Source organism: Pelophylax lessonae (assembly GCF_965119305.1).
Source record: "Pelophylax lessonae genome assembly, chromosome: 5".
Lineage (NCBI taxonomy): Eukaryota > Metazoa > Chordata > Amphibia > Anura > Ranidae > Pelophylax > Pelophylax lessonae.
In genome coordinates, this window is record NC_138772.1 from 97,650,202 (window position 1) to 98,226,917 (window position 576,716).

General features: G+C 45.4%; 1 protein-coding gene across 1 annotated transcript; it reads left to right on the forward strand.

Moving 5' to 3' along the window:
• Window positions 1-27,867: 27,867 nt before the first annotated feature.
• Window positions 27,868-348,947, forward strand: LARP4B (La ribonucleoprotein 4B). Its single transcript, XM_082259577.1, has 18 exons — window positions 27,868-28,206; window positions 70,899-71,001; window positions 133,349-133,478; window positions 139,507-139,654; window positions 172,885-173,028; window positions 186,599-186,680; window positions 209,457-209,593; window positions 230,192-230,295; window positions 272,270-272,380; window positions 278,839-278,892; window positions 278,979-279,188; window positions 280,492-280,598; window positions 282,340-282,588; window positions 293,857-293,902; window positions 296,936-297,100; window positions 325,775-325,899; window positions 348,081-348,189; window positions 348,280-348,947. Exons 3-18 carry the CDS (start codon window positions 133,398-133,400, stop codon window positions 348,565-348,567), a joined length of 2,160 nt encoding a protein of 719 aa, XP_082115703.1. The 5' UTR covers window positions 27,868-28,206; window positions 70,899-71,001; window positions 133,349-133,397; the 3' UTR covers window positions 348,568-348,947.
• Window positions 348,948-576,716: the final 227,769 nt, after the last annotated feature.

The window sequence follows — 576,716 nt, forward strand, 5'->3', positions numbered from 1 at the left end:
AGATTCTGAAAAATGCATACACCATAAGATACCAAGCAGGCTTTCATTTTGTCAATAACTACACAGGTGGCACAGACACAACTAAACACCTGCCAGGTCTTCTCATCCCTCTCCACTATTTAAAATACCAACATTTTTTTGGTTTGAGGTGCGTGTTCTTGCTCAAGTAACACAGTTTAGGAATGTTGACTACACGTTATCTAGAATGGCAAGTGTCATTGGCAGATGTTAATTGCCATCTGTCTCCCTGTGAGTGTCAACTCTGCAAAGTAGCAAGTTAATACACATCCCGTATCTCGAGCGGTACAGTACTTACATGTAAAGTGGCTAGCGACCAGGGAATTCTGGGTGGCCATCCCTGTAGCAGTGCTCCGCCACCTGGGGGCCGCCAGCTGACGGACCTCTGGCCTCCTCTCCTCCTTCAGCTCCCAGGATTCATCCTGAGCAACGCACATGTTGTGCAACACACAGCACGCCAGGATGATCCTGGAAGCCTTTGGAGGAGAGTACAGGAGTTCCCCCCCCCCCCCGGGCCGGGCCAAGCAGAGAAACTGGAATTTGAGAAGACCTATGGTCAACTCAATGATGCCCCGGCTTCTCCGCAAGGCCCTGTTGTGGTTATGTTGTGGTCGGCCCAGGGGGTACCTGATTGGAGCCATCAGCCACGTCAGCTGCGTGTAACCAGCATCCCCTGAAAAGAAAAAAAGATATACATTAGTTCTAAAGTCATATCATGTGACTTTAGATGACTGTCATCAAAATGGAAGACAATGATGAATTTTTCGACACAACCTGCTCATCTGTGTGTCTAGGTGTGTGCTTATATTAGCATCATAGCAAAAAGTCATCTGACACATCTGAAATATGTCTAATTGCCTTCATCCCTAATCTAAGTGGAAAAAAGGAGACAAAAAGTTGGGTCTTTCAATTGCTTTCGGCCTGATTTTTTTCTACTTAGATTAGCATAGGCATTACTTCTGGAAGATATCTTCCACTATATTGAGGAAATAAATATTGACTCACTTATGCAAAGGACTTTGGGGATATGTCAATACCATTGGAATCACTTTTGTGTTTTGCTTGTGTGGCGTTAGGACAGCATTTACACATTGGGTAACCACCTTCATTTGACTTGAAGACAACTTCTGAAATGTTTCAGTTGTGAGCTGGTAGGCTGGTAGCATACAAGCAGATGAGGATCTGGTTGTGTGTAACCAGCCTGCCAACTCATAACATATACATTTTATGTAGGCTTCGGTTTAAGCAGAGTGTACACCTATGTAGCTTATTCATATGTCTATGCCTCTCTAAACACTACTGTAAAAAAACATGTCTGTATGTAACCTTACAGTTTATGTTATTGCCCAAAAATAATACTTTACCAATAAGCCACCCTTCGGGCATCCGGTAGAGATCACTGTCTTCTAAAATCATGGAATTATGGCACGACCCTGGGTGACCTGTGTTGACACTCATTATGTGCTGTCTTGCGTCACACCAATTGGATGTTCACGGAGTGGTACTGCTTGCTGTTCCTATAGTCCATTTCGTGGCTCCTTGATGGCCTGATGGCTATGTGGGTGCCATCTATTGCCCCTAGGATTTGTGGCATCTGTGCCCGCTGGTAGAAACCCAACTTCACTTCATTCCACTCGTTTGCATTCTGTGGCCAGTGGATAAATTGGGGCACAATCTCCAGAATAGCATAAATCACCAACATGAACACCCTGGAAACTGTGGCCTGGCTAATGCCCATTATAGTTCCAGAAGTGGCTTGGAAGCTGCCATGCCCTAATATATACAAAGTCACCAGCAACCTGACCATGCCGGGCACCGCATGGCAGCGCTCTGTGGCAGGTCCAATTTTGTCCTCTATCAGCTGGTAGAGGTGTAGAATTGCTTCTCGCTCGAGCCGGAACTTCCTCCTGATATCTGAATCCCGCAGCTTGTCCAAATATAGCCGTGGAGCAAAAATTTGTGGCTGGCAAGGTAAGGGCACAGGGACTGGAGGTGCTGCTGCAGCTGCTTCCCCAGCTGCTCCCTCAGCTGCTGCCCCACCTTCTGCTGCCTCCTGTGCTCTGACCTCCTCAAACAGGGCACCAATAAATGCCAGGAGCGTATTTTCCAAAAGCCTTCTGTTTGCCATTTTGAGCACGGGATTTAGCCGGCGCACATGCACAGGTATATATACACAAAGCCGGTAATTGCCACAGCCTGAGCCTGCTATAAAATGAGCACATGGCCAACATAGTTGCTGGATGTTAGAGAATGAAGACATATAAAGACTGTGTGAGCCATAACTTATATTATCTTTAGGTAAGACAATTGTATCTCTCTCTCTCTCTCTCTCTCTCTCTCTCTATATATATATATACAGGCCCGGACTGGGACAAAAAATAGGCCCGGGCATTTTGGACTGAGCAGCCCGCGAGGGGGGTGCATGACTGGGGCGTGGTGGGGCGCAGCGTTCATCGGGATGGTTGATGACAGGATTTAATGTTCCAGGATGTGTGGATTCGATTACGGTACCTTTTTTAGTTTAATCTGACAGACTGGGTCAAATTTAGATCAGAGCTGCCATATGATGCTGTTTTTTTTTTTTTTTCTTACTTTAAATCCTGTTTTGATGGTTGAGTCCTAAAAATAGTGCCGAAAAATGTTTTCAAAGAAATTTGGAGTGCCAGATACATAAAAAACAACTGTCAACTTCATATAAAGTAACTGCTGTAAACCGCTTGAATAATAGTAAGAAATCAAGTGAGCTTTGCACCTTCACAAATCAGATCACCCCAATTCCTGCACCTTCACACCTCAGATCACCCCAATTCCTGCACCTTCACACCTCAGATCACCCCACTTCCTGCACCTTCACACCTCAGATCACCCCACTTCCTGCACCTTCACACCTCAGATCAGCCCCTGGTAGGCTGGCACTGGCAGCAACAATTTTATTCAAATCAGGATTTCTTCTGCAAATAGGATGACCTGGCACTGGCAGGCATAGTACTAGTCTAGTACTATGCCTGGCTGACAGTGCCAGGCCAGCCTATTTGCAAAAGGAATCCTGATTTGAATTAAATTGTTACTGCCAGAGCCAGCCCAGCCTATCTGCAAAAGAAATTCCTAAGTAGAAGTCACTCTTCTCTCCAGTTCTCCACTTACCTACTTAGGTGTGCTGTGCGGTTTGGCTGCAGAGTGTTCCCGCTGGACATAGTACAGGAGATGGTCAGAGACTGCAAACATGATACAGGAGATGGTAAGAGACTACGGACCTGATACAGGAGATGGTAAGAGACTGAGGACATGATACAGGAGATGGTAAGAGACTGAGGACATGATACAGGAGATGGTCAGAGACTGAGGACATGATACAGGAGATGGTCAGAGACTGAGGACATGATGCAGGAGATGGTCAGAGACTGAGGACATGATACAGGAGATGGTCAGAGACTGAGGACATGATACAGGAGATGGTCAGAGACTGAGGACATGATACAGGAGATGGTCAGAGACTGAGGACTTGATACAGGAGATGGTCAGAGACTGAGGACGTGATACAGGAGATGGTCAGAGACTGAGGACGTGATACAGGAGATGGTCAGAGACTGAGGACGTGATAGAGGAGATGGTCAGAGACTGAGGACGTGATACAGGAGATGGTCAGAGACTGAGGACGTGATACAGGAGATGGTCAGAGACTGAGGACGTAATACAGGAGATGGTCAGAGACTGAGGACGTGATACAGGAGATGGTCAGAGACTGAGGACGTGATACAGGAGATGGTCAGAGACTGAGGACGTGATACAGGAGATGGTCAGAGACTGAGGACGTGATACAGGAGATGGTCAGAGACTGAGGATGTGATACAGGAGCTGGTCAGAGACTGAGGACGTGATACAGGAGCTGGTCAGAGACTGAGGACGTAATAGAGGAGCTGGTCAGAGACTGAGGACGTGATACAGGAGCTGGTCAGAGACTGCGGACATGATACAGGAGATGGTCAGAGACTGCGGACGTGATACAGGAGATGGTCAGAGACTGCAGACGTGATACAAGAGATGGTCAGAGACTGCAGACATGATATAAGAGATGGACAGAGACTGCAGACATGATACAAGAGATGGTCAGAGACTGCATACATAGTACAGGAGATTGGCAGAGACTGCAGACATGATACAGGAGATGGTCAGAGACTGCAGACATAGTACAGGAGATGGTCAGAGACTGCAGACATAGTACAGGAGATGGTCAAGAGACTGCAGATGTGATACAAGAGAAGGTCAGAGACTGCAGACATGATAGAAGATAGGACACTTGGGGGGCCGGAGAGCACAGGGAAAGCAGATAGCACTGGAGGAGCTGAAGGGCAAGGGGGGGGGGACGGGACTGGAGAGAATTAAGGGGGGGGGTTGGAAAGCATTGCAGGGGGGTTGGAAGGCGCAGGGTGTGGATAGCACTGGGGGGGGGGGGCAGGGAAAACCAGGGGGATGGAGAGCATGAAGGGGGGGGGACTGGAGAGCACTGGGGGGGGACTGGAAATTACTTAGGGGGGAGCCAGGGAGCACAGGGGGGTGGAGAGCACTGGGGGAGCCAGAGAGCATAGGGAGAGATGAAAAGCACTGTGGGGACTTGAAGAGCACGCAGCCGCAGAATGTCTGCAGAAGGGAGGAGGAGAATCAGGTATCCATCCAGCGGCAGCAGGAGCCGGGATAGGGAAACATCAGGAGAGAGATAGAGAGACAGAGATAGAGAGACAGACAGAGACAGACAGAGAACAAGTGGATGGATGATCTTGTAAGAAAGCACAATATGCAGCGCACTAAGCATGCACAGATTTCAAAGCACCTATACTGAGAACAAGATGTAAGTTGTCTTGCTGAGCTTCTGAAAAATGCTTGTTGACTGGCAGTCTCTGACGTCAATATTTTCTGAGTGCCTGACCCCAAACAAGCATGCAGCAGGTGAAAAACAGAAATCCTGGTCTGCCTACTTTCAGGGCAGTGACCTGGAAAGCATAGAAGCCAGTAGATCAGCATTAGATCAAGCAACTAGCATTTTTTTTTTTTTAGCTATAGCAGGCACCTTATTTCTGACTCTTCAAGTCGCCTTTAAGCTGCTTGTGCTTTCTCTGTAGCTGGCACTTTTTCAGGGTTAAACTAACCCTCTGTCTTTACTATGTCCCATTCAGATACTGGAATGAATTTCACATTTGTGCTGTCACAGTGCTCGCAGATTGTCAATGAAGGGGCGGCAGACATGTGGGAGAAACTGAAAAAGTTTTCCAAAAAACTCAACATTGAAGGGCAGCTTGTTCCAAATGTGTGGGCCGGCCGGCCGCCCCATCCCCCTCCTATTCAGTACACACGACCGGGGCTGCACAGCACTGCAGGCACTGGAGTCGCACTTACCTTCTCTCCCCGCCGCCGCCGCGAGCAGCCAGGAGTCTGACTGAAGGAGCTGCCATCTGCAGCTGCTTGGATGCCGATGCTGCGGGCTGGGCTGCTGGCCGCGCCGGGCAGGACACCGGCGCAGCGGGAAGAAACACACTGACTGACTGTTCACTACCTCTCTTGACTTCCGGCTCCACGGCCAATCAGCCTTCTGCTCAGGATTGGCCGTGGAGCCGGTGTAGCTGGCAAGTACACCGGCCGCAGTGAGGGAAATGAACGTCTTCTACTGAGTCTGTGAGGAGTCGGACTGAGTGAGAGCTGGCGCCGCGGCCCACCGGGAATATGCCCGGTCCGCCCGATGGTCAGTCCGGCCCTGTATATATATATATGTCTGTCTGTGTAGTCTGGCTCACCGTTATTGCTTCCTGAAATATGCACTTTGGCACTTTTTACTTATCTCGGGGGTGCTTCAATTGTCTATGGTGAATCCCCTCCCACCCCAATACCTTGGGAACCCCTCAAGTGTATTTTAATCATTGTCAGTTGCCCCCATGTGCATGTTGTTTTTCCATGTGTTTTATCATGTTTGTTTTATCTTTGCAGTCTATATTTGTGCTGAAAGCCTCCCCCCTCACCTTCCCAGCTTACAAAGACCCCTTTTGCTTTTCTGGTAAGTGTTATTTGCCCTCATGTGCAGGGATTTAGCGCATGCGTTTTCTCATGTTTGTTTTTTCTTTGCAGCCTCCATTAGGGCTGTGTGCCTCCCCCCTCACCTTCCCAGCTTACAGAGACCCCTTTTGCTTTCCTGGTAATTTTTATTTGCCCTCATGTGCAGGGATTTAGCTCATGCGTTTTCTCATGTTCGTTTTTTCTTTGCAGCCTCCTTTAGCCACCACCACCACCAGCAAGCCACTGCTGTGTGACCTTTGGTAAGTGTTTGTTGGGCCCATGTGCAGTGGCCTTGCTTATGCGTTTTCTCATGTTTGGATTTTCTTTGCAGCCCTTATTTTTGAAAGATGCACATCACAGATCACCCTGATCCTAGCTTTCCTCCCTAGGGAGCCACTGACCTGGAACAAGTATGCAAGGCAAGGGGTCAGACTTCAGTGGCTAGAGGGAGGGAGAGTGTCCTCCACCTCCACCTCCTACTATCAGTGAGTAGGAGCGCCTCTCTTCCTCTTCCTCCTGTCAGTGTTCTTGTGGCAGGAGGCAGTGTGTAAACCAGCAGCTCTCACCAGGACCTTAGGGTAAAACACCTCGGCTCCCAGTGTCTGCAGTCATGCAGGACAGCACTGTAGGCTGGCGGCCATTTTTCTGGAGTCTCACCACAGCCCTACCCACGGCTTCCGGGTCTCACCTGCCTCCCCCACTGGCCAGGACAAGTCCCGACAGACTAAATCAGCCGGGACTAGGTCCTATTTGACAGGACTGTCCCGTGAAAAACAGGACAGTTGGCAGGTATGTATTTGGTCAGGTAGATTTAGTTTTCTATAGCTTAGCTATGAATACCAGCTTTTGAGGAGTGAAGCAGAATGGAAAATCCTGTGAGAATGGAATAATCTCTTGAGTAGGGTTCTTAACAAGGCAGATATGCCTGAGCACCAGTTTCTCCTATACTCGGTTGGCTTAGGGAGGATCACCAGCTGATTTTTCTTGCTCTATTTATGGATCAGTAGAGGCAAAGCCAGACAGGAAGGGATTAAGTGCTACAATTGCTAAGGCCTTCATGCAATGCAGGAGCAATTCAATATTAGCCAACGTATTGGGGTTGATTTACTAAAGCTTGCGAGTGCAAAATCTGGTGCAGCTCTGAATAGAAACCAATCAGTTTACAGGGTTTTTTTTTTTCGAAGCTTAATTAAAGAATCTGAAGTTAGAAGCTGATTGGCTACCATGCGTAGCTGCACCAGATTTTGCACTCTAGAGTTTTAATAAATCAACCCCATTTTGTGAAGCCATAAACTTTGTAGCGTAAGAGTCTGAGGGGTATATATCTTCCAGGGCCTCCCCTAGCACTGCCTGCAGGTCCTCTTTTTAAGTCGAGATTAAAAAGGAACCTGGCGTTGCTAACCTACGGATAGTGTGTCTGTATTAAATCAATTAACTGTCTGAGAAATTGTGGCATAGCTTAAGCAAATTCTGCCTTAGTCAGATTATCTCAATGCTGCATGCTATAGGAGTAGCTAGAATCAGATGCAGAGATCTGTGCATAAATAGGGCCCTGTATCAGTACAAGGGGCCCATCATCACTCTAAGGCAGGTTTGGAGCAGTCCTTTGGCAGAATAAATGTTTGCGTTATCTTTTGCCCATGCTCCCTTTTGCTTGGCTGCCATAGACATGGCTGAGTGTATTTTCCATGTGGGGTGCTCATTAAGCAGGGTATGGAAGTGTGTCCAGAAGGATAATGCAGCCCTCAGGGTGTATATGTATACCAGGAATCTTCAAATTACGGCCCTCCAGCTGTTGCAGAACTACAAGTCCCATGAGGCATTGTAATACTCTGACATTCACAGACATGGCGAGGGCATGCATAGGCGTCCACAGAATTTTTTCGGGGGGGCATAATTTTAAGGTCACCTATGCTCCGCCCCTTTTTAACAATGTCATGAAGGGGAGTGGCTTAGTCATTATACTTATTTTGAATATTTATTTTTAACCACTTCTGGGCCGGAAGATTTTCCCCCTTAATGACCAGGCCATATTTTGCGATTCGGCACTGCTTTACTTTAACGGACAATTGCGTGGCCGTGCAACGCTGTACCTAAATAAAATTGATGTCCCTTTTTTCCCACAAATAGAGCTATTTGATCACCTGTGTGATTTAATTTTTTTGCGCTGTAAACAAAAAAATAGCAACAATTCTTAAAAAAAAAAAAAAAAAACAATATTTTTTACATTCTGCTATATAACATTCCCCAAAAAAATGTAAAAATCTAAATTTTTTAAAATTTGTTTTCTGCTATATATTTTTTGGTAAAAAAAAATCGCAATAAGCATATTTTGATTGGTTTCCGCAAAAGTTATCACGTCCACTAACTACAGGAAAGATTTATGTAATTTTTATTGTTTTTTTTTTACTAGTAATGGCGGCAATCTGCGATTTTTTGCGGGACTGCGACAGACAGATCGGACCCCTGACTGACATTTTTGACACTTTTCAGGGGACCAGTGACATAACTACAGAAATCAGTGCTAAAAATATGCACTGTTACTGTAAAAATGACACTGGCAGGGAAGGGGCTAACATTGTGGGTGATCAAGGGGTTAAATGTGAGCCTTGGGGAGTGATTCTAACTATGGGGGGGTGTGGCTTGTAAAATGACTATAGAGACCTGTGTTCCAATATAGAAGGATCGCAGGGGCTCTATGATCATTCCAGGGAGATGAACAGCCAGCTGTGTTTACAACAGCTTCCTGTCCTTCTCTCTCTCAGCGGGGAGCAATTGCGGATGTCAGGCGGCAATTACAGCGGTTTGCGCAGGAGAGGCTACCTGCCACAGTAAAACTGTGGCGGGCGGTCGTAAAGCGGTTCAAGAGCAAACAGCAGCATTTATTTTTAAAGCATTTGTTAACCTAAAAAAAAATTGATCCTGTTCCCTTAAAGCATGTTATACAGCATAGTGCTTGTGCTGTGTAATTTGTCCCCTTCTATCACCTAAGATACCTGGTTGATCCTGCTTGGCTATGTCCTCTCCTCTGTAAACTGACCAAGGTATACCATGCCTCTGAGCCCTGACACTGTGGTTAGTTTACCTACCTCCGTCATCTGCAGCCCTCCTGTCCTCCTCTGTGCTCTCTCCCCCCTCCCTCCCTCCCTGACTGTCTGCTCCTGTGTCAATGCCCGCCCGTCCCCTCCTGCTGCTGTAGTTTCATTTAAAGTTTCATATCCTGTCTGCAGTCAATTTAATAATCCTGTGTGTCCCTATGTCTGTGTTTTATAAAAATAAGCCATTCTTTACAAGTTTTCAGAGCGTTGATCGCCACTCACGTGACCTGCTGCCTCTCTCCTCCTCTCCTGACTGACATCAGTCAGGAACCCTGCTGCAGGCAGCTCTCAGACAGGGAGAGGAGAGAGCCAACGGGTCACATAAGCGGCGCTCGGCCCTCTGGAACCTGGTAAAGAACGGCTTATTTTTTTAAAAGACAGACACATAGGAAAAGAAGTGTTCAGCAGTGCAGCAGCAGAGTGTACATGTAGTTACCTCAGCAAGGAGTGCTTAAGGGAGCTTAAAGAGGACTTCTCCATTCAGGAAAGCAGTCAGAAGTCAGTTCACCATTAACCGGCATCCAGGAAGGGGTTAAAATTCAGGGGCGATCAAGAGGTTAAATGTGTGCCTAACAATATTTACTGTGTGTTATGTGCTGCTTTTACTAAGCGATCTTGCTGTTTTTTTTCTTGCTTTGCAAGGTATAAAAAAACAAAATAGATCGCCTGTCAGTCCTTGGAACTCTGTGTTGTTTACAACATAGACCTCCCTTTCCTGAATGACTAAGCCAATCAGCGGGTCTGGCCGATCAATCATTGGCCAGGACCCGCTGATCGGGTCCTGCTGTAACACATCACAGCACAGCCAGGGTCGTGGTAGTGCGTGTCCCCTACCCGGATGCTGTAATCATCGTATCAGCTCACGTAGTCATCGATCACGTATCAGATATGTGATCCAGCGCAGAGCAGCCACCCTGCAGCAGTATATCTGCATATAAGGCTTACCCGTAGGTACTGTAAATATCTTCTAAACATGCACAATTTAGGGGATATTTACTTATGCAGAAGCCGGTGACTTTACCGACACTTGCTCTCTGAAGGAACGGCATGGGTGACAAGGGTGATCAGGAGAGCAACCGCTGACTAACTTGTGCTGTATCTAGCCACAGCATGAGAAGCAGAGGGGGCGCATACACGACTGTATACCAGGATATTCCCACACGACTTATAGGCATGTTGCGAGGGAACAATAAAGTCAATGGCCAGCAGTATAAGTTAAACTGCTGGTCGGCAGGTGATTAACCACTTTACCACCGGAGGATTTTGCTGTCTTACGTCCAGGCCACTTTTTGCGATTCGGCACTGTGCAAATTTAACTGACAATTGAGCGGTCATGCGACGCCGTACCCAAACAAAATTTACGTCCTTTTTTTCCCACAAACAGAGCTTTCTTTTGGTGGTATTTGATCACCTGTGCGATTTTTACTTTTTGCGCTATAAACAAAAAAATTGCATAAATTTTGAAAAAATAACAATATTTTTCACATTTTTTTATATGAAATTCCCCCCCCCCCCCAAAAAAAATGTAAAAATCTAATTTTTTTTACATTTTTGGCCAATTTGTTTTCTGCTACCTATGTTTGGTAAAAAAAATCACAATAAGTGTATTTTGATTGGTTTGCGCAAAAGTTACTGTGTTTACTAACTAAGGGGGAAAGATTTCTGTCATTCTTGATGTTTTTTTTTTTAACGAGTAATGGCGGCGATCTGCGTTTTTTTTTTGCGGGACTGCGATTTTGCAGCGGACAGATCGGACACTTGACTGACATTTTTGACACTTTTGGGGGTACCAGTGACATTACTACAGTAATCAGTGCTATAAATATGCACTGTTACTGTAAAAATGACACTGGCAGGGAAGGGGTTAATTTTATTGGAGAGGGAGGGGTTAATGTATGCCTGGTGCTTACTAACGTGTGTGGGGGGAGGTGACTGAGTGACACAGGGACAGATTACATGTTCAGCTATGCTGAACCCTGCAATCTGTGACTGTCTGTCACTTAGAAGATCCGCCCGCTTTGTTTACACAAGCGGGTGGATCTCCAAACTCGATTCCCCGACGATCAGGGAAGAGCAGCGGCGATAGCCGCTGCTCTTCCCCTGGCCCGACTCCTGCTGTGACTGAATACAGCAGGACCGAGCCTCCGGACCGAGCCTCCGCCGCCCACAAGGGGAGGAGTCCAGTGACATAGGTCTACGTCGCTGGACGGGAACGAGCCACTTTGCCGCAGTACGGTCAACGTGACCGGTCGGCAAGTGGTTAAGCAGTGTTTTGTTTGCATGCACTTTGAATTTATTTAGCTGATTTAAACTAACAGGTGGTTTGGCTTGTTAGTATCAAATCCTGGTGTTCCCATACACATGAGGGACAGGTGCAGCTTTCATCCCACTGCCAGCAGCCTATCAAAATCTGTGACATGCTAAATGACATAGTGACTGGATGCTGTCCCAAGCGTTATTTTCATTTAAGGCTGTACGCATTCAGGGACATATGCTCAGAATTCTTCCCTAAAAGCAAGTACTACTTAGAACGGTGTCCAGCCGCTGTGTATTTCAGCATTATGGGAGACCCAGCCAGGACAGGTGCTTTTGGAGTGGACTGCAGGGTGGCCTTTTGCCTACTGACTATGGGCCCTGGCTTTTGAGGGAGCACTACTCTTTGGGCAGTGTATGCCTGGGGGACCCTTGGAGTGGTATTGATTCAGTCTTTCTTATCCAATATATTGTATGCTGTGAGAGGCTTCAGCTCACTGGCTTCCCGACATGGATCGTAGTGTAACAGACGAGTCTGACGTCACTGGCTTAGGAGGAGCAGATTAAGCACTGCATATTTTAGTGATTTACAAGTTATTATTTTTTGTATTGGAAGAACTTTTTAAAATTTATAATATGAATCCACTGCTTTTCACATTGATTTGGATATTTTTGGCGAATGGTGCATATTAGGCACTTTTTGTGTGGTTAATAAATGCATCACATTGCAATTTTTGTCCTTTAAGGATATGAACAGGTTTATTGAATATTATACTATTATGGATATTATAACAGTACACAAGGCTTGCATTGAATAGCGCACCACTTTCACATTAATAATTTTAGTCACTTGTTCAAGTTTATGAGTTCTTGTTCTTGGTGGGAACAGCAATTCGCACATTCACTTATTTTATTCCTATCTATTTGGATTTTACATTATTATTTTAGGCTTACCTGTAGGTAAAAATGACCAAACAGGGTTTACTACCACTTTAAAGTGGTTGTAAAGCCTTAAGGTTTTTCATCTTAAGGGTACTTTCACACGGGCGGCCTGATCGGACCCTCCAGTCTCCTCTATGCAGCGGCAGAAGTCAGTGGACACCCGCCACCATCCAATCTGATCCTGCCTGCAAAAAACAGGAGGATGGTGGTCCTATTTTCCATCGTCTGGCAGATCGGTTCAGATCAGATGGAAACAGACAGGCGGTCCGTTTCCATCCAATTTCCCCATAGTGGAGAGCGGGACTGTGTCCATGTCTGCTCAGCAGATCGATCCCCTGCTGAGCAAACAGAATCCGTAACACGAGGCGCCCATTTGAAAGGACCCTAATGCATTCTTTGCATTAACCACTTCTGGACCAGGCCTTTTTCTGACAATTGTTGTTTACAAGTTAAAATCATTTTTGATGCTAGAAAACTACTTAGAACCCCCAAACATTATATATATATATTTTAGCAGAGACCCTAGAGAATAAAATGGAGAATGGAATATTTTTTCAAAATTCACTTTTTGAATTAAAAAATAAGAAAACAGTAAAGTTAGCCCAATTTTGTTCTATAATGTGAAAGATAATGTTATGCCGAGTAATTAGATAACCAACATGTCATGCTTCAAAATTGCGCACGCTCGTGGAATGGCGACAAACATTGGTACTTAAAAATCCCCATAGGCGACATTTTAAAAATTTTTTACAGGTTACCAGTTTAGGGTTACAGAGGAGGTCTAGGGCTCAAATTATTACTCTCGCTCTAACGATCACGGTGATACCTCACAGGTGTGGTTTAAACACTGCTTACATATGTGGGCGTGACTTGCGTATTCGCTTCTGCGCGCGAGCTAGCGGGGACGGGGCGCTTACATTTTTTGTTTCCTATTTTTTTTAATCTCTTATTTTTACACTGTTTTTATCACTTTTATTCCTATTACAAGGAATGTAAACATCCCTGCAATAGAAATAAGCATGACAGGACCTCTTTAATGTGAGATCTGGGGTCAAAAAGACCTCAGATCTCATATCCACACTAAAAAAAAAAAAAAATTCACTCTTTAAATACGTTGCTAGGAAGCAACGTATGACGTCACTCCAGTCCTTCAAGGCCATAGAGTCAAGTAAGGGTTATCTTGCCCTCACTCAACTTCTTTCCTGAGAGGAGAGCAGACCGGATTGTTTTCCCTGCTACCGACGGGTCCAGTAAGAGGGGAAAATGACCGGAAAGCGGTGAGAGGGGGCGCCTCTCCTGCTGCCCATAAGGGTGATCCCGTGGCAAATTTGCTGCTGGGACTACCCTTATGTTAAAGCGAACTGTCCCCTGTTTAAAAAATACCGGGGTTATGGCAGCTACCTGCTGCCATAACCCTGGTATTTAACATCAAAGTACCGATGTAAATACAAGGTGGGCGGTCCGTAATTGGTTAAGGTGAAGAACCCTCTGTGCTGCAGCTCCCCCCCCCCCAGACCCCAGCCGCTGTCGCTCTCCTCATTGGACAGATTGATAGCATCAGGAGCAATTGGCTCCCAATGCTGTCATTCAAAAGCTGTGACACAGGAGCGGGGCCGAGTCAATGAATACAACAGTGGAGCAAACCCGCACAAGTGCTCCATTAAAAGTGGCTTTCTGATGGGGCACCCGATAAAGAGGAGGGGCCTGGAGCATGGGATGGGGACCCCAGAAAAAGAGGATTGGGGCTGCTCTGTGCAAAACAATTGCAGAGAGGTTAGTATAGGCATGTTTATTATTAACCCACTTGCGACCCGCCCACCGTCAAATGGCGGTGGATTGGTGCGTCTCTCATTCTGGGACGATGTCATATGACGGTGCCCTAGGATGGCTGCTCTTGCTTGTCTGCAGTGCGACAATCGTGGCTGCGCCATGTTCCTAGGATACAGCGTGACCCCGATATTGGTAAAGAGCCAATGACATGGCTCTTTACTCATGTGATCGGCTGTGTCCAATCACAGCCGGTCACATGTAAATGCAGAAGTGCCCTTTATCAGCGCTCTTCGTCTCACACTGTCAGAGTGTAAAGTATCTAAAAGAAGGCGTGAGACAAGGCCCTCTGCTTGTTCTTCTCCTTCTTGTCGCCCGGGTTTGGGGGAAAGACGCAAGGGTTCAATGTACCCTCTCCTAAACTGAAGAAAAAAAAAGATTCTGTCACATTGTCCAAGTCAGTTTGAGTGCAGACTGTTGAATCACCAGTGAGGAATGTACCAAGACAAATGGTGGAGCGATCTCCGTCATCATGGCCGAATATGGCGTCACCAGTGAGAAGTACGCTGAGACCCACAGCGGGACAAGTTCTATTTTGGTGAGATTGGTGGGACCTTCTCCAGTAGTCTCGTTACAAGTGGAAGGAATTTACACCAAAGCTTTACTTGATACAGGAGCTCAAGTGACATTGCTATATTGAGACATCTATGACAAACACTTGAAACATATTCCTTTGTGCAAGTTGGAAGAGTGGGAGATTTGGGGCATTGGCACTCAAAAGTTCCTGTATTACGGATACATACCTATCAAGATAGCCTATGACCCTTCATTGGTGCCCATATGGAAGAAAAATGTATTTCCAATATATTTAGGGAAAAAATATTTTGAAATATATTGAATATGGCCAAAATTGTAGCATTTCAAATATATTTCCAATATATTTGGGATAAAAAATTTAGAAATATATTGAATATGGCCAAAATTGTAGCATTTCAAATATATTTCCAATATATTTGGGAAAAATAAAAAATGTTTTTTTTAAAATATATTTTAAATATATTTTTCTTCCATGTGGGTGGGAAAGACGGAGACTTTTGATATGTTAACTGTAGTTTGTCCCCGGCCTCCAGGGGCGAGACAGAATTCCTTGTTGATAAGTTGATAAGGACCAACACTGATTTGGTGCGAAGACTACTTATCCCATTATCCTCATTATCACAAAGGGTTCAGCTGCTGAAGAGGTGCATCCACAGTTAAGGCAAGCTTTTCAACGCGTGGTTCAGGAACAAAAGGCACTAGCTGAAGGTGTCGGGAGATTATGGCGATTGGATACTCGGGAGAGAGTGTTGCAGCCTGGAGAAAAAATGTGTATGAAGGCTACTGTCAAGTTGTCCTGGGATCAGCCAGATCCCTTTGTGGTGTTGGAGGCAGACCCACTGGAAGAGGAGACAGGGGTAGAATTGATTCCTGAAATTATACCCACAAAGACGCTGTTGAGAACTGGGGGGAAAGTTTCAGTCAGCATCCGCAATATCACCAGGCATCCTATTAGTCTGAAACCTCAGATGGTGCTAGGACGGGTGAGTGTGGCTACTCCTGTGATGCTGAATGATCTGGTGCAGAAGGCTAAAGGAGAAGACCAAGAAGGGGATTCTCAGGTCCACCCCCCTGCAATGTCTTTCAAGTGGGGGGAGAGGATCAAGGCCCAGCTAGCAAGATGGGATGAGATATTTTCCAAGAATGATTTAGATGTGGGCTGTGCTAAGAGTGCTCAACACCGAATTCGGTTGAGTGAAGATAAACCTTTCCGGGAGAGAGCTCTGCGGACCAGTGACCTTGAAGACCTTCGGGAGCAATTAGCTGAGCTGAAGAAGTCTGGGGTCATTGGAGAGTCCAGGAGCCCTTATGCATCCCGCATTGTGGTGTTGCAAAAGAAAAATGGAACCATTTGAATGTGTATTGACTACCGGAGGACCATCCTTGATCAATACATTACTCCTCGGATCGAAGATGTGTTGCAGTGCCTGTCTGGAGCAAAATGGTTCAGTGTGTTAGATCTGAAGAGTGGGTATTATCAAATACTGATGCATCCAAATGATTGAGAGAAAACAGCCTTCATCAGCCCATTAGGGTTCTTTGAATTTGATCGCATGCCACAGGGATTGGCCGGAGCCCCTGCCACTTTTTAGAGATTGATGAAGAATACAGTGGGTGATATGAACCTGATTTTGAGGTACTTGTGTATTTGGACAATATCATTGTGTTTGGTAAGACATTGGAAGAACATGAAGCCTGACTCGAGAAAATTTTGCAGAGACTTTATGCAGAGGGGTTGAAGCTGTCAATGTTGTCACAGGAGAAATGTCAATTTTATCAGATGTCGGTCACCTACTTGGGGCATGTGGTTTCAGCAGATGGAGTGGCTACTGACCCACAGAAGCTGGAGGCTGTTACCACTTGGCCTAGGCCAAGGACAGTGACAGAACTGAGGTCCTTTTAAGATTTTTAAGGTTTGTGAAGAACTTTGTGCAAATTGCAAGACCCTTAAATGAACCACCACGTATCATCCTTAGGAAGGCCTTAGGAAGGCCCACAACCGGAACGATTCAACCGCACCTTGTTGAACATGCTGGGAACTTTACCTTTGGAGAAGAAACAACACTGGGGCGATCATATTGCTGCTGTAGTTCACGCTTACAACATTACAATGAATGATTCTACTGGATATTCCCCTTATTGGCTAATGTTTGGGAGAAAGGCTCGTCTGCCAGTGGACTTAGCTTTTGGAACATCTCCGGATTATACTTCTCAGGCTTCCTATAGGGGCTATGTCGATAGACTTAGAAAGAACTTGAAGCTTGCTATGAAAAAGCTCTAGAGGCATATGCTGCAAGGGAACAACAAAACAAGAAGAGTTTTGATCTTAAAGTGAGAGTGCAGGATTTGCAACCTGGGGATCGAGTGTTGTTAAGAAATCTGGGGGTGCCTGGCAATCACAAGCTGGCTGATCAATGGCGTTCTCAACCTTACATCATCTTCAAGAGGTTGCCCAGGCTACCTGTGTATCAGATTCGTCCAGAGGGGAAAACTGGTCTGTGAGGGTTCTAAGCGTCACTATGAGTGAAAGACAGATACCTAATGGTTTGGATTGCTTCAAGTGGGACAGTAATATTTGTCAGCAATATCTCTCCTGAAGTTTGAGGATTTGGTCCCACTTTACACTTTGAGACCTATAGCCTGTTGCCATGAAGTCTGTGACTCCTAAATGGTCAGAGCATTGCTTGACGTGTATTGCATGTATTTCAATGAAGGAGACACACAGACTGTCATTGCAGGCTTGTCCTATTGTCTGTTTTGAGATGGAATGTGTATTGTGTTAAAGTCTACCTGTCCCATTGTTAAATGTTAATGACCTCACATTGTTCTGTCCAGATGGCTAGATAATTAGTTCAGGTTAATTCTGTTTCGTTATACAATTCCATCTACATATGATAATGTAATCGGGGCCCTGACCTGGTCAGGAGTGGGGGGATGTGTCCCTGTGCTGTATATAAATTCCGTGTGACTGTTCAATAAAGAGTTCTACCTCACCCTCAATCTAGAGTGCAGTCTCTCATTGGGGGAATCTGCTACAAGGGATTGCTATGCCCTTCATACTCCCTTGAATAATCATTAAGCTCTTGTAAGAGCTTGTTCCTGTTCCTGCTTCACTCTCTGGGGAAAGAGAGGTTCACCCATTGGAACCTGGAGCCTTGTCGTAGGTCGAGGGTGGGTAGGAGACGGCGAGACCCCAACCAAGCTGCGGCGGTTCGTGGGGTCTGCGGTGAAATCGTCTTCTACCAATCTCTGAAGTTATTTGAGTGCCCACAACCTCTTGTTCTTTTTTTTTAAACAAACTTTATTGAAAATTTTCAAACCATACAACATTATGCATCAGCCTTCAAGTAGCTGAGATGGAAATCAATAAACAATACTGATAGGATAAACATGGTCAAAGATACAATCAAGATCAACGAATCCTGAGGGGATAAGGGGAGGATGGGGGAGTTGGGAGATGAAAAGGGAAACAGGAAGGGAGGAGGAAAGAAACAGGCAAAGAGGAGGGGGGGAGTAAGAAGGGGAATCAGGTATGGCTCTGGAAAACAGATGGAATATGGCCAGTGGGGCGCACTAGACCCCAAGATCATCAGGCCCTGGGCCTTCGGGGGAAACATAAATCTGAAGTTCACTGGTAGTTTAATTAAAAGGAGGGGCATGCTATTTAGGAAGTTTGAGGGATAATCAAATAGTAGTGAAAAAAAAACCTACTGGATGGATATAGAACAATACATTCACAGTGTAGATGTGGGAATTCCCTCTAGGGGAAGACCCTTTTAGGTAGTACTATTAAACACAACTAATCTCAGGGTGCTTGTTGCACTTTCCTTTCTGAAAAAGAGGGGGGGGGGGAGTCCTAAGTGAAAGGAAGGAAGTCTCAGGTTTGTGAGGCAAAGCAGTCCAAAAAGGAAGTGTTGGAGTGACGAGAGGGAATACAGTTTGGTCTGATCGCAGAGGAATGCCCAGCTATTGTTCCGGAAGGTTGAACCAACACTTGCTGTGAGATTGAGGGCAAGGGGTGTTTAGCCAGGTAGGTGTCCCATTTAGAGAGGATCCGTGGGTTCGGTGATGTGGAATAGTGAGCATCGAGTATATCTCTCCAGAGTAGCTGGTTGAGTTCCAATTGTACTTCGCATAGTGTGGGGGGTGAGGTGGAGATCCATTTGTTGAGAATGGCCCTTCTGGCCAGCATAAAGTACGTAGAAAGCCAAGGTCTGTGGGTTACCAGAAGTGAGGTCTGTGTTTTATCCAGTCCTAAATCTCGTCCATCAAGAAGTCCAAATAGTAGCATTAAAGGGTTTCCTGAAGGTGCGATGCCAGTAATGCTGGAGGCGAAGGAGTCTACCGTGCTCCAGTATCTGGCAATAGCTGAGCAGTGCCACAGCCGGTGGGCCAGCGTGGGCCAGCTGTGAGGGACATGCACCAGGAGCATTTCTGTGGAGCATTAGACGTGGAGGACATAGAGAAGGGGGCATATGCCCGATGGATAATTTTCAAATGCTGTTCCCTCCAAAACTCATTGACAATATACAACCACGTTGTGTTATATCCTTTAAGGATAAGATGTTGAAGCCCGTCAAACTGGAAGTCCTTGTACCAGGGGGAAGGGGCAGAGGGCTTTCGTAGTGTAGACTTGAAGGACTTGAGCGGTTTATAGATATCCGATATACTAGATTTGGAAAGCCCCACAAATTTGTCCAGAAGAGAGGGACGAAAACGCTTGATCTTGTCCTGGCACAGGCGGGTAGCAAAAGTCATGGATTGATGTATGTGAAGAAAGTGGCTGGGAGGAATGAGGTATGTCCTGGAGATATTATCAATTGACAGGGGGTTGCCATTGATCGGGTCAAATAGCTGATGAAAGAACTTTAGCCCTTTACTCGGCCACAGAGAGTAGGCAGAGTATTGTCGTGGATGCGGAAATAGGGGTTGACCATCAAACGGTAGATATCTGGTGATCGAGTGGGAGAGTTTCAAAAGTTTACAGGTTTCCCTCCATGCGATGATCGTGTCTCTGAGTAGGCAATTGGATCTAAGGGGGGCGGGGATAGAGGGCATAGAGCAGTGCAGGAGGGCTCCCAGAGATAGGGGGGAAACCATTTGGGATTCTATAGTAAAATTCGAGTATCTTGAGAGACCAGTTACCCAATCCAACCCAATTCGCAAGAGGCAAGCAATATTATAAAGTCTGATATTTGGAAGGTTGGCTCCACCCTCTTTCTTCTGAAGAGACAATTTGTCTAGAGCTATGCGGGAGTGTTTTTTTCTCCAGAGAAAGGCTTGGAGAGCTTTATGAAGTAGTCTGGTATCTTTGTGTTTTAAAAGTAAAGGGATGGTTTGTAAAGGGTATAAGAGCTTGGGGAAGGACATCATTTTGTATAAATGGCATCTACCTAGGAGGGATAATGGGAGTTCCGACCATGCTTCCAACTGAGAGGTTATCTTCTTAATGACAGGGGGAAAGTTCAGTGTGTATATGGGTGAGGGAGAGTTCCCAATGTTAATGCCGAGATATTTAATATGAGATTTCACTATTTGAAAGACAGAGGTACGGGACCAGGTCGGGGGCCTAGAGCGGAAAAGGGGGAGGATTTCACTCTTACTGAAATTTATTTTTAGCCCTGAACAGTGACGAAAGGTAGAAAAGATGTCATGTATACGGGAGATGTCTGTGGAGGGATCCAACGTAAAGATGAGTATATCGTCGGCAAATAGGGCAGTGTGGATTTCTTGATCCCCAACCTGCACCCCATGAAGCTCCGGGTGAGCGATCAGATAGCGAGAGAGGGGCTCAATGGCTAAATTAAATAAAAGGGGGGACAAGGGACACCCCTGCCTAGTGCCTTTGTGAAGATGGAAGGAGTCAGAAGGATGACCATTAGTAATGACCGTGGCACAGGGGGACGCGTACATTGCTTTAATGAGATGCAGAAAAGGACCTTCAAAGCCAAATTCCTGTAGTACCTTAAACAACCATGAGAAATTGACATTGTCGAAGGCCCCTTCTGCATCAAGGGTGATAATGGCCATGTCATGAGAGGGGTGTAGTTTGGCTTGTTCCAGGACAGCTAAAACTTTCCTAATGTTAGTGGTTGCCGAACGGCCCTTGGTAAATCCAGCCTGCGCTGGGTGGATGATGTCCGGCAAGATGTGAGCCAGTCTGGACGCCATGATTTTGGACAAGATCTTAGAATCCAGATTCAAAAGTGATATAGGTCTGTAGGAACCTGGTTCCAGGGGGTCTTTACCCGGCTTGGGGATCAATTTTATATGGGCTTGGAATCCCGTCGGTAGATAACACCCGCCATCCAAGATATGTTGATATACCGCTAACAGTGTCGGGGCAACCGAAGCTCCCATTAGTTTGAAGAAATCTGAAGTGTATCCGTCGGGGCCCGGAGCTTTGCCTGGGGATAGAGAGGTTATCACCTCCATGATTTCTTCGGTTGTTACTGGCGCATTTAACTGTGTCAAGACCGAGGGGTCCAAAGTGGGGAGTATGACATCACTAAGGAACTGGTCTGCCTGGGTTTCGTCAATAGTGTCCGGTCCATACAATGTGGAGTAAAAGGCTTGCATGGTCCCGGCTATATCCGCAGGGGAGGTGAAAACATCCCCTACCTGATTTTTAATCTTAGGGATATGAACAGGGGCATGAGGACCTTTGCAGAGATGGGCTAGTAATTTACCGGCTTTGTTACCGAATTTGTGAAAAGTGAGATCCTGGAGTGATTGCTGAAATCTCTCCTTAGTCTCTGCCCAGTGGTCAAAGGCAGCTTTAGCTTCTTTCCACTTAGCTCTGTTGCTGGGGGAGTTGTTTAGGGAAAGATGAGTCTGAGCCAATCGCAGGGCTTCACTAGCCGTTTTAAAGTGAGCAAGCGTTTTCTTTTTGTGAGCCGCAGCAAACGATATGATCCTACCTCTGAGCACTGCTTTGCCAGCCTCCCACAGAAGGAGAGGATCAGTAGTGTGATGGGCATTATCTCGTAGGTAGTCCATCCACGTAGTTTGTAACAGATCATGTAATTCCTTGTTATCTGTCAGATAAGAAGGAAAGCGCCAAATTCTCGTGGACGAGGGGGTCTTTTGGTTCCCCACAATCAGGGACATGGGAGCATGGTCGGAAATAGCTATTGTGCCTATGGAAGTATTATAGGAGGATTTGAGCATGGCCTGGTTGCCGAAACAATAGTCGATTCTGGATAGGCTATTGTGTGAATGGCAGAAAAAAGTAAATTCCCTGCCTAAAGGATTGGATAGACGCCAGATGTCCGTGAGTGCCAGGGAGGATACAAAATCTGGGAGTGTGGGGGTCAAGGCTGTCGAGGAGGAGGGTAGGGAGTTATCCCTGGATCTGTCCTCCAAGGGGTTCATGATAGAATTAAAATCACCTCCCACCAAAAGGGGGAGGTGGGCAAAAGGGCAAGGTGGGATGTCAATGACTGGAAGTTGGATTTGGTGGGGGAGTTAGGGGCGTATACATTTGCAATAGTGTAGACCGTGTCATAAATTTTGAGCGTAAGAACCAAGAGCCGACCCTCCAGATCAGGCGTGACAGAGAGGATTTCGCAGGGCAGATTCTTGTTAACTAAGATAAGAACTCCAGCCTTACGTTTGGTAGAGTCAGAGCCAAAGACCTGGCCCACCCAAAGTTTCTTCATGCGGTGATGATCACCAGCGGTTAGATGGGATTCCTGCACAAGAGCTATATCTGTTTTAAGCCTCTTCAGATGGCGCAGAACAGCCATTCTCTTATGGGGAGATCGCAAACCCTTGACATTCCACGATACTACTTTAATATCAAGGAGGGTGGAGGTAAGGGGGTTTTACACAGGAAGTTGTAAGGTATGGGAGAGAGTACAAATATATGAAAAGGAGCAGGTGCAACAAGCCATAAATCGGGGAGGGGGGGGGGGAAGCATGCCTCAGATCGAATGGGGAAAGAGAAAGTAATCCTGGCCATAAAACATGAAAACATAATAAAACACAACATCATTAAAAAAGCACATACCCAATAAGTCTGCGACTTCACTTTTTTCCCGGTGAGGCCCATAACCCAAACGTGGCGTTACCGGAATTGTCCCGTGTTCGGCTATCGGAGCGGGATGGAGTTCCTAGTGACAAAGAGCACCTCGTAAGAGCCGCATCACCCCGACATATTACCCATTCAGGAACACCGCAAGCGGTGAACCCCTGAAGCCAAAAAAAGGGCCGCTCTGGTAAGGCTGTGAGGGGAAAGAGCTTACAGTGGGAGATACCATAAGGAGGAGGATGAGGTATAATAAAGAGAAACCATAAACAAAGAAAGGAAAGGGACAAAAAGAAATATGTAAACCATTAGCGTTCAAAAATCTCAACGTATGCAATCAACCTGAAACATTCCTAGGTATAATCACAGAAGCCTAGAGGGGGATACAACAATGTAACTAAATACGCAAAGGGAACTGCGAAGAAGCCCGTCACACTGCCCTGAGGGTTATAGAAATGTAAGGGGGGGGGAAACCTGTATTCAGCGCGGTCTGTCTCTATGTGAGCCTGATGAATAGCGGGGCCATTTGGGGGAGTCATTCCTGGGGCTGCGGAGATCCCTGTTGCCAGGGGAGGAAGCTGGGTCAGGAGAGTTTTGAGTCTCCATGGAGATTTGCATATGCGCCTGGATGTAGGTGTTAGCCTCGTCCGGGTGGTGAAAGGCTTTTGTTTCGCCAGAAGCTGTTGTGAAGCATAAAACTGCTGGATAGGCCAGAGTGAATTTTATACCATTTTGGTATAGAGCAGAACAGGTGGATTGAAAGGCTTTGCGTCGTCTTGCGACTTCCTGCAAATAATCTGCAAATAAAAGAAGTTTGTGACCATCCACTTGAAGAGACTTGGCGTTCCTAAATGACTTTAAAATAGCGAACCTGTCCGCATAGTTAAGGTATCGCACGATGACAGGGCGCGGTGTGCGCCGATCGTTGGAAGGTGGACCCAATCTATGAGCTCTTTCCACTATACATGGCATGGTTAATCCCAAGGCCTGGGGGATGCGTGCCGAGCACAGGTCAGGGAGTGAGGGAGCTAGTACAGACTCAGGGACCCCAGTTATGCGCAGGTTGTACCTGCGAGAACGATTTTCCAAATCCTCTAGCTTGTCTAATATGTATTGCTGGGTTTGGGCTGATCTTTGGTCGTTAGCCATATTGGATTGGATCTCCTCCTCAACATCTGAAAGTCTGTGTTCAAGATGAGAGAGTCTTTTGGCCTGATCTCCCATTTCCTTGCGTAGCTGGGCTATGCCAGCTGAGACCGCAGAGTCTACAGCTGCAGTGATGGTGGGGGAGAGGAGAGCGGAAACCGCTTGAGCTATCCGGGAGTATTGTTCCTCCTCGGGTAGGGAGGCTGAATCGGAGCCGCAGGTCCCGCTGAAGGCTGCATCGTGGCGGCGGCCATATTGGGCGGACAGGCAGCGGGAGAATCAGTGGCCGGACGGGCTTCCCCGGAACCCGGCACTCCGTGAATCATGTACCGGTCCGTTGCTGCGGCTGGTCTGGGTGACCAGGGAATGGTAGCGGGTGATGCCGTGAGGTAAGGAAGCCTGTAGCCTGATTTTGTAGGGCGATTTCTCTGGAGCCGCCGAGCTCACCTCCTACTTCATCGGGCGCCGGAACCGGAAGTCACAACCTCTTGTTCTGATGTATCATGCCCCCCTAATTTGAGGTCTAGAACCCGGCGGATGCTGGAGTATACCCCTCTGGAGAATGAAGGAGAGGAGAGTGAGGAGGAAGAGCTGACTCTTGATTGGTTGTGGACCCCCCCCCAGCAGGAGACACCATAAAATTTTTCCGGCCTGTCATGGAAAATATCCGAATGACGTCCCCGCCTGAACGGGTGGAACGTCAGTCTGTTTAGACAGAAGGACTTGTATCATCTCCTGAGAGAAGAATTGGGGAAGTTAAGTTAGAACCTACCGATAACACTGAACTACAGAATGTTGAGGAAAATCCAGTTCCACCAACTGGGGAAGAAGAAATTGCACCAAATAGTTCAGTGGAACCACAACTTGGGTGTACTTTTGGGGCATGGAATGTGAACCTTAATCTACGGAAAACATGTATTCCAGACTCAGACAGGAAATTCATCCACCTAAGAGACTTACATATGATACCCTTGGGAAGAGTTCTAATGAACTTATCTCGGCTACTCAATGTTCCAGCCAAGCACTAACCTCTTCTACCGAACCTTTGGTGGAAGATGACCCTGTTCCACCTTCTGACACTACTCGGTGGGCCACTAACTTGTTACTGGCCTGTTGTAAGAATGATTCAACTTTTCCTGATACTTTGGAAAGTTTGTTATCAGAAAACCCTTATATTAGTCAGTTATTAGCTACTGTAGGTTCTAATTAGTAGAATTATTGTTTGCAATTCTCTTTGAGATATTATTCAATTGGTCTGCTTAAATGAAGCTATCCTCTGTCTTCGGGGACCAAAGACTTTCAAGTGGGGGGAGGATGTAGCCGGGACCAGACTACCATTATATGAAAGTACAGACTTGCCTTATGTTCCTTCAGATTGTCTTTGTATCCCTCTAGTGTTGGCTTCAAGATTAAATCATCAGAGATTGGGAGAATGACATTGTGGGAACTGTAGTCTTCTGCAAAGCTATAACAATGCGGCTGGATTGTTTAAGAACTACCTTTCCCAGCAAGCTTTGGATTACAGAGGAGTATCTTGGGAGAGGCTATAAAGGGATCGGCTGAACAGATTTGGGGCCTCTTGATTCCTGAAACCCATCGTGTGCACATCAGCCTGCTGTACAGATAGCGGGCCTGCGGACTGCGGCCTACTGCACACCGCCTCTTCTGCCTGCAGACTCAGCCCTGGTGGAACGGATGTTTATCGCAGCACTGCAGACATCCTTGCAGCATCGCTGATTTGGTGGAGTCGGTGGGACACCCTGAGACAGCAGAGCGCAGCCATCTCGATGCCACAGAGCGTGGAGGATTGCCATCGCCTGTTTCCCCAGGACCCTCATTGATGGACATCAGGAATTGGTGAAAGGGCACCGAAATTATTACAGTTCTAGGTACACTGAGCACAGACACTCTGCAATTGAATCAGCCATCAGATCACTTAGTATTATAAACAACTATTCTGCATTACTTGAGTTGCATTGGAAACTGTTCATATAATGAGCTCCAACTGCTGGTGCAGACTTTAGCAAGGCCTGGCAAGTAGGACATTATGATACTAGTGCTTCTTAAAGGAGACACATTACTGGTAGCAAGATTACTATATCTCTCATTAGGATACAAGTGGTATAGGCCAGCCCGGGGCTCCCCTTTAGTCTGAGTGATAATACTTTATATAACTATTTGAGGGATTTACGTGCATATTCCCAAAGATTGTGTTTATTAATATCTTTTGGTGTTATTACAACCTGTTTTCTCACTGTGTTTTTGATGCCAGTTCAGCTGAACCCTGAAGGTTTATCCAGGGTCAAGCTGATTAATACCAATCTACAAGTTCATCTTTTAAGTAAAGTTAAAGTTCATTTATACTGTGTCAGTGTGTTTTACAACATGTCTGAACCTAGAGGGTCAGGAGGGCTGGACGGTTTACAGAGTCAAAGCAGTGCAGAAGAACATACACCCAAGGGGGCAGTGCTACATGTGCATTTGTCAGGCGGCAGCAATGGGCAGCTCATTCACTTGAACAACAGATGTGCCAAAGTAGCTCCTACAACTTTTTTTGGGGGTGTCTTTTTGTACTGAGCATTATGTTGAGCAACAAAATGTGCGTCTGCTAGCTATGTTTGCAGTGTTAAGAAATAATGGCACTGCGAGCATAATGCGCATTTTGGGGAATGCCTATATTTCTGGAGAGCACAGATGTGAATGGTGCCTCCATGCAGTGCTGTATTTTGGCCTAGGCCAACAAGGCCCAGGCCTAGGGCGGCACTTTGCAGGGGGGCAGCAAAGAAGCCGTCCCCCTCCACCTGAGACTCTATTGGCCACTGGTTACTAGAGCCGCCCCTCTCATTCCCCCTCTCTCTCACCCCCCCTCCTCTCTCTCTCATCCCCCTCTCTCTCTCATTCCCCCTCTCTCTCTCACCCCCCCTCTTCTCTCTTCACCCCCCCTCTCTCTCTCTCTCATCCCCCTCTCTTTGTCTCTCTCTCATCCCCCTTTCTCTCTCTCTTAACCCCCCCTCACTCTCTCATCCCGACTCACCCACCCCCCTATCTCTCTCCCTCACCCACCCCCCCTCTCATGAAATCTTAGGGGTTCATGCTGGGACTTGTAGCCCTTCAATTTTGGAGGGAGCCACATCCATTAAAAAAGGAGTGGGGAAAAGTTACATAGGTGGGGGTGGGGGAGGCGCCCAATTTTAGTCTTGCCTAGGGCAGCACAAAACCAAAATACACCACTGCCTCCATGACAACCCAACCGCCCTTTGTGTATGCGCCAAATACATGTGAGACTCACTGCCCACAAAAGGTGCAGGAGCTCCTTTGGCGTGTTTGTTGAGAGCGTCGGACAAACATGAATGGTTCTGCCGCCCTATGATATTGTGCGAACAAGAGCACATAAGTACGTTGCACGGTGTGAATTGGGCGTCGTGCGGGGATTCTCAACAAAGTACAATTCAGACATGTCATTATCTGGGGGGAGGACATCTCCATTATAATGCATGGGTGAGAATCACTCATACCACCCCACCCCAGTAACCTGGTGGAGACACCTAGAGACACGAGGCTTCACCAGCCCCGACCTCTCCGGTGACGTCACCGGTCTGACACCAGGACACAACAAAACTGCTATGTAAGGAAAAGATGGGCGGGGCAAGGGGCTCATGGACGGGAGACGATGGGCGGGCGCGAAAATTGAAACGGTGTCAGTTTACAAAAGCAAGACATAGCAGATAAGAGGAGCGGAGCCCTCATACACAAGCTCCTCCCCCCGGATCATCTGTTGCTAGGAGGGCAGACACAGCACAGAGAGGTTCCCTGCCGCAGCCAGACACCGCCCACTCCGCGCCGCCGGACTTCCCCGTGACGTCATCGGCGGTTCCCTGCGTCAGGCGCACTGCGCTCCATCCCTCTGCGTTCCTGGCCCTCCTGAATACGGCCAATAGGTGGAGACAGCGGAGGCGGGACTTCCGGCGGGCACAGGAAGTGAGACTGTCTCGGATTTTTTTTCATCCTCCACCTCTTCACTGGATAGAGAAATTGTGTTACCCGCGGGTGTTCGGCCGCCTGACCCGCTCTGTCCCCGGACACCCGAGCACTGAGGTACCGTACGCTGTGCACTCCCCGCCCCGGACTCGCCAAACATCGCGCTGTGTACTGTCTAATAGCCGAGCGGCCCGTCACACGGAGTGTTCCTCCCCCTCCTCTCCCGCCCTCCCCGCCTGACAGCCGCCACCACTCCGCTCAGCCCGGGAGAGAGACCGAGAGGAGAGGAGGCCGGAGAGTAAGAGCAGGCCCGGAACTGGAGCCCAGCAAGGGCAGGTAAGAGGCCCAACACCAGACTGATTGTCCCTTTCACCAGCTACCTCATACTACTCTACCCACTCCACTCCCCCCCCTACTCTACACACTCCCCCCCCCCCCCTACTCACTGCACTCCCCCCCCCCCCCGCACTCTACTCACTGCACTCCCCCCTACTCTACTCACTGCAACCCCTCCTACTCACTTCATCCCCCCCCGTACTCTACCCACTACTCCTCCCCCCGTACTCTACCCACTCCACCCCCCCCTACTCACTGCAACCCCCCCTGTACTCTACTCACTGCAACCCCCCCCCTACTCTACCCACTCCACCCCCCCTACTCACTGCAACCCCCCCCTGTACTCTACTCACTCCACTCCCCCCCCCTACTCTACACACTCCCCCCCTCCCTACTCACTGCAACCCCCCCCGTACTCTACTCACTGCAACCCCCCCTACTCACTGCAACCCCCCCGTACTCTACTCACTGCAACCCCCCCTACTCACTTCATCCCCCCTACTCTACCCACTCCACCCCCCCCACTCTACCCACTCCCCCCCTCCCTACTCACTGCAACCCCCCCCCGTACTCTACCCACTACACCCCCCCTACTCACTGCAACCCCCCCCGTACTCTACTCACTGCAACCCCCCCCGTACTCTACTCACTGCAACCCCCCCTACTCACTTCATCCCCCCGTACTCTACTCACTGCACTCTCCCCCCCCTACTCTACTCACTGCACTACCCCCCCTACTCTGCCCACTGCACTACCCCCCCTGTACTCTGCCCACTGCACTACCCCCCCTGTACTCTGCCCACTGCACTACCCCCCCTGTACTCTGCCCACTGCACTACCCCCCCTGTACTCTGCCCACTGCACCCCATCTCCCCATGTACTCTGCCCACTGCACACGTCCCCCCCTCTTTACTCTACCCACTGCAGCCCTCCATCACCCTTGTTCTCTACCTACCGCACCAAAGCCCCCCCCCCCTGTACTCTACCCACCATGCCCCCAACCCCCCACGGACTATACCCACTGCACCCCTCAATTCTCTGTAGTGAACCTACAGCACTCCTGTATTCTTCTGTATACCTTCTGACCTCCCCCTATATTCTCTGTCGTACATCTACTGCCCCCCCTCCCCGTATCCTCTCTGTATTATATCCACAGTGCTCCATACTCCCTGTATTATACCTTTCATCACATGGACTAGCTTTAGTACAACCAGCTTGCCCATAGATGGATCGAGTCTTGTCTGGTCCCTGCTGAACTGGCTGAGATTAGATCCATCTATGGGCAAACTTTATCCTCCACATGTTTATAGAGCCCACATCAGGTGCATCTTATTTCCATATTTCATCACTCGCAACAACCCCAGCTTTTGTTGCTTATCCTCCTGTCTGATATTTCTCATTCAATCAGCTACAAACTATTATCCCTTATCATTGCTTTTATTATCCTTCTCTTTCTTAGCTTATCCTACTTGTTTTTCCCTGTATTCTCCTTACCCCCCCCTTACCCATCCACCTTTATCCTCCACTCTATCCCCATCTTAATTCCTATATCACTCACATCAGCCCCATATTTCCTTTATTATCTTCCTTGTTATCACCATCTTCCCCCATTTTATCTTTCAGATCATCCACATCTCATATATTCAGAACACTTTTTTTATTTATAAATTTGTTTTATTCACTGATATTTCCCCGTACTAAACCATTTCAGCACCTGGTTTCTAGGCTTCTGGTTCTCATAGACATGCACACCACCCTGTTAATTGGGACAGATTTGATCTTGTTCATTGTATTAATTATGTATAATGCCTACATTGACTTCTCATGGCGTCTCTTGTAAATATAGTTTTTTTTTTTTTGCACTGTCCACATGACCTGCACTCTGCTTAGGGTTTGATGGTGAAAAAAAAGCTATCGGTATTGGTCTCCTCCCCCGTTCACACCACTTGCCATTTATCTTTATTTGCATGTTTTATCATTTCACACATCTGCACCACCTATGTATGTCAGGAACAGATCATTAATGGATTGGGTATTGTAGACAGCCTTTAGAATTCTGTCTCTGCTTGTCCTGCACCTAGCAGTTTTGTACTAGGTGGGCAGAGCCTGATGCGGAACTAGGATACTAGTTTGCCATCAGGTCTGCTTTTCCTTTGATTGGCAGTGGGTGGTTCCATAGGTGCTGTTCAGTCCAATAGCTGCTTTTCAATCCGCCCACCGCCAAGTGGTGTCAGTCAAAAGTAAATTGGACCTGATGTGAAACTAGTCTCTCAGTTCTTTATTAGGCTCTTCCCTTTCAGTGACGTCACCTGCATCAACCTTTTACATTTAGCTTTTGGCTGTCAATCTCCCGACAGGCAGCTAAATTGGGCCAGGAAGACAGTACTGTTGGGGAAGCTGTCATATACATGATAGCTTCCCAGCACAGGTGATGCCTGCTCGACACTGGTGCAAATGCTTGCATGAATTAAACGCAGGTTGTTATTTTGCCATTAGGGCTGTTTTGCATCCCCTCGACTACACTCCTTAAATTTTCTGGATTTTGACCTCACCTGAACCTGCCTATTTTTAGGGCCTGAACACCAAGACCCATGTTAAATGCTTAAGGGTTCCCGCTATGGCTGTCTAGGCCCCATGAGTTGGATGCGGCTGGCTAGTGAGGGTGCAAGTTGAGGAAAGGTCTTCCAGGCCCAAAGCATACTGGAAAAGAGAGCCTGGCCACTGCACACCTCCACCTGGCCAGAGTGGTCTGAAGGTAAAAGCAGCCTCAGCTCGATTCGTCCAGATCAAGACTCTTAAGCCCCGAGGGTGGGACGAAACACGTTAGGGGTCTTGGTGTGGATGAATCGAGCTGAGGCTGCTTTTACCTTCTAACCATTCGGGCCAGGTGAGGTGTGCGGCAGTCAGGCTATTTCTTCCTATTTCTTCCTATTTTTGTACCCCAAAACACTAAACCACAGCATTTTAGTGTGTAGGCAGCAGAACTGTGTGGCAGGGTTTGTGATGCATATTTTATCGCAGCATACATGTCCATCCTTTTTTATTTATTTATTTTTTTAGTTTTATTTTATGCTAACCGGTAAAATCGTACAAACAGAATCGCGGAGCGCCTGTCACCCAAAAAACGTTTTGGGCGACAGACGTTGCGCTATTTTACTGCAAGCCACAGTGAAATTGTAGGTACAAAATGCATTGATCCGCAGCTTTCAAATTGTGCTTAAAGAGGAAGTAAACCCTCCTCGGACACTTGTACCTATAGGTAAGCCTCATCATAGGCTTACCTATAGGTACTGTAAATATCTCCTAAACATGTACGGTTTAGGAGATATTTACCTTGGATGCATCCAGTGACGTCACTGGCGCATGCGCTCTGAAGGAACGGCCGCTGGTGCCGTTCCTTCAGAGTCCCATGCCGTGACTGTCGGCTCCCGCGCGCCTGCACGGGAGTGACGTCACCGCGGCTCCGGCCAATCAGATGGCCGTATGCCGCGAACCCGAAAGACGGGCGACTGGGCATGTCGCCCATCATACAGGTAAGCGGAAGGCACGGCGGGGGCTCGTTCTAAGGTAAGTATTGCATAATGAGCTAGTATGTGATGCATACTAGCTCATTATGTGTTTCTCTTACAGGTTACCAAAAAAAAAAAAAAAACTTTGTATGGGTTTACAACCTCTTTAAGTAGTGCAACTGCACTTGTGTAAACCAGGAGTTACAGGGGGGAAAAAAAAATAAGTAAACACCGTTAATGTGTTCCATTTATACTATCTGTTATGCTAAAGTTCTTTACAAAGGCACTTAAAATGGCCCAGCAGGTATATTTCTCATGTTAAGTGTATTAATTAATGCTACTTAACATATTACAGGTCTTGCCTCTTGCAGAGATCAGTGTTCCCCCTTTTAAAATGCTTTCATCGACTTTCCTTTTAAAAAGGCCATTGCCATCTTTGTTTAGACTTTACTCAAGGTCAGCATCTTCTTCCTAGACTGAGATTCTGGCTCAGATATGATGGGATAATGGTACTGGTACTGGTACTGGTAGCTGTGCAGTTCTGACTGTTTTTTAACAAATGTCTGACACAGCTCAGCCCCCTTCTGCAGACTCACCTTTTGACCTGCTACAAAGTTGCAGTGTTTGCTGTGTGATAACTGGGGAGAGGAGGCAGAAGGTTTTCTGCAGACTCATGACACCATATCAGCCTAGGTAAGCAGCACTTGATGGGAGTCTGAACACTGAAATGATGAAAGGTAGAACTTTTCTGAGAAATGATACAGTTCCTCTTTTGTGACGTGTTAGGAATTGATTCATGCTAACTTGTAAAGTTATTGATTAGTTGATTTTGAAGGGGACTTGTACTGACAAGTAAATGGGCTGCCACTGCTGAACTTGTCTGAATATGGCTCAGTTAACTGCCATTTAAATAAAGTCCTTTTCTGCAAAGAAATTAATAATTACCTGCCCTGCTGCCAAAGTTTACTGTCCATGTGCTTTCTAACGAACCTTCAGCATCCAGCATACTTGGGGTGGTCCCTCTACATCCATGCTGTGTCCTGTAATAATGAAGGAAAGCATCTAAGGAAACTACAGAGCACGGGGGGGGGGGGGGGGCGGCAGTCTTTCGCCTCCTGGAAGTGACAGATGAAGATTTTTCAGCAAGTGTATCTATTCAAAACAAAGAATTTCAGCAGATTGAGCAGCAGACAGGAAAGTATTTTCTTTGCAGAAACTTTATTCCTCTGAACCCAATCAAATTACTCTTTAATGATTTTCTTTCATGTTTTACCTATTACAAACTTCTCTTAGAGTCAGAGAGGCCGGCTGATGTTACTCTGCCAATCCGAGCAGGCTTTGCATTAAATAGAATACATCGCTCTCCCTGATTGGCTCAGCACGGTACACTGTAGCCGAAGCTACGGTAAATACGGTATACTGGTACAGGATTTCCACACAGCCAGCGTCTTGAGAGATTACATCTACCGGTAATACTTATACTTGGGTTACCTTGGAGATATCATACTCGGCGTATAAGACGACCCCCCCCCCCCACCCATTTTTGGGGGGATTTTTTTGAGGTTCAAAAGTAGTCTTATACGCCAGAAAATACAGTAGGTGTGTTCGTGTCATCAATTCAGCTAGGAATTATGCATCTGTGGTGGCAACTCTGCACATCCTCAGTTTTCAGTTTCTACCAATCACAGGTGAGCAGCCCATCTGACTATAGTCACACGTGTGTGTGTGTGTGTGTGTGTGTGTGTATATACACAGTGGTAAATGACAGCTCACGCCCTCCCTCCTCCATGCCCACTAACCAGCTAAACACAATGGGGGTGGGATTTTACATATATAGTAGATTGAGGCTTCACTTCCCACTTATTTTAAGACACAGGCTGGAGAAGCGTGACACAGCCTGACTTGCAGAAATCAGCCTCCACCATATTATTGCCAAAAATAAAGATTTGATTTCAAATATATATTTGTATGACCATTTAAAACCATTTATATTATCTATTTTTACTCTATATCCCAAAGGCTGTAGGTAAAGAAAGAAGTAAACTTTTTTTTTTTTACTGACTTTTACCTATAGGTAAGCCTGTAATAAGACTTGCCTACAGGTAGTGTAAAAATCTCTTAAACATGCATTGTTTAGGGCAGCTGTCACTAAATGGCTGTCAATTGGCAGACCGCACAATGCTTTCGCCCGGACCGCGAGGCCGCTACCTGTATTCAGTCTTTGGTTTGCTGGGACTGCGGATGCAACCAGTGACGAGCTGTGTGTGCGCCACGCCCCCTCCTTACTGCGGCTCCCGGCCAGTGTCCTGTCGGGCCGCGAGAAGGGGCGTGACGTCACACACGCGCCCCGCCCCCTCCTACTGACTGCGGCTCCCATTCAGCCAGGCAGCAAGTTGGGGCGTGACATTATGTGTGCGCCCCGCCCCCCTGCTCACGGCTTCTGGCTCTGCTCCTGGCTCCAGGTATGTGGAGCACATTTTTAAGAGGAGAAAGCAATGTGGCCCCCAATGTAATAGCTGCACTTTAAAAAAATCTCTCCTAAGCTTTAACAAGTGTGCAGACTGATGGGCATATTTTGTTGTGCTCATTAGAGTGTCCCATAACATAAAATGTGCCCATCAGAGTGCCCCTTATTTTATGTTAAGGGTCACGCTGATGGGCAAACTTGATGCTAAGGGTCACGCTGATGGGCATATTTTTTAAGGGTCACGCTGGTGGACACATTTTGTTCTGCACATGAGAGTGCTCCTAACATAAAATGTGCCCGTCAGCTTGCCCCTTATTTTATGTTAAGGGTCACGCTGATGGGCATATTTTATGTTAAGGGGCACTCTAATGGGCATATTTTATGTTAAGAGCAACGCTGATGGACACGTTTTGTTTTGTCCATCATCAGCGTGCCCCCTAACCTAAAATTTGCCCATCAGCGTGCCCCTTATTTTATGTTAAGGGTCACGCTGATGGGCAAATTTTATGCTAAGGGTCACGCTGATGGACACGTTTTGTTTTGCCCATCTTTCTGAGTCATAGCACAGACTTCAGATTTGGACCTCGGCCCAAAGAAAATTTTAGCGACCTCCTTGAATTTTAATTCATAACCCCTGGTTTAGAGGATATTTACTGTACATCCCGCCAGTGACATCTCTGGCGCATGTGCTCTGAAGGAACGGCCAACCATGCCATTCTTGGCATCCCTGTGCCATGCTATCCCTGTGCCGTCAATAGTGGCTCTCTGGCACATGCGCTGGAGTGACATCATCGTGGCTCTGGTGAGTCACAGTCTGCTAACCCAGAAGCAATACGGATGAAGATGAAGACCGCCTTTATCGCTGACTTCTCGGTGCGGGAGGGCTTTGTTTTAAGTTTAACACCAGACTTGCCAAATTTGCTTGAAATCTAGGAGCCAGCTAAAAAGATTAAGAGTAGGGATCGACCAATTATCGGCAAAGCCGATATATTGAGGGCCGATAGGCACTTTTCCTGATATATCGGAATCTTGCTAATATTTTGGGAAAGTGCATGTACCAGAGTGATGCCTGCAGCTAGAGGCATCCCCCCAGTACCGGCGTCCATAGCTGTCTTCTAATGACAACCGATGCGGCTGAGAAGCCGATCGGCTGTCATTACAAGGAGCGGAAGGGGACCCCCCTCCTTCACGACGCCTTCCAAAGCTCGCCCGGGTCTCCTGTCCCACCGGGAGACTCGGGCAACCAGCCTGCACGGCCGCCGGAGACCCGATCCAAGCCGCATTCGGCTCTGATCGGGTCTCTATGCAAAAACCCGAAAGGGATATCACTTCCGGGTACTGTCTGGCGCCAGATTAAAAAAAATGACAGAATTTAAGACTGCCAAACTTGGCGTTTTGAATGCTTTTAAGTGCAGAGGAGGGGTTTGGGGTCTTTTAGACCCCCCCAGATCCCTCCACAAAAGTACCTTGTGATCCTTTTGCAATAAAAAGTTTCTTCGGACTGCTGTGCAAGATCCTTGGTGTGCTGGTGAAATATGTATGTATCCAGCGGTATGTAACTGCTTTAACATGTGACCAGCAGCAGAGGGCTAGACGTTCCTCCTGCTTATGTTTCCCTGCAGGCAGGCTGGGAGAGCTGGGTTATGTGACAGTTGTATATCAATTAGGAAAACGGTACTTAGTTGTTTTTGTTTATTACAATTAATTGCCGTGCCATCATCCATTTGCAGAAATAGAAGGGACAATGTAAATTAAACAGTGTGTGTTAAGTATCACTTTAGGAATGGTTGCATACGACTTGGTTCACCTGGTTCATGTAACGTAAAATCTTTTTGGCATATGCTGTGTGTCTGAAAAAAAGTTATCACCTTCCAGTTGTCATTGATCACCTGTACTGTACACCTGACGGTGGTGTTGTTGGCTACGTTTCTGCTCAGATGACAGTGATATAGCAGCTAGTGTTCACATTATCTCAGGTGTAATAATTGTAGTGCTAATTATTTTGCTGCTTGGATGCTGTGGGTTTGTCACCTAAAATTTCAAAAGGCATTAAAAGAAGCTAGTCCTTAAGTCTAATGTAGCATCTGTGACATGCCCAGGCAACTTTTTTAGATGCTTCTTTAAATATGTATAGGTGCAGGCCTGTTTACTTGCATGGTATATTACTGCCGATGAAAGAGATTACTCAGATTTAGTATGCAAATTAGCTGACCTCCTGTATGCACACAGATGTGGGTTTCAGTACTGTTGTCTGCGATCATATCATCTGAGGGCCAGAAGCTTTAAAGCAAACTGGCAACCACAGAAAATGAAATGCACTTAAAAGCATTCTGCCAAAGCTACGGTTGTCTACGGAATTTATTATTGCAGCTTATTTTGTCAATAGACTATTTATTAGAATAAGTCAGGGAACTGTCACACTAAGGACATCCCTCTGCTCATAATTTGTATGTTAAGCCCCTCCCCCAACGCTAATTCTGTGTAAGCCCTGCCCCCTCACGCTCTAATATTATGTAATTATGTATGTCTAGGTCCCCCCCCCCCCATGCACTCTGAAAGGTTTGATTTGATCTCCTCACCCTTCAGTGCTCTCATAGTCTGAATGCTGTCTAAGCCCCTCCCTCTTCAATGAAAACGTCTGCGTTTAGGAAATATGTTTCACATGCATGCATGAGCAAACCCAATGTCAGGAAGCATTGACATTTAGAATGCAGCGTTTTACAGCTGTTCATTTGTATGACAGGCTGTACTTGGCACCTGTGGCTCTCCAGGCATGGGAATAAGTCAGTAAAGTTTTGTTAGGCATTTGAAATGCCTAAAAATTACCAGTGCAATAACCCTTATTTCTGGCAGTAGATAATGTATAGTAAAAAACAAAATTGGTTAGAGTTTTAATTGTCTCTAAATGGCAATTGCAGCATCTGGGCAAATAAACATATTTTTAGTAGCACTGTATTTAGCACAGCTGGAGTGCTGGGAGGGACTTTGATTTGTGGGAGCCTTATATCAAACCTAATTCACTGAAGGTGCAGTTGTTAAAATATTCTCTGCCAGGTTTTGGACGTTGGATGGCAAGCGAATGGAAGGGTAGGACTCTACATGTAGATAGTACTATATTGGACAAATCAAGCAGTCCCTGTGCTGTAATTATGGTTAATACAGTTTTCATATGACATGCAGTTGCAAAGGCCTACCTCTATCCTATGAAGGCTATTCCCTCTTCATTCTATCATGAATGCTGCTACCAGACTCATCTACCTTAACAACTGCTCAGTGTCTGCCACCCATCTCTGCTAATCCCTACACTGGCTTCAACTCGCCCAGCGAATTAAAATCAAAATACAAACAACAATACAAAGCAATTCTGCCCAGAGCTTATATTTCCAATATCTGCCTTCAGGACTTCTCCAGAGCCTCTCCCATGCTCTGGAACACTCTACCCCCCAATCTGTCTGGCGATCCATGAAAATTCATCTCTTCAGGAAAGCCTATCACACCTCCAATTAACAACTGAACTTAACTCTTCCATCAGCTCATCCCCAACAGTTATCTTCACCACCGTTTACCCCTCCCTATTAGATTGTAGGCTCTTATAAAAGAGGGTTATGAGGGCCCTGCTTATTTCATTGTATTGTAGCTGTTAGAGTCGCACCAAATGGAAAATTTGGTACTGGAAATGTAGGATGCACTTGGCCAAAAAAACGAAAAGACAGTTTTTTTTAAAAATATTTAACATTTTTGGTCAGTTAAAACGAAACCGCACCAAAAACTTACCTCCCTGATGAAATGCATTAAAAACGCATCATTAACGAACCCGTGTGATGTTTTTGATGCGCTTGAGTCACATGACCTATAAAAAAAACAGACCGTTAGCAGTGCAAAATCACTGCAAATCTTTGGCAAAATTGTGCGTGTTTCTGGAGCCATTGTCGGCAACTTTTTTTCTTATTTCCAAAATGCCGATAACACCCTTTTTGTCCAGCGTGTTTTGGCACATCTCTGTACGGTCTCTTTTTTTTTTGATTTTAAAGCACTGCGCAAACTGTTGGCTCTATAGAAGTTCTCTATAATATGTCACAGTCCTGATGAACCAAGCCTGGTCTTCTCACCCATTTCATACAGTAGCCATAAGAGTTGATGAATCACAATATACCCTTATGCTGTGACATTAATATATCGATAATCCCTATTCATGTTGTGACAGTGCTAGGCCCTTACACTTTTTGAGCAGAGGATACACAGGGGTTAATTAACTAAAAACGGTGCAAAATTTGGTGCAGCTCCACATAGAAACCATAGAAACCAATCTAATTGAGCAAGCTGCAGTTAGAAGCTGATTGGCTACCATGAACAGCTGCACTAGATTTTGCTCTCTTTAGTTTTAGTAAATCAGCCCCATAGGTTTCTCAAAGATACCGTGTGAGGGGCTGCAGAGAAGACTGGATTTTAATTTTCTTTCTTGGTTTTGTAATCCTGGATCAGGGTCCCAAGTCCAAAGGCTTCAAAGTCTTGGGTGGGATGAAGCATTCAATCCTGTGTCCAGGTCTTACTGGAGACCTGCAGACTAAGGCTGGCCATACACTATACAATTTTCTTGTTCAACTTTCCTTTAGATTTACCAAAAACATGTAATATAGGGTCAAACCTAAACACTTTCAATTTGTATGCAATCAGGCAGGCCCTTGCACTACATAGTTAAAGGTAAATCTAAAGGAAATTGAATAAGAAAATTGTATAGTGTATGGCCAGCCTTAGTGTGTAGGTATGTGAGGCCTGGCCGTAGCTTAGTGCACCCATCAGGAGACAGGTGTTGGCTCCAATCCGGAGATAGGTGTGGGCCCTGCTAGAGGAGGTTATCCACTTGAGACAGCACACTCCATGCTGGAAGAGATTCTTTATCAACAGGACTGAGAGGATTGCTAAAGAGATTGGCAAAGCCAAGATGACTATACAAGTCCAGGGGACTACATGAATCTGGAGGTCACAGAGAAGTGAGAGCCCAGGGCTAGGGAGTGGGCCTGTGTTACAGGCTGACTGAGCCAGGAGAGCTGGATGAGACAGTCTGAGGAACCAGTGGAAAGGGCAGTGGCGCTGCTGAAGGGGTGGAGTTGGGTGGCTTGGCACTATTTTTATACTACTTTTTTTTCATGGTCGAAAACCCTGCGTGGGCAAGTCTTCTGGTGAATTTTTAGTTCTGCGTTTAAAAAAAATGGTCCGGCAACCCCTAAAAAAAAATGTTTGTATTCGCAGAATCTCACTAAAATTGCTACTACCGTAGAGCTAATAGTCCCTTAGGATCACGGTGTACAGTACACATTGCTCATGTAGTATACCATGTATAGTAATGGATAAAATGAGAATCACAATTTTTTTGCTTAGAATAAAGATCACGAGTCTTGGCGCAACATCTTTTACATTATAAAAAATTTGGCTTACTTTACTGTTTTTTGTATTTTTAAATTCATTAAAGTGTATTTTTTTTCTCCCAAAAAAACTGCATTTGAAAGACAAAAAAGTGCGATAAAAAATAATGCTGTAATCGTCATTTTATTCTCTAGGGTCTCTGCTTAAAAAAAAAAAAGTGTGTGTTCGGGGTTCTAAGGAATTTTCTAGCAAAAAATACAGATTTTTAACTTGTAAGAAACAAAGGTCAGAAAAAGGTTTGGATTTGGCGACTTTAACTGGCAATTTTGCGGTCGTGCGACGCTGTATCCAAACTAAATTGATCTCCTTTTTTTCCCCACAAATAGAGCTTTATTCTGGTGGCATTTGATCACCTGTGCGATTTTTATTATTTTTTGCACTATAAACAAAAAAAAGCGACAATTCTGGAAAAAAAAAAACAAACATTTTTCACATTCTTCTATAGGACATTCCCAAAAAAAAATTTAAAAATCTAAATTTTTAAACATTTTATGCCAATTTGTTTTCTGCTACCTATTTTTGGTAAAAAAAATCACAATAAGCGTATTTTGATTGGTTTACGCAAAAGTTATTGCATCCATCTACGGGAAAGATTTGTAATTTTTTTATTTTTTAATTTTTTTTATTTTTTTTTTACTAGTAATGGCAGCGATCTGCTTTTTTTTTTTTGCGGGACTTGCGGGACTGCGGCGGACAGATCGGACCCCTAACTGACATTTTTGACACTTTTGGGGGTACCAGTGACATTACTACAGTAATCAGTGCTAAAAATATGCACGGTTACTGTAAAAATGCTATTGGCAGTGAAGGGGTTAACCCTGTGGATGATCAAAGGGGTTAATGTATGCCTGTACAGTATGTTTACTAACTGTGTGTTTTGGGGAGGGGGGGGGGGGGTTCTGTGACAGGCACAGACAGTTTGCAGTTTCATCTTGGCTAAAACTTCAGGTGTGTCCCTGACTGTCTCACAGAAGATCGCCTGCTTTGTTTACATAAGCAGGCGGGGTCTTCTCTCTGTTTACCGGACGATCGATCGCAGGAGGAAGGCAGCAATCGCGCACGTCGCCGAAACCCCTTCAGTCACGTAGTAATACGTGACGGAACCCAGGGGAGCTGCAGTAATATTACTGTGGGCAGTTGGCAAGTGGTTAAGGCCCTGTTCACACCTGAGCGTATTTCAACTCGTAAAACGCTCGTCTCTGAAGTCTCAAAACGCCCAACAAGCAAAATCCCTTGGCCCTGTTCACATCTGAGCGTTTTGTCACCTGAAGCAAAACGCCTGAAGCTCAAAGTACATGAGCTTCTTTTTTGGCAGATTACAAGCTATTTTGTTAATGTCAATGCCTTCAAACACCTGCATAAAATGCCTGAAAAAACGCCAGAAAAAAGCCTGAACTCGATACTACACTCAGGTGTAAATGGAGCCTTAGAGTCGGTTCACACTGAGGCGACACGACTCTGCACGACTTCGGGGGCGACTTGTGCATTACCATGCACCACGACTTCGGAGCGACTTGCAGGGACTTCACATAATAGAAGTCTATGCAAGTCGCTCCGAGGTCGCCCCGAAGTAGTGCAGGACTTGTGTCGCTCCTATTAGAACGGGTCCTGTGTCGGTCAATGGACCGCAAGGGAGCGTGACTTGTCAGGCTGATAAGTCGCCTGACAAGTCGCTGCAGTGTGGACCGGCTCTTACAGACGGAAATTTTATTCTTTTTGAACTAAAAACAAAATGATACATTGTGTTTAAGGCCCCGTTCACACAGGTGGACGGTTCAGATCTGCCTGTCCATTTTTTTGGCGGATCTGAACAGATGCCCCATGCATCTCTATGGGGCATCGGATGTCAGCGGAGACATGTCCGCTGACATCCGATCTGATCCGTCAAGTCTGGACAGATGGAAAGCCTCTTTTCTATCCGTCCAGCAGGTAGGATCGGATGAGAACAGACAGACGGTCCGTTCCCATCCGATTCCCCCATAGAGAACAGCGGGGACCTGACAGCTCTGTCTCCGCAAACAGCACGGAGACAGAGCTGTCATCCGCGTGGGATCAGCCTTAACAATGTTGATAAACATTTGCCAGAGCCTTTTTTTTTTTCAGCTGTGAGTGAGCAAAGAACAGCTCTGTTATGGCTCGTTTCCACTGAGCTTTCTGGTTCGGTACGGTACGCTATTTATGCCGTTTCCATTATGAATGGTACCCTAATTCTGAACCGTACCGTACCACTTTTTTGGTACCCTTTCGTTGGGGTACCAAGCACATTAGTACCGTCCCAACAGGGTGGAGCTACACTGCAGAACTTTGATTGGTTGACAGAGAATCGTCTATCACAGCTTTCCTGCTACACCACGCCTATCATGAAAGGGTACTATTGGAAGTGGAAACGCAATGTGTACCGTTCCGAATCGTACCGTACCACTCAGTGGAAACGAGGCATAAGAATCGAGGAAGAAGTAGAATGTGTGTCGGGTTTCTATTGCTGTGTGCCCCTGTTTGGGAGATTCATTCTCTGTCTTGCTTATTATCTCTGAGTGAAAGAAAATTCCAATTTTTGGCTTGTCACCAGAACGGGAATAGAGGAGAGATCATCCCATTGGCACAGTCCTGCTACTTAACCCCAGTTCCCACACTTTGGAGTGAATTTTCTGTCACTTAAGCCTCTTTCACACGGCCGCTCTGTTTTTTTCTTTTTTCTCCGCTCCGGCACTTTTTTTTCACGGACCCGGATGACACTTGTGTCATCTGCGCCGTATGTCCGCATGTCATCCCATCCGTTTGTGGATGATATACGGGCATAATGCATGTCTATGGGGATTGCGGATGTCAGCGGATGACACCGCTGACATCCGGTTTTGCATCCGTTCCTTTTTTTAAACGGAAGAAAAATAGGGTTCTGTTCCGTTCCAAAAAACGGAACAGAACTGAAAGGACGCAAATCGGATGTGTCCGCTGACATCCGCAATCCCATTGACATGCATTATGTCCGTATATCACCCTCAAACGGATTGGGGTGATATACCGACATACGGAGCGGCCGTGTGAAGGAGGCCTTACTGTTTTGGCTATGGGACATCATAAAAAAAAAAAATAAATAAAACTGACAGGAGTTCTAACCATTTATCTCTGGGTCCATTCACACCCGGGCTTTCTGGAATTGTGGTAAATACGCAGTGCGTGGTGCTATCACCCAAAAAACACTCCTGCTCCTTTTTGAGCAACAAGTTTCACACGTTGCAAATTTTCTGTGATTGCAGCAAAATCTCTACACGATTGAGGTGCCAATTAAGAAGTAATGACATTGCAAATGCATCCAACATTCTTCCACATTTCTGGAATCGTGGGCTGAATCGATCAATTCTGCCTGCGATTCTGAAATACCCAGGTGTAAATGAAGTTTAGAAGTTAGGTTAATGAGTTACCAGCTCCTGTTTTGTTGTAGGTTTAACCACTTTACCACCGGAGGATTTTGCTGTCTTACGTTCCAGGCCACTTTTTGCATTTTGGCACTGTGCGAATTTAACTGACAATTGCGCGATCATGCAATGCTGTACCCAAACGAAATTTACATCCCTTTTTCTCAAAGTCGTCTTCCAGGACAGCCCATGAGACCTTAGGCTCCTCCCCCAGGGACAGGAAACACATTCCAAAATTCAAATAAAAGGCGGTGCCTTAGTCCTCACCTTCAGTATTTAGTGTTTCCTCCGGACAGGGGGTAACATGTTCCTGGAACTGAAGCTCCCGGTCTCCTGGACTGTCCTTGGAAAGACTTGGAAAGATGCATCTCCTCAGCCCATAGCGGTACCCCCTTAGTGCCGCAATAGGGGCTGACCGCTGTCTCCTGTTCTTCTAGCCTCTCGGCAGGACTACGGATGCTGTCTGGTGGAACGTTGGGGAGTCCACTCCGTTGGTCGGCCGGTTCCTTGGAGCAGAGTCCTGTGTACCCGGAACCGCTAACTTCGGAAGAAATTTTGAAGTTGGCGCCAAAAACGGAGGGGGCGGAACTCAGCGTATCCACTCTGGCCTCACGGGAAGCGACAGTGTCACTTCCGGCGCAGTGACGGCATCCGCGGGCGCCGGAAACCCTCGTTCCAGTTTCCGAAGGCGCGAACAGTGAGTACATATGGGCGACCGATGTTAGGTGGAAACAGCAGTGCTGGGATCACCATACAGAGCGATGGACACGACAGTAACCGCACAGGCGGTGGAAGTCGGCTCTGGCATCGGCACCTCTCAGGTAAGCAAGGGGAAATGTACACCCTATTTGCAGATACCTGTTAGGAACTCCGTTCCCCTTCCCCCCTCTCTTTTCTATCGTTAGGGGCAGGGGTTAAGCAGCACCGCTCCCTCTTTTCTAAATCACAAATGGGGGATAAGCGGGAGGTGGGAGGAGGACAAGTTTCCCTGATTATAATTCTCTTGTCTTTTATCTTCCAGGCCAAGGCTCAGGACAATAACCCACCTCAGCCCCCCAAAAAGAAGTGTGCTGTATGCGGAGAGAAATTGAGTTCCTCTTGGAACAAAGCAGTGTGCCGGGCATGTATAGCTAAACTGGTCAGAGACGACCCTGCAGTCTCTACCCAGAAAATGCTGACCTCAGTGAGAGATGAACTAAAAAGTACCATTAGTTCATTCAAAACTCTCGTTGAAAAGATGCAGGCACCAGTCCAGCCTTCCACCCCAGCTCAGGCTCCATTGGCCCAGGCCCCATCTTTGAATATCCCAGTGGGTTTGGAGGAAGTTTCTTCTTCCCACTCCTCCGGTGGGGAGCAAGAAGGATCAGGATCAGGGGAGGAACCCATAGACAAGGATTCCCATAATAGCTCCAACTTTAAATTGAGCTTGGAGGATGTAGATAACCTACTAAAGGCAGTTTATACAACTCTAGAAATTGAGGAGGAAGAAGTGCATCTCTCTAAGCATGACTTGATGTACGCTTGTCATAAAAAGCATGCTAGAGTGTTCCCTGTGCATAGCTCCCTATTGGATATGATTAAACAGGAGTGGAATTCTCCTGATAAAAAGCCTTTTTTTCCAAAGACTTTGAAAAGAAGGTATCCATTTGACAACAGTGGGGATCAGCCTTGGAACAAAATCCCTAAGCTGGATGCCTCCCTTTCCAGAATCTCCAAAGGCACTGACTTGGCATTTGAGGATTCAGGAGCTCTAAAAGACCCTATGGATAAGAGAACTGATATCTCTTTGCGTAGGGTCTGGGAAGCCTCCATTATGAGCTTAAAGCCAGCCCTGGCATCCACCTGCATAGCCAGACACCTGGAGCTCTGGCTATCTCAAATCCAAACACACTTGTCTGCTGGAACATCGAGGGAACAGATTAATAAATCATTTCCGCTCTTGTTTCAGGGAATTGGATTCCTGGCGGATTCTTCAGCTGAAGCTGTAAGAATGGCAGCAAGGACCTCAGCTTTGGCTAATACGGCCAGAAGAAGCCTATGGCTCAAGACATGGTCAGGTGATGTTACTTCTAAATCTCGCCTTTGTGGTCTTCCCTTCACAGGAGACCACCTTTTTGGCCCAGGCCTAACAGAAGCCCTGGAGCGTACAGCGGATAAAAAGAAGGGATTCCCAGAAAAGAAGAAATTCCCCTATGCTCAGAGGAATGCTCGTGGCAGGGGTAAACAGCAGAAGTCTTTTGAAACCCAGCAAAATTTCAAAAAACATTGGACCGGGCATAAAGGAAAAGGGAAGGGCAACATTCTGTTTAACCCTCCAACGCCCCGACAAGCCCCAATGACTCCCTTCCCAGGGTGGGAGGAAGTTTAGGGGCCTTCCTCCCACTATGGAAGAGGATTTCTTCCAGCCCTTTTATTCTAGACCTAGTAGGCCAAGGACACAGGCTGGAGTTCTGTCTTCTACATCCAGAAAGAATCTGGGTCTCTCTGAGGGACGTCACAAGAAGGATGTGCTTGATGACCTCCTGTTTCCCAGCGGTCCCCTGGGCAGGGTTCCAACTACGTCCACTCCAAATGTTCTTCCTACAGAATTGGGATGGATAGTCAAGTTCCTTAGAACAGAAAGTAAAGGTTCCCACCAAGTTGAAAAGGACCCTTTGGGGGTGGATATCCTCTCTTCACCTATCAATAAGGCGAAGCTGGACCATCCAGGTATCACAGACATATCTGCACCACCACCAGATGAACCAGGACAATTGGTTCCTCAACCAAGAGGTGTTTTTCAAAGTCACAACCCCTTGGGGCCTACCGGTAGTGGATCTGTTTGCCTCCTAGGCAAACAGGAAAATAGAAAAATTATTTTCCATAATCCTAGTAGATATAGAGATGATCCTGATAACCCCATACTGGCCCAAGAGGCCATGGTTGGCACGCCTTCAGGCATTGGCTGCACTACCTCCAATGACCTTCCCTTGGAGACTAGATCTCTTAACTCAAGGTCCGGTGGTCCATCCATTTCTCAGGACCCTAAACCTGTCGGCCTGGTATCTGAGGAACAAATTCTAGGTTCTCAGGGGTTCTCAGACAGAGTCATCCAAACATTGACCAGCTGTCGAAAACCGGTCACTAGGAAAATATATGCAAAAAGTTGGAAGAAATTTCATTTTTGGATGGTGGAGAATCAGAGATTTTCCCCAGATATTCCAACTATCTTAGATTTTTTTCAAGAAGGCATAGACAAAGGTCTCTCCCTAGGGACCTTAAAGGTACAGGCTGCCGCCCTTAGTGTCTTCCTTCGGTTCTCCCTTAGAGAAGACCCTAATGTGAATGCCTTTTTCAGAGCAATTGCCAGGACAAAGCCAACCAGGATTAAAACGTGTCCAGCTTGGGATCTATCCCTGGTACTCCAGGCTTTGGTTACCAGTCCGTTTGAACCCTTGGTAGACCTGTCAGTAAAAATGCTCACCCTAAAAACTTTATTTTTAGTAGCTATTACTTCGGCTAGAAGAGTTAGCGAATTACAGGCTCTCTCAATCAGAGAACCTTTTCTTATGATTTTTGACGACCGGATTGTGCTAAAAACAGATCCAGGATTTTTGCCCAAGAGGGTCTCTTCTTTTCATAGGACTCAGGACATAGTCCTTCCTTCCTTTTGCAATTTCCCAAACAACAATAAAGAAAAAGAATTTAGTTGTTTGGATGTCAGAAGAGCCCTTCTGAGATACCTGGAGGTGACTAAAACCTTCAGGAAGAATGATACTTTGTTTTTACAATTTTCCGGCCCCCATAAAGGGGAAAAAGCTTCTAAGGCAACCTTAGCTAGATGGATCAAACAGGCTATCACAGAAGCCTATATGGTGAAAAAGGTGACTCCACCTTTTATTACTGCACACTCTACTAGAGCACTGTCCACGTCTTGGGCTGAAAGGGCCGGTGCCTCTCCAGAACAAATCTGTAAGGCAGCTACCTGGTCTAACTTTTCGACCTTTGTTAGACATTATCGCCTGGACCTCCTATCTTCTCAGGAACAGGCGTTCGGTCGAAAGGTGCTCCAGGCAGTGGTCCCTCCCTAGACTGGTAAGTTTCTTGCTTATCGTCTCATGGGCTGTCCTGGAAGACGACTTTGAGAAAAGATGGGTTATACTTACTGATAACTCCTTTTCTAATAGTCTTCCAGGACAGCCGGATTCCCACCCGATTTATCTGGTATTATGTATAAATGATATGTGTATATATATATCTATGTATATGTTTTTTACAGGGTGTCCTACGGTTCTCATGAAATACTGAAGGTGAGGACTAAGGCACCGCCTTTTATTTGAATTTTGGAATGTGTTTCCTGTCCCTGGGGGAGGAGCCTAAGGTCTCATGGGCTGTCCTGGAAGACTATTAGAAAAGGAGTTATCAGTAAGTATAACCCATCTTTTTCCCCCACAAACAGAACTTTCTTTTGGTGGTATTTGATCACCTGTGCGATTTTCATTTTTTGCGATATTAATAAAAAAAGCGACAATTTTGAAAAAATAACAATATTTTTCTACTTTGACAGTTAAAAAATATCCAATATATTCAATTTTTGTCATATATTTAGGCCAAAATGTATTTAGCTACATGTCTTTGACAAAAAAATTCTCAATGAGCGTATTTTTAACCGCTTTATGACCGGAAGGTTTTACCCCATTCCTGACCAGGCCATATTTTGCGATTCGGCACTGTGTTATTTTAACGGACAATTGCGCGGTCATGCAACGCTGTACCAAAATTAAATTTTGTCCTTTTCCCCACAAATAGAGCTTTCTTTTGGTGGTATTTGATCACCTGTGTGATTGTGTTTTTTTTTTTTTTTTTTTTTTTTTTTTTTTTTTACTTTTTGCGCTATAAACAGAGCGACAATTTTCTGAAAAAATAACATGTTTCACATTTTTTATATGAAATTCACCGCCATTAAATGTAAAAATCAAATTTTTTTTATCATTTTAGGCCAATTTGTTTTCTGCTACATATGTTTGGTAAAAAAATCGCAATAAGCGTATTTTGATTGGCTTTCGCAAAAGTTATCGCAGCTACTAACTACGGGAAATTTGTCATTTTTTTTTTTTTAACCAGTAATGGCGGCGATCTGCTATTTATTTATTTTTTGGCGGGACTGCAACATTGCGGCGGACAGATCGGACATTTGACTGACATTTTTGACACTTTTGGGGGTACCAGTGACATTACTACAGTAATCAGTGCTAAAAATATGCACTGTTACTGTAAAAATGACACTGGCAGGGAAGGGGTTAACTTTTATTGGTGATCAAGGGGTTAATGTATGCCTGGTGCTTACTAACCTGTGTGGGGGGAGGGGACTGAGTGACACAGGGACAGATCGCAGGTTCAGCTATGCTGAACCCTGCAATCTGACCCTGAATGTCACTTAGGAGATCCTCCCGCTTTGTTTACACAAGCGGGCGGATTTCCACACTCGATCCCCGATGATCGGGGAAGAGCGGCGGTGATCACCGCCGCCCCTCCCCTGGCCCGACTCCCGCTGTAACTGAATACAGCGGGAGCGAGCCTCCGGCAGCGAGCGCGCCACCCACAAAGGGAGGAGTCCAGTGACGTAGGTCTACGTTGCTGAATGGGAACGAGCCACTCTGCCGCAGTACAGTCAACGTGACTGGTCGGCAAGTGGTTAAAAATAGAAAATTGTAGGTGCTCTGTGTTTACCGGAGTTCTACTTGTGTTGTAGTTGTTGCATTAGGCCCCTTTAACGGTTAGATATCCGCTTTTAGCTGTGGAAAAGAACTTTTTTTACCACAGCTAAATGCAGACCATGCATTCCTATGCCTCCATTCACACACTGCGTTCAGAAACGTTTTCATTACATACAGTTTTGTGCATTTAGGAAAAATAAAGTTGACAGCGTCCAGGAGCGATGTATCGCAGCTATCTGTATATAAACGCAGGTAATTGCAGTACAAAGAAAAATAAGTAAACAGTTGCTATAAAAAAGGAAGAATTTACTACTGCAGCTAAACGCAGCCTCACGTAATCGCAAATAATTACAATGTACAAACGTGAATAATCTTTGTGTCAGGAGTGTTGGAATTTCAAAATAACAAAACATGCTTTTACCAGCGGCAGAACTGCCCGTGTGAAAGGAGCCTTAGTTTTGTCCGACTACAGTGACCTTTTCTTTTACACTGCATTATTATTTTTGTTTAGTTACAAATTATTTGCAGGATATTCTTCATCCTACATTATCGTTCAAAAGCTGCTTGAAATGTAGCGATTTGTGGTCAGTTTACATATCTATTGGCTGTTTATAGTTTGTCATTTTAGGGGCACATGGGGTATTTTCCCTTAGATAATAGTGCTGATGCCTCGAAACAGTCATAGTTTGCTTTTGGAAAGCAGGATTATCATTGTATTTGTTCTTTTCTCTGACCCTACTTTATACAATCAGTTTGGTTCACACCCAGTGATTTCTTTTATTAGATTGCTTTGTGTGTGATGTTTGTATGTGTTTAGGAGGGAGGTGGATAACTCTGTAGATTGTTATGAAGTAATGTTGCTCTGCACCTTCCTCATGCTTGGAGATGTCTTTAGTCTTTGTCTCATTGTTTTAAGTGAATTACCTTTTACCATATTTTCTTTTTGGCCGTTGCCCTTTTTTAAATGAAAAGACAAACCAATCAAGAATGGGCAATTCTACAAAATTCTTCCTAAAGGATTAAGCTCAAAAATAAAAATGTGGAATATTATACTTTACCAGTCCTTAGATGTCATTTTTCTTTGCATTTTCTCCCTTTTATACCTGGAAATTCTGCCAGTAACACACTTCTATCTTAGGGTGAAAATGCTCACTCCTGGCTTATACTGTATCTCTGGGCTGCTCTTCTTCTGATTAAGTGCTGCAGACACCTCCCTCCCCCCATTCCTCATCTCCATAACCTAAGGTGGAGGTGTTTTGTTGTCCAGAGAAGTCAACTGGGAACTCTGATTATGTTTGAACTTTCAGTTCAGTGCACAAATTACAGGCACACCAGATTTCTGGCCGAATCGGCAGGTATTTTCTGCACCTGCAGTATATGTTCATGACTCGAAAAATAAATGAATGGCAGACTTCACACCTAAGCACTAGAAAGTTGCAATAGATTACCATTTCTTTCAGGACAGCACAATTTAGTGGCTCCGCCCACCTACACAGGAAACCCAAGGTTTACAGTGAAAGAAAAAGGCATCCGTAGCCAACATGCCTCAATTATTTGTTTTTCCTTGGCCTAGTAGGGGGCATCATACAAATGGTATCTTATTATTTTTTTTTTTTTTAGCCCTTGTGGTAGCAGGCAGGGACTTCACCTGTACACAAAGTTGATTTTACTCAGGACAGTAGACTGAAAGCTTTGGAGAGGAGGGAAGGGAACCATTGCAACATGGATTTCTTTTTTTCCCTTTTTTTTTTTTTTTAGTCTCCTGAGGTTTTCACTGGCCTAGTAGGAAGGGCTATAATCCCCTTTGCTTACCTAATTGACACCCCCAGCTGCTGATACATCCTTTGAGAGGAGGAAAAAAATGGAACATATGAAAGCATCCAAAATGATATGCCGGTGTTCTGTGAGAATTACCTACCCGTGAGAAAAACCTACCCTCGTCCCTTCCGGTTGCACGGCAGTGTGTCTAATGCGGCGTTTACATTAAAACAGCTGGGCTGCAATACGAGTCATCTCCACTCCTATCCCTGTCACTTCCCTCATCTCGGCTACTAAATATAAAAGCGGCGGCGGGTGTATGAGAACATAAATCATGGAGCCGAGACCCGCTTTTATATTTACTAGCCAAGATCAGGGAAGTGACAGGGACAGGAGCGGAGATGACTTATATTGCAGCACAGCTGTTTTAATGTAAGCGTGGCGTGGGTAGATTTTTTTCCTACTAGTGCGCATGCGCACTAGTCAGGTCCTCAGCTCTTTCATTAGGTATCCGGGGCTGTGAGCATGCGCAATGCTGCGCTGCTCAGCTGTTCCTGGCCGGAAGTGACAAGGGTAGGTTTTTCCTCACGGGGTAGGTAATTCTCACGTTACACCGGTAAGCTAAGGCCATAGTATAAAAACGAAGTACTGAAATTTCTGGTTATTAATGATTATTTGTGTGCAACTTTTCGTTTGTTTTTAAGAACTCTACGCCTGCTGTCTATGCTGCAGTTGCTGCCCTTAAGCCACTGAGCAAATTTTGACCAGCTAAAATTCACTTTGTGTGACCCTGTTACTAGGTGGTAATTTGTCAGGTGGTCAGTGGCTGCATCAATTCAGATCCATGCACTTTTATGATATTCTGGGAGCTGGTGCCTGTCAGAATACAATAGCCGGCATTGCGGATTCTTCATTTGTGTTCTATTTTTTTTTTTTTTATATCTTGAATAAAGAATTCTGTTTTTGTGAAACCTACAAGCTTTAGTGTCCTTCAGTACTGGCTGATGACCTGGTTGCAATGGATCTCAGCCTGGGATCAAAGTGCATTGCTATGTAGACCGGCGCTCACACGTTTGGGACCATTGCCATTTAGCACCAATTTAAAAAAGAATGCCCCATGTTAATTATGTACAGAACAAAGCCAGGTAAGCATCTGCAATAAAGTGGTGTGGTGTCTAGTTAACCTGGAAGGAGTTTTTTTTTTTTTTTTCTTTTCCATTTTAAAGACACTTTAGGTGGAGCTCCAGGCTACCCCAATATAATTAAGTCAGCAACTACAAATACTGTAGCTGCTGACTTTTAGTATGAGAACAGTTACCTGCCCCTGGATCCAGTGATGTCCTCACCTAAGCCGTTTCTTCAGTCTGCTTCGGGTGCAGGCATTTGAACTAAGGGAATCAGGAGGTGAAGCCTTGTGGCTTCATAGCTGGTTTCCTTCTGTGCATGTGTGAGTCGTGCAGCGCCTTGTTACTGGTCTTTTAGACCTGTTATGTGTCCCAGAAGACTGCAGGGGAAAGAGGGGGAAACTCAGTTCGCCACTTGCTATGTCACATATCATTCAATTTATAATTTACAGATACTAAAAGCATGCCATTCCTAATTTGCTTAGTGAGGCTTCAGTACATTAGCAGTTGATGAAAATATGCTGCTAAGGATGACTTTAATATCACCTTTGCCTTTTTAAGACTTCAAAACAAGACAGTGAGCAAATCACCAGAACAGGGACATTAAGTTTTGAGGAAACCATGTGCAAAATGGGTATCCATGCCATGAGCACAATACAAAGCATCTCAAAATGTTCTTTTTGGGGGTTTAAAGCATAACTAAAGTTTGACTTCTTTCTGCTTCAGCGGTTCATCTCCCATGAGGTTACACGCTGGCTTCTTTTCTTTGAGTGTTGTTTTTTGGCCATCTTGATTGGCTGGGGCTGGATGACGTTACTCCTGTACATGTGTGGGAGTGCATTCCTCCCAGCGCACACACGCATGCACAGCTCAGTGTACATTCCGCTAAAGAAAGGGGCGGCAGGGCGGCAGGGAGGTTTATGTCATTGCAGAAGAGACATTGCATGTCTCTTCTGCAAAAAAGAGCCTGCCTGCTCGCAGTTGTTGTGTTTCCCCCCCCCCCCCCCCCAGTTTAAAGTGGTTGTACACCTCAGACTTTCTCCAAAGCATGGAGTGTCATTTCTCTCTGCTGCCTGGTTCCTCTGTTATGACTCTGGCAGCTTTTCTTGACACCAACTGGAGGGAGCTGTGACTCATCCACAGCTGTGCTTGGTCTTTGTTTTGTGCGAAGAGGGGGGGTTTCCATTTCCAATTCCTTTTCTCTGTATTTTCAGGACAATCTACAGGAAAAAATGGCTACAGCTAGCGTAGGAGGATTTGTTTTCGTGTAGTCACTTCACTGGGTGCATGTGTGGATTTACAACCACTTTAACTGTAGTGGAAATTCTTTGGCTGGTATGTTAGTTTACACAATTATTTCAGTTTATTTTTTTTGCCTAGAGTTTAGATGTAACTTAACTTTTTTATTTTTGCCAATTGTACAACAACACAGGAAAAAAGTGATTCATGTTCATTGTAGTAAGCTTAGATTAGTGATTTATTTTGATTGGTTGCTGTGGTTTACCAAAATTTCAGGTTGGTAATTTGCCTAAATATGCAACTCTTGGCTGTTTAATTTTCACCTTTTTACAACTGACACTGGAAAATTCTTTTCCTGACTAGTACACATTTGTGCCTGTGTAGATAGCCATATTTGTTACATATGCAGGCTTTGTAGTAGAACACAATGGTTGTGCTTACTGCTCCTCCGTTCAATGGATGACTTTTCTGCTGAACCACTGAATCTATTCACTCTGTGTGGCTTCTATCACATATAATATAATATAATATAATTTTTTTTCTTTAGTAGTTCAAGGCCAACGCTGGGCTCAACCTTCTCCCCAGTTGTCCCACCCGGAGACCCCAACACTGTATATTCCTATTTTTATAAAGTATTAATCCAGTTATCAGTCACATGACACACTTGAGTTTTCTTCCTCATGTGGTTCTAGGGCTGTGTTCTGCTGATGCTGTGCTAATGCAGTGTCATTAGTGCTGTGCTGCCAAAATACACAATATATAAATGAAGGCCCTGTGGTGATATCCAGCCTGGTAGACTGGGAACATGTTAAAGTTCTATGCATTAAGGAAAAAAGCAGCCCCCCCTATTACTTTCCTGAGCCCAATCTAGATCCAGCAATATCCATGAATTCCTCAGCTGTCCAGAACACACTCTACTGATTAGCTGAGATACAGCAGGGGTGCCATTGGCTCCTGCAGCTGTCAAACTCAGCCAATGAGGGGAAAGAGGGGCCGAGCAGCAGCTCCATATCTGAATGGATACATGGAGCTGTAGCTCAGCTCAGGTGCCCCCATAACAAGCTGCTTGCTACGGGGGTGCTCAACATAGGGGGGGGGGGGGCAGGCGCACCAAAGAGGGACCTGAGAAGACACAAATTGGGGCTGCTCTGTGAAAAACCATTGCACAGAGGAGGCAAGTATAAAATATTATTTTAAAAGAAAAAGAGTTTTTACAATCGCTTTAGGGCATTCTATGCATTAAGATTAAAAAGCCTTTTGTGTGCAGCAGCCCCTGTAATAATTACCTGGGGTACATCTAGATCCAGGAATGTTGCAGGAGTGTCTCGGCTGCCTCATTGGCAGAGACAGCAGCACGGCGCCATTGGCTGAGACTCCACAGTGGTGTCACTGGCTACCGCTGCTGTCAATCAGTCGGTCAGCCAACTAGGAGAGAAAGGGGGCTTCGTAGCTGCTCTGTGTCAATGGAAACGAGGAGCTGTGGCTCGGCTTGGGTGCCCCCATAGCAAGCTGCTTGCTGTAGTGGCGCTCAACTGGAGGGAGGACGCAGGAGCGCTGAAGAGGGACCCGAGAAGAGGAGGAGGATCTGTTCTGCTATGTGCAAAACTACTTCACAGGGGAAGGTTAAGTATACAGTTGACCCCTGCAAAGTCACGGTTCAGAATTCGCAGCCTTAGTTACTCACGGATTTTTCCTCTCTGCCAGATGCAGCCCAGCATACCCGCATCATAACAGTTTTTACTGCATGTAGCTATCTTGAGTGTTTTGCTTAGTGTTCTGGCGTTTTTCGTTTTGTTCTTCTTAAAGCCCTAAGATGCCTCCCAAATGCCCTGCACCTTCTAAGACTCCATGTACACGGGACGTTGTTAAGTCCCTTTGAATGCTGGAATTTTTAGGACGTTTGAAACGTCCGTTCGGTCGCGTTTGTACCCGCGTTTAGCGGGCGTTTAGCAGGGTTTGCCGGCGCTTGCGTTTAGAAGCGTTCCTAGAGGTCAAAAAAATTATTCCCCTTTAAAATGGAAAAACGCGAACGCTAAACGCGGGTCATCGCGTTCGGATGCGTTCGGACGCGTTTGTGCATTTGAAACGCCGGGAAACACACGTTCGAACGCAAATAATTGCGTTCTAAAAACAGTCCCTGAACGCAACTGCCTGCAAATGACTGTAAACGACCTGGTGTACATGGACAGATAAGATAAAATGTAGATGGGTTCAGGGGCTTCTGAAAAAAACGCCCAACTGCTCCTAAACGGCCATTTCCAGCGTCCCGAGTACATGGAGCCTAAGGCTTCTGGCAATCAACCTAAGCGCCAGAAGAAGGCATGTATAGGCTTTTTTTTCTTTTCTTTTCTTTTCTTTTCTTTGCTTTGCTTTTCTTTTAACATGTCCCAGAATTCACAGCTTTCACAATTCGCGGGTGCTCTGCGATCTTGCTGCGGCAAGATCACCTGGAAGTTTTGCCCCCTCCTCCCTCCAGTATTTGTAGCTGATGACTTTTTAATTGTTCTGATCCTGTACTTCATTTGTAAATACATATTTTGTGTCAGCAGGGTGAATTTGATTTAAATCACAATGTAAATTCTGATTTAAATTGCTAGTAAAAAGGCCCAACTTAAATCAACTCGATTTGAATCATAATTTTTAAAGTGCAACTGTCATCTCTGTCCCACAGTGCTCCTCCTCTGTCCTGCTGTTGACTCACCAACAGTCCCATTTACTTTAATGGGATGGCTGATGATGCGGCAGTGACAAAACAAGGTGAGGAACGTGGCGGCAGTAGTGCCTAACAGGTGCTGCCATGATGGATCTTAAATCTCTCTCTCCCTCTCCCTCCCCCTCCCCCTCTCCCCCTCTTTTTTGTCATTTAGGTGCAGGTTTGTTTAAAACCAAAAAAAAAAAAAAAAACCTTTCTGTGAAGTTAATATACAAAGGAGCTTTCTTCTCTATCCATGCACAGAATATTATGTAATAGGGCAGCAAATCATGATTTTTTTCAAAAATTAATGAAAATCTCTGTTGGTAAAGGGATGAAAACAATCGTTTCTTGCTAAATAATTTGATCTCTGCAGTCATTTGACCGTAACAGTGACTGTTTGGCTTAATTGTTCAAGTTGATGGTTTAGCAGGGGTGTCAAACTCCACTTTATCAAGGGCTGCATCAGCATTATGATTGCCCTCAAAGGGCCGGTTGTATCTGTAATACTAGAAGTCCAGAGTATCCCAACCCACTTACATCAGATGTCAAGAGTCTTCCCCCCCCCCCCCCCACATCAAAGTGCACCCCCTTACCTTGTGTTGCTGCTGGGAAGAAGCTGGGAGCTGAGCTAGGAAGCAGAGAGCAAGGGTCTGGGGGAGGCCCAAAGGGGGGCTGGAGCTCTACTGAACATCTAAAAGAGGTGTGAGGGCCACATGAAATGGCCTGGAGGGCCGGATTCGGCCCGCGGGCTTTGTGTTTAACACATATAGTTTAGAGAATTTCATAATTTCATATGCAAATGTATAGAATGGAAAAGCAAGCTTGTTAACATATAGAAATCTAGTCAAAAGGGTTCCAGCAAATTTAAAAAAAAAACCCTAAATTTGTATATGCAGAAAATTTACTATTCATATATCGTTTTAATTTAGAGTACGTCTGCTCACATGAAGCCAGTATAGTCTTTGGTGCCCATAGTCAGGACAAAGGTGTGTTAAGCCCCGTACACACGTACCGATCGTCGGCCGTCTTTTGTCCAGGGCTGTCCTGTCTGCTGAAAAGTGCAAAAGACTGCACAAGAATTTTGTCCGCCGACTGCAGAAGTGAGGTCATGTGATGGTTAACTTTCCCTGTGTTTTTTCTTCTCTGAGCATGCCCAGTCTTGCAAATCTGCTGATTGTCGGCCGAATTCTGTACTGAGTGGCGAACAATCGTTCTGGTGTTGGCCAACAAAAATTTTAATGCTTGCACGACAGATTCTGTTCGGCCGAAAATGCGCTGTCGGAAGCATCATACTAACAAGCCTACAATCGGTCGTCGGCCGACAATCGGTACGTGTGTACGGGGCATAAGTATAGTCAGGACAATGGTGTGTTAGCCATGACAAATTAGAGAAAGGAACTTCTGTTCAAAGCAGAACTTGCTGTATAACCATTCAGTTGCTTCAAGTTGAACCTCTCGGGCTAATAAATTGGAAATTGGAAGCTGCCATTGCTGACTTGGTTTGAATGTTATGCAGGGTTGCCATCATCGGTGTCCTGGTTTCACTATGAGTCTATTGAAACAAGTATCAGGATGACGACAGCCCTGGAACTCGTACCTTTAGAAACAAAAAGTCAGCAATGACAGCGTTAACATTTCTATTTAAATAGTTTTAGCTTTGCTGCTTTTAAAGAAATACTTCAGCCTAAAAAAAATAAAATAAAGCCACCAGGAAAAATGCCATAGCTGCTGGCTTTTAAAAAAGATAATTACCAGTGGCTGGAGTCCAGCACTGTCTTCCCGCAGCTGTTTTTTCTACCTCTGCAGATCCCCAGTGCTGCCATTTTGGACATGGGAGTAATTTTTTACTTTTTATGAAATCACACCTGGCTCCCCGCTGCGCACGAGGTTCTGCAGCCTCCTAGGATGTGTGATGTGTCCCATGAGGCTGCATGCAGGGGCATTTGCCTAAACACGTGAAATTCTTACCTAGGCAAAAATTGTGGGAGTGGGTACTTGTCAGAAAAGGATCCCTGTATTTGAAAAAAAAAAAATAAGGTTTAGTATTAGGTGGTGGGAAAAGGAATAATGCCTTAACTGATGAGTGAAGGCCCACTTTACCTATAAACTTCTAATATAGTTTTGTTTTTGTGTATGTACCCTTCAAGTCATCAGGCTTTACAAAATCCACTCGGAGCCGGTTCACACTGCCGCGACCATAAGTCTCCCCATGTCGGAGCGACTTTTTACCGCGATTTTACCACGACTTTACTGCGACTTCAGCGCGACTTGTGAATTATTTTACGCGACTTATATGACAGACAACTTTGTATTTGGCCAATCGGAATATGATGTGTTGTGACCTAATTCCCTTTTTCTGTTTTTTTTTTTTTTTTTTTTTTTTTTTTTTTTACTCATTTCTTCATTGCCCACCAGTGCCACGTATGTGTCCACCAGTGCCACTGCCCACCAGTGCCACGTATGTGTCCACCAGTGCCACTGCCCACCAGTGCCACGTATGTGTCCATCAGTGCCACTGCCCACCAGTGCCACGTATCAGTGTCCACCAGTGCCACGAATCAGTGCCACTTATCTGTGTCCACCAGTGCCACTCACACAGACCAAGCAGAGATAATGGAATATATATACCATTACATACATACATACATACATACATACATACATATTTGCATGTGTGCGCTATTCTTTTTTTAATATACATGTCTTTTGGTTCACAGCTGCACCAGCTTTAGAAATACATGGGTATGCTCCCCCAAATTTTTTGCTTGTTAGAGATGTGTGTGTGTATATATGTATATATATATATATATATATCTCATATGTGTGTGTATATATATATATATATATATATATATATATATATATATATATATATATATATATATATATATATATATATAAAATCATAGACATGGCTGCAATGTGGAGAATGCCTGGCTAACCTCATTCTTCTTCCTGGAAAGTCTGATAACAAGTCGCTTCAATTAAGATAAGGAGGCGACTCCCATTGAAGTATATGGGACAAGTCGGATCACAGGTCGCCTCAAAGTAGTACAGGGCTTTTTTCTGAAGTTGGAGCGACTTCAGTAGTGCCAATTAAGGGCTCTTTCACACGGGCGGTCCGATCAGATCCGCCTGTCAGTTTTTTAGGCGGATCTGATCGGATCCTCCATGCAGCTCTATGGGGCAGCGGGTGTCAGCGGAGGTGACCTCCGCTGACACCCGCTGCCCTCCGCATCCGATCCTGTGCTGAAATCTGGACGGATGGAAACCCTATTTTTCCATCCGTTCAGTAATCGGAGCGGAGTGGATCTGATGAGAGCGGACAAGCGGTCCGCTCTCCTCCGATCCCCCATAGAGGGCAGCGGGTGCTGAGACACCTCCCTCTCCGCTCTGCAAGCGGAGACGGAGCTGTCATCCGCCCGGCTCAGCGGGGATCGCGGATCGATCCCCGCTGAGCAACACGGATCCGCCTGCGGAGGCGGACCGTGTGAAAGAGCCCTAAGACGGCCCTGATTAACATTGCTTTTGTTATGTCAAGCGACTTGAGGGCACACAAGTCGCCTCACAAGTCACGCTAGTGTGAATGGGCTCTCAGAGGATACTAGTGACTAAAACATTTTGTAACAATTTTTCATTTTTAATTTTCAATGATTTTTCTAAACAAACTTGTACAACCAATCAGCAGATGTAACATAAGACTGTGCAGTCAACTTTACATGAATCCTCACATCTTTAACCACTTGCCGACCGCCGCACGACTATCTACGTCGGCGGTCAGCCCCTCACAGGCAAACTAACGTAGGGCTACGTTGCTTGCTTGTGAGGGTCTAGGGAGCGAGCGCGCGCCGCCGGAGGCACGCTCCTGCGTGGTCACGGACCCCCCCTGCGCGTGTGACCAGCGGACCCGATGTCCGCCGGCCACTCGGCGATCGGCGGGGGAGAGGGAGAATGTCAGGCAGCTTGTGTAAACAAGCCACCTGTCATTCTCCTCGCTGTAAAGACACTGATCACATGGATCTACTATGTAGATCCGTTGATCAGTGTCCTTACAGCTCAAGCCACAGCCAATCGCAGTAGAAAGCACGCCCCTAGGGACACACACAGCCCCTCCCTCCCAAATAAAGTTAACCCCTTCACTACCAGTGTATTTTTACAGTAACAGTGCATATATAAAGCACTGATTACTGTAGAAATGTCACTGGTAACCCCAAAAGTGTCAAAAATGTCAGTCAAGGGGCCGATCTGTCCGCCGCAATGTCGCAGTACCGAAAAAAAAATCGCAGATCGCCGCCATTACGCGTTAAAAGAAAAAACAACAAAAATGACAAAAATGTTTCCCTTTGTTAGTAAACGCGATAACTTTTGCGCAAACCAATCAAAATACGCTTTTTGCGTTTTTTTTTTTTTTTTTTTTTTTTTTACCAAACATAGGTAGCATAAAACAAATTGGCCGAAAAATGTTAAAAAATTTTGATTTTTACATTTTTTTTGGGGGAATTTCATATAAAAAAAAATGTGAAAAATATTGCTATTTTTGCAAAATTGACGCTCTTTTTTTGTTTATAGCGCGTGATCAAAAAATCGCACAGGTGATCAAATACCACCAAAAGAAAGCTCTGTATGTGGGAAAAAAAGGACGCCAAATTCATTTAGGTACAGCGTCGCACGACCGCGCAATTGTCCGTTAAAGTCACGCAGTGCCGAATCGCAAAATACCCCCTGGTCGGAATGGGGGTAAAATCTTCCGGGGCTTAAGTGGTTAACACAAAATGGTATTTATTTCAATGGATATTCAATGTCTATTTCCAAATTCCTATATGAATTGCTCAAGCTAACGTAAGTTGTTTTTGGCATATTGGTTTAGGTTATGCCCAGGGATTTCTGATTCATTCTGCATATACGGTATTTTCAGGAGATGTTTGAATTGCTGTATAAATATCACCAATACCTGGATTCTGTCAAGGCCTCCGTTAGTATTGTATTTACCAGGTGGATGACACCACTTACTACACCTATAAAAGAGTAGTGATTTCTGTACAGCATCTTCAGTTGTTTGTACTGTGAGAGTACAGAGAAAAGCAATACAAATCCATGGCATGAAAGATACACAATAAAAGAAGTGTCTTAAAGCTGAATTTCAGGTACCTTGTAAAAATTGCAGGCATACCATGAGGTGAAAATGTTTTATTTTTCTAATGCAGTGGGCTGTTCCCGCACTGCATGGGTTAGCTGCTCATTTTCATCTAGGGGATTGCGGAGCAGAGATCTACTTACCTTATCCAACGACCACAAGACCGGTCCCCACCGCTCCAGACCCCCACCCCAACACCCCTGCATGCTAGCGGTCTTGTAAATGGACCATCCCTTTGCCCATAGACTGGCTCTGGGCTTGAGGACAGCAGGAACAGTCCATCGCTGGACGGTGGAAGAATGGTTTTCCAGAGGATCCAAGGACCAGGTAAGTACAGTTTTCACTTGGGCCCTTAGACTAAACTAGTTAACCCATGCTGTGTGGGCGGAGCCCCACTGCATGGGAGAATACATTTTTTTTTTTTCCAGTCCTGCCGCCTCATAGGCTTATCTCTAGCTTTCACATTTGACAGGTTTTTTTGTTCTCCAAGAAGGATATAACTGCCAGAGCTCTGATGCTGCTCACTGTGTATTCAGTTCCTTTAACCATTGCAATACCGTGCACTTTCACCCCTTTCCTGCCCAGGCCAATTTTCAGCTTTCAGCGCTCTAACATTTTGAATGACAATTGCGTGATCATGCTACACTGTACCCATATGACACACAAATAGTTTTCTTTTGGTGGTATTTAATCAACGCTTGGTTTTTTTATTTCTTACAAAAAAAAAAGACAGAAAATTTTGAAAAAAAAGTTTTCCTTATTTTCTGTGAGTAAATTTTGAAAATTAAAATATTTTTCTCCTTCACTGATGTGTGCTGATGAGGCAGCACAGATAGGCTGCACTGATGAGGTGATACTAATGAGGAGGCACTGAGAGGTGGCACTGATGGGCAGCACCATTAGTGCCCATAGTGCTGCCAGTCAGTGTCCTTCAGTGCCTAGATTAGCAGGCACCGGTGGGCACTGACTGGCAGCACTATGGGCACTGATGGTGGGCACTGTAGGCATTGATGGTGGACACTGATTGGCACTCTATTTCAATTTTCTGTAATCAGGGCACATATGATCAGTGCCCCAATTACATGTCCTTGTCTCCCCTGTGTGGAGGAGCTGCTGATCGGCTCTCCTCGCCCCACACTTGGACAGTGTGAGGTGAGGAGAGCCGAATAACGGCACTTCCTCATTTACATGTGACCGGCTGTGATTGGACACAGCCGATCACATAAGTAAAGAGTGCTCTCATTGACTCTTTACCAAGATCGGAGTTGCGCCATGTCCTAGCAACAGGGCGCGGTCACGATCGCCGCTCTGCACGCCCCTGCAGGCGCGCACGAGAGAGGCTGTTCTGGTGCGCCATCATATGACGGCATCCCAGAACAATAGATAAACCGCTCCGCCATCATTTGATGGTGGGCGGGTAGGAAGCCGTTAAGAACAGAAACGCTGGAACTTCTATGCTACCCCTCTCCTCCTTCTGCCCATTCACAGAAGCTTTCTCTATCGTCCACCAACGGATGTGGCTCGCTGCTTAATCATAGACTGTTGGGTAATGGCTCCTCCCACCAGGAGTCACCAGGCACTTCAAAGGTTTGACACACCCAGGGGTCATACCCTGGGCTATCACCCTCAGCCTCACCAAAGCACAGATAGTTTCTCTTACGTCCTCCGACAGTCGCCGCCCCTTCATATTCGTCACAATAGGGTTATTGACCTTTGCTCCGTAGGAGTGGCTAGACAACAGAATATGTTAATATCAAAGCTTTTAGCATACCCCACCCCCAGGGGGTGGTCCCCTCAGTCAATACCCTCCTGCTTCCTGCATTCCTACCTCAGTTTCATTTGTCTAGCTCAGGAGTAGGTTAGACGTTTCCTGTGCTGGGGCTTTTCAGCCTCAGCTTCTTCTCTCTTTTTGATTTTATTTGGAGTTTTTTTCTCTTTCTTTACTTAGCTGTTTATTTTCAGCTCTAGTCAGATCTCCTGATGAAGATGATCGTGCGGTGCTGGGTCTCGGGCTGGCCTCCCTGGTTATCCGGGGTTCAGGGCCAGTGGCTTCCCAGCCTGCCATCGAGCGTTCAGCTAGGTTTCCTTGGCAAATATGAACGACCCATCCCTGTCCGCTACAGGGATGCTGCGGTGAGGTGGCTATCTCACTGGACGCCATGCGGTTTCGCACCGCAATTCCACTGCGTCCTGGCTGCGACTCTCCCTGTCCTTAGTGCAGCGGTTTGATCGCTTGTACAGGCTCCCCACGCCATCCGGATGGTAAGTATATTTCTGTGTGGGGACCTGTCTGTCTTGGGTGTCACTCTGGGACTGTGGGACCCTGCATGTCTGTGCATAATGCTGAGCTCCCTGTCAGTATAGCTGCTCTCTGTGGGCTGCAAGGGGGGGGGGGGGGGGCTCTCCTGCTCTGCTCTGTGTAACAGGCTGTGTGACATGGTGTGTGCTGTGAAGGACGTGTTTGTGAGACATGTTGTGGGCATACTGTGCGGCGGCCGCTGCTGCGGTCCGCCATTTTTTTGTGACAGTTTTGTGGTGACCGATCCTGTGTGGTGAGAGCGCCGTTTTTGGCGACGATCGCGCGGGCCACATGTCAGTGTTTCTGCCTCTATAGCCTCGGCCGGCAGCCATGTTTGTGTAGCCTTACATGGGCTGTATGGGGGCGGTCAGTCTCGCATCACTTCCTTTTGCTCTGAGGACAGCGATCGATGAATCAGCAGCCTGTGTGATCTCTCCAGGTTTTTACCTTCCATTCCTGTATTCCTTGCCTTTGTATTCCTAGCCCGGTGGGTCAGTGTGTGTTGTGAGTGCGGTGAACGATCGCCGCGGCCTTAAAGGGGCAGTACTTCTTCTTTTTTTTTTTTTTTTTTTTTTTTTTGAGTTACTGGGGCATGGATTCTCAGGAAAGCAAGTTCCCTCCCTCCTTGGTAGGGGGCCAGGGGGCTGCTGTTGCTTCCCCCGAGGGGGCTGATCTGGCTGCTATTGTGGCTAACCTTGCTGCTCAGGTGCAGATGCTGGTGGCTGATCGATCCACAAAAAGGCCCAGGGTGTCCATTTCCTCTGATTCAGAGGGCGATGGGGATGCTATGGCTGGTGTGCCCTTCTCAGGGTCTCGTTCTTCTCTAGACCTTGCGGGGTCTGAAGGGGAGGCTGAGGTGGAAGGGGTTGATGATTCTCCCCCTGGCTCGTCTGAAGAGCTTGCAATCATGGATGAGTTGGTTGCTTCTATCAAACAAACGCTGCATTTGGAGGATGAACCATGTCCTCCTGCTTTGATGTCCTCTTATGGGACGCAGAGAAAACGTAAAATGTCACAGGTTTTTCCTTGCTCTACGGAATTTCAGCGCGGCTGTTGAGGAGCAATGGCGCAACATAAAGAAACCTTTTGCTGTGCCGAGTAGATTCAGGCTGCGTTATCCTTTTACACCAGCTACTGATGAGCGGTGGTGTGTGCCGCCTCAGGTGGATCACGCGGTGGCGATTTTGAATAAATCCACTGCGATTCCTGCTGATACCCCGGTGTTCCGGGACCCTACGGACAGGAGATTGGAGTCTCTGGCCCGTCACTCTTATACGGTTGCGGGCTCTATGCTGAAGCCTATTTTTGCTTCCATTATGGCAGCCCAGGCTATTGCCGATTGGACGCAGGTGCTCAGGCGCACTCTGGTGGCTGACTCTGCTTCGCCGACGACATTGGCTATGGTGGATCAGATTCATCAGGGTGTCATGTATTTGTGTGATGCGGACCTAGATATGGTCCCTTTGGCTGCGCGTCTGCAGAGTGGCGGTGTTGAACCGCCGCCTGATCTGGCTGAAATGTTGGTCTGTTGACCAATCTTCTCGCAAGACTTTGGCTAATTTGCCTTACGCGGGTTCTCGCCTTTTTGACGAATCCTTGGATACTCTGATCAAGGGTGTTTCTGGGGGGAAGAGTACTCTTTTGCCCCAGACTCACAAGTCTAAGGTTGTTCGCGGTAAGAAGAATGCTTCGTTTAGACCCTCTCAGGGGTCCTTCGTGCCTTTCGGTCGCATTATAAGGGCAAGCCCTTCAAGGGACAAGGCTCCCAGAAAAAGCAGTGGGCAGGTAAGCAGAAGTCCGGCCAGTCCGGGTCCGCTGCCCATAACAATGCGGCCTGAAGGGGCACCCTCACCCAGTTCTGGGGTGGGGGGACGTTTGCTTGGTTTTCTTCAACCCTGGCTGGACCGAGTTCGGGACAGGTGGGTTCAGGAAATCGTTCGATCTGGTTACAAGATCGAGTTTCTCTCTCGGCCGGCGGGCAGATTTTTTCCCTCAAATCTTCAGCTGTCTCCGGAGCGCTTACGGGATCTGCACCTGGCGGTGCGGGACCTGCGGGCTCAGGGAGTGGTGATTCCGGTGCCTCATCGGGACAGATTTCGGGGATTCTATTCAAATCTGTTCACTGTGCCCAGAAAGGAGGGCAAGGTACGTCCGATTCTGGACTTGAAAGCTCTGAACCGCTTTGTGCGGGTTCGCAAGTTCCGCATGGAATCCCTGCGCTCGGTGGTGGCTGCCCTGGTTCCGGGGGAATTCATGGCCTCCATCGACTTGAAGGATGCGTACCTTCACATCCCCATTTTCGAGGGTCACCAGCAGTACCTTCGATTCGCCATTGCGGAGGATCACTACCAATTCGTGGCGTTGCCCTTTGGTCTTGCCTCGGCTCCGCGGGTTTTCACCAAGGTGCTTGCGCCGGTTCTGGCCTTGTTGAGAGCCCAGGGCATCTCGATCCTGGGGTATCTGGACGACATTCTGATTCGGTCTGCGTCCAGTCAGGGCCTGGTGAACGACCTGTCCGTCACAATGCAGACTCTGCAAGAGTTCGGTTGGACGAAAAATTTTCCAAAGTCGACGTTGTGTCCGTCGGTTCGTCTTCCTTACCTGGGAATGATTCTGGACTCTGTTCAGGCGAAGGTCTTCCTGCCGGAAGACAAGCTCCGGAAGCTTCAAGAAGAAGTCGGGTCCCTCAGGGACGTTCAGTGCTCGTCCCTCCGGACGTGCATGAGGTGTCTGGAACTGATGGTCTCGGCTTTCGAGGCGATGCCCTTTGCCCAGTTTCACTCGCGGGGTCTCCAAAGGGAGATTCTGGCCAGGTGGGACGGACGACCGCAATCTCTGGATCTCCAGATTTCGTTGAGTCATTGCACCAGAAGGGACCTTCTGTGGTGGCTCCAGTCCCCGGCGGTGTCGGGGGGCAAGTCCTTTCGCCCTTGCTCGTGGACAGTGATCACCACGGATGCCAGCCTGTCGGGCTGGGGTGGTGTTCTGGGCGTTCTGTCTGCCCAGGGAACTTGGTCAGAAGAGGAGTCCTCCCTTCCGATCAACATTCTGGAATTCCGCGCTATAAATCTCTGCCTTCGGCGTTGGTCGGACAGGCTGCAGGGCCGTCCGGTTCGGGTGCAGACGGACAATGCCACAGCGGTGGCCTACATCAACCACCAAGGGGGCACAAGGAGTGCCCGAGCGGCTCGAGAAGTGGCCGACATTCTGTCTTGGGCCGAGACGCATGTCCCGGCAATATCTGCTGTTCACATTCCGGGGGTGGAAAACTGGCAGGCGGATTATCTGAGCCGCCAGACCCTGGACCAGGGAGAATGGTCCCTTCACCCGGATGTCTTTCTGATGATGTGCGAGAAGTGGGGTCCCCAGATGTGGACCTGTTCGCGTCTCGTCTGAACAACAAGGTGGGAAGGTTCGTGGCAAGAACGCGCGATCCTCGGGCAGACGCGTTGGTGGCGCCCTGGCATCAGTATCGTCTGATGTATGCCTTTCCACCGATTCAGCTGCTGTCCAGGTTCCTTCGGAGGTTGGCCTCGGAACCGAAAACGGTGATTCTGGTGGCACCAAACTGGCCTCGCCGGTCTTGGTACGCAGACCTCGTGAATCTGGCGGTCGACGCTCCGTGGCGTCTGCCTCTTCGAGACGATCTCCTGTCTCAGGGGTCGATATTTCATCCTGCTTTACAGTCGCTGGCTTTGACGGCCTGGCTGTTAAAACCCAGATCCTGAAGGATAGGGGTCTCTCCCCTGAGGTCATTCACACTTTGATTAAGGCTAGAAAGTCCTCTTCGGGGAAGGTTTACTACCGTACTTGGAAGGCCTATTTTGCCTGGTGTGAGTCCAGGGGGTATTCCCCTCGTTCATACTCGGTTTCGAGGGTGTTGGCTTTTCTTCAAACGGGCGTGGACCAGCGTTTGGCGTTGGCCACGATTAAGGGTCAGATTTCTGCTCTGGCCGTTCTCTTTCAACACCCTGTGGCGTCTAATTCTTTGGTTGGCACCTTTGTTCAAGGGGTACGGCATCTGGTCCCTCCTAGGAGGGAGCCTTTGCCTCCATGGGACTTGAATCTTGTTCTGTCCGTGTTGCAACATGCTCCCTTTGAAAAAATCAGGGAGATCTCGTTGTCTGTTGTCCAAGAAAGTCGCCTTTTTGGTGGCAATCACCTCGGCTCGTAGGGTGTCGGAGCTGGCTGCCTTGTCCTGCAGATCTCCGTATTTAGTGGTTCACTTGGATAAGGTGGTCTTGCGTCCTAACCCGTCTTTCCTTCCAAAAAGGATCTCGGAATTTCACCTCAATGAGGACATTGTCTTGCCTTCGCTTTGCGCAAAGCCTAAACATCCAAAGGAAGTGGCTCTGCATTCCTTGGTTGTTGTTCGGGCGATCAGGGTTTACCTGTCATCGACTGAATCCTTTCGCAAGACGGGTTCTTTGTCCTTCCAGAGGGGCCTCGGAAGGGCATGGCGGCGTCGGCCTCTACCATCGCCAAATGGATCAATCAGGTCATTGAACAGGCCTATGCTTTGAGGGGGAAAGTTCCCCCCATGCCTGTGAAGGCGCGCCCTACAAGATCTCTGAGTACGTCTTGGGCCTGTCATCATCGGGCTTCTGTGGCCCAGGTGTGTAAGGCGGCGACTTGGTCGTCCTTTCACACCTTCTCAAAATTCTACAAGGTGGATGTTCAGGCATCGGTAGATGCTTTCTTTGGCCGCAAAGTTCTTAGTGCGGCAGTGCCTTAGGGTCCCTGGTTTGGGTCTTTGGCTGTTGGGGTATTTTTACCCCTAGGTTACTTATTTCCTGGGATTGTTGCTCCTGTTGAGCAAGTTTTTTTCATGTTGCCCAGTTGGTTTCCTTCCTTTTGGTAAGGTTCCTTTCTCTGATGTGGGTATTGCGTTGCCTTAGGCGCGGCTGCTTTTTTCCCACCCCTCATGTCTACACTGCTTTGGGACATCCCTATTGTGACGAATATGAAGGGGCGGCGACTGTCGGAGGACGTAAGAGAACTGAATTTTTGTAAAATCTTACCTGTAAAATTCCTTTCTCTGAGTCCTCCGACAGTCGCCGCCCCCGCCCCTCTTTTGGGGTTTTGTTTATGTACTCTACTGCTATGCTACTGAAACTGAGGTAGGAATGCAGGAAGCAGGAGGGTGACGGGACCACCCCCTGGGGTTGGGGTATGCTAAAAGCTTTGATATTAACATATTCTGTTGTCTAGCCACTCCTACGGAGCAAAGGTCAATAACCCTATTGTAACGAATATGAAGGGGCGGCGACTGTCGGAGGACTCAGAGAAAGGAATTTTACAGGTAAGATTTTACAAAAATTCAGTTTTTTTGCTGCCTGGTCTCGGGAGTGGACAAACTGCTCCCTGCTGGGACGTTTGTCCTAGTTTCATTTTTAAATGTCTTAAAGGGAACCTTTTTTTTTTTTTTTTTTTTTTTTTTTTTTTTTCTCTTGGTTTTATTTTATTTTTGTTTCTGCTGACTCCAGTTCCTGATGGATATGCCGGCTGGTTTTCGGACTGGCTATATGAGAGCCTTAAAGCGGAGTTCCGGGCACAAAATTCAATTTCTAATAATTACTGCATTGTATTCCTTACTCTCCGCTGAGTCAGAATTGGATATTCCCATAGTTTTTTTTTTTTCACTTACCTGTTTAGAGGTTTGTATACTCACCTTTCAAAGGACTTCCTCCCTCCTGTGCCTCGGCTCTCCTCGTCACTTCCTGCCGCAATGCGTCCTGGGAGCTCTTCCTCGGCCCTCCCATGATGCACTTTGCAGTCACATGGGCAGCCGACCACTGTTCTCATTTCTTGACTCACAGGCCTACGCCCACTGGAATCAGGAAGAAGGGAAGACATTTCCCCACAACGGACTCGGCAATCCACAACAAAGATGGCGCCGCACATCAGAAATTATATAAAGTAAGATTTTATTCTTGCAAACTCATTATTTCACCATGCTAACCAGGATTAGCGGATGTATCGATGTGTAAGGGTGATTGTTAGGGGGAGATTGAAAAAAAAAAAAAAAAAACGATTCTGTGCCCGGAACTCCGCTTTAAGGTCTCCCAGTTTGTGCCAGCGAGCACTTGCCGACTGTAGCTCCGTGCTGGGTCTGCACAGCAATTATACTCCCATGGGCGGGGACTGGCCTGTGCTGATATCACACTAGGACGCACACACCTGGCATGCCGGAATCGCAGCGTACCCCTCGGCTGACAGCGCCCTCACTGCAGTTCAGAGGCTGCTTGTCTAGACAGACGCCCACCCTCAGCAGCGTGGTTTTGTAAGTACAGTCCCCCCGTCTGGTTAGCGGACTGGGGTGGACGTGGGCGACCTCTGAGATGAGTAGGTCTTTAGGTACCCATTCCCGATTTTCAACCCCCCTTTTTTTATGCGGGTCTCCTGGGGTCCTTTCCTCCTGTCATGACCTCTCCCTACCCTAATGGACCCCGGGTCACTAATTTAGTGGGGGCTCCCTTTAGTGTAGCAGCACCTGTGGGTGCTAAGCAGGGTAGTGGATGGGGGCTCAGGGGGTGTGTTGGCTGCACTGACCGCTACCAGGGGGGGAGGGGTTACCCGTGGAAGACCCCCAGGCCTATTACTAGGCGGGCCTCACTAGGCTGACGCCACATGTTAGTCGCTCACCGCCATTATTTTGTGGTCTGGCTCCTTTTTATAGTACGGGCCTCAGCAGCCAGGGTTGTCTTTCACTGGAGCCGGCGGCGACCGGGGACGCTTAGAGAACGGGAAGCTGCTGCCTCTAGTGGGCGGGGACTCGATGGGCTTTTCCTTTTACATTGATCCGCGCTGTCCGGACATGCTGCTTTCATGGTGTGGTAACTAGCCTGGGGAAAGTGCTATTTCTTGGCCTCATTACTGCATTTACAGGGGGTGGGGTTTCAGGCTCTGATATATTTTGTGCACAGCGATCGCCTCTTAAAGGCGTGGTACACGTGGAGGGGGGCGGAGGTCTTGCTGAAACCTGTGGTGCTTCAAAGTTTTGCTTGCTACAGGAGGCCATTGTACCTGCCTGTAGGTGTCCCCTAATTAATCCTTGTGGTGCAGGTTCCAGTGCTTCCACGTTCCCTGTCTGGTCTGTGTAAGTGCTAGGCCATATTTCGAAAATGAACTAATTCACAAAATACAAAGAGGGAGAGAGGGAGCATAGCTGCTGTTTGTGCTTCTCTCCTCCCACAGCTGGAGTGTATCCTATCTGGGAGTGCAATAAACCTGACACATCTAAGTATTAGAAGTACCAGAGGTGACCGGTGACATGCACCTAATGGGACTTAACTCCTAGTGTTCCTGTACTTTTTGCAAAGTTGCTGAATTCTTGCATTTCAGCTTAAAATATTCCTTATACTATAATTTTTACAATTGGTCTAGAATATGAAACACATTTAGGTGAGGATTGCTGAATAAATTAAATAAAATGAAACACTCAGAGTTGATATTTTAACAATAGTAGGAGTAATTATATTGGTAATAAGATTATAACCTTTAATATCTGTGATTAGTTATGAAAAATAGCAACACGGTAACAATTTTAATATGATGGCTAAAGAATTAAAAAATGAAAACGTAATTTAAAAACTTTTTAAATCCTCATACAATTTCTGGTGTGTAGCTTCTCAATCATATGCTTGACCCAGTATGTGGCTGCTTCGGTTTAGTTATCTAAATGATTACAAGTGGTGTCACTAAATATTTTTCTGTGGTGCTACATGATTGCTTAGGCACTATTCTGGTTGCTTTTCTTTTTCAAGAATCTGCATTATCATGTTATGTCTCAGTAAAGCTTTCTACTGTGATCGCATGCATGTTAGTGATTGTGATAGACCTTGTAAGATCAACTTCTCATGGCCCCCGACCCCTACTTTTGTCACCATTTATGTGATGTGTGGTATCTTAATGATAGTTTTCTCTTGCAGGTTGCTGGATGTGTGACGTATGTACTCTTCTTGGCTTCATATACCTTTAGGACGTCTATTGGAACTCTTCTAGCAGCAGTAAAACCAAATAAAGCTGAGCAAGGTATGAGGAGCTGCATATGACCAATATATTTCTCGCTGTGTCATTTCAGTTACGGTATATGCCAGGAAATGCAGTTTTGTAGTCAGTAGTTTACAGCTTTACTCTTAAGCCTGGTGCACACTGTTTTTTTTTTTTTTTTTTTTTTTCCCGGTATGTTGACCGAAAAATAAACCTGTCAGCTCAAATCGAAGCCTCTATACTAATGATCCGAAATTGGTATAGTGATGTAACCACTTAGTTCTTGGTGTGCTGCTCAGGCTCAATAGATGGGGGGGGGGGGGGGATAACCTGGTGCATCTGTGACTGCTGAGCCTAAATATTGGGTTGTCCCCAGAACAGTAATAGAGGGTAAATCTTCCTATGGGGGACACTAGTTTTGTCAACCCCCCCCCCCCCCCAGGTGATTCCCTTAATTTGCAGGGATTTTCTCTCACTTCCGGTTTGGCTAAGGATCAGGAAATTGAGGTAAAACCCCCAATGAGACAAACTGGGGTTAAAACGGGGAGAAAAAAGTTTCCCTGTACTATTTTAAGAAAAGATAGTAAAGTATCTCCTATATAATTTTCTGATTTCCTTTTTTATCTTGTAAAATGTTTTTTCATGCAATCCATACTCTCCAATATAACTAAAGAAAATGTTTTTTTTTTTTTTTTTAAGGGTTACTGTAGGCAAAAGTATACATTTTATTCTATAATTTGTCCTGTTTTAAAAATGTAACTAAAACTCTGAATCTGGTACAAAGATTTGCTGAGTCATTTATAGGTGAAATATGGCTTTTTTTTTTTTTTTTTATGTAAAAAAGCAAGTGTCAATGGTTAAAGACAGGTACCTGCTCCCACTTCCAGTCAGATAGCCACGGTGATCCATTGGCTATAGTCACCAGCAGCAATCGAATGCCAAAAATCTGACAGGCTGGTTGTATGTTGACGAGTTGACTGAGTTTTAGGTTTTTCTACACCTACCACCAGTACTTTACTAGAAGTACTAATTTTTACATGTGCTAACTAGTTGTGTTTTTTTTACTTTACAACATGTGAAGGTATATCCGTATAATGTGTCTTCTCAAATCCCAAATATGTAAAGAATTGGACAAATCCCAGCAGCCGGTGTAATGAAAAATATTTTTTTTTTTGTTCATTGACTGACACAGCTCCTGATCTTCCTAACTATTGGGTTGTACTGCCCCCTACAGGAGTAGGACATTTTTTCTCCTTTTTTATTTCCTGTCAGATCTGCAATCAACTGCTGGACTGGGTGATGGGCTGGATAATCTAGATCCAGTGGTAACTCCAGTCTGGCCAGCAAGCGTGCGCAGACCTCAGCTCCGCACTAGTTTGGCCACGACATAGCCCCACTGGACGAGTGAGTTAAACGCCTCACAAGCTTGCATACGACTGGGTCTCTGACCGAGTCGCAGCATTCCTCCTGGCTGGCAGCCCCCCCATTTCGAGGGAGAGGAGGTTCTGTCTGGAGTGGTGCCTGCCTGGTTCCTGGTATGTTAAGTGACTGTCCCTCGTCTCCCCCCTGTAAGGTTGTGGGGTGGATGTGGGCCCCTCCATGAGACGGCAGGATCCCTGGGTTCCCCTCCTTCCCGTTAGGCATCCCCCTCATCAGTCTGATGGTCCCTGTGAGCAATATCGCCCTCCCCATCCATCCCCCCCTTCTTTGCTGGGGCTGTGGGGTGATCTGGTCCACCGCCTGGGGTGGGGGCAGGGTGATTGGCTGTGGAGGGGGGGGGCTTGTACCTCGTGGGGGGTCCTGCCAGGGGCCCCCTTTTTCTGCCTGTCCAGTTTTTTGAGGCCTAGGGATCCCTCCTGGTTCATTGGAAGCCTCGTGGTGCCGCCATTTTCCTGTAGCCTGTATGCTCAATGCACGGTGGCCATGTTTGTGTAGTTTGGCGGCCATTTTTCAGTGGTTTTCCATTGAAAATAGCAGCGGCCATGACAGTGGAGCCCTGTGGGTGGTGATATTGGCGGTGGGAGCCCCTCCTCATCACCCGGTGCTGACTCCTGGATCTTTTCACTTTCTGATCGCCGCACGTGGAGTGCAGATTATCTGAAGGGACCCCCCCCTTCTGTTGGAGATACAACAGCTTTTAGCTTATTACAGATAAACTGCAGTTCACAAATAGGACAGTAGATGTCGCTAATGCTAAGTGATATGCTGTGCATTTTCTATGATGTGCATTTCCTGTACACTGTATTGAACTTGTTGGTTATCTCTTCCTGTCTGTGTTTTTCTCACCATGAGAAGGTAATCGGTGTTCTTATTACAAATGATGAGGTGACATGTTTGATTCCTGTGTTATGTTCCAATAAAGAAGCCAGTTCCTGTTTACTCCACAATGTCTGATCTGAATGGACTCCGCTGCACCCAGTGATCGCACTCTGCAACACCTTCCACATAAGTTGGGGATGTGTGTTTTTTTTTTTTTTTTCTGGGTGGTCTGGCCAATATCCTGGGGTTCGGGGCAGGGCGCTGACAGGCGATGGGGACCTAGGAGGAGTATGCGGTCGGTGACTGGAAAACCGATTGGGCGGGGGGGGCGATTTGAAACTGGTGGGGGGCCCCTGCCAGGGCCCCCCGTCCTGCCTGGATCTAGCCTGAGGCCTGGTTCCACTGATTGCTGGGTCCCTGTAGGCCTCATGGCGCTGCCTTTTTGTTGTAGCCTTGTGTAGTCCTATACCTGGCGGCCATGTTTGTGTAGTCCGGCGACCATTTTTCTTGTGGTTTGCAAGTAGTGGGGCCCTGTGGGCGGGGATTTCGGTGGTGGGAGCCCCTCCTTATCCCCTGGTACTGACTCCTGGATCATTTAGCTTCCTGATCGCCGCACGTGTAGTGGAGATTCTCCTGGTGATTGCAGGTGCTTGTGTCAGCGTGTGGTGAGTCTGGTAGGTTCCTCTCCCTTTCTGCTGAGGATCGCTCTGTGCCTTGTGCTTGGCGACCAGATAGTGCTGCCAGCGCAGTGGGGGGTTGTCCCTTAGCAGTATGTTACACTTTGTGGGATCCCCTGGTGAGTTTTTGGAGCACGTCTGTGTCCCGGGTGGAGGGGGTTTGCGGGCGATGGGCTAGCAAAATGCACCCCCTGCCTTCCCCTGCCTCATCTGTCTCATCAGATCCTAATCTGATGAGGCAGGGGGAAGGCAGGGGGGAAAATTTTTTTTTTTTTTTGTCCCTGAGGGTCGACTGACAAGGGCTCGAAGCCTTTCAGGGCCTTCTCTGGTGCATTCAAATGAACCTGGTCTGGCAATCCAAGAACGGGCTTCTCCAGACCCATGGACAAGGCTCATTCTGCACGAAGGTGCACCCTCACCTGTATCGGGGGTGGGGGGGACATTTTCGCTGGTATATGGATCTGTGAACTTCTTTGGTGCAAGACAAGTGGGTCCACAATGTCATGTGGTCTGGCTACAAGATCTCCCCCAGCAAGGTTTTCTCCTTCCATCCTGCGCCTGTCCCCAGTCTGCTTACAGGGTCTGTATGATGTGGTGGAGGACCTGTTCAAGGGGAGATTGTCCTGCTTCCGACTTCGGAAAGGTTTTCAGGATTTTTACTCAAACCTGTTCAGTCCCCAGGAAAGAAGGCAAAGTGCGTCCAATCCTGGACCTCAAGGCGCTAACATGCTTTGTGCAGGTACAGAAGTTCAGAATAGAGTCCATTCATACGTTGGTGCATCGGGGGGATTTCCTCTCCTCTATAGATATTAAGGTTTTCATGAAGTCAGACTCTCTTATTTGTGCTCACAGATGGACCTCGTAAAGGGTTGTCCGCTTCCTCTGCAACCATTTCCAGATGGATCAGACAGACGGTGGTTCAGCCCTCTTCCATCAGGGGTCAGGTTCCTCCTTTCCCTGTCAAGGCGCACTCTACTAGGGCGCTTGGTGCCTCCTGGGCCTTCCATCATCAAGGGTCAGGGACACAGGTTTGCAAGGTGGCCACCTGGTCGTCGGTGCACACTTTTACGTAGTTTTATAAAGTGGATGTGTTGGCATCTGCAGATGTTTCCTTTGGCCACAAGGTTTTGCAGGCTGCTGTTTAGAGCAGTGGTCCTCAACTCCGGTCCTCAGGGCCCACTAACAGGCCAGATTTTAAGTATTACCTTGGGGAGATGCAGGCTAGAGTACTGCAATCACTGAGCAGCAAATTATATCACCTGGGATGTATTTCAGTTATCTTGCAAATCTGGCCTGTTAGTGGGCCCTGTAGGCCAGGGTTGAGGACCACTGGTTTAGAGGACCTGATCCTCTTTGAGGCTGTATTGTTTTATAGGTGAGCTCCAGTTGAGTGCCTGTCGCCTATTTGGCTACTGTTTTAGCCTTGGGAATTTTTTGCTGTTTCCCACCCCTCATGTTTGACACTGCTTTGGGACCCAAGGCAGAAGGCTAGAGGCTGCAGTCACTAGAATAGGTTTTGAAGGGATTGGTGCTGTGTCTTGCTAGTATAATTAAGAATGTTTCTGCCGTGTGTCCTACTCCTATAAGGGGCAGTATAACGCAATGGTCAAGAATGACAGGAGCTGTCAGTCAATGACCGAAAAAGCGAAATGGTTTTTACTGCAAGTCAATCCAATTTTTTCTCTTTCGAATTAAATAGCTGAGGGTTATTCCGTGTTTTACTGCTGTCTCACTGAGTGCTGGTTTACACTGATGGGAATTTGATGTTACAAAGAGCCTAGATTCGCATGCCATCCAAAAACACTTTGTATTTAACCTCTTACCCACCAGGCCTATTTTTGACACTTGGTGTTTGGGACTTCTAAGTAGTTTTCTAGCAAAAAACTGATTTTAGCTTGCAAACTTTTTTTTTTTTTTTTTTCAGAGACCCTATAGCAGTGATGGCGAACCCTGGCACCCCAAATGTTTTGGAACTATATTTCCCATGATGCTCAACTTCACTCCAGAGTGCATGAGCATCATGGGAAACGTAGTTCCAAAACATCTGGGGTGCCAAGGTTCGCCATCACTGCCCAATAGAATAAAATGGAGATCGTTGCAATATTTGTTATTACACCGTATTTGCGCAGCAGTCTTCCAAACGCAATTTTTTTGGAAAAAAATTACTTTTTTTTAATTCAAATATAAGAAAACAGTAAAGTTAGCTCAATTTTTCCATAATGTGAAAGATAATGTTACGCTGAGTAAATAGATACCCAACATGTCATGCTTCATAATTGCGCACGCTCGCGGCATGGCGACAAACTTTGGTACTTAAAAATCCCATAGGTGACATTTAAAAAATTTCTATAGGTTACCAGCTTAGAGTTAGAGGAGGTGTAGGGCTCAAATTATTGCTCTTAACGATCGCGGCGATACCTCACATGTGTGGTTTGAACACCGTTTACATATATGGGCTTGGTGGGGAAAGGACACTTTAATTTTTTTTTTCCCTATTTTATTTATTATTTTTGATTTTTACAGTTTAAAAAAAAAATATAATTCCTATTACAAGGAATGTAAACATTCCTTGTAAGGCTCCATGTAAGCGGGACGTTGTAAATGACTGTTTAGGAGCAGTTATGCGTTTTTTCAGAAGCCCCTGAACCCATCCACAGTACATGTTATCTTATCTGTCCGTGTACACAGGGTCGTTTACAGTCATTTGCAGGCAGTTGAGTTCAGGGACGTTTTTTGGAAAGCAATTTATTTGCTTTCGAACTTGTTTCCTGGCGTTTCAAACGCAAAAACGCGGGCGAACACGATGACCCGCGTTTAGCGTTCGCGTTTTTCCATTTTAAAGGGGAATAATTTTTTTGACCTAGGAACGGTTCTAAACGTAAACGTGGGTGCAAACGCGACTCAATGGACGTTTCAAACATCCTAAAAATTCCAGCATTCAAAGGGACTTTTAACAACGTCCCATGTACATCGAGCCTAATAGAAATAGCCATGACAGGACCTCTTTATCTATTTATTTTGAAATCTGGGGTCAAAAAGTCCTCAGATCTCACAAGGATACTTAAAAAAAAAAAAAAAAAAAAAAAGGTTTAAAAAAAAAATTGGCTCTTTAACCGCTTGCCGACTGCTCACAGTATATTTACTGCGGCAGTCAGCCCCTCACAGGCAGAGTGACGTAGGTCTACGTCGCTCGCCTGTGAGGCTCTGGGGAGCGACCCCCCCCCCCCCGCGCGGTCACGGACCCCCCCCGCGCGTGTGACTGGCGGACCCGATGTCCGCCGGTCACTCGGCGATCGGCGGGGGAGAGGGAGAATTTCAGGCAGCTTGTGTAAACAAGCCACCTGTCATTCTCCTCGCTGTAAAGACACTGATCACATGGATCTACTACAGGCCTCGACAAATCCCGGGCGCCAGGTCGCATTTGCGACTAGAATTAGCGACCTGGCGCCTGGGGTGCCCTGCTTGAGCTGTCCTGTCCCTTTTGCGCCCCCCACCTCCTCTTCGAGTTCACGGACTTCCACGCCGTCCAGAAATTTAGTCCCCGGCTTTTCGGCCTTCTTCTGTGAGATGAGAAGCTAGGGGAACTGGCGCCCTCTTGTGGTGGCCGGGAGTAATGCATGTTCTCAATGCCTTTTCTTCTCCTTCCAAAGAGGAGAAGAGAGGGAAGTTTTTTAAGGCTTCATCTCTCTGTCCAGTTACCTTTGCTTAAAGGTAAGTGGACAGGGAGTGTGGTTATTATTATTATTAATTTATTTTTAAATGTAAAAAAAAATAATTTTTTCTTTTTTTTTTTAATTATTAAAAAAAAAAATAAAAAAATGTTTTCTTTTTTTTTCTTCAATTCTTATTAAAAAAAAAAAAAATATATATATAAATATATATATATCTTTTTTTTTTTTTTCCTCATCGCCGTGCCACAGCCAAAGGCCCCTTTCACACGGGCTGTCTGATCAGGTCCGCCTGTCAGTTTTTCAGGCAGCCATGATCGGACCGTTCAGTCTCCTCTATGGAGCAGTAATCTGCCGCCATCTGACCCTGCCCGCCAAAAACAGACGGATGGTGGTTCTATTTTCTATCCATCCCGTGGATCCGATCAGATGGCATCGGATGGAAAGAGACAGACAGTCTGTTTCCATCCAATTGCGCTATATAGGAGAGTGGGGTTCTAGTCGTATTTATGTGTAAATTTAGTATCCGTTTTATTAAATAAAGCTTGGTTGTTAGTTTAAAAAAAAAAAAAACTGGCTCCTAACTTTTTTAGCTGGCTCCTAGATTTCAGGCAAATTTGTCAAGCCCTGATCTACTATGTAGATCCGTTGATCAGTGTCCTTACAGCTCAAGCCACAGCCAATCACAGTAGAAAGCAAGCCCCTAGGGACACACACAGCCCCTCCCTCCCAAATAAAGTTAACCCCTTCACTACCAGTGTATTTTTACAGTAACAGTGCATATATATATAGCACTGATTACTGTAGAAATGTCACTGGTAACCCCAAAAGTGTCAAAAATGTCAGTCAAGGGTCCGATCTCGAAAATTTTGATTTTTACATTTTTTTTTTTGGGGGGAATTTCATATAAAAAAAATGTGAAAAATATTGTTATTTTTGCAAAATGTACGCTCTTTTTTTGTTTATAGCGCAAAAAGTAAAAGTCGCACGGTCGATCAAATACCACCAAAAGAAAGCTCTGTTTGTGGGAAAAAGACGCCAAATTCGTTTAGATACAGCGTCGCACGACCGCGCAATTGTCTGTTAAAGTCACGCAGTGCCGAATCGCAAAATACCCCCTGGTCGTTTAGCAGGAAAATCCTCCGGGGCTTAAGTGGTTAAGCCGGTTGCTAGGCAATGACGTTTTGACGACGCTTCGGTCCTCCAAGACCATAGTCGGGTGAGGGCTATCTTGCCGTGGCGAATCCGCCGCTGGGACCACCCTTAACCTGAAAGCCGATCGCCCGCCATTTTCAAAAATACCGAGGTTATGGCGGCTATCTGCTCCCATAACCTCGGTGTTTAGCGTCAAAGTACTGACGTACAACTGAGGCGGGCGGTCGGTAAGTGGTTAAGGGTCGTTCACATATTTGCTTTGCAATGCGATGCGGCCACAAATAGGGTCCTGTGTGAGTTTACGGTGTTGCGGTGCGATTTTCCTTTCCATAGACATCAATGAAAACTGACATAAAATCGCATCTTGTGTTCAGATGTGTGCGAATCCTGATTTTTCTGTGTAGATTTTTATGTATTTCCCTCTCAGAAATTGCAGCTGTGCTCAATCCCATCTGAAAACGCATTAAATTTGCATTACAATTGCACTGTTGCTGAAATCGCAATGCAAAATCACACTGAACTCCAGCAAAAGTCCACATGAGAATCTCACCCATTGGCATTGCATAAGTGTGGACCCAGACTTTGTGTCCTGCTGGCTCTTTTGGAGTGTGTTTTTCTTCCTGTAGAGGCTTCTGCAGACCGGGCATCACTAATGCCCCATACACACGTGCAGATTATCTGCAGACTTTTGTCTGCAGACTTACCAAAACCATATAATATGAGGTCAAACCTAAACACTTTCAATTTGTATGCAATCCGGCAGGCCCTTGCACTACATAGAAAAGGTAAGTCTGCAGACAAAAGTCTGCAGATAATCTGCACGTGTGTATGGGGCATTAAGGGCGCTCTGGGGTCCGCGTCCGGCTGGAGCTTCAACTGAATGTGCTGTGGTGCCTGCACCTAGGCGGTGATGTAAAGAATCGGAGTCCTATCACAAAAATGCGATTTTAACCTCCTTTTTTTTTTTTTTTTTTTTTACTATTCGCACCTCCATGAATTTTATTTTCAATACCCCTGCTGTAGACATTGTCACCAGACCCTATTGGTGTCTGCATAGATGCTTAAGGCTTTTGGAATCCCTTCAGTTTATAAGACTCTCTAAAAATTTGTTTGACTGTAATGTGACCGATGTGATCAGATTTTTTAATACAGTGTTGAATTACCAGATTTTTTAATACAGTGTTGAATTACAAGAGTTCTAGATCTTTTGTCTGCATAATGCAGAGCTTGACAAAACCCAGGCGCCAGGTCACAATGGCGACTGAAAATTGCGTCATTGCTCCTGGGATACACTGCAGCAGTTGTTGGGATACTCCCATGTGGCCCACCTGCGGGAGCGCGGACTAGCGTCAGGCTGGCCAATAATTGAGGCGACTGCTTTGCCGACTGCAAGAGCTGGGTACCTGCTCCTATGTGAAAACTGGCGCCCTCTGTTCTGGTGGATGGTGCTGAAATGAGCGCTGCTTACACTCACTGTCTGTCCACCTCCAACATCTTCCCAGTTTGACAGCTGGGTTTGATCGGTCGCCCTTTCCTTACTGCCACTGAGTGAATGGGAGTGCCATCTCGTCAGGGCTACCTCGTTAGTGCAGCTTGTCAGGGCCACCTCGTCAGTGACCCCCCCCCCTTTTTTTTTTTATCACTTGGCATCAGGCAATTTCTTATTTCCTGATGCTCCTAGATTCTAAGCTTAATGACGACATGATCTGCCCAGAGTTAAGAGCAGTGCTAGAAAATTTGCAAGCTGAAACTAACCTCTCCCTGCCAGTGCATATCCGTGTAGCTGTCACGAATGCTTTCAGAAGCCAAGCCATATGTCATAAGTTTATTTTATCTTGTGCGACCTGTTCTTCATTATCCCAGCAGGTGTATATAGATCAGGACTATCCTAAGTTCTGCGGTTGTGCTTGTTGTTGGAACCTGATCTGCAGCTACATGGAAATCTCTGAAACAGTAGTGAGAATTATACTTACATGTTCTTTGTTCAGTGTTGAAAGATCTGAGCTGATTTACATTTCCGGAATTATTTAATGACAAATTCCACTTAAAACAATAAAATAGCTGTGGGTGGAATTACATTAGAGCAGTTTAAATAGAAAATCTCGCTTGCCTGCAATCCCCTGATTCAGCATATCAGCTGATGTCTAGAGGAAATCCTCTCTGCATGTCAGGTGGCCTTAAAGGGGATTTCTGCTTGGAACCCTTATGACAAAATCCCCTCTTTATGAGAATCATTGTATCAAAATGGCAGGTCTACAGTCTTACCAGCGTAAATCACTTAAAGTGTTTGTTACCCAAAACAAAAATGAGATCCTGCTTCCTTATAGCAGGTTAAATAGCATAGTACTTGGGCTGTCTAACCTGCCCCTCTGGAAACTGTAAAAAACCTGACTGATCCTGACAGTTCCTGTCCTCCCCTCTGTGTGCTGACCATGATAATCATGGCTGCTGAGCCCTGACTACCGTGGTCTCCATCATCCCCAGGTCTCCTCCCGTCTCTCTCCCCCCCCCCCCCCCCCGCCTGTCAGCTCGGGAGCCTGTGTCTGCTGCTGTTAATAAAAAAAAAAGTACAATGTCACTGCCAGCTTCTCTTTCAAGCGCCTACCCTGCACTGTATGTGTTTAAGACACTAAGGCTCTAAATACCTTTTTGTGATGTAGCTTTAGGCGGGTCACGTGACTCCCGGCCGCTCGAATAACACAATCCAGGGGTACAGCAGGAGCAGCTGAGCAGCAGCGGCACGTGACTCCCAGCTGACGTCAGAGGGAGAGCTCGGCTCCTCCTGCTGTAGCCCTGGATAGGAATAGCGAAGAGGCCGGGAGTCACGTGGCAGGCCTGAAGACACAACTTTCAAAAAGGTATTTAGAGCCTTTGTTTCTTGCAAACACTTACACAGTGCAAGATGCGAGCTTTAAAGTACTGGTCTGGTAGCAAAGCAAAATTTAGGGTTACAAACCTTTTAAGTTCCAGCCTGTAATATCCCTTCATTGCCTGGTCCTTTTTTAGCACTGTAGTAGTTGGACCGACAGTTACTCCATCATGCAACACTGTACCCCCAATGAGTTTCGGAACAATTTTTTGAGAAAGACGGAGCTTTCTTTTGGTGTTGGCTAAAAGTATAACAAAGTCCAAACTTTTTTGTTTTAGTTTTGGATAGAGTGGACATGGACTAGAACACCTGTCAGTTTTTTTTTTTTTTACTGTCCGTTGCCCCATTAGGGAGATTTACCCTCTCTATTCTATGTAGTGCCCTGAAAAAGTATTAATACCCCCTTAACATTTTCCACATTTTGTCATGATACAACAAAAAACATAAACATACATAATGGATTTTATTAGGATTTTATTTGATAGACCAACACAAAGCGGCATGGAATTGTGAAGTGAAAGGAAAATTATAAGTTGTTTTCAATTTTTTTACAAATATCTGAAAAGTGGTGTGTATTTGTATTCAGCTCCCCTTAGTCAATACTTTGTAAAACCACCTTTCGCTGCAATTACAGTTGCAGGTCTTTATTGGGGATGTCTCTAAAGGCATGGCACTTTTCCACTGCAGGTACCGGCTCGGTTCCACTCGGCACTGCTTGGCTCCGTTTGGTTTTCCACTGCATGGTACGGTTTTGGAACGGTTTGGTACGGTTTGCTTTTGCACTAAAGTAAAGTGGGTGGGATAACAATGATTCTCTGACCAATCAGTGGCTAGTAGTGACAAACAGTCAAGGCTGCATGCAAAGGATTGTGGGATATGATACCGGTATGACCCTCTTGGAACCACAACTGAGGTGGTACTGTTTAAGTGAGCCGTACCGTTCGGTTCCATGTAGTGGAAAAGCGCAGCTGTACCGTACAGAACCGTTCCAACACCGTACCATGTGGTACCATGCAGTGGAAAAGCGCCATAAAGGCCCGTACACACGATAAGAAAATTTCGTATGTATAACGATCTGCTGATTTTCAGATCGTTAGTGTAGTGCTTTTCGACAACCGATTCCGAGTTTTTATACAACGAAACCGGATGTGCAGGCTATAAACGTTTTATTGTACGTGAACACGTTGTCTGATTTTCGTTTTTTTACTTAGTAACTTACTTACTAACTTACTTACTTACTTAGTACTTTCGTCTAAAAAAAAAAAAACATAAGCGTAAGACTACACATGCTTGGAAACAATAGAATTCAATACATACAAAACAATTCAACACGTCACTTCTGAAGTTGAGTTCTGTTGTACGAGACTTTGTTTAAAAGTAACCTCTACATTTTCGATATGAGATTAGCATGCAACAAAAACCCGAACAGTCTTCCGATAATATGATCGTGTATACGAGGCTTTACCCATTAATATGCTTTGATCTAAATCGTTCCATTGTAGCTCTGGCTGTATGTTTACATTTATCGAGAAGCCATGTGGGGGATACAGCAAACGTGACATCTTATGGCTTTCTTCTTGCCTCTTTTCCAAAGGCCAGATTTGTGGAGTGCACTACTAATCGCTGTCTTGTGGACAGATTCTCCCACCTGAGCTGTGGATCTCTGCAGCTCCTCTAACATGGGCCTCTAGGCTGCCTCTGATTAATGGTCTCCTTGCCCAGCCTGTCAGTTTAGGTGGACAGCCATGTCTTGGTAGGTTTTCAGTTGTGCCATACTCTTTCCATTTTCGGGTGGTGGATTGAACAGTGTTTTTCTGAGATGTTTAAAGCTTGGAATATTTTTTTTTAACCTAACCCTGCTTTAAACTTTTTCTAACTTTATCCCTCACCTTTCTGCTGTGTTCCTTGGCCTTCATGATGCTGTTTGTTCACTAAGGTTCTCTAACAAACCTCTGAGGACTTCACAGAACAGCTGTATTCATACTGCAATTAACCACTTAAGCCCCGGAGGATTTGGCTGCTCAAAGTCCAGGGCCTATTTTGCGATTCAGCACTGCGTGATTTTAACGGACAATTGCACGGTCATGCGACGCTGTACCCAAATGAAATTGATGATTTTTTTTCCCAAAAACAGAGCTTTCTTTTGGGGGTATTTGATCACCTGTGCAATTTTTACTTGTTGCGCTATAAACAAAAAAAGAGCAACAATTTTGAAAAAATAACAAGTTTTCACTTTTTTTTTTTTTTTTTATATGAAATTCCCCAAAAAAAATTTAAAAATCAAAATTTCTTAACATATTTTAGGCCAATTTGTTTTCTGCTACATATTTTTGATTGGTTTGCGCAAAAGTTATTGCGTTTACTAACTACGGGAAAGATTTGTCATTTTTATTTTTATTTTTTTTAACTAGTAATTGCGGCGATCTGTGTTATTATTATTATTTTTTTTTTTTTAGGGACTGCGACATTGCGGCGGACAGATCGGACCCTTGACTGACATTTTTGACACTTTTGGGGGTACCAGTGACATTACTACAGTAATCAGTGCTATACATATGCACTGTTACTGTAAAAATGACACTGGCAGGGAAGGGGTTATTGGTGATCAAGGGGTTAATGTATGCCTGGTGCTTTCTGACGTGTGTGGGGGGGAGGGGACTGTGTTACACAGGCACAGATCGCAGGTTCAACTATGCTGAATCCTGTAATCTGTCCCTGCCTGTCACTTAGGAGATCGCCCGCTTTGTTTACACAAGCGGGCGGATCTCCACACTCGATCCCCGACTGGGGAAGAGCGGCGGTGATCACCGCCTCTCATCCCCTGGCCCGACTCCCGCTGTGTCTGAATACAGCGGGAGCGAGCCTCCGGCAGCGCGCGAGTGCCGCCCACAAGGGGAGGAGTCCAGCGACGTAGGTCTACGTCGCTGGCCGATAACGAGCCACTTTTCCGCAGTACGCTCAATGTGAGCGGTCTGCAAGTGGTTAAAAAAGGGCTGAGATATATCCCGGGTAACTATAGACCTGTCAGCCTAACACCGGTAGTCTGCAAGATTTTGCAGGGGATGTTCATGGACTATATACAAGACTTTAGTAATAAAAACGGTATTAGTAGTAATCTGCATGGATTCATGAAAAATCTTTCTTGCCAGACCAATCTTTTACCTCTTCTATGATGAAGTGAGCTGCCATCTAGACAAAGGAAAGCCTGTGGATGTGTTGTATCTGGACTTTGCAAAGGCATTTGACACCGTTCCCCACAAATGCTTACTGTACAAACTAAGGTGCATAGGTATGGACCATAGGGTGAGTACCTGGATAGAGAACTGGCTTCAGGGGAGAGTCCAGAGGGTGGTGATAAATGGGGAGTACTTGAATTGGGCGGGTGTGGAAAGTGGGGTCCCCCAAGGATCTGTCCTGGGACCAATCTGGTTTAATTAATTTATAAATAATCTAGAGGAGAGGATATCTAGCACAATCTCAGTATTTGCGGATAATACTAAACTGAGTAGGGCAATAACTTCTATGCAGGATGTGGAAATCTTACAAGCGGACCTGAACAAAATAATGGGGTGGGCAAATACATGGCAGATGAGGTTTAATCTTGAAAAATGTAAAGTAATACACTTGGGCGTTAGAAAGACTAACGCAAGCTACTCACTAGCGGGGGACCTCTAGGGGAATCTAAGATGGAAAAGGACCTGGGGTTCTTAGTGGAGGAAACAACAAGAGAAGGGCGCACCGACCTTGTGCATTACCACTTAAAAGTTTATTAAAATCAAAGAAGGGTAGCGTACAATATACACACAAACGTAGCATATGAACAAGCATATAGGAAATGGGCACCGCTCGCTTCCAGGACACTTCTCTACTGCTGGATAGCGTGATGGCGTCCTCAACACCTAATGTGGCTTACGCGTTTCGAGGGAGGACCCTCTTCCTCAGAGCCAAAATCGCCACTCTTTTGTGGCGATTTTGGCTCTGAGGAAGAGGGTCCTCCCTCGAAACGCGTAAGCCACATCAGGTGTTGAGGACGCCATCACGCTATCCAGCAGTAGAGAAGTGTCCTGGAAGCGAGCGGTGCCCATTTCCTATATGCTTGTTCATATGCTACGTTTGTGAGTATATTGTACGCTACCCTTCTTTGATTTTAATAAACTTTTAAGTGGTAATGCACAAGGTCGGTGCGCCCTTCTCTTGTTGTTTTCTTGTAGTGCCTTTTGGATACCCTTGGTCCTGAGGGGGGGGGGGGGGCAGCAAGACCACGTCTTTTGTGTCATAAAACCGCCTAGAAGATTCACCTTCCCGCATACCACTTGAGCGCAGGAGAGATATTGTTGTTTTTTGGTCTTAGTGGAGAACAGGCTTGGCAGTGGCATGCAATGCCAAGCGGCTGCAAGCAAAGCCAACAGAATACTGGCATGTATAAAAAAGGGGATTCACTCCAGAAATAAAGAGATTATTCTCCCTCTCTACAAGACTCCGGTCCTCAGAAAGGATGTGCTGGAAATGAGAGTCCAGAGAAGGGCAACAAAAGTAATTAGGGGAATGGATGATCTAAGCTATGAGGAAAGACTACAAGCACTGAACTTATTCTCTCTGGAGAAGAGACGCTTGAGAAAGGGATATATCAATGTACAAATACTGTACTGGTTACCCTAGCATAAGGAACAAACTTTTTAGAGTAAGGGATTACAATAAGACATGTGGCCACTCCCTAGAGGAAAATTGGTTTAACCTTGAAATACGTAAGGGGTTCTTTACTGTCAGAGCAGTGGGGATGTGGAATTCTCTTCCACAAGCAGTGGTATCAGCGGGGCGCATCGATAGTTTCAAAAAATTATTAGACGGCAGGCACGTTACAGACTACAACATACAAGGTTATACAATGTACGGTTAACATCAAACGCACGCACACACATCACACATCACACATCATAGGTTGAACTGGCTGAACTGATGTATTTTTTCAACCTCACTAACTATGTAAGGGAAGGGAAATCTCCTCTATGGGGACAGACATGGCAAAGAAAAACCTGATAAAATTGCCTTTAGTTACTTTTTGCCTGAAAAGGGGAAAAAATCCAGAAAAGTTTGCTATACTTTAATAATGGCAGAATGGTATGAAAGTAGACACCCAAAGGTGATTTTTTTTTTTTGGGAAATTAACAACAAGCTGGTACTGAGAGGGTTAAATATGTCTCTTAAGAATGGTGCACTAAATACATTAATGTACTGGTCACATTCGGTGACAGGATGGAGATAAAAGGGATAATGTTCAGATGGACAGGATAAAGGAGGTGAGGAGTTATTTACTGGTCACTAGAAACCATGTTTAGATATAAATATGTGTAATGCTGGAAAGTGTTAAAAAATCACTGCAACAGAATGGATTGTGGCTGCCTATTCATAAACACTCGATCTTTCTGCATCCCCTTGTTGTAAGGGGAAGTGGAGGGGGTCAACATTGTAAATATTACCATGTGATCACTGTGATGACCAAGCACAGCGATCGCATGGTACCCAGCCCCTTGGATTGCCTGGGTACAGTGTCTCTGTGTATATCCAGCCAACTAATGACAACTAGGTACACAGCAATCACCTGGTAGACCAGCAAACTCTCACTGCTGCTGTTTATAAATGGCACCGGATAAAGGAGAATAAATCCACAGTGGAAAAACGTACTGCAGTATGTAAGGGGCTAATGGTTGGCTGAGGATCCTGCTGTGGTTTGCAGGGTGGATGTGAAAGGTCAAGTCTCCTTTCTTATTACACAAACAGTTTTGGCGCAAATAGGACGATTTCTATCCCGATTGGGAATTCCTTTTAAAGAGGTTGTAAACTCGTATAAATTTTTTTTTTTTTTTTTTTTTTTTTTACACCCTGCAAAAGAAAGACATAATGAGCTAGTATGCATCGCATATTAGCTCATTATGCAATACTTACCTCAGAACGAGCCCCCGCCGTGCCGCTCACTCACCTCTATGACGGGCGACATGTCTAGTCGCCCGTCTTCCGGGATCGCGGCATCCGGCCATCTGATTGGCCGGAGCCGCGGTGACGTCACTCCCGCGCACGCACGCGGGAGCCGACAGTCACGGCATGGGGCTCTGAAGGAACGGCACGATCAGCCGTTCCTTCAGAGCGCATGCGCCAGTGACGTCACTGGCGACATGTAAGGTAAATATCTCCTAAACGGTACATGTTTAGGAGATATTTACAGTACCTATAGGTAAGCCTTATCATAGGCTTGCCTATAGGTACAAGTTGTAGAGGAGGGTTTACTTCCTCTTTAAAGTATTGTAAAGTAAAGTATTCTTGTGCGAAATATGTAGGCTGTCATAGTGATGAATGCTAGTTGCCTGGCTGTCATGCCGATGTTTTGGTTCAGTGCTTTTCATAGCAATTAATACTGGAACAGGTATTGATAAAGAATTCTGAAATGAATTGACTCCTGGCAGTGGTGTGTGTTTTTTTTTTTTTTTTTTTCTTTTTTTTTTCTTTTTTTTCTTTTTTTTTCTTTTTTTCCCCCTTCACACCCTTTACTTCCTTGATTTAGATTCTTTAATTTTGAGAAAAGGGACTGGACTGTTGCTCAGTCGTCCAAAGTCCTCTTTTCAGGTGAAAGTAAATGTTTCATTTGGAAATCAAGGTCCCAGAGTCTGGAGGAAGAATGGAGAGGCACAGAATAAGTTATATATAAATCGTATTGGTGCGCTCAGCTTAATAAATAACAACGTCCCTTTAAAATTGAAAAGCGGCTAACGCATGTTCCTGAATGCAAAAGTAGGTCAATTAACAGTTAATGGTGTAGCGCTGATCCAAAATAAATGTAAACAGACTTCCAAGTCCATATATAGAAGGAAGGAAATCCCAAATTTTAAGCATGCATGGGATAGGCATAAGGCTATCCTTCATATAAGATAGGGCCAGGGACTATTCATAGGATTCAGATATATTGGGCAGACTAGATGGGCCAAATGGTTCTTATCTGCCTACTAGACATATGCCGGTTTTCGGTAATTCGATATATCGCGGTATTGCATAGCCACGGTATTGTTGTTGTGGCATTTTTAAAATACCGAGTTTCTCTGCTCCTGGGTCTGACTTGTGAATTGATACATTTCAGTGAGCTGGATGACTCATTCACTCACACAGCTAATGCCTTTCAGCATTAAACCTCCCAGTAATTATAAACAAAAATGATTACATTGTATCTTTTCCTTCCCTCTGCCAGGGAGAAAGGAAGTTTAACCTCTTAAAGACTGGACCTTTTTCTGACACTTGTTGCTTGCAAGTTAAAATCAGTTTTTTTTTTTTTTTGCTAGAAAAGTACTTAGAACCCCCAAACATTTTATATATTTTTTTAGCAGAGACCCTACAGAAAAAAATGGCGATTGTTGTAATATTTTGTCACACTGTATTTGCGCAGCAGTCTTTCAAACGCAATTAATAGACTTTAATGAATAAAAAAAAAAAAAACGTAACAGTAAAGTTATCCCAATTTTTTTTTTTGTTACACAGAGAATCGTGAGAGAATCGTGATCTTTATTCCAAGCTAAAAAAATCGTGATTCTCATTTTGGCCAGAATCGTGCAGCTTTAATATATATATATATATATATATATATATATATATATATATATATATATATATATATATATATATATATATATATATATATATATAAATATATATACACACACACACACACACACACCAGCCCACATTACATTATTATATAGCCATCAAGCAGTGTCTGGCCTACCTGGTGATGACTGGTCCTGGCGCTCTGATCCGATGGCCTGGTCTTTAAAGGGGCAAATCCTTGCGATCCAGAAGTGGTTAAACCTGCAGGAGGACCGGTGTTTTTATCTATTAATGACTTTACTATTGCTTTAGGCCTGGTTCACATGTATGCGGGTTGGTGGTTCACATGTATGCGGGTTGGCGGTTCACATGTATGCGGGTTGGCGGCCCACATTTGCACAGGCATAGCAGCCCATTGATTTGAACGGGCTGCTATGCCCTCATTTTCTGCAGAAAAAAGGTGCATGCAGCATTTTTTTTAAATTCAGTGGCCTTGAAATCCATCCTGCTTTTGCACCATGCGACTAACCTGCAGTTCCTGCTCTGGCAAGCTTTCTGCATTTTTTTGTATATGTGGGCACGGCATTTAAAAACAGTTTGCGTGTGCAGCAACGGCAGGTAAGTCGCATGGTGCAAAAGAAGGATGGATTTCATGGCCACTGCATTTTTTTAATGTTCAATAATTTTTATTGATTTTTAGAAAAAGTACAACAGAGTGTAACGAGCCAAAATGGCCCAACCATAGACATTGAAAACAACATGGAGCACATGGTGCAGAAAGCATTAAATGTGTACAAGTAAATATTGTGGATAGCAGGAGTCGAGAAAAAAAACAAATAATAATAACAATGGCAGTCAAACCAGTGTGAAGCAGGTACTGATCGCTCTCTTCAGTGCTTAAAGGAGCGGGCCGTCCAGGCCCCCCCCCCCCCCCGGGCGCCCCTTACGGGAACACTGCATTTTTTTAAATTCTGCATGCACCTTTTTTCAGCTGAAAACGCAGGCATAGCAGCTCAAGCCCATTCAAATCAATGGGCTGCTATGCCTGTGCAAATGTGGGCCCCCAACCCGCATACATGTGAACCAGGCCTAAAGCAATAGTAAAGTCATTAATAGATAAAAACACCGGTCCTCCTGCAGGTTTAACCAATTAATGACTTTACTATTGCTTTAGGCCTGGTTCACATGTATGCGGGTTGGGGGCCCACATTTGCACAGGCATAGCAGCCCATTGATGTGAATGGGCTTGAGCTACTATGCCTGCGTTTTCAGCTGAAAAAAAGGTGCATGCAGAATTTAAAAAAATGCAGTGGCCATGAAATCCATCCTTCTTTTGCACCATGCGACTTACCTGCCGTTGCTGCACACGCAAACTGTTTTTAAATGCCGTGCCCACGTATACAAAAAATGCAGAAAGCTTGCCAGAGCAGGAACTGCAGGTTAGTCGCATGGTGCAAAAGCAGGATGCATTTCAAGGCCACTGAATTTAAAAAAAATGCTGCATGCACCTTTTTTCTGCGGAAAATGAGGGCATAGCAGCCCGTTCAAATCAATGGGCTGCTATGCCTGTGCAAATGTGGGCCGCCAACCCGCATACATGTGAACCGCCAACCCGCATACATGTGAACCGCCAACCCGCATACATGTGAACCGCCAACCCGCATACATGTGAACCGCCAACCCGCATACATGTGAACCAGGCCTAAAGCAATAGTAAAGTAATTTATAAACAACACCTCCTTCAGGTTTAACCACTTCTTGACCACAAGGATTTGCCCTCTTAATGACCAGGCCATCGGATCGGAGCCAAGCGCCAGGACCAGTTATCACCAGTTAGGCCAGACACTGCTTGATGACCTATTTTAGGCCTGGTTCACAGAGTCTGTACTGACTGACTATATAATAATGTGCATAAGTGAACCAAAGCCCCTAAATTCAGCAATGAAATTGAAGTGAGGTGGAAATTTAATAATTTAATAATAGAATACCGTGATAATACCTTATACCGTGGCAAAACCTTAATCAATTAATCGCAGCATGAAAATCTGATACCGTCACAAGCCTACTGCCGACACATTCTATGTTTCTATGTTTCTAAATACAAGTGTCTACTCCACACCAATAAATTGCTAGTGTGCAGTCAGAAGAGCCACCACCGAGTTCAATACTGACTCTTACCGGATAACCAGGACCCTCATCACAAAGGTCATGGACGGCAGAGATCTTTAAAGAGTATTCTGATAGCCAGGAGGCCTCTCCCAATGCTTACGTTAGTGCAGAGTGGAAGCAGCATATCACAATTCCTCTGTGGCTCACTGGCGTCTGTTGGTTTCCCACCAAGAAAATGGCCACCGCGTCCCCTGCTCGTGATAGCGTCACGAGCAGGGGAAGCGGCGGCCATTTTATTGGTAGGAAACCAACAGACGCCAGTGAGCCACGGAGGAATTGTGATATGCTGCTTCCACTCTGCACTAACGTAAGCTGCTATGCATATGTTTTAAGTTTTAATAAATTGTTCCATACATAATACGCTATGAGGGGTTTTTGTCTTATTCCCGCTTGAGCTATTTAGTGCATGAGGAGTGAGACTGACTGCCGTGGTAAAGAGCATTGGGAGAGGCCTCCTGGTTATTATTATACTCTTTAAAGATCTCTGCTGTCCATGACCTTTGTGATGAGGTTCCTGGTTATCCGGTAAGAGTCGGTATTATTGAACTCGGTGGTGGCTCTTCTGACTGCACCCTAGCAATTTATCGTGTACCGTTTAGGAGATATTTACATGACCTGCAGCCTGTGAAATTACTGGCGTATGCGCTTTAAAGGAACGGCCATGGGTGCTTGTGATGGTATTCACCGTCACTGGAAGTGGAAAAACAGATACCTAATGGTTTGAATTGCTTCAGATGGGACAGTAATATTTGTCAGCAATATCATATAGAAATATGAAGATTTATTCCTACTTTACACTGGGAGACTTGGACTGTTATAGAACATTGCCATGAAGTCTGACTCCGAGATAATGTGTATTCTGTGTGCTTGTCTGTGAGAGACGCACACAGGCGGTCATTGGCAGACTTCCCTATTGTTTGTTTATTGAAATGGAATGTGGATTGTGTCTGTCCCATTGTTGTTCCCAAATGTTAATGACCTCACATTGTTCTGGCCAGATGGCTAGGTAATTAGTTTAGGTTAATTCTGTTCCTGTATACACTTTCTTCTGCATATGATACTGTAATCAGCCAGAGGGGAGGGATTGTGTACACTGTATGGGAATGACTGAGTGTAAAACCCTGTTTCTATTTGATTGTGAATGTCATGTCCTGTCCCCAACAAGGTCCACCTGGGTGGTAACCTTGTGGGGGGGGGGGATTATAAAAGAGCAGCTGTACCATTTACATTTTGAGTTCCATTTCACCTTCAATCTAGAGTCCTGTCTGTGATTGGGGGAACCTGCTACAAGGGATTGCTATGCTCCTTCATACTCCCTTGGATAATCGCTAAGCTCCTGTAAGAGCTTGTTCCTGCTTCACTCTCTGGGGAAAGAGGGTCACCAACTGGAACCTGGAGCCTTGTCGTAGGTCCAGGGTGGGTAGGAGATGGTGATACCCCAACCAAGCTGCGGTGGTTCGTGGGGGTCTGAGGTGGTTATGGTGTCTGGTGGTCGGGAAGCACTAGGAGCATCCGTCAACGGATGTACCAGGTCGGGGTGCCGTTCCTTCAGAGCCATGTGCCGTGAACAGCAGCTTACACACACATGCGCAGGAGTGACATCGGGGCCCCAGCCAATCACTGCACCGTAGCCTGCGAACATGGAAGAAACTCTGGGGAAACTGTCAGCTTTGTTTTAAGGTAAGTATTACATAATGAGCTAGTATGCGATGCATGCTAGCTCATTATGCCTTTTGTCTTACAGGTTTCTTTTTTTTCAGAGTTTACAATCCTAAAGGTAAACACTGTCATAGGGTTAAATGACTTCTCACTAAAATTACACATTTAGGCAGCATTCACACTTGATTTCAAACCCCTCTGGTAAAAAGACAAATTGAACAACGTGAATTTCAGATGCCTTTCATTTTAATGGCATCTAAAAATGTGGTGCGGTTTTGCTGTAATTGTCGCAATCGCACCAAACCGCGTTGCGTGAAGCTCGTTGCCCAAAAGTAGCTATGTGCCGCCAGGGAGGACCAGAAGACCACCGCACGGAGGTGGGAGGCATAGTAATACTTGAGGAGTAGCGTTAGTTTTGATGTCAATTTAATTTTAGTCTTTTGACTAAAATGTTATTTTTAGTTTTAGTCGTATTTTTGTAAACTAAAATAGTATTGATTTAGTCGACGGAAATATTTTTGTCGATGAGATTAACACTGCTTACCTGTAGGTAGAAGTGTCCAGGGGGACTTTGCTTCCACTTTAAAGAATTCAACAATTCATGTTGTAACTGTCAGTTTGGGGTTGTTTGTAAGGTAGGAATGTGATCATTGAATAGCACACATTTATTCTCTTGCTGTTTTCCTAGTTGGGTAATGTTGCATTTTTTTTTTTCAGCAACCCAAGGTGATATTTAATGCTTTTCAATAAGCCGTTATGAATCAACAGCTTTTTTTTTTTTTTTTATAAATTCTTTATTTATTCAAGAAAGGCATGCAGTACAGTCAGGCGAAACAGTAAATAACAGAACAAAGCCTTAAGATGCATATCACAATTTGCTATTATAGAAATTAGTCGCGTAACCAGCCTTGAATGCGTAGTAGCTCAGTAAAGCAGGAAGTTTAAAAGGTAAAATAACAGCATAAATACAAATAGATCCAATGATAACCATCTCTTGAACAGATGTATCAATAATGGCATAAAGATCGTAAGCATGTTGGCAGGCCCCGGGGGCGACCCCCCCCCGCCCCCACCAGCGTCTGTCTCATGGTCTGTACACAGAGGCGGAGGGGCACGCCCCGGGAGGCGACCAATCGCATCAGCCCTGTAGCGTCATCCCATATGCAAGCATGCCTGGGAGCAAAAGAGGGGGGAATTTTCTCTCGGGGGAAGAGAATCAAGTATTTAAGGAAAGCATGAAAGAGGTAGCAGAAACAGAGGGGGGCAGATGGGAGGTGGGGGCACGGGGTAAATATGGCCTACCGTGAAACAGCAATGAGTTTAGACAATGAGATTTCTGTACTCCGCTGAGAACATGAACTCATGCCAGTAGAACCAACGCTCAAGAAATTTGTCCCTCGTGCCCCTCTCTGCGGCCACAAGATCCTCCATCTCATTGACTTGTGCAACTTTACGCAACCACATGGCCACCGTGGGGGGTTTGGTTTGTTCCCAGAGTAGGGGGATACAGCTCCTAGCCATCCTAAGCAAGAGCGGTAAGATAGATTTCTTGTAGGATGATCTCAGAAACCGATGGTGGTGTAATAGAAAGAGAGCCGGATCTAGAGTGAGCTTGTGATCCGTGAATTTTTGGTCGAGATCCCGCACCGTGGACCAAGAAGGCTGTAGGTGGTGACAGGGCCAGAAGATGTGGAGGAGGGAACTGATCTCCTCCCCCTCATCGCCAGCACATCGGAGCAGAGAGGGAACATTTTGTGGAGCCTGGTTGGGGTATGATACCATCTAGTCAGGAACTTCTAACCAGTTTCTTGGTATTTGGAACAAACTGAAGTCTTATAAGCAAAAAACAAGAGTCTCCCGACCTGTCGATCCGCAAAGGTCAAGCTTAAGTCGCGTTCCAAGTGCTCGATATAGGGGGGGTCAGTACGTAGGCTCAGGGGTCGTCCATAAACGATAGAGCTGTGAAACTGCATGACGCATCGGGGAGCGCTCTATGCAGAGAGTCTCAAAAAGGCGTGAGGCGCCTGTTGTATGATGCTGCTGGCAGCAGACAGCTCAAAAAAGGGCCAGTTTGACCTTTTGCCAGAAGGATAAGGAGTCAAAAGCTTGGTCAGCGCAGAGCTGTTTCCTAGAGATCCATTGACTCCGGCGGATGAAATGCCTAACCCCCTGGCCGTCAGAATGCGGAAGCCGGGGTCCCCCACTCCCGGTTGAAAGTCCAGGTTGTCCACCACCTGCGGAAGGGGGGAGGGCGGGGGGGTTAAGATGCCAAATCCGGCATGCCTTCCGGCCTACAGTCAGGGTAGCCCCGACTGTTGGGTGCATAGCGATCATCTTTGGTACAGGGGATGGGTTCCACAGAAATGACTCCAGAGAGGAATCTCCCATAGATTGTTCGATCTGCACCCATTGCTTAACCACTTAAGCCCCGGAGGATTTTCCTGCTAAACGACCAGGGGGTATTTTGCGATTCGGCACTGCGTGACTTTAACGGACAATTGCGCGGTCGTGCGACGCTGTACCTAAACGAATTTGACGTCCTTTTTTTCCCACAAACAGAGCTTTCTTTTGGTGGTATTTGATCACCCGTGCGATTTTTACTTTTTGCGCTATAAACAAAAAAAAGCGTACATTTTGCAAAAATAACAATATTTTTCACATTTTTTTTTTTATATGAAATTCCCCCCCCAAAAAAAATGTAAAAATCAAAATTTTTTTTAAATGTTCAGCCAATTTGTTTTATGCTACCTATGTTTGGTAAAAAAAATCGCAAAAAGCGTATTTTGATTGGTTTGCGCAAAAGTTATCGCGTTTACTAACAAAGGGAAAGATTTTTGGTGTTTAACGTGTAATGGCGGCGATCTGCGATTTTTTTTTTTTTTTTTTTTTTTTTTTTTAATGCGATACTGCGACACTGGGGCGGACAGATCGGACCCTTGACTGACATTTTTGACACTTTTGGGGTTACCAGTGACATTTCTACAGTAATCAGTGCTATATATATATATATATATATATATATATGCACTGTTACTGTAAAAATACACTGGTAGTGAAGGGGTTAACTTTATTTGGGAGGGAGGGGCTGTGTGTGTCCCTAGGGGTGTGCTTTCTACTGTGATTGGCTGTGGCTTGAGCTGTAAGGACACTGATCAACGGATCTACATAGTAGATCCGTGTGATCAGTGTCTTTACACCGAGGAGAATGACAGGTGGCTTGTTTACACAAGCTGCCTGACATTCTCCCTCTCCCCCGCCGATCGCCGAGTGACCGGCGGACATCGGGTCCGCTGGTCACGCGCGGGGGGGGGGGGGGGGGGTCCGTGACCGAGCGGGAGCGCGCCTCCGCGGGCGTGCGCTCGCTCCCCAGAGCCTCACAGGCGAGCGACATAGACCTACGTCACTCTGCCTGTGAGGGGCTGACTGCCGCAGTAAATATACTGTGAGCAGTCTGCAAGCGGTTAAGGTATGTGTCTGTACCAGTCCAAGATCCTGGCCAGGCGACACGCTGTGTGATAAAGTGTCACGTCCGGCAGGGCCATACCGCCCTGCAGCTTGGGCAATCTCAGTATCTTCAGCGCCAGGCAAGGAGGGCCTCTGACCCATAGGAATTCACAGAAGGTCCTATTAACCCTTTTGAGGAAGGCGGGAGGGACAGATATAGGGAGAGCCTGGAGCACATAAAGCAAGCGGGGCATTATGTTCATCATGATGTTGCAGCGGCCAAACCAAGAAAACAAGCCCTGCTGCCAATCCTCCAAATCCTTCCTGATCTGGGCAAGAATGGGAGGAAAGTTAGTCAAAGATGCGATCCGGGCAATTTGGAAGGAAAATACCCAAATATTTGATATGAGATGAGCTCCATTTAAAGGGGAAGTCTTTCCAGAGCAGGGAAGCCATAGATGCCGGCATTGCGATAGTGAGCACTTTGGACTTCTGTTGAGTGATCTTGTATGACAGGGCTTCATAAGTACTGAATTCTTTCAGTGGATTAGGAAGAGAGATCAACGGTGTAGTTAGGAGAAACAAGAGATCATCAGTGTACGCCGCTACTTTCGGAGATGGCGATGGAGAAAATGGCAACCCCGCAATGTCAGCGTTGGCCTGCACCGTTCTCAAGAGCTGTTCCAAGGTTAGGATAAAGATCAGAGGGGAAAAGGGGCATCCCTGACGGATGCTGTTGAAAATCCCTAGAGGCTTGGATAGGGTACCATTGACCTTAATATTCGCTGAGGGCCGGGAGTAGATAGCATCGATCTAGGACATAATCCGTTTACCCAAACCCACGTGTCTAAGGGTCTCCGTCAGGAATGTCCAGTTTACCCGGTCAAATGCTTTCTCGGCATCCGTCGAGAGGACCATTGTTGAAATTCGGGAGTGAGCCACCATGGATAAGATCAATCGCCTTTGGTAGTGTTGCGTGCTTCGCGAGAGAGCACAAACCCCACTTGGTCTAAATGGACCAGCTGGGGGATCAAGGAGGCCAAACAAGTCACCAGGATCTTGGTGAAAAGCTTCAAGTCTATGTTGAGGATTGAGATAGGCCGATAGCTCTGACATAAGAGGGGGGTCTTTTCCCTCTTTAGCAATCAGGGTGATGTAGGCCCGGAGCGAGTCCTCTGGTAACTCATCGCCCACTGCATTGTACGCATAGAAGTGTGGAGACAGAACGTCTTAACCACTTACCGCCCGCCCGCCGTCATATGACGGCGGGACGGTGCGGCTATTATCCTGGGCGGACGTCATATGACGTGACCCAGTAAATGCACGGCAGGCGCGCGATCGCGGGCGCGCCGCCGTGCACTGCCGGTGTCGGCGTGTCCCCGGGACACAGCCGGTCACCGGCAGGGGGGAAACAGCCAATAGGCATGGCTGTTTCCCACGTGATCGGCTGTGTTCCAATGACACAGCCGATCACAATGGAGGCGGCCGGGAGATGACCGCGCATGCGCGATCGGGAGCGCGCAGCGCGGTCATGTCGGTGGCACTGTGTTCCGTAGGAACACAGCTGTCACCGGCGGTAGTAAACAGTCACTGACAGTGACTGTTTACTAAGTGATCGGCTGTGAATCCATTCACAGCCGATCACAAAATGTAAACACAGAGCAGTAACTGACTGTTACTAGCTCTTCTCCCCTCATACAGTTTCCAGTATGAGGGGAGAAGAGCTAGAAATAGTGAGTTACTGCTCTGTACACATGTAAAAAGTAAAATCACACTAAAATCACAGTAATAAAGGTCCCCACACAGTCCCCAGCCCCCCCCAATGTCACCTGTCACCCAACAGTCACCTCATCAGTGCCCAGAAATTGACACCCATAACGTTCACATGTGAGCGCAGCGATCGCGGGCAAAATCACCGCGATTCTGCCCGCGATCCGGAAATCATTGCAAATTGCGGGACGCCTGTGCGTTGCCCGTGATTTGCAATAGCACCCCAAACGCTGTGCGATGTTGCCGCCATTTCCGCCTGCCAAATCGCAGTAACATCGCGCAAACATCGCATGACGCCCAAAAAAGTACAAGAGTTTCTTTGGGGCGTCATGCGTTGTTTGCGTGATGTTACCGCGATTCGGCAGGCGGAAATCGCAGCAACATCGCACAGCGGGCAACGCACAGGCGTCCCGCCATTTGCAATGATTTCTGGATCGCGGGCAGAATCGCAGTGATTCTGCCCGTGATCGCTACGCTCACATGTGAATGTAGCCTAAAGTTCACCGGTCACCAGAGACTGCCATCAGTACCGCCGTGCACCATCGCCCGTCACCTGTCACCCATCAGTGACCATCGCCCCGTCACCTGTCACCCCATCAATCACCGTCACCTGTCACCCCATCAGTCATCGTCATCTGTCACCCCATCAGTCATCGTCATCTGTCACCCCATCAGTCACCGTCACCTGTCACCCCATCAGTCATCGTCACCTGTCACCCCATCAGTCACCGTCATCTGTCACCCTATCAATCATCGTCACTTGACACCCCATCAGTGATCGTCACTTGTCACCCCATCAATCATCGTCACATGTCACCCGGTCAGTGATTGTCATCTGTCACCTCATCAATCATCGTCACCTGTCACCTCATCAATCATCATCACCTGTCACCCCATCAGTCATCATCACCTGTCACCCCATCCGTCATCGTCACCTGTCACCCCATCAGTCATCGTCACCTGTCACCCCATCAGTCATCGTCACCTGTTTGCCATATACATGCAATCACTTACTGACCGCCTAACGACTATATGCGTCGGCCATTAAAAGCTAAATACTGGGGTTATGGCAGAAGATAGCCCCCATAACCCCGGTATTTTTTGAAACGGCGGGCGGTCGGCTTTCAGATAAGGGTGGTCCCAGTGGCGGATTCGCCGCGGAATTACCCTTACGGTGCAGGGGAAGAGGTGCCCCCCCCCCCTCCTGCCGCGTCCCAGACGTTTTCCCAGCTTACCGGACCCGCCGGCAGCGGGGAAAACTATCCGGTCCCGGATCCTCAGAGACAGGAAGTCGAGTGAGGGCAAGATGGCCCTCACTCAACTCTATGGTCTTGGAGGACCGGAGCTACGTCAAAAGATGTTGCCTAGCAACCGGTTTAAAGGGCCGCTTTTTTTTTTTTGCTTTTTTTTTTTTCCTCTTTCAACAATTTTTTTTTTTTTTTTTTCTTTTTTAGTGTAGTTGTGAGGTGTGAGGTCTTTTTGACCCCAGATCTCACAATAAAGAGGACCTGTCATGCCTATTTCTATTACAAGGGATGTTTACATTCCTTGTAATAGGAATAAAAATTATCAAAACATTTTTTTTTTTTAAACTGTGTAAAAATAAAAAAATAATAAATAAAATAAATAGGAAAAAAAAAAAAAAAAAAAAAATTAAAGCGCCCTGTCCCCGTTAGCTCGCGCGCAGAAGCAAACGCATACGCAAGTCCCGCCCACATATGTAAACGGTGTTCAAACCATACATGTGAGGTATCGCTGCGATCGTTAGAGCGAGAGCAATAATTTAAGCCCTAGACCTCTTCTGTAACTCTAAGCTAGTAACCTGCAGAAATTTTTAAAATGTTGCCTATGGGGATTTTTAAGTACCAATGTTTGGCGCCATTCTGTGAGCATGCGCAATTTTGAAGCATGACATGTTGGGTATCTAATTACTCGGCGTAACATTATCGTTCACATTATGGAAAAAAAATTTGCTAAATTTACTGTTTTCTTATTTTTTAGATCAAAAAAGTGATTTTTTTTCAAAAAAAATCGCATTTGGAAGACTGCTGCGCAAATATGGTGTGATAAAAAATATTGCAACGATCTCCATTTTATTCTCTAGGGTCTCTGCTAAAAAAAAATATATAATGTTTGGGGGTTCCAAGTAGTTTTCTAGCAAAAAAATGATTTTAGCTTGTAAACACCAAGTGTCAAAAATAGGCCCAGTCTTAAAGTGGATAAATGGACAACTTTGTGTAAAGCGCTACTTGGATGTTAAGCCTATGTATGTGGCCAGGCTGTGAAAAAGTGTTACACATGTGGTATCGCCATACTCAGGAGGAATAGCAGAATGTATTTTGGGGTGCAATTTTTGCTATGTACATGCTATGTGTTAGAAATATTGCATAAATGGACAGCTTTGTGTAAAAAAAAATGTGTTTTCATTTTCTTTCCACATTTTCCAAAAACTTGTGGAAAAAAATGACATATTCAAAAGACTCATTATGCCTCAAAAATTATACGTTGGGGTGTTTGCTTTCCAAAATGGGGTCATTTTATAGGGGTTTCCATTGTCCTGGTGCTCCAGGGCCTTCAAAAGTACGATAGGTTGTCAGGAAATTATATGTGAAATTTGTGCTCCTAGAATGCCGGACGGTGCTGGTTGGATGTTAGGCCTCTGTATGTGGCCAGGCTGTGAAAAAGTCTCACACATGTGGTATCGCCATACTCAGAAGGAGTAGTAGAATGTGTTTTGGGGTGTAGTTGCAAGTATACATGTGCTGTGTGAGAGAAATAACCTGTTAATACGGCAATTTGTAAAAAAAAAATAAAATAAAAAAAAAATCTTCATTTTGCAAAGCATTGTGGGAAAAAATTACAACTTCAAAAAACTCACCATGCCCCTTATTAAATACCTTGGAATGTCTACTTTCCAAAAAGGGGTCATTTGGGGGGTATTTGTACTTTCCTGACTTTTTAGTGTCTCAAGAAATGAGATAGGCCTTCAGTACATCAGGTGTGATCAAGTGTGATCAATTTTCAATGATTCACACCATAGCTTGTGGACTCTATAACTTTCACAAAGACCAAATAATATACACTTACTTGGGTTATTTTTACCAAAGATAAGTAGCAGTATAAATTTTGGCCAAAATTTGTGAAGAAAAATTACTAATTTGCAAAATTTTATGACAGAAACAAAGAAAAATGCGTTTTTTCACAATATTTTCAGTCTTTTTTTATTTATAGCACAAAAAATAAAAAACCCAGTAGTGATTAAATACCATCAAAAGAAAGCTCTATTTGTGTGAAAAAAAGGACACAATTTTTGAATGGGTACAGTGTTGCATGACTGAGTAATTCTCAGTCAAAGTGTGAGAGCGCTGAAAGCTGAAAATCGGTCTGGGCAGGAAGGGGGTGAAAGTGCACTGTAGGTAAGTGGTTAAAGAAGCTTGATTGGGCCCTTTGCCTAGGCATCCCGGAGGATTCCATCTTTTGATGGCGTATCTGTGTAGCCAACATATAACATCCCTGGGCCGGTCCGGAACCGTCTGTTTAGCTCCCAGCGCCCTGTGAACCCTATCAAATTCAAAGGTGATTGGTGGATCAGGGGTCACCACGCGGGACAAAATGGCATGGACAGTATCTGCAAGATCCTCCGACCCCGTTGCCTCTGGGATGCCCAGGAGCCGCAGATTGTTACCGCGGCTCCAGTTCTCTAAATCCTCAAGTTGTGGCTGAGTTTCGGCAATGTCTCTGTGGGATGCCTGGGTCTGGTCCAGCTGTGTCACCCACAGTTGAAGTGCAGTTGAAGTGCAATCACCGCAGATTCCCTCCCCCCCGATAGGCGCACCTTGATTTGAGCAACATTGGTACTGAGGTGTCGGTGGTGTTCCGCAAATTGCGCCACCATCCCCTATAGAGGTCTGCCTTGGTGGGGAGTGCCCGCAGAAGGGCTTTAATGTCCTGGTCGTCCCCGATCGCAGCAGCAAAGGGGGACTGAGAGACGGATGGGAGGCTCGATGCGGCCATGCCGAGCAACGCGGGCTGAGAGGGGGAACTCCGGTCCGGGGACGGCAGTACTGTAGGCCCCAGTCCACCTTACGGGCTCAGCAGCTCTTGGCGCCGTACTCCGGGAATCAAAAAATAAGCTGTGGATGGGGGTTGGAGTGGGTTCTCTGGATGCACTCTAAAGCTGGATACATACTATACCATTTTCTTTATAAATCAGGCAGGCCCTTGCACTACATGATTGAAAGTCAATTTAAAGGAAATCTACCAACAAAAGTTGTATAGTGTATATCCAGCTTTAGTCTTCCTCCTCTTTTGAATGCTCATGGCAGCTGTTCAATCATCAAAGGCCGATCGGGGTGGCTAGGGAGCGGCAGCACCAGCGAGACGCGTCCTTACACCGCCATGTCCAAGCCACGCCCTGATTTATTGAATCAACAGCTTTTTAATTGCCTCATTCCCTAGAAATGTAAGAAATTTATGACATTCTTGGTAGATAATCTGTCATTTCACATTCCTGCCTGTTATGAAGGACTGACGTGAAGGAAATTATGCCACAGTTTTAGTGCCAGGGAGAATAACCATAGTCCCCAGCGTGTGTTGTACTCTAGTTAAATGAAGATGTGTTGGCAACTTTTATGCATACTGATAGATTTCCTACTTTGTTTAGAGGACAACTCACTAGTCACGCTTATAGCTGCCCTCGATATTGTGGAATCGGTAGATGCAGTTTTAAAGAGCTTGTTTTAATTTTGAGAATAAATTTGAAAAAAACTATTTTCTCTTTTGTTCATTGACAAACGCAGCTCCTGATTCTTACTAACCATTGGGTTATACTGCCCCCTACAGGAATAGGAAACTAAGCAGGAAAAAGCTTGACTATGCCTATGGACAGTCCCAGGGGTATACACCCACTCTCAGCTATAGGCACTCAGTTTTTTTTTTTTTTTTTCCTGCCTAGTCAGGAGTAAGGACCTAGTTCCTTGCTGGGATCTCTGGTCCTGGTAATTTAATTTTTTTTAATGGAATATTTTTCTCTTTTTTTTTGTTCCTGTGAGAATATACAATCAATTGCCGGACTGGGCGACGAACTGGATAATCTAGATCCAGAGAGTCCCGCCCACCCCCCCCCCCCAGTCTGGACAGCGAGTGCGTGCAGGCCCCAGCGCCACGCTTGGTCAGCCGTGATATAGCCCCCACTGGACGGGGGATGGCCTGCGAGTTGTCTCTCAAAGTCCTACGACCTGGCTTCGGCCTGAATCGCAGCGTTCTTAATGGTCGACAGCCACCCACATTCTGAAGAGACCACCCACATGCCTATGGAGCAGTGGTCTGTCCGGAGCGGTGCCAACTCTGTTGCTGGTATGGTTTGTAGCTATCCCCTCCCCCCTCTACTCCTGGAGGGTTTGAGTATAACACACAATATTTATATATTTCAGCACTTATTTGCACTTTATAGATTAAGCAGCGCCCTCTCCTTCATTCCTACATACTTATTTATATAGCCTTTCGGCTATAGTTCAAGGGAGGCTGCAGCTTATCAGTGCACATAATTTATCCTTGGATAGCCTTAGCGCGGATTTAATCAGATACTACTTTGTTCCTTGTATGGTTTGTAGCTATTCCCCCCCCCCTCTACTCTTGGAGGGTTTTGGGATAGACATGGGCCCCTCCCTGGGATGGTGGGACCCCCGGGTTTCCCTCCTCATTCCCCCTCCACCCCCAACCCTTCTAAACTTTTGTTGGTCACTGTGGGTCTTTACATTTTTTGATGACAGCCTTGCTGCCATTATTGTGGGGGGGCACCTGCCCCTTTTTAGCAAAGGTACCCTGTCTCCGCGTCACGGCGGGCTTCCCTCTTTTAAAGGGCCATTTCCTATTATGTGAGCCTCTATAGAGAGGCCCAGAGGGTAACCCCTTTGTCTCCTTTTTGGGGAGTCCAGTAGGTGATCCATTGTTGGGCCCTCAGTCGGCGTCTTCTTTGCGGATCGCAGTCGGTGGCTCTCCCCTGATTGTTACATACAATCCTGAAATTGTTTCGGCCGCTGCGGACATTAGACACCTGCTGGGTCTATGTCCATGCACCCGGAGTGCTCAGATAGTGAGGATGATTACTCTGCTCCTCTAGCCGCGAATTGAAAAGCCGCTGGTGGATGCACTCATTGTAGGATGCAGCTGATAGTGCGTCAGAGGCGCCGGTCGCTTTTGGCACCTACAAGCCCTCAAAAGCAGGGAGGGTGTTCCCCTTTTCGCTTACTTTGACAACATTGTCACAAAACAGTGGGGTTGTCAAACGCAGTGGTTCTTAAGCGTTTTTGCCTTGTGGTATGCTTAGGATTAACTGCTTAAAGGGTGGATGGTCCCACTTGTAGCAGACTGGTCGGTTTCCAGGTTAAATAAAGCTACCTTCATTCCGGTTGAGGAGTCCCCAGACTTTACAGATCCTGCTGATAGGAGGGCGGAGGCTCTGGCCCGCCATATGTTCGCTGGGGCTGGTTTGGCACTTAGGCTGGTATTTACTATTGCCCTGGTGTCAAACTCTGGCCGAGTGGGCTAAACTTTTACGCCGGGACCTGGAGAGGAAACGGCTTCACCTTGTCTTGCGGAGCCTGCTGATCAGTTCATCAAGGGGCTACAGTTTATCTGTGATGCTTCTTTGGATGTGGCTCCTTTGATTTCTAGGTTGTCTGTATCAGCAGTTGTCCTTCGGCGTATTTGGCTGAAATGATGGTCTGGGGAAGGCTTATCTTCCTTCTGTAGAGGATCACCTGTTTGGAGCTTACTTGGATGAAATCATTAAGGGTCTCACAGTGGGGAAGAGTACTCTTCTTTCTCCGGCTACCAAGGGCAAGGAGCCCCATCGTAGACATGGGCCATTCTGGCAATCCACGAGTGGGCTCTTCCAGACCTGCGGACAAGGCTGCCTCTGCATGAAGAGGTGGCCTCACCCATATATGGGGTGGGGTGTGTGGGGGGGGGGGGGGGCGTCTTTCCTTGCTTTCGGATCCATGGACCTCCCTGGTACAGGACGAGTGGGTCCACAAAGTTATTCGTCATGCTATAAGATCGAGTTCAGGCTTATCCTTCGAAAAGGTTCTTCTCTTCCAACCTGCACTTGTCCCCAGATCGCTTACAGGGTCTCTTTGGGGCAGTGCAAGACTTGTTACTTTAAGGCGGGGATCCTCAAACTACGGCACTCCAGCTGTTGTAGAACTATACATCCCATGAGGCATTGTAAAACTCTTACATTCAGACATGACTAGGCATGATGGGTATTGTAGTTCCTTAACAACTGGAGAGCCATAGTTTGAAGGCCCCTGCTTTCAGGGGTGATTGTTCCGGTCCCGACTTCGGAACTTTTTCAGTGGTTTTTACTCAAACCTCTTTACAGTTCCTAGGAAAGAAGGCAAGGTGCGTCCAATTTTGCACCTCATGCCGCTAAACTGTTTTGTGCGTGTACAGAAGTTGCACATGAAGTCCATTCGCACTGTGGTGGTGTCCCTACATTAGTGGGTTTTCTTCTCCCTTCTAATGATATCAAGGACACCTACCAGCTCATTCTAATATGCGCCGGTCACAAGTGCTTCCTCAGTTTTGCCGTGGGTGAGGAGCAGTATCAGTTTGTGGTGTTTGACCTTTTGGTCTCGCCACTGCTCCTCGAGTCTTCACTAAAGTGTTGGCTCCGGTGCTGGCATTGTTTTTTAGTCAGCAGGGGATTGCAGTAATGGGGTACCTGGGCGATAATCTTCTATAAAGATAGAAGTAGTATAAACCAACAGTTAAGAAAAATCAGGAGTTGTGTCTGTCGGTGAACATCAGAGAAATAGATTTTATGGTAAGTCAAAAATCCCATTTTTAGGTTTCCTTTTTTTTTTTTTTTTTTTTTTTTTTTTTTTTGCTTTCTTAAATGTTTAATTTTCCAAGTCAGCATAGAATCATACTGTTTATGAATCATGAGGACTCGATCTTTCTCTACTGCTAGGTTTTCTGTATATAGAGAATCAAAAAGTGGCAGTTTTTCTGGTGCCATCATTTTTGCATTTCATTATCAGTTTAATATCTTCATAATGGACCATACAGATTGAAGTCCCCATAGAATCTCCAACAATAGAAGCCTCAAGTGAACTAGCCATATTCACTTGACAAATTTGCTTAGAATCTGGGAGCCAGGGAAAAAAGTTAGAGGCAAGTTTTTTTTAAATCCGCTGCCCAGCTCCCATAACTGCATGTCTAGGGCGTCGGGCAATAAGAATTGCTCACGCCTGGTGCCAAGTGTTTAAAAAAAATAAATATGAAAATTATAGAAAAAGTGACACTGGTGAGGCTGCACTGATGGGCAATGATGCGGTGACACTGTTGAGGCTGTGCTGATAAGCAGTGAGGGGCTACACCGATGGGCACTGACAGGCAACGCTGATCGGCACTGGCAAGCGGCACTGATAGACGGCACTCCCTGTCCACTCAGTGGCAGTAAGGAAAGGGCGACTGATCAAGCCCAGCTGTCACACTGGGAAGATGTCGATGGTGGAGAGGCAGTGAGAGCAAGCTGCGCTCATCACAGCACCGTCCACCAGAGGGCGCTGGTTTTCACATAGGAGCATGTTTACTGCTTCAGCAGGCTGCGGCCTCATTTTCTGGCTGGGCCACGTGGGAGGATCCCGACCACTGCTGCAGTGTAACCCAGGCGCCAGGACGCAATTTACAGTCGCCATTGCGACCTGGCACCTGGGTTTTGTCGAGCCCTGACTTATAACATGGATCCCCACATTAATTCACACGTTGTTACACTGACATCTATAGGGTGGGAGGTCAGTTCTTACTACAGAGCAGAGTGTGGTTTCAATGATTGACATGTTTGGAAAGGTGTACAGTAAATATTGTGAAGCACTTCAGTACATATGTATATAAGGTGCGTATCAACGAATCAATAAGCACAAGCAGCGCTATTAAATGAACATTAAATTAACATTAAATGACATATAGCTACAACCATATAGCTCTCAAGGTGCATCAATCTATACATCTAAAAGAGGATAAATGAGTGTCCGAGTCCAATATGGATGAGTCCGTCACCAACAGGGCTTTATGTGGGGTCGTGGGAAATATCAACAGTCCCAATGTGGAACACAGCTGCTAGAAGTGTACCTCCACCTCACCGCATGCACACACCCCAAGCTTATGCCCTTACCAGATATCTCTGTTAAGATCGCCTGTAGCCAGTATCTCCTCAGCTGGACTCTCCCAGAACTCAGCACTCAGTAAAATCAGCTATCGGCTGCAATGTCCTCGAACCGGTGGTGCATAGGGGGGAGTAAAAATGCACATAGGGCAATATTGTTTGATATAAACAGTGCACCTTTATTTAAAATTCACCCTCTCCCATTACACTCACATTAAAGACAATTGACAGCATGTAAACGTAGGCATTACGGTCTCTGCCAGCCGCTTACCGGTCTCCCGCCCGCTTCTCATCGTTCCAGAAGTTCCCGATCCTCGTGGCTGGACAGCGTCCCGTTGCCTGGGTGACCGCGCAAGTCACCGCCTAACGCGTTTCATCAGAGGACTCCAACGGAGAGCGTTGATACGCACCTTTATATACATATTTACTGTTTTAGGCGGCTGCTTGTTTTTAGATTTTTAAAGTTCAGATATATTTATGCACATGTGCAAATTGCTGCATGAATTGCTAGCGCTGGGTGATTGAGTTTTAAGTTATTCTTAGCACTTGGTCCTTTTTTCACTTCAGTACATATGCTCTTACGTTTATGATGCGCTCTTACAAGTTTAATACATGGTGTTAAAGTATATTTTCTGCCAAAACATTTTAACATAGTTTTACTCAAAGCATTAAAATGTATCTAAGAATAGTTTATTTAGGAAACCTTAATTTAGTTTATTTAGCATGAAATGGAGCTTGGTTATGTAGCATGGGGCTGCATATATTCTGCAATATTTACAACTCATTCAATGAATGCAAGCTGAGATAACAGCATGCACTGCATTGATGCATTCACACAATTTCACAGTAACCATGAGATAAAACAAAACAAATTTGGTTCTGATATTGCTGTTTTACTAACCTTGCAACTTATTATTCTAAATGGAAAACCTTCATTTTGTTTGAAAATATTAGATTCTAACTATAAGCAAGAATGAGTCCTTAAATTTAAAGAGCACTTGTTATTTCAGAATCATTATGGCAGCGCGTGTTAGCGGGCATCTATTCACTTGCTACTGCCACTTCCCTCACCTTGTTGTCACTGCTGCATCGCCAGCTGTCAAATTAGTGAATGAGACTGTCGTGTGAACAGCGGGTCAGAGGAGGAGCCGCAGCACAACAAAGATGACAGTTGCTCTTCAAAAATGTATGATTTTAAATCAAGCCTTTTCACTAGTGATTAAAATCAAATCCACCCTGATCAAAATGTTCAAAAAGTGAAACTCCTATATAGATTCATTACACACAGATATTTAATGTATTTCTTTCTTTGAATTTTGATGAATATGCCTTTCAGCTAGTGAAAACCCAAAATTCACTATCTCAGAAAATTTGCATTTTTCACAAGACCAATAAAAAAAAAAAAAAAAAAAAAAAATTAATACAGAAATGTTGGCTTATTGAAGTGTGTCCCTGTACAGTATAGTATGCACTCAATACTTGGCACTGTTGAGGTGTTATGGAAGCCCAGATTGCTTTAATAGCAGCCTTCAGCTCATCTGCATTGTTGGGTCTGGTGTCCCACCATCCTCTTGACATTACCCCACAGATTCTGTTTTGGGTTTAGGTTGGGTGACTTTGCTGGCCAATCAAGCACAGTGATAGCACGATCATTAAACCAGGTATTGGTACTTTTAGCATTGTGGGCAGGTACCAAGTCCTGCTGGAAAATGAAAGCAGCATCTCCATAAAGCTGGTCAGCAGAGGGAAGCATGATGTGCTCTAGAATGTCCTGGTAGAGGGCTGCGCTGACAGTGGACTAAAACCAGCAGATGACATGGCTCCCCAAATTATCACTGACTGTGGAAACTTCACACTGGACCTCATGCAGCTTGGATTCTGTGTGCCTCCACTGTTCCTCCAGACTCTGGGACCTTGATTTCCAAACAAATTCTGAAATTTTATTTCATCCGAAAAGAGGACTTTGGACAACTGAGCAACAGTCAAGTCCTTTTTCTCCTTTGTCCAGGTAATACGCTTCTGATTTTGCCTCTGGATCAGGAGTGGCTTGACACAAGGAATGCGACAGTTGTAGCCCATGTCCTGAATACGTCTGTGTGGTGCCTCATGAAGCACTGACACTAGCCGTAGTCCACTCCTTGTGAATCTCCACCTAATTCTTGAATGGGCTTTGCTTCACAATCCTCCCTAGGCTGTGTTTATCCCTGTTGTTTGCACACCCTTTTACTACCACACTTTTTCTTTACACCCAACTTCTGTTAATATGCTTGAATAAAGCACTCTGTGAACAGCCAGCTTCTTGAGCAATGACCATTTGGGACTTACCCTCCTTGTGGAGGGTGTCAATGATTGTCTCCTTGACCACTGTTAAGTCAGCAGTCTTCCCTATGATTGTGTAACTGTAACCTACTGAACCAGACTGAGAGACCATTTAAAGGCTCAGGAAACCTTTTACAGGTTTTTTTTAGTTAATTAACTTAAGAGTGTGACTCTATGGGGTTTATTTTACTAAAGCTAGAGTGGGCAAAATTAGTCACATTTCTGCAGAGAAACCAATCTATTTGGGGAGAGGAGAGAGTCGGTCACATCATCGCCGGGAGCCGCTCTGAAATACGGTAAAGGCGACATTTTTTTTTTTTTTTTATAAAAGACAGGAGGACTTGTAATCAGGTTACACAGAGGATTCTATCAAGTTATACCAACTTTAAGCTTTGGCAATAAAACCTGGAAGCTGATTGGTTTCTGTGCAGAATTGACAAATTTTGCCCTCTAGCTTTAGTAAATAAACCCCCGTGAGTCTACAATTTAAACTTTTTCATAATCTAATTTTCTGAGATACTGAATTTTAGATTTTCACTAGCTGTAAGCCATAATCCTCAAAATTAAAAGAAAGAAATGCTACATTGTTTAAATTGTATTACTGAAATAAATGAACTTTTTGATATTCAAATTTTTTGAGATGCACCTGCATATCTTAATTGTACACTACAGTACACAGGACTTGAATTCTTAGGCTGTAGTTTTTTTGCAGGCTATATTCATGTGATTGGACACTGGAAAAATCTTGTTAGTTTGCTCTCATAATCCCACCCACCGTGAGGGACTCCAGTTTGTGTCCTAAAATGCTCGACCTGTTCTGGAAAAGTCAGTGTTTAAATTTATTAAATTCTCTTTTCAGACTTATGTCAAAGCTGCTTATTGCCTTGGCTATCTAGCAGTTTTAGTTTGCCACCTTCCTCTGTTACCTTGGGGGCAGTACCTAGACCCACTGTGTGGAGCTAGCCTGTAATATTTGCATAAGATAAAACTTTAGGGACTCCTCTTTGGACAACATGCAATTGCAGGGTGCTATTCATGTTCAGGTCCATGGTGCATCCTATAGTTCCCAGACCCTGAAGACCTCTTTGGAAGTATGCCCACCACAACAACTGAAGCCTGGACCCTCTTACAGGGAGCCTTCCCGGCCGAATACAATGATTACTAGTAGACGTATTAGTTGCTGGCTGTAATAGCATTCAGAAAAATTTGACAGGCTGGTTGTACAATCAACCTGCCAACACATGGATCGTAATTTGGCAGGTCCCTGCTGAACCCGCCAAATTTCGATCCATGTTTAGCCGGCTTAAATTGAAAATATTTCAGTGTGTGAGAAATGACTAGAATATATATAAAAAAAAAAATACAAATAATAAAACCGTACTATACTAGTGACCCTGTGGTTACCAATAAAATAAAAAAATGATATTCATTCACAATAATAAAAATGTGAAATATAAATGTAAAATCAATATTGTGATAAAATGTATATAATAAAAATGGTTGGTAAAAGCCATGTGCATAAATCTAGTTTTAACTGCATAGATATTATAAAAAGGTTGATCCTATTATTGATCTATTATGCCATTTACCAAACATTTAGGGGAAAAGAAAACCATGGGATTTAATAGCATGTCAATCTAAAGACTACATCTACAATCTATATGCATCTAAAACTACAAGTTATTGTAATCAGACCACAACATTTATTACTTTTAATAAATTAAATTACTAAATGCATGGGTTCTAAGATTTGAAAAATCTCTTTGAATAGATTAACAGACCTTAGAACTAATTGTCCAATGGAGGGATAAGGGATTGTGTGACTACTAGGAAAACAATTCACAATGACATGGCCTAAATGGAAAAGTGGAATGTAATGAAGCAAACTGGGGGCTTAAACCACCGTACAAACCTTCAGATTCTCCTTGAGATTTCCTGGTACAAGATAACATAAACCATCTATCCCAAAAGTGCACCCAACTGGGAGCTATGTGGCTACTCCAATATCTTGGCTTCCTAAAGATAATACTGGAACAATCCTAGAAGAGTGTCAAATAGCAAGTGGCCTTGTTTTTAATATGTTCCAATATTTTATAAGTACACATTTTTTACCTTTTTTAAAGGTTTACTACTTTTTTTTTGGTACAGAAATGTATTGGATTTTTATTTGACCCTTTGGTATCCTCCCTACTATCTGTAGGGTTTTCTCTCCTGTATTTGTCACAAGCCTCATTAAATCTTTATTATAACCTCTTGAGAAATATGTTTTCTCTATCGTCCATTGACAGACGCAGCTCTTATGCTTCTTATACCATTGGGTTATGCTGCCCCCTACAGGAGTAGTACTAGGCAGGAAAAACAGTTTACCACGCCTACGGGGGCTGTCCCTATAGGCATAACCCCACGCACCCTGCTCCAGTATACCAGTTTGTTTCTGCCTAGTGAAGGAGTAGGTCCTAGGTTTCCTGCTGGGACTTCGGTCTGTTTTTTTTATTCTTTTTTAAAGAATATTTTGTTTAATTTTCTTTACTCACTTCTGCTAGTTGGTGTTTAGGGGGATCCTCCTGGGGAATTACAAGCGATAGCCGGCTGAAATTTCGCACTGGATAATCTAGATCCTTCAGGTCTCCCAGCCTGGCCTACGAGCATGAGCAGGTTGTAGTCCTGCACTAGGCCTCGCCACGACAGAGCCCTGGCTTTGGATGGGGACGAGCCTGCGAGTGGATATCTCGCTGGGACCCAACAACCTGGAACGCCCTCAGTCGCAGCGTACCTTTCGGCTGGCAGCACCCCCACTCCAGGTGGGAGATGGTCTGTCCGGAGCGGGGCCTGGTCCATGGTATAGTGAGTAAATGCAACCCCCCCCCATATCCCTTAGTGGTCTGGGGGGGGGTGGGCGTTGGCCCACTCCTCGGGATGATGGGACTGATGCTTCCTAAAAGATCCCCCTGGCCTGTCAGGATGCCTGGCCCTGTGCCTTGCCCCCCTCCCTCAGAGCGATCAGACTATGCCCTTATTGTGGTTTTCACCTGGGGGCGCTATTTCTGCAGCGCCAGGCGCCCTGGGGGGGGGGGGGTGGGGGTGAAAATGGTACCTTTTTTACTGCAGGGTCTTCTTAATCCTCTGCCTCCGATTTGGGGTCCCCTGACCACATGGCACGCCGTGGGGGCTGCCATCTTTAGTGTTGGCATAGGCAAATTTTTCCCCATTGACTTGCATGGTGCAGCTGTTTTCCCTGTGCTTCCCATATACTTTCCTTGGTAGCCATTTTTGTGTAGCTCTATGGAGGTACACAGGCAGCGTGACCTTTCACATTCTATCCAGGCTGATGTCATATTCTGTGACTTTTACTCTCCTGCTGCACAGGTTGGCTCTGAAGGTTTCTTAGTGAGGTGGTCAATTGCTGGGGTCTCTGTGGGCATATCCCTGCGCACTCTGCAACTCTGCGCCAACTCCTGCAAGATTTCATTACACATGAAAGGCTTACGTTACCTGGTGCAAGTACAGATGGATGAACCCCAGAGAAGGCTCTCAATTGTGACCTGTCTTCAGTCTGGTCTTGATCAGCATCTGCCCCCACATACCCTTAGCGGACATGTTTCTGCCTTATCCATTCTCTTCAAGAAAACCCCTTGCATCGCAATAACCAATCAAGACTTTTTGGAGTTGCTCATATAAATCTCCCGGTTTGACCTCCTGTGTCACCTTGGGATCTCAGCCTGGTGCTCTTTGTACTTCAGAAATTACACTTTGTACTTCAGAGACATTCCCTTAAAAGACCTTGCATGTAAGATTGCATTTATGGTGACCATTATGTTTGTTAGGCGCATTTTCAGTTGGCAGCTCTAATTTCTAAAGAACATTTCCTTGTTTAGCCCAAGGGCTGTGTGGTCTTGACACCAAAACATTTCTTTCTCTTTCATTCATTGACGGACACAGCTCCTGATCTTCTTAACCATTGGGTTATCCTGCCCCCATACAGGAGTTGGACACCAGCCAGAAAAAAAAACTTAATACGCCTATGGGCAGCCCCAGGAGGTATACTCCCTCTTTGCTATAGGTTTTTTTTCTGCTTAGGAGTAAGAACCTAGTTCCTTGCTGAGATCTTTGGTCCTTTCAATTTTTTCCTTTTTAGATTGTTTCTATTTTTTCCCTGCAAGATCTACAATCAACTGCCAGACTGGGCGACGGGCTTGATAATCTAGATCCATCGGTCACCCCAGTCTGGCCAGTGAGTGCGTGCAGACCTCAGCCTTGCGCTAGGTCGGCCGCGACATAGCGGACGTGGGCTGGCCTGCAAGGTCTCGTACCACCGGGTTTTGGCATGCATCAGTGTTCCTCCTGGCCGTCAGCCACCCGTTTCGATGAAGAGGAGGTTCTGTCTGGAGCAGGGCCCGCCTGGTTCCTGGTATGGTAAGTAGTTGTCGTCCCCCCCCCCCCACGGGATGGTCGGACCCCTGGGATCTCCTCCTTCACGTTGGGCACCCCACTCATCTGTGCCTGGTAGTCTCTCTGGCCATCTAGCGCCCCCCTCTCCACTTATGCTGGGGTTGTGGGGGTAGTCTGGCCTACCTCCTGGGGCAGGATACTGTACTGGTGCCTGGGCGATCAGCTGTGGGGAGGGGGCTGTACCTGGTGGGGGCTCAGGCCAGGACCCTCTTCTTGCCTATGCCTGTTTTGGAGGCCCAGGGATCCCTCCTGGGCCCCTGGGGGAGCCTCATGGTGCCGCTATTGTCTTGTAGCCTGTGTGCTGTAATGCAAAATGGCCATGTTTGTGGTGTTCAGTGGCCTTTTTGCGGTAGTCCGGCATTGGAAATAGCAGCAGCCTTGACAGTGGAGCTTTTCTGGGCTGCAATTTTGGCTGTGGGAGCCCCTTCTCATCCCCTGGTGCTGACTCCTAGGTCTTTTAATTCCCTGGACGCTGCATGTGGAATACAGATTATCCTGGTACTGCCACTGCTTGTTCTGTGAGGTGGGGAGTCTGGTAGGGTCCTTTCCTATTCTGCTGCATAGATTAGTGCAGGGGATGTACCTTAGAAGTGTTTTGCACTTTTTTTGTTGGGGTCCCCCAATTGTCTCATAGAGTCTTTGGAGCATGTTTCTTCACCTGAACCCCTCTCAAAGGCTGTGGGGCTCTCCGTGTCACAACCATTCATTGCTACAATGACGGCGGGCCTGGAGTCCTTTGTGGGTGGAGGTGGTTTTTGGGGGGGCGGGCTAGCAAAAAGCACCCCCGCCTTCCCTTGCCTCATCTGTCTCCTCAGACCCTGAATCTGATTTTGGCCGCCGCGGACATGGCTCACTCGGTTTGTCTGCAACCATATGCCCTAAATGCTCAGATAGTGAAGATGATTCCGATACACCCGTAGCTGCACACAAAAAAGTGCTAGTGGGTGCACTGACTGTGTCTGTGATTGAGACTTTAAAGATGGCGGACTCACCGGTTCCCTTTGGCACTCACAAGCTGTCCAGAGCGACAAAGGTGTTTCCTTTCCCCTCCTATTGTAAAAGGATTGTCGCTAAAGAGTGGGGATGGCCAAAATGTCCCCTTGTGGTCTTAAACGATTTTCTATGCGGTACCCCTATGAGGAGTCCTTTTTTAAAAAGTCGACTGTTCCACTGATGCTAGACCCTCTTGTTAACAGATTGCACAAGGCAGCCATGATTCTGGCTAGTGTCTCCGGCCTTTTAAGGATCCGGCTGACAGGAAGGCGGAAGCTGTGGCCAGCAGCCAGCACTTAGGCCGGTGTTCACCATTTCCCTGGTGTCGCAAATTCTGACTGAGTGGGCTAAACCTTTTACGCTGTGACCTGGAGGGGGAGAAGATTTCTCCTGTCTTTGCTGAGCTAGCGGACCAGTTGGTCCAGGGGCTTCAGTTTATCTGTGATGCTTCTTTGGATGCGGCTCCCCTACTTGCTAGGCTCTCTTTCGACAGTGATCCTTATGCGTATTTTTTGGCTCAAATGCTCGAAAAAGGCCTTAACTGATCTTCCTTTTTGAGGAGATCGCCTATTTGGAGCTACCTTAGATGACCTCATTAAGGGTCTCACAGGGGGGGGGAAGAGTATTTTCTTCCGTAGGCTACTAAGGGCAAGGATCCTCTTCGTAGACGTGGCCCGTTCTTCTCAACTCACAAGAAGTTTTTTTTGTCCCTTAGGGTCGAATGACAAGGGACCACAGCCTTTCAAGGCCTCCTCAGAAGGATCCAAGCGACCCTAGTCTGGCAAGTCGAGAGCAAGTTTCTACAGACCCGCGGACAAGTCTCCTTTAGCATGAAGGTGCACCCTCACCCGTATCTGGGTTGGGGGGACATCTTCACTGGTTCCGGGACCCAGGGACTGACTTGATACAAGACAAGTGGGTCCACAAAGTCATATGGTCCGGCTACAAGATCGAGTTTCGTTCTTACCCTCCAAAACAGGTTCTTTCCCTTCCGCTTACAGGCTCTCTTTGGGTCGGTGCAAGACCTGGTACTTAAAGGTGTGATGGTTCCGGTTCAGACTTCAGAATGTTTTCAGGGGTTTTATTCAAACCTGTTTACAGTTCCCAGTAAGGAGGGCAAGGTGCGTCCAATCCTGGATCTTAAGGCACTTATCTGCTTTGTGCGAGTACAGAAATCCAAATTGAGTCCATTCGCACGGTGGTGGCATCCCTGCATCAGTGGGATTTCCTTGCCTCTAGCGACCTCAAGGAAGCTTACCTACACATTCCATTATGTGTCACTCACCAGCGCTTTCTCTGCTTTGCCGTGGGAGAGGAACATTATCAGTTTTTGACATTACTCTTTGGTCTCACTTCCGCTCCTCGGGTCTTAACAAAAGTGTTAGCCCTGGTGCTAGCATTACGTCAGCAGGGGATCGCAGTACAGGGCTACTTGAAGGACCACCTCCTGGGAGCAGAGTCTCCGACTGCTCTGATGAACAACTTGGAGATCACTACAGACTCTGAGGAAGTTCAAGTGGATTTTTAATTTTCAGAAGTCTGCTCTGGTTCTTTCCACACAAGTGGACTCTCTGGGTCTGACTCTGGACTCTGCTCTAGCCAGAGTATTCCTTTTTCTTGACAAACTGCAGGCTGCAATTCATCTTCTCCTGTCCAGCAGATGGTCATCCCTCTGGATTTGCATGCGGCCGCTGTGCCTGATAGTCTCCATCTTCGAGGTGGTTCTGTTTGCACAGTTCCATACAAGGTCCCTGCAAAGGGAGATTCTGGCCAAATGGGACTAGTGTCCGCAGTCTCTGGACATTCCGATCCAGCTGAGCCAGGGAACATGAGGGTCCCTGAGCTGGTGGCTTCATTCTCCAGCGATTCTTCTTCAACTGGGTAAAAACCTTTTTTTTTCCCTTGTATTGGTCACCACAGATGCTAGCCTGTCTGGGTGGGGAGGTGTCCTAGGCCGAAACTCTGCTCAGGGGGTCTTGACACTAGAAGAGTCCAGACTACCGATTTAATGTCTTGGAACTCAGAGCAATCGCACTGTGCCTGGATCATTGGACGGATGGTCTTCAGGGGTGTCCAGTGCAATTTCAATCTGACAATGCCGCGACGGTGGCTTCTGTCAATCACCAGGGGGGGCACAAAAAGTGTCTTGGTGGCTCCAGAGGTAGCCGGCATTCTACGGTGGCGATCACCTCTGCGTTTAGGCTGTCAGAGTTGGCTGCGTTATCTTGTCCACCTTACTTGGTTGTTCAGAGATAAGATGGTGCTTCGCCCCTGTCCATTGTTCCTTCCAAAGGTTGTCTCTAAATTCCATTTGTAGAGACATTGTGTTGCCTTCCCTGTGTTTGATGCCAAAACATCCTAAGGAAAATGCTTTGCATGCCCTGTATGTGGTTGGGGCAATTCGGGTGTACCTGGCAGCTACAGTCTTTTAGGTAGTGAGACACCCTATTTGTGCTTACGGATGGGCCTCGGAAAGGACTGTCCGCTTCCTCTGCGACCATTTTCCAGATGGATCAGTCAGTAACTCAGGCCTATTCAATCAAGGGTCAGGTTCCTCTTTTCCCTATCAAGGTGCTCTCTCTTCGGGCTCTCAGTGCCTCCTGGGCCTTCCGTCATCAGGCGGCCGTGACGCAGGTTTGCAAGGCGGCCACCTGTTTATCGGTGCACACTTTCACAGAAAAGTGGTTGGCATCTGCGGATTCTTCTTTTACCCGCAAGGTTTTGCAGGTTGCTTTTTAGAGGACCTTGTCCTCTTTGCGAGTGTGATGTTTTTTCAGGTTGACTCGAATTGTTGGTTGAGCTCCTGCTACCTGGTTGGCTATGGTTTAGCCTTCAAAATTTTTTTTTTTTTCTTGCTGTTCCCACCCCTCATTTTTCACAGTGCTTTGGGACATCCCAGTGGTTAACATCATCAGGAGCTGTGTCTGTCAATGAACGAAAGAGAAAATGGTATTTCTTTTACTTACTGTAAAATCCATTTCTTTGATGTTCATTGACGGATGCAGCACCCACCCATCTGTGGAGTTGCAATTCTTCTGACACTGCTTATAACAAAACTGAGTAGCTATAGCACAGAGAGGGAGTATACCCCCTGGGACTGGCCATAGGCAGTTTTTTCAGGCTAGTGTCCTACTCCTGTAGTAGGCAGTATAACCCAATGGTTAAGAAGATCAAGAGCTGTGTCCATCATTGAACATCAGAGAAATGAATTTTACGGTAAGTCAAAAAATCCCATTTTTAACCCAAGGTGGGGTCTCTACTTCCCTCCTCAATAAGCTAATGTCCCCCCCCCCCCTGTCCAGCCCCAAAACATGCCACAGAAATTGCCCTGCACTGCTTGGATGTGGTCAGGACTGTCGGGGTCTACCTAGCTGAAATGGATTTGCAAAACAGTCTCTTTTTATACTTCCTGTAGGGGCATCCTAGTTCCCACTTCAACATTGCCATGTGAATCAGACAACCAGGGCCCACACCCTCAAAGAAAGGGTCCATCCCTTCCCCATCAGAGCTCATTATACTAGGGCTGTAGATATTTATTGGGCTTTTCAGCATCAAGCATTTCTGTATTTGAGATTTGCAAGACTGCTGTATTTCATATTTGCATGGCTGCCACCTGGTCCTCTATTCTTACGTTCTCCATGTTTTGTACCAGGTTGATGTATAAGCCTCAGCGGATTTGAGCTTCAGCTGCAAGGTGCTTCAAACTGTCATCTGAGTTTTTTCTTTTCCCCCTTTTTTGGTTTACAGGTGCCTAACCCTTGATTTTGGGGGGGCTGTAGGCATTTCTGTTTGCTTTGCTGTTGCACACCGCTCAGTTTTTTGCTTGTGGACATCCCATGGTCTATGAATACAAGTCCTGTGCCTGTACTGTATGATTAGGAGAATAGGAATTCTGACTTGCCTGTAAATCCCTTATTTTTGAGTACAGTATAGTACAGATGCCCCCCTCCTGTGTGGCTTGGTAAATTTTCATTGCTTGGAAAAAAAAAAAAAAAAAGAGTATCACGAGTGGATGGGGTTATATCAGTGCGCACTTGGGCCAACTCTATAGCAATTGTTTGCTAGCAGTCACCTTCAGATAATCCATGGTCTGTGAATAAAAGTCCTGTACCCTCTATTGTACTCCAAGATGACAAATTTTGTAGGTAAATTACAATTCCTATTTTATTTAGATGAAATGCAGAGGGAATTAAACTTTAACTCCAGGTCCTTAATTTGGTCCAAACAAACAATTTTCCTTAAAGCGGAGTTCCACCCTGGATTTTTTTTTTTTAATACCCCCGGGACAGTCAGGGCTAGTGCATTCCACAATGGCTAGCCTCTGATCTGTCCCGGGTTGCACTTACCTGTTAGGACAAATACTTACCTTGCAAACGTCTTGTCCAGCGCTGCCATCTCAGATGTGGGCAGCTTGAAGCCAGCGCGTCCTCTTCGGCGTCTTCTTCCGCCTTCTTTGGTCCCACGATGCTCTGCGCCGGCCCCGACGTCACTTCCGGGTCGCGCGCGTCATCCCTCCACAGCTTCTGGGCATGCCCAGAAGCTGTTTAGAAGGGGATGACGCGCGCGACCCGGAACTGACGTCGGGGCCGGTGCAGGCGCAATGATTCCTGGGAGCTATGACGTCCAGCTCCCAGGAATCATTGCAGAGCCAGGAAGTGACGACGGGCCGAGGAAGGAGGAAGAAGGAAGTAAGGTAAGTATATTTTCTTCGCTACGAGGTAAGTAAAAAAAAAAAAAATATGCGATTATCCATTTCTTTTTCAGGTGACCCGGAGCGAGAAGATGGAGGTAAGTATAAAAATAGGGTGGAACTCCACTTTAAGTGATGCGGCTGCTGTGAGTGCTGTATCATTCTGTATGTAGCATGGGCTGTATTGAGCCTTGCGTTTGGCATCTGCTTGGGAGACTTGCTATCTGCTGCTGGAACAAAATAGTTTTGAGGCTGAGTGATTTTCAGTGATTCAGAGGAAGCAAATATAAGGCTCTCTCTGATTGCCCAAGGTGGACAGGCAGGAGGATGGCATGCTCAGCTCAGTGGATGTTAAACGGAAGACGGTGAACAGGTAGGTATGTTTATTTTATTGCAGAAAACAGCCTGCCTGCTCCCACTTTTTTTTATTTTTTGGAATCGGGTGGGGGTGTGTCTTAAGTTTCACTTTAAAAGACAATTCAAATCCCTGCTACTGGAGAAGCTATTTTTTTTTTTTTTCTTTCTGGGTGAAAATAAATAAGTTCATGGTTTACTGGCCTATCGCAATGTGTTTCCTGCTTGGCATTTGTTCATGTAATATATAACACTTTTTTTTTTTTTTTTTCTTCTGGGATTAGTGGGTTTTGGCTCCCAGTTATTTCTGCACTTTCAGGCATAACATGGCTGTCCATACCAAGGTTCTTGCTCAGCCTACCATAACTAACTATAATTTTATTTTGGAGGGCCCATCCACCCCCCTTTTTTAACACTTGTTGTTTTTTTGTTTTGTTTTACCCTTGTAATTCTCATGTTAAACTCTGCATTTATGTAAGGCTGCATTCACACTTGAGCTTAGCGTTTTTTTACCGCGATTTTTACAGCGATTTTTACCGCGATTTTCAGGCGTTTTTCATTGACATCTATCAAAAACGCTGGTAATCAGCCCAAAAAGAAGCTCATGTACTTTTTTCAGCTACAGGCGTTTTGCAAAACGCTCAGATGTGAACAGGGGCCATTTAAATGAATGGGGTTTTACTTGTTGGGCGTTTTGGAAACGTTTCTATTGAGCGTTTTTGGAGCTGAAAACGCCCAGGTGTGAATGGAGCCTTAAAGCCGTGAGAAGAAAGGTACTTGCAGCTTTTAAAAAAATACTTTCCCTTTTTATTCAACTCACAAGCAAACATTTTTTGCAGCTTACCGATTCTTAGATGTGATTGCTATATAAGTTTCCTTTTTTTTTTTTTTTTTTTTTTTTTTTTTTTGTTTTTTTTTGTTTTTGCTTCTATTTTCATTTGGTGATTCTGCCAGTAAGTCTATTGCTTTTCAACAGAAACTCTCTTGCAGTTACAGGGATAAGACAGACCATGTTATGCTGGCAGGAGTGCTCAAAATGATCAGCTTTTTTTTTTTATGAAAAACCTTTTTCTCTTACGTCCTCTGACAGTCGCCGCCCACTCATACAGTCTTCACCAATGGGGTATTGACCTCTTATCCATAGGAGCAAGCTAGGCATAAGACTTGTTAAAAACAAAGTAATTTACATAGACACACCTATGGGGGCTGTCCCACTGGTCCAATACCCCCCTGCTATCAGCCATCCCAACTCAGTTTGTCTTCTGCCTAGTTAGGAGTGAGATATGCTCTCCCTGTGCTGGGGCTACAGTCCCAGCCTTTCTTCTGTTCTTATGATTTTATTTCTGAAAAATGTGTTTTTCTCTTACGTCCTCCGACAGTCGCCGCCTCTTCATATTCGTCACATATGGGGTATTAGACTTTGCTCCGAAGGAGTAGCTAGGCAACAGAATATGTTAATAAAGCTTTTAACATATCCAACATATCCCACCCTCAAGGGGTGGTCCCCTCAGTCAATACCCTCCTACTTCCTGCAACCATATCTCAGTTTTAATGTCTAGCTTGTCAGAAGTGGCTGGCTCTCTCTGTGCTGGGACTTTATGCCCCAGACTCTTTCTTCTTTTTAATATTTTGTTTGAGTTTTTCTCTCTACCTTTACTTAGCTGTTGTTTTTTCAGCGTTAGTTCTTCGGACGAAGAGGATCATGCGGACTGGGTCTCGGGCTGATCCCCCTGGTCGCAGGTCGTGGGTCAGTGGCTTCCCAGTCTGCCATCGAGCGTTCAGCCAGGTAACGCTCCTGGCATAGTGAACGACCCATCCCTGTTCGGTGCAGGGATGCTTGGTGAGGTGGCTACCTCACTGGACGCTGTGCGGTTTCTTAACCCACGTTCGGAGCGTCTTGTATGCGACTCTCCCTGACTCATGTGTAGCGGCTTGTTCGCCTGTGCGGGTCCCCCACACCGTGGTGAGGTAAGTGTATTTATGTGGGGACCTGTCTGTCTGGAGGGGTGTCAGTCTGGGACTGTGTAACCTGCCTCTATTCACACTGTTTGTCTCCCTATCTCTCGGCTGCATGCTGTGGGCTGCAAGGGGGGGGGGGGGGGGAGTTGTGTGGCACTATGGGTGTCAGCATGATCAGTGTGGAAAGCTATGTGCTGTGGGGCATGTTTTATGGCATGTTTGGGCACTTACAGCGATCGCTGCAGCGATCGGTTCTGTTTTTTTACATACAGACATGTGTGCATTACTGCACTGTGGGGCGACGGTTTCGGCGCCAAAAGACGCCATTTTGCCTGCCCTCGCTCCGGCCGCATGTTTTACATGCATGGCGGCCATTTTCTTGTAGCCTCCATAGGTTTACATAGAGCGCCCTAGCAGCATCACTTCCTCTTCCCAGGAACACCGATCGAGGCAGCAGCAGCGGCGAGGGTCTCCTCAGGTTTTATCCTTCTGTTTCTTGCTATCCATTGCCTGTGTTCAGTTTACATATCCCTGTGGGGGTCTCATTGTGCTTAGTGTGACGCGGTGGGCTGCGCTTGCTGAAAGGGGCAGTTAACCCTTGGTTGTCTGGCATTACAGGGGCAATGGATTCTCAGGAGGGCAAATTTCCTACAGTATTGGTGGAAAGCCAGGGGACCGCTGCTTCCCCCCCAGGGGGGGATTTAGCCACTATTGTGGCTGGCCTTGCTGCTCAGGTGCAAATGCTGGTGGCTGCTCAATCTACCAAAAGGCCCAGAGTTGTGCTCTCCTCTGATTCTGAGGGTGAAGGTGATGGGGCTGTTCTAGCAGGGGCTTCCCTATCGGGGTCCCGCTCCTCTCTTGATCTAGTGGGGTCTGAGGTGGAGGCTGAAGTTGAGGGGGTTGATAATTCTCCCCCTGGCTCGCCTGAAGAGCTTGCAATCATGGATGAGTTGATTGCTTCTATTAAGCAAACGCTGCGTTTGCAGGACGAAGTGTGTCCCCCCGCTGCCTTGGCGGCTTATGGGACGCAGAGGAAACGCAGGACGCCACAGGTTTTCCCCTGCAATGCTGATTTTCAGCGCGCGGTTAAGGATCAATGGCGCGATCTGCGCAAACCTTTTGCGGTACCAAGTAGATTCAAGCTGCGTTATCCTTTTTCACCTGCCACTGATGAAAGGTGGTGCGTGCCTCCACCAGTGGATCATGCGATTGCGGTTTTGAACAAGGCCACTGCGATTCCTGCAGAGGGTTCACCCATTTTCCGTGATGCCACAGATAGGAGACTGGAGTCTCTGGCCCATCATACGTATTCTGTTACGGGTTCTATGCTTAAAGCTCTGTTTGCTTCTCTCATGGCGGCCCAGGCGATCGCAAGTTGGACGCAGATGCTTAGGCGCGTCTTGGTGGCCGACTCGGCCTCGCGGGCGACCCTGGATATGGTGGATCAGATCCACCAGGGTGTCATGTATCTGTGTGATGCGGACCTGGACCTGATTCCGTTGGCTGCACGGGTGCACAGTGTGGCGGTGTTGTCTCGCCGCCTGGTTTGGTTAAAATGTTGGTCGGTGGACCAATCTTCGCGTAAGACCTTAGCCAATCTGCCTTATGATGGGTCTCGCCTTTTTGGGGAGTCCCTGGATGTGTTGATTAAGGGAATCACCGGGGGTAAGAGCACTCTCTTGCCCCATTTCCCCAAGGCTAAGGGGGCTTCTGGGAAGAAGCATGCTAATTTTCGGCCCCCTCAGGGGTCCTTTCGTGCCTTTCGGCCGCACTACAAGGGCAAGCCGTTCAAAGGTCAAGGCTCTCAGAAGAAGCCCTGGTCTGGTAAGCAGAAGTCCGGCCAATCCGGACCTGCAGCCCATAACAGTTCGGCCTGAAGGGGCGCCCTCACCCAGTTTTGGGGTGGGGGGACGCTTGCTCGGTTTTCTTCAGCCCTGGTTGGCCCGTGTGCGGGACAGATGGGTTCAGGAAATCGTTCGGTCTGGTTACAAGATCGAGTTTCTCTCTCGGCCGGAGAGCAGATTTTTTCCTTCAAATCTTCAACTGTCTCCGGAGCGCCTGCGGGACCTACACCTGGCGGTGCAGGACCTGAGGGCTCAGGGAGTGGTGGTTCCGGTGCCTCATCGGGACAGATTTCGGGGGTTTTATTCAAACCTGTTCACCGTGCCCAGGAAGGAGGGCAAGGTTCGTCCGATTCTGGACTTGAAGGCTCTGAACTGCTCTGTGCGGGTTCGCAAGTTCCGCATGGAATCCCTGCGGTCGGTGGTGGCTGCCCTGGTTCCGGGGGAATTCATGGCCTCCATCGATTTGAAGGATGCGTATCTTCACATCCCCATCTTCGAGGGTCACCAGAGGTACCTTCGATTTGCCATTGCGGAGGATCACTACCAGTTCGTGGCGTTGCCTTTTGGCCTTGCCTCGGCTCCGCGGGTCTTCACCAAGGTGCTTGCACCGGTTCTGGCATTATTGAGGGCCCAGGGCATTTCTGTCCTGGGGTATCTGGACGACATTCTGGTTCGGTCTGCGACCAGCCAGGGTCTGGAGCAGGACCTGTCTGTCACGATGCAAACTCTGCAGGAGTTTGGTTGGACGATAAATTTTCCAAAGTCGGCACTGAGTCCGTCTGTTCGTCTTCCCTACCTGGGAATGATTTTGGACTCGGTGCAGGCGAAGGTCTTCCTGCCGGAAGACAAACTCAGAACTCTTCAGGAGGAAGTCAGGTCCCTCCGGGGTGTTTCGCTATCGTCTCTACGGACGTGCATGAGATGTCTGGGATTGATGGTCTCGGCCTTCGAGGCGATTCCCTTCGCCCAGTTTCACACGCGGGGTCTCCAAGCGGAGATCCTGTCCAAGTGGGACGGGCGACCTCAATCTCTGGATCTTCAGATCTCGTTGAGTCATCGCACCAGGAAAGACCTTCTGTGGTGGCTCCAGTCCCCGATGGTGTCAGGACGAAACGACTTGCCCCCGATCTCGTGGACGGTAATCACCACGGATGCCAGCCTGTCGGGCTGGGGTGGTGTTCTGGGCGTTCTGTCCGCCCAGGGAACTTGGTCGGAGGGGGAGTCCTCCCTTCCGATCAACATTCTGGAATTGCGTGCGATAAGTCTCTGTCTTCGTCGCTGGACGGACCGGCTGCAGGGCTGCCCGGTTCGGGTGCAGACGGACAATGCCACGGCGGTGGCCTACATCAACCACCAAGGGGGCACCAGGAGTGCCCGAGCGGCTCGGGAAGTGGCCGACATTCTATCTTGGGCCGAGACTCATGTCCCGGCGATAACGGCGGTTCACATTCCGGGGGTGGAGAACTGGCAGGCGGACTATCTGAGTCGCCAGACCCTGGATCAGGGGGAATGGTCTCTCCACCCGGCTGTCTTCCAGATGTTGTGCGCGAAGTGGGGTCTTCCAGACGTGGACCTGTTCGCGTCTCGTCTCAACAACAAGGTGAAGAGGTTCGTGGCACGGACGCGCGACCCTCGGGCAGACGCGTCGGACGCGTTAGTGGCCCCGTGGCATCAGTACAGACTGATGTATGCGTTTCCACCGATCCAGTTGCTGTCCAGGTTCCTTCGCAGGTTTCAATCGGAACGCAACACGGTGATTCTTGTGGCACCGGACTGGCCTCGCCGGTCCTGGTACGCAGACCTCGTGAATCTGGCGGTCGACGCCCCGTGGCGTCTGCCTCTTCGAGACGATCTACTGTCTCAAGGACCGATATACCATCCTGCTTTACAGTCGCTGGCTTTGACGGCCTGGCTGTTGAAACCGAGGTCCTGAAGGAGAGGGGTCTCTCTCCGGAGGTCGTTCATACTTTAATCAACGCGAGGAAGTCTTCCTCTGGGAAGGTTTACTACCGTACTTGGCAGGCCTATTTTGCCTGGTGTGAGTCCAGGGGGTTTTCACCCCGCACGTACTCGGTGTCCCGTGTGCTGTCTTTCCTTCAAGCGGGTGTTGATCAGCGCTTGGCGCTGGCTACGATAAAAGGTCAGGTGTCTGCTCTGGCCGTTCTGTTTCAACGTCCCGTGGCATCCAACCTTTTGGTTGGCACCTTTATTCAGGGTGTGCGGCATCTGGTTCCTCCTAGGAGGGATCCTCTGCCCCCTTGGGACTTGAATCTCGTGCTATCTGTGTTACAACGTGCTCCTTTTGAACAGATCAGGGAGATCTCGTTGTCTATGTTATCCAAAAAGGTCGCCTTTTTGGTGGCGATCACTTCGGCTCGCAGAGTGTCGGAACTGGCGGCTTTGTCCTGCAAGTCTCCGTACTTGGTTATTCATTTGGATAAGGTGGTCTTGCGACCTAATCCTTCCTTTCTTCCGAAACGTGTTTCGGAATTCCATCTTAATGAGGACATTGTTTTGCCTTCGTTGTGCACGAAGCCTAAACATCCACAGGAGGTGAGATTGCACTCTTTGGATGTTGTTCGGGCGATCAGGGTTTACCTTCGACTGAGTCTTTTCGTAAAACGGACTCCTTGTTTGTTCTTCCAGAGGGTCCTCGGAAGGGCATGGCGGCTTCGGCCTCTACCATCGCTAAATGGATCAGACAGACCATTGAACAGGCCTATGCCTTGCAGGGGAAGGTTCCCCCTGTGCCTGTGAAGGCGCACTCTACTAGATCTCTGAGTACGTCTTGGGCCTGTCGTCATGGGGCTTCTGTAGCCCAGGTGTGTAAGGCGGCGACTTGGTCGACCGTGCACACTTTCACAAAATTCTACAAAGTAGATGTTCGGGCATCGGCGGATGCTTCCTTTGGCCGCAAGGTTCTTAGTGCGGCTGTTACCTAGGGTCCCTTGTTGGGGACTCCTGGCTGTTGGGATAAGTTTTGTATCCCCTGGTTTTTGCCTTTTCCTGGGTTGTTGCTCCTGTTGAGCACTTGTTTTTTGCTGTTGCCCAGCTGGTTTCCTTCCTTTGGTAAGGTTCCTTTCTTGATGTGGAAACTGCGTTGCCTTTCGGCGCGGATGTGTTTCCCACCCCTCATGTTTGCACTGCTTTGGGACGTCCACATATGTGACGAATATGAAGAGGCGGCGACTGTCGGAGGACGTAAGAGAAAACGGAATTTTTGTAAAATCTTACCTGTAAAATTCCTTTCTCTGAGTCCTCCGACAGTCGCCGCCCCCGCCCCTCTTTTGGGGTTTGGTTGTATACTCTACTGCTATTCCACTAAAACTGAGATATGGTTGCAGGAAGTAGGAGGGTATTGACTGAGGGGACCACCCCTTGAGGGTGGGATATGTTGGATATGTTAAAAGCTTTATTAACATATTCTGTTGCCTAGCTACTCCTTCGGAGCAAAGTCTAATACCCCATATGTGACGAATATGAAGAGGCGGCGACTGTCGGAGGACTCAGAGAAAGGAATTTTACAGGTAAGATTTTACAAAATTCCGTTTTTCTTTGCATTGCTAGCTGTTTATTTTATCAGCATTAGTTCTTCAATGTGATGATGGCGTAGCTGGGAGTCGCACTGGTCGTCCTGGTGTTCCAGGACAGTGGGCCTTATGGAATCCCAGCCCGCCATCGAGAGTTTAGCAGGCTATGTTTTCGCCCTGGCTTCGCAAACGACCCATCCCTGTCCTCAGGGATGCAGCCTGCGAGGTGGCTACCTCGCCTGGACGCCTCCTCCACAGTTCTCCGTGCACTGCTAGTGTCCTGCGTTTTTGGCTGACGGCACCGCCATCTGAGGGTGGGAGGTTTCCCGTCGATGAGAGGCACCCCACGCCATCGGGTACGGTAAGTACACTCTGTGTGGGACCTCTGTCTGGGGCTGGCAGTCCTGTGTGTCTGTGTTATCCCCTCATGTCTGTGCGTTTTTTGGGCTCCCTGATCCCGGTCCCTGCGGGGGCTTTCTCACAGCTGGTACGCTATGTGGGTTTGTGGGGGTCCCTCTCCTATGTCACTTTATGGTGGTGTTGGAGGTGCAGACACGTGCGTACGACTGCTGTGGGGTTAAAAACCGCCGGTCCGCCATTTTAGGTGTGGGCAGCCTGCTGGCTTCACTGTGGGCGCTTATACAGCAGTGTATGTAGTGTGTTTTGGCGCCTTGTGGCGCCATCTTGTGTGTGGCAATGTGTTTTTTTCTGAGCACGTCGGCGGCCATTTTCCCGAAGCCTCCCATTACTTTCTATGGGCAACCATTTTTCCTTGGTCTAAAATCCTAGTTCAGCCTATTGCTGTGACATCACTTCCTCTTTCTGCACAGAGGAGATCGGCAGGCGTGTTGGTAACACTTGTGGGGTCTGTCTTGCTGTCTTTTTTGTGGGAATACCTCTGGCTGTCAGCTTATTCCTGCTTGGGGGTCGTTTTGCATTGTCCCTCATAGCGGTGGATTGCGGTGCGCTTAAAGGGCCAGTACCTTAAAAAAAAAGTTTTTTATTATGGAGTCCCAGGACAGCAAATTTCCCGCCCCTCTATTTGGGGTTCTGTGGACTTTAACTGCTTGCTACCTAACTGAGTTGGGATGGCTGATAGCAGGGGGGTATTGGACCAGTGGGACAGCCCCCATAGGTGTGTCTATGTAAATTACTTTGTTTTTAACAAGTCTTATACCTAGCTTGCTCCAATGGATAAGAGGTCAATACCCGTTGGTGAAGACTGTATGAGTGGGCGGTGACTGTCAGGACTCAGAGAAAGGAATCTTACGGTAAGATTTTACAAAAATTCCGTTATCCCGAAAGGAAAAAATTGTTTTCTGTAAGTGTTAAGTATTAACTGGAGTTCTACTTCAATTTGGTAGTGTGTTTAAATCTGCTAGTGCATCTAACAATTCCTACCCCCTAGACTGACAAAGCTGCTGTCCAAATCTGCCACCTCTGCTCCCTCTTCCAGAGTGGTTTCTTTAGAATACCGGAAGTGTTACTGGCCAAATCACCAGGGGGAAAAAAGTCTAAAAAGAAAACCAATGCAGCCACCACATGTAATGATTGGAAGGCTGCAATTACATTTTTGGTTTTGAGTTTCACATTGCTTTAAGGATAGAGTGGGGAACATGTTGCATTGTGTGTGTATTTATAACGCACTATTTCCAAAGCACACGTTCTTGTAGAAGTCACTGTATGTATGAGTGACTGCTGAAGTGTCCACCGGCTGGAACCATAAGCAATAAGAACTAGAAATGTCACCAGCACACCATGAGTCTCTTTAGAGGTCCATGGTGTGCTGGTGACATTTTTCACTTTTTTTTTTTTTAATTTCCCCTCTGGCACAGAAGTAGCCAATAAGGGGAAATGTCTACCAAATGCCCATTCAATGATTAACCACTTTCCGCCCAGCCAATGTATATAACTATCCTAGTTTTGGAAGGATGTAGTTGTATGTCCTCCCAGGACTGCGCCTTGTACAGTTCCAGGGAGTGCAGTGATGCGAGCCATAATCACTGTGTCCACCAGACACCAATCACAGCGATCTGTTACAGTAGTAAGCAAGGTTGTCATTCATGACACTTTCCTTTCTGTGCGATCTCTGTGATTGGTCGCATCGATCACATGGTACCAGGGCCAATCACAGCGGCCCTGTATCATGTGATAACTGTGACCAATCACAGTAGTAAACAAGGTTTAGTGATCATCACTGTAATGAGTAATCAGAGTGTACGCCCCCCACAGTGTCTCTATGGTAGCACTGCACTGGTCTAGTGATGCTGTGTGGAAAGAAAATGAGTGTGTGTGTATATACACGGGGGGAGTAGCAATGTGTTTTGGGGTGTAATTTCAAATGTGCCCATGCTGCGTGTGAGAAATATATTAAATTGATAACTATGTGAAAAAAAAAGGGGGTGAAAGTGTCTATTGAGTTGGCTAAGAAAAAAAAATAGGTTTAGGTCTCATTTTCAGTATTATATTGCAGTGTGCCTCTCGAGTAGTAGGAGATAGATAGATTATCTATCTATCTATCTATCTATCTATCTATCTATCTATCTATCTATCTATCTATCTATCTATCTATCTATCTATCTATCTATCTATCTATCTATCTATCTATCTATCTATCTATCTATCTATCTATCTATCTATCTATCTATCTATCTTATGGAAAGGGAGGAACATGGCTATGAATATACAAAACTCTAAGCAAATTTTGTATTGGCAATTCAGAGAGGTACCTGATGTTGCCCTAATGGCACATCCTTTAAGAGCTGAGCTTTATGACCTCTGCTAGCTACAGCTAAAGACCTCTTGCCCATTAAACTCCTGTCTGAGCATCTACTTTTTCACTTTATTTTTTGTACATATGTGTTTGCGCAGTTTCGTGCAAATGCCCTAAAACGTATTCTCGCATTCTTGTTCTGCACAATATGTAAATGGATATTTGCGTGCATGAGGCATAAATTACTGACCAAAAAAGCAGTTTTCTCTGTCGTTCGTTGACGGACACAGCTTCAGATCTTCATTAGACGGATGGGCTATGCTGCTCTTCCTAGGAATAGGAAACTAGGCTGAAAAGGGTTAATAAAAGTTAACTAAGCTTAACTATGCCTATGGGCTAGTCCCAGGTGGTATACTTCCACTTCCTGCTCTAGGATCTGTTTTTTTTCTGCCTAGTCAGGCGTAAGGACCTAGCTCCTTGCTGGCATCTCTGGTCCTGGCACTTTTTTTCCTTTTTTTTTTTTTTTTTTTTTCCTTCTACAATCAAGTTGTTCCTGTGAGAGCTAAAATCCACTGCTGATCTGGGCTGGGCGATGGACTGGTCTCGCCAGGCTTGGGACGCCGAACTGGTGCGGCTGGTCATTGACATTCCTTGGCAGCTTCCTCTCAGGAAGGATCTGCTGTCCCAAGGATCGATCTTCCATCCTGCTTTGCAGTCGCTGGCTTTGATGTCTTGTCTGTTGAACGCCAGGTGCTGAAGGATAGGTGTTTGTCTGAGTTAGTGATTCTACACTGTTGAAAGCTAGGAAATCTACCTCTAGGAAGAACTACCATCGTATGTGGAAGGCCTACATTGCATGATGTGAGTCTTTCTTGCTCCTTCTTGGTGGCTCAGATCTTGACCTTCCTTTAACAGAGCTGTTGAAAAGAAATCGGCCTTGAGTACCATCAAGGGCCAGGTGTCGGCTTTGACGGTCTTCTTCCAAAAAACTTTGGCCACACACTCCCTGGTGCGTAGCTTTTTTCAGGGTGTCGGACATTTTGGTTCCTCCAGTGCGGCCTCTGGATCTCAATTTGGTGTTTTCCTCTCTACTGAACCCTCCCTTTAAAAATATGCAGGAGATCCCCTGCTTATGCTGTCCCACGTGGTGTCCTTTATAGTGGCAATCACCTCTGCACGCAGGGTGTCGAAATGGCAGCGTTATCCTGTCGTTAACCTTACCTGGTGATTCAAAGGGATAAGGTGGTTCGTCGCCCCTGTCCATTTTTTCCATAGGTTGTCTCTGATTTTCATTTAAATGAAGACATTATGTTGCCTTCTGTGTATCCCAGGCCAGACCATCCAAAGGAAATTGCTTTGTATGCCTTGGATGTGGTCTGGGCAATTAGGGTGTACCTGGCAGCTACGGAGTCTTTCAGGAAGTCAGACTCTTTGTGTTTACGGATGGACCTCAGAGTTGTCTGCTTCCTCTGTGACCATTTCCAGATGGATCAGACACAGTGGTTCAGGCCTATTCCATCAGGGGTCAGGTTTCTCCATTCCCTCTACTAGGGCGCTTGGTCCTCCTGGGCTTTCTGTCATCAGGCGTCAGTGATGCAGGTTTGCAAGGCGGCCGATTGGTCGTCGGTGCACACTTTTGCAACGTATTATAAAGTGGATGTGTTGACATCTGCAGATGCTTCTTTTGGCCGCCAAGTTTTGCACGCTGCTGTTAAAGAGGACCTGATCCTCTGAGGGTGGTTTTTTTTTTTTTTACAGTTGGGCTCCAGTTGTTTGAGCTCCTGTTGCCTGGTTGGCTAATGTTTAGCCTCTGGAATTTTATTGTTATTCCCGCCCCTCATGTTAACACTGCTTTGGGATGTCCCAATGGTTATAAATATCAGGAACTGTGTCTGTCAATGAACATTGGAGAAAAGGATTTTACGGTAAGTCTAAAATCTCATTTGTTTTTGGCTAATTCTTAAACAAAACATTTAGACTCGGTCCACACTACCGCGACCATAAGTCGCCCCATGACGGAGCGACTTTTTACCGCGACTTTACTGCGACTTGTGAATTACTGTATTTTCTGGCGTATAAGACTACTTTTGAACCTTAAAAAAATCCCCCAAAAATGGGAGGTCGTCTTATACGCCGAGTATAATATCTCCAATAACCTAAGTATTACCGGTAGATCATGTAATAGGGGGGTAGTCTTTTATACGCCCAGTCGTCTTATACGCCGGAAAATACGGTATTTAAAGCGACTTATATGATGGACGACTTTGTATTTGGCCAATCAGAATATGATGTGTTGTGACCCAATTCCCCTTTTCTGTTTTTTTTTTACTAATTTCCTCATTGCCCACCAGTGCCATGTATCAGTATCCACCAGTGCCACTGCCCACCATTGCCACGTATCAGTGTTCACCAGTGCCACGTATCAGTGTCACTGCCCACCAGTGCCACTGCCCACCAGTGCTACGTATCAGTGCCACGAATCGGTGTCCACCAGTGCCGCGTATCAGTGGCGCGTATCAGTGTCCACCAGTGCCACTCACACAGACCAGGCAGAGATAATGGTATATAGCAGGGGTCTTCAAACTACGGCCCTCCAGCTGTTCAGGAACTACAATTCCCATCATGCCTAGTCATGTCTGTGAATGTCGGAGTTTTACAATGCCTCATGGGATGTGTAGTTCTGCAACAGCTGGAGGGCCGTAGTTTGAGTATCCCTGGTATATAGGAACTGTAGGCATGGCTGCAATGTGGGGAATGCCTGGCTAATATCTTTCTTCTTCCTGGAAAGTCTGATAAGTCGCTTGACAAAAGATAAGGATCCGACTTGGAGGCGACTCCCATTGAAGTCTATTGGCACAAGTCTGATACAAGTCGCCTTGAAGTAGTACAGGACCCTTTTCTGAAGTCGAAGCGACTTCAGTAGTGCATATTAAGACGGCTCTCATTCATTTACATTGCATTGGTTATGACAAGCGACTTGGGGCAACTTGAGGGCACACAAGTCGCCTGACAAGTCGTACTAGTGTGAATGGAGCCTTAGACAGTAGTTTATCCTTTTAAGCTGTACAGCATGTTCATCGATTTGAGTGTTTTTTTTCTTTTCCTTCAGCTTCCTAGGGTGACTCGTTTTCTCTGAGGAGCCTAGAAGCAGACGGCTCATGACTTCAGATCAGGATACTAAAGTTGTGGCTGAACCGCAGGTGCAGCAAGTCCAAGAAGCCAAAGACAGTTCTCATCTTGTAAGTACTGTGCTGCTGTGGCTGAGATAAAACCAAACAAGTTTTGGAATTTGTCATTGTCTGTGTCTTGCGTTTTTGTGCCTGAATTCATTGTCTCAGACCTTTAACTGTTGGCTGATGGGAGTTAAAGTTCACACAAACACTAATTACTAGTTTTACATTTCACATTTGCATTTCAGTTTTACATTAACACGCAAAAGTATACGGAGGAAAAATGAGTTTGTTTTTCTCCTAGGCTTCCTGTCTGTAACAAAAGTATAAAGCACAAATGCTGTTTGCTTACTTATGAACAGTTCTCTTCTCATAATAAGACACCTAATGTGAACTGGCTGCCATCACTTACTTTATTTGAAAATGCTTGTTGTTGGGCCGTCATGCAGAACTTCCAGCTTCAATGCTCAGAGTCACTGACATAACACAAATATTCAGATCAGGGGTTGTCGTCAAGATCACATAATTTGCTCCATACCTTAAGTACCCTGCTCTACATGTACTCAGTTGCTGTATATTTTTCAGCACTGGGCCAAAAAGTAGTAGTTGATCTGCCTAGATTTATTGCTGTTTAGGGGTTCTGGACCTCAGCAAAATGGGAGCTTCTGGCAAGAATAATCAGGAGCAGTGTTGGAGGCAATTGACAGTGCACACTAATTTTGCTCGCATACCGTTTTTATCAGCATATAACACGCACCTTCACTTTAACAGGGAAGTTTCAGGAAAATAACATTTTAAATATTTAAAAATAACAGTACACAGCCCCTTTCATTAAGCAGCCCCCTATACATTTCACAGCCCCCCCCCCTTATGCACAGTACATACCCCCCTTTTATGATAAAACCCCCTTTACATTGCAGAGACCCCCAGTCTTCTGGGACAGCCCTGTCAGCGTACTCTAAAGTAAAAAAAAAAACACTGCCAGTCCCTTTTCATAGATGCATTGTCACTGTTATTGTAAACCAATACCTCTAAATACCTTATTAGCTCCGTTCTTTCATGGCCGATCATGTGACTGCTCTCCTCTGACGTTTAATGGCCGGTCATGTGATGGCTCTCCTCCACCAATCTGAAGCTACACTTGGAGGAGGGGGAGAGCAGCCAGAAAAAGCGAAGCCAACAAGGTTTTTAGAGGCACCGTTTTTCAATGACAGTGATGTAATGTAGGAAGGATCTATAAAAAGGGGCTGGCATGATTTTTTTTTTTTTTTAGGTTTTAAGTTCTATCTTTAGATCTAGAGGGATGAAGTGTAGTGGTGCTGATTAAATGTGGCTTTAATTGGAGTGGTAGGTCATATAAGCATTTATACGTTGCAATTGTACATATAAAGTTGGGAATTGCTTTTTTTTTTTTTCTTTCCTAAAGTAAAGTGCCTTTAAACTGGTAGATTTCTTAATTATTTATTTCAGGTACTTGTATATGGCCGTCAATTTCTGCAGCACTTTACAGATACATTGTACATTTACATCAGTCCCTACCCTCAAGGAGCTTACAAATCTAATGTCCCTAAAACTCATATTCATACATACACATACTAGGGCCATTTTATACAGGAGCCAAATAACCTACCAGCATGTTGTGTGGAGTGTGGGAGGATACTGGAGTACCTGGAGGAAACCCACGCAGACACTGGGAGAGCATGCAAACTCCAGGCAGTTAGTGTCATGGTTGGGATTCGAACCAGTAACCCTTCTGCTGCTAGGCAAAAGTGCTAACCACTACACCACTGTGCTGCCCACAATTGTGTCCTATGTTTAAGATTTTATCCCTTCGCAGTATATTGCAGGTGGTTAAATGTTTTACCTGCACCTCCATAGCATAGCATTTCACTCTTAGTGTTACTAAACCCAGGCGATCTGGTCTTCCCAAGCCTTTGTACATTTTATCCTGAATGGAAGACTCTTTGGCTGGTGTTGGGATCCCTTCCGTGGCATGCATAACTTTGAGACACTCCATACAATCTAAGGGAAAGAGACTCTTGTTCCTTTTGGAACTATCCCTTTCCTTCTCACTATCGCTATCTGACCCTTCGTCTGAACTGAAAGGGGATCTGATCTGACTGGTACCTTCCCCTGGATTCTCCTCATTCCTTGTGCCGAGGGAATGGTTTGGGACCCCGACATGAGAGATGAGGGTCCTGTTCTAGACCACACTCTATCCTGGGAGGATAGGCTATCCCTGGAGATTTCCTCTGCCTGTGTTGGGGTCTGAGAGGTAGCTACTGTAGTCCTAAAAGACCAAATTGTAGCTAACATCTCATCCTGCACTGACTTAAGATCTTTCATTAAAACCGATGCTTCCTGCCCTGCCGGTTTATTGATGCATGTATGGCAAAAAGGCTTTGTGTAAGATCTTGACAGCTTATCCCCATAGTTACCGCACTTTTAGACATGCTAGTGCTAGCTGAGTTAGATGGGGGTCTGACAGGGGCCTCCTGAGTTGAGGGAAGACCTGTGCACAAAGATGAAAAGAGAAACATATGTGTACAACAGACATCATTTGTTTAACACTGCGGCTGCTAATCAGGAAAAAAAAGGTATGCCTGTCCTACAGTTATAGACAGCAGTCGGCCCCCTCACCAGTATAGTCACTTACCCGGTCTCTCTGTATTCCCTGCAGCCACCTACACCGCCGCTTTCTCCTCTATTGGAAGTGCGGTCGTTCTAGTCTCTTTAGGGTGTTTCAGCCCCTTAGTAGCCGGAAAGTCTGCCATGACTACTCGTGGGTCCGGCGTCTCCTCCATCTTGAGCTTCCTTCTCGGCTCCACTTGCTCCTCCCCTCTTGACCGGAACTTCCGGTCCTCAAAGCGAGGCTTGAGGTGCACTCACTTGGTGGGAAATACGAATTCTTACCGCTTCCAGCTACAGAGGAGCAATGGAGGAGACTCTTCCTGCAGAGACAGCAGGACTTCAGGTATGGAGGGACCTTCTCATTAAGGTAACCGACTACCTGGCTTGTTTGGCGACCTGTAAGCTCCTTGTCAAAGGACACAGATAGGGAGGAACCACCCAGAGGCCGTCCGTACCTGCCTTACAGGGGTACCTATCAGACACTCATTTGCCTTCAGGTCAAGAAAAAAACAAACGTTCTGAAGTAGGTTGGAAACACAACTGAACTGAAGCTCAAGGTATGGGTGGAACCTTTTTAACAGCTGCAAATTAGTTGTGTTTCCTGTAGGGTGGAGCCACAATCTCTCATATGTAGGCCGTCCTGGAAGGGTGAAATGAGAAAATAAATTAATTTATAGGTATAGCCTGCCACAACTGTGCATATCCTCCCTCACAGGGTATCTGCAATGCCCTTGCAATGTATCCTAGAAATCTGGATGCCAAATTACTGTGACTAATCCTTTAATAGCCATAAAAAGGGAGTATCCACAGCAGTTCAGCATGTAGATTAATGTTATTTCTCAGTCTTTTGCAAGTAATTCCAAAGTCCCATGCATCCAAACCGTTATCCTGCAATTTTTCAGGACTTGGTGACTCAAATGCTGTATAGCCCTCTCCATATTGAAGACAATTGGCAAGGTATTTCCCATAAGTTAATCAAGATACTTATCCTGTAGTTCCAAGTCAGTCCATTTCGGTGTACTAGCCTGTGGGTAAAAGCCAGTGGGTAGGCGTTGGTGGCTGTGTAAAATGAGCCTGACAGGTTTCGCTGGTAAACCGGCTCCTTCAGAGGCTTAAGCGAGCAACCTCCTTTAATCCTTTTGCAAAAGGAAAGCAGTTTGGTGCAGGACTCTAAGATTGTGGTGGCCACTGTAGCAATGGCTCTAGTGGCTGTCGAATTCCACAGTGGTCACCTAGCTTTGAGCTGTGCGTTTTTATACACTGGTCCAAGCTAGTCCAATGTAGTCATGCAATAAAGGCATACCTTGACTTTGGTTTTAAGGTGGTTATAAATCCTTATATGACACTTAATTGTGCCCTATGTGAGGGCTATGTTTACCCGCACAGGGTATGTACAGGTGTTTTGTGTATCCCCGTGCATACAGTCCCATTCCTGTCACTTGGGGCAGCCTTTTTACTCTGTCACAGATTTTCATTGTGCACCATGACAACCTTCTAGCTGCCGGCATCCTAACGGCCAATGGCATCATCAGCTGATGAGGAGGACGTCAGTCACCTGCATAGCATCCTTGTTTGACCCTCCCCTGTCCCTCCACATCAGCTGTGGAGTCACATTAGCTGAGTGAAGGAAAAGATAAACCTTGGAATATTAGTCAGTACTAGTGTGCAAAAGTGTATATGCTTTGGAAGAATAAATCACATCCAATGTTGGGTGTCCTACTTGGACTTGTGGATGTTGCTCCATTATGTAAAACGTTTAGAATAGTTTTTACATTTTAGAATGGGGTGCCTCGAGACTGTCCATATTTTTTAAAGGGAGCCTTGTGATTGTCAATTTTTAAAGGTGCCTTGACTGAAAAATGGTTGAGAAACACTGACTTGGGGGACAGTATAGGTGCTCACCAAGCTGCTGCTCCCAATGTGACATCCATGCAGATGTGTGAGCCTGGCCCTAAACCAACCCAGGATGCATATGGGGCTATGCACCCATACAGATGTTGCATTAAGAGCAGCATCTGTCAGTGCAGCCCCTGTATCCCAGTTGACAGCTATGGGGCTGCCTGCTCAGGGATGCATGAACATCTGTGCCAACAAACACAGCCCCACACTGGGCAAGAATGCAGATGCCCCATGTAATAAGGCCTAAGATGGGACATGTAGGACAGGAATATCCTCAAAACTGTTTTTTATGGAAGGCTGACCAGAAAAGAGCCATTGTATAGGAAAAATATCAAAGACCCAGTATGAAACACAGAAAAAATGCGCAGAAAAGTGATAAAGCCAGAAATGACCTTGGGGAAATCACTGTACAGTAAAGGACTTTAAATCCTAACCATGGGTTGTATGCTGCCTCCTTCATGTGATTGGATGCGGACTCAAAGTTGTTAGCACAGCCCAATTAAAAATTAGTACAACAAATGTTTTTGAAAAAATGTTTCCCAGTTTTCATTGCTGACACTTTTTAGAAAATTAAAAATTTGGGCAATTTGCTGCCGTTATCCATGCCTCTTTTTATCGGTGTTTAAAGCTGGCCATAGATTTTTTTTTTTCTTTCATCCTATTGGCTGAATGAAAAGTACCATTCCTCCTTCCACACAAGCGAGAGTAGGATGGAGGAAACCACCCTGTGGGGACATTCTGACAGCAGGACCCGGTGCTGTCGCATTTCGCTAATCAGGGGCTGCAGCGAGTGATTGACAAATGTTTTCTAACTAGTCTGTTCATCAAAAGTCTGAGTGCTCTCAAATAATGACAGCCACGCATGGATGGAAATACGGATTATCCCTCTGAATTCTGCTCCATCTATGGTCAGCTTAGAATATATAGTTAAAAATTCAGAGATTGCATATATACGTAGCAGCAGTGAACTCTTTCTGATTACATCGTAGTGTGTCATTAGGGTCCCCAGATCTAGTGTTCCCATGGGAAGATTTCCCCGCTTTTATTCTGATGTCGACCCCTATTTTTTATTTTTTTTATTTCACTTTTAATAATCGTAAACGAGATATATAAAGAGTGATTCTTCCTAACGCGGGCACAGACAGCAATAAAAATAATTACAGGGGTTCGAATACCTCTCCACTCTATCCAGAACTAAAAAAAAAATGTTACTTTAATGCTAGCTGAGAAATTGTCCTGCTGCTTGCACCCGCAGCAGGGCTAAATGTAGAAAATAACTACCCGCCCAACACCCAGAACTGTATACCCTGGGCGTTGAGTGATGCAAATTGTGCTTACCTGCAACAGTGAATGGGCTGACAAAAGCCCAGGCGCCAGGATGCAATTTCTAGTTACCATGCCAACCTGGCGCTTGGGATTTGTCGAGCCCTGCTTTATTTGTTTAAGGTAACTTAACGAAGGTTTGTAAACATACTAGGAATAGGAGTACAAATTCTTTGTGGCATTTGTGCTTTCTTTTAACAAACCTAGCAGTTTATGAATTACATGCTTGTGTGTCTTTCTTCAGGAATCAGCCAAGGTTTCAGAGTTGAACCCTAATGCTAAAGTATGGGGGGACCACGCGTTACATGTGGAATCGGGCAGAGTTGCTGATGAGACTGTGCAAGAATCTGAAGGTTCAGGGGGTAGCTCCTCCCAGGATTGGCCCAAAGAAGGTAAAACAAAAACCTTGTATAAAAAAACGTTGCACTTAAGGTAGAAATGTCTTGAATTTGGTTTAGGGTATCCAATGATCACTTGTTAACAGTGCTATCTACCTGGCTTTAATGCTGACTGAGTCAAGGCTCCAGTTGGAAGAATAATCAGGGAAATTACAGCGCTGTAATTTCCCTGATTAGGATTGCAGGTTCTTTAAGCATTCACACAGCAGCATGCATTTTGAGGTTTCCCTCTTCCTCAGAGCCACTTGAAATGTGTTAGCCTATGCTTTTACAAGATAGTCCTATGATGTTGACAAGTTCTACATGGACACAAGCGGATGAATTTTATGTAATGCAATGACCCAAACATTTGTTTGAGTATGATTATCTCTGTTTTATCTATTAAAGGCATACATTGAGGATAATGCACTAGGCCCACGTGCCTTCTATTCTATTTCATTTATTGATAGACACAGCACTTCATCTTCTTGATTGTAGGGTTATACTGCCCCCTACAGGAGTAGGACACTAGGCATAGGAAAAAAAAAAGGTTGAGCTCACCTATGGGCAGTCCCTGGGGGTATACTCCCACTTCCTGCTATAGGTATTCAGTTTTTTTTCTGCCTAGTCTGGAGTAAGGACCTAGTTCCTTGCTGGGAAAAAAAATTTTTCTTTTTTAATTTAATTTTTTCCTCTTTATTATTTTGTTCCTATGAGAATCTACAAACCAGTGCCGGGCTGGGCGACACACTGGATAATCTAGATCCTTATGGTCCCCCCCTGTCCGGCCAGTGAGTGCGTGCAGACCACAGCTTCCGCACTAGGTCAGCCATGACATAGCCCCACTGGATGGGGGCTGGCCTGCGAGTTAAAAGCTAATTGCAATACTGTTTGTTTATATTTTGTCTTTTGTTTTTTTTTCCTTTGTGTATGTATATTATTTGTTTTGTGGAAAAATATAATAAAAGAGATATGGAAAAGTAAATGTCTCGCGAGGACGCATGCGAACTGGTTTTGGCCTGAATTGCAGCATTTCCTCCTGGCTGACGGCAGTCACATTACAATGGAGTTGTGTCCTGTCCGCAATGTTGCCCACCCTGTTTCTGGTGTGGTAAGCGGCGGTCCCCCTTCTACCCCTGGCGGGTTTTGGGGTGGACGTGGGCCACTCCCGGGGATGGTCGGACCCCTAGGCTCCCCTCCCTCCCAGTTTGCCCACCCTGTCTTGGTGGTTTATTGTTGTGTATACCTCCCATCTGCCCACCCCCCTGGGGCGGACATACCTTTTTAGGTTACATGGGGTGCTGCGGTGGGGGTTTGGGGGAGCGCACCACCAGCGACCGAGCGATCGTTCCTTGGGAGGGGGATAGGCCTAATGGGGACGCCTGCCAGGGCCCCCCTTCCTGTTGGGGTCGTTCTTTTGTGCTCCGGGAGCCACAGGGCCGCCATTTTCTTGTAGCCTTATGTGCTACAGATCGGCGGATAGGTTTGTGTATCCTCGGCAGCCATTTTCCTATAGTTTCCCTTTTGTAAATGGCGGCCACCATGTTTTTAGAGTCCGATGGGCGGTGATTCAGCGGTTGACCTCTAGTGCTAGTATGGCGATATTAAGCTTCCTGATTGCCACATGGTGTGCAGGTAGTTGGGCAGTGAGTACCTGACCGGTGGTGGTGAGTGCCTTTTGTGTGGGGCTTTCTCTCCCTCTTCCTGCTATTGCAGTGGTAGTGCTTTGTGCTGGGCCTTCTGTGCCGCAGCGCGGTGGGGTGTCCCTTTTGCAGTGTTTTACACTTATTTTAGGGAGTTCTCCTCTTCATTCCTGGAGTACATGGAGCAGGATTCACCATCCGACCCCCTCTGAGGCTGCGGGACCCTCTGGGGCCCAACAACTGTCTGCATTGGCGGTCCTGGAGTCCTTGATGTCCAAAGTAGATTTGGTCCTGGGCAAACTGGGTAGCATAAAGCGCCCCCCCCCCCCGCCTTCACCTGCTTCTTCGGTCTCCTCTGATCTAGAGTCTGATTTGACCGCTGCGGACGCAAGTTACCCTTCAGGGCCTGCGTACTCTGATCGTGAGGTTGATTCCCCTGGCCCTCAACCGCACATGAAAAGGCGCTAGTGGATACACTGATTGTATCGGGGGGTTGGGGGAAACATTGCATATGGAAGATGTGACTAACGCGCCATCACATGCACGGGTCACCTTTTGCACCCACAGGTCCTCCAAAGCTGCAAGGATGTTCCCTTTTCCCGCTTTTTTGACAATATTGTCTCAAAACAGTGGGGGTGCCCAAAACACACCCTTGCAATGCCTAAGTGTTGGTCCCTCCTTAAAAACTGGACGGTACCTCCTGTAGTGGAGTCCCTGGTTTACAGGTAAATAAAAACCCAGTCTTCTCAGACCAGGCTGATAGGCGGTCGGAGGCCTTGACCCCCATATGTTAAATGTGGCTGGGTCGGCACTTAGGCTGGTATTTACTATTGCCTTAGTTTCACAGCAGTTTCTCCTCCAGGTCCCGGCGTACCCTTTTAGTCCATTCAGTCATAGCTTGTGAAACTAAGGCAATAGTAAATACCAGCCTAAGTGCCGACCCAGCCACATTGCACATATGGGGGTCAAGGCCTCCGACTGCCTATCAGCCTGGTCTGAGAAGACTGGGGACTCTTCAACCGGAATTAGTGGCTTTTTATTTACCTGTAAACCAGTGCTCACTTTGTGTAGCTGACGGATCAGTCCAAGGGCTGCGGTTTGTCTGTGACGCCTCTTTGGATGCCGCTCCCCTGATTTCTAGACTGTCTGTCTCGGCAGTGGTCCTGCGGCGCATCATCTGGTGGAAATGCTGGTCTGCAGACCAGGCTTCTAAAAAGGTCCTGTCCGATCTTCCATTCGTGGGGGATCACCTGTTTGGGGCTTCCTTGGAAGACATCATCAATGGCCTCACAGGGGGAAAGAGTACTATTCTTCCATAGGCTTCCAAGGGTAAGGAGTCCCATCAGACGGGGACCTTTTCAGCCTGTTCGTTCCTCAGGGTCTCAAGACGACGGATCCATGCCCTTTTAGCCCTCCGCTGGGGGTTCCAAGAAGTCTTCGTTGGTCAAACCATGAGCGAGTTATGCCAGTCCTGCCGACAATAGTTTCCCTGCATGAAGTTGCACATTCACCCGTATCTGGGGCAGGGGCGGATCCAGAGTCTAGTCTCGGGAGGGGTTCTGCCAGAAAATAAGTTGTTGCTTACAGAACTGTATTGCAAAATTAACTGCACTCCTGTGATCCATAGAAGTACAGCCAACAAGCTTTCCCTGTACTTCTCCTTTTAATTGTGTACCCAGCTAAAAGTGGAAACACTGCACACATATACCACAATCCTTCTACCACAAAATACTCCTAATCACTGTGCCACAGGTAACCGTTTTATAGACCCATATAAACCTCAGAATGATTGATCATTTTTAAAAAAAATGAAATGTTTCCATCACATATGCTTTACTTCACACAGAAACTGATCACTGAGCCGACCTAAAGATCTTCATTAAAACCTGCAACTGTTGGGATAATAAACACTTTGGTCAGGGCTATGTAATGTACAACATACTGTGTAGAGTTCACTGGTCAGGAGGTAACATACAAAAACATCATCATGTATAGAGTACAGGGGCCATGAGTAAAGCTTGCCATACATGGTTCAGGATTTTTCATTGTCAGCCAGCTGAACAAAATAAACTGAATACATTTGCCTATTCACACATTCAAGGCGAATGGGGAACGAATGGGGAAATCCTCCCTGTTGTGTCTGTATATTCTGACAGCAGGATTCCCCCACTGTCAGATTACTCTGATCAGCATTGCAGTCACTGGCTGCATGTGCTGACCGAATACTGCAGGACTGTTTATCAGAAGCCAGTCTATCAGACAAAACAACAAACTGCTGCAGTCAGGACAAGCCCCCTTGTTTACATGAATGTCCCCCCTTACATCATAAATCCCCATCCCCCTTTTTATCAGATTATCAGAGTCCTCCCCCTTACGTCAAAGAACCTTCCCCCTTATGTCCCCAGAGTCACCCTCCCCCTTTCTCCAGGGTCTCCAGCGCCACCCCCTTTACATTAAGGTGCCCTGAGCCACCCCCTTACATTAGGGTCCCCTGAGCCACCCTCCCATGCATCAGGGCCCCCAGAGCCCTCTTTCTTACATCAGGGTCCTTAGAGAGCCCCACTCCTTACATCAGGGTCCCCAGAGCTCCCCACCTAACATCAGGGTCCAATGAGCCCTCCTTGTTACATCAGGGTCCCCAGATAGCCTCCTCTCCTTACATCAGGGTCCCCAGAAAACCCCCCACTTACATATGGGTCCCTAGAGCCCCCCTCACATTGGGGTCCCCAGAGAGCCCCCTCCTCACATTGGGGTCCCCAGAGAGCCCCCTCCTCACATTGGGGTCCCCAGAGAGCCCCCTCCTCACATTGGGGTCCCCAGAGAGCCCCCTCCTCACATTGGGGTCCCCAGAGAGCCCCCTCCTCACATTGGGGTCCCCAGAGAGCCCCCTCCTCACATTGGGGTCCCCAGAGAGCCCCCTCCTCACATTGGGGTCCCCAGAGAGCCCCCTCCTCACATTGGGGTCCCCAGAGAGCCCCCTCCTCACATTGGGGTCCCCAGAGAGCCCCCTCCTCACATTGGGGTCCCCAGAGAGCCCCCTCCTCACATTGGGGTCCCCAGAGAGCCCCCTCCTCACATTGGGGTCCCCAGAGAGCCCCCTCCTCACATCGGGGTCCCCAGAGAGCCCCCTCCTCACATCGGGGTCCCCAGAGAGCCCCCCCTCTCATCGTCCCCACAGAGCCCCCGTCACATCGGGGTCCCCACAGAGCCCCCCCCTGTCACATTGGGGTCCCCACAGAGTCCCCTCCACATCACGGTCCCCACAGAGCCCCCCCCCCCCCCTCCCATCCCACATCCCACTGCTCCTACTCACGTTTTTATGCTGACACTCAGACTCACTGTTCTGTGCTGTGCTGAGGTAGTTCGGGTTGGATTCTGAATCTTCAGAAGTCTGCTTCTGGTTCGGTTCACAAGCCTGGACTATCTTGGCCTGACTCTGGATTCATCCTCAGCCAGAGTTTCTTCCTCTGGAGAAACTTCAAAAGTTGCAGGAGGCAATTTGGCTTCTGCTATCCAGCAGATGGTCGTCTCTTCGGACTTGCATGTCGGTGCTGGGCCTGATGGTGTCTACCCCCGAGGCGGTTCTGTTTGCACAGTTCCACACAAGATCTCTGCAAAAGGAGATTCTGGTAAAATGGAACAAGGATCCTCCAGTCTCTGGACAATCTGATCCTGTTCAGCCAGAGTACGATGGGGTCCCTGGTTTGGTGGCTTCATTCTCCAACACTTCGTTAGGGAAAATCCATTACTTCAGCTGTACTGGACGGTTTTCACCACGGATGCCAGCCTGTCTGGGTGGGGAGGCGTCCTTCGGCATGGAGTGTGCCTAGGGGTTCTATTCTCTGGAAGAATCCAGGCTACCGATCAATGTACCGAGTTCCAAGCGATCAGACTTTGTCTGGATCATTGGACTCGTCTCCATGGGTGTCCTATGTCAATCACCAAGGGTGCACAAATAGTGTCCTGGCGGCTCGGGAAGTAGCCGGCATTCTAAGGTAGGCAGAATGATTTGTTCCAGCCTTCTGCTGTACAGATTTGTCATCCTAGTGGCCAGGTCTCAGCCTTGGCGGTTTTTTCAATGTACGTTGGCCACATACACATTGGTGCATATCTGGCCACGCACACATTGGTGCATATCTTTCTACAGGGCCTGAGGCGCTTGATTCCCCCAGTGCGGTCTCCATTGCCACCGTGGGACCTCAATTTGGTGTTGTCAGTTCTCCAGGAGCCTCCCTTTGAAAATATTAGGGAGATTCCCCAGCTTACGTTGTCTCAGAAGGTGGACTTTTTGGTGGCCATTACTTCTGTGTGCAGGGTTTCCAAACTGGCGGTGCGCTCTTGTCCACCTTACCTGGTGGTTAACAGGGTTAAGGTGGTTCTTCATCCATGTCCGTCATTCCTTCCAAAGGTAGACTTATTTTCATCTGAATGAATCAAGCTCGCTAGTTGTCCTCACATATGGACCTTGCAAGGGCTGCTGCCTCTGCTGCGAACATTGCCAGATGTATCAGGCAGACTGAGGTTCAGGCTTATTATATAAGCCTAAGGGTCAGGTTCCTCCTCTACCTGTCAAGGTGCACTCTACTCGGGCGCCTAGTGCCTCCTGGGCCTTCCGTCACCAGCCATCAGTGATGCAGGTTTGGAAGGTGGCCACCTGGTCATCTACACACATTCACTAAGTTTCATAAAGTAGATGTGTTGTCATCTGCGGATGCTTCCTTTGGCCGCAAAGTCTTGCGGTTTGCTGTTGAGAGGACTTGTCCTCTTTGAGGGTGTTTTTTTTCAAGTGAGCTCCAGTTGACATTTGAGCTCCAAGTTACCTGGTTGGCTAGGTTTAGCCTTGGGGATGTTTTGTTCTGCTGTTCCTACCCCTCATGTTTGACACTGCTTTGGGACGTCCCTACAGTCAATAAGATGAAGTGCTGTGTCCGTCAATGAACGTAAAAGAAAATGGGATTTTTGACTTGCCGTAAAATCCATTTCTCTGTTGTTCATTGATGGACACAGCACCCGCCCCTCTGGAGTTGGGTTTGTTTCTTCTGACACTGCTTGTTAAAAAAACTGAATACCTATAGCAGGAAGTGGGAGTATATCCCCAGGGACTGCCTCATAGGCGTGCTCAAGCTTTTTTCATTGCCTAGTGTCTTACTCCTGTAGGGGGCACTAAAACCCTACGGTCAAGAAGGACTGTGTCCGTCAATTTAACATCAGAGAAATGGATTTTACAGTAAGTAAAAAATCCCATTTCTCTTACGTCCTCTGACAGTCGCCGCCCACTCATACAGTCTTCACCAATGGGTATTGGCCTATTATCCACAGGAGCAAGCTAGGCATAAGACTTGTTAAAAACAAAGTAATTTACATACACACCTGTAGGGGGCTGTCCCACTGGTCCAATACCCCCCTGCTATCAGCATTCCCAACTCAGTTTGTCTTCTGCCTAGTTAAGGAGTAAGATACGCTATCCCTGTGCTGGGGCTACGGTCTCAGCCTTTCTTCTGTTTTAATACTTTTATTTTCTGCAATGTGTTTTTTCTTTGCACTACCAGCTTTTTATTTGTTATGCACTTAGTTAGTCGGTTCTCCGGAAGATTACAGCGTTTGCGGAGCTGGGAATGGGACTGGTCGTCCTGATATTTCAGGACAGAGGATTTTGGGGAATCCCAGCCCGCCATAGAGCATTTAGCAGGCTATGTGTGCGCCCTGGCCTCGCAAACGACCTGCCCCTGTCCTCAGGGGCACAAGCCCCAACATGCGGTTCTGACCGTGAGACGCATCCTCTTCTTGGCATACGGCCCCCTCCCCCCCCCGCCATCTGGGGTGGGGGGTTCCTGCGCTCTGGAGGCACTCACGCCATGTGAAGCGGTAAGTAAACCCTCTGTGTGGGGCCTCTGTCTGGGGATTACATTCTGCTGTGTCTGTCTCCCCTCATGTCTGTGTCCGGGGCTCGCATCCCTCCCGGTCCCTGCGGGGGCTTCTGAGCATGTTGTGCTGTGTGGGGGTCCCTAACCCTGTCCGCACTGTTAGTGTATTTGGGGGTACAGTCATGGTGGGGCGGACCGCTGCAGTGTAAAAACCGCGGGACAGCCATTTTAGGTGTGGTCAGCTGCTTTGGCCTCACTGTGGGCACTTCTGCAGCTCCTCTGTAGTGTTTTGGCGCCTTCGGGCGCCATCTTGTGTGTGGTTTCCTACGGATTCACGCTGGACTGTGTCCCCTAACGTGGATCATACTGTGTCCATGTTGAACAAAGCCACTCCTTTGCCCTCGGAGGATTCTCCGGTGTTTAGGGACCCTACAGACAGGTAGGTGGAATCTCTGGCTCGCCACGCTTATACGGTGGCGGGTTTTTTGCTGAAGCCCATCTTCGCCTCTGTTATGGTTTCTCAGGCTGTGGCTGATTGGGCCCGGGTGCTCAAACACACTCTAGAGGCGGATTCCGCCCCTCCGACTACTGTGGAGATGGTGGATCAGATGCATCAGGTGGTTCTGTACCTGTGTGGTGCAGCCTTGGCTGAGGCTCCTCTAGTAGCGCGGCTATCTGGTGTCGCAGTGCTGACCCATCGTCTGATATGGCTGACGAGCTGGTCGGCTGACCAGTCCTCCAGGAAGACGGTGTCGGACATTCCTTATGCGGGGAATCGTCTCTTTGGGGAATCCCTGGACGAATTGGTTAAGGGGGTCACTGGGGGCAAGAGCACTTTGCTGCCCCCGAACCCCAGGGGAAAAGTTTTCCGCGGTAAGCGGGGCCCTTCTTTTAAACCAAATCAGTCAAATCCATCATTCGTGCCTTCAAGGCGCAGGTGGTCAGAAAAAGCCCTCGGCGGGGAAGCCGAAACCAAGCCACATTGGCTCGGCAGGTGCCGCCGCCTCACCCCGAAGGGACGCCCTCACCTGTTCCAGGGGTGGGGGGACCTCTGCGTGGTTTTTTAGAACCATGGCTGTTCCGGATTCCGGACAGGTGGGTTCAGGAAATCATTTGATCGGGATACAAGATCGAATTCCTTTCGCGTCAAGCGGACAGATTCTTTCCCTTTAAATCTTCATTTGACCCCAGATCGGTTGCGCGATCTTCATCGGGCGGTTCAGGATCTCCTCGCCCAGGGGGTGGTTGTCCCGGTACCTCATCGGGACAGGTTTCGGGGGTTTTACTCAAATTTGTTCACTGTGCCCAGAAAGGAGGGCAAGGTACGTCCGATTCTGGACTTGAAAGCTCTGAACCGCTTTGTGCGGGTTCAGAAGTTCCGCATGGAATCTCTCCGTTCGGTGGTGGCCTCGTTAAGCCCGGGAGATTTCCTGGCTTCCATCGATCTAAAGGGTGCGTATATTTACACATCCCCCATATTCGAGGGTCACCAGAGGTTCCTCCGGTTCGCAATCGCGGAGGAACACTATCAGTTGTGGCGTTACCTTTCGGTCTCGCTTCGGCTCCAAGGGTGTTTACCAAAGTGCTGGCCCCTGTGCTGGCCCTGTTGCGGGCACAGGGGATTGCCATCTTGGGGTATCTGGACGATCTCCTGTTAAGATCGAGTGCCAGCCTGAGCCTATTACGCGATCTGTCAACTACCGTTCAGACGCTCCCAGGAGTTCGGGTGGACCATCAACGTGCAGAAGTCGACCTTGTCCCCTTCTGTTCGTCTCCCTTACCTGGGTATGGTTCTGGACTCTGCCCAAGCAAAAGTCTTTATGCCGGAGGACAAGCTCCGGACTCTGCAGAACGAGGTCAGGTCCCTCAGGGACAACCAATCCTCATCACTCCGAACCTGCATGCGGTCCCTGGGGTTGATGGTATCGGCCTCCGAGGCGATACCGTTTGCTCAGTTCCACACGCGATCTCTTCAAGCGGAGATCCTGGCCAGATGAGACAGGCTTCCTCAATCCTGGGAAAGGAGGCTGTTTCTGAGCCACCACGTCAGAGTAGATCTCCTCTGGTGGCTTCAGTCCTCGGCTCTGACGGAGGGGCAATCTTTCCACCCGTTGTTGTGGACGGTGATCACCACGGATGCCAGCCTGTCGGGCTGGGGTGGCGTGCTGGGTCTTCTGTCTGCCCAGGGCACTTGGTCGGCGGAAGGAGTCCTCCCTGCCGATGAACATCTTGGAACTGTGAGCGATCAGGCTGTGCTTGTTCCGTTGGTCTGATAAGCTTCGTGGTCACCCTGTGCGGGTGCAGACGGCCTACATCAATCACCAAGGGGGCACCAGGAGTGCCCGGGCGGCCCTGAAAGTGACTGAGATTCTGGCTTGGGCCAAAACTCATGTCCCGGCGATTTCGGCGGTTCACATTCCGGGTGTGGAGAATTGGCAGGCTGACTGAGCCGCCAGACCCTGGACTAGGGGGAATGGTACCTACAACCGGAGGTGTTCAGGATGCTGTGTGCGAGATGGGGGACCCCAGATGTGGATCTGTTCGCATCTCGGCTAAACAACAACTCTGGCAGACGCCTCGGATGCGTTGGTGGTTCCTTGGCATCACTATCGCCTGATTTATGCCTTCCCCCCGATTCAGTTGTTCAGGTTCCTTCGCAGGTTGGTTTTGGAACCAAAGTTGGTGATTCTGGTGGCCCCAGACTGGGCGCGCCGGTCTTGGTACGTGGACATCATACAACTGGTCGTCGAGCCTCTGTGGCGACTCCCCTTACGGGATGATCTGCTGTCTCAAGGGCCGATCTTCATTCCTGCTTTACGGTCGCTGGCTTTAACGGTGTGGCTGTTGAGAACCAGGTCTTGAGAGATCGGGGTTTCTCGTCGGCGGTCATTCCTACCCTGCTCAAGGCTAGGAAGGCCTCGTCCGTTAAGATCTATTACCGTACTTGGAAGGCTTATTTTGCCTGGTGGGAATCCAGGAGCATCCATCCTCGCTCCTTTTCGGTGGTGAGGGTGTTAGCCTTCCTCCAATCTGGTGTGGACCAGCGTCTTGCGCTGACCAATATTAAGGGCCAGTTATCTGCACTGGCCGTCCTTTTTCAGCGCCCCTTGGCGTCTAATTCGTTGATACGCACCTTTATTCAAAGTGTGCGTCATTTGGCTCCTCCTCGGAGGGCACCTTTACCTCCTTGGGACTTAAACTTGGTCCTGTCCGTTTTGCAATGTCCCCCCTTTGAAAACATCAGGGAAATTTCTCTGCCTCTGCTGACGAAAAAGTTGCCTTTCTTGTGGCTATCACATCTGCTCGCAGAGTGTCGGAGTTGGTGGCCTTGTCTTGCCGCTCCCCTTACCTGGTGGTTCATAGGGATAAGGTGGTCTTGCGACCTAACCAATGTTTCCTTCCTAAGGTGGTTTCTGATTTTCACCTTAACGAGGATATTGTCTTAGCTTTGCTGTGTGCGAACCCTAAGCATCCTAAGGAGTGTGCCTTGCATTCCTTGGATGTAGTCTGGGCGATCAGGGTCTACCTGTCGTCCACTGAATCCTTCAGACAGTCGGATTCTCTTTTTGTCTTTCCTGAGGGACCTCGGAAGGGTATGGCTGCGTCTGCGGCAACCATTTCAAAACGGATCAGACAGATGATTGTACAGGCCTATTCGATTAGGGAATGGGTTCCGCCCTTCCCTGTCAAGGCGCACTCTACCAGAGTGGTGAGTGCGTCCTGGGCTTTCCGGCATCAGGATTCGGTGGCGCAGGTGTGCAAGGCTGCGACTTGGTCGTCTGTGCACACCTTTTCCAAATTTTACAAACTTGAATGTTCTGGCATCTGCTGATGCTTCCTTTGGCCGCAAGTTCTGTGTGCGGCAGTGCCTTATGGGGGCCCTAGTTTTGCAGGCCCCTGGCTGTTGGGGTTGTTTCCCCCTTGTTTATTTGCTTTCCTGGGTTGTTTGCTCCAGTGGAGCTTTTCTGTTACCCAGAGGGTTTACCTTTCTGTTCAGATAAGGTTACTTTCTCTGACCTGGGTGCGGCGTTGCCTTTGTGACGGTTGCGCTTCCACCCCTCATGTCTACACTGCTTTGGGACATCCCATTGGTGAAGACTGAATGAGTGGGCGGCGACTGTCGGAGGACGTAAGAGAAAACTGAATTTTTGTAAAATCTTACTGTAAAATTCCTTTCTCTGAGTCCTCTGACAGTTGCCGCCCCCGCCCCTCTTTTGGGGCTTTTTGGACTTTAACTGCTTGCTACCAAACTGAGTTGGGAATGCTGATAGCAGGGGGGTATTGGACCAGTGGGACAGCCCCCTACAGGTGTGTCTATGTAAATTACTTTGTTTTTAACAAGTCTTATGCCTAGCTTGCTCCTGTGGATAAGAGGTCAATACCCATTGGTGAAGACTGTATGAGTGGGCGGCGACTGTCAGGACTCAGAGAAAGGAATTTTACGGTAAGATTTTACAAAAATTCAGTTTTCTTCTATATTCCCAGTGTTATCGGACTTCACAAGTCTTTGGAAAGCAGCGGGCGTGTGTTATCCACTCATAGATGTGTCAGAAAAGGAGCTTATAATTGCAGTAGGGCCCACTGCTCAGCGCAGGAGATGGAACCGTGTGTTGAATCTCTCCATACACTGCCTGTACCTACAATATGGGCAGGCAGTAACTGGCAGGAAGAATCGATGGACTACGAGAGCACTCACCAGCGCCCTCGCAGCTCATTAAGAACTAGGGCGTGGCGGACGAAAGTACTTGTAGTTAATTTTTATTTATTTTTTTTACAGAACAGTGAATTAATGACACGACCCTGTGGGTGGAGCCATGCACGTCCTGGCTAATTTGAAATTCTGACAGTGGATCCCCTGCCCACAGTCACAGGGAGGGGGGAACCAGGAGGAGAGGAGGCTGGATCTGAAACATGTTGGTTGTTCCACCCTTAATACGGGTGGAACATGTAACATGTTTTAAAAGGTGAACTTAACCTTAAAGGATAAGCCTTAAAGGTAAACTCCAGTCAAAAATGAAGTTCTTCCTAATAGTATGTTAAATTTCTTTGATATTCATTTTCTGTCTAGCTGCTTGTATAACTTAGAAAGTCTTATCTAAGCTGGACAAACAGCCTCTTCCTGTTCTTCACCAACAACGCTATTTCCTGTTATCTGAATTTGCTAAGCTGTATTTCACTTCCTGAAAAGGTTGTTGGTCTTTCTTAGGCATGCCTAGACCTGTCCAGCCCCACCCCAATCCCCCTATCCTTTACAGGAGTGGTCCTCAACCCTGGCCTACAGGGCCCACTAACAGGCCAGATTTTAGGTATTACCTTGGGGAGATGCAGACTAGAGTACTGCAATCACTGAGCAGCAAATGATATCACCTGGGATGTATTTCAGTTATCTTGAAAATCTGGCCTGATAGTTGGCCCTGTAGGCCAGGGTTGTGGACCACTACTTTACAGTACATTCTGTCTACATAGCCTCGTTTTAGACTAGCAGCTTCTCCAGAGAGGGAGAGGAGGGGTCACATGACCGTCACAATTTTATAAGAAAGTACAAAGGAACATTTGTTGAAAGTTTAGGATACAGATCGATTTCTATTCCTCATTACATGTGAGTAATGGATTTTAGTAGTTTTAGGCTCCGTTTCCACTAGCGCGACTTGTCATGTGACTTTGGACACGAAGTCGCATGACAAGCCACAGCCCATTGATTTCAATGGCACCTGTTCCCATCTATGCGACTTTGAAAATCAGCTACTTTGAAAAGGTGCCTGCTCTACTTTGATGCAACTTTTGATGAGCATTTGATCCAGAGAGTGTAACGTTGGATCAAAGCCGCATCAAAGTCGCACTCTAAATCGCAATAGTGAAAACATAGACTAAAGCTCTTTTTCCACTAGTGGAAACATAGACTTGGTGTGGTTGCCTGTACTATGATCATTGTAGACCGTGAGCTGAGACTCCAGAGCGCTTCAAGCTACACTAATACCCCCCCTATGGGAGTCTTCATTCAAAGCCTGTAAGAACCAGGTACCTGCTCCCCCCGCCCCTCCCTTCCAAAGGTGCCAAATGTCGCACCGAAGGGGTAGAGGAAGCAGATAAGTGGAGCTTTCCCTATTTGGTGGAGCCCCGGTTTAAAGAGACGGGGTCTGTTGACTGTTAAACCATGTTTGGTGGAACTTTGGTCAGAAAATGAAGTCCTGCTAGATCACTTCAGGTTGGCCCCTTTTGCAGGTATAGCTACAGTGCCTTGCGAAAGTGTTTGGCCCCCTTGAACTTTGCGACCTTTTGCCACAATTCAGGCTTCAAACATAAAGATCTAAAACTGTAATTTTTTGTGAAGAATCAACAAGTGGGACACAATTATGAAGTGGAACGAAATTTATTGGATATTTCAAACTAACAAATAAAAAACGGAAAAATTGGGCGTGCAAAATTATTCAACCCCTTTACTTTCAGTGCAGCAAACTCTCTCCAGAAGTTCAGTGAGGATCTCCTGAATGATCCAATGTTGACCTAAATGACTAATGATGATAAATAGAATCCACCTGTGTGTAATCAAGTCTCCGTATAAATGCACCTGCACTGTGATAGTCTCAGAGGTCCGTTTAAAGCGCAGAGAGCATCATGAAGAACAAGGAACACACCAGGCAGATCTGAGATACTGTTGTGGAGAAGTTTAAAGCCGGATTTGGATACAAAAACGATTTCCCAAGCTTTAAACATTCCAAGGAGCACTGTGCAAGCGATAATATTGAAATTAGGGATGCACCGAAATTTCGGCCACCGAAATTATCCGCCGAAAATGAGCCTATCCCATTTCGGCCGATAATGGGTTAACATTGCCGTAATTAATATGGCCGCCGTGAGGAAGGAGGAGGGCGCAGCGCAGGTTTTAAAAGTCCCGCCTCTGGCCGGCCGCCCGTCTCTCAATGATGTCTCTACTACTACGATCTGTGTATGAATGAAGGGACATACCAGGCGGGAGGGCGGGGCGAGCGGCCGCTAATGGATATAACTATGTGATCCTTGTCAGCAGGACTGTGTGTGAATGAGAACTGACCTGACACCGGGCGGGAGGGCGGGGGGAGCGGCCGCTAATAGCTGTAACTATGTGAGCCTTCACTTCCCTGTCAGGCATGTATCTCCTCTGACAGGGAGGTGAAGGCTCACATAGTTGGTTATTAGCGGCCGCTCCCCCGCCCTCCCGCCCGGTGTGTCACTTCATTCATACACAGATCGGGATAGTGACATCACCAGGAGGCGGGCCGCCGGCCAGAGGTGCTTCTTTTGAATGAGGGACGCTGAGCCAGAGGGGGGGAGGGTGTACTGCCGAGGGGGACGCTGAGGCAGTGGGGGGGATAGGGGAGAGCTGAGTCAGCTTACCAATGGTATTTGTATTATGAAGCATGAGGGGTTAATGTATTGTCACTGCTGGTCACTCATCTAATAGTGACCGACCAGTGGCAGTTAATTAACCCCTTTGTGCTGCATTAGTTTAACCAGTATCAGTGAAAATTAACACTGGTTGCACTGATACTGGTTGCACTAATGCAGCACAAAGGGGTTAATTAACTGCCACTGGTCGGTCACTAATAGATGAGTGACCAGCAGTGGCAATACATTAACCCCCTCATGCTGCATAATACTAATACCATTGGTAATTAAATTAAACTCTTGCCAACCCATCACAGTACATATACTGTGACAGAGTGGCAGCGACAGGTGTACGTTGCTGCCTGTTTTTGGTGTATGCCCCTCTTCTATCTATTTTACATTTTTTTGGGGGAAAAAGTCATTTTCGGTTTTCAGCCAAGGGCATCCTGCATTTTCGGTTTCGGTTTTGGCCCAGAATTTTCATTTCGGTGCATCCCTAATTGAAATGGAAGGAGTATCAGACCACTGCAAATCTACGAAGACCTGGCCGTCTCTCTAAACTTTCAGCTCATACAAGGAGAAGACTGATCAGAGATGCAGCCAAGAGGCCCATGATCACTCTGGATGAACTGCAGAGATCTACAGCTGAGGTGGGAGACTCTGTCCATAGGACAACAATCAGTCGTATACTGCACAAATCTGGCCTTTATGGAAGAGTGGCAGGAAGAAAGATATCCATAAAAAGTGTCGTTTAACTACTTGCCGCCCGCCCGCCGTCAATTGACGGTGGAGCGGTGCGACCATTATCCTGGGAAGACGTCCTATGACGTGATCCCAGGAAACAGGGCAGGCGCGCGATCGCGTGCGCGCCGCCCTGCACTGCTGGTGTTGGGGTGTCCCCGGGACACCCCCGTCACCGGCAGGGGGGAAACAGCCAATGGGCGTGGCTGTTTCCCACGTGATCGGCTGTGTTCCAATGACACAGCCGATCACAATGGAGGCGCCTGGGAGATGACCGCGCATGCGCGATCGGGAGCGCGCAGCGCGGTCATGTCGGTGGCACTGTGTTCCGTAGGAACACAGCTGTCACCGGCAGTAGTAAACAGTCACTAACAGTGACTGTTTACTATGTGATCGGCTGTGAATCCATTCACAGCCGATCACAAAATGTAAACAAAGAGCAGTAACTCACTGTTATTAGCTCTTCTCCCCTCATACAGTTTCCAGTGTGAGGGGAGAAGAGCTAGAAACAGTGAGTTACTTCTCTGTGTACCTGTAAAAGTAAAATCACAGTAAAATCACACTAATAAAGGTCCCCACACAGTCCTCAGCCCCCCCCAATGTCACCCAACAGTCACCTCATCAGTGCCCAGAAATTAACACCCATAACGTTCACATGTGAGCGCAGCGATCGCGGGCAGAATCACCGCGATTCTGCCAGCGATCCGGAAATCATTGCAGATTGCGGGACGCCTGTGCGTTGCCCGTTTTTTTGCAATAGCACCCCAAGCGCTGTGCGATGTTGCCGCCATTTCCGCCTGCCGAATCGCGGTAACATCGCGCAAACAATGCATGACGCCCAAAAAAGGTACAAGAGCTTCTTTGGGGCATCATGCGTTGTTTGCGTGATGTTACCTCGATTCGGCAGGCGGCAATCGCAGCAACATCGCACAGCGTTTGGGGTGCTATTGCAAATCACGGGCAACGCACAGGCAATTTGCAATGGTTTCTGGATCACGGGCAGAATCGTAGTGATTCTGCCCATGATCGCTACACTCACATGTGAACGTAGCCTAAAGTTCACCGGTCACCAGAGACTGCCATCAGTACCGCCGTGCACCATCACCCATCAGTGACCATCGCCCGCCACCTGTCACCCCATCAGTCATCGTCATCTGTCACCCTATCAATCATCGTCACTTGACACCCCATCAGTGATCGTCACTTGTCACCCCATCAATCATCGTCACGTCACCCCGTCAGTGATTGTCACCTGTTTGCCACATACATGCAATCACTTACTGACCGCCTAACGACTAAATGCGTCGGCCATTAAAAGCTAAATACTGGGGTTATGGCAGCAGATAGCCCCCTAACCCCGGTATTTTTTGAAACGGCGGGCGGTCGGCTTTCAGATAAGGGTGGTCCCAGTGGCGGATTCGCCGCGCAATTACCCTTAGGGTGCAGGGGAAGAGGTGCCCCCCCCCCCCTCCTGTCGCGTCCCAGATGTTTTCCCAGCTTACCGGACCCGCCGGCAGCGGGGAAAACTATCCGGTCCGGGATCCTCAGAGACAGAAAGTCGAGTGAGGGCAAGATGGCCCTCACTCGACTCTATGGTCTTAGAGGACCGGAGCTACGTCAAAAGACGTTGCCTAGCAACCGGTTTAAAGGGCCGCTTTTTTTTTTTTTTCCTCTTTCAACAATATTTTTTTTTTTTTCTTTTTTAGTGTAGTTGTGAGGTGTGAGGTCTTTTTGACCCCAGATCTCACAATAAAGAGGACCTGTCATGCCTATTTCTATTATAAGGGATGTTTACATTCCTTGTAATAGGAACAAAAATGATCAAAACATTTATTTAAACTGTGTAAAAATAAAAAAATAATAAATAAAATAAATAGGAAAATTAAAAAATTAAAGTGCCCTGTCCCCGTTAACTCGCGCGCAGAAGCAAACGCATACGCAAGTCCCGCCCACATATTTAAACGATGTTCAAACCATACATGTGAGGTATCGCCGCGATCGTTAGAGCGAGAGCAATAATTTGAGCCCTAGACCTCCTCTTTAACTCTAAGCTAGTAACCTGCAGAAAATTTTAAAATGTTGCCTATGGGGATTTTTAAGTACCAATGTTTGGCGCCATTCTGTGAGCATGCGCAATTTTGAGGCATTACATGTTGGGTATCTAATTACTCGGCGTAACATTATCTTTCACATTTTGGAAAAAAATTGGGCTAAATTTACTGTTTTCTTATTTTTTAGTTCAAAAAAGTGAATTTTTTTCAAAAAAAATCGCATTTGGAAGACTGCTGCGCAAATATGGTGTGATAAAAAATATTGCAACGATCTCCATTTTTTTGTCTAGGGTCTCTGCTAAAAAAAAATATGTAATGTTTGGGGGTTCCAAGTAGTTTTCTAGCAAAAAAAATGATTTTTAGCTTGTAAACACCAAGTGTCAAAAATAGGCCCAGTCTTAAAGTGGATAAATTGACAACTTTGTGTAAAGCGCTACTTGGATGTTAGGCCTATGTATGTGGCCAGGCTGTGAAAAAGTGTTACACATGTGGTATTGCCATACTCAGGAGGAATAGCAGAATGTATTTTGGGGTGCAATTTTTGCTATGTACATGCTATGTGTTAGAAATATTGCATAAATGGACAGCTTTGTGTAAAAAAAATGTTTTCATTTTCTTTCCAAATTTTCCAAAAACTTGTGGAAAAAAATGACATATTCAAAAGACTCACATTATGCCTCAAAAAAAAAAATTATACGTTGGGCTGTTTGCTTTCTAAAATGGGGTCATTTTATGGGGGTTTCCATTGTCCTGGTGCTCCAGGGCCTTCAAAAGTGCGATAGGTTGTCAGGAAATTATATGTGTAATTTGTGCTCCTAGAATGCCGGTCGGTACTACTTGGATGTTAGGCCTCTGTATTGGCACTTTTCCACTGCAAGTACCGGCTTGGTTCTACTCGGCCCTGCTTGGCCTGGTTTGCTTTTCCACTGCTGGTACCGCATGGTATAGGGTTGGAACGGTTCGGTACAGTACGGTATAGTACGGTATAGGTTTGCTTTTCCACTAAAGCAGTACTAAAGTTAAGTGGGTGGGATTCTCTGACCAATCAGTGGCTAGTAGTGACTGCATGCAAAGGATTGTGGGATATGGTACCAGTTTGGTACCTGTTGGAACCACAATCGAGTAGGTACTGTTTTTTCAGGGCCGTACCGTACCGTTCGGTTCCATGCAGTGGAAAAGCAAACCTATACCGTACCGAACCGCTCCGACCCTATACCATGCGGTACCAGCAGTGGAAAAGCACAAAAGGGTGCCGAACTGGTACGGTTCCATGCAGTGGAAAAGCGCCATATGTGGCCAGGCTGTGAAAGTCTCACACATGTGGTATCGCCATACTCAGGAGTAGTAGAATGTGTTTTTGGGTGTAGTTGCAAGTATACATATGCTGAGTGAGAGAAATAACCTGTTAATACGTCAATTTGTAAAAAAAAAAAAAAAAAAAAAAATCTTCATTTTGCAAAGAGTTGTGGGAAAAAATGACAACTTCAAAAAACTCACCATGCCCCTTATTAAATACCTTGGAATGTCTACTTTCCAAAAAGGGGTCATTTGGGGGGTATTTGTACTTTCCTGACTTTTTAGTGTCTCAAGAAATGAGATAGGCCTTCAGTACATCAGGTGTGGTCAAGTGTGATCAATTTTCAATGATTAGCACCATAACTTGTGGACTCTATAACTTTCACAAAGACCAAATAATATACACTTATTTGGGTTATTTTTACCAAAGATAAGTAGCAGTATAAATTTTGGCCAAAATTTGTGAAGAAAAATTACTCATTTGCTAAATTTTATGACAGAAACAAAGAAAAATGCGTTTTTTCACAATATTTTCAGTCTTTTTTTATTTATAGCACAAAAAATAAAAAAAACAGTAGTGATTAAATACCATCAAAAGAAAGCTCTATTTGTGTGAAAAAAAGGACACAAATTTTTTATGGGTACAGTGTTGCATGATTAATTGTCATTCAAAATGTGAGAGCGCTGAAAGCTGAAAATCAGTCTGGGCAGGAAGGGGGTGAAAGTGCACTGTGTAGGCAAGTGGTTAAAGTTTGCCACAAGCCACCCGGGAGACACACTAAACATGTGGAAGAAGGTGCTCTGGTCAGATGAAACCAAAATCGAACTTTTGTTTGGCGTAAAAGCAACACAGCTCATCACCCTGAACACACCATCCCCACTGTCAAACATGGTGGTGTCAGCATCATGGTTTGGGCCTGCTTTTCTTCAGCAGGGACAGAGAAGATGGTTAAAATTGATGGGAAGATGGATGGAGCCAAATATAGGACCATTCTGGAAGAAAACCTGATGGAGTCTGCAAAAGACGTGAGACTGGGATGGAGATTTGTCTTCCAACAAGACAATGATCCAAAACATAAGGCAAAATCTACAATGGAATGGTTCACAAATAAACATATCCAGGTGTTAGAATGGCCAAGTCAAAGTCCAGACCTGAATCAAATCGAGAATCTGTGGAAAGAACTGAAAACTGCTGTTCACAAACGCTCTCCATCCAACCTCACTGAGCTCGAGCTGTTTTGCAAGGAGGAATGGGCAAAAATTTCAGTCTCTCGATGTGCAAAACTGATAGAGACAATACCCCAAGCGACTTACAGCTGTAATCGCAGCAAAAGGTGGTGCTACAAAGTATTAACTTAAGGGGGCTGAATCATTTTGCACACCCAATTTTTCAGTTTTTTATTTGTTAAAGTTTGAAATATCCAATAAATTTCGTTCCACTTCATGATTTTGTCCCACTTGTTGATTCTTCAATAAAAGTTAGTTTTAGATCTTTATGTTTGAAGCCTGAAATGTGGCAAATGGTCGCAAAGTTCAAGGGGGCCGAATACTTTCGCAAGGAACTGTATGTAAAACGTTAAGAATAAGTGTCTATACTGTGTAAAGTCCAGTAATACTGTCTCATCCTGCTTTGCACATGCTCAGTTGCCCTCCATTTTAGTCATTTATAGGCACTGCTAAGTTTGTAGACCGATCTGCTGCCAGCCCTAAATCACTATTGAACCTTATTATCCCTTACAGCCAAGGAAGTGGCTTCTGTCTGATCTGCAACCGCCATGGTGCTGCACATGAGATCAGTGATGACACTACCATGGTGCTGCTCATGATCAGTCATGACACCAGCCATTTGATGGTTTAACAGTTTGGTTGATGTAGCAAGAAAATGTGACAATTTGCAATCCAAGCATTCCAGGAATGTAACTTTTTATAGAAACTTAAATTAAATGGGATTAGTTCCCCCTTTGTGATTCACTTCTGCTCAGGGGCCATATAAAAAAATGCATATTGACTAGATTTGAATATAGTGCAATAACAACCCAAGCCAGGTATAAGGTCCGAGTGATAGGCTGAAACACTGCCCATAAACCCTGCACATATAATGTGCTGCCGAGTATCATGTGAATGACCTGGCTGCCTCTGCAGCCCTAGCCTGGGATATACGGTACTATTTGTATAGAACATAGACACCACAATATAATATAGTGGCCCTACCTCCTTCCTGTTGGTATGCTCTCTTGTATAGTGCCTACCACGAAAGGCCATCTCTACTGTAGGGATGTCTGCATAAACCCAATACCTATGTTTTTGAGTAGATAGGTTATATACAGTGCCTTGAAAAAGTATTCATACCCGATGAAATTTTCCACATTTGGCATGTTAAAACCAAAAACGTAAATTTATTTAATTGGGATTTTATGCCAGGCATGTCCAACCTACGGCCCGAGGGCCGTATGCGGTCCACCGGCCGCGGGACTCCAGACCAGGGGCTGTGAATAACTTGGCAAATTACTACTCCTGGATATCGGGGGCAGGCAGAGGAAGGGCGTGCCAGGGAGTTGGTGACTGGCTCGGGCTGCTTGGCTGGCTGTTGGCTGCAACTGTACTTGACCCCAGGACTGGAGGAGGCCATGCAAGTACCAAGAACTGAGCTGGCAGCTGCCAGCACTGATGTGAGAGACCCTGACATCCCCAGCTGACCCCTACATGATCATCCTAGCTATCTCCCCACCCCCCCCCTATTTACCCTGCCCCTGTGCACACCCAGTAACCTCAAAGTAGCCCTCAATACTGTGGGTCCTGCTGGGAGCTGGCCATGGCCTGTGGGTCCAGCTGCCCACTAGCCAGGGCCTGTGGGTCTTGCTGGTCGCTGGCCTGTGGGTCTTGCTGGTCGCTGGCCTGTGGGTCTTGCTGGTCGCTGGCCTGTGGGTCTTGCTGGTCGCTGGCCTGTGGGTCTTGCTGGTCGCTGGCCTGTGGGTCTTGCTGGCCATGGCCATGTCCAGCGGCCAGCAGGACCCACAGTAGGCCATGCCCCACAGGTCCTGCTGCCCGCTAGCCCATGGCCTGTGACCCACAGGCCATGGCCAGCTCCCAGCAGGACCTACAGGCCAGCGGCTAGCAAGACCATCCGATCAGTGGACAGCAAGACCCACGCTTCAGTGGCCAGCAAGACCCACGCTTCAGTGGCCAGCACTTCCCGCAGGCCATGGCCAGCAGGACCCATAGGTCGGTGACCAGCAAGACCCACGCTTCAGTGGCTAGCGGCCAGCACTACCCACAGGCCATGGCCAGCAGGACCCACAGGCTAGCGGCCAGCAGGACCCACAGGCCGTGGGTCCAGCTGAGAGCTGACTTGTGGGTCTTGCGGGTCTTGCTTGCCATGCCCGGTTTCTTCTGGAAGCTGACCATGGCCTGTGGGACCTGTTGGCCACTAGTCTAGGATGACCAGATGTCCCTAGTTTTGTACCGCTTTGCAGGGCTGATCCTGCGCAGGTGCACCGCAAAGCTGGGGCAGAGGGGGCCCCCAGGGCCAACCCTACCATTGGTCACGCTGGGTCTGTTGAGCTGTTTTGGAGGGGAGGAGGGCGAGTTTTTTACCCTTAATGTGACCTATAAATGTACTACTAAATTGAAAAACAAACTGAAATATTTTAAGGTGGGGTAAAAATAAACCAAAAATAATGTGTTTGCATAAGTATGCACACCCTATTATAACTGGGGATGTAGCTGTGTTCAGAATTAAGCAATCCCATTCAAACTCATGTTAAATATCAGTCAGTACACACCGGCCATCATCTAAAGTGCCTCTGATTATCTCCAAAGTTCAGTTGTTCTAGTAGGTCTTTCCTGACATTTTCTTAGTCGTATCCTACAGAAAAAAACACGGTCCACAGAGAGCATCCAAAACATCAGAGGGATCTCATTGTTAAAAGGGTTTTGATCAGGAGAAGGGTACAAATACATTTCCAAGGCATTAGATATACAATGGAACACAGTGAAGGCAGTCCTCAAGGGGAGAAAATATAGCACAACCGTGACATTACCAAGAACTGGACGTCCCTCCAAAATTGATGGAAAGATGAGAAGAAAATTGGTCTGGGAGGCTACCAAGAGGCCTGCAGGAATATCTGTCAAGTACTGGCTGTGTGGTACATGTGACAAAAATCTCCACTATTCTTCCAATGTCTGTGCTATGGGGTATAGTGGCAAGATGGAAACTTTTTTTTTTTTTTTACGAAGAACATCCAAGCCCGGCTAAATTTTGCAAAAACGCATCTGAAGTCTCCCAAACGCATGTGGGAAAAAGTGTTCTGTTCTGATGAAACCAAGGTTGAACTTTTTGGCCATAAATCCAAGAGATATGTTTGGCGCGTAAACACTGCACATCACCAAAAGAACACCATACCCACAGTGAAGCATGATGGTGGCAGCATCATGATTTGTAGCTTTTTTTTCTTCAGCTGGAGCAGGGGCCTTAGTCGAGGTAGAGGGAATTATGAACAGTTCCAAATACCAGTTAATGGCACAAAACTTTCAGTCTTCTGCTAGAAAGCTAAACCTCAAGAGGAAATTCATCTTTCAGCATGACAACGACCCAAAGCATACATCCAAATCAACAAAGGATTGGCTATACCAGAAGTAGACTAGACCTGACTCCGGTTGGAAATCTGTAGAAAGAACTGAACCCCCCTGTCATTATATAAAACAACCATAAGGATAAAATGTTCTGTATAGTGCACCATTACATAGAAACTTCTGGAACAAAGACTGCTGCTAAAAGAAGGCCATTAGAACCATCACATAGAGCAATAATTTATAAAATGCCGAGTCCCTGCAAATTTTGCATGTAAATGTTTGCAAACGAAGGAAATCTAGTTGAACTACAGCCACCAGAGATCCTTCCCCAATTTATTAATTTCATTTGTATGTTCATGATAGACATAAAATACTAGCGTACTGCAGATTCCTGAGGTCAGTCGTGGTGCATTCAAAAAAATTTTCACTATTTTTCAAAAAGGTTTAAAATTTACAAATGTGTTATTTATTAACTCCATACTGGTTTAGCTTTTATCTTTAGAAGGATCTTATCAGGAATTTTGTAAAATTTGTTCTTTTTATCTGCTAATAACGATTTTAGTGCATTTTTTGTGAAAATATTGTTTTGGTGAACATTTGCGCACATATCGAGGGGCCTTTAAAAAAAAAATCAGTAGCACCTTCCATTTATTCTACTGGCCCTTTTGCTTTCAGAAAATGTATACTTTGGGGGGGACTTTTAAAAACTTAGAGCCTGTTCACACTACCACGACCAGAAAGTCGCCCCATGACTTGAAGAGACTTGGGAAGAGACTTGGGAAGAGACTTGGGAAGAGACTTGGGTAGAGACTTGGGTAGAGACTTGGGTAGAGACTTGGGTAGAGACTTGGGTAGAGACTTGGGTAGAGACTTGGGTAGAGACTTGGGTAGAGACTTGGGTAGAGACTTGGGTAGAGACTTGGGTAGAGACTTGGGTAGAGACTTGGGTAGAGACTTGGGTAGAGACTTGGGTAGAGACTTGGGTAGAGACTTGGGTAGAGACTTGGGTAGAGACTTGGGTAGAGACTTGGGTAGAGACTTGGGTAGAGACTTGGGTAGAGACTTGGGTAGAGACTTGGGCACTACTTTGAAGAGACAGGCGACTTTGTGGGGAATGCCTGGCTAATCTCTTTCTTCTTCCTGGAAAGTCTGATAACAAGTCGTGTCAATTAAGATAAGGAGGCGACTCCCATTGAAGTATATGGGACAGTCGCATCACAGGTCGCCTCAAAGTAGTACAGGACCCTTTTCTGAAGTCGGAGCGACTTCAGTAGTGCCAATTAAGAACTGCACTGATTGATTAACATTGCTTTTGTGATGTCAAGCGACCTGGGGCTACACAAGTCGCCTCACAAGTCGTGCTAGTGTGAATGGGCTCTGAAAGTGAAAAATCAAAACCTCCCTGATTGTGAGAAATTTGGTTATTTATAGTTTTGTGTACGTTGAGTCCCCGTTCACACTGGGGCCACCTGTGAGGCGACCTGGTCGCCTCACAGGTCGCCGTAGGTCGCCTTCCATAGGGAAGCTGCGGACCCGTTCTAATAGGAGCGACACAAGTCGCTCCGACTTAGAAAAAGGGTCCGGAGCTTCTTTGGGGCGACCGGAGCGACCGTCATAGACTTCAATGTTATGAAGTCCGTGCCGGCCGCTCCGAGGTCGCCCCGGGAAGTAGCGTCGCTGCTATGTGAACGGGGCCTGAGTCTTCACCATTTCGCAAAAAAGTGCAATCTTTAAAATTTTATAAATATTTATTTATTAACTCAATACAGATTAAGCTTTTATATTTAGTAGGAATTTAGCAGGAATTTTGTAAAGTTTGCTGTGTTTGTGTTTACATCTGCTAATAATGATTTTAGTGTATTTTTAGCGGAAATATTGCTTTGGTAAATATTTGCGCAAATATCGTGTGGCCTTAAAAATTAGTAGCATCAAGGTTGCCGCACGCCTTAGGAGGGACAATGCAAAACAGGTTACAGAACTTTTGGGGAAGACTAGCTCATTAGAGCCAACCAACTTTAACCAGCTCTGAAAGCAGTAAGGGAAAATTTAAAAAAAACAATGGAAAAATTGCAAAATGGACTGGCCAGCTAAGTTTAACCACTTTTGGACCACATGCCGCATACAAACTGAGGCAGGGCATCCCGGCAGCAAGAAATCATGTACATGTGTGGGATTTTAGGGGTGTGTGCACTGCTGGAGCGCTGCTCCTGCTGTGATTAGACAGAACGGGGGCCTATTATCCGGTCCGCCGGGACCTGCCAATTATTTCGGGGAATGACAGAACGGCAGCCTGCCTATATAAACAAGGCAGACCACTGTTCTGTCAGGGAGGAAAAGAGATCTTGTGTTTCAGCTGAAACACAGATCTCTCCCTCTAGTACACCCACTGCTCCCACAGTTGGCACTCTCTAGAAGCACACTTAACCCCTTCGCTGCCAGCGTTTTTTTTTTTTTTTAAAGCACTGATCACTGTATTGGTGCCTCTGGTCCCCACAAGAGTGTCAGATTTGTCCGCCACAATATCAGTCCCGCTAAAAATCGCTGATCGCCGCCATTACCAGTAAAAACAATAAAAAAAATAAGTCCATAAATGTATCGCATAGTTGGTAGACTCTATAACTTTTCCGCAAACCAATCAATGTACACTTATTGAGATTTTTTTTTAATTTTTTTTTTCTTAGGGAAAATATGTAGCAGAATACATATTGGCCTAAATTGATGAAAAAAATTGATTTTTAAAAATGTTTTATTATGTTTTTTTTATTATGTTTTATAGCAGAAAGTAAAAAAATATATTTTTTTTTTCAAAAATTGTGGATTTTTTTTTTTGTTTCTAGCGTAAAAAATAAAAACCGCAGAGGTGATCAAATACCACCAAAAGAGCTCTATTTCTGGGAAAAAAAGGACATCAATTTTATTTGGGTACAGCGTCGCATGACTGCACAATTGTCAAAGTAACCCTGTCCCGTATTGCACAAAAAATGGCCTGGTCATTAAGGGGCTAAAACCTTCCGTAGCTGAAGTGGTTAAAAGTGGAGCACACGGCCTGCTAGCGAAAGGGTTAAAAACGGAGCATTGTGAATCTGCTTCACTGTGATGACATTGAGTGGTATTACAGCTTCTTGAATACATGAAAAGCTATCTTTCTCTTTCATTCATTGACGGACACAGCTTCTGATATTCATAACCATTGGGTTATACTGTCCCCTACAAAAGTAGGACACTAGAGAAAATAATTCTGGCTACACCCATGGGCAGTCCCAGGGGGTACACTCCCTCTCTCCGCTATAACCGCTTAGTTTGTTTTTCTGCCTAGTCAGGTGTAAGGACCAATTTCGTTGCTAGGGTCTTTGGTCCTGGCAAAACATTTTTAGATTGTTTTCCTCCTGGATTTTTCATGTGAGATCTACAATCAACTGCCGGACTGGGCGACAGGCTGGATAATCTAGATCAGTTGTCACCCCAGTCTGGCCAGCGAGCGCACGCAGACTTCAGCTCCACGCTAGGTCAGCTGTGGCATAGCTCCACTAGAGGGGGGCTGGCCTATGAGTTAAACACCTCGCGAGGTCGCATGCGACCAGGTCTCGGCCTAAGTCGCAGCCTTCCTCCTGGCCTAAAGTCCCCCCATTTTGATGAAAATGGGTTCTGTCTGGAGCGGTGCCCACCTGGTTCCTGGTATGGTGAGTTGTCCCCCCCCCCTTTATCCACCTGGAGGGTTTTGGGGTGGACGAGGGCCCATCCTTGGGATGGTTGTACCCCCGGGTTCCCCTCCTTCCTGTAGTCACCCCCTCCTTGCTAAGTTCCTCATCTTGCCCCCTCCATGCTGGGGCTATTTGGGTGGTCTGGCCACTTTCCTGGGAAGAGAGCAGGGCGCTAACTGGCAATGGGGGGGGGGGGGGGTTTACCTGGTTTGGGCCAGCCAGACCCCCCGTTCTGCCTGCTACTGTCCTTGAGGCCTGGTCTTCCTCCTGGGTCCCTGTAAGCCTCGCTCGTGCTGTCGTGCGGGGCCGTCATTTTGATGTAGCCTGTGTGTTTATATACATGGCGGCCATGTGTGTAGTCTGGTGGCCATTTTCTTGTTGTTTGCCATTGGGAATAGCGGCGGCCATGAAAGTGGAACCCTGTGGGCAGGGATTTTGGCAGTTGGAGCCCCTCCTCATTCTCTGGTGCTGACTCCTGGATCACTTTACTTCCTGATTGCCACACGTGTAGTGCAGATTCTCTTGGTGACTGTAGTTGCCTGTTTCTGTGGGTGGTGAGTCTGGTGGGGTCCTCTACCTCTCTGAGGATCGCTTGGTGCTTTGTGCCTGGTGACCGGGTGGTGCTGCCAGCGCGGTGGGGGATGTCCCTTAGCACCGTTTTTCACTTTTTGTCGGGTCCCCCTGGTGACTCATGGAGTCTTTTCCCCACCTGATACCTTCTCTGAGGCTGCAGGGCCCTCTGGTTTCCAACCATCCATCCATGCTTTGACGGCGGGTCTTGGGTACCTTGCGCTTCGGGTGAAGGTGGCTCGCGGGTGACGGGCTAGCAAAAAGCGCCCCGCCTTCCCCTGCCTCATCTGTTTTATCAGATCCTGAATCTAATTCGGCCGCCGCGGACGTGGGTCACCCTGCTGGGTCTGCAACCACGTGCCTGGAATCCTCTGATAGTGAGGATGATTCCTCCACGTCTGCGACCACACATGAAAAGGTGCTGGTGGATGCACTGATTGTATCTGTGCGCGAGACCCTGAAGATGGAGCACGCACCTTAAGCTGCGATGGAGGCGCAGGTGCTCTTTGGCACTCATAAGCCATCCAAAGCTGCAAAGAGGTTTTCTCTCCCCGCCTATTTTGACAGAATTATCGCTAAAAAGTGCGGACGACCAAAGCGTCCCTGTGGGGTCCCGAAGCGCTTTACTAGGCGTTACCCCTATGAGGAGTCCCTTCAGAAATAAGACTGTGCCACCGGTGATGGACCCTCCGGTTTCCAGATTGAACAAGGCAACCATGATTTCGTGGAGGGGTCTCCAGCCTTTAAGGATCCAGGTGACTGGAAGACGGAGGCTGTGGCCCGCCCTGCACTATGTACACTCTGGCTGGTTTGGCAATGAGGCCGGTATTCACTATTGCCCTAGTGTCTCAAACGCTGACCGGGTAGGTTAAGCCCCCAATATGAGAAAATAAAAACCTATGCGCTACCAGTAGGTAAATGAGAGAAGAATGGAGCACCAGAAATCTGCAGCCAATTCAGTAGTGTCCCCACATACTATAGATAATATAAGGTAAAGGGAATCAGTGCAAAATATTCTAAAATCGGTGAACCAGACAAACTCAAATAAATAGCAATAGTGACAGATGAAATAAATAAGGTGGAACCACTATAAAATCACAGTGAACGATGTAAATCAATAAAATCAATAAAATAGATCTTCTAATAGCTGATATATATAAAGTGCAGACAAAATATGTGAAGTGATCGAGTGCTTGGAAAATAATTACCATATAGTAATCGCAATAAAATTGAAGTGATCACTGTGGTGAAGAGATTCAATTAAAAAATGATCCACGGAGGCTAATAACTTAGCTAGTAAAGTGACAAAGTGATGAGTAATAACTCAGAAATATACTAAATATTTTTTTTTTTTTTTTTAAATCAAGAAGAGCTTTATTGAGAAAAATTCACACCATTACATTCAATAAAAGAGACACTGTCGGATGGCAGCATCAAACCATAAATACTAAATATTTGACCAGTGAAAAAATAAATATAGAAGTGCTGAACAGCACCAAAAAACGCTAAGTAAATAAATGAAGTAATAATGCAGCAAAGTGACAGTGCATAAAAGTGCTCAAAATCTAGTGAGTATGATGCCAAGTATAAATGTTAAAATTCATATAGAATATAATAACGCAGAGAAGATCATAAAGTCCCAAAAAAGGAGACAAGTGCACAAGAACGCCAAAAATGGCAAAAAAAAAAAACAGTTCAATGGTGGTGGGATAACACAGGACCCTTCAGGTGACTGCCCAGTGCGATTTATTTTGTGAGCTAAAATCCACAACTAAGTGTAATGGCCGCTCACCTCCATTAACACTCAAATGAGCGTTTTGGATATATTCAATAACCCCTCTGAACTCCTCTCACATCAGTCAGCGGAAACTCGATAGTCACCAGTTACTCCTTGCAGTATATCCCACAAATGGATCAGATGCCTTTTTCTAATCCTATCCCATGGAAAGTGGATGGTGATGAAAACGATGCTCCAAAGATACTCAATTCACTAGGGAAAAACAGGGGAAGACTCTCGTGGTGCAGTATGTACAATCAGGTTTTAATAATATCATACAGGAATGCACTTACAGTTTCAGCAAACAAGGAAAGCGTTGTATATAGATACAGGATTCTGGTCTCGGCCGTAGACCGGAAGTGACGTCACCACAGCTTTTCCCGACGCGTTGCGTCAGACACGTGACTTTATCAACGAATGCCAGCCAGTCCGGATGGGAAAGGTGTCTTGGGTGGGTACTGATCCGGCTCAGGCGGTTTGGACTCTGGCGGAGTCCAGTCTGCCGATCAATATCCTGGAAATTCGGGCGATCAGGCTTTTGCCTAATCCACTGGATGGATCATCTGCAGGGGCGCCTGTTGAGGATTCAATGGGACAATGCCACGGCCGTGGCATATGTCAATCATTGAGTGGGCACCAAAAGTGCCTTAGCGGCCCGGGAAGTAGCCGGTATTTTAAAATGGGCAGAATGCTTTGTGCATATTCCAGGGGTGGAAAATTGGCAGACGGATTACCTCAGAAGGTGGATCGGGGAGAATGGCTTCTCCACCCGGAGGTGTTTTATCAACTGTGCCTCAGGTGGGGGACTCCTGATGTGGACCTGTTGGCCTCTCGTCTCAACAGGAAGGTGCAGTGTTTCATAGCAAGGTCTCGGGGCCCTCTAGCCGATGCCACGGACTCTCTTGTAGCTCCTTGGAGCCAATATTGTCTTTTTTTTTTTTTTTTCCCCCTTTACCTCTGCTGACTCTTCTGCCGAGACTTCTGTGAAGAATCGAAGCAGAAGGGATTCCGGTCATCCTAGTGCCACGGGACTGGCCTCACAGGTCCTGGTATGCAGACCTAGTACAGCTGGTTGCCGATGTTCCTTGGAGACTTCACTCAAAGACCGATCTTCCATCCTGCTTTACAGCCGCTGGCTTTGACGGCCTGGCTATTGAAAGCCAGGTGTTGGAAGGATAGAGGGGTGTCTGAATTGGTGATTCCTACGCTTTTAAAGCGAGTTCCACCCAAACGTGGAACTTCCGCTCTTTTGTTTCTCTGTTTTTGACAGGTACCCTTCCCCACTTCCGGTATGCGGCGCCATCCCTCGGAAGCTTGGCCCCTCCTCCGCCGAGCCAATAGGATTGCGCACCGCACTTGGCACATGCACAGTAGGGACCCGCCCGTGAAGCTGCGGCAGCAGACCCGACAGCCGATGGATACATCGGCTGCGGTGCCAACATCGCTGGACTCCAGGACGGTAAGTGTCCTAATATTAAAGGTCAGCAGCTACGGTATGTGTAGCTGCTAACTTTTAATTTTTGGAGGGGGAGGCAGAACTCCACTTTAAAAGATCTACTTTTGGAAAGATTTATCGAGTCTGGAGGGCGTACATTGCTTGGTGTGAGTCTTGGGGGGGCTTCCCCTCATTCCTTAGTGTCTCGTGTCTTGGAGTTTCTCCAAAGAGGTGTAGATCAGCGTTTGGCCTTGGGTACAATTGAAGGCCAGATATTGACCCTGGCGATTTTTTCTTTCAATGTCCGTTGACCCCAAATTCCTTGGTCCAAACTTTTTGTTCAGGGGTCTGCCACCTGACTCCCTTTGTGTGGTCGGTTCTGCAGAAACCGTCCTTTGAAAATATTTGTGAGATTCCTCTGCTCACTTTGACACAGAAGGTAGCTTTGTTGGTGGCTATTACTTCTGCGCGCATGGTGTCAGAGCTTGCTGTGTTGTCCTGTCCGCATTAGCTGGTGGTTTACAGAGACAAGGTGGTGCTTCGTACCGGTCAGTCGTTCCTTCCTAAAGTCGTCTCTGGTTTACATTTAAATGAAGACATTGTGTGGCCTTCTCTGTGTCCTAAGCCTAAGCATCCTGAAGAGATTGCCTTACATTCTTTGGATGTGGTTTGGGCAATTGGTATACCTGTCGTCGACCTGAGTCATTGCGGAAATCATATTCATTATTTGTGCTTACGGATGGACCCCGTAAGGGGATGGCCGTGTCTGCGGCGACCATTTCCACATGGATCAGACAGTGGTGCAGGCCTATTCTATAAAGGGTCTGGATCCTCCTTTCCCTGTTAAGGCACATTCTACAAGGGTGATTGCCTCCAGGGCTTTCAGTCATAAGGCATCAGTGAAGCAGGTGTGCAAGGCGGCCACATGGTGGTCTGTGCGCAGTTTCACAAACTTTTATAAGGTGGATTTGTTGGCATCTGCGGATGCTTCTTTTGGCTGCAAGGTTTTGCACATCTCTGTTGGAGAGGTTTAGACCTCTGAGGGTGTATTTATTATTTTTGTCAGGTGAGCTCCCAGTTGTTCCTGGTTGAGCTCTTGTTTTGCCTGGTTGGCTAGGTTTAGCCTTTGGGAAGTGTGTGTGTTTTTTTTTTTTTCTTGCTGTGTTATTCCCACCCCTCATATTGACACTGCTTTGGGATGTCCCATCGGTCAAGAAGCTATGGAGCTACATCCATTTTTCCACCTAGTGTCCTACTCCGATGGAGAGCAGCATAAACCCATCGGTCAAGAAGATATGGAGCTGTATCCGTTAATGAACGTCAGAGAATTTCCTTTCATTCGTTAACTTTACACGAAGAGGGTGGCTGCTGATGACATTACGTTGTGCTGCGTCGTGACATCATGACCCACCGCGCATGCGCGGTGGTGCCATTAGCGGTCATTTTGGGGAAGTACTTTTTAAATACTGGAAGTGCATACGTTTGTAGCAGCCGGGAATCCCAGCGAAACCAGTCATGCTCCCTGTTTACAAATAAACCACCTGCTCCTATGGCTCCAGCAGTTTGTGGTCCACCTAAGTGAGGATGATCCAGCACACAATTAAGAAGTATCATGTGCCAGTCTAAAGACTTGTTAATATACTGTAATTGTCTACAAGCATGAAAAAATGCCTGTATGAAATTTGTAATGCTATGTTCCTTGTCTAACCAGATGGACGTTGAGGCATGTGACTTTGCTCAGCAAGGATATTTTCATGCATCTTAAGCACTATATGTGCCCTTTTAAGGACTCATCCATATAAATGCGTCCTAATAAGTCTTCCTTTTTGCCAATCTCCAGTCACCTGAAGGCAGCTGCATTTAACACTGTCCTAATCATTTAACAAGCCTGTATCCTGTACTGTAGGGAGCCAATATTACAATGGGTACCTCGTCGGATTTTTCTTTTGCCAGTAGAAGCGTTTAGTCTCATGGTAGAAGATAGCATTGGGGCTGCTAAATGACATTAACTGAATTCTAAATTTGTCCACCTCTTCCTTCATTGTATTCATATGGTTTTCAGGACCTGCATCATGATTTTACTTTTGTTTTCTTAATATGTTGGGGATTTAGGAGGATTCAGACATATGAACTAGCTACTTTTTGCAAACCCTGGGGTAACAGAACAAGATGAAGTTTCTACCTTGTGGACTTTGTATGTTTCATTGACTCAAACATTCATTTATTTCAGGACTGGATGCCAATGGGGATGGTGTCAGTGCAAGGTTAACACAAGACCCATCGCCATCAGTTTCCACATCAGACCAAACCGATATGAATACCATAACTCTGGGAAACTCTGAATATGAATCTATGCATGAAATCTCGCATTCAGGTAATGTTTCTAACGTTTCCATCATGTGGTGTCATGGAAAACAATTTTTTTTTTCTTTTTGAGACCTTTGAACTGTCAACTTTTACTGTGCCTTTTTTAAATGATTTTTAGTATTCACGTTTGTATGTGTATATGCATTTTTGTTAAAGATGAGCTATATTTAACTATAAAACATATGAAATGTTAAGACTAGTCCTAATCCGATATGAAAACTTGTAAATATTTGTGCAGGGGTTTAAAACTTTTAATCCTTTAAACCAGGGTCCCCAAACTTTGAACAAAGGACAAGCAAGTTTACTGTCAGTTTGGATGTGGGATTGTGGTCAGAGAAAAAAGAAAATGCAGCACAAGATGCCCTGTCCACCCCCTTCCCACTGGCCATCGCTGTAGAGGGGGGAGTGCCAAATGCCCCCCATGGAAGTGGTCAGTGTGGAGTGCAAAATGCCTCCAATAGCTCCCTCCCCAACGCCACACCCCCAAATGAGGGGGTTAGTGGGAGCATAAAATGTCCCCCACTTTTCCTCTACAGCCGCTTTTAAAATAGCGATTTCAGTTTTTGGTGCACGGTGCAGCTTAGCTTTGCTTTAACGTGATACTGCACTTCCACCCGGAAGTGGAACCTCTGCTTATCTGACCCCCCCCTTCCTCCGGTGCGCAGTAGGGAACTGGCTGTGAAGCCGCAAGGCTTCAATGCCGGTTTCCCTTACAGGCATAGGTGACGGGAGCACCCGAGAGCCGATGGAAGCATTGGCTGGGTTGCTGACATCGCTGGATTCCAGGACAGTTAAGTCTCCTAATAACAAAAGTCAGCAGGCACAGTATATGTAGCTGCTCACTTTTAATTGTTTTCTGGGGGGAGGGTGAAACTCGTAAATCTTTACTCCTAATTAGGCTTTAATTCAGGTCTTTTTATTGACGCCAAGGATGACAACAGTAGTTTTTTATTTTTTTTGGCCAGTTGCTGTAATGCACCCTACTGTTGGGAACATCACAGTATTTCTGCCCAGGTCAACTACCTGCTGATTGGACAGAGGGAGTGTAACACACTCATTGCCCAGTGAGCAGGTTGAGAACTTTGAATGTGTACCTAGAAATAATTGTTTGCCTGGATGTACAATATAGCAGGACCTTCCCTCCTCTCAAGCTTCTGCCAAGACTTCTACACAGGATTGAGGCAGAAGGGATTCCGGTCATGTTAGTGATTCCAACGCTGTTAAAAGCTAGGAAATCTACTTCTAGGAGTCTCTTGGGGTTTATCCTCGCTCTTTTATCGATGTCTCGGATTTTGACCTTCCTTCAGCGGGGGGTTGAGCAGAAACTGGCCTTGTGTACTATCAAGGGTCAGGTGTTGGTCTTAGCATGTCTTCTTTCAATGGCCATTGGACACATACTCCTTGGTGCGTACTTTTCTTCAGTGAGTTAGGCACTTGACCCCTCCAGTGCGGTCTCTGTTGCCGCCTTGAGACCTCAATTTAGTGCTTTCAGTACTCCAGAAACCTCCTTTTGAGAATCTTTGGGAAATTCCCCTGCTTACGCTGTCCCAAAAGGTAGCCTTTTTGGTAGCTTTCACCTCTGCGCGCAGGGTGTCTGAATTGGCGACGTTATCCTATCGTTCATGTTACTAGGTGGTTCTTCGCTCCTGTCCGTCGTCTGTTCCTCAGGTTATGTCTAATTTTCATTTGAATGAAGACATTGTGTTACCTTCCCTGGCCAAAACATCTGAAGGAACTTGCTTTGCATGCCTTGGATGTGGTTTGGTGGTTTGTTCATTTAGGGGAGCCTGGCAACTACAGAGTCTTTTAGGAGGTCAAACTCACTCTTTGTTCTCAAGCATGGGCCTTGGAAGGGTTGTCCTCTTACTCTGCGACCATTTTCAGATGGATCAGACAGACGGTGGTTCAGGTCTAATCCATCAACGGTCAGGTTCTTCCTTTCCCTGTCAGGCGCATTCTGCTCAGGCGCTCAGTGCCTCCTGGGCCTTCAGGCATCGGTGACGCAGGTTTCCAAGGCAGTCACCTGGTCGTCAGTGCACACTTCTATAAAGTGGATGTATTGGCATCTGCGGATGCTTCCTTTGGCCACAAGGTTTTGCAGGCTGTTTAGAGGACCTGGTCCTCTTTGCGGGTGTCTTGTTTTTTTTCAGGTGGGCTCCAGTTGTTTTGATTGAGCACCTGTTTACCTGGTTGGCTATAGTTTAGCCTTGGGAATTTCTTTTTCGCTGTTACCACCACTCATGTTTATCACTGCTTTGGGACTTCCCAATGGTTGAGAAGATCTGGAGCTGTGTCCGTCAACGAACGAAAGAGAAAATGTGATTTTTGACTTACCGTTAAATCCATTTCTCTGTTCATTTATGGACACAGCACCCACCCCTCTGTGGAGTTGTAATTATTCTGACACTGCTTGTAACTAAACTGAGTACCTATAGTAGAGAGAGGGAGTATACCCCCTATGACTGCCCATAATAGGCATAGCCAGTCTTTTTTTTTTTTTGTTCTGCCTAGTGTCCTATTCCTGTAAGGGGCAGTATAACCTAGTAGTTAGAAAGATCAAGAGCTGTGTCCGTCAATGAACATCAGAGATATGGATTTTACAGCAAGTCAAAAATCCCATTTCTCTTTCGTCCACCGACGGACGTAGCTCCTGCTTAAAATCAGACGGATGGGTAATAAACCCCTCCTACTAGGAGTGACCAGGTAGAGCCAAAGGGTTTCACACGCCCAGGTGGGTGGGGTCCCTGGGTTATTACCCCTGGCCTCACCGTTGCATCTTCAGTTTTAGCTGCCTGGTCTTAGGAGTGGCCAAACAGCTCCCTGCTGGGACCTTTTGTCCTAGCTCTGTTTTAAACGTCTTAAAGGGAACCTTTTTTTTATTTTATTTTTTGGTTGGTGCTGACTCCAGTTCCTGTGGAATGCCGGCTGGGTTTCGGACTGGCTATATGAGAGCCTTACGGTCTCCCAGTTTGTGCCAGCGTGCGCTTGCAGACCGTAGCTCCGCACCGAGTCTCCATAGCGACTATAGTCCCACGGACGGGGACTGGCCTGCGGGTGAAACACCCTGCTGGGACGTACACACCTGGCATACCAGCGTTGCAGCGTGCACCTTGGCCGACAGCGCCCTCACTACGGTGCAGAGGCAGTGTATCAGGATGGATGCCCACCCTCAGCAACGTTGGCCTGTCGGTACAGTCCCCCGTCTGGTTAGCTTGCCTGGGACAAACATGGGCTCCTCCATAGGTGAGTAGTACCCTCAGCTACCCATACCTCCTACCACCACCCTCCTACACTATGAGGGGTCACCTGGAAACTTCCCCCTCCTACCCTGGCCTCTCCCTACCTTGGGCTCCAGACCTCCTGGACACTTTTAGGGGGGGGGGTCCCCCTATGTAAGTCGCCTCAGGTGCTATACCCGGTAGTGGAGGGGGGGAGGCCTCAGAAGGGCGTACATGGTTGCGTCTCATACCGCTACCTTGGTGGGAGCAGGGTTTCATCCGCTGGGATGACCCCCGCCAGAGCCCCAGGCCTGTTACTAGGGTAGGCCTCCCTAGGCCCGAGGTCACATGCTCATCGGCGCAAAGTCCCTAGTTTGCCGTGGCCTGCAGCCTTAACAGGCCTCAGCAGCCTGCCGGTTTGTCCCTATCACTGTGATGCCGGTTGCCATTTTGCTGGAGCCGGAGACAAAACAGCACAGGAGCTTCTGGCTCTTGTGGGCGGGGGCGTTTCCTTCTACGTTTTGGCTTCGGAGATCCTGGTACACCGACGTGATTTGGCTGAAGGTCGCAGGTCTGTCGTCACTTCCTCTGTGGGAAGATCTTCTATCTGAGGGTTCGATCTTCCATCCTGCTTTACAGTCGCTGGCTTTAACGGCTTGGCTGTTGAGAGCAAGGTTTTAAAGGACAGGGGTCTGTCCGATTATGTGATCCCTACCTTACTCAAGGCTAGAAAGTCCACTCCTTGGAAGATTTATCATCGTATGTTGAAAGCATACATTGCTTGGTGGTAATCGCTGAAGCTGCATCCTAGATGCTTTGCTATCAGCAGGATCCTGACCTTTCTACAGAAAGGGGTTGACCAACGTTTGGCGTTGGGCACTCTTAAGTGTAAGATCTCGGCCTTGGCTGTGTACTTCCAATGGCCTTTGGCTACGCTCTCTTTGATTGGTACGTTTCTTTAGGGGGTTCGCCGTTTGGCTCCCCCCCCCCCCCCCCCCATGAGGTCTCAGTTATCTCCTTGGGACCTTAATTTGGTTCTATTGGTTCTTCAGAAATCTCCTTTCAAGAACATAAGACACATTTCCTTGCTCGCCTTGTTGCAGAAAGTTGTCTTTTTGGTGGCTATCACCTCTGCGCGCAGGGCTTCTGAACTAGGAGGGTTATCTTGCCGCTCTCCTTATCTGGTAATACACAGGGATAAGGTAGTGTTAAGGCCTAATCCGTCGTTTCTTTCTAAGGTGGTTTCAGACTTTCATCTGAACGAAGACAGTGCTTCTGTCACTCGTCTGAAACTTTCACATCCTTCCAGCCAGGTTTGCAAGGCGGCCACTTAGTCGTCTGTACATACGTTCACCAAGTTTTACAGAGTGGATGTGTTAGCATCCTCGGATCAGGCTGACATTTAAGGAGCAGTCTACTTTTCCTTCTCCTTTATGGTTTTGCTACAATTGAGCCCCAGTTGTTGCTTGTTGGGCTCCTTGTTATATGCAGTCAGCTCCATAAATATTGGGACAGCGACACAATTCTAATCTTTTTGGCTCTATACACCACCACAATGGATTTGAAATGAAACAAACAAGATGTGCTTTAACCGCAGACTTTAAACTTTAATTTGAGGGTATTTACATCCAAATCAGGTGAAAGGTGTAGGAATTACAACAGTTTGTATATGTGCCACCCACTTTTTAAGGGACCAAAAGTAATGGGACAATTGGCTGCTCAGCTGTTCCATGGCCAGGTGTGTGTTATTCCCTCATTATCCCATTTACAAGGAGCAGCTAAAAGGTCCAGAGGTAATTTCAGGTGTGCTATTTGCATTTAGAATCTGCTGTCAACTCTCAATATGAGATCCAAAGAGCTGTCACTATCAGTGAAGCAAGCCATCTTTATGCTAAAAAAACAAAACAAACTCATCAGAGATGGCAAAAACATTAGGTGTGGCCAAATCAACTGTTTGGAACATCCTTAAAAAGAAAACGCATTGGTGAGCTCAGCAACACCAAAAGACCCGGAAGATCATGGAAAACTGTGGTGGATGACCGAAGAATTCATTCCCTGGTGAAGAAAACACCCTTCACAACAGTTGGCCAGATCAAGAACACTCTCCAGGAGGTAGGTGTATGTGTGTCAAAGTCGGCAATCAATAGAAGACTTCACCAGAGTGAATACAGAGGGTTCACCACAAGATGTAAACTATTGGTGAGCCTCAAAAACAGGAAGGCCAGATTATAGTTTGCCAAACAACATCTAAAAAAAGCCTTCACAGTTCTGGAACAACATCCTTTGGACAGATGAGACCAAGATCAACTTGTACCAGAGTGATGGGAAGAGAAGAGTATGGAGAAGGAAAGGAACTGCTCATGACCCCAAGCATACCACCTCATCAGTGAAGCATGGTGGTGGTAGTGTCATGGCGTGGGCATGTATGGCTGCTAATGGAACTGGTTCTCTTGTACTGATGATTTGACTACTGACAAAAGCAGCAGGATGAATTCTGAAGTGTTTTGGGCAATATTATCTGCTCATATTCAGCCAAATGCTTCAGAACTCATTGGACGGCACTTCACAGTGCAGATGGGACAATGACCCGAAGCATACTGTGAAAGCAACCAAAGAGTTTAAGGGAAGAAGTGGAATGTTATGCAATGGCCAAGTCAATCACCTGACCTAAATCCGATTGAGCATGCATTTCACTTGCTGAAGACAAAACTGAAGGGAAAATGCCGCAAGAACAAGCAGGAACTGAAGACAGTTGCAGTAGAGGCCTGGCGGAGAATCACCAGGGATGAAACCCAGCGTCTGATGTCTATGCGTTCCAGACTTCAAGCTGTAATTGACTGCAAAGGATTTGCAACCAAGTATTAAAAAGTGAAAGTTTGATTTATGATTGTTAATCTGTCCCATTACTTTTGGTCCCTTAAAATGTGGGAGGCATATATACAAACTGTTGTAATTCCTACACCGTTCACCTGATTTGGATGTAAATACCCTCAATATAAAGCTGAAAGTCTGCAGTTAAAGCACATCTTGTTTGTTTAATTTCAGATCCATTGTGGTGGCGTATAGAGCCAAAACGATTAGAATTGTGTTGATGTCCCAATATTTGTGGACCGGACTGTAGTTGGCTATGTTAGCCAAGGGAATTGCATTCTTTTAGTTTGTCCTTTCCCCACCCCTCAGTGGTTACTGCTTTTGGACGTCCCATCCGTCTATCATTTAAAGCAGCAGTTACGTCCGTCGGTGGACGAAAGAGAAAATGGAATTTATTATTACTTACCGTAAAATCCATTTCTCTGAGTCCACCGACGGACGTAGCTCCCACCCCTCTTTTCTCTGAAGAGTTAGGTTTTGGTTCCTATTCACTGCTTGCAACTAAACTGAAGATGCAACGGTGAGGCGAGGGGTAATAACCCAGGGACCCCTCCTTATTACCCATCCGTCTATGATTTTAAAGTAGCAGCTATGTCCGTTGGTGGACTCAAATTGATTTTACGGTAAGTAAATCAAATTTTTTTTATCTTTTGTTGACTGACGGACACAGCTCCATATCTTCTAGACCATTGGGACTTACGCTGCCCTCCCTAGGAGCAGGACTAGGCGGAAACCTCTTTGGCCACATCCCTGAGCCAACCCCAGAGGGCACACTATCACCTCACCGCTATAGAACTTCATATTTTTTTTTTCTGCCTAGTCAGGAGTAAGCACCTGACTCTCTGCCCCTGGAAAAAAACACTTTTTTTCTGGTTTGTGCACGGCGCAGCTCTGTTTAACCACTTGTTGGCAATGGAGCCTCTGGAGCGTGAATCACCACTGACCAACACCTGGAAGCTGCTGAACCTTCTGGGTCTCTGTCTGCCCTGGCGTCCATGACAGCAGCCCTACAGTCACTTGTATCTAAAGTAGATATGGCTTTGCAAGGGAGGCCTAGCAAGAAGCGTCCCCCACCTTCACCTGTATCCTCTGCTTCCTCAGAGTCTGAGGTGGATTTGGCCTCCGCAGACGAGAGTCAGCCCACTGGGTCTGAGTCCATGCACGCAGAAGGCTCTAATAGTGAGGATGTGTCCATGTCCTCTGCAGCCGCGCATGGAAAAGTGCTGGTGGAGGCCCTAATTGTGTCAGCTTGGGAAACTTTAAAGTTGGAAGTGGATGCTGGTGCAGTTTTGCACCCGAAAATCTTACAAGGTGACTAAGGTGTTCTCCCTTTCCGGCCTATATTGACAAGATTGTCACTAGTCAGTGGGGTTCCACGAAATGCATGGTTCGAATACCTAAGCATTTCGTTAGGAGATATCCCTTTTGTGAAGTCTCTCCTGAAGAAACTTACGGTTCCGCCGTCTGTGGACTCTCAGGTTTCCAGGCTAAATAAGGACACACTTTTGCCGGTGGAGGATTCTCCATCCTTTAAGGATCCCGTGGACAAGAGATCTGAGGCTGGGGTCCGTTACCTTTTCATCGTGGCTGGTTCAATTTTGAGACCGGTATTTGCTATCACCTTGGTATCTCAGACCTTAAGCGAATAGACAGATTTTACGCCAGGATCTGGAAGGGGGTCAACACCCTTCTGAGTTGGCGGATCAGTTGATCCAGGGGTTACAGTACATTTGTGATGCATATTTGGATGCGGCCCCCTTGGCCGGCAGGGTATCTGTGATGGTGGTGATTCTTTGCCGCATGATATGGTTGAAGTACTGGTCGGCTGACCAGGCTTCTAAAAAGGTGCTGACTGATCTACCCATTTTTTAGGTGACCGTTTGTTCGAGGCCTCTATGGAAGAGATCCTTAAGGGTCTTGCAGGAGGTAAAAGTATTTTACTTCTGCAGGTTGCTAGTGGCAAGGAACCTTGTCGATACATGTGGTCCTTTCTTCTCAGCTCACAAGCGGCCCTTTCGTTCGTCTGGATCACAGGAAAAGGGTTTGAGATCCACCCGTAACTTTGCAGGAGGCTCCAAGAGACCCTGGACTGGCAAGTCCAAAGCGGGCACTTCTGGTTTGGCAGACAAGCCTTCATCAGCCTGAAGGGGCACCCTCATCTGCATCTGGGGTGGGGGGGACGTCTTCGTGCTTTTCCGGATTCGTTGCTCATTCAGGACAGATGGATTGGTTCGGTTACAAGATCGAGCTTCAGTCTTTGCTTCCGGCAAGGTTCTTTCCTTCCAACTTACGCCTGTCTCACGAGCGGCTATAGGACCTCTATTGGGCAGTGCAGGACCTGTTAGCACAAAGAGTCATTGGGATGGTTCTAGAGTCGGAATGTTTTCAAGGATTTTATTCAAATCTGTTTAGTTCCCAGGAAGGAAGGCAAGGTTTGTCTAATCTTTGATCTCAAGGCTCTGAACCACTTTCTGCGTGTTCATAAATTTTGGACGGAGTTTATCCGCATGGTAGTACCTTTCCTTCATCAAGGGGATTTTTGGGCTTCTATCGATCTCAAGGACGCTTACCTTCATATTCCAAAATATGTTGGGCATCAGCGGTTTTTTGTTTTTTTTTTCCATTTTGCCGTGGGCGAGGAGCATTATCAATTTGTGGCCTTACCTTTTGGTCTCGCCTCAGCTCCTCAGGTGTTCACAGTTCTGGCCTTGCTACGACAGAAGGAGATTGCGGTACTGGGTTACTTGGGCGATCTGCTTCTGCATGCAGAGTCTTCCTCGGCTCTAGGAGCAGACTTGGACATTACTGTGCAAACTCTACAGGAATTTGGATGGACACTAAATTTTCAGAAATTGGCACAGACTTTGTCCACCAAGCTGGACTACTTGGGTCTGACGCTGAACTCGTCATCCTGGGTGTTTCTTCCTCAGGCGAAGCTTCTGAAGCTACAGGATGCCATTCGGCTCCTGTTGTTCAACCATCGGTCGTCGCTCAGGACTTGTATGCAAGTGCTGGGTCTGATGGTTTCCACCCTCGAGACAGTTCCATATCCTGTATTGGACTGTAATCGCCACGTATGCCAGTCTGTCTGGATAGGGAGGAGTCTTGGGAGTGTGTCCGGCTCAAGGTGTCTTTTGTCTATCTCAATGGACAGATCATCTGCAGGGACGCCCTGTGCGGAAACAATCGGACAATGCTATGGCTGTGGCATATGTCAATCCTCAAGGGGGCACAAAGAGTGCCTTGGGGACCCGTGAAGTGGCCGGTATCTTGAGGTGGGCAGAACTACATGTTCCGGCCCTTTCTGCTGTGCACATTCCAGGGGTAGAGAATTGACAAGCAGACTATCTCAGTCGGCAGATGTTGGATCAGGGAGAATGGTCTCTTCACCCAGAGGTATTTCATCAACTGTGCCTTGGGATGTGGACCTGCTGGCCTCCCGTCTCAACAGGAAGGTGCAGAGGTTCATGTTAAGGTATCGGGATCCTCTGGCCGACGCCGCAGATGCCCTGGTGGCCCCTTGAAGTCACTATCGTCTGATATAGGCCTTTCCTCCAATACAACTTCTGTCTAGACTGCTACGCAGAATCGAGGAAGAAGGGATTCCAGTCGTTCTGGTGGAACCAGACTTCTGTCTCAGAGACCAACCTTCCATCCAGCTTTACAGTCGCCGGCTTGAACGGCCCTGCTATTGAAAGCCAGGTGCTGAAGGCCAGAGGGCTGTCGGATCGGTGATTCCTATTGAACGCTAGGAAATCATGCTTCCAGGTAGGGGTTATTGTGTTTGGAAGGCGTACAATACTTGATGTGAGTTTCGGGGGGTTTCTCCCTGTTCCTTTTCTGTGTCTTGCCTGTTGGAGTTCCTACAACTAGGTGTAGATCAACGTTAGGCTCTGGGTACCATCAAGGTCCAGATTTCCACTTTGGCCATATTTTTCCAAAGTCTGTTGGTGGCAAAGTCTTTGGTTCACTCTTTCGTGTGGGGAGTTCGCCATCTGGCTCCGCCGGTGAGATTCCTAGTGCCTCCGTGGGATCTCATTTTGGTACTGGTGGTGCTTTTGAAGCCTCCCTTTGAAAATATTCGAGAACTTCCTCTGCTCATTTTGTCGCAGAAAGTGGCCGCCTTAGTCGCTATTCCGCACGTAGGGTGTCTGAGTTGCTGCGTTGTCCTGTCCGTAACCGTACCTGGTAATTCATAGGGACAAAATTGTGTTACAACCCTGTCAGGCATTCCTTCCTAAAGTTGTCTCTGGGTTTTATTTGAATTAAGATATTGTGTTACCGTCCTTATGTCCTAAGCTTAAACATCCTAAGGAAATTGCTTTGCATTCCTTGGATGTGGTCAGGGCGGTTTGGGTGTACCTGGCGGTGACTGAACTGATTCGAAAATCCGATTCTTTGTTTTTACGGAACGACCTCGTAAGGGGCAGGCTGCATTTCCAGGTGGCTCAGACAGACTGTTTTGCAGGCCTATTCCATTAAGGGTCAGGTTCCTCCTTTCGCTGTTAAAGCGCATTCTACAAGGGTGCTTAGTGCCTCCTGGACCTTCTGTCATCAGGCATCAGTGCTTCAGGTGTGCAATGCGGCTACATGGTCGTTTGTACACACATTTACACAGTTTTATAAGGTGGATGTACTTGCATCTTCTGATGCGGCGTTTGGCCGCAAAGTTTTTCAGGCTGTTGTTGCACTGATGGTGTGACCTGTGGGACTGCCTCAGGGGGCCGGCCAAAGCGTTTTCCACCTAGTCCTGCTCCTAGGGAGGGCAGCGTAAGGCCCAATGGTCTAGAAGACATGGAGCTGGGTCAGTCAGTGATCCTCAAAGGATTTTATGGTAAGACAAAAATTGGCCAACAAACTTGCCTGACCTTGCTCGATCTAGATGAACCTCAGGTAAGTTTAAGGGGGGCTGCTGCACACAGAAGGCTTTTAATGGATAGAATGCATTAAGATAGAAAAAACATTCTGCCTTTACAACCACTTAAGTGATTAGAGTGTGACACCATGCATCTACAATATTGAACTTTTTCACAATACTGTATTCTAATTTTCTAAGATACTGAATTTTGGGTTTTCACTAGTTGTAAGCCATAATCGTCAAAATAAAAAGAAAAATGCTTAAAATCTCACTCTGTACTGAATCTATAGAAGTTTAATTTTTGAATTAAATTACTAAAATACATGAATTGTTTGAGATGCACCTGTAAAAACAATACACTGATTTGCAAATCTCATAAACACCTTTTTATTTAAAATTGAAAATCGAAAACTTGTCAACTGTTTAAACTGAGAAAATATACAATTTTAAGAAAATAAGGTCATTTTGAAATTGATAGCAGCAACACATTTCAAAAAAAAGTTGGGCAACAAAAGCTGGCAAAGTAAGCAATAAAAACAAGGAAGAGCATTTTTGTAGCTAATTAGGCTACAGATAAGTAACATAATTTGGGTATAAAAAGAGCATCTTGGAGAAAGTGTCTCTTGAGTAAAGATGGGGCATCATAAGTGTCTCTGGAGTAAAGATGGTAAGAGGTTCACCTATCTATGAAAAGCTGTATCTACAAATTGTCAAACAATTTCCGAATAATGTTCCTCAATGTAAAATTGTAAAGACTTTCCGTGTATACTGTATAATCATCTATAGAACAGAATATCAAATGATTCTTAAATCTCTGTGTGCAAGGGACAAGTCCAAAATGCAATATTGGATGCCTGTGTTTTTGGGCCCTCAGGAATACTTCCAAAAATCACTGTCTGCAAACATTCCACTGTACCATCCAAAAATGCAAGTTAAAAGATGCAGAGAAGCAGCTGCAAAGAAGCCGCCGTTACTGAACATGATCCAGAATCACCGGCGTCTTCTCTGGGCCAAAGCGCACTGAAAATGGTCGGTTGCATAGTGGAGAGGGTTCTTTCTGACTTGTATCAGCGCGTCTGGAATGGGCAACTTGCACCTCTGAAAAAGGCACCATCAATCCTGAAAGATATATCTGGATTTAGAGCAACATATGCGTCCATGTAGACAATGTCTTTTTCGTGGAATGCCTGTTATATTTCTACACCGCCTACTGCATCTAAAAACAGCATAGCTTTATAGTAGATTTCTGGTGCTTAACTGGCCTGCCTGCAATCCAGACTTTTCACCAATTGAAAGGACTTGGCACATCCTGAAAGAAAAATGCAACCAAGAACCAGGACTGTCGAGCAGGAAAAATCTGATAGGCAAGAATGGGATAGCATTCCTCTCCCAAAAGTCCAGCAACTGGTCGTCTCAGTTCCCAGACATTTAACGAGTTGAGAAAGAGGGTATGCTACATCGTGGTAAATATGGCCCTGTCTCAACTTCTTTGAGATGTTTTGCTGCCATCAATTTCAAAATAACCTTGCTTTTCTTAAATGGTATTTTTTTTTTTAATTTAAACATTTGAGATGTTTTCTATTTTATATTGTGAATAAAATATGAGTTTAAGAAATTTGCACATTGCGTTCTGTGTTTATGTGGATTTCACACAGCGTCCCAACGTTTTTGGAGATGGGGTTGTAGAATTAAAAATCACTTTACAACTTTAACTGTGTGTTTAGCAGTGTGTCCTGAGTTTCTTTAAGCACAGTAACCCATTGAAATAAAACAAAATAATCTTATACGTTTAGCAGAGCTATGTTAATTCTGTGCCTGCTGTAGGTTACTGCCCTTAAGGTTTTGGAACTTTTTGTTAAATAAGGATGTTCAGCCTCGTTAACCGGGACCTGTCAAGGAAAAAAAACAACTTAATATAAAGATGCCTACTCTAGGGCTGTTTTACTCATCTTGAAGTGGTAGTAAAGCCCGCTTTGTAATTTTTACTTACAGGAAAGCCTTACCTGTAGGTAAAATTAATATCTCCTACGCGTGCACCGTTTAGGAGATATTTTCCCTGGATGCAACCATTAATGTCACCAGCTCATGCGCTCTGAAGGTCCGGCATACCGCACTGGAACCTAGACATCATTGCGGTATTGGCAACTCACAGCGTCTGAGCACGCAAACCCGGAAGAAAGACCAATGGAAGATGTCAGCTGTGACTGCGCACTGCTGGAGGGCTGCACTGTAGGATAACTATTTTCATAATGTGCTGGTATGGGATACATACTAGCACATTACGCAATTGCCTTACAGGGTTTTTTTTTCTTTATTTTTTCAACCCTGCTGCGGTTTACCACTGCTTTATTTTTATTACTTGGTGACCCAGAAAAATTGGATGCTTTTAATGTTCCCGGGGTTGCATCCTCAAAAGTGTATTAAGGGCAGCCCCAAATGGGTCCTGATTGATTCCCTTTTAAATACTTGCTATTGTGTAGGCTAATAATGTTAATTAGACATTTGTTTTTAGTAATGTTATGTTAAGTTCATTTAGTTTATGGCAATAAGTTTATGAAATTGCTGCCATTTTGTCAGCTATTTTATTTAGAAAACGGTTTTAAATATTGTTTTTTTTTTTCCCTGTTCAGGAGCAAATGATCTACCACAGACAGAAGGACAGGAAGATCTGCGTGATGTGCTTAAGAAAACACTGGAATTTTGTTTGTCTCGGTATAAAATGCTTCTATTCTTATAAATTTGTACTTTGTATCACAAGTCTGTTCTTTTTGCAGTTCAGATAATGGTACATGGGAGGTTTTGGCTGATATTTTTAAGATGCCAACCTAGAAAACATTACTGTTTACCTATTGATTGCATTGACTTATTTGCGCAGCCTGCGAACATTGTGGTCTGTGTTCTGTGAGTATAGAAATCCTACAGAAACATTTGTAGGAAAATAAAAACTCCCAAACTGACCTACCTGATTCTTCTTAATATCCATTTTCTGCTTTGTTGGATCTTAGCTCATTAAGTATACAGAATTTGAATTCTCATTTCCTGGTCCCTGTTAACTCTCTCTGCTGATAGGTACCATGAGCCTTGAGGGGATCCTTTAGTGGTGCCAAAAGATAGTTTCTCTTACGTCCTCCGACAGTCGCCGCCTCTTCATATTCGTCACATATGGGGTATTAGACTTTGCTCCGAAGGAGTAGCTAGGCAACAGAATATGTTAACAATAAAGCTTTAACATATCCCACCCTCAAGGGGTGGTCCCCTCAGTCAATACCCTCCTACTTCCTGCAACCATATCTCAGTTTTAATGTCTAGCTTGTCAGGAGTGGCTGGCTCTCTCTGTGCTGGGACTTTTTGTCCCAGACTCTTTCTTCTTTTTGATATTTTGTTTGAGTTTTCTCTCTACCTTTACTTAGCTGTTATTTTTGTCAGCATTAGTTAGTTCTTCGGACGAAGAGGATCATGCGGACTGGGTCTCGGGCTGATCCCCCTGGTCGCAGGTCGTGGGTCAGTGGCTTCCCAGTCTGCCATCGAGCGTTCAGCCAGGTAACGCTCCTGGCACGGTGAACGACCCATCCCTGTTCGGTGCAGGGATGATTGGTGAGGTGGCTACCTCACCGGACGCTGTGCGGTTTCTGAACCGCCATTGTGTGCGTCTTGAATTGCGACTCTCCCTGCCTCATGTGCAGCGGCTTGTTCGCCTGTGCGGGTTCCCCACGCCATGTGAGGTAAGTGTATCTATGTGGGGACCTGTCTGTCTGGGGGGGGTCTCAGTCTGGGACTGTGTAACCTGCCTTTAATCACACTGCTTGTCTCCCTATATCTCGGCTGCATGCTGTGGGCTGCAAGGGGGGGGGGGAGCTGTATGACACTGAGTATGTCAGGCTGGGCAGTGTGAGGAGCTGTGTGCTGTGGGGCATGTTTTTAATGGCATGTTGGGGCATATACAGCGATCGCTGCGGCGATCTAACATGTATCCATATAATGGGATAATATTGTGTGTGATTTTATGCACTGTGGAGCGGCGATTTCGGCGCCAAACGGCGCCATTTTACCGGCGCCCGCTCCGGCCGCATGGTTTACATGCACGGCGGCCATTTTCTTGTAGCCTCCATAGGCTTACATAGAGCGCCCTGGCAGCATCACTTCCTCTCTCCTGGAAGCACCGATCGAGGCAGCAGCAGCAGCGGAGTCTCCTCAGGTTTTATCCTTCTATTCCTGTGTTCCATTGCCTGTATTCAGTCTGTATATTCCCTGTGGGGGTCTCATTGTGCCTGAGTGTGGTGCGGTGGGCTGCGCTTGCCGCGCTTGCTGTAAGGGGGCAGTTAACCCTTGGTTGTCTGGCATACAGGGGCAATGGATTCTCAGGAGGGCAAGTTTCCCACAGTATTGGTGGAAAGCCAGGGGACCGCTGTTTCCCCCCCAGGGGGGGATTTGGCCACGATTGTGGCTGGCCTTGCTGCACAGGTGCAAATGCTGGTGGCTGCTCAATCTACTAAACGGCCCAGAGTTGCTCTGTCCTCTGATTCTGAGGGTGAAGGTGATGGGGCTGTTCTGGCGGGGACCCCCCTATCGGGGTCCCGCTCCTCTCTTGATCTAGTGGGGTCTGAGGTAGAGGCTGAAGTTGAGGGGGTTGATAATTCTCCCCCTGGCTCGCCTGAAGAGCTTGCAATCATGGATGAGTTGATTGCTTCCATTAAGCAGACGCTACGTTTGCAGGACGAGGTGTGTCCCCCAGCTGCCTTGGCGGCTTATGGGACGCAGAGAAAACGCAGGACGCCGCAGGTTTTTCCCTGCAATGCTGATTTTCAGCGCGCTGTTAAGGACCAATGGCGCGATTTGCGCAAGCCTTTTGCGGTACCAAGTAAATTTAAGCTGCGTTATCCTTTCTCGCCTGCCACCGATGAACGGTGGTGTGTGCCTCCGCCAGTGGATCATGCTATTGCGGTTTTGAACAAAGCCACTGCGATCCCTGCAGAGGGATCCCCTGTTTTCCGTGATGCCACGGATAGGAGACTGGAGTCTCTTGCCCGTCATACTTATTCTGTTACGGGTTCTATGCTTAAGGCTCTGTTTGCTTCTCTCATGGCGGCCCAGGCGATCGCAAGTTGGACGCAGATGCTTAGGCGCGTCCTAGTGGCCGATTCGGCCTCGGCGGCGACCCTGGATATGGTGGATCAGATCCACCAGGGTGTCATGTATCTGTGTGATGCGGACCTGGACCTGATTCCGTTGGCCGCGCGTGTGCACAGCGTGGCGGTGTTGTCTCGCCGCCTGGTTTGGTTGAAATGTTGGTCGGTGGACCAATCTTCACGTAAAACCTTAGCCAATCTGCCTTATGATGGGTCTCGCCTTTTTGGGGAGTCCCTGGATGTGTTGATTAAGGGGATTACCGGGGGTAAGAGCACTCTCTTGCCCCATTTCCCCAAGGCTAAGGGGGCTTCTGGGAAGAAGCATGCTCATTTTCGGCCCCCTCAGGGGTCCTTTCGTGCCTTTCGGCCGCACTACAAGGGCAAACCGTTCAAGGGCCAGGGCTCTCAGAAGAAACCCTGGTCTGGGAAACAGAAGTCCGGCCAATCCGGACCTGCGGCCCATAACAGTTCGGCCTGAAGGGGCGCCCTCACCCAGTTTTGGGGTGGGGGGACGCTTGCTCGGTTTTCTTCAGCCCTGGTTGGCCCGTGTGCGGGACAGATGGGTTCTGGAAATCGTTCGATCTGGTTACAAGATCGAGTTTCTCTCTCGGCCAGAGAGCAGATTTTTTCCCTCAAATCTACAACTGTCTCCAGAGCGCCTGCGGGATCTGCACCTGGCGGTGCGGGACCTGAGGGCTCAGGGAGTGGTGGTTCCGGTGCCTCATCGGGACAGATTTCGGGGGTTTTATTCCAATCTGTTCACCGTGCCCAGAAAGGAGGGCAAGGTTCGTCCTATTCTGGACTTGAAAGCTCTGAACCGCTCTGTGCGGGTTCGCAAGTTCCGCATGGAATCCCTGCGCTCGGTGGTGGCTGCCCTGGTTCCGGGGGAATTCATGGCCTCCATCGATTTGAAGGATGCGTATCTTCACATCCCCATATTCGAGGGTCATCAGAGATACCTTCGATTTGCCATTGCGGAGGATCACTACCAGTTCGTGGCGTTGCCCTTTGGGCTCGCCTCGGCTCCGCGGGTCTTCACCAAGGTGCTTGCACCGGTTCTGGCATTATTGAGAGCCCAGGGCATTTCTGTCCTGGGGTATCTGGACGACATTCTGATTCGGTCGGCGACCAGTCAGGGTCTGGAGAAGGACCTGTCTGTCACGATGCAAACTCTGCAGGAGTTCGGTTGGACGATAAATGTTCCAAAGTCGACACTGAGTCCGTCGGTTCGTCTTCCCTATCTGGGAATGATACTGGACTCGGTGCAGGCGAAGGTCTTCCTGCCGGAAGACAAACTCAGGACTCTTCAGGAGGAAGTCAGGTCCCTCAGGGACGTTCCGAACTCGTCTCTGCGGACGTGTATGAGATGTCTGGGATTGATGGTCTCGGCTTTCGAGGCGATTCCTTTCGCGCAGTTTCACACGCGGGGTCTCCAGGCGGAGATCTTGTCCAAGTGGGACGGGCGACCTCAATCTCTGGATCTTCAGATCTCGTTGAGTCTTCGCACCAGGGAAAACCTTCTGTGGTGGCTCCAGTCCCCGTTGGTGTCCGGGGGCAAGTCGTTTCGTCCGATCTCGTGGACGATAATCACCACGGATGCCAGCCTGTCGGGCTGGGGTGGTGTTCTGGGCGTTCTGTCCGCCCAGGGGACCTGGTCGGAGGGGGAGTCTTCCCTCCCGATCAACATTCTGGAATTGCGTGCGATAAGGCTCTGTCTTCATCGCTGGACGGACCGGCTGCAGGGCTGCCCGGTTCGGGTGCAGACGGACAATGCCACGGCGGTGGCCTACATCAACCACCAAGGGGGCACCAGGAGTGCCCGAGCGGCTCGAGAAGTGGCCGACATTCTGTCTTGGGCCGAGACTCATGTCCCGGCGATAACGGCGGTTCACATTCCGGGAGTGGAGAACTGGCAGGCGGACTATCTGAGTCGCCAGACCCTGGATCAGGGGGAATGGTCTCTCCACCCGGCTGTCTTCCAGATGTTGTGCGCGAAGTGGGGTCTTCCAGATGTGGACCTGTTCGCGTCTCGCCTCAACTACAAGGTGAAGAGGTTCGTGGCAAGGACGCGCGACCCTCGGGCAGACGCGTCGGACGCGTTAGTGGCCCCGTGGCATCAGTACAGGCTGATGTACGCGTTTCCACCGATTCAGTTGCTGTCCCGGTTCCTTCGCAGGTTACACTCGGAACGCAGCACGGTGATTCTTGTGGCACCGGACTGGCCTCGCCGGTCCTGGTACGCAGACCTCGTGAATCTGGCGGTCGACGCCCCCTGGCGTCTGCCTCTTCGGGACGATCTACTGTCTCAAGGACCGATTTACCATCCTGCTTTACAGTCGCTGGCTTTGACGGCCTGGCTGTTGAGACCGAGGTCCTGAAGGAGAAGGGTCTCTCTCCAGAGGTTGTTCATACCTTGATCAACGCGAGGAAGTCTTCCTCGGGAAAGGTTTATTACCGTACTTGGAAGGCCTATTTTGCCTGGTGTGAGTCCAGGGGGTTTTCACCCCGCACGTACTCGGTTTCCCGTGTGCTGTCTTTCCTTCAGACGGGTGTCGATCAGCGTTTGGCGCTGGCTACGATAAAGGGTCAGGTGTCTGCGCTGGCCGTTCTGTTTCAACGTCCCGTGGCTTCCAACTCCTTGGTTGGCACTTTTATTCAGGGTGTGCGGCATCTGGTTCCTCCTAGGAGGGATCCTTTGCCCCCTTGGGACTTGAATCTAGTCCTGTCTGTGTTACAACGTGCTCCTTTTGAACAGATCAGGGAGATATCGTTGTCTATGTTGTCCAAAAAGGTCGCCTTTTTGGTGGCGATCACTTCGGCTCGCAGAGTGTCGGAACTGGCGGCTTTGTCCTGCAAGTCTCCGTACCTGGTTGTTCATTTGGATAAGGTGGTCTTGCGACCTAATCCTTCTTTTCTGCCGAAACGAGTTTCGGAATTCCATCTTAACGAGGATATTGTTTTGCCTTCGTTGTGCACGAAGCCTAAACATCCAAAGGAGGTGAGACTACATTCTCTGGATGTTGTTCGGGCGATTAGGGTTTACCTTAAATCGACTGAGTCTTTTCGAAAGACGGACTCCTTGTTTGTTCTTCCAGAGGGTCCTCGGAAGGGCATGGCGGCTTCCGCCTCTACCATTGCCAAATGGATCAGGCAGACCATTGAACAGGCCTATGCCTTGCAGGGGAAGGTTCCCCCTGTGCCTGTGAAGGCGCACTCTACTAGATCTCTGAGTACGTCTTGGGCCTGTCGTCATGGGGCTTCTGTAGCCCAGGTGTGTAAGGCGGCGACTTGGTCGACCGTACACACTTTCACAAAATTCTACAAAGTAGATGTTCAGGCATCGGCGGATGCTTCCTTTGGCCGCAAGGTTCTTAGTGCGGCTGTTCCCTAGGGTCCCTTGTTGGGGACTCCTGGCTGTTGGGATAAGTTTTGTATCCCCTGGTTTTTTGTCTTTTCCTGGGTTGTTGCTCCTGTTGAGCACTTATTTTTGCTGTTGCCCAGCTGGTTTCCTTCCTTTGGTAAGGTTCCTTTCTTTGATGTGGAGACTGCGTTGCCTTTCGGCGCGGATGCGTTTCCCACCCCTCATGTTTGCACTGCTTTGGGACGTCCCCATATGTGACGAATATGAAGAGGCGGCGACTGTCGGAGGACGTAAGAGAAAACGGAATTTTTGTAAAATCTTACCTGTAAAATTCCTTTCTCTGAGTCCTCCGACAGTCGCCGCCCCCGCCCCTCTTTTGGGGTTTGAATGTATACTCTACTGCTATTCCACTAAAACTGAGATATGGTTGCAGGAAGTAGGAGGGTATTGACTGAGGGGACCACCCCTTGAGGGTGGGATATGTTAAAGCTTTATTGTTAACATATTCTGTTGCCTAGCTACTCCTTCGGAGCAAAGTCTAATACCCCATATGTGACGAATATGAAGAGGCGGCGACTGTCGGAGGACTCAGAGAAAGGAATTTTACAGGTAAGATTTTACAAAAATTCCGTTTTTTGTACTGCAAAGTCTTCCTTTTCATATGGAGCCTCAGGGTCACATCTCCCCCACTGACCCCATCATGGAGATGTCAGGTCCCTCGGAACACCAGCTTCCCATGGTTGCACTGATGGCGGTCCTTCAGTCCTTAGTGTCCCGGGTGGAAGTGGCGTGTGGGCAAAGGCCCAGGAGGAAGCGTCCCCCGCCTTCCCCTGCCCAGCCTGTCTCATCTGATTCTGAGCCTGATGCTGCTGTGGACGCGGCCCGTCCTGGGAGATTTATTATCACACCCTCTGATCCATCCGATAGTGATGACGATTCCTCCATGGTCGCAGCAGCAAATGAAAAAGAGCTGGTAGACGCACTTATCACTGCAGTGCGTGATACTTAAAAAATGGAGAATGCGGCTGATGTAACCACGGACGTGGCTGTGTCGAATGGTACGCACAAGTCTTATCGTACTTCAAAGGTGTTTCCTTATGTGCCTTATTTTGACATGTTTTCCTGTAATGAATGGGAACAACCAAATGTACCCTTTGTGGTCCCCAAACGTTTGGCTGTACATTTCCCTTTTTAGCTGTCCCGTTTTAAAAAAAGTGGGCTCGTCCACCAGTGGTGGACCCTCTTGTTTCCAGGTTGAATAAAGCAACCATGATCCCAGTAGTGTAAACCCCCTTCCTTTAAGGACCCGGCTGACAAGAAAGCAGAGGCTGTGGCACGCAGCATGTTTACTATGGCTGGTTCGGCATTGCGGCCAGTGTTTGCCTCAGTCCTGGTGTCTCAGACCCTAACTGAACGGGCCAAGCTTTTGCACCAGGGACTGGAGGGTGAGCAGGTCTCTGCTGCTTAAGTTGATTTAGCAGACCAGTTGGTCCATGTGCTGCAGTTTGTGATGCAGCTTTGGATACAGCTCCGGTGCTGTCCAAACTTTATTTAAGCGTTGGTGATTAGGCGCGTGCTGTGGCTTAAGAATTGGTCAGCAGACCAGGCCTCCAAGAAAGCTCTCATTGATCTGCCCTTTCAAGGCAGTCGTCTGTTTGGGGCTACTCTGGATGACATTAAGTGTCTCACGGGAGGGGGTTTGGGAGTACCTTTCTGCCACAGTCTAGGAAAGGGAAGGAGCCTCATTGCAAACATGGGCCCTCCTTCTCAGCCCATAGAAAAGTGTTTTGTGCTTCTGGGACAGAGAATAAGGGAAATAGATCTTTTAAATCATCCCGGGAGGTTCCAAGCAACCTTGGTCGGGTAATCCTAGAGCTAGCTTCACCGGACCAAAAGACAAGACTCCTTTGGCATGAAGGTCTGCCCCCCCCCCCTTTATTTGGGTGGGGGGACATCTTCGCTGGTTTCCAGCCCCGTGGACGACTTTGGTGAGCGTCAAGGAGATCCACTAACTTTTTTTTTTTTTTTTTTTTTGGAGTTACCCAGAAAGCGGGACAAAGCTTGTCCTTATTTCAGGTTTTTTAGGTTCTTAGTCTCCTTGTGCGGATTTAATCACTGCAAAGGTTCAGGTGATGTCTGAACTAACTAAGATTCCCCCCTATCCCTGTCCAGAGAATTGATTTACCTAGGTCTTTTAATTCTAACTAGGGTGGTCCTTACTCTGGACAAATTTCAGGAACCACAGGCTGTGATCCACCGGCTGCTGTCACACAGACAGTTCTCTCTCCCGATTTTTGGCACACAGGTTCGGAGTCTGGTGGTATCCACCTTCAAGACAGATCTGTTTGCACAGTCCTACATGCAGCTCCTTTAGCAGGTTCCGCTCCACAGGAGGATACCGAAGTTCGTCATGAGGTCACAGGGTCCTCTGACAGACACTCCAAGGGCCTCGGTAAGGCCAGTATCATCCTCGGCTACAGCTGCTAACGCAATTATCCTGGTAGCTGTAAACGTCCCTTGGGGGCTTCCTCTCAGAGAAGACCAGTTGTCCCAAGGGCTGATATACCATCCTGCTTTAGTCACTGGTTTAAATGGTTTAGCTATTGAAAGCCAGGTACTGAGGGATAGAGGTCTGACTGGATCAGTGATCCCTACTATGGTGAAGGCGAGGAAGTCGTCTTCCAGCAAGATATACCATCGTACATGGAAAGCGTACATTTCTTGGTGTGAGTCGATTGGCGCTAATCCTCGATCCTTTTCTGTGGCTAAGATCTTAACCTTTCTTCAACAGGGCGTTGGTCAGAAGTTGGCCTTGAGTACCATCAAGGGCAAGGTGTCTGCCTTGGCAATCTTTTTTCAGCGACCCCCCCTAGCCACGCACTCTTTAGTTTGTACCTGCATTCAGGGGGTGGCTCCACCTGTACGGTCTCTTTTGCCGTCATGGGATTTAAATGTAGTACTTTCGGTTCTCCAGAAACCTCCATTTGAGAATATATGGGAGATTCCCTTGCCTACGTTATCCCAGAAGGTGACATTCTTGGTGGCTATTACCTCGGCCTGCAGGGTATCGGAATTGGCAGCATTATCCTGTCGCAATCTCTATTTAGTGGTCCATATGGATAAAGTGGTTCTTCGTCCCTGTCCATCATTCCTGCCCAAAGTTTTCTCTGACTTCCATTTAAATGAGGACGTTGTGTTGCCTTCCTTGGGTCTCAAGCCGGCTCCTCCCAAGAAATTTGTTTTGCCTACCTTTTTGAATGTGGTTTGTGCGATTCGGGTTTATCTGGCAGCTACTGAGTCTTTTCGGAGGTCAGACTCGCTTTTTGTGTTTGAATGAACCAAAAAAAGGGCTGGCTGTTTCTTTGGCTGCCATATGCAGATGGATCAGGCAGACGGTGACTCAGGCCTATTCCAATAAAGGTCAGGTTCCATCTTTCCCTGTCACGGCACATTCTACTCGGGTGCGAAGTGCTTCTTGGGCCTTCTGTCATCAGGCTTCAATATCGCAAGTTTGCAATATTGAGGGGTGTTTTTTCTTTGAACCTTTATTTTTCAGACAGGGCTCCTCTGTCCTAGTTAAGGGCTTCTATGTTTAGCCTTGGGTTATTTTCCCCACCCCTTATTTTCCTTTTGGCACTGCTTTTGGACTTCCCACTAGTTATGATTCATGGAGCGATGTGTTGGTCAAACGAAAGAAAAATGGGATTTTTGTATTTACCATAAAAACCCATTTCTCTGAGTTCGACGGACACAACACCCACCCCTCTACGATACTTCTAATACTGCTTGCTACTAAACGGATTACCTAGAGCAGACAGGGGGGTTATATACCATCTGAGGATGGCCCATGGGCGTAGCCAGGTGTTTTTTGTTCTGCCTAGTCCTACTCCCGGGAGGAGGCAATACAACCCACTAGTTATGATTTATGGAGCGCTGAGTCCGTCGATCTCGGAGAAATGGATTTTATGTTAAGTACAACAATCCAATATTTTTGGTATTAGGACAGGATATTTTTCAATATCCAAGGCAAAGTACACTCATACGCTTTATATTGAAGATATTTCCGTTTTTATTGAAAAATTTGGTTTCTTTTTTTCATTAATTGACAGTCTCTTTATAACTAAACCTAATTTTTTTAGCCCCATCTACACGGGTAGGACATTAGGCAGAAAAAAAAACTATGCACCTCCTATGGGTGGTCACCTCAACCAGTTTCCAGGCACATGGACTTTTCTTTTTCCTGACCAGTTGTTCCACTAAACCATTCTCTCTGGCTATAAATTCGAATTTCATTCCTTTCCACCACATAGGTTCTTTCCCTCCAGTCTGCGGGCCCTGTACAGAGCTGCGCAAGATCTGTTCCCTTTGAGGCATGATTTTCCCTTTGCCCAAGTCAGAGGGGTTAAGAGGCTTTTATCCAATCTATTCAGTCCCCAAGACAAATGGTGCTCCTGGATCTCAAGACTGAATGCCTTAGTGTGGGTCCACAAGCTTCCCACCAGAATGCCGCCACTAAATACTTTTCAGCGCAATTTTCTTTTTAGGCATCCTTGGACATCAAAGATGATTACCTGCCCATTCCCATCCACGAGGAACTTCAGTGTATCCTACGCTTTTCTATCTGGGACCCACATTATCGGTTTGTAGCACTGCCCTTCAGTCTGGCCTTCGCTTTTTGGGTGTTGCCAATGTCTTGGGCCAGTCCTGGTTTTGCCGAGACAATGGGGGATCGATGTGATGTGGGCAGTGTCTCGCTCATCCCTGTTGAAAATGGGGGGGGGGGGTTCACCGTGCGTTCCCCCTCGGGCTTCAGTGGATCCTGCCCCTCAGGAAGTCTACGTTGACCCCGTCTAAGCGCTTTGAGTCTTTGGGGCTGACACTCGATTCGCTAGGTGTTCTGATCACTGGGTAATCTCCAGAGTTTCTGGTCTGCGGTCTGACAGTTGTTAACTTGCAGGCAGCCTTCCGGAGTTTTTGCATGCCTAATGGTAGGTACATTTTAAGGGGGTCCTGTATGCTTGTGCCGTACAAGAACACTGCAGAAGGAAGTCCTATCTAAACGGAACAGGTCTCCCATTGCCTTGGACTTTCGGATGAACCTGCAGCAATCAACAAGGGCCTCTCTCCTCTGGTGGTTGTGGCCTCCGACCTTCTGTAAAGGGATTTTCTTCCTTCCCTTCGCTGGAGAGTGGTCATGCCTGTCGGGCTTGGGAGGAGTCTTGGGATCGGACTCTGCTTAAGATCACTGGATTCCAGAGGAAGCCACTTGTCCATCTATTTTCTGGCGTTTCAAACGATCAGTGTGTCGCTGACATATTAGAAGGATTGCTTAAATTGTCTACAGTCAGGATCCCATCAGACAATGCCGCCATGGTGGAAATGTCATTCTTCAGGGAGGTGCTGGAAGCATCTAATATCCTGCAAGGGGTGGAGCGGTTAGTTCCAGCTCTGTCTGTCGTGCACGTGTCAGGTGTCGGAAACTGGCAAGTGGACTATCTCAGCCGCCAGAGGCTGGATTAGGTCAAGTGGACTATCTCAGCCGCCAGAGGCTGGATTAGGTCAAGTGGTCCTACACCCTGAGGTATTCCATCAGGTCTTTTCATTAAGGGATGCAGGATGTGGATCTCGTATCATCTTGCCTTAACCAAAAGGTTTCAGTGTGTGGCAAGATCATTGGATCCCAGGAACAACATGGACCAACATGGACCCTGCAGGGACAAGTGTCCCCGCCTGACCCCTTAAGGAGGCCGCAGGGCCCTCTGGATCCCAGCTATCTATAAATGCACTTTTGGCGGTCCTGGAATCCTTTGTGTCCCGGGTGGAGGTGGCCTTTAAAGGACGAGGTTGTAAAAAACTACCTCCGCCTACCCCTGCCTCATCTGATGTCAGATTCTGAATCTGATTCAGCCACCGCAGACGGGGGTTTCCCTGCCGGGTCTACTACCTCGCACCCTGTCTCCTCTAAAAGCGAGGATGACCTCTCTACCTCCGCCACCGCGCAAGAAGGAGCTCTGGAGGACGCACTGGTTGCATCTGTGCATGAGACCCTAAAAATGGAGGACGCAGCTGCGACTGTGAATGAGGTGCTGGTTACGTTTGGCACTCACAAGCCATCCAGAGCGGCAAAGGTTTTTCCCTTTCCCGTGTATTTTGACAACATGCTCAAAAAAGAATGGGACCGTCCAAAGCGTTCCCCTGAGGTGCCTAAGCCGATTGCTAGACGCTACCCCTTTGAGGAGTCCCTTATAAAAAGGTGGACTGTGCCACCTACGGTGGACCCTCCGGTATCAAGACTTAATAAAGCTATTATAATCACAGTGGAGGATTCCCCGTCCTTTAAAGTGGAGTTCCACCCTATTTTTATACTTACCTCCATCTTCTCGCTCCGGGTCACCTGAAAAAGAAATGGATAATCGCATATTTTTTTTTTTTTTACTTACCTCGTAGCGAAGAAAATATACTTACCTTACTTCCTTCTTCCTCCTTCCTCGGCCGCGGCCCGTCGTCACTTCCTGGCTCTGCAATGATTCCTGGGAGCTGGACGTCATAGCTCCCAGGAATCATTGCGCCTGCACCGGCCCCGACGTCAGTTCCGGGTCGCGCGCGTCATCCCCTTCTAAACAGCTTCTGGGCATGCCCAGAAGCTGTGGAGGGGTGACGCGCGCGACCCGGAAGTGACGTCGGGGCCGGCGCGGAGCATCGTGGGACCACAGAAGGCGGAAGAAGACGCCGAAGAGGACGCGCTGGCTTCAAGCTGCCCACATCTGAGATGGCAGCGCTGGACAAGACGTTTGCAAGGTAAGTATTTCGTCTTGCAGGTAAGTGCAACCCGGGACAGATCAGAGGCTAGCCATTGTGGAATGCACTAGCCCTGACTGTCCCGGGGGTATTAAAAAAAAACAAAAACAAATCCAGGGTGGAACTCCGCTTTAAGGATCCGGCGAATAGAAAGGCAGAGTCTGTGGCCTGCAATATGTACTCCCTGGCGGGGTCTGCACTAAGACCGGTGTTTACAGTTGCCCTTGTCTCGCAAACCTTGACTGAATGGGCTTAGCTGCTACGCCGTCACCTGGAGGGGATAACAACTTCCCCCTGCCTTTGCGGAACTGTTAGACCAGTTGGTGCAGGGGCTGCAATTTGTTTGCGATGCCGCGCTGGATGCTGCTTCCATTTTGGGCCGACTGTCCGTTTCGGCAGTGGTCCTCCGGCTAAAGTGCTGTTTCTGCAGATCAGACCTCAAAGAAGGCCTTGACTGATCTGCCTTTTCAAGAAGATTCCCTGTTTGGGGCTACCCTGGATGGACATCAAAGGTCTCACAGGGGGTAAGAGTACCTTTCTCCCATAGGCTAACAAGGGTAAGGACCCACGTTGAAGTTGGAGCCTCTCCTTTTTCAGCACATATGTTTTTTCGTCCCTCAGGGTCAGTCGATACGGCAAAGTCCTTCCAGGCCCACTTGAGTGGTTCCAATCGACCCTGGTCTGGCAAACAAAAATTAAGTTTCTCCAGACCTGAGGACAAGGCCCATTCGGCCTGAAGGTGCGCCCTCACCCGTATCTGCGGTGCCAGGATGTCTTTGCCGATTCCCGGACCTGTGGCTATCCCAGATACAAGACAAATGGGTTCACGAGGTCATAAGGTCTGGGCACAAGATCGAGTTTCGATCCCTCCAACCGGTAAGGTTCTTCCCTTCCAATGTGAGACTGTGCCCAGATCGCCTACAGGCTCTCTTTGGGGCGGTACAGGACCTGGTACAACAGGACGTAATAGTTCCGGTTCCGTGTGGAACGTTTTCAGGGCTTTTATTAAAACCTGTTTACAGTCTCCAGACAGGAAAGCAAGGTGCGTTCAGTCCTGGACCTGAAGGCACTGAATTGGTTTGTGCGAGTTCAAAGATTCAAGATGAAATCCATTTGCACGGTGGTGACTTCCTACATCAGGGTGATTTCCTGGCCTCCATAGACATCAAAGATGCCTACCTTCACATCCCAGTATGTGCAAGACAACCGTTTCTGTGCTTTGCCATGGGAGAGGATCATTATCAGTCTGTGGTGTTACCCTTTGGTCTCGCCTCTGCTCCTCGGGCCTTCACAAAGGTGTTGGCTCCGGTCCTGGGGCTGTTACGACAGCGGGGGATTTCGGTCCTGGGTTACCTGGACGATCTTCTCCGTGCGGAGTCTCCCCACAGCGCTCGTGACATATTTGGAGATCACCATGAGAACTCTGGAGGAGTTTGGGTGGATTCTTAACCTTCAGAAGTTGTCCTTGTTCCCTTCCATGAGACTGGACTATCTGGGCCTGACTTTGGACTCGTCCTCAGCCAGGGTGTTTCTTCCTCTGGAAAAACTCCAGACTGTGATTCAGCTGTTGCTGTCCAGCAAATGGTTGTCCCTTCGGACATGTATGAGCATTCTGGGACTGATGGTGTTGTCCTTCAAGGTGGTTTCCTTCGCTCAATTCCACACAAGAATCCTCCAGAATGAAATCCTTCTCAAATGGAACAAGAATTCAAATTCTCTGGACAATCCGATCCAGCATGACACAGGTGACCAGGGAGTCCCTGATCTGGTGGCTATGGTCTCCGATGCTCAAGCAAGGGAAATCCTTCCTATATATTGGACAATTGTCACCATGCGTACCAGTCTGCCCGGGTGGGCAGGGGTTCTTGGCAGGTTTTCTGCTCAAGGAGTCTGGTCACTGGAAGAATCCAGGTTACCGATAAATGTGCTGGAGCTGAGAGCAATCAGGCTTTGCCTAGTCCACTGGACCGAGATCCTTCAGGGTTATCCAGTGCATATTTTATCTGACAGTGCCACGGCGTGGCTTATGTCAATCACCAAGGGGGCACCAAAAGTGTCCTTGCGGACTTGCAAGTGGCTGGCATCCTCCGATGGGCGGAATGCTTTGTTCCAGCTCTCTCTGCTGTTCACATTCCAGGAGTGGAAAATTGGCAGGTGTATTTCCTCAGTCAAGTTGCGCTAATGTGATCTATGGAGGTATAAAGTCCACAAAGTCCCAATATTGATGACAGATGGAAAATATCTTGGGTAAGATCCTGAACCCGACTCCCTTAAGAGTGTACGCTTACCAGATTGAGGTAAGAATGAAGCGGATAGACCTTGGATCAAGGAGAATGGTCTCTCCATCCAGAGGTGTTCCAGCAGTTGTGCCTTCGTTGGGGCACTCCAGATGTAGATCTGTTGGCGTCTCGGATCAACAGAAAAGGGCAAAGGTTTGTGGCCCGCTCCCGCGACCCTCTGACAGACGCGCTGGTGGCCCAGTGGGGTCAGTATTGGCTGATATATGCCTTTCCTCCTCTCAAGTTGCTGACAAGACTTCTTCACAGGATCGAGGTGGAAGGGATTCCGGTCATTCTTGAGCTTGGTACGCTGACCTGGTCAGGCTAGTCACAGATGCTCCTTGGAGACTTCCTCTCAGGGAGGATCTACTGTCTCAAGGGCCAATCTTCCATTCTGCTTTAGTCGCTGGCTTTGACAGTTTGGCTGTTGAAAGCCAGGTGCTGAAGGACGGGGACTGTCTGCTTCAGTGATTCCCACTCTGCTAAAAGCGAGAAAAGTGACTTCTAGAAGGATCTATCATCGTACGTGGAAGTCGTATATTGCGTAGTGTGAGGCTCTTGGCCTCCGTTGCCACCTTGGGCCTTAATTTGGTGCTGTTGGTTCTCCAGAAACCTCCTTTTGAAAGTATTCGGGAGATTCCTCTGCTTATCTTATCCCAAAAGGTGGCCTTCTTGGTGACCATTACTTCTGCGCACAGGGTGTCGGAACTGGTGGCGTTGGCCTGTCGCCCTCCCTATCTGGTGATTCACAGGGATAAAGTTGTACTTCATCCGGATTCGTCCTTCCTTCCGAAGGTTGGTTCCAGTTTTCACTTAACTGAGGACATCATGTTACCCTCTATGTCCTAAGCCTAAACATCCTAAGGAAATTGCACTAATACTTTGGATGTGGTTCAGGCACTCAGGGTGTACTTGGCTACTACTGAGTCTTTTCGAAAGTCAGATTCGCTCTTTGTACTCACGAATGGCCCACGGAAAGGGCTGCCTGCGTCTGCTGTGACTATTTCCAAATGGATCAGACAGAAAGTTGTGCAGGCTTATTCATTTAAGGGTCAGGTTCCACCTTTCCCTGTTAAGGCGCGCTCTACTTGGGCGCTTAATGCTTCCTGGGCTTTTCGCCATCTGGCATCGGTGCTCCAGGTTTGACAGGTGGCTACCTGGTCATCTGTTCACACTTTCACAAAGTTTTACAAGGTGAATGTGCTGGCATCTGCAGATGCCTTTTTTGGCCGCAAAGTTTTGAAGGCTGCCGTTTTTAGGGTGTTTTAGTCTCACTTGAGGGTGTTTAATGTTATTTTCAGGTGGGTCTCATCTTGTTCTGATGAGTTCTGTGTTGCCTGGTTGGCTATGGTTTAGCTTTGGGGAATTTTTTTTTCGATTTCCACCCCTCATTTTTATGGCACTGCTTTGGGACGTCCCTACTGATATGAAGATCAGAGACTGCATCCGTCAATGAAAGATAGAGAAAATTGGATTTTTGTCTTACCGTAAAATCCTTTTCTCTGATGTTCATTGACGTATGCAGTACCAGCCCTTCTATTTGAGTTGGGTTGGTATTATTTTCGCTGACACTGCTTTGATACAAAACTGACGACATATAGTAGGGAGAGAGGGTATACCCCCTGGGACTGCCCATAGGCGTAGCCATAATTTTTTTTCTGTCTAGTGTCCTACTCCTGTACAACCCTACTGATATAAAGATCAGAGACTGTATCCGTCAATTAACATCAGTGAAAAGGATTTTACAGTAAGACCAAATACAATTTTTCAATATTTATTGGCCACTTTTGTTTTGGAACTATATGAAGGAGAAAAGACCAAACATTTAAAAAAAAAAGAAAAAAAGTTCCCTTTTTACTTTCTGCTATAGAATGTATCAAATACTAAGAATACAAAGCCCAAAAAATTATCTCTTTCAGCAAAGTAGACATTTCAAGGTGGTATTTTTTGTCACACTTTTTTGGAAATGAAGAAACCTGCTGGTAGTGTGTGTGTGTGTGTGTGTGTGTGTGGGGGGGGGGGGGTGTGTTAAAACATGGGACCTGCACAAGATTAATTGTACAGGTCAGACGCAGAGGAAGGCTGGAGATGAAGGGGTTTTATGTATACTACAGATGTGCAGGATAAAAATTGAGGGGTTAATATACAGATCACAAAGAAACTGGCTGCAGATCAGATGCATGTTCCTACCCTGAATCTGCAGCAGCCACTGATGATTCATTAGTTAATTTCTCATTTCTCCCTTCTCTTCTTGTAAGAAAGGGACAGGCTCTCAGATGTAAACACTACACTGTTTACAGGTGATTGTAATAATTGATCGTTGAAGCGATCACATGGTACAGGGATGCTTGTATCAGCACCGTACAGTGTCTGTAATCCAAGCTGTCCAATGACAGCTTAGTTAACAATTCTTCTTGGGTGCACTCTCTGCCATAGAGTGATTTCTGCAGTGCCCCTTCTTAAATTGAAATAGATGCTGCTACTTTGCCGTTCAAAAACATATGGCTGATAAGTGGTTAAAGAAGTTTTCTCTATCGCTCATTGACAGACGTAGTCCTCGGTGATACAGCACCTTCGGGTTATGTTGCCTCCACAGGAGCAGGACTAGACAGGAAATTAAAAAGCTCTGGCCACACCCTAGGGGCAGTCCCAGAGGGTATATCCTCTCTCTCTCTCTGCCTCAGCAAATCAGTTATTTTCTGTCTAGTTAGGAGTAAGGACCTAGATACCTTGCTGGGATCTTAGGTCCTGGCAAGATTTTTTTCTTAAAAGATTTTTTAGACAGCTTTTTTTCTCCAGTGTTCCTGTGAGATCTTCAAGCAAGAAAGCTGAACTGGGCGACGGGCTGGATGTTGAGATCCGGTGGTCACCCCAGTTCAGCCTACGAGCGCGTGCAGGCCATAGCTCCGCGCTGGGTCGGACGCGACAAAGTCCCATTAAGGGACTGACCCCGCGAGTTAAATGTCTCGCTGAAACGCCAAAGACCATGAGTCACGGCGTCCATATCGGTCGACAGCCCTCCCGCCCCGGTGGAGAGGGGTACTGTCAGGAGTTGGTGCCCGCCTGGTTCCGGTATGGTGAGTAGTATGTTCCCCCTTTTCCCCTGACGGGTCTTGTGGTGAACGCGGGCCCCTCTCTGTATGGTAAGATAGAGTCCCCCTCTAGCCTATAACATGACACAGATCCCCCTACTTTGAGTGTGATTTTATGTGCAAAGAGCCAGGAGGCTTGGTTTGGGAGCTAACAATCTAATTGTATACATGTTTAAAAAATTGTAATCAGTGGCAGTCTGGGAATCTTACTGTGATAAGAATAAGGTACCTACCAGTCAGAAGCCACGGACATGTAGACTGCCTTCCTAAATCAGATCTCCAGCTATAAGCAGGCCTCCCGAACGGCCATGCGGTCCGCCAGGGCCGGTACCGCCAACCACGCCAAATCCCCATGCAGAGAGAGTGTTGTGTGCCCTGCAGCACACCGCTATTCAGTACAGGCCGCCGCCATTTTTTTTGCTGGATCGCACGAGCCGCCATTTTGGCGTAGCCTCGTGTCTCCAGCATGGGGGCGGCCATGTTTGAGGTGATCCAAACACCTCGTGGAGCTAGGGGAGGCGCCGGAAGGCGTGCAGAGGGGCGGAGCCGCCTCCTTTCTTCCTGGGCAGCCAGCCAAAAGACTTCCTGTTTGTCAAGACAGCGCTGTAACCTGTTGCAGTTAAACTCTGAGCATCAAGTGGTGAGCCTGGGGGTCTATCTCTCTCTCTCTCGATCGATAGGGATCCCTAGCAGGATCCCTAGCAGGTAACACTAAGGGGCTTTTGTGGCGCTGGGGGTCTGGGAAAAAAAAAAAAAGTTTTTTATTTTTGAATTATATTATCCAGGAAGTGACTGGAATTATCATGGACCCTGCCACACATATTCCCCCACCTGTTTCCCTCGAGGGGGCCACGGGACCCGCCGGTGCACAGAGTGTAGAGGCATTTACAGCAATTTTGGAGTCTATGGTGGCTCGGGTGGAGGCGGCCTGTCAGGGACGGGGGTCAAGGAAGCGACCCCCGCCTACCCCTATACTATCTGACACCTCTGACTCCGATTCAGAGATGGTCACTGCAGTTGCAGGTCCCTCTGCAAGGGCTGTTACCTCAGGTAAAGCTCCCTCAGCCAGTGAGGAGGACGTTTCTTCTCCCGCTATAATTCAGGAAGAAGCATTGGTGGACGCACTAGTTGTGGCAGTGCAGGAAACCTTAAAACTTGAGGTTTTACCGGCAGAGGCAACTGAAACAGAGATTCCTTTTGGTACTAACAAGCCCATCAAAACGGTGAAGGTTTTTCCTGTACCCAAGTGTTTTGGTAATAAGATTAAAGGAGAATGGGAGCATTCTAAACGTACCTTTACTATTTCCAAGCGTATTGCTAGACGCTATCCGTTTGAGGAATCCATCATTAAGAAATGGACGGTACCACCAGTGGTGGATCCACCTATTTCCAGGCTGAATAAAGCCACGGTTATCCCAGTGGAGGACACTTCGTCCTTTAAGGATCCGTTGGATCGAAAGATGGAAGCAGAGTCCCGCACCATCTTCTCTCTGATAGGTTCAGCATTTAGACCAGTAATTGTTATTGGTCTAGTTTCCCAGACACTTACGGAATGGGCGAGAATGGTACGCCAAGACCTTAGGGGAAAAGATATTCCCCAGGAGACATCTGATTTGATGGAACAGATTATACAAGGGCTACAGTTTATCTGTGACGCAGCCTTGGACACTACTCCCCTATTAGGGCATGCATCTATGTCAGCGGTCATCCTCAGACGTGTGCTGTGGTTAAAATGCTGGTCAGCTGACCTAGGTTCCAAAAAGACCTTGACAAATCTCCCCTTTCAGGGGAATCGTCTATTTGGGGCCAACCTAGATGAAATCATTAAGGATGCCACTGGGGGCAAGAGCACTTTTTTGCCACAGGCTGCTAAAGCTAAGGGACCTCGCAACAAGCGAGGACCTTTCTTTACCGCCCATAAAGGGCGCTCGGCTGGAACAAGCGGGAAAGGCAAGACTCCTCCAGGAAGGTTCAAGAAGGGCTGGTCGGACAAACAAAGGACCAACCCAGCCAAACCCGAAGCAAAGGAGTACACAGCCTGAAGGTGCGCCCCACCCGGTTTCAGGGTGGGGGGACGTTTTCACCGGTATTCAGGACATTAGATCGAGCATCAACCACTACTACCGGTGCGATTCTTCCCTTCCAACATTTAAGTATTACAGGAAGCGGTAGTTACCGTTCCCTGAATAGATCTTTTCCTTTACCTTTTCCTAAGATTAGTCCCTATGCCTCACAGGAATCGGATCTGGTTGACCAGACAGGCCAAGAAGCCTCTAGTCGGGTGACTTCGGTCCCTGAGGTTCAACCAGAAAAGATCACCCTTCCTGATAACAATCAGGTATCTGATAAATGTGTGGGAACAGAAAACGACCAGACTTTCTCGGATGGTCGGGGCCAGATACCTCTAGGGACGCCTGGTTCAGATCCAATCAGCGCCAGTGGTCCTAGAAATTCTAGGCTGGCCTCGTCAAGCCGGCCTGGCCGACTTGGACATGCTAGTCGCAGACGTTCCGTGGGAACTTCGTCTCAGGGAGTGTCTGTGGTCTCAAGGACCAATTTACCATCGTGCTTTACAGTCGCTGGTTTTAATGGCCTGGCCATTGAGACCCAAGTACTGAAGGACAGAGGTTTGTCTACTTTAGTCATTCCTACCCTTATTAAAGCAAGGAAAGCGACTTCCAGCAAGGTCTATTATCACACATGGAAGACTTATAGTGCATGGTGCGAATCTTTAGGATTTCCTCCACGTACCTATTCGGTGACTCGAATATTGGCTTTTTTGCAACAAGGGGTTGAGCAGAAGCTAGCCTTGAGCACCATCAAGGGTCAAGTTTCAGCATTAGCAATCTTCTTTCAGAAACCTTTAGCTACCAAGTCCTTGGTGCGGAATTTCATCCAGGGGGTGCGGCACCTGGCTCCACCAGTCCGCGCGCCCTTACCGCCCTGGGATCTTAATTTGGTTTTGTCGGTTCTACAGAAACCTCCCTTTGAAAACATCAGGAAGATTCCCTTGCTTACTTTATCCCAGAAGGTGGCCTTCTTGGTGGCTATCACTTCTGCTCGCAGGGTGTCGGAACTGGCTGCATTATCATGCCAGTCCCCATACCTAGTGATTCATAGGGATAAGGTAGTACTTCATCCTAAGCCATCTTTTCTTCCTAAGGTGGTTTCAGATTTTCATCTGAATGAAGATATTGTACTACCTTCCTTGTGTCCTCAGCCCAAGCATCATCGGGAACATGCGTTGCATTCCTTAGATGTGGTTCGGGCAATCAGAGTATACCTGAAAGCTACGGAATCATTCCGTAAGACGGATTCACTTTTTGTGATCACGGATGGCCCCAGAAAGGGTTTGCCTGCATCTGCCGCGACCATTGCCAAATGGATTAGACAGACGGTGGTACAGGCTTATTCTATTAAGGGTCAGAGTCCTCCGTTCCCTGTTAGGGCGCACTCCACTCGAGCGCTCAGTACTTCCTGGGCCTTTCGCCATCAGGCGTCAGTGGTCCAGGTATGTAAAGCGGCCACCTGGTCGTCGGTACATACCTTTACAAAATTCTATAAAATTGATGTGACGGCATCGGCGGATGCCTCATTTGGCCGCAAGGTTTTGCAGGCCGCAATTTGAGGAGACCGGTGGTCTACCTCGAGGGTTTTTTTTTGTTTGGAAAAAAAAAAAAAAAAAAATTTCTCTTTTTTGTTGAGTCTCATCATTAAGGATGAGCATTGTAAACTTCTAGTTGGCACCGGTTGGGCCTTCTAGATTGGGATTTGATTTTCATTTTCCCACCCCTCATTTGTGATACTGCTCTGGGACGTCCCGAAGGTGGTGTATCACCGAGGACTACGTCTGTCAATGAGCGCTAGAGAAAAATGGATTTTTGTAAAATCTTACCGTAAAATCCTTTTCTCTTAGCTCATTGACAGACGTAGTCCCCGCCCCTCTGTTTTTTGAGTTGGGTTGGGTTAAAATCTCTAAAGACTGCTTTTTGACATAACTGATTTGCTGAGGCAGAGAGAGAGAGGATATACCCTTTGGGACTGCCCCTAGGGTGTGGCCAGAGCTTTTTAATTTCCTGTCTAGTCCTGCTCCTGTGGAGGCAACATAACCCGAAGGTGCTGTATCACCGAGGACTACGTCTGTCAATGAGCTAAGAGAAAAGGATTTTACGGTAAGATTTTACAAAAATCCATTTATTAGTATCTGTGTTGCACTCTGAAGCTGAAAAAAAATTAAACAAACAGTCCAAGTCACCTCTGTTCTTTCGGTTGCCATAATTTCCCATTTACCCCTGTATGTTCACACCTAAGGCTCCATTTACACGGGACGTTGTTAAAAGTCCCTTTGAATGCTGGAATTTTTAGGACGTTTGAAACGTCAGTTCGGTCGCGTTTGTACCCACGTTTAGCGGCGTTTGCAGGCGTTTGCGTTTAGAAGCGTTCCTAGAGGTCAAAAAAATTATTCCCCTTTTAAAATGGAAAAACGCGAACGCTAAACGCGGGTCATCACGTTTGGACGCGTTCAGACGCGTTCGTGCGTTTGAAACGCCGGGAAACACACGTTCGAACGCAAATTTAGTTCTAAAAACAGTCCCTGAACGCAACTGCCTGCAAATGACTGTAAACAACCTGGTGTACATGGACAGATAAGATAAAATGTAGATGGGTTCAGGGGCTTCTGAAAAAAACGCCCAACTGCTCCTAAACGGCCATTTCCAGCGTCCCGTGTACATGGAGCCTAACTCAATTTTAGTTGCTGTTCATGGCATGCTCAACAAATTGCGATGATCCTAGTGTATAAATGAGATGTTTTATGTATGTTTTCTTTACAGAGAGAACCTTGCCAGTGACATGTACCTTATATCACAAATGGATAGTGATCAATATGTGCCAATTATGACCGTAGCAAATCTGGACCATGTCAAGAAGCTGAGCACTGACATGGACTTAATAGTTGATGTATTGAGATGTGAGTATTCTTTCCTGCTGTGCTGCATTTTGCACTGCCTCTTGCAGTTCCACCAACTATGCTGTCTATCACGTTAGGACATACATTTACTACTTCTTTCTTTATTACTAATCTATTTTAAGTAGGTGACTGTCCTCCAGTATTTGTTTCTAAGTTGTTGATCATTGTCATCAAACAGTTGACCTGTGATAAGGTGATGCTCATTTAAATGCCATTGTGTTTTCGGTTCAGTGCCTGATCCTACTATGCGCAGTGTTTTTTTTACAAATAGTGGGCATAGGCAAAAGAAATCACCTTGTTTATAGTACATCTTTTTTTTTTTTTTAAACCCTGCATTGTGACTGTATTATGCAAAGCACAGTAATGCCTGCACTTCAGTGAACACACCTTCGCTGCTAATCATTAGATAAAAGAGAAAATTGTGTTGGGACAGTTGTAGTAGTGTTGCGTGCCCCCCCCCCCCCCCCCCCATCAATTGCAAATAAATGAGTTACTACTTCAATTAGGTTTTTGTCTTTATTGCAGCCAGCTAGCTTATCCAGTCTGGCAGTTTTTTACAGCCAGTATTTCTCTCGGCCAGACAGGACTGTTGTAATAAGGAATTACAATATCTGCAAAGGCAGATTTTAATTGTATCATTTTTGCTGTAAGCATCTGGTGTACCAATCAAAACGATTCACTCTTCATCCAAATTTCGTGCAAATGTCAACCTAACTGAATCACATAATTCTAAATAAAAACTTGTTACATGTCATAAAAAAAAAAATTCTGGTCTAAAGCGAAGTTCCAACCTAAACTTTGCAGCATCAGTTAGAGTACAAAAACCTGAAAAAGAATTGGATAATATTTTTTTTTTTGTTTCACTTACCTTGTTTTTAATGAAAATAAACTTGCCTTCCTCTTCCTCCTTGTGCGGCATGGCCCCTGACGTCACTTCCTCCTTTGCATTGCGTCCTGGGAGATGAGCGTCATCAATCCCAGGATGCAATGGAAACGGCCGGCTGCTACTTTGAGTGCGCTAGATTGCGATCGGCATTCTGGGTAGCCCAGCACCAGGAAGAGGAACAAAGCCGGGGACACCACGGCTTCAGATGCCCACACCGGAGATGGCCACGCTCTGCAATCAATTTTAAAGGTAAGTATTTATCTTAAGTAAATGTAATGTACTGTAATGGGGGGTTAGTGTTGAGGTAATTGGGGGTAGCTTAGGATTAGGGGGGTATTTTTAGCTCAAATTGTATGTGGCCGGAACTCCGCTTTAAGTTCCCTCATGTGACCTTTAGGTGGTCATATGCAGAGTAGATTTTGTCCAGTTCTCTATTCGGGTGGCCGTGTCAATATCACCCTGAAAACACCCTCCCCACTGTGAAATGTGGTGGTGGCAGCATCATGTTGTGGGGATGCTTTTCTTCAGCAGGGACAGGAGGGAAGCTGGTCAGAGTTGATGGGAAAATGGATGGAGCCAAATACAGAGCAATCTTAGAGAAAGACCTGTGAAGCCTGCAAAAGACTGGAGACAGGGGCAGAGGTTCACCTTCCAACAGGACAACGACCCTAAAAATACAGCCAAAGCTACAATGGAATGGTTTAGAATAGATCAAAGCATATGTATGTGCTAGAATGGCCCCAGTCAGTCCAGACCTAAATCCAATTGAGAATCTGTGGCAAGACTTGAAAATTGCTGTTCAGACTCTTTCCATCCAATCTGACAGAGCTTGACCTATTTTGCAAAGAAGAATATGCAAAAATGTCACTCTCTAGATGTGCAAAGCTGGTAGAGACATACCCAAAAAGACTTGCACCTGTAATTGCAGCAAAAGGTGGTTCTACAAAGTATTGACTCAGGGGCTGAATACAAATGCACGCCACACTTTTTAGATATTTATTTGTAAAAAATTTTGAAAACCGTATTTTCCTTTTAAATTCACAATTATGTGCCACTTCTGTGTTGGTCTATCACACAAAATCCCAATAAAATACATTTCCATTTTTGGTTGTAAGATGACAAAATGTGAAAAATTTCAAGGGATATGAATACTTTTTCAAGGCACTGTGTATGTACATACATACAGTGCCTTGAAAAAGTATTCATACCCCTTGAAATTTTACACATTTCGTCCTCTTACAACCATTTAATGTAAATGCATATATTGTGTGTGTTTATATGTATGTATGTGTGTGTATTTATTTATATATATATATATATAATATATAATAATGTGTATGTGTGTATGTATTTATGTGTGTGTGTGTGTGTAAACATTTAATATCAAAGGGATTGACAAATTTGCTTAGAATCTAGGAGCCAGCTAAAAAGGTTAGAAGCCAGTTTTTTAAATCCGCTGCCCAGCGCCCAGACCTGCATTTCCGGGGTGTCAGGCAATAAGAATTGCTCACGCTTGGTGCCAAGTGATATCAAAAAATGAAAATGTAAAAAAAATGGCACTGATGAGGCTGCTCTAATGGGCAACGATGAGGTGGCAATGGCAGGTGTCAATGATGAGGCTGTGCTGATAAGCACTGATAGGCTGCACTGATGGGTGACGCTAATGAAGCTGCAATGATGGGCACTGATGAGGTGGTACTGATGGACACACTCCCAATCAAGTCCAGCTGTCAGCCTGGGAAGATGTTGGAGGTGGACAGGCAGTGAGAGCAAGCCGCGCTCATCACAGCACTGTCCACCAGAGGGCGCTGGTTTGCACATAGGAGTGTGTATCCCACTCCAGCAAACCGCGGCCTGAATTATCGGCCAGCCCGATGCTAGTGTGTACACCCGCGGGTGGGCCACATGGGAGGATCCCGACCACTGCTGCGTGGTAACCCAGGTGCCAGGATGCCATTTCCAGTCATTGCGACTTTGCGTCTGAGTTTTGTTGAGCCCTGATATTTTATTTATATATATATATATATATATATATATATATATCAAAAATAACTGCGCTAAACACAAAAATAAATAATAGAAAAGCTGCAGCTAGAAGTGGGAAACACCAAAAAATGCAAATAACAATAATATAGCTGCGCTACTGGTGATGTATGTTAGTGAAACATATATATAGTGTGATATAAAATTATCAGTACAGCATAGGATCACAACCTTAAACAAAGAGTTGCAGACCCATATGCATATTATGTGATACAATAGATATATAACAACGTGCAAGATAATGCTCACATATTGAACAATGTCTAAATACAAATGAATGAAGGATAAAGGAAAAGTCCAAAAAACTGTGAAAATTGGATGTGAAAGAAAAGTTGAAGTCCTCCACCACAATTCAATAAATCTTCCTCCACAGTGTGTTTGTGCCAAAGACAAGCTATTACGCTTACCAGATGGAGTAAAAGATAAAGCCTTTCAAAGTATTCCCTGGAGGGTCCAGATACCAAACCAGCTCTAATGGGTAACGCACTAATCTCCACACTGTGCCAAACAGGACGCTAGGTACCGGGCTTTCAAGGGCAGCTCAGACAGCAATTTGCCCCGCAGTATCACAATATATAAATAAGGGCCAACATAGTGAAGTACGTAGCAAACAATATATTAAGCACACAAAGTAAAAAACACATTTATATGAAGAAAAAACAGCGCTGTAAACTGGCAGAATACACAGGACACAGCCGCCCGACTTCCGGGTATTGCGTGGTGACGTCAGCACGCCTTCCCGATGCGTTTCGTCATAGATGACGTCTTCCTGTTTCACAGTGCCTTGCGAAAGTATTCTGCCCCCTTGAACTTTGCGACCTTTTGCCACATTTCAGGCTTCAAACATAAAGATATAAAACTGTAATTTTTTGTGAAGAATCAACAAGTGGAACACAATTGAAGTGGAACTAAATTTACTGGATATTTCAAACTTTTTTAACAAATAAAAAACTGAAAAATTGGGCGTGCAAAATTATTCAGCCCCCTTAAGTTAATACTTTGTAGCGCCACCTTTTTGTTGCGATTACAGCTGTAAGTCGCTTGGGGTATGTCTCTATCAGTTTTTCACATCGAGAGACTGAAATTTTTGCCCAGAAATTTTTACAGAAGTTCCAGAGGGAGTCCATTCGTACGGTAGTGGTATCCCTTCATCAAGGGGATTTTCTGACCTCTATCGATATCAAGGACGCCTATCTCCATATCCCGATTCATGTCTGGCATCAGCACTTTCTCCGCTTTGCCGTGGGCGAGGAGCATTATTAATTTGTGGCGTTACCTTTTGGTCTCGCCTCAGCTTCTCGGGTATTCACGTAAGCGTTGGCCCCGATGTTAGCATTGTTGCAAAAGCGGGAGATTGCTGTACTGGGGTACCTGGACGATCTTTTGCGAGCAGAGTCTCCGACTGCTCTAAAGGACAACCTGAACATCACTGTGCAGACTCTGCAGGAGTTTGGTTGGAGATTGAATTTCCAGAAGTCTGCTCTGGTTCCATCCACCAAGTTGGACTATCTGTGTATAACCCTGGACTCTGCCTCAGCCAGGGTGTTTCTTCCGCTGGACAAGCTCCAGAAGCTGCAGGATGCAATTCGACTTCTGTTGTCCAGCAGTCGTCGTCTCCGTCGTGTCTACCTTCAAGGCGGTTCCGTTGGCACAATTCCACATGAGACATCTGCAGAGAGATTCTTGCAAAGTAGGACAAGAATCCACAGTCTCTAGACAATCTGATTCTGTCTAGCCGGGGTACGAGAGGGTCCCAGATTTGGTGGCTTTGCTCTCCGGTGCTTTGACGGGGAAATTCCTTCCTTCCCTGCACTGGATGGGGGTCACCACCGATGCCAGCCCGTCGGATTGGGGAGGTGTCTTGGGCACAGGTTGTGCTCAGGGGGTTTGGAATCCGGAGTCCAGACTACTGATCAATATACTGAAACTTTAATTCAAGGTGTACCTCTCATCATGGCCCTCTTACAGTACCTTGTGCTTCCTTGGGACCTCAATCTGTTCTCTCTATCCCACAGAATCCACCCTTTGAACCCATCATGGAAATCCCCTTAGATCTCACTCAAAGTAGCTGCCTTGATTGTTGTTGTCTGTCAAACATCTTTTTGTCTGTCAAACATCTTTTACTAGTGGCCTTCTATAAGGAGCCATTCCTCATACTTCACAAGAACAAGGTAGTCTTACGCCCAGCCTTACGGAAGTACAGCCTAATACTTTAAATTCTCTCCTGCAATCATTGTGAGCGGAGTTCAAATCGCAATAGTGGAAACCTAATCTAAAGCTCTGTTTCCGCTAGTGCGACTTGTGATGTGACTTTGGATACACAGTCACATGACAAGTCACAGCCCAATGATTTCAATGCCACCCGTTCCCATCTATGCGACTGAAAATCTGCGATTTTGAAAAGGTACCTGCAATACTTTGATGCAACTTTTGATGTGATTTTGATCCAGAAAGTTTCAAAGCTGCACTGTCGCATCAACGTCGCACTTCAGAGTCGCACTGTAGCCTAGTAGCTACTTTTCCACTAGTGCAACTCAAGTGTGACTTTGAGTGCAGCTTTGATACAATTTTACACTCTCTGGATCAAAAGTTGACCCCCCCCCCGAAGCTGCTAACCTAAATGAGGCTATGAAGACAGAAGATCATGGTGAAGGGTAGGCGGGGTGGGGCTGGGCAGGTTTAGGCATGCCTGTGTCAAGGTCTTACTTGCCTTCCTGTTGGCAGCCATCTTGGACATGTGCAGACTGCTGTCTATTATAAACTCTGTTTGCATCATCACTTGTCTGCTGCCTGGGCGTGATGATGTTGCACACCTGACTATATATATCACCTGATGGCTTTCAGACCTTGCCCTTGTGTTTGTGCTCCAAGGTGCATCACTGCTAGCAGTCCTCTGGTCTCTGTGGTTTCTCGGCATTTCTTGGCTGATGACCTTCCTGGCTCTGGATTCCGCATCGGCAGATGACCCAGCTTCGGCAGACTACAAGCTTCTGGTCTCTCTCGGCTTGGATGACTACCCGCTCCTGGACTAGATCCTGTCTTGGATGACTACACGCTTCTGAACATGACCCTGGCTGTTCTTGATTTTACTCCCCTCTTGCTGTGTGAATATTATTGTTGCATAAATCGATTTCTTACTTTATTTTCGTGTGGTCTGGTTTCCTGGCACCCTGACAGTACGCAAGGTCCATCAATTCTGACGATGCAGGTGGTCCTACGCTTCCCATGCTAGTTACCAGGCTTGATTAACAAGATCATCTTTTGGGTCAGTTCGCTCAGGCGTTGCAGACGTTGCTTGCGCACACACAGCACACCTTGCTCCTGGTGCCGCTAGGCCGGTGGTTCCTCCTGTTGCATCCGCTGCTGCTCCTGATGCCGCTCCTGCAGCTGAAGTCGCTGTTACCAGAGGGATGACTGCTTCAGCCCCCCCTCCCGTGGCGCTATGGGGGTGAACAGAGTCAGTGTCGTGGTTTCCTAAAACAAGTGGGCATTTATATTGAGATGGTTCCCCAGGCGTTTCCCTTTGACAGGTCCAAGGTGGGCTTCCTAATCTTAATGCTCTCGGACAAGGCCTTGGCCTGGGCGATTCCCTTATGGGAGAACGATAATTCCGTGATTCTCGATTACCCGAGTTTTGTTGCCTTCTTTCGTAGGATATTCGATGTGCCTGCTCACTCTGCTTCTGCTGCTAAGCTGCTCCTGTCTTTTCAACAGGGTATTCGAACCGCTGCCGAGTATGCCATCGAATTACGTACCCTGGCACAAGAAGTATTGTGGAATGAGGCTGTGGTGCTAGTCTTCTCTCATGGTCTCTCTGATGCATTGAAGGAAGAGATCGCTGCCAAGGATCTCCCTGATGAGCTTGAGGCTCTTATTTCGTTCCTGATTTTGATCGATAACAGGCTCAGGGAGAGGCCATCGTTCTCAATTTCTTCATCAATTTCTCTGCTGCTATATCTCTTACCATCAGGACAGTTGGGTTGATCTGCTACCCTGGGCAGAGTTTGCCAGGAATTCTGCCGTCGACGACTCCTCCGGAATGTCTCCATTCCTGGCCAAATATGGGTTCCAACCGGCTGTGTTGCCTGAGTCGTTCTTGCCACAGGACATTCCAGCTTTGGAGGATCACCTCCGTGCCCTCTGTTCTTCTTGGGTGCAGATTCAAGAGTCTTTATGGGTCTCTGCATAGCGTCCAAAGCTCCAGGCAGACCGGAGATGTTTATCTCTGCTCCTTCGTACCAGGTCGGGAAGAGGGCGTGGTTGTCCTGTAATCTCAACCTCAAGGTGCCCACTCCAAAACTGGCACCTCGTTTTGTTGGCCCTTTTCGCATTCTCCATAAGGTGAACCCGGTGGCCTATGCCCTTGATCTTTCTCCTGGCATGCGTATCTCCAATGTCTTTCACGTTGCGCTTTTGAAGCCACTGGTTTGCAATCGCTATACTTTTTAACTTCATCGCCCTTGTCCCATTCCTGTGGGCAATCATGAGGAGTATGAGGTTAGCAACAGTTTGGATTCTTGTCTGTTCCGAGGTCAGGTCCAATACCTGGTTCACTGGTAAGGTTATGCTCCTGAGGCGCGCTCCTGGGTTCCCTCCAATGATGTTTATGCTCCCGCCCTTCTCCGCGCTTTCCATGCTCGCTTTCCTCAAACTGTTTTTTGCTCCACAGAGGGACCGTTGAGGGGAGGGTACTGTCAAGGTCTTACCTTGCCTTCCTGTTGGCAGCCATCTTGGACATGTGCAGACTGCTGTCTCTTATAAACTGTTTGCATCATCACTTGTCTGCTGCCTGGGCGTCGCTCAGTGATGATGTTGCACACCTGACTATATGGATCACCTGATGGTTTTTAGACCTTGCCCTTGCGTTTTTGCTCCAAGGTGAATCACCGCTATCAGTCCTCTGGTCCCTGTGGTTTCTCCGTACTTGGCTTGGCTGATGACCTTCCTGGCTCTGGATTCCGCTTCAGCAGATGACCCTGCATCAGCAGACGACCCTGCTTCGTCAGACTTCTCGCTTTTGAACTCTATCTCGGCTTCGGATAGTTACCTGTTCCTGGACTCTCTCGGCTTGGATGGCTACCCGCTTCCGAACTTGCCCCCGGCTGTTCTTTATTTTGCTCCTCTCTTGCTGTGCAATTATTATTATTGCATTAATCGCTTTATTTTACTTTGTTCATGTGGTCTGGTTTCCTGGCACCCTGACAGCCTGTCTAAGAGAACGACAACCTTTTCAGGAAGTGAAAGAGCAATCCAATGCAACACAGTATGCATTTCACACCGCACTGTTGCAGCGTGTCAACAAGCCCCTACATCAGTGTCCACAGACCCCCCCCCCCTTTACATCGGTTATCTTTTTTTCAGATCCCCCCCCCCCAAAATCAGTCCTTTCTCGCTATTACAGACTCCTGTCTCTTTCATAACCGCACAGCGCAGCACTCCACCCTTACTCCCCTTTCCCCCATTGTCCTACCTTTTTCACACAAGACGGGAAGCATGGTAGGTCTAGAGAAAGGGCAGGACTTTTCATGGTAGAGGCACTTGATTGATTGATTTGACCGCCCCGCTGCCTTGTGTCAATAAGATAGGAAAGTGTTTAGTGCTGCAATGTTATAAAATGGGCAGACCTGCCACGCCTCCCATGTTGTGCACTTAATTGAGGATGGCAGCGGCCGGGAGAGGACACTTAGGCAACTATTCGCCAGGGCTGCAGTCTGATTAGGACTGTTACTGGGTCTGGATCCGGAACAGGTTCCACCATATAGTGATGCCTGTTCTGAAGGTTAAAGCTGCTCAAGCACTTCAACTTCCATACTGATTCTGTGCAATGTCCTCCCATACCGATCCTGCATGCACTGACTGGGAGATATCGGTGAAGATCCCCCATCTCTGGGGACAGGTGCTTTGCTGGAGGTCATACATGTTCCAATATGGCACACACTATGGGAGGGCCGGGGACACCCTTAACTCCAGTGTGATGCCCACCATGCCCTGAACCCTGGACTATGGACAGAAATCAGCTGCTGACTTGTAGAAGGAATGTATGACTTGGGGAATGCTGGCTCACCTATAGGGCTCCCTGGCTGCACAGGAGGTGCTGAGACTTGTAGTTCTCCAGTCAGCAGAGCCCATAGTAGGATGTAATACTCCTATCATGCTGGACGTCTCCCCTGGATGCTGGAGGTGAGTTCAGCAAGTGCAAATTAAAGGGCCCCCCACCTACCCCAGTTGCACCCACCTTTGTATTGAAGGACAGCGCTTGTCCTGATGGTGACTGCCCCACACAGCGCCTCCCCCAGTGCTCTGCGCCCCGATCCCACCCTTTTCTGAAATTGATTAGAGCCTCTGGCTCTAATCGGGTGCTTCAGGAAAAAAAAAAGCCCCATTGAACTCCATGCGTCCAGCGCCCTGCTTGTAGATTAGTGGGCCAGACACATGGATATGGGGGGGCGCCCCTAATGGATGGGCTGCCCCTGTCTCTTACTACATAATTAATTGAACCCTTTATATGGTGTCAAGCAATTTCCATTTACCTTGCAGCAAACCGATCTAAAAGGAAGAAAATGAACACACGTATACCTAGCTAAAGTAGCCCTGGAGGGTTAATTCTGGAGAACCCAGTACTAAGGAATTTATATGTTTTTCTTGCAGATGGGCAGTTAGTAAAGATTTATAGCTTTAGCGCAATTGCAAAAGAAATACAATCATGCCACAGAAAATGTATTCTTTTACTTTTCTTTTACCTGAAACCTATAACCCAGATAAATATGAAAATTCCTATTGGGTGTGTGAATCACTTTTGTAGTATTGTATGTTTAATTAAAGTCAAACACTTGGTTGACTTGTCATGAATCTATTTTCATTGCATCTCAAGAAAGTGAAGAAGCAATCATAGTGATAAGTAATTACATTAAACATGCTAAAACGTATGTCTATGCCCCTCTGGAAAAAAGTCAGTGTATCACCTACTGTACAATCAGACAGTAAGCGTTAGAATGTTACCTATGAGGATCCAGAGCAGATGCCTGGATGTCAGAAGAAATCCTAGGTTCATTGCTGTATCCTGGGCTCAGAGCACTGGATACACATTTACTGCTGGAGCCATGAGAACACTAAAGTCATAACTGAGTGGTGATCACAGCAAGAATTGGATATATCTCCAGAGGACCAGGCCCAATGAGGTGCAGGAAACTTCTATGAAGATGATGGAGGTGCTATAGATCGGGCTGTCAGTGGTGAATGCAGGTTGGGTGTCAGAGAGGCTGTGAGTCTCCTCGGCTGTATGTCTTCTCCCTCTTCCTGGCCAATGGCCAGTAAAATCACGTCTCTTTAGCCAATCAGGAAGGCGGTCTCACGACCCGCTTCCTGATTGGCTGGGAGGCGAGTCAGTGTGATAATAGCGAATTTTTATTCGCTATTGTCACACAACTGGGTGTGTTCGGGGCGCAGTGCTCTGTGCCCCGGGCCCACCCTTTTCTGAAGCCTATTCGAGCCTCTGGCTCTAATCAGGTGCTTCAGAAAAAAAAAATCCCACATTGAACTCTATGCGTCCGGCCCCCGGCATGTAGACTAGGGGGCGGACACATGGATGGGGGGGCAGTGCCCCTGCGCACCTAATGGACAGGCCGCCCCTGCCCATTTGTCCTCTGTATCAATGCTTCCTGCAAAAAGGGCCGAGATATATCCCGGGTAACTATTGGCCGGTCAGCCTAACATCAGTAGTCTGCAAGATTTTGGAGGGGATGTTAAGGGACCACATACAAGACTTTAGTAATAAAAACGGTATTCGTAGTAATCAGCATGGATTCATGAAAAATCGTTCTTGCCAAACCAATCTATTAACCTTCTACGATGAAGTGAGCTGCCACCTAGATAAAGGTAAGCCTGTGGATGTGGTGTATCTGGACTTTGCAAAGGCCTTTGACACCGTTACCCACAAAAGCTTAGTGTAAAAACTAAGGAATGTAGGTATGGACCATAGGGTGAGTACCTGGATAGAGAACTGGCTCCAGGGGAGAGTCCAGAGGGTGGTGATAAATGGGGAGTTCTAGGATTGGGCAGGTGTGGAAAGTGGGGTCCCCCAAGGTTCTGTCCTGGGACCAATCCTGTTTAATCTATTCATAAATGATCTAGAGGAGGGGATATCTAGTGCAATCTCAGTATTTGCGGATGATACTAAACTAAGCATGCCAATATTTTCTATGCAGCATGTGGAAACCTTACAAGCGGACCTGAACAAAATAATGGGGTTGGCAACTACATGGCAGATGGGGTTTTATGTTGAAAAATGTAAAGTAATGCAATTGGGCGTCAGAAACATGAAAGCAAGCTATTCACTGGGGGGGAAACCTCTGGGTGAGTCTAGGATGGAGAAGGACCTGGTAGTACTGGTGGACAACAGGTTTGGCAGTGGCATGCAATGCCAAGCCGCTGCAAGCAAAGCCAACAGAATACTGGCATGTATAAAAAAGGGGTTTCACTCCAGAAATAGAGATTCTCCCACTCTACAAGACTCTGGTCCGGCCACATCTGGAGTGTGCTGTCCAGTTCTGGGCACCGGTCCTCAGGAAGGATGTGCTGGAACTGGAGAGAGTCCAGAGAAGGGCAACAAAAATAATTTGTGGGATGGAGGGCATCGGCTATGAGGAAAGACTACAAGCACTGAACTTATTCTCTCTGGAGAAGAGATGATTGAGGGGGATATGATATCAATGTACAAATACTGTACTGGTGATGACCCTGGCATAAGGAACAACCTTTTTAGAGAAAGGGAATATAATAAGACTTGTGGCCACTCACTAAAACTAGAGGAAAAACGGTTTAACCTTAAAATGCGTAAGGGGTTCTTCACTGTCAGAGCAGTAAGGATATGGAATTCTCTTCCACAAGCAGTCGTATCAGCAGGGAGCATCGATAGTTTCAAAAAACGATTAGATGGACACCTTAAAGACCACAACATGCAGGGGTATTCAATGTACGGTTAACGGCAAATACACACATCATAGGTTGAACTGGATGGACTGATGTCTTTTTTCAACCTCACAAACTATGCAACTATGCCCTAGGTCAGTGATGGCAAACCTTGGCACCCCAGATGTTTTGGAACTACATTTACCATGATGCTCATGAACTCTGCGGTGTAGCTGAGCATCATGGGAAATGTAGTTCCAAAACATCTAGGGTGCCAAGGTTCGCCATCACTGCCCTAGGTGAACATTTTTTCTAATGTTTCTCATTAGCCTGTTGCTGGCCCTTGAGGTCTTCACTAAGGTCTTGGCTCTTATCCTTGCCTGTCTCCATTCCCAGGTTATCTATGTTGTGCGGTACCTAGACAACCAGCTGGTCTGTCCTGCAACATTTAGCAGATGGCTCTGATGTTAAAAGCCTTTGGTTGCATCTTCAACCAATAAATATCTCCATTGACCCTGACTCGCTGCTATACCTAGGTCTTGTCCTAGACACGACTCTGGGGTGAATGTTTCTCTTTAGTTCATCGAAGGACACAGCAATTTTTTTCTCCTTCCGTGGTCCAGTCAGCAAGCGTGTGCAGACCGAAGCTTTGCGCTAGGTCGGCCGTGGCATAGCCTCACAGAGGCTGGCCCACGAGTTAAATGTCTCGCAGGGTCTCATACAACAGGGTGCTGTCCGAGTCGCAGCGCCTTCTTGGTCGACAGCTCCCCACTTTGGTGGCGAGGAGTTCTTCCTGGAGCGTCACCCGCACCATGGATCAGTAAGTACAGTCCCCCTGGTGCGGTTTGGGGTGGATGAGGTTACCCTCCAGGGATGGCTAGAAATGCCTAAAGGTTCAATCCTAAAATCCCTCAGTTGAACTGGGCCCCCTGTAAATGTCCCTGGACCTAAAGTCTGGTGGTATCAGTGCAAAAGGCTCAGCAGAGACCCCTGGGTGTCTCCCCCATCCCCCCTATGTAAAGTCCATGGGGTGGTCTATGTCCTACCCTGGCAATATGGGGTGCAGTACTTTAAGTCTGGTGGGGGGCCAAGTGCAGCGGAGACTCCTGTGACAGTCTGCCAACGTTCTACACCGCCACGTTTTGTGTAGTCCGTGTCGTCACGGCAACCATTTTGTTTTGGTTTTGTTTGGTCTTCGACCAGCTTCCTGGTCATTTTCCCCACTTATCGGAGCCATCGGTAGTGGGGAAAACATTCCGATCCTCTCTGGTGCTGGGCAGGAAGTCGAGTGAGGGCAAGATGGCCGGACAGCCTTAAAGGGCCAATTTTTTTTTTTTTTTATAAAACTGCTTTTCAGTGTAGATGTGGGATTTGAGGACTTTTTGACCTCAGATCTCACATTAAAGAGGACTTAATTTCTATTACAAGGGGTGTTTACATTCCTTGTAATTGGAATAAAAGTGATCAAAACATTTTTTTTTAAAGGGACAGTGTAAAAATATAATAGGGAAAAAAAAATTAAAGGACCCTGTCCCCCTGAGCTCGCACGCAGAAGCGAACGCATACCCAATTTGTCACACATATGTAAACTATATTCAAACCACATGTGAGGTATCGCCACGTTCGTTAGAGCGGGAGCAATATTTCTAGCACTAGACCTCCTCTGTAACTCTAAACTGTAAAAATGTTTAAAGGGTCGCCTATGGAGATTGGAGATTTTTAAGCACCAAAATTTGTCGCCGTTCCATGAGCGTGCGCAGTTTTGAAGCATGACATGTTGGGTATCCATTTACTTGGCGTAACATTATCTTTCACATTATAGAAAGAAATTGGGCTAATCTTTTTGTCCTTTTTTTTTTTTTTTTTTTAATTCAAAAAAGTGTATTTTTTCCAAAAAAAAATGAGTTTCTAAGACTGCTGCCTAAATACGGTGTTACATAATGTATTACAACAATCTTCATTTCATTCTCTAGGGTCTCTGCTAACAAAAAATATGTTTGGTGGGTTCAAAGTCCTTTTCTAGCAAAAAATACTGATTTTAACTTGTAAACAAGAAGTGTCCGATAAAAGCCTGGTTCTTTAGTGGTTAATGACTTGGCTATTGAAAGCCAGGTACTGAGACATAGAGTATATAGTGACTACAATTAGCGCAAATCAAACCGTGAAATCAATCAAATAATGAATCAATCAATCCGGCTGCAATCACTAGTTTGTGTGTTTCCACTCCACACATGCAATCTGTATACCAAAAAAGTGTATTGCCAGATAAAATAAATCAAGATAACAGATGTAAATCAATATATAATATATATAAAACATCCCACTGTGTAAACCACTCAGTGAATGTGAAAAATTCAAGTGCTAAGTGCATCTGCTAAAAATATCACTAATAATTACATAAAAACAAGGCAAATCGGGATATAAATATGTGAAAAAAGTCCACAATGTGAGCCAAATGTGAAAAATGAAACTTAAAGTGCTCTGTGCTTCTCCTTCACCCGTGATGCCAAGTTCTCATTTCACATTAAAACCCCCTGTTCCCAGTGGGTCATAATCAGCTGTCCCTCCTGCGGATAAAAGTATTCACGCCTTTTGATATTCGACCCTTGGTGCAGTTTTGCAAAAGGGTCCTGGATCTGACGGTGACCTCCTTTTGAGGCAGTCCTGTATGCCATTTTGGCTGCAGATCATTACAACACAGCATTCCGGAGGTGTGGTACAAGCAGACTTCCCTTGTAAATCGGCTGATGTGCTTGTCAGGAGAAGCCAATCTCCACTATTTAACATGGAGGATATGTCAGACTGGGGAAGTGTACTCTGGTTAGTGATTAGACAGGAAATTTGGTCGCCTCAGGAATCCTGACATACATTTTTGGAACTTTCATTAAGAGAAATTGGGCATTTTTTTTTTTTTTCTTTCAAAAATCATACTTGCCTAGATAAATGCAGCATCATAGTTTTAAGAACTGACGGACCAAACACCGCTGATTTGCTCGGTTCTCATAGCTCTGTGACGGGCTCTATGTTCTTCCCCCTGAGCTTTGGCTGTACTACAGTGACTTGCTTCAATCACCAGGGTGTGACCAGAAGTCTCCTAGCTCGGGGGTTGGCCGTTCAGGCCTTATTAGCAATGTATATTTCAGGTTGGAAAATTAGCAAGTGGTCACATTTTAGTTGCAAGGTGGAAAGGTTTTTCATTTGTGGGTTCTGAGAGCCTTGAGGTGGGTTCTTTAGTGACCACGTGGGATTAGTTCTCCCTGATGTATGTATTTCCACACCTTAAGAATCTCCTTTGCCTGCTCTGCTGGATCGAGTCAAAAGGGGTCCCATTGATTCTTGTGACTTCAAAATGGCCAGCGTGAATGTGGTATGTGGACATACTTTGGCTTCTGGTAGATGTTCTGTGGCTGTTAACAGACCTCCCTGATGTACTTTCTCTGTGCCTGTCCTACCTACCTCTCAACTGCTGGCTTTGACAGCTTGGCTGTTGAAGCCTAAGCCCTGCAGGATAGAAGTCTAGCTGCATCAGCCCTCCCAATGCTTTTGAGTGCCAGGAAACTGACCTTTCTGACCACTCCACCTGGAATCCTAACTTTACCTGGTGCGAACAGCGGAAGGCTAGCCCTCAACAGTACTTTGTAAGACCTATCCTGGTTTCTCTATCATTTGACTGACGCAGTTCCCGATGCATATCAGTAGGGTTATACTGCCCCCTACAGGAGTAGGACACTAGACAGGAAAAAAGTTCTGCCCAGGCCTATGGGCAGTCCCAGAGAGGGTGCACACTCTCTCTTCCTGCATAGGATGCCAGTTTTAATCTGTCCAGTCAGGAGTAAGGACCCTGCTGGGATCTCTGGTCCTGGCAGTTTTTTTTCTAGTTAATTTTTTTTGGTTAGTTTTATTCTGAATTTTCTCCTGTGAGATCTACAAGCAACTATGCCGGATCTGGGCGATGGGCTGGATGTATAGATCCAGTGGTCACCCCAGCTGGCCAATGAGCGCACACAGACCTTAGCCCTGCGCTAGGTCGGCTGCAACATAGTTACACTGGACAGGGACTGGCCACGCGTGTTAAACATCTCGCCTGGTCGCACATGACCTGGTCTAGGCCTGAGTCGCAGCGTTCATATTTGGCTAACTCCCCCACTTCGGCAGAGAGGGGTTCTGCCAGGAGATTGCACCCGCCTGTTGAAAACTTTTTTCAACTTTGGCTGAAGGGTTCCCCTGGTGCAACATGGACCCTACAGATCATGTGTCCCTGTCTGACCCCCTCAAGGAGGCCACAGGGCCTTCTGAACCCCAGGTGTCTACAGATGCTTTTTCGGCAGTCCTGGAATAGTTTGTGTTCCTGGTGGAGGTAGCCTTTAAAGGGCGATGTGCTAAGAAACGACCTCCGCCTACTCCTGCCTCAGCTGATGTCTCAGTCTCTGAATCTGGCTCAGCCACCCCAGCCGTGAGTCTCCCTGCCTCGCGCCCTGTCTCCTCTGACAGTGAGGATGACATTTCTACCTCCACTGCCGCGCAAGATAAGGCGCTGGTGGACGCTCTGGTTGTATCTGTGCCTGAGACCCTAAAATTTGAGGACGTGGCTGCGACTGGGGCGCAGGTTACGTTTGTCACTCAAAAGCCATCCAGAGCGACAAAGGTTTCTCCCTTTCCAGCGTATTTTGACAACCTGCTCAAAAAGGAATGGGACCGTCCAAAGCGTTCCTCTGGGGTGCCTAAGCGTATTGCGAGACGCTTCCATTTTGAGTCGCCCCCTGATAAAGAAGTGGACTGTGCCACCTATGGTGGACCCTCCAGTCTAAAAACTGATTAAGGCTACCGATATCCCAGTGGAGAATTCCCCGTCGTTTAGGGATCTGGAGGATAGGAAGGCGGAGGCTGCAGCCCGCAATATGTACTCCCTGGCGGGATCTGCACTGATACCGGTGTTTACGGTTCCCCTTGTCACACAAACCACTGAATGGACTAAGTTACTACGCCGTGACCTGGAGGGAAAACAAGTTCCCTCTGCCTTTTGAGGAGCTGTTGGACCAGCTGGTGCAGGGGCTACAATTGGTTTGCGATGCCACGCTGGGTAAGGAATACACTATCACAAAGGGGTTGATGCCGCTCCAGGTGAGAGAGAAGTATCCATTCTGTGCTGGGTGCACGTCTAGTCCGTGGACCATGGAAGTAGCAATTGTATAGGAAATGGTTTGACAGCACTCCAGTTTCAGCGGATAAAAAGTCTTTATTTCTCCAAAAACATGACAGCACAATGAACAGATGCCTCAAACAGCAGACCCGTTTCACGAATCAGGTACTATCAAGGGTCAAGTTTCGGCCTTGGCAATTTTTTTCGAAATGTTGTTGGCCACCCATTCCCTGGTGCGTAACTTCATCCTGAGGGTGCGACACTTGGTACCTCCGGTACGACCTCCGTTGCCAACTTGGGACCTTAATTAGGTGCTGTCGGTTCTTCAGAAACCTCCTTTTGAAAGTATTTGGGAGATTCCCCTGCTTACCTTATCCCAGAGGGTGGCCGCCTTGGTGGCTATTACTTCTGCATGCAGGGTGTCGGAACTGGCGGCGTTGTCCTACCTATCTGGTGATTCACAGGGATAAAGTGGTACTTCGTCCGGATTTGTCCTTCTTTCCGAAGGTGGGTTCCAGTTTTCACTTAAATGAGGACATTGCGTTACCTTCTTTGTGTTCTAAGCCAAAACATCCTATGGAATTCGCATTGCTTACTTTGGATGTGGTTCAGGCAATCAGGGTGTACTTGGTGACTACTGAGTCTTTTCGAAAGTCAGATTCGCTCGTTGTACTCATGGATGGTCCAAAGGAAGGGCTGTCTGCTGCAACTATTTCCAGATGGATCAGAGAGAGAGTTGTGCAGGCTTATTCATTAAAGGGTCAGGTTCAACCTTTCCCTGTTAAGGTGCATTCTACTTGGGCGCTTAGTGCTTACTGGGCTTTTCACCATCAGCCATCTGTGGTTCAGGTTTGCAAGGCGGCGGCTACCTGGTTATCTGTTCGCACCGTTACCAAATTTTATAAGGTGGACGTGCTGGCATATGCTGATGCCTCTTTTTATGCAGGCTGCTGTTTTCGGCCTGCCTTGAGGATGTTTACCGTTTGTTTCAGGTGTGCCTCATCTTGTTATTCTGATGAGTCCTATGTTGCCTGGTTGGCTATGTTTAGCCTAGGAGACTTATTTTTGTCTGCTTTTCCCACTCCGTTTTTTGGCACTGCTTTGGGACGTCCCCACTGATATGCATCAGGAACTGCGTCCGTCAATGAACGATAGAGAAAACTGGATTTTTGACTTACCGTAAAATCCTTTTCTCTTAAGTTCATTAACTAATGCAGTACCCGCCCCTCTATTTTGAGTTGGGTTGGTATTACTTCTCTGACACTGCTTTGATACAAAACTGACATCCTATGCAGGAAGAGAGAGGCTGTACCCTCTGGGACTGCTAATAGGCGTAGCCAGAACTTTTTTCCTGTCTAGTGTCCTACTCCTGTAGGGGGCAGTATAACCCTACTGATATGCATCGGGAACTGTGTCCTTCATTGAACTTAAGGAAAAAGGATTTTGCGTTAAGTCAAAAATCCTTTTTTTTTTCTTCAAATGGGGCTCGATCAGCGGCTGCCCCGGAGTACAATCAAGGGCCAGATAACTTTACCTAACCTTTTTCATTGTCCTTCGTTACCTCAGCCAGTGTTGAAGGTCTCAGTACTGGTGGATGCTCGCAGCATTCCTCGTAGACATTCACTGATGGCTTATTGGGACCTGAACCTGGTGCTGTCAGTGCTGCAGGCTCCTCCTTTTTGAGTCTATTAGGTATATATCATTGGTATGGAGTTAGCTGTCTTATCTTGTTTGGAGCTTTTTCCGTCTTTTCAGTGATGGTGTCCTCCTGCCTACAGAGGTGTAATCTTTTCGCCTCAATTGGGACACATTTTTTTCTGTATTTTTATCCTCTACTGAAACACCTTCAGGAAGTGATGCTGCACACTGTGGATGTTTCAGCTGTTTAATTGAAAGTCAAGGCTGCAAAGCATACTTTGACAATTTGATTGCCTCTTTGTGTTCCGAAGAGATCTTGCAGGGGGATTCCTTTATCCCCTTCCACCACTGCTCGGTGGATCTCTCTGGTTGGGAATTGCGCCTTATTGACCAAGGTTGGGGCACCTCCCATTCCATTGAGTGCTAATTCTACTAGATCTGTCAGAAGCCTGATGCCATAAAGCCCAGGATGCACTGCTACAGATTTTTAAAGCTGCCACCCAGTGTTCAGTTCACAGGTTAACTAAATTTGATCAGGTAGATTTTCAGGTTGTTTGGCTACTATTTGGTTCAGGTTTCTGGACCCTTTTTGGTCTACTTTTTTTTTTTTTTTACCCCCTTTTTGGTATTGCATTGTTACATGCCAATCATCTGTAAATCTTTGTGTCCTATATTGTATGAACAGAAAATTTTGAATTACCCCTAAATCCATTTCTTCGAGTACAATACAGGACACCAATCTCTCTTGTCCTCCTAATTGTTCGTAAGAAAGAAAAAAAAATCGATGCTTCCTGGGACGGGGAGGGGTATATAGGTAAACACGAATAAAAGTATGTAGCACCCTACAGGTAGGTGCTAGGTAAAATATATAGTGGGCCTTGTCTGCCTAACAGCAGGACTGTGATTTGTTAGGTAGGGTGTCAGGGCTTCCAGATGTGCCTCCTGAGGCGAGAAGTATCCCCACTGGCTCCTGTGAGAGGCTTCTCATAGGGCAGTGTGGGAAGCCCAATCAGGAACACATCCCAGCTTGTAACTACCCCAGAAGGCAGATTAGGCTGCAAAGGATTCTGGGAGTGGGTATAAGTTTGGGGGGGGGGGGAAGTGCGTGGCACGGCGTCTTTGGCTGGAGCAGAGTCCCAGGAAGGAGAGTGCGGCTGTCTCTCTTCCTGTCTGAGGAAGGTGGATGTCTCGGATGTCGCCTGAGAATCCAGAGTGCGCTGAGTTGAACTGAGGGGATCCGGTGTGCCGAGAGCCTGTGGAGAGAGAAGGGTCCAGTCCCAGGAAAGCCTACACAGGTCGTGAGTACTCATGAATTGCCCCCGGGGGTCTGCCTGAAGGTAGAGAGGACCACTCCGGAAGAGGTTCTGGGATCCAGTGTCAGCTAGCTGTAAAGGGGGGGTACCTAGGTTTAGGACCCTGAAGTGTAAAGGGAGTACATAGTAAGTGGACCCTGAAGAGTTCAAGGAGCAAAGGGGGCACCTGCAGTCTGGGCCCTGAATTGCATTGTGTGTGCCAATTACCGTGTTAGCTATTTGGAGTTCTACAAAATACTACCTCAAGCTATGCCAGGCGGGGGAAAATCTCAGTCTTGGATCCACTGGACTATAGGGTTTTACAGAGTGTTCTCAAAGTCAGTGAGTGTTGGCTGGCGCTGGCTAGTGTCAAGGAAACGCCAACGGGCATTTTCCAGGATCAAAGTCCCAATTGTAATTAGTTCAAGCCGAGAGGAGTATCCCACTCATTCCCTTCTCCCATCCCCTTAATTTATAATAAAAACTACAAACAAAGATGACGGAGTTGTCACTGTTTCAATTGTCACACCTGGGGACTCAGCTCACATGGGCTGCAGAGGATTCCAGTACTAATGGCAGACCCACATCAGGCCACAGGCCTGGAAACCTTGCTGCACTTATATAGCATATGTTTAAAAGTTATTCTCATTTCAGTGATGTTCATGTACATTTTCTGTTTGCCTTTATTTCAGCTTTGCCTTTAGTCCAAGTGGATGAGAAGGGTGAGAAAGTAAGACCGAATCAGAATCGGTGTATTGTGATTTTGCGGGAAGTTCCTGAGTCTACTCCTATAGAAGTAAGAATAGGGTCTTTCAGTAATTCATTGTTGTAAGTTTGTTTAGATTATTTTTTAATGGGAATTTCTTGCTCCTAAATTTGTAATGTTTTTTTTTGCCTACCTGTTTTAGGAAAAGAAATAGTCTGTTTTTATGTTATAAATTGGAAGCATTATAATCTGTTGTAAAGTTGTTTTATGTACTTTAAAGCGGAGTTCCACCCTGGATTTTTTTTTTTTTTTTAATACCCCCGGGACAGTCAGGGCTAGTGCATTCCACAATGGCTAGCCTCTGATCTGTCCCGGGTTGCACTTACCTGTTAGGACAAATACTTACCTTGCAAACGTCTTGTCCAGCGCTGCCATCTCAGATGTGGGCAGCTTGAAGCCAGCGCGTCCTCTTCGGCGTCTTCTTCCGCCTTCTTTGGTCCCACGATGCTCTGCGCCGGCCCCGACGTCACTTCCGGGTCGCGCGCGTCATCCCTCCACAGCTTCTGGGCATGCCCAGAAGCTGTTTTGAAGGGGATGACGCGCGCGACCCGGAACTGACGTCGGGGCCGGTGCAGGCGCAATGATTCCTGGGAGCTATGACGTCCAGCTCCCAGGAATCATTGCAGAGCCAGGAAGTGACGACGGGCCGCGGCCGAGGAAGGAGGAAGAAGGAAGTAAGGTAAGTATATTTTCTTCGCTACGAGGTAAGTAAAAAAAAAAAAAAATATGCGATTATCCATTTCTTTTTCAGGTGACCCGGAGCGAGAAGATGGAGGTAAGTATAAAAATAGGGTGGAACTCCACTTTAATAACTGTCTGACGTTTGATATCAGGTTCTTCTGTTAACGCTACATTGTCACTGGAGAGATCTGATTGTTTAGCTTGATAAAAATGCTGTTTCTCTTACGTCCTCTGACAGTCGCTGCCTCTTCATATTCGTCACAATGGGGTTATTGACCTTTGCTCCGTAGGAGTAGCTAGGCAACAGAATATGTTAATATCAAAGCTTTTAGCATACCCCACCCCTAGGGGGTGGTCCCCTCAGTCAATACCCTCCTGCTTCCTGCATTCCTACTTCAGTTTCAATTGTCTAGCTCAGGAGTTAGCAGGCTTATCCTGTGCTGGGATTTCAGTCTCAGCCTCTATTCTCTTTTTGATTTTATTTCAAGTGTTTTCTCTTCTTTACTTAGCTGTTATTTTTCAGCATTAGTTTAGTTCTTCGGATGAAGATGATCATGCGGAGCTGGGTCTCGGGCTGGCCTCCCTGGGTATCCGGGGTTCAGGGCCAGTGGCTTCCCAGCCTGCCATCGAGCGTTCAGCTCAGGTTTCCCTGGCATATATGAATGACCCATCCCTGTTCGCTGCAGGGATGCTGCGGTGAGGTGGCTACCTCACCGGATGCCCTTTGCGGTTTCGCACTGCAGTTCCACTGCGTCCTGGCTGCGACTCTCCTTGTCCCTAGTGCAGCGGTTTGATCGCTTGTGCGGGTTCCCCACGCCATCCGGATGGTAAGTGTATTCTGTGTGGGGGCCTGTCTGTTTTGGGTGTCAGTCTGGGACTGTGGGACCCTGCATGTCTGTGAAAAAACGTTGAGCTCCCTGTCAGTATTAGCTGCCTTTCTGTGGGCTGAAGAGGGGGGGCTCTCCTGCTCTGCTCTGTGTTACAGGCTGAGAGTTCTGTGAGACATGCTGTATGCTGTGTGTGACATGCTTGTGCAACGTTTTTGGAGCATACTGTGCGGCGACCGCTGCTGCGGTCCGCCATTTTTTTGCAGCAAGCTATGGTGGCCGGTCCTGTGTGGAAAGAGCGGCGTTTTTGGCGCCAAGCACCGCCATTTTGGCGGCGATCGATCTGGCCTCATGTCAGCGCTGTTTCTGTATCTGCCTATGGAGCCCCAGCCAGCGGCCATGTTTGTGTAGCCTTTACATAGGCTTCATAGGGGCGGTCAGTCTTGCATCGCTTCCTTTTCCTCTGGGACAGCGATCGGTGCAGCAGCCTGTGTGATCCCTCCAGGTTTTACCTTTCCATATTCCTGTATTCCTTGCCTTGTATTCCTATCCCTGTGGGGGTCAGTGTATTCTGTGTGTGCGGTGGGCTACGCTCGCCGCGATCTTAAAGGGGCAGTACTCCTTTTTTTTCCTAAGTCTACTGGGGCATGGATTCTCAGGAAAGCAAGTTTCCCCCCTCCTTGGTAGAGGGCCAAGGGGCTGCTGCTTCCCCCGAGGGGGCTGATCTGGCTACTATTGTGGCTAACTTAGCTGCTCAGGTGCAGATGCTGGTGGCTGATCGATCCACAAAAAGGCCCAGAGTGTCTATTTCCTCTGATTCAGAGGACGATGGAGATGCTATGGCTGGAGTGCCCTTCTCAGGGTCTCGCTCATCTCTAGACCTTGCGGGGTCTGAAGGGGAGGCTGAGGTGGAAGGGGTTGATAATTCTCCCCCTGGCTCGTCTGAAGAGCTTGCACTCATGGATGAGTTGGTTGCTTCTATCAAGCAAACGCTGCATTTGGAGGATGAGCCATGTCCTCCTGTTTTGATGTCCTCGTACGGGACGCAAAGGAAACGCACAATGTCGCAGGTTTTTCCTTGCTCTACGGAATTTCAGCGTGCTGTTGATGAGCAGTGGCGCAATATAAAGAAGCCTTTTGCTGTGCCGAATAGGTTCAAGCTGCGTTATCCTTTTACACCGGCTACTGATGAGCGTTGGTGTGTGCCGCCTCAGGTGGATCACGCGGTGGCGATTTTGAATAAATCTACTGCGATCCCTGCTGAGGATACCCTGGTGTTCCGGGACCCTACGGACAGGAGATTGGAGTCTCTGGCCCGTCACTCTTATACGGTTGCGGGCTCTATGCTGAAGCCTATTTTTGCTTCCATTATGGCAGCCCAGGCTATTGCCGATTGGACGCAGGTGCTCAGGCGCACCCTGGTGACTGACTCTGCTTCGCCGTGAACATTGGCTATGGTGGATCAGATTCATCAGGGTGTCATGTACTTGTGTGATGCGGACTTAGATATGGTCCCTTTGGCTGCGCGTCTCCAGAGTGTGGCGGTGTTGAATCGTCGCCTGATCTGGCTGAAATGTTGGTCTGTTGACCAATCTTCTCGCAAGACTTTGGCTAATTTGCCCCAAGCGGGCTCTCGCCTTTTTGGCGAATCTTTGGATACTCTGATAAAGGGTATTTCTGGGGGTAAGAGCACTCTTTTGCCCCAGACTCACAAGACTAAGTTTGTTCGCGATAAGAAGAATACTTCGTTTAGGCCCTCTCAGGGGTCCTTTCGTGCCTTTCGGTCGCACTATAAGGGCAAGCCCTTCAAGGGACAAGGCTCCCAGAAAAAGCCGTGGGCAGGTAAGCAGAAGTCCGGCCAGTCCGGGTCCGCTGCCCATAACAATGCGGCCTGAAGGGGCGCCCTCACCCAGTTCTGGAGTGGGGGGACGTTTGCTAGGTCTTCAACACTGGCTGGCCCGCTTTCGGGACAGGTGGGTTCAGGAAATCGTTCGATCTGGATACAAGATCGAGTTTCTCTCTCGGCCGGCGGGCAGATTTTTTCCCTCAAATCTTCAGCTGTCTCCGGAGCGATTGCGGGATCTGCACCTGGCGGTGCTGGACCTGCGGGCTCAGGGAGTGGTGGTTCCGGTGCCTCATCGGGTTAGATTTCGGGGGTTCTATTCCAATCTGTTCACTGTGCCCAGAAAGGAGGGCAAGGTACGTCCGATTCTGGACTTGAAAGCTCTGAACCGCTTTGTGCGGGTTCGCAAGTTCCGCATGGAATCCCTGCGATCGGTGGTGGCTGACCTGGTTCCGGGGGAATTCATGGCCTCTATCGATCTGAAGGATGCGTATCTTCACATCCCCATTTTCGAGGGTCACCAGAAGTACCTTCGATTCGCCATTGCGGAGGATCACTACCAATTTGCGGCGTTACCCTTTGGTCTCGCTTCGGCTCCGTGGGTTTTCACCAAGGTGCTTGCGCCGGTTCTGGCTTTGAGAGCCCAGGGCATCTCGGTCCTGGGGTATCTGGACGACATTCTGGTTCGGTCTGTGACCAGTCAGGGTCTGGTGAGCGACCTGTCCGTCACGATGCAGACGCTACAGGAGTTTGGCTGGACGATAAATTTTCCAGTCGAAGTCGAAGCTGTGTCGGTCGGTTCGTCTTCCTTACCTGGGAATGATCCTGGACTCTGTTCAGGCGAAGGTCTTCCTGCCGGAAGACAAGCTCCGGAAGCTTCAAGAAGAAGTCGGGTCCCTCAGGGACGTTCAGTGCTCGTCCCTCCGGACGTGCATGAGGTGTCTGGGATTGATGGTCTCTGCTTTCGAGGCGATACCCTTTGCCCAGTTTCACACGCGGGGTCTCCAAAGGGAGATTCTGGCCAGGTGGGACGGACGACCGCAGTCTCTGGATCTCCAGATTTCGTTGAGTCATCGCACCAGAAGGGACCTTCTGTGGTGGCTCCAGTCCCCGGCGGTGTCGGGGGGTAAGTCCTTTCGCCCTTTCTCGTGGACAGTGATCACCACAGATGCCAGCCTGTCGAGCTGGGGTGGTGTTCTGGGCTTTCTGTCCGCCCAGGGAACTTGGTCGGAGGGGGAGTCCTCCCTTCCGATCAGCATTCTGGAATTGCGAGCGATAAATCTCTGCCTTCTGCGTTGGACGGACGGGCTGCAGGGCTGTCCGGTTCGGGTGCAGACGGACAATGCCACATCGGTGGCCTACATCAACCACCAAGGGGGCACCAGGAGTGCCCGAGCGGCTCGGGAAGTAGCCGACATTCTATCTTGGGCCGAGACGCACGTCCCGGCGATATCTGCTGTTCACATTCCGGGGGTGGAGAACTGGCAGGCGGATTATCTGAGCCGCCAGACCCTGGACCAGGGAGAATGGTCCCTTCACCCGGATGTCTTCCTGATGTTGTGCGAGAAGTGGGGGTCCCCAGATGTGGACCTGTTCGCGTCTCGTCTGAACAACAAGGTGGAAAGGTTCGTGGCAAGGACGCGCAATCCTCGGGCAGACGCCTCGGAGACGCCCTGACATCAGTATCGCCTGTTGTATGCCTTTCCACCAATTCAGCTGCTGTCCAGGTTCCTTCGCAGGTTGGCCTCGGAACCGAAAACGGTGATTCTGGTGGCACCAGACTGGCCTCGCCGGTCTTGGTACGCAGACCTTGTGAATCTGGCGGTCGACGCTCCGTGGCGTCTGCCTCTTCGAGAAGATCTCCTGTCTCAAGGGCCGATATTCCATCCTGCTTTACAGTCTCTGGCTTTGACGGCCTGGCTGTTGAAACCAAGATCCTGAAGGATAGGGGTCTCTCCCCTGAGGTCATTCACACTTTGATCAAGGCTAGAAAGTCCTCTTCGGGGAAGGTTTACTACCGTACTTGGAAGGCCTATTTTGCTTGGTGTGAGTCCAGGGGGTATTCCCCTCGCTCATACTCTGTATCAAGAGTGTTGGCTTTTCTTCAAACGGGCGTGGACCAGCGTTTGGCGTTGGCCACGATTAAGGGTCAGATTTCTGCTCTGGCCGTTCTCTTTCAACACCCTGTGGCGTCTAATTCTTTGGTTGGCACCTTTGTTCAAGGGGTACGGCATCTGGTCCCTCCTAGGAGGGAGCCTTTGCCTCCATGGGACTTGAATCTTGTTCTGTCCGTGTTGCAACATGCTCCCTTTGAAAAAATCAGGGAGATCTCGTTGTCTATGTTGTCCAAGAAGGTCGCCTTTTTGGTGACAATCACCTCGGCTCGTAGGGTGTCGGAGCTGGCTGCTTTGTCCTGCAGATCTCCGTATTTGGTGGTTCACTTGGATAAGGTGGTCTTGCGACCTAACCCGTCTTTCCTTCCGAAAAGGATTTCGGAATTTCACCTCACTGAGGACATTGTCTTGCCTTCGCTTTGCGCAAAGCCTAAACATCCGAAGGAAGTGGCTTTGCATTCCTTGGATATTGTTCGGGCGATCAGGGTTTACCGTCATCGACTGAATCCTTTCGCAAGACGGATTCTCTATTTGTCCTTCCAGACGGGCCTCAGAAGGGCATGGCGGCGTCGGCTTCTACCATCGCCAGATGGATCAGACAGGTCATTGAACAGGCCTATGCTTTGAAGGGGAAAGTTCCCCCCATGCCTGTGAAGGCGCACTCTACAAGATCTCTGAGTACGTCTTGGGCCTGTCATCATCGGGCTTCTGTGTCCCAGGTGTGTAAGGCGGCGACTTGGTCATCCATTCACACCTTCTCAAAATTCTACAAAGTGGATGTTCAGGCATCGGCAGATGCTTCCTTTGGCCGCAAGGTTCTTTGTGCAGCAGTGCCTTAGGGTTCCTTGTTTTTTCTTGGACCCTTGGCTGTTGGGATGTTTTTATCCCTAGGTTATTTGTTTTCCTGGGTTGTTGCTCCTGTTGAGCAAATATTTTCATGTTGCCCAGTTGGTTTCCTTCCTTTGGTAAGGTTCCTTTCTCTGATGTGGGTATTGCGTTGCTTTAGGCGCGGCTGCTGTTTTCCCATTCCTCATGTCTACACTGCTTTGGGACGTCCCCATTGTGACGAATATGAAGATGGCGGCGACTGTCGGAGGACGTAAGAGAAAACTGAATTTTTGTAAAATCTTACCTGTAAAATTTCTTTCTCTGAGTCCTCCGACAGTCGCCGCCCCCGCCCCTCTTTTGGGGTTTGTTTATGTACTCTACTGCTATACTACTGAAACTGAGGTAGGAATGCAGGAAGCAGGAGGGTATTGACTGAGGGGACCACCCCCTAGGGGTGGGGTATGCTAAAAGCTTTGATATTAACATATTCTGTTGCCTAGCTACTCCTACGGAGCAAAGGTCAATAACCCCATTGTGACGAATATGAAGAGGCGGCGACTGTCGGAGGAATCGGAGAAAGGAATTTTACAGGTAAGATTTTACAAAAATTCCGTTTTCTCGTATGTCCTCTGACAGACGCAACTCTTAATGCTTCTTCACTAATGGGTTATGCGCCATCTACAGGAGTAGACTAGGCAGGGAAAAATGTTCACTTGACACGCCTATAGGGGCTGTCCTTCATACACAACCCCAGACACACTGTGCTCTAAAATCAGTTTCTTGCTGCCTAGTTTAGGAGTAGGACCTAGGTTCCCTGCTGGGAATTTGGTCTCAGTTTTTATTTTCTTTTGAGAAATGTTTTTTTTTTTTTTTATCTTTACTCACATTCTACTAGAGCGCTGAGTCCCTTTTGGACTTTTCGCCATCAGGCTTCTGTGGCTCAGGTGTGTTAAGCGGTGACCTTGGTCGTCTGTACACACTTTTACAAGTTTCTACAAGATTTATTTGATGGCATCCTCGGATGCTTTCTTTGGCTGCAAAGTTTTGGAGACTGCTGTTTGAGGAAGAGACATGGTTTTCTCTTTTGGGGGTGAATTTTTGCTCTGGGGTAAGCTCCTGTTGGTGAGTTTTTTGTTGCCCTGTTGGCTACGTTTTTAGCCTTGGAAATGCGTTAAGTTTTTTGTTGCGTTCTTCCCACCCCTCATGCCTACACTGCTTTGGGACGTCCCATTAGTGAAGAAGCATTGAGAGCTGCGTCTGTCAGAGGACGTAAGAGAAAATTGGATTTTTGTACGAACTTACCGTAAAATAATTTTCTCTGACAGACGCAGCTCCCGCCCCTCTATTTTTGGGGTTGGTTGTGTCGTCTTTTACTGCTTGCTACGAATCTGATTTTAGAGCACAGTGTGTCTGGGGTTATGTGTAAAGGACAGCCCCTATAGGCGTGTCGAGTGAAAACTTTTCACTGCCTAGTCTACTCCTGTAGATGGCACATAACCCATTAGTGAAGAAGCATTGAGAGCTGCATCTGTCAGAGGGCTCAGAGAAAAGGATTTTACGGTAAGTTCCTACAAAAATTAAATTTTTTTGAGAATAGCGAACCAATTGCTACAATGTTGTGATTACAAAGGATGGGCGAGTAGCTGTTTAACCACTTGCGGACCGCCCACTATACTATAGGCGAAAAGTGTTGTTTGGTTTTGTTTGTTTTTTTTGTTAGAGTAAGAGGGTTATTACCTGTTATATTTTTTTGCCATCTGTGCCCCATTGAGGGCATTTACCTTTACTTTCTGTTCCATAGCCAAAACAGGAAGTGAGAGGAAACCCCTGCAAATTAAGGGAATCCTTTGGGGATCCCCGGGTCATCATAACCTAATGTCCCCATCAGAAGATTTCCCCTCTTAATTTTCTGGGGATAACCAAAAATTTGGGATTTTTATTTAATTTCAATTGGTGAACAGGACAGTTGAATCTCCATAATGAGGGCACAGACAGCAATAAAAACTGACAGGTGTTCTAATCCCTTGACACTCTTATCTAAAACTAAAGAACATTTGGCCTTTATCCTTTTTATGTGGGAATTTCTGCAAATTATTACGATGTCATTGCCCAAGTTGCATTCACCTTGTCTAAAATGTAGCTGCAGAGCAGGGCTGAAAATAGGAAAGACCTCTATTCTACTGAACTGCTTGAGTCAGTGTCTTCAGTGCCAGGAGCTATACACATACATTTCTCTATCGCTCATTGACAGACGTAGTCTTCTTGATTCTCAAGAGCTGGGTTATGTTGTCTCCGCAGGAGTAGGACTAGGCAGAATGACAAAACGTTCTGGCTCCACCCTAGGGGGCAGTCCCTGAGGGTATATCCTCCCTCTCTCTGCTACAGGGAATCAGTTTTTTTCTGTCTAGTCAGGAGAAGGACCTAAGTTCCTTGCTGGAATCTTTTGGTCCTGGCAAGACTTTTTTTCTTTAAGAAAAAGACATTTTTTAGGTAGTTTTCTCCAGTGTTTTTTTCCTGCGAGATCTTCAAGCAAAAATGCCGGACTGGGCGACACTTGTGGTCACCCCAGCCGGCCTACGAGCGCGTGCAGACCATGGCATTGCGCTTGGTCGGCCGCGACATATTCAAGTAAGTATGCGGGGCCGGGCGACGGGCTGGATGTTGAGATCCAGTGGTCACCCCGGTTTCTGCCTAAAAGCGCGTGCAGACCAGTGCGCTGAGTCGGCCGCGACGGAGTCCCAGTAAAGGGACTGACTTTGCGAGTTAAAAGCTCGCTTGGACGCCAGGACCAGAGAGTCGAGGCGTCCACAAACCCCCACCCCGGTGGAGAGGGTATTGTGAAGAGAGGGTGCCTGTCGGTTCGGTATGGTGAGTAAACGTTCCCTTTTTTCCTCATTTATGAGGCAGTATATATTATGGGCCCCTCCATATATGGTCAGTATATATCTGATACTTACAAGTCCCCCTTGTAATACAGCATGTGTTTGTGGGAAGTGGACTTGGTTCAAGAGCTAACACTCTACCCAGCAGACTGTAATATTACAGCAGACATAGGAGGTATAATCCTACCTTATGTGCAGTGTATCTCTGTAGATCCATATGTCACCTCTCAGCAGAGTGCAGGTGGATGTGCTGGGAAGACGATATCGGCGGTCCGCCGCCATTTTGCCGTAGACCGAATGCATATATGTCCTCAGGTCACGCCGGCCGCCATGTTTTTGGAGTCTTATGTCTCTTCTATAGGGGCGGCCATGTTTTGTGAGCCCAGCTTCCTCGTGGAGGGCTGGGAACGCCGGAAGGCGTACACAGGGGGCGGAGCCACGCCTTCTGCCCGGGAAAAAGCAAACAGCTCCTTCCAGTCTGTGTAAGACAGACGCTGGCTGCAGTTTGTTGGAAACTGCACTGCATCGGTTGGTGAGCCTTGGGGGTCCCTCTCTCTCTCTCTGGGATCGAGAAGCAGGTACTCTGAGGGGCGCTATTGCGCTAGGGGGAGACACACAAAAAAAAAAGAAAAAGAAAAAGTTTTTTTGTTTTTGCTGGCAAAAGTGTCCTGTATTAACATGGACCCTGCCACTCATGTATCTCCTCCGGATCCCCTCGAGGGGTCTGCGGGATCCTCCAGCACCCCATTGACAATCGAATCTTTGTCAGCTATTATGGAAACTTTTGTGTCCCGGGTGGAAGTGGCTTGTCAGGGACAGGGCGCAAGAAAGCGACCCCCGCCTAAGCCCTTATTATCTGAAACCTCGGATTCAGACTCTGAGCCTATTTCTGCAGTTGCAGGTACTTCATCTGGTATTGGTGTCTCGGGTCCTGTCTCTTCAGACAGTGAGGAGGATGTTTCGGCATCCGCCATAGCCCGAGAGGAAGCGTTGGTAAACGCACTCATTGTATCTGTTCAAGAGACTTTAAGGTTACAGGGTATTCCATCAGAAATGGCTGAAACTGAGATCCCCTTTGGGACTAAAAAGCGCATCAAAGTAGCAAAGGTTTTTCCATTGCCCAAATGTTTTGGCAATCCAATCGATGAAGAATGGCGTCTGCCAAAACGCACTTTTAATATTTCTAAACGCATTGACAGGCGTTATCCGTTTGAGGAAACCCTTATTAAGAAATGGACAGAACCACCTGTGGTGGATTCACCTATTGCTAGATTGAATAAAGCCACGGTTATTCCTTTAGAAGACGCTCCGTCTTTTAAAGATCCAGTGGATCGCAAGATAGAAGCTATGTCTCGCACCATGTTTTCCTTGATTGGATCAGCTTTCAGGCCAATAATTGCTATTGGTCTGGTTTCGCAGGCTGTAACTGAATGGACCAAGTGGTTACGCCGGGACTTAGAAGAAGTCCCTCAGGCGGTATCAGATTTGTTGGAACAAATGATACAGGGGTTACAGTTTGTATGTGATGCGGCGTTAGACGCCACTCCATTAATGGCGCGAGCATCAGTCTCAGCAGTGGTTCTCAGGCGTACACTGTGGCTAAAAGGTTGGTTAGCCGACCAAGGTTCCAAAAAAGCATTGGCTAATATCCCCTTTTCAGGAGAGCGTCTATTTGGAGCCAACTTAGATGAGATCATTAAGGATCTCACCGGTGGAAAAAGCACCTTTTTACCGCAAAATTTTAAAGGTAGAGGAACTCGTCAAAGACGAGGGCCTTCTTTTTCTGCTCACAAGAGGTTTTTTCGTCCAGCGGGTGAAAAAACTAAGTCCTCCAAAGCTCCTGCAGGAGGCGTCAGGGGTCGTTGGTCGGGCAAGCAAAAGCCCGCCCCCTCCAGACCTGAAGATAAACCATCCAAAGCCTGAAGGTGCGCCACCACCCATAACTGGGGTGGGGGGACGTCTTCGCCGGTTCCCGGATCCATGGCTTTCCAGAATCCCGGACAAATGGGTTTGCGAAGTCATAAGGTCAGGGTACAAGATCGAGTTTCGATCTCTCCCACCGGCGCGATTCTTCCCTTCCAATATCCGTCTATCCGCAGATCGTTTAGAAGATCTGCGGAGAGCAGTCACAGATTTACTACAACAAGGAGTGGTAGTCCACGTTCCTTGGACAGAACGGTTTCAAGGGTTTTATTCAAACCTGTTTACAATACCCAGGAAAGAGGGCAAAGTGCGTCCAATTCTGGACTTAAGAGCACTCAATTCTTTCGTCAACATAAGAAGATTCAGAATGGAATCCATTCGCACGGTAGCAGCCTTCCTGCATCCAGGGGATGTCCTAGCGTCCATAGACATCAAGGACGCCTATCTTCACATTCCCATTTTCGCAGGACATCAGCGTTTTCTACGCTTTTCCGTAGAGGAGAACCACTATCAGTTTGTGGCGTTACCTTTCGGTCTCGCCACGGCTCCGCGGGTCTTCACAAAGGTGTTGGCCCCAATGTTGGCACTTCTGCGCCAAAGAGGTATATCGATTCTAGGTTACCTAGACGATCTTCTGCTTCATGCAGAATCTCCTCAGACCTTGCTACAAAACATAGAAATTACTATGATTTCTTTACAGGAATTCGGGTGGCTGGTGAACCAGCAAAAGTAATTTCTGGTTCCCACCCAGAGGCTCGAATATCTGGGTCTAATTCTAGACACAGTCAGGACAAGAGTTTTTCTTCCGGTAGGGAAACTCCGAAAGATTCAATCAGCAGTCCAGTTGTTACTGTCCAACAGCTGGTCTTCCCTTCGGACTTGCATGAGGGTTCTGGGGTTGATGGTGGCTTCATTCGAAGCAGTCCCATTTGCCCAGTCCCATACCCGAATTCTTCAGCAAGAGATTCTTCTCAGATGGAATCGGAATCCGGAATCCCTGGACAATCAGATACGATTGAGCAAACAGACCAGAGAGTCTCTGGTTTGGTGGCTTCGGTCTCCAATGCTCAGCCAGGGAAAGTCATTTCTGCCAATATATTGGACGATAGTGACCACGGATGCCAGTCTATCCGGATGGGGAGGAATTCTTGGTCCGTTATCTGTCCAGGGACTTTGGTCCCCGGAAGAATCCAGGTTACCGATAAATGTATTGGAACTGAGAGCGATCAGACTTTGTCTGATTCACTGGACCGAGCAGCTCCAGGGCAGCCCGGTTCGGATCCAGTCGGACAATGCCACGGCCGTGGCTTATGTCAATCATCAGGGGGGCACCAAGAGTGTCCGAGCGGCCAAAGAAGTGGCTTGCATTCTTCGCTGGGCGGAACGATTTGTTCCAGCAATCTCTGCGGTATTCATTCCGGGGGTGGAGAATTGGCAGGCAGATTATCTCAGCCGTCAGACCCTGGATCAGGGGGAATGGTCCCTCCATCCAGACGTTTTCCACCAGTTGTGCCTACGGTGGGGCACCCCGGATGTGGATCTGTTGGCATCACGATTCAACAGGAAAGTTCAGAGATTCGTGGCTCGCTCCCGCGATCCTCTAGCAGAAACCGCAGACGCACTGATCGCCCCGTGGGGGCAATACCAGCTAATATATGCCTTCCCTCCTCTCGCGTTACTGCCAAGACTTCTTCGCAGGGTAGAGGAGGAAGGAATCCCAGTAATCCTGGTAGCTCCGGACTGGCCTCGTCGAGCTTGGTACGCCGACATGGTCAGACTGGTGGCGGACGTCCCATGGAGACTTCCTCTCAGGGAGGATCTACTGTCTCAGGGACCGATCTTCCATCCTGCTTTACGATCGCTGGCTTTAACGGCCTGGCTATTGAGACCCAGGTGCTGAAGGACAAAGGTTTGTCAGCTTCAGTTATTCCTACTCTAGTTGAAGCAAGGAAAGCGACTTCCAGAAAGATTTATCATCGCACATGGAAGTCCTACATTGCATGGTGTGAACCTTTGGGGTTCCGTCCTCGGTCTTATTCGATTAGTCGAATATTGGCTTTTCTGCAACAAGGGGTTGAGCAGAAACTGGCCTTGAGTACTATCAAGGGTCAGGTCTCAGCATTAGCCATCTTCTTTCAGAAGCCTTTGGCTACTCATTCCTTGGTGCGGAATTTCATCCAGGGGGTGCGACATCTGGCTCCGCCAGTGCACGCACCGTTACCCCCCTGGGATCTTAATTTAGTGTTGTCGGTTCTTCAGAAACCTCCCTTTGAAGATATTAGGGAGATTCCTCTACCCACGTTGTCCCAGAAGGTGGCCTTCTTGGTGGCTATTACTTCTGCACGCAGGGTGTCAGAACTGGCCGCATTATCTTGTCGTTCACCATATCTGGTGGTTCATAGAGATAAGGTGGTTCTTCGTCCGAATCCATCCTTCCTACCAAAAGTGGTTTCAGAATTTCATCTGAATGAAGAAATTGTATTACCTTCCCTGTGTCCTAAGCCCAGTCATCCTCGGGAGTTTGCGTTACACTCCTTGGATGTGGTCCGGGCGATCAGGGTATACTTGAAAACGACAGACTCGTTTCGCAAGACGGATTCACTTTTTGTGATCCCAGATGGACCCAAAAAGGGGGTTGCCTGCATCTGCCGCGACCATTTCCAGATGGATCAGACAGACGGTAGTACAGGCTTATTCTATTAAGGGTCGGGAGCCCCCGTTCCTTGTTAAGGCGCACTCCACTCGGGCACTTAGTGCGTCATGGGCCTTTCGCCATCAGGCGTCAGTGGTCCAGGTGTGCAAGGCGGCTACCTGGTCGTCGGTGCATACCTTCTCTAAACATTATAAAGTTGATGTAATGGCATCGTCTGATGCCTCATTTGGCCGCAAGGTTTTGCAGGCCGCAATTTGAGGAGACCAGTGGTCTACCTCGAGGGTTTTTTTCCGTTGGAAAATTTTTTCTTTTAGTCTCATTCTTTGTTTATAATGAGCCTTTAAAACTTCTAGTTTGGCACCGGTTGGGCCTACTAGATTGGATTTGATTTTGTCAATCCCACCCCTCATTTGTGGCACTGCTTCTGGATGTCCCAGCTCTTGAGAATCAAGAAGACTACGTCTGTCAATGAGCGATAGAGAAAAATGGATTTTTGTAAGAACTTACCGTAAAATCCTTTTCTCTTAAGCTCATTGACAGACGTAGTACCCGCCCCTCTATCATTGAGTTGGGTTGGGTTAAATTCTCTGTACTGCTTTAAACAGAACTGATTCCCTGTAGCAGAGAGAGGGAGGATATACCCTCAGGGACTGCCCCCTAGGGTGGAGCCAGAACGTTTTGTCATTCTGCCTAGTCCTACTCCTGCGGAGACAACATAACCCAGCTCTTGAGAATCAAGAAGACTACGTCTGTCAATGAGCTTAAGAGAAAAGGATTTTACGGTAAGTTCTTACAAAAATCCATTTTTTTAGCAACATACATCTGCATAATGTTATCAAAGTCAGACATGCCAAACTGGTGGATTTTGGGCTTAATGCCATCCCTTCCTGCATTTTTGTGGACCTCTGGTTTAAAAAATTCAATTTAATAAGGCCCAGCGCTTACTCTCTTGATTAGGTTTATTCTTATGTATATTTGTATCTAAACACTTTAGGAACTATTTTCTGTCCCCTTTCTTTGGGCTGATATGGTAATTAAAGCGGAATTAAAGCAAAAAAACAATTTTGTTCTATGTTGCAGCTTACTGGTCCTTAGATGGGGCAGTTACATTGGCTTCCTTGTTAAGGTTCTTTTCCCATTTATTTTCACCTGCTGATATGGCTAGTAAGTGTTATTTCTCTTTCGTTTATTGACGGACACAGCTCCTGTCATTCTTGACCATTGAGTTATGCTGCCCACCTACAGGAGTAGGACACTAGGTAGAAAAAACTTCTGGCTACACCCATGGGCAGTCCCAGGGAGTCTACTCCCTCTTTCTGCTATAGTTATTTTCTCAGTCAGGGGTAAGGACCCAGTTCCTTGCTGGGATCTCTGGTCCTGGCAATTTTTTTCCTATTAGAATCTACTATCAACTGCCGGACTTGGTGACTGACTGGATGCTATAGATCCAGAGGGTCCCCCAGTCTGGCCAGCGAGCGCAGGCTTCAGCTCCGCGCTAGGTCGGCCTGAGTCGCATCGTTCCTCCTTGGGGACTGCCTCCCCAATTTCGATGAAGTAGTCTGTCAGCAGCGGTGGCCACCCTGTTTCTGGTATAGTAAGTAGCTGCCCCCCCCCCCACTCTAACTTTGGAGATTTTTGGGGTGGACGCAGGCCCCTCCCTGGGACGGTCGGACCCCCGGGTTCCCCCCCTTTCCATGCAGCATCTCCCCCCTTAGTGGTCCTCTGTGGACTTGTTACCCACCATCTGCCCCCCTCCCAATGGGGTGACTATACTTATAGGTTGGTCTGGGGTGTCCAGGTGGGGGTGGGAGCACGCCGCAGGCGACCGAATGATCGACCTTTGGGAAGGGGCTGTACCTGGTGGGGGCTCCTGCTAGGACCCCCTTCTTGCTTGGATCATGTTTTGCTGCTTTTGGGGTCCCCTTGGGAGCCGCGTGGCGCCACCATTGTCTTGTAGCCTTGTGTGCTGTAGATCAGCGGCAATGTTTGTGTAGCCTCGGCAGCCATTTTCTTGTAGGTTTCCTCTTTGAAAATCGCAATGGCCATGTTTTCGAAGCTGTATAGCGGTGATTCGGCGGTGGGGGCCCCTCATCCCTTATTGCTGACTTCTGGATCTTTATCTTCCTGATCGCCGCATGATGTGCAGTTTGCCTGGTGCTATAAGTGCCAGATTGGTGGTGGTGAATCTGTGGGGTTTTCTCTCCCTCTCTCTGCTATAGCAGTGGTAGTCCTCTGTGCTGGACCCTGTGGTGCTGTCAGCGCGGTGAGGGTGTCCCTAGCGGTGTTATACACCTTTTTTGGGTAGGTCCCCTCCTCTTCTATAATGGAGTCCCTGAAGCACATTTCCCCACCTGATCCCCTCTGAGGCTGCAGGTCCCTCTGGTTTCCAACCATCCATCCATGCACTGACGGCGGTCCTGGAGTCCCTTGTGTCCTGGGTGGAGGCGGCTTTGGGCGACAGGCTAGCAAAAATCTCAGATTCCCCCCCCCCCCCCCCCCCCCCCCATTTACAATTGCCCAGATGTCGCAAACTGACCGAGTGGGCTAAGCTCCTATGCTGTGACCTGGAGGGAGAGCTGGCGGATCAGCTGGTCCAGGGGCTGCTGCAGTTATCTGTGATAGCTCTTTGGACACCTCTCCCCTTATGGCTCTCTGTTTTGGCGGTGATCCTTCAGCATGTCTTTTGGCTCAAATGCTGGTCTCCGGACCAGACTTCTAAAAAAGCCTTGACTGATCTTTCCTTTCAAGGGGATTGTCTGTTTGGAGCTACCCTGGAAGATATTATAAAAGGTCTCCCAGGGGGAAGAGTACCTTTTCTTCCGCAGGCTAAGGGCAAGGAACCCCGTCGTAGACTTAGTCCTTCCTTCTCGGCTCATATGAAGTTTTTTTTCGTCCCTCAGGTTCGAAGCCTTTCAGGGCCTCCTCTGGCGGATCCAAACGAACCTGGTCTGGCAAGCTGAGAGCGGGCTTCTCCAGACCCACGGACAAGGCTCCTTCTGCATTAAGATGCACCCTCACCCGTCTCTGGGGTGGGGGCGTCTTCACTGGTTTCCAGATCTGTGGCCTGCCCTGGTGCAAGAAAAGTGGGTCCGCAAAGTCATTCGGTCCGGCTACAGTATCGAGTTTAAAGTGTAATAGTCTGGTGCGCTAAACAAATAAAAAATATGAACAAATAATGTGTGTGTGATCACAAATTATTCCACGTGACACTAGCATCAATAAAAAATTATGAAAATTATTGGCTATGTGAATATACAAGAAATATTCCCATGCGGGATACCCCTAAAATGGGGTGCGAGTACAAAAAACAAAGTCCACAATGTGAAGTCCATGCTAAAAGTAGATTATTATTGTGTGACCACTTCAGTGATGAGTAAATCCAAATAGGTCGTCCACCCAGTGTTGTGTGAAACATATAAGATTCCCACCACCTTCAGGATTCACTTCTCACCAGCTAATAGGGATTTTCAGGCAGAAATAATTATACTTCAGAGTGGTAAAACCTCAAACCGTGAAGAGCAGATAAAATTCATATACACCCTTGTGTTAGAGACAAATATGGCCTCTTACCAAATAAAGGGTCTATTCCAGCTTAAGTAAACTCTTGTTACCGAATCTTCCTCTTTATGGTTGTATGGGATACCAGACTTCCTTGATGGTTTCTAATGGCTAATAGCTTCTCCACAGTCTCCCCCGCAGATGTAATCATACATAGGTGAGAATAAAAGTAAGCAGCATTATCTCACAACATTTTATTAAAAAACATAGAATAGCACTTACAGTTTAGAAGTAAGAAACAGGCGTGTAATGCTTGGAATGCTCGCGGCCACCTGCAGTGCGGACCCGACTGGGCATCAACCTCCTATCTCGGTTGATGCCCAGTCGGGGGAAATGCGCCAGACAGGAGGCGCCGCACCGTCACTACTTAAAAGTATCGAGTATCACTCTTGTTCCCTGTGGGAGAGGAGCATTATCAGTTTGTGGAGTTTACCTTTTTGGTCTAGCCTTCGCTCCTCGGGTCTTCACAAAAGTGATGGCTTCTGTGCTAGCCTTGCTACGCCAACGGGGGATGGCGATACTGGGCTACTTGGATAATCTCCTCCTGCGAGCGGAGTCTCTCTCCGCTCTGGTGGAGAACCTGGAGATCACAATACAAACTCTGCGGGAGTTGGACTATTTGGGTCTGATTCTGTACTCTGCCGTAGCCAGAGTGCTCCTTCCTCTGGACAATCCCTGAAAATTGCAGTCTGCAATTCGCCTCCTGCTGTCTAACACATGGACTTGCATGTGGGTGATGGGCCTGATGGTGTCTACCTTCGAGAAGCTTCCATTTGTACAGTTCCAAAAGAGGTCCCTGCAAAGGGAGATTCTGACTAAATGGGACAAGGCTCCACAGTCTCTGGACAATCAGATCCGGCTCAGTCGGGGAACAAAGGAGTCTCTGATATGGTGGCTTTGGCTTGGAAAATCCTTCCTCCCCTTGTATTGGACGGTGGTCACCACGGATGCCAGCCTATCCAGCTGGGGAGGCGTCCTCGGCAAGCATTCTGCTCAGGGGATCTGGACACTGGAAGAGTCCAAACTACTGATACATTTCTTAGAACCCAGAGTGATCAGATCATTGGACGGTTCGTCTTCAGGGTTGTCCAGTGTGCATTCAATCAGACAATGCCACGACCGTGGCTTATGTCAATCACCAAGGGGGCACAAGAAGTGCCATGGCGGCTCTGGAAGTACCCGGCATTCTAAGGTGGGAAGAATGGTTCTTACCAGCCCTCTCCGCCATACACATTCCTAGGGTGGAAAATTGGCAGACGGATTACCTCAGTCGGCAGGCGTTGGACCAAGGGGAGTGGTCCCTTCATCCAGAGGTGTTAAAGCCGCTGTGTCTCTGGTGGTGCACTCCCGAGATGGATCTGTTGGCGTCTTGGCTCAACAGAAAGGTGCAGAGATTTTTGGCTCGGTCAAGGGATTCTCTGGCAGACGCGCTGGTGGTCCCGTGGGGTCAGTATCGTCTAATCTACGCCTTCCCTCCTCTCAAACTTCTGCCCAGACTCCTACGCAGGTTCGAGGCAGAAGGGATTCTGGTTCTTTTAGTGGCACCTGACAGGCCTCACTGGGCCTGGTACGCCGATCTAGTGCAGATGGTTGCTGATGTTCCTTGGAGGATTTCTCTCAGGGAGTATTTGCTGTCCAAGGACCAATCTTCCATCCTGCTTTACAGTCGCTGGCTTTGACGGCTTGGCTGTTGAACGCCAGGTGCTGAAGGATAGAGGTTTGTCTGAGTCGGTGATTCCTACTTTGTTAAAGGCTAGGAAATCTACTTCTAGTAACATCTACTAGAGCTGCACGATTCGGGCCAAAATGAGAATCACGATTTTTTTAGCTTGGAATAAAGATCACGATTCTCTCACGATTCTCTGTGTAACAAAAAAAAAATTGGGATAACTTTACTGTTACGTTTTTTTTTTATTCATTAAAGTCTATTAATTGCGTTTGAAAGACTGCTGCGCAAATACAGTGTGACATAAAATATTACAACAATCGCCATTTTATTCTGTAGGGGCTAAAAAAAATATATAAAATGTTTGGGGGTTCTAAGTACTTTTCTAGCAAAAAAAAAAAGATTTTAACTTGCAAGCAACAAGTGTCAGAAAAAGGTCTAGTCTTTAAGAGGTTAAACTTCCTTTCTCCCTGGCAGAGGGAAGGAAAAGATACAATGAAATCATTTTGTTTATAGTTACTGGGAGACTTTTAATGCTGATAGGCATTTGCTGGGAGGCTTTTTTTTTTTCCACAGCTGTTCTCTCTGCTTCCTCACAGCAATGCAGCTATGCAAAGAATCGAGCATATGTCAGGTTTAGATCGTCAGGGGGGGTGAATCGAGATCGCGATTTTCATCCGATTAATCGTGCAGCTCTAACATCTACTATCATATGTGGAAGACATACATTGCGTGATGTGAGTCTCTTGGGGTGCGTCCTCGGTGGCACAGATCTTAACCTTCCTTTGACGGGGGGGTTGAGGCCCTAACATCTGAAGGAAATTGCCTTGCATGCCTTGAATGTGGTTCAAGCGATTAGTGTGTACCTGGCAGCTATGGAGTCTTTTAGGAAGTCAGACTCACTATTTATGCTAACGGATGGACCTCACAAAGGGTTGTCCGCTTCCTCTGCGACCATTTCCAGATGGATCAGACAGACGGTGTTTCAGGCCTAATCCATCAGGGGTCAGGTTCCTCCTTTCCCTGTTAAGGCGCACTCTACTAGGGCACTTAGTGCCTCCTGGGCCTTCCGTCATCAAGCTTCAGTTACACAGGTTTGCAAGGCGGCCACCTGGTCGTCTGTGCACACTTTTACAAAGTTTTTTAAAGTGAATGTGTTGGCAACTGTGGATGCTTTCTTTGGCCGCAAGGTTTTGCAGGCTGTTAAGAGGACCTGATCCTCTGAGGGAATTTTGTTTTTTTTTCAGGTGGGCTCCAGTTGTTTTGGTTGAGCCCTGTCACATGGTTGGCTACTGTTTTAGCCTTGGGAATTTTTTTTTTTTTTTTTTGCAGTTTCCCACCCCTAATGTTTGACACTGCTTTGGAACATTCCAATGGTCAAGAATGACAGGAGCTGTATCAGTCAATAAACGAACGTTAAAATGGGACTTTTGACTTACCGTAAAATCCATTTCTCTGATGTTCATTGACAAACACAGCTCCCACCCCTCTGTAAGGTTATGATTCTCCTGACACTGCTTGCAACAAAACTTAGTGACTATAGCAGGAAGAGGGAGTATTCTCTCTGGGACTGCTCATGGGTGTGGCCAGAAGTTTTTCTACCTAATGTCCTACTCCTGTAGGGGGCAGCATAACCCAATGGTCAAGAATGACAGGAGCTATGTCTGTCACTGAACATCAGAGAGATGGATTTTACGGTAAGTAAAACCCATTTTCTCTTGCGTCCTCCGACAGTCGCCGCCCACTCATACAGTCTTCACCAATGGGTATTGACTTCCTCACAGGAGTAGCTAGGCATAAGACTTGTTAAAAACAAAAGCATTTTAACATAGACACACCCATGGGGGCTGTCCCACTGGTCAATACCCCCCTGCAGTAAGCCATCCCAACTCAGTTTGTCTTCTGCCTAGCATTAGGAGTAGATAGGCTTCCCTGTGCTGGGGCTCCAGTCTCAGCCTTCTAATCTTTTTCTTATGATTTTATTTGCGAGAATGTATTTTCTTTGCTTTACTAGCTTGTTTATTTGTCAGCTTTAGTTTAGTCGGATCTTCGGATGAAGATGGATTTTGCGGAGCTGGGAATCGGACTGACCGCCCTGGTTCTCCAGGGCAGAGTGTCAGATGGATCCCCAGCCTGCCATCGAGCGTTCAGCCATGTGTTCGCCCTGGCATTAGGAACGACCCATCCCTGTTCGCAGCAGGGATGCAGCCTGTGAGGTGGCTACCTCACTGGACACATCTGCGTTTTCACTCGCATGCTGCAGTGTCCTGCATTTTTGGCTGACGGCATTCCCTGCCATCTGAGGGCAGTGGCTTTCCGTTACTAAGAGGCACACCACGCCATCCGGTACGGGTAAGTACTATCTGTGTGGGGCCTCTGTCTGGAGTAGCAGTCCTGTTGTGCTGTGGTGTCCACTCATGTCTGTGCGTTTGTGGGGCTCCCTGATGCGATCCCTGCGGGATCCTTTTTTTTTTATTTGCAATACTGGCGCTGTGTATGTGTGGGGGCCCCTCTCCTATGTCACTTCGGGGTTTGGAGGTGCAGACTGTGTGTGCGGCGGCCGCTGCGGGGTGAAAACCGCGCTGTCCGCCATTTTAGGTGTGGGAAGCATGGCTGGCTTCACTGTGGGCTTTTTTACACCGCTTCTATGTAGTGTTTTTGGCGCCATCTTGTGTTTGGCGAAGGATCGTTCGGTGCGCATGTTGGCGGCCATCTTGCCGAAGCCTCCCATTACTTCCTATGGGCAGCCATTTTCCCTTAGCCTGCAGCATATTGTTCAGCCTCTGACGACCTCACTTCCCTTTCCTCTGGAGCAGCGGTCGGTGTGGTAACACTCTGTGGGGCTCTGCAGACTGTCCTTTCCATATTTCCTCTGCTTTGTCCTTTCTGGCTCAGTTTTGTCCCTGTAGGGGGTCTGTGTACGCAGTCTATTTAGTGGTGGGCTGCGGGGTCCGCATCGCTCTTAAAGAGCCAGTACCTTAAGAATTGTGTTTTCTGCAATGGAATCTAAGGACAGCAAATTCCCCCCAGCCTTGGTGGGGGACCCCAGTTCTGCTGAACCCCCGTTCTACCCAATTTGGCCGCTGTAGTGGTGACTTTAGTGTCCAAAATGGAGGTGCTGATGGCTGAACGGGCTGCTAGAAAAAGGCCTAGGATATCTTTCTCTTCTGTTTCAGATGGTGATGTGGCTGCTGTGGGTGGCGTGCCTTTTCAGGGTTGAAGAGATAAGTTTTTTGGATCTTACATTGGAAGATTATTGGAGATACAAATTCCCATCTCTTAACATCAATCCGGCTATCGCACTATTTGTGCGACAAACTTCGCAAGATATTGAAGCAATCAAAGAGAAAAGACACATATCTAATTTAACGAAAAAACAAAAACAAGCCCTTCAGGAACTCAGAGATAACGATGACATCGTGATCAAGCCTTCAGATAAAGGAGGGAATGTGGTTGTCATGTGCAAAGAAAAATACAAAAAAATGTGTTATACCATACTTTCCAACACAAAATGCTATAAAAAGATCTCTCCTATAATGACAAAAACATATGATCAAACTTTTTACTCTAAAGTAGACAACGCATTCAAGGAAGGCACCATATCTCAAACCCTGTGGGAATACATAAGGACACCACATCCCAAAACACCAACATTATACGCGTTACCTAAATTACATAAAAACATGGAAGAACCACCGGGTAGACCAATCATCTCCGGCAACGGAAGCATTTCAGAGTCTATGAGCAAAGTAATTGATAGGTACTTACGTCCTCATGTCAAAGAACTACCCTCATACACACAAGATACACTCCACCTCCTCAAAATACTTAATGATATCACCATACCAGAAGACACATACCTGATTACCATCGACGTCGAATCTTTATACAACAATATACCCCACACCAAAGGGCTACAAATAATTGAGAAGACACTCCGATGCCACAGTGAACGGGACCAAAAGTTTAACAACTTTATCACTGATATGTTACAATTTATACTCAATCACAACGTCTTCACCTTTGGCGGCAATTATTACATTCAAACCTGCGGGGTAGCAATGGGGACCAGCTGCGCCCCCTCTTATGCGAACATCTACTTGGGCTCATGGGAGCAAGACTTTCTATCTAAAGAGGAGAATTCCATCTACGCTGAAAAAATCCTTATATGGCAACGATATATCGATGACATATTGATAGTATGGGACGGACCGGAAAACATGATACAGGAACTACTAACGAAGATGAACCAGAATGAACATAATATGTTCTTTACAATGACCTACAGTAGACAACAAGTATCCTTCCTTGACACTTCCATTTATAAAGACCCGACGGGCAAAATTTCCACCACCCTATACAGAAAGGAGACAGCAGGCAACTCCATTCTTTACGCCTCTAGCTTTCACCCACAACCCCTTATCAAGTCTATACCTTACAGTCAATATCTCAGATTGAAGAGAATCTGTACAGATCCAGCTAAATTCCAATTGGAAGCCAACGCACTGACTGCCCGATTGCTACAAAGAGGCTACACCAAAACCTCATTACGCAAGGCATTTAATCGTGCCAACTACAAAGATAGACAAACCCTTCTCTTTAAAAACAAGGAACCAACAAAAACCGAACCCGACACCCGAATAATTATAAGATATACCAACGAACATCAGCAGATTCGAAAGATCCTTACAAAAAATTGGTCCATTCTCATGGAAGAACCAAGCACCGCAAAACTCCTACCAAAACATCCACCCATCACCTTCAGGAAGGCAGGCTCCCTACAACAACAATTAGTACATAGCGAGTATAAAGAGGGATCTAGAAAAGACCCTTGTAAAACCAAGGGCACCTTCCCATGCGGGAGCTGTGCCCAATGTCATGTCATCCGTCCAACTACTAATATTACTTTACCTAATGGAGAATTATTCCGCCCCAAACATTTTTGCAACTGCAAAACGAAGGGAATTGTTTATATGATGACATGCGAATGCGGATCTTTCTACATCGGGAAGACCCGACAGGAGTTCGGCAAACGGGTGAACCAGCATCTACAGACTATGCACGTTGGCAACTTTTATGTCCCATTAGGGAGACACGTAAGGGATCATCATAACTATAAAATGCCTAATATCAATTTCATGGCTCTGGACAGAATCCATGTCCCGTTACGAGGCGGCGACTGGAATAAGATTCTTTTACAACTAGAAATGCGCTGGATTGTACAACTTAAAGCCACAACTTCACCCGGACTAAATGAAGCACAAAGCTATCGCCCATTTCTTCAGGGCTTTTCATCTGGCAAAACAGATTAGTCTTGTCATCCCAAATAACTGAAACACTTGGAATTATCCCCCCTTTTTTCCCCCAACTAACTATTCGGATTGCACCACAATGCAATCGACTGGGGTTCCACCAACCTTCAAATCATTTACCTTTACACAATGAGTCAACAGAATTAGATTGCACAAATCCTGCAACCGATTCTTTGATTTTGTTTGATTTTCTATTGCTTTTTCTTCGCCACCTATCCTCTTCTCCATCCAACGAATTGCATCAATTAATCCAATTCGGACTACACAAACATCCTCCAATGTTCCTCTCCAACAAACTAATCCAATCGGATTACCAAATTGGTACAATCAATTCGGAATTCGACTTTTCTCAGATCACCTTGGTATCATATACATGCTCCAACCCTACCGGATTGCATGGATCCTGCAATGGAATTTTCCATTATTCACCTTTTGATGACCTTTGACCACAAGTCTGGACCAATGGTATCCGACTTTGTGTCTCCAACCCTGACCCATCCCACATCTCCCCACAGGAATTTTTTCTTCCTTATACTATATTGCTGCAACCTTAATTCTAGAATGCTCTAAATTATTATCTTGTTACTATAATTCATTGATTTCCTTAGGGTTTACATTGTATTTCCCTTTCGATACATGTTTTCTTTTTATATGATGGAATAATCTGTATCCACTTCCTTTTGCCTCCCCATAAGAAATTCCAGTGGCTCCCGGCACAGAAAGCCCCGATCGGGGCTCTTGAAACTGAATGGTCGGTGTCCTCACCCTCCTGTATCCCGCACAGGGATTTCAGCTTCCAAATCTGTGTCGGCGGCCTCGCAGGCACGTCCGCACGGCTACAAGGGATGCGCCCTGACAGTACGCAGGCGCACATCTTGCCGTGCTACGGACTCCACCTGTTTGGCATCACGCAGCGCATCATTGCGCATGCGCGGCTGCCTTTAAAAGGCCGGGGAACAATCCGGGTGCCTCAGTCTCTCCCACACCGAGGGAGGAGATGGACCCGGAGCGCACACGCTGCCTTTACCCGTGACAACACCTTCTCAAACGTAAGTCCAACATGTGAGGGGAATTTCTTACATCCCCTCAAGAACTTTGGGAAAACTTTTTCACCTCTGTTTATATTGAAGGTAACAAATATTTACTTTAATAATCTTACATATTCCCTAATTGTTAGACGATCTCAATCAATGTGGATTCTACCTGTCAAAACCACATTGGATCCTGGATCGGGTCATTCGGTTCAGAAAGTAAATACCACTAGATATGAAGCCTTTAAATACCTCTTATACTCTTTCAATGTACTCATGCAGCATATTTGTTCCTGCAGCACCTGGACAAAACCTGGGAAGGCATGGTCTTAGGAAGTGGACAAAACAATTGTATGTCAACCCACACATGTGTAAACTATATTATGTATGTTTTCAGTACAATATTGCCCAACTTGATACCCCTTTCTTTTGATTATCTGTAGAATCGGTGAAATATCCTTGATAAAGGCCAAATTAGGCCGAAACATGTCGGATCACCGATCTGGCACCTTCTCTGCACTCATCCCAGTCTTTGACATGAGGAACAGCAGAGCAAGACCACATACAACCCACTTTTAAGTCACTTATTGCCACATGCTAAACACACTTTATTTCTTCCTCTTCACTGCACAATGGGACTTTACCCATTAAAGTCACCATTTAATTGTTGTATATATATTGCCTAATCGCAATAAACTTTGCATATTTGTATATTATACTACCTCTGCTTATTCTCCTATACTCCTGCCCATAAAATCCCATATTTGACTTGAGGCACCAAAAACCACAAACAGTGCCTTTTCAGGGTCTCGCTCTTCTCAGGACCCGCTGGGGTCTGAGGGGGAGGCGGAGGTGGAGGGGGTAGATGATTCTCCCCCGGGGTCGCCTGAAGAACACGCAGCTATGGATGCGTTGATTTCTTCTGTAAAAGAAACACTACATTTGGAGGATGAGCCCAATCCTCCGGGCATTGTGTCCTCTTTTGGTACACATAGGACCCGCAAGTCGGCGCAGGTTTTCCCCTGCCCCGCTGAGTTTCATCACACGGTGAATGAACAATGGCGCAGTTTGAAACGCCCCTTCACTGTGCCAAAACGGTTTCAACTGCTTTACCCCTTTGCGCCTTCTACGGATTCGCGCTGGTGTGTGGCCCCCCCAGGTGGATCACACTGTGGCCGTGTTGAACAAGGCTACCCTGGTCCCCCTGAGGATACCCTGGTGTTCCGGGATCCTACGGACTGGAGGTTGGAGTCTCTGGCCCGCCATGCTAACATGGTGGTGGGTTCCATGCTCAAACCTATTTTCGTCTGTCATGGTGGCTCAGGCGGTGGGGGATTGGACTAAGGTGCTTAGACGTACTCTCGTGACTGATGCGATGTGGCCTTGAATGAGGCCCCTTTGGCTGCACGCCTGTCTAGTGTCGCGGTACTTAACCGTCGACTGATCTGGTTGAAGAGCTGGTCGGCTGACCAGACGTCACAGAAAATGGTGGCTGTTTTTCCTTAAGCAGGGTCTCGCCTTTTTGGCAAGGCCTTAGATACTTAGGTGAAAGGAGTCACTGGGGGCAAGAGCACTCTGCTGCCCCAGAATCCGAGGAACAAGTCTTTCCGCGGTAAGCGGGGTCCCGCCTTTAAACCCAATCAGGGGTCCTTTCATGCCTTCAAGGCACAAAACGAGGGCAAACCTTTCAAGGGCCAAGGTGGCCAGAGAAAGCCATGGGCGGGCAAGCAGAAGACCGGCCACGTCGGTGCGGCGGCCCAATCCGCCTCTGCCTGAAGGGACGCCCTCACCCGTTTCAGAGGTGGGGGGACGTTTGCGTGGTTTCCTCCAACCTTGGCTGCTCCGAATTCCGGACAGGTGGGTTCAAGAAATCATTCGATCAGGATACAAGATCGAATTCCTTTCGCGGCCGGCGGGCAGATTCTTTCCCTCAAATCTTCTTTTGACCCCAGGGCGGTTACAGGACCTGCATCAAGCAGTGCAGGACCTTCTTGTCCAGGGGGTGATTGTCCCGGTGCCTCATCAGAACAGGTTTCGGGGGTTTTACTTGAATCTGTTCACTGTACCCAGAAAGGAGGGCAAGGTACGTCCGATCCTGAACTTGAAAGCTCTGAACTGCTTTGTGCGTGTTCGAAAGTTCCGCATGGAATCTCTCCGCTTGGTGGTGGCCTCCCTGAGTCCAGGGGGATTCCTGGCCTCTATCGACCTGAAGGATACCTGCACATCCCCATTTTCGAGGGTCATCGGAGGTACCTACGATTCGCCATACCGGAGGACCACTATCGGTTCGTAGCGTTACCTTTCGGTCTCGCTTCGGCTCCAAGGGTCTTACCAAAGTGCTGGCGCCTGTTCTGGGCCTATTGAGGGCACAGGGGATTGCGGTCTTGGGATATCTGGATGATCTTCTGTTAAGATCGAGTGCCAGTCAGAGCCTGTCGACTACGGTACAGACGCTCCACGAGTTCGGTTGGACCATCAACGTTCTGAAGTCGACTTTGTCTCCTTCGGTTCGTCTTCCTTTTTTGGGAATGATTCTGGCTTCTGCTCAAGCGAAGGTGTTCTTACCGAAAGGACAAGCTCCGGACCCTTCAGAACGAGATCAGGTCCCTCAGGGACAACGAAGTATCATCACTCAGGACCTGTATGCGGTCCCTGGGGTTGATGGTCAGCCTTCGAGGCGATACCATTTGCTCAGTTTCACACGCGGTCTCTCCAAGCGGAGATCCTGGCCAAGTGGGACAGATGGCCTCAGTCCTTGGATCTGAGGGTTTCGTTGTGTCGTCAGACCAGAATGGATCTTCTGTGGTGGCTTCAGTCCCTGGCTGTATCGGAAGGAAAATCCTTCCGTCCGTTACTGTGGACAGTGATTACCACGGATGCCAGCCTGTCGGGCTGGGGTGGAGTCCTGGGCAACCTGTCTGCCCATGGCATTTGGTCGGAGGAGGAATCCTCCCTTCAGATCAACATATTGGAATTGAGAGCGATCAAACTGTGTCTCTTCCAGTGGTCGGATCGACTTCTGGGCTGTCCTGTATGGGTACAGACGCTCAATGCTACCGCGGTGGCTTACATCAACCACCAAGGGGGCACCAGGAGGGCCCAGGCGGCCCGGGAGGTAACCGACATTCTGTCTTGGGCCGAGACTCATGTCCCGGCGATTTCGGCAGTTCATATTCCGGGTGTGGAGAATTGGCAGGCCGATTATCTGAGCCGCCAGACCCTGGATCAGGGGGAATGGTCCCTACACCCAGAGGTCTTCCAAATGCTGTGTGCGAAGTGGGGATCCCCAGATGTGGATCTGTTCGCGTCTTAGCTAAACAACAAAGTGGAAAGGTTCGTGGCAAGAACACGCGATCCTCTGGTGGACGCCTCGGATGCACTGGTGGCCCCTTGGCATCGGTATCGTCTGATGTATGCCTTTCCTCCGATTCAGTTGTTGGCCAGGTTCCTTCGCAGATTGGCTTCGGAACCAATGTTGGTGATTCTGGTGCCGCTCAACTCGCCGCACCGGTCCTGGTACGCGGACATTGTTCACCTGGCCGTCGAGCCATCTCAGGGACCGATCTTCCATCCTGCTTTACCGTCGCTGGCTTTAACGGCATGGCTGTTGAAAGCCAGGTCCTGAGAGACGGGTGTCTCTCCTGAGAGGTCATTCCTACTTTGATCAAGGCTAGGAAGGCCTTGTCTGGTAAGATTTATTACCGTACTTGGAAAGCTTATTTTGTTCATACTCGGTGGTGAGAGTGTTGACTTTCCTCCAGTCTGGTGTGGACCAGCGTCTTGTGCTGGCCACGATCAAGGGCCAGGTATCTGCCCTTGCTGTTCTTTTTCAACGCCCTGTGGCATCTCATTCTTTAATTCACACCTTCATTCAAGGTGTGCGTCATTTGGCCCCTCCCTGGAGGGCGCCTTTACCTCCATGGGACTTGAACTTGGTTCTGTCCCTGTTACAGCGTTCTCCCTTTGAAAACATCCAGGAGATATCGTTGCCTCTGCTGTCTAAGAAGGTGTCCTTTTTAGTGGCAATCACTTTGGCTCGCAGGGTGTTGGAGTTGGTGGCGTTGTCTTGCCACTCTCCTTATCTGGTGGTTCATAGGGATAAGGTGGTCTTGCGACCTAACCCGTCCTTTCTCCCTAAGGTGGTGTCTGATTTTCACCTGAATGAGGACATTGTTTTACCTTCGCTCTGTGCGAAGCCTAAGCATCCTAAGGAGGTTGCTTTGCATTCCTTGGATGTTGTCAGGGCGATCAGGGTTTACCTGACGTCCACTGAATCCTTTCGAAAATCGGATTCTCTTTGTCCTTCCTGAGGGACCTCGGAAGGGCATGGCTGCGTCTGCGGCGACCATTGCCAAATGGATCAGACAGACGATTGTTCAGGCCTATGCTTTGAAGGAACGGGTTCCACCCTCCCCTGTTAGGGCGCACTCTACCAGATCGATGGGTTCGTCCTGGGCCTTCCGGCATCAAGCTTCGGTGGCCCAGGTGTGCAAGGCTGCGACTTGGTCGTCAGTGCACACTTTTTCCAAATTCTATAAGATTGATGTTCTGGCATCAGCTGATGCCTCCTTTTTCAGCATGCTTTTAATGGACCAAATTGGCAAGCAAAAGTGGCAACTTTAGAGGATTGAGACTAACCATTTAAAGCCAAAAGGGAAGTATAAACTGAAGATGACTCCAGCAAACTAAACAAGGCAGATTATAACGGCCAGTGCAAGGGAGACCAATATTGATAAAATAGTAGTAGTCTTTTATTGTATAAATATTAAAACCAGTGAAAATCACAAAAAAAACTCCAAGGGTCCCATCCCAAAAATTATGGGCGTGATAATTCATAAAAATGCACACAATTTTTTATATATATATATATATATATATATATATAATCTTGTACATCTGAGTATAGCTGCGTAACATGCGTCTTTAGCCTGCTGTCTGTATATCAAGGAAGGAATAGGGGTAGTTGGACTTTGTTGGCAAAACGACAGGACAAAATGTCATGAAAAGTTAGGTTTTTATTAGAAAATTAATTAAAAAATATAAAGCAAAAGGTATTGTGAATCAACATCTATAAAGACATGAATTTAAAATCAATGCTGACAATATATGGACCAATACAACCACGTAGTTGGAATGCAACAGAAGAGAAATGTTATATATACAAATGTAGACGATGACTAAACCATTGATACTCAGAGAGAGGCCTTCGGATGGTAGAACAAATAGAGTAATGGGTTCCAACAATGGCGATGGGTTCACTCAGTTACAATTATGGAATATTCATCTCAGTTCATGATAACGTTCTCTACATGTTTCGTGCAAATGCGCTTCTTCTGGTGAGTGTCGTTATACAGATTAAACAATCACATAGTTAGATATTGATTGGAGAATGCAAAGAAAATTTCCATAATATTCTTCCCTATAATCCTCCCCATTGCTACATGATGCAACAATATATTAGGCTGGGGGAATATCTGACCACAACCTGTTAGCACTGATTATCGAACTTCTGGCCAGCCCGGGAAGGGGTGTTTGGAGGTTATCCCCGGATTGGTTGCAGGTTGAGCAGGTATCCCCCCATCTCCAAACATCTGTCGCCTAATACTCGACCACTAATGCAGACTCGACTGAGCCTCCTTTGGTATGGAATGCATTCAAGGCAGTCTTAAGTGGGGGTATGTATATCCACAATTAAAACAGGACACAAGGACCATAATTTTGAAATTGTTGCGTTGCAGGAAAAGGAGCGCGGATTCGCGGAGGAATACACTACATCTCCTTCAGATGTTACTTCTACTTCTCTGTTGGAGGCACGGTGTTGTCTCTCGGTGCACTTCTACGATTTAGCACAAACAGAATCAGGGTGCAAGGCTGAGTCTCTCTTTGCTCAAGGGGACAGGAATGGTAAGCTCCTAACAATGTTAGTGGCTGATCATAAATCTCTTACCAAAATTCCCAATATACGACAGGAGGGAGGTAACCTAGTTACTGACCCTTCGAGTATGACGGAATTTATACAATATTTTTCCTCACTTTATGCACCTATTTCACCATATGACCTGGCAACTCTTGATTCCTTACTGAGGAACTTCGCTATTCCAGTTTTAACTGACAGGGATGCTCTAGAAGCCAAAATACGCTGTTAGAGATAGAAGCGGCTAAATTTGCCTTTCCCCCCACAAAGCACCAGGTCCTGACGGGTTTCCAATGGATTTGTATAAGACCTATACGGAACTCCTCCACCCCTAGGTTGAATGCACTATTTGCCCACAGTTTAGATCAGCAGACTCTCCCACCCTCCATACTTGAGGCTTACATGGTCCTTCTTTCTAAGCCTGACAAGGATCTTAAATCTGAATGTTCCTCTTACCGTCCAATTGCCCTATTGAATACAGATCTCAAAATTCTCACTAAGTTTAGCAACCGATTACCAAAAATCATTTCATCATTGGTTAACGTAGATCAGATCGGCTTTATGCCAGGAAGACCTACGAAGACTAACCTGAGAAGGGTTTTCACCCCTCTCCAGCTTCCCAATGTGAGCCCACCCGCCAGAATCAGTTTCCATTGCTATAGAAAAGGCATTCAACTCAGTCGATTGGCAGTATATGCATGAAGTCCTAGAACTCATGGGTTTTGGCCCGCTTTTTCATAGGTTGATCACATTGCTATATAGTAAACCCCAGGTGGCGATCAGGCTTGGGCTTTCTGTTTCCCCCTTTTTTGATATAGGTAGGGGCACTAGGCAAGAATGCCCCCTTTCTCCCTTCCTATTTGCTCTAACGATGGAGCCCTTGGCAATAGCATTTCGATCATCCCCAGTGGTTGGGGCCGTTCAGGTAGGATCCACTAAAGAATGTTTAGCACTATGCTGATGACCTGGTCTTGTTTCTCAAGGATCCAGAACCCTCCCTGCATGAAGTATTGCACATCCCTTATGATTTTGCCTCCTCCTAGGGCCTTAAAGCCAATTGGGCCAAGTCGTCTATTTTACCACTGGATAATGGAGCCAGGGGGGCAGTGGATATTAGTCTGCCGTGTGCTGGGTCTCATCCCTTATTTAGGAGTCCAAATCGCTGTTCGATTTGCCGACTATATGCCTCTAAATTTGGCCCCACTAGAAACACAACTGAAGCAGAGTCCAGACCTGGAAAAGGCTCCCGCTGTCTTTGATAGGCAGAAAAAAACCTCATTAAAATGAAAGCCCTCCCGGTCATTTTATACTTCCTACGACATACCCCGATATGGGTACCCAAATCTTACTTTAAAAAGCTGGATGGTGTTATTCATTCCTGTGGTCCCCATCACCCCTTCGCATAGGACTTAAGGTACTGCAGGAACCCTGGGGTCAGGGAGGACTGGCCTTGCCAGATTGGCAGAAATATCTGGCTGATCAAATGGTGTTTGCTCACCATTGGCTAGTTGGAGATGAGGGGGATTCAGCTACTGTTCTGGAGGCATGGCTTCTATGAAAGTTTTCGTTTGGCTTTGTTCAGCTGACCCAGATCCACCCTCCCTCTTACTACAACCATGAAGGCCATTATAAGGGCTTGGGAAGTGGCGGAAAGACTTTCGAGTCCTAGTTATGCCAGAATCTTACCACTACCTCCTTTATGAATGAATCTGCGGCTTCCACACTTTTATGGTTTGCCTGACCCCATGATGTGGAGGTTTAAAGGTATTACAACATGTGGGGACATCACCAGAGAAGGGGAGCTTCTCACATTCCACCAACTGAAAGCCAGACACCACCTTCCAAATTCCTTTATTTTCATTATCTTCAAATACGCCATGCGTTTCAGGTTCAGTTTTGTGACAGGGTGGAGACTCAGCCTTCTGTCCTTGAAAGTCTATTGTCGGTAGAGGATCTATCTAAAAACTTATCTGTAGCTTACAAATAATTGTTCAAGAAAACCCCCTATGCAGTGACAAAATGTAGGGAGAGATATTGGAAGTGCCTGCAGTTCAAGGGGAGGACTGGGAAGACATGTGGGAACAGCCTTTCAAGCTTTAAGTGTCAGCCAGGGACAGATAGATCATATGAAGGAACTTAAAATGTATCCATTACACACCGGCTTGAATAGCAAATATTTATCCCGCCTCCTCTGTTAAGTGCTGGCCATGTAGGCACTCTCCGGCAAACTTTGAACACATTTTTTAGAAATGCCAATTCAAGATTTCTGGTTGCAGGTTGCTTCTTGCATTGCTGAAATACTGGTTGTTGCCATCTCGATGTCGGCTCAGATCTGTCTCCTCGGTCTGGGGGGAGGGCGTGGTACCCTCCAAAGAACATAGAACCCTACTCAACATTTTATTATTCTCTGCCCGCAAAGCCATTCTTTTAAAGTGGAAAAAGTCAGATGCTCCCACCCTGTCCTATTGGAAGGGCCTGGTAAACTCTGTGGTCCCGTTCTACAGGGCTGCCTACATTTCTCATGACTGTGAGAAGAAGTTTAAAAAAGTATGCCAGGCCTGTTTGGATACATCCTCCACTACCGGTTAAGGCTCAGAAATATATTCTGGACGAAGCAGGGGTGGATCCAGAGTCTAGTCTTGGGAGGGGCACTGCCAGAAAAATAGGTTGTTGCTTACAGAACTGTTTTTAACGTATCATAGAGTACTTGTTTAAAACAGTGACACATTTAAAAATTATGCCACTTCCTCTCAAATGAGGTAGGGAAGACTAGGGAGGCCTGCCAACAATAGTAATGAAAATGTTCAGGCTAAAGGGCTCTGCTGGCGGGGCTCTGCTGGCGGGGCTCTGCTGGCGGGGCTCTGCTGGCGGGGCTCTGCTGGCGGGGCTCTGCTGGCTGGGCTCTGCTGGCTGGGCTCTGCTGGCTGGGCTCTGCTGGCTGGGCTCTGCTGGCGGGTTCCGCTGGCAGGTGCACAGTTACATAGTAGTTGAGGTTGAATAAAGACATCAGTCCATCCAGTTTAATCTGTACAGGTGTGTATGTGTGTGTGTGTGTGTGTGTGTGTGTGTTTGTCAGTGGCCTGCTCATTTCCCATAACCCTGAATGTTGTGATCTGTGAGATGCATGTCCAAGAGTCTTTTAAAAGTAGCAATACTCCACGCAGCTACCACCAATTCTTGAAGAGAGTTCCACATTCTCATACAGTGATGAACCCCTTACTCAGCTTAAGGTTAAACCGCCTCTCCTCTAATCTCATTGTGTGGCCATGTGTCTTCTTGCACTCCTTGGGACTAAAACGTTTTCTACCTATGCTAGGATCGCCATTGAGGTATTTGTAAATCGCTATTATGTCCCCTCTCAGGCGTCTCCTCTCCAAGGAGAATAAATTAAGCGCTTGTAATCGCTCCTCATAATTAAGGTCCTCCAATCCCCTTATTAGTCTAGTTGCCCTTCTTTGGACTCTTTCCAGTTCCAGCACATCCTTTCTGAGGATTGGTGACCAGTACTGGACAGAATACTCCAGGTGTGGCCGGACCAGGGTTTTATAAAGTGGAATGATTATAGCTTTATCTCTGGAGTATATCCCCTCCCTTATGCGTGCTATTATTCTGCCGGCTTTGACAGCTGCAGCTTGACATTGCATGCTATTACTTAGTCTATCTTCCACTAGAACCCCCAAATCTTTCTCCATTCTGGATTCCCCCAGAGGTTCCCCCCTAGAGCATTTTGTTTTTTGTTTGTTTTTTGCCCCCAAGTGTAATACCTTTCACTTCTCTACACTAAATCTCATTTGCCATGTAGTTGCCCACTCTGTTATTTTGTTCAGGTCATTCTGTAAGATTTCTATATCTTGATGAGAAGTTATTGCCCTACAGATCTTTGTGTCATCCGCGAAAACTGAGATTGAGATACTGATTCCATCCTCTATGTTGATGAATAAATTCATAATTCATCATAGGTCCCTGGGGGACCCCACTTACCACTGCAGACCAGTCTGAGTATGTGTTATTTATCACCACAATTTGGACACGCCTATGTAACCAGTTTTCTATCCAATAACAAACCTTGAGGTCGATGCCTGCAGACCATAGCTTGTAGATTAAGCATTTGTGGGGAACAGTGTTGAATGCCTTAGCGAAATCCAGATACACCACATCCACAGGTCTCCCCCTGTCTAGCTCACAGCTCACAACCTCGTAAAATGTTGGCAGATTTGTTTAACAAGAACATCCTTTTGTGAACCGTGCTGATTACTGTTGATAATACCGTTGTCTTTAGCCAGTTCTTGGATGTACTCCCTTATCAAAACTTCCAATAATTTATATACAAATGTCAGGCTGACCGGTCTATAGTTTTCCCCGATCTAGATAAAACCCTACTGAGTTCCTTGAATACCCTCGAGTGCAAGCCATCCGGTCCAGGCGATCTATTAGTATTAATGCGATCAAGTCTTTCCTTGATTTTGCCCTTTTGATAGCCACTGCGGCAAGTCTTGCGGTGTTGTGCTAACCAGACCATCCTGTTCTGTATACCCCTCCTTTTCGTGTGTAAAAACCGAGGAGAAGAAAGCATTTAGCACAGTTGTCTTCTCTGTCTTCTGTAACCATCCTCACATCATCGTTAATTACGTGTGCAACGTGCTCTGACCTCGCTTTTTTGCGATTAACCACTTGCCTACAGTGCGCTTTCACCCCCTTCCTGCCCAGACTGATTTTCAGCTTTCAGCGCTCTCCCACTTTGAATGACAATTACTCAGTCATGCAACACTGTACCCGTAAAAAATTTGTGTCCTTTTTTTCACACAAATAGAGCTTTCTTTTGATGGCATTTAATCACTACTGGGTTTTTTATTTTTTGTGCTATAAATAAAACAAGACTGAAAATATTGTGAAAAAATGCATTTTTCTTTGTTTCTGTCATAAAATTTAGCAAATGAGTAATTTTTCTTCACAAATTTTGGCCAAAATTTATACTGCTACTTATCTTTGGTAAAAATAACCCAAATAAGTGTATATTATTTGGTCTTTGTGAAAGTTATAGAGTCCACAAGTTATGGTGCTATTCTTTGAAAATTGACCTTACTTGATCACACCTGATGTACTGAAGGCCTATCTCATTTCTTGAGACACTAAAAAGTCAGGAAAGTACAAATACCCCCCAAATGACCCCTTTTTGGAAAGTAGACATTCCAAGGTATTTAATAAGGGGCATGGTGAGTTTTTTGAAGTTGTCATTTTTTCCCACAACTCTTTGCAAAATGAAGATTTTTTTTTTTGTTTACAAATTGACGTATTAACAGGTTATTTCTCTCACACAGCATATGTATACTTGCAACTACACCCCAAAATACATTCTGCTATTCCTCCTGAGTATGGCGATACCACATATGTAACACTTTTTCACAGCCTGGCCACATACATATGCCTAACATTCAAGTAGCACTTTTCACAAAGTTGTCCATTTATCCACTTTAAGACTGGGCCTATTTTTGACACTTGGTGTTTTACAAGCTAAAATCATTTTTTTTGCTAGAAAACGACTTAGAACCCCCAAACATTATATATTTTTTTTTTAGCAGAGACCCTAGAGAATAAAAGATCGTTGCAATATTTTTTATCACACCATATTTGCGCAGCAGTCTTCCAAATGCAATTTTTTTGAAAAAAATTCACTTTTTTGAACTAAAAAATAAGAAAACAGTAAATTTAGCCCAATTTTTTTCCATAATGTGAAAGATAATGTTACGCAGAGTAATTAGATACCCAACATGTCATGCTTCAAAATTGCGCATGCTCACAGAATGGCGCCAAACATTGGTACTTAAAAATCCCCATAGGCAACATTTTAAAAATTTCTGCAGGTTACTAGCTTATAGTTACAGAGGAGGTCTAGGGCTCAAATTATTGCTCTCGCTCGAACGATCGTGGCGATACCTCACATGTATGGTTTACATATGTGGGCGGGACTTGCGTATGCGTTTGCTTCTGTGCGCGAGCTAACGGGGACAGGGCGCTTTAATTTTTTTTTCCCCCCGATTTATTTTATTTATTATTTTTTTATTTTTACACAGTTAAAAAAAAAAAAAAAAAATGTTTTGATCATTTTTATTCCTATTACAAGGAATGTAAACATCCCTTGTAATAGAAATGGGCATGACAGGTCCTCTTTATTGTGAGATCTGGGGTCAAAAAGACCTCACACCTCACAACTACACTAAAAAAGAAAAAAAAAATTGTTGAAAGAGGAAAAAAAAAGCGGCCCTTTAAACCGGTTGCTAGGCAACGTCTTTTGACGTAGCTCCGGTCCTCCAAGACCATAGAGTCGAGTGAGGACCATCTTGCCCTCACTCGACTTCCTGTCTCTGAGGATCCGGGACCGGATAGTTTTCCCCGCTGCCGGCGGGTCCGGTAAGCTGGGAAAACGTCTGGGACGAGGGGGGGGGGGCACCTCTTCCCCTGCACCGTAAGGGTAATTCCGTGGCGAATCCGCCACTGGGACCACCCTTATCTGAAAGCCGACCGCCCGCCGTTTCAAAAAATTCCGGGGTTATGGGGGCTATCTGCTGCCATAACCCCAGTATTTAGCTTTTAATGGCCGACGCATATAGTCGTTAGGCGGTCAGTAAGTGATTGCATGTATATGGCAAACAGGTGACGATGACTGATGGGGTGACAGGTGACGATGACTGATGGGGTGACAGGTGACAATGACTGATGGGGTGACAGGTGACGATTACTGATGGGGAGACAGGTGACGATGATTGATGAGGTGACAGGTGACGATTGATGAGGTGACAAGTGTCGATGATTGATGGGGTGACAGATGACAATCACTGACGGGGGGACGTAACGATGATTGATGGGGTGACAAGTGACGATGGCTGATGGGGTGACAGGTGACGGGTGATGGTCACTGATGGGTGACAGGCGATGGTGCACGGCGGTACTGATGGCAGTCTCTGGTGACCGGTGAACTTTAGGCTATGTCCACATGTGAGCGTAGCGATCGCGGGCAGAATCACTGCGATTCTGCCCGCGATCCAGAAATCATTGCAAATGGCGGGACGCCTGTGCGTTGCCCGTGATTTGCAATAGCACCCCAAACGCTGTGCGATGTTGCAGCAATTTCTGCCTGCCGAATCGAGGTAACATCACGCAAACGCATGACGCCCCAAAGAAACTCTTGTACCTTTTTTGGGCGTCATGCGTTGTTTGCGCTATGTTACCGCGATTTGGCAGGCGGAAATGGCGGCAACATCGCACAGCGTTTGGGGTGCTTTTGCAAAAAACGGGCAACGCACAGGCGTCCCGCAATTTGCAATGATTTCCGGATCGCGGGCAGAATCGCAGTGATTCTGCCCGCGATCGCTACGCTCACATGTGAACGTAGCCTTATGGGTGTCAATTTCTGGGCACTGAAGAGGTGACTGTTGGGTGACAGGTGACATTGGGGGGGGGGGGGGGGCTGAGGACTGTGTGGGGACATTTATTTGTGTGCTTTTACATTTGACAGGTGTACAGAGCAGTAACTCACTGTTTCTAGCTCTGCTCCCCTCATACTGGAAACTGTATAAGGGGAGAAGAGCTAGTAACAGTGAGTTACTGCTCTTTGTTTACATTTTCTGATCGGCTGCGAATGGATTCACAGCCGATCACATAGTAAACAGTCACTGTCAGTGACTGTTTACTACCGCCGGTGACAGCTGTGTTCCTACGGAACACAGTGCCACCGACATGACCGCGCTGCGCGCTCCCGATCGCGTATACGCGGTCATCTTGTGGGCGCCTCCATTGTGATCGGCTGTGTCATTGGAACACAGCCGATCACGTGGGAAACAGCCACGCCCATTGGCTGTTTCCCCCCTGCCGGTGACGGGGGGTGTCCTGGGGACACCCCGACACCGGCAGTGCAGGGCGGCGCGCACGCGATCGCGTGCCTGCCCTGTATCCTGGGATGATGTCAGGATAATGGCCGCACCGCTCCGCCGTCAATTGACGGCGGGCGGGCGGCAAGTGGTTAATGTATTTAAAGAATTTCTTAGGGTTTTTTTTATTTTTTTATTTTTTTTTTTTTACTCTCCTCTCCTCTATGTGTCTTTCTAAATCATTTTTAGCCGTCTTGATCCCGTTTTTACATTTCTTGTTAGATTCCTTATATTGGTGAAAAACTGATAATGTCCCCTCCGATTTGTATTTCTTGAAGGCCATTTTTTTCGCTCTAATAAGCATTTTTACATTACGGTTTAGCCACCCTGGTTTGACCTTGACTCTTCTAAAATGTATTTCCCGTTGGAATGCACTGTGCGATACTTTTGTTTAATATGTTCCTAAAGCATTCCCATTTTTCCTCCGTGTTCACTGTTCCTAGGGTTTGTTCCCAGTCTATGTTCTCTATTGAGCACAATTTAGGAAAGTTTGCCTTTTTGAAGTTTAGAGTCCTTATATTACCCCTCGTGTCTTATTATTCTATGATTTACTTTAAATTTAATCATCCTGTGATCACTAGAGCCCAAGTTGTCCCGTACTTCTACATCTGAAATTAGGCCTGAATCTGGCCTACTGCTGGCGTGTACTGTTGGTGGGTATTGCTGGCTGGTTCCCACCCACCATTCCTAAGCATCAGTGTGACAGGAGTCAGTGCTAGAGGAAGCTTGTGGCTGCAGTAGAGAGTAGAGCCGATGCTTCCTGTATCGCTCCCATCACAGGCGGCATACATATGGTATCACTCTGCCTGTGACAGGAGTCGGCGCTATACAGGAAGCATCGGCTCTGCTTCCTCTAGTGCCGGGTCCATGCTTCACACTGATTCTCGGGGATGGCGGGTCGGGAACCCCCAATCTGGGCTTGCAGACCCGCAATCCCAGAGCATGAGGTGGTGCTGGGATCCTCGGACTCATAGGCTCTGAGTCAGTAATATTTTCTGGGGGGGGCAATTGCCTGCATTGTAGGAACTATTATGTGTGTATGTTTTTTTTTTTTTTTTTTTTTTGCATTTTCGAAAATGTAATAAAGAAATAAAATCCAACCTACCTCCATTCATACTGTAGATCGTGTTTCATTTATAGACTCAGTAGTATGACCTCTGTGAATAAAGTGTGGTGCAGAAAGGTCAGACCATAGTTGGGCACTCTAGATTAGTGCGTGTTACAGCAACCTCAACTGTTAACCCCCGCTGAACCGAAAAATTATGGCTACAGTGTTTAGGAGGATCAGAGGAGGAAGATTTCTACAAAACTAGGATCAAGGAGTGCAAGGGACAAACCAACCAGCACATTTCCTTTGTGCTGTTTGTTGCTCTTCCTTTTTTTTTTTTTTTAAATTAAAAAAAAATAAGCTTATACTATTATATGGTGCTTACAGTGGTCAGCTTTTATTCATGTAAAACCTTTATCTCTAAAGGAAAAACAAATCTGTTGCTGTAATTGCCTAAAAGTGCTAGCAATTAGGGCTGTTCTGATACCTTATTTTTAATCAGTGAGTATGAGGACTGATGCTTTCGGTCAAATATTTGCAGATGTCACATGCCGATATCTTTGCAGTGCGATTTGACCCCATATAAAATGGGCTTAAATCAAACTGCAAAGAATCGCATGTTTGAACAGGAATGCGGTGTGATTTGTGGCCGAATCGCATGCGGTTTACCGATCCTCTCCTGTGTGAACCTAGGGCTGAAGTCATTATGACAAGCCTGGGTTCATGCAGAAGCGGTGAGGCAACCTGCATGCGATTCAGACAGGAATCGCACTGCATTCCTGTTCAAATAGCATGCAATTTTTTTTACAGAGCGATTTGAGTCCTTTCATTTTGAATGAGCCCAAATCACAGTGCAAAAGCATCAGTTTCGGGTATCGGAGGATTTTCATGAGTGCTCGTAAAAATACTCAGTATCGGTATCAGTGCTACCCTACTAGCAATAGTTTTAGTTTAAATTTGTTAGTCAAGTCCATCCGTATCTGCTACTGCATCGAACATCACCCTCACCCCAGAGTGACAATGCTGCTGTCCAAAGGGGTGTCTGTTGCGTCTCCAGAGTGGAGACCCGTAGACCGGCAGTGTATTACTGACAAGGTCACCAGGTGAAAAAGTATTAAAAAAAAAAAAGTAATATTTGCAAAATTGATAAGCTGCAATGTTTTTGATTTGTTTTTGATCTTAATACTGCTTTACCAAGTAATTCTTGGAATTTACGACCGTGTTTCTGCCCACTGTTTTTTTTTTTTTTTTTTTTGTTTTTTTTTAACCATTACCTACCTGACCTTCTGCATCCTGCCCACCCCTCCATCCTATGTACTTTGAGAAAGCTGGGGTGGAAAGTATAATACAGTTCTGTAGGCACCCGAGATGTTTTCCTTTGTAGTTCTGATGTTGCAAATGTATTTTACATTCAGTCAACAGCTGTTTATAAATCCAGTGATTACATAAGTTCATTGTAACAGAGCAGACATTTTTTCACTTCTGGCTATGAAAACTTTGAATGACACAGGTATGTGGAGCATATGCCTTTCTAGTTCTCACTGTATGATGGCACAGAAAACTGAATGCAATCAGGGCTGTGATTCATTGGTCTGGGCTGATATGGGACGGTTATTGCAATACAAGGAAAAAAAGACAGGTAAAATATGTATTTGCAAAGTATTTTTGGTATTTCTGTATATAAAGTCGTGCAAGAGCTAATCCTGTTATAGGTACAGATTTCAAGTAAAATATCGACTTCTTTATTGTGTAACATATTTACCATACATAGTTCCATTTTTGGTTTGCTTTGTTTCTAGGATGTAGAAACCCTCTTCAAAGGCGAGAACTTACCGAAATTTGTTAATTGTGAGTTTGCCTATAATGACAATTGGTTCATCACTTTTGAATCAGAAGCTGACGCACAACAGGTAATACATATTTACTCCGCTGGTTCAGAATTCATTGTCTTTGCTAATTTTCTGGGTTTTAAGTTTGGTTCTTTGCACATCAGTGAGTTTCTGCACTGTTAATACATTTCAAATATGTCTGTTAAATTGTGGTACTAGTGTAGCTCAGTTGAAGTCATTAACAGATCATCCCTTACCAAAAATGTATGCATGGGAAGAGAAAATGTCACTTAACCCATTGTCCCTTGTTCCAATATTGCAACAGTAGTTGTCCCTTGTTCCAATATTGCAACAGTAGTGATGTGAGTTATTTATATTCTGCTGCTTATAGGTAACCTATACATTTTTTGCGCAAATTAAACATTTTCAACCTTAGGCATACATGGCTTAAGGCCTGGTTCACAACTATGCACTTTGCTTTTGATCTGTTCCTGCAGTGTGTTTTTGCAGATTTTTTATTTTTTTTTAACCTTTCTTTTGTGATGTTTTTAGGTTTTTTTTTTGTTTTGTTTTTTTGTCAATTTGTTCAAAATAAAAAATGCACTGCATGCTTTTCTTCTGCATCTCTGTTGAAGTCTGTGGAAATATAAAGCACCGTTTTACGTTTTAAAAAAAAGTCTGACCTTTTCCAAAAATGCAGTGGCTGATAAAAGCATAAATGTGAACGAGTCCCATATAAAATCCATTGTAAATTGACTGTAGTGCGTTTCTGCAAAAAGCACCAAAAAAAAAAAAATGCATAGGTGTGAACCAGGTCTAAATGTCATAAAATATGGGCCCTATAATCTCTTTGGATCTTTTAGTTTAAATCGGCTTAAATACATTCCAGGTGCATGAAACCAAAAGATGTGCAAAGCCTTTACTGTTCATGGTCCTAAAAGGCAGCATAATACGGAGTAGAAAAGCCTTTCACCTGCCAGCATGCTGTAAAGCAGGGCTCAAGGTCTGTGTGTGAAAACAGTAAGTGGTTTAGTTTTACTGATTTAAACTCAAGTTAAACTGTAGGCCTTGTTCACACCATGTGCAGAGACGGCAGTTTTTCTGTATGCGTTCTGCAATTGCACAAAAAAAATCGTTCTCTCTGTCGCACTGTTCACACCACAACAGTGGTATCACATGCAGGTTTTCAATGTGCGGGAATCTGCAAAATGTATGTAGTTTTATGCACGGGAAAAAACTGACATGATCTAAACACTGTGTTGTGAACAGGGCGCACACACTATATTGTCAAAAGTATTGGGACACCTGCCTTTACCTGCACATGAATTTTAATGGCATCCTAGTCTTAGTCCATAGGGTTCAGTATTGAGTTGGCCCTCCCTTTGCTACTATAACCGCTTCAACTCGTCTTGAAAAGCTGTCCACAAGGTTTAGGAGTGTGTCTATGGGAATGTTTAACCATTTCTTCCAGAAGTGCATTTGTGAGGTCAGGCACTGATGTTGAACAAGAAGGCCTGGCTTGCACTGTCGGCTCTAATTCATTCTAAGGCTCCTTTCACACACTCCGTCCGTCGTACGGAGTCCGTTTTTCTCAGCGAGAAAATCCGCCAATCCCCCGCTGAGCAGGAGGATGACAGCTGTGTCTCCGTGGTGTGTGCGGAGACAGCTGTCAGCTCCCAATGCATCTCTATAGGGGAAATCAGATGGGAACGGACCTTTTTTTCCTCTCACCTTCCAGGATGGCAAACTTATGAGAGATATCATGCTCCTCCCTACCGGAAACACAATCCAATTCACAGCTGTTAAAAGGCCCCACCCTTCCCCTTGTCCCTCAGTTTGATTGTGTTTCCCCACAGCAAAACATTTATTTTTTTCACTTTTGATGGTACCCCTGTGAGCCAGGTTCAGGAATGCCGGTGAGGGCTGCACTCTACCTGCTCGCCTCCTAAGGCAACTCACAGGTCGCCCCCCGAAGACACTAGCCATCAGTCACCTGGGTGGTCCCTCTAGGCTGGTGTCCTGCTGAACTGCAGAAGTCTCCTCCATCTATCGAGCGGCGTCCGGAAGATTCTAATTTCCGGCCGGAAGAGTGCGCTCCAAGCCTCGCTTGAGAACCCGATCTTCCGGTGAAGCGTCACGGGCGGAGCATGCGCAACGCGACCCGGAAGAGGAAAATCTAACTCGGAGGAGGCGCCAGACCCGCATGGAAGCGGAGAAGCAGACTCCCAGGCCACAAAAGCCAGGAAATCTGCCCGAACAATGAAGCCTGCTGCAACTCACCTCACAGACAAGGAGGAGGGAAGATCGGGACAGGTAATGTCGGCTAAACCCAGGTCAGAACCAGGTAACGGAGGTTCCTTAATACCCTGTTCCAGAAGGGGTATTCTGAGGGTCTTGGGACTCATGACAGCCTGCATACCAGCGGTAGTCTGGACGCAGCTTCATTCCAGAGATCTCCAGTTCTTCCACCTTTTCTCCTGGGACAGGAAGGTAGAATCCTTGGACTAGATAGTGGTCCTCACCCCCCAGGTAAAAAGGTCTCTAGAGTGGTGGTCAAGTCCAAGCAATCTGGTGAAAGGTAGACCTTGGGGTCAGTGGAACCCAGTATGGGTTACCACAGACGCAAGCACCTGGGGGTGGGGGGCGCATCTAGAGGGTGCTCAAGCTCAGGGCACCTGGGGAAAGGAGGTTGCAGAGGCCTCAAACTTCAGAGAATTAAAAGCAGTAAGCGAAGCCTTAATGTCTTTCGAGAGTCTCCTGCGGGGCAAGGAAGTACAAGTCTTCTCTGACAATGCTACAACAGTAGCTTACCTAAATCACCAAGGAGGCACCAGGTCAAGGCCTCTCTTGAAACTGACCCAGGAAATCCTGACTTGGGCCGAGGGGAGATTAACCTCCCTGATGGCTAGCCGTTTAAAGGAAGAAGACAACAAGGAAGCAGACTTCCTCAGTCGTCATCCCATAAGGAAGGAAGAGTGGGAGCTAAATCCAGAGGTCTTTCAGACTCTGGTCAAAAGATTTGGTTGTCCAGAAGTGGACCTGTTTGCCACCCGGCAAAACAGAAAGGTGGAAAAGTTATTTTCCCTGACAAGGGAGAAGGGCATGGTGGGCCTGGATGCTGTGGCCCAAAGGTGGCAGTACAGGTTGGCTTATGCCTTCCCACCACTAGTCCTGATTCCTCGAGTCCTACAAAAACTCACTCTCTGGGACTCAGCCTTCTCCTGATTGCCCATGGTGGCCAAGGAGGGCATGGTTTGCCACTCTAAAGACCTTCTCGATAGCCACCCCTCGGAAACACCTGAGTGTTCCGGACCTGCTATTGCAGGGACCAATTTTGCACCCAAAACCAGAATTCTTCCAACTGGTGGCCTGGTTAGTGAACGCCAGGTCCTCAGATTGAGGGGGTGCTCAGACAGAGTCATAGATACACCCTTGATGAGCAGAAAAGCAGTAACTAGGAAAATATATTTAAAGGTTTGGAAAACCTTTTGTACTTGGTGTAGGCAGAAACAAACTATCTCCACCTCTGTCCCTGTAATCTTGGAATTTTTACAGGATGGGGTAGAGAAGGGTGTGGCGGTTAACACCCTTCGGGTACAAGTAACGGCTCTTTCGGTCTTTCTAGATGTAAGGATCGCAAAAGAGCCTCAAGTTAAAAGATTTCTGTTAGCAAGGGATAGCGCTACCCCTATAGCAAAAAATAGGTTCCCACCGTGGGATTTAACTAGGGTTCTAGAGAGTCTATCTAGTACCCCTTTTGAACCCATAGAGGAGGTTTCAGTTAAAATTGTAACTCTAAAACTAACCTTCCTGCTAGCCATCACATCGGCTAGGAGAGTAGGGGACCTACAGGGGATCTCTATAAAAGAACCTTTTATGTTAATCCTGCCAGATAGGGTTATTCTCAGGCCAGATCCATTATATCTGCCCAAAGTAGCATCCTTCTGTAATAGTCCTAAGAATGAAAAAGAGAAAAAATGTCACGCCTTAGATGTGTGGAGGTGCCTCCTCAGGTATTTATAGAAGACAGGAGTTTAGAAGATCTAGTCCTCTTCTAATTCTCCACTCTGGACCAAGAAATGGATTGCAGGCCTCAAAGCCCTCAGTCTCTAGGTGGATTAGACAATCCATTACCATGTCTTATGAGGTTTCAGGTGTTCCTGCGCCAGAAAAGCTGAAAGCACACTCAACAAGGGCCCTAGCAACATCCTGGGCCGAAAAAGCTGGAGCATCTTGGGAACAAAACCGCAACGCAGCCACCTGGTCCAGCCATGACACGTTTCTGAAGCACTACCGAGTGGAGGTGCTCTCAACAAGATCTAGCCTTTGGCCGAAAGGTCTTTCAGGCAGTGGTCCTACCCTAAGGTAGGCCTGTGGGTCTGATTTATTATCCTCTCATAAGTTTGCCGTCCTGGAAGGTGAGAGGAGAAAACCTTCCGTTGACCGGTAACGTTTTTTCTACGAACCTTCCAGGTAGGCATGTGACGATATCAGATTTCCATGCTGCGATTAATTGATTAGGGTTTTGTCACGGTATACGGTATTATCACGGTATTCAATTATTAAACTTAAATTATTAAATTTCTACCTCACTTCAATTTCATTGCTGAATTTAGGGACTTTGGTTCACTTTTGCACATAATTATATAGTCAGTCAGTACAGACTCTGTGAACCAGGCCTAAAATAAGCCATCAAGCAGTGTCTGGCCTACCTGGTGATGACTGGGCCTGGCGCTCGGCTCCGATGGCCTGGTCATTAGGGGCTAAATCCTTGCGGCCCAGAAGTGGTTAAACCTGCAGGAGGAACGGTGTTTTTATATGTAAATTACTTTTTACATGCTTTAGGCCTAGTTCACATGTATGCGGGTTGGCGGTTCACATGTATGCGGGTTGGCGGCCCACATTTGCACAGGCATAGCAGCCCATTGATTTGAATGGGCTGCTATGCCCTCATTTTACGCAGAAAAAAGGTGCATGCAGCATTTTAAAAAAATGCAGTGGCCTTTAAATCCATCCTACTTCTGCACCATGCGACTTACCTGCAGTTCCTGCTCTGGCAAGCTTTCTGCGTTTTTAAATACATGGGCCCAGCATTTAAAAACACAGTTTGCATGTGCAGGAACTGCAAGTAAGTTGCATGGTGCAAAAGCAGGATGGGGTTCACGGCCACTGCATTTTTTAAAATTCTGCATGTGGCTTTTTTCAGCTGAAAACGCAGGCATAGCAGCCCAACCCCATTCAAATCAATGGGCTGCTATCCCTATCCCTGTGCAAATATGGGCCGCCAACCCACATACATGTGAACCAGGCCTAAAGCAATAGTAAAGTAATTTACAAATAAAAACACCGCTCCTCCTGCAGGTTTAACCACTTCTGGGCTGCAAGGATTTGCCCCCTTATTGACCAGGCCATCGGATCGGAGCGCCAGGACCAGTCATCACCAGGTAGGCCAGACACTGCTTGATGGCTATATAATAATGTAATGTGGGCTGCTATGCCTGTGCATCTATCTATCTATTTATATATATATATATATATATATATATATGCTGCTATGCCCGTGTATGTATTTCTATCTATCTATATCTCTATCTATATCTATATCTCTATCTATCTATATCTCTATCTATATCTCTATCTATATCTCTATCTATATCTCCATCTATCTCTCCATCTATCTGTATATCTATCTCTCCATCTATCTGTATATCTATCTCTCCATCTATCTATATAGTGACAGTGTATGGTAAAAGTACTTGCTTGTAGAAGGCACTGTGTCTCTCACTGTCTCTCTCTGAGCCCGGGAAGGAAGCATGTGGGTGTGTGCTGAGTGGGAGCCGTCTGATTGGTTACAGGGAGGAGCCAAGTCTCTCACTCTAGGATCATATTACCAGAGCTGTTTTCTATTGAGTGAGTGAGGAATGAGTCATCCAAATGTATCAATTCACAAGTCAGACTGAGGAGCAGATAAACTCAGTATTTTAAAAATGCCACAATAACAATACCGTGGGTATGCAATACCGCGATATATCGAATTACCGAAAACCGGCATATGTCTACTTCCAGGACGGCAGGCCTACTTCCCGCCCTGTTAAAAGGGTGTGTGAAAAGAATGTATAAGGTAGGTGGTAAGTACCTAAGCGATTATACATCCCTTGTTTATTGGTTGTGAAAACGACTCTGATACAACTGAGGGACAAGGGGAAGGCTGGGGCATTTTAACAGCTGTGACTTGGATTGTGTTTCCGGTAGGGAGGAGCATGATATCTCTCATAAGTTTGCCGTCCTGGAAGGTTCGTAGAAAAACCTTTACTGGTCAACTAATGGTAGGTTTTTGTCAACATATGAATGTGTTGGTCCAATCGCTAAGCACTCGCACTTTTGCATGCTCCTTCATACACCAGAAGTAATTTCTTGCCTCACAAAAAAATCTCGCCTTTTCAGTATGTTAAATAAAGGAATTGACTATGTGGTTCCAATTTTGTTTTTTCTTGTGAGTTTGTACACACATGACCACGTTTTTCTGTGGCTCTCTTTAGGCCTACAGATACCTGAGAGAAGATGTGAAGACATTTCAAGGGAAACCTATAAAGGTGACAAAATAGGCCCTGATTTAAAAATACCTGTACAATTTGTTACTACAAAGCTCTGATCTGTATAACTTCCCTTTTATTTTTAGGCAAGGATAAAAGCAAAGCCAATAGCGATAAACACTTTTTTGCCAAAGAATGGTTTTAGACCTTTGGATATGAATCTGTACACACAACAACGCTATACGACATCATTTTACATACCTCCGCTGTACAGTCCACAGCAACAGTTCCCACTTTACAGTCTCATTACCCCACAGACCTGGTCTACAGCACACAGCTACCTGGACCCATCACTGGTATGTGCCCTGCAGCTTAACCGCAGTTCTTCTTGTCTATACTTTTTTAAATAAAGCATTTAAGTGTTACTGGATTATTTATTTGACGCCTGCAAACAATCTTCGGTGAAAACAGAGTTCCACCCCTTTGTGTTTATTAAAAGTCTGCAGCTACAGAAAGTGTAGCTGCTGACTTTTTATACACACTCACCTGTCCTACGATGCGGCCAGCGGGAGCCTCCTTTCGCTCCCTTTTCTCCCGACGGCACTGGCATCACTAGTGTGGGCACCCGGCTGTGACAGCTTGCGGCTTCACAGCAGGGTGCGCACTGTACATGCACAGGTCACGCTGCGCCTCCTGAGTGGACGGGCAATGTTCTTGGACCTGTGACTTGTTTCAGAAGATTGCAGGGAGGGAGAGGACAACTTTCGCTCGAGCCACCTAGGTGGCCTGAGCAGGAGGGAGAACGAAGCGGGTACTTGTCAAATCTAGGTACCCTCCCCCCCAAATGTGGCAGGTCAGGGGGGCAGGAGACCTTAAAGCGGAAGTTCCAATTTTGGGTGGAATTGCTCTTTAATCTTTCTTTCACCAGAATCCTATTGGTTGTAGTTCAGGAGTATAACAGAATTGTTGGTGAGCTGTAATAGAAACATTTTTGAAATCTCAACTTGTAGAACCTGCTTAGTGCCATCACCTTAGGTTGCAAGTCTTCATTTTATTAAAGGAGATGTACAGCCAAAGTTCATTTGGCTGTACATCTCCTATGGATCACAGGAGTGCAGTTAGTTCTGCACTCCTGTGACCCTTTTTCAGCAAAGAGCGGGCTGAAGTCCACTCTCTGCTGACGTTACAGAAGTCGGCCAGGCGCCGCGTCATCGCGACCGAGTCTGGATCCACAAGGTGCCTGGACCAACACCCGGCTTGGTTTATCAAGGAGGCACTAAGAGCCTGAGCCGGCCGCTGCCTGCCCCTACACAGCCCAGCGCTCCAATGAGCGAGGAGGGGGCAGAGCAGAGAGCTGCTGACTGAAAGTCAGCAGCTCTCTGCTGGAGGAGTTGTCAGAACTGAGCGATCATCTGTGTTCGATTGCTCGGCTCTCAGTTCAGAGGTGTCGGGGGACAGATGCAGCATCGGACCAGTGGTGCATCCACCTTGGTAAGTATTAATGGGGGGGGGGGGAGATCACATATGTCTTCTTTAAGGATGGAGGTGAAGTTGAGGGTTGGGAAGAGTGCAGAGTAGCAGATATGTGATCAGTGCTGTACACTATGCAGGTAAATATGTAGCTTTGTTACGTAATGCTTTGATGTATGTTTTTGTTAGGTAACACCATTCCACAATACTGGATTCATTAATGGGTTTACATCTCCTACTTTCAAGCCAACAGCATCACCTTTAACATCCCTGCGACCTTACACACCCAGGAACAGGCAAGTGGAGCTGCCCTCTGCGAACTTTCCCACCAATTTTCAAGTAGTGTTTTAAGTCTGCCATATTAGTTGTGTGTGTGTTTGTATGTATATTAGAGCAGCACGATTAATCGTATAGGAATCGCAGTCTCGATTCACCAGCACCCACACCCCCCTACGATCTGACTCCCAAATGTTGACAATTCTCACTCTGTGTCACAGACAGCTGCAGCCAGCATGCCAGAGACTTGGGATGTCCGGCTGACACACTGGCGATATTGCGGCTGTCTGTGTCAGAGCTGAGCTGACGTAACAAAGCCGATGCTTCCTGTGTAGTTCTGGCTCCGTTCTGTCACAGGCAGAGCGATATCAAATGCACTCCGCCTGTGAGAGCGGAGCTACAGGAAGCATTGGCTCTGCGCTGCTCCTCACTTCGCCAACAGTACCCACAGCAGTACCCGCAGCGGTACCTGCTGCTTTACCCACCAGCCAGCAGTACTCACAGCAGTACCCACCAGCCAACAGTACCCACAGCATTACCCACCAGGCAGCAGTACCCAGGGGTAATCCATGACCGGGGGGGTAATCTTAGTCACAGCTTTATTTCAAATGGTTAATAAAAAAATGTATAGAGAGAGATAGATAGATATATATCTATCTTTAACCACTTAAGCCCCAGAGGATTTGGCTGCTCAAAGACCAGGGCCTATTTTGCGACTAGGCACTGTGTGACTTTAATGGACTTTGTTTACATTAGCCGCCCTGCCTTTCTCCCTCTCCAGTGGGAGATCGCGAGTGACAGACGGACATCGGAGCTGCCGATCACTCGTGCGGGGACGAGAGCGTGCCCCCGGCGGCACGCGCTCGCTCCCTAGAGGCTCGTGGGCGAGCGACGGATCCCTACGAGAATTGTGAGAGAATCGTGATTCTAAGCAAAAAAAAACGTGATTCTCATTTTTGCCAGAATCGTGCAGCTCTAAGTGCCGGTTCACACTAACGCGGCACAACTTTGGGGGCGACCTGTGAAGTCGCGTGCACTGCGACTTCGGCGCGACTTGCACGGACTTCATATAATGTCTATGCAAGTCGCTCCGATGTCGCCCCGAAGTAGTACAGGAACCTTTTTCTAAGTCGGAGCGACTTGAGTCGCTCCTATTAGAACGGTTCCCGTAGCACTGCATGGACCACGACTTCTCAGGCTGACCAGTCGCCTGACAAGTCGCGGTAGTGTGAATAGAGACTAAAGGAAATATAGATGGTTAGGTGACATTTAGTTGCAACCAAAACTTTTTTTGGATTGGTTAGAAATGAGTTTTGAAATGCTGTCCAATATAATTATACTGGTTGTTGTTAAGACGGATATAAACAAGCCATAGGTTTTACCCCTTCTATCATCCAGTGTGTTTATATTGTCATCTGTGTCCCCTTTTGGAGTGATTTCCAGCTTCATGGATCAAGTGTTCTGATTCTGTTCTGGTTTTCCACTTTGTCTTATTCTCTCCGTACTTTAACACGTAGCTTCAAGGGTGGCATTAGAAAGTAATATTTTACTAAAAAGGTAGGTAGTGAATGCTTGGAACAGACTTCCAGCAAAGGTAGAGAGTCTATGAACAATAAGTGAATTTAAACATGCTTGAGAGATACCCAGATTTACACACGAAAAAAAAAAGGCAGCCTTTACAGACCACTTGATTTTCTTTCTGCTGTCACTCCACTCTTTATTTTAGTGTTTGAGAAACATTTTACTTTAAATCCTTTCTAGGAACCCTGGCAAATCCAATCTTCGGCATACAATACCAAGTACCGAGCGGGCCCCTGCACTTCTTGACGGTCCAGCTGTTTTCAACTTTACTACTGATAGACTAATCAATGGTGTGCGTGGGCCTCCAGCACGGCAACCCGGACAAACCAGAACAAGAATGCCGAATACAACAACATTTAAAAGGGACATTGGTACAGGCCGTGTGGAACCTCCAACTATTGAAAACTCCACTGGTCTTGGGAGAGGGAGGTGAGTTTAGTTGTGTTTAGGTAATATAAACTCCAAGAAGCCAATGGCACCTCTGCTGTGTTCCAGCCAATCGGCCCTGGAACGAGATGGGCTCAGATAAGTATTACGAAGGTTTTTTATCGTAATGCATTGACCTAGAGTGACATTGCTTACTGACTGAACATTGCCTATGGTGGAGTGGTGTTGTCAACCTAGGACAGTGTTTGAAGACTATATATAGAAAATGACCCTCCTTTCAATAATAAAAGGAGGTGGTGTTCTGTAATTCACGGACATTAACTGAACAGGGCTTAAAATTGTTGTAAAGGCAGGTAGAAACAAAGGAAATTTACTTGGTTTATATATACTTAACCCCATGCACCGACCGCAATACATAAATACGTTGCGGTTTGCAAGTGGTTTACAGGGTTTATGGCTATCCACCATAACCCCGATACTGTGGTTTTTTTTTTTTTTTCCCTCTGCAGGCGTCCAGCACTCATATGAAATGCAGTTTCCGTCAGTTCGCCCGAGAAACTGTCCAACGGTGCTGCCAGCTGCTTCCATAGGCGATCAAAGAGTTGGTACTCTTTGATCGACTCTAGCTTTGGAGGACTGGAGCAACGTCATAATCTCCCTTCTGGTCCATGCTGAAAGAATTTTACATTTTTTTTAAAGTTAAAGATCAAAGTGTTTTCTTTTTTTTTGATCTTATGCTTTTTAACCACCTCCCACCCGGGCCATTGTAAATATACGGCAGGGTGGGAGCGTCCTCCTTCTGATCGGATGTTCCGGAACGTCCTTCAGAAGGAGAGAGATCGTGCTGCCGCGGGCACGCACAGCGGCGCAATCTCGATGTGCCTGTGTCCCTAGGACACAGAGCAACAAGCCTCGGCATGAGGGCCCTGTGATTGGCCCTCCTGATCACATGACGGCTGTGTCCAATCACAGCCGTCATGTAATGTCAATACAGCCGTTGTAACGGCTTCGATCTCTTCTCCTCACTGACAGATCCTGTCAGTGAGGAGAAGAGCAGAGGATCGGTGCTGCAGCCGGGGTGATCAGTGAGTATTTCTAAGTACTCACTGATCACAGGGGGGGTCTGTGCTGGTAATCAGATGATTGATTACCAGTGCAGCCCTGGGGGGAGGGGGTGCCACTAGAGCCACCAGGGATGCCCACCCATCACCACCAGGGATGCCCACCATGGCCACCAGGGATTTCAAACAGGGCTCAGAGAGCCTGCCAGTGGTGCCCCCCTATTAGTGCTGCCCACCAATGCCATCTATCAGTGCTGCCCACCAGTGCCCGTTATTGCCATCTATCAGTGCTGCCCACCAGTGCCCATTATTGCCCACCAGTGCTGCCTATCAGTGCCCATCAGTGCCGATTAGTGCCACCTATCAGTGCCCATCAGTGCCGCCCATCATTGCTGCCTATCACTGCCCACCAATGCTGCATATCAGTGCTATCTATCAGTGCCACATATCAGTGCCCATCAGTGCTGCATATCAGTGCTACCTATCAGTGCCCATCAGTGCTGCATATCAGTGCCACCCCATCAGTGCCTGTCAGTGCGGCGTCATCCGTTCTCATCAGTGCAGGAAAAAACATATCTATTTACAAAATTTTATAACCTAAACAAAAAAACTTTTTTTTTTTTTTTCAAACTTTTCGGTCTTTTTTTATTTGTGCACCAAAAAAGAAAAAACCTGGCGGTGATCAAATACCACCAAAAGAAAGCTCTATTTGTGGGGAAAAAATTACACAAATTTGGTTTAGGTACAGTGTTGCATGACCGCGCAATTGTCATTCAAAATGCAACAGCGCTAAAAGCTGAAAATTGGTCTGGGAAGGAAGGGGGTTTAAGTGCCCAGTATTGAGGTGGTTAAAGGTATGGAAGAGGTTTGGGATCCAGAAAGAGGACCGGTCATCCTTATTTATATTACACGGTATGTTTGGTGATTAAAAAAAGTTCGAGACAGTGTAAAAATAAAAATTCTAATAAAAAATTGCTCACATCCCTCCGTGCTCATGCACAGATGCGAACGCATGCATAAGTAGCGCATGCATATGTAAGTGTATGAATCACACGTAAGTTATTGCCATGAACATTAGAACGAGAGCAATAATTCCAGTGCTAGACCTCCTCTGTAACTCTAAACAGGTAACCTGTAAAGGCATTAGGTGTTGCCTATGGAAATTTTTAAGTACTGTAGTTTGCCGCTATTCCACGAGCAATTTTAAAGCGTGACATGTTTGGTATCTTAACATTATTTCTTTCACGTTATACAAAAAAATTGAGGTAACTATATTGTGTTTTTTAAATTCATTAAGGTGTATTTTTTCCAAAAACAAAACTGTGTTTGCAAAACTGCTGCACAAATACCATGTGCCATAAAAAATTGCAACTAGCATCTCTGCTGAAAAAATAAAATGTATAATGTTTGAGGATATAAGTAATTTTCTACTGATTTAAACTTGTAAACAAAGTGCCAGAAAAAGCCTGGTCGGCAAGTAGTTAAAGGTACACTAACCATAAAGGAGATTGTGTTGTGGTTAATTTGCATATACACACCCGGCACACTTTAAATAACATAGTCTTCCCTCCATATTTGCAACTATATCATAGCTAGGATCACAGTGACATACATAGAAAGATAGCAGAGCTCTGTAATGCTCCATGTACACGGGACATTGTAAATGGCCGTTTAGGAGCAGTTGGGTGTTTTTCTCTTACGTCCTCCGACAGTCGCCGCCATCTTCATATTCGTCACAATGGGGTATTAGACTTTGCTCCGTAGGAGTAGCTAGGCAACAGAATATGTCAATATTAAAGCTTTTAACATATCCCCACCCCAGGGGGTGGTCCCCTCAGTCTATACCCTCCTGTTTCCTACTTCAGTTTCAATGTCTAGCTTGTCAGGAGTAGCTGGATCTCTCTATGCTGGGGCATTTTGTCTCAGCCTTTATCTTCTTTTTTGATTTTTTGTTTGTTTTTTCTCTCTCTTTACTTAGCTGTTCTTTTTGTCAGCATTAGTTCTTCTGATGAAGAGGATTTGTGCGGGCTGGGTCTCGGGCTGATCCCCCTGTTAGCAGGTTGTGGGTCAGTGGCTTCCCAGCCTGCCTTCGAGCGTTCAGCCAGGTAACGCTCCTGGCGCAGTGAACGACCCATCCCTGTTTGGTGCAGGGATGATTGGTGAGGTGGCTACCTCACTGGACGCTGTGCGGTTTCTTAACCCCAATTTTTTTGCGTCCTGGATGCGACTCTCCCTGCCACATGCGCAGCGGCTTGTTGGCCTGTGCGGGTTCCCCACGCCATTAGGAGGTAAGTGTATCTATGTGGGGACCTGTCTGTTGGGGGGGTGTCAGTCTGGGACTGTGTAACCCTGCCTGTGTTCACACTATTGAAATCCCTATCTCTCTGGCTGCATGCTGTGGGCTGCAAGGAGGGGGGCTGTGCTGCACTGTCTGTGTCAGTTTGTGTATGTGTGAACGGCTGTGTGCTGTGGGGCATGATTTTTATCATGTTTGGGGCACTTTCAGCGACCGCTGCGGCGGTCCGCCATGTTTTTACATGCTATGCTATGTTTGGTCCACCTCGCTGAGGTGGAGGAGCGGCGGTTTCGGCGCCAAACGGCGCCATTTTGGCAGCGCTCGCTCCGGCCGCATGGTTTCACTGCGGGCGGCCATTTTCTTGTAGCCTTCCATAGGCTTTCATGGAGCGCCCTGTGTTGCATTGCTTCCTCTCCCTTGGTGCACCGATCGAGGCAGCAGCGATGGTCTCTACAGGTTTTTACCTCCCTATCCCTTTATCCTTGCCTGTGTTGAGCTTTTTTCTCCCGGTGGGGGTAAAAATTGTGCCAGTGTGTGTGTGCGGTGGGCAGCGCTCGCCGCGCTTGTTTAAGGGGCAATTAACCCTTTATTTTCCGGCTTATCATTGGGGCAATGGATTCTCAGGGACACAAATTTCCTACCACTTGGTGGGTGACCAAGGGCTGTTTTCCCCCCCAGGGGGGTTTTGGCTGCGGTTGTGGCTAATCTTGCTGCTCAGGTGCTAATGCTTGTGGCTGTTCAATCCACACAACGACCCAGAGTTTTCAATCTCCTCTGACAGAGGGTGCTGGTGATGGGGCTGCTATAGCTGGGGTCTCCTTATCAGGGTCCCGTTCCTCCCTGGGTCTTGTGGGGTCCGAGGTGGAGGCTGAGGTAGAAGGGGTGGATAATTCTCCCCCTCGCTCGCCTGAAGAGCTTGCACTCATGGATGAATTGGTTGCTTCTATCAAGCAAACACTGCGTTTACGGGTTGGACCACGTCCCCCTGCTGCCCTGGCAGCTTATGGGACGCAGAAAAGACGCAAGACATCGCAGGTCTTCCCTGCACTGATGATTTTCAGCGCGCTGTTAAGGAACAATGGCGCAATATACGCAAGCCTTTTGCTGTACCAAGTAGGTTCAGGCTGCGTTATCCTTTCACGCCCGCTACTGATGAATAGGTCCACTGCGATTCCTGCAGAGGATACCTCGGTGTTCCGGGATGCTACGGGCAGGAGGCTGGAGTCTCTTGCCCGTCATGCTTACTCTATTACGGGTTCTATGCTAAAGGCTCTATTTGCTTCGCTTAGGGCAGCCCAGGCTGTCGCGAATTGGACGCAGGCACTCAGGCGCGTCCTGGTGGCTGATCCAGCCTCACCGGCGACATTGGATATGGTGGATAAAATCCATCAGGGTGTCGTGTATTTGTGTGATGCGGCCCTGGATATAGTACCGTTGGCTGCACGTGTACAGTGTGGCGGTATTGTCTCGCCGCCTGGTTTGGTTGAAGTGTTGGTCTGTGGACCAATCTTCGCGCAAGACCTTAGCCAATCTGCCCTATGGTGGATCTCGCCTTTTTGGCGAATCCTTGGATGCACTGATAAAGGGGGTCACGGGTTGTGAGAGCACGCTCCTGCCCCGATCCCACCAGGCTACGGCTGCTCATGGTAAGTAGCATGCTTCTTTTCGGCCCTCTCAGGGGTCCTTTCGTGCCTTTCGGTCGCCCTATAGGGGAGAACCATTCAAAGGCCAAGGCTCCCTAAAGAAGCAGTGGTCGGGTACGCATAAGTCCGGCCAGTCCGGATCCACTGCCCATAACAATGCGGCCTGAAGGGGCACCCTCATCCAGTTCTGGGGTGGGGGGACGCTTGCTCGGTTTTTCTTCAACCCTGGTTGGCCCGTGTTCGGGACAGGTGGGTTCAGGAAATCGTTCGTTCTGGCTACAAGATCGAGTTTTCTATCTCGGCCGGAGAGCAGATTTTTTTCCCTCAGGCGGTTCCGGTGCCTCATCGGGACAGATTTCGGGGGTTCTCTTCCAATCTGTTCACTGGGCCCTGGAAGGAGGGCAGGGTGCGTCCTATTCTGGACTTACAGGCTCTGGACCGTTTTGTGCGGGTTCGCAAGTTCCGCATGGAATCCCTGCGGTCGGTGGTGGCTGCCCTGGTTCCGGGGGAATTCATGGCTTCCATCGACTTGAAGGATGCGTGCCTTCACATCCCGTTTTTCGAGGGTCACCAGAGGTACCTTCGATTCGCCATTGCGGAGGATCTCTACCTATTCGTGGCGTTACCTTTTGGTCTCGCTTCGGCTCCACGGTTTTTTGCCAAGGTGCTTGCACCGGTTTCTGGTTTTGTTGAGAGCCCAGGGCATCTCTGTCCTGGGGTATCTGGAAGATGTTCTGGTCCGGTCTGCGACCAGCCAGGGTCTGGAGGAGGACCTGTCCATCACGATGCTGACTCTACAGGAGTTTGGTTGGACGATAAATTTTCCAAAGTCGACGCTGTGTCCGTCGATTCGTCTTCCCTACCTGGGAATGATTCTGGACTCGGTCCAGGCGAAGCTCTTCCTACCGGACGACGAACTCAGGACTCTTCAGGAAGGAGTCAAGTCCCTCAGGGACGTTCCGTGCTCGTCACTCCGGACGCGCATGAGATGTCTGGGATTGATGGTCTCGGCTTTCGAGGCGATTCCCTTCGCCCAGTTTCACACGTGGGGTCTCCAAGCGAAGATCCTGTCCAGGTGGGACGGGCGACCGCAATCTCTGGATCTCCAGATTTCGTTGGGCCATCGCACCAGAAGGGATCTTCTGTGGTGGCTCCAGTCCCCGGCGGTGTCGGGGGGCAAGTCTTTTCGTCCTCTCTCATGGACGGTGGTCACCACGGATGCCAGCCTGTCGGGCTGGGGTGGTGTTCTGGGCGTTCTGTCCGCCCTGGGAACTTGGTCGGGGGAGGTCTCCTCCCTTCTGATCAACGTTCTGGAATTGCGTGCGATGAATCTCTGCCTTCAACGTTGGCCGGACGGGCTGCAGGGCTGTCCGGTTCGGGTGCAGACGGACAATGCCACGGCGGTGGCTTACGTCAATCGCCAAGGGGGCACCAAGAGAGCCCGAGCGGCTCGGGAAGTGGCCGACATTCTGTCTTGGGCCGAGACACACGTCCCGGCGATATCGGCGGTTCACGTTGCGGGGGTGGAGAACTGGCAGGCGGATTATCTACAGCCGCCAGTCCCTGGACCAGGGGGAATGGTCCTTCCACCCGGATGTCTTCCAGATGTGGTGCGCGAAGTGGGGTCTTCCGGAGGTAGACCTGTTCGCGTCTCGTCTGAACAGCAAGGTGAAAAGATTCGTGGCAAGGCCGCGCGATCCTCGGGCAGACGCGTCAGACGCGTTGGTAGCTCCGTGGCATCAGTACCGACTGATGTATGCGTTTTCACCGTTTCAATGGCTGTCCAGGTTCCTTCGCAGGTTGAGCTCGGAACCAGTACACAGTGATTCTTGTGGCACCGGACTGGCCTCGCCAGTCCTGGTGCGCAGACCTTGTGCATTTGGCGGTCGACGCCCCGTGGCGTCTGCCTCTTCGAGAAGATCTCCGGTCTCAAGGGCTGATTTTCCATCCTGCTTTACAGTCGCTGGCTTTGACGGCCTGGCTGTTGAAACCAAGGTCCTGAGGGATAGGGGTCTCTCCCCTGAGGTCATTCACACTTTGATCGACGCGAGGAAATTTTCCTCGGGGAAGGTCTATTACCGTACTTGGAAGGCCTATTTTGCCTGGTGTGAGTCCAGGGGGTTTTCACCTCGCCCGTACTCGGTGTCTAGGGTGTTGTCCTTCCTTCGAAAGGGTGTTGCCAACGTTTGGCGCTGGCTACGATCAAGGGTCAGGTGTCTGCGATGGCCGTTCTCTTTCTACGTCCTATGGCATCTAACTCCTTGGTTGGCACTTTTGTTCAGGGGCATCTGGTCCCTCCTAGGAGGGTGCCTCTGCCTCCTTGGGACTGGAATCTTGTTCTGTCCGTGTTGCAACATGGTCCTTTTGAACGGATCGGGTAGATCTCGTTGTCTATGTTGTCCAAGAAGGTCACCTTTTTTGGTGGCGATCACTTCGGCTCGCACAGTGTCGGAGCTGGCAGCTTGTCCTGCAAATGTCCGTATCTGGTCACTCACTTGGTTAAGGTGGTCTTGCGACCTAACCCTTCTTTTTTTTCCGAAGAGGGTTTCGGAATTTCACCTCACTGAGGACATTGGCTTGCCTTCGCCTTGCGCGAAGTCTAAACATCCGATGGGGGTGGAGTTGCACTCCTTGGATGTTGTTCGGGCGATTAGGATTTACCAGAAATTGTCTGAATCTTTTCGCAAGTCGGATTCTTGTTTGTCCTTCCGGGGGCCCTCGGAAGGGCGTAGCGGCATCGGCTTCTGCCGTCGCCAATTGGTTCAGACAGGCCATTGAACAGGCCTATGCTTTGCAGGGAAAAGTTTCCCCTATGCCTGTGGAGGCGCACTCTACCAGGTCTCTGAGTATGTCTTGGGCCTGTCGTCATGGGGCTTCTGTGGCCCGGGTGTGTAAGGCGGCGACTTGGTCGACCGTGCACACCTTCAATCTATTCTACGGAGTGGTTATTCAAGCATCGGCAGATGCTTCCTTTTGCCGCAAGGTTCTTAGTGCGGCGGTTCCTTAGGGTCCCTTGTTTTGGGCCTTTGGGCTGTTTGGGATTTCTTTTTATCCCTGGGTTATTTGTTTTTTTCCTGGGTTATTGCTCCCGTTGAGCAAGTTTTTTCTCATGTTGCCCAGCTGGTTTCCTTACTTTGGTAAGGTTCCTTTCTTTGATGTGGAGACTGCGTTGCCTTTAGGCGCGGCTGCGTTTCCCACCCCTCATGTTTGCACTGCTTTGGGACGTCCCCATTGTGACGAATATGAAGATGGCGGCGACTGTCGGAGGACGTAAGAGAAAACGGAGTTTTTGTAAAATCTTACCTGTAAAATTCCTTTCTCTGAGTCCTCCGACAGTCACCGCCCCCGCCCCTCTTTTGGGGTTTAGGTACTCTACTGCTATTCCACTGAAACTGAAGTAGGAAACAGGAAGCAGGAGGGTATAGACTGAGGGGACCACCCCATGGGGTGGGGATATGTTAAAAGCTTTAATATTGACATATTCTGTTGCCTAGCTACTCCTACGGAGCAAAGTCTAATACCCCATTGTGACGAATATGAAGATGGCGGCGACTGTCGGAGGACTCAGAGAAAGGAATTTTACAGGTAAGATTTTACAAAAATTCCGTTTTTTCAGAAGCCCCTGAACCCACCTACATGTTATCTTATCTGCCCATGTACACAGGGTCGTTTACAGTCATTTGCAGGCAGTTGAGTTCAGGGACGTTTTTTTGGAACGCAATTATTTGCGTTCCAACATGTTTCCCGGCATTTCAAACGCAAAAACGGGACCGAACGAGACCGAACGTGATGAAGTACGTTAAGCCACGTTATACGTTTTTTTTTTTTTTTTTTTTTCTTCCATTCAAAATCAATGGTTCCCTATGGGAACCTATTGATTTGAATGGAAGGCGCACCGCAAGTCGGATCAGGATGATCCGACTTGCGGTGCGACTTGCGCTGTGAGAATCTTGAGGGGGAACTTCACGCCAAAATAGGGAAAAAAATACAGTGTGGGTTTCCCACCCAGGTTCCAAACCAGGCCCTTCGGGTTTGGTATGGAATTTGAGGGTAGCCCCACGCCGAAAAAACGGTGTGGGGTCCCCCCCAAAATCCATACCAGACCCTTTTCCGAGCATGCAGCCCAGTAGGGCAGGAAGGGGGAGGGGACGAGCGAGCGGCCCCACCCCCCCTGGACCATACCAGGCCACATGCCCTCAATATGGGGGGGTGTTGGTGCTTTGGGGCAGGGGGAGCTCTGCACCCCCCACCCCAAAGCACCTTGCCCCCATGTTGATGAGGACAAGGGCCTCATCCCCACAACCCTGGCCGGTGGTTGTGGGGGTCTGTGGGCAGGGGGCTTCTCGGTATTTGGAAGCCCCCTTTAACAAGGGTGGCCCCCCAGATCCCAGACCCCCTCCCTATGTGAATGGGTATGGGGTACACTGTACCCCTACCCATTCACCCCATAAAAGGCAGTGTATGTAAATAACGACAGGAGACGTTTTGGAAAGTTTATTAAAAATCTTCATCCAGTCTTCTCCGCGCTGGTCTTCTCCCCCTCGGCTCTTCTGCTCTTCTCCCCCTCGGCTCTTCTGCTCTTCTCCCCCTCGGCTCTTCTGCTCTTCTCCCCCTCGGCTCTTCTGCTCTTCTCCCCCTCGGCTCTTCTGCTCTTCTCCCCCTCGGCTCTTCTGCTCTTCTCCCCCCTCGGCTCTTCTGCTCTTCTCCCCCTCCGCTCTTCTGCTCTTCTCCCCCCTCCGCTCTTCTGCTCTTCTCCCCCCTCCGCTCTTCTGCTCTTCTCCCCCCTCCGCTCTTCTGCTCTTCTCCCCCCTCCGCTCTTCTGCTCTTCTCCCCCCTCCGCTCTTCTGCTCTTCTCCCCCCTCCGCTCTTCTGCTCTTCTCCCCCCTCCGCTCTTCTGCTCTTCTCCCCCCTCCGCTCTTCTGCTCTTCTCCCCCCTCCGCTCTTCTGCTCTTCTCCCCCCTCCGCTCTTCTGCTCTTCTCCCCCCTCCGCTCTTCTGCTCTTCTCCCCCCTCCGCTCTTCTGCTCTTTTGCTGTCCGCTCCTCTGCTCATTTGCCCTTGGCTCTTCTTCTTCCTCCGGTCCTCCTCAGACGATGTCTCCGGTCTCTGCAGCTTGTTATATAGCCATTGTGGGTGTGGCTGCCAGGTGATGTCATCAGGAGACCCCGCCACCTCATGTCACTGACGTCACAGATGACTTGAGGGGGCGGGGTCTCCTGATGTCACCGGGCGGCCACACCCACAATGGCTATATAACAAGCTGCAGAGACCGGAGACTGGCATAATCACCGCAGACATCGTCTGAGGAGGACCAGAGGAAGAAGAGCCGAGGGCAAAAGAGCAGAAGAGCGGACAGCAAAAGAGCAGAAGAGCGGAGAGGGAGAAGACCGGATGAAGATTTTTAATAAACTTTCCAAAACGTCTACTGTCATTTACATACACTGCCTTTTATGGGGTGAATGGGTAGGGGTACAGTATACCCCATACCCATTCACATAGGGAGGGGTCCGGGATCTGGGGGCCACCCTTGTTAAAGGGGGCTTCCAGATACCGAGAAGCCCCCAGACCCCCACAACCCCCGGCCAGGGTTTTGGGGATGAGGCCCTTGTCCTCATCAACATGGGGGCAAGGTGCTTTGGGGTGGGGGGTGCAGAGCTCGCCCTGCCCCAAGGCACCAACACCCCCCCCCCCCCACGTTGAGGGCATGTGGCCTGGTCCCCTCCTACTTCCTGCCTGCCCTACCGGGCTGTATGCTCGGATAAGGGTCTGGTATGAATTTTGGGGGGGACCCCACGCAGTTTTTAATCCCATTTTGGCGTGGAGTTTCCCCCTCAAGATTCTCACAGCGCAAGTCGGATCATCCTGATCCGACTTGTGGGTGCGCCTTCCATTCAAATCAATAGGCTCCCATAGTGAACCATTGATTTTGAATGGAGGCAGAAAAAACGCTGCTAAAAGCAACATGGCCAAACGTGCAATAACGCCAATGGAAAAAGCTACTGAAAGCACGTTTAACAGTTGCTTTTTCCCGGCGTCAGAACTAGCTTTGCAGCACGTTTTTCTAACGTCCCGTGTACATGGAGCCTAAGGAGATGGCCTATTTCCTATAGTTTCAGAAAAGGCAGTGACCCCCCTAAAGCAATGGGCTGGAGTAGCCAGGAACAAGAGAAGAGATGTATGTTGCCTTATAAAATCATCTAGTGCAAGAATCCATTCAGGTGCTTAGGGTTATGATGCACATTGCCACATTTCTTTACAGTAGATGTATCTGTTTTAATGTGTTGAATATCTGTCTATTATATATTTCTTTAGGAAAACATCCTATGGCTTTAGGAAGAAGAGGGATGACAAATTTGTGGTGAGTTCTAGTAAGCGTTTTCAGTATGCATGCTTCTTATATTCATGCAAGAATAGTTTATATTAGAATTAGTTAACTAAAAACTGTGATAGCGCTGCTAGAAAATTAATAAAATACATTTTAAAACCGTGCTAAACATTCAATGACATAACATATAATAAATTATAAATATTGTGCAATTCAAAAAAAAAAGTTCTTCCTCCAGTAGAAGCCATGATGGATATGGTGTAATGCGTAGAGGTACCAAGCGGTGGGCAGGTTTGACATTACATATGTGATCATCTTGGTATTGTGAATTTTAAGCTGTTATTTTAATATAATTAATGTGAGTTTAATATTTGAAGCTTGGATTTGTCTTATTGCGTTTGGGTTACTGCAACATTGGAGATTTTTTTTTTTTTATCTCTACATGTGTTTATTTGGAGCAACACTTAGTATTGTGGAGTGATCTAGAGAGCGGACGGCAGTGTGCATCTGTCTTATAATTGCCTTAGACCCATTGGGGTTAATCGTGGAGATGAACGGACACTTAAGGAGTGGACACACCTGGAATGATTCACAGATTGCACTTCTTATATAAACTTCTTTGGACTATATTATTGCACATTTGCACTTTGGAGTGCCTTTTCTTTTCTGCTAGCACTTCAGGACTTATTGCATCACTTGCACTTTATTTATTCAGAGACTAAGTCTCTGCACTATTGTTGCACTTCATTAGGTGCTCATTTTTTGAATTGCACAATATTTATATTTTATTTATTATATGTTATGTCATCGTATGTTTAGCACTGTTTTAAAATATATATTGAATTATTTTATTTTCTAGCAGTGCTATCACATAGTTTTATCTATTTTATCCTGTAGATGTGGGAACACATTTAGGTGGTAGCATCAGCTTTTATAGATTTATCTCTGTTGGTTTTTTAAGGGTAGCGCACAATTATTTTTGTCTTTCTTTATATTAGAATTGGGTTGGTTTGACTACTAGAAGTATTGAAACTCCTTAGTGATTCCAACTGCAGTAGTGCACCCTACCCTATAGCTTTACTCAGAATAGCTGTTTCAGAGCACTTATGAACAGAGATCAATGATCAGCCATAGTTCAGAATGATATTAAACTGTCTCTTAAGGGTAACTAATTATCCAAAATATTTGAGGAAATTTGTCTGTGAAAAGCTGTTAAACTTTTTGGCATGCTGTCACAAACCATTGTGACACAAAACATTTCTCAGCAAACGTCAGCTAGCCGCCATAAAACACATTTAGCATGCGTTGATCAAAAGACAGTTTCTCACCATGACTGGCATAGGATCAAGCAAAGTATCTTTCATTCACAAGCCGTTTCCAAGTTCTGAGGCTATCTGTAAAAAAAAATATGTTCAGTTGTAACACAAAGCCATGTTAACTCAATGAGATTTATAAAGGGTGGTTTTGGGAAAACTCCCTTGGCATTTGTCCATGTTTCTTCATTGCAATGTTGGAACTACTATCCACCCTTCCATTGGTCACAGCAGTAATTAGTATGGCCTTGGTTAAATTTAAATTTTTGGCTCTTTGCTTTTCCAGCTTCTCCCTCAGGGTCGAGGAAGAGAGCTTTTCAGTGATCCTTATTGCACCAAAATGCCCAAGGAGGTGTGGTACTCAGACATACTCAAGCTCCTGGCAGGTGGTCCGTGTGCTTTTACACATCTTGTGAACTTCCTGTCCTGAAGGTTCCATCCCGTTTTTGGTCTCTGGCTTTAAGGGCATGGCTGTTGAAGCCACAATTCTGCTGGACAGTGGCATTTCTGTCATCCTTTCGGTCTTGAATGCTAGGAAATCAACTCCTAAAGTCTACCATGGTATTTGGAGGGCCTACTTTGCCTTAATTGAGTCCAGGAGCTGTTGCTACTGATTTTGTAGGTCATGTGATAGTTGCGCAAAACAGAACCCTCCATAATTTCAGCTTTGAGATAGATTGAGGGAAGAAATTCCTCAGTCTCCTCCTCTGCAGTGGCAGGTGCACAATTGAATGGACAGGAAGTGCTCTGTGCAAGGGCTTCTTGTTCGTTCATAAGCTGAAAGACATAGTAAACAGTTTACTTCTGTATGAAAGAACACAGGAGTTATCAGGTGAATGGTAAATGTAATCAAAGTTGGTTGTTCCAATTGGCAGCATCTGCAGAACTATTCTGTATGAGATCATGGGCACTGAAGCGAATATGAGCGCATAGCGGGGAGGAATGTAACCTATATGACGTACTGACCTGGCCAGCTAGAATGCCTACTGTATGCCTTAACATCTGTGGCAGCAAAAGGGTTAAAGAAACCTGTGTACTTGGCAACAATGGCTATCACATCCTAGAGCTTCTAAACATTAAAAGAATATAACCTTTAACTGATATAATCTTTTATACCTATGTATCTCAATTAAGATTTTGATTTCGCTCATTTTCCTAACCTTTCTAACAATGTTTCTTGTTTTACAGTTTATTATTTTGGTTATGGCCTGCTTAGTCTGATCCCTTCTGGGGTGAACAGGTTATGACCAAGAAGTACTATTCCAATAACTGTTCCCTTTTATTTTTGTTACTAAATTACTTTCTTGACTACCACTATACATTCTATCTTAAATAATGACTTGATATTCCTCTGTTATGTTACGCATTATAATTTAATAAAAATGTATTTAAAAAGAAAGAAACCTGAGAACCACTAAACTGGAGGATCAGAAAAAGATTTTGTCGTTCCAAGACATTTTTTTTTCCTGGAAAACAGTACAGTACTCAAGACCCTCCCTTCTGTTATGTTCTTGCTTGCTACAAATTGAGACTAGTGTCTGATCACTTAAAGATAGCCCAGTTGTATGGATTTTATGCCTGTATTATGTGCAGTGTCCCAGGAAACAGATTTTACTGGTCAAGCACTAAGTATAGTAACAGGAGCCAAAAAATCTTTTGAGATTAGTGTAAAGGCCTCAAATATTCATGCACTTGCTACCTTGTTTATGGGATTTGTATAGTTGAATTATTTACTTTTTTTTTCCCCTTTTAGAGAGGTCAAACGCAGTCCCCTCCACCCATAAAGCCCCCATCTCCAAGCTTTGAATTGGGACTGTCTAGTTTTCCTCCTCTGCCTGGTGCAGCTGGCAATCTAAAGCCAGATGACTTTTTTGAAAGTAGACTTTCAAGCTTAGTGATAAGCACATCTAAAGAAAAGGTAAGTGCACCATAAAGAATGCCTTGTAGTCTATATAGAACCTTTTTGGTTTTGTCTTGTTAATGAGAATGTTAGTCGATCATGTTAGCATGTAATTTACCCATTTCCACCTGCTTCTAATCTGCAGTTTGAACCAAGAGTTGCTGTGGCATTTATATGCTGCTCCACAACGTTTCCATTACTGAGGTGAACCTGTGCTTTGCCCATGGTGGATGAAGTAACAGTTTGACTTTAATGTTATGCCTCTCAGCTGCTCATACTTTACATGTGCTTCACTTGCCCATGGAAATAAGTAGAACTTGCCCAAGGCTGAGGTCTCCCTCCTCCTTGACGAGGCACATTCTCTGCCATACCCAGAAGAACTAAATAGGTCTCTTCAATTCACTAAAAATTGAGCTGTGGGCCAAGCAAAGGGATGACCAGAAATAAGCAGCCAGGGGGACCGCCATTAAAGTCACATGTGCGATGCCCTACATGGCCAAAGGAAAGGTTGACTTTAAATTACTTTCCATTAGCTCTTAGATGAGAGACCTGTTGGAGTTCTATGGTCACAGTATACACTCATTTTATAATATCCGCATTGTAATAGTAAATGTTTTTTTTTTTTTTTTTGTTTTTTTTGTTTATTTTCTTGTTACAATCCAATATAAGCTTACTTGAAAAATCTTGTATATGTGAGTGCTGGCCATCTTTCCACAACTTCTGGAATCCCTGCATGCTTGTTGCCTAATTTACATGTCAAAGGACTATATATCCCATGGTACCTTGCTGTCTGCAAGCATTGGTTCCTGTGTGGACTGTCTCCTGAATCTCTTCCCCTCATCCCCTCTGTAGTTCAGAAGGCTGGCTCTGCAGATTTTTTCACTTAGCCATGCCTACTCAGACAGTTTACATTTTTACGTCGGATTTTGATTGTTTTACTCAGTCTTTTGACTAAAATGTAATTTTAGTTTGTCGTATTTTAGGAATACAAATTGTTTTAGTTATGTTTTAGTCTACTGAAATCTCCTGTATATCTTACTGGACTAAAATCGACAGTACATTTTACTCGGCTAAAATCGAATAGGTTTAGTTAAGTTGTAATGAATTAAGGCATTAATCTAGTATGTTATTTATGGTATTAAGGTTTGAACATGCACTACAGACACCGATATAGTTGTTGTGATATATAACGTCTTTATAAATCTACGTTTATTAAACAAAAATATTGCTTTTTGACAAACAGAAGTGCAAATATTAAAAAAAAAAAAAAAAAAAAAAAAAAACTAAACTTTTGACTGTAATGCTATTGCACATATTACCTGAATATATTACCAAAATTAACCACTTCCCATCCGTAGTACATCCTATGACGTCCAAGACTTTGGGTGGTGATATTTGCCTGCAGGTACAGGCATCATTCAGATATTTTATTTATTTATTTTCCGCTGGGGATTCCCTGCACCGTAAAAGAAATCATAGCGTCCCGACGCCCTCCGGGTGTTTTTACTGGCTTGCCCGTGCGATCAGCGAGCCAGGGAAGAATTCTGCTGCCGCAAGAAGTCAACCATTATGCAGACGGGAGGATCAGATGGTCCCCAGTCATCTCTAGGACTCTTGGAGGCCGGGCGCGATGTTAGGATGTCATACCTGGCCCCGGCAGTTGTAAATACTGCCGTGTTTTCGGCTGGGAAGCCAAAATCGTGTTGTTTTTGTTTTTTGTTTTGTTTTTTTTGTTTTTTTATCTCAGGCTTTTCAGCCTAGAGGAGAGGTGTGAGGTCTTGTAGATCTCTCTATAAAGAGGACCTGTTATGCCCTTTTCCTGTTACAAGGGATGTTTACATGCCTTGTAATAAGAATAAAAGTGATTAAAAAAAAAAGAAATTGGTGCAAGACCTGCTCTGTAACTCTAAACAGCTAAAATAAATGTGTAAAGTGTAGCGTATGGAGATTTTATGTACCAAAGTTTGGCGCCATTCCACCAGCATGACATGTTGGGTGTCTATTTACTCAACGTAACCTCTTTCACATTATACAAAAAAATCAGGCCAAGTTTATTATACATTTATTATTTTTAATACACGAAACGTGTTTCAAAAATTGCTGCACAAATACCCTGTGACATAAATGGCAATGACTGCCATTTTATTCCCTAGGGTCTCTGCTAAAATAACCTATATATAATGTTTGGGGGTTCTGAGTAATTTTCTAGCAAAAATGTTTTTTACATGTAGGAGAGGAGTGCCAGAATAGGCCCGGCATGAAAGTGATTAAATATCAAGAAAAAAAAAATAGGAAAAATCTTTTCTGAATGTTCTTTCAGCAGCTTAGTAGATGCCCCCTACTTATTCCTATGTGGTAGTGCAGTGTTAATTTTGACGTTAACTTTTGGTTTAGTCAGTCTTTTGACTTAAATGCCGTTTTAGTCCTAGTTTAGTCATCTGAATTGTCGTAATTTAGTAGACTAAAATAGCGTTAATTTAGTCTAAATTAACACTGCTCACAGGGTACAATAAATGTCCTAAAATTTTAGGATTGTTCAGACTGACAGGAGTAGACTAGAAATAAATGAAATTTAATGTGACAATGAATATACAGTGGGGAAAATAACTATTTGATCCCCTGCGGATTTTGTAAGTTTGCCCATTCACAAAGAAATGAAGGGTCTATAATTATCATAGGTGTATATTAAATGATAGAGACAGAATATTAACCAAAAATCTATAAAAAACAAGATACATGTATTTGATCCCCTACCAACCAGCAATAATTCTGGCTCCTACAGACTGGCTACAGCATGTGCTCATGCGGTACACAGATTAGTCCTGTCAATTTAAGAAGGTGCTCCTAACTCGTTATCTGTATAAAGGACACCGGTCCACAAAATCTTTCTTCCATTCAAACCCACCTTCATGGGTGAGACTAAAGAGCAATAAAAGGACATCAGGGACAAGATTGTAGACCTGCACAATGCTGGAATGGATTACAAAACCATCAACAAGAAACTTGGTGAGGAGACAACTGTTGGAGCTATTTTACGCAAATGGAAGAAATACAAAATAACCATCAATCGCCCTCGGTCTGGAGCTCGATGCAAGATTTTGCCTCATGGGGTAAGAATGATCATGAGGAAAGTGAGGAATTAGCCCAGATCTTCACTGGAGGAGCTTGTAAATGATCTCAAGGCAGTTGGGACCGCAGTCACCAAACAAACCATTGATAACACAATATGCCGCTGTCCTGTCAGAATACCGCTACCCATCTGAAAATGTAACGGAACTGACGTTCTGAGAAAAAAAAATGGTTACTGCGCATGCGCCCGGTGTTCCAACATGGCCGCTATGCGTTCCAATTGGTTTCCTTATTGACAGAACACAAAGGCAGCAGCGGACTTCTTTTTACACCCAAGCAACTCTTCGATTTCACTCTTATTTTTATGAGTAAACTCAACTTATGTACTGAAATACAGTATGAAATTTTTCTCAAATCGCCTTTCAAGACAGCACCTGCAGAGAGTGTAGCTCCACCCAAATCCCAGGAAACCATGCAGTCTTTAAATCCCTCCTCTTCCACCATGCCTTCAGTTATTGTATTTTCTCTGCCATGGTGGAAGCGCTGCAGGAACCAGTTAGGGGGATGGCGTGGCGGCTGTGGTTTCCGGCCGCTGGAACACAGGGGTCAGGGGACAGGTCGAGCAGCGGTGCTTCTGCTTACGGTCTCGCAGTGAGGGGACGCCGGAAGCGGGCATTTCAAACAGGCAAGTTTCTGTTCCTTTCTGCTGCATACTTTTCACAACATGGAGGAGAGGGCTGCAGCAGCAGCGGGTGCAGGTGCCATGAGCACCTGCCAGGCCCAGGTAAGAGGGGTACAGTGGTGCCTCTATTTTCACTATTGGCCTTATTTTTTGTGTGTTTTGTGTGTTCCTCCTGTGGGAGTCCTGGCATGTAAGTGCTGTGATTACGGTTCTCACCCTTACAGCTTAGGCTGGGAATTTCTTTCATTTAAATGTTTGCTGGCACAGGTGGTTCTTTTTTAGGTGGTGGTAGTCTGTTCACTGATGGTGGGTTTTTTTTTTTCGCAGCTGTTAGTGGACTGCTGGTTTTTGTTTGATTGTTTGATTTGTTAAGGGGTCTCCCTCCAGTACAAAGGAAGTGTCCTACTTGTAAAAACCCCCTGAGAGATTCTTGGCCAAAACCGCTGTGTAAAATTTGCATAGCAAACCTCGTTAAAGAGGATTCTTCAGACCAATAAGGATTTGCTCTCTTCCATGAAAGAGTTAACGGAAACTTTAAGTTCAGTTCATTCCTTGTTAAAGTACCAGCAACACAGACCGACTCCCAGCAAAGTACTTTATCCAGCTCCTTCGCATCCACCTCAAAGTCAGCAGGAGCCAGTGACTCAGAGGAAGGAGGAGCAAGTACACTTCTTTCCCTCAAGGATGAGGAGAAAGAAAGGGTTTGGTCCAGAGATATGAATTATCTTTAGAAGAAGTAGATGATTTGCTTAAAGCAATCTATACTACCCTGGATATCCAAGAAGAAAAGGTTCAGCTTTCCGTGCATGATAAAATGTATCCGGGACTGGATGAATTCAAACATAGGGTATTCCCAGTGCATAAGGTTCTGTCGGAAACAAAGAATGTAAAGGTCCTGAAAAGACCTATTTTTTCTCCAAAACTCTTAGGAGCAGGTTCCCCTTTGAAGATGGTGAGGTCCATGTGTGGAATAAAAGACCCAAGGTGGACGCAGCCTTTGCTCAAGTCTCTCGTTGCACAGATTTGGCGTTCGAGGATATGGGTGTCTTAAAGGATGCAATGGATAGAAAACATGATTCTCTTCTTAAAAAGGCATGGGATTCCACCTCATCCAGCCTTAAGCCAGCTATGGCGTCCACTGTGGTTGCCAGGAATCTGGAGTGCTGGTTGGAACAGATTAGGACATGTGGAAGCGGGGACTTCCAGAAAAGATTTACTCATCCTTCCCATTACTGCTGAAAGTAGTCAAGTATATGGCCGATGCCTCTGCAGAATCCATTAAAATGTCTGCTCGGTCCTCAGCACTGGTCAGCTCAGCTAGACGCGCTATTTGGCTCAAGACTTGGTCCGGGGACTTGGCTTTCAAGACCAAGTTGTGCACAATTCCTTTCTTAGGAGATTTCCTGTTCGGGCCAGATCTGGAATCCGTCCTAGATAGAATGGCGGATAGGAAGAAAGCCTTCCCTTCTAAAAAGAAACGCCATTCAAAATAAAAATTTTCATCCTTTTCCTCTGTCCCAAAGGGGGGGAGAGCAGGATCAAAAGGCTAGACGTTGGTCCTCTCGCATGGGATAAAGAGACGGCGTGCTCTTTAGACCTCCGGATCAAGCCGCCAAGAGTTGACTGCCTCCTCTCGGTGGGAGGAAGGGTATTGAATTTCTTTCCACAATGGGAGCAAATAACCTCAAGTCCATTCGTCAGAAACCTCGTCACCCAGGGCTACAACCTGGAGTTCTCAGAAACTCCTCCGAGCAGGTTCTTGGTCACCCCTCTCTCAAGAGAGGAAGAGAAAGCTTCCGCAATGATGTCCCTTTTTACAGGAGCTGATGCAGCAGGAAGTTGTATCCCTAGTCCCCAGGGAACAGGAAGGCCAGGGCTTCTATTCTCATATCTTTTTGGTAAAGAAACCCTCTGGCAAATTTTGAATAATTCTAAACCTGAAGAATTTAAACAGGTCAATACGGTACAAACATTTTCGGATTGACGCAATCTACTTGGTGACAAAGCTTCTGTCCCCAGGGTGTTTCATGACGTCATATCTGTGGGATGCTTATTTGCACATCCTAATTGCTCAGTCGTTTCAAAAGTTTCTCCGTCTTGCTGTCAACTTGGGGGACTCGATTTTGGCATTTGCAGTTCAGGGCTTTTCCCTTCGTTCTGTCTTCTTCACCCAGAGTGTTCACAAAAGAAATGGCGGAAGCGCTGGAACCATTCAGTTTGAGTGGTATCTCCCACTGTCCCTTATCTGGACGACCTCTTGCTCTTCGCAGACTCCAGAAGTCGGATGTCTGCAAACCTACAGGAGACCAAATCCCACCTCAAGAGCTTGGGGTGGCTCCTAAATTTAGAAAAGTCCAATTTGATTCCAATGCAGGAGATTCGTTTTTTGGGGTACCCAATAAACTCATTAATTCAGAAGGTTTTTCTCCCCGAAGAAAACAATAGGAAAAGTCCTCAGTGGGTCAGGTTCAGAGCAACCTCAGGGTATTGGTCCAGGTAGGGATGGTAACCTTGGGCTTGCTTACCGCATCCATTCCAGTCATCCAGTGGGCCAGGCTACACTCTTGTCCTCTCCAGATAGATATTCTTCAGAAATGATCGCATTTATAGCCCCTAGAGAAGCCGATCAGGATTGCTACAAGGGTGAAGAGGGCTCTCTGGTGGTGGCGAAACCTGGTCAATATGACAAAGGGCCTGATGTGGTCCTTTCCCTAAATGAACAGCTGATCACGAATGCAAGTGCTGGGCGGCCCATCTAGAGGACCATACTGCACAAGGGTCATGGTCCAAAGCAGAGGCCAGGAAGTTGTCCAACTGGCATGAGTTGAAGGCCATCTTTCTGGGTCTCCTATCCTTTTCAACTAGCTATTGGGGATCAACATGTTCAGGGTCTGTTGGGCAACATGACAGCTGTAGCCTATATATCGAAACGGGGCAACAAGGAGCAGGAGCCTCTCAGAGCTGGCTATGCAGCTTCTTGCATGGGCAGAACAAAATGTGGCTTCTCTTGACAGCAATTCACCTGAAAGGTTCCAGGAAAAAGTAATGGAAGCAGAATGGGAGCCTGAACCAGGAAATCTTCCTCATGGTTGCAGAAGGCTGGGTTCATCCTCAGGTCGATTTATTTGCGAGCCAGCAAAACGCAAAAGCTCCAATCTTCTTTATTCTTCAGAGAGGATCAAGCTTTCAAGTTTAAAGAGGAAGCCACAGATTTGATCTTTGACCTTTTGGCTAAAGAGGCCTTGGTTTGTACCACTTCTAAATCTAGCCACGAAACCCTCCCTGGAAACTTCCTCTCGAGGGGACCGTCTAACGCAGGGAACCTTGAACCATCCGGAGTCGGATCACCTACAATTGACAGCTTGGTTTCTGAGGAAGAACTCTTAAGGGCCAGAGGTCTGTCAGAGAAACTTATTGCCACACTTCTTTCTAGTAGGAAAAAGGTGACTATAGCTATCTAGCTGAAGGTGTGGAAGAAAAATAATTCCTGGTGTTTTCAAGAGACTTCAGGTTAAAAATATAGTTTCAGTTTTGGAATTCCTCCATGAAGGAATGGGGAAGGGGCAGGCAGCCAGCAACCTAAAAACCCAAGTGGTGGCTCTTTCAGGTTTTTTTTGAGAAAACATTATCGCAAGAAGCTCTAATAGGTTTTTCAGGACATTGGCAAGAAATAGCCCAGTAGCCCTTAAGGTTTTCCCTAGATGGGATTTGTCTCTTGTGTTACAGGGATTCACTAAAACACAGTTTGAACCCTTAGAGGAAGCTTCTCTGAAGAATTTAGTTCTTTAAAAAAATTTTCTTGTAGCGATCACATCGACCTGAAGAATCAGTGAAATTCAGGCCTGGTCAGTAGTCGCATATCCTTTTTAGTTCTATTTCCAGACCGAATAATTCTTAAGGAGGGGACTTTCCATACTTTAGATGTGAGAAGATGTCTAGTACAGTATCTAGCAGTGACCAAAGATTTCAGGAAATCAAATGCTCTCTTCGTAATCTTTACGGGATCCTGCAAAGGCGTAAAAGCCCCCAAAAGTCATGTAGGAAGATGGCTTAAGGGGGCAATCAAAGAAGCCTACATAGCTCGGGGGAAGATCCTTGTGAAGGTATTGCTGCTCATTCTACTAGGTCAGTGGCCGCTTCCTGGACCGAAAGAGCCGGTGCTTCGCCTGAACAAATATGCAAGGCAGCTACCCTGGTCTAGCTTTTCTACTTTCCTTCTATCCTCTCCAGGTGCTGTCTTGAAAGGCGATTTGAGAAAACCTTAGACTTACCGAGGAAGGTACTTTCAGGACAGCAGCCTACTTCCCTCCCTAGGTTTTTTCTAAAATATGACTTAACCTGTTATAGTTGGTTGTTTTAGGTGTTCTATTTTCCCAACATGTCTGAGGCTACTCTATAACTGATGGCATGGTGGAAAAGGAGGGATTAAAAGACTGCAGTGTTTCCTGGGATTTGGGTGGAGAAACAGCTCTCTCCAGGTGCTGTCCTGAAAGGCTCTTAGAAATACCATCACCAGTAAGTCTAACTAAGATTTTATTTATTAGTATTATAGTAAATACAGCAACAAGCCTGCAGGCAGAATGTGGCGACGACCATCCTGGTGCACCTAGGACACTGCTCAGCATTAAACTGATTATATTGTGAAATGGACTATTTCACTCGGTCACAGTGAAATATTCTATATTGGTTTATAAGGTACAGTGCCTTGCGAAAGTATTCAGCCCCCTTGAACTTTGCGACCTTTTGCCACTTTTCAGGCTTCAAACATAAAGATATAAAACTGTAATTTTTCGTGAAGAATCAACAAGTGGGACACAATCATGAAGTAGAACGAAATTTAGTGGATATTTCAAACTTTAACAAATAAAAAAACTGAAAAATTGGGCGTGCAAAATTATTCAGCCCCTTTACTTTCAGAGCAGCAAAATCTCCAGAAGTTCAGTGAGGATCTCTGAATGATCCAATGTTGACCTAAATGACTAATGATAACTAGAATCCACCTGTGTGTAATCAAGTCTCCGTATAAATGCACCTGCACTGTGATAGTCTCAGAGGTCCGTTTTTAAAGCGCAGAGAGCATCATAAAGCACAAGGAACACACCAGGCAGGTCCGAGATACTGTTGCGGAGAAGTTTAATGCCGGATTTGGATACAAAAAGATTTACCAAGCTTTAAACATCCCAAGGAGCACTGTACAAGCGATAATATTGAAATGGAAGAAGTATCAGACCACTGCAAATCTAAGACCTGGCCATCCCTCCTAAACTTTCAGCTCATACAAGAAGACTGATCAGAGATGCAGCCCATGATCGCTCTGGATGAACTGCAGAGATCTACAGCTGAGGTGGGAGACTCTGTGCATAGGACAATAATCAGTCGTATACTGCACAAATCTGGCCTTTATGGAAGAGTGGCAAGAAGAAAGCCATTTCTTAAAGATATCCATAAAAAGTGTTGTTTAAAGTTTGCCACAAGCCACCTGGGAGACACACCAAACATGTGGAAGAAGGTGCTCTGGTCAGATGAAACCAAAATCGAACTTTTTGGCAACAATGCAAAACTTTGGCGTAAAAGCAGCACAGCTCATCACTCTGAACACACCATCCCCACTGTCAAACATGGTGGTGGCAGCATCATGGTTTGGGCCTGCTTTTCTTCAGCAGGGACAGGGAAGATGGTTAAAATTGATGGGAATATGGATGGAGCCAAATACAGGACCATTCTGGAAGAAAACCTGATGGAGTCTGCAAAAGACCTGAGACTGGGACAGAGATTTGTCTTGCAACAAGACAATGATCCAAAACATAAAGCAAAATCTACAATGGAATGGTTCACAAACATATCCAGGTGTTAGAATGGAAAAGTCAAAGTCCAGACCTGAATCCAATCGAGAATCTGTGGAAAGAACTGAAAACTGCTGTTCACAAACGCTCTCCATCCAACCTCACTGAGCTCGAGCTGTTTTGCGGAGGAATGGGCAAAAATTTCAGTCTCTCGATGTGCAAAACTGATGGAGACATACCCCAAGCGACTTAAAGCTGTAATCGCAGCAAAAGGTGGCGCTACAAAGTATTAACTTAAGGGGGCTGAATAATTTTGCACGCCCAATTTTTCATTTTTTTATTTGTTAAAGTTTGAAATATCCAATAAATTTCGCTCCACTTCATGATTGTGTCCCACTTGTTGTTTCTTCACAAAAAAATTATAGTTTTATATCTTTGTTTGAAACCTGAAATGTGGCAAAAGGTCGCAAAGTTCAAGGGGGCCGAATACTTTTGCAAGGCACTGTATATAATGTGGTATATAAGGTGAGTTAACTGCTAAAATAAGTGTGCAGTTGAAGAGTTGCCTGGGTGTAGGAGCATGTTCCCTTCCTCCTTTGTGTTCTGTCAGATTAGGAAACCTATTGAAACGCATAGCGGCCATATTGGAATGCATAGCGCATGCGCAGTAAGCAATTTTGTTTGCAGCGTCCCTTCCATTGCATTTTCTGATGGATAGTGGTATTCGGACTCTGAATCCTGCCATGGATTGAAATCCTGCAACGCCTGCAAGGGGGTCCCCCTCCTCAAGACACATGTACAGGCCCATCTGAAGAACATCTAAAGAATTCAGAGAAGGTTTGGGAGAAAGTGCTGTGGTCAGATGAGACCAAAATTGAGCTCTTTGGCATTACCTCAGCTTGCTGTGTTTGGAGGAAGAAAAAGGCTGACTATGACCCTAAAAACACCATTCCAACAGTCAAGCACATAGGTGGAAACATCATGCTTTGGAGATTTTTTTCTACTAAAAATTCATGCTGATTTTGCCGCATTGAGGGGCCAATGGACAGGGCCATGTATTGTAAAATCTTGGCTGAGAACCTTCTTCCCTCAGCCAGGACACTACAGATGGGTCTTCCAATATGACAATGACCCAAAACATACTGCCAAGGCAACAAAGGAGTGACTCAAGAAGAAGCACGTTAAGGTCATGGAGTGGCCTAGCCAGTCTCCAACCTTAACCCTATAGAAAATATATGGAGGGAGCTGAAACTTTGAGTTGCCAAGCAACAGCCAAGAAACCTTAAAGGGATTGTAAAGGCAGAAGGTTTATTTTATCGTAATGCATTCTGTGTAGCAGCCTCCCTAATACTTACCCGACTCAATCTTTATCCAGTGATGTTGCAGGAGTTTCTAAACTCTCCCAAGACTCCCATCCTCATTGGCTGAGACAGCAGCACGGTGCCACTGCTGTCAATCAGTCAGCCAATCAGGAAAGGGGCGTGACCGAACCGCGGCTCCATGTCCGGGAGCTTGGGTGCCCCCACCAGCAAACTGCTTGCTGTTGGAGCACTCAACAGGAGGGAGGGGCCAGGAGCATAGAAGAGGGTCCCGAGAAGAGGAGGATCCGGGCTGCTCTGTGCAAAGCCAACTGCACAGAGCAGGTAAGAATAACGTTTGTTATTTAAAAAAAAAAAAAAAGACTCTACAATCACTTTAAGGATTTTAGAGGAGTTCTGTAAAGAGTGGACCAAAATCCCTCCTGATATGTGTGCAAACCTGGTAACCAACTACAAGAAACGTCTTACCCCTGTGCTTGCCAACAAGGTTTTTTCCACCAAGTACAAAGTCATGTTTTGCTTGGGGATCAAATACCTATTTCTCTTACGTCCTCGGACAGACGCAACTCTGGAAGTTTCTTCACTAATGGGTTATGTGCGCCCTCTTCAGGAGTTGCTAGGCAGTGAAAGCTTTCACTAGGCACGACTTTAGAGGCCGCCCTATACACATGACCCCAGACACACCCGCTCATAGAATCAGTTTCTTGCTGCCTAGCTTAGGAGTAGGACCTAGGTTCCCTGCTGGAATTTGGGTCTCCGTTTTTTTTTTTTTTTTTTGAGAATGTTTATTTTTACTCACTATCGCTAGCTAGTGTCAGGGGGATCCTCCTGGTGAACTACAAGCGACAGCCGGGCTGAGGTTTCGCACTGGATAATCTAGATCCTTATGATCTCCCAGCCTGGCCAACGAGCGTGAGCAGGTTAGTGGTCCGTCCAGGCCTCGCCACGACAGAGCCCTGACGGATGGGGATGAGCCTGCGAACAGATGCTTTAGCCGGGACGCCTCTACCTGGAACGCCCTGTGTTGCAGCATACCCCTCTTGGCTGGCAGCACCCCCACTCAGGGTGGGAGGCGAGCTGTATTGCAGTGGAGCCCACCGGTCCATGGTATGGTGAGTGTAACAAGCCCCCTGTGTCCCTGGGATAGATGCTTGTGGGGGAGCTGTGGGCCCACTCCTGGGGATAAAAGGGCTGAGTTTCCTAAAATATCCCCCTGGTCTGTCAGGACATGTCCTGCCCTCCCTGCTCCTGCTGGGTGTGCTATAGCGGCGACTTCCGCCTGGGGAAAGGGGTGTGGCAATGTTACATTGTTCTGGGGGGTCCCCGTGAATGCCTCATTGCCTGGGCTCCTGACCGCTGGTGCCGTTTTCGGCCGCCATTTTAAGTATGGGCATAGAGCTGCAGATATGTAAGGGCAGCAGCCATTTTCTTGGTTTCCCTGTGTGTTTGGCGCCGTTTTAAGTGTGGGCAACCGTGCTGTATGGGCGGCGGCCATTTTGACTGTTTCCTTTTCTTTTGTATAGTTTTCATTGGCTGCTGACTGACAGAGCGGTTTACTTGTCCAGGTTGGCTAGTAGTAAGGGGTTTTTTTAGTCCTTTTAACATTCCCCGGACACATTTGGCTCCTGTCAGGATACCTGCTAACCTTAAAGAGGGACTCTGGGTATAGCACGGTATAGCAGTGTGGACCGCGAGCGCAACATTTAAAGGGCCAATGTACTCAATTTTGGCATTGCTTAAAACAGAGTCCCAAAGTGTAAAATTTCCCCTCTGAACTTATTTGTGCAGCCGACCATCCGTTTCACCTTCTCTGGGGTCTCTGTCTGTAGCCTTAGAAACTCTGGCGTCCAAAGTGGACCTTTAAAATGAAACAAGTTGCTACTCAAAGGCCTATGCCCTCTCAGTCCTCTGATTCAGAGCCTGATATGGTTGCCACGGACAACACTCCCCCTGTTGGATCCGTCCTCAGTCAGATTATGAGAATGATGAGTCCCCCTCAGCCGCAGCGCGAGAACGCGCTCTGGTAGAAGCACTGATTCGTTCAGTGAGGGAAACATTACAACTGGATGATGAGCCCACACAGTCAGGAAAGCGGGTTGTCTTCGGCTCCCGCAAAGCCCAGAAGTCGGGTCAGGTTTTTCCTTTTCCCGAGAACTTTCACAAATTCGTGAATGAGCAATGGCGACGCATTGAGCACATGTTGGTGCCCAAGCAATTTCTGCGCCGTTATCCTTTTGCGGACTCTGTTTCCACTTGCTGGACAGTGTCACCTAAGGTGGCTCACACGGCTTCCCGGTTGAATAAATCAACTGGGGTACCCATGGAAGCTTCCCCGGTTTTTAAAGACCCGGTGATCCGGGCATACAGAGGCACTTCCCCACCACTTATTGGTGGCAGGTTCGCTGCTCAAACCCCTGTTTGCCTCCGTCTTAGTTGCTCAGACGGTTGCGGAATGGATCAAGGTTCTTAAGAGCAACCTGCAGGCTAAGTCGGATCCTCCGACTCTAATTGAACTCACGAATCAGAAGGGCCCAGACCATGGTGTATCTTTGTGATGGGGCCCTGGACGAGGCCCCTCTGGTTGCCAGAGTGTCTGCGGTCGGGGTCGCATTACGCCGCATGATGTGGCTGAAGAGCTGGTCAACTGACCTTCCCTTTTTGGGTGAACGCCTCTTTGGCGAATCCTTAGATAAGTTAATCAAGGGCCTAATGGGGAAAGAGTACTCTGCTCCCCCAATCCTCAAAAGGTAAGGCGCCTTGCTGTAAGCGAGGGCCTTCTTTCAAGGCTCACCGGCTTTTTTGTGCCTTGGGGGCGCAGGATAAAGGCAAACCATTCAGAGCCTCAGGAGGAAACAAGTTTTGGTCGGGTAAACCCTAGGCTGGTCAGTCCAATTCCACGGAAAATCCTCCTCTGCATGAAGGGGCGCCCTCACCCGGTTCAGGGGTGGGGAGGGTGGGACGCACGCATCTGCATCATTTTCTGGAACCCTGGACGTCTCCGATTCCAGACAAATGGGTTCACAAATTGATTTGTTGAGGGTACAAGATCGAATTCCGGTCTCGCCCAGAAAACAGGTTCTTCCCATCAAATCTCTTGTCTGTCTCCGGATCGTTTGGCCGATCTCAGGGAGGCAGTGCAGGATCTTTAACAGGGTGCGATCATCCCGGTTCCTCAGCAGGACAGGTTTCTAGGTTTTTACCTAAACCTGTTCATGGTGCCCAGGAAGGAGGGCAAGGTGCGTCCAATTCTGGACCTCAAATCACTGAACCACTTTGTGCGGGTACAGAAGTTTTGGATGGAATCCATCTGGTCGATGGTGGCGTCTTTGCAACAAGGAGACTTTATGGCCTCCATCAATTTAAAAGATGCGTATCTGCACATCCCTATTTACGAGGGCCACCAACGGTATCTCCGTTTCGCGGTGGCGGTGGAGCACTATCAATTTGTGGCATTACCCTTTGGTCTAGCCTACGCTCCCAGAGTCTTCACCAAGGTTTTGGCCCCGGTGTTGGCTTTGCTCCGCAAGAAGGGGATTGCGGTCCTCGATTATCTGGATGATCTCCTGTTAAGGGCAAGCTCTTTTGTCACCCTGTCAGGCGACCTGGCATTCAGAGTTCAGACGCTTCAGGAGTTCGGGTGGACCATCAACTTCCTGAAGTCTGTGCTGACTCCGTCAGTACGACTGAGTTATCTGGGCTCAAGCGAGGGTCTTTCTCTCAGAGGAAAAGCTCCGGACCTTGCAGGGCGAGATCAGGATCCTGAAGGACAAGGATCTCTCCTCTCTGCGGACCTGTATGAGGGCTCTGGGGCTGATGGTGTCGGTCTTCGAGGCGGTCCCATTTGCCCATTTTCATACGAGACCTCTGCAAGCGGAGATTCTTGCCAAGTGGAATAAGGATCCGAAGTCCTTGGACAGGATTTGTCGAAGTCGTCTCACGTGGTCAGAGCTCTCGTGGTGGCTTCTGTCGCCCACTCTGAGCCAGGGAAGGTCCTTTCTGCCACTGTTGTGGATGGTGATCCAAGTGGAACAAGGATCTGAAGTCCTTGGACAGGATTTGTCTAAGCCGTCTCGTGGTCAGAGCTCTCGTGGTGGCTTCTGTCGCCCACTCTGAGCCAGGGAAGGTCCTTTCTGCCGCTGTTGTGGATGGTGATCACCACGGATGCCAGCCTTATGGGCTGGGGTGGAGTACTGGAAACTCTCTGCGTCCAAGGAACATGGTCGACAGTAGAGTCGTCTCTACCGATCAATGTCCTGAAGCTCAGGGCGATCAAGCTCTGCCTGTTCCATTGGACATCTCGGTTACAGGGTCTCCCGGTCCGAGTTAAAACCGACAATGCCACGGCTGTGGCTTACATCAATCACCAGGGGGGCACAAAGAGTGCTCGGGCGGCTAAGGAAGTGGCCAAGATTCAGACCTGGACCAAGGCGCACGTTCCGGCTCTTTCAGCAGTTCACATCCCTGGGGTGGAGAACTGGCAGGCGGATTAGTCAGTCTTCAGACTCTGGGTAAGGGAGAATGGTCCCTGCATCTGGAGGTCTTTCCCCTCCTGTGTGCCTGTTGGGGGAACTCTGGAGGTGGATCTGTTTGCATCTTGTCTAAACAGAAAAGTAGAGCGGTTTATGGCCAGGGCTCGAGATCCTCTAGCCGACACCGCAGACGCACTGGTGGTGCCTTGGAACTGTTATCAGCTGATCTATGCCTTTCCTCCGCTACAACTGTTGTCTCAAGTCCTCCGCAGGTTGGCGGTGGAGTTGGTGCAAGTGATAGTAGCGCCAGACTGGCCTCGCCGGTCTTGGTATGCAGATATGGGGAGGATGGCCGTCAAGCCTCCATGGCTGCTGCCTCTGAGAGAACTCCTGCTGTCAAAAGGACCGATCTTCCATCCTGCTTTACAGTCGCTGGCTTTAACGGCTTGGCGGTTTAAGGCCAGGTCTCTCTGATGCTGTTAATCCTACCTTGTTGAGAGCTAGGTTTTGCAGGCTGCTGTTTGCTGAAGAGATTTACTGTTCTCTTCTCTTTCAGGGGGGAATTTTTTGGGTTTGGGGTAAGCTTCTGTTGAGGTTGAGCTTTCTGTTGCCCTGTTGGCTACGTTTCTTAACCTTGTTGAAACGGTAACAGTTGTTGGTTGCGTTCTCCCCACCCCTCATGCCTACACTGCTATGGGACGTCCCATTAGTAAAGAAACTTCCAGAGCTGCGTCTGTCAGAGGACGTAAGAGAAAATTGAATTTTTGTAAGAACTTACCGTAAAATTGATTTCTCTGAGTACTCTGACAGACGCAGCTCCCACCCTTCTATGTTGGGGTTTGTTGTGTTCTCCTTCACTGCTTTGCTACGAAACTGATTCTATGAGCAGGTGTGTCTGGGGTCATGTGGATAGGACGGCCCCTAAAGGCGTGCCTAGTGAAAGCTTTCACTGCCTAGCTACTCCTGAAGAGAGGGCGCACATAACCCATTAGTGAAGAAACTTCCAGAGCTGCGTCTGTCAGTGGACACAGAGAAAAGAATTTTACAGTAAGTTCTTATAAAAAAAATTTGATTTTTACTCACTGAACTGCAACTTCATTTATAACATTTGTTTTATGTGTGTTTTTTTTTTCCTGGCTCTATCATTTAAAATACACCTACGATAAAAATGACAGACCCTTCATTCCTTTGTAAGTGGGCAAACTTACAAAATCTGCAGGGGATCAAATAATTATTTCTCTTTCGTTCATTGACGGGCACAGCCTGGTATTCATAACCATTGGGTTATTCTGCCCCCTACAGGAGTAGGACACTAGGCAGAAACAAATTCTGGCTACACCCATGGGCAGTCCCAGGGGGTATACTCCCTCTCTGCTAGTCCTGGCAATTTTTTTTTTTCTCTAGATTTTTTTTTTTTTCTCCTGGATTTTTGCTGTGAGAGCTACAATCAACTGCCGGGCTGGATAATCTAGATCAAGTGGTCACCCCAGTCTGGCCAGCAAATGTGCTCAGACCTCAGCTCCGCGTTAGGTCAGCCGCGATGTAGCCCCACTGGACGGGGCTGGCCTGCGAATTAAATGCCTCTCGAGGTCGCATACAACCGGATCTCGGCCTGAGTCGCAGCGTTCCTCCTGACCGACAGCCCCCCATTTCGATGGAGCGGGGTTCTGGATCAGCACTTGCCTGGCTCCTGGTAAGGTGTCCTCCCCCCTATGAGTATTTTGAGGTGGACGTGTGCCCCTCCTTGGGACGGTCCAACTCCCAGTTTCCCCTCCTTCCTGCAGGCACCCCCCTTGCCGAGTCCCTCACCTGCCCTCCTCTTCTCTCCACATATGTTGGGGCGGTCTGGCCACTGTTCCTGAGATTGGGGCAAGGCGCTTACTAGTGATAGGGAGTGGGGGGTGGGTGCGCCGCTGGTGACTGGAAGATCTGCTGTGCGGGGGGTTATAGGTGGTGGGGGCTCCTGCCAGCCCCCCCCCCCCCCCCCAGCCTGCCTGGATCTGTCCCTGAGGCCTTGTCTCCCTCCTGGGTCCCTGTATGCCTCGTGTTGCCGCCATTTTGTTATAGCCTGTGTATTCCTATACACAGCTGCCATGTTTGTATAGTTCAGTGGCCATTTTGCTGTGGTTTACCATTGAAAATAGTGTTGGCCATGACAGTGGAGACCTGTGGGTGGCGATTTCAGGGGTGGGAGCCCCTTCTCATCCCCTGACGCTGACTCCTGGATGATTTTACTTCCTTATCGCCGTATGTGTAATGCATTATCCTTGTGGCTGCAGGCGCTCATTTCTGCAGGTGGTGGGTCTGGTGGGGTCCTCTCCCTCTCTGCTGAGGATCGCTTGGTGCCTTGTGCTTGGCGAACGGGTGGTGCTGCCAGTGTGTTGTGGGTTGTTCATTAGCAGTGTTTTACACCTTTTGTGGGGTCCCCCTGGGGACTCATGGAGTCTTTGGAGCACATTTCCCCTCCTGATCCCCTCTCTGAGGCTGCAGGTCCCTCCAGGTCCCAACTATCCATCCATGCACTGACTGCGGTCCTGGAGTCTCTTGTGTCCTGGGTGGAGGTGGCTTTCCGGCGATGGGATAGCAAAAGGCGAGTTTCGCTCTTGTCCTCCAAGGTCTTTCCCTTCTTTTTTTTTTTTTTTAAATTTGATAATTTTTATTAATTTTTTTACATATACCAGACAGATTAACATACACAAACATCAAATCAATACACAAAAGTACCGACACACATTTCACACCCTCCCAACAAATAAGAAAAATATAAAAAATATACCCCCCCCCAGGGGGAGGGATAAGAGGGCGGCCCGTATCTGGAACATTCATCCTACTCATTAAGTAATCCACCACCAATCACACTAATCACATTCCAATCAATTAAGAATATACCTGTGTTAAAGGAGAGAAAAAAAAAAAAACACTTGTGTATGCGTTTATCCCCCAAATACTCAATATATACATATATATACACTCGTGAAAATAACCAACGTGCAGAAGAAGGGGCGGACGCCCCTACAAACTTGTGAATACATTATCAGTAATGAATCAGTGTGCAAAGTTTTTGACTCATTAACTTCTCACACACAACAAAAAAAAAAAAAAAAGGGAGGGGGAATCCCCCATCCCTTTAGCCCCCTGTAAAAACTAACCCCCACTATCCCCGTGTATCATTAAGGGAGAGTTAGTAACAGTCAGATCCTCCAGTATCCCTTCCCCAAAAAAAAAAAAAATAAATAAATAAAACATAGAGGGGAGAGAGGAGACCACGTGACACTTCTTATATTGTCGCCGCGTCTGCGTCCATAAAATGAACCCATGGTAGCCATCTAGCTCTAATTTCTTCCTCTGTTTTTCAAGGAGGATGTAAGTTCCTCCATCTTATAGATTTCTCTTACTTTAGAGTACCATAATTCCACCGTGGGCGACTGGGTTTGTCTCCACAGAGCAGGTATACACGCCTTTGCAGCATTCAAAAGTCTAATTGTCAGTGATTTTCGATATCTTTTTAAAGAAATTTTTGTAAGATGCAATAAACAAAAAGCTGGGTCCCCCTGTATTTCTACCGCTGTTAATTGTTTAATAACCAAAGCGATTTTTGTCCAGAACTCCTCTATTCGAGGACATGACCAAAAAATATGCATCATGGACCCTACCTCCGATCCACAACGCCAACAGTTTTCCGAGATATTCTCGTCCATTTTGTGTAACACCTCCGGGACCCTATACCACCGCGTTAGTATTTTGTAACCCGTTTCCTGCGTTTTGCACTCCATTGAGGATTTGTGTACTGTAGATAGAATCCGATTTACCTGGCCAGAAGTAAAAGACACTGCCAATTCCCGTTCCCATTGGCGCATAAATGGCAACTGCTGGTTATCTTGTTCTATTAACCATGAATAGAATAAAGATATCATATGTTTAGGTGGTGTATTTGAAATGCATATCTTTTCAAAGGGTGTTAAGTTCCGTGGAACGTACCCCCTTTGATGATATGTCTTGAGAAAGTGTCTCAGTTGCTGTATACTAAGATAGTCAAGACTACTATCTGGCCATGATTTTATTTCTTCCTGGGAAGGAATTTGTTCTCTCTGCCATACGTGTCATGTAAGCGCGTCTTTCCCATCTGTGCCAGGCGTCTGATTTTATCATTCATACAACCTGGGGGGAATTCCGGGTTGCCTATGATGGGTATCAATGGAGAGGGGGCTGGGGCTATTTTCCCATACTGCTGAATATGTCGGGTTTCTCTTAATGTCGTCCCTATAACCGGATGAGAGAAAATCCTATCCGTAGGTGAGTAAATTGACCACAGTGCTGGGGGGGTCAACTGACCCGCCTCAACAACTTCCAACCCGACCCAACGCTTATTGGCCTTTTTACAGTTCCAGTCCACTACCCGAGTTAAGTGGATAGCCCTGTAATACCGGAAAACATCTGGTAGCCCTATCCCGCCCTGTGATTTTGGCAAGGATAGGGTCTGTAGTCGTATTCGAGGTGTCCCAACGGAACAAAACCTTCATCTGACGAAAAAAAGTCGGTGGTAAAGTTATTGGAAGCGTCTGCATTACATACAGAATCCTGGGCAATATATTCATTTTTAATGCGTTACACCTACCGAACCAGGTTAGAGTTAGTTGCTGCCAAGCCCTCAGATCATTTTTGATCTTTCCAAGTAAAGGAATATAATTTTTCCTATATATCTCTAGCGGGTTTGCAGTAATTTGAATCCCCAGATATTTTAACGAGCCCTCGGCCCAGTGGAATGGAAAAGCAGACCGTAATTGTAATTCTTCTTGCAATGGCATAGCAATGCTCATCGCAGCTGACTTCGTCAAATTGATCTTATAGTTAGCAAGCTTTCCATATATTCTGAGTGTCTCCAATATATTTGGAAGTGACACGGTGGGATTTGTGACGAAAAACACTAGGTCGTCTGCAAATGCAGCGACCCTGTGCTGTTCGCCCCCTACCCTTAATCCAGTAATATCTGGTGCCCTTCGTATTATACATAACAGGGGTTCAAGTGTTAAGATAAAAATAAGTGGGGATAATGGACAACCCTGCCTAGTCCCGTTTGATAGCGTAAAAAAGTCTGATCTCCATTCATTAAGGCGTACTGCTGCTGAGGGATTCGCAAGTGATAGAATATATGTCAACATCTGCGGCCCCACTCCAATATGTGACAGGGTGGCCTGGATAAAATGCCAGGACACCCTGTCGAATGCTTTCTCCGCATCCGTGGAAAGCAACACCATCTTATTATGGGATTCGTGTGCCGAATAGATGATATCCACGACCCGCGTCGTGTTGTCCCTTGCTTCACGTGATGGGACAAAGCCCACCTGGTCAAAATGTATCAGATCGGGAATATACGGCAAGAGACGATTAGCCAGTATTTTAGCCATTAGTTTAGTATCACAGTTCAGGAGTGAGATGGGGCGGTAACTACCACACAATAGGGGGTCTTTGCCCTCTTTAGGTATAAGGGAAATGTATGCCCTTAGAGAATCTATAGGTAGTATCGCCCCATTCAAAACTGAATTCATGTGCCTCAGGAAAGGTTGTACCAAAGGTGTTCTAAAATTTTGATAACAAGGCAATGTAAAACCGTCTGGTCCTGTTGCTTTATGTATTTTAGTCTGAGCCATTGCCTCCACTAACTCCTTCTCTGTAATCTCCCCTTCCATTGCTAATGATTGTTCCTTTGATAGGACAGGCAGGCCAGAGTCCTGTAGATAACTCGCTATCTTTTCTAACTTTTTTTTTTTTCCCTGTCCAAATTTCCTCCCTCCACGGGCTGCAAATTGTACAGAGAACGATAAAAAGTGCAGAACTCCTCTGCAATCGCAGATGAGGTATACACTTCTCCCCCACCTGCCTTCTTTATGCGGGGGATATGTGTTTGTTTCCTAGAGCCCCTGAGTGTCCTTGCCAACATCACTCCTGGTTTGTTGGCGTACTCAAAAAAGTATCTTTTTGACCATGTCAGTTTCTTGTTTTTTTTTAAAAAGAGGAGATCATTTAGTTCCTCTCTCAACCGTGTAAGAGGGATCAAATGCTCCATGGCCAACGATCTTTTATGTTGTCTACTAAGATGCTCTACTTGAGATAGCAACTCGTTTACTTTTTTCTCCTGTAATTTTTTCCGTTGGGAGGCCAAACGCATTATCTCTCCCCGCACCACACACTTGTGTGCTTCCCAAATTATTGAAGGAGACAAGGTATCATCTCTGTTATCCAGAAAATAATTCCTTAACACCTCTTCAATTTTCGTCCTAATCTCAGGAAATTGTAATAAAGACTCATTAAGGCGCCACGAAGAAGGTCTAGGGAGCATAGAGTCCCAGTCCATAGATGCATGTACCGGTGCATGATCTGACATGGAGAAATCATCAATATTGGATGACATAACTAACGGAATGTCTGACTGCGGGATCAGAATACGGTCTATTCGAGTGTAGGCGTTGTGGATCAGAGAATAGTACGTAAAATCCCGTTCCTTCGGGTGCATTAATCGCCATGGATCTACCAAATTTAAAATCGCTAATTTGCGCTGAAAACGTCGTATCCGTGTGTATGAAATACAGGAGGACTTCTTTGAAGTATCTGAGTGGTTCTGGGACAAAGTTGAAATCCCCCCCTACTACTAGATGGCCTTCCCTGAATCCCAATATAGCCGGTGTTAATTGCTGCAGGAATGTCAGATGGTCTGAATTGGGTAGATATACATTTACTAGTGTTAGTTCTGTTTGGCCAATACTCCCTTTCACCAGCAAGTATCTTCCCATGGGATCTGCCATTGTGTCCTTTAATGTCCACTTAATCGTCTTAGAGATAAGAATACTAACTCCCTTTGACCTAGCAATAGGGGAAGGGGCATGATATGCCCAAGGGAAATCCCTATTGCCTAATTTGGGCAAAGAGTCTTTCCTAAAATATGTCTCTTGCAAGAATGCTATTTGTGTATGCCACCGTTTCAGATCCTGCAACAGGCGTGTACGTTTCTGTGGGGTGGATAAACCTCTGACATTAAATGTCGATATTCTACAACCAAATTTCGCGTGTCTAAGCTGATTCGTCATTTTAGGTATCCCCTTTGCCTCTTCTCCCTCTCTCCCCATCTTAGACCCGTACAGGGCCCTAAGTGCTGACAGCGCCCACCAGCACACCCCCCCCCCCCCAAATTACATCCAACTAACTGTCTGGCCTTACAAATAACCCCCCACCCACAACCCAACCCAGATAAATGTACAATTGTCCTAAAATCAGGAAAGTTTCGCGCAACCAGGCGCGTCCTATTATGGGGTAGGTGTGCTTGACTGGCACCGTGAGAATGATAATAAATTAGAATTTATGTAGACAATGAGACCCAAGGATTGGTATACGTCAAGCAAAAAATTACAACACAAACACAAATTCTTCCATTAAAGACATGGAGCAATGGAGAGAGCGTGCCCTCCCCGCTTTATATTACCTAGAGAAAGGGGAAAGGGGCACAATACCCCTCCCCCATCCCAGAAACCGATTGGCAGGGGGGTAGGTCTGTGAGGGTGGAGCCGGAGAAACCCCAAAAAGAGGGAGACAACAGGCACAGCCCTTTCCCCAACCCCAAACCCCACCCACTCCCCCCCCCCCACCCTCCCCTTACCCAAAGCCCCATTTTTTTGCAGCTAGGGCTCATCCCGCACAAAAAAGAAAAAACAAATGGGGAAAAAAAAAAAAATAATCTTTCCCTTTCTCCGCCCCTTTATAAATTTAAAGCCCTCCGTCCCCCTCTTTTACTAGGAGGGGGAGGGAGAGGATTTATGAGAAAGGAAAAAAAAGGGAAAAAAACGTCCACAGGTTTATGTAATTGAAGCTATTTTTCACACGTCATAGAAGTTCCCATGACCTAAAGTATGGTAGGTATTTCATCCGTCGTTATCTCTGGAGGGATCCTCTGCCGACGTTGAGACTGTGATGTACTGTATGTAGATAGAGGCCCACCGTTTCCGAACACACTTAACCAGTCCTGAATTGGCACTGGGGCTATTTCAAGGAAGGCAAATAGGTCTAAGAGTTGGTCATGCCACCTTAACACAAACGATTTTTTATTTCTCGTAATCACTAGATGGAACGGATAACCCCAATGATATGTAACTTTTATCCTGTGTAATTCTTCTAGCAAAGGTTTCAGCAGGGTTCTCATCTTAAGGGTATTATAAGAAAGGTCCGGTAAAAAGCGAATTTGATTCCCTTCAAAGTCCCATGGACCCTGAGTCCAAGACCGCCTAACAACCTCTTCTTTAAATAAGTAATAACGGATTCTAATTAGGACGTCCCTTGGGCGATCCAGACCACGGGTATGTGGGGTCTTAACCCTATGAACCCTATCTATTTCGATATGTTCTGTGAGTGGGCGTTCCATTACACCATTCATAATCTTCACCGCACATTCTTTAAGTTCAGGGCCGGTAACTGACTCCGGCAAACCTCTAAGTCTAACATTATTTCTGCGGTTGCGGTTTTCATTGTCACCTTGCTTAAGTTGTAGAATGAGAATCTGTTTTTGTAACATTTATTGAGAGTGCTCTAATTCATTAATTCTAACTTCAATTTGGGACTGCACCTCCTCCATCAGACCCACCCTGTTGTCCACCTTATCCACTTTAACCTTAATCGAATTAATTTCGTCTTTCAAGTTACTCACGATTGTAGTTGCCATGTCGCTTATGTCCTGTTTCGTAGGTATACGGGACACGAATTCTCTCCACTCTGTGACGGGCAAATATTGGTGCTTTGAGGTTGGTGGTATCTGTATTGCTCCCTGGTCTTCTGGGGCAGGGTCATGAAGGGGAAGATCTTGAACATTAAGAAGAGATTCTCCCAACTGTTCCATATTGGTTTTTGAGGTCTTTTTGTGCTGAGGGATGGGGCCCGTGGATCCCGCGGTCGGTGGTCGTGTCGGCGCCATCTTGACCGCCACTGCACAGCTTTGTGTGACTGCAGGTCTTCTTAGAAAGTAAGTAGTGATATCTGTTCATTTGCCAATGGCCTCTACGTCTGTCACACTTTGTTTGGCAGGCATATATGCTGCACCTGCAGGTACACAAAGCGCCAACTGGCTAAATACACCATCGCTCCACATATGGCGCTTGCAGGGACCTGGAGAAACTATCCCCGTCTAGCAGACACACGCCGGCACCTCCCCTCCTCACGGGGCTCCAGGCTGTTGCGCATGAATGGCGCCAAAAGCTCCGATCTCCAAGGGCATACACCGCACGCTAACCTCCGGACGTATCCCGAGCCGTTCCGGGACACCGACAGGTACGTAGCTGTACTGTTCCTTGGAGGGTGCCTGGGAGAGCCACGGGCTTCGACCCTCTGATCCCGCTAACAGGGGCTGGGAACGCTGGCTGGCGAGGACAGGCTCCGCTTCTACTCACAGAGCTCCATGCTGCTGCGTGCTCACGGCGCCATCATCTGGTCACGCCCCCCACAACTCTTTCCCTTCTAAATTGCGCCTGTCCCCGGACCGCTTACAGGGCCTGTTTGGAGCGGTACAAGACCTGTTCCTTTTAGGGGTGATTGTCTTGGTTCCGACTTCTGAACATTTTTAATTTTTTTTACGCAAACCTGTTAACAGTTCTCAGGAAGGAAGGCAAAGTGAGTCCAATCCTGGACTTCAAGGCGCTCAACTGCTTTGTGCGTGTGCAGAAGTTCAGAATGGAATCTATTTGAACAGTGGTGGCATCTCTGCGTCAGGGAGATTTCCTCGCCTCTGATATCAAGAATGCCTATCTTCAAATTCCAATATGTGCCAGTCTACAGTGTTTTCTCCTCTTTGCTGTGGGAGAGGAGCATTATCAGTTTGTGGCATTACCCTTTGGTCTCGCCTCCACTCCTCGGATCTTCACACAAGTGCTAGCTTTGCTACGCCAACTGGGGATCGCGGTACTGGGCTACTTGGACGATCGCCTTCTGTGAGAGAAGTCTCCCTCTGCTCTGGTTGAAAACCGGAAGATCACAGTATAATCTCTCCTGGAGTTCGGCTGGATTCTGAATTTTCTGAAGTCTACTCTGGCTCCATCCACAAAGCTGCACTATCTGGCCTTAACTCTGGACTCAGCCTTAGCCAGAGTGCTCCTTCCTCTGTACAAACTTCAGAAATTGCAGGCTGCAATTCGCCTCCTGCTGTCCAACAGATGGTCGTCCCTCTGCACTTGCATGTGGGTTTTAGGCCTGATGTGTCTACCTTTTGAGGCGGTTCCGTTTGCACAGTTCCATACGAGGTCCCTGCAAAGGGAAATTTTGACTAGATTTACTCAGGGAGCAAGAGAGTCCCTGATATGGTGGCTTTGCTCCCTGGCACTTCGGTGTGGAAAATCCTTCCACCCTTGTTTTGGACAGTGGCCACCACAGATGCCAGCCTTTCTGGCTGGGGAGGTGTCCTCGGCAAGCATTCTGCTCAGGGGATCTGGATGCTGGAAGAGTCCAGACTATCGATCAATGTCTTGGAACTCTGAGCGTTCAGACTGTCTGGATCATTGGACGGATCATCGTCATTGTTGTCCAGTCCACATTCAATCAGACAATGCCACGGCCATAGCTTATGTCAATCACCAAGGGGGCTCAAGAAGTGTCCTGGTGGCTCTGGAGGTAGCTGGCATTCTAAGGTGGGCAGAACGGTTCATTCCAGTCCTCTCCGCCGTACACATTCCCAGGGTGGAAAATTGGCTGGCGGATTACCTCAGTCGGCAGGTGTTGGACCCAAGGAGTGGTCCCATCATCTGAAAGGTGTTTTCATCAGCTGTGTCTCTGGCAGACATCAGACGTTCTGGTAGCCCCGTGGGGTCGGTATCTGCTGATTTACACCTTTTACTCCTCTCAAGCTTTTGCCCAGACTTCTACCCAGGATTGAGGCAGAAGGGAATTCCGGTCATCTTAGTGGCTCCAGAATGGCCTTGTCAGGCTTGGTACGCCCATCTGGTGCAGCTGGTCCCGACATTCCTGGAAGCTTCCTCTCAGGGAGGATCTGCTGTCCCAAAGATCTTCCATCTTGTTTTATAGTCTCTTGCTTTGACAGCTTGGCTGTTGAACACCAGGTGCTGAAGGATAGAGGTTTAGCTGAATCGGTGATTCCTGCACTGTTGAAACCTAGGAAATCTACTTCTAGGAAGATCTACTATCATACGTAGAAGACGTACTTTGCGTGGTGTGAGTCGCTTGGGGTTCATTCTCGCTCCTTCTCGGTGGCTCGGATCTTAACCTTCCTTCAACAGGGGGTTGAACAGAAGTTGGCCTCGAGTCCCATCAATGACCAGGTGTCAGCTTTTGCGGTCTTCTTCCAACGAGCTTTGGCCACACATTCCCTGGTGCGTACCTTTCTTCAGGGTGTCCAACATTTGGTCCCTCCCCTTGTCCCAGAAGGTGGCCTTTTTGCTAGCTATCACCTCTGCACGCAAGGTGACGGATCTGGTGGCGTTTTCCTGTCGTTCACCCTTATCTGGTGATTCACAGGGATAAGGTGCTTCTTCACCCCGGTCCGTCTTTCCTTTCTAAGGTTGTCTGATTTTCATTTGTATGAAGACATTGTGTTGCCTTCCCTGTGTTCCAGGCTTAAACATCAGAAGGAAATTGCCTTGCATGCCTTGGATGTGGCTCTGGAAATTAGGGTGTACCTACGGAGTCTTTCAGGAAGGCAGACTCTCTACTTGTGCTCATGGACGGACCTCGAAAAGGGTTGTCTGTTTTCTCTGCGATCATTCCCAGATGGATCAGAAACAGTGGTTCCAGACCTATTCCATCAAGGGTCAGGTTCCTCCTTTTTCTGTCAATGCGCACTCTACTAGGGTGGTTGGTGCCTCCTGGGCCTTCCGTCATCAGGCAACAGTGACGCAGGTTTGCAAGGTGGCCACCTGGTCGTCGGTGCACACTTTTACAGAGTTTTATAAAGTGAATGTGTTGGCATCTGCAGATGCTTTCTTTGGCCGCAAGGTTGTGCAGGTTTCTGTTTAAGAGGACCTGGTCCTCTTTGAGGGTGTATTGTTTTTTTCAGGTGGGCTCCAGTTGTTTGGTTGAGCTCCTGTTGCCTGGTTGGCTAATGTTTAGCCTTGGGAATTTCTTTTTTTGTTGTTCTTCCCACCCCTCATGTTTAACACTGCTTTGGGATGTCCCAATAGTTATGAATACCAGAAGCTGTGTCTATAAATGAACGAAAGGGAAAATTGGATTTTTGACTTACCGTAAAATCCATTTCTTTGATGTTCATTGATGGACACAGCACCCACTCCTCTGTGGAGTTAATATTTTTCTGACACTGCTTGTAACAAAACTAGGTGGCTATAGCAGTGAGGGAGTATACCCCCAAGGACTGCCCTAAGGTGTTGCCAGAATTATTTTCTGCCTCGTGTCCTCCTGTAGGGGGCAATATAACCCGGTGGTTATAAATACCAGGAGCTGTGTCCATCGAACATCAGAGAATTGAATTTGACGGTAAGTCAAAAATATTTTTCCCCACTGTGTATGATTTAAAATTTTGACCCTCTACACTCTTGATATAAATCCTAAGGGCAGGTTTTAGCACATTTGGACTGTTGCCCCATCTGGACCTGCCTTGCAAGTATCGATTCAGCAGCAATAGAGCATGTTCATTAATGACTCTGCTTCCCAGTGCTGAAACTCTGATCGAAAGGTACTTGGTTTGGGAGTGAATTTTAGTTCATCCTCCGGTTTTTACATTGTTCGGATTTTATTCTTCACTACCCTATTGTGATTTTAGCAGCAGTCAGTGGTAAAGGAGAGCAGAAAAAAGGTGTGCCCTTTCGCAAAGTATATATTAAACAGCTGGCAGGGTTTTTTGGCCATCGGTCTCTCATTGGGGAGATTACCCTTCTCTTCCTGTCCTGTAGACTGAACAGAAAGTGAGATGATATCTTTCCAATGTGAGGGAAATCCACTCTTAGACTGTTGTCACAGGAACAAGTGCCCCTCATTTTGGAAGGTTTCCCTTTTATTCCTGTTCTAATGGCAACCTAAAATGATAAATTACCCCCTCTTTCATTCAGAAGGATATTGGTGATCAGGACTGTGAGAGCGAATTTCCCCAAAGGGGACATGGCAAAGAAATCAGTTTACTTTTAAACAGTCTAACCCTGGCACCGCACTTCTGTGGACAAAACGAAGCAGCTTTACAGTAGCTGCTGCATTGCTAAATTTGCTTGCTATTAGTTGTGTGGTACCCATGCTTGTGTTTCCTAAAGAGTGGCCTTTTCAAAAGGCATTCAAAACCTGGACCACCTTGAGAAGGGAGGGGTGGGTGTTTTCTCAAGGAAGACGTCCTGAGGTTTCTGTGTGATCTAATGGTGCAGCTTTTTTCTACTTTGTTGCAGAATGTTAATGTGGATGCAAGTACAAACACCATCCCTTCTGGGATTCCAAGGGAGCCATTACTGCTGGTTCCCACTGCACTGCCGGTGACCTACCAGAGTCCTCCATCTCCATCACAATCACCAGAGTAAGTCCGCTTTTTTTTGTAACAGAATTAATCATCCTTCACTTTTAAAGGGTTTTTTTAAAGGAAGCTTGTATTATGAGAAATGGTGAGCTTGCAATGTTTATCTTCTGAAAATGTTAGCCTGGTTTGCTGACCTCTGAGCTTTGATACTTTGAACTACAATTGCAGGTTACATCTTTTGAAGCCCTGCGGGAGCAATTCTCTCTTCCCGACCTCATGCAATATAGGTACTTACAGCTTGCACACGCATACAGATCACAATTCCCAGACAGACCACCTAGACTTGAACCACTTACGGTATTGTAAGTTGTTAAATGTACAGAACCCAAACACCTCATGTCCATATTGTATTCCGAGCTCCACACGCCCTCTTCTACCACGATAGCATATGCACTTAAAGCTCGCTGGGAACGGGATGTGGGTGCTATGGAGGACGAAGAATGGGAGGACGCTCTAGAGATGTCAACGAGTCTCACCGAAGTTATCAGACCTACTCACTCAGACCTTTTATACTTCACCAGGCGTACCTTACTCCCCTTAGATTGGCAAGCTATAAACCTGACTTGGCCCCCTCTTGTCCAATGTGTGGAGACCCGGAGGCCTCCTTTTTCCATTTGCTCTGGAGCTGCCCCCAACTGCAGGGTCTGTGGCGACAGGTTGTCACTTTCCTGCATGATAAAATGGGATCCCCTTTACAGCTCTCCCCCAAGGAATGTCTCCTGGGTGTATATCCAGACGCAGACATGGATAAATTCACTACAGCAATTCACTACAGCATTCTTACAGGAAACGTTGTTTCTAGTTCGAAAATTAATAGCTAGAAAATGGATGAGGAATGATCCCCCCACTTTTGGGCTTTGGCTCAAGGAGATAAACAATACCCTTCCTTTCCATAAAATTCTATATAAACATAGAGGCTGTCCTCATAAGTTCAACAAGATTTGGAAGATATGGGTGCAATGTCCTGATTCGTGTCAATAGTGTTCTAAACTCCCACCTCTTAATGGCTATATCTACTACTGTCTGTGTAAACTATTGCATGCTGCATGACTGTTTTCCTTCTATATATACTTGTACAGTTCCTGAATGACTTCTCTCTAATTTTTTTTGTATGCTTGAAGAATTTGCTATATTTTTGTATTGTACCAAAACTTTAATAAAACTCACTGTTTTTCAAAAAAAAAAAAAAAATTTGCAGGTTACAAATTAATAAAGCTTGAGGCCCAGCTTGAAAGGCCAGACATCTAGCAGATTTAGATAAAGGCCAACAATAGTGGCCCCTACATTTCTTTCGACTGGTTTCCTTTGAGAATAACCAGCATGTTATATTCAATTAGTGTCCCCTATGTAGAATGTAGTGATATTTTTTTAGATACTTTAAGATTTTTTTTTTAACCACTTGAGTCCTCAGGGACTGTAGCTGTTCCACAGCTTTTCTAAAACTGCGTCAACCTGAATAAGCTGGAATTCAAGCTGTGGGTGGCCCTGCAAGCACCGCCCATCTTGACAAAAGTATATTTAAGAGTCATTTGGCAAATTATCAGATGCTATGCATGCATCCAATGATGTGACATGCAGATATATGAAAGTGAAGATCATTCATCCTAAGTATCAGAATATTGCACAAACTCTGTTGTCAAAAATAACATTAGCAAGTTACTAAATGTATTTATTTTATGTAAGGAACCTAAACTGTTGTTTCTCACATCAATCCAAGCTAATGCTGTGCTGTCAGATTTTAGTAATAGAAATGTGCTCACTACTATAGTATTGCCAGAGCTTCGCTTTAAAGTCTGTCAGCACAAATGAACATCAGCTGGTTCTGTCTTAAATTATGGCCTATAAAATGGTGTCTTATTACCAAGGTGTCTCACAAGAAACTTATGATGAGAAAAAGCAAAGATCTCTCTCAAGACCTTTACAACCTTATTGTTGCAAAACATACTGATGGCATTGCTTACAGAAAGATTTCTAAACTTCTGAACGTTCCAGTGAGCTCTGTTGGGGCTATAATCTGGAGGTAGAAAGAACATAATTTCCTCATAATTCGGGGAGAGAGAAAATAAAGCTGCTAGAATAGCCCAGCCAATTACCTGCTTTGCATCCAATAGAAAATCTACGGAAAGAACTAAAGAGCAGAGTTCATAGAAGAGGCCCACAGAACATTCAATATTTGAAGTGTGGAGGAATGGTCTAAAATCGCACCTGAGCAATGCATGCAATTACAAAATAATAGTGGTGCGCCAGACTTTAAAAAGACCAGTGTATACCAATACTAATATTCACATATACAGTGCACAATCCTCATATATATATATATACTCTTGAATAAGTGTCCATAAAAAGGTGCAATTATCCAGAGTGTCCATACATAATAAATTCCAAGTGCAGCTTTCTTTCCCAAGTGTTCAAACGAAAGAATGAGCCCGTGTTGTCTTAATATACATCTCTGTGAGTGATACACAATCCCACCACCAGGTGAAGTGATCTCTCACCTTAACTGTAGACCCAATCACGCGTCCGTAACAGCCTATATCTGTACACAAGGATCCACGAGCCAAGGAGGCTAATACCAGCCTCTCACCTCCAGAGCGAATGTGGCATATGCAGGGGAATAAATAAAAAGATCTAGTGTTCTCTGCTTCAAATTGTATGCAGTTGTAAATGACCATACTCACGAGGGCGCTCCGTAGCGCATAGTAGTAAGCTTGTACAACCCCAGGAAGAGGCGGCATGCTGGATACTTTTTTTCCTGGGTCATTCCATTTTATTACACACAACTTAATTTTTTAAATTATTTTGTTTTGGGTTCTTTGTATGGATGCATAGGTTGTTACTGATATGTGGTGAACATTTCAGGTCAATAGCACCTTTTAGAAATATATTTACCTCTGTATATATACACCGATCAGCCATAACATTATGACCACTGACAAAGGGAATATCTCGTTACAATGTCATCTAAAAATTGATAGGATATATTAAGCAAGTGAACATGTTGTCTATGAAGTTAATGTGGTGAAAGCAGAAAAATGGGAGTCGCCATTTTTGTATGGGGCTGTGAAGCCCATGGTGACCCGTGTCCGCAGCTAAAAGCTTACACAATGGTCACATGAACATCAGAACTGGACCACGGAACAAAGGAAGAAGGTGGTGTGGTTTGATGAATTACATTTTCTTTTACATCTTGTGGATGGCTGGGTGCTTGTGCATCACTTTAGAAATATAAATTAACCCGCGCTCAGGAGTAAATTGTGTTTCCACAGTGTGTGATCTCTTTATAGTGAAAATAATTGCTTAACTTCAAAATCAATGTAAATAATATTACAAGTGTGGGCTGCTGCTGATAAAAAAAGGTGATCCCTTGAAAATAGTATACTGTATGTATATCAGCGCTGCTACCCTATATAAACCATGCAAAAAGTGCTCTGTGCTTGCAAATAATAAATGATCTCTGAACCCTGAAGTTGTATTCTTAAATTATTATATGTGCCAACCCTATATATTGTTTCTATATAATCCTCCAGGTTATTAAAACCTTAACTACAATACCGTATAACTGTGTTATTTCTTAATATGCAAAAAGCAATATATAAATAAATTCATATACATAAAGTGCAAGAAAGCAATAAATTAATAAATTCATATATCAAATGCGCAAAGTGCAACCTTGGGTAGACCACTTTCTTCCTCCGAATTTTGATACTATATCTACCAGTGATAATCCTGCTCCCCCCCCCCCCGGAGACCCACCTTCCTACCTCCCCCCCTATACCCTTCCTCTTCCTTCCCCTCCTGTCTAGTTCCCCGACCTCCCTCCTTTCCCCCTTCCTCCCTGTTCTTACCCCTCTTCCTTACAAACATATGCCACCACATGTACAACGCTCTGAATTTTAATCCCCCCTTACAGCGGTTACATCTCCCCACATTCACTGCGCTAACCATTTCTTCTCTCAGCTACTGTTTATATCCCTTTTATCCCACTGTTTAGGTCTTTGACCTTACCATATTTCTTTCAGTACTCTTGGTTATGTTTTGTGACTTCTGGTGACATCACTCTTATGCGTGATATATAGACCACAAACTGCGCCGTCGCACGTGGGCACAACGAGTTCCCTTTTAGGGGTGCCCGGGTGTTGGCTGTGCCTGATGGGTCTCCCGTCTGGGTCACCACCCCCATTGTTCTTGAACCTGTCCATTAACATGGTTTGCATTGTTACTGTAACCAGTTCACCTTTGTTACCGATATTATGAATGTAACCTCTCCTACTTCAGTTCTACATGTTGCGTTATACCTATTTCTGTTTTTCTATAAAATGTTTGAACAAAAGTGCAAAGTGAAGAAAAGTTCTTATAGTCTGCAATGACTATATAATAAAAATACATATACAATTTTCAAAGTGAACAAAAGTCCTTGTAATTAGCAATGATAATATAGTGAGGTAGATTCTTTCAAACATGCTCAAACTGTGCAAAAAACTGTGATCTTTGTGCTTCACTCTGTGCTCCCCTCTTGTGTCCCCACTCACCGGACGAATAGAAGGGATAAGCACAATTAGATCAGCAGTGAAGTATGGGTTCCTATAATTCTTCCTGATTTTTTTATTTTTATTTTTTTGTAAACGTAATACAAACAGTTTTATTTAATAATCCGGGCATAATCCGAATATTCACCATCAATTATGTGTTTGTATATGGCATATTTGTATGATGATTGTGGGGATACGATTAATGCATATATGGGTTAGAGTACCAACATGGCGTCCGAGATATTTCCGGCAGATTAGAGGACCAATATGGTGTCCAAGACTTCCGGCGGACGCAATTGAATGTTCTTAGTAGGATAGTAACATAATGGGTGGAGGAGAAGGAGTTGGCTAGATAAAAGACAGACGTGTAAAGCTGACATTCGTACCTCTGATGTCACATCCGGTTTCTGGTTGTTTGTTGCGATTTAGATTGTAAGTGGATTATTTTACTTATTTTTTTTTTTTTTTTTCATTAAACAAAGGTTTTTTTATTGAAGAAATTAGACATATTTACAGATAACTTGAGTGCTTGTGTCAGAATACATTATAAAGTAATGACATAACTTCTGAATACAGCCACGTGTAAATAGTAACACCAATGTCAGGGAACAGTGCGACTGCAGGTCAACAACATAGTGGTAGGGCATGGGCGGCCCCCACAATATGGCCACGATTCATCGTGGGCTCCGGAGTACCTGCGTGGTGGTGGCAGGAAACATCAAACAAGAACTGCATAACAAGTTGAAGGGGAGGTCTAGATGCACGTCTCCGGGGCCTAGACCCATCTATCCCAGATTTTGTTATACTTGGTGGGACAGCCACGGTGGGCATATATTAGTTTTTTATTGGGTAAAACAGTATTAACTTCCCTTAGCCAATATTGAAGGAAGGGGGGCTGGGTCGCATCCATTGTCGTGCAATACATTTCCTGGTAAGGAATAGAGTCTCGTGTAAGAACTTAGTGGTGGATTTATCGATACTTACATCCGGGAAGATTCCGAGTAAGCAAGGTTTTGGGGCCAGCATTAGGAGAGCCCATGGTGTCATGCAGGAACCCCACGACTTGTTTCCAGAATCCCTGCAACATGGGGCAACTCCAAAGAAGGTGATGGAACGTTCCGGGCACGTTTTCCGCACACGGGGCACAAAGCCAAGGCATCGGCAACTGTGTAATAGGCAACTATTACACAAAAAATAGTTCAGGCGCTGATCCAAAACACGAAGTTCCTATAGTGTCCTTATGCAGAGAGTACACAATTGTGATGGAAATATATCTGATGCACCACTGGTCGCCCAATCCTAAACACAGGATGGTGTATAGGAAAGTAGAAATAAAAAATAGGATGGCGCTCTAGTGTGCATAAATGTAGCAAAATCACCCCAACTGAAGCTCATATGTGCAATTTATGAAAGTTTATTGGGTATATCCATGGTAAATTAAAACAATTGGCATATCATCCTACCGGACCTTGAAGCCTCTGTGTCTCCTGGCTGTAATATAGGGATCCCTGATGTGTGTCGTGGGAACCTAGTACCTTTTGTAACCGATGGAAAGGAGGTAGTATTCTCAGGTTGAAACGCTGGTCCTCAATAGTGGAGGCTCGCACGGTCCAGTGTGCGGCCCCACGTCCTGGGACCAGAGCCGGTGCGCTATGCTCCCGCAGTGCCCACCGTGAGCACCGGGAGCCGCATGCAGATGGCGCCACCAAAGAGGGCCGGAAGTCAGCCGCGGAGACAAACCAAGCCAGATGGAGCGGGGGAAGTGATGTGCTCGCTTCTCTGGAGCCTCCCGTTGCCACAACTACATGTTTCGTTCCGTTGTAGCTTTGTCAAGTTGTGGCTAAAGGCAACCGGAGGCTATAAGAAGCCAAATGGTGGGCGGGATTGGGCTAACCAGCCAATAAAAAACCCTCACAAGCTGAATCAAGAAATTAAAAAATATGTATAAAAAGAAAATCAAAAAAGCGGAAATATAAAAAATCATTGTATTTATGTAAAGTAGCATAAAACAAAAGAAAAAAAACCCAAAGGGGAAAAAAACCAAATGGGGAAAAAAGGAATGGTTCATGAAAATGTATGTGTATATAGGTTGGCCCCAATGTCTAGTACTAGCCATACTGGAGATCCAGAATGCTTCATGGCGGCAATGAAAATAAAAAATTATTTTTATTACAATAAAAATTATTAAATAAATTAACAATCTATCACAATACCATAAATTAAGTATGCGCTTGTGTATAAAAAATACATTAAAATATACACTGATATTAAAAAGAGTATAGATTAATCTTCTAAAACTTACGAACACATCTAAAACCAACTTATTGAGCTTGTATATAAAATATAATATATCTGATATATAAAAACCATAAATGTAAAACCATCAATCCATCAAATTATTCTCAGGCTTGGAGACCAAATCAGGGTAAAATTTAGTAAAACTTAAAATCAGAAAATTTAAAATCAGACAAGACAATTCACCTCCAGCTCTTCGTTAAGACCATTAGGCGCCAGGCAATTAAATTTGTAGATCCAATACGTTTCTCTCTTACATAAGAGAGAGAAACGTTCATTTTCTGTCAAGGTACCTTTGGGGATACTCTCAATTGCCATGACTTCAAGTTTTCTAAAGTCCTTATTGTGCAGCTTTAAAAAGTGATGTGGGACGCTATGCTTGTCGCATCCCTTTTGGATAAGTCGACGGTGTTCCCCTATTCTTTTCCGTAGGGTCCGCATAGTGCGCCCCACGTAGACCAGCTTACATGGAAATCTCAACACATAAATTACATATTCAGTAGAACATGTAGTAAATTGTTTGATAAAAAAGTGTTGTCTCCGTTGTTAATAGAGGTACAAGCCTGTACTATAGACTGGCATGTCAAGCAACCACGTTTCTTGCATTGATAAATACCTGTGCGATTATCAAAATAAAACCTAATATCATAAAGGGCACGAGCCTGAGATTTTAATTTGCTTGGGGCTAAGATATTTTTAATTGTACGTGCCCGTTTGAAGGTAACCTGTGGCACAGGGGGTAGGATAGGAGCCAATCTGTTGTCAAGATGGAGGATGTTAAAATGTCTCTTAATGATACGTGATATTGCCCTATATTGATCATTATAACCAGTTATGAATCTAACTTTGTTCATGTTGTCGGCTTGATTACGTTTTTGAGTTGGTGCGGGCTCCAAGTGCATTTGGAAAGCTTCCTCGACGAGGGGCAATGGAAACCCCTTGTCTAGGAAACACTCCCTCATTCTAGCACCTTTGTCACAGTAATCAGCCTTACTAGAGCTAATACGACATAATTACGTCTCCTATTTGGATTAATTTTATTTACAGACTAAGGGCACTGCCATGGGGGCCAACTTTGCTCCAGTGTATGCTAACCTAACGATGGGCCTATGGGAAGAACACCATATCTGGAACAACAATCCCTTCGCTCGGTATGTCGTCTACTACGGACGATATATTGATGACGTTGTCCTCATTTGGAGTGGTGGTCCAGATACCTTTGAGGCATTTGTGGCCCATTGTAACACCAACTCGTTGGGGCTATCTTTCACATCTGTCATTGATCCCAACGAGCTGGTGTTTCTGGACCTGGTGCTCTCCCATGAAGGCCCTAATATTACCAGTAAGAACCACATAAAACCTACCAGTGGCAATTCGTACTTGCGCTATGCAAGTTCCCACCATCCCGCATGGAAACGGAACATCCCGGGGGGCCAGTTCCACAGACTCCGGCGTAATTGCTCTAGTAAGGCTGATTACTGTGACCAAGGTGCTAGAATGAGGGAGTGTTAGACAAGGACAAGTTTTCCATTGCCCCTCATCGAGGAAGCTTTCCAAATGCACTTGGAGCCCGCACCAACTCAAAAACGTAATCAAGCTGACAACATGAACACAGATTCATAACTGGTTATAATGATCAATATAGGGCAATATCACGTATCATTAAAAGACATTTTAACATCCTCCATCTCGACAACAGATTGGCTCCTATCCTACCCCCCGTGCCACAGGTTACCTTCAAACGGGCACGTACAATTAAAAATATCTTAGCCCCAAGAAAATTAAAATCTCAGGCTCGTTCCCTTTGATATTAGGTTTTATTTTGATAATCGAACAGGTATTTATCCGTGCAAGAAACGTGGTTGCTTGACATGCCAGTCTATAGTACAGGCTTGTACCTCTATTGACAACAGAGACAACACTTTTTTTATCAAACAATTTATTACATGTTCTACTGAATATGTAATTTGTGTTGAGATGTCCATGTAAGCTGGTCTACGTGGGGCGCACTATGCGGACCCTACGGAAAAGAATAGGGGAACACCGTTGACTTATCCAAAAGGGATGCGACAAGCATAGCGTCCCACGTCACTTTTTAAAGCTGCACAATAAGGACTTTAGAAAACTTGAAGTCATGGCAATTGAGAGTATCCCCAAAGGTACCTTGACAGAAAATGAACGTTTCTCTTATGTAAGAGAGAAACGTATTGGATCTACAAATTTAATTGCCTGGCGCCTAATGGTCTTAACGAAGAGCTGGAGGTGAATTGTCTTGTCTGATTTTAAATTTTCTGATTTTAAGTTTTACTAAATTTTACCCTGATTTGGTCTCCAAGCCTGAGAATAATTTGATGGATTGATGGTTTTACATTTATGGTTTTTATATATCAGATATATTATTTTATATACAAGCTCAATAAGTTGGTTTTAGATGTTAGTAAGTTTTAGAAGATTAATCTATACTCTTTTTTAATATCAGTGTATATTTTAATGTGTTTTTTATACACAAGCGCATACTTTATTTATGGTATTGTGATTGTTAAATTATTTATTTAATAATAATTTTTATTGTAATAATAATAATTTTTTATTTTCATTGCCGCCATGAAGCATTCTGGATCTCCAGTATGGCTAGTACTAGACATTGGGGCCAACCTACATACACATATACATTTTCATGAACCATTCCTTTTTCTTTTTTCCCCATTTGGTTTTTTCTTTTGTTTTATGCCACTTTACATAAATACAATGATTTTTTATATTTCCGTTTTTTTGGATTTTCTTTTTATACATATTTAATTTCTTGATTCAGCTTGTGAGGGTTTTTTATTGGCTGGTTAGCCCAATCCCACCCACCATTTGGCTTCTTCTAGCCTCCGGTTGCCTTTAGCCACAACTTGACAAAGCTACATCGTAGCGAAACATGTAGTTGTGGCAACAGGAGGCTCCAGAGAAGTGAGCACATCACTTCCCCCGCTCCATCCGGCTTTCTGTTCGTCTCCGCGGCTGACTCTCGGCTGACTTCCGGCCCTCTTTGGTGACGTCATCTGCATGCGGCTCCCGGCGGGCACTGCGGGAGCATAGCGCATCGGCTCCTGTCCCAGGACGCGGCCGCACACTGGACCGTGCGAGCCTCCACTATTGAGGACCATCGTTTCAAACTGAGAATAATACCTCCCTTCCATCGGTTACAAAGGTACTAGGTTCCCATGACACACTTTAGGGATCCCTATATTACAGCCAGGAGACACAGAGGCTTCAAGGTCCGGTAGGATGATATGCCAATTGTTTTAATTTACCATGGATATACCCAATAAACTTTCATAGATTGCACATATGAGCTTCAGTTGGGGTGATTTTGCTACATTTATGCACACTAGAGCGCCATCCTATTTTTTATTTCCAAAAAAAGGCTGTATATTATCGGGTAGGTTATTTTTAGGGGACTTAGTGACCTGTATCCCAAGATTCTTAACACAGTCTACCGTCTGTAGGGGGAAGCGTCAGGAGCTCAGCAACCAGGGCATAAAGGAGAGGGGAGAGAGGGCAGCCCTGTCGAGTCCCTCGAGTGAGTGGAAATTCTGCCGACGTGCATCCATTGGCCAAAACCCTGGCTACCTGGGCCTGGTAAAGAACTCGGACTCATCGAATAAAATTAGGGCTGACGCTATAACCCTCGAGGCAACGCCAGAGGAATCTCCACCCTACGGAGTCAAATGCCTTAGCTGTATCTAAGGACACCACAATCCTAGAACCAGAATTGTCATGTGGAACCTGCAAATTCATGAACAGGCGTCGTAGATTGAACGAGGTATTTCTACCAGGCATGAAGCCTTACTGATCCGGGTGAATCAGGGAGAGTATCACTTTAAGTCTGAGGGAAAGCACTTTGGCCAAAATCTTGACATCCACCTGTAGGAGGGATATGGGGCGGTAGGAGGACGGGAGATGGGGGTCCTTACCAGGTTAAGGTATGAGTACTATAAGGGCTTCACGCATAGAAGGGGGTAAGGAGGTGTCAAAGGCGGTTTCGAACATGGTCAGAAGATGTGGTACCAGGACATCAGAGTATGTGGAATAGAATTCGATGGGTAAACCATCTAACCTGGGGGATTTAGACCTCGGGAATTTAGCAATCGCTTCTACTATTTCCTCCTGCGTAAGGGGTGCCTCTAGCAGCGTCAATTGTTCCACAGTTAATTGTGGGAGCACGTCCGGAGACAGGTAGGGAAGGAGTCATCGTCCGGAGCGACGGAGGTGTAAAGATCCCGGAAGAAGCTACGGAAGCACTCCGCCACCTTGGCAGGATCCGAAATGGGGGTACCGTCAGTTGGGTGCAGGGTTATTACAACTGGGGGTCTGTCATTACTATGTACTAGATAGGCCAAGAGTTTACCCGCGCGTTCTCCATGTTCATATAGCTTTTGTTTCTGAAAAAAAGAGGGCTCTATGCGCCTTTTCATAGTCTGTTTTCTACCACCCTAGTTAGAAGTTCAAGCTGATCTGCCCCTGGAGAAGTCGGGTCAGCCAGAAAGGCTTCCTCCGCCGAGGCCAGGGCCTGTGAGGCCTGAGTATACGCTCGTGCAGACTCCAACTTAATGGAATTAATAGTGGAGGTCAGGGTTGCCCTGGCATGTAGTTTGAAAGTCTCCCATACCACAAGAGGGGAGGCCGAGTCAACATTATCAGCAACAAAATGTTGCCAGTCGTCGGTCAGATTCCTCTCCTCGGGGATCAGAGAGAGCCAAAAGGGGTTCAGCCGCCAGGCCAGCCTGACCCGTTCACTCCGAAGACTCACCGATATCCAGTAGGGCCTCTGGTCAGAGAGGCCGTGAGCATGGAAACCTGCAGCCAGGGGGAGATTAGAATGAGATCAATACGGGACATAGAGCCATGGGTGGAGGAGTGACAGGACAAGGCCCTTAGAATCGGGTACCTTAACCCTCCAGAAGATTGAACTCCGCCATCAGGCGGGCAAATCTAGTGGTTGTGGGTGGGGCCGGAGGAGCCCCGGAGACGTGCAATCTATCCAGGCTGGGATTCATAGTATTATTAAAATTGCTAAGACATATCACAGGGATATTGGGGTGCATCAACATGAAATCCAGCCCTTCAAGCAGGATGGCTGAAGAGAAAAGGGGGGGGACCGGACATAAAATGCCATGAGCAGGTAAGGGTCACCACACAATAGCACCTCCAGGAACACATACCTGCCCATGGGATCTACTAGGGACCACCGAAGCTCAAAGTGTACAGATTTAGCGATCAATATCGCTACTCCCGAGAGTGAGAGGTAAACCTAGTGGAATGTCCAGCCTATCTACGGGCGCCGCAGGGCCTGCTGCAGAGTGCCATCTAGATGGGTCTCCAACAGGACAATAATGTCTGCCCTATGGCGCTTAAGTACATCAAACACCGCTGAGCGCTTGATCTGGTCTCTCAGACCTCGGACATTCCAGTTTAGAAATTTAGGGCAAGCATTAAAATGTACAGGAGCTCCAGGGGTGCCGTTCGACCCACATTGTCACTATTCACTCCCATGACATAACAATAGACACAGACATATAGAGCAACTGCATTATTAGAAGTAAAGTTGAGCTAAGCACTACAGGCATAAATAGACATTGCATATATCTAAAGCACAAAAAACCCAAAAACCAACTGAGAAATCGCAGCAATTAAGACAGCTCACCCACCCACCCCGCCCTGCACACACCCCAACTCGTGCGGGCCTGAGAATACCCAAACCAACCATACAACCAACAGGGTTGAAAAATGGGTTGAAAAATCCCCAGGAGGGGGAAAAAAGGGTCCATCACAGGAGAAAAATTGTAGAAGGGTAAACACTGAAGAGTTCAGGGGCCATAAAGAAAAACAAGTCCTGTCACCCATCGCGGTGACACAAGGGCAGTTGGCAGGTGCGCCCAGCGTAGGCAGTCTTAGGGAAGCGATACTTCGCTGGGTAGCATGACATGCGAGCAGGACACAACATGGGTAAAAGGAACAATGGGAAGGAAGCAAAAGGGCAGGGGGGGGGGGGTGTTGTAGCACACAAAAGGGAACAAAATAGTGGAGGTGCTCCGTCGGTTTGCCAGGAGGATCAGTCCCCAGCCAGGTGGGGGAAAGGCTTGGTGAAGTATGAGAAGGAGTTGAGTGCATCTGACAAGGTAAATAGAAGGGGTACAGAGGCCTCTCCATGGAGGGGGCCAGGAGTTTGCAGATATCAGATCAAGGAATCCACAGCAGCAGTCCATAGGGATGGGGAGAGAGAGGGCGCGGTGAGACTGGGATGGATCAGTCATAAAGGGGAAATATTCCAGGGATGCAGAGACGAGGTCCTATAAGAGGAGATCATGCAGTTCCAGACGAGGAGGCATGAGGTACAATCAGGCTCGAGCCTCAAGGTGTTCCAGCCAGGTTATTGCCGCCTCAGGGTCATCAAAAAAGTGCACTCTGTCTTCACCTTCCACGCGAAGGCGGGCAGGATACAACATGGCATACTTGATATGCTGTATTCTGAGTCTGCGTTTTGCCTCAAGGAAGGTTTTCCGCTTTTTCTGGACTTCAGCTGAAAAGTCCGGGAAGATTGCAAGTCTCCCATTGCCAAAGGGGATGTTGCCTTTTTCTCTGGTAAGCCTGATTACACTGTCCCTGTCCCTGAAGTTGAACTTTGCAATAAAGGTACGAGAGGGTGCCCCCTGGGGTGGTGGTCTGCCAGAGAGGCGGTGTGCCCTCTCCACCACAAAAGTGGGGGAGCAGGCGTCGCGGCCATAGGTGTCAATCAGCAACTGCTCCAAAAAGTCTGAAAGGTGGGATCCCTCAACCACCTCAGGCAGGCCTATCAGCCTAATGTTACATCTCCATATCATCCTGGTTCGACAATAATTGGTTTACTAGTAGCTGGAGGTTGTCAGAGACATGCTGCAAAGGCGGCAAAGAATCCTCAACCCCACTAATCCTCTGCTCCGCTTCCGTGACTCTCTCCCTCAGTTTTTGGAGGTCCTGGCGGACCAAGGAAATATTGATCCTCACATCCTCTATTTTGGAGGTGAGGGATGCCTGGCACTGCGATATGGCTTCCAGGATCTTTGCCGTCTCAGCCCCTGCCAAGCTTACCTCCGCTCCCACCGCGGCGCCATCTTGGGCCTGGGACTCCTTGTCCAGGCAGCGAAATTTGTCCAGCTTGGCGGTGGTGTCCGCCGATTTCTTGGGCGGCGACATGCTGCAGGAGGTCTACAGGGAGTCCGGAGGTACGGGGGAGGCAATCCAGGATGTTGGGGTGCAGGATATAAGGATGTAAGAGAATCTGACGACGGAGCTCCTCTTACTTGCGTCCTACCGCATGCCGCTCCAGGCCACGCCCCCCCCCCCCCCCCGATTATTTTACTTATTAAATAGTTTTAACTATATTACACTATGGAGCATTCTCTGTTATATGATCACCTTCTTTGGGAGCTATTGGTGTAAAGAGATTCCGGAACCCAGGAGACTCAATTTCCCATCACATCAGGAAGAATTATAGGAACACATACTTCACTGCTGATCTATTAATTGTGCCTATCCCTTCTATTTGTCCAGTGAGTGGGACACGAGGGGAGCACAGAGTGAAGCACAAAGATCTCAATTTTTTGCACAGTTTGAGCATGTTTGAAAGAATCTACCTCACTTTTTCACTTTGCAAATTTGATATGTATTTTTATTATATAGTTATTGCAGAATATAAGGACTTTTCTTCACTTTGCACTATTGTTATATGAATTTATTTATTAAATTATTGCTTTCTGGCACTTTGTGTATATGAATTTATTTATATATTGCTTTTTGCACATTAAGAAATAACACGGTTATTCGGTATTGTTAGTCCCCGTTCACACTGGGGCGACCTGTGAGGCGACCTGGTCGCCTCACAGGTCGCCTTCCATAGAGAAGCTGCGGACCCGTTCTAATAGGAGCGACACAAGTCGCTCCGACTTAGAAAAAGGGTCCGGAGCTTTTTTGGGGCGACCCGGAGCGACCGTCATAGACTTCAATGTTATGAAGTCCGTGCCGGCCGCTCCGAGGTCGCGGCGCGCTGCTCGCACCGTGACCTCGGAGGTCGCCCCAGGAAGTAGCGTCGCTGCTATGTGAACGGGGCCTGGATGTTTTAATAACCTGGAGGATTGATAAATAGAAACAATATATAGGGTTGGCACATATAACAATTTAAGAATACAACTTCAGGGTTCAGAGATCATTTATTATTTGCAAGCACAGAGCACTTTTTGCATGGTTAGCAAGGTAGCAGCGCTTATATACATACAGTATACTTACCTGGGGAAGAGATGGCACCAGAATGCAGTATAAAAAGGCAAGTTGGTAGAGGCAGTGTGAGGCTTTGGCTAATGTTCTGCTGGGAAACCTTGGGTCCTGCCATTCATGTGGATGTTACTTTGATGTCCATGCCTCAATGGGTCAGGGCTGTTTTAGCAAAAGGGGAAAGGGGGCCATACTCCATATTAGGTGGGTGGTCCTAATGTTATGGCTGATCTGGGTGTGTGTGTGTGTGTGTGTGTGTGTGTGTGTATATATATATATATATACACACACACACACACACACACACACACACACACACACACTCCAGTGTCACGGACAGGTAAGACAGGGTCACCCTGTTACTGAGAGGCCGAGGCTATATTTGAATTAGATTCACTACAGTGTAAACTTCAAATTTGGCACTAAAATTCAGCCATTCAGAGCTTACTCTCAGAGGGATGAGGAAGTGATTACATCACACTGTGCACATTTTACCGCTACTTCTGCCTAGATCCCTTATATGGCATTCAGGCGCTTCCTCCCACCATTACACCATGATGATTCCCTACAGGGTGGTCTACCTTATCTTGTATTCTGCACCCTATTCCATGAGTGCCCCACAGAGTAATACCCTCCCATGTAGCTATGTGGTTTGCTTGCGTCTGTCTAGCAAGGTTACTTTGCGGTATAAGCAAGGAAGCTCAGATCTCTGCCGTGTATAAATGTGCTTTTACTATACAAAAATGCTGTACATACAAACCTATTACAATATTAGGAATACTATACAAGACTGACAGATATAACAATGCCTAGAACATGCCAAGTGCTACCTACTTCCTAGCAAATACATTATGGTCTGTAAACAGTGGAAATATGCTTAAAAGTTACTTAACTCTGGTTACAATGTGTGCATGATCTGCAAAGCAACGAGAACTCAAGCTTCTAAGCAGTTGCTGTAGATCAGGCAAAAGCGTCTTGGCTGGTACAGACTTTCCTTTCTTGGTCTTAATGCATTATGGAGCCCTGTCCAGCCTATGCCTGACAACCTTTTATATGTCAGGTTGTTTACTGTAGTTACCGAACAACAGACCATCCCCACATGGGTGAAGTCCCTTTTGGAAAACTGAACCTAATGGGAGAAACATTCTCAAATTCTACCTCAAGATGGCACTTTGGTATCGTACATGCCACAGGTTATTTATATATGTCAGAATAGCGAAGCTATTTTCCAGGTTACAGAGTATTAAAAACATTGAACTGTCAATTAAAATATCCTCTTAAAAAAACATGTCTGTCTCCAAGACAAATTACTAAACTGATCTTCCAGTCTGATAGAAAAATCATTCATATAATATATTTTATACTGATCTTCCAGTCTGGTAGAAAAATCATTCATATAATATATTTTATATCAAACGCTATAATGGCCAGACAAGGGGAGCCATCGCAGAATCACTAGTGCGCATTCGCTCTGCCAAAGGCCCACACAACACCCAATTTTAGTGTGACGATACACCTCTTGCAACGAAGCAGGTGCCGACTCCAGTCTGCATACAATTCTAACTTTATTGCAGGTGTGTAACAAGCGGTCTACATGGCAAGCAGAATTTTCTGCATCAATATTGCAACTCCTCTGGAAAAATAACCACTTTAATGCAACCATCTTTGCCCAGAGCTCAAAAACACTACAGCTCTTCTATTCTTTTTTCTCTTCCCAAGTTGGGTCCCGATATGCCTGCCCTAGAATGAAACCAACCGATGGAAAGAAATAGGAGATTGAAGCCGTAATGGAGAAAGCTGCAGAAGATTTTTCTTCTCCAGATTGCCGCATTATTGAAGGAGGGGAGCTTCATGAAACATGCTTGCTAATGTAGAAAATCTCCCTGTTGCCATATACAAAAGCCTTGGCATTGTGCAGCTTGATTCTCTTGTGCCCCCCAATGCCCCTTTGGGTACAAAGAGACCTATAACATTTTTAACCACTTGCTTACTGGGCACTTATACCACTTACTGACGAGGCCAATTTTCAGCTTTCATCGCTTTCACACAGTGATTGCGTGGTCATGAAAAACTGTACCCATATGAAATTTTTATTCTTTTTTTTTTCACACTTAGAGCTTTCTTTTGGTGGTTTTTAATCACCTCTGGGTTTTTTATTTTTTGCTAAACAAGCAAAAAAAAAACCTGAAAAATTTGGGGGAAAACGTTTTTTTATAGTTTGTTATAAAATTTTGCAAACAGGTCTTTTTTTTTTTTTTCTTCACTGATGTGTGCTGATGAGCAGGCGCCGATGGGCAGGGAGAGGCAGGACTGATGGGTGGCACTGATGAGGCGGGACTGATCAAGAGGCATTAATATCCATCACCTTCCTCTGGGGGTAGCGCGGTGGGACAGTGGTGAACATTGGGTGTGTGCAGCACTACCGGTGGGCGGACCTACTTCCCTGATTGGGTGGGCACTGCCCGTTTTGGTGGACTTGCGGCCCGGGTCCCCCTCCCGCCGTGGAATTGTGGCCTAGGCTCCAGAGATATTTTCCTGGTTCTTGTGTGTGGCGGCCATTTTTCTATAGTCGGCACCACGCTTTTGGGGGCCTGTGATTATTTCTCTCCCAGCAGCCATGTTTGATCCGGCAGCCGTTTTTTATTGCTCCGGCATCCGCAGGCCTTGACAGTGGAGCCTTTAGGGTGGTGGGTGTATATTGTGGCGGGGGCCCCTCCTTCCCCTGGTGTTGACACCTGGGTTTCCTTTTCCCCCGGATGCCGAACGTGGATCCCTGGCGCTATCTTGTGCAGACCAGCGCTCCTTCGGTGGGGTGGGGAGTCCTGGTAGGGTCCCTCCCTCTCTAGGTTGCATTGTGCATTGCCTCTGGGTACCCCTGGTGTAGTGCGATTGCGGTGCCTCAGGGTAGGTGAGTACCCTGGCGGTGCAAGATACGTTTTGCCAGTGGGTTCTCCCTATTTATGTATGGTGTCTCAGGATCATGTTTCCCCCCCTGACCCCCTCTTTGAGTCAGCAGGTTCCTCAGCGTCCCAGCCTTCCATTGATGTACTGATGGTGGTGGTGGTACTGATGGTGGTCCTGGAGTCCTTGTTTCCTGGGTGGAGGTGGCCTTTGAGAGGAGGGCTAGCAGAAAACACCCTCATCTGTTTCATCTGATCCTGAAACTGGCTCTGTCGCCAGGGACATGGTACACCCTGCGGGGTTTGTAGCCACTGCAGCGGTGCATGAGAAGTCGCTGGTTGATTAACTGGCTACATCCATGCGGAAGACTTTGAAGATGAAGGATACAATTGAGGCAGCTGCGGAGGTGGCCATTCCTTTTGGTACTCACAAGCCGTCTTGCACCGCAAAAGTGTTTCGTTATCCCTCCTATTTTGACACGTTTGTCTATAGAGATTGGGAGCGCCCAAAATGTCCCTTTGTGGTTCCTAAATGTTTAGCGTTGGGGTTCCCCTTTGAAGAGTCACTTCTGAAGAAGTTGACTGTCCCACCAGGGGTGGACCCTCTGGTTTCCAGGTTACATAAGGTTATTCTGGTAGAGGAATCCCCGGCCTTTAAAGATTGGCTGACAAAGAGTCTGTGGTCTGCAGCATGTTCACTATTGCTGGTTCAGCGTTACGGCCGATTCTGGCCATGGTCTCACCTCTGCTCCTCGGGTCTTCACGGTTTTGGCATTGTTACGTCTGTGGGAGATTGCTGTGCTGGGCTACTTGGACGACCTCCTCTTGTGAGCAGAGTCCTTATCTGCATTGGCGGACGGTGTGGAGATCACTATCCAGACCTTGGAGTTTGGTTGGCTTCGGAACTACCAGAAGTCTGCCCTGATACTGTCCAGGAAATTGGATTACTTGGGTCTGACTGGATTCAGTTCTGGACAAACTCCAGAAGTTGCATGCTGCAATTCATCTATTGCTGTCTCACAGGAGGTCATCCCTCTGGACTTGCATGTGAGTGCTGGGCCTGATGGTGTCTACCTTTTTGAGGCGGTCCCGTTTGCACAGTATCATGCGAGGTCCCTTCAGAGGGAGATCATGGTAAAATGGGACAAATGTCCAGTATCTCTGGACAATCAGATTCAGCTAAGCCGGGAAACCAGGGGTTCTCTGGTCTGGTGGCTTCTGAATCTTCGCCAGGCAAGTCCTTTCCTCCCTTGTATTGGACAGTGGTCAAGACAGATGGCAGTCTCCGCTCTGGGTTGTTGAACACTGGAAGAATCCAGACTACGGATCAATGTCTTGGAACTTCAGGCAATCAGGCTGTGCCTGGATCACTGGACAGATTGGCCTTGGGGGCTCCCGGTACGGATCCAGTTGGACAATGCCGCGGTGGTGGCTTATTTCAATCACCAGGGTGGAATAAAAAGTGTGTTGGCGGCTCTGGAGGTATCCGGCATTCTCGGGTGGGCAGAATTTTGTTCCGGCCCACTCCGCCGTGCACATTCTAGGTGTGGAAAATTGGCAGGCGGACTATCTAAGTCGGCAGGCGTTGGACTAAGGGGAGTGGTCCCTTCATCCGGACGGGTTTCACCTGAAGTGGACCTTTTTGGCGTCTCAGCTCAACAGAAAGGTACCAAGGTCACGGGATCCTCTGGCGGATGCCACAGACATTCTGGCCCCGTGGTGCCAGTATAATTTATTCTATGGCTTCCCTCCTCTCAAGGCCAAAGGGGGTTCCGGTAATTCTGGTGGCCCCAGACTGGCCTCTCTGGTCTTGGTACGACAACCTGGTGTAATTGGTCACAGACGTCCTTTGGAGGTCCTTTGGAGGCCCTGCTGTCCCAAGGGCCGATCTTCTATCCTGCTTTACAATTGCTGTCTATGACGGCCTGGCTGTTGAAAGCCAGGTGCTGAGCGGTAGAGGTTTCCCTGGGTCAGTGATTCCAACAAGGCTTAAGGCTAGGAAATCCACCTCTAAAAAGATTTACCATTGTACGTGGAAAGCGTACATTTCGTGGTGTGAGTTAATCGGTTTTCACCCTCGTTCGTTGTCGATGGCTCAGATTTTGACCTTCCTTCAACGATGTGTTGAGCAGAAGTTGGCCTTGAGTACCATCAAGGGTCATGTGTTAACCTTGGCGCTCTTGGCCACACATTCTTCGGTGCGTACTTTCATTCAAGGGGTTTGAAACCTCACTCCGCCGGTGCGGCCTCTACCGCTATGGGATTTGAACTTGGTGCTCTCAGTTCTCCAGAAGCCTCCCTTTTAAAATTCTTGTGGGATTTCCCTGCTTACGCGGTCTCAGAAGGTGGCCTTTTTGGTGGCTATCACCTCTGTTTGCAGAGTGTCGGAACTGGCGGCGTTATCTTTTCATACCCTCTGCATGGTGATCCACAAGGATAAGGTGTTTGTCCGCCCATCATTCCTACTTAAGATTGTCTCTGACTTTCATTTGAATGAAGACATTGTGTTGTCTTCCTTGTGTCCCAGGCCTGCTCATTCCAAGGAATTTGTGATGCATGCCCTGGATGTGGTTCGGGCGATTTCAGGTGTATTTATTTGGCAGCCAGAGTCTTTTTGGAGGTCAGACGCACTGTTTGTAATCATTGCGACCGTTTCCAGATGGATCAGACGGTGACTCGGGCCTGTTCTGTCAAGGGTCAGGTTCCTCCTTTCCCTGTAATGGCGCTTTCTGTGTTTCTTGGGCCTTCCATCATCGGGCGTCAGTGGCGCAGGTTTGCAAGGCGGCCACTTTGTTGTCAGTGCACACTTTCACAAAATTCTACAAAGTGGATGCTTTGAAATCTACAGATGCTTCTTTTGGCCGCAAGGTTTAGAGGGTCTGTTTCCTCTTTGTGGGTGTATCATTCAGGATGGGATCTAGTTTTGTGTTGAGCTCCTGTTACCTGGTTGGCTTCTTGTGTTTTTGCCTTAGGTTTTTTGTCCCATCCCTCATGTTTTTGGCACTGCTTAGGAACGTCCCTATGATTATGAATATGGAGCGCTGTGTCCGTCAATGAACGAAAGAGAAAATAGGGTTTTTGTTACCGTAAAATCCATTTCTCTGAGTTTATTGATGAACACAGCACCCACCCCTCTATGGAGTTTTGTTACCTTTTTGATACTGCTTGTTACTAAACTGAATGCCTATAGCAGAGAGGGGGGTGAATGCCAGCTGGGACTGCCCATAAGAATAGCCAAGTGTTTTTTCTGTCTAATGTGCTACTCCTGCTAACACTATGGTTCTGCATATGGAGCGCTGTGTCCATCAGTGAACAAAGAGAAATGGATTTTATAGTAAGTAACAAAAATCCTATTTTTTTCCCCACTTTATAGAGTTTGACAAACCGTATTCTATTCCTTTAGTTGATCCTGCTGTCAGTCTTAAACATGTAACTGTACCTATTGAAGATGTTCCTCCTTTCAAAGATTCTGCAGTTAGAAAGTTTGAGACTCTCCTAAAAGATTTTTATTCTTTCAAGCTCAGCCAGACCCTTTAAACCAGCTCTCGCTGCAATTCTAGTATAGCTAACTAAACTAGGGCAATGGACAACCCACATGACCGTTTTCCATGTTTGTGCTTTAAGAGAGCATTTACCTTCTACTCTGCTGTTTTTGTTTTTTTTTTTGTTTTTTTTTTTTTTTTGTTTTTTTTTTGTGTGGATGCCCTAGAATTTGTCATGAGACAGATTTACAGAATGGCCCTAATCTCCATTCCAGGGATAAAATCTTGTGGCCTAAAGCCTGGGCAGCTAAAGTTGCCATTGGCTGCCGCTGCTGTCAATCAAACTTAGCCAATGAGGAGAGAGGGGGTGGGGCCGAACCCCGGCTCCATGTCTGAATAGACACAGTGAGCTGCAGCTCGGTTCAGGAACCCCTATAGCAAGTTGCTTGCTGTGGGCACACTCGACGGGAGGGAGGAGCCAGGAGAGCCGAAGAGGGGCCCAGAGAAGAAGAGGATCTGGGCTGCTCTGTGCAAAACCACTGCACAGGGCAGGTAAGTATACCATGTTTGTTACTTTAAAAGAAAAAAAAAAGACTTTACAGTCACTTTAAATGGGCATTAGAACGGTGGTGTTGTAACATTTCTTATGGCTAAAATGCATATCTTTATTTTGAATGCAGTGACTCGAAAGTAGCGGATATGCAGCAGCAAGACTCTCCAACTATTGAAAGGATTTCCACTACACTTAACACTTCTAGTAAATCTGTTCAAGTTAATGGAGCTGCTACAGTAAGTATTCATGCACTATCATTTAATGTGAAACTATATCATAAATTTTGGTATGATAGATGTTCAGTCATGTTTTTTTTGTTTAAATAGGAGCTCAGAAAACCTAGTTACGCAGAGATCTGCCAGAGAACAAGCAAGGATGGCCCTAACTTGCAGCCTACTAAAGAACAGAAGAATGTGGCTGTTTGTGTTAAAGCTGAAGGGAAGGTGACTGACCCTTCCCTAGAGAAAGCCAGAGACACCCCTCCGGTGAAGTCCAGCACAGGACGGCCCAAAGACCAGAGGAGACTATCGGGTCGCAGGTCGCCTCCACCTCCTCTGTCTATTGGAAAACGGGGAAATAAAGAACCTGGAAGCCCCCTAAAGTCTCCCCAGTAAGAACATTTGGAAAAGTGAGAACTGAATATCACCCCTTAGTGAGCATACCCCACCTATGATATCACCGAATGAGTCGCTGGATAAGAGTGGGTAGCTTATGAACATCTGTAACAACGTCCAGCTTTTTTTCAGGTTCTCATTTTTTAAGAATGCCAATATAATACCCTGTGGCATTCAGATTAATAGTCAGTTGTATTTTTCTCTTTAAGCCAAGTGGGTTTCATATCAAGACAAGACCTTCAGGACTCCCTCCCCACAAACTCCAATCTTTGTTAATGCAGTAGGGTCCCGTAATTTGGTTGCAGAAATAGTACCATTAATGCAAAAAAGTAATTTATTAATGAAACAAAAATGCATGAATGATAGCATTGCAAAACTGTCAATTTTAGTATTGGGTGTATAAAGTTTTTCAACACTCCTCAAAAGTTTAAATAGATATGGAAACCCCCCCTCCTTCCCAACAGTGAAATTTTGTTGCAGTTTTCTACCTGTTGCTCTTTATTCCGCCTGTGCAAGTCTGAGGCATGTCTTGGCCTTATTTATTGTCAGTAGGCAATCTTCTGTCAAGGCCAGTTACCACAGACAGGGAAGAAAATTGAGGAGAACTTAACATTGACAGTTCCTCACAGCTGTAGGTAAGCTTAACTCAGGACTCCACAAATCTGGACACTAGGGCCCAAGTCCTATTGTTTCTGCGTTTTGGATCTCTTTTCCTCAAACCCTTTTTATTATTGTGGTGTTGGTGGTAAGGTCTGTCCATGTGCTCACCTCTTAACAAGTCTCGCAACTGATTCATGCTTCGTGGCCAGATTCATGCTTCGTGACCAGCACTGGTTCTGTTGCAAGATGCTTTTTGGCCAGCTTGTCTGTACATGCAAGGTTAGCCAACTTGCCTCCATCCAAACCTAAATTATTAGTGTTACCTGGAGTTCTTAAGGTTTTTTCCCCCAAGCATGCTACTAGCAGTTTCCAGTTACACATTTGTGAAAAAACAGTTAATCTAGATAATATCAAAGCACATGATTCCTAATCAACTAACAGAGCGGAGTTCACGCACATAATTGTTTTGCTCTTTCTTTACTGTCTTTTTTTTTTTTTTTTTTGGTATTTTTTCTTAGTATTGCTGCACCAAGGGAAACTATGTAGATGATGTCTCCCAGTCGCCATGACCTTTTTCCGTTTGGTTTGGAAAGGAAGTCTGATGACCTATTCATATATAAATATATATTTATATATTATAGTCATGGAAGGGAGATGTCATTGTAAACGCCTTGGGAATAAAGATTTATTGAAAGTTGTACACACTATTATACTTTTTTGAAGGACAAGGATGCACTAAATTTAGCATGTTTCGCATAAAGAAGAATCTAAATTATTTTTAGTTTGAAATGTGTAAAGTATTCAAAACAGCGAAAGTTTACGCTGTAGGGTACATATTTTTTCCAAGTGTGCATTTTTGGATTTTTTTTTCTTTTGTTTTAATGCGCCGCCTGATGAACCTGCATGATTCGCTGGGTTTAGGCAGCGTGAAGAATAGGCTGGGGGTGGTTTTTGTTTTCTTTGTGTTTTTTTGCTTTTATGATTTTTTTTTTTTTAAGACAAATATTTCCATCCAATATTTAAAAAAAAAAAAAAAAAAAACTTGAATTTTATTTAAACTTGAAAATGACTTTGCCTTAACTTTTGTATAAGACAGCTTAGATTTAATTAAGTCTGACCCCCTTCTATGTGGGTTAGCATGAGTGAAATACAAAATTACTTGGTTTCAGTGTATATCGCTGTTATGACTGACCTGAGTAATACCACTGTTGTACAGGAAATAGCAACAGTTTTTTTGTAATATACCTTTAAGATCTCAACGATCTTTTTTTTTTTCTTCTTTTTTTTTTCCCAGATTGTTGAAATGTAAATGCAAATAGTCAATACTGTATTAAATATGTGCACTTGGAAGTGTGTGCTTTGCTTGTACAGATGTAAATAATCAGAACATATAAAAAGGTACCCTACGAAAAAAATGCTAAAAAATTATTGTTGATATATTATAAATGTTACTGTTAAGCTGGATGTAGATAAACTAAATGTTGTGGTTTGAATCTTTATTTCAGTCATTATTTTTTTAACCTGGTGTGTTGAACTGACTTTGCCTATTCACTGCAAAAAGGGAGATTAAGAGTCTTATCTGAAGATAAAAAAAAAACCCTCATCTATTTCATCAGTCTTCAAGTATACACTATTCACTACCAGGAAGTATTTGATTTATTTTTTACCAGACAAGTATGTACAGCTATTTTTTAACTCCTGGAGTCCCTTTGTAAATCCACCTGACCTCTTTTTCAAGCATTATTCAGAAAAAAAAAAAAAAATGAAACCATGTAAACATTGTTACATGTTCATTTCTCATATATAAATATATATATCTCTATTTATTTTTTTTATATGGCAATTTGAATTTTGTTGGGACATTCTAGAGTACCCCAAGTTTATGAACATTTAAAATTTGGTTCCCAAAGTCCTTTTCCCTGACAAATCATAAGCAATGACTGCTAAAGCTGACCATAAACTGTACTATCTGATTCTATAGTCCCCATGTAGTGCAAGGGTCTGCCAGATTGGAGGATAATTGATTTGATTACGGTTTTGTGCTCTTGTTGCATAGTTTTGGTAAAACTAAAGGATTTTGTGCGGGGATGGTACAATTTGGTTGCAATGTGTATGGTCATCCCTAATACTGACGTTTTCATATTTTACCAGAAACACAGTTGCTCTGTCCTAAATTTGATTTTTTTTTTCAGGTCATGCATGTGTGTTTAACATTTGTCCAGATTCTAATTGTATCGTTTGCACTTAGTTCTGTTTGTTAGATTTACAATATTTTAGTTGCATAACTACGATGCATCCTGTGAACTAGATCTGTTCTGTTTCTGTGTTTTGTAGGCACAGCACCAGCTGCCCCTCCCTATGTAATTAATACAGAACAACCTTTTACATTAATGGCTTTTTACACACTTTGAATGTCTACATTTTCTGCTCTTGGACGAAGTGTGTTGGCACATATTTATGAGATATCAAACTGTAAATTTAAAGTTGGTCAACTATCTATTTAGGGGTTTCGTGAGCAATTTATTTAAACTGTTTATTCAGTTGATTAATTTTGCTGGTCTAACAGTGCACATTTCAGAGCAAATCTGTGTAGTGGCATTAAGGCTTAAGTTAAGTGACTTTTTTTTTTCTTAAATCCGCACCATGGACTGAACTTCTAATGAATGAAAATTGTCTCTTGTACTGTTCAAATCTTCAGCAAACAAAATTCCTATCACACACATGTTCCTGTGGTAGGCTAAGAGGAGACAGATGCTGCAGGAACAGGCAGCTGTGAACCGGTAACATCATGGAACATACAGATTGCCAGCACACCATAGATCTTTAATTTTGAATTTTTTTTTCAAGATAATAACATGACCGTGTAAAAGTGCCCTGTTTCGGGGCTGTGCCAGGACCCTTTGTCAAGCATGCCCCACAGACAGTCCTGCAGCTTTGATTTTCCCATGCTGCTGGGTTTAAAATAAGCATTTCACATGTCACAGGCTCTCTTTAAAGATGCCTTTCTACCCCAGCTTCATAATAGCTTTACTATTGGTTCCAAAAATGAAAAGCGCTCTAAAAATGGAGGAGGATGGATGATTGAAAGGTCCCTGGTGCTGATTTAAAATGGGGAAAAAAATTACTAAACTTAAATGCAATATAGTATGTGAGCTGTCAAACATCTGGTCTCTCTGGAAACCATAGAACATTGTGCACAGGAGCTCAGGCCCCTAAGAAAGCATGCTTGCTTTGATTTTTCAATCTGTATTTACTGTATTTCTGCACATGCCATATATATATTCCTCCCAGAAATATCATACATGTTCCTTGTGTCAAATGTACCACTTATGTTTTTTTAACAAGATAATTTTAAAGGTGGCTTCCACTTTCAGTTAAGCTTTTAGATATACTGCAAAATGGCTTTTAGCTTAAAGGGAAAAGAGCACAACACCCGTTTCTGAAATCCTTGAAATTGGAAAAATTTCCAAAACAAATATAATGGCTTTCCTCTCTGCTAAAAGTGACAAATCCACAATTAAGTTCCAGCTAAAGAGATATTGAACTTTTTTTATTTTTTTTATTTTTTTTGGGGTGAAAGTGGAAATTTCCTTTAAATGATTTAAACAGATCAAGCATTTTAAGTTTTTTTTTCTTTTTTTTTTTTTTTTTTTCATATTTTATCAGTATACAAGGTGAAATCAGAATGGCTTTCAGTATTTTATAAGCATGAGGTTGCTGTATATGTGCTAAGAATTCTTTGTTCATACTGTAACAGCTGAGCACAATGGTACATATCTGTCTATCTTCTCTAGTCAAATGGTTACTCCTGTTTATGTATTGTGAATCTTTTACACTAATGGCTGCGGGTGTTCCACATGATGCCATGCAGCTAAAATGACTTGAAATAGAAACATCTGAGGGTTTTCAGTTTGTCCTGTTTCTTCCATTAAGACTGGAATCAAGCATATGTGTAAATACTGGTAATTTAATTTTTTTGTGACATAAAATGTAAAAAGTCTAATTTGAAAAAAAAAAAAAATGTAGGTTATGAATAATAAAGGTTTAGACACTTATGTTTTTTTTTTTTTTTGTTTTTTTTTTTCTTTCCCATACAAAATAAAGGCTCAGTTTCATTTAATCTTCTACTGATAACTGCTTGTATGTTCTGTTAAGACCTCAGTTATGCAAAGTATGAAGAGGATCTCCCTGAATTTCAGTTGCTATGCAATTACACGACACCCACAAAGAAAACTTGCATGGGTACTGATCTGTATTTGTAATATACAGTACTGAAAATTAAAGGCAAATTAATCCCATTTCTCTCCCCTTTGTGTTTGTCTTGCAGTAACTGGAGTTCAGTACTATAAAGGAGATGTACAGTCTTTCCCATGTTATTTTTTAGGTAAACCTAAAGCAGAGTTCCACTTGTTTTTGTGTTTATTAAACGTCAGCAGTTACAAAAAGTGTGTATGCTGACTAGTGATGGGCCGAACACCCCTATGTTAGGTTCGCACCAGAACATCTCGAACAGGGAAAAAGTTCTAGCGAACATCCAAACTCTATTAAAGTCTATGGGACATGAACATGAAAAAAATCATAAGTCCTTATTTTAAAGGCTTACATGCAAGTTATTGCCATAAAAATTGTATGGGGACCCAGGTACTGCCCTGGGGCACATCATTTCAAAAAACATTTTTTAAAAGGATAATTTTTACAGGAGCAGTGATTTTAATAATGCTTAAAGTGAAACAATAAAAATAAAAAAACCCTTTAAATATCGTGTCTGGGGGGGTCCACTTAATGTGCCCGTAAAGTGACGCATCTGTACGATGTATGTAGCCTGTTGCAGTAATGCTTTCATTTCTAAAGGAAAAAATGTAATTTAAACTTGCTCGTGGCTATAATGTATTGTCGGGATATGAGGGGATGACCGAGCGCCGCCCCCCCCCCCCCCCCTCCTGGACCATACCAGGCCACTTGCCCTCAACATGGGGAGGCTGCCCCCCAAAGCACCTTTTCCCCATATTGATGGGGACAAGGGCCTCTTCCCGACAACCCAGGGTTGTGGGGGTCTGCAGGTGGGGGGCTTATCGGAATCTTGAAGCCCCCTTTAACAAGGGGGCCCCCCCTTTCTATGTGAATGGGTATAAGGTACATCGTACCCCTACCCATTCACCAAAAAGTGTACAAAAAAAGAAACCAAAGACAGTTTTTGACAAGTCCTTTATTTAAAAATTAAAAAATTGTGTCCCCCGATGTAAATCCATCGTCAATCACGACACCCGTCGCACCTGAAAAATAGAAAAAAATTGAAAGACACCTTCGACTCTTCAGAAGGGGGCGGTGCATCCGGGTGACGTAATCGGGTTTTCCCCTGCCGCTTGCCTATAAGAGCTGTCAAAACTCAAGAGCGTCATTCGGCGGGACGCCTCTGAAGAGGCGGAAGTGTCTTTCAATTTTTTTCTATATTTGGGGTGCGGCGAGCGCCGTGATTGACAATGGATTTACATCAGGGACACATTTTTATTTTTGAATAAAGGACTTGTCAGAAACTCTCTTGTATTTCTTTTTTTTTTTGTGAATGGATAGGGGTACGGTGTACCCATTTGTTAAAGGGGGCTTGAAGTTTCCGATAAGTCTCCCACCTGCAGACAACCACAGCCCAGGGCACCCTAAAGCACCCTCCCCATATTGAGGGCAAGCGGCCTGGTATGGTTCAGGAGGGGGGGGGGTGCTGGCCGGCCAGGCTGCATGCTACAATAAGGGTCTGGTATGGATTTGGGGGGGGGGCACACCATTTTTTGGGGGGGGGGGTTTTTTCCCCGTGGAGTTCCCCTGAAAATCTGTTTCAGACCCAAAGGACCTGGTATGGATTTTTGAGGGGGACCCAATGACTGTTTTTTTTTTTTTTTTTTTTTTGTTTTGTTTTGTTTTTTAATTTTAGCATGGTGTTCCTCTTAAAATCTATACCAGACCCGAAGGGACTTTTTTTTTTCTGGAATAGGATTCCCCTTAACCACTTAAATACAGGGCACTTTCACTTCCTTCCTGCCTAGACCACTTTTCAGCTTTCAGTGCTCTTTGGCATCTATGGGAAATATTGGTCAGCTTGGCATGGCACTGCTCATGAACTGTAAGTGACAGGGACACACAACTTGGGGAGCACTGAGAGGGGACCCAGGACTAAAACATAACCATACATTATAAAATTGGGGTATAACCTGAACACTACACTGACTGCACTAAACTAACTCAACTCACTGTCCACTAACTACCTGTCTAACTGCTATTATCATACACTATACATGGCTGCAATGCAAGCAGCAGCCTTGTATAGTGTGGGGTGTGAACTTAGCCCCTGAGCCATGATTGGCTAAAGGCATCATGCCTTTGTCCAATCATGGCTCTGACAGGACATTGTGCTCTGATTACAGGTCAGGTGCATGCTTTGGCCAATCATCAGTAATTTATTCACTGCACCAGCGCAGTGCATTATGCAGGGCTCATCAGCGGGCAAACTTGACGTTGAGTGCCCCATTTTTGGCAAACACACGAACAGCGGATGTTCAAGTCCTACTTATTTTCGACTCCCAACATCAAGCCCATCCCTACTGCTGACTTTTAATAAACACACTGACCTGTCCCACGGTCCAGCGATGTGGCCGGCTGGAGCCTCAGTTCTCTCCCTTTTCTCCCTGCGGCGCCGGCATCACTACTGTGGACACCTGGCTGTGACAGCTTGCAGCTTCACAACTGGGTGTGCACTGCGTATGCGCGAGTCGCGCTGTGTGTCCTGCGTGGACGGGCAATACCTGTGGCATGTCCCAGAAGATTGCAGGGAGGAAGGGGTAGAAGAGAACTTCCGCTCGAGCTGCCTAGGCGGCCCAAGCGGAAGTGGGAGCGGGTACCTGTCAAAACTAGGTACCCCCCCCCCAAAAAGAAACAACATGCCAAAATGTGGCATGTTAGGGGGTCAAGAGGCCTTAAAGTGGAAGTTCCTCTTTTGAGTGGAACTCCACTTTGGGCAAGAGGTTCGTTTGGTTTCAATGTTATCTGTGTTTAAATGACCTTTACTCCATGACCAGTTAGACAATTGGTTTTAGGCCAACAGTTCGGTAATGCTTCATATTCACATAGAACCTATGGAGAGACTGGTGGGTAATAAAGTAACCTATTGTCTACAAGGGTGAAACCTAAATCGGAAGTACTGTCTAATACCTTAAATTCTCCACCGCAATCATTAATGTAAGCTGAGTTCAGCCTTATGTGTCAAAATGAAAAATCCCAGTTTTTCTAACTTTATTTTGCAGTTTTCAGTGCTGTTACATGACTTCAATTCTTCCTGATGAGTCCAAGGGCAGCAAGTGGGCGTGGTTACTGAAAGCTAGTGACATCACTTCCAGGGAGGGGCACCGTTCCTGTGTAGCCATTGGACGTATACAGAATAGGAGGGGCTGATCATAGGTTCCCGCCCAGTGTTCTGTCATTAGTAAGGATGCATTGTACATCCTAATTCATGAGAAAATGAAGAAATAAAAAAGAGCCATCCACATTGGAGGAGCACATATACAGTATAGCTGTGCTGGGCTTTGAATGAAGACTTCTATAGGAGAAGGAAAGGAAAATGGACACGGGGTGGAGGGGGACTGTCAGTGTAGCTGGAAGTGCTCTGGGGGTCTCAGCTCAGTCTGCAATGATCATAGTACAGGCAACCACACTAAAGCCCCGTACACACAATCAGATTATCGAAGGATCTGTCGTCCGTTTTTTGTGGCATGCTAGTCTGATGTGGAAAGTGAAAAGGTTATTTTCATACGAATTCTCCCTTACAACAAAATTCTACTTCAGAAGTGATGTCATGTGTTGGATTGTTTTGTATGTGTTCTTTCGTCTCTGAGCATGCCTAGTCTTGCTCTTAAGATTTTTTTTCCGTCAAACTGTACTAATGAGATGAAAATCGGACGTTGTGTTGATGGACGATAAAAATTTTATAGCCTGCACATCAGGATTTTTTCGGCCGAAAAGTCAGAGTCGGCTGTCGAAAGCACCATACTAACAACATGAAAATCGGCAGATCGGTCGTCGGACGAAATTTCCCTTCTGATTGTCTTATCGTGCGTACGGGCCTTAAGTCTACATTTCCACTAGTGTGACTAATCAATTGCACCCGTTCCTATCTATGCGACTTTGAAAACGTACCTGCACTACTTTGATGCGACTGATACAGAGTGGAAAGTTGGATCAAAGTTGCACTCTAAATCGCAATAGTGGAAACAGACTAAAGCTTGGTTTCCACTGTTACTTTGGACACAGTCTCATGACAAGTTACAGACCATTTATTTTAATGGCACCCGTTTCCATCTATGCGACTTTGAAAAGGTACCTGCGCTACTTTGGTGCAACTTTGATCCAGAGACTGTAAAGTTGAATCAAAGCTGCACTCAGTCACTCTCTAGCCTAGTGGCTAAGTTTCCACTAGTGCAACTCTTAAGTTGTGTGATTTAGAGTGAGACTTTGAGTGCAGCTTTGATCCAACTTTACACTCTCTGGATCTAATGTTGCATCCAAGTATGGGAATGGGTGCCATTGAAATGAATGGACTGTTACTTGTCTTGCGACTGTGTCCAAACTCGCATGACAAGTTGCACTAGTGGAAACGGAGCCTAAAACTCATTATTTACATGCAGCGAGCAATAGAAATGGATCTGTATCCTAAACTTTTAAAAGTGTTTTTGTACCTTATTTCATATATTGCGTCGGTCACGTGATACACCCCCCCCCCCCTTTTCCCTCTCTCTTGATAAGCTGCTAGCTTAGACAAGGCTATGAAGACAGGAGGAGATCATGTTCTTTGAATGATAGGAGGGGTAGGGGTGGGGCTGGGCATGTCTAGACATGCCTGTCTAAAGCCCCGTACACACGTACCGATCGTCGGCGAACGATCGGCTGTCTTTTGTCCCCGGGCTGTCGGTGTCTGTTGAAAAGTGCAAAGACGGCACAAGAATTTTGTCTGCCGACTGCAGAAGTGATGTCATGTAATGGTTAACTTTCCCTGTGTTTTTTCTTTTCTGAGCATGCCCAGTCTTGCAAATCTGCGGTCTGTCGGCCGAATTCTGTACTGACTGGCGAACAATCGGCCGCTCTGGTGTCGGCATACAAAAATTTTAATGCTTGCATGACAGATTCTTTTCGGCCGAATGTGCGCTGTCGGAGGCATCATACTAACAAGCCTACAATCGGCAGATCGGTCGTCGGCCGAAGCTTTTCGGCCGACGATCGGTACGTGTGTACGGGCCTTTAGAAAGACTGACAAACTTTTCAGGAAGTGAAAGACAGCTTAGATAGGAAGAAGCGGATTGTCCAGCTTAGATAAGACTTTCTAAGCTACACAAGCATCTAGCCAGAAAATGAATAATATCAAATATAAAGATATTTAACATGCTATTAGAAAAAAGTCATTTTTGACTGGAGTTTTCCTTTAAAGTGGTTCTAAAGTCAAAATATTTTTTAGCTTATGGCTGGGTTCACCTCAATGTTGTGCAACTTTTGTGGTTCAACATAGCATTTAAAGATGCATAAATGGAAAAGAAGTAGCGCACGAAATCACTGTTAGATGACTCAAAATGTTGTAAGCATACTGTCAAAGATACTGCTTGACAAACACTCAAAAAGAATTTTTATAAAAAAAGAAGAAACAATGTCCTTTCAGTCCATGAAATCCAGGGGTGTGTGAAGTTTGTTACTGGATCACCATCCACCACCAGGTGTCACACCACAGAATAGTAAGAATGGCCACTCACCAGAAATCAATGCTCAAGTGTTCTCACACAAGAGCAAACTTAGCAGGAATGTTATATGGATATAAGACCAGAGTCTGTTCACCACTGCTGCATAGCAATCCCTTGCACACACTCCCTCGGTACCACTATATCATAGAGAGAAAGAATGGCTCCAAATAGTGAAGTACCGTTACCACAATCACTTTATTTAAAATATATACATGTTGCACTCACATGTAAAAGCACACAAATAGGCATATCGTCCCATATCGTTGGCAAAAGGAGGAAGCCTAACTCGTCCAGTCCCCAGGGCTAACTCCACGCCAGCCCTGTACCTTCTGGGTAGGTCCTCCGCCGTCACGTGATGTCGGATGTATCGTCTGGTCACGCCCCGACCGGTTTCGTCATGTCCGACTTCAACTGGAGGCGTGACTCAGACGACAACATCCGGCATCTAAATAGCCCTGCTGGAACGCTCTACGTCCAATCGGCAACGAGGTGAGAAAACCGGAAGCTACCCAGCTCACCACGCTGCGGAACTTCCGACATCAACATAAACAATAAAGAATCATCCCTTGCAGGATTATTATACAGGTCCTCTTTGGCACTGGGAACAGTACAAAGAATGAAAGTGATCTTAACTTTATACTTTGAAGAAAAAGATGACTATAATGCAGTGGTTCCCAACTCCGGTCCTCGGGACCCACCAACAGGCCAGGTTTGCAAGATAACTAAATTACATCACAGGTGATCTAATTTGCTGCTCAGTGATTGCAGTATTCTAGTCTGCATCCCCCAAGGTAATACTTAAAATCTGGCCTGTTAGTGGGTCCCGAGGACCGGAATTGAGAACCACTGCTATAATGAATAATATCACCACCCCGTGCCGATATGGATCTGCAGAACATTACCAGTGACAATCTGCACATACACTAGGCAATCTAAGTATATAATGAATAAAATGTAATACACTATCTATATTACAATGCATAGTACCACAATTTAAAGTACATATATAACATTAATAAAATGTCATAAAACGATTAATACAAAACAATGGATAAAAATGCAATTGATAAAATGCAACAATTTTCACAACCTCATATAAAATAAATAATTGAGCCTAATCATTCAGACTACAATATCCATTTTGGGAGTGCCAAGAAAGGGAAAATTAAGAATCGCTAATATAGCAATTCAAGTCCAGTTCAATGTTTAACCCCGTCGGTGCGAGGGCCTGGGTGAGGAAAATCCATTTGGTCTCACATTTGGATAATTCCCTCACCCAATTCGACCCCCGCCACGACGGGGTAACACGCTCAATTCCCCAGAAGTGGAGACTTCTAGGGTCCCTCTGGTGGAACTGGCGAAAATGTGCGGGCACGTTGTGTTCGCACTTTCCCTTTAAGATGTTGGTGATATGCTCACCTACTCTTACTTTTAAGGCCCACTTGGTACGGCCAATATAAACTAATTACAGGGACACATCAGTCCATAGACCACATGTGTGGTGTCACACGTAATTAAGCTTTTAATTTTGAAAGTTTTGTTAATGGCCCGAACTATGAAGGAGTCCCTTCTCCTGAAATTGGTCGGTGTAAATGAACAAGCTCTACATCTCCCACAGGTGAAGAACCCCTTCATGTCCGGGAAGAAGGAGACATTTGGGGGATCTAGTACTTTCTTAACGATTTGATCACCGAAGTTTGGAGCTCGTCTATAAATAAATGATGGCTTAGCTGGTAGGGCTGAGCATAACGTTTTATCCATTTGTAGTATAGACCAATGTTGTCTAAAAATTTCCTCTACCTTCTTGTAATCGTTGGAAAAATCTGACAAAAAGCTCCATTGTTTGGGGTCATCATCCATCCTGACTGGTTTAACTGCAGGTCTCAGTGGTCTAGGGGCATTTCTAATCTTGGTAATTTCTTTATTCAAGTTGGTCTCATCATACCCTTTGGCAACAAACCTATCCCTCAAAACTGCTGCTTGTTCCATGTAATCATCCACAGAGGTACAGTTCCGCCTTACGCGGATAAACTGACCTCTTGGAATATTCCTAAGCCAGTTAGGGTGGTGTCCACTTTGTATCGCCAAATAACTATTCCTGTCTGTCATTTTAAAGAATACTTTCGTAGTTGGTCTGTTATTTTCTCTTTTAATAGTGACATCCAGGAAATTAATTTCATCGGGACTGTGATGAAAATCCAGCTTTATATTATTATTATTGGTATGCAGGTGTTCCATGAAGGCTACCAGATCTTCCTCCGCCCCTTGCCAGATGAAAATAATATCATCAATGAAGCGTTTGTAAAGCCTGAGCTCATGTCGTACCTGGTTGAAGACAAACTTGTCCTCCCACTCTGACATGAACAGGCTGTAGAACTGACTATGATGCCAAAAATAGTTATGGCTCAGACAAAAGTCTAAAGCCCTACCAATAAATACTTTTTTCTCCCGGGGTAAATCATCCCTCTGACTGAGTGCCCAATTTAAGGACAATAGAGCATCATCATGCTGGATGATGGTGTACAGGGACGACACGTCGGCCGTCACAAGAAAGACCGGCGAGTCGTCCCCAAGTACCACATCATCCAGCATGAGAAGAAGATCCGTGGTATCTTTGAGAAAGGCTTTCGTTTGAGCCACACTCTTCTGTAGAAACTAGTCCAGATATTGGCCAAGTCTGGCACTCACTGATCCAATCCCGTTCACAATTGGGCGTGGAGGGGGGTTGGTTGCGTCCTTATGGACTTTCGGCAGCGTATATAAGATCGGGATCCGACACGCACTAGGCGTTAGGTAGTTACGTTCCTTTTTTGTTAGGACACCGTCCCTAAAACCCGATACTACTAATCGTTTCAAATCATTCACAAAATCACCAGTCGGATCTTTAGATAATCTGGTGTAAGTTGCGGTATCACTTAACATAGTTATGATTTGATTATGATAAAACTGCTTGTCCATCACAACCACCCCCCCGCCCTTGTCAGCTGGGCGGATGATAATCTCTTTACGAGATTCCAGCGAATCTAGGCCCTCCTGTATGTGTTTATACTTCTTAATGACCCCAAACCCTGGTTCCAGGGCCTGAAGGTCACGTAGGACTAGACTTTTGAATACTTCCACACAGTGATTGTTAGTCACTGGTGGATTAAAGGTGGATTTATTACGTAAACCACTGTTTATCATCCTTCCATTATTATTGTTGCTGATTGATGTAATGGGATTATTCAGAAAGTGGTTTTTCAAATTCACCTTTCTGATATATTTATGTACATCAATGTATGTGTTAAATTTGTTAATGGGCTTTTTTGGAGCAAAGCGCAAAGATATTTTACTTGACAGTGGGTGTCTAAGTGTATATATAGTTTTTTATAGCATTTAAAGGTACTCACAGTGCACCAAAGTTGCAGAAAAGTATGGAAAGGAACTTTTTTTTTTTTTTTTGTCGCTGTGACTTCTCACATTAAGGCTCCATGTACACGGGACGTTTTAAATGGCCGTTTTAGGAGCATTTTTTTTCAGAAGCCCCTGAACCCACCTACATGTTATCTGTCCATGTACACAGGGTCGTTTACAGTCATTTGCAGGCAGTTGAGTTGAGGGACATTTTTTGGAACGCAATTATTTGCGTTCGAAAATGTGTTTCCCGGCGTTTCAAACGCAAAAAAGGGACCTAACGCGACCGAACGTGATGAAGTACGTTCAGCCACGTTATACGTTTTTTATTCTTCCATTCAAAATCAATGGTTCCCTATTGATTTGAATGGATGATCCGACTGGCGGTGCGACTTGCGCTGTGAGAATCTTGAGGGGGAACTCCACGCCAAAAATGGGGAAAAAAACTGCGTGGGGTCCCTCCCGGTTCCAAACCAGGCCCTTCGGGTCTGGTATGGAATTTGAGGGTAGCCCCACGCCGAAAAAAACGGCATGGGGTCCCCCCCAAAATCCATACCAGACCCTTATCCCAGCATGCAGCCCGGGAGGGCAGGAAGGGGGAGGAGACGAGCGAGCGGCCCCACGCCCCCTGGACCATACCAGGCCACATGCCCTCAACATGGGGGGGTTGGTGCTTTGGGGCAGAGGGAGCTCTGCACCCCCCACCCCAAAGCACCTTGCCCCCCCCCCATGTTGATGAGGACAAGGGCCTCATCCCCACGGCCGGTGGCTGTGGGGGTCTGCGGGCAGGGGGGCTTCTCGGTATCTGGAAGCCCCCTTTAACAAGGGTGGCCCCCCAGATCCCGGACCCCCTCCCTATGGGTATGGGGTACACTGTACCCCTACCCATTCACCCCATAAAAGGCAGTGTATGTAAATAACGACAGGAGACGTTTTGGAAAGTTTATTAAAAATCTTCATCCTGTCTTCTCCCTCTCCGCTTCTCTGCTCTTTTGCTGTCCGCTCTTCTGCTCTTTTGCCCTCGGCTCTTCTTCTTCCTCCGGTCCTCCTCAGACGATGTCTCCGGTGATTATGCCGGTCTCCCGTCTCTGCAGCTTGTTATATAGCCATTGTGGGCGTGGCTGGCAGATGACGTCATCAGGAGACCCCGCCCCCTCATGTCACAGATGACGTCAACAAATGGATTTTACAGGTAAGTCTAAAAAAATCAACTTCTCTTACGTCCTCTGACAGTCGCAACCCTTCCATATGTTCTTCACTATCGGGTAATGGCGCCCTCTGCAGGAGCAGGCTAGGTAGAGAAAACTTGATAAAAAAAGAATTGAACAAAGACACACCTTTAGGGGGCTGTCCCTCTCGACATTACCCTCAGCCATTCAGTGCTGCTAATCAGTTTCTTGCTGCCTAGCTTAGGAGTAGGACTAGGTTCCCTGCTGGGACTCCTTGTCTCAGTTTTTTATTTTTCTTTGGAAAATGTTTTCTCACTCACTATGGCTAGCTAGTCAGGGGATCCTCCTGGAGAACAACAAGTGACGGCTGGGCTGGGCCTCGCACTGGATAATCTCCTTATGATGTCCCAGCTGGGCCTATGAGCGTGCACAGGTTTTGGTCCGCCCAGCCCTCGCCACGGCGGTGCCCCAACGGATCGGCACGAGCCGGCGGCGGGATTTTCTTTGCCGGAGCGCTTTAACCCTGGAACGCCCTGTTGCAGCGTCCTCTTTGAGCTGACGGCACCCTCACTCAGGGTGGGAGGTGACCCGGAGCGGAGCCCGCGGTCCATGGTGTGGTGAGTGATGCTACGCAGCCCCCCCCCCCCCCCGTGTCCCTGGGACAGTCATCTTGGGGGGGTTATGTGAGCCCACTCCATGAGGATGTCAGAGCGTGCGTTCTCTGTGGTGTCCTCCCTGGACCGCAAACTCGCCATTTAAAGGGCCGTTGTCGCGTTTTTTGTAGTACTGCCAAAATGGAGTCCTAGGTTAACTATTTCCCCGCTGATCTGTTTTGTGCTTCTGGAACATGTGGAGCACTTGTCCTCAGCACCTTTACCTGCAGCCATTGCTACTTTGGCGTCCCAAATTATGTCCGTGTACCGTTCAGTACTGGCCGATGCCCTCTCAGTCGTCTGATTCAGATGACTCAATATGGTTGCCACAGACAGCGCCCCCCTAAGGGGGTTCCAGTCCGTGCACTTAGAAGGGGGGTGGAGGAGTCCTCCTCCGCCGCAGCGCGGGACCGCATTTTTAGTTGCAGCACTTATTCGCTCAGTCAGGGAAACTGAATATTGATGATGAGCCCACCCAGTCAGGTCAGCAGGTTTCCTTCGGGACCTGCACAGCCCAGAAGTCAGGACAGGTTTTTCCCTGTCCCGAGGGGTTTCACAACATTGTGAACGAACAGTGGCGCCGCGTTAAGCACACGCTGGCGGTGCCTAAGCGTTTTTCAATGCCGCTATCCTTTTGCGGACCCCGTTATTTGCTGGGCGGTGTGACCTAGGGTAGGCCACACTGTTTCCAGGTTGAATAAATCCAAAGGGTAAATCACCATGCGCGCAGCGGGGTCCCACCTTCAAGGCTCATCGGCGGCCTTTTCGTGCCTCAGGGGTGCAGGCCAAAGGTACAACCTTCAAGGCCTCCGGCGGAAACAAGACGCCTTGGTCTGGTAAGCCCAAGGCCTAGTCTTCCTCCGTCTGAATGGACACCCTCACCCCCGTTTTAAGGGGTGGGGGACGTCTGCGTTGCTTTTCAGGGACCCTAGTTGTCCCATATCTGGGACAAGTGGGGTCACGAACTGATTCGTTCACGGAATAAGATTGAATTTCGATTTCGCCCCACAGACCGGTTCTTTCCATTAAATCTCCATCTGTCTCCCGATCGTTTACGAGATCTCAAGGGGGCTGTCCAAGGTCTTCTTGCTCAAGCAGTTGTTATACCGGTTCCTCAGCAGGACAAGTTTTGCGGGTTCTATTCCAACCTGTTCACGGGGCCCAGAAAAGAGGGCCTTAGTGCGTCCGATTCTGGACCTCAAGCCTCTGAACCGCTTATGCAGGTGCAGAAGTTCAGGATGGAATTCATCTGGTCAGTGGTAGCGTCTTTGAGTCGCAGCGATATCTCTGCTTCGCTGTGGCAGAGGCCCACTTCGTGACATTGCTCTGTGGCAGGGATCCTCAAACTACGGCCCTCCAGCTGTTATGGAACTACACATCCCATGAGGCATTGTAAAACTCTGACATTCACAGACATGACTAGGCATGATGGGAATTGTAGTTCCTGAACAGCTGGAGGGCTGTAGTTTGAAGACCCTTGCTCTGTGGTCTAGCTTCGGCTCCTATCGGTCTTTATCATGGTTTTGGCCCAGATGCTGGTTCTGCCGCGCAAGAGGATTGCAGTCCTCGGTTATCTGGGCGACGACCTGTTGAGGGCGAGCTTGTGTGCCACTCTGACGAGCGATCTGACAGTCACGGTTTTGACGCTCCAGGAGTTCGGGTGGACCATCCATTTCCAGAAGTCGGCTCTGATCCCATCAGTCCTCCTGAGTTGCCTGGGCATGGTCTTGGACTCCAATCAAGCAAAAGTGTTTCTCCCGGAGGTCAAACTTCAGACTTTCCAGGGCGAGATCAGGTCCCTCAGGGTCAACGATCTCTCTTCCCTCCGGGCCTGCATGAGGTCCCTGGGGCTGATGGTTTTGGCTTTTGAAGGGATCCCGTTTGCTCAGTTTCACACAAGAACTCTGCAAAGCAGAAATTCTGGCCAAGTGGAACAAGGATCCTCAGTCTCTGGACAGGAGGATATGTTTACGCCGCCTCCCGAGGTCGGAGCCTTCATGGTGGCTCCTGTCACCAGCTGTGAACCAGCACAAGTCCTTTCTGCCTCTATTGTGGATGGTGATCAGCCTGACAGGCTGGGGTGGAGGGCTGGACACTCTGTGTGCACAGGGCATGTGGTTGGTGGAGGAATCCTCCTTACCGATAAGTGTCCTGGAGCCCAGGGCGATCAAACGCTGCCTGCTCCATTGGATGACTCGGTTGCAAGGTCGCCTGGGTCGTGTTCAAACGGACAATGCCACGGCTGTAGCTTGCATCATTCACCAAGGGGGCACCAAGAGTGCCCGGGCGGCCAAAGCAGTGGCCACTATCCTGTCTATGGTCCCTGCAGCCGGAGGGGTTTCGCCTCCTGTGTGCCCGTTGGGGGATTTCGGACGTGGATCTTTTCGCGTCCCCTCAAAAAGGGTGGAAGGTTCGTGGTCAGGGCCTGAGATGCTCTGGCGGACACCACTGACGTATTGGTGGTGCCCTGGCACCGGTATCGGATGATTTTATGCCTTCCCTCCGATTCCACTGTTGTCCAGGTTCCTCTGCAGGTTGGTGTTGGAACGGGTGCAGGTAATTCTGGTAGCTCCAGACTGGCCTCGTCGGTCTTGGTACGTGGACCTTGTACAGATGGTCATCGAGTCTCCCTGGTGACTGCCTCTGAGAGAAGATCTGCTGTCTCAAGGGCCGATCTTGCATCCTGCTTTATGGTCTATCGCTTTAACGGCGTGACCGTTGAAAGCCAGGTGTTGAGAGACAGAGGTCTCTCTGATGCTGTCATTCCTGCCTTGCTGAGGGCTCGGAAGGCTACCTCCAGGTACGATGGTAAATCTTCCTGGAAGGCGTACATTGACTGGTGTGAGTCGCAAGGGTTTCATTCTCGCTCCTTTTCAGTGGTGAGGGTTTTGACCTTCCTGCAGGAAGGTGTGGAACTGCATTTGGCTCTGGGCACGCTCAAAGGTCAGTTGTCGGCTTTAGCCATTTTCTTTCAGCGTCCCTTGGCGACTAATTCCTTGATTTGCACCTTTATTCAAGGGGTGCGTCCTCTGGCTCCCCCGCGGAGGGCTCTGTTGCCTCCGTGAGACCTGAATTTGGTCTTGTCCGTTTTGCAATGGCTTCCCTTTGAGAACATCAGAGAAATAGTTCTGCCTGTATTGTCCCAGGAAGTGGCCTTTCTGGTGGCTGTCACCTCTGCTCGCAGAGTGTCTGAAATGGCGGCTCTGTCTTGCCATTTGCCTTATCTGGTTGTTCATAGGAATAAAGTGGTCCTGTGACCTAATCAGTCTTTTCTCCCTATGGTGGTGTTGGATTTCCACCTCAACAAAATTGTTGTGTTGCCTTGCATTCCAAGGAGTTTGCCTGGCATTCTTTGGATGTGGTTAGTGCAATCAGGGTTTACCTGTCTGCCACGGAGTCTCTTAGGAAGTCTGATTCCCTGTTTGTCCTTCCCGAGGGACCTCGGAAAGGTTTGGCTGCATCTGCTGCAACCATTTCCAAATGGATCAGACAGACTATTGTTCAGGCCTATTCAATTAAGGGTCAGGTGCCTCCTTTCCCTGCGAGGGCACATTCTACTAGAGCTATGAGTGTTTTTGGGCTTTTTCGCCATTAGGCTTCTGTGGCTCAGGTTTGTAAAGCGGTGACCTGGTCGTCTGTGCACACTTTGACAAAATTCTACCAGCTTGCTGGAATGGCATCCTCGGATGCTAAGTTTTTAGCGTGGCAGTTAGTTGAAGGGACATGTTTTTATATCTTCCTGGGGTGATATTTGTTCTGGGGATGGCTCCTGTTGAGCTTCTATTGCCCTGTTGGCTCGCTTTTCTCTGGCCTTGTTGACACGTTGCTGTGCTGTTTGGCTGCGTCTTTTCCCACCCCTCACACCTGCACTGTTTTGGAACATCCCAATAGTGAAAAACATAAGTAAGGGCTGCGGCTGTCAGAGAACATAAGAGAAAATAGAGTTTTTGTAAGAACTTACTGTAAAATTATTTTCTCTGAGTCCTCTGACAGTTGCAGCCCCTGCCCCTCTATTTTGTACTGCTTGCTAGGAAACTGATTAGCACCACTGAATGGCTGAGGGTAATGTTGAGAGGGACAGCCCCCTAAAGGTGTGTCTTTGTTTAACACTTTTTTTTTTTTTGCCAAGTTTTCCCTACCTGGACTGCTCCGGCAGAGGGCACCATTACCCAATAGTGAAGAACATATGGAAGGGCTGTGACTGTCAGAGGGCTCAGAGAAAATAATTTTACGGTAGGTTCTTACAAAAATTAAATTTTTTCTTTTCGTACGTCGTGGGAAACAGAGCCATAAATCATAACACATGGGATGTCTGAAAGCAATGCATCTGAGGGGGGACACCTAAAAATAACGCCATTCGACCACAAAAAGGACTACACCGCTGCTTGCAGAACACTGCAGCCAAATACAGATTCCTCCTGGCTCCCAACATCCACTCGATAGAAATGAGTGAAAGTAAACCACATGCCTGGGTAATAACCTGGCGAATGCAATGAGAAATCATAGACTTTGTGCTGCCAGAAAGGCCCAGGAAGGGGTTGGCAGCATCTAACAAGCGTCTCTGTCTCACAAATCCAAGCTGATTACTCTTAAATCTTAAGTGCACGCATTACATCAAGAGAATGCAATAATGTTTCCTCCTCTGAGTGAGGATCTGGAAAAAAGGAAGGTATAATGTCCTGATTCAAATTAAAAGAGGACACCACCTTGGGTAAAAAATCGGGTGTGGACGAATAATCACCTTATCCTGATGAAAAATCAAGAATGGCTCTTTACAAGAAAGAGCTGCTAGTTCCGATACTCTTCTAGCTGAAGTTATCACAAACAAAAAGACCAGATTTCTGGTCAAAAGAACCAGGGGAACCTGCCCCAGAGGTTCAAAAGGCTGTTTTTATAAAACTGCCAACACCCAATTTAAGTCCCAAGGACACAATGGTGGCTTCGCAGGCAGAAGCAAACGTAACATTCCCCGGACGAAGGTCTGAACCAACGAATGGGAAGCGATCGGTTCCTGGAAGAAAACCGATGAGGCTGAAATTTGCCCTTTGATAGTACTCCAGGCTAATTTCATATCTACTCCTGCTTGAAGAAAAGCTAGAATTCTCCCAATTATAAATTTGCGGGGATGCCATCTCTTGGCTTCACAGCAGGCAAAGTGGGATTTCCAGACCTTGTAATAAATGTTGCGAGAGACGGGTTTCCTAGCGTTTATCAGCGTATGAACTGCAGGGCTAGATACACCCCACTCCTTTGAGATTAAGGCTTCAATAGCCAAGCTGTCAATTTAGAGACTATAGCAGGGTGGAATACCGGACCTTGAGAGATTAGTTGTCACTGCCATCCTCTGGATTTGTGCATACCAAACCCTCCTTGGCTATGCCGGAGCTACCAGGATTTCTGGTTTCTCCTCTAGCTGGATCTTGCACAACAGATGCAGTATCAGCTGTACCAGAGGAAAGGCATAAATCAGGGAATTCTCCTCCCAAGGAGTCACCAAAGCATCCACTCCGACTGCGAGTAAATCCCTGGTTCTGGACACAAATCTCTTCAACTTGTTGTTGAACCTGGATGCCAACAGATCCACATCTGGGACCCCCCCCCCCCCCCAGTGTAGGCAGATTGATTGAAAAATTCCCCCGGAAACATCTGTTGACAGCTCAAAAAATCTGCCTGCCAGTTCTCTATTCCTGGAATAAAAACTGCTGTCAGGTGTGGCACAAACTTCTCTTCCCAGGACAGGATGATATCCACCTCTTTCTGGGCTGACTGACTCTTTGTGCCTCCTTGATGGTTGGTATAAGCCACAGCCGTGGTATTGTCTGATTCCAGCCTGAAAGGGTGACTCCGAAGTCTGGGCGTCCAATATTTCAAAGCCCGACTTACTGCTCAAATTTCCAGAATGTTGATGGGGAGACTTCTCTCTACCCAAGACCATTTCCCTTGGACATTGGCTTCCTCCAGAACCGCTCCCCAGCCGGAGAGACTGGCATCTGTAGTCATCACTTTCTAAGTCACTAAAAGAAAGGATCTCCCCTTCTCCAGATTTCTGGACAACAACCACCAATTCAGACTCTGACGTACTCTTGGTACCAGAGACATGGACCAGGCAGAGACTGAACCCTTCCGGTCCATGTAGACAGAATGTTGTTCTGTAAGGGTCTGGCATGGAATTGAGCATAGGGAATTGCCACGAATGCGGACACCATGTTCCCCAGTAACATCATGCAAAGACGTATGGAAGGATATCTCAGCCTTACTAAGGACCCAACTAGATCCTTTAGGTATCTTGTTGGCAAGAATAACTTTGCCTGTACCGTGTCCACAAGAACCACCAGATATTCCAGATGCTAGACCAGCTATAATGCTAACTTTGCCAAGTTCAGTATCCAACCCAGACGTTCTAGGAACTGTACTGTCTGGAGGACATTTCAGCTTAGACCTGAAGCCGAAATGGATCTATTAGTAATAGATCATCCAGTTATCCTATTACAGATATCCCTCGGGACCTTAGAACAGCCAATACTGGAGCTAGGATCTTTGTGAACACTCTTGGAGGTGTGGCTAACCTTAAGGGCAGGGCCACAACCTGAAAATGATGGTTCTCTATTGCAAAGTGTAGGAACCTTTTGATGAGCCTGGAATATAGGCACGTGAAGATTTGCATCCTTGATGTCTATGGATGCTAGAAATTCCTCTCCCTGCAGGGAGGCCATGACTGAACAAATTGACTCTATATGGAAAGTATGAACGTTCAGAAACTGGTTTAGAGCTTTGAGATCCAGAATAGTTTCACATCACTGTTTGGTTTGGGGATCATGAGCAGGTTTGAGTAAAAAAACCCCTGAACTTTTCATTCTCTGGAACCTCCCTTATCGCTCTTTGAGCCTTCAGCTGGTCCAATGCCAGAAAGAGACCTTTTTAGGGGATCTGTCGGTATACCTGACCTTATAAACCGAGGATATGGGAACACCCGAAATTCCAGTTTGTACCCCTGCGAAATGGTGGAGATAACCCAGTTGTCTTGGATCGATTCCATCCAAACCTTTTGAGAACTGCAGCAACCTTCCCCCCACCCAAGTGAGTGGGGGGGGGCTTTCACAGAGTAGGCTTAGAGGAAGATTTGGCTGATCTCTGGGCCTGGGGTTTTTCTGACCCTGCCCAGAAGCCTTGGTTCCGGACCCAGATGGTTGCCACCGTCTGGAATTAGAAGCACTGGAAGTACGAGTGCTGGGGACCTTAAAAGAAGGACGCTTGCTCTTCCTTTTCACAGGTACCAATGTACTCGTTCCCTCCCAAGATCCTTTGGATATACTTATCCAGATCATCTCCAAAAAGGTGTTCTCCCTGAAAAGGGAAGCTAACCAGTAACTTTTTACAATTCCCCAAACCAGCTCTTTAACCAAAGGATTCTGCGCATATGCACTGTCATCAGAGCAACTCGTGACATTTGCCTTCTAGAGTTTATAAGAGCAACCACTGTGAAACAAAGTGAGAGGTAGATCTGACAGATCTTCCACAGACTCTCCTTGAGAAGAAACTGTCTTGGACACTCGCTTCATATTCATACGGTCTTTTAAAGACTGACACACTCCTATAGCCGCTACAACTGGTTGTATCACAGATCCTGCAACCGCAAAGGAGGCTTTTAATAAAGATTCCAACTCCTTATCCACTGGATCTTTAAAAACCTGGGCATTATCCACAGGGCAGGTTAAACTCTTGTTAACCGAAGAAATAGCAGCATCCACAGTGGGTATATTCCATTTCTTTAGTAAACTTTTCCTCCATAGGATACAATAGTTAAAATCTTTTAGGAGGATAAAAATCCTATCAAGATGATCCCAATCATTATACATTTCTTGCTCCAAGAGCGAAAGTATGGGAAGAGTCCGAGGACTATGAGGAGGGCACAATGAGCCTAGAGAGGAAAAATACTTCAGCCTTCTCTAAGGGAGGAAATTTGTATCCAGACCATTTCAGTAAGAGACTGAATTGACAATCTCTGGGCTTGAGAGGCTGATGGACTTCTCTGACCCTGACTCCCCAGAAGTGGAAACCTCAGCTTGACCTTCCATAGGGACACCATCAGCTACCTCTTCCACATTCTCTACCCAATCCTGAAGTGATTCAGGGGGTGGCTCAGTTGATTGGGATCTATCACGCTTCCTCCCTCTTTGTGATGCTGCAATCATGCCAGCAATCCTATCCTCAAGGCTGGCTAATGCCGATACCAAATCATCTTTAGTGATGTAGATTGTGGCAGAAGTACTTGGAGTAGCTACTATGCCCGACAACCGTAATGGCTCAGATTGGCTAGTCACCTCTGGCTCTTCAGAAGAAGTAGAAAAAGTGGAAGCATGGCTAGGAACTTCAAGGCCTGACGGTGGCATCCCAGTGCCTTTTCCAACTGCTCCCCCACCCCCCCCCCCAGCTCTTTTTCGGGGAGACATTGCTTTATAGCAAGGCAAACTTGAGGTACTAACTTAAGTTTACTCAAGGCTAGTGCCAAGCTTATACAGCTGATCTCACACAGCACTGATTATTCCAAGATACAGGACCTGTTTGTGCCAGTAACATACACCCACAGTGACTCGCACAACCCAGCTACTGCTGCTCTGTGTCCCCTTAAGCCTCTGACAGAGGCTAGCTTGTTGGAAATAGTTCCTTCTAAATTGCGCCCATCTATGCTGCATAGCGCATGCGCGGCGTGGTATGTAGCATTTACATGCATGCTGATTGCATTCAAACACGCCCTCCATACGGCGTATGTCTGTTTTAAAAAGCAAAGATTCCCGTGCGCGCGAATGGGTCTTCGCCACAGACACGCTATCAAGGCAGGAGACTAACATGCTGGCGCTTATGCGCCAAGGCGAAAATAACATGGGGTGAGAGCAGCTTAAGCCCCGTACACACGTGCAGATTGTCGGCCCAACGATCGGCCGTCTTTTGTCCCCGGGCTGTCGTGTCCGCTGAAAAGTGCAAAAGACTGCACATGAATTTTGTCCGCCAACAACAGCCGACTGCAGAAGTGATGTCATGTGATGGTTAACTTTCCCTGTGTTTTTTCTTTTCTGAGCATGCCCAGTCTTGCAAATCTGCTGTCTGTCGGCCGAAATCTGTACTGACTGGCGAACAATCGGCCGTTCTGGTGTCGGCATACAAAAATTTTAATGCTTGCACGACAGATTCTGTTCGGCCGAAAGTGCGCTGTCGGCTGTCGGAAGCATCATACTAACAAGCCAAATCTTTTCGACCGACAATCTGCACGTGTGTACGGGCCTTTAGGCTGAATTTTGTTTGTCACAACTGATCCCTTTCAGGTGATCAGCCCAGGGTAAGAACACAGTGATAAAAATAGGCAAAGAAATAATGTTTTAAACAAACTTTGCATCAATTCCACAACTGCACAAGCTCATATAATCACAACTGATATAAATGGAACATTTAATCCCTAATGCCCCATACACACGTGCAGATTATCTACAGACTTTTGTCTGCAGACTTACCAAAACCATATAATATGAGGTCAAACCTAAACACTTTCAATTTGTATGCAATCCGGCAGGCCCTTGCACTACATAGAAAAGGTAAGTCTGCAGACAATCTGCACGTGTGTATGGGGCATTAGGAAAAGCCAGAGCTTTCAACAAGATGTATTTTGCATAGCTTTAACATCCACAGTCTCATGCACACATAGGTATCAGCTGTGACAAACCTATCAGGTTTATCAACACAGGATGAAAATTGTGTGTCAGAAAAACAAGCACAGAACTAATGCTTAACAGGATGTATACTGCCTAAGCTTAACATCCATAGTCTCATGCAGAGACTCACATGGCACTTGGTCTCTGGTATCTTAAAGGGAACACGTTTTAATTTAGGAAAAATATCCCTTTATCACTTTAAAGCAGTATTAAACCTCAAAAAAACAAATATATTGCAGCTTACTAATTCTTAGGGGGGTGGCTGCATTTGTTTTGTAAGGCTTTTTCCTTTATTTATCTGGTGATTCAGCCAGTAACACACTTCCCTGTCTTAGGGTGTTTGCATTCCGAATTAAGTAGTTAAGCAGACACCTTTGGACAAGCAGCAGAGTGGGCAGAGGATAGTGTCAGGCTAGCAGGTTTAGATGGACTTGACGCATTGAAGCTAAACTCCAGCTAACACTTTATAAGCAGTTAATGCAGTTTTTGTTTCCTTTTGGGATACAAGTTTTACATGACTAAAAGCTGATCATTCTAACCACCCCTGTCAGTGGAGACTCTTAACTGCTGCTTTATCTGGAAACTTGATCAAGTAAAGGAAATAAAAGAAAAATGGGCTTGGGCTACTTTTGTACTGGTGTCTTGCCCTTGTGTGAATGGCATGGACAGTAAACTGCTGATTACTGCTGCTGTTTTGCCACCTGTGACTGACTAGCTGCGGCAACTGAGACCTGTATGCTTGAATGACAAGTTGCCGGCGGCAGCAGCTATCCTTGGTTGTTTGCATAACCAGCCATTACCTGCAATGATACACTATATTGTCAAAAGTATTGAGACGCCTGCCTTTACATGCACATGAACTTTAATGGCATCCCAGTCTTAGTCCGTAGGGTTCATTATCGAGTTGGCCCATTCTTTGCAGCTTCAACTCTTCTGGGAAAGCTGTCCACAAGGTTTAGGAGAGTGTCTATGGGAATGTTTGACCATTCTTGCAGAAGTGCAATGGGGAGGTCAGGCACTGATGTAGACAAGAAGGCCTGGCTTGCAGTGTCTGCACAAATTCATCCCAAAGTTGTTTTATCAGTTTGAGGTCAGAACTCTGTGCAGGCCAGTCAAGTTCCTCCACCCCAAACTTGCTCATCTATGTCCTTATGGACCTTGGTTGTGCAGTCATGTTGGAACAGGAAGGTGCCATCCCCAAACTGTTCCCACAAAGTTGGGAGAATGAAATAGTCCAAAATGTCTTGGTATGCTGATGTCTTAAGAGTTCCCCTCACTGGAACAAAGCCCAACCCCACGCCATAATCCCCCCTCCACCCAATGATTTGGGCCAGTGCACAAAGCAAGGTCCTTTAACCTCCCTGGCGGTATGATTCTTTTGGATTTTAGGTGCTGAAAGCGGTACCATTATTTTGCATGTAATTCTTGTGAATGAACAGCACAAACCAACTGTATACATATATTTTATATATATATATATATATATAATGTATACAGTTGGTTTAGGCTGCTCATTCACAAGAATTACGTGTATATATATATATATATATGTGTAATGAAGTGGTGCGCTATATCTAGATAACTGTGCAATAATTTGCAACCAATAAATTATACACCTTCAAAAATCAAACAAAGAATATGGTGCAATGTGTACAATATACAATATTGTATAAAGAAAAAAGTCCCAAGACACCAACGTGTCGATATTAGACAATCTTCAGTGATGTGATAAGTGACAGATGGTGTTGAAAACAAATGGTGACTTGAATTCCCTCCACCTGTTGGAATTCCTCCTTACCGGACGGAATAAAGTAAGTGCTCTCCTTAGCAAAATTAAACGATCCCAGTGCTCTAAAATCAAACAATGGTGATCCCCACCGTGCGTTCAAAGTGGCCCGCTGGGCTTCTTACCAGATGGATAGAGATAACATGCGTTGTTATACTCCTCTCAAACGAGTGTGTCTCTATATCCAGTTGGTATTGACGGCCTCTGATGGATATGGATACCAGATACTACTACGCTGCTCTCAGGCGAATCAGACCTTGTATGCAGATGGCACTGACAGCCGCTTGTTCAAAGCGTTAGGAAAGATCGTTGCATTCCGGTATAACATGTAAAAAGAATACTTTTTCGTTGGCTTAGGTCAGTGATGATGAACCTTGGCAAGTCATGCTCGGGAATACCGCTAGGTAGGTTAAGACATGGATGAGCGAGTTTGGGGTGGAGGAACTTGACTGGCCTGCACAGAGTACTAACCTCAACCCAATAGAACACCTGTGCCAGGCCTTCTGATTGTTCCCATCCTGACCTCACAAAAGCGCTTTTGGAAGAATGGTCAAACATTCCCATAGACCCACTCCTAAAACTTGTGCACAGCATTCCTTGAAGCTGTTCTAGCTGCAAAGCGTGGATTAACTCCATATTGAACCCTACGGACTAAGACTGGGATGCCCTTAAAATTCATGTGCATTTAAAGGCAGGTGTCCTAATACTTTTGGTAATATTCAGTGGTGGCCTGTCCATTAGTGCATCCGGCCACCTAATCTATATGCAGGGTGTCGGATGCATGGATTCCAAAAGGGAATTTTATTTATTTTTTGAAGCTCGTGATTACAGCCAGAGGCCCTAATAGTCTTAAACGGATAGGCTTGGGGGGGGTAGAGCACTGTTGTGTGACAATAGCGAATAATATTCACTATTGTCACACTGATTCTCCTCCCAGTCAACCAGGAAGCGGCTCGTGAGACCCATTTCCCAATTGGCCGAAAGGAGCACTTGAAGCACAGAGCGACCGACCAGCCACCACTGTCTCCAGGGATGGCTCACCTGCAGTGGCTCAACCATCCTTGACTCAGACAGGGGAGATAGGAGGAGGGGAGATCAGAGTAATCTGTAGTCAGGACATTTGCCTCCTAAGGTAAGAAGGCCGTCAATCCCCTGTGGGGGGGGGGAGTCGTCGGTTTGCCGTCCCGTCCAGTCCCCCGTCCAAGCACCAGCCGCCACTGGCAATAGTGTAACTGCTGGATGCGCGCACACTGTGCTTCACTTCCTAGGATGCCCATGCAGCTTCTCCCCAGCTGCACCATCTTCAGAATCCACAAACTCCCTCCTGCCTTACAGGGGCAATGTCACAGATAGCATTTTAACAAATTCTGTATAGGCAGTGGTTTGTGAGTATCCATCGTGGGAAATCCTTCACTTGCATGCTTTAGTATGAAAGATCATAAGCACAAGCGCACCAATTTTGCAGCCTTGCCAGCCCACAGTCCAATACCTGCTCCAGAGCAGTTGGCTGTGTACTAAGGGACATGACACCTTTAGCCCAGACCACTGTCCCCCTACGTGAATCGCAATACTCCTCTGAGTCCCCTTTAACTATAGGCATAGCAGACTCCCTCTGTTCCAGATAGGAACATTTTTTCATCTATGTGGGTGGTTGGGTGGGGTAAATTTCAGCCAAGTTAGCTAGCTAAGAACATGGGTTGCAAAGATGATGTTATGCGCTCTCCTCCAAAGTCCATCTCTAATATCTTTGTGGCTGCAGCTGCTTCTGCACAGTCAGCTGAAGGGATGATACCCCAATCCATATTAGATGACTTAGTACATGAGGAGGATTAGTCTTCTGACCTAAACTTTCAGTCTTTAGTGACACAGGCAGCACATGTGTGGACCTAAAGCTGCCTCACCCCAATTTAAAAAATAAAAGGGGGCTAACCCTAACCTAGTGCCGGCCTGGTGTTTGGGAGATCTTTCCTCCTCTTGTTTGGATGCTTTTCATGATGGATTGGGGAGGAGTCTTGGAAACTTTCTCTGTATTAGGCACTTGGTTTTTGTTCCAACTTCAGACAACCCAGATAGTCCAGAGTAAATAGTGACTTCACTTTTAGTGGCCTCCTTTCTTTTTAACTTTTAAACTTATTTATTCTAACTGTAGAATGTCTCCAGTGGAAAGTGGACTAAACATTATTATTATATAGGATTTACATAGCGCCAGCAGTTTGTACACCGCTTTACAATAGTAGCGAAGACAATACAGTTACAATACAATTCATACAGGAGGAATTAGAGGGCCCTGCTCATTAGAGCTTACAATCTAGAAGGGAGGATCAAGTAAAAAAAAAAAGGCAATAACTGTGGGGGGATGAGCTAATGGAAAAAATGGAAGTACAGTTGACATGAACAGCGAGCAATCCAGTGAACTTAGCCAAAGGTCAGGACAGGTAATAAACAACAGAGTAATCCATTAAAATGTCAAGGTCAGAATCCACAAAGAGTACCACAACAGAGGAAAGCATTTCACACAGTTGATTTTTTAGATTTCCAATTTTTGCTTTGTTTTGGTTCAATGGATTGTGTAGAGACAAACCCCTTTACCAATATTTCAGGGTACAGCACCACTGCTTTATCTGACTTGGGCAGCTCCCAGGTCAACCACGTTTAGAGTATTAGTTCATCCTGACCTATGCTGAAATGCCTTCCTTGCCTGCTTCGCTGCATTGAGATGGAGGGCATTCTAATGATTCTGGTTGCACTGAACTTGCCCAGGCGCACCTAGTATTTGAACCTCATCTGAAGCCTGGCAGACCCTCCATGGGCCTTCCCAGATTATCCAGATCTTCTCTCCCAAGGATTGATTTGGCACCCTCAGTTTTGGTCCTAAAAGCCTGTCTGTTGAAGCCCAGGTCCTGAGGGATATGGGGCCTATCTGATTCAGTTATCCCTATGCTCTTGAAGGCGTGGAAATTGACTTCTCATAAAGTCTACTATCACACCTGGAAGCCAGATTTCTTGTGGGGCAAGGCAAATAAAAAACTTTTATCACAGGAATTACTCGTGGGGTGAATCCTGTCTTCTTCTTTTTTTTTTTTCCTTTATTAACTTTTTTTTTTTTTTTACAAGGACAGGGTAGTGAGCACAAACCCACCAGCATAATCCATGAATGCAAACAATAAATCAAGTAGATGTAAATGGCGCAAATAAAACAAACCTATAACCATATTAAAAAAGCTGAAAAGCTATCGCAGCAGCAAAGTGGGTACACTCATACCGAAAGTTGTCCGGTTTAGCAGGAACGATTGGCTTAGTTGAAAGGTCATGCTGGAAAGCCAGCATTCAATCAGCACTTGCAACCAATGGCTGCAAGCGCTAATCAGTGTATGCTGACAGGAAGAGGGAGTCCCCCTGCAAGAATACAATAGCACAGCTGGAGAGATCACTGCTTGTGTTGACGCGAGGATATGTCAGGTTTTTTTTTTTTTTTTTTCTTTCAACCCATTGGTTGAATAAAAAAAAACTGTGTGTGTGCCTAGCTTTAGAGATAGGTCTAATAAAAGTGTGGCTTTCACCCAGTCTTGATGTTTAATATAAGAACTGAGAAATACAAGTAGAAAAAGAATCAAGAGGGCATGGATGAATGTAGCCAACAGAGAGAAAGAAGAAGTGACAAAAGAAACAACTAAGTAAAGCGGATGAAGGGAGAGGAAAAGATGGAGAAAGGGGTCGGGAGGGGGCATCCTCATATGTCACTCATATTGGGATGCCCCCACTCATATGGGGTGCTTCATGATAGGTAGATAGAATAAAAGTCTAGGGGCCTTGCTAGCCATTATAGTTCTGTATTCCCGAGAGCATGTGAAGAGCGTCCAGTAGAACCTTTCTTTGTCCAGTGGTGCGCAGTCATGTTGGAACTGGAATGGGCCATCCTCCAACTTCTTCCCACAAAGTTGGGAGCTTGAAATTGTCCAAAATGTTTTGGTATGCTGACGCCTTAAAAGTTCCCTTCCCTGAAGTGAAGGGGCCAAGCCCAACCCCTGAAAAACAACCACACACCATAATCCCCCTTCCATCAAATGATTTGGACCAGTGCACAAAGCAAGGTCCATAAAGACATGGATGAGCGAGTTTGGTGTGGAGGAACTTGACTGGCCTGCACAGTCCTTACCTCAACCCCATAGAACACCTTTGGGATGAGTTAGAGTGGAGACTGCGAGCCAGACGTTCTCATCCAACATCAGTGCCTGACCTCACAAATGCTGGAAGAATGGTCAAAAATTCCCATAGACACACTCCTAAACCTTGTGGACAGCCTTCGCAGAAGAGTTGAAGCTGTTATATCTGCAAAGGGTGGACCAAATAAATGCTGAACCCTACGGACTAAGAGAGGGATGCCTCTAAAGTTCATGTGCGTGTAAAGGCAGGCGTCCCAATACTTTTAACAATATAGTGTATGTATCTCAGTAATCTTAGAGAGCCACAGTACTGTCGTTGAGGGGAGTTCATGTTTCCAGAGGTCAGGAATGCACACTGAAGCTGCATTTATAAGGTGAATCTGTATTGTTTTCTTAGATCTGTCTGGGGAGATGAGATAGATGCAATAAATATCAAGCGGAGTCGTCTCCCAAGTCACAGTCTGTCAATTGTTTAAGTCCCTCACCTGAGACCAGAAACTTCTGAGTTTGCAGCATGTCCAGAATATATAGAGACGCGTACCTCTTCTTGTCAACAAGGCCAGCAAACATCTGACATACCGGAAAACATTTTGTCCAAGACCATGGCATTTATATTTATATGCTATCCTGGGCAAAATATAGTACATTCTCCCTTTGAGTAGATAAGAACATAGTTCCAACTTGTCTTTCCCATTTAGGCAATAAGGTAGTAAGGGTATCTGACGGCTGGGTCAGGTGTTTGTATGAAGCTGAGATTGTGTGAGAAGATGGACCCAAGGCAAGACAGAGAGATTGAAAGGATGAAGGAATGAATGGCATGCTGGTGGCATCAGTGCTCTTCTATGGATGGACACATGCTCATATTCAATCAATGCAATCGTTGACAGGAAACAACACTGAACAGTGCAATATGGTGTAAGTTTGTTAGCTTGCATAACCGAGGTGGAGGGAAGAGTGGGGGGGGGGGGGGTGCTTTGGGTGCCATGCCATCCTAGACTATGGTTGTGTGAGCTTCTGTTGACACACACAGCGTAGGAAGACATAACTCTAGCCCCTGCATGCAACAGTGGCTCCATAGGATGCTGCAAGAGGAAGGAGCTACCTTTAAACAGGAAATCAGGGGCAGTGACCATGGCCCCAGCTTAAGTTGGAACATTGATTAACCACAGGACGGCCCCTCTGCGCAAAATCACGTACATGTACGTGTGTTTGTGCACTGGTTTTAGGGGCGCATGCGCGCCGCTGGAGCTCCGCTCCTGCTGTGATTGGACACAGCGGGAGCCAATCAGCGAGTCTAATGGCGGCCAAGACTTGCCGATTGTTGTGAAATTACAGAACGGCAGTCTGCCTATGTAAACAAGGCAAACCGCTGTTCTGTCACAGAGGAAGAGAAAGATCTTGAACTAAGCTGAAACACAGATCTCTCTTTTCCTTTACTACATCCAGTCCCAGGACAGTTAGAAAGCACTCCCTATGAGCACACTTAACTCCTTGATCAGCCCTAGTGTTAACCCCTTCCCTGCAAGTGTAATTTATGCAATGACTGTATTGGTGGTCCCCAAAAAGTGTCAGATATGTCCACCGCAATGTCGCAGTCTGGCTAAAAATCGCTGATCGTCATTACCAGTAAAAACAATAAAAAATAAATAAAAAGTCCATACATGTATCCCAGAGTTTGTAGACGCTTTAACTTTTGCGCAAACCAATCAATATACAAATATGTAGCAGAATACATATTGGCCTAAATTTAGATTTTTTACATTTTTTTTATTGGGAATGTTTTATAGCAGAAAGTAAAAAAAAATTTCCTGTCTGTCTCCATGGCAGCCTACTTGTGGGTTGACCCCGCCTCCACTCCAAGGGTATAGGACCCCCCCTCCCATAAATTTCAGCTCTCAGGTACAGCAGGTGTTCATTTTTTGTCCTCCTCCAAGGACCTACACTTCTGATGTCTTTCTACGTCCAGCTTACCTTAGGATACTTTGGATGGTGTCTGCATGTCCAGAGCCCAGCCACGGGCGGGTGAGTGACATTTAATATCCCCTGCTCTCTGCGGTTGACTGAAGCTTAATCTGCATTTTCTGACATGGGTCTGAAGATTCGCATTTGCATCCCTTCATGGCAGCGGTATTTGTTATTTATGTGCACTTTGTCTGTCTCTTTCCTATCGCTGTACAATATGTTTGTTTGGCACAATGGCGCTGGAACGCTTCCTGCGTTCCAGCAAACCCTTCCTCTTCCTCCTCTGCTTCTAGCGTCCAATCGGTAGACGCTTCGTGGTCCCGCACATGCGCAGTGCATCGCGAGCGAAGCCGAGGCTTTGGGAATGTACTGTGGGCGTTGCGGCAGCTTCCCAGTGTCTCTGGATTCCTTGCTACAGGTATGTGCAATGGAGACTTGACTGCAGAGGGGGGGAGGGGGGGGCGGATGGTTATTACCTCACAATGTATCACTGACATGGTGTCTGATGTGTATTACCTTTCCTTATCAGTCTGGTTGTTTGGCCTGAAGTATGGATCCTGCGTCACCGCCCTCCTGTGGCCAGCCCTCTCACAACAGGTGAGTGCTGGCATTTTTCAGAGGGGGGGGGGGGGCGGGGAGGGCTTGCTGGTCCCTAGGTCATGGCTAAATCCAGTGTCTCTCCGATTTTCTCTTTTTCCATCAGCTCCTCCAGGCCTGATTTACCACAAGAAAGAGACCCTGTCAGACCTCGTGGGAGTTCATCCTCCAGATCTAAACGCCGTGAATCTCCATCAGGGAGTAGGCAGCAAGGGAGACGCTCTAATTCCTCCCCCAGACACCATAAACAATACCAGAGTCACCGCACATACCAGAGAGCCTGCTGGGGTTGTGGGGCATATGTCCCGGAGGACAAGTCCCTATGTGAGCCATGTTTTGCTCAAGCAGCCGGTGAGAGGGTGCAGAAGGATCAAGGATTGGAATCTCTAGTGAAGAGAATAGTACAACAGTCCCTGAAAGAATGGGGTACAGTCCCACCACCTGGTCCTACCACATCTAGTTCTCCAGCGGAAGTGCAGGAAGATCAAGGCCCCTCTCAACCGAGCATTACTTCTGCTAAATCATCTGACAGTGATTCGGAAGAAGAAGGGGCAGTAGGCGGCTTTGAGTTCGCCCTAGTTTCACCCCTGATCAGAGCCATTAAAGAAGCTCTCAGATGGGAGGATCCTGTGTCTCCTCAGAAAAAGCAGCGGAAGTTCTTCAAGCACCTTGGTAAGGAGCGTGTTAACTTCCCTTCCCTTTCTGAATTACAAGAGGTGATTACTGAAGAGTGAAGTAAAGGGGATAGTAAGTCTTCCTTATCCTCTAAACTTGGGAAATTATATCCCTTTAAACCTGAAGATGTCGCCCGCCTTGAATCTGCTCCTCTTGTGGATGCGGCAGTTACAAGATTAGCAAAGCATGTCACTTTGCCACTGGATGATGCGGTCTCTTTCAAAGACCCTTTGGATAGGAAGATAGATCTGGACCTAAAAAGGATCTTTGTGACGGCCGGCGCGGCCTGCAAACCTGTGATGGCATTAGCAACGATGTCTAAAGCCATGGAAGTCTGGGTATCCGATATAGAATCCAAACTTGGAAGTCTCTCGGAAGAAGCCGTAGAAAGTTCCCCTATTCACGAACTCAAGCTGGCTTCAGTGTTTTTAGGAGAAGCATCTATCGATGTTCTGCGTCTTCTGTCCAGATCAATGCTATCCTCAGTAACAGCAAAAAGGGCCTTGTGGCTTCGCCCGTGGATTGCGGATCCAGCCTCTAAACAGGCATGGTGTAAGATCCCTTTTGAGGGTACTTCCCTTTTTGGAAATAAACTAGACAGCGCCATTGCCAAGGCTACTGGCGGAAAGTCAGGCTTCCTCCCGCAGGACAGACGACTATTTGGTCAGAAGAAGCCTCAACCTAGGAGGCAATACACGGAGAGATCAAGAGATGCACGCTCTTACAAGCCTAATAGAGATTTCCGAAGAAACTGGAGAGGTGGTCAATCCTCTACTTGGAGGTCATCAAAAAATCCAGCGCCTGCTGGACAAGATTCCACTAAATCTTTTTGAGATTGGGCCCGTCCAGGCATGTCAGGTGGGTGCACGTCTTCTCCATTTTCAGCATGTCTGGGCGGCCTCAATCACGGAATTTTGGACCGTAAGGACGGTCTCTACAGGCCACAGATGGTCATTTCTGGCAGATCCGGTTCCAAGATTCATCTCAACTCATTTACCCTGTCTAGAAGAGAGAAGGAAAGTCTTGCTCGCCTATGTAGACGCTTTGGTGGCTCAAGGAGCGGTAGCTCTAGTTCCAGAACAAGAAAAATTTCAAGGGGTTTACTCACCCCTCTTCTTAGTCCAGAAGAAGAACGGGGCCTGGAGGCCTGTTATAGATCTCACATACCTGAACAAGTTCATAAAGAACGGAAAATTCAAGATGGAAACACTCTCAACTATTCAGAAGGCAGTATTGCCGGGAGATTGGCTCGCCTCAATAGATTTGAAAGATGCGTACTTTCATGTACCTGTGGCAACCGACTTCCACAAATATCTCCGCTTCTGTGTTCAGAATCAGCATCTACAATTCATTTGCCTACCCTTCGGCCTGTCTACCTCGCCCAGAGTATTCACCAAAGTTCTTCTAGCAGTGGTAGCCTTCATAAGATTGAAAGGTATACGTCTACATCATTACTTAGACGATCTTCTGCTACTGTCTCAAGAGAAGGATCAGTTATTGGCACACAGAGATCAGGTCATATCGACCCTCAAAGAGTTTGGCTGGCTGCTAAACCTACAAAAGAGTCAGCTGGAGCCCACTCAGCGCCTAGTCTATCTTGGGGCGCAATTCGACACCGTCGAGAATTCAATCTCTCTCCCATTAGAGAAGATACCGGTAGTGAGGGAGAGAATCCTTCCGGCTCTTTCTTCTCCTCGGCTGAAAGCCTCTCAGTGCACCATGGTGTCCACGGCTCCAATGGTCAAATGGGCTCTCTGGCATATGAGGCCCTTCCAGAAAGGGTTCCTACAACAATGGAACACAGAAGAGAAAGATCAATACATTCATATCTCCTCCAGCATGAGATACAGTCTTCTTTGGTGGCTGCAACACAGGAATCTGCTCAATTGTCACTCTCTGGTTCCAGTCTCATGGACTATAATCACAACAGACGCCAGCAACTCAGGCTGGGGGGCTCATTGTCTGACAGAGATGACACAGGGGAGATGGTCTTTTCAGAGACACACTCCAGTCTCCAATATACTGGAACTCCGAGCAGCCTACCAGGGTCTTCGATCTTTTCAACACCTGCTAGAAGGGAAATCTGTAATGATTCGGATGGACAACACCACGGCAGTGTCTTATGTGAAGAGACAAGGTGGGACACGGAGTCTCTCTCTGCTACGAGAATTAGACCCGATCATGTCCTGGGCCCAGACTCACCTAGTAAACATCTCGGCAGTTTACATTCCAGGTTCACAGAATGTTCAAGCAGATTTTCTGTCCAGGGTCCAGTTGAACCACAACGAATGGTCCCTCCATGTGGAGTTGTTCAAATGGATCCTGTCGTTGGGAGTATCTCCCGAAGTCGATCTGTTCGCCTCCCCTTGCAACCACAAGTTGGAGAAGTATGTCACGAGAGGCAAATGCCCTCAAGCTTACGGGACAGACGCTCTAACCGACAGGTGGGAGTTCAGCAGGGCTTACGCCTTTCCTCCAGTACCCATCATTCTCAAATTTCTGCAGAGACTTCAAGCGGAAGATGTGGAGATAGTGATGGTGGCGCCTTTCTGGCCGTACAGGCCATGGTTTCCGCTGCTCCTACAACTGAGTTACCGGGACCCGGTCCCTCTTCCCCTCAGATCAGACTTGCTTCTTCAGGGAACATCAGTGCACCCCTGTCCTGCAATTCTCCGGTTGACGGTCTGGTTCTTGAGAGGGAAAGGTTGGAATCGCTCGGCTGCCCATCTACAGCCATTTCCACCTTGATGAATGCTAGACGACCAAGTACTAATAGAGTATACTGTAGAATCTGGGCAAGATTCATGAAGTCTGCATATCCTGAATGTATGTCTTCCTCAGTCCCTGGGATTCAAGAAATACTAAGTTTTCTTCAGGCTGGTCTGGATATGCATTTTATTAATATTAAGGTCTTCTATACTGTTGTTGATAATGATGTAATACTATTGATGATACTGATGTGATTGTTTTTATTACTTTGTGAGCTTTGTAATCCGTGAGACAGTGGGTGTGCATTTACGGCTCCATCCTAAACAACAAATTTTTATAGAAGAAATTTCATAGTAATTTTTAAGGATTTTTAATAAGTGTTATAATAATATTTATTGTCCCCTATCGTATTTATTTCCTGGTTTTAAATACATGGGTGTTTAGCACAATAATATTATTGTTTAATTTTACTTTTAAAATATAGTTAATAATGGTGGATAGTCATGCGTTTTTGTCCCTTATTGTGTTTCAAGATAAGAGGGATAACATTGCAGCCCATCATTTTTTTAGCATTTTTTTAGCCTTTGTTCTATATTTATTTAGAAATTTAAAATATAGTTCATAATGGTGGATGGTCATGCGTTTTTGTCCCCAATTGTGTTTCAAGATAAGAGGGATAACATTGCAGCCTATCAGTCCTTTAACCTTTGTTCTATATTTATTTTGAAATGTACTTTTAAAATATAGTTCATAATGGTGAATAGTCATGCGTTTTTGTCCCCAATTGTGTTTCAAGATAAGAGGGATAACATTGCAGCCTATCATTATTATTTTTTTAGTCTTTGTTCTATATTTATTTATCCCATTGTCCATTCTTTATACTCTTTATATCCATTAATTATGGCAGTTTATTTGAGGATGGGTAATGTTGTTGTAGTAAGGCTGCTACGTTCTGGCTGTGTCAACAGGGGGTTAACAAGGGCAGTGCTGGTATGCTCGTTCCCGGCTTCAGATGGGTGTGTTAGTGTGACAATGAAAAAACACACACTGGCGCGGGATGGAAGGAGTGAATACCTGGCTGCCTTGTAATCTTATGGACGAGTTGCAGCTCATTGGCTCTATATATTGCGGGGATGACAGGCTCCTACACAAGCCGCTGAGGAAGTCCCTTCCCTTATGGGACGTCACGCGTGCGGAAGGGAGGAGCCGTGAAATCACCCGCTGTCTCACAGAGTCACTCGAGGAAGTGTATGACTGTTCAGCAAGAGAGGATGTGATGTGCCTGCTGTATGCTGTTATTAAGTAAGAGGCTTTCTTATGTTTTAATCAATAAATGTGTTAGACATACTTCACTATGTGCAATCCCTTGCCTTTCTTTGAGTCACACCACTAAGAGAGCAAGCCTTTGGATTGTCTAATCGATATCCCCTGGAGGTATTTGGAGCAACTGGGATCACCCCATCCATCCATTCTGCCAAAGGTGTTATCGTCAGTGTGCAGTTGCAAGTGGAATCTGTCCTGGTGATTTGACCCTTTGTGGTCAGTGCTTTGAGGTGAGAGGCCATTCTATCTGGTGGTGGATTTGTAGTTTCAAGACCACATCATTTGCTCTGAGTGCATCTTTATCCACACGGGGCCCTTCCTCCTTTGCATTGACTATATTTCCTATTCAATTGATTCATTTTAGCTTTAGCGCTGCACTAATTTCCTATCATTGTTTTTTTGGTCATTTAGATTAACTTTGAGTGTCAGCTGCTTTTTGTCTTTAGTAGAGGTGTATGCGCTGATATATTTTCACTTTTGTATGGTCTGGATATGCCCCTTTCAGTGGCAACTCTTAGAGTTCAAGTTTCGGCCTTGTCGTCCTTCTCCGGAGTCATGCGGGCCCAACACCCATTGATTCAATAATTCTTCAAAGGAGCAGTCAGGCTCAACCCTCAGAGAAGACCTAGGTTCCCGAAATGGGATCTACCTCTTGTCCTAAATACTCTCTCAAAAACGGGCATAGATTCCTCTTCTTCTATCAAGGACCTGACTATCCGAACTGTCTTCCTGGTAGCCATTACTTTGGCTAAAAGGGTCTCTGAATTAAGTTCTCTCGGATGTAAAGAACCATTCTTGACCTTTTTCCCGGATCGGGTAGTACTGATACCCAGGCTGAATTCAAATCCGAAAGTCACCTCGGTGTTTCACCAGAATCAGGAGATCGTCCTGCCTACTTTCCGGTCATCTAATGAGTCCAATCCTCATCCATTGGATGTAGGAGAATCCTTGAAAGCTTATCTTCAAGCAACTGCACCATTCAGGCAGTCTGACAACCTCTTTGTCCTGTTCTGGGGAAAGAACAGAGGTCAACCTGCTTCATCCAGGACTATCGCTTCATGGATAGTGGCAGCTATCCAACAGGCCTATAGAGCTGAGGGGCTGGCTCCTCCGGAGGCGGTGACGGCGCACTCTACAAGGAGTATCTCTACTTCCTGGCCGGCCTCGCGGCACGTGGCTCCAGATGTCATTTGCAGAGCGGCTTCGTGGTCATCAGTCAATACTTTTATGACCCACTATTGTGTAGAGCCTGCTTCTCTGTCCTCAGTTAATTTTTGTTTGACTGTTTTGTCTGCAAATAGCATGAATTAAAATTTTCTTTGCTAAAGCATTCCCACCCGTGTGGAGTGAGCTAGTTATTTCCCACACGTAGGCTGCCATGGAGACAGACAGGAAAACGGAAAATTCCTATCATACTTACCGTAATTTTCCTTTCCTGATAGTCTCCATGGCAGCCGGAGTACCCACCCTCTCGTCTTGGATTCGGCTAAGATTTGGAACACCTGCTGTACCTGAGAGCTGAAATTTATGGGAGGGGGGTCCTATACCCTTGGAGTGGAGGCGGGGTTAACCCACACGTAGGCTGCCATGGAGACTATCAGGAAAGGAAAATTACGGTAAGTATGATAGGAATTTTCCGTTTTTTTTTTTCAAAATTGTGGTTCTTTTTTTGTTTATAGCGCAAAAAATATAAAATGGTGATTAAATACCACCAAAAGAAAGCTCTATATGTGGGGGAAAAAAAGACCTTAATTTAATTGGGTACAGCGTCAGTTAAAGCAACGCAGTGTTGTATCGCAAAAAATAGCCTGGTCATTAAGGGGGTAAAAACCTTCTAGAGTTGAAGTGGTTAAAGGATTAAAAATATAAAAGCTACATACTCAGTAGGTGATTAAATCAAATGCTGAAAGTGCTTAAAAGGTTTTATTATCACTTAGCCTCCCTGCAAGTAAAATCACTGCCCCAAAACTGGTATGCAGACCAGGATTCTAAAAATTTCAGTTTGTCTTTAGAAGCTTTTAGTTTAACCTCTTCAATACCGGGCACTTTCAACCCCTTCCTGCCCAGGCCAATTTTCAGCTTTTAGCGCTGTTGCATTTTGAATGACAATTGCGCGGTCATGTAACACTGTACCTAAACCAAATTTATGTCATTTTTTCCCCACAAATAGAGCTTTCTTTTGGTGGTATTTGATCACCGCAAGGTTCTTTCTTTTTTGCTACACAAATAAAAAAAAACGAAAAGTTAAAAAAAGAAAACATTTTTTTGTTTATGTTATAAAATTTTGTATATAGATACGTTTTTTCCTGCACTGATGAGGCCGCACTGACAGGCACTGATGAGGAGGCACTGATAGGGTGGCACTGATGATGAGGCACTAATATGCAGCACTGGTGGGCACTGATAGGTGGCACTGATAGGCAACACTGATGGGCACTGATAGGTGGCAATAATGAGCACTGGTGGATGGCACTGATAGATGGCACTGGTGGGCGGCACTGATAGATGGCAATCATGGGCAGCTCTGATGAGGAGGGCACTGAAAGGGTCCCTGAGCCCTGATTGGCATCCCTGTTGCCAGTTGCGGCTGGTGTGTTGAGGGCGCAGGGGCGCCGCCCCCCCATCCATGCGTCCGGCCCCCTAATCTACATGCAGGGCGCCAGACGCATGGAGTGCAATGGGTTTTTTTTTTTTCAATCACCTGATTGGAGCCAGAGGCTCTAATAGGGCGATGGAAAGGGTGGTCCCGGGGCGCAGAGCAGTGCGTCCCGAGCCCACCCTTTGTGTGACAATAGCGAATGTAAATTCGCTATTGTCACACTGATCCTCCTCCTGGCCGCATGGCAAACCCCATGCCATTGGCCGAGGAGGAGGCGAGAGGACCAGAGAAGACGCGTCGCCGGAGTGAGAAGAAGCCGTCGCCGGAGTGAGAAGAAGACGTCGCCGAAGTGAGAAGAAGACGCCCGCCGGAGTGAGAAGAAGACGCCCGCCGGAGTGAGAAGAAGCCGCCCGTCGGAGTAAGAAGAAGCCGTCGCCGGAGTGAGAAGAAGCCACCCGCTGGAGTGAGAAGAAGCCATCGCTGGAGTGAGATGAAGCGGTAAGTGCACTGGTCTCGGGGGGTGGCACAGTGCATTGAAGGGGGCACGCACGCTGAACTCTGCATTGATGGGGGCACGGCACAATGTTCATTGCATTGAAGGGGGCACAGCACAGTTGCATTGAAGGGGGCACGCACGCTGAACTCTGCATTGTGGGGGCACAGCACAGTGTTCATTGCATTGAAGGGGCACAGCACAGTGTTCATTGCATTGAAGGGGGCACAGCACAGTGTTCATTGCATTGGAGGGGGCACATCACAGTGTTTATTGCATTGAAGGGGGCACAGCACAGTGTTCATTGCATTGAAGGGGGCACAGCACAGTGTTCATTGCATTGAAGGGGGCACGCACGCTGAACTCTGCATTGAAGGGGGCACAGCACAGTGTTCATTGCATTGAAGGGGGCACGCACACTGAACTCTGCATTGAAGGGGGCACGGCCCAGTGTTCATTGCATTGAAGGGGGCACGCATGCTGATCTCTGCATTGAAGGGGGCATGTACGCTGGTCACTACATTGAAGGGGGCATCTACGCTGGTCTCTGCATTGAAGAGGGCATGTACACTGGTCTCTGCATTGAAAGGGGGCATGTACGCTGGTCACTGCATTGAAAGGGAGCATGTACGCTGGTCTCTGCATTGAAAGGGGACATATACCATCTCCTGTACCATGACCTGTGACATGCCTGTACCATGACCTGTTACATGCCTGTACCATGACCTGTGACATGCCTGTACCATGACCTGTGACATGCCTGTACCATGACCTGTGCCATGCCTATACTATATCTGTGCCATGCCCTTACCATCACCTGTGCCATGCCCTTACCATGACCTGTGCCATGCCTATACCATCTCCTGTGCCATGCCTGTACCATCACCTGTGCCATGCCTATACCATCACCTGTGCCATGCCTGTACCATGACCTCAAAGTCATGCAATTTTTCACCGCGTTTTTTGACGCAAAGCAATACCTATTACATTTTTCTTTTTGCGCCCCCCCCCCCCCCAAAAAAAAATTTTGAGCACCAGCCGCCACTACCTGGTGCCCATGGGTCTGCACTGGTAATCAATGCTCTGATTACCAGCACAGACCCCCCCCCCCCTGTCAGGAGAGCCGCCGATCGGCTCTTTTCTACTTTCAGGCACAAACTTTCAGGCACGAACTGAGGAAAGCCGATCAACGGTACTTCCTATTTACTATGTGACCAGCTGTGTCCAATCACAGCTGGTCACATGGTAAAGACTAGAGCCTACGTCATGAGGCTCTTTACCATGGACCAGAGATGCTATGAGTCAGAGTGACACACCGCACCACCGATCGCCGCTCTGCGTGCCCCCGGGGGTCTATCATGCTGGACGTCATATGATGGCCAGTCAGGATAGAGCAACCACTTCCCGGCCGTCAGTTTGCTGTAAGGCGGACGGGAAGTGGTTACATCTGCTAAATACATTACAGGTGCATCAAAACAAAACATCTTCAAAAACCTATAGATTTTTTTTTTTTGTAGCAACCACATCCTGAGTAGAAAAGCCCATCCTCTAGCAGCATGGTGCATGCTTTACTCTCTGTGTGGAAGCAGTGAGAAATACACCGCTTGCTGAGTAAGGGCTAGCGATCTCCTGTCATCAGGAAGTAAGCCCTTTATTGAGCATTGCTATGGCTCTGTCACAGCAGGGGACAGATCAGACCTCTGCAGAAGGATCACTGCTTCCACAGAGGGAGCAAGGGACCTTCTCTGTAGCATGCTGGCAAGAGACACATACTGAAACTGTGGTGGTTGTTTGCACACTGTTTATGTACCTAGAATATATATATATAGCTGATTTAAACTGAAAGTTCAATCAGGCTTTAAAAGAGAACCTATCCAGTGAGAAACCTTAGCAGTTGCCTCTGCAAACAGTTGGAAGGGTAACATTGAGAATGGCAGTTAGTGTCATTCTATAGATCCTACAAACCTCATGTTCTAGATGCTGAGTGGTTGGCGTTTCCATTTGTTGTTTAGGAGGTTCTGAATTCTGTTGAGAAGATATGTTTTTTGTTTTTTTTTTAGTGGAGGCACTATCAGAGGGAGATGTGAGTAAACAGAGGGATTCTTTTTATCGATTAATTTTATCCAGTAACCTGACACACACAGACCACGCACTGACGTTAGACTGTTTATCTGCATTTTTCCACTAGCACGAAACATTGACCAGTGATGTGAAAACACTGGAAATAACTTCCCATCACGACGAGCTGAGCTCACCACTTATGGAGATTGTAATAAAATCTATGGCATTCGGTAAACATGTTTATTGGATTTGTAATAAAAGAGCGAGGAATAACAAATATCCTTCGATATGAAAGGTAATTTGACTACACAGTGCTATATATTTTTAGCAGGTAAAATAGTTTGAACTAAAGGGTTTCTAAACCAAAAAAAAAACATGTAATATATTGCAGCTTACTGGTCCCTATATGTGTTCCCTGCAGTAGTTTTTTTATTATTTTCAAGCTTTTTAGCTAGTGATCCTTCAAATAACAAACTTCCTGTCCCTTCTTGGTTGTGCTCATTTCTCCACTTTATGGTTGTCACACAGGCTGGACTGCAACCACGCACACCTTTTTTCATCTCCATTACATGGTGGATTGATGGGACCATATATTTTACAAATATTTGCAAGCCAAAAAAACTGTTTTCTAAACAAATTACCACCACCCCCAACCCAGTGGCGTAGCGTGGGTTGTCAGCACCCGGGGCAGTGCAATTAATTTGCGCCCCCTAACGCGCGGGATTTTACCATTCGAGTCTCTCCCACTAGATTAGTTAAAGAAACCCTTACCCCCTAAGCACATGTATTGTTTGTTATGAAAATACTGATGTAATTAAAGTAAAATGCATCTAAATACAAGTTTGAATGACCAGCGTGCCCCCTTTCAATGCAGTGAGTCCAGCATGCCCCCTTTCAATGCAGAGAGACCAGCGTGCCCCCGTTCAATGCAGAGAGACCAGCATGCCCCCTTTCAATGCAGAGAGACCAGCGTGCCCCCTTTCAATGCAGAGAGACCAGCGTGCCCCCATTCAATGCAGAGAGACCAGCGTGCCCCCTTTCAATGCAGAGAGACCAGCGTGCCCCCTTTCAATGCAGAGTGACCAGAGTGCCCCTTTCAATGCAGAGTGACCAGCGTGCCCCCTTTCAATGCAGAGAAACCAGCGTGCCCCCTTTCAATGCAGAGAGACCAGCATGCCCCCTTTCAATGCAGAATGACCAGCGTGCTTCCTTTCAATGCAAACAGACCAGCATGCCCCCATTCAATGCAGAGAGACCAGCGTGCCCCCTTTCAATGCAGAATGACCAGCGTGCTCCCTTTCAATGCAGACAGACCAGCGTGCCCCCCATTCAATGCAGACCGACCAGCGTGCCCCCCCCCCATTCAATGCAGAGAGACCAGCGTGCCCCCTTTCAATGCAGAATGACCAGCGTGCTTCCTTTCAATGCAGACAGACCAGCGTGCCCCCATTCAATGCAGAGAGACCAGCGTGCCCCCTTTCAATGCAGAATGACCAGCGTGCCCCCTTTCAATGCAGAGAGACCAGCGTGCCCCCTTTCAATGCAGAATGACAAGCATGCCCCCTTTCAATGCAGAATGACAAGCGTGCCCCCTTTCAATGCAGAATGACCAGCGTGCCCCCTTTCAATGCAGACAGACCAGCATGCCCCCATTCAATGCAGACAGACCAGCGTGCCCCCATTTAATACAGAGAGACAAGCGTGCCCCCTTTCAATGCAGACAGACCAGCTTGCCCCCATTCAATGCAGAGAGACCAGTTTACCCACTTTCAATGCAGAATGACCAGTGTGCCCCCTTTCAATGCAGACAGACCAGCGTGCCCCCATTCAATGCAGAGAGATCAGCATGCCCCCTTTCAATGCAGAATGACAAGCGTGCCCCCTTTCAATGCAGAATGACCAGCGTGCCCCCCTTCAATGCAGAGAGATCATTGTGCCCCCTTTCAATGCAGAGTGACCAGCGTGCCCCCCTTCAATGCAGAGAGATCATCGTGCCCCCTTTCAATGCAGAGAAACCAGCGTGCCCCCTTTCAATGCAGAGAGACCAGCATGCCCCCTTTCAATGCAGAATGACCAGCGTGCCCCCTTTCAATGCAAACAGACCAGCATGCCCCCTTTCAATGCAAACAGACCAGCATGCCACCATTCAATGCAGAGAGACCAGCGTGCCCCCTTTCAATGCAGAATGACCAGCGTGCTCCCTTTCAATGCAGACAGACCAGCGTGCCCCCCATTCAATGCAGACAGACCAGCGTGCCCCCCTCATTCAATGCAGAGAGACCAGCGTGCCCCCTTTCAATGCAGAATGACCAGCGTGCTTCCTTTCAATGCAGACAGACCAGCGTGCCCCCATTCAATGCAGAGAGACCAGCGTGCCCCCTTTCAATGCAGAATGACCAGCGTGCCCCCTTTCAATGCAGAGAGACCAGCGTGCCCCCTTTCAATGCAGAATGACAAGCGTGCCCCCTTTCAATGCAGAATGACAAGCGTGCCCCCTTTCAATGCAGAATGACCAGCGTGCTCCCTTTCAATGCAGACAGACCAGCATGCCCCCATTCAATGCAGACAGACCAGCGTGCCCTCATTCAATGCAGAGAGACAAGCGTTCCCCCTTTCAATGCAGACAGACCAGCGTGCCCCCATTCAATGCAGAGAGATCAGTTTACCCACTTTCAATGCAGAATGACCAGTGTGCCCCCTTTCAATGCAGACCGACCAGCGTGCCCCCATTCAATGCAGAGAGATCATCGTGCCCCCTTTCAATGCAGAGTGACCAGCGTGCCCCCTTTCAATGCAGAATGACCAGCGTGCCCCCTTTCAATGCAGAGAGACCAGCGTGCCCCCAATTCAATGCAGAATGACCAGCGTGCCCCCTTTCAATGCAGAGAGACCAGCGTGCCCCCTTTCAATGCAAAATGACCAGCATGCCCCCTTTCAATGCAGAGTGACCAGCGTGCCCCCTTTCAATGCAGAATGACCAGCGTGCCTCCTTTCAATGCATAATGACCAGCGTGCCCCCTTTCAAAGCAGAATGACCAGCGTGCCCCCTTTCAAAGCAGAGAGACCAGCTCTGCGCCCCAGGTCCACCCTTTTTTGAAGCCTATTAGAGCCTCTGGCTCTAATCAGGTGATTAAAAAAAAACCCCACTCTGTGACAGCGCCAGGCTGCTGACTCACTCGCTGCTAAAATGACTGAACAGTGAGGAGGGGCGGCATAGTCGGGACTTGGATTGCAATGCCACCCCACCCTACACCAATAGACAGGTGAGGCACAGTCCAGCCCCGACCCGCCATTTTCAGCCATAGGGCGGCCACGCTGGACATCTCCCAGCCTAAAGATGGAGTCAGCCGCAGACAGTGTGTGAACTGCGTATGTCAGAGTCAGACAGACAGAGTGACACTGCGGATGCGCCCCCCCAGATGTTGCGCCCGGTGCGGCTGCCCCCCCCTGCACCCCGCACGCTACGCCACTGCCCCAACCCTCCTTACATAAGAATGCCACTTAGAGTCCCCCATCAACATCAGGTTCCTCATCATTGTGCCCCCTGTCAGCGGGTCTGTGACAGTGAACCCTTGTAGATCCCCAGGTCAGGATTTCCCAGGGTGCGGAGTCTAAGACCAAGCCTGCTTCTACCCCAGGGCCCCTGATGGTGGGGATGGATTTGCAGAAAGCTGGAACCAGGTCGTGGCCCCCAGGTAGGCCCAGCTGAAGATGTGGAAACCGCTGGCATGTGCAGAGTAACTAGCAGACTAAAGGATATCCAAGAGACAAGCCAAGGTCAGGACATGCAGCAAATGAACACAGGCGGAAAAACGAAGCTGGGGTCGGTACACAGTAGATCAGATACAATAGCCTAGGCGCATACGGATGGGAGTTAAAGAACAGTGAAGTTGCTCAGGCAAGGAGCACTGCACTGAGCACGTGTATATACAGGGAAGCAAACAGGGAGGTGACCCAGGAAGTAATAGAAAAGAAAAGGATATAACCCACAGTAGAGCGGGGAGGCCAATAGATGAACAAACAGAGAAGCCAAACACCACATGTGAAAAGAAGCAAGATTGAAGCACTGCAAGCAAGGAGGTAAGAGTATACAAACAAAACTACAGGCTAACTTGTGACACCCCCCCCCTCCCTTTTCTCTCAGGTTCCCCATCAGAGTGCTCCCATACATAAGGATTGCCAACAGAGTCCCCCTTACATTAGTGTACCACACTGTCCTTAACAGGGGCTACTGTCTATATTTAGTTTTGTTAGGTGGTAGTCAGCCTAGACTGATTTATAGTTTACATGTTCATTTGGTTTTACTCTGTTTAGTTGTGTTTACTCACAGTTTCTCTATGCTGCTAGTAGGTGTCACTGGTACCTCTGACAATAATGTAAAAAGCCACAGTTATGAACATTTATGTTTCCTCTAGCCAACCAGTAGGAGGTTTATTACCAATGGTGCAAGCTGGGGGAGGATATAAAAACGTGGGGTAGAACATGTGAGTTCTTCCCCCTGAAATGTGGCCTGGGGAGGGTGTATGAGGAGCAGCTGAGTGACTGTGCCAGGGGTCTTGGAGGCCTTTATCTGTGCTTGAAGCAAAGGTGAAAAGCCTGCCTGTCTGGTCCTCCTTGAGGCCCTGGTCTCAGGGAGTCTCACAGAGGACAAGGGAAGGAGAAGTGATGTCCTGGGATGAAGTACCAGAGGTGCCTCTGCTTCTGAAGGTGCTATGGGGGAACTTTCAAAGAGCCCAGGAAAGCATCGGGAGAATTATTAAAGAATATGATGCTAAAGAAGATACTGTTGCTGTTGGAGACTGCTGCTAACTCTAAAAAGGTACAGGTTGCTGGTTTCAGCTTAAAGTGGTTGTAAACCCCAGGCATGAAATTTGAACAAAGCACATGTACAGTAGCTGTAGTGTTTACTTGTCTCTCTCTCCAAAGCTCAAAGTGTCGTTTGTCTCTGGTGCTTCACACATGAGATACAATTGGTGACGGAGAGGGAGATAAGCACACTGATTGTCTATTCAGAATACAGCAAGTCACCTACTAACGAATGAGTTCTGTTCAGGGAGCTTGTTCGTAAGTTCATATTGTTTGTAAGTCCAACACAGATCAGTGCTTGCAGACAAAGGCTGCGAGTGCTGATCAGTGTGTTCTGGTGGGGGGTAGTCCCCCTGTCAGAACACAAGAGCACAGCTGCGGAGATTGCTGCACCAACATTGCTTGTGTTGGTATGGCGATCTGTCAGTTTTTTTTTTTTTTAAATGAAAAAAAAACCCCTGCAAACACATGTTCGCATCTTTGAAAAGTTTGCAATTAACGCGTAATGGCGGCGATCTGCGATTGTTTTTTCGGTACTGCGACATTGCGGCAGACAGATCGGACCCTTGACTGACATTTTTGACACTTTTGGGGTTACCAGTGACATTACTGCAGTAATCAGTGCTATACATATGCACTGTTACTGCAAAAATGACACTGGCAGGGAAGGGGTTAACTGTATTGGAGAGGGAGGGGTTAAGTGTGTCCTAGGGGCGTGATTCTAACTGTATAGGGACATGACTATTGGTGTAAAAACAAAGATCAACGGTCCTACATAGTAGAACCGGCTGATCTTCATTTTTACACCAGGGAGAATGACGGGCGGCTTGTTTACATAAGCCGCTCCGCCTTTCTCCCTTCACCGGAGCGATCGTAGTCTGAAGCCCATAAACACATCCATGCATCGGCAACTGTCCCTCCTTGTCCGGCCTTCGTGCTGTGTGGGGAGGTTCTGAGGGAGCTGCCTGGGGAAGCGAGCATAGAAGCCAGACTTCTGTGTTTACAAGTGACAGAAGAGCGGTAACAGTGAATATGGCCAACCCGGGGCCTATATTAAGGTAGGGGCCTGGAGTTGCAGCTCCAATAGCCCCTATGTTAATCTGGCCCTGGACGTACCCATACGTCACTCTGCCTGGCCGGGGCTGACCGCCGCAGTATATAGTCGTGCGGCGGTCGGCAACCGGTTAACACAATAAGGCTTGCAGCGTATCTGTAGCAGCAGGGCAGGAGCTGGAAGGCAGAGCAGGTCTGAATGGAGGTCGTTCCTAGCAGTCCTATCATTTATTAATGGGGAATAAGACAAAGCAGCAGGAGGTACCCTGTGCTGGAGACTGAATGGTGTGGGCACTGAGGCCATAAGCAGCCTCTCCTTAGTCTGTGCACCACTAACCCCTTTAACTAGCCACTAACCCTAGCTTTGGGCCAAATTAAATTTTTTAGCTGTCCGGATGTGGCCCATGGGCCATAGTTTGGAGACCTCTGCTTTAGGCAATAGAAAATTAGGCCTTTATGAAAGTGAAACTTCGGGCAGCTTACAAGAAATTGGTGTAATCACGGTCGCCACCCTCAAAGATAGAAGTCAATGCTAGATGAAGAAATTTTGCATGGAGATGAGCTTTTTGGAAACAGATATTACAAAATGTACTTACTGTATTTTAAGTAGAAAAGGTCAAGCTGACAGTAAGGATCTTTTGAAAGTCTTTTTCTAAAAGCCCATCTCCAAACAAATTTCTTTCTTTGTCTAGCATTGGATTCTACCTTTGAGGGTCAAAAATGGAAATGTTCCTCGACACACAGACCCCTTAAATTAGGTGGGAAAAAAGCATTGTCATGCCCTCACAGGGAAAAAAGCCTTCCACATCTTTGAGAGTGCTCTGTAAGAGCAATTTGATGTCATCCTTCTATCCTCACAAGGCCTCCTGTGTATAAGGTAATATCCTCACAACCAGCAAGTGTTCCTTCATCACAGCTGCTAACACCAATAACACTGCCAGTACAACCACAGTCCCACTGGTCGTCTTTGATTATCAAAGATCCAGCAAAAGAAAAGACACCATACATACTTATTCATTAAATGTGTATGACAATATGTAAAAGAAGACAACTAAAACATTTTTTCAGATTGGATGCTTAATCTTTACTAATGTTGAGTGAACAGTTCCCAGACAATGCACACTAAAGCGTTTACCTCTTCTGAACAAGCAGTAAAAACACTTTCAAACAAGCCCCCAGTCACTTTTGTAGTTATGGGCAGTGTGCAGAAATTGATTTTCCGAGTTCACAACAGTGGCACAGAAATCTCAGTAATATTCCAGAAGCTTGTTAGCCTTCTAATATAAACACACTGGAGGTATTTCTAAGCTGTTGTGAAATGGATAAAATAGACTTTAGAGGCTTTGTCCTGATCTTCAAGGATTTTTAGGAATTAACTTTTCTATTATATATTTTCAGCCTATCTTAAAGAAGAACTTCATTAAATAGTGAATTCTTAGCAATTAATAACTATTGAGACAATAACAGTTTTGGTCAGAAGTATTGGTGGTTAGTAGTGTAAGGTTGTCCCTATATTCCCTGGTAGTCTAGTGCGCTAAAGAAAAAAAACACAACCCACAGTACTGTGCAAAAGGTTTAGGCAGGTGTGAAGAAATGCTGTAAATTAGAATATTTTAAAAATATATATTTTAGATGTTTATTTTTATCAATTAAAAAAATGCAAAGTAAATGTTTGTAGCATCGTTATTCCTTATTGTTCATGGCATACCTTTAAATAAAGAATTAAAAAAAAAAAAAAAAAATGCAAAGTGAGCAAACAGAAGAAGAATCTAAATCAAATCAATATTTGGTGTGACTACCCTTTGGCTTCAAACCAGCATTATTTCTGACACTTGTACACTTGCACGAAGTCATGGATTTTGTAGGATTGAAGTCAGGTGTATGATTAAGCAATTATACCTTTCGGGTGCTTATGATCATCTATTTTATATGTAGGTTGAAAAACACAGTAACTGAAAAAGCCATACCTCCGATGTGAAAACAAGGCTAAGCAACTCAACTATGTACGAAAACATAGGAACTGGGGTGCAGAAAAATGGCAGCAGGTACTCTGAACTGATAAGTCAAAATTTGAAATATTTGGCTGCAGCAGGAGGCACTTAGTTTTCCGAAGGGCTAGAGAGCGTTCCAATAATGAGTGTCTGCAGGCAACAATGACGCATGCTTAGAGGTTCCTTACAATTTTGGGGCTGCATTTCTGAACATAAAGTTGGAGATTTGGGCAGGATCAGTGATGTTCTGGAAGCGATGGTTTGGCCCCCACAGAGCCCTAATCTCAACATCATCAAATCTGTCTGGGATTACTTAAAGAGACAAAAGGATTTGAGGCAGCCTACATCCACAGAAGATCTCCAAGATGCTTGAAAAAACCTACCTGCTGAGTTTCTCCAAAAACAATGTGCAAGTGTACCATGAAGAATTGATGCTGTTTTCGAAGGCAAAGGGTGGTCACACCAAATATTGATTTGATTTTGATTTCTCTTCTGTTCATTTACTTTCCATTGTGTTATTTGATAAAAATAAACTATTAAAGCGGAGTTCTGGCCACAAAAAAAAAAATTCAATGAACATACCCCTGGGACAGTCAGGGCTAGTGCATTCCACAATGGCTAGCCTCTGATCTGTCCCGGTTCGCACTTACCTTTTAGAAGAAATACTTACTTTTAAAATTTCCTCTCCAGAGCTGCCATCTCAGGTGTGGGCAGCTTGAAGCCAGTGCGATCCTCTTCTGTGTCCTCTTCCGTCTTCTTCGGTCCCACGATGCACTGCGCCGGCCCCGCCGTCACTTCCGGGTCTGCAGCGTCATCCCTGCACAGCTTCTGGGCATGCCCAGAAGCTGTTTAGCAAGGTATGACGCGCCTGCTCCGGAACTGACGTTGGGGCCGGTGCAGGCACATTGATTCCTGGGAGCGATGACGTTCAGCTCCCAGGAATCATTGCAAAGTGGAAGTGACAGCGCGGGCCGTGCGGCCGAGGGAGGAAGTGGAAGAGAGGTGAGTATTTTCTTTCTGCAATTACAAGGTAAGTAAAAAAAAATACTAACTACCCATTTCTTTTTCAGGTGAGCTAGAGCAAGTGGATGGCCCAAAATCGACTATGTCGATTTTGTGGACAGAACTCCGCTTTAACAATTCTATTTCTGAAAGCATTGCTAATTTACAGCTTTTTTATCACACCTGTCTAAAACTTTTACACAGTAGCATACCTGGGCTGCAGTCCCACACAACTCAGTTTTTAAACAGTGCCTCAGAACACTGTGGAATTGGCAGTCCTCTCCCACTGATACTAAGAATTCTCTTTCCGGTAACAGAAGGATGCTGCGGCAGCTCTAATAATTAAGCTGAAAAATTATAAAGAATCCCACGCCACTGTGTTTACTAAAAAGCTGCCAACCCAATGCGATATGCAAGCACTAAGTATTCTATGAATGTGATAATAAAAAATATATAAATATGAAAACATCCAAGCCAAACTGTGCAATCATCAAAAAACCATTACAATTACTTATCTAAAAAAACATCAAAATGTGATAAAAGTGCATAGAATAATATCAATATGTTTGTCTTTCCATGTAAATCTTCTTTGTGCGTCTATATTCCCCCACAAGACATACATATCGCATTGGGGAACCCTGTAAGTGGTGGTACCTAGTGTGCACCCATCCCTCTTAGGCCTGTGTGCATTGCACACATAATAGATACACTACTCATTCCAATACAAGAGAGTTATACTACTGCCTACAGGAAACTGGACACTAGCAACCACATCTGTTATTCAGCCTAATATAGCCCCTTCCATTCTCATCAAGTTCCATTTTTTTTTGCTACTTGGGCATCCTCTCTCTGCATGAAGCAAAATCCTTTTGTATAAGATGACTTCTACTTCTATCAAGATATGTTTGTTCTGCAATCAAGATACTTTATTTACTGCAGAGCCAAAGGGCTCATTTATGCAATATCTCAATAGATTGACCCTTGGCATAGCCTTGGAGGTTGTGCTCAGACCCTGTCATGCTGAAAATGCAGGTCTGGCATGTAATGTAACCCTAAGGCACTGGGCTCTGTTGTTGGTGTTCTACAAGACATCTCATGTATTGTATGAGTGAGCTACAGAGCACTAATATATCCAGGGCTATGGTACGCCTGAGGTATACCTGCTGGTTGAGCCCCGTCTCTGAAGACTCCTTAGGGAGTTAAACAAAAGAAAAAATATTCCACAATTATAATTATTCTACTGACATTAGTGTGGCTGTAAATTGCCTCCAGCATTGCTCCTGTTTCTTTCTTGCTGGAGGCTGCCATTTTGTTGAGGGCCAGAGTAGTAGTTTTCTTATTGGAAACTCTTCCCCTCTCTTTGGTCTCAAAAACTATATGTCATGTTCTTCAATTAAAATATGTACATTTCCAGCCTTGATTGTATGTCTTGGCTCATATAGAGAGGCTGTTCAAGAGGAAGAAAGGAGAGAATATCCGGTTGATAGAATTAGACACTATCCTTGTAAGTTTAACTCGTTTGCATCTCCCTGGCAGCAGAGTTTGTCCTGTCACCTCTCCTGCTTTTCTTTTCTCCGCCCCTAATCTGTGTGCCCTCAGCACAATCTGTGTCATTCCTATTGCTTTCTTCCCTATTCAGCAAGAATACATCTTACAGCTGTCTGCTGATTTACCTCTAGTTACTCTGATTTTAGGCACAGTGCTGAGAATAGAAAGCAACTGAGCATGTGCAGAGCGGGTTGAGACAGTGCATTGTTGGATTCTAAACAGTATAGGCACTTTATTTTTTAATGATTTTCATAGCTATACCTGCAAAGAAGCCAGACTGAAGTGATTAGGATTTGCATTTATGACTAAAGTTCCAATGTAATTCTGTCCTCAAAACTTTTACAGTCTCAGGCTGGCAGGGGAACAGGACCTGCACCATTTTTTTTTTAAAATCTGGCTCCTGTTGCCAACTCTTCTAAATAATTTTGAAATTAGAGAGAGAAAGCTTTCCCTGCTCTTGCAGTTGGTCTATATACATTGCAAAGCTTGCACATTTGCACTTGGCATTATATGATGTATCATAGATTTGGAACTAAGGGGTGCTTCTGTACATTCTCCTTCAAAGTCTGTCTCTGATTTTCATGCAGCTGTCCCTACACTCAGCTAAGGACAAGGAGGATTGTAACCTGTCCTTTTTAAATGAGTTTGTGCCTGGAGAGTCTCAGTCTGCTTACATTACCCCTAGGCCTCAAATCCTTATTGATGCAGTGCATTCCTCGACAGGAGCTTCTTTCAGTACCGGATTTTGGAACAGAGAGAGTGTTCCAGAAATTGGCACACTGCTTCCACTCTGCAAATTACGATGTAAGTGATGGTACCCAAGGGTGACAGCACAGTGAACCCCTTCCCCTTTGGGGCCTGCGTGTGCTGTGTGCACTGCACACATATAGAAATGCTAGTGAATTTTTATATAGGAGACTTACAGGGCCTTGAAAAAGTATTCATAGCTCTTTAAATTTTCCACACTTTGTCATGTTACAACCAAAAATGTAAATGTATTTTATTGGGATTTGTTGGTGGTAGACCAACACAAAGTGGCACATAATTGTGAAGTGAAAGGAAAATTATAAATGGTTTTTAAAGTGTGGTGTGCATTTGTATTCAGCCTCCTTTACTTTGATACCCCCAACTAAAATTTGCCTTCAGAAGTCACCTAATGAGAAAATGGACCAGGAGAGGTTGCTGAGCAGGTAGCAGGCTGCAATTAAAAAAAATGCAGAAGAGATTCAATAAATCAGGGTGTCTTTAATCTGAGTAAAGCCACCCTGACCCCAAAGAACTGCATATACTTGATCCAGGCTTAAAATGTGCCCCAAGGAGAGCTATGAATACGTTTTAATCTTATATTGACACTCACAAGTTTATCAGGAAAATAATTTGAAAAAGTAAATAATTAATAATCCTTTAAATTCAATCAGTAGGAATACAATAAATAATGTTGGAATTGATGGTGGATTCAGCAATAAATATGCGTTAAACCCTCCAGTGCCAAGTAACTACTATGTGGAAGTCTTTCAAAACATGGTATTGAGGGATTTGAAACAAATTACATCCAGAAGAGGGGTGAATCAAAGACATATTAGAGAAGGAATTGAATTCCTAGAAACAAGAAAGGAGATTATAGTGAGACCTGCTGACAAAGGAGGAGGGACAAAGACTTTTATCATCAATAGATGACTAAAATGCTATCTGATGAATGTACATATATAAAAAACTGTTAAAAGATCCAACATTGGCCTATAAAAATCAGTTAAAGCACCTGATAGATTATGGTTATAGAAAACATGTATTATACAAAAAAGAAATAAAATATTTGGTCCCTAGTGTATGTAGAATTCCTATTATATATACTCTTACCAAAGTGCATAAAAATACTTCTTGTCCCCCGGTCAGATAGGGTCAGTTACAGCGAGATTAGGGGAATATCTTGACAAGTTTCTACAACTTAGTGTTCTAACAACTCGGGCGTATTTAAAAGAAAAAAAAAGAAAAAAGAGAGCTGCGCTAAAATGAAGTGTTTGATAGCAAATTAAACAGTAAACTTAAATGAACCAATTAAGGTGAATACATTAATTAAAGCCAATAACATATGTGCAATATGTCTCAAAATAACGTGACATGTATATGAATAATTAAATGAGTAAAGTCCATAAAAAAGTCCATAAAAGAAAAGCAGCAAACAGGTAAAGAGTGCTGTGTGTAGAAAGGAGTCCACCACCAATTTACTGTGTCTTCATCCACGCCCAGTGCTGCATGCTATGAGCTCACAAAAGGCTTACCAGAACTCAGATCAGTATAGGCATTTAAACCATAGGTAAGGACATCAGTGGATCCATACAGGAAAATGGCGTCTCACACAGGGTAGTCTCGTGGTCACTGTATCCAGCAAAGAACCGTAATGCACACCAACACCATACGAGCTCGATACCATCCACTACCCAATGCTCCCAGAGGGATATGCAAGAGAAAGGGGGCCACAATGGTATTTAAAAGACACTAAGGATTTACACTGCTCAACAAAATTTAAAGGAACACTTTTTAATCAGAGTATAGCATCAAGTCAATTAAACTCCTGGGATATTGATCTGGTCAATTAAGTAGCAGATAGGGTTGTTATTCAGTTTCAGCTACTTGGGTGTTAATGAAATTAAAAACAGGTGCATTAGATGGGCAACAATGAGACAACCTCCAAAACAGGAATGGTTTTACAGGTGGAGGCTTATTACATTGTTTTCCCTACTCATCTTTTCTAACTGTTTTCACTAGCTTTGCATTTTTCTAGGGTCAGTGTCACTACTGGTAGTATGAGATGATAGGTGGACCCTATAGAGGTTGCACAGGCAGTCCAACTCCTCCAGGATGGTCAATATGTGCCATTGCCAGAAAGTATTCTGTGTCACACAGCACCATCTCAAGAGCATGGAGGGGATACTAGGAGACAGGCAGTTACTCTAGGAGAGCTGGACAGGGCCATAGAAGGTCCTTAATCCATCAGCAGGGCTGGTATCTGCTCCTTTGTGCAAGGAAGAACAGGATGAGGACTGCCAGAGCCTTACCTCCAGAGCCTTACCTCCAGAAGGCCACTTGTGTAAATGTCTCTGACCAAACAATCAGTTATGCTGCCTGTAACATCGTTCAGCATGATTGGTTTGGTGGTGGGTCAGGGATGGTCTGGGGAGGGATATCCATGGAGGGAAGCACAGACCTCTACAGGCTAGGCAATGGCACCCTAACTGCCATTAGGTATCAGGATGGAATCCTTGGACCCATTGTCAGATCCTACGTTGGTGCAGTGGATCCTGGGTTCCTCCTGGTGCATGACAATGACCGGCCTCATGTGGCGTGAGTATGCAGCCAGTTCTTGGAGGATGAAGGAATTGATACTATTGAATGGCCTCCACACTCGCCTGACCTAAATCCAATAGAACACCTCTGGGACATTATGTTTCGGTCCACCCGATGCCGCCAGGATGCACCTCAGTCTGTTCAGGAACTCAGTGATGCCCTGGTCCAGATCTGGGATGAAATACCCCAGGACACCATCTGTCTTCTCATTAGGAGCATGCTCCGATGTCAGCCATGCATACAAGCACGTGGGGGGCCATACAAACTACTTTGATTTTTGGGGTGTCTTTGAATTCAGCCCTCTCCAGGTTGATCATTTTCATTCATTTCCATCAAACAATGTGGCATCCTTTTGTTCCTAATACATTACCCAGTCCATATCAGTATAGATATCCAGCATGGTATTTTTCCCTATTGAGATCTGATGTGTTTTCAAAGTGTTTCTTTTTTTGAGCAGTGTATTGATAGCCATAAAATATATTAAATTACATAAGACAAATTCTACATACCTAGTAACAGCAGACTTTTCGTCGCTATATACAATCATACAGCATGATGACATCCTACTGGCAATAAATTGGGCGCTTAGTCAAAGGGAGGAATTACCCCAGGGGTCTTCAAACTATGGCCCTCTAGTTGTGCAGGAACTACAATTCCCATCACGCCTAGTCATGCCTGTGAATGTCAGAGTTTTACAATGCCTCATGGGATGTGTAGTTCCACAACAGCTGGAGCGCCGTCGTTTGAGGATCCCTGAATTACCCCTTATACAAATGGTATTTTTACAAAAATTAGATTTTTCTTTTTCACAAAACTATTTCTGGTACCAAAGCGTTTTTTAATAGCCAAAAAAGTGGCCATGGTAACCAAACTTGCTCCCAGCCTTGCCAATATTTTTATGGCAGAGTGGCAGCAAATCTAGACCCGAGTTAGGTTTTAAGGGAGGTTTTTTGCCTATATATTTGGGAAGGATCTAAACAATCACTCCACCAATTCATGTATTACCTTAATAATAATAATATTAAACTTGACTATCAGTTCAGTGCTAGCACCATCAGTTTTTTGGACTTAACTATTTTAGGGAAGAAGATTTTTTGACCACAAAGGTTTATTTTAAACCCACGGATAGAAATAGTTATTTATTGATAAGTCATCAACCCAATTGGCTGTGCAATATTCTGCGAGGCCAACTAATGCGCATCAGAAGGAACTGCACTTTCAATTAAAGACCTCATTGAACAGTCTGAATATATTAAAAAAAATTGTGCAAAAGAGGACCAGATAGATTGTTAGATTCAGAATGTTGACTATCCCAAGAGACTAGTGTTTTCGGAGTAAGGTCTGAGGTGATGGTGGAGATGATAAACAATGGAGCTTCATCTCAGATTTCAACTGCCAATACAAAGAGACTGAAAACATATTCTCTAGGCATTGGCATGTCTTGATGATGGATAGAATATTAAAGCCGATATTACCTAATAAACTTTCCTTTATTTATAGGAAAGCCCCCAGTTTTGGGGATAAATTTATCCAAAAAATTTTTGATCCCCCATCTAGACCATCGTTTTGGCCCGGCCGTAAGGGTTTTGTGGCTTGTAGAAAGTGTAAAGCTTGTCATCATGCAAAGAACAATGTTAAAAGACAGTCTTCATTTCATTCTGACCAAACTGGTTGAGATTATGAGATCTGTGATACCACTCATGTCGTATATACAGTATATTAGTCTACCCATGCAGACTGATATATATATAGGAAGTATAAAAAGAACCCTCAAAATAGGGATTGGGGAACATGTGATAAATATTATCAAGGGGTATAGATATCACAGTGCATCTGAACATCATAGGCAATGTCATGCGAGAGACCCATCCACACTTCAATTTTGAGGTGTGGAGAATGTACTCCCATCATGGAGGGGTTCTAAAAGAGTAAGGGACCTCTCAAAAAAATAATCAAAATGGATACCATTTGTACATGTTACATATGATGAGTCCTGAAGGGTTAAATATAGAATTGGGCATCAACTGTTTTATTAGTAATTATTAGGAATTAAGAGTAAATAATAGGTTCATACTGAGGATTCTGTGGATACATTTTATAGATATTTTATATATGTTTTGTATTATCTGATATACAATATAAAGATGTAGTGTTGTAGATGATTAATGTTATAATATATCTTTTTAATATATGTGATAATATTTGGTCTCTAATTGATCATTGGACTTGTGTCCAACGATCAAGTTCACTTAGGAGGTATAGGTGGACAATCTTGCCTAAGGTTTGTTAAATTTTGCTGAATCCAAATTATATCCAGCAGACATGGAGTATATTCAACAGGTGGAAGATACTGCAAGGTTTACATGCACCATGTGCAATGTCAGGCGAGTAAGAGCATTAATGGTTACAGCAAGGAGGAGCAGGATATTTAAGCTCTGTTGCCATGCTGTGTAGCCACCCCCTGTGACGCAGACGGAAGTGACAAAATGGGTCGGAGCGTGGCTATACGGCAACTTGATTTGACGCCGAGATAGTGACCCATGAAGTTGGGTAAAGGGGATGGTGAGATCACAGCACTGAGGCACCCAACATGCTATTGATTTTGTTACTATTGTGATTTTTTTTTACATTATTGGAGGCTCTGTCTTGACTTTTGTCCTTACATGTGGAAATTGGTGTTGTAATCTGGATGGAGTTTGGCGATCTTTAGCAGCTCTTGAGTACTAAAAATTGAGACTTGCCAGACACAAGAGTGAATGGCAACAGCATCTGGTGAGCTTTATTCGTAAGGGAGTGGAATTAGCACAGATTGCCCTGGTGGAGGATATATGGTGTACTGTGATTTTTTTTTTTCAGTAACACCTGTTTCATCACACTTTGTTGGACTTGAGTTTTCACTTTCTACTATATATATTTTTATTAAAAAAGAATAGCGCAACCTTGCAAAAGAAATGACTATCAAATATGGAGACCATCCATAAATAAAAATGGGGATTTAGTTCCACCATATGGCCATATCGTGCTCAAGCCCACCACTGCGTCAAAGTACCCCATTATCGGTGGGTCCTACACTATCCATAAAAAAGGGGTGAATCCAGCCTCTCTTACCCTTGGAGACAACGCTCCTTGCTGGGAAGGTGTGCTAATGCACTGCAGGGGACTCCTCCTATATCTACTTGATAGAGGGCACCAATAGAGTACAGGTGTGTGTGGGGGATGGGATGCTCAACCTCATAAGTCTGGTCAGACCGAATACATAATAAACAAGCAAAAAATTGGGGGAGCAAACCCTGAACATGTATATCTAAAGCCGGTGCAGCTCTGGACCAAGCAACATGTATATTAAAAAAAAATAGCGCAACCATGCAAAAGAAATGACTATCAAATATGGAGACCATCCATAAATAAAAATGGGGATTTAGTTCCACCATATGGCCATATCGTGCTCAAGCCCACCACTGTGTCAAAGTACCCCATTATCGGTGGGTCCTACACTATCCATAAAAAAGGGGTGAATCCAGCCTCTCTTACCCTTGGAGACAACGCTCCTTGCTGGGAAGGTGTGCTAATGCACTGCAGGGAACTCCTTCTATATCTACTTGATAGAGGGCACCAATAGAGTACAGGTGTGTGTGGGGGATGGGATGCTCAACCTCGACCTTGCGCTATTCTTTTTTAATATACATGTTGCTTGGTCCATAGCTGCACCGGCTTTAGATATACATGTTCAGGGTTTGCTCCCCCAATTTTTTGCTTGTTTATTATATATATTTTTGTATGGACACTTTTTTATAGTTTTACAAGAGTTTTTTTTCCACAAGATTTGGATTTGATTTATTCCCATTAGCTACTGTGAAATGTGTGTTTTTGAAGATATTCTATTTCAACAATTTTGTTTAGTAAATAAAGTCCACCTGTGTATGATTTATTCTATGTAAAAAAAAAAAAAAAGATGTTCTGTGAAGTCCTCAGAGGTTTGTTAGAGAGCCTTAGTGAACAAACAGCATCAAGAAGACCAAGGAACATGCCAGACGGGTCAGGGATAAAGTTGTGGAGAAGGTTAAAGCAGGGTTAGGTTATAAAAAAAAATCCTCTCACGGAGCATTGTTCAAAAAAACTGCAAACCTACGAAGACATGACTGTCCACAAGAAGGCACAGTTATTGGACAATCATATACACCTGATGCCCAGGACCATGCTATCCCTGGCTTTATGGTTTACAAATTAAGATGTGCAGTTGGGAAAATCCTTCTAGAATATTCTTATGATGGATGCCAGCATGAAAGACTGGAGAGGAGTCCTGGACACCCTTTTTATGCAGGGGACTTAGTCAATAAGTAGGAAGCTTACTTCCCAGTCAACATACTGAAACTCAGAGTGACTTGGTTAGCCCTTCACCGCTGCACCTCTTGCCTGCATTGATCATCTAACCAGGATCCAATCAGTCAACCCCACTACTGTGACCTATGTCAACCATCAGTAAACAACCAAAATCTCAAAGAGGACCAAGAAGCTCAAAGATAAGCTGAACATATCCTGCCTGGGGAGAACTTTACAATGTGCCCTGTCCATTGTACATGCTAGTTGTGGAAAAATTGGCTAGAAGACTTCCCCAGTCATTAATATCTGGACTCCAAAGAGTGGTTTATTCACCTGGAGGTGTTTCAAGACCTCTTTTACAAATGAGGAATGCCAGACACGGATCTCCAGATTGAACACTAAACTCAGCAGGTTTGTTTCCAGTTACAGGGACCTTCTAGCCATAGCAGTGGATGTCCTGGTGACTTTTGAAGCTCCCTTCTCATTTGCTTATCAGAATCAAAACAAAGGGCATTCTGGTGATTCTCATCGCATTGAACTAACCCAGGCAGAAGTGGTACTTAGACCTCATCAGACGCCTGGCAGACTTCATACAGGGTCTCCCAAATCACCCAGGTCTTCTGCTCCAAGGACTGGTTTGCCATCCTGCTTCATGGTTGTGGGCTTTATTGGCATGGCTGTTAAAGCCCAGGTCATAAAAAATAGGGGCTCCTTTGATTCCCTTTTTCTTGCAATCCCAATAACTAGGAAATGTTCTTCTTGCAAGTTTTACCTTCGCACCTGGGATGTATACTGTGAAAATTTTAACGCAAATCATTTCTATTGCAAGAGGCATTACGTGGGATGTATCTTGAGTACCATCAAAGGTCAGATATCCACTCTCGCAATTCTTTTCCAAAGGCCACTTGCCTCTCTTTCTCTGGTGAAAGCCTTTGCACAGGGTCGTGTATTGTACAGCACTCATTCTAGTGCTACAGAGGATCAGGGTTGTCTTCAGGCCTAAGACCTTACTTCTCTCTAAGGTGGTTTCTCTTTTTCATCTTAACCAGGATATTGTGCTTCCATCTCTCTGTTCTATTGACAGTACAGCCCAAGGACAGAACTCTCTATTGCTTGCTGAATGTGGTGTGAGCTGTTCTAGTTGTTCTGTCAGCTGTGGCTTCCCTCTGAGAGTCTGACTCCTTTCTTTTCTTCTCTGAGGGTCCCTGGAAGGGCAACCTGGCTCCTGCTCCCCTCTTGCTAGGTGGCAACTCCTTAGTCAAGCCTTTAGGCTTAAGGACAAAGTTCCACCTTTTCCTTTCAAGGCGCACTCCACTAGGCCAGTGAGCGTCTCCTGGGTTTTTCAACATCAGGCATCTGTTTCTAAGATTGCTAAGCTGCCATTTGGTCTTCTGTTCACATGTTTGCTAACCAGGGTGGATATTTAGGCCTCTTCTAATATCAGCTTCAGATGTAAGGTTCTTCTGTCAGCTCTTTGAACTGCAAGCTACTCCACTTGTTTTGCAGGGCTTGTTAACATTCAAGTTGCTGTGTTGCCCTCCCTTCAGTTGGACAACAGCCAGAATCACAAGCTAATAAATAGTAGGGGAGTCAGCGCTTCACTATCCATGGGGAACAAAATGCAGGGAGATGGTAATCTTGATAGAAGGAGGGACACACACAATCACCAGTCACTATTTAGTGGGTTTGGGATCCCCTCATAGGCATGTGAAACAAAAGAAGCCAGATCAGTATGAGTAAATATAAAATGCAATTTATTAAGTATCACTTACATATGAAAATGAAGAGAACTGTATATAAGGCTGGTATGGTGTGCTCAGCTGAGAGGCAGCAATCTCAATGGACTAGAGAGCAGCCGCAGACACAAGCTGGGACCCGCCGAGAGAAAACAAGTGACGTCCACGGCTCTCACATATGCCACTGGTGATGGATCAACAGGCAAGCAATATGAGAGAGGGGTGGGCCACAATGTGTTTCCAAAGCCCTACCTTCTTTGTCAGGCTAGCCCACCCTACTTATGTGGAAGGATATTTATACGATCATAGGGATGGAAAATTAGCCAATCAAGGATGAGCAAAGCCGATTCTGCCAGTGGCCATTCAGGGACAGAGATAGACCGAACCAGCTGTCATGTCATGTCGAATACTAATGGGCAGTGCAAGACTTGAGAGGGCAGAATCGGTCCCGAAGATAAGCCAATCATAGATATGTAAAGACGTAGCTGGCTGTACGATCTCCAGACTTAGCCAAGTCTGATTGTACACAGTACAGAATACAGACTGCGATCCAACAAGCGTGATCGACAACAGCAGGATGGAGGACACAAAAACGCTATAGGACAGGGGATGTCCTCTCCAGTCCAACGAGAAGGCTTAATTAAAACAACAAACTATAACAGCATTAATAAAATATTTAGCAGCATCAAAAAAGATATAGTATAAAATGATTTTGTCACATATACATCAAGCGTACATTAATGCACAGAACAATATATTACATAGTTACATAGTAGTTGAGGTTGAATAAAGACAATAGTCCATCCAGTTCAACCCGTGTAGGCGCGCATGGCCATAATCATCTCTATTACCCCTAAATGTTCTGATCCTTGAGATGTACATCCAAGAGTCTTTTGAAAGTAGCTATACTTCCCGCAGAAACTACCTCTTGTGGTAGAGAATTCCACAATCTTGTAGCCCTAACAGTAAAGAACCCCCTGCATTGCCTGAGGTCAAAACGCTTCTCCTCTAATCGCATTTTATGTCCACGAGTCCTCATGCAATCCTTGCGACTGAATAGCATTTTTTTTATGCTGAGATTACCATTGAGGTATTTATAAATTGTTATCGTGTCCCCTATCAGGCGTCTCTTCTCCAGGGAGAATAAATTAAGTGATTGCAGACGCTCTTCATAATTAAGTTCCTCCAATACCCTAATTAGTTTATTTGCCCTTCTCTGGACTCTCTCCAGCTCCAACACATCCCTCCTGAGGACTGGCGACCAGAACTGGAAAGAATACTCCAGATGTGGTCGGACCAGAGTTTTATAAAGTGGAAGGATTATAGTCTTATCTCTGGAATACATCCATTTCTTTATGCATGCTAATATTCTGCCGGCTTTGGCAGCTGCCGCTTGACATTGCATGCTTTTGCTTAGTCTATCCTCTACCAAGACTCCCAGATCTTTCTCCATTTTTGATTCCCCCAAAGGTTCCCCCCCTAAAGTGTATTGTGCTTTTATGTTTTTAGTCCCCAAGTGCAAAACCTTACACTTCTCCACATTAAACCTCATTTGCCATGTTGTTGCCCACTCTGTTATTTTGTTCAGGTCATTCTGTAGGATATCTGCCTCATGCTGTGCAGTTATTGCCCTGCCCAATTTTGTGTCATCTGCAAAAACTGATTTCGAACTCCTGATCCCGACCTCAATGCTGTTTATGAATAAATTGAACAGGGTTGGTCCCAGGACTGAACCTTGGGGGACCCCACTTACCACCCATAACATCATTTATTGCTAAAAACTTAATTAAAAAATGAATGTGTAAACCTGAATTTCAAAACCTATATATGCGTATGTATATATAAATATGTGTATAAAGACACATAAAAACAATATTTAAAACTATTGATATACTGTATGTGTATAAAAATAGAAATGGATGCAAGAATGCACGTAGAACAGACATGCATTCTTACAGACTGTAAACACTTGAAACGAACAATAGCGACTGATACTAAATATATACAAAAAAAGGAGGGTATGCCCTCAATAGACCATAAAATAGTGTTTGTTTCTAACACCTCATTTAACCCCCCAGGTACTAATGTATTTGAGGTGAAAATCTAGTAAGTTTCCCTATGGCAGAGTCTCTGGAATCTCTCAGCTTGGGAATCACAGGGAGGAATACTCTCTATAACCCAAACTCCTAATCCTTCCGTAGATTTATTGTGGTGTGTGAGGATATGTCTGGGGACATTGTGATCTTCCCCTCAGTTGGACTGCTTTTGGACATCCGTCTTGTATCAGAATTAATCCTTTGTCCCCATTGACCAAATGTCCTACCCTTCTGTCTTTAAGATCCACTCCTACAACTGTTTTCCCACAAAAATGGAGATTAATGGGAGTGAGTGGGGTTGTATCTGGCTGACTAACTGCTTTGTTTGCTAATGTCTAATCTCCTTTAGGCAGCAGCAGTGCTGTATTTTGGCCTAGGCCAACAAAGCCCAGGCCTAGGGCGGCACTTTGCAGGGGGGCAGCAAAAAAACCACCCCCTCCTCCTGAGACTCTATTGGCCACTGGTTGCTAGAACCGCCTCTCTCTCTCCCTTCTCTCTCTCTCCCCCTTCTCTCTCTCTCTGAGGGGCAAATTTACATAGGGGGGGGCAATTTTAGTCTTGCCTAGGGCAGCACAAAACCAGAATACACCACTGGGCAGCAGTGCAACCCTTTTTTATTATATTTAATTCTGTATCCTCAAAAAAAACCTTCAAGAAACAGATTTTACGGTAAGAATAACAATTCTGTTTTAGTGTTTGTCAATGATAGATAAATAGCCTAATGTCCTTAGTGTTGCCACAGGTTTCCAATACTTACCACCACTCCAACAGTCTGATGTCTTCGAGGTCCCTTGCCAGCACCAGCATCCTATCCCCAGCTTTTACCAGGTTTCGTTCTTTGAGTGCCGGTTCACACTTATGCGATGCGGGAAGGCTGCGAATTCGCAGCCTGTTCCCGCATCGCAAACGCACCCCTGGCAGTTCACACTGCCATATGCGATATACTGGGGGTGTCAATGAAATGTTAACGACACCCCCAGTTTGATCGCATATCGCAGTGCGATCTGACAGTTCGCACAGGATCGGATCGCACAAGTGTGAACCACTGTGCGATCCGATCCTGATGCGGCTGCAATAAAGGGTCCTGTGCGTCTTTGCTGCAGGTGCAGTGCGAATTTAGCCATACAAAGTGTATGGCTGAACTCGCACCGCACAGCCGATCGCATGTAATGAAGGAGCAGTGCGCTCCGATATTACATGCGATCGCCGCAGCCGCACATATGTGAACCGGCACTGACAGTCTTGATTGGCTGGTGCAGAATCACTCCCATGTATGCTGGGAAGTTCAGTCATCCCAGGAGACCGACACCATGCTAGAAATGTAAACTGAGCCCTACATTCTACAGAACACTGCTAACAGGGAGGTTTGTTTATTTTATTTCAGTAGAGACATTGCAGATCTCTTCTGCAATAAATAGCCAGCCTGCCCAAATGGTTTTCACATTTACCTTTAGTTCTGCTTTAATACTAATCTTAAAATGTTGATTATTTTTTTATAGTTGTCCTATAAGGCCCCATGCACACGGGGCGTTCAAAAAAACGTGCGTCAAAGCTAGTTATGACGCCGGGAAAAACCGGCGTTAAAATGCGAGTTAAACAGCGTTTGTCAAATTATGTTAATGAGCGTTAAGCCACGTTAAGGTGCGTCAGCGCTAAACAGCGTTTTTTTTAAAAAATAGTCCGCCTCCATTTTCCACAACCAAAATAACCACAATGCAATGTGTCGATGCCATTTTGGTGGGAGAGAGAGAGAGGAGAGAGCATTTTCAGATCAGCTGAGAGTGTTTCTTGTATTTTCGGAGTATTTTTTCATTTCTGAGTCATGGATCCTGTTATGCAGAAGGTTGATGAGGCGATCCTGCTCATCATCTTGAGAAGGATGCGTAGAAGGAGACAGTTGGAGGAGGAGAATGAGAGGAGCAGACGGCGAAGGTTCTGGGTGCATCCTGTCATGTCGCAGCGTCTGTCCGTGGGGTACTTTACCACCATGTACACCCAACTCCGCATGTATCCGGACAAGTGGTACAACTTCTCACGTATGTCCGTTCCGCTTTTCGATGACCTGCTGGAGAAGCTCAGGCCAAGGCTATCCAGGATGGACACGAACATGCGAAGCAGTGTGTCACCGGAGGAAAGGCTGCTTGTGACACTTCGGTAAGTGAAATAATTTTTGGGTGTTTTGTCTAGGGTTAGTACTTGGGTCAGGGCTAAAAGGGTTAGGGGGTGAGGTCCTAGTTAAAACATATTTTCAATGTATTTTTGAAAGATATATATATATATATATATATATATATATATATATATATATATATATAGATAGATAGATAGATAGATAGATAGATAGATAGATAGATAGATAGATAGATAGATAGATAGATAGATAGATAGATAGATAGATAGATAGATAGATTCTTTTATGTAATATGTAATAATTTTTTCTTTAAATTTTTATTTTAGGTTTCTTGCTACTGGCCAAAGCTTTGTCTCCTTACACCACTATTTTCTGCTAGGTGTCTCCACGGTGGCAAAAATTGTTAAGGAAACATGTGCAGCAATATGGGAGGAGTTGAAGGAGGTGGTCATGCCGGAGCCGACTGAAGAGGTGTGGGAAGCAGTTGTCGACGAGTTTTGGGAGAAAACTCAGTTCCCCAACTGTATCGGTGCCCTTGATGGAAAACACATCAGGGTGAAGAAGCCCCCCCATTCCGGCTCTGCATACTATAACTACAAGAAATATTTTTCTGTGGTACTCCTGGCATTGTCTGATGCCCATCTTCAATTCCTTGCTGTTGATGTAGGAGCATATGGCAGCCAGGGTGATGCCCGCATCTTCCGAGAATCGGCCTTTGGACGACGGCTACACGAAGGACGACTCAACATACCAACAAGCAGGCCGCTACCGTGTACAGAGGAACCAAGCTTGCCATTGGTCATGGTGGCCGACGAAGCATTTGGACTGGCAGAAAATCTGATGAGGTCATACAATGGACTGAGTCATACCAAACGTATATTCAATTATCGGCTGAGCCGTGCTCGTCGTGTTGTGGAGTGTGCGCTTGGTGTGTGCTCAGCAAAATGGAGGGTTTTGCTGTCATGTATTCAACTGGATGTTGACAATGCCATCAAGGTTGTCCTGGCCTGCTGTGTTTTGCACAATTTCCTAAGGAGAAGCGTCAGGAGCACCGTTGAACCAGAGCCACGTAACCCCATGCACCGCGTGCAGTTTATGGACTTTCGAACAACAGCACGAGTCATGACCATCAGAGATAAGTTTGCGGATTTCTTTGTCTCGCTTGATGGGGAAGTGGCATAGCAGGATAATTTTGTCTAAAATCATTCATCTTGTAAACTTTGTGATATCTTCACATACAGCTTTTATTAAACATTTATGTCAGTTCTTTTGATGTCTATCATTCTTCCATTGTTCCAGTTCAATGTTGCATGAGGCAAGTGTGTGCCAGCCCTTTTCTGTGCATACACTTGCCCCATGCAGAAGAAGGCGGGGGGGTTTCCTTCTGCATGAGGCAAGTGTGTGCCAGCCCTGGTGTGTGCATACACTTGCCCCATGCAGAAGAAGGCGGGGGGTTTCCTTCTGCATGAGGCAAGTGTGTGCCAGCCCTGGTCTGTGCATACACTTGCCCCATGCAGAAGAAGGAGGGGGGATTCCTTCTGCATGTGGCAAGTGTGTGCCAGCCATGGTCTGTGCATACACTTGCCCCATGCAGAAGAAGGCGGGGGGTTTCCTTCTGCATGAGGCAAGTGTGTGCCAGCCCTGGTCTGTGCATACACTTGCCCTATGCAGAAGAAGGCGGGGGTTTCCTTCTGTATGAGGCAAGTGTGTGCCAGCCCTGGTCTGTGCATACACTTGACCCATGCAGAAGAAGGCGGGGGGTTTCCTTCTGCATGTGGCAAGTGTGTGCCAGCCCTGGTCTGTGCAAACACTTGCCCCATGCAGAATAAGGAGGGGGGTTTCCTTCTGCATGTGGCAAGTGTGTGCCAGCCCTGGTCTGTGCATACACTTGCCCCATGCAGAAGAAGGCGGGGGGTTTCCTTCTGCATGAGGCAAGTGTGTGCCAGCCCTTACCGGCCTGTGCAGATGTACTTCTTTTACAACATACAACTAAAATAAAAAAAAGGCAAAATATCATTTCAACAAAAGGCTTTTATTCAATAAACGCTTTACAAAAAAAAAAAATCAAAGATGCTGATACGTGTATCCTGACTGATCATCATGACTTGACCGCGGTGATTTGGCACGTGGGTAGCTAATATCAGGATGCGAGTGGGTGGCTTGGGGCTGTCGTTCATGCGCAACCTCATGGTGGTAAGGGGGTCCAGGTAAGGTTTGCTGTGGGTAATGGGTAGGTGTTTGGGAAAAATCAATGGAGGAGTGGGGTGGGAAATAGGAGGACGGGGACAAGACAGGTGTTGGGTGGCGTTGCGGAGGGGACAAGGTAGGTAGGTGGCGTTGCGGAGAGGGGCGGTATTGGAAGTGGGGTGTTAGCGTTGCTGAGGTCCCAGAGGGCATTGGGGGATCAAGAAAAGTGTTGTATGGATCGTTTGGTGGTGGCGGGCCACCACTTAGTTTAGCATGCCGAAATTGGGTTAGAATAGCGAGCACGCGATCCATACAAAGCTTTTCTTCCGCTCCCCCAATGTCCTCCAGGATGTGGTATACAGTGCGGCAGAAGGAGGCACGTGCGTTGCCAGGATCCAGGAAGACATCCACACTGCGCCTCTCCTGCCGCACTTCCTGCAGCAACGCTAACACCCCATCCTCGTTTTGAAGGACAATACCGCCACCCCTCTGACGCTGATTGCGGCCACGGCCACGCGCAGCGCCACGGCCATGCACACACACCTCGTTGCCACGGACAGGCACCTCGCCACGGCCACGCGCCACACCACTATCAGGAATGTCTTCCAGTGATAATTCCAGGTCCCTGGATTCCTGTTAAGGAAAAAAAAAAGGTTCAGTTTGTCACATACAATGAAGAACAGAATGGCAGACAGACTAGACGGACACTAACCTGTATTGTGGATTAATCTAAGACATGAGATCCACTGGATTGGATTGACATGGTCATGTCACTATTTTCCGTGGCAGCACTGGGGGGTCTGTCTTCAGACGGTACTTCCACCACCTCCTGTCTAGTATCCTGTGTCATGTCAGCAATATTAGATGTTGTCCTGAAAAATATATAAAAAAAATGGCTGCAGAATAGCAATATATTCACAGAAAACGATGCTCTGAGCACCCCTATGTGTAAGTCAAAAATACAGTATGTGCAACTTATGCCCCTTACACACTTACCGATCGTCGGCCGACCGATCGGCCGTCAAATGTCCACGGCTGTCGTGTTTGTCTGTTGAAAAGTGCTCAAAACTTGCCCAGGACTTTTGTCTGCCGACAGAAAATGACGTCAGTACGTTCCACGCACGTTCGCCGCTACAAAAGAGGAAGTGAGTGTTTGGCCGTGACCCTTCTGGGCATCTCGCGCTGATTTCGGTAGCATTTGTTTGGTTGACGACATTTCGCTATTTTCCGAGACATCGTTCGAGAATTTATTATGGAGCCTGTGGATTCGACCATTGCTGTACTTAGCGTCGGAGTTTTGGCTCTGAAGCGACGTACGAGCAAGAGGAAGAAGAACCGGACCTCCTGGACGAAAAATTGGTTGCTTAACCGTGATCAATTTTCCCAGATGTCCTTGCTGAGGGAGCTCCAGGAAAATAATCCTGATGATTTCAGGAATTATTTGAGGATGACGGATCCCATCTTTTACCGTCTTCTTGCCCTGGTGTCCCCCTATATTATCAAGCAGGATACTTGTATGCGGGTTGCAATTACTCTTGAGCAAAGGTTAATTGCGACTTTGAGGTATCTTGCAACAGGGAGAAGCCTGCAGGATCTGAAGTTCACCACAGGCATCTCCCCCCAAGCACTTGGAGTCATCATCCCTGAGATCTGCTCTGCCATCATCAAGGTCTTGCAGAAGGACTATATCAAGGTATGTTTTTTTTTTTACATTACATTACATGTATTAGTCGTTTCACCCGAATTATGATGTTTTTGGATGTACAGCAATTGACACAGGCCATTATTTTGTAACTACCCTCTGTCCGCATGCACATAGTAGTAAAGATGTAGATTATCTTAACCATTTGTAAAATTACCCACTAACCACCCAACCATTCTCTACTATGTGTCCTTAAACGCATTGCATGTTAACAGTATTTTGAATCTGTGTCATTTTATTACTTTCCCTCAAACAATTATTCCTTGGCCAATGTTTTAGTACCTAGTTTATGATTTATCTTAAATACATCAGTCCATCCATTCCCACCTATGATTGTGTATGTTTATGTAATGATGTTAAAACCTTCACTGACCACAAGCCCTTATTGATGTATAAATGCCCAGTTTTACTTACCCATCCCCCCACCCACATGCTAAATCTAAAAGTCAGCATATACCAAAGCTCTAGCTCAGAGGTCTTCAAACTATGGCCCTCCAGTTGTTCAGGAACTACAATTTCCATCATGCCTAGTCATGTCTGTGAATGTCAGAGAATTACAAGGCCTCATGGGATGTGTAGTTCTGCACCAGCTGGAGGGCCGTAGTTTGTAAATCTCAGCTCTAGCTGGTGAGTATAATGGTCCATACACACTATAAGATTTTCAGAACAATTTTTCCTTACGATTTACCAAAACCAGATAATATGAGGTCAAACAAACACTTTCAAATCCTATGCAATCTGGCAGGCCCTTGCACTACATAGAAAAGGTAAATCTGAAGGAAAAAGTCTTCAGAGAATCTTATAGTGTGTATGGCCCTTTACAATATAAGAACAATAGGAGGTATAAAATAAATGTATGTAGATGTTACATCCCCAAATCCAAACGATTGCCTTCCTGTTGTTTATATTTTTAAAAAGTTGCATAAGCATTTAACAGACAACTGTGTGTGTAATTAATAATGTGATGTGCTCAAGCACTAAATCTTGTTTTTTTTTGTTTTTCCCCCACAGTTTCCTTCAAACGCAGAGCAATGGCTGGAGATTTCTGCTCAATTTCTGGAGAAGTGGAATTTTCCCAATTGTGGGGGTGCTATAGATGGGAAGCACGTCCGCATTGTCCCCCCTCCGAATTCCGGCACATTTTATTATAATTATAAAGGATTTTTTAGTATAGTCATGCTAGCCATAGTTAATGCAAACTATGAGTTTATTTATTTGGATATTGGCAAAAATGGCCGCAATTCGGATGGGGGAGTTATTGAGCAGACGGAGTTCGCTCGTCGTCTTCATAATGGCACTCTGAACCTGCCATCCAGGGAGCAAACCGTTGAGGGTATGAGCTTTGTTTTTATCGCAGATGATGCATTTGCGCTTGGGGAGCATCTCATGAAGCCCTACCCTCAGAGGAACCTCACCCCCGACCAAAGGATCTACAACTACCGGTTGTCCAGAGCTCGCAGAGTTGTGGAGAATGCCTTCGGGATAATGGCCAACCGGTTCCGGATATTCCTGACGTCCATACACCTGGCACTGTACAAAGTTGATAACGTGGTCCTGTGTTGCTGCACTTTGCACAACTTCCTACGCAGGAATGCAGAAAATTATGTTATGCAGCAACTGGATACTGACCCTGCTATGCCAGGTACAAGTGGAGAGGCCCAACCTCGTGACCAAATGGAGTCCATGACCTCAATGCAAGTTGGACGCTCAGGATTGGCATCACAGAGGGCCCGTCAGATCCGCCAGGAATATCTGGAATATTTCGTGGGGAGAGGAGCTGTGTCCTGGCAGCAATCAATGTCACACACACATTAATGTTGTTAAAGATTTGACACACAAGATAAATGTCAGAGATATCTTATTTTTCAACACATTAAACCAAAATTGCAATGATTCTGTATTGTGGATTCTAATCATTTGGGCACATATGCCAAACATAATTTATTGGGTTAATCATGTGTTATATATGTGTGACTTTGGAAGGGTTAATACATTCATCAGTGTGTTTCTTTACTGTAGTCTCTCACCAGCTGATCCAAAGTGATAATGGCCATGTGTTATTTTTTAGCCAGTGGTGTAAATACAAGGGCCTTCTGCACCCCATAAAATATCCACAAACCCTCTCACATTGAGAACTAAATCACACCCAAGGTTCATCTAATGTCACCTTACATTGGTGGTCATTGTCCAGAAGGTGCCCATACTATATATTTCATATAATACATTAGGGTATTAACAACGTACCTACACCTGTTATGTTGTGTTCATTTATGACATCCTTCTCACTGCCCACCAATGTAAGGATATGTCAGTGTTATGTGAAACTTGATCATTGTTCATCTCAAAGTGTTATATATAGGTAATGGAAAGTGAACTAGAGCAACGAACAAGCAATACACTATAGATTACACTGATCTCCCTACACTGATTGCTACTGGCAATATCAATGCCATATTGAATCCTAGGACTGCTAGTACCTTGAGTGTTGAGTCACACTTATGCGATGCGGGAAGTCTGCGACTTTGCAGCCTTCCTGCATCGCATAAGGGTGACCCGCCACTTACTTTTTGCACAGGATTGTATTCCACAAGTGTGAAGCACTGTGCGATCCAACCCAGATACATCAGAAATAAAGGGTCATGTGCGACTTGTGTGCGTATTCAGTGCGAATGTAGCCATACAAAGTGTATGTCTCAATTCACACTGCACATCTGATGGCATGTAATATCGTAGCGCACTGCTCCTTTATTACATGCGATCAGATGTTCAGGCCAAAATCATCTATACAGTTTGTATGGCTCAATTCGCACTGCACTCGCACAAAAGTCGCACATGATGCATTTATTCAGCCGCATCAGGATAGGATCGCACAGTCGTTCACACTTGTGTGATCCGATCCTGTGTGAAATGTCAGATCGCACTGTGATATGCGTTAAAACTGGGGGGATCTTTAACATTTCATTGACACCTCCAGCAACTCGCATATGGCAGTGTCCAAAATGCTTTCATTAACATGTAAATATGTGAATAGGACAGCCATCATACATTTAGTGCTTCTTTACACAGCTTTAGACCTGGACCCCCCAACGAAAGTCAAATAAAGAATTGAAAACACATTGTTGAATGTAAAAATGTTTTAGTAAGAAACATTCACAGGGTTAGGGTTAGGGTGTTCTAAAGTGCTTTTCCCAAACTTGGGTACACTCTTAACATCTGAGTGTCATAAAAATTGCATAAAAGATTCCAAAAAATTTGTAACATCAGGAACCAATACAAACATTAAAAACGTATAAAATTTTTTGTTTAAAATTTGGCAAGCATGTCCACAAAATCGTGCATTTTGGTTTGGAATGCCGTTGCAGTTTCCTTTATTTGCTCTAGGTCTGAGCAGCATTGTAGAGCCTCACGGGTTAATTTGGCCAAAGTGCAACTATGTAAAACATGATCTGTAAAATAAAATACAACTGAGTCAATGTGAATCACCTACATGAGTTCATAATAGAGAAACATTTGGTGTCCAGGTTATCTTAAATTACTCTCGAGTTAATACCTACCCTGTTCTTATGCTCTTTTGCCCTAGGCTCTTCTTCTTCCTCCTGTCCTCATCTGATGCTGTTGCTGATGATTCTGCCGGTCTCCTGAGCTTACTATATTTTCATTAGGGGTGTGAACGCATGATGACGTCATTGTGAGGGCATGGTCATAATGTATATATATTAAGCTGCAGAGACCAGAGACGGGCAGAATGCATGGCAACAGCATCAGAGGAGGACAGGAGGAAGAAGAAGAGCCTAGGGCAAAAGAGCAGACAACATAAGAGCAGAAGATTGGACAGCAGAAGAGTGGAGAGGAGAAGATCCAAAGAGCAGAGTGGAGAAGACCGGATGAAGATATTTAAGAACATTTCATAAACGTCTCCTGTCGTTATTCACATACACTTCCATTTATGTGGTTAATGTGTAGGGGTACTATGTACCCCATACCCATTCACATAGGGATTGGGGTCTGGGATCTGGGGGCCACCCTTTGTTAAAGGTTGCTTCCAAAGTCCTAGGAACCCCCTGGCCGCATGACCCCCCCCAAAACCACCAGACAGGGTTGTGGGGATGAGGCCCTTGTCCTCCTCAACATGGGAGCAAGGTGCTTTTGGGTGTGGGGTGCAGAGCCCCCCCTGGCCCAAAGCAACAAAACCCCCCCATGTTGAGGGCATGTGTCCTGCTGTGGTCTGGGGGGGTTTGGTCCGCTTGTTCGTCCCCTTTCCTGGCCTGACAAGCTGCATGCTTGGATAAGGGTCTGGTATGGGTTTTGGGGGTAACCCACGCTGTCTTTTTGTTGTGGGCCTACCCTCAAACTCAATACCACACACAAAAGGCCTGCTTGGGAACTTGGGGGGGACACCCACGGTGGGTTATTAAATTTTTCTGTGTAGTTCCCCCTCAATAATCTTCACAGCGCAAGTGGCCCCGCAAGTCAGAGCATCCTGATCCAACTTATGGTGCGACTTCCATTCAAATAAAGAGGCTCCCATAGGGAACTAGTGTTGACAATTGGAGGCTAAAAATAACACTGATAAAAATCATTATGAAAAAACCTACGTGGGCACACAATTGGCTCTCCGACACTTGGTCCAGGATCCTCCACATTTTCAGATGTGGCCGCAACGCTGCTTGGCAAGTTGCCAGGAGATGTTGTTTCTGACCTGGCTGGAGATGCCACATCCTCGCATGAGGGAACATCTGCAATGTAAATTTGTAAGGGAATACAAGAATATAAGGTTAAACAATCATTGCAAATACACATATTTCTATGATCCCACTACCCAAAAATCTGTGCCTACCAACCTTCATGTTGCTCTGGTGTCTGGTCACTTGTTGGCTTCACCAGGATTATTTCCGGAATAATGTCTTCATCTACATAATACAAAAAATTTGCCATATCATAAAAGTCACAAGAGGTACATTTGTTAGGACATGGTGCCCTGCTTGATAGCTATTTTAGGAACAAATATTAAGACATGTACATGGTTATCTACTAAAAATATGGTACATTAATGTTTGACTGTGCATTGGAACCAATTACCTTTTGGAGAATCTGTGCCACCATCTGGGCCCATGTCCTCATCTTCTTCCTCCACTGCAGATGGAGCTGCCAAACCTCTCCTCCTCCTTTCCCATTGTTTGGCTCTTAGTTTTCTTTTTTTTTCTTTTTTCAAGGTTTGAATAATAGAATAATAATCTGTGATTAATATTAATGTTTGCAGAGAAAATTTGTGCAGGAAAGAACGTTCGTTGCAACACAATACATATATTTTTAACTATGGCTTCCTGTCTTTTAATGTAATATACTAAAAAAACACCAATAGATCGATCTAATCACGACATTACCAATAAAATGAGTAATAGTAATTTTTATATAGACATTAAAATCTAGACATGTTAATACAACATACACAAAATTAAAAAAAAACATATTGCATGATAAAAATAAAATAACTTACTTTTTTTCAGAATACGATGGATTTGGCCCAGCTGATCCTGCTCACGGTGTTTGAGGTCGGACCATCGTTTCCTAATCTGATCTTTGGATCGCTCCACACCGTATTTTTTATTCAAACAGGCCACCACCTTGTCCATGATGCGATCTTTCCTGGCATTGGGCCGATCATAATTTGCCAACTTCCCTTTATAATCCATCCTTTCTAGGATTCCTACCATCTCCACCATTTCCCCCTTGCTCATGGATGTAGCCCTGGTTTTTCTGGTGGCCCAACCACTTCTGCCCACACTACTAGAGCTCTCAGATCGTTGAGACATGGTTCTTGCCAACGATTATTCCACTGCCTCAGGTGTGTGTGTGTGTCGCATGTAGGCCTGATCTTCGGCACGTACACACCCCTGCACAAGCTCACCACTGGAGGAGGAGTTGACGCATGCGCTGTATTTAAAGGATGCCAGATCTTTCGGCCGACGATTTGCTAGCGGACATATCGTTGGTTGGAGCACGATCGATCGGCGAATCATGACTCTTCCCCACAAACAAAGGTACGACTATTTGATTAGAAAGTGTGTGTTTTGGGCCCTATACAGCTTTTATTAGGAATATCTTTATTATGTCCCAAAATACATGCTATTTTAATATGTTTTGTGTTGTGTTGAGTCTTGCAGGCATATACTGTCCTGCAAAATGGTGGACTGTTACACCAGCCATGACTTCCTGATCAACTTCATTGATGAATTCAGGCAACTGCCCTGTTTGTGGCAAGTAAAATCTGCAGAGTACAAAAATAAGCATCTTAAAAAACAGGCCTATGAACACCTAGTGGCCTTCTACAAGCCCGCCTATCCAGCGGCAAATCTAGATTATATAAGAAAGAAAATTAACAGCATTCGCACTGCATACAGGTGAGAGGTAAAAAAAATTGAAGAGGCCACCAAGTCTGGAGCAGCTGCAGAGAATATACCTGTACCACGGCTGTGGTACTTTGACAACCTGCGGTTCCTGGCAGACACGTTGGAATCCAGGCCATCCATTTCAACACTGCCTTCTACTTCGGCAGAGGGCTCAGTCTCTGTCGATCCCAGCCAGGAGGAAGATATCCTAGAGGGCAATTTGACTCAGGTATGGCATTTCACAATATATTGTCTGCTAAAAATGTAATCATGTAACAAAATTATAAGCTAAACCATAATTGACCCTTTATGTAAACGGGCATAGCAAGGGGTTGGCATGACAGGCAACCGCCAGGGGCGCAGGCCAAGGGGGGGGGGGCGCAAAAACATTGGCATTGTTTTAGTTATTTTTTAACAATCCACTCAGCCTGCACACCCCAGAACCCCCAGTTTGCAGGCGGATTCATGCAGGTGTAAAACATTGAGAGCTGCTTCATGCAGGTGTAAAACATTGAGAGCTGCTTCATGCAAGTGTAAAACATTGAGAGCTGCTTCATGCAGGTGTAAAACATTGAGAGCAGCTGAGCCAACAGGCCAGGAGACTGAGACTGCCTCTCACTGCATCCCCAGCACACCTCCGGTCTTACAAAGACTGCTGCATCCCCAGCACACCTCTGGTCTTACAAACACTGCTGCATCCCCAGCACACCTCCAGTCCTAACAAACACTGCTGTAGCCTCAGCATTCCTCAGGCTCAACCTTTTTTAAACAAAACTAACAAACTAACAGCTCCTGCAAATGATACATCCATCCTTGCTTCCATGTCTATAGTCTCTCACTCCAGGTCAGCAAGGCAGGTGGCTTCCTTATTCCTGTTTACCTGCACCGCTTCACCCTCAATGCCCTACATCAAGCCCTCTGCAAGTTCAGGCCCCTCTCTCTCTGCAACCCCCCTCCTCTCTCTCTCACACCCCCTCTTTCTCTCCCTCTCTCTATCTCTCACCACTCTCTTTCTTGTTTTTCACACCTGAGACAATGATTGCCCACTAGAGAGCTCTACACTGGGCAAACAAGGGACAAATGAGAAACATTTAATGCCCTTTTTTTATGGGGGGGGGGGTTACATTTTTACATTGATCTTGGGGGGGGGGGGGTTGTTGCCAAATACAGCTCCTCAACAAGGGCACTGGAGACCCTAGATACGCCACTATATGTAAAGTCTGCTATTTGTTCACAATAATATAACAAACATGCATTTTTATATACACTATAACATTCTAATCAATTGTTCATTTCATCAACAGGGAAGTATCACTGAGGAGGAGCCAGGTTGCAGCCAGGAGCCTGGGGAGCCCTTGGAACTCTTTCCAGCACCACCTCCTGCAAAACGGAGGCAAAAAAGAAAAAATACAGATGACATCACAGACCAATTTATCACTGAGGCCACCATAGCCCTACGTCGCAAACGGGAGGCAAATGAGTCCTTCGGGAACATGAAGGGCAAAATTTTAGGGCAGGTGGACCTCCTGCAGCGGCACTATGCCAGAAAAATTATTTTGGATGTGCTGCAAATGGCGGAAAGGGGCTTCCTTACCGAGCACAGCCACGCATGTGAGGAGCACCCGTGCCCTCCACCTCCACAACAACCACCACCTCGCCAAATGCCACATGGCCAGTGGCAATATGGGCAGCATGATCCAAACATGCCCTCATGGCAGCCGGATTATGCTTATCAGCAATTATGATTTTTGTAACCTCCTATTATTTAGTTTACCCATGTTTGTCATTTTCTAATTTAATTTAGTCCAAATGGACCTTTTTTATGTTTAGGTTTTAAATACGGAAAGTATTAATGTTTTCTTTTTGTTTTTTCTGAGTTCCAAAAATAAAGAAAATTGGAAATAAAAAATGGATTATCTTAATTTGTTAACATGTTTAATATTGTGCATAACCAGCAAAATATGTTTTATACATTAATTCCTAAAAGAATAAAGGGTCATATCAATAGTTAGATCTTTGCTGTCAAAATACAAAGATAATGGTGAAGAGTTCAAATTATTTAATTCAAAATTTTGATAGAACAGATAGAATAGACAAACATTATCTTCATCATAACAGAACACATGTATTTTTATTTGGAAAGTATTGCATTATGAGCAGCATCTTCCTTCTTCTCACATTTATCAAGATGAGCATGTGCTCCGCATTTCACATATTTTTTGGCCTGCCGCGAGCCGAAAGTTCTTTCTGGATAAAATGTTGAGTTTACTTGAGAAAATTCTTCCGGGACCTTATTTTGTTCTGATCATGCGTGTTGAGATTTGTAGATGTGTGTCGGCCGAATTCTGTACTGACTGGCGAACAATCGGCCGTTCTGGTGTCGGCCTACAAAAATTTTCATGCTTGCAAGACAGATTCTGTTCGGCCGAAAGTGCGCTGTCGGCTGTCGGAAGCATCATACTAACAAGCCTACAATCGGCAGATCGGTCGTCGGCCGAAGCTTTTCGGCTGACAATCTGCACGTGTATACGGGCCTTTACTCTCTACTGCTGTCTATCATAGCTTGACGCAGGAATGCCAGATGATTGTGGTAGATGTGTGGTCTTTTGTGGGAGGCAGCTGCACCACTAGTGTTCGCCTTTTCCTCCTCAGTCAGATCCCTCCTGACCCGATCACGGAGGGACTTCCATCTCTTTTGGAATATTTTGCCTAAGAAAAGTGAAGTAAGATTAATATGCATTCTTTGTAATTATACAGCACACAAGTCATGCATTTCAGAAAAACTTACTTCTTTCCTTCTTCTCTGCGGTGCTTAATCGGTCCCAGCCTGGTGTTAGTGCTTCTGAGATATCCATCCATGTTTTGGTTTTCTTTTTTTTTTTTTGGTTTTCTTTATTCTGTTGCTGTAAAAAGGATGGGAGACATCCCACAGCTCTGGATGAGCCTCAACGGCAGAGATCAGCTCTGTCTGACCTATGTCTGCAGCCATTGTCCCTCTCTCCTGTATGACCACAGAGACACACCCACCCACACGGCTGAGCAAAGGACACTTGGGAAATGTAAAAATGCAATTCCTGTGTTTTTACTCCATTACAGTGACCAATCACATTTCTAAAAATTTCTACAGCTTAATAACGCCGGACGCGGTAAAACGCCGATAAAAACGCTTTTAACGCTCTAACGCTGGGCCTCAGAACGCGCAGGCCGTGGGTTCTTGTTGCAGCTGAAAAACGCTTAGGCCACTTACAGCTTAAAAACGTCTGTGTGTGCATGAGGCCATAGAATAACATGGAAGTGCGTTTTTAGGCTGCAAGAAGAAAACGCCTGACGCTACTTACAGCGGCGTTAAAAACGCCCCGTGTGCATGGGGCCTAAAACTTTAGTCCTTGTTTCCTTTATACTGTTTACCTGTTATCATAATAGAGCTAATAAATTATCTGTTACCTTTATAAGAAATTAGTCTGTCAAAGAGTTTGGGGAGACCACTCATCTTAGAACACACCTGTCAATTTTATACAAAGTTCATGGGTGTCAGAAACCTAAGGCCAAAGTTGATGGGTGTCAGGAACATTAGGCCTGCTGTGCTCATTTTCATGTGAATCTCCATACTCGTGAGCATAGATGTGCTTGTCATGTGCAGGCAATGACACAACAGCAAACATATGCACACACAGGCGTGCCCACAGATTCTGGTGCCCAGCTTCCTATTTAAAGCAGAGGCCTGCCTAGTATCATTGCTGAATGGTCTTCAGCTTTACATTGTGACTTTTTTTCCTCCTGAATGCCTGCTTGATTCTGTTACTAACCCGGTTGCGTCTGACTCATTGGATTCCCCTTGCCTGCTTATGTTTGCTACTGATTCATGTTACCAACATCTGCTTGACTTTTGACTAAGATTCTGATGATTTTGTACCTCGCTGCCAGCACGTTGCTGACCTCTGCTTGTCTCTGAACTGGACTCTGATTGTGATTATTTACCTATGTGCGTGGTTGTTGCTGAACTCGCCTTGTGATCTGACTCCTTGCTTCTGCTCATTCCACTTCATCCTCTCCAAGTCCAAGTTCACTGCACCGACTTCCTGGCACCTGCACCCTTTAGATGCCCTAGCAGTCTCTGTCTCCACCACCAGGGGGGGCTTGGATGGGAATTGTGCAAGAGGCCACGCTTGTCATCTCAAGCTCCATTAACAGGTACCCAGATAGCAAGCAATTGTGCTGCAAGTTTGAAAATGAATTGCACAGCTATTTCTAGACTTGCCAGACTTCACAAGTTTGTTGCACAATTGCAGCAAGTCCGCATTACACGACTCCAGATCAACTTTCTTTGCCAAAATTCTGCAAGTCCGTTGCAAGTTCTGGTTCAGTTATGTTGTGCAATATTCATCCCACCACAGGAGTCACTTTGGCTAAATTTTCATGCTGTAGACTTGCAGAGCTCTTGTTGTGGGCTCACTCCTGCTAGAGACCTTCCATGCAAATTTGCTACAAAATTGGAAAAGTGTCAACTAGAACTTGTGCTTCAAGTGCTCTGCAAGTGTACAACTTGCCAGTGAAAATATGCAGCAAGTTAACAGACTTACAATTCAACAATGCTATCAGAGTGTGGCAAGTTATCCTTGCTATCTGGGTACGTGAACGTGACAATGTGACTTAATTTAGTATTGGAGGAGGTACTTAACTGGAACAGATTGCTGGTTTCTGTGTAACCTTGGTAGATAAAACAAGGGCAAAGCCTACTTTTTTAGTTCTCTTCTTTTGCAGGATTATTGCAGGTGTACTTTATTGAGTTACTAAACGTAGATGACAGGTTCTCCTTACATGAATGAACCATTGTTGACCGGTACTCTGTGCCATCGCATTGCATGTTCTGTTTGTCTGTGTCTTTCCTTAGGTTTGTACAAGTGAGTCAGTGTTTGTGAAGGTCCCTCATGATGACTTCCTGACATAGTTAATGAACTGCAACAAGAGTGATGTGAATCATTCTCTCTTTGCGTCACACATGGGGACATTATTCATATTCCTTTTCTGAGAAAGCGACAGACTAAATTTATTTTTAGAAAAGCATGGCCCCTGCATCTTGAATACAGCTTTGAGTTAGTGAAATGATGTGCATGGGGATTATGGGGATTTGTGTAAGCTTGTGCACATTAATAACATAATAAATATAACAGCTTGTAATGGCCACAGCTGGACACTCCTCTGTCCCAGGGAAAACATGTTATATGAGCCATACCTCTTAGGTCAGAACACTTGTTTTTTGGGAGCACTGAGCAGATGTTACATGTAAAGATGTATCATATTTGTTAGACAGATAGGCTTATCTACAGACATGAAAATGCTGTGGTGGTCACTTTAAAATATAAGCATACCCAGGGCAAAGACCACCTAATAGGGACCTACAGACTTTTACAAAACAAAATTTAGGCTAATATTAAATTTGCCAGTGTTCCAAAATGTGCTAGCGTGGCTCACACCATCCTTAGCAGAGGCGGCTCTAGACTTTGAGGCCTTAGGCGAAAATCAAATAGGAGGCCCCCCCCCGCGCGATAAAATAAATAAGCAAGCGATATTAAAATGAACTGCATATTGTGGCAGCGGTGGTGATGGGGGGGGGTGGGATGAGTGGCAGCCGTGGTGATGGGGGGTGAGATTAGTGGCAGCCGTGGTGATGGGGGGGTGAGATTAGTGGCAGCCGTGGTGATGGGGGGGTGGGATGAGTGGCAGCGGTGGTGATGCGGGGGTTGGGATGAGTGGCAGCAGTGGTGATGCGGGGGTTGGGATGAGTGGCAGCGGTGGTGATGCGGGGGCTGGGATGAGTGGCAGCGGTGGTGATGCGGGGGGTTGGGATGAGTGGCAGCGGTGGTGATGCGGGGGTTGGGATGAGTGGCAGCAGGGGTGATATCAGTGGCAGCGGTGGTGATGGGGGGGTGGGATGACTACATGGCTTAGGCAGCCGCGATGCCCCTCTCAGCGCCAGGCCTTAGGCGACCGCCTAAATCGCCTAATTAGAGAGCCACCTCTGATCCTTAGATGCGTTGTGAGGTCCTCTTTCTAATTCTTTTTGAAATGCTTTTAAGGGCCATCATTCTTATGTGGAGCTAAACTCTGTATAAATCCAGCGATGCGATGTCTGCCAGCTACCTCGATGCCCGTGATCTTTTTCTGGGTTCAGCTTCTGTGGTGATCTTGATGGGCTGGTTTGAAATAAAGTTACTCCTGTGCGTACACACTAGAGGAATACCAATAATATGCACTGTGCTGTGCATGTGAAGTTTAGTGTATGTTCCAGAGAAGCTTGAAAACAGGAAGGTAATACACTCACCGGCCACTTTATTAGGTTCACCTTGTTAGTACCAGGTTGTACTTCCTTTGCCTTCAGAACTGCCTTCGTTCTTCATGGCATAGATTCAACAAGGTGTTGGAAACATTCTTCAGAGATTTTGCTCCATATTGACATGATAGCATCACGCAGTAGCTGCAGATTTGTTGGCTGCACATCCATGATGCAAATTTCCCATTCCAACACATCCCAAAGGTGCTCTATTGGATTGAGATCTGGTGACTGTGGAGGCCATTGGAGAACAGTGACCTCATTGTCATGTTCAAGAAACCAGTGGTGAGAGAATTTGAGCTTTGTGACATGGTGCATCATCCTGCTGGAAGGAGCCATCAGAAGATGAGTACACTGTAGTCACAAAGGGATGTAAATGGTCTACGACAATGCTCAGGTTGGCCATGGTGTTTAACCACTTACTACCTGACCACCATCAAATGACGGCAGAGCGGTGTAGCGATTATCCTGGGACGCCGTCATATGATGGCAAACCAGAACAGCCCCCGGGGGCGCGCGGATCGGCGATCGTGTTCGCATCGTGTTGCTAGGATACGATCCCGATCTCGGTAAAGAGTCAATGACATGACTGTTTACCCATGTGATCGGCTGTGTCCAATCACAGCTGGTCACATGTAAATGAGGAAGTGCCATTATTTGGCTCTCCTCGCCTCACACTGTCAGTGTGTGAGTTGAGGAGAGCCGATCAGCCGCTCTTCCTCACAGGGGAGACAAAAACAAGTAATCAGGGCACTGATCATCAGTGCCCTGATTACACAAAATGTAAATAAAGTGCCAGTTACTGTCCAGCATCAGTGCCCACAGTGCCCGCCATCAGTGCCAACAATCAGTGCCCATAGTGCTGCCAGTCAGTGCTCATCAGTGCCTGCTCATCTAGGCACTGATGGGCACTGACTGGCAGCACTATGGGCACTGATTGTGGGCAGTGATGGTGCTGTCCATCAGTGCCACCCGTCAGTGCCCATCAGTGCCACCCCTCAGTGTCCATCAGTGATGCCTATCAGTGCCTATCTGTGCCGCCCGTCAGTGCTGCCTCTCAGTGCCCATCAGTGCCACCTATCAGTGCTCATCAGTGCCGCCTATCAGTGCGGCATATTAGTATCTCCTCATCAGTGCCACCTCATCAGTGCCCATAAGTGCCACCTCATCAGTGCCCATAAGTGCCACCTCATCAGTGCAGCCTATCAATGCCTATCAGTGCTGCCTCATCAGCACACATCAGTGAAGGATAAAAATGTATTTATTTTCAAAATTTACTCAGAAAATAAGAAAAACTTTTTTTTTTCAAAATTCTCTGTATTTTTCTTTTTTTTGTAAGAAATAAAAAACCCAGAGGTGATTAAATAGCGCTGAAAGCTGAAAATTGGCCTGGGCAGGAATGGGGTGAAAGTGCACTGTAGGCAAGTGGTTAAACAATGCTCAGCTGGAACTAAGGGTCCCAAAGTGTGCCAAGAAAATATCTCCCCCACACCATTACACCACCACCACCAACCTAAACCATTAATAAAAGGCAGGATGGACCTACCATCTGAATGTTGCAGCTGAAATCGAGACTCATCAGACCAGGCAACATTTTTCTAATTTTCTATTGTCCAATTTTGGTGAGCCTGTTCGAATTGTAGCCTCAATTTCCTGTTCTTAGCTGACAGGAGTGGAACCCAGTGGGATCCTCTGCTGCTGCAGCCCATCTACTTCAAGGTTCGATGTGTTGTGAGTTCAGAGATGGTATTCTGCAAACCTTGGTTGTAAGGAGTGATTCTTTGAGTTACTATTGCCTTTCTATCACCTGGAGCCAGTCTGCCCTTTCTCCTCTAAACTATGACATCAGCAAGGTATTTTCATTCACACAACTGCCACTTGGTTTGAACTTCAGCAAGTTGTCTTCACCACGTCTATGTTGCAGAGTGCGATCACTGGGTGCAGTGGAGTCCATTCAGATCAGACAGTGTGGAGTAAACAGGAACTGGCTTCTTTTATTGGAACATAATCACAGATTACCTTCTCATGGTGAGAAAACACAGACAGGAAGAGATAACCAACAAGTACAGTACAGTGAACAGGAAATGACAACACATCAGAGAATGCATAGCATATCACTTAGCATTAGCGACATCTACTGTCCTATTTATGAACTGCAATAGACTAAGCTTAACCACTTTAGGACCGCGCGTGGTAATACTACTGCGGCAGTGCGGCACGATACCGCTCAGCCACGTAGTATTAACGTGATGCGCGATCGCGGCTCCAGAGCGCGCTCCCGCGCGCCGCGGGTCCCGATCCCGATGGCATTCGGTAGGGAACCGATCAATCATCAGATACTGACCAATGATTTTTGGTCAGTGTCTGTAGATCGGTCCCCACCAATGGCAATCTGTCCCCTGTCTGTGTAATGTAAACACAGACAGGGGAAGTGATGTCACTGTCCCTCCTGAAGTCCTTTCGGTTCCAGGAGAGAGACAGAGACACACCAAAAACGTGAGTTTCCACCAACACTACACTGACACACCTCACATAGGCACATTTAACCCCTTCATCACCTCTGATCACCCCCTGATCACCCCCAAACCCCTCACAGTGAACACTATATACAGTGGTATACAGATATTTTACTGATCACTGTATAAGTGTCACTTGTGAGCGTAGTTTGCGCCTGCGTTAGGCCCAAATAGGGTTAGGGTACCCGCCACCTATCCCCTAATAAAGTTTTTACCCCTTGATCAGCCCCAGTTAACCCCTTCACTACCTATTACTCTGTGCACTAAATACAGTATATAGGTAAATACTGATCACTGTATTTAGTGTGACTAGTGACCCTAATTTGCGCTTGCGCTAAGCCCATATAGGGTTAGGGCACCCGCCACCTATTCCCTAATAAACTTTTAACCGCTTGATCTTCCCCAGTTAACCCCTTCACTCCATATAAAACAGTGCACTAATATATACAGTATATCAGATAACTACTGATCACTGTATTTAGTGTCACTGGTGACCCTAATTTGCGCTTGTGCTAGGCCCGAATAGGTTTAGGCCACCCGCTATCTATCCTCTATAAAGGTTTAACCCCTTGATCTCCCCCAGTTTAACCCCTTCACTTCCCTGTCACAGTGTTCACTATATACAGTGATTACCGATCACTGTATTAGCGTCACGGGTGACACAACTTAGGCTAGCTAGTTAGCGTCAGGGTCCCACTACACCACCGTTACTTAGCCTCAGTTAGAGTCAAGTACACTAACACACACACACCACCGTTACTAGTATAGTGTTTGAACAGATCAATATCTGATCTGATCAGAACTATACTAGCGTCCTCATAATTTAGTGTTCCCCAAACGCAGTGTTTGCACAATCAGCACTGATTCCTGCTAGCACCTGCGTTTAGCCCCCCTGCCCAGCCCACCTTACCCAGGCAAGTGTAGTAATCAATAGATTACTGACACTTCCAAAAAACACATCACACAAAACCGCTGCGTTAGCAGAGTCAGGCCTGATCTCTGTTAGCACTAGCAGTTTTTCTTTGTAGCGACCAAATAGTCCTCGACAACCAGGTGCTTTTATTACCTAGTAGTCGCACTACTGTACCGGTAAATTTAGTTACTAAAATGACAAAACGTTGGTACAGTGGTGAAGAGGTCTACGAAATGCTGACCGCGGCACGTGAGAGCGATGGGGAAGCCTCACTGTCAGAATCAGGGTCAGTATACGAACCAGATGACGGCAGCGGCTCCCTGACAGATAGCTCCGACAGAGGGGTCCCTGCTAGGGTCAGGCGTACCCGACCCCATTCTGGAGTTGTTGACTTGCAAGAACTGGAGGTTTCTGGTATGCAGCAGAGTGCCAGTACTAGTGCCGCTCACACTTCTCGTGAACTGGCAAGCACGGACGGCCTAGTACACCCTGGACCTTCAACCAGCACTGCAGTATCACCTGGTGACGTGGCGAGTCACCTGAGTGCAGTTGAAGCTGGTGCGGTGGCTAGCACGAGTAGTGGCCCGCAGCCACCGCGTATCCGAAGACAGGCCCGTAGAGCCCATAGTGTCCTCCCTGAAGCGCTGGCATATCCTAATTGGCAGCCCACAGATTCCACAGCGCCAGTACTTCCCCCATTCACCGCCCAACCCGGAATCCAAGTGGAAACAGCTGGTTTTAATCCCATAAACTTTTTTGAGCTGTTTTTCACTGAAGATCTTTTCAGATCTATTGTGGACCAATCAAATTTGTACGCTCAACAATTCATCGCCGCCAACCCAAATTCACCCCTTGCCAGACCATTCGCCTGGAATCCTATTACGATTCAGGAGTTTAAAACCTATCTTGGCCTTTCCTTCAACACGGGCATTACAAGAAAGAATGAATTGCGGTTATATTGGTCCACTGACCCAATTCATCAAATGTACGTGTTCTCTGCTGTTATGTCCAGGGCTCGATACCAACAAATATTTCGGTTCATGCATTTCAACGACAATGAACTCTGTCGTCCTCGGGGAGACCCTGAATATGATCGGCTCCACAAAATTCGGCCCCTCATAGACCACTTCAATCAGCGGTTCGCAGCCTTGTTTACCCCCCAACAAGATGTCTGCGTTGACGAGTCCCTGATTAAGTTTACTGGTCGCCTTGCTATCAAACAGTACCTCCCCAGCAAGCGTGCCAGATACGGGGTCAAGTTGTATAAGCTTTGTGACAGGGCCACAGGCTATACAGTTAATTTCCGTGTCTATGAGGGAAAAGATAGCACTGTGGAGCCCCCCGACTGCCCAGGCTACATAGGGAGCAGCGGCAAGATAGTTTGGGATTTGGTGTCACCCTTATTCGGAAAGGGGTACCACTTGTACGTGGACAATTTCTATTCAAGCGTGCCACTTTTTAGACACCTCTATCAATTGCAAATTGGCGCTTGTGGCACCGTGCGATCTAATCGCCGGGGCTTCCCCCAACGGCTAGTGAATGCCCCACTGAGCTCGGGGGAGAGAGCCTGCTTGAGGTGCGATGAATTGCTTGCAGTGAAGTGGAGGGACAAACGAAACGTTTACGTGCTGTCCTCCATTCACCCAGACACGGCAGTCCAAATTACTACGGTCACCGGTGTTGTTGTTGAGAAACCCCTCTGTGTCCACGACTATAACCGTAAAATGGGAGGGGTGGACTTCAACGACCAGATGATGGGACCGTACTTAATTGCCCGTAAGGCCAGACGCTGGTACAAAAAAGTGTCTGTATACCTATTTCAATTGGCTGTTTACAACGCTTTTGTCTTATACAAAGCGTCTGTTGGAACATTATCCTTCTTTCAATTCCAAGAAGAGATAATCAGAGCCCTTCTGTATTCAGCTGGTGCTCCTGCCCAACTTCCCCAACCAGATGCAGTGAGCCGGCTGCATGAGAGGCATTTTCCGCAATACCTCCCGAGTACCCCTACCCAACAATACCCCCAAAAAAGATGCCGTGTCTGCAGCAAGCGCGAATTTAGGCGTGACACCCGGAATTATTGTCCCGACTGTCCTGACCGACCTGGTCTTTGCCACGGTGACTGTTTCCGTCGCTACCACACACTAGTGGATTATTAGCATAGGGTACAGCACGGCACAGTTTAGGGCACATTTACACAGGGTCTCAAAAGATGTTCGATGGCTATCGTCATTTTGAGAGACCCGAACCTGGAACCTGGAACTCGACGTTTGAAGAAAAAAAAAAAAAAATACATAAAAGCCAAAAATAGTTGTCGTCTCAGTCATTTTTTATGTTCTTCTACACTTCCTATGTACTTTTAATGTACTTTGTTTGTTTTTCATTCTTTTGTGACCTGTTTCTCTTGCAGGTACTCGTCGGCTACCACGCATTGATTTCATATATTCTGACACAAACAGTGTTTGCTCTCAGCATACATGGATACCTTTGCTGATAGCAGCTGTGGTGATTTTCTGATTTCAGCACTGCAGTTAAAATCCTATTTTGGTATACGTGGATAGTGCTGTGTATACCCATCATTAAATTCAGTGGGTGGTTGTTTGGGCGGTTAATGATGAGAATCCAAAAACTTTTGTTGTGTCAGTCATTTTATATGTCCTACTCTTCCTAATGTACTTTTTTTTAATGTACTTTGTTTGTTTTTTCATTCTTTTGTGACCTGTTTCTCTTGCAGGTACTCGTCGGCTACCATGCATTGATTTTATATATTCTGACACAAACAGCGTTTGCGCTCAGCATATATGGATACCTTTGCTGATAGCAGCTGTGGTGATTTTCTGATTTCAGCACTGCAGTTAAAATCCTATTTTGGTATACGTGGATAGTGTCATGTATACCCATCATTAAATTCAGTGGGTGGTTGTTTGGGCGGTTAATGATGAGTAATACTACGCATTATTCCTGTGCTGATTTCTGATAGGTTCTCTTTTTTTTCGTTCAGCCCACAGGCTGCATGAAAAAAAAAAAACCTATATGCCAAACAAAGACCAGCAATGTACTGGTACGTTGCTGGACTTTGAGTGGTTATACCAGGATGATGCCTGCAGATTTAGGCATCATCTTGGTATCGTTTTTTACAGCAAGCGGTCGGCTTACATGTAAAAGCAATCCTAGCAGATAATTGGCCGCTAGACTGCTTTTACATGCAGTGGGAGGGGACTCCCCCCCCCCCCTCCTGCCGACTTCCGCTGCCTTCCACGTTTTTTCTCGGGCTCTCCTGTCCCACCGGTTAACCCGAGAGTGCAGCCGGTGGTTCAATTATCTAACCATAGAGCTGATTGGAGGTGAGAATGGCTCCAATCATCTCTATGGCCTAAGATGCCGGAGGCTACGAGCATTTCATGACTTCTGTTTCGCCAGAAATAAACAGCGCCATTGGGAAATTGGGAAAGTATTTTATCACACCAATTTTGGTATGGTCAGATGCGTTAAGGTCAGAGGAAAGATCTAGAGTCTAAAAGACCCCAATTTTTTTTAAAAAGAGTACCTGTCACTACAGATTGCTATCATAGAGGAAATTTAAATTCACCGTGATAACAATAAAAATGATTAAAGAAAAAAAAAATGAAAGAAAAGGTGTCAAAATAACATAAGAAAGCAAATTAAAAAAAAAAAAAAAATCAACCCATCCTGTCCCCCCGTGCTTGCGCGCAAATGCGCGCACAAGCGTTGGTCTAGTGTCATATGTAAACCGCAATTTCAGCATGCATGTGAGGTATCGCCGTGAACGCCAGGTCGAGGGCAGTAATTGTTGTGGTAGACCTCCTCTGTAAGTCCAAAGTGGTAACCTGTAAAGACTTTTAAAGGCTTTTAAAACCGTACGTAGTTTGTTGCCGCGGCACGGGCGTGCGCAATTTTTAAAGCATGTCATGTTAGGTGTCTATGAACTCGGCATAAGATCATCTTTTAAATTTTACCAAACAATTTGGAATTATATAGTGTATTTCTGCATTAAAAATAAAAAAAGTGTTTTTTTTATGCAAAAATTGCGTTTGGAAAATGTGTGCGCAAATACCGTGTAACAAAAAAAATTGCAACATCCACCATTTTGTTCTGTAGGGCCTCTGCTTTAAAAAAATATATAATTTTTGGGGGTTCAAAGTAATTTTCTTGTGAAAAAAAAAATATTTTTTCATGTAAACAAAAACTCACAGAAAAGGCTTGGTTTTCAAGTGGTTAGAAGAGTGGGTGATGTGTTGCTAAAATTGAGCATAAAATGCCAGGACTGTTCAAACACCCCCCAAATTACCCCTTTTTGGAAAGTAGACACCCAAAGCTATTTGCTGAGAGGCATATTGAGTCCATGGAGTATTTTATATTTTGCCCTAAGTTTCAGGAATATGACAATTTTTTTTTTTTTTACACAAAGTTGTCACTAAATAATATATTGCTCACGCATGCCATGGGTATATGTGAAATGACACCCCAAAATACATTCTGCTGCTTCTCCGGAGTACAGGGATACCCCATGTGTGAGACTTTTTGTCAGTCTAGCCGCATACAGGACCCGGAAAACCAATCCGCACCTTCTGGCTTTCTAAGGGCGTAAATTGTTGATCTCACTCCTTACTACCTATCACACTTTTGAAGGCCATGAAATGCCAAAATGGCACAAAACCCCCCCAAATGACCCCATTTTGCAAAGTAGACACTCCAAGCTATTAGATGAGAGGCATGATGAGTCCATGGAATATGTTATATTTTGCCACAAGTTTCAGGAAAATTATTATTTTTTTTTTTTTTTTTTTACACAAAGTTGTCAGTAAATGATATAATGCTCACACATGCCATGGGTATATGTGAAATGACACCCCAAAATACATTCTGCTGCTTCTCCTGAGTACAAGGATACCCCATGTGTGAGACTTTTTTGCAGTCTAGCCGCGTACAGGACCCGGAAAACCACTCCCCACCTTCAGGCTTTCTAAGGGCGTAAATTGTTGATCTCGCTCCTTACTACCTATCACACTTTTGAAGGCCATGAAATGCCAAAATGGCACAAAACCCCCCCAAATGACCCCATTTTGCAAAGTAGACACTCCAAGCTATTAGATGAGAGGCATGATGAGTCCATGGAATATTTTATATTTTGCCACAAGTTTCAGGAAAATTATTATTATTTTTTTTTTTTTTTTTTTTTACACAAAGTTGTCAGTAAATGATATAATGCTCACACATGCCATGGGTATATGTGAAATGACACCCCAAAATACATTCTGCTGCTTCTCCTGAGTACAAGGATACCCCATGTGTGAGACTTTTTTGCAGTCTAGCCGCGTACAGGACCCGGAAAACCACTCCCCACCTTCAGGCTTTCTAAGGGCGTAAATTGTTGATCTCACTCCTTACTACCTATCAAACTTTTGAAGGCCATGAAACGCCAAGATGGCACAAACCCCCCCCCAAATGACCCCATTTTGCAAAGTAGACACTTCAATCTATTTGCCGAGAGGCATGGTGAGTATTTTGCATCTCTCATTTTTTTTTGGAAAATTAAGAAAAAACAGGAAAATGCATTTTTTTTCCTCTTTTTTCAATTTCCAAAACTTTGTGACAAAAAGTGAGATCTGCAAAACACCCAACATGCCTCTCTGCAAATAGCTTAGGGTGTCTACTTTCCGAAAAGGGGTCATTTGGGGGGGGGGTTTGTGCCATCTTGGCGTTTCATGGCCTTCAAAAGTGTGATAGGTAGTAAGGAGTGAGATCAACTATCATCAATTGTAATTTTCCCAAAACTTGTGGCAAAATATAAAATATTCCATGGACTCCCCATGCCTCTCAGCAAATAGCTTGGGGTGTCTACTTTGCAAAATGGGGTCATTTGGGGGGTTTTGTGCTATGTTGAAATTTCAGGGCCTCCGAAACTGTGATGGGTAGTCAGGAGTGAAATCAACAATTTACGCCATTAGAAAACCTAAAGATGGAGATTGATTTTCGGGGTCCCGTACACAGCTAGGCTCCCAAAAAGTCTCACATATGTGGTATCCCTGTACTCAGGAGAAGCAGCAGAATATATTTTGGGGTGTAATTACACATATACCCATGGCATGTGTGAGAAATTTATCTTTTAGTGACAACTTTGTGTTAAAAAAAAAAAAATTTTTTTTTTTTATTCATTTTTCAAACACCTGTGACAAAAAAATTAAATATTCAATGAGCTCAACATGCCTCTCAGAACATTCCTTAGGATGTCTACTTTCCAAAAAGTGGTAATTTGGGGGGGTCTTGTACTGCCCTGCCATTTTAGCACTTCATGAATTGAGATAGGCAGTCAGAAATTAAAGCTGCGTAAAATTTCAGTATTTACACCATAGTTTGTAGACGCTATAACTTTTGCGCAAACCAAAAAAAATACGCTCATTGAATTTTTTTTTGTCAAAGACATGTAGCTAAATATATTTTGGCCAAAAAAAATGACATAAATTGAGTATATTGGATATTTTTTAAAAGACAAAGTTGAAAATGTCATTTTTTTGCAAAATTTTCGCTCTTTTTTTATTAATATCGCAAAAAATAAAAAGCGCAGAGGTGATCAAATACCACCAAAAGAAAGCTCTGTTTGTGGGAAAAAAAGGACGTAAATTTCGTTTGGGTACCACATTGCATGACCGCATAATTGTCAGTTAAAGTCGCACAGTGCCGAAGCACAAAAAGTGGTCTGGACGGAAGACAGCAAAATCCTCCGGTTGTAAAGTGGTTAAAGTTGTTGTATCTCCAACAGTCTATGTGCCTAATTGCATTGAGTTGCTGCCATGTGATTGGCTGATTAGAAATTTGTGTTACCAAGCAATTGAACAGGTGTATCTAATAAAGTGGCTGGTGAGTATAAGTTTTTATTGCAGAAGAGACACAGTATATCTCTTTTGCTTTAAAAAAAAAAAAAAAAAACTTCTGCTTTAATGCAGTTCACCAGCTTCTTTGCACCTGTAGCTAGAGGGAACCTGACCTTTACATCAAAATACACTGCCATTTCTGGTGAAATGCAGACCCCTTGTGCCTTTAATTTAGGGTGACGAGACGTTCCCTTTTTCCGGGGACAGTCCCTAGAATGAGGAAACTGTCCCGGACCAAGTCTGTCCCCGGTTTTGTCCCTTGATTCATGGCCGGATTAATGTAGAGAGGGCACCCCTTGCTGGCTGAGAAACAGCCTGGTGGCTCGGATGCGGACGCCCTCTGCTGGATGTTCTCACTGCCGCTCCTACTGCTGTTCAGTGGAGGAGAGGCAGAGCTAAAAAAAATGACTGTGTGGAGGGCTGAGACTGAGAGGTGAGCAGATGGGGGGGGGGGTCTGTTTGTACACAGGTGAGGGCAGTGGGGGAGCTGGGGTCTGAGCTGATGCAGCTGCATGGAGAGATGTAGAGTTTAGCTGTTGTGGGGGAAGGGCTAAGAGAAGGGTGCAGAGTTTATCTATGGGTGGGAGGACAGAAGTGTCCTCTATGCATAGCAAACCTCTGAACCCTGCACTCAATGCCTAACACCCTCCTATGTATTATGTAGTCCTGTGCCCAGCACTCTGTGTATTATGCAGTCCTGAACACAGCACATTGTATATTATGCAGTCCTGAACCCAGCGCTCTATGTATTATGTAGTCCTGTGCCAGTGCTCTGTATTATGCAGTCTTGTGTCCAGCGCTCTGTGTATTATGTAGTCCTGTGCCCAGTGCTCTGTATTATGCAGTACTGTATCCAGCGCTCTGTGTATTATGCAGTCCTGTATCCAGCGCTCTGTGTATTATGTAGTCCTGTGCCCAGTGCTCTGTATTATGCAGTCCTGTATCCAGCGCTCTGTGTATTATGTAGTCCTGTGCCCAGTGCTCTGTATTATGCAGTCCTGTACCCAGCGCTCTGTGTATTATGCAGTCCTGTGCCCAGCACTCTGTGTATTATGCAATCCTGTACCCAGCGCTCTGTGAATTATGCAGTCCTGTGCCATTTGCCAATAAAAAAAAAATATGTCCGGGATTTAATTTGAAAAATCTGGTCACCCTACTTTAAATACCTCTACTTTTTTCCTGTGTTTGAGTTTGATAAAGATCGTTGGGCTATATTACATACTGTACAAGGGCTCTCCAAGTTGAGGTTAAGCCCTGCCTATGCCTGTTATTAAAAGGGAGCTTCAGTCTCCCTCCAAAAATGTAAAAGTCAGCAATTACAAATACTGTAGGTGCTGACTTTTAATATAAGGACATTTACCTGTCCAGGGGTCCAGTGCCGTCCTTACCCGAGCTGATTCTTTAATGGGCTTCAGGTCCGGGCGTCAGCATCCTAACTAAGGGAAACTGGGAGTGAAGCTTTGTGGCTTCACAACTGGCTTCCCACTGCGTATGTGTGAGCCACACTGCACTTCAAAAATGTTCCTGCAGTTTTCCTGGGACCTGTGATGTGTCCTAGCAGGCTGCAGGCGAAGGAAGGTGAACTTACGCTTGGATCGATACAGCAATCCAGGCGGAAGTGGGACCAGGTACCTGTCAAAACCAGGTGCAAGCTCCCCCTCCCAAAAGTGCTAAATGTGGCAAAGAAGGGTGGGAGGAGAAAAACAAGCGAAATTTCCCCTTTGGGGTTAGATTCTGCTTTAATAGGTTGAGGGCTCTTTAGAGAACCCAGGCTAGTCACTATAGATATAGCTGACACTTCTAAATCTAGGCATGTGCGGACTGCATTAATACGTTAATAAAGGCTTAAATTGTATTCTTCAGTTTTCAAATAACATCTGCAGAATGTGACTCCTCTTGTAACAAATCCTGAAATAAGGATAAGGTACAATCCTCAACCTCAACTTACTGTATAAAGCAATTGAGCCACAGGGAAATCAGATATGGACTCTAAAGTAGAGGGTGTGGATGCATGTTTGTGGCCCCTGAGTTCTGAGTCAACTATCATGGCTGCAAGTTTTCCCAAAAATTCATACATAGTAGCTGTGAATTCTTCCCTAGACAATACCGAGAAAGAGTTAACCCCTGAAGAGGTTAAGGAATACTCAGAGGAGTGGCGTACTTCAGGCAGAGAAAGTGATCTGGGTCATCGGTGTCAGTTCCTTTGGAAGGGAAACTGCAAGAACTCGCAGGCACTGTTAGCAGATCTCAAGCTGGCCAGGGCCCCAGGAATAATGCCCTTGTGCTTATGGCACCATATTAATAAAGAGTGAGTTGCACAAGGGTATTCACGAAGTTGCCGCTAGAGCAGGAAGGTTTAATACTGTGTGACCAGGTCAATTGTAGGGCAGCAGGGAGCCCAGGTACCTACCAGAGAATCGAAGAAATATTGTAGCTGCAGAGGAGCTAGTGGGAAGGCAACAAGGTCCACTTACGAATGCGCAGTATAGTCTTCATAGAGGGAACTATCTCAGGAGCAGAAAGTCCCTGAGCCTGTACAGCTGTGAAAAAATTGGTGCAAATCCCCCTTCCTTGCACCGGTTGCAAGAGGGAATGTGTCATGATCAGAACTCAGTGGATTAATGCAAAATCTATACTCATTGCCTCTAAGATCAAACAAGGGCCATGCGGCACCCTACCAGGCACATCAGGGATAGAGAGGCAGGATCCAAAAGCATGATGCTTCTGCTAGCCTTCAACCCACCAGCAGGAATACCCCCTAAGTGTTCTTCACGGATAGGATTCAACCAGATGTGTGCACTGCCACCCTGAATCTGTAAAGCACTCTATGGCTGGCTCAAAAGGATAGCTGCCTGGTCAAACGCATAACGCGTCACAAGTCTCTTAGTGGCAAAAGACACATTACAGGCCTGCTTCGTTTCTTCTCATTGGGGGCTCGATACAGCTTCCGTGGCAATGCAAAGCAACACCTGGTCCAGAAAGCTGCAAAATGAGCCCCTTCTGACTCTGAAAATGAAGAAACTTGTTAGATGAAATAGAAGAAAAATAAATCTTGATTAAAATTGAAGAAAAGGATTTTCATCTTTCAGAGGAGAAAAGATGTCCATCCTCAAAGGTGTTGTAGAAATGAATGGGGTTTGGAGCATAGAAATTCACTCTGTGTGCTGAAAACTTTGCTGTGCTGAAAAGCGCATTTGCAGATAGTAATAGATGCCAAGCGCCATTAATCCCTTGTACTGAAAAGTATATATACTATATCGGCCCCCTTATTCCAAGATCCGTGACACTACCAGAGAGTATATATGTGGATCCCTGTAAGGAGGAATATTAAAGCGGTTGTAAACTCTATAAAAAAAAAAAACCTGCAAGACAAAGGCATAATGAGCTAATATGCATCGCATACTAGCCCATTATGTGTAACTTACCTTAAAACGAAGCCCCGACATGAACCCCCGGACATCGCTGCGGGAGCTGCCATGGTCCCTCGTGATTGGCGCCGGAGCCGTCTGGTTTCATTAAGGGCTTCACCAGCAAGCCCTGATTATTTCCAATTTTTATCTCCTTGGTGGCTTTCTTATTGGCACTATTTTTGGGTCTATTCATTTGAGTATATGTATTCAATATTGTTGACAATTTTGTTCCTGAGATGGCTTTCTCAGTATATCCTATTTTTATAGTATATATATATTTATTGAATGTTTTTTACACATACCTACAGACCCCGTTTCTTGGCTTACAATGTGCCTTTACCATCATATTCTCAAGCAATACACCTGGAGTCCTTTGAGTTGGTTTGGCTATTGTCCTCTCATTCCCCCCTGTTGTCCCCCTGCTGGACATATTCCGCGCCTCAGCCCCGGGTCAGGCTCTCTCCGGATCCCCTGTGGTCCCTCATTCCCAGACTGGATAGCTCATGAATTCTGATACTGCTTAAGGTAGTGTCTTTTTCTTATATACCTTCCAAATCATTTCATTACTTAAATCAATATACTAATACAATCCATATTCTCAATTTAGAGACATATATCTAAGCTCCTGATGAATGGACGGAGGTCCATGAAACGCGTTGAGCCTACGATCACTCAGATATTTTAGCGTATTATGACATATTTTAGATTGTGAGCACACAGAGATTACGAGGTCTTATTGTACTTATTTACTTCAGAGAGATCCGCATGTGATCCGAGAAATATTGTATTATATTGTATCTGCATTTGTCTGTACTAATATTGTACCATGCTATTTACTATATCTCTGTGTGTGTCTATGCAATAATATCTTCATATGTTTTTGTATTTTTGCAATAAACTTCCTTGTCTAGTCAACCTCATTTAAAGTCCCACACTCTTGCTTTTATTTTATTTTATGTATAAATTACAGGGATGGAGGCCATTAGACATGATATGTGGCAGGTCATAGACGAATTCTCTCCTTCGCATACCTCTCAACTTTTTGAGATGGGAACGAGGGAGACCTGTTAGCAAAGGTACTGTATGTAGGCATAGGACTCAAAAAAATAATGTGTTAAACCCACAAATGCTATTTTTTTTTACCACTACCATTCCTTCATACTGTCTAATGAAATCTACAAATGCAGCCATTTAGAAATTGGATGAAAGGTTTAGCACTGTAAAACCCTATTTGAAAGATAAAAAGTGCATTTTATGTATAACTACGGTATATACAGTAGATCAGACCAAAATGAGGGATAAATAAGGAAGAAAGAAGGACTTTGTTCCAAATCAGGGACAGTCCCTCAAAATCAGGAACAGTTGGAAGCTGCTTGTACGGTATGTAAATACAATACTTAAAAGGATTATAATGGTTTTCTTTTTTTTAAATCAGGCAAAGGTGTATTGAAATGTCACAAATTTGTACAACCGGACATTTAAAGTACTTGTAGTTCACATCAGATATCAGTTCAGCATACCAGTATTGTAGTTCACATCATGGGATTGCTTTAAGCGCCCTTTAGAGCCATAACTAGGGCCATGCACAACCGGGACACTAGGGACACCATAACAGAGCAGGTAGACAAGCATTTAACATTTGGAAAGCAAGGGCATGCAAATATAACGTTACCAGCTAAATGAAACATTTTTATTTTTATGCTATCATATTTCACAACAATAACCTATCCATTACTAAATCAGCTGGGGCCAAACCAGGAGAAGCCAACCAACTACCCCATACCTTCTCAAATTTGGAAAAGCTGCCCCTATGCTGATACATCATCTTTTCTAATCTAATGTTATGCCCATCTGTGCAAGCCACATTTGAGGCAAAGGGGGTGTACTGAAAGTCCAAAAAGTAAAATGAGCCTGGGAGCCTGAAACAATCCTCTGGATGCGGCCTCTTTAACAAACCTATCTAGTATGACAGCATCATGCAAACGTAGTATACAGTGTTTAGGATCCATGTCTATGGAGATCTGAAATGCAGAGTTCACCATAGTAACCATAGCATTCCAGTAGCGAGGAAGCTTCGGGCACCTCCATAGCAAGTGTATTAGGTCTCCTACATCCTTGTTACATCTAGCACTTATGGGGGCAGGGCATTCGCCGCGGTCCTACAGGAAGATCTGGGACAAATCCAATTAATGATGACCTTGAGTTCCCCTTGGAGACAACGGCTTTCTGGTTAAGCATTTCTATATGGCTTTCTTGGAAGAAGGAGTTCTCTTGGATTTTCTCCCCCTGTGGTCAGTGGTGGCATAGCATCCCTATATGTATATACTGTAACCCTACGTGCTCTTATGTAGATGCATGATTCATGTAACTATTGTCATCTTTCCATTGTAGAGTTGGGAACAGTCCCTGAAGAAGAATAGAACTACAAGTTCAGATTACATTTTGAAATGCGTTGGATCTTCCCTCTACTCAGGGGTCATTACACTATGACATGTGTTGTTATTATTGTCAATGTTAGGAGCCTTCCTGCTCCGTTATTTTTTAACACTGTTTTTTGTGAAATTGTTTAATAAAAATTTGATGGATTTTATACAAATTTTCTTGTTTATTGCCCACAAAATCCCACTTAGAGGAGAAATCTTTTTATTATTATGCCTATGCAATGTAGCCTTAGTGGGGTAGGGTGGATTCTCAATAGAATGTATAATTGTGACAGTCTCTGTGAGACTTTAAGAGAGCACCCCCGCACTGCCTCCAGAGCCTCCTCCCATTGGTCTCCCGGGATATCATCTAGGCCCCCCCCCCACCTTTTACATGCAGAGCTAGGGAATTTCTCCAGATTTACCCCCAGGAGCATAGAATAGCAGTTGGAGATAAAGCCCTTTGTAGAATGGGATCGCTGCATAATTCCAAAGATTGGGGTCGGTGACATCTCAGAGGTCCCCAGAGACTGCTGCGCGTTCACTGCGTGTTGCAATTGTAAATAATAAAATAACATATTAGAGGGAATGCCATATCTAGAGTGCAAATGTGGAAAGGAAATTAAATACCCATTAGTCATGATTTGTTTGATATGTGTCACCCCATACCCTTGCCATCTAGCCGCATGCTGTAACTTGGCCAATTTGGGTTAGGTTTAGTTATCCCAAATATCCCTGTGTAACCGGTAACCTTTTTTAGTTGTTTACTGTAGCTTTCTCCCATATTTTGTGTATAAGTTTGTAAGTCGGAAACCTTTTTTTTTTTGGTTTGGAAAAAAGCTGCTCCTCTAAACCCTCAGCTAAGGTATTCGCTCCACTAAACTGCAACATTACAGAGAGCGTGGAGCCATGAGTTCCATCCTCAGAGGCTGTCGTCCTCGCTGGCTCCCTTTTTTTACCTAAAAAAAAAAAAAGGTTTATACTTACCTGCTCTGTGCACTGGTATTGCATACAACAGGCCTTACCCCTCTTCTAGGGTCCCCCACTGGTGCCCTCTTTTCCTTCTCTTCTCTGTGTGGTCCTCTAGCAAGCCTTCTGCTAGGGGAGCACTCATGCAGGTTCGCTCCCAAGCTGGGCTATATGCATCCATAATCACGCACAGCACAACTCAGTCCTGCTCCAGCTTCCTCCTCATTGGATTTGGTTGACAGTAGCAAGAGCCAATAGCTCCCGCTGCTATCAATCTGTGCTGTGAGATCAGGAATAGAGAGCAGCACTGCTGCAGACAGGCACAGCACTAGTTTGATACAGGGCTCAGGTAAGTATTTAGAAAAGGTGGGGGAGCAAACAACTAGTAAAGGATTTATTTTGACCTTAATGCTGGTAATGCATTAAAGTAAAAACCATTGTGATTGTAAAACCACTTTAATTACCAAAAGGGCAACGCTACCCTAATGTTTTCACACAAACATTTTTATTATCACATTATTGTGATATATATAATGAAGAAAAAAGCACTTGTGGGTTTAGCTAATGATTTTTTAAATATTAATTCTTTATGGACCACATAATTGGGGATGTGGCAGGGGGTGTTTCTTTTGCCTACACGCCTTGTACTAAAGGGCATCCATTTCAGAAAGTTGCCAGGTATGTATTGGGCTGTTCGTTATAGTTTTGTGTTACCAGTGTCCAGTTTCTTGAAGGCAGCAGTATAATCCTATGTACAGTACCCGAATACTTATCTTGTGTCCTGTAATGTACAATTAAGAAATTAAATGCATCTATTTAAAAAAAGGCTGACATTTTGTTAGATTAGACAAATTTTTATTGAAATTATATGCACGGGTAGAAATATTCAGGAACAGGTTTTATTCTGCCACAGTGCTACTTTAGAGCAGTAGCGGAAGGAATGAATGTATCCAGCTACAATCTTACAGTTCAGGAGGAGCAAATCAAACTGGAGTTTGGTTCGTCAACAGTTTCATGATTTTTGCACAAAGTGCAAATTTGAATTTTTGAACTCTGAGGTGAACACTATTGAAGTCTATGAATTAACATTAAGTTACCAGTGTGAATACAGGCGGATCTACAAGATGGGGTAAGTAAGCTCGCTTCCACTATCCTAATGGAGTGACTTTTTGTGCTACCACTGGGAATGCTTGTCTACTCATTTACCAAAACTTTCAAGGGATATATTCCCTCTATACAAACTAATTATAAGTATACTTATGAGTACTCGAGTTTCAAGTGTTGGAAGATGGATCAATTGTCCTATGAGCCCCGGGGTTTATATATTCCGTGACACATAGCGCTTGTCGCTTGGGTCTATCACAGCCTTGTGTATGTTCACAGCAATTATAGGCTTTATTGGGTCCAGACGTTCAACAGTGACATGTATTTTATGGGTGGGAAGGGGATACCTTTTTAAATGTATGTGGCATTTTTTGATACTAATAAAAATATATGGATGATTACCAGTAAGTTCATATCTGCTTTAATAACCACTTGGTTTTCTGGGGGCGGATTCTTCTTCCCTCAGTTTAACTGACTCTTGTCCTAGCTGTCCGTATACTACCCTAGCCTGTCCATATACTACCATGGCCTGTCCGTATACTACCCTAGCCTGTCAAAATATAACCCTGGCCTGTCCTTATACTACCCTAGCCTGTCCATATACTACCCAAACCTGTCCATGTACCTGCGGATCACGGCTATTGTGAGGAACCGAGCTGGTACTGCCACTATTTATCTTCAGGACAGGTCCAGAGGCGCAGGTGCGTTCCTGCGGACTGCAGCTAGAGAAATAAGTGGAGAGGCGCTGCACAAAAATAAATGTCAGGGGCCCGGAGACGAGGAGGGGGGGGGGGGTGGCAAAATGAGGTTCTGGCTAGGGTGTCAAAAATCTTTGCACCAGCCCTGCTTGTATATTAAATATAGGTTAATAATAAAGACAGTTTCTTTAGGAACTGGTAATAGACAATATAGCAGTTGGTATAGGGCACTATTGCAGGTTGCAATCATACAGTGTCACCAGGCTTGGTCCTGTTTTACCGGAGAACAGCTTCACCCCAAGGGGTGGTAGTTTGTGGTGAATTGGGACAACACTCTTATGCTGCTGATGAGAGCCCTAGTTCACTGGTCAGGATACTGAAATGTTCCCTGTGCAAAGGCAATATCCTTGAGTTGACTATACTCGCCAGGTACCTCTCCCTGCGCAATGCACTCTTCCTAACAAGCGGGTCTCTGTTCTGGTCCTTACCTACCACTCACTCCAGGTGCATCTGAAGATGCAGGTACCCTAATTTGTAAGGTCCCACACCAAGATTGCTGTCAGAGGTCACCAGAAGTTGCAGCATCCAATCAAACAACTGAAACATCTGTGACAGCTACAGTCCCTGAGGGAGCACTTACTTCTAAAGACTCCATTCCATCTGTATTTAGCGCTACCCTTACAGGAGCTGCTTGGTGTATTGGATCCTCTGCTCTTTGCTTCGACTCTGTGAATATCCTAAGCCCCTCTGGCACACCTGGTAGAAAAAAAACTGCTGCCAACACCTATAGGAACAAAAGAGTGGATACTTTTAACTTGACTGTGAATTGACATCAAGAAATAGGCACAAGACCATTTAGTGGTATATCAACTCAATAGGGTTGATTTACTAAAACTGGAGAGTGCAAAATCTGGTGCAGCTGTGCATGGTAGCCAATCAGCATCTAATTAAGCTTGGAAACTTGAAGCTTATTTGTTTTTATATGCAAAGCAAACCAGATTTTGAACTCTGGTACGCGTTAGAATAAATGATGGTATGAACATACAGAATGTAGGTTCAGACATGGTCTGCCAGACAGTAAAATCACTATGCAAATGTAACTCAGATTAGAGTTTTGTACCACTAAACTGGAGTAAACGCCTAAATCAGCAAAGTCAGCAATAAAACTGTACATATAAGCATTAACTGCAATGTGAATGATAATGCTACACCTAGTCTAGAGTGCACACTAGGAGATTGGCTAGCATATGGTGCAATGCCCTTTGAGAGGTACCTCTTATAACCAATAGGCAAAGGTCTCTGTGTAGCAGCTATAAAAGGACAGTCTGTAGTCATAACTCTGCAGCAGACAGTCCCAGTCATACCTGCATATCTGCAGGCAGCAATAAGGCTACTGGATGGTTGCATGGTCAGTTCCTAAAGGGCTTAGTCTCTTTAGAAGCAGATAGTAAATCTCTACAGCTGCAGCTTTTCACCCTGGTGACTCTGTCTGTTGGCACCCCTGAACTTAGCACTCCGGATCCTGCTCAGTCTGCCGATATGCAGCAGTGGTGGTGCACACTGGACAGCGATGTGTAGTCTCAGGGTCTCCCTCATGGCAAGAGGAAGTTACATCCTGCAAACCCAGGAAAATGCCGCTCTTTCTCCACCTCCTGGCAATCTCCCCTTTGGGGATTGTAGTTCAAAAGCTTTTGATCACCACAGCATATTTTCTCTCCTGGACTACAGTTCCCACAGTGCTTTGCTGTCTGACTCAGTCTATTGAACTCTTCCTGCTCAGCAGCTCCCTCCTCTTGCTGAAACAGCTTTTAACCAGTTCCACCCTGCAAGGTAGCAGCTACAGAGAGCAGCTGCAGCCAGTATGTCTCTCACTCTCATTCTTAGCCAAGCACCTTGCTACATGTAAAATGGCACAGTAAAATGGCTCAATGCCACCTACTGGATGGAGGAAACTGGCCCCTGCCTACAAATATCTCTCCCTATTTACAGTAGAATTCTCAGGTCTTCCTAACAGAGACTAATAGACACTGACAATATGGCTACTGTGCGGTCACCATTTTGTAAAAAGAGGGCTGGATTATACATTCAATCAAATTGTAGGCTAATATGACTCAACCAACCAGGGAAAAGGCTATGCACTGCATTGTAAGTTGTTCCTTATTTCTGGTGGTGAACCTGTGAAATTTTTAGCTATAAATTCACCGTTCACAAACATTGCAAATCCCAGGAGTTCACTGTGCATCCATAACAAGTCGAATGTGAATGTGAATGGGGGCTAATAGTAGATCTGTCTCTTATTCTCTCTCATGGCTTCTTTTATGTATTTCTTTGCTGTGTGACCTAACTGTTAAATCATCACAAAGGATTCTCATCAACAACGAGCTACATATACGACACAAACACGTGAACTATTATTGTCAGAAATACAAAAGCAAAACCTGCCAGGCCCTCACCAGAAAGAGTTCTCATCGCTTAGCTTTTATTAACATGTGAACACATCTCATCCCCCAGTATCATCACTTGTGCAATTTTAAATCTGCTGAATAATTGTCAATTACAAGCTGATATGCCTTAACAATCCACAAGATGGCGTAGTCAACACATGACAAGTCTGCGACATTACAAGACCCAACAGGCAGTACCGTAGTAGAGTGTTGTACTGTGTTACCTAACATTGATTAACGCAGAAAGTTTGGAATTATTATAAATATTTATAAATCAAAGGCTTTTTTACCTTAATACATTCTTTGCATTACGTAAAATAAAATAAAAAAATTAAAGAGCTGTTCTCCCTCTTTAAACACTTACCTGCTTGGTAGGGTGAACTTATCGGTGTGCTACTGGGACACTAATGCCTCGTACACACGTACCGATCGTCGGCCGAACGATCGGCCGTCTTTTGTCCAGGGCTGTCGTAACTGTTGAAAACTGCAAAAGACTGCACACGAATTTTGTCGGCCAACAACAGCCGACTGCAGAAGTGATGTCATGTGATGGTTAACTTTCCGTGTGTTTTTTCTTTTCTGAGCATGCCCAGTCTTGCAAATCTGCTGATTGTCGGCCGAATTCTGTACTGACTGGCGAACAATCGGCCGTTCTGGTGTTGGCCAACAAAAATTTTAATGCCTACACGACAGATTCTTTTCGGCCGAAAGTGCGCTGTCGGCTGTCGGAAGCATCATACTAACAAGCCTACAATCGGCAGATCGGTCGTCGGCCGAATATTTACGGCCGACAATTGGTACGTGTGTACGGGGCTTTAGAGATGAGGAGGAATGGAGAGCACTGGCGGGGCACTCCAGAAGAGGAAGTAAGGATCCAGTCTGTGCAAAAACCATTGCACAGAGCGGGTACGTTTAACATGTTTATTACTTTAGGAAAACAAATTGAAGCTTTACAACACTTTAAGGGCTTGTTAATGCATGTTTTGCCCTCTAAAGAGTGATCCACCAGCAGATCACTTTTCAGAGGGTATTTGACAAAGTCAATAGTTTGTTATTACTGCCCTACCCAAACTGCAAGTGTAAACAAGGCCTAAGTAATACCCTTTAGGTTAATACAGATTCAAGCTTTAAGGATAACTTTGATCCTATCTTCAGGCTTTATAAAGCTTGAGGAAGGGTTCTATGTTATCCAGGGAGTTTGCCATAATAACCTATAGCAACTGGACAGAAGTCTTACTTTGGACTACAAACCTAAATTTTAAACATTCGTCATGGGTCGCTGGGTCAGACTGGGAAAATAAAGGCAGGACAACTAAAAGATGGAAAAAAATATCCTATATTTCCTGAAAATGTACCTAAAGTGGTAATAGTTTTAGCTTGTACCTCTTACAATAAGGCTTACCTGTAGGCACAGTAAAAAATTTGTGCTGTTTAGTAGATAGTCACAGCTTCTGCAGCCAGTGCATACGCAGTGCATCTGCATTCAGGGCACACCGAGTGTGCCATCAATGCAGAGAGTAGACATGTGCTATTCATTTAGTTGCAAATCAAAATTCAGACAACATTTTTGTTACTCTGAGATTTGGATGTATACGAACTTCTGAATCACATTTGTAATGAATCTCAACAAATCAGAAATAAATTATAAGGAAATGAATTTGAATTTGAAAATTAATTTGAATATGAATTCAAGTTTGAAAATAAATTAAAATTTGTAATGGAAACATATTGCATTATACATTAAGGTAAATAAGTGAAATAACATGATGATAACTACGTAGGCTGCTTTATAGTATAGAATAAACATAAAATAGATTAGAATAAAATAGAAAGAATATAGCCGTCTTCCGAAATTCAAATTTCAATAAGAATAGAATAAAACAGAATAGACTAGAATATAAAAGAATAGAATATAATAAAAAGGAATGGAATCGATTAGAAAATAATAGAATGGAAAAAAAAAATAGAATAGATGACAATAGAAAATAATAAAATAAAATAGAAAGAATTTTAGCTGTCTCTAATAATTCCAATTTCGAAATTTGAATTTTCGAATAGAAAAGCATAACGTAGAAAGAATATAGCTGTCTTCCAAAAGTCAAATTTCCATTTCAAATAAAATAGAATAAAACAATATAGAAAGAATATAGCCGTCTTCTGAATTTTGAAATTCAAAATTAGAATTTTGAATAGACTAGAATAAAATAGAAAGAAGAATAAAGCCGTCTTCAGAACTTTGAATTTAAACATCTGAATTTCGAATAGAATAACATGGATATAGCTGTCTTCCAAAATGTGTATTTTGAAATCAATTCAAAAAAAACAAATCTGAATTTACTAAACAAATTCTGAAAAAGTAATTATTCTATCATAACGAATATGACAAATCAAAATTATTAACTTAACAAACTAATCCAAATGAAACAAATTTTTCCATTGTGCACATCTCTAGCAGACAGCGCTGTCTTAAGATCGTAATCCCATGTGCAGGCATGGGAGTGACGTCATCGGTGCCCAGCTTTTGAAGTGGCCAGAGAGCGCAAACTCAGAAGAATGACCAGATGAACATGGAAGTGCCTGCAGACAGCGCTCCACTGGTGGGCTCAGTTTAAAAGGTAGGTCTGTCATAATGTGCTAGTGTGTGGTGCATACTAGCACATTATACCATTAACCTGCAGGGGGAATAGCTATTTTGTTTTTTGAATGAGTCAACTACTGCTTTAATGGAACAAAAAAGTCTGCTTTATCACCTGGTACTGGTTTTCCCTGGGCACAGTTACACATGCCACCAAGGAACAAGGAATGGCGTTCCTCCCTAAGTGACAATAGACCATTGGTTAGATGGATAGTAGGAATACTGCCATTGATCACTTTCTTTTTTTTTTTTTTCAGAGATTGTTATTGTATTGGCATCACTAGGCCTCCCTAATAGAACCTTTGTTGTATTATACCAGAGTTTCTCAACAAGATATCTGTAACCTAGGAGAGCATCTATGTAATATATTATTTAAAGACATGTCACCATGCCCTTGCAAAGGGAACCCCAAACCCCTTATATAGTAATCTTGCCTGCACTCCATTGCTGCTCCTTCCTCCATCACAACTAGTGACACTACCCAGTGCTTCTGGGTATGGGGAAGCATGTGGCCTGCTGGCAGTGAGGCATAGCAGGCCATCTCCGGACTCGATCATTGCCATATGACAGAGGAATTCCAGTTTCTGATGCAGTTGGAAAATCTTTTTTGTAATCACTGACTCTTACATCATGGCAAGTGCTTTTTATTTACCCTAGGGCAGTGATGGCGAACCTCGGCACTCCAGATGTTCCGGAACCACACTTCCCATGATGCTCAACTACACTGCAGAGGGCATGATCATGGAAAATGTAGCTCCAAAACATCCGGGGTGCCAAGGTCTGACATCACCGCCCCAGGGCAACACTAAATGGTGCAATTCTTATCTGAGCACTCCAGTGATGAATTGGCCCATTTATACAATCCCCGGCTGTTGGGAGTGCATATGGAGGTAACATGCATTACACAGTAAAAGTAAACTCCACTATACAGTACTAAGTTATATATATATTTATATGTAGCTGCAGCATGTAGGCCTATTTCCCAGTACGAACAGGCAGATAAAATGCAAAATGCAGCGGTTTCTATTGGAGGAGCCATTGATCACTTTCTTCTGAAAATACTAATTGGCTGGCTGCCGGCTGCTTATGCAAGGATATAGATTTTTGTTTAACTGAAAGTATTTTCTTAAAGTAAATATAAAGATTCCTTGAACAGTCGGGACACACGAACAGCTTGAATTTTTGCATTCTCCTCAGTGCTGCACTGTGAGGTTTATACACTGCAAACATTTATACAGTAGTTCCAAACTTCAGATGTAAGAACTGTTATTCTTTCAACCAAAAAAGGCCTTCTGAACAGTGGAGGACTGGGAACATTTGACCTGGGGGTAAACACAACTATATTACATGGTAGAGGTGGATTTTTGTGGACCGATGAGAGTGTACCACGCATAGCGTGCCAATGAGCCTCATTTATTAGGGAGTAAAGTGAAATTGGGGTTGCCTAAGGAACTTGAACTATTGTGACAACCCCTATCACATCTTCCAGCATCGACTTCAACTGTAGCTGTCAACATTCATTGACTTTACATCTCAGAGTTGCAGGAAGTTGGTCTTGGAAGACTTCCTTCTGCCTGATGCTATGATCTGTGAGCAGAAATCAGGTGACCATATACCCAAAATATGTCACTGACTGCAGGTCCCTTTCTGATTGATGTAATTAAACTCATATATCTACACAGGAGCACTGGTCCATATCTTATGAGTAATGTCCTGGAGATCAGATGCTCTCCTGGGCCCTAGTCCAGTCCTCCCTTGCTTCAAATGTAAATCCATAGCAGTGTTCAATTGCTCAAACACCATCCTGTTTTAGCAGGTTTTCTATGTGTAATAGGGATAGGAAGTAAGTAGATCTATTGAGCTCACATTACACTGCTTCCTTCCCATCTTAGGATAACCTCAGGGAGAACTCATTATCCCTTGGGAGTCATTTCAGAATTCCCTCGGCACTACAATTTACCATATCAAAGAACAACACACCCCTGCGCTAGAGCCAGCTGACTGTGTAGAGTCACAGGTGCCTGGTCAAACCTTGGATAATCTCAAAGATGCCTTGCTGCCCTCTAGGACTGGGGTCCTACTGACAGTGCTTTGAGAATAGAAAAAGAAAAGAGGGCGCACTGGCCTAGTGCATTATCCAACAGATTTATTTAATTATATGAATAAAATCATAAAGATGTCTACACACAAACATAAGTTAAAAACACGCTCATCAGGCCACATGTGTGGCTATCTCTCATGTGCTCTTCAGAGAAGACGTGGCCTGACGAGCGTGTAGACATCTTTATGATTTTATTCATATTTTTTTCTAAATCTGTTGGATAATGCACTAGGCCAATGTGCCCTCTTTTCTTTTTCTATTCTTACAATTTACCATATACCTGGCCTCTCCCTACCCATCTCCAATATCCTCTGGTAACTCAACTTAGAGAGATTGTAAACCTCAGACATGAAATATGAAAAATTCACTTCACAATTCATTCACAATCTTTCTATACTGTGTACTTGTTTCTCTCCAAAGCTCTGAGTGTCATATCATATCTCTCTGCTGCCTTGTTCTTCTGTTATCAGTGTAGCACCCTCCTAGATAGGCTGCTAGTTGGGTTAGGAAAATGTAGTTCTTGTGGTTCTTCTGTAATCAGTTGAGCAGCCTGTGATTGCTTTGGGCGAGTCAGGCCCAAAGTAACAGGGGTCATCTGTTGGACGGCTTGGAGGGGAACTCAGGAGTACTGGATGTACTGGAGTGAAGTCTGCAGACAGGTGGTGCCCGTGAGACATAGCAGGTCTTTGGTAACACAGGGACTGAAGAGAAGTTGGTTCAAAGCTAAGGCCAGGTAGAATTCAGGGCAGACATGGTTAGGTGGATAGTGGGGGTCAAACACAGGAAAGCGGGAAGAGAAGATCTGATAATCAAGCCAAGGTCAGGAGGTGGGCAGGAGAAAGGTTCAGGACAAGCCAAGTCAGTACAGGAAATTTACAGGAATAAGGGAATCCCAGAAACAATGCACTGGAGGAGCTGAAGCTCAACCAGCAACTGCAGATACTGACAGGCTTCCTTATAATGGCCGTTTGGTGCCAAATTAAGCAGGGGACGTGCATAACTGTGCGCGAGTGCACCTGCGTGGTCTGGCATGCATCCGTATATGCACCTGTTTGCCAGCGCGCATTAGTGCACGCACCTGTTCGTCAGTTTGAATGCGTGTGCCAATGCGCCTCCGTGCACACTCCTGCGCATTTGTTATGTACCAGTGCAAGTTTCTGCAGCCATGTAAGGTATTGGCAGGGATGCAAGGTCTTCGATCACCTCTGTTGAGGATGGGGCCCTGAAACCTGCCCTGTTCTTTTCCAGGAGGAAACCTCTAGCCTCCTTTGGAGAACCCTAATTGAGAAAGAATGCTTTAGGCAATGGGAGATCACCTACTTGTAAAAATGAAATTTTTAGACAACAACTATAGAAAATACTGCTCCCAGTGGCCATGTATCAATAATGGTTTTCACTTGCTGGCTGAGTTTTAGGTTGGCTGAGATTGGTTAAGTATCAGGGCACCCTTGTCTACAAATCAGCAGAAAATACTGCCAAAGGAACATTCAAAATCCTCAATGCTTTAAAGGAAGATTCCCAGAACAGTCTTAAAGTGGTTGTAAACCCGAAAATAAAATGAAAAAAAAACCTGCAAGACAAAGGCATAATGAGCTAGTATGCATCGCATACTAGCTCATTATGTATTACTTACCTTAGAACGAAGCCCCAACACGGACCCCCGGACATCGATGCGGGCGCTGCCATGATCCCTCGGCGTCTCTTCCGGGTTCGGCGGCTCCGGCACTGTGATTGGCCGGAGCCGCGACGATGTCACTCCCGCGCATGCGCGCGGGAGTGATTTTCCGGCAAGGTCCCGGCAAGGAAAACTGAAGGTCCCCCCGGACCTTCAGAGCACATGCGCCGCTCCCGTGAGCAGCTGCATACACTGCAAATATCTCTTAAACCGTGCCGGTTTAGGAGATATTAATTGTACCTACAGGTAAGCCTTATTATAGGCTTACCTGTAGGTAAAAGTGTCAAAAAGCGGGATACTACTGCTTTAAAATTTTTTGGCTTCACCAAACTGATGTCAGGCCTGTGACATAAATATCGAGAGCTTGTTCAAAATCCGTGTTTATGCATTGTACTTGCATTTGAAATCTGTTTGAGACTCAGAGTTTTTTTATGGGTGCGTTTGACCTCCTTCTTACCTGCAATTCTAAGGTGCATAAAGATGCTTTCTTATTTATACTGATTTGTATGGGGAGAGAAGCAGTTCTGACACAAACAAAAGTCTATTGAAAGGCCGCTCCGGCCAAGGCCATCGTGGCGTCTGGAGCTAGAAATGAATTAATTTGTCCAATATCAGTTCTCCCAGAGCCCAGAAACCCCAAAAGAAATGATGCAACTACATTGTATTTGGAGAATGCAATTGGTCTGTATTTGGATTGATACTTATAGTAGAATACTCCTTTTACTGCTTTTTTTTGCACTAAGAGGACACTACCAAATAAAGATCACTAGCAGTTTTATAAATACAGTTTTGTCTTTGTAATTGAAACACAAGACGGTTATCGATGAAAGTGTCCACTGCAATCAATTCTCAAAGATATCCGGCACTGTTTGACTCCAGAGTTGAGTACAGACCTTTAGCACTGACCGGACAACATAATTATTGGATTTGCTTGTCTATGATTACATTAATAAGCAGCCGCTGTCAGACTGCAGTCCAGTGCAGGTGATCCACAATATTGTTTTATTATAACACAGCAGCCAGTTTATCGATCTTCCCTTTCATAACGTCTGCAAGTTAATTTTTCCACTTGTTTTCTTCTTAAATATCAATTCTGAATTACGTCCATGGCTAGAGCTGTGATTAATGTATATGCTTGCTTTCTGACCAACAATAATACCAAAATTATCACTCTATATTAAACTTCTTCCATGAAGTGCCTGTGGCACCTCTCTAAATTATACCCGTGTAAACAGGACATGTGACATTAGGAGTAAGGGAATGCTGTTCATATGGGCGCTAATTTATCAAGCTGCAATGTAGTTGTAAAGGCTTTTTTATGGCCAATTTTGAGTATTATTCGTTTTTTACTGTTTGCTGTTTTACGTGCAGTTGTAAAGCTTGTTATTTTTGATATCTATTTTCGCAATACTGTCTTATTTTTTACATTTTGCAAAAGAATAGTGAATTATTATACTTAAATATAACCTTTTGACACAAATAAATTGCCAATTCAATATTTTTATTCTACAGGTTCTCTGTTTTCAGAAAATATATTTTGTTTTGGGGTTTTAAGTGATTTTGCCACTTGTGCTAAAAAAAAAAAAAAAAGTGATAGTTTTTCCAGGGGAAAACATAACACTAAAGGAAATGCTAATATGACACCATTGGTTAAGTGGCCACTTCAATATACCTTAAAGGATCAGTTCACCTTTTGGAACATGTTAGATGTTCCACCAATATTAAGGGTGGAACGTGTAACACGTTCCAGCAGCTGCAGCCCTTCCCCCCCCCCCCCCCGTGACAGGCGGCAGGCTTTTTCTCTGGGGACCCGCTGTCACTGTTTGAAAATAATGTGGCCATGATGGGCTCCACCCACCCCGCCACGTCATTCATTCACAGTCCTCTGCGAATGGGAAACTACAAGTCCCGACAATCTTTTCAGCTGTCGGCTTGTAGCTTCAATGAATTACCATGGTGCTGTTGAGCGCTCTGGTAGTTCATTCATTCTTCCTGTCAGTGTGTATCTATTTGCCCATATGAGGTACGAGCAGACAGATACACTGAGAAATCTGCAGAAGTCCTGCATGGCACCCGTCATCTGCTGACCGCGGGTGCAATGCTTTCCAAGCTCCAAGTGGAAAAAAATAAATAAATGCACATATTTGTATCTGCATTTTTTTTTTTTTTTATAAAAGGTGAACTTTTCCTTTAAGAATACTTGAAGGTGTATTAAATCCAAAACCAAAAATGTAATATATTGAAGCTTAGCAATCCTTAGATGTATTAGCCGCATTCGTTTTATTTTTTAGGCTTTTTCTCCTGTGTTTCGGCTAGTAACACACTTAAAGTATTAGAGTGCCTTTACTCTGTGGTCTCCAAACTGCGGCCCAGGGGCCACATGTGGCCCTTTGATTGCCTTTGGCACTATTCCATCCACTGACACCAACAATGGGGCATAATTCCTGTCGGTGACACAAAAATGGGGCACTATTCCTCCCACTGACACCGTCAAAAGGGTGTGAATCCTCCCACTGACACCAAGGATGGGGCACAATTCCTTCCATTGTCACCACTGCTGGGGCACAATTCCTTCCTTTGACACCAATGATGAGGCATTATTCCTTTCATTGATACCAACGATGGGCCGCTATTCCTCCCACTGACACAAACAATGGGGCACAATTCCTTCCATTGACACCGACGATGAGGCACAATTCCTTCTATTGACACCAATGATGAGGCCCAATTCCTTCCATTAACACCAACGATGAGGCACAATTCCTTCTATTGACAGCAATGATGAGGCACACTTTCTTCTATTGACACCAACGATGAGGCACAATTCCTTCCATTGACACCAACGATGAGGCACGATTCCTTCCATTAACACCTACGATGAGGCCCAATTCCTTCTATTGACACCAACAATGAGGCACAATTCCTTCCATTGACACCAACGATGGGGCATTGTTTACCACTGGAAGCCAGGACATTTTCTAGTTTCCCTAGTCCTTGCCCTCCCCTAGAGTCTGAAGGACATTTTACTGGCACTTTGTTTAGAAAGTTTGGAGACCCCTGCTCTAGATGAAGAGGAATCTTTGGGCAGCAGTATTGTCAGTCTGTGGGGAGGGGAGTGTTAGATGTGCCAGCAGATTTAGATACACTAATAAATTGAAATCAAATTCCAGCTCACACTGCAGTAACACAAGCATTTACAGCAACAGTTATTTTTTCTTTTGGGATAAAGGTTTTACATAGATAAATGAAAGTGATCATTGTAAGCACTTGGTGGTAAATGGTTTTTCTCAACCCTCTAACTGCTACATTTGCAGAAGAGCTTGTTCTGCTGAAAAACAACATGTGTCATGGCATGTAAGCATACAGAAGGTGTGCACAGCCTATTGCATTAGGATGTGCACCTCAAAGCTCAAACACATATGTGTGTGCATGTGTATATATACTGACGGTGTCAGTAGAGCAGTGCAGTGCATTATTATTATTTCATTTTTTTAAATATTACAAATATTTTTAGGGGCCCCGTTAGGGGGCTTTGGTGAAATATCAGGGGTTTGAACTGTGCGCACATCTATGCCTGCAAGTCAAAGAGTTCCCATAAGTACAAGTTTACAAATGTAGAAAATTATAAATTTATAAAAAATATTAAAAACATGACAAATACATAATTTTATACACTCACAGACATCCTGCTAAGGGAATCAGGTTCCTCCTAGAGGTGCAAGTAAGGATATCTACAGTATTTAGGAGGATGTGCATATAAAAGTATATAAATGAAAGGTAAAATTGTATCCATGTACAGCCAAGTCTCTTCTACATTGGTATGCTAACTGGGACTCCCAGTAACTCCTGCCATGAGCAAGCCTTTAGAAGGCTATTTACAGAAGTAACAGACTTGACGGGTGACAGGTATGCACAATAGTGTTCATATGGTCAATTACCTTCCGATGCTATTATGGAAGCATGGCTCCAGGAAGCAAAAATATGTTGACGTTCAAAAGAATTCTGTAAAAGCTCACAATCCAGGGATTGCAAGTATTATGGTTATGCATAGTCTCTCTGAGTCATTACTGACTTGCAAAGCATCTATGTAAGGCATGAGCTGGTGTATTCACTAAGCACTGCCTTACTACTGAAAGTACAGAATGTGTTATTCCCGCATAGGGAAACCCACTTACTGCTAAAACTAATGGTGGGAATATTTTTTGAAAAAGAATGCCATCCCTCTCAAAGCCACAGCAGTCCATTAACACCATTTTAACACTCTATGATATTTTATTGAATTTGGCTTATAATGGCCACTTATGCTTTGTATTGGTTACACAGTAAAGCAATCCACTTTGTGCCTAGAATCAAACAAGGACTGCACACATGCACAAAAGGCCAGGCAGTGCTGTGTATAATGCTATTCTTCTGCTTTCATGCACATGATCTTCTGTCTATAATGTCAGCGCAGTATGGATGTTTCTCCAGCAATCCCTTTGTACTTCCTGCTCTCCCTCAGAGGCCTGTCTAGCATCATTCTTTATTTGTTGTTTGTTTTTCCACAGTATTTTTTCTTTGTCTAACCTAAGGGACATAGCTCTTATTTTCTTATTCTTTCCTCAATCAATCAGCAATATTCTTCTTCTAGTTCTTTATCTCTTCAAATCAGATTTTTGTCTGGATTTCTTGTGTTTTTGCTACCCTACAACTGCAGAATATTCTGTGAATACTAATGAAATCTGCCCTTAGGTTACAGAATTTGTTCTTGATATTGGTGCAAATTAGCATAACAAATGATTCTATATATTAACGCGGAGTTCCAGTCATTTTTTTGTTTATTAAAAGTCAGCAGCTACAAAAAAGTGTAGCTGCTGTCTTTTAATAAACAGCCACTCACCTGTCCCAGGATCCAGTGGTGTCCTCATCCCAGCCGTGTTCTCCCTGTGTCTGCCCTCATCGGCGTTGGCATCCCTACTATGGGCACTCGGTTGTGACAGCTTGCTGCTTCACAGCCGGGTTCCCACTGCGCACGTGCAAGCAGCACTGCGCTCTGTGACTGGTCCAGATGTCTTCTAGGACCTGTCATGTGTGCCAGAAGAATTTGGGAAGGCCTTACGGCAACCGGAATGGAAGTGGGAGCAGGTACCTGTCAAAATCGGGTACCTGCTCCCCCCCTCCTCTCCAAAAGCTCAGTTTCCCAAACAGGAGACGGGGAGGAGGCCTTAAAGCGGAAGTTTTACTTTTGGGTGGAACTCCATTTTCATCTTTCAGCAAGCCATGCCATTAAGGGGAGCCTGCTTTCCTTCCTTCCTTGCTTCCTTCCTTCCTCTTTTCTTTCCTTTTTTTCTTTTTTTTTTCTTTTCTTCCCTCATCCCTCCCTTCCTTCCTTCCTTCCTTCCTTCCTTCCTTCCTTCCTTCCTATCTTCCTTCTATTTCTAAAAGAAAACATAAGATTCAGCTAATGCAGAACTACAACCTGAAATATTTTCAGGCCTCCTGAAAAAGATGTTGCCTGTATGGAAACATATGCCGTATTAAAATCAGGATATATCTTTCAGCATTGATGGTACCTTTCCAGATGTACAAGCTGCCCATTCCATACACAATAATGCACCCCCATACCATCAGAGATGCAGACTTTTGAACTGAGTGCTGATAAGCCAGAATGTTCCTTTCTTATTTTAGTCAGAAGGATACAATGCCCATGGTTGCCAAAAAGAATGTCACATTTTGATTCGCCTGACCACAGAATAGTTTTCCACTTTGCAACAGACCATTTTAAATAAGCTTTTGCATGATAGAGCTTTAACTTGCATTTTTGGATGCCACAAGGGGAACTGTGTTCACAGACAGTGATTTTTGGAAGTATTCCTGAGCACATGCAGTGATGTCCATTACAGAATCATGTCTGTTTTTAATGCAGTGCTGCCTTAGGGACAGAAGTTCACAGGCATCCAATATTTACTTTTGACCTTGTTCCTTGCGCACAGACATTTCTACAGATTCTTGGAATCTTTTGATGATATTATGTACTATAGATGATGATCTATTTAAAGTTTTTGCAATTTTATGTTGAGGAACATTATTCTGAAATTATTAACAAAATACTGTGAATAGAATGGCCAACATCCCAGTAATGAACAACAACCACAAAAAGAGAAAAGCAGCGGGATTTTCAGGGCCAATAAAGGAGGGATGATCACAAATAGAGCAGAAATTTATATAAAACCATATTTTATCAAATCATTAAGTTAAAAAAGAAATGCGTATGAATACATATAAAATCTGTTCCCTAAGGAATCATGGATACAAAATACCAAATTGGCAACAATAATGTCTCCATTGGGTATACTCTGTAGGTCCTCAAAGAGGCGACACATTTCGCCAAAGGCTTCTTAAGGGCCAGAGAGACCTTCAAGACAATTGTTCCCATAAAATCATAGGGCATAGCATCTCCCTGGGCATTAGTCGGGACTCGGGACCATACAAAGCGGGAGCAACAACACTAATATATTGCAGGCCATATATAAATCAATATGGATGATTAACCTCATTTAACAGCCGTGATGAAGTGTAAGTATCCGAAAGTTAATTGGTCTTGCAGTGAAATTGCCAGGACCACTTGTCCAACCAGTAGATCCGGGATCTACAGGGGAAGACTCCCTCCACACAGATACTAGGCGTATGTGTAAGACCTAGTAATTGTAATGTAATGGGTCAGGTCCTTCCACAGGACCTAATCAGCCTCGCAGCATGGACCAGCAGTACCCGGTCCCAGAGCACCCTAGTTCAAGATGTTCCCTTGATCCGCCATGCCTCCATGAGCAGCCACTCACGGAGGCATGGCGGAACAAGGGCACATCTTGAGCTAGTGTGCTCTGGGACCGGGTACTGCTGGTCCCGGCTGGGAGGCTGATTGGGTCCTTGGAAGGACCTGACCCTGTAGATGCCGGAAAATTTATATTTTCTATTGTGAAAAAAATATGGGTTTATGAGATTTAAAAATCATTGCATTCTGTTTTTATGTGGATTTCACATAGCGTTCCAACTTCTTTTGGAATTGGGTTTGTAATACCAAATACACTGTTCTAAAAAGAAATCAAAACAGATCACTATCAATTCCAATTTACTTGATATAGTTACTACTTTTTTATGTTGAATGATGTTTTAGGATATATGATTTATAATCGATATCTAAAATATAAATAAAAAGTCCCTCAGGCTGGGGGAAACTGTTGAAAATCTCCCATAAAAGCTATAAAAGTAATGATTGTAAAGTATAACTTTTGTGTCTTTACCAACACATTGGCCACGCTGGGAAGAATCTGACTCCTTCAAATTAAAAGATCAGATCCAAAGCTGAAACTCTCTTTACCCCATGTGTTTGCAATGTCAGGAAATCTCCTCATAACTGTGTACATGGTTGAAATGAAGAGTCTTTGGTTATTTTTATTCATCTTTATAAATATAAATTATAAGTACATTCTAGTATATTCTAACCCATCTGATCACCAGCACTTTCCGCAGTCCATTGACTGTCTGCACTATACACACATATTAGAATAAATGTCTGTATGTTGCTAAGATCCTATGAAAATATGGAGGGCTTCACTGATAAATTACAGTTTTTTTTAACAGATTGTTTGTGAAGGTTCTTAGGGGTTAGCATTTTTTGGTATTATTTCTAGACCTAAATTTACCTCTAAACATTAGCTGGTCACTGGGAAATTATACAGATAGAAATAGTTCTGTTTCTTAGATGCACATTTTAGTATGGATATTCATATCCTTCAAACACAGAGCGGCGGTGGACTGCAGCGCTGCCATAGTTCTGCTCTAATACTGGGAAGCAAATAGCCAACAACAAAATTCACCTTTGTAGAGTGAAGAAAAAGGGCATTGCTCCAATCCCCCAAGCATTACCCTCATATCCTGAAATCAGATGCTTGCTGACCTGGAATCTGTCACTCCTTCACACATGGCTTGGTGAAACCCAAAAGAAAAGCCTCAGACCGATGATGTCTTCACAGGCAAAACTTTAATAAGCCAGCACATGGTCCCACCTTCAGGACCCCCCCTTCTGACACGTTTAACTTTTAAGGGCACAATCATAGATGATAAGGACCATGTGTTGATTAACATTTTTACTGTATAGATTTAATTGATCTGTGGGTTTTGAATATGATGGATCATATTTAAACTAAGGCTGATTTTAAACAGATACGTTTAAGAAATAAGAAACAGAAATCAGAATCAAAAAGCCAGAAAAAGAATTGTCAAGGACCAAGCAACAGGCAAATTTGGCACAATCATTTTTCAGCTTGTTGGAAAATTATGGTCTGTTTGATTTTTGGAAATTGGTATCTGTAATGTGTCATCGAGAAAATTTGCTATGATCATTTAGATATCAGTATCTCAATGAATTGGATATAGTATATCAGTTCCTTTATTTATTTTTCGGATTTGCCCAAGTTCTTTTCTGTGTGCCTGCCTGGCTCTGCACTGAATAGAAAATAGTTCACTCACTCTGGCTCAGTAAACAGTCTAGTAGATGTCTTTTTTAGGATTATTGCTGTAGGATTTGAACAGAAGGAGAACACTGGGGAATGGACTTCTCCAAAATGCTTGAGTGCCAGTTTAAGCTGAGGACCCTTCTCTCTATAGCAGCAGTACAGTCACTATGTCCACAGCTGAAGATCATGAACAAAAGAGTTTTAGTCCCGTTTAAAGTAGAACAGAGCAGCCTAAATCCCTCGCAGCTGAGAAGCACAATCAATATTGAACAAGTTCAGGGCTAACTTGAACAGTTGTTATCCAAAGCTAGGGACCATTGAGACTACAGCTCTGTAATAAAGCTCTTCTCACAGACCTTAGGGTGAGATCCAGATTTTGAGGGTTTTGTCCGTAGCACCAAGTAGTCCTGCAGCCAGTCCTGGATGGCTACAAACACAAGAAAACAAAGAAGGGCGCACCGACCTAGCACATTATCCTCAATAGTATGGCTTTATTAATAAATCATAAAAATGGCTACTCACAAACAGAAGTTAAAAATGATCATATCAGACTCAATCGCTTGAGGGGGCTCTGAGGAAGAGGCTAAGCCTTGAAACGCGTCAGCCGTCATCTCAACAGGACTATGGACATGGACAATTCCTGACACTCAAGCGATTGAGTCTGATATGATCATTTTTAACTTCTGTTTGTGATTAGCCATTTTAATGATTTATTAATAAAGCCATACTATTGAGGATAATGCGCTAGGTCGGTGCGCTCTTCTTTGTTTTCTTGTGTTTGTAGTACTGTTGGACTACCCCAGTCCTTTTGGGCAGCAAGACTCTAGCCATCCGAGACGCCATATGTGAGTCCCGTGGGAAGTGTGGTTGGGGAGCTTGGATTCTAAGCGCAGGAGAAAGGTGGCATCATCATATTGTTTTGGAGCAGTCCTGGATGGCTCCAGGGGCAAGCAGCCCCCTGAAGCGACAGTAGTCCATCCTCAGCTAGAAATATCAGATGGGAGAGCTTGTAGGCAGAAACAATCCCCAAACAATCAATAGAGAATGTAGAGTGTTCCCAGGTCTCCCAGTAGGGAAGACTTCGGTGTGTGGGGGATTTTTTTGTGTTCCAGAAAAAATGCTTACATAGAAAAAACAATATAAACACTATTAAAATCTTAAATTTCAATCAAAATCAGATAATAGATGCTGCCAGGTCTCTTATGCAACCAACATAGCAGGCGGTAATGATAGGATCGACCTGTTTAGCCTAGATTTAGCCTCTTCAGGATCCACTTTACGATTTACAGCATAATAACAAAAAAACTGATGGATAAGACGGGGAATGGATGGCAGAAGCTATGCCTGTTAGATATAACCTTTTGGGGCTAAACAAAGTACAGGCAGACAGTCTGTTGTTTCACTGAATGCTGCTTTTTGTTCGGAGCAGGAACTCTTCTTTTATTACCTTTTTTTTTTTTTAGGCATAGACAAAACATGAACTCACAATTGTAACACTGCCATCTAGTGATCATACAATGTAATAGGCACACAGCAATGACATGCAGTGGTTGTTGCTGATTAAATACAAACCTTGTATGCTAACACCCCCACTCAACAACTACTATCTATGTCAATCCCATTTCTGATCTAAGATCCACAAATCTGGTTCTAGCTAGTGGCTTTGTCAAAGCATCAGCAATCATTTTTTCCAACTCACAATACACAAGTACAATCACTTTCTGATCAACTAAGTCATGAATGTAATGATGTCTGACATCGATGTGCTTGTTTCTTCCATTAATTTTCTCACTTGTTGCAAGCTTAATGCAAGCCTGATTGTCCTCAAATAAGTCGGTAGGTTCTGATGTTGCTTCTCCAAGATCCTTGAGTAATTGCTGTAACCACACAACTTCTTGACTGGCATAAGCTGCAGATATGTATTCAGCTTCTGTAGAGGACAATGCCACTGACATCTGTTTCTTGCTGGACCGTGATATAGGACTGTCTCCCAATTTTAATAAGTAACCACTTGTGGATTTGCGTGTGCTGTGATCACCTGCCCAATCGGAGTCCACATATCCCACGAGGTTTAAACCACCACTTGCTGATAGTTTCAAATTTAAGTCTTTTGTCTGTTTCAGATATCTCATAACTCTTTTGATCGCATTCCAGTCTCTTTGACGTGGTTTATCAACTCGCCTGCAAAGAAGAGACATGCTGGCTGCAATGTCTGGACGTGTAGTGGTTGCAATGTAGAGAAGTGCCCCCACTGCTTGTCTGTATTGGTTATTGGATGTGAGAAGATCATCTTCTCCTTCTAACTTTGGATAGACTGTATCCATAGGTGTGCTTGCTCCTTTCGCCTCTGTCATGTTGAATTGCTGAAGAATAGATTCAATTTTTGCACTCTGATTCAACAGGAAACTTCCATCTTTCTCACGCTGGATGTCAATTCCAAGATAATATGTCACTTCACCTAGGTCTTTAGTTTCAAAGTGCTTGTTGAGTACTCCTGTTAACTTTGCAATTTCATTGTCGTTTTTGTGAGCAATGATCAGGTCATCTACATAAATTAGCAGATACATCCACTCAGTGTCTACTTGTTTAGCATATAGGCACGGATCAGCTTTGCTTCTTGTAAATCCTTCATTTAGTAGAACTTGATTAATCTTCAGGTTCCATGCTCGAGCTGATTGTTTAAGGCCATAAAGAGATTTATTCAACTTGCAGACAAGATGCTCTTGTCCCTTTTTCAAATATCCTTCTGGCTGTGACATGTAAATTTCTTCTTCAATATCACCATTAAGAAAAGCTGTCTTAATATCGTGATGTTTCACAATCATTGTACGCATGGCAGCCACTGTCATTAGTGTTCTGAAAGTACTTTGTTTAGCAACTGGAGCAAAAGTAGCATCATAGTCCTCACCGAACTTCTGTGAGTAACCTTTAGCAACCAGCCTTGCCTTGTACCGACAGACTTTCCCTTCAGAGTTACATTTGGTTTTAAAAACCCATTTACATCCTATGGCATGTTTACCTTGAGGTAGCTCTGAAAGTGTCCATGTCTGGAGATCTTTGAGTGATGTCATTTCTTCATGCTTTATACCCTACTTGTTTCTCATGCATTGGCAGTTTCTGCATCTCTTTTCATGAACCTGGTTCAGTTTGAACAGCTCTGCGAGCTATGTAAGATAAACGTTCAGCTGGAACACCTTTATTGATTCTGGTTGATTTTCTGACTGAAGGTATTTCTGGTTCAGTTTCAGGTTTTGATTCTTCTGCAGTTATTTCTATTTCTGTATCACTTTCCTTATTTTCTTGAGTGACTGATGTTGATTCTTTCTCAGTTTGAAAAGTTTGAGTCTGTTGTTAAAACTTTGAGCACACAGAACTTTCATCAATAATCACACTTCTGCTGACTGTTACTTTGTTCGTGTCTTGATGTAAAATCCTGTATCCTTTTTGAGATTCACTGTACCCCACAAGCACACCTTCTTTTGCACATGCATCCCATTTTGTACGTTTTTCTTTTGGAATGTGTACATAGGCTTTACTTCCAAAAATTCTGATGTGTCTTAAATCTGGTTTCCTTTTGTTCCACAGTTCATATGGAGTTTTTGTTGTTGCTTTTCCCGGCAAACGATTTTGAAGATAACATGCAGTTGTGATAGCTTCTCCCCAGTATGTAGTTGGCATATCAGCATCAAATAGCATGCTCCTCCCACTTTCACACAGTGTGCGGTTCATTCTCTCTGCAACTCCATTTTGCTCTGGGTTATATGGAACTGTTGTCTGGAACATAATTCCATGCTTCCTGAGAATGGCTTGTGTTTTACCACTTGTATATTCTGAGCCATTATCTGTTCGTAGTACTCTGGGCATTCCGCCAAAAATATTATTTACTTGAGCGAGATACTCTTCTAATTTCTCTGGCACTTCATCTTTATTGTGAAGTAGAAATACTGTGGTATACCTGGAGTAATCATCAATGAAGGTGAGGAAGTATTTTTTCTTTCCTGGAGTCATAGTTTTCATTGGACCACCAATTTTTTGGGATTTGCTGTTGGTCTGCTTGGGAAAAGGTGTCCTTGCCATTTTTCCTTTAATACAGCTGGTACAAATCATTATGTGATCACATGGATTAATCTTAATACCACTTGCATAGTTATTCTCAACTATTTTCTTTATTGTATCAGAATTTCTGTGCCCCAATCGTCTGTGCCAAGTGTGGATGCAGTTTGAATGTTTATCCTCTTTGGCTATTTTAACCATTTCACTGCAGTTCAGCTGATACAGTTCATCTATGATTTTAGCCTTTGCAAGCAAGCAATCCCCTTTTGTTATGATACAACTGTCACCCTGAAATGTGACTACATTGCCTTGGTTAGTGAGTTTCTTTACTGACAAAAGGTTGCTTTCAAAATCTGGCACATACAGAACATTCCTCATATGGATCTTTTTAGTGATATCTGGAGAGATAGGACAGTATAGAAAGCCATCTCCTATTCCCACTGATTTCATAAATTGTCCATTAGCTGTAGTTATCCCTTCTGTTTTGCTTTCATCAAGCTGAGTGAAGAAACTTCGGTCATTTGTCATGTGACTTGTAGCACCTGAGTCCACACACCATGCTTGCACAGAGGTGACACCATTTTTGGATCCGAATGCATGCTCCTTTGTTTCTATGACATTCTTAGCTTGTTGCAATGCACTTTGTTTTTGCATTCTAGCTTTCCAGATTCTACAATCTGCTTTTAGGTGTCCTGGTTTCTTGCACACAAAGCATTCCCGCTTTTCTAGCTGCACGTTACTGTGTTTATTTTTGAATTTTGTCTTTAAAGCTGTCTCTGAACACACACTCACATTACTCATGCTTTCAGTTTTACGCTTGTATTCATCCACAAGCTTGCCTTTAACATATTCCAGTGTCAGATCATCATCTGGACGTGCATCTAGTGCTGTGACAAGTGTCTCATAACTTTCAGGAAGTCCACTTAATAACAGCGCTGCAACATGGAAATCTTTTATCTCTTCTCCAATCCCTCTCAGTCTCTCCACCATCTCTAAGGTCTGTCTTATATAGTCCTGCATGTCCTGGTCTTTCTGTAGCTTAGTTTGATAGAGCTTTCTGATTAAATACAGTTTATTGCTGAGATTAACTCTTTCATGTGCTTTCTGTAACTCTTCCCACATGTCTTTAGCAGTCTGACAGTTACATATATGTATGATTTGATCATCATCTATGCACAGGGAGATTGTGCTCTGTGCTTTCTGATCTCTGTCTAACCACTCCTCTGTGGGCTGTGCAGGTCTTGATTCATTTATACATTTCCACGTACCTTCTCTTATAAGCAGCATTTTCATCTTGAATGTCCAAGATTGGTAGTTCTGATTTGTCAGATTTGCAATGGAGAACTTTGCTGAGGGGATGGCAGCAGCCATTTCTGCTGTTTGTCTTTCTGTTGCTGTCTCCTGTACTCACTTGCTTTAGCTCACTGTATCTGGCTATATCCAGGGGTAATCTGTATTATATCCTGGGCTTGTGTAACATGTCCTGGGCTCACAACCTGTTAGATATAACCTTTTGGGGCTAAACAAAGTACAGGCAGACAGTCTGTTGTTTCACTGAACGCTGCTTTTTGTTCGGAGCAGGAACTCTTCTTTTATTACCTTTTTTTTTTTTTTTTGAGGCATAGACAAAACATGAACTCACAATTGTAACACTGCCATCTAGTGGTCATACAATGTAATAGGCACACAGCAATGACATACAGTGGTTGTTGCTGATTAAATACAAACCTTGTATGCTAACAATGCCACAATGGTGTATCAACAAAACAGTATCAAGGAGAGGAATGTTTTTTCCATACAGCAGGTTATAGTCCACATTGACTCCCATAGATAAAAATAATGAGAGGGAAGAAGAAGACAACCAGGACTTTAGTATGCAACCACCCCTGCCATCCACATGAGTCAAAGAAAATTCCAGGCCCCGTAGACAGCCAGTAAAGCAACAAATGCTGCCTGCAACATACAAATGGCGAGAGTGACATCCTCAGGTAGGTAGGCCCATACACCAACTAACTCCTCTGTCCAGGCTTCAGCCTATTTACCCCCTTCTCTGACCATCTACTGGGCACACTTCCCTAGGCATCAGTCAGAGGGTAGTAAATATTCAAGCTGAGGATTTGTATCTTCCCCCCAAGCTTTGGAAGTTTCCCAACAGAACTAGGGGTGAGCAATCAATCCCACAGCTTGTATAGTACATAATATCATCAAAAGATTCCATGAATATGCCACCCAATATATATATATTGCCACCTATACCATCTCATTCTGGACCCATTATTGTTGTTTGTTGCAATGGCACTTTTAATTTGGCACACCGATACAAAGAAAGTCACATTTATTTTAGGTACCATCCTTTGCTCTGCACAAATATTTATGTAAAGTTATGGTGTTTTAGCACCACTAAAACCCAAAACCCATTTTTATACAGCTGTTTCACAGATACAATGAATGTACATATTCCTGGCAAGTAACATTCTGTGCTTTGCAAGAAACTTTGTGCTGGGTTACAGTGTGCTGGCATCAATAATACTCAGTCAGAACCTAATTTTAGACAGCTGTTTCACAGGGCTAAAAATGTTGACATATATTTTGGCTGGGTAACTACTGTGTTGATCATTAATATTTGCATTTCATTACGGTGCATCATAATTAAAAACGGACAACACTTAATGTTTCTGCATTGTTCTCCTCAGTCAGAATTGTTTTTGCTTCCATGGCTATATCATGCTGTCCTAATCGCCACCACCCCAGTACCATTGTCAGTAAAGCCAACAATACTGTTCTGATTTCTAGTCAGCAGAGCCATTCAAGCCAGTAACAGTGTTCCGATTACCATCACATCAGTACAACATCACCAGAACCTGAATGTTATGTCCAAAAAAAGATTCACAACCAGGGAGACCCTTCCGAATTCTGAGCATGAGAGATAAGAGTAGGTTGAGTTCTCATTGTCAGATTCAGATTCTGAAAATGAACAAATGGAGAGAAACATTGGAAGTTATAGAGGAGGAAAGCATCCCTACAAAAATAATCAGGTGTTCTAAACAGCAGCAGGCAAGTGACAGCAGCACACTACATTTTGGTAAAGTGGCGAGCACCATCAGCATGGTACATCTGGATGAAAGGCCAAGTACAAGTAGTGGGGTGTCACACTTACATTAGCAACAAAGGATTAGGGCCCCTTCTAGTGTTCCAAGGGCACTTTCAATTCCTTTGAGGCTAATTCAGCAGCATCTATCATCCCCCATTTATGGTGCAACCAGGCACTCAAGCAAAAATCTTTGTTGGCCTAACTCTAAATCTAGGAGTCACAAAATGCTGTACTGCATACTGACCATGCCTCTGCCTGCCACCTGTACTTTTTCTAGCCTGCTAATTGTCCATGTTTCGGCCTGTTGTCAGGACTATTGCTTTACCTGCATACTGACCACATCTCTGCTTTCCACCTGAACTGACCCCAGCCTGTTTATCAATCATGTTTCTGCCTGTTTGCTGACCACGTCTTTGCCTGCAACAAGTACTGACCCATCTGCACGTCCCACTAACTACATTCCTACGAGACACCAGTCCCACCCATCCTCTTTGAACAACTGCTCATCTGGAACCACAGGAACTCTTTTGTTCACCCCTTGCTCAGCCTCCTGTACATCTTGGCCAGTGATCACAGCATTGTGCTATGGGGGGCAGTCACGTAGCAGTAGGTCAGACCTGCTTGGTTTGGCTGCTTGAAACGAGGACTGCTGTAGGTGAAGCTACACTAAGCTACATTCACTGACCACTCATACAGAGATGACTATTACAGTACATTATTTTATATGCAGTGTTGTTTGATTTTTGTGATACAAAAGATACAATGTTGGGTACACAATCGGTCCAAACATTGAAAAGGTCTTACACGTGTGGCAGGGGCGTAACTACAGGGGTTGCAGGGGTTGCGATTGCTACCGGGCCCCATGCTCCAGGGGGCCCAGTAGCAAACCAGTGGGTGAACTTCCAGGATTGCAAAAGTCACACTTGCGACCGGGCCCTGGCATTGCACCACTGTGGGGAGGCCCAAAGATTGCAGGAAGGGAGCCCACTGCAGAACTTGTGAAAGGATCCTGCTGCGGGACCGTAATAAAAGGCCATGCAACGAGAGTAAAGAGCCCCAGGATTAGTGGGAAGAGCCCTGGGCTTGAAGGGAAGGGCCCCGGCCAGGGATCTGGGGGGGCCCTTCATGGTTTCTTGCATCGGGGCCCTGAAGGCTCTAGTTACGCCTCTGACGTGTGGTATCTTCATGCTCAGGAGGAGTAGAAAAATGTGTTTTGGGTGTAATTCTAAGTATACCCACGCCGTGTGTTAGAAATACCTTGACAGCTTAATTAATTGAGGTTTGCGTAAAACAAAAACAGATTTTTATTTCCTTTCTACATTTCAAAAACCTGTGTGAAAAAAAAAAAGATTCACTGTATCTTTTACAAAATATGTTTCACTGTCCTGGCCTCCAAAAATGTAATAGGTAGTCAGGAAATTAGATATGTAATTTATGCCTCTAGGCAGGCTTAGGGTGCTCCTTGGATTTTCTGCCTCCTTATGTGGCTAGGCTGTCTGCCTCCAAAATGTGGTAGCTAGTCAGGAAATTTGATGCCTAATTTATGCCCCCAGGACACCTAAAGGTGCTCCTTAGATGTTAGGCCCTTCTATGTGGCTAGGCTATGAAAAAGTCTCACACAGTCGCAGAATGTGTTTTTAGGTGTAATTGCAAGTATGCCTATGCTGTGTGAACAAAAAACAAATTATATTTACTTTCATTATTTTCCAAAGAATTTTGGCAAAAAATTAACTACATCACAAAACTCTGTGAGCACGTCACATGACAAAATTAGTAGGGTGGGACCAGGACGTTAAATGCACTGCACAGGTCTGATTCGTCTCACGGCTTGGATTACAGCAGTGTTAACCTGATTGCTTTTAGCACATTTTAAGTCACCCTGAATAAATATATTAATATAATATAATATAATATTGAATAAAAGCCTATATGTTTTATGAAATCATGCTATGTGGATTCAAATTTCCTCCTAATACATGACACATCCCTGCCAGATATATGAGATTGCCTGTCTGAGGATGACCATTTAAAGTGGATTACGAGACTGCATACCGGATATACTCTATAGAAAAAGGTCCTAATAGCTGGTTTATAATCTTACCAGTCACTCCATCTGGTGAGTCAGTTTGGGGTGATTGGTGGAAGCAGCACACAGGGTGTTTCTTGGTGCACACCTTTTGTTGAAGATCTGCTGATACAGATACTTATTTCTCTGCACATATTGGCACTTTATTGGACTTTTCTTGGGACTTTTTTAACCACTAATGTTTTAATTTTCAAAATTTATGTGTTTTATGTTGATTGAATTTGTCACGTATATGAATTGTTGATAGTTTGTCACATATATGAATTACTGATTGTTTACACAGTCTTTTTGCACATATTTGCACAAATATTTTTAACCACTTTAAGACCGGAAGGATTTGCCCCCTTAATGACCAGGCCCTATTTTGCAATTCGGCACTGCGTTATTTTAACGGACAATTGCGCGGCCATGCGACGCTGTACCCAAATAAAATTGATGTCCTTTTTTTTCCCCACAAATAGAGCTTTATTTTGGTGGTATTTGATCACCTGTGCAATTCTTATTTTTTGTGCTATAAACTAAAAAACAGCAACAATTTTATAAAAAAAAACAATATTTTTCAAATTCTGCTATATGACATTCTCAAAAAAAAAAATCAAAATTTTTTTACATTTTAGGCCAATTTGTTTTCTGCTACATATTTTTGGTAAAAAAAAAATCGCAATAAGCGTATTTTGATTGGTTTGCGCAAAAGTTATCGCGTCTACTAAATACGGAAAAGTTTTATGTCATTTTTATTTTTTATTATTATATATATTAATATTAATATTATATATTAATAATAATTTTATTTTATATATATATATTTTTTTTTTACTAGTAATGGCGGTGATCTGCAATTTTTTGCGGGACTGCAACATTGCAGCGGACAGATCGGACCCCTAACTGACTTTTTTGACACTTTTGGGAGTACCAGTGACATTAATACAGCAATCAGTGCTAAAAATATGCACTGTTACTGTAATAATGACACTGGCAGGGAAGGGGTTAACCCTATGGGTGATCAATGGGTTAAATAACTGGGGGCATGGCTTGTGAAATTACCATAGAGACCTGTGATCCTATATAGAAGGGTCACATGAGCTCTGTGATCATTTCAGGGAGAAGAATGGTCGGCTGTGTTTACAACAGCTGACCGTTCTTCTCTCTCAGCGGGGAGCGATCACACGTCAGGCGCAATCGGAGCTGCCTAACCCGTGCATTGGCTTCCCCGCTACCGAGTGGGGGTGGGAGCGAGCCACCGGCAGCGTGCGCTCGCCCCCTACCTAACCGCACGTAGGTCTACATCGGTTTGTGCAGGAGAGCCACCCTGCCGCAGTAAAAAAGCGGTGGATGGTAGAGAAGTGGTTAAACAATAATTTTGTATATTAGAGATATAATGAGCATTTAATAGTAATATTTTTAGCATATTTCACTCATCATAGTCACAATAATTTGGATGATATATAATTTTCAAAGCATTAAATAGAAAGAGGATTTTTGCGCTGATTTTTCCCTTTTTACCCTGTTGCCACATTTGCAGTTAATTAGCAGCAATTATACCTCTGAGTAGTTTAATTACAAACATAGCCATATATTTTTCTGGCGCCAGATCAAAAACTTTCACAAAACTCACTATGCCTTTTACTAAATACCTCATAATGTCTACTTTACAAAAATTTGTTATTTGGGGGAATATTTGTACTGACCTGGCATTTCACGGCCTCAAGAAATGAGATAGGCAGTCAGTACATGAGGATTCAAATAAATTTAAAATAGTTTGTAGACTACAGTATATAACTTTCACACAGACAAAATAATTTACACCTATTCGGGTCTTTTTCCTGATGCAATATTTGTATGAATGTTTTCACAAACAAAAATGAAGAGGTTCCAGCATTGGTTTTGAACTGTACACAACTTTCACAGTGGGGATTAAATAAAATAGAAAGGCAGAAGGGCATACAATATGACTGTATGAGTACTAAACAAATGACATATTACTTCTGTCTTCACAAGTATCAGGGGCATAAAACAACAGTTTATACACTTCATGCTCAATCACCTACAGTCTAATTGTCTAGTTTACAAATAGACTGCAAAACTGATTGTAAAACTTAGAAGTCTCAGTATGTCCCTCTATAATATAGTAGTAATGCAATTTATTGGATTCAGAGTGCATGCTTCACGTCAGAGACCCAGCTCCCTCCAACCAGCAAAGGAGGATGCTCCATCCCCCACAACTGTGGAATTGCGCAGTCCTAACCGACCAATCATAACATTGAGATAGAATACAAAAACAAAACGAAAAAGGATGAGAAAAAGAAAAGAAGGGGGAAGGGGGCTAGGACTCTGGTTAACCTCAAACAGGGGGGAACCTAGTTAGGGATAGTCCAGTGATCATTAGTCAAATATCTGATCCATGGGTCCCATACCTTTTCAAACACTTTCAATTTATCCTGTAGGGTTGCTGTCAGACGTTCATTTAACATAAGCCAAGAAAGTTTATGTTAAAGCTGTTCAAATGGTATACCAGCTTGGCTTCCAGTTTCTGGCTATAGTAATATTGGCGGAGGCAAATATACAGGCGAGAAGTCGTTTCTGGATGTTTGAGGCCTCTTCCACCTTGCAACCTAGTAACCCGTGTTTCAGGAACTTGGTCAGATTAATTTGAGTAAGAGTGAAAATAAAATTATAGACTCCAAAAATGCCTTACTTTGGGGCATTGCCATCATATATGGTAGGTCATCCCTTCCTGACAACAGTCCATGAAACACTTAGACAATGCTCCTGAGACAAAAGTAGCCAATCTGGCTGGTCTCAAATACCATCTCAGTAGTACTTTATAGTTTGCTTGGATAATAGAAGTGTTGATGAGTGACCTCGAAGCAGCTAGTGCCATTGAGTGCCAATCATCAAGTTCAAGATTTTTCTGGATATCCTGTTCCCATTTGTTCATATAGTTCTGTTTAGCTGAGGTATATGCACGAATAGTATATATTTAATATCTATGACACAGGTATTCCATAGGTGATATGGTTACAAGATCACATTTACGAGATAATGTATGCAGGTAATGACTTATACCGAAAATGTTCAGAATCCGGCAGTTGATGTTTTTCCATCAAGGCTTGTTTAGACAGCATTCCTTTATGGTCACATAGGTCCGCAATCCGCATAAAGCCCTTATTGGACAACCGCTCAAAAGCATGTGGGGCGAGACCCGGGGTGAAGTTCCTATTTCGTAGGAGGGGAGCTAATGGACTACTATAGGGTGATTTGAAATTATGAGGTTTGGATAATCTATCTCATATACTAAGTTATAATGAAATACAGGGACAAAAATTGGAGGCCTATCCCTCGGTGACAGCCACATTGCATGAGAAATTGGCCTATTATGGCAGTAGCATGACTCCACATTTATCCACAGTGCATGGGGCTGCTGGGAATTGAATTTTGTGAGTTGAGCTAGCTAGGCAGCATAAAACTATTTCAGCAGATCGGGGGACTCCCAGACCGCCCTTCTGTTTATGAGTGAACAATTTATTCACCCTAGGCCTCTTGTCTCCCCAAATAAACTGAAAAAGCTTTTTTTGAAATACCATCAGATCAGATCTAACAAGTGCCAATGGTATAGTACAAAAAAACTTAAAAATTTGTGGAAGGATATTCATTGCTATAGAATGTAGTCTGCATGATAGAGGGTGGAGTTGCTATCTAGTCATTTGCGCCGTTAAACATTCATTAAGTGCAGGATGGTTTTGGGAATATAAAGTGTTTAAAGAGGGCATCAGGTGAATACCTAAGTACGGGAGAGCATCTGGTTCCCAGAGAAACTGGTAAGATTGTACAAGGGCTTTTTTGGTGCTGTCATGTTTAGTGCTCATGATTTGTCATGATTAATTATAAGGCCCGAGATTCCTGAAAAAGGCTGAAGTATTGCACTGAGATTAGGAAGGGTGATGATGAGCGATGAGATGACCATCAAGATGTCATCTGAGATTGGGTTTCTTTTCATCAAAATATATAGCAGAATACATTTTTGGCCTACATTTATGTAGAAAGATTTGCAAAATTGTATAACAGAAACTAAGAAAAAATATGTTTTTTCCTTTATATAGCAAAACATTTAAAACCTATTAGTGTATAAATACCTCTAAAATAAAGCTCTATATGTCTCAAAGTAATGATATAAAATTAATTTGGGTACAGTGTTACATTGCTGAGTAACTGTAATTGTCATACAAAGTGTGACAGTGCTGAAATCTAAAAAATAGACTGGACTTGAAAGGTGTGAAACAGTCGTGACTTGAAATAGTTAAAGAAGTGTGTGGGCTAAGAAATAGAGATGGACGAACAGTTCGAGCCGAGCATAAGTTCGGCTTGAACTTCGACTAGGTTACGCCACGGAAGCTTGAGCCAGTAATTGTGGTATGTAATAATGCCACTAACCTTCTGTCCTCCCTTCGACAGGGAAGTTGACACTTGAGCCATGCCTGGCCCATGTCCTCAATTTGGTGGTGCATTGTTTCTTAAACAGGTATCCAGGTTTTCAAGATCTTTTAAAGCGGGCCAGAAGAGTCTGAAGCTATTTCAGGCAGTCATACACAGCCAGTGTTTGGTTGGCTGAAATTCAGCGGGAATTCCACCTGCCCATATACCGCCTGATTTGTGACATGTCCACTAGGTGGAACTCAACATTGGCAATGCTGCAGCAGCTGCAAATGCAGCAGAGGACAGTCAATGAGTACCTGTGTGAGTATGGCACAACAACAGGCTCAGGCCGGCTCAGCTTTTTTTGCTCACACCAATGGCTGCTGATAAAGGATGCATGCACTGTACTGTCACCATTTGAGGAGGCGACAAGGATGGTGAGCCGTGACAATTAATTCTTCAATGACACTGTCACGTACCTTGTGGCAGAGCGTGACGTGTAGGACCTCCCGTACAGCCCTGACTCAAGGGCCACTGGTGTTGTGACAGTGGCCACAAGAGTGCGGTGAGGTAGAGATCTAATGTTGGTTGCAGAAGTGAGCTGGGCAGGATGGCGAAAGCAGCGGATTGCAACAGGCACAGCAGATGCAGGCACACAGCAGATGTAGGACCAGTATCACCAGTCACTATGCAGAGCAAGACAGACGGATAACTTGATGCAGGGACAGACAAGCCAGGTTAGCAACAGAGGATCAGATATAGACATAACAGCAGGCAGAGAATGGTCAAGGTGCAGGCAGAGGTTGGCAACAGGATGACAAGCAGATGGAAGATATAACAAAGTTTTTAAGGTAAGCCAAAATCAGGATAGGTGGAGAGCAATCATGGTCAGGATAAACTGGGTCAAACACAGGAATCAAGCACAGATCACATGAAAAAGGTATAAGGGTAAAGCGGCAGATCGGACAGCAATGCGCTAGGGCAGCTGCTACCCTAATATTGACCATTTGACAACAGCATTATTGGCTAACAGACGCTTGCATTTGCACGCATGCGCGTTTGCCTGTACATGCTAATATTTGCACGCATGTGCATAGATGTTAGCCTATGCGTGGCAAGACGGGCACCTGCAGGAGCACGTTTACGCATGCATATCTGCCTCTGCCTAGGAGCTTCAGCTGCATTATGGCCAGCACGTCCCTGACAGATCCTGCTGGATCATTCTCTGAGTGGCATTATGGACAGGGCAGTCGAGGCAGAGCAACGGGAGGAAGAGGAGGACTTTCTTTCCTCTCAAGACCCACTTCATCCAGACATCATTCTTGCGACGTCACAAAACACAAAAAAGGATAGGGAGGAGGAGGAAGATTCTGGCAGTTTTGGAGGCATTGAAGCAGAGGAAGACATACATCAAATCTTAAGAGATGGTTTTCAGTCCCCAAAAACCTTGGGAGCAGTACGTGGCTGGGAGGAAACCGTTCCAGATACTGTAATCCTCAGTGACCCTGAGAACGCTGCTTCTCATGCCTCCATAAACTTGTGGTGCATGGGCTCCCTTATTCTTCAAAGCCTACGAAAAGACCAGAGAATTTGTGGCAACATGGATAAGGATCATTATTGGTTGGCAACCCTCCTTGACCACCGTTACAAGGGGAAAGTCTTGGAACTCATCCCGCACTCGCAGAGGGAGCAGAGGAAAAAATATCTTGAGGACACTTCAAAGAGGAGTTTATGTAATGCCTTACAGTCTCATGGAAAAGCTAATTTTGAGGCTTCTGTTGGTCAAATGAGGAGCGGTGGAGAAGGGGCCCGCCTCAGTGATGCATTTCAACATTTTTTAGTCCTCAGCCCCCAGGGCTGTCAGCTTTAACATCTCTTAGGCAGTGTCTGCATCAAATTGTGGAAGATTCTGTAGGGGCGAAAACAGATATGGAGAGCTTTCCATAGATGATCCACTGGGTTTCTGGGTCATGATAATATACCACTTGCCAGTGCTTGCCCAGTATGCAATTGAGCTGCTGGGCTGTTCTGCATCCAGTGTGCTTTCCGAAGGGGAATTCAGTGCTGCCGGAGGTTTTGGGACAGATAAAAGAGCGCGTCTGTCCACAGACTCCAATGACATTGGTAAAAGTGAATCAGTCCTGGATTAGCAGCAGCTTTTAAGCCCCTGATGCAGATGTTGCTAATTGCTAATTATTAACAATTAACACCCAAGGGACAATTTTTACACACCTGTTTGACAGGTGCATCACATTTCAATCTATTAGAGCAAAAGGCCAATTCTTGCTTTTATCAAGAGTACCTCTAGAAGTTTACAGGGTGAAGGCACCAACAGCACCCAAAGACCAATTTTTCCACAACTGTTTGACAGGGGTGTCAAATTAAATTTTTTTACAGCAAGACCAATTCTTGCTTTTATCAAGAGCACCTCTATAGGGTTACGGTGTAAAGGAACCATCAACACCTAAAGCCCATTTTTTCCCCACCTGTTACTTCTGTCCAAAGTCTGTGAAAGAGACACCAGACTTTATTTAAAAAAAAAAAAATAATCTTGGCCTGAGTGTACTATAATTTGGCTTCCTCACATAAGGCTTGCTTACTGTGGTGCAAAACTTTCTTATTTCCATCCAAAGTCTGCCAAACAGACATCAACATTTATCCAAAAAATCTTAAATCTTGTTCCCAATGCACTAAAATGTAGCCTCATCATCATATAGACTGGCTCTCCAAGCCGTTTTTATTAAATTAAGAGAGCTTGCAGGGAAAATTACAATTTGTCTTTTTTTTTCTTTATACAGTAAATGTCAGTTTTGCTGCTGCAGGTCCTATACATGGTACAAATGCACCACTTTACTTACAGGCATGCTAAGGGGACCCCCCCTTTTCCAGGCACTATATTTAAAAGGATTTTTCTTTTTTATTGTTTCACTTTAAGCATCATTAAAATCACTGCTCCTTTAAAAACAATCTTTTTAAAAAGTAATTTTGCATTGGTTCATGTCCCCTAGGGCAGCACCCATGCCCCCATACCTGTTTTATGGCCAATAACTTGCATATAAGCCTACAAAATGGGGACTTTTGATTCTTCCGGTTCGGGTCTCATAGACTTCAATAGGGTTTGTTGTTTGGGTCCAAGACAAACAGGGGGTTGTTTGGCCATTCTCTGCTAACAAAGATTCTTTAGATAGAAAACACTGTTCTCATTCCCCATATCTGAATTTTATGTCCTATAAAAAATACTTTACATTTTGATTTGTACTTCATTTGTCTTTTTTGGCACAGGATAAACTACATTTTATTGTATTTTTAAATAAAGATGGAGTCTGCTCTCTCCCTCTTAAATTGCCACTTATGGAAAATAATTAAATTGTGCAGCTTGTCAGGGGATCTGTGGTATTGAGCCCTTGTAGATCCCCAGCTCAGGATTACCCAGGGTGCAGAGTCTAAGCCCCAGCCTGCTTCTTCACCAGGGCCCCTGATGGTGGGGATGGACTTGCAGCAAGCTAGAACCAGGTCGTGGCCCCCAGGTAGGCCCAGCAGAAGATGCGGAGACCACTGGCGTGTGCAGAGTAGCAGCAGACCAAAGGATATCCAAGAGACAAGCCAAGGTCAGGGCATACAGCAAAAAAACACAGACGGGAAGACAAAGCCGAGGTCGGTACACAGTGGCCTAGGGGTATACAGATGGGAGCTCCGAGAACAGAGAAGTTGCTCAGGCAAGGAGCACTGCACTGAGCACGTGTATAAATAGGGAAGAAGACAGGGAGGTGACCCAGGAAGTAATAGAAAGGAGAAGGATATAAACCCACAGGGGAGCAGGCCACGCCCATAGGTGAACAGAGAAACCAAACACCACCTGTGAAAAGAAGCAAATTTGAAGCACTGCAGAAAGGAGGTAAGAGTAAACAAACAAAAACTACAGCCTAACTTGTGACACAGCTTGTCTTTATAATTTATAAATGATGTATCTGAAAAATTAAAAATAAAAATTCACTTGATTTGTTTTTCGGAGCATAAATATGATATCTGCTTCCAAAATGTAATCCTCTTTGAAAGCATGAGATTCTCTGCATGAAAGGTTTACAATTGTTAACCGTTTTTTAAAAATAAATTACTATGTAAGTTTTATAGTTGTAGCTGTAGTAGGGATACTCTCTGCTATTAAAAGACGCAAATAAGTACCATTATAATATAGTGCCTTCAAATATTAACAGTCCATGGATTAAAAAAGATGTAATTCTGTGAATCAGATCTGTTCAGCATTTATATAATGTTTGACGTGCCATCTCTCTGCTTCCCAGACTGCTTCCTTTAAGAGAGAATGAGATTTGGTGTCCTAAATGCGTACAATTTTATATAGTGTCATGTTTTCATGTAATATTTCTGGATGAAATATGCCTTTTCACTACCTCCAAAACTGCCTAACATCATAAAGAATGTGATTCAGTTCTTAGCTAATTCAAACAGTTTTCATATAGTGTTTTTCTAGAAAATACATTGTTTATTGAAATTTCTGGAAAAAAGCCAACTCTGCCTCCAAATGTGCCTCCTATTATAAAGCATTTAATTCTGTTCTCCAAATATGCACAATTTCAAAACCTGTGTCTGAAAGAATGCAGTTTAAGATAATATTTCTGTCTGTAATAGGCCTAATCTCTGCCTCACAGTTACCCTCCCAGTATTAAAGTGATTGTAAATGATCACCTCGTAAAACAAGTAAAACAACCCATTCAGTTTCAAACACTTTCAGTTCTGGAAAATGTACCACCCTTCATGACCAGACCATTTTTTGCGATACAGCACTGCAATATTTTAACAGAAAATTGCGTGGTCATACAACGCTGTACACAGATAAAATGTATGTCCTTTCTGTTCCCACAAATAGAGCTTACTTTTGGTGGTATTTAAAACCTCTGCGTTTTTTTAATTTGAAAACTAAAAATGTTATACGTTCTGCTCTAAAACATATCCAATACAAAATGTAAAAAATCAAATGTCTTATATGTGTTGTGCAACATATTTTTGGTTAAAAAAAATTCCCAATATGTGTATTTTGATTTGCTTGTGCAAAAGTTATAGCGTCTAAAAACTATGATATTTATTTATGGAATTTTTATTTATTTATTTTTTACTGGTAATGGCAGCAATCAGTGACTTATAGCGGGACTTCAATATTGCGAAGGACAAATCAGACACTAACTGACACTTTGTTGGGAACCACTGACACTAATACAGTTATCCATGCAAAAAATATGCACTGTCACTGTACTAATGACACTGTCTGGGAAGCAGTTAATATCTGGGCGTTCAAAGGGTTAACTGTGTGACTAGCTGGTGTTTCAGTATAGTGCGGGAGGTGCTTTTATTAGTGAATGGCATGGATCAGTGTTCCTGCTTTACAGGAACTAAGTGTACATGCCTTCTGAACTAACAGAATGGCAATCTGCCTTGTTTACATTGGCAGATCGCCATTCTGCGTGTGTACAGAATGATCAGCGGGTGCCAGTTGACACTGGGTCCATGGGACCCTCTGATCAGCTCCCGCTTTGTAGAATCACTTGCGCCTGATACCCGGAAGTGCAGGATCACGTATACTGTATATATGTGATCCTGCGCAGGGCGGCCGCCCTGTAGCAGTAAATGTGCTATAGGGCGGTCAGCAAGAAATACAATAGAAATTAATTCGAAAAACATTTGCTTATAGATTAAAAAAAAAAACATTAATACCTTTTTCCCCATTTTTCATAAGTGATCACAATCTTTGTGTTCTCAGCTGAATAAGAGCTTGGGGAGGAGAGACAGAAGCACACTGAGCTTCCCTGTGAAAGGTTGTGCAGGGGAGGCATGTCAGGACAAGTCTGATCATTGGAGGAGAGCAGGCTGAGTTCCCAGCATAGCTAGAGATCTGACCACGCTGTGCTCTGCTGCTTAGTGTGGTCATTTTTTAATAGGAAAGCAGGAACACCAGGGAACTCACATAAAGGAAGCAATACAAAGAGAACAGGAGACTTCTTCATATAAGTACATGGTACAGGAGGTGCATATCAGGAATATGAAGTTTTGGGGTAACAAACACTACCACTTCCGGACCGCCCATCGTGTATTTACATTGGTTCTTTGACGGTAAATACTGGAGTTATGGCAGCACCTAGCTGCCACAGCCCTGGTATTTGTTTACACAACCAGCGATCCGGAATCTGATAAATGTGGTCTCAGTGGCAGGTTCACCACAGGATCACTTTTATGGGCAGCGGGACAGGTGCCCCCTCTCCCTCCGCTTCCCAGTCGTTTTCCACACTGACCAGAGCTGTTGGTAGAGGTGAAAATGATCCGATTGGCATGGGCAGGAAGTTGAGTGAGGGCAAGATGGCCCCCAACTCGACTCTATGCTCCTGGAGGACCGGAGCGACGTCAAATGTCACTTCCGCCCAACAGCATTAAAGGGCCAACTTTTTTTTTAAATGGCGAAAAAAAGAGAAATTTTATTTTTTGGCTTTTAAGTGTAAATGAGAGATCTGAGATCTTTTTGACCCCAAATCTCTCATGAAAGAGGACCTGTCATGCTTTTTTCTATTACAAGGGATGTTTGCATTCCTTGTAATAGAATCAAAAGTGATCAAAAATTGTTTTTAAAAGGGACAGTGTAAGAAAAAAAAAAAAAGGAAAATAAATAAGAAAAAAACGAAAGCGCCCCATCCCTCAGAGCTCACGCGTAGAGGCGAACGCTCACACAAGTCGCGCCCACATATGTAAACTGTGTTAAAACCTCACATGTGAGGTATTGCTGTGATCCTTAGCGTGAGAGCAATAATTCTAGCACAAGATCTCTGTAACTTTAAGCAGGCAACCTGTTAATTTTTTTAAAGCATCGCCTATGGAGATTTTTATGTACTGTAGTTTCTTGCCATTCCATGATCATGCACAATTTTGAAGCATGACATGTTAGGTATCACTTTACTCAGCGTAACATCAACTTTCACATTATACAAAAAAATTGGGCTAACTTTACTGTTTTCTTATTTTTTTATTTAAAAAAAAGTATTTTTTCCCAAACAATTGTGTTTGTAAGACCTCTGCGCAAATACGGTGTGACATAAAGTATTGCAATGATTTCCATTTTATTCTCTAGAGTCCTGTTAAAAAAATATATAATGTTTGGGGGGTTCTAAGTAATTTTCTATCAAAAAATACTGATTTTAACTTGTAAACAACAAGTTTCAGAAATTGGCTTGGTCCTTAAGTAAATAAGGATAAGATTCTCTGCAGCAAATCCGTACCAAATTTATATTATGTCTATTCTATGATTCAGTCTTTTAAATTTTTTGCTGAAATCTGCCCGCTCTCTCCTTTAGAAATAGTATACTATTGAAAAAGGTTTAAAGGGTGTAATAGAGATCATTAACATTTTTCTGTTTTAAATTTTAAATAAAATAGAATGATTTTTTTCCCAGATACCATTTGCATGCTCTCTACCTCACACATGATCATACTGTCCATAAGGTTATAAAAGCTGTGCCTAAATTCACAGTAACGTATCCCTCTTCTGTCTGGGGAAAAAAAAATTGTTGAAGATGCATTGTGCTTATTGTATGGCTGACCTATAGCAGTCTGCCCAAAGAGGCTCAAAAGCTGTGATGCAAATCTTTTAATGTGTACCACTTTAAAGCATTTTTGGGGGAAAAAAAGTTTTATTTTAGCTTTAATCTACAAGCCTACCCCCCCCCCCCCCCAGCACAAGTGGCCAAAAAGGGTTACAACCTTAGTAGGAAATCTGTAGCATTTCTTTTTATTCAGTTTGCAAAAAAGGAAGCCATTTTTTTAGTTGTGAATGCAATCTGCCTACTCTCTACCTCATAAATTGGGGTCTCTCCAAAGGGGGCTTGAAAAATGTGGTGCAATTCTGTTAAATGTTTATATTTTCAATGTTGAACAGAAGTGCCTACATTTTTAACTCCAGATTCAATATGTTTACTCAACCGTTCAGAAATTGCAGCCTACCCAAACAAGCCTAAAGTGGTTCTAAAGTCAGAAGGTTTTTTATTTTAATGCAAGGAAAAACCTTATGTGTGCCGCACCACCCCCCCAGCCCCCTAATACTTACCTGAGCCTATCTTGATCCAGCCATGTTGCACGAGAGACTCGGCTGTCTGGAACGCTCCCTCCTCATTGGCTGAAACAGCAGCGGGCACCATTGGCTCCTGCTAATGTCAATCAAATTCAGTGAGCCAATGAGGAGAGAGAGAGGATGGGGCTGAGCCACAGCTCCATGTCTAAATGGACATGCAGAGCTGCAGCTTGGCTCGGGTGCCCCATAGCAAGCTGCTTGCTGTGGGGGCAGGAGGGAGGGGCTAGGAGCGTCAGCGAGGGACTGAGAAGAGGAGGATCTGGGCTGCTCTGTGCAAAACCACTGCACAGAGGAAGTAATTAGGACATATTTGTAATTTTTAAACAAAAAAAAAACCCAAGACGTTACTATTATAAATTTCCTTTTTCTATTCTCAGTCTGTGGAAACAAGACACTCATTTTTTTGTCACCTACTAACTAAAGGCTTTGGTGCAATTTGGTTCAATGTTTTATTATTTTCAACTTAACACAAAAATACAGATTTTTTCAGATACTATATGCCCATTCGTCTGCTCAGTATTTGCACCCTGGCTGTACATGCTTGATATCTGTGGTGCAAAACTGTAGAAGTTTTGCCTTGTCAGTCTCTGAATCAAAACACTATTTTTTTATTTCAAGATGTAAAATGCCTGCTCAATCACTCAAAAATTGGTGTATGTTTATACATTCTTAATATCTGTGGTGCAAATCTGTAACCTTTTTCCATCTTCAGTCTTCTAAAGAATACATTTATTTTTTAGTTTGAGATGTGCTTGCTCTCTCCCTCAGTACAATTTCTTTAAATTTCAAACTAGTAGACCTTTTTTTTATTATTTTCAAATCAAATATGCCTACTGATTCCCTAAGAAATGAAAGCCTGTTCAAAAGCCCTTAATAGCTATGAAGAAAACATTTTATTTTTCTGGTTCAGTCTCTGTCTCAAAACATTAATTATTTTTTTGTATATGCAATATGCAGGCTCGGTCACCCCAACATTGCATCCTATCAAACATACTTAATATCTGTGGTGAAAAACTGTAAAATATTTGTCTTGTCAGTTACTGATTCATAGTGATGGGCCGAACACCTCCCGGTTCAGTTCGCACCAGAACACCATTAGTAGTGATTTTAATGATGCTTAAAGTGAAGTGCTTAAAGTGAAGCAATAAAAATAAAAAATTCCTTTTAAATATCGTGCCTCGGGGGTCCTTCCTGTAAAGTGGTGCATCTGTACGATGTAAAGAACTTGCTGCAGGAAAAACTGACCTTTCTAAAAAAAAAATTTAATTCAAACTTGCTCGCGGTTGTAATGTATTGCCGACTCCCAGCAATACGGATTTTTTAAAAAAAAATGTCTTGGGGTTCTCCCCAAAATCCAGACCAGACCCCAATCTGAGCAGGCAGCCTTGCAGGCCAGGAAGGGGGGGGGGGCGAGCGAGCACCCCCCCTCCTAAAACATACCAGGCCACATGCCCTCAACATGGGGAGGGCCCCCCAAAGCACCTCGTCCCCATAATGATAAGGACAAGGGCCTCGACCCTACAACCCTTGCCCAGTGGTTGTGGAGGTGTGGGCGAGGGGGGTCGTGACCACCCAGTGATGTCACCGGTTCAGCATTCACTGGGCGGTGACATGCCCCTTATCTATATAAGAAATATCAGCTGGCGAAGCTCTATTCGGCAGTGGGCCATCAGTATAAAAAATACGTTTTTTGTTTCATTTTTTCAGGTCTGGCGGTGCAGCAGGAATCGTGGTTGACGATGAATCTACATTGTGGGACATTTACCCACTCATTCACATGGGGGGGTTGGGATTTGGAGGCCCCTTGTTAAAGGGGGCTTCCAGATTCTGATAAGCCCCTCACCCACAGACCTCCACAACCACCAGGCAAGGGTTATGGAGAAGAGGCCCTTGTTCTCATCAGCATGGGGACAGGGTGCACCCCAAGGCACCCTCCCCATGTTGAGGGCAAGCGACCTGGCATGGTTCAGAAGTAGGGTGCGCTTGCTCACCCCACCCCCCCCTTTCCTGGCCTGCCAGGCTGCATGCTCAGGGAAGGGTCTGGTATGGATTTTAAGAAAAACCCCACAGCGTTTTTTTCATGGGGTTCTCCGTAAACTCCTACCAGACCCAAAGGGCCTGGTATGGATTTTGGGAGGGATTACATGCCATTTTTTGTTTAATTTTGTCATGGAATTCCCCTTAAAATCTATACCTGATCAAAAAGGCCTGGAATAGATTTTGGGGGGACCCCACTGTATCTTTTCTTTTAATTCTGTCATGGGGTTGCCCTTAAAATCCATACCAGGCCCAAAGGGTCCCCCCACGCCGTTTTTCCCAGATTTTTTTCCTTTTATTCACATTCTTTTTTTTTGCAATTATTTTTTTTAATTCAGCTCTCATGGGGGAAGCCTTAACAACCTATTGACTGTGCACTCGATGGGCAAACATCCCACTAAGTCCCCAGGAAGTTTGGGTGTTAGGCAAGTACCTGAATAGGCATTGTTCAGGCCAAACTCATGGTCGGCCAAAACAGTTTGCCCATCCCTAGTGGTGCCTAAACACTGTAACCGCTCACACTTACTCTTGCTGGGTGCAGGAATGGGCCCTGCTGTTAAAAGTTAGAAAACATTTTTAAATTGCATGCACCCCTCCAACAGGTGCAGAAAAATTGGACATTGGGTGTTGGTGGTGATTGAACACTGTAACCCCTCATAGTTACTCTTGCTGGGTGCAGGAATTGGCCCTGCTGTTAAAAATTAGAAAAAAAATTTGAAGTTACATGCACCTGTCAAACAGGGGCAGAAAAATTGGGCCTTGGGTGTTGGTGGTGCCTGAACACTGTAATCCCTTACAGTTACTCTGGCTGTGTGCAGGAATAGGCCCTGCTGTTAAAAATTATTTTAAAAAATTGAAATTATATGCACCTGTCAAACAATTGGGCCTTGGGTGTTGGTGGTGCTCTAATCCAAAAACATTGTTGGAAGCTAGCATAATCAAGATTCAGGAATAGAATAGGCAGCATAGGCAGTCTTCAAGGAATCCCAGATTCCTAGCAAATTCAATCAGTTACATCATCATTAGGGGCTTGATGGCTGCTGTTGATCCAGGACTGATTCATTTTGATAAATGTCAGCTGGTCAACGGAGTCTGTGGATAGACACACTCTTTTATTTGTCACAAAACCTCCAGCAGCACTGAATGTCCATTCAGAAAGCATTCTGGATGCAGGACAGGACAGTAGCTCGATTGCATATCGAGCAAGTTCTGGCCATTGGTCCATCCTCAAGACCCAGTAACCCGGTGGATCTCCAAGTCTTCTCTTGCCTCTAGATAATCCTGCACCATATGATGCAGATGCTGCCGATGGATGCTTAAACCTAACAGCCCTGGGCACTAAGGACTAATGAATTGTTTAAAGGCATCAGTCAGCTGGCCGCCTTCTTAAGCACTCTTCCTTTGACCGAACAAAGCATCAGAAACACGTTGTCCAAGAAATGGTAACCTCCCAGTGTCTGGAAGGGTGTTACACAAATTTTTCTTCAAGTAATTCTCAAGATTTTTCATCCTCTGCTCCCTCCGTGAAGGCAGGATGAGATCTGCAACTTTACCCTTGTAACGTGGATCAAGAAGGGTTGCCAACCAGTAATGATCCCTTTCCTTGATACCACGAATCCTCAGGTCCTTTCGCAGGCTTTACAGCATCAGGGAGCCCATGCAGCATAAGTTTGAGGAGGCATGAGATTCTGAGTCCTCTGGGTCACTAAAGATGACATTGTCAGGAATTACCTCTCCCCAGCCATGTACAACTCCTGAGGTTTCTGGGGAATGAAAACCATCCCCTAAAGAATGCTGTATGTTATCCTCTCCACCCATGCTGCCACAATCCTCCTCCTAATCCTCCTGTGTGTTTTGTGGACCCACAGGAATGGTATCTGATACAAAAACACAACAAAACTGTAGGGTCCTACAAGGTACAGAAGAGTTACTTATCAATTAATAAGAGGGGGGGGCTCCTCCACTATACTTTAATGCAAAACAAACACTCGGAACCAGGTGGATATGAGCTCTAACCACTTTTATATATATAAAATAAACCTTTGGGTTCCAGGGGATCTATATTGGAAATTGCAGTGGTTAGAGCTCATATCCACCTGGTTCTGAGTGTTTATTTTGCAGGAATGGTATCTGCATAAAGGGGGCCTTGAGAGGAAAGGAAGTCCTCCTCTTCCTCCCACTGTTGTGTCTCAAGTGCCCTGTCCATGATTCCACGAAGTGTGTGCTCTAGCAAGAAGACTAGAAGGATAGTGTCACTGATGCATGCATTGTCACGGCTCACCATCTTTGTGGCCTCCTCAAATAATGGTGGACAGTGCATGTATCCTTTATCAGCAGCCACTGGTGAAGGGAAAAGAAGCCAAGCTCCCCTGAGCCTGTCCTTGTGCCATACTCACACAGGTACTCATTGATGGCCCTCTGCTACGTGTGCAGCTGCTGCAGCATTGCCAATGTTGAGTTCCACCTGGTAGGCATGTCACAAATGAGGCGGTTGGTGGGCAGGTTGAATTCCCGTTGAATGTCAGCCAGCTGAACACTGGCATTGTATGCCTGCTGGAAATGGCCACAGAATTTTCTGGCCTACCTCAGAAGATCTTGTAAGCCTGGGTACCTGTTCAAGAAACACTGCACTACCAAACTAAGGACATGTGCTAAGCATGGAACATTTTTTTAATTTTAATCTTTTTTTATTAAAGGCATCGTTGATAAACAAACATATACATGTGTCAATTGTCCCTGTCTGACGCCAGAGAGAATTTTGGTGTCATTGTCGCATACAACCATTTCTGGCTCAAGCTGCCGTGGCGTCAACCACCTCTGAGCCTGCCCCTGCAGAGCTGACAGAATCTCTGCCCCAGTGTGGCTCCTGTCCCCTAGACAGACCAATTGAAGCACCGCATAGCATCTTTTAGCCTGACTGCTTGTGTAGCCCCTTGATCACTTAGGGAGCACTGCTAGTTCGGAGAAAAATTCAGCAGAAGAGGCCATAGAAAAAAAAGAAGAGGAGCAGTTTTTTGGAGGCATGGTGGCAGAACAAGCTTGAGCACTGAACCCTGTCCTACATCCTTCCCAGCTGCCAGCAGAGTTATCCCGTGCGCCATGAATAAATGTAATGTCCCTGACCATGCCTGCTGGACCACATGTCAGCAGTAATGTGAACTTTGCAGCTGACCCCCTTGTCCAATGATGCAAAAACATTGCCTTCCACATGATGGTACAGAGCTGGAATGGCCTTACGTGAAAATACATTTCTTTTTGGAACCTGCCACTGTGGCACAGCACATTCTACAAATTCACGAAAGGGGGCAGAGTCTACCAGATTAAAAGGCAGTAGTTGTAGTGCTATGTCAATTTGGCCAAGCTAGCATTTAGACAATGAGAATGTGGGTGGCTAGGACAGTATTTTTTTTTTACGATTTAGCAACTGGGGTAGCGAAATTTGCCTGGTAAAATAGGTGGTGTACTGCTGTAAGATTCTGGTACCTTTGGTACCCTTATTTCCCATTTCTACCTTAATATTGCGTCCCACCTTGCTAACTAGGTGGAACGCATACACCTTTAAGAACGATGACATCATCACCGAGCGCCGCTATGAGCGGCTATTTCAATCGCCGGTTTTCTCTCACTCATTGCTCGTTCAAACCGCATGCTTGACCAGTCTTGTCCTATGCTGCCGGAGCTTTTAGCTATTCCTTTGCCTGAACAAAACCGGAACCTCGCTACCGATCCCGTATCTCGCTACCGGATCACTCTCTTGCTACTGGACCTTGCTACTACTAACCCAACTTGTGATAAGTACCCCACAGGGGATTTCTTCCTAACTAACTTACACTATCTACCTCTGCATACTAAGGACTGTTACTATGTAAGCACTATTCCTATCATCTGCATAACTTCATAGATTGCTAGCTCTTGAGCCTACCATCATCTACATCATTGCACTAGGTTACTCTCTCTCTTGTATACTTCATCTGCTGTCCCCTACCACCTGTTACTATACATGATTGCTAAACCTATCTGCATACTACCTATTATCACCTACCACTCTCCTGAATATTACTACTGAGTGCTCACCATTTCTAACGCCTGTCTCTCACCTCTATACTATCATATACATCCTATCACTCCAGGAACATCATATTGAGTGTATGTATATTTGCATAAAACAGGCTGTGCACGGTAATGAGTCCTGAGAGTTGGATATGTTTGTTCAACACATCTCTACATGACTACTGAGTGTAATAATTCTGCAGCTGCAAATCCATTCACTAACAAAAAACGCAAGAGCGTTACAACTGCTAGCATATTGGGTGCAAGTACCTGTGGCACCCTTTGCTTTACCATCATCCCTCTCAGTGGATGTTTTTGAGAAGACTTGAGGTATAGTAGGTGTAGAGATCCCAGATGAGGAGTAGTGGAAAGTCTGCATTTTTTTTATGATGTGGGTCCCGTGCTGTTGCCAGCAGACTGCATGGCAGGTTGTCATATGTCTTGCCAAGCATGTGGTGCCCAAGCAGCTGGTGTTCTGGCCACGCTTGATCCTCTTCAGACAGAGATTGCAAATAGCATTGCTGTGGTCTGCTGCATTGAAAAAAGGCCACACCAATTAACTTTTTGCAAGTCAGTGGGGAGTCAGCAGTGCCCTGCACCTGTGAAGCTCTGTGGTGTGATGCAATAGGGTGGCTGCTCTTAAGCCGGCCCATAGAGAACATCCTGCCTCGTTTGACTTGTGCCTCCTCCTCACCTTCCTTCTCTGTTCTCTCAGGCACCCAAGTACAGTCAGTGGCTTCATCATCCCCTCCCTCCTTGTCACTGGAGCAAACTTGGCATTATGCTGCAGCTGGGGGAATACAACTGCTATTTTCTTGTCTGCCATTGTCAACCCATCTCTCTAGGCTCACGTTACTCCCTTCCTCAACCTAGGAACCAACATAGGAACATTAAAATTGCTGCGCATCTTCGAGCAGCATGTAACTGACACTATGATCGAATAATTCAGGTGACTCCTCTGTGCATGATAGTGGGGCTACGGAAGGAGTAACTGTGGACAAGGAGCCTGTGGAATAGGCTGCTTTGGCAGCTTCAGTGGAAGGCAAACTAGTATGAGCCTAGGTGGCAGAGGACAGCTTAGTTATCTGCTCCACCAACTCTTCTGCATGTTGTGGCTCAATAACACAACCAGCACCAGGAAAAAAGGACACGCATGCCCCGCCTGCAGAGGATTTACCAAAAATAATAATAGTTTAAAAAAGAAAGCAAAAAAGGGAAAACCGCTGCTGTTGCAGAAAGAGAAATACCTGCAATGCAGAAGGGGGGATAGTAATTATGCTGTGGGTAAGGGGCCCTTGTCCCCATCAATATGCTTGTGGTGCTTTGGTGTGGAAGGCATTTGGCATGGTATGATTGGGGAGGGGGGGGCGCTCACTCGTTCCCCCCTTTTCTGGCCTGCTGGTCTGTATGCCCGCATACGTTTCTGGTATGGATTTTGGGGGGCCCCTATGCTGTTTTTTTTTCTTTTTTTTACATTTTGGAGTAGGATTCTCCTTAAAATCCATACTAGACATGAAGGGCCTGGTTCGGATTGGGGTTTTTTTTGTGTGGAATTTTTGATCGCCAACATTCTTTTGTTTCCATTTCAGCTCCCAGCTGATGAGTCATCGGTTGTTAAGGATGCGGCGGCCGGCTTCCCAGCCTGCTGCTTAACAACCAGCTATTCTTCACACAGAATTCCAATTAGTCCATCATTTTTCAACCAATCCAAATTCTAAGTGTTCCGAAAATTTGGAATTGGTTAGCATACGAATAAACAAAATAAATTTTGATGAATTTGAACTAATTTCGTTTCTATTTTTTTCAAGGATTCAAATACATCCAAATCTCAGAATAACCAAAAATTTGTCCCAGTTTGTATTCGGACCAAAACAAATTGAACATGTGTAGTGCAGGGAAGCATTTGTCAATTGATCAATTAGTACCTGAGAAGAGGCACTTGAATGAAAAGGGAAATTGTAAAAAAAAAAAAAAAAAGACCATCCACAGATACATTCATAAAAGATAATTGATTCTTTGACCACGAAAGGCAAAATGAGGTGTGAATCATTCACTAAAAAATATAGACAAGTTTAAAGGATATTAGAGTATTTACCATAGAGCAAGAGCACAGTGTCATTGATCAGTTCTGCTTAGCAAGGGGATGGTTAGTATGGATATTCCAAACAGCAATCATTTACCTATGAAGGAGCAGAGAAGACATTAAAGTGGTTCTAAAGCCTAAACATTTTACCTTAATGCATTAATTGCATTAAGGTAAAAAACGTTTAGGCATCAGCATCCCCCCTCATCCCACATTTTACTTACCTGAGCCCTCATTCAATCCAGTGCTGTGCACATCTGCAGCTCTTCTCTCCTCTCACTTACGGGTGGCCAAGTCCCCCTGTCTGTGTCAATAGACACAGCAGCCGCGCTTGGAAATGAGCACCCACAAGCAGTTTCCCATGGGGGCACTGGACAGAGAGGAGGGGCCAGAAGCGTTGGCGGGGGCCCGAGAAGAGGAGGTTCCATTGCACAGAGCAGGTTAGTATAGACATGTTTGTTTGTTTTTTAAATTTACCTTTACAATTGCTTTAACTTTATTTATTTTACTATTTGTTTGAAATAATTTGTACCTATTATGTCCCTGCTACTTCCAGCATTTGATTATGATCTATCACTGCTACAAACAAGAAATTGTTGTTGTTGAAAAAAATGACCTAATAAACACTTTGTTTTTAGTGGAAATTAGCTAAAGACTAATGTAAAGTAAAATAAATGATTACACATGCACTTTATGGGATGTCTCAATATGGTGACACTAATGCTGCCCTAAGAATTGGAATGTTCTTTAAAGCCATGTTTTCAGTAGCTTTAAGGCATCCCCAAACATGTAATTTGAAGGATTTTTGTAATTTCATTGCCTGAAAAGACACTCTCCCTATTGAAAGATCATTTAAAAAAAATAAAACTGCTTTGCATTGGTACATGTACCCCAGGATTGCTCAGCTCCTCATACCATTTGTTTGACAATACTTTGGTCATTAACCCAGAAAATAGCTATTGCTGATTTTTAAAATTCAGCTCCAATTGATTAAAATTGTGTTCAGATTCTGAATCCAAACTTTTGTAACATTCACTGAAGTCGAACCAAAGGCAAGTACGGTTGGCTCATCGCTAATTAAAATAAAGCTATTTAAATAAACAGCATAGGATATAATTACTCATCACTCTGCTGCTTCTTCTACTTCCAAAGTCCAGTCACAGGCTGGGGCAGGTCAAAGACAACCTGGATTGAGGAAAGTGGGTTAAATGGTTTAAATGATACTGGCCATCAGAAAAAAAAAAACTTACTGCAGGGGAAATCTTTAGATAGAAGGGTAATATTGCAGTGAAAGCTTTGTTTTATTTTTAATGGGCCAATAATTTGTATCTTGTTATTTTTGGCTGGAGTTCTGCTTTACATGCAGAATATCAGCCTCAAATGTACACTCGATAGCATGTACTAAGATATTATCTCAAAATCTTTCAATAACGAGGTTCATCTTATAATGTGATTAAAAATGAATTGTCCCTGTTTTCATTTTGAAAATAATCTACAGCATTCAGGCACAAAACTGAGTCAAGTTCCCCCAATTATCTTCCATGGTTTCAGAAACGTTCTGTATATAGAGGGTGCTGAAACAGATAAATTTACTCTGCTGATAACTTGGAAACGGGCATGAGAATGAGCCGAGTTGTTTTTGAAGGAAAGGCTGTGCGGGTACACATAACAGAGGGGGGTTAGATCATTCCTCCACATCTGATTGGCCAATTAAAGTCATTGCTGGATTCTGTCTGGGATGCCAGGTGTAACAGATAACCATTAGGCACCAAAGCCAAATAAAGGCTTACTCTACCCAGCTGCAAACTTTAGTCTGACTCCCCACTGTCCCTCATTGGCATTGGCAGTGCAGAGATCACACATCTGTTGCCCAGTTTTTTTCTATAAATGTAGGCACTAAAGAAATAGAATATCTAAAATAGATAGAAAATCAATAACTAGGTCCCATGAAGTCATCTGCAGTCACATGCAGCAGTGAGTGTTGATCTGACATTGAAGGAAGACAATAATTTAATTAATTGTCAGGTTTGATTACTCAACATTAATACTCAGCACATTTCTCCATCCAGCCCCTGTTGCCCTCTTAACACGCAATCTGTTTCAGGTGCATACTTATCTGAATCAAGACAAATTCCTGTCCAGTAAAATGTAAGCTCATTTCAGTTTTTCCAAAGCAGCCATCTGGATACAATAATTCATGCCAAAGACTGTGAGATAGGGGGTGACAAGTTCAAAGTGTTTGTACAGACAGGATTATGTAGCCCGTGTGCCAGCAGTGGTGTATCACAGTAGACTGGAGTCCGCCACCTGCATCCCCTGCAGTTTACGAGTATACTGTAAATTTAGACTGAATATAAGTGTCCACATTGCACATGTTAACCTGTGTTTATCCTCATTTATTTTATTAGTGTATAGTTTTGCACAGAATGGTGAGGGATTAGACCCTCTGTCAAATTGTATAGATGTCTATGTCCCCACCCATCTTTATGTTTTGTTGGGTAATGCAGCTCATAGATGACTTGATTTTCTTTCCTTCCACCACTGACTGTGTTGATGGGGGAATGCCTCTATTGGGTTATGCCAGGGAGCCTTCCCGGCTGTCAGAACATAATAATTACTGCCAGCAGTAATTGAATATAAAAAATTCAACAGGCTGGTTGTCCAAGTCGATCCATGGATCAACTTGGATACAATCAGCCTTCCCATACATGGATCGAATCTCAGCCAGTACCTGCTGTACTGAATTTCGATCCATGTATGGTCAGCTTAACCTCTTACAGCTGGCCACATGCATATATGTGGCTGCTAGGCAGGTGGGCCTAAAGCCAAGGTACTACATATATGCAGCCCTGTGTAAACCACTTGCCGTACTGTAGGTAGTGGCCAGAGATTTGTAAGCTCCTGATGCATAATTGTGATCAGGATCTTTCCAATCATGTGACCCCTGTGACAGCCAATGCCCAATGCCACAATGCCCACCCGTCTTTTGGAAGGGGTCTTCTAATGGTAATAACTGTTCCAGGGGCAATTTTCTCCTTCACCTTTGGAAGGTTTCTTTCTCACTTACTATTGCATCTCTGTGACATGTAGTTAAGGGTAATCACCTCAACAGGACATTAATGGCAAATAAATAAATAACCCAAAAGAGTTTATAACCATTCTCAACTCTATCCAGAATGGAATAAAGTGAGTGAAGTTTCTCTTTAAGTGGATATTTTATCTATGTTGCTGTTGATTAAGAAACACTTATGATGTGGGATCAGACAATGTTGTAAGAGATAGTCCATGATGATGACAGGGGTAACTATGACAGGATGACGGGGTAACTAATATGGTTTGGATCCATTTTATTTTAATTTCATTTTTAAAGTTTTTTATGTAGGTATAGTAATTTTCTTACATGCAGTCTTCATACATGACAGAGGATTTCTTGAGTTTGGCTAAATTTATTACATTTATTATTTTTTACATATATTATTTCTTTACAGCCTACCTGCAGGAAGGATTTGTATGACTGGAGCCTTGAACTGATATGCTCACTATTAGTCCTCAAAGCAAGAATTCCTTCAACTTTACCTGGAAATGTATACATTACGAGAAACTACCTTGCAGAGAATATCTGGCTTGACAGCCAATCACACCTCTTGGAAAAAACTACACAAAAAGGACATTTTAGGATCCACATCAAGGTCAGTTAAAAAAAAATACTCAAATGTTTTGTTTGCCTATATCTGTTTATCTTCTAAAAATATGATAGGGAACAAAGGAGGAATGACAAATACAAAATGTGACTGCTTCAATAAGACATGGCAACACAGAGATTAAGCTGGTTTCTGGAGGACCAAGCAATGCTACTGTTGGTGATAAAGATCTGACAATTTGTTCTCATGGGTCTTGGCTCTTGCTCTGTTTATACTAGATAAGCAGCCCTCACTTAATCACTTATTTGATTATTACCTTTAAATAGCACAGCAAAGACTGGGGTCAATAATCTCTGCCTTCACTGGAACATTTAATAACCTTTTTTCACGTTGTCACACAAGAAAGTCTTTCTGACAGGTGACATGAGAATTTGGGAGTTCATGTAATCTGGCATCTGTAATTTGGCCTATATCTTGTATGGCCAGATGAGTAGGCAGATTAGCAAAGCAAATGCGTGAAATAGACTTGATCATTTTGCTTTTGGAGGATCAAATAGTTATTACCTGTTGGTCATAATTGTGAGGATTTTGCTTATTTCTGGCGCGGTTTCCATTTTAAATATGTATTTTCCACTCCTCCCTTTTTACCTATAGCAGATTCTCCATCTAAGAAATAATAGAGGTGGTATTCTTACAAGTTATGTGGGAAGCTTACCTTTTGACACTTCCAGTTTGGGAGGGGTCAGCATGGGGACACACAGAGTAGGGGCAAGTGTAGGCTGCATCCTTGCCTGGGTCTCCATAACCCATCTTCAGCTTTATTATTGAACAGGCAGATGCCTCTTATCCAGCTGCTGGAACATAAGAAAGAATACACACCCAGTCACCCCCATGCCCAGCGCCTCAAGCCCCCAGTTTGATGCTGACTTCACAGATGCTAGAATTCCAGCTGATGGAGTCTGCCTCCTTCTGTGACTTTGCATTATGTGCTGTACCACAGTGGCAGATTGTGGAAGTTAATGCCTTCTACCATCATGTTAACCATGGTTTACCACCAAGCATGGGCAGGGATAATATATTTCTTGCACTGCCCACCGAGTAACTTTGTTGGTGGCCGGGTAAGATGCAGGACATGGCATACTGCAGGGGTCAGTAGTGCTAATACTTGGCGATGGTTACAGATCAGTCACTTCCAGCCCCTCTTCCTCAAAGCTTTGCAACAACTCAGGCAAAATGCTTAGAAGTAGTGATACTACTTGACACAGATATATTACAAACACCTATTGTGAACACATGACAATTATCTCAGGAGCGGCCACAAATGTAACACCCCCTGACACCCCAAAGGCAGGATGGCACCTCCAGAGGCAGGGGTTGGCCAGCATTTCACCCCAGGGCTGAGTCCATGGCTAAAATGGGGGACTGACAAAACAAAAGGCTCCAGTCATTTTTGTCTTTTTTAGAGTTTTATTGCAGAATGGTTAAGGAGGTTAGGGATAGTGGTTCCAGATACCAAAGCAGATCACTTACAAACTCTCCAGATCCATATCAATGTCCAGCTTCACAGTGTCAAAACCTTTTAGCCGACCAAGCAACACTGTAACATGTGCCTAAATTTCAGCGTGCCCTCCAAATGAGTCACCAGACCCTTCTGAGAAACCAGCCTTCTTCCTGGCTCTCTCTAGTAAGGGGTCTCTCCTTGGCACAGCTTCCTCCACACCAGGCATGGGCAGCTTCAGGACCGATTCAGCACACATTAGGCCGCAAACAGGCTATTGAGAGAGCTCAAACCAGCAGCATCTCCCCTGGTCTCAACCCAGGGGAAGATAGCGAACACATGTCCTGTCTCAAATATTTATATCCTTTCCAAGCGTGCACCAGTTGCCTAAACTTTCTATTGGGTTGGAGATATAAATATTCATATCCCAGTCTTGTTTATGAAATCTCATACTGTGACCAATAATACCAGTGACACCTACTAATGACAGTGAGAAATCATAATTACATTGAGTTTAGGGAAGACCAAGTGAAGAACTACACAATTAATCTAGACTAAATATCTACTACCCAGCCAAAAACTAAATTTAGGCTAGTAGCCCCTGTTTAGGACAGTACCCCTTTTTAAAATCAAGCAAGTGAAAACCTCAAGAGGACCTTGCAGGAAACAACCAAGGCTCAGAAACATAGAAGGAAGGACACAATCATTGGTTCAATAGCATGGCTGCATTAGCTTAAAGGTCAAGTTCACCATGGAGCATGTTACACCCAAATTTAAGATGTAAAGTGGGACAACCCAGCCCCCCAAACCTTTGACAACAGACAGGGGATCCTAGTCTACTTGCACTCGCATTTAAAAAATCAATGCAGTCACATTTCAAAAATCGGTGCAGCAGTGTTCAAAAATCGGTGCAGCAGTGTGTGCTCTCAGCACAGAAATATGCATACATAGGGATGCGTATATACAGCCTCTTGCCATTAAAGCCCACACACAGAGAGGCCGTATATATATATATATATATATATATATATATATATATATATAGTACCTCACAAAAGATAATGCCAATGTGAAATACTGAAGCAGAGCATGATCCCCTCCCTTCAAAGCCTGGGCCGCAGGGCAGTATTCCAACATGATAATGACCCTAAACACACCTCCAAGACAACCACTGCCTTGCTACAGAAGCTGAGGGTAAAGGTGATGGACTGGCCAAGCATGTCTCCAGACCTAAACCCTATTGAGCATTTGTGGGGCATCCTCAAACGGAAGGTGAAGGAACGCAATGTCTGTAACATCCACCAACTCCATGATGTTGTCATGGAGGAGTGGAAGAGGACTCCAGTGGCAACCTGTGAAGCTCTGGTGAACTCCATGCCCAATAGGGTTAAGGCAGTGCTGGAAAATAATGGTGGCCATAATGGCTGTGTGTATTGAGTTATTTTGAGGGAACAGCAAATTTACACTGTTATACAAGCTGTACACTCACTACTTTTAAATTGTAACAAAGTGTGATTTCTTCAGTGTTGCATCAGAATACCAACTGCCCCATCTCAAAAATATGGGTTTGATGTGTTTTGGTGCACTCTATGTTGACATTTTATTAAACTTTGTACACAATACAATGTGGTACTAAAAAGAAAGATCACAAGCTATGCTATGAAACTTGTTTTGCCATGGTTTTGCTATTGGCTATTTTTTTTTTTCAAGTATATCCCTTTCCATTTCAAATCTATTGTGTCTGCTTTTCCCCCTGCTCAATTCTGGCCTATTACTGCTAAAAAAAAAAATACAAAATAATTTTTTTAGTGCAAATCCATGATTGGGTTACTTCTGCAAGCCATGGAATAATATACAAGTAAACAAACATATAACACTGTAAAATAATTCTGTAAAAACATGTACAGCTTTAAAGTGGTATTAAACCGAAAACGAAAAATGTAATATATTTCAATATACCAGTCCCTAGGCGTAGTGGTTGCACTAGTTTTTTTTTTTTTTTTTTAGTCTTTTTACCATCTGTTTTTACCTGGTGATCTGGCCAGTAACATAACTCCTGTATTAGCTTGCCCCCACTCTGGATGAATGAGCACAGGGGGCACCTTTGGACAGGCAGCATTGTAAGTCTGGAGGGAGTGGAGTGTTAGATGGACTGGCAGATTTTTAAAAAAAAACGAACCTTTTATTAATTTTTCAAAATATAATTAAGACAACAGTAGGGGGCAAGAAATACATTTATATTTACATTTAGGTAGCATGACAACAGCCTTTTGTAGGCATAAAATACATATTGTTATCTGATATATGACAAATTGTGAGCCTGAAGAATGCATAGCTTATTGTATACAGAAAATGTATTTTATATAACTGTTCATGCAAACAGCCCTGTGTCTCCAGACTTTTTTTCCAGGCAACATTCAGGAAAGACCTAAAGTTTTCATGGCATAACAAAAGAAAGGAAAGAAAAAGAAAGTTTAATTTTCAAACTTGCATAATTTTTATATTTTCTTTTGTATATTGAAAGCAGTAGAATATGTTAAAGTGTAACTCCACTTTTGTTGGGGAAAAAACATTCCTCTCTGGGTGATCTATGTACATTACAAGGATTTTAACAAACTTTGTTGCAGATTCCTACCTTTTGTTATTCTGAAGAAATCATTATTTGTTCCTCTGTGCTGAGTGGGTCTAATGGGAGTGGTTTCATAATTATCTGTCAGCTGTGGCAGCTGCAGGGCTTAAATGAGGGAAGCTGCTGGGCCTGCATCCCTTTAGACATGTTCCTATTGGGAGTATCTCACCAAAAATGAAATTTTTATTGCAGGGGATGCCAGAAATCTGACTTGTATCTTAGGCAGATTTCTGGGAAAATAGGTGAGCCAATCACACAAGCAGGAAATTATGTTTCTGGGGTGTGGTCAGTATACATTCTGTGCACAGAACAACTCCAGGCAGGCCCGGACTGGGACATAAAATAGGCCCGGACATTTTAGGCTGAGCAGCCTATTTATTTTTTTTTTAAACAAAATGACCAATGATGAACAACTACCGTTTTCTCTTTGTTTTTTAGTTATATTTAGCCTGCACACCCATGTGATCCGATTCTGCAAATCGCACTGTGTTTTGAAAACTGATTGCGGGGTGTCGTTAACCTAACATACACTCCGCAATCTGTTTGCATGGACGGGTTGCTATTTAGATGCAGTCCGCATTTAGTGTGAACCCAGGCTAAGAGATAACAGGTAATTTTAGGGTACATTAAAAATATATTACGCAATTTTTGGGTAAAATATAAAAGATGAGTTTGTGTCAGGTAAATACATACCCAACATGTCAAACCTTAAGACTATGCATGCCCGAAAATAGCAACACATTTCAGTACCCTATATTTTCCATAGGCAAAGCTATTAAAGATCATAGAGGTCATCAGTTCAGAGTTAACCATGAATAATGATCCTATAATTATTGCTCTCATTCCATTGTGCAGGGTGATATATTACATGTGTAGTAAAATCAAGGTTTTTGTTCACAGGCGCCCCCAAATTGTGTATGTAGTTTCTTATGGTATTGGTGGGATAGGGATGACATCAGTAGCAGTGGTGGTAGTGGGGATAGGGATGACATCAGTAGCAGTGGTGGTAGTGGGGATAGGGATGACATCAGTAGCAGTGGTGGTAGTGGGGATAGGGATGACATCAGTAGCAGTGGTGGTAGTGGGGATAGGTATGACATCAGTAGCAGTGGTGGTAGTGGGGATAGGGATGCCATCAGTAGTGGTGGTAGGATAGGGATGACATCAGTGGCAGTGGAGGTGGGGATAGGGATGACATCAGTAGCAGTGGGAATAGGAATGACATCAGTGGCAGTGGTAGTGGGAATTGGGATGACATCAGTGACAGTGGTAGTGGGGATTGGGATGACATCAGTGGCAGTGGCAGTGGTAGTGGGGATTGGGATGACATCAGTGGCAGTGGTAGTGGGGATTGGTATGACATCAGTGGCAGTGGTGGTGGGGATAGGGGTGACATCAGTGGTGGTGGGGGATAGGGGTGACATCAGTGGCAGCGGTGGTGGGGATAGGGGTGACATCAGTGGCAGTGGTGGTGGGGATAGGGGTGACATCAGTGGTGGTGGGGATAGGGGTGACAGCAGTGGCAGTGGGGATAGGGGTTACATCAGTGGCAGTGGGAATAGGAATGACATCAGTGGTAGTGGGGATTGGGATGACATCAGTGGCAGTGGTGGGGATAGGGATGACATCAGTGGCGGTGGTGGTGGGGATAGCGATAACATCAGTGGTGGTTGGGATAGGGATAACATCAGTGGCGGTGTTGAGGATAGGGATGACATCAGTGGGAATGATGAGGATAGTGGTGACATCAGTGGGAGTGGTGGTAAGGATAGGAATAACATCAGTGGCAGTGGAGGTGTGGGGATAAGGATGACATCAGTGGCAGTGGTGGTGGGGATAGGAATGACAATGTCCACTGCCACTGATGCCATCCCTATCCTCATCACCACTGCCACTAATGTCATCCCTATCCCCACCACCACCGCTACTGATGTCATCCATATCCCCCCCATCACCACTGCCTCATGGGAGGGGAGGGGGGTCAGACAGAGGGATGGCGGTGGGAGGGATGGGATCAGGCAGAAGGATGGCAGAGGTATGGCAGTGGGAGAGATGGGATCAGGCAGAGGGATGGCGGTGGGAGAGATGGGATCAGGCAGAGGGATGGCGGTGGGAGAGATGGGATCAGGCAGAGGGATGGCGGTGGGAGGGATGGGATCAGGCAGAGGGCTGGAGGTGGGAGAGATGGTGGGATCCAGCAGAGGGATGGCAGTGGGAGGGATGGGATCAGGCAGAGGGATGGAGGTGGGAGAGATGGTGGGATCCAGCAGAGGGATGGCGGTGGGAGGGATGGGATCAGGCAGAGGGATGGAGGTGGGAGAGATGGGATGAAGCAGAGGGATGGCGGTGGGAGGAATGGGATCAGGCAGAGGGATGGAGGTGGGAGAGATGGTGGGATCCAGCAGAGGGATGGCGGTAGGAGGGATGGTGGGATCCAGCAGAGGGATGGCAGTGGGAGGGATGGTGGGATCCAGGAGAGGGATGGCGGTGGGAGGGATGGTGGGATCCAGCAGAGGGATGGCGGTGGGAGGGATGGTGGGATCCAGCAGAGGGATGGCGGTGGGAGGGATGGTGGGATCCAGCAGAGGGATGGCGGTGGGAGGGATGGTGGGATCCAGCAGAGGGATGGCGGTGGGAGGGATGGTGGGATCCAGCAGAGGGAAGGCGGTGGGAGGGATGGTGGGATCCAGCAGAGGGATGGCGGTGGGAGGGATGGTGGGACCCAGCAGAGGGATGGCAGTGGGAGGGATGGGATGCCCTTTCCTTACCTTGCAGCCGGCCTTGGCTTGGGTGGTGTGTTGTTGTCTGCGGTGCGTGCGGCTGCAGAGCCAGAGACACTGTTCCCGCTTCTTCTCGTCCCGACAAGCAGAAGGGGTCCCCTCTAGCTCCACCCCCTTCACAGTGAGTCACGGTCACCTGGTCCACCCCTCCTGAGCTACGCTGGATGGCTGCGGAGCCAGCCGCAGCGAGCGGCCAGCCCAGCTCAGTGCCTTAGGAGTGGGGAGTGGCGGGGAGTCGGGGACATACCCATAACCCGGGGCGGGCGGCCAGAAGAATATGCGGTAGTGGTAATGCGGCGGCCGGCCCTCTCCGCGGAATCGGCCGCGGAGAGGCCATCGGCAACCGGCATCAGAGCAGAGGGACACTACACTAGTGACAATCATGCGCCAGGAGCGGAGGCCTCGGCCCACCGGGCATATGCCCAGTCTGCCCTATGGCCAGTCCGGGCCTGACTCCAGGTAGCCATATTGCATTGCATTTCCAGAAAATTACAACAGCTGCAAACTGAAAAGGAAAGGTAATTTTTAATAACATCCAATTACAATATGATTTGTGTCACAATTGTATACGCTGTATTGTTTTTTTCCTTATTTGCTATTTTTTTCCCCACAAAAGTGGAGTTACCCTTTAAATATGCATTCAGTTGGTAATTCTGCTAGATGCCACTCCTGAGAAAGTGTATATAAAAAGAACAGTGTATCAACAGCACTATATTTAAGATAATAATTCATATTTATTTTCACATTTTATTTTCACATAGCTGTGCTAAATGTTTAAAAAAACAATTAATGTTACACCATTTTAGTTTGTAAGCTTTAAATGAACCTGAAACTAAAGCAATAAAACCGATCCCTGACACTTAACAATATATGAACAAGCCGAATTCTGAATCAAAGGGCAGAGTTAATACATTTCAAGCAGGACACCTACTTGAATTTTTAATTGTTGCATTCAAGCGCAGGCGGCTCAAATCTCTGCATTCACAGCCAGTATCATTGTCATTTGCATGAGGAAGCTGCAAGCTCAGCGTGACACAGAGCTTATAAACTGCTAGAAGTTACAGACATGACATTAATGTCCCAGCAGCTGCATTATCTTCTCTTTTGCATAACTGCTACCAACAGCTCAAATTTTATGTTTGCAAATGAAGCCCAGGGCTGTTCAGAGTGTACAAAAAAAAACACAATAAAAAAAGTCAAGCACTTACGACTGCCACAGTCTATTTTTAAAAGCTATTTTTTCTGTGCAGAAAGTCTCCATCTATGCAAAATGACTGCTTTGCCATGAAGTCTGTGATTACTATTCTCCAAGATTATTTCACTAAGGAGTTTTACCCCTGCCTACTGACACTTGTGAATCATATCCATACTTTCAAGTTGACTATACACATTAGGGCCTAGTTTATACTTGAGGTTGAGGAGGGTGGTAAAAGCAGGTGGTTGAGCCGCTTTTTTACTGCCCCCTTTTAAGCTGCAATGACAACCCCACAAAGTTAAATGCATGCTGTGACCATTATGCTTTGAGATACAGCAAAAATTATCCCCGCCCGTTGCATTCAGTGGGGTACCGCCACCAAATGCGATTTATTTAAGTGAATGGGCAACTGAGAACCTAAAGCTAGGCTTAGAATTACGGAACAGTATTCCAATTGAAAAAGCCTATTTGCCTGTGCTTGTAAAAAAAAAAAAAAAAAGAAATATAGTATTACCTGAATGCCTGCTATCCTCCCCCTTTGCCAATCTGTGAAAAGCGGTCCACCAGGAACCATAAAACCACAAGTGTACGCAAGCCTTAAATCTAATTGTACAATCTGTATTAGATTTACCAACAACTGTGTAGTGCACAAACCTGTCCAGTTAGATACAAATTGCATTGACAGTATAGATAGGCCCCCACTTTACGAAGGTTTATTAGATCTAATAAAATATTGTGTAGAGATTGTACAATAAGTTTGTAATGTGTTACATAAGGCAATTTAAAGACCAAAGGTAAAGAGCAGAAGTGCTGTAACACATAGCAACCAATCTAGAAGCACCTTAGTTGATATGACTATAGAAGCATGGAATCTGGTTGCCTACTGTCAAAAACAAAGTCAGAGAAAAGTGAGAATTCCCTATCTTTACACATTCCATGGGTTAGCTTTAAAAACAAAGCAACAACATTTTCAGAAGAGGTCATCAATGGCAGTCTACATATCCCTTCCAAGGCAGGATTTTTTAAACTTGAATATATTTTGATTGAAAAAAAAAAAAAGGAATATAAAACATTTATGGACAAATAAAAGGCTCACATAGATATAAGCAATATGGTATACTGTGAACGTATCAGGGCGGTAATAGATGTAATATAAAAGCAACCATTTAACAAACTGAGGGAAATTCCATCGGCTGTCATAGTTGAACAGTTATTGCTATAGCCTATTGCTATTGCTATAGCCCAGGCTATGAAACATGAGCACTAGGAATCATGTTGTAGTCTCATTATGTCCTTTAACCACATCTCGCCCAGCCTATAGCAAAATGACGGCTGGGCGGTGGCTTTCCCGTTCATATGACGTCCTTCAGAACATGGCGTGCAGCGTGACGTTCAATGGTGCGGTGTGTCGCTCGGACACACTGCATCTCTGATCACGGTAAAGAGCCTATAAGGTAGGATCTTTACCATGTGATCAGCTGTGTCCAATCACAGCTATTCACAGTGTAACTAGGAAGTGATGGTTATCGGCATTCCTCTACTTATGCTGACATCACGTGAGTAGAAAGCCGATAAGCAGCTTTCCTGACAGGGGGCATCTGCACTAATATTCAGGGCAATGATTATCAGTGCAGCCCCACCCATGAGCTTTGCCCACCAGTGATGCCTATCAGTACCAACCATCAGTCCTACCCATCAGTGCCACCTATCAGCGCAGATCAGTGCCCCCAATCAGTGCCCATCATTGCCGCCTATCAGTGCCCATAAAGGCTGACCATCAGTGCTGACTATCAGTGCCCATCAGTGCCGCCTCATCAGTGCCTATCAGTGCTGCATATTAGTGCTGCCTCATCAGTGCCATCAGTGCTACCTCATCAGTGCCCATCAGTGCTGCATATTAGTGCCTCCTTATCAGTGTCCATTAGTGCAGCATATCAGTGCCCGTCATTGCCGCCTATCAGTGCCCATAAGGGCTGACCATCAGCGCTGCCTATCAGTGCCCATCAGTGCCGCATATCTGTGCCGCCTCATCAGCGCCCATCAGTGCCCAACAGTGCTGCATATTAGTGCCTCCTTATCAGTGCCCTTCAGTGCCGTCTCATCAGTGCAGCCTCATCAGCGCCCATCAGTGAAGGAGAGAAATTACTTATTTACAAAATTTTATAACTGAAACAAAGAAAAACTTTTTTCTTTCAAATTTTCTGTCTTTTTTGATTTGTTTAGCAAACAATAAAAAAACTCAGTGATGATTAAAAACCATTAAAAAAAAGCTCTGTCTAAAAAAAATGTGTCATTCAAAGTGAAACAGTGCTGAAAGCTGAAAATTGGCCTGGGAAGGAAAGGGTTGAAAGTGCCCAGTATTGAGGTGGTTAAAATTTAAACCAAACTTACCCAGTAAAGAAGTGACATGATGAGACATATGACAAAGAGAGAGAGGCAGTAAATAAAAAGCAAGCAAAATACTAGAGCTATAGTACAGGAGCTCGCCGGCTGTGACAGGACATGAAGACACTGGTGCAGAGGGTACTAGAGAAGGCGTCGGCCGTAGGGGGTGAAGAGTGGCTAAGAAGATGTCTGGAGCTGACCGAAGGCGACCCGGCGCAGGAGTCAGAAGAGTAGCGGCCCCCCCAGGTTGGAGCAGAGTTGGAGGAAGAGCAGACACAGAGCGCAGCATAAGCTGCGGTTCAAGAGTCACCAGCCCGCAGGCCCCAATAGAGTCTCCAGACAGAGCGGTCAGGGCCGGCGGCGGCGGCGAAGCAGGAAAGTAGGTCCCGCCCACTGGAAGAAGAGGGGGCCCAGCGCGCTGGCTGGAGATTGAAGAAAAGAAGACAGAATTTCTCTCCATCTCTAACTCCCCATCGGGTAGGTCTGCTCCTTCTCCCACAGCAGCTGGCTCAAGGCAGGCTTCTCCTGTCCCCAGGGCAACGCCAACACAGAGATCCAGGCCATCCAGGCTGGACATAGGGATGGGTCCCCAGCAGGCAGCATCAACCGACAGGGCTACAGCAGGGAGTCAGCTCACCCAAGGAGAGAATATTCAGGTTATTCCTATACAATCAGAGACAATGCGGGCGGGTGAGTCTGCTCAAGATAGTCTGATGATTCAGTTTATCAACTTTTTGACAAAATTTACTGATTCTCTGTCTAGCCTTCAGTCAGTGTCTGTGTCTTCTTCTGCTAATGTTTGGTCTGCTCAGTCTTTTACTATGTCAGTTTCTAATACCAGTCAAAGGTCTGATTCTACTAATTCTCCTGATTCTGTTTCTTCTGTCCCTGAGATTTGTTACAAAGAGGTTTTGCCTTGTGAAATGTCTCCATTAGGATTTCTTTTACTGACCTCTAGTAAAGAAAATATTTGGAAGGGCAATTACATAGACTTATTATCATTTCTCCCTAATTCTAAAGATTTTTCTAACAAAAGTGATAAGAGAACAGAGGACGGTGCTGATGAAAACAGGTGCCGTCCAGTTAGCAGATCTTTTCTTAATTGGTTGCAGGCCTTCTGCATTTTTTCAGCGGTATGGGTGACAAACATCCAAATAAATGCAACAGGCTGTTCCAACATTTGGAACATATACTTGAGGCTTACAGGAATTTTGGCAGTTTTGACTGCTTCAACTATGACAAATCTTTTCATCAAAAAATTGCGATTTACCCTAACCTGAAATGGGGAATAAAGGATGTAGGTTTGTGGTTAAACCCGATCGTCCCTCAAAAACCTGTATTTTCAAAACAACTGACAATATTTGGAAGGGCAATTCTAACTCAAATGTGAATTCAGTTTATAAGAAAGGAGTATGTTATGCAAAAAATTAATCGCAATATAAATGGTCTACGTCATGCCGTTATAGGCATGAGTGTTCCTTTTGTTTTGGCACCCATCTCGTAGCAAAGTGTTTGAAAATGACCTTGAATATTCATACACCAAAGGACAATTCCAAAAGCCTGCTCACCAGTGAGGCTGGAAAACATGCTCCCCTGGTTAATGCAATACCCAGACAAGGAGAAGGTTCAGCTTTTAATTGAAGGATTTTCCTTAGGATTTAAGCTCCCTGTTTTTTCTGGTCCAGGTTGTAGCTCAGTCAAGAATTTGAAGTTGGTCATGATGAAGGGTGAGATAGTGAGGGGAAAATTAATAAAATAGATATTCTCTCACCTCCTTTTGAAGACTTTTGGCTATCCATCTTAGGTTTGGTGCCAAAGAAAGAGCCAAATTCCTATCATCTCATCTACCATCTTTCTTTTCCTTCAGGGAGTTCTCTGAATGATGAGATTGATACTTCCATATCATCAGTTAATTATGCAACTTTCGATGATGTGATTCAACTCACCAGGAAAGGTGGACATGGACCGTGATTAGCAAAAGCGGATATACAATCAGCTTTTAGACTGCTTCCAATAAATCGTTTAATTGGTTAGTTTTTTGTTTTGAAGGCTATTATTTCTGGTTCGGATGGAATAATCCATTATTTGGATGATTTCCTTTTCATTGGCCCCCCATATTCTCTGATCTGTTCATTACTTTTGCGTTTGTTTTTCCTCATCTCTGAGTTTTTTGGTATTCCTCTGGCAAAAAAGACAAGACCGTATCCATCTCCAATCATAGAATTTTTGGGAATTACTATTGATTCGGTTGTATTTCAGTATCAACTTCCTTCAATCAAAATCGTTGGGTTGCAATCTTTGATTGCCTTCTTTTTACAAAGGAAGAAAGTTTTATTGAAGGAACTGCAATCCTTTCTAGGTCTATTGGTGTTTGCAACTTGGATAATGCCAATGGGCAGGTTTTTTTCAAGGATGTTAGCTTAAGATGTTCTGTTGGTTTGGTCTCTCTTTTTAGATGACTATAACTAGCGGTTATTTTTTCAAGAGGATTTTGTTTTCTCATCAGATCTAAGTTTATTTACGGATACCGCGGGTTCGTTGGGTTTTGCGGTTTTGTGAAATTTGGGGGGATTATTTTGCTAATAAAGGATTATGATAAATTCAGATAACAAGGGAGTGATATTTGCCCTGAATTGTCTTTCTTCCTAATCTATGTTTGTCTTTAAGTTGTTGCATCATCTTCCCTTGTTATGTTTAAGACTAAATATTTTGATTAAAGCGAAATTTGTACCAGGGAAGCAAAACGCTATTGTTGATGCGCTATCTCGCTTCCAGATGGCACAGTTCAGACAACTTTTGCCGGAAGCAGACATGATCGGGTTTACTTGTCCAAGTCATCTGTGGAATCTGATCTAATGCCAGTTATATCTGCTATAAAAGATTCAGTTGCTCTTAGAACATGGACTGATTATTCAGTTGCATGGCAGAGGTGGCTTTTATTTAATGATAACTTAGGTCTTTCAAACTATTCTCCTACCAAACAATCTGTTTTAGCCTTTCTCTGTTCACTTATGTAAATGCGGTATTCTTTTAATCATATTGATAAAATTTTAGTGGGAGTTTCCTTTTTCCTTACACTTAATAATTTACCAGCTTGTAATAGCTTTTTCTCAGTCAGACAACCCCTTAAAGGTTATAAGAGAGAAAATTTAAGACCAGATTTGCGTAGGCCAATATCGATGGATTTTCTATCTAAGCTCTGTTTAGCCACCTCTTCGTTTTGTATTTCGGAGTATGAAGCATTGCTTTTTCACTCAGCTTTAGTGTTAATTTTCTTTGCCGCGCTCCGTATTTTCGAAATGCTTCCGGATAGTAAGAAAGGTCTGTCGGTTTAAGGTATGATGAGGTTTTGGTCTCTGAGGATAAAGTTTGTGTCATTATTAGGAAATCAAAAACTAATCAATCTGGCAAAGTTCATTGGCTCACTTTAAATGCTTGTGGCGACTCCGTGATTTGCCCCCTTTTGATAATTAAAAAATATCTTTCCTTTAGACCGCCTTGTTTAGAAAATTTTCTAGTTCACTTAGATTTCTCATCGGTTACAAAATTTCGGTTCTTGGCAGTTTTTAAACGCTGTCTTTCTTATTTAGGCCTTTCCGATTTCAAATTTTCACCTCATTCTTTTCTAATCGTAGCAGCCACAGAAGCTGCTAAATTGGGTCTGGATGAGGCAATTATTATTAAGTTGGGTAGGAGGGAGTCTCAAAGATTTCACCTTTATGTTTGTCCTAATTTATCTCTCTAATTTTAGGTGTCAAGTCTTACATTTGGATAGTTGGACATTCCTTTGTTTATTGGGCTCACAATCAAGCATCTTGACCAATTTATACTTCTAATTTATCATTACCTGCAGATAAGTTTTGAGTCTTGTAGAAAGGTATAAGGGGTCTTCAATGGACTAACCTTTCTTTCATATTTCCAATTTGTTGCAGGTTTGGCCCCCAACTATTTTAATAATTCATCTAGGTGGTAATGATGTTGGTAGTTTAAAAACTCTGGAATTAATTTTTCTTATCAAACAGGATCTGCAGCGACTTAAAATTGTTTTTCCCAACACTCGGATTGTATTTTCAGAGATGGTTTCTCGTCTGATTTGGTAATCTTCTATTGAGGGAAAACCTCGTGAGAAAATTAAGAGGCGAGTGAATCGATCGATTGAAAAATTTATGCTATTGCTGGGAGGGTTTTCCTTCCGTCATGTGGACTTGAAGGAAGGCTTACCTAGCTTATACAGACAAGATGGTGTTCATTTGTCAGATGTGGGTCTAGAGATCTTTAATCTAGGTCTGCTAAACATCATTGAAATGGCCTCTGCTTGGGGGTAAGCCGGTTTGCTGATTTCAGCAAACTGGCTGGTGGGGACTTTGTTGAATAAATTATTTGTTTTTATCGCTCAAATTCTATGACTGAGTGATATTTAATGGTTGCATTTTTAAGTGTATTATATATTTATTCTTATTTATGTTCTTAATAAAGTTTAATGGATGAATTTATACCAATAAAGGTGCAGTGGCTATTTAAATAACATTTTGCTGTTTGTCTGTTTATTTCAAATACTGTTAAGGGCAGTTAGTTTGATCTGGAAGGTGCTGCCTACAATCCCATGATAAGTGGGCACAATTCAGGGCCCACGGCATGGGAGTGTGGCCGCCATAGAGCTAATTAATATAATAAAATTGTGTTTAGTGTAGGTTAGCTTTATTAATTAAATTAAAAAAAAAAAAAAATTAACGGGTCAGTGTAGCTTTAATTTATTCTGAGGAGCTGGTCATGGGAATCTATGGCGGGAAAAACATGAGCTTCTGGAGGGTTCGTCACGTGCTGTAGGCTATAAAAAGCCCTGCGTGACTGACTTTCCCACAGTTGTCCTGGATCGCCTCGGCGAGCTCCCCTCCCTCCCACCCTGTTGTGGTACCATTATGTGGTTTTGTCACCCTTGAATCAAGGGGGGACTCTGTTGAATTAATTATTTGTTTTTATAGCTCGAGTTCTATGACTGAGTGATATTTAATGCTTGAATTTTTAAAGTTTATTATATATTTATTCTTATTTATGTTCTTAATAAAGTTTAATGGATGAATTTATATCAATAAAGGTGCCCCGACCATTTAAATACCATTTTGCTGTTTGTCTGTTTATTTCAAATACAGTTAAGGACAGTTAGTTTGATCTGGAAGGTGCGGCCTACAATCCCAAGAAAGAGAAGAGAGAAAGGGAGGTCTATGGCTGAGCACAATATCACAACAGGAATATCAGCAAAATTATGAGGCAAATGTAATTGTAGAGGGTATAAAAAATCCAAAGCCAAGCAAAGGCAGGATTTTTTTAAAGTGGAACCTCCTGTCACTCCCTTACTAGCAGCGATATCTTCACCCAATCTTCTAGGTTCCTGATCTTCAGCTGTCTTGATTGGCTGGGCTAAATTATGTGAATCCTGCTCAAGCACGACAGTTCTTGTATTTTGGCACCAAGCTGTGCTAAGAATGTACACCTTAGAGAAGACTGCAAACAGGCAGGTAAGTTTGTTTTATTTCAGAAGAGACATAGCATGTCTCCTCTGCAATAAATAGCCTGCATCAGTGGTGGCTGGTGCTCAGAATTTTTGGGGGGCACAAACAGAAAAATGTAATAGGCATTGCTTTGCGGCAAAAAACGGGGTAAAAAACTGTGTGACTTTGCGATTACAAAAGTGTGAAAGGGGCCTCCAGTAATCAACGTTTAGTGTGCCCCCATCAATGCAGAGTGACCAGTGTGCCCCCTTTAATGCAGAGTGACCAGTGTGCACCCATAAATGCAGAGTGACCAGTGTGCCCCCATAAATGCAGAGTGACCAGTGTGCCCCCATAAATGCAGAGTGACCAGTGTGCCCCATTAAATGCAGAGTAACCAGTGACCAGTGAGCCCCCTTCAATTCAGAGTGACCAGTGTGCCTCCTTCAATTCAGAGTGACCAGTGTGCCCCCATAAATGCAGAGTGACCAGTGTGCCCCCTTTAATGCAGAATGACCAGTGTGCCCCCTCCAATGCAGAGTGACCAGTGTGCCCCCATAAATGCAGAATGACCAGTGTGCCCCCTTCAATGCAGAGTGACCAGTGTGCCCAGTGTGCCCCTTCAATGCAGAGTGACCAGTGTGCCCCTTCAATGCAGAGTGACCAGTGTACCCCTTCAATGCAGAGTGACCAGTGTGCCCCCATAAATGCAGAGTGACCAGTGTGCCCCCTTCAATGCAGAGTGACCTGTGTGCCCCCATAATTGCAGAGTGACCAGTGTGCCCCCATAAATGTAGAGTCACCAGTGTGCCCCCATTAATGCAGATTGACCAGTGAGCCCCCTTCAATGCAGAGTGACCAGTGTGCCTCCATAAATGCAGAGTGACCAGTGACCAGTGTGTCCCCTTCAATGCAGAGTGACCAGTGTGCCCCCAGTGCAGTGTGACCAGTGTGTGCTCAATGAGTGTATCATTGTTGACACACTCATTGATCTCCATTAATCTCACATATTAGGATCTTATTATGATCACATGTCTGGGTTCTAAAGTGATGCTGTACATCATACAGACGTACACAGTGTTACAATGGAGCATCTGGAGAGCATTTGTTTGAGACACACAAAAGAAGCTTCTATTTTATTTGGGGTTTTTTACTATCAAAGGAATAAAAAGCTTGTTTTAGTATTTTTTGTTCTCATTTATCAACTGTCATTTGACTTATCTAAAGCTATGCTGTTTCTGAAAGGATTGTCTAACCTCAAATAGATGCATGAATACAAGGGTGGGGCATATTTCTGAGAGAGAAATGTCGACATTTTGCAGCCAAAAAGAAGCAGTATGAATAAAATATGTAATTACACATACATAGTAGCATATTATAGGGGCTCTGTGCGGAAATAAATTCTAACAATTTTCTTTTACAAAGGATTTTATTAATATTCAATCTAACAAATACAGTCAACAGTTAGATAGTTACATTGTATGGTGATTAGAACATGTCAGGAAGATATACATATTCAAGGCTTGGTGCTTCATAGCAATAAAGAGCTACTAGCTGAGACAACATAGAAAATTGAATGAATTAGAACAAAGGCATCTAAGCAAACAGCTGAATGTAGCCAGACATAAGAGCGTATTGTCTGTGGATATACTTGTAGGTAGAAATGCAATATATACACTATATTACCAAAAGTATTGGGACGCCTGCCTTTACACGCACATGAACTTTAATGGAATCCCAGTCTTAGTATGTAGGGTTCAATATTGAGTTGGCCCACCCTTTGCAGCTATAACAGCTTCCACTCTTCTGGGAAGGCTGTCCACAAGCTTTAGGAGTGCACCTATGGGAATGTTTGACCATTCTTCCAGAAGCGCATTTGTGAGTTCCATGTCTCATCCATGTCTTTATGGACCTTGCTTTGTGCACTGGTCCAAATCTTTTGGTGGAGTTTGGGGTGGAGGTTCTTAACTGACCTGCACAGAGTCCTGAACTCAACTTGACAGAACACTTTTTGGGATGAATTAGAGCAGAGACTGCGAGCCAGGCCTTCTCATCCAACATCACTGCCTGACCTCTCAAATGCGCTACTGGAAGAATAGTCAAACATTCCCATAGACACAATCCTAAACCTTTTGGACAGCCTTCCCAGAAGAGCTGAAGCTGTTATAGCTGCAAACGGTGTGCAAACTCAATATTGAACCCTACAGACTAAGACTGGGATGCCATTAACCCCTTCATGCCCGCGCTATAGCCGAAAGATGGCTACAGCGCGGGCCTAATTCGCCGGGAGGGCCCCCCCTTTTACATCCTCCCGTGCATGAGCTGACCCTGCGGGGCGCGCGCGGCTCGATCTGTGATCAGCGAGTCCATGAGAGTCGGCTGATCACAGATCAGAGTAAGGGGCTGGTCCTGGCCCTTACCATGTGATCAGCTGTCAGCCAATGACAGCTGATCAAGTGATGTGAACAGAGCTGGTAACCAGCTTTTTTTTTTCCTCCCGCTGACAGTGAGCAAATGAGGAGAAAAAAAGCCGATCACCGGCTGCTGTCAGAGGGACATCAGTCCTGAAGAGGAAGAGCCACTGCTGCCGTATATGTGCCCACCAGTGCCACCTACCAGTGCCCACCAGTGCCACCTACCATTGCCCACCAGTGCAGGTCAATGCCACCTACCATTGCCCACCAGTGACACCTACCAGTGCCCACCAGTGCCACCTGTACATGCCCACCAGTGCCAATTAGTGCCTCATCATCAGTGCTGGCTATCAGTGTCACCTATCAGTGCCTATCAGTGCCCATCAGTGCCACCTATCGGTGCCACCTATCAGTGCAACCTATTAGTGCCACCTATTAGTGCCCTTCAGTGCCACCTATCAGTACCCTTCAGTGCCACCCATCAGTGCCCATTGGAGCCACCCATCTGTGCCCCCTATCAGTGGCCACCAGTGCCACCTTATCAGTGCCGCCTTATCAGTGCTGCCTTATCAGTGCCTATCAGTGCAGCCTATCAGTGCCCATCAGTGCCGCCTCATCAGCGCACATTAATGAAGGTGAAAAATTACCTGTTTGCAAAATTTTATAACAAACTATAAAAGTGTTCTTTTTTTTTTTTTTCAAAATGTTCTTACTTTTTTGTTTATTCAGCAAAAAATAAAAACTCCAGTGGTGAATAAATACCACCAAAAGAAAGCTCTATTTGTTTGATAAAAATGATAAAAATGTAATTTGAGCACAGCGTTGCATGACCGCGCAATTGTCATTCAAAGTGCAACAGTGCTGAAAGCTGAAAATTGGCCTGGGCAGGAAGGGGGTTTAAGTGCCCAGTAGGCAAGTGGTTAAAGCGTAACTCCACTTTTGTTAAGAAAAAAACATTCCCCTCTGGGTGATCTCTGTACATTACAAGGATTTTAACAACTTTTGTTGCAGATTCCTACCTTTTGGTATTCTGAAGAAATCCCTGTTTGTTCCTCTGTGCTGAGTGGGTCAAATGGGAGTGGTTTCATAATTATCTTTCAGCTGTGGCAGCTGCAGGGCTTTAATGAGGGAAGCTGCTGGGCCTGCATCCCTTAAGACGTGTTCCTATTGGGATTATCTCACCAAAAATGACATTTTTGTTGCAAGGGATGCCAGAAATCTGACTTGTATCTTAGGCAGACTTCTGGGAAAATTGGTGAGCCAATCACACAAGCAGGAAATTATGTTTCTGGGGGTGTGGTCAGTACACATTCTGTGTACAGAACAGCTCCAGGTAGCCATATTGCATTGCATTTCCAGAAAATTAGAACAGCTGCCGATTTAAAAGGAAAGGTCATTTTTAATAACATTCAATTGTAATATGATTTGAGTCGCAATTGTATACGTTATATTGTTTTTTTTCTTAATTTGCTATTTTTTTCGCCACAAAAGTGGAGTTACCATTTAAAGTTCATGTGCGTGTAAAGGCAGGTGTCCCAATACTTTTGGTAATATAGTGTATAGCAATTCTAACAATTTTCTAGTGACACTTTTCCTTGAAGCAAAAAAAAAAGGATGAAGAAAACTGTAAACAATATAGTGGCCAGAGTACATCTTACATTGCATACAGTTAATGCCAAATTTTTAAGCACCTCGTTAATCATTGGCTAATCATATTTGCTGGAAAGTCCAATCACAAGCTACTTTTTTCAGTATAACATGGGATGTAGAGCAGGCATTTGTGCATCACACCATATAATGCTAGACTAATTGTACACATTATGATATATCAGATGGCTTTAAGTTCATTTGGTTCTATATTTTCCTTGCATCAAATATCTAGGGATTTCCTCAATGGCTACTAGACCTCCATCGGGAGACTTAATGGACAGTCCATTCTTGCTGGTGTCTTAAATTAACCCTGCTAAAAGAAGACAAGGAAATAAAATATGTAATGTGCTGTTACATGAGAAGATTGTCTTATGGTTAGATCTCCTCAAAAGATAATATCAAGGTTCAGATTTTAGTTGACAAAGCTAGAAGTGTAATTTTGAAATTGTTCTTGCAGGCTGAGTGCTTTGACTTTGACAAGTTTCAATATGTATTTGATTTTACAGTAATAAGATTAGTGGATCCTCAACCTCCTTATGACCATGCAATGTTTAACCTTCAGGACTGAAAAGATTCTCTCCAGAGTTTTACTGGCATCATAGGACCAAGACACAATGGCATCAACTCATCAAGCTGTATGAGTTATATTTTTTTATTTATTTTTTTACTTCACAACAATGTTCTTATCACATTTTTAATTAATTTACTTTTCTGTTGCATAGGTCTGAATGTATTGTTTTTTGGATGCCACCACTTCAATATTGGGCACATTTACCCCCCTCCTGCCCAATCCAGTTTTCAGCTTTCAGCCCTGTCGCAGCCCTGTTGAATGACAATTGCGTGGTCATGCAACATTGTATGCAAACTAAATGTTTATCATTTTGTTCACACTTTTTTATGGCGGCATTTAATCACCACTGGGTTTTTTATTTTTTGTTAAATAAACTAGAAAAAAACGGAAAATTATGAACAAAAATGCATTTTCTTTGTATCTGTTATAACATTTTGCAAATAAATAGCTCTTCTTCATAATTTAGACCAAAATGTGTTCTGCTACATTTCTTCGTGAAAATAACCCAAAGCCGTTCATTGTTTACAACTGTCATGTGACCTGCTGTGATTGGTCACAGCAGTCATATGGTACAGGCAACTAACCAGTACACTGATCAGTCATTGGCTGTGTCCGGTGGACAGATCATGCCACTGCATGTTTCGAGGCTCATATGATGTCTACATTGGTAAAGGCAGCATCTGCCCGTCATTCTGATATAGGCAGGGCAGCAAAATTTTAAAGGGGGCCTTGGACTAAAATAGCACATATTTAACCACTTCTTGACCAACCGCCGCCTTTTTACTGCGGCAGGGTGGCTCTCCTGCACAAACCATCATAGTTCTACGTCAAGGGAGCGCAGGAAGCTAGGGGGCGCGCGCCGGCGGCGGCGGGCTCCCGCCCCCACCTGGCAGCGGGGAACCTGATGCATGGGTCAGACAGCTCCGATTGCCGCCTGACACCCGCGATCACTCCCCGCTGAGAGAGAAGGGCGGTCGGCTGTTGTAAACACAGCCGACCATCCTTCTCCCTGAAATGATCAGAGCTCATGTGATCCTTCTATATACGGTCACATTTCTCTATAGTCATCTCAGAAGCCACGCCTCCCCCCCACACAGTTAGAATCACTCCACTAGGATCACATTTAACCCCTTGATCACCTATACTGTTAACGTCTTCCCTGCCAGTGTCATTAATACAGTAACAGTGCATATTTTTAGCACTGATTACTGTAGTAATGTCACTGGTACTCCCAAAAGTGTAAAAAATGTCAGTTAGGGGTCCGATCTGTCGGTGGCAATGTCGCAGTCCCGCAAAAAAAATCGCAGATCGCCGCCATTTCATTACTAGTAAAAAAGAAACAACCAATAAAAATGTCATATATCTTTCCCGTAGCTAGTAGACATGATAACTGTTGCGCAAACAATCAAAATACACTTATTGCGATTTTTTTTTACCGAAAATATGTAGCAGAAAACAAATTGGCCTAAAATGTTAAAAAATTTTGATTTTTTAATTTTTTTTTGTTGAGAATGTCATATAGAAGAATGTGAAAAATATTTTTTCAAAATTGTCGCTTTTTTTTGTTTATAGCACAAAAAATAAAAAATCGCACAGGTGATCAAATACCACCAAAAGAAACTCTATTTGTGGGAAAAAAAGGACGTAAATTTTATCTGGGTACCGTGTCGCACGACCGCGCAATTGTCCGTTAAAATAACGCAGTGCCGAAATGTAAAATAGGGCCTGGTCATTATGGGGGCAAATCCTTCCGGTCTTAAAGTTCACCTTTACAAAAAAAATAATAAATGCACATTTTTTTGCAGGTAAAAAATATGGATTTATTTTTTTTGTTAAGAGCCTGTTAAGCATTGCACCCACGATCAGCAGATTGTGAGGGTAATGCCAAGATCCTGCAGATTGTCTGTGTAGCTGTCTGCTCATACCTCCAATATGGGCAGGCAGTTACACTCTGACAGGCAAACTCAATAAACTACTAGAGCGCTCAACAGCGCCCCCATAGTTCATAAAGAATTACAAGACGACAGCTGCAAAGGCTGTGGTTACTTGAAGTTTTAACATTCAAAGAACCCTGTGAATGAATGACGCAGCTGGGCGGCTGCTAACTATCAAAATGGGGGATCAGAATGTGCAGGGGTTGGTGCATCTGCAATATGTTAAACCCTGAATATAAGTGTAACAAGTTACAAAAGGTGAACCTATCCCTAAATGTGGGCCCTTTCCCCTATAAGACCCATTCACATCCAAATTGCAGCAAAGCGCACGACTCGCATTTGGGTTGCCATTATTCTTAATGGCACCCCAGACACAGTGCGATTCTGTCTCAATTGTTGTGTGACAGAATTGTGCAGCAATCACTGCAAAATGCGCATTTAAAAATAATGCTAAGCTTGTTGCCCAAAAAGAAACAGGAGCTTCTTTTGGGTGACAAACACGCATAGGACAGCTCATTGAAGTGAATGGGCTGTCTTAGGTGCGATACATGGAAATGCGTGTGTTGCACACCCCCTAAGGAGCCGCAAGTAGAATGGGATCCCCCACCCTGCACAGCCAGGCACACTGAATTTTCATAGTCACCTCAGAGTCAGAAAACAGTACAGTACTTTGTTCTTTTTGTTTTAAGGGTAATACATTTGGATGGTGATTGAAAATTATGGGATGCCCACTTGATTTCAGAACAATTCAAGGGACAACTTGTGCTGTATACAGTCTATATACACTCCTCTGCTTCCTCCAGCACTTGCTTGCATGCAGTACTCAGCTGGCACATTGATAATGGATCTGACTGAGCAACAGCCTATTATAGGCCGGAACCTGAGGCCCTTTTGGTGTGTAGAGAAAAATTCAGTATCCAGCATACATCCCTGTGGCTACTGATCCCAGTATCACCTCTTCAGGCACTGCCAGCCTGCTTGGCTGCAGCTGCCCCTTTCACTAGCCCTCCTGGCTAACTTCTCCACAGTCTTACCAGACTGAAACTCTCTCCACAGTCTTCCTAGACTGAAAATTCACCAGCCCACCCAGCTGACTTCTCAAGAGATCTCCCGGACATACTGACCTGCTCCCACTGTCCTTTCCTTGCTCCCATGCCTCCAGGAAGGCTTCTTCTGTGTGTTGTAGGGGGTCCATTCTAGGGGTTGCCCTCAAGGGCCACCGACAGCCTCCGCAGCACTCCATCTCCATCTTCCACCCGACTGCCCATGCTAGCATGACTCATGCCTATTTATTAGGTGCCTACTCCCTTCCAGGCCCTTTCTGCTGGGAATTGGTTGAGGACCTCAAAAATATGCCAAACAGCTCCTCCTATCCTCCACCCACTATATCTGGAAGCTTCCCCAAGATTCCAGAAAACAGGGAGAGGCACCAGAGAAGCTGCTTACTGTGTCATCTAGCCTCCCTAAGTCACTAATCCCTGACCCAGATTCAACCCAGGCCTGGCTCTTAACTAAGCTAATTTTCCTACACTAACAACTGAACTATGTACACTTAGCACACTAGCGTGTAAATCATGCTTTTAGAATTGTAAGCAGGAACGCTCATTCTTGCAACACAATATCTGAACGGGGCCTAATGTTGAACTAATATGGAAACAAAAGACTTGTGGGTGTGGGGTTAGTTAGTTCATGTATGCACCTTTTCCCCATTTTTTGTACTACAGGAATGACATCACCAACCTTCTAACAAAACCCTGAAGAGTGCAGAGCAACCTAAATCTCACAATATGATTATATCAGTTGTGGATATTTTTAACTGATTCATGATAAATGTTCCCATACATGTGTAATAATATCTCTCACCCACAGGTGGATTAGTGAGCTTTGATGTTGTGTATGTAAAGATGGCTGCCACATAGCCACTTAAACATGTGGTTGTGGGGGGAAGTGCAACCAAGTGTTGATGACCTCACTTACAAGACGAGCTGTGAGTGGTCAAAAGGAATGACCACATCCTGTGGGTGGCCTCTGGTATACAGGACTATAAATAGAGTCTCTAGCATTGGGGAAGAAAGGTTTTGTTTTGAGAAGTTTTTTTCTGTTTGGAGTTGTGGAAACATGCAGCCTAGACCTCATTGTCCTGTTCCCAATATTGATATCAAAGTTGTTGCCAGAGTTAAGTATTATTTGACCTTTCTTTGGGATATTGGAAATAGGAGTGTATGTTTAAGTCTTATTATTTGGTGTATTGTGTATGGTAAATTTTATGTGTACGAAGCTTTATGTATTTTGATGTCCAGTAAAGTTTTGTTTTATGCTTTTTATCAAAACTGCTCTTGGTGTGTATGTTCATTTTAATTATTCACTAGATATTTCTGTGGCTGTCCAGTATACCTTCATGATAAATTTTGTTGTTTCCCACATTTGATACGATGATCCTGCACTGTGCTTGAGCCTCATCGTGCAAGATTTGGGCTGCTCAACAATTCCTGGAATATCTTCAAAAGGATAGTGATGCTGGCCCCTTGGGGTATCTAAGATAGTGATGAGGTAAGCATATTTGTTGTGTAGCGGAGAGTGCACACCTGCTTTAGGACCGTACACCAATGGGCCTCTCTTTGCTCCTTGGGCACAAGTTTCGTTTCCAAGAGATGTTTTCATATAGAGGTTAGGAGAAGGAGGAAGTCCACACCAGGAATGCCTTTTTAAAAGTTTACTGTTTTCAAACTTCTGCCATATCTTTAACCACTTGCCGACTGCCGTCAGAAGATTTACTGCGGCAGTCAGCCCCTCACAGGCAAAGCGACGTAGGTCTACGTCGCTAGCCTGTGAGGCTCTGGGGAGCGAGCGCGCGCCGGCGAATGCGCGCTCCCACTCGGTCACGGACCCCCCCGCGCGTGTGCCCGGCGGACCCGATGTCTGCCGGGCACTCGCGATCGTCCGCGTCACCGGGAGAAAGGCAGTGTAACGCTCCTGCGTTTTTATAGTGAGCTGGATTTGCAGCTGCAGAATCTCCACTCAGTAATCGTGTAGAGATGTGTTGAATTACCAGATCCAACTCTCCAGACTCATCATTGTGGCCCGGCCTGCTTCAGCATGCAAATATACATACACTCAATAAGATGTTCCTGGAGTGATAGGATGTATACGACAGTATAGAGGTGATGTGCTGAAGGGACAGGCGTGAGCAGTGATAGCAATGATAAGCACTTGATAGTAATGTTCAGGAGAGTAGTAGATGGTAATAGGTAGAATGCAGATAGGTTAGTAATCATGTATGGTAACAGGTGGTAGGGACAGCAGATGATATATACAGGAGAGACTAACCCAGTGCAAGGATAGATGGTAGTAGACTCAAGAGCTAGCAATCTATGTAACAGTGCAGATGATAGAATTGGTAATGCATAGATAGTAACGGTCCTTAGTGTGCAGAAGTAGATAGTGTAAGTTTGTTATGAAGGAATCCCCTGTGGGGTACTTATCACTAGTGAGGCTAGTAAGCAGAAGGATCCGGTAGTAAGAGAGTGATCCGGTAGCGAGATACGGGATCAATAGCTAGGTTCCGGTCTGTTCCAGGTAAAGAGAATAGCTGGAGGCTCCGGCAGCATAAGACAAGGCTGTTAAGCATGCGGTGAAGATCAGGTAGCGAGATACAAGATCAGAAGGTGAAGCTCAGGAACAGGTTGCGAGATACAAGTCCAGGTAGCGTCAGGCATAGTTGCATGCAGGCAGCATGAATGAACAACCTGTGAGAGAAAGCCGGCGATTGAAATAGCCGCTCAGAGCGGCGCTCAGTGATGATGTCATGCGGCTTAAAGGTATATGCGTTCCACCTAACTGAAAAGGTGGGACGCAATATGCAACGGAAAATGGGCAATAAGGGTACCGAAGGTACCAGAATCTTACAGGCAGGCGGCTAATGTAAACAAAGCCGCCTGTCATTCTCCCCTGTGTAAAAATGGTGATCATACGGTTCTACTATGTAGGACCGTTGATCACTGTTCTTATATAACTAGCCACAGCCAATCACAGTAAGAATCACGCCCCTAGGGACACACTTAACCCCTCCCTCTCAAAAAAAGTTAACCCCTTCACTGCCAGTGTCATTTTTACAGTAACAGTGCATATGTATAGCACTGATTACTGTAGCAATGACACTGGTAACCCCAAAAGTGTCAAAAATGTTAGTCAGGGGTCCGATCTGTCCGCCGCAATGTCGCAGTCCCGCAAAAAAAATTACGCCATTACGCGTTGAAAAAAAAAAAAAATGACAAAAATCTTTCCCTTAGTTAGTAAACGCAATAACTTTTGCGCAAACCAATCAAAATACGCTTTTTGTGACTTTTTTACCAAACATATGTAGCATAAAACAAATTGGCCTAAAATGTTTAAAAATGTTGATTTTCACATTTTTTTGGGGGGAATTTCATAAAAAAAATTTGAAAAATATTGTTATTTTTGCAAAATTGACGCTCTTGTTTTGTTTATAGCGCATGATCAAAAAATCGCACAGGTGATCAAATACCACCTAAAGAAAGCTCTGTTTGTGGGAAAAAAAGGACGTCAAATTCGTTTAGGTACAGCGTTGCACGACCGCGCAATTGTCCGTTAAAGTCATGCAGTGCCGAATCGCAAAATAGGCCCTGGTCAGGAAGGGGGCAAAAATCTTCCGGGGCTTAAGTGGTTAAGGTGATGGATCCCAGCTTAAGGTACAAACAGTTCTTCATAGTCCCCTAAGGGGAAGCTATACAGTTTAGGCTCCCTGCCTACATGCAGGCCATTGCTGTTGCAATCACAGGGAAGAACAATATTCACTCTCCTCATGGAAACTAACCCAGGAAGCTTCTTGCCTTCCTTGATGCCTTCTCCTAGCAGGGGCAGGGCTGGCACTAAATCTGCTAACTCCTTAGTGTTACGTGACTCCTGGCTGTGGGCACATCTAATGCCCAAAAGTGAATTGCAAAGGCCCCCTTTGTGCACTACCCAGCGTATTAACTAATTCGATCCCCTTCCCCCCTACACCACAGGCACGGGGTTGTTTTCAGTTTAGTGCAGCATTTAGAAAAGGGCTTGCAGTGCAAAGTACACTTTAACTAGCATTTACAAGGATTGAAAGATTTTTGTACTTGCCATAAAGATGTTCCTTGCACTTCATTAAAGGACATGGAATTTCCCTTCTCTCTAATCAGCTCTTAAAAACTCCTCATTGAACTCTGCAGAGTTTAACTTCAGCTCCCTGCCCCTGTTTTCTTGAAAGCTCAGACAAGCTATATACATTTAGGACGTTGAACAGATGTAGAGGAGAGAGGCTGCAGATAAACAAGTACAACTTATTTAGAATTTTTTTTGTGTCATCTCTGTGTATCACGCTAGGCCAGTCACTTCACTTGGTATATGTAAGGTTTTATAACCATTTTAAGTCTATTGGCTTGAATGATGACCAAGGAGATATCGTGGGGCATAAAGCAGGTTGTCAAGTGTTTTGCATTGTTGTGCCACAGGCCATCATTTTAGCCAAAGAGTTTTCCTCATCTTAAGAGATAGGAGACTCATTCTGGAAATGAAACAAATATTATCCACTAAACTTTCAACAAAATAGTGTAATACCATATATAAAAGCTCAATACATTCAGTAACCAAATAATCAGTGGAGATAGTTTCAGGTTAATCAGTAATGCGCTTAGTTCATATTCCTAGAGTCTGACAAATTGACACAACGGCATAGCCAGGGAAAGTAAGGATTTGCAAAGGTTTCCAGTCACTTTTGATCTTGAACCCTAAACGCTGGGACATCTTCAATGGGAAGAGTCAGTGTTTTATTAAGGCAAGAAAAGGCCAGACTTATGATGGGAATGGCCCATTTCCTTTTTTTTTTTTTTTTTTTTAATAAATGCGCTCCCAAACAGGCATTGCTTGGCAAAGCATTTGGAAGAAGAAAACAGATTGCCAGGAGTAGTCCAGCCACCATACAGAATAGGTTCAAGTAAGGAATGTACTGGTAAGGTTTTGATCATCTTAGGACCTATAAGAGAGTGCAGCACTAGCCCGGTGGGGCCACTGGATATATACAGGTCTCTCATACCTGTCCAGAGGCTGCTAGCCCAGGTACCAGCTCCAGCGCACAACAACAAAACTCAGGTTCAGTATGGGGGTGTCCTTGTGAAGATTTATTGCAATGCCCAAACACAGAGGGTAGAGGGAAGAGGATGCAGGATACTCAAAAAAAAAAAAAAAAACACGCAGGTATCAGAGGACAAATTCTAAGGCAAAATTTTTCAGACGCAGACCTAAGTAATCCTGAAAGTAAAGGGGACAGCCAGCTAGTCTCAGACTGTGTAAGAGCCTTCACAGTCCTTGTAGTATCTCTTGCGTCCAACCCTCAAGGCACTGGCACACCTGGAGCTTTAGACGAAAGGTCCTACTCACATGTCCAGGGGCAGCTCCCCTGCAACACTCTTCATTGAAAGAGTTCCCTTTACAGGCCAGCTTCCCCTGGTAATGTCTTTCAGCAAATCTCTAGCTTTCTCCAGGCCCTCAGCCTTAACACATGCTGAGGCCTATAGCAACAGCTCTTCTGTAACACACTGGCTGCCTGCCAAAGGGAGACCCCAGGAAAGGGAACTCTGAACTGATCCTCCCAGGATTTATATTTTCCCCCTTCTGGGCCTCCCTCCCTGGGATCAGTTGAGGTCAAATAAATATTCATAGCCCAGTGGCTAATTCTTCTGCTCTATTTCTGAAAGCTTCTCCCAGAGGCAGGCAGGAGCAGTCAACCGCCATGCTTAGGGATGGATCTGACCAGTCCTATAGTTTTAAACATATGACTACTGCATCAATAAGATCCAATATAGTATCTTTAGGCTTAGGAGCTATATCAGCAGACTGTGGCTCTCCAGACACATACTCCTCCACACAACAGATTTATGGGACTCCCCCTAAATGAAGCATTCTTCAGCTGTAGGAACTTCAGATACATACAGTAGATACAAAAAGGCTTAGAAGTATGCATGTGGCCCCTGCATTTAGTCAGCTATCTTGGCAGTGATTTTGTTCATAAACAGCATAGCTGTATAGTGCTACCCCCACAGGAGCCGCTGGCAATTTTGGGTCCTCTGCCCTCTTTAGCTCTAGACAAGGCTTTACCTTAGCTGACACCACCTGAATACACTGGCTGGGAACTCTTAGCGAATATACAAAGATTGCACACACTGCCCTTAAAAGAAAATAAGAAAACAGGCAGACTGTATTGACTGTTTTGACAGAATAAAATTACAACATAAGAAAGCAGTTTGATACGTCAATTATAATGCACATAAAAACAGACAACAAAAACAGAAGTACCTCTTAGGGTCAAACCCAACATATACTACGGTACAAAGAGTATAAACAATAGCTCTCCGAATGAGAGGTTATGCCTCAAGTGACCAAGAAGGAATATAAAGGGATGCAACAGGCGAAGTCACTTGAGGGCTCTCAAACAAGAGGGCTAGGTTTAGGCCTTGAAATTCAAGCTAAATAGCAGTAACCCAGTTCTGCCCTCAGGAAATGTAGTAACATGGACAATCTTTATAGTGAGCTGCTGCCGGCAATGTTGGGGCCCTTTAAACATTGGTGCGCAGAAAGGTGAAGTTGACTCAAAGGGGTGGTGTTCAACAGACATCAAGAGTATAGTTAGGTCTAGTAGGTAGGTAGGCTCCTTGGTGCATCCAGGCAAAAAATTAAGCTAGTTCAAAGGATTATTAGGGGTATAAGGTCTAAGATAGTAGGTAGCCAGGAGAAGCAGATGGAAAGCAAAGCAAAGTCAGCATTCTAGAATTACAATGGCTTTAGTCCCTGTAAATAGCTTTGTTGACTGTGGCCTAATGATGGATGCAGTAACAGGTGTGATAGGTCTCTTGTAGCAATGGATGGCAATGACTCCTTATAAGGTTTAGGATTAAGGGAGGGTTAACAGTTCATTAGCTATGATGTGAGCCAGAGACCTTCTCACCAAATGCAGCAGTCCTCGAATAGCAGTAAGTGGTCTTTATAGCAGGGGGTCCCTTAAGAAGCGACACAACAATGGTACCAAATGCAATGGTTTTAGAAATAGTGCTACAGAACAGACAGTGCTCAGTCCACATGGGCTGTGGTGCCTAATCTTAGCCCCCAACTGTGCCTGATTTCGAGGGACTTTCCCTGATTTGGAACAATGCCCCTCTGTCCCTCTTTCCTCCTCATTTGTCCCTCATTTTGGTCTGATCTATATAGCTGTATAAAAAATGCACTATTTAAAAATTTAAAAAATTCAAAAAGTGTTTCCCAGTGCTAAACCTTTCATCCAATTTCTTAATTGCTGCATTTGTAAATGTCAAAAGCCAGTATAAAGGAATAATAGTGGCTAAATAAAAAACACTTCTGGGTTTTTTTTTGTCTAATTCTCCTTTAAGGAGGTGTGGCAGGGGGTGTGTCCTATGCCTACATACTTTTACTAATAGGTGTCCCTCGTTCCCTTCTCAAAAAGTTGGGAGGTATACTTAACTGCAAACAGGAAAATTTATTCAGGGAAAAGACATAGAGCATTACCATAGATGCAGCTACAAACTTGTAAATACTGCTATCTATTGGTTAAAGAATATATCTCTACTAAATACTGATGTACAGTAGTTAATGCACAAAATACAATCCTGTATTCCAACAGATGGCAACTTAAACAATGATTCTGGTAGATGCCCACACTCCGATCATCTTCATGGTCCCAGCGTCCAGCACAGCAGTCCCCTCTCTATCTCTGGCACTGCACAACTTAGTATAGTTCGGCCTGGCACAGCTCGGCTCGGCACAGCTCGACACAGCTTGGCTCTCTCACTCCTTCCCGCTTGGCATGCTTACCCCAACTGCTTAGCTCCTTCTCATGATTTTATATGGTCCCTCCTGTCTCCAAGTGATGATGGGCATTGTAGTTTCAGCCCCAAGATGGCGGTAGATATAATCCTCCTTCAAGACCACATCTCCCAGGCTGCCCCTGGCAATTCTATTCCAGTAACAGTTAGGCAAAACTAGTTGCCACTGCCGTCTTGTGAGCAAATAAAGTTCTGCAGCTCAGTAACATTGCCCAGTGATACAGCTGTTGAAAATCCCCCCCTGGATTGTGCAGAGGAGGGAGCCAAACTTGAGGGAGCAGGGGAAGTGGATTCAAGCAGAAAATGAAGATCCAAGTTATCAGCATCAGGTCCCTAGGGATGGACACTACAGGTCACCTTAAAGCTGTTAGAGGATCTTGAACTGGAGAGGCCTGAAGGACCATTCCCTTCATTTTTGACATCCAACATGTTGCACTGAAAAAGAGACAATGTAAATAAACACACTAAAACAGACCATGTGTACTCACAAACCAGTGGCTGAAAGCAGGAGAGGTTATATGGCCAAATGTGACCAAGTCACTGCAGGCAGCAGCAAGGACAATCCAAAATAAAAATCACATGACACTTGCAAGTGGAAGAGTGGCAGGAAAGTCACTTCAGCTTAAAGGAAGGAAAAGATAGTGTGGTGTGTGTATGTGACACAGGTCACACAGCTGTTAGTGACAGACCACTTATCACTCCAGAGGGGTAACCCATTTAGAGAAAAACTGATGGTGGGAGATAAATAACAGAGTGCCATGCTCACATAGGGCTAAAGCAGCCCATAGATAAAGCCATTTTGTTTCTTTGCACCATGGCCCTAGGCGTGACAGCAGACTAAGATATATTTCCCACTAACACTGACAGAAACCTGTCCTCACACACTGCTGTATACAGTATATATATATACAGTATATACACTAAGGTGTATTCTTCCCTTAGACCAGCCTTTTTCAACCAGGGTGCCCAGGTATCCTGGGGTTCCTTGAGGTTTCTTTAGGGGTGCCTTGGCCAAAAGCCCTAAAAATTGGCCCAAAAATTGTATACAATCCGGCATATGTATGAAGTTACACAAAGCCACAGGTTTTCATTGTGCACCATTACAACCTTCTAGCTGCTGGTGTCCTAACGACCAATGCCATTATCAGTTGAAAATGAGGATCTCAGTCATCTGCATAGCATCCTTGTTTGACCCTCCCCTGCCCCATCAGCATTGGGGTCACATTAGCTGAGTGATGGAGAAAAACTGAGGGAGAAGAGAAACAATGGAATACTAGTCAGTACTAGTTTGCAAAAGTGTATTTACTTTAGAAGAATAAATCACCTCTAATTTTGGGTGTCCTACCTGTGTGGATGTTGCTGCATTATGTAAAACTATTAGAATAGTTTTTACACTTTAGAATCAGGTGCCTCGAGATTGTCCATACTTTTTATAGGGTGCCTTAACTGAAAAAAGGTTGAGAAACACTGCCTTAGACATTGAAAAATAAGGCTCATTATTGCTGAAAATGTTTGTCTTTAGCAGTTAGGCCAGAAATACTTTTTAGGCTATTGTGTTTGTAAAGTGTAGATTTACAAGATGTTTTGTTGTCTGTTTCCTACCATGTATGTTGTTTGATGTGGTAGCTTCTGCATTATTTCCGAACGATTTAAATCTTGTGACACTGAGAAACTCATTTAAAAGTGAATCCTATCCTCAGGCAGCCATTTTGTGCAGTTTGCCATCTACTAATAGATTGTATTTATATCATTAGTCAGACATGACATCAAAGCAAAGTGAGGGTCTGAATGGAGAAGTGGAGAGGGAGATCCTGAAGGCACTCCATGCTTAGGAGATAAGTCCTTTTCTTACATTGCTGCTTCTGGCAGATTTCTGAGAGATTTAGAAAAAAGGGCTGTCTGGTCTACTCATACATTATTATTATTAAAAAAAAAAAAAAAACAAGATGTCCTTTTATAGTAAACTTGTCAAATATAAAGCAGGAACACATTAATGTAGAGCAGACTGGAATAGGGTAGTAATGCAAAAATGTGTGGTCTGGTGCCACCCGTGGTACACCTCCATCCCTAAAATTTATCCATAAAGCCACAAGTATGCCCTGGGACTTTATATGTTTATATGCCCTTCATCAGTTTAGGCCAGTATGTATTCTGCTACATGTTTTTGGTAAGAAAAAATCCCAATAAGTGTATATTGATTGGTTTGTGCAAAAGTTATAGCATCTACAAAGTATGGGATAGATTTATGAAAATTTTTTACTAGTAATAATAGCGATACTGGACACTTTTTCGGGAGCAGTGACACTAATATAGTGATCAGTGCTAAAAACATGCACTGTCACTGTACTTATGACACTGGCTGGGAAGGGGTTAACATCAGGGGTGATCAAAGGGTTAAATGTGTTCCCTGGGAGTGCTTGCTAACTGTGTGGGGGATGCTATGACTGGGGGAAGACAGAGATCAGTGTTCCTTAGCATAAACCCAGGATCTCCATCTTCCCCCTCACAGAACGGCGGTCTGCCTTGTTTACATAGGCAGAACACCGTTCTGCCTTTCTCGGGAAAGATTGCCAGGTGGAGGCGAACATCGGCTCCGCCAGAACCATTGATTGGCTCCCGATGTGCCCAATCACAGCGGGAGGGGGTCGCCAGTGGCGTGCATTTGCAAGCCCCAGACCCGGAAATAGAAATTACGTTCAGGTACGTGATTTCATGAGGGGCCGCCCTGCTGCAGTATATGTACGTGGGGCGGTCCAGAAGCAGATAAAGCCCATTGCATGTTTAAACCCACTAAAACGGCGTTCATCACGCAGTTCTCATTGTCTTAAATGCATTTCAGCAAAATGCCAAAATTTTAGGGAAATGACACATCTCTGGTGTAATTTGCAGTTTTTTTCAATAAGCCTGAAAGTACAAAAAAAAAGAGATACTGGAACAATTGCTGGCCAGTCTGTTGCCATGGTGATGTTACTCCAGCGAAGCTGAGGCCACAGGACTGTACAATAACCTAAAGGGCAAGAAAAGATTATTTACAAAAAAAAATAAATAAAGATAGAAATACATGGAAAAAGTTTATAGGGCTCATTGTTACCAAAATCGAATGTTTTAAAAAGATCCGGATAACAATTAGTCCATAGATGATAGCACACAACTGAACTTTATAAGCTGTTTAGAAACCTTTGGTAAGTTTGGGCTCACACACAATCGAAAGTATTTGTAGATGATTTCCTTCTGACCATTATGTTCAATCACTGATTTGGAATGGCATCTCTAAATTTACCCACAGATTCATGCACTACCTTGTTTTGCGATATTCTACAATACAAAAAAAAAAATGCAGCAGGTAAAATTTTTGGTCCAGTAGTGCATTAAATAAATAAATAAATAAATAAATAAATGTAACTATGTATGAAAGCAGTATTTTTTTTCTCCTACTTCCATTTTTACTTCACTACATTTTTTCGATGATTTCAATACTTCTACTCCGATATTTTTTTTTTGTGCTACATAGTTACTCGTTACTATTATAAAAATTACCACTGCCAGAACAGTAGATGGCAGGTTTCATGAAGCTCAAAACATGTGTATTATCAGCGCATATGAAAATAAATGCTACTGTATGTGTCATGCCTCCAGCTTAGAAATAATTAATGTTAGTGGAACTTGCAATACCAACGTTGTCCACAAGGTGCCACTGTGACATAGACTGTTGTTATACAGCACTTTATGATATTTCCTGTTCTCTATTACTGAGTATTAGTTCCACCCCTCTCTGAGAGAATCTCCATTTTAGATTTACCTCAGGAAGGAGCAGTTAGCATCTGAGGTTGTTGTGGGAGATTCCTGAACCCCCCTTTGAAGCATTGCTGGTATGCCTATAAACTGTCAGTTATATACTCAGTGCATATATTGTTTATGTTTGTACACTGATTGTATGTTTATCTGTTTATTTACAGTTTCACCATATTCACAATCCTATTTGCATATCCATTCTGACTTGTAACCTGTCATGTGACCACCATTCTTTCACTGGAATAAAGCCTTAAGTTACAAAAAGACTGGTTATTATAGGATTAAAGGTTTAGCTGTACGTTGAGCTGCACACGCCTAGGGCATACGTGTAGTGAGAACAGAACAGTATGTATAAATAAAAGCTGCATTTGAAATATAAAAAACAATATGATGTTCAAACTTTTGACTTCTTTCTTTAATAACTACATAACACAGTACTTGTACTTTTACTTTCAGTACTTGAGTAGCAATTTTTTTTTTCAAAACTACTAGTACTTTCACTTTCAGTACTTGAGTAGCAAAATATTAAAAAAAAACTACTTGCAATACTTAAGTACAAAAACTATTGAATACTTTAGTACTTCTACTCAAGTCACTTTTTGATTGAGCACTTCCACTTCTACTCAAGTCACTTTTTGATCGAGCACTTGTACTTTTACTCAAGTATGGGTTTAGAGTACTTTATACAAGTCTGTTTTTAACAGAACAAGCTGTCCTGCCAATGTAGGACTTATAGGGGTGAGACAAATCATCTACAGGAGTGCTTACAATGATCAACTTTTATTTATTGATTTAAAACCTTTATCCCAAAAGGAACAAAACTCCTTGCTGTAACTGCTTATAAAGTATTAGCAAGCATTAGAGTATGGCTTCAATTTGTTAGTGCATTTAAATCTCCTAGTGCATCTAACACTAAAAAAAAAAACATAAACACAAATAAAGAAAATAAAAAAAAACATTGCCCTCCATTGCCTTCCATGGATAGCACCGAGGACCAATACGCCGTGGTTTATCCGGGAAGGTCTCAGTCAAACCCATTAGGATTTTCACTCTCTTCCCTCTCCTCCTCCTCCCCTCTCCCTGTATGGATCTATCATCTAGGAAAGGGAGTTGGGAAGAGAGAGAAAAAAAGAGAGAAAACGAGAAAGATAAAAAAAAAAAAAAATTGAAAAACAGGGATTAACCTGAATATTACACACCCCCAACTGCAGTGTTGGGGGTGCACCCAATAGGAAAAGGAAAATAACAACAACAACAAAAAAAGAAAAAGTTGACAGCCTTCGAGGCTCTGACTGTCTCCAGTCAGATTCGTCATAGTCAAACTAACTATAGGCCACATAAAATAAAAGTATACAAACAGAGAAAGAAAAAAAAAAGATTAATTTTAATAATAATTAGGTAAAAAAGCCAACAGCAAACCCTACTGATAATCATAAACAACCTGCGCAAACTGTTGGCGCTATATAAATCCTGTATAATAATAATAATAATAACCTTATGTGCTTCCCTCATACAATCCCACATGCAAAAAAAAAAAAATGAAGGGGGGCTTTCCTTTGTCCCTCATACCCTGTCCCCCTCCCCCCAGCCCCTGAATTGTTTACTGGACCCAATAAGGACTCTGTTCCAGCAACCATGAAGACTCTTAAATTTGGATCCTTTAATGTCAGAGGCCTAAATTCGCCACAAAAGAGATTACAAATAATATATGATGTGCATAAGCAAAAGGTATATATTATTTTCTACAGGAAACCCATTTTAAATCAACATCACTCACGCAATTGCCCACAAGGTACTGTTCCTCCTGGTTTATGAGCAATAATCCTAGGGGCAAGTCAAAAGGTGTGGTGATTGGAGTACACTCCTCGATCTTAATCTCTAATGTTCAGGAGCCTATTGACCCTGAGGGTAGGTACATCTTTGTTAAATGTAAAATCTTTCACCGGCCATTTATGCTGCCACACATTTATGCGTCAAACCAAGGACAAGCTATCATGGTAACTTCTATACTATGCCAGCTTAGAGAATTTCAGGAGGGATCGCTGATTGTAGGTGGTGACCTGAACATAACTCTGGATCCTTTAATGGATAATTCAACGGGTAAATCACATATTTCTTATCTCTGTTTAAATAGGTTGAAGCATTTGCTCTATTCACTTCAGTTAAAAGATTTCTGGCGCTCTTTGCATCCTTTGAATAAAGATTATACATGCCACTCAGCTTCCTACAATACGTACAGCCAGTGCTGTATTTTGGCCTAGGCCGACAAGGCCCAGGCCTAGGGCGGCACTTTGCAGGGGGGGGGCAGCAAAAACGCCGCCCCCCCTCCACCTGAGACTCTTTTGGCCACTGGTTGCTAGAGCCACCTCTCCCACCTCTCACCCCCCCTCCTCTCTGTCACTCACTCACCCCTCTCTCACTCCCCTCTCTCTCAACCCCTCTTCTCTCACCCCCCTTTCTCTCTCTCTCATCCCCCTCTCTCTCATGCTCTCTCTCTGTCACCACCCCCTTTCTCTCTCTCTCATCCCCCCCTCTCTCTCACCCCCCCTCTCTCTCCCTCCCTCACCCACCCCCTCTCTCTCTGGCATTCCCCCCTCTCTCTCTCTCTCTCATCCCCCCTCTCTCTCTAACCCCCCTTCTCTCTCTCTCACCCCCCTCTCTCTCCCTCCCTTCCTCACCCACCCCCTCTCTCTCTCATTTCCCCCTCTCTCTCTCACCCACCCCCTCTCACCCCCCCTCTCGTGAGATCTCAGGGGTTCATGCTGGCACTTGGAGCCCTTCATTTTTGGAGGGAGTCACATTCAGTAAAAAGGAAGGAGTGGGGCAAATTTACATAGGAGGGGGAGCGGGGCACCCAATTTTAGTCTTGCCTAGGGCAGCACAAAACCAAAATACACTACTGCGTACAGCAGGATAGTCTACTTACTAATTTCCCATTGCTTGTTAGATTGGGAACCATGGTCTGCAATAGGTGTACAAATGTGATCGGATCACTTCCCACTATATTTTTCAATTAAACTTCCTAATACTTGTAAATCGAAACCTACTTGGAGGCTAAATGAGAACTTATTAAAGGATCCATTGACAAAGCAATCTGTAACAGAGACAGTTTCAGCTTTTGTATCTGATCATAAGGATGATACAATGGCACCTACTACAAAGTGGGAGGCATTGAAATGTGTGCTGAGGGTAGTTTTTATCTCTCACGGTGCCAGAGCGAAGAGAGAAAGGGCCTCTACAATAGCCTCTCTACTTAAGCAAATTCATGAACTAGAACTAAAACATAAAATAAACATAGAAGTTTTACTTTCCAACGCCTTCAACAAAAGCGAGCTGAACTGCGTTCTTTGCTTGACCAAGCTTTTCTGAAATACAAATAATGTGCCCAACAAGTTCTTTATGAACGTGGCAATAAACGTAGTAAAGTCCTAGCGCGTTCAATCTCTAAAAGACAATCTGGGCGTTATATTTCAAAGGTCCGATGTCCACGGCGGGGCCTTGTATACGCTTCCGAAACAAATCGCTTCCACTTTTAATGATTATTACTCCTCACTTTATAATTTAAGGGATACAAATATACCTATAAACCACCCTCAACTCTCTGACTATATTCAATGTACCGCTCTACCATGTATACTGTAACAGAAGAGAAGGAGAAGAGCGTCTTCTTGACCCCTTTTTCAACAGAAGGAGTTAATCAGGCCCTAAAATCCTTAAAACAAAGTAAATGTCCTGGACCAGATGGGCTATCAGGGCCTTTATATAAGCAGTTTGGTGATGTCCTTAGTCCTGTTCTTTGCAACCTCTTTAACAAAACTAAACCAGATTTCCCATTTACCAGGAAAACAAAGGAGGCACAAATTACTCTTATTGCAAAACCAGAAAAGGACCATACTCAATGCTCTAGCTATAGGCCCACCTCTTAGATAAATTTCGATCTAAAAATCTTTGCTAAAATTTTAGCCATGTGTCTACAATCCGTGATTCCCCCCTTTAATATACCTAGATCAGGTGGGGTTTGTCTCAAATAGGGAAGCTCATGATAATATCTTAAAGACAAGCTTCCGATACAGTATGCCCAGAAAACCAAGAACCCACTTTGTATTCTTTCACTAGATGCAGAGAAGGCCTTCGATCGCTTTGGCTGGAGGTTTATGGTAGCATCCCTGAAATAAGTAAGTCTACAGATAGAATTTTTACCAAAAATAATGGCTCTATACACTGCTCCATCTGCAAGGATAAGGGTTAATGGAATATTGTCACCACCCGTTATATTTCAAATGGGACATGTCTGGGCTGTCCGCTTTCACCACACCTATACATTATGGCTTTGGAACATCTGGCAGTGGCTCTACGGGGAATTCCTCTATCCATGAAGTTCTGGGGGCTATAGCTTTTATAAGCCCTGGAGTATGCTGTCCAGTTCTGGGCACCGGTCCTCAGGAAGGATGTGCCGGAACTGGAGAGAGTCCAGAGAAGGGCAACAAAAATAATTAGGGGAATGGAGGACATCAGCTATGAGGAAAGGCTACAAGCACTGAACTTATTCTCTCTGGAGAAGAGACGATTGAGGGGGGATATGATATCAATGTACAAATACTGTACTGGCGACCCTAGCATAAGGAACAAACTATTCTGAGAAAGGGAATACAATAAGACACGTGGCCACTCACTAAAACTAGAGGAAAGGCGGTTTTACCTTAAAATATGTAGGGGGTTCTTCACTGTGAGAGCAGTAAGGATGTGGAATTCTCTTCCACAAGCAGTCGTATCAGCAGGGAGCATCAATAGTTTCAAAAAAATATTAGATGGGCACCTTAAAGACCTCAACATACAGGGATATACAATCTACGGTTAACAGCAAACACACACACACATCATAGGTTGAACTGGATGGACTGATGTCTTTTTTCAACCTCACAAACTATGTAATTATGTAACCCCTTAGGTTCCACAGTGAGTATAACAAACATGTTTTACTGCATATATAGACTGATTTTACTGTTGTGGGTTTAGTAACACTTTAAGCTTCAATGGCAGCTAGATGGGGTGTACACATGCAAAGGCCATGATGTTTTGATTTGCAGGCATGGCGAAAATTATCCCCTTGCCGCATTCAGCAGGCAGTACTTTCATGGTTGCAGCACAGCGGTGCAATATTTACAAGGTTTAAATAGGTGTTGAGGAGGTGGCATATCACCTCCTCACTGCCTGTCAAACGCCTCTAAAAAAACGATCTACTGCCAAGACTATCATACATTTAAACTTAGCCTAATAGATTGTTTTCATTCAGCCTGCAGAATACAATAGATTCCTTCAGCCACACCAAACAGAACAAATGGACGAATTTCCTGCTGCCAGCCTGTGCCAGCTCTCTAAATACAGTGAGTGCCGCCTAACTTCAGTCTCTGTTCAGCCAAAAAGTGTCTGCTTAGCTACTTTAATTTTAGGTTTGAAGGATGTCAGACAAGAGGGACCAATATGATCAGCCACTTCTCCAATTTCAGCCCAAAACTGGCCAAAATGTGTTCAGTGTATGGCCAATTATTATGCCAGTGTGCAAATGGCCTAACTCTGTATTTAATTCAGTCTCATTCAGTCCCTCTGCCTAGCTGGCCATACAGCATTCACATTTCTTGTTTAAAGTCATTTAGATTTAGTGTCGGTTCACATTTCTGTGATCACAGAGATCGCATGTAATTCGGAGCGCACTGCTCCTAAAATTACATGCGATCTCTGTGTGGTGCAAATTCAGCCATACAGTTTGTATGTTTGAATTCCCACCGCAATCGCACCTAACTCGCACAGGACCCTTTTTTTTGGTCCGCAGCAAAATCGGATCGCATGGTGGTCCACACTAGTGTGATCCGATTCTGTGCGAACTTTCAGATCGCATTGCGATATGCGATCTGATCTGGGGGTGTCGTTAACTTTTAATTGACATCCCCAGCGTATCGCATATGGCAGTGTGAACTGCCAGGGGTGCGGATGCGATACGGGAACACGCTGTATATTCGCAGCGTTCCCGCATCGCAGAAATGTGAACTGGCACTTACTTATGCGATACGCTGGGGGTGTCAATTAAAAGTGAACGACACCCCCAGATCAGATCGCATATCGCAGTGCGATCTGAAAGTTTGCACATAATTGGATCGCACTAGCGTGAACCACCATGCGATCCGATTCTGCTGCGGACCAAAAAAAGGGTCCTGTGCGTGTTAGGTGCGATTGCAGAGTGAATTCAGCCATACAAACTGTATGGCTGAATTTGCACCGCACAGAGATCGCATGTAATTTTAGGAGCAGTGTGCTCTGAATTACATGCGATCTCTGTGATCGCAGAAATGTGAACCGGCACTAAAGCCTAGTACACAACGGGCCGAATGTCAAGCAACATTGGCCTGTTCAATAAAAAGATTTTTAGATTTAAGCCTAGTACACAACGGGCCAAATGTCGGGCAACATTGGCCTGTTCAATAAAAACCGGCCGACCTTTGGCCAGTGTGTATGGCAGCTGGCCTGACAGATTGCACCCATTTGGCCAGCTTGTGTCGGACGAGCGCTGACCGGAGTGTTCTGGTGGGAGGCCGTCCCCCTTTCAGAACACAAAAGAACAGCAGGGGAGATCGCTGTACTAACGTCGGATTGTCAGTTTTTTTTTCGTTCATCCCGCTGGAACAAAAGAAAAAAACTAGTGGTGTACCAGGCATTAATTTCCACTGCCTGATTGCATACAAACTGACTGTGTTTGGGTTTGACCTCATATTATAGGAAAATTGTACAAGAAAAATTGTATGAACAGCCTACCAGAAATAAAGAATCTGCCACATAGGGAGTGCAATATACAGTAGTATATATATATATACTGTAGTATTACATTTTATTTACATAAAGCTGATATTTTTATATATATATATATATATATATATATATATATATATATATATATATATATATATATATATATATATACAGTATATATATATATACAGTATATATATATATATATATATATATATATATATCTATATATATAGATATATATATATATATATATAGATATATAATATATAGTCATATATGTTTTACTGTATATTACCCTCAAACATTTGCAGCCAGTCTTGGGAAATGCCAGCTGCAGTATGAAATCACGTACTATAATCAATATAAAACCGGAACAGCATCTCTTAATCCACAACACATTGCATGGGACAATCTGGGAAGGCTCAACCTTCACTGACATTGAGAGAGCAAAAAATGTATTTCTTCCAGCAGTTGTCAACACGATGGGATAACAGAACCCAGAACAATACGGGAACGCATGAAATGTTTGGCATATGATCACAAATTCTCATGGCAACCATGTGACGGTATTGGATATTGGGCACAACACACACTACAAGCTGACAATAGGCTGGCATTAAGTATCAGAGTAATACAATGCAATACATATGTTCAGAAATGAAACTCAGAGCAATCAAAACAAGAACTTGCTTGCAGGAGATGAGTATAGATATTTTATAGGGATATTTAAATCTGGACTTCTACAATGTACCTTTTTTCCAAGTTTTGCCAGCTTTGGTATGGCCAGGATTCAACTTTGTGAATTTTTTTTCATGACCTATCTCAGCCTTTCTCAATGTCTTTACCACAGAACCCTTCAAGTAATTTTTCGGATCTTGGAGAGCCCCTGCTAAAATTCATTAATTGTGGTCAGAGGAAATAATGCACTTCCTACAGTTGTGGTTAGAATGCCACCCTTGCAAACAGCTATAAAGATAATTGGTGTCATACATTTGGCTCTGCCAAGTGGCACTGGACCTGGAATTATGCAGACACCATCAAATTGGAGGTCAATCAACCACAGCTCAATGCCCTCCTAGCAACCTCTGGGGAAACACAAGGGCTCCATAGAATCTTAGGTGAGAATGGCTTACCCATCTTATAGGCCAGTGATGGCGAACCTTGGCACCCCAGATGTTTTGGAACTACATTTCCCATGATGTTCATGCCCTCTTCAGTGTAGTTGAGCATCATGGGAAATGTAGTTCCAAAACATGTGGGTGCCAAGGCTTGCCATCACTGTTAAAGGCTTAGAAAGTTTGCAGAGTACCCATTTTTGATGGTAGCTTTCAAATATGTTTAGCTTTGATAGCTAGATGTGGGTAAAAAACCTGTATAAGATTTTTACTGCTATGTCCTTTGGGTAGATCTAACCCCACTCTTTATCCTGGGAACAATTGTGATTCTAAGAAATGAAGGGGAATTCAAAGATATTACATTTGCCACACGAAGAGCAGTAGAGGGGAAAAAATCAAATAGGGATGCTAATTCAATTGACAACAGTTAGTGATGGTGGAATTATATTAACTTCTTGTTGTGTCTCTGGGGACAGGAACTGCAGGGAAAGTTCCCCAATGGGAACACAGGACTGTAATAAAAACCTAACCAAATAGTCTAACACTTCCTTTAAATAAAAATTGCATTAGAATTATACAGTGCAAAGCAAAGCAGGTACAACTCTGAACTGCCCTGTGTACTACTCGGATGAAATCAATAGAACTTTAATGACCTGCTTTTAAACTGTGTTTTAAATGCAGGTCAAATGCAGGAAAACAACGCCTGCTGACATGAATCTAGGGAGTAGCTCAGATGAGATGAAATTCTAGGTACAAACCATTTTGTCAGTGAGAATACTTGACTGTTAACTGTTAGAATTCTTGCATGCGCCCGTACGCTATATGAATGTATACATGAGGACTGGTGTAAACCCTAATACAGTCGTGTACAGACATTCATGTCTATAGGTGGCTGTATGTAGCATCTGGGCTTCCCAGGCAGGGAAAATACATCAGTGTGCAGGAGCCTTGAAAGAACCAGGCCACCAAAAAACAGATATCTGACATTTTTGTAAATACTGGTGTAGCACTGCCCCCTAGAGGACTGCTGAATATAACACTTTCTGGATTCCCCTGGGTTACCCATAGCAACTGCTTGCAGAAACGTATCACTTTAAGTACTTGGCTCAGTCAATGATAAGTCAAGGGGATGTTGTTTTGTGGTTTATTTGGAACTGGGATAGGAGAAGGGATGAGTGGGATACTCCAAGTAGTAACTATTCACAGTATCGAGGACAACTGACTTGAGGATGCGGCAAGGCCGCTGCTTCACTCTGCCACTGGTATTATCCACAGGACTACAACCAAACGAGCTTTGGCTGTGCTTCTCCTTTAAAAGGAGATAAAGATACTTTGTATCTTTTTCTCCTTGCTAAAGGAGAAACATGTAAACAAAGAAGTGTGTGTAAAAAAAAGAAAGAAAAAATAGCTAGAGCAGAGTTTAATATAGGTCAGGGTTACAGTTAGGGTCAAGGTTAGGGTCAAAGGTCATGGTAAATGGCTGCGTAAACTGTCGGCGCTATATAAATCCTATATAATAATGGTAAGAGCCAAAATTTAGGGTTAAATTCAGCGTATTTTAGGCAGGGCTTTTTTCTCAGAATATAGGTGCAGGAACTCAACCACCGCCCCCAAACCCCCCTCCCCCCCACACACACACACACCAGTGGCGTCACTAGGGTTGGTGTCACCCGGTGCGGTAACTCATGGTGTCACCCCAACCCCTTTTAATAATGTTTTTTTTATGGCACTGATGGCCACTCCAGACCTTTGCCGCTCGTCTCGTTTGCCTGCTCCCAGGACCCCAGCAATGTACAGTACACAGGAGGAGCCAAGCCGAGGAGGTGGGGTCAGGTAACACACCCACCATCTGTTCGTGACAAACACTGCTGGAGGAGGCTGCTGGTCTGAATAGATTATAACACACTGCAATTTCGGCGGCCGCGAGACACAGAGGCAGCGAGTGGTGGGGCCACAGACTGGCAGCTTCGGCTCCCGCCTCAGGTACACTGGTGTCACCAGTGTTGCCAACCTACCAGACTGAAATTCACTGACACGACACTCAAAATTTACTGGCACAGCCAAGTTTTTACTGGCATTTTCCAAAAGTTACAAAATGACAGGTTTATTGCAAATTTCAGTGCATAAGCTACAAACAAGTACAATATGCAATTAGCAATGTGGTTTAAGATAGACATTAAGGTAAAATAACATATTTCTTATGTTATTTTTGATATAGTAAGCCAGATTAGATTATAACCCATCAGATTTTGTCACCTATGTCAAACTGGAGAGATTTCCCCTTAATTTCTGTTCCATAGCCATCACAGAAAGTGGGGGGAAATCCCTGGAAGCCACCAGGATCACCCAAATATTATGTCCCCAATTCTAAGGACCGCCTGTCTGTCTCCATCACTCCATCCCTCCATCACCTCCTGTCTCCATCATCTTCTGACGCCATCACCTCCTGTCTCCATCACTCCATCCCCCATCACCTCCTGTTTCCATCCCTCCATCATCTTCTGACTCCATCCCCCCGTTTCCATCACTCCATCACCCCCTGTCTGCATCACTCCATCACCCCCTGTCTGCATCTCTCCATCACCCCCTGTCTCCAACCCTCCATCACCCCCTGTCTCCAACCCTCCATCACCCCCTGTCTCCAACCCTCCATCACCCCCTGTCTCCAACCCTCCATCACCCCCTGTCTCCAACCCTCCATCACCCCCTGTCTCCATCCCTCCATCACCCCCTGTCTCCAACCCTCCATCACCCCCTGTCTTCAACCCTCCATCACCCCCTGTCTCCAACCCTCCATCACCCCCTGTCTCCATCCCTCCATCACCCCCTGTCTCCATCCCTCCATCACCCCCTGTCTCCATCCCTCCATCACCCCCTGTCTCCATCACCTCCTGTCTCCATCACCCCCTGTCCATCCAACCTTCCCTCCCACCACTTCACCCTCCATTATTGTCATTTTTCCATAACTCCATCGTTTTATCTCTTGGTCCATCCGTCCCTTGCTTCATTTGTCTGCCCCTTGCTCCATCTCTCCATCATACTGTCCATCCAAAAATCCTTGTGCCCTATATATCCCTCCCCCTTTTCTACCCACCATCACTTTTATCCTATTATTCTGTCTGTCTCTCACACTCTTTCCATAACTCCATCCCTCCATCACCCCATCCCTATATCCTTTGCTCCATTGTTCCATTTCTCTGTGTCTCTTACCATCCCTCCATCCCTTCCTCTATCTGTCACCCAATCTATACCTCCATCCCTTACTCACTCCTCACTCTTTCCATCTCTCTGTCCATCTTCCTCCCCCATCACTCCACCACTCTGTCTCTGTCTTTCCATTTTACACTAATAAAAATGCTCCAGAGCACTTCCACTGCAAATGTGCTCTCTACTTACTCTGATAGGTATATGAATGGTAAGCACCTTAAGACCACCAAGCACAATAAATAAATAATGATCATACAGTATACAGTACATATACACTATGCAAATTTAATCTGAAAATCAGCCTGATCTGTCTGCTGCTGCCTCCCCTCTCCTGGCATGCTTGGATTTGTAGTGCCACAGACATGAGGTGGTAATGCAGGAGAGGAGTCTGTGCCTGAACTGGACTGATGAGCAGGTAAGGGATAGGGATTCTAGGGAGGTGTATTAGACATTGGGGGTAGAATGTAGAAAATATCCACCCTTCAGAAGCAGAGTAGATCTCACACAAAAAAAAAAAAAAAAAAAAAAAAAAAAAACACAGACAGCAGCCTGCTAGAGAGAGCCCATTCTCTCCCCCCTCCCTCTAGACAACAAGCTACGGACATGACATGTTTATTGCCGAGTTTAGCTAGCAGCTTACCTTAGTGCTAGGCTAAACAAGTCCGTCCTCCCCTGCAGACTGCACTTCTCCCCCCTCCCGGCATCTCTTCCTGTTTAGATCAAATAAGGCGCGCTGGAGAAGGGGGAGGGTGCAAGAAGCATCAGAAGCACTCAGAAAGATCAGTGGAGACTCGTCAGGCAGGCTCCGGAACTGCAAGTGTCACAGACACAGGCTGAGACAGGCTGTTTTTTTTTTTTTACTGTCTGGCAGCCTTTTTACTTTACACTGGGTGTCACCCTCCCTCGATGGACACCCTGGTGCGGCCCGCCCCCCCCGCACCCGGCTCGTGACGCCTGTGACACACACCCTCCAGACTCCATCAAATAGTGGATGTGGTCAAATTTAATTAACAGTGAAAGGGGAATTAAAAACAAGGAGTGAATTACGTAGTTGGGGGGGGGGTGTTACAGGGTGCAGAGTTTAGGGGTGTGCTATGTACAGAGTTTATGTTCAGACACTCACAATGGACTGCTGGAAGATATTGTTCAAGCATATGAACTGGCTGCAAAAAGGTTGCGAGGGATGAGCAACTGTCAACTCTTGAAATAGCAGTAAAAAGGCTGCAGAGGATTATCAACTGTCATGGAGTCTCTTAAAAATGGAAGTTCCAGTTCACAGCTCTTGATATAAAAAAATATCAGGGGAAGATCCACAGAGAATTGCAACCAAGTGACCAAGGCTCGGTGGCCTTTCTTTCACAACTGCTAACCTCTGCATCCCCTATCCACATCTCACTTTCACCCCTTTTCATCTCTGACCTCACCATGCAACCCCTCGTCTACTGCCCCACCTTCTCCTTCCCTCCTTAAAAGCTCCACAATCTTCCACATGTCTTACTTGTGTTGCTGTATTAAGCTGAAGAACCCAGCACACTGTAGATGGCTCTGCCTCTCTCACTTGCAGGAAAATCATCCAGTGGGGGTGTCAGTATCTGCACTGCACCCTGGGCACCACCCCCAGGCACCTGCATCTCCCTTGTCCCTATTCTGCACTTAGCGGAAGCCTCTCAGGAGATCAGATCTGTGGGAGCCATTGGGAGACAAGCTGTCAATGGTAAACACAGAAGCCAAGTTCCAGCTGAAAAAAACTTGGCGCATGCTTAGAAACGCGTCGTGCATTTCCAGGCCCCGGGATACCAACAGTGTCACAGACGTCACCCTTCTTCCCTCTAATGCTATGCTCATTCCTGTCGGATAACCTGGATACCCTGAGACATAGGCCGGCCACCTTCTCTCCTGTTCCACGGCTCCACAAGCTCACGGCACGCTGCATATCTATTAGAGGGATGGCATCACCCGGTGGACTCCTTCATTATAATGTCTGCTTACCGTCAACCTTTATGAGTTGCTTGCTATCTATTTGTTTTTACACATTTTTATTAAAGCAGTCTTCACCCAGAGCGCTTTTCTTGTAGTCCCTGGATTTAGGACACTGTCTCCGGTCCAAGTCTGTCCCCAGGTTTTGTCCCCGGATTCAGGGCTGGATTAATGTAGAGAGGGCATCCCGTGCTGGCTGAGAAACAGCCTGGTGGCTCAAATGCTGCACAATGTCAATGCTGCTCCTGCTGCTGTTCAGTGGAGGAGAGGCAGAGCCAAACATTGACTGTGTGGAGGGCTGAGAGAGACTGAGAGGTGAGCAGATGGGGGGGGGGGGGGGGTCTGTTTGTACACAGGTGAGGGCAGTGGGGGGAGCAGGGGTCAGAGCTGATGCAGCTGCATGAAAAGATGGAGAGTTTAGCTGTTGTGGGGGAAGAGCAAAGAGGTGGGTGCAGAGATGATCTGTGAAAGAAGGGTGCAGAGGTGAGCTATGGGTGTGAGGACAGAAGTGTCCTCTGTGCATAGCAAACCTCTGAACCCTGCACTCTATGCCTAACACCCTCCTGTATATTATGTAGTCCTGTGCCCAGAGCTCTGTGTATTATGCAGTCCTTTGCCCAGAGCTCTGTGTATTATGCAGTCCTGTGTCCAGCGCTCTGTGTATTATGCAGCCCTGTGCCCAGCGCTCTGTGTATTATTCAGCCCTGTGCCCAGCGCTCTGTGTATTATGCAGTCCTGTGCCCAGCGCTCTGGGTATTATTTAGTCCTTTGCCCAGCGCTCTGTGTATTATTTAGTCATGTGCCCAGCGCTCTGTGTATTATGCAGTCCTGTGCCCAGTGCTCTGTGTATTATGCAGTCCTGTACCGGTACTCTGTGTATTATGCAGTCCTGTACCCAGTGCTCTGTGCATTATGCAGTCCTGTACCCAGCACTCTGTGTATTATGCAGTCCTGTGCCCAGCACTCTGTGTATTATGCAGTCCTGTGCCCAGCGCTCTGGGTATTATTTAGTCCTTTGCCCAGTGCTCTGTGTATTATGCAGTCCTGTGCCATTTGCCAATAATTTAAAAAAAAAAAAAAAATATATATATATATATATATATATATATATATATATATATATATATATATATATATACAGTGCCTTGCGAAAGTATTCGGCCCCCTTGAACTTTGCAACCTTTGCCACATTTAAGGCTTCAAACATAAAGATATAAAACTGTAATTTTTTGTGAAGAATCAACAAGTGGGACACAATCATGAAGTGGAACGAAATTTATTGGATATTTCAAACTTTGTTAACAAATAAAAAACTGAAAAATTGGGCGTGCAAAATTATTCAGCCCCTTTACTTTCAGTGCAGCAAACTCTCTCCAGAAGTTCAGTGAGGATCTCTGAATGATCCAATGTTGACCTAAATGACTAATGATGATAAATAGAATCCACCTGTGTGTAATCAAGTCTCCGTATAAATGCACCTGTACTGTGATAGTCTCAGAGGTCCGTTTAAAGCGCAGAGAGCATCATGAAGAACAAGGAACACACCAGGCAGGTCCGAGATACTGTTGTGGAGAAGTTTAAAGCCGGATTTGGATACAAAAAGATTTCCCAAGCTTTAAACATCCCAAGGAGCACTGTGCAAGCGATAATATTGAAATGGAAGGAGTATCAGACCACTGCAAATCTACGAAGACCTGGCCGTCCCTCTAAACTTTCAGCTCATACAAGGAGAAGACTGATCAGAGATGCAGCCAAGAGTCCCATGATCACTCTGGATGAACTGCAGAGATCTACAGCTGAGGTGGGAGACTCTGTCCATAGGACAACAATCAGTCGTATACTGCACAAATCTGGCCTTTATGGAAGTGGCAAGAAGAAAGCCATTTCTTAAAGATATCCATAAAAAGTGTCGTTTAAAGTTTGCCACAAGCCACCTGGGAGACACACCAAACATGTGTGCTCTGGTCAGATGAAACCAAAATCAAACTTTTTGGCAACAATGCAAAACATTATGTTCTGCGTTAAAGCAACACAGCTCATCACCCTGAACACACCATCCCCACTGTCAAACATGGTGGTGGCAGCATCATGGTTTGGGCCTGATTTTCTTCAGCAGGGACAGGGAAGATGGTTAAAATTGATGGGAAGATGGATGGAGCCAAATACAGGACCATTCTGGAAGAAAACCTGATGGAGTCTGCAAAAGACCTGAGACTGGGACGGAGATTTGTCTTCCAACAAGACAATGATCCAAAACATAAAGCAAAATCTACAATGGAATGGTTCACAAATAAACATATCCAGGTGTTAGAATGGCCAAGTCAAAGTCCAGACCTGAATCCAATCGAGAATCTGTGGAAAGAACTGAAAACTGCTGTTCACAAACGCTCTCCATCCAACCTCACTGAGCTCGAGCTGTTTTGCAAGGAGGAATGGGCAAAAATTTCAGTCTCTCGATATGCAAAACTGATAGAGACATACCCCAAGCGACTTACAGCTGTAATTGCAGCAAAAGATGGCACTACAAAGTATTAACTTAAGGGGGCTGAATAATTTTGCACGCCCAATTTTTCAGTTTTTTATTTGTTAAAAAAGTTTGAAATATCCAATAAATTTCGTTCCACTTCATGATTGTGTCCCACTTGTTGTTGATTCTTCACAAAAAAATACAGTTTTATATCTTTATGTTTGAAGCCTGAAATGTGGCAAAAGGTTCAAGGGGGCCGAATACTTTCGCAAGGCACTGTATATATATATATCCCTGGATTTCATTTTAAAAATCTGGTTACCTTACGTTACATGTTACACCCTTCCATGCTCCACCTACAGCTAAAATACCACTTTTGGGTATATTGAAGTTTTAAGCCTGATTTACACATTTTCAGAGCATGCACGCTCCACATTGAACATTTTAACACAGCTTGCATTTTTCTTTTGCATTGTGGCTTGCTGGTAAGATGTGTTGGGGTGGCATTCAAAATAATAGCACTTTACAACACTTTTTTTGTGTGTCTTAGTGCCCTTTCACACTTGTGCGACTTGTCCTGAGACCTGGGACTGCAAAGTCCCATGACAAGTTGTACCCCATGATTGCCAATGAGTATTATTCATATCTGTGCTACTTCAAGCCGCAGCAACTTCAAAGTAGTCCCTGTGCTACTTTGGTCAGACTTTGATGTGACTTGAGGTCCATGAACCTCAAGATTACACAGGCATTGCTTCAAGTCGTGGCAAAGGCGCATGGCAAAGTCGCACGACTTTCAGATCATACAAATGTGAAAGAGGCCTAACTGTGTGTTGCTGTACCACATGTTACCACAACCCACAGATTTGAATTAGGCTTTAAAGTGGTTCTCAAGGCAGAAGATTTTTTTTCTACCTTAATGCATTACATGCATTGCGGTAAAAACCTTCATACTTACCTGAGCCTGATCCCAATTCAGCGCTGTGCCTGAACGCAGCATTGCTGCTCTCATTCTCATCTCACTATCTCAGAGGCAGCAGCGGGAGCCACAAGGGAACAGGGGGTGGGACCAAGCCCCGCTGTGTGTGTGTCAATAGAAACACACAGTGCGACTTAGTATTAAGCTTGCATGAGTACCCACATAGCAAGTGGCCTGCTATGGGGGGCAATTAGCAGGGGGGAGGAAGCCAGGAGCGCTGGCAGGGGGCCTAAGAAGAGGAGGATCGTGGCTGCTCTGTGCCAAACCAATACACAGAGTAAATAAGTATACCATGTTTGTTATTTTAAAAAATATATATTTTATAATTATCTTGAGGTGCTCAAACATAGTTCAGTCTGAATGTTCATCCCAAAAAATATTGTGACGATTCACTCTAATTGTTCATCCCAACAAATTTTTGGTGCTTATAGTAAAACCAAGTGTGCCATTGATCATTTTTTTGCAGGTAAATTTGAAGGTTATCTGTTAGGGATACAAATTTATGTATGGTTGTTTTTATAGGATTTTAAAGTGTGGTGTATCAAATGGTTTCTTTTCATTTTATTCCTTTCATTTGTCATTTCTGATCTAATGGAATGGGGATGAAGTGTAAACTATTAGGTATTCCATCAATTATGAAACCCTATTTTTTCAATTAAAAATATGATCTCAACCAAAAAAGAAAAAAGTGCAAGCAAGGACATTATGAAAAAAAATACATTTTATTTGTTTTACTGAGCCAAGTTGATATGTACTAATTTAGTAAATCAATCCTAGGATTTTATTTCCCTATCTTACAAATTAAAATGTCTCCAGGAAGCTGAGACAGATTGAAGAATATAAAAAGACTTAAAGAAGAATTCCAGGCATGGTATTTTTTTACATACATTACATTTTACATTGGTCAAGCTTGTACCAGTGCAACTATGTATATACAATACCTGGCCACTCCTCTTATTTCCACTAGCTTCTTGGCCTCATGCTGAGCAGCTGCCCTGCTAAATTGTGAACACAGGAGGTCAGCCGCTTGGTACGGGTACCATTCAGAGATTGCTTTGCATTTTCTCTGACTGGACGAGGTGAAGAGGCTGGGCGATGATGTCATGAGTCTCCACCTCGTCCAATCAGAGAACATTAGCAGTCATTGAGAAAATGCAAAGCAATCTCTGAATGATGCTTCTGCTGATTGGGCAACCTCCTGTGTTCAGTAACCAGCAGGACAGCCTATTGGCATAGGAGCCAGAAGAAAGTGAAGATCACTGTAGTTTAGGTGCCTACTACAGTTTTTTTTATTATTGGTTGTACATAAGCATGTAGCAATGAGTATTAGGTCAAGAACTAACATTGAAAATAAAGAAACCGCAAGATCGGTAGCATTGGGTAAGTACAGTAACATTCTGTGGAGTCAGGGCCGGTGCTTCCACTAGGTAAACTAGGCAGCCGCCTAGGGCGCATTGCCACCTAGGGGCGCAGCCACGAGTCAGCACTCACTCTCCGTTATGAATGATCCTTGTGAGCTGAGGGGAGGGGCGGCAGTGGGGGAGGAAGAAGTGACAGAGGAAGATGCCAGGTGTCTGGGGCAGTGGCAGAACCACCAGGCCCTGGCTTTTCACCATTGTTGGGGGAGCCCCAAGGGGCAGAAAAGGAGCCCACCGGAGTGCTACATACATAATGATCCTCTTCGCCTGGAGCTGAGCGGCCTAATCCCTGGGCGGGAAGTGACTCTCTAATCTGAGCTATTGGGCAGCCGTTCATTTCCCTGGGTCGGTATTAAGCGGGGAGTGGAGGAGAGCTGAATCTGAGCTTGGCACTGGAGGACGGCACCTTTACTGGAGCAGAAGCGACGAGGCAACGGAATGGTCTGAGGATGTTGGTGATGAAGGAGGTGCGGAGCTCTCTGACTGCTGCTTCTCCCTCCTCCAGGAGCCGGTTGGAGCTGTGGTGAGCACTCTGGTCCAGGAGAGGAGCGTCCTGGGAGAAGTAATAAGCAGGATCATGGTGAAGGAGGGCAGAGTGCAGGCCACTCTCTTAATACTGCCCAGTAAGTGTCCCCAGAACAGGGAATCAGGGTCCCTGGGTGTGACATGGAGTATCCCTGGTGTGAAAGAGAATTGCGGTCACCAGGTATGCCATGGGGAATCGTAGTCACCAGGTGTGACATGGGGGAGAGGGGTCACAAGTGTAACAGGGGTTCAGGGTCACCAGGTGTGCCATGAGGAATTGGGATCCCTGGGTGTGCCATGGGGGATTGAGGTCCCCAGGTGTGACATGGAGGAACATCAGGGTCTCTGGGTATGACATGGAGGAACATCAGGGACCCCTGATGTGACAGAGGAACATTGGGATCACTGGATATGACAGCATTACATGGAGGAACCATCAGATCAGGGTCACTGGATATGACATAGAGCAGTTTTTAACCCCTTCCCTTTTTTTTTTGGGGGGGGGGGCGCAAGTAGCTGATCTTGCCTAGGGCGCAAAACAGTCTAGCACCGGCCCTGTGTGGAGTGGTACAGAAAAAAGGTATAAGGCTCTTTTCACACGGGCGGTGTGCCCGACGGACTCCGTTTTTCTGAGTGGGGATAGATCCACTGATCCCCGCTAAGCAGGCGGATGACAGATCTGTCTCCGTTCTGTGTGCAGAGAGTGAGCTGTCAGAGCCCCGCTCTCCTCTATGGGAGATCGGATGATAATGAACCACCTGTCCGTTTTCATCCGATCCTATCCGATCTGATCCTCCAGACTGATGGAAAATAGGGTTTCAATACGTCCGGATTTCACAGACAGGATCGGATAGCAGTGGGTGTCCACGGAGATGTATCCGCTGACATCCGCAGCTCCATAGGGCTATGGAGCATCTGATCCTATTCACCTGAAAAACTGACTGGCGGACCCGGATCAGAAAGCCCGTGTGAAAGGGGCCTAATACAATGGTGAGAATTGTTTGTGGTTTTTCTTGTTGTTCATTTCTCATTTCAAAATGTTTTAATTTTTTAATGAATAATGAGCGGTTGGGTGGTGTGTAGGGTTGGGTGGTGTATAGGGTTGGGTGGTGGTGTGTAGGGTCAGAATGTGCTCTTTTGGTTATTTTTTTTTGGGGGGGGGGATTTTCTCATCATAGTGCCTCTTGTATGGTTCATATGAGAGTGGTTTATGTTTGGAGATTTGCAAAATATGGTTTTGTAAACCTTGTCATGTGGTTTGGGGTTGGTTAAGGCTAAGTGTATGGTGGGAGGTGGGGGATTGAGGGTGGGATGCCAGAAATAAGGGGGGTTAAAGGAGGAGAGGGAAAAGATAGATAGGGTAGTAGGTTTGTGGAGAGTGAAAGGCTAGTGGAACGGAGGGGGTGGTTGCCCATCTCTCTCTCCCTCCGTTGGCATATAGATGTAGGGTTACAGTGTGTTGAATCAGGCATTAATTCTTTAGCGTGGGTGATGGAGTTATGACATGGATAACAGGTTTAGAAGGATTACGTTTTGTTGGGTGATACAATCTCTTTGATCGTCGTTTAAAAATGGGTCCAGCAGGCCCAGGAAAGAGAGAATTTTTTGGGAGTGTTATGTGCTATGCTTATAAGGCATGATTTTAAGCTTGAATGGGGATCAGTCAGGTATGGTATATCCATAGTTTTATTAGTCCAAGCTGGATTAGTCCCAAATACTGTATCTGGAATTCACGTTTAAACATTGCAATAGGAAAGGTCCAAAGAACACTAACCCAGAACAACCAATCAGAATTCACTGTTACTGAAGCCAGACTTACAAGACCAGTACTTGTTAGTTACCTTTACCTTTACAAAACCTTTCTATGCTCCCTTTAATCCGTGTTTTATATAATTCATTGCAAGCTTTGTACAGTACATTGCATATTTTAAACCACATGATAATTTGTCTTGCAACCCCCTTGTCCCCTTTCTTAATGGTAGAAATGTCCCTGCATTACCATAAATGTATATTACTCCCACTGTATCACTTCTCTTTGTTTTCCTACACCCCTACGCACAGAGATGATTATGGTTTCATCCCACCTACAGTTTGCTGTATCCTACGCATTTTGTTGGTTCTTACTGATAATATTAATTCAATTCAAAAACATGTTGATTGAGATCTATGCTGTTAAGTCATCAAAACCATAAAAGTCATAAATTGTTTTATGATCTTTATGAGAGATTTTTACATGTCGTACAGAAGTGACAGGTGTTGCAGACACACAGCTTGGTGAAGACAGGTAGAGCAAACAGTTCTCAGAATACAGGTGTTGACAATCATCAGCAGATGGTTATATTGGTAAAACAACTGACAGAAAAAAGTGTGATTTGCATTTGGTAGAAGCAGACTCACAAGAGAAATGTTGGGGGTCCTAAAGCTGGTGTTATATTTTAGGCTATGTTCCCACTGATCCGACACGAAAGTAGTACGACTTCTGATCTGACTTTGCCCTCATGTCTTCCATGCGACTTCAACTAACGAGATCCGCCTTTGAGATGATTTTCCCTTGTTCTTTGACCAATCAAAACAATTCCTTGGTATGGAGGAAACCTCACACCGAATTTATAAAAAAAAAAAAAAAAGGCATGGGGGTCCTCCTCAAGACACAGCACAAGTCGCATGCCACAAGTCAGATCAGTAAGATGATGATCCTGACTTTCATTCAAATCAATGGACTGAAATCGCGCCCATGTCGGACCAAAGTAGTGCAGGAAGAATTTTTTAAGTCGGAACACTTAAGATGGCTCTCATAGGGAACCACTCATTTTGACATCATGTGACATGTGCTCAGGAATTTAGAGCACATGTCCAGTCACTGTCACCCGGCCCTTAAAGAGGTTGTAAACCCCAGATGAAAAAAAAAAAAAAGAACCTGTAAGACAAAGGCATAATGAGTTAGTATGCATGGCATACTCAGTGGCGTACCTAGAGCATTTGGCACCCGGGGCGGATCCTATATCTGGCACCCCCCCCCCCCCCCCCCACCTTAAAATGTAAAAACTCAGACAAATATTTTGTAATGTTTTCAAGAATACTTATTGCACACATTTCACAGCTCCCCATCACAGTGCCCCTTGCAGTCTGCCCCCCGTCTCTCTAATCACAGTTCCCCCTTTTGCACTTTCTGCCTCCCCTGCACAGTCCTACCTTTGGCATTAACAGATAGCTAATACTTTTAGCAATGTGTTTAAGTTTGAGTAAGAGATAGGAGACATGCTAAAGGAGATGGTCAGAGACTGTGGACATAGTACAGGAGATGGTCAGAGACTGCGGACATAGTACAGGAGATGGCCAGAGACTGAGGGCATGATACAGTAGATGGTCAGAGACTGCAGACATGATACAAGAGATGGTCAGAGACTGCAGACATGATACAGTAGATGATTAGAGACTGCAGACGTGATACAAGAGATGGTCAGAGACTGCAGATGTGATACAAGAGATGGTCAGAGACTGAAGACATGATACAAGAGATGGTCAGAGACTGCAGACATGATACAAGAGATGGTCAGAGACTGCAGACATGATACAAGAGATGGTCAGAGACTGCAGACATGATACAGTAGATGATTAGAGACTGCAGACGTGATACAAGAGATGGTCAGAGACTGCAGATGTGATACAAGAGATGGTCAGAGACTGAAGACATGATACAAGAGATGGTCAGAGACTGCAGACGTGATACAAGAGATGGTCAGAGACTGCAGATGTGATACAAGAGATGGTCAGAGACTGAAGACATGATACAAGAGATGGTCAGAGACTGCAGACATGATACAAGAGATGGTCAGAGACTGCAGACATGATACAGGAGGTGGTCAGAGACTGCAGACATGATACAAGAGATGGTCAGAGACTGCAGACATGATACAAGAGATGGTCAGAGACTGCAGACATGATACAGTAGATGGTCAGAGACTGCAGATATAGTACAGGAGATGGTCAGAGACTGCAGACATAGTACAGGAGATGGTCAGAGACTGCAGACATGATACAAGAGATGGTCAGAGACTGCAGACATGATACAGGAGATGGTCAGAGACTGCAGACATAGTACAGGAGATGGTCAGAGACTGCAGACATGATACAAGAGATGGTCAGAGACTGCAGACATGATACAAGAGATGGTCAGAGACTGCAGACATGATACAAGAGATGGAGATGGTCGGAGACTGCAGACATAGTACAGGAGATGGTCAGAGACTGCAGACGTAGTACAGGAGATGGTCAGAGACTGCAGACGTGATACAAGAGATGGTCAGATTCTGCAGACATAGTACAGGAGATGGTCAGAAACTGCAGACATAGTACAGGAGATGGTCAGAGACTGCAGACATGATACAAGAGATGGTCAGAGACTGCAGACATGATACAAGAGATGGTCAGAGACTGCAGACATAGTACAGGAGATGGTCAGAGACTGCAGACATAGTACAGGAGATGGTCAGAGACTGCAGACATAGTACAGGAGATGGTCAGAGACTGCAGACATGATACAAGGGATGGTCAAAGACTGCAGATGTGATACAAGAGAAGGTCAGAGACTGCAGACATGATAGAAGATAAAAGAACACTAGGGGGGCCGGAGAGCACAGGGAAAGCAGAGAGCACTGGAGGAGCTGAAGGGCAAGGGGGGGAACTGGAGAGAATTAAGGGGGGGTTGGAAAGCGCAGGGTGTAGAGAGCACGAGAGGGCCGGCAGGGAAAACCAGGGGGGTAGGAGGGGGAACTGGAGAGCACTGGGGGAACTAAAAAATTACTGAGGGGGGAGCCAGGGAGGACAGGGGGGTGGAGAGCACTGGGGGAGCCAGAGAGCATAGGGGGGTAGATGAAAAGCACTGTGGGGAGCTGAAGAGCACCGGGGGGAGCTAAAGAGCCCCGGGGGGGGGTAGAGAGCACTGGGGGTAGCTAAAGAGCACCGGGGGCTAAAGAGCATGGGGGGTTAATAGCTGTGGGGGGGTTAAGAGCAGTGAGGGGGGGTTAAGAGCAGTGGGGGGGGGTTAAGAGCAGTGGGGGGGTTAAGAGCACATGGGGGGGGGGTTAGGAGCACTGGGGGAGTTAAGAGTGGGGGGGTTAAGAGCACTGGGGGGGCTAAGATCACTGGGGGGGTTAAGAGCACTGGGGGGGCTGGAGAGAACTGGGGGGCCAGTAAAAAAAGTTGTATAGGAGGGGGATGGGGCAGCTGCATATAGATGAATTGATATTTCCATATTTCTCCTGCTGCCACTGGATGGCTGCAGGAGGGAGAGGAGGAGAATCATCCAGCGGCAGCAAGGGAAATATGGAAATATCAATGCATCTATATGCAGCCGCCCCATTCCCGTCCTATCCAGCACACACACGAGGCTGCACAGCGGGCACTTACCTTCCCCCCCCCCCCGCGAGCAGCGCGGACTGAAGGAGCTGTCACTGCAGCTGCCTTCTCACAGAGAAGCCACGCCGGGCTGACACCCCCCCCCAGTGAGTGGCACCCCCCCAGTGAGTGGCACCCGGGGCGGGCCCCCCCCCCCGTTGGTACGCCACTGCGCATACTAGCTCATTTTTAAATACTTACCTTAAAACGAAGCCCTTCCAGTGGCACTCGCTCACCGCTGAGACGGCTGACATCTTTGCCGGTGTTTCTTTTCCAGGTTTGCGGGCTCTGGCACTGTGAGTGGCTGGAGCCGCTATGACGTCACTCCCACACATGCGCATGGAAGCCTCCTGTTTGTGGCACGGGCTGTGAAGGTACGGCACAGTAAGCCGAACCTTTGGAGCGCATGCGCCGATGATGACGTCATCAGCTGCATGCACTCTGAATATCTCCTAAACTGTTTAGGAGATATTCACAGTACCTACAGGTAAGCCTTATCATAGGCTTACCTGTAGGTACAAGCGGTGTAACAAACTGTTTCAACCATTTTAAAGCTGAACTCTAAGAATTAGACAAACTCCACCCTTGCGGTGTCCCCCCCTCCCCCCCTGCACTGCAAAGGTAAACTGTAATGCTTACTTTATTCCTGGCTCCAGCAGGATTCCTCTGTCCATGTGACCAGCGGGTTGAATGAATAAAAAAAAAAAAAAAAAAGAACGATGGATCACTGCATCCACATAACTGATATTTGATGCAGGGATCTCTCCTGCTGAGCTATCGTATTCTGACAGGGGGAACTCCGCCACCAGAATCCACTGATCAACGTTGCAGCCGTTGGTTGTGAATGCTGTTTTTTTTAGCATGAACATTGAACTGTTAGGCCGGCTTCTACAGTCAGCGGTACACATTGTCGGCCAATTGAAATATGGGATATATTTATTTTAATTTTTTTTTCAATATTGGCGGCAGTCAGCGACTTATAGCAGGACTGCGATATTGCAGCGGACAAATTGGAAACCTCACACTTTTTGGGGATCAGTGACACTAATAAAGTGATCAGTGCTAAAAAATAGGCATTGTCACAGTACTAATGACACTGGCAGGGAAGGGGTTAACATCCGGGGGCGATTAAAAAGTTAAATGTGTTCCTAAATTAGGCCTACTAACTGTGGGGGAAGTGCTTTGACTAGGGGAAGGCAAAGATCCGTGTTCCTGCTTAGCAGGAACTTAGGATCAGTACCTTCCCCTCTGACAGAATGCAGATCAACCTTGTTTACATTGGCAGACCACCGTTCTGCTTCTTTCCTGAATGACCGGCGGGTCCTGGCGGACATCGAGCCTGCCGGACCAGCTAATTGGCCAATCACAGTGGGAGCTGGTCGCCGGCGGCGCGCATGCGTGCCCCTGACCTGGAAGTGCAGGATCACGTACAGGTATGTGATTCTGCGCAAGAGAGCCATCTTGCCACCGTATATATATACAGTACGCGGTCGGCAAGGGGTTAAAGGCCCCAGTGCAAGGAGCCATGAAGGGATCTCCTGACCACCGGGGGGGTCCTTTCCTTTGGTCCAGGGCCCTTTCCTCTGGTTTGGATTTGAGTGCCATAGACTGCAATGTTAAATCACAAAAGTTGCTAGGAAGTCGCAGGACTTTGGGGTCCCAGCAGTGTGAACAGAGCCTTACGGTCCTGCAGCCATCTTGGGGCCCCTCCACAGTAGCTGAACACCAGGGCCAAGTTGCAACCCTGGTAGTTCCGCCACTGGTCTGTTGTCTCACTGCAACAGATCCTCCACCATTACTGACTTACAATGTGTTTTTCTGCACTGTGTCCCTGTGTGGAGGTGACCATCTTGGTAGCGTCAGAGGTTTTTGACCAGCAGTCAGAGGCAGCAGTATTTGAGATCTCATGATGCAGATGTACAGCTATGAAGCTGTAAGCACAGAACTGTATGGACACCCTGACATGCCAACAGGTACTCCTCTCTGCTGTTTCTCAGGAGGAATTCCAGACAAAAGAACATTTTCCAGGGTACTGCTTATGTTCAATTACCATATTTAGATGTTCCCTATAACACAGGAATTATTCATTTTGTGAGTTTAGTTCCACTTTACGGTAGAACAACCTACATAATATATATGTGGATTACTAGGCCACCATAGCATGTGACCTGTGTGGGCTTTTCACAAATCCATTGCTTGATGGGACGCCTAACAGAACTCCCGCTTCACAAAATAAGAGAGAGGATTTTCTGTGTATGCAATGCACATCATGACTAACTGAAAATGCATTAGTCTTATTTCACAAGAGTTCTATAACTTTGAAGTGCTTTAAAATAACCTTTTGGTTACTTTCAAATTGGTAAATGAACAGTAGGTGGTAATGGCATCTAGAGCTAAAGAGTACCAGGAGCTCCGAAACACAGGGCAGTCTTTTAGATACATCTTGACAAGCTTTATGTCCCACACTATTGTTCCATAAGTATTATGGACAGCCACTTGACTTCCCAGCTGGAGGACCGGGCAACATAACATGGCTGGTAAAAACTTGCATAGGAAAAAGTAAGCTATAATAAAGGAATGTAACCATGCAAGCAGCAACCTTGATGCAATGACATAAATGTTGCTGTGTGTGGGCTGGGCCAGCTGATTGGTACTCAAATAAAGGTAGATAAAAGGTACACAGACACCAAAGAAGGTGACACAATTATTTCTGTATTTAGATAAGTAGAAGTAAGAAATAACACATGGAAGACAGTGGCAAGGGATCACTTTACAGTTCCAAACATTATGGCAATGGAGCCTTAATATCTCAGGCAACCCGGGTACAGATATATTGGGTAGACTAGATGGGCCAAATGGTTCTTATCTGCCGACACATTCTATGTTTCTATGTTACAATAGCCCTTAACAACGTTGGCGGTACTTTAACACAGTCTCCGCACATGAGAGGACACTTTAATAGGTTTACCTTATCAGAGCAGCACCTGATGAAGGAGGTGGCTGATAGGCAGAACAGCGGTGCAGGTACTAAAGTAAACTGTAAGAGCAAGGTATCTACAGATGTGCACAACAAAATAATTAGTTTTGTTTTGTATTTGTTTGTTAAGTTATTCATTTTGTTTCGTGATATTCATTATGTTAGAATGATTCATTTTCTAAATTTGTATATATTCGGATTAATTTTGTAGATTCGTTATTTTGGCATTTGAAATGTGAATTTAGGAAGATGCATATATTCGTTCTATTCTATCCTGTTTTATTCTATTCTGTTTTACTCTTTTATTTTCTATTCTATTCTATGCTATTTCATTCTGTTTTACTCTATTATTTTATTTTCAATTCTGTTTTATTATATTCTACTGTATTTATTGCAATATGTTTCCATTTCTAATTCAAATTCATTTTCAAAAATTGAACACATTTTCAAATTCAAATAATTCGTTTTTTTATCATTTATTTCGGATTCGCTGAAATTTGTTACTATTGTGATTCAGAAATTCAGATACATCCAAATCCCTGATTAACGAAAGTTTTTACTGAATTTCAATTCATAACGAAATGAATCGCACATGTCTAGTGGTATCCCTGCACTATCCTTCCTGGACCAGAACCTCTCCCTAGCGCTAAATACACTGTCCCTACCAAGTGGGGGATCCAGTTCCTACACTATTTACTTCACAAATGCGCACCAACGGCAGTGGGACAGTGCAAATGATTAGCATTGCCCTCACTAAAAATGGCTGTGGAGGTCAGCCAGGGAAGCAGCATTGAGTCTGACACCTACAGAGGCTTTAGGTGAACAAAGCTCCTCTCAACCTCCATTCCCTTCTGCACAGCGGGCAGCTAAACTGTACAACCTACAATGGGAAGGATAAACTGCACCTGTCTACCAGTATATTCAGTTTAGTGTCACAGTTTGTCACCAGCAGTAGAAGTAGGCTCTCACCAAGGCTAATGATGAGTATCCAGTCTTTGGGGGAATCTTTGGCAAAGAAAACTAGAATTTGGTTGTATGACAAGGCCCAGGTTGCAGACCCTGCGACTGCTCTACTGGTGACAGATCAGTGTTGGGGGTAACGAGTTACAAAGTAACGGATTACAGTAACTACATTACTTTTTTTGGTAACGAAGGAACGTAACTAGTTACAATACTAATATTGGTAACTACACTACTTTACTAGGCTATTGGAACGCGCTTTCCTGCGTTACCCAAGCCGTGCGATACAATCGTTATTTCGAAGAATAGAGAGGGATGAAGTTTATGACTTTTTGTTGCACTTTATGTTTTATTCTGTTTTTTCAGGTTTTGTTCTCATGTTTCCCAAAGCCTGTGTTTATACAATAAACTCTATGCAGAAAGAGTGTCATGTATCTTCTTCTATACGGTCAATTAAGAAAGAGGAGAGTAAAGTAATAAGTAGTGAAGTTACTTTTCAAATGCAGTAACTAGTAAAGTAATCTCGTTACAATTTACAGAAGTAACTAGTAACTAGTTACATTTTTTGAGTAACTACCCCAACACTGTGACAGATGAACAAATTCTGTACAAAATATTAAAAGCGAATGTAGGAATTCCAGGCAGGAGACAGTCAGCTACAGTCAGAAACAAGATGGAAGGTCAGGGCAGGTGGCAGACAGGTGAAGAGCAAAGGTCCAAACTAAGTTGTAACCAGGAGCAACAGAGCTGTGGAAACTGGCATAGCAGATCACAACATTCATGTAATAGATACTTTTGCTCAGGCACTGTGTTGATGTACTGAGCCATAATTAAAGCTAGTGCCCAAATAATGTCAAAGGTCATGCCTAAATCTGCAAGACAAACTCTTCAAGTTAAACTACAACAAACCTGGATTAATCAAACTGCTAAATATGTATATGAAGCTACATAAATTATGCTGCACATATCTCTGCATATATTAATTATTTTGTCATGCTGTGTCTATTGAGGTTAATTTCTGGTTATGCATAACTAATTTGCCTACGTTTGTGACAGGTTTGCTTTAACCCTAAGCCTCAATCTTTTATGGAAACTTGTATTATAGAAAATATGTGGACTACCATTGCTAACCATCTAATGCCTCGTTTCCACTGAGCGGTACGGTTCGGTAAGGTACAGTTCAGTTCAGTACGGTTCGGAACGCTACACCTTGATCAGGCTTGCGTTTCCACCGCCCTTACATGATATGCGTGGTGTAGCCGGAAAGTAGTGGTCAACGTCACATGATAGGCATGGTGAACCAATGGTCAACCAATCAACGTTCTAGAGAGTGTAGCTCCACCCTGTTAGTACGGTACGATTGTGCTTGGTACCCCAACGAAAGGGTCCCAAAAAAGTGGTATGGTACGATTCGGAATTAGGATACCATTCACAACTTTTGACAATGGAAACGGCAACAATTGCGTACCATACTGAACTGAACCGAACCGAACCTTACCGATCAGTGGAAACGAGGAATTTGACTACCAATCCCCCCGCAGAAGGTCCACTCCATCTTGCTGCTGCTTCTGGTCTACACACTTAATGATGGTCAGCGTCATTCCCCCCACTTCCAGTTTCCAAAGGGCATCAAGGACTTGTCCCTTGGGGGTGCATCATTACCCTACCCTGGGTTTACAGTACTGTGATACTGAATGGTACTTTTATTGAACGGAGTGGACTACACATGACAGAAGAGAAGATTGCTGCAAAAGGCATGTATACAAAAAAAAAAGGCTTTGAAAATTTACAGGAATGGTGGGACTATTGTAAGCAAAAGAACTCACCCAAGCTCTACCACTTTGTTGGAAAATGTATGAGCAGGGAATCGGTGCTCTGGCTGAAGCGCTCACTGCAAATCCATAACAATCATGAACCGGCGACCCGATAGCTTCTTTTTTGGCGCACTACAGCAATAGTAAAATCCATAAAACGTTAATGGGTTTTGGTCGGAGCCTTCCTCGTAGCATGCTTCAAGTGGTTAAAAAATAAAAAGTTTTTTTACCCTAATGCATTCTATGCATTAAGATAAAAACTTTCCAGTTGCTGTTCCAACCTCACCTCTCTCTAAATACTTACCTAAATCCTGTATCGATCCAGCACTATGCAGGTCTTTTCTCTCCCTCTCACAGGCTCTCACAAGCTTGGCTGAGAACAGCGGGAGACATTGGCTACTGTGAGGAGTGAGTTGTGGGGGGGGCAAGATGCACTGTGTATGCCTATAGAGGCACACAGCTCAGTTTGGGAGCACACCCACACATGTGCCCTCATGGGAAGCCGCTTCCTATGGTGACAGATGGAGAAGAGGCGGAGAGAAAAGCACTGGCAGGGGACCCCAAAAGAGGAGGTTCAGGGCCACTCTGTGCAATACCCTTTCTCAGAGCAGGCAAGTATGTGGGTGGTGCCCATACAGGGATGGGGAGAGAGCTCTCACTAGTGCCCCCAGAGGGGGGATGAGGCTGTTGCTTAACGCAAGTATGGAATTTAGGGCAGTACTCCATTTTAAATGCGACACTTCTCCACAAAGACATTAATTACCTCCTTGTAATTCTTGGCCCAGCTTCTGTAACTCTTTACATTGCACACTACGGATTAAAGTTCCTCATTACATTTCAGAACACTTCTTTGTCTTTTGTGCAGTATTTCTGAGTAGGTGCTGCAGAGCTTGCACTGGTCTCCGCTAGCCCAGTTACTCTTCACCTTGTCCCAGTGACATTGATTGGTATAATACACTTGAATATTAGGAAGCTTAACTTTGCACAAAACCCATGCCTAATCTTCCTTTAAAGCCTCATTCCTTCTTCTGTGACTTCCAGGCTGGGCCCTAGGATACCCCGTGTCACGAGTCAGACCCAATATTGGGGTTCCAGTCCCTAGGGAAGGAACCTAAGCATACAGGGTTTCAATTGCTAGGAAAGGAGCCTAAGCACACAAACCCCTTCACTACCAGGGCCTTCCGTCACCTAAGTCAAGTCACACCACTTCCTGACCAGCTGGCTGCCTATGCACTCAACTCTAGTACTGTAATAATTGGCAATGGCAATATAGCTTATTCCAATTGGCTTCACTGCTTGTTAGACATGTGTACTGCTTCTTCTCTATCCTCTCTTGTCCCTGGGTGTGAACCCTGCTTTGAGATACACATGCACCCCTGAAGTGACTTCAGACCAGGGAAAGATTTATATAAAAAAGTTCTTTACTAAAGTTAGTTAGGCAAAACAAATTAACAGTTCCAAATTTCTTTCCAAAACAAATTCCTTTACAAGTTCTTCTATGTGCCTCTGTCAATTGAGGTAGTCATACCTAAGTCCCGGTTCGCATTAGTGCGATGCGGGAACCCTGTGAATCCACTGCAGGTTCCTGCATCGCACCCCATTCGCAGGCTGTTCACGATGCCATATGCGAACTGCTTGGAGTGTCAACACAAAGTTAACGACACCCCCCCAGATCAGTTCGTATATCACAGTGCGAACTGTCAGTTCGGACAGGAATCGAATAACATAGGTGTGGACACCCATGCGATCCGATTCTGGTGCGGACCAAAACCGAATGCGGTGCAAATTCAGCCATGCAATATGCATAGCTGAATTTGCATTGCACAGACATCGCATGTGATTTACACAGCAGTGCGATGTGAATCTCATACAATGTCTGACATCGCATATGTGTGAACCGGTACTTAAATAGGTGAGAAGTCTTCTAGAGTCCATAAGTCAAAATCATTACCCCTAGAACCCAGACTGGGTTCCCCCCAAGGAGTGGTAAAGGGCAAATAATGAATCACATTCCTAACAGCATGGGGTTTACAAAGAATTGAACCTCCAGTGACATCCCCGAGAGGTGTTTTCCGATCTTTTTATGTGTTTGCCCCAGCAGAGGGCAGTTCTTCCCCAAAAAGACCAGGAAAACCTGCCAGCGGTTTACCTCTCAGGGAGTACCACCTCAGTAGAACAACACAACCAAACAGTTAAATGCACTTAACCACTTCTGGACCGGAAGATTTTCCCCCTTAATGACCAGGTCATTGTTTGCGATTCGGCACTGCGTTACTTTAACGACCAATTGCATGGCCGTGTGATGCTGTACCCAAATAAAATTGATGTCCCTTTTTCCCACAACTAGAGCTTTCTTTCTAGAGCGCTAATAACAAAAAAAAAAAGAGCGGCAATTCTGAAAAAAAAGCAATATTTTTCACTTTCTGCTATATAACATTCCCAAAAAAAATTTTAAAATCTAATTTTTTTCATTTTATTCCAGTTTGTGTTCTGCTACATATTCTCATTAAGCATATTTTGATTGGTTTGCGCAAAAGTTATCGCATTTACAAACTAAGGAAAGATTTATGTCATTTTTATTTTATTTTATTTTTTTTTATTAGTAATGGTGGCGATCAGCAATTTTTAGCGGGACTGCAACATTGCGACGGACAGATCGGACCCCTAACTGACATTTTTGACACTTTTGGGGGGACCAGTGACATTACTACAGTAATCAGTGCTAAAAATATGCACTGTTATTGTAATAATGACACTGGCAGGGAAGGGGTTAACCCAGGGGTGATCAAAGGGTTAAATGTGAGCATAGGGGGTGTTTTCTAACTGTGGTGGGGGGTTGTGAAACCAATACAGAGACCTGTGTTCCTAAATAGGAGGAACACAGAGGTCTGCATTGATTCCTGAGAGAACAACGGTCTTCTGTGTTTACAACAGCAGACCCCCGTTCTCTCTTTACGGGGAGTGATCGCAGGTGCCTGGCGGCAATCCTGGGCACCGTCCCCGTGGATCTGCTTCCCTGCTGGCCAGGATTGCTCCCGCGGACGCCGTACGGGTACAAAACTACGGCGGCTGCTTGGCAAGTGGTTAAAGGAGTTGTAAAGCATTACAATAAAAAGCTTTCTGGGTGTAGCAGCTGCCCCAGCACCCCCTAATACTTACCTGAGCCTCATCTCTATTCACCAATGTCCACGAGTCCCTCGGCCGTCCGGGACTCTCCCTCCTGCTTGGCTGAGACACAGCAGCCGTGCCTATGGCTCCCGCTGCTGTCAATCGAAGTCAGTTAGCCAATCAGGAGAGAGAGGGGCAGGGCTGAACATCATCTCCATGTCTGAATGGATACACGGAGCTGCAGCTCGGCTCGGATGCCCCCATAGCAAGCTCCTTTCTGTGGGGGCACTAAACAGGAGGGAGGGGCGAGGAGCAGAGAAGAGGGACCCCGAGAAGAGGAGGATCTGGGCTGCTCTGCGCAAAACCACTGCACAGGAGAGGTAAGTATGATATATTTGTTAAAAAAAAAAAAAAAAACTTGTGACTTTACAATCGCTTCACATTAAACTACATGAGTTCAACCCACATATATCAGCTTGGAAACAATTCAACAGTTTAACAAAACATAAAAACACTTTATATCCACTTACTTTCAAGCATAACATGCTTAATATTTAATTTAAAAAATGAGTTTACAACAGCTTTAAATCCTCTTTTAAAGGATTTTCCTGACCATTTTTATTAAAACCAAGTTCAAGAAAAATCAGTGGGTTTCCTTTACAAGGGTTTTTTGGGTGTAGCACACCCCATGTACTGTATGAGCTGCAGATAGAAGGGATCCCCTACCGCTGCACAGCCAGGCACACAGAATATTCACAAGCACCCCAGAGACAAAGAACAGTCTGTGGCTTTGTTTTTATGTTTTATTAGAGGGTTTCAACTTGGATAGGGATGGGAGATTAGGGAATGCCCACTTGACTTCAAAAACTTCAGGGACAACTTCCTATATACAGTCTCTATATACAGTTTCTATATACAGCTTCCACTTCTTCAGCCACCTGCACACACTTGGTTTCTTCGCTTCACTCAGTTTTTGTTGGCTCACTCCCTTAGGGGAGCTGACATGGCCTGACTGTCAGCTCAGCAATGACCCATTACAAGCAGGAACTCGTAGTCCCTTAACAGTAGCACATTGGAGTGACACAGCTCACACTTTCTCATTCACTTCTTTCCTGTGGTCACTGAGTTCAGCACCACTTCTTCAGGCAATGTCAACCCAATCCATCTGCCCCTTTACACCAGTCCACCCGACTGACTCTTTACCAGCTCTCCCGGTTGACTCCTCACCAGCCCACCCAGCTGACTCTCAGGAGATCTCTAGGGGAAGGCCTGAAGACTTAAGCACACTGCTGTCTTCAAGGGAGACTGACTACAGGTGGCAGTCTCCCCTCCTTTGTAGACCCACAGTGCTACTCACTCTGTCCTCTCCTGCTCCCATCCCTCCAGGGAAGACTTCTGTGTTGGGAGTCACTGTGATTTTGGGGCCCGTGGAACCCAGCTTACCTTTAAGAGCTTTGGAAACCCAAATTCCAGCTCCTCCGGCCCCTCTTATGTGTAAGTCGCCCTGTGTCTATTAGGCGCGCAGGGTGACCAAGAAATTGACGACAGCTACTTAATGGACACTGAGAATATGGTTTGGATTACTTTAAGTGGGACAGTAATATTTATGAACAATACCTCTCAAGAAATATATAAAGACTATTCCCAGTTTGTTTAATTCTGAACATGTTCATTGAAAGAGCTGGTCACATTGACCTCTGCTCCATTTTCTTCAATGTAGGAGAGAGACAGTCTATTACTGGGGGTCTCCTGCTATTGTCTGTGTATTAAAGTGTGATGTGTTTACACTTATCATAATGTGTGTTGCACTTGATGAGCTCGATGACCACAAGTCTGTTAGTTAATTAGCTCAAGTTGATTAAATCACTGTCATCTATTAGTTGCTAGTGGCAAAGTAGAATACTGTTTGTTTTGGTTGTTCCTTAGATATGTTAATTATATTTCTGTACACAATTTCATCTGCATATTATAATGTAATCAGGCACCTGACCTGGTGGGGTATATATTCGGTGTAAGTTTGTTCAATAAATGTTCCAGATCTTATACAAGCTATTCTTGGCAAGTTTTGTATGGGGACGGCTAGAATATCTGATATCTATGTTCAAGACTGAAGGAAGCGGTATTCTGATAGAAGCACACATGCACATTGGGGGGTCAAATCTGTTACATTGGTGGCAAGTAATGGGATGCTTGCTGCAGTCTGGGACATCCAAACCTCCACTGGGATCAAAGGTCTGTATAGCAGAAGAGAAGTACAGATACCAGCCGCCATGGAAGAGGAATTCGGAAGGAGGTTGCGAGAGATGCAGATACAGCACAGGGGACCAGTGTCAGAGCAGGTCCTGCTAGGATGGTATGATTCAATCCACTTGGAACTCTGGAAGGAAATGCTAGCCCGTGAGCAGCGACACCTAGGAAAAATCCTCCCCTCCATCCAGGAAAGGTACTGGTCGCTGTATGGATTGCGGGTGCTGATTTTTGGGAGATAAACCGCACAAGGAGCAGACAGCTAAGTTAAGCAGGCTGGTCTGGGCAGAGATGCATTTGGAAGAGAGCTATAGAGCCCTCCGGTGGGATGTATCTCAAGCATGCCCTTGGATAGCAGATGACAGCCCAATGGAAGGCTTTGGCTACGGTGGCTTGGGACTGTTGTATGGGAAGCTGTCAGGGGACCCTAACTTTGGGAGCAATCTGGAGTAGCGGTTAGAGGAAATTTTGGATTACAGAGAAGAGATCCTGAACATCTCAGAAGTGTTCTGTGCACTGGAAGACATGGAGTTCCTGGCAGTTCAGGAATGGGAACTGGAGATCGCCTACAGACGGCTGCTAGACTCTGCTCCGTACCAGGGCTGGGCTCCCTTTGCCTGGGAATATCCAGAAGTACCAGCTGACAGTCCGAAAATCCTGGCTGAAGAGTCAACAATGTGGCACAGTAACAGTGTGCTTTGCCCACCCACACCCGCAGCTATGGAAGCAGAGCTCTTTAGGCAGATGAAGCAAGAGTTGACTCACCTTGGCAAACCTATTTCTGAACAGGACGAGCGTAGATGGAGGAATGTGTCTTTCCAGCAGCTGGATAAAGGTACGGGAGAAGAGGAAGCCACCCTCATTCCCCAGCTACGGATCACAGATTTAATTGACTTATTTATCAGAGGATGATATGGATGATAAATCACCCGCCAAAGTGTTGGCACTGGGCCCAAGAGCCACCAGCCCATGCCCTGCAATTCCAGAGCTGGGGATTTAATAGACTTTTCTGTTCAGGAAGAACAACCTGGTGAGCATCCAGCAGAAGAGCTGGCATCAGGGCTAAATATCACTGAGCTCTGCCCAACATCAAGGGTTAGGGTCCCCCTGACAGCTTCCCTGAGACAAGAGGCAGTTTGCCTTCCTGCTACATCTCTGACAGGAACATGGGATTCCCTGCTAGCAGCATCTGTGAAGTAACAAGAAACATCTCCAGCTGAAGCGCTGGCAACCTCTGCCCCACACCTGCGGCAGTCTTGGAGGCCCAGGGTGAGAAGGTGGCAGTCACTCCCCAGCAGCAGATCAGGATCCAGGGGGGAGAAGGGAGAGGAGGTTGTCGTCCTCCCTCCCCAAAAGTCGGTCAGAGCGGAGGAAACTGTCTTCCCTCCCCAGTCAGGATCTGTGCACTTGGGAGACGGTACCAGAGAAAGGTTGTCCCAACACCCAGATGAGGGTAAGGAAGATAGAGCAGCCGTTTCCCCTTCCCAGCACCAGTCAGCGCTACGGAATGATGACACCAACCCAGCAGAAGAGCTGGCAACAGAGCAGAGTGCTGCTGGCTTCTGCCCTCAACTAAAACAAAATTAGTTTCCAGAGCTCTCAAAGGTAAGCTGGGTTCCATGGGCCCCCCCCCCCCCAACCAAAGTGACCTCCGGATCACTGTGAAAAGTTGAAAGAGCTAGGGGGAGGGGGGATCTATGAAAAAGGTGAAAGAGCTGGGGGGAGGGGGGGATCTGTGAAAAGGTGTGAGAGCTGGGGGGAGGGGGGATCTGTGAAAAGGTGAGAGAGCTGGAGGGAGGGGGGATCTGTGAAAAGGTGAGAGAGCTGGAGGGAGGGGGGGGTCTGTCAAAAGGTGAGAGAGCTGGAGGGAGGGGGGATCTGTGAAAAGGTGAGATAGCTGGGGAAGGGGGAATCTGTAAAAAGATGAGAGAGCTGGGGGGAGGGGGGATCTGTGAAAAGGTGAGAGAGCTGGGGGGAGGGGGTGATCTGTGAAAAAGTGAGAGAGCTGGGGGGAGGGGAATCTATGAAAAGGTGAGAGAGCTGGGGGGAGGGGGGATCTGTGAAAAGGTGAGAGAGCTGAGGATAGGGGGAGGATCTGTGAAAAGGTGAGAGTTGGTGGAAGGGGGATAGGAGCAAAGGTGAGAGAGCTTGGAGAGGGGGGATTTGTGAAAAGGTGAGAGCTTTGTGGGGGGGGGGGGAGATTTGTGAGAGAGCTTGGGGAGGAGGAGGGGAATTTATGCAAAGGGAAGATCTGGGAAAGGGTAGCTTGTATAGGGGTGATAGCAGGGAAGGGGGTGTGCGGATTGTGCAGAGATGAAAGCTGTGAGGATAAGCCAAAGATGGGAGTGCAGAGGTGAGTTGTGGACTGGGGATGTACCTGTGGATGGAGAGGTGCAGATGTGAGATGTTAATGGGGTACAAAGGTGAGTTGTGTACAGGGGTGCTAAGGTGAACTGTGGAAAAAGTGCAAAGTTGAACTGTGGATGGGGGCAGAAGAGGTGAGTTGTGGATGGGGAGGTGTGTAGGTGAGCTGTGGATATTGGGCACAGAGTTGAGCTGGAGATGGAGGGAGGGGCACAGAGGAAAGCAAAGAGGTGCGCAGAGGCGAGTAATTGATGGTTACTTTGAGGGGTGGGGGATACTTGATGGAAGTGAAATTTTTGCTTGGAGAGGACAAGGGAACTTTGCTGGGGGGCACCAAAATATACAGAGTATGTCATGTATGGCAGGGTATGCAGGGTGCAACAGTGAGGATTTAGTAAAATACCTTGTACATTATCTAGTCATAACTGTATGCTGTGCTATACATTACATACCTCTTACATGTGTTACATCAATGGCCCCTGGACAATACCCCTGAGTTCTGCACTCTGTACAATGGTTTTTACGTTACGTACTCCTGACCCATGCACACAGTATGAGGACTGCACACTACACTCTGTGTTACATATTCCTGGACACTGCACTCTGTACATAGGAATTACAGCAGTCAGGAGCATGCAAAATACATCACAGCATACAGAGTTGAGCAGTCAGGATTATGTAAGGTACAGCACAATTGACAGAATGCAGTGGTCAGAAGAAGTATGTAAAATACAGCCTTGTTTAAAGAGAACAGGGGTCACGATTATATAATGTATATAATGTATAGCACAGTATACAGGGGTAGTGGTTAGGAGTGTGAATCATACGCCTTTGATTATGTACTATGTACAGTGTACATTACATACTCCTGAACATAGACTCTATGCTGTTCTGTATGCTACATACTGTAGCTTTTAATATTGTGTACTGTACATGTTTATTATGACTACTGCATCCTATATGATATGCACTCATCTGTACTGCCCATTACATACTCTGAGTCCAGTACAATATGTGCTTCACTTTTCTGAACCTTGCACCTTCTGCGATACACAGTTCTGAACCTCGATCACACCCACTATTTGGAAACCATGTAATTTTCACCTCTGAGGAAGGGTGGGGTTGTGGGCATGGCTGGGGCAGGAAGTTGGCCAGTGAGGGTATGTTCCAGCACCTATTTTCTGAGTAAAAAATCCCTAGATATGAGCAAATCTTGCAGTTCATGCATTTCGATGACAATGAACTCTATCGTCCTTGGGGTTTTGTCCTCCAGGTGACCCTGAATATGACCGGCTGCACAAAATTTGGCCCCTCGTAAATCACTTCAACCAAAAGTTTGCAGCCTTGTATACACCCCAACAAGCTGTCTGCGTTAATGAGTCCCTGATTCGATTTTCTGGCTGCCTTTTTTCAAATAGTTTCTCCCCA

Excerpts from the sequence above, each read along its gene's own strand:
- LARP4B (XM_082259577.1), top strand. The coding sequence starts at position 133,398 with ATGACTTCAGATCAGGATACTAAAGTTGTGGCTGAACCGCAGGTGCAG. Across the intron at positions 272,381-278,838 it reads CAGAAGCTGACGCACAACAG|GCCTACAGATACCTGAGAGA; the intron begins GTAATACATATT and ends GGCTCTCTTTAG. Across the intron at positions 297,101-325,774 it reads TAAGCACATCTAAAGAAAAG|AATGTTAATGTGGATGCAAG; the intron begins GTAAGTGCACCA and ends ACTTTGTTGCAG.